Raw genomic sequence first — 568,731 nt, 5'->3', positions numbered from 1 at the left:
TTCGCCATTCCCTTTATACTGTTTAAGAAGTGCCAGGGCAAACATGACCCAGCTTGCACAAAACACCTGCACCCACACACCTGCACACACTCTCCTTCCTCTAAGGGGTCATGGTAAAGCTGTGTGTCTAAGACCCAGGTCATGCGGCCACTCTTCTCTGAATCCAAGGTGTTTAACGTCCATCACTTCTCTAGTTAGTATCCATCTGGTCCAGGTGTGATTCCTCACCATCTTGCAACCCATGCCTCCCAATCACCCCCTGGGCTGCACCCCCTGAAAGTCAGAATCAGCAAGAAACTGCATCCTTTAAAAGTACATTGTGAGGAAATGGTCTGCATGCTCCGCTTTTGAGAAATGGCCAGACTCAGCACATTGCCTGGCGTAGTCTAAGTATTGCAAATGGTGCTTCATACACTATTATTAGCAATGTCACCCTTATTTTTCTGAGCATTTACTATGGTCCAGGCCTGTGGGATATGCTACATACACTTTGATTTCATCCTCAAAATGCTCTAAAAGGTAGATGTCTGCATTTTATATGTGAAGGCATGGGACCAAAGTCTCACATAGCTAATGCGTGGTGACTCGTCCTAAAGCTGACTTTCTCATGCCATACTATGCCCCCTCCCGCATGCTAATCAAAGCACATATCTCATCCTGCTATAACTATTTCCTGGATGCAAAATCTTGTTCAAGGAATGCTTTCTCTTCCCTAAACCTAACTCTGTAATTAAGGGCAAAGGTCTAACTTTTGTTGAGAACACGCTGTTGGCTGGGTACCTTACAGATATTATCTCTTAAGCCTCCGCTACCGTTCTTCTGGGTAGGAATTGCTATGCCTATTTTATGGATGGAAATTAATAGTCTGAGAGATTAAGTGTATCTATGGTCACAGCTAGTAAGAGGATGAACTATCCAATATCTAGCTCCAAAGCCCGTGAATATAATAAACCATCGCAGCTTCCAAATTTGTAATCCCTCCATTCAGCATTTTTCAAAGTGTTTTCCAGAACAAATGTTAATAGATATCCTGAAATAAGACACTGATGGGGAAACTTGAGAAACACTGGGTTAAGTAAAGTTAAATAGTTCCCTTATTACAGGATGTCTCAAAGCCTCATATAATAACATGCAGTGTGAACGGCTGAGAGGGGGTTATTTATAGTGGGTCCCTCAAATGGACTTGACAGTGAAACCATTCACAGGGCATCTAGCAGGAGCTTGGTTTCATGCAATAAACTCTGGAAAATGTCAAAGTTTGCAATTCAACTCTCCCTTGAATTCTGTCTGAACCACCATTCTTAGCTGATTCGTCACCCTGACTCCAGCTGTGACTCTGCCCCGCACCACAACCCAGTCCTCAATGCTGACATTCACAGCATCACCAGTACGAAATACTTCCTTGAATGGGGAGCGGCTCGTGAATGTGGAGGTTTCTTATTGGCTATTGGTCTAACCTGAAGCAATCTGAATGGGCTTCTCCATAGTGAAATTGCCCCATGTAGGAAACTGTTCAGAAAATAGCCTCCAGGAATGCAGTTTGTGTTCTACCTCATAACCAAATTCTCCTTTAGAGATCTTTAAGTTAATAGCAGCATTCAGAGCATTCTAAGTCAAGGTAATAAAGTCTAGGTTCACCTCCTCTTAAGACTCGGGGCCCAGATCCTACAATTCACTATGTCCTCTGGCTTCCTTTTAACTGCATGAAAATTGGCCACACGTGTAGAGTGTAGCTTACAATAGTCATCATCAGTTTTCACTGAGTATAATCAATAAAAAATTTTAGCATGTGTGTGGCATATATTTATATATGTTTTATGAAATGAATATATCATGGACTGTCTTTTAAGGTAGCAAATTCTTCCAATCCAGCCTTGGTATTCCCTTCCACTTAAAGGGAGCTTCACTAGAGGGGCGCCTGGGTGGCTCAGTCAGTTAAGCATCCGGCTTCAGCTCAGATCATGATCTCACTGTTTGTGAGTTCAAGCCCCACACCGGGCTCTGTGCTGACGGCTCAGAGCCTGAGGTCTGCTTCAGATTCCATGTCTCGCTCTCTCTCTGCTCCTCCCCCCCATTCTCTCTCTCTCTCAAAAATAAATACACGTTAAAAATTAAAAAATTAAAAAAAAAAAAAAAAAAAGCTTCACTCAACACTCCAGCTTTCTTTCTCCCTAGACAAGAAGAGGACATTCTCTAGATGATTGATATCTAGGGTAGCAGGAGTTCTGTAGGGCATAGCACACTCCTCCTTCTCTCCTGTGTGGAGTCAGATATCTTCGGGGAGCACCCCTTCCAGCTGGCCCCAGACAGTGGGAGGCTTAGTGGTAAAAGGAGCCCCCACAAAAGAAGACCTGTGCTTTTCCAGGAGCACGTCTAATTCTAGGACCCAGGCATAGGAAACCCATGACTGCTGCCCATTTCACCTAAGCCAGATTCTCCCATGGCTGTCTCAAGAAGAAAACTGACATTTTGTTTTCCAATTCCTGGGTCCTTCTGTCTCCCTCAATTCCAAATTCAGGTGTGGAGAAAGGCAAGTTATATGTTAGGCTCCTTAAAAACCACCTATAGGGGCGCCTTGGGTGGCTCAGTTGGTTCAATACTTGGCTTCCACTCAGGTCACGATCTCACAGTTCATGGGATAGAGCCCCATGTCGGGCTTTGCACTGACCGTATGGAGCCTGCTTGGGATTCTCTGTCTCCCGGTCTCTGTGCCCATCCTCCACTCCCTCCCTCTCTCTGTCAAAGTAAATAAACATTAAATAGTACCCTATTGGCTACTGATGAAGTTAATTTTAGCTGATTTATTATAGCAGTTTTTATATTATAATAAAATACATATGTAAAATTGAAAGTGAAGGATGAGCTAAAAAATATATAATTAAAAGACATATGGAGCACCTGGGTGGCTCAGTCGGTTAGACATCCGACTTCAGCCCAGGTCACGATCTCGAGGTCCGTGAGTTCGAGCCCCGCGTCGGGCTCTGGGCTGATGGCTCAGAGCCTGGAGCCTGCTTCTGATTCTGTGTCTCGCTCTCTCTCTGCCCCTCCCCTGTTCATGCTCTCTCTCTGTCCCAAAAATAAATAAACGTTAAAAAAAAAAATTAAAAGACATAGTTTCTCACTACTGTGAGATAATAAGAGATTTATATTGGTCTCTGCCCCAAGTTCCCACAGAGAGCTCCTAAAACCCTTGTAAATTGCCTGAATGATAAGAGTACAGGGAACATGTTTGTTCTAATAGTTGGTCTTTGATCCCAGGTTCCCGAAACAGGGCTCCTGAAACCCTTGTGATCTCCCAGGTGGGAGGCATAGCTCTGGTTCTAATAAGGTTCTTCTGGGTGAGCTCCTGGATGGCTCCGGAAGGGGAGTGGTCGCCAGAAAGACCAAGCCGTGATTAGAAACTTGGCATTTTCAGCCCATCCCCTTTCTCTTGAGAGAGGAGAGGGGCTGAAAATGGGGTTAATGATCAATGTGCCTACGTGATGAAGACTCCACAGAAATCCCAGTAGTATGGGGCTCAAAGAGCTTCAAAATCGGCAAACACATCCACACCCAGAGGGTAACGCACCCTAATTCCACAAGGACAGAAGCTCCTGCACTCAGGACCCTACCAGACCTCACTATGTAGATCTCTTCCATCTGGCTGTTCATTTATATCCTTCATCATATCCTTTAATAAACTGGTAAATGTAAGTGTTTCCCTGAGTTCTGTGAGCCTCTCTAGTAAATTGATTGAACCTGAGGAGGGGGTCATGGGAACCTCCAGTTTGTAGACAAATCAGACAGAAGTTGTAGGTACCCTGGGGACCTAACACAGTTTGCATTTGAGGTGGGGGTGGGGCAGTCTTGTGGGACTGAACCCTTAACCTGGGGTATCTGATACTGTCTCCAGGGAGGTAGTGTTAAAATCAAGTTAAGTGATAGGACACCCAGCTGATGTTGCAGGGAATTGCTTGGGGCGGGGAACATACATTTGGTGACCAGAAATGTCAGAGGTAAAGTTTTCTGTGTGAGTAGTAAACGACACACACAGGAAGGAAAAACACAGGAGACACAGGCAGAAAACAAGTGTTTCGAATTCAGCGACGCTCCAGTGACTTGTCCCATCCACCTCCTGGGATGTGTGGACCCCACTTTGCAAAAAACACTGACAAAGCAACCATTATGGCCTTTGGGGTTAAACAGACCTGGTTTTGAATTCTGGCTCCGATATACACTTTGTCTTTCTGATACTTAGCATCCTTATCTGTAAAATGGGGACAATAATCTCACACAGTTGTGAAGATTAATGGAAACAATGTATGCCTAGCACATAGCAGGCACTTCTAATAACGCATCATAATTATTGTTTCTAGAAAAAGTAAAAAGAATTAACAGTCTTCAGATATTTTCATCGCCTCGGGACAGGAGTTAGCACTTTTTCTCAAAGAGTTACATAGTAAATATTTCAGGCTTTGGGAGGCAAGAGTCAAAACTAGAATGTTATGCAAGAACTTACATAACTATTTAAAATGTAACCATTTGAACATGTAAAAACCATCCTTTGCTCTGAAAAAATACGCCGCTGGGAAGATTAGGCCCAAGGGCTAGTCTGCTCACCCGTGGCCTAGTCTATATTCATCTTCTATTTTATTACTGTTCTCTAAATGAAAGTTTTCCAAAGTGTGTTTGTGAGAACATCAGCGCCTCACATGATCATGAAAAAGCATCATGTGGTCAAATCCATTTGGCAAACACTTGTGTAAGTATCTTCCAAGCCTCTTTCCTTGGAGATCCGTGTGACGCACTGGCACGTTAACAGCTCTGAGAATCCTGCGGTAAGGAAGCTGTTTACCCTGGTTTAATCCAGAATTTCCAAAATGTATTTGATAATAGAATTCTCTTTTTCATGTAACATCTAAGAATATCCCACAGAATACACTTTGCAGTCAGATGCTCTGCCCCTGAGCTATACCCCCGGCCACCGAATATACTTTGGAAAATTCTGCTGTAGATCCTAGAATGTAACCATTATTCAGCATTCCCCTGCACTAAATTGTATTTGTGCCCGGTAATGCATACATCTGAGGAATCTGACTTGGATCGTGTGTGTTAGTTACTATCTTCAGCAGAGTAACCAGGCCAACTTGGTCTTTAGTTTGAAAGAACTATAGACTTTGCTGACTTTTCTCCCTGTGTTTATTTTAGGACCGTAAGAATGTTCACTTGGAGAATGTTAAGGAAGTCCCTGTTAGAAGGATCAAGACGCCTCTTATAGCCCCTGTGTGCCCTGGGAATTGTGCCCGGTGTGTTCTTGGAGGAGATCTGAGAGCCAGGCCATGTCCTTGCTGCCAGGAACCTGGATGTGCTAAATTACTGTCACTATGGATTCCTTTTATTATGGTGAGTAGCATAGTGTTTATCATGTCTACCATTTTTATTTGTTTTTTTAAAAATTTTTTTTAACGTTTATTTATTTTTGAGACAGAGAGACAGAGCATGAATGGGGGAGGGGCAGAGAGAGAGCGAGACACAGAATCAGAAGCAGGCTCCAGGCTCTGAGCCATCAGCCCAGAGCCCGACGCGGGGCTCGAACTCACGGACCGCGAGATCGTGACCTGAGCTGAAGTCCGACGCTTAATTGACTGAGCCACCCAGGCGCCCCTCATGTCTACCATTTTTAAATGTACATACAGGTCAGTGACATTAAGTACATCACTCTGTTGCATAACACTCACCACCATCCATCTCCAGAACGTTTTCATCTTCCCCAACTGAAGCTCCGTCCCCCTTACCACCAACTCCGATATCCACTTCTCCCCACCCCCTGCTAAGCACCATTCTGCTTTCTGCCTCTGAGTTTGACTCTTCCAGGTACTTCAGGTAAGTGGAATCATACAGTACTTATCCTTCTGTGGCTGGTTTATTTCACTCAACATAATGTCTTCAAAGTTCATCGATATTGTGGCACGTGTCAGAATTTCCTTCCTTTTTTGGGGCGCCTGGGTGGCTCAGTCGGTTAAGCGTCTGACTTCAGCTCAGGTCACAATCTCGCAGTTCGTGAGTTCAAGCCCCACATCGGGCTCTGTGCTGACAGCTGGGAGCCTGGAGCCTGCTTCGGATTCTGTGTCTCCCTCTCTCTTTGCCCTTCCCCGGCTTGTGCTCTCTCAAAAATAAACATTAAAAAAATTATTTTACAGCATTTCCTTCCTTTTTAAGGCCAAATAATATTCCATATTTGTAGCACATTTTGTTTATTCATTCATCCGTCGATGGATGCTTGGATTGCTTCCGTCTTTCAGCTATTGTGAATAATGCTGCAATGCACGTGAGCGTACAAATATCTGGTTCAGTCCCTGCTTTCAATCCTTTTGGGTATATATTCAGCAGTGACACTGCTGGATCCTATGTAATTCTATGTTTGATTTTTTAAGGAACGGACATACTGTTTTCCACAGTGGCTGCACCTTCACCGTGTCCGTTGTTCATTTCTGGACCACATTTTTTAATTGAGATATAAAACAACAGTTTCAGGTGTTTAACGTAATGTTGCCTATTTGTATTATTGTGAAATGATCACCACAATCTACTTAGCATCCATTACCACACATAGTTACAAATTTTTTTTTTTACTTGTGATAAAACCATCTAAGGTCTACTCCTTTGGCAGCTCTGAAATATACAATGCAGTACTATTAACTATAGTCATCACGCTGTACCTTACATCCCCGTGACTTATTTATTTTACAACTGGAAGTGTGTACCTTTTGACCCCCTTCTCTCAACTTGCCCACCCTCTGCTCCCCACCTGTGGTAATTGCCTGTTTTCCGTATCTATGAGTTCTGTTGTTTATTTTAGGTTCCACAGGTAAGTGAGATCACATGGTATTTATCTTCCTCTGTCTGACTTATTTCACTTAGCATAATGCTGTCAGGGTCCATCTATGTTGTCACAAATGGCAAAATGTCCTTCTTTTATATGGTTGAGTAATATTCCACCACATTTATATGCCACATATTCTTTATTCATCTGTTGATGGACACTTAGGTTGCTTCCATGCCTTGGCTGTTGTAAATAATGCTGCAGTGAACTGGGATGAACACGGGTTCAAGCTAGTGTTTTCATTTCCTTTGAATACATACCCGTAAGTGGAACTGCTGGATCATGTAGTAGCTCTATTTTTAACTTTTTTTTAATGTTTATTTCTTTTTGAGACAGAGACAGAGCATGAGTAGGGGTGGGGCAGAGAGAAAGGGAGACACAGAATCCAAAGCAGGCTCTAGACTCTGAGCTGTCAGCACAGAGCATGATGCCGGGCTCGAACCCATAAACCATGAGATCATGACCTGAGCCGAAGTCAAACACTTAACCAACTGAGCCACCCAGGTGCTCCTGAGGAACCACCATACCTTTGTCCATAGTGACTGTACCAATTTAAATTCCCACCACAAGTGTATAAAGATTCCCTTTTCTCCATATCCTTGCTAACACTTGTTACCTCTTGTCTTTTTAAAAACAGCCATTCTAACAGGTATTAAGTGATATTTCATCACGGTTTTGATTTGCATTTCCCTGATGATTAGTGATGTTGAGTACTTTTTCATGTACCTGTTGGCCATCTGTATGTATGTCTTCTTTGAAAAAGTGTCTAACCAGATACTCTGCCCATTTTTCAATCAAATTGTGGTTTTTTGCTATTAAATTGTATGAGGTCTTTACATATTTTGGATCTTAACCCCTTCAGATACATGATTTGCAAATATTTTCTCCCATTTGGTAGGTTGCCTTTTCACTTTGTTGATGGTTTCCTGTGCTGTGTAGAAGCTTTTTAGTTTGATGTAGTTCTACTTGTTTATTTCTGATTTGTTCCCTTCGTTCTTGGTGTCAAATCCAAAAACTCATTGCCAAGACTAATATCATGGAGCTTACCTACCACCTATTTTTTCTTCTAGGAATTTTATAGTTTCAGGTCTTACATTCAAGTCTTTAATCCATTTTGGATTAATTTTGTGTATGGTATAAGATAGTGGTCCTGTTTCATTTTTTGCATGTGGCTGTCCAGCTTTCCCAGCACCATTTATTGAAGAGACTGTGCTTTCCCTATTGTATATTCTTGACTCCTGTGTTGTAAATTAATGGACCATATCTGCGGATCTGTTTCTTGGCTCTCTATTCTGTTCCATTGATCTATGTGTCTGTTTTTGTACCAATACCCTACTGTTTTCATTATTATAGCTTTGTAATATAGTTTGAAAGGGAACATGATGCCTCCGGCTTTGTTCTTCTTTTCTTCTTCTCAAGGTTGCTTTGGCTATTTGGAGCCTCTTGTGGTTCCACACAAATTTTAGGATTGTTTGTTCTGTGTCTGTGGGGGAAACAAAATCCATCAGAATTTTGATAGGGAGTGCACTGAATCGGTAAATTGCTTTGGTTAGTATGGACATGTTAACACTATTAATTCTTCCAGTCCATGAGCACAGTATATCTTCCCGCTGATTTGTGCCTTCTTCAATGTTTTTCATCGGTGTCATAGTGTTCAGGGTACATACAGGTCTTTCATCTCCTTGGTGAAATTTATTTCTAGGCACTTTATTCTTTTTGACGCAGTTGAAAAGGGGAATTTATCTGATAGTTCATTATTAATGTATAGAAACAACAGATTTTGTATATCGATTTTGTATCTTGCAATTTGGCTGAATTCATTTATTAGTTCTGACAGTTTTTGAGTGGTATCTTTAGAGTTTTTCAGACATAATATCATGTCATATGAAAATAGTGACAGTTTTATTCTGCCTTTGCAATTTGGATGTGACATTTTTTTTTCCCTTGCCTAATTCTTCTGGCTAGGACTTCCAATATTGTGTTGAGTAAAACTGGCAAGAGTGGCCATGGGCCACATTTTTGACATGGAGCTTCTTATGTTTAAAAATAATTTTTCAGGGGCACCTGGGTCTTTCTAACCCTCCCCCTAACTGCGCCAACCCCTAGGGACAAGCACACAGGCACTCTCCAGTTGGAGACTCTTTCTGCCACCAGCCTCTCCACTTCCCGTGAACACGCCCCGCACGGAAGAAGGTGTACAGAAGTTCTGTGTGTGTTCTGGAAGGCATTTGGAAAGTGCTGGGATCACCCAATGCTTTACTTGCACTCTGGGGCTGGCTCCCTCAGAGCACAGAGTAGCAGTGTATTAAAAGACACCCAAAGCTGCTCCTGGAATTTCGTTCTTGCCCAAAAATTGGCGATAGGAAAAAAAGTTTGGATTCGAGGTTTAAGCAATTTAACCAGCAAGTTATTTTACACATTTTCATGTTGAAATAAACAAGGATAGGTTATGCAGTAGAATATAAAATTTGCACTTTTAAGATAAAACTGCAGACTTCAAAGAAATGTTGGCTTCGGTGGACTGCTTTGGGCCAGGCCCCAGGCCCCTTGAGGGAACTTGAGTCAGTAAAGTTTGAGAAACTAAGTGATTCATCACTCCTGCCACTGGCAAGTAGGGCAAAACCAATTAGGAGACGCTCTCCTTCCAGGTGTAGTCTTCTAACTGGGTTCATTATCAATCAAAACCAGATGCCCCATAGAGGATGAGCTGTAGAGATTCTCAGAAAAAGGTACTCCCACGATAGTACCCTAAGTGTGGGCAGAGAGAGCTTGTGTGCAAAAGCAAATGCTTCTGAGAAACTCCTGCTTGGTAAAACTTAAAAAACATTTTTTTTAATGTTTATTTATTTTTAAGAGAGACAGAGCATGAGCAGGGGAGGGAGAGAGGGAGACACAGAATCTGAAGCAGGCTCCAGGCTCTGAACCGTCAGCGCGGTGCATGATGTGGGGCTCGAACTTACGAACCGTGAGATCATGACCTGAGCCGAAGTCAGACATTTAACTGACTGAGCCACCCAGTGCTCCCGTGCTTTTTAAAACCCTTAACCCTGGGGCACCTGGGTGGCTCAGTCACTTAAGCGTCCGACTTCAGCTCAGGTCACGATCTCGCGGTCTGTGAGTTCGAGCCCCGCGTTGGGCTCTGGGCCGATGGCTCAGAGCCTGGAGCCTGCTTCCGATTCTGTGTCTCCCTCTCTCTCTGCCCCTCCCCCATTCATGATCTGTCTCTCTCTGTCTCAAAAATAAATAAACGTTAAAAAAAAATTAAAACTCTTAATTCTTCTGGTCACGTGGTGGGGAGCCCTTCCATTAACTTCTGCCTGTATTTAATTACCTTAAGAAAATAGTTTGTAATTTTTCAGCTAAGGGGTACAGGTTTGGGGTAGGGATGGTGGGAGGGGAACTCCTGACTTGCCAAAGGTGTACCTCAAATATTCAGAATCAGGACTAGGGACTCAGACAAGACCAAGGTCGGACACTCAGGTGCTACCACACCCTCCCCTGTCCTTTTGAACCCACACACATACACAAGCTCCATGAACAGGATGAGGGCTCCCACCTCTGTGCTCGTCACTCATCATCGAAAGCTGGATGTTCCAACATCAAATGAAGTATCCCTTCTACGTGGGCTGAAAAGACAGCTGCCCAGTGGTAACTTAACAAGTGGCTCTGGTGAGGGGCGAATGGGTGGCTCAGTAGGTTAAGCATCCAACTTCTGCTTAGGTCATGATCTCATGGTTCATGAGTTTGAGCCCAGCATCAGGCTTTCTGCTGTCAGCGCAGAGCCTGGAGCCTGCTTCAGATCCTACGTCTCCCTCTCTCTCTGCCCCTTCCCCACTCGTGCTTTGTCTCTCTAACTCTCTCAAAAATAAATAAACATTAAAAAAATTTTTTTTAAACAAGTGGCTCTGGGGACAAGAAGGAGAGCAAGCAGCCCCTTGCAAACTGCTTTCTTTCAGCCTACAGGGACAACAATGTCTCCTTCAAAATCTGCTCCTCCCCTCCAATAGTGGGTCGGTGACATCAGCCAAGAACACACCCTGGGGTGTGTGGTCCACTTGCCATTCACATCAGTTAGGAATCCAGTGTGTCCTTGCTGAAGTTCCTTCACATACCTCCTCTCTGACCCCAGCAGTTCCATAACAGAGGGGCTTCCAAGGGGCGAAACTGCCTTGGCACTCGGTAGCTGAGCCTAGATGCTGTGTAGACAGTCCTGAAAGCTCCATGTTCACGCGTGAGAATACAGGAGCAAGCAGCCTACTTCTGGGGCCTTCTCTGGGCCAGACGTGGTGCTGGGAGCTGGAGACAGAGAAATGAACAAGAGAAGGAGTCTAGCCGGAAAGACTGACCTATAAATGACTCCAGGTCAAAAACGTGAAAGGGTAGACACCGCACCGTGGAAGCTGGCAGCTGGCGGCCCCTATGTACATTTTCATGATTGCAAAGTGAAGTTTGACCAGGATGACCCCCATGTAATCACCCTTTTCTGGATCTAAAAATACTCAATGAGGTCCATAGTAGAAATAATTTTGCTTTTAATTGAAAGTCCTTGATCCTCTTTTCATAACAGTACTGAAGTATAGAAAGGTTTTTTTAAACCTTTTATGTGGAAGGAAAGAAAAGGGAGAGTTCTTTGCAGAGAATGTTGCTATAACACCACACCGCACGGTAATCCTGTGTTTATGTGTCCGTCTCCCTCCCCTCTCACCCCCCAGGCTGGGATCCTCTCTGGCAGGGATCTCCTGTTACTTTTCTCTGTCCCTGAGTATATGGTGGAAGAGACGGACAGCCCTCTGTGTCTGCTGTGTGAATCAGCCTCGCCGGTAGAGTGGCGGGAGGGGAAGAAAGAAACGAAATAGTACTCCAGAATGCTTCTGACCAATGTTTTCTTAATGTGAGACATTGGAGCATGGTAATTAATTCGTTTAGACCTGAATTCTTGCCCGTTGAAGATAATAACAGGGTTGGCGTAAGGATTAAATGAGCTAATAGATGTAAAGTGATTAGAACAGTGCTAGTAAATAAACATTCAATTGATGGTAGCTACCGTTATTCCTGTTATAATTCATACAATTACACCTGCGTGCTGCACGCGCACACATACACACACACACACACACACACACACGAATTGTCAAATGCTTGCATAGGGTGGACATTGCGACTATTAGCTGCCCACAATCTATTTTCCTTTCCCCGGGGAAGTATCACCCTCATCTTCCTTTAAGGAACCAACCACTCTTCCCCCTACTCTCAGTTCACGAGATGTGGGTGGGGCGGGCTTCACAGTGCCAAGAACAAGCACGTGACCCAGATGTGGCCAATCAGGAAAGCCCAGTCTCCTGGCTACAACTGGCTCAGTAATGGGCACGTGACCTAAGTTGAGCCAATGAGACTTGACTTTTGCAGAGATTTTTGAGAAGAGGCTTGCTAAGCCGGCCGACTGTAGCCTCTAGTTGCGGGTGACCTGCTTGTCACCTCAAGTGCCGCGCCTACCGGAGAATGACGCCCAAAGCAAAGCGCCAAAAGATGTGGAGAAAAAGTCTGGGTGACGCTGCTTGAGACTCTGGATCTCGCTGTACCTGAAGGTGAATGGATGATTGGATTTTTGTTTTTGTCAGGTCAGTTTGAGTTGTTTCTGTCAATGGTCACCGAAGAGTCCCAATATACATAGTCAGACGGTATGTGGATCTTCAATCACTTTTTTTTGGATGCCTTATTTAGAGCGAGTTTCACCAGTTCAGTTCAACAAATTGGCAGTGTGTGGGGGGCGGGAGAGCAGGGAACATGAATGTGAATAAGACTGCTCCTACGCTCAAGGTCCACATCTAGAAGGGAATACAAACTTTACAGCCATCACGTAATACATGTTGAAATTGAGAGGTGAGGGGGCGCCTGGGTGTCTCAGTCGGTAAAGCGGCCGACTTCGGCTCAGGTCATGATCTCGCGGTCCGTGAGTTCGAGCCCCGCATCAGGCTCTGTGCCGACAGCTCAGAGCCTGGAGCCTGTTTCGGATTCTGTGTCTCCCTCTCTCTCTGCCCCTCCCCTGTTCATGCTTTGTCTCTCTCTGTCTCAAAAATAAATAAATGTTAAAAAAAAAAAAAAAGAAATTGAGAGGTGAGGAATGTGATAGAACAGGAAACAGAGGAAGGTCCGTTCTGCCATAGGACTGTCCGGAATAGAAGGGAGTATGGCCGCTTTACCATAAAACAATTTGCAGGGACACCTGGGTGGCTCAGTCGGTTAAGCGACCGACTCTTGGTGGTTTCTGCTCAGGTCATGATCCCGGGGTGGTAGGCTCGAGCCCCCCATGGGGCTCTGCGCTGACAGCACAGAGCCTGCTTGGGATTGCCTCTCTCTCCCTCTGCCAGCCCCCTCTCTCAAAATAAATTAACTACAAAACAAAAACAAAAAAACACACCAATTTGCAGACATTGAACAGTGTTCTCTTGCCTGGGTTCTGGAAGCCATTCACAGGCTGCCTATTTCAATTAGATTTTCATCACCCACAGCTCGTATATTCCTGTAACGAGTGCTTGATGTTACCAAGTGGAATGAAGTGTGCTTTATGCTGCTCTGAATGTGTGCCCACCTGCCTCAGGATACCTAGAAGTCTCCTTCTGGAAGCAATCCAGATATGAAGAGACGGGGAGGCCTCCGGGGGGGGGGGGGGGAGCCAAACAGAAAACCTACCCCTCATATACCTACGGAAGAAGCATATAACTCAGTTATGCTCCGTCCTCTCCTTGGAGGGTGTGTGGTTTCAGCCAGGGGGCTGTGAGGGAATGGTATTGTGGGCACCACTGCTTGCTTTTGAAAATAGCAAAAGCACCAAGCTCCACCCACCTAAAGCTCTGATACACAAAATGTCTCTTGTATCTTTGCTTGCCCTTCTTACTCCTCACCCGCCCAAGATAGTCTAAGCCCTTTGGCGCACAGGGAAGGTTCTTCTCAAGTGTGCCGGGGATCGCTCCAGGTGCTTGGGAGACCAAGATCAATAAAACCTGTTCCTGCCCTCAAGCAAGAGAAACCCCACTCAAACAGACTTATAGGGAATAAAATTAAAGTGCATTGACTTCTGGAACTGAGAGTTCCAGGGAGTAAATGTAGGCATCCCTGGATCCAACTCAGATGATTTTCAGGATTTAGTTTTTTTCTTCCCTTCTCAGCTGTACTTCCCTCTATGTTGGCTTTCCCTCTTGGGTTGGCTCTCCCTCGTTGGAAAGTGGCCCCGAGTTTTCCCTTAACGGGGACTCCAAGCAGCTCCAGGTTTACTTCATCCCAAATTCACGGGCAGAAGAAAGGAGATTCTTTCTTCTAAACGGTTGTTTGCAAAAAAGTCCTGGATCTGACTCTGAGCGTCTGTCTCCTAAAGTGATTCATGTGCCCCTCCTAAACCAGTCATGGGTTTGGAATACGCCAAGGGTGTCACAACCACCCTGCAGTAGGGGATGGAATGGGCTCCATGAGAGCCAAACGGACTGAGTCATGAGTGGGAGGAATTGGGTCTTCAAAGGGAATTCAGGGCACCATTACTGGAGGAAGGCTGAGTGGATACTGGGGAGGCACAAACTACACAGACTAAAATCTAATCATTGAGCTGTTACAGTAAGTCCGTGGTCTGGCCATAATACAGTGTTCCATACGGGGTCTGGAAAATGGTCGGCGGGCAAGACTTTGTGGGGTCTCTTCAGCATTTTCCAAGGGACAGAATATTCTGTTTTTCAGGATTTAGTACAGGTATCCAGAGAAAAGAACATCTGCTTATTTGCAGACGAGAGAAAGAAAAGGCATAAGGTAACAGAAACTTCCTCAGGAAGATCCAACTCCATCTGCTCGAATTATTTGCTTAACAAGCCACTTTCTGAACTTGGTCTCTTGAAAGGCCCCACACCTGCCACACTAGGAGAGAGACTCTGGCACAAACAGCCAGTAGTTGTCTTTCCAGACAGAGATGAATAATGTGCCATTCCACTGTGCACATCTATTCGTTGTCATCTCCGAGCTTTCCTCCTTTGGTGAAAAGATAAAAATCAGGTATTTAAACTGAGGAAGCCTCCGCAAGTGGACATGAGGTGTCAGTAAAGCAGACTGAAGCAATCAGTCTCTCTCTTTGCTACTTGTTAGCTGCAACATTGCCCTTTTCAGAGGCAAACTCATAGGAAAAAGCAATATTTTCATCCCTACCAATTAGCATCCTGGCTTGCTATGATTTAACAAGTATTTTTCTAAATAGTAACCACGTATTCCTGTTGGCCACCTGTGGAACGTTAAATTATTTTTGGCTCCGATTTTTCACCCTCCCTGGATCCACTCCTTTTGCCTGGGAGTTTTCAGTCTCTCTCACTAGGGACAGAATGGACTTCTCCACCCCCTGACTTTGGGCTTGGCCATGTGACTTGTCGTGGCTAACGGGATGTTGGCAGATGGATGTGCCCCAAGCAGTGATCTCAGCCTGTATTTGTGCAGTTGGCTGTGCCTTCTTGCACCACTCCCTTAGCCATGAGAATATACTCTGTCTTAGCATATTGTTCCAAGGGCAACGAGAGACACCTGAAGCTGGCCTTGACTGAACCCTCAACCTGAAACAAAATTCAGTCTGGAGAACAAAGATCCCCAACTGATGTGAGAAAGCCCCTGCTGAAGTGAAGACCCATGGGAAGGCATCACTTCTTTAGAAATCATTTCAAACAGGGGCGCCTGGGTGGCTCAGTCGGTTAAGCGTCCGACCTCAGCTCAGGTCATGATCTCATGGTCTGTGAGTTTGAGCCCCGCGTCGGGCTCTGTGCTGACAGCTCAGAGCCTGGAGCCTGCTTCGGGTTCTGTGTCTCCCTCTCTCTCTGCCCCTCCCCTGCTTATGCTCTGTCTCTCTCTGTCTCAAAAATAAAAACATTAAAAAAAAAAAGAAATAATTTCAAACATATAGAATAGTTGTAAGAATAGTCCAAAAACATCTTTATCTGGATATACTAGTTAACATTTTGTCTCATTTGCTCCCCTTTTTTTAAGTTTATTTATTTTTGAGAGAGAGAGAGAGAGAGACAGAAGGCGGGGGGGGGGGGGTGGGAGGACAGAGGATCCGAAGCAGGCTCCATGCTGACAGCAGAGAGCCTGATGTGGGGCTAGAACTCACGAACTGTGAGATCATGAACTGAGCCAAAGTCAGACACTTAATCGACTGAGCCACCCAGGCGTCCCTTGCTCGCCTTCTATGTAAGTTTTTTTCTGAAACATTTGAGAATAAGTTACATATATCATACCTTTTTACCCCTAAATCCGTCTGTGTGTTTTGCTTAAGAATAAGAACCTTCTCTTTTAGAGCCACAGAGCAATTGCAATTGTTAACTGCAGGCAATTTCACATTGATACAATATTTTTACCTACTTTACCATTCATATTCCAATTTTATCTATTGAGCCAGTAATATCCTCTATAGGATCAAGTGTCTTTAATCTGCTGTAATCTGGAACAGTTTCTTAGCTGTTCTTGGACTTTAATAACATTGACGTTGAAAAAAATACAGTGTCTCTCTTCTTTTTATGATAGAATGTCCTCCTTTTGTGTTTGGCTAGTGCTTTCTCATAATTCCATCCAGGCTGTACCTCTCCAGTTAGAATACTACAGAAATGACGGTGTCATTCTCAGGAAATTCCATTTGGAGGCACATGACATCCATTTAATCATTTGGTCAAGGTATCGTGTATTTTTTCCTTCTGCATCATTACTGTTTTTCTGCTTGCAATGAATAAGCAATCTGTGGGGTGATATTTTAAGACAATGCAAATATCCAGCTCTTCATCAAAACTGTCTTCATATATTTAGCATCCATTGATGATTTTTGCCTGACCTAGTCTTTGCTGCTGTCTTAGTTCAGGCTGCTATAACAAAATACCATCAACTATGTGGCTGAAATACTAAACATTTCTTTCTCACAGTTCTAGAGGTTGGAAGTCTGAGATCAGGTGTCGGTGTGGTCAGGTTCCTGGTGAGGGCCCGATGCCTGGTGTGCAGATGGCTGTCTTCTCTTTGTATCCTCAGATAACAGAAACAGACAAAGGGCTACCTCTCTTCCTCCTCTGATAAGGACACTAACCCCACCATGGGGGCTCCTACAGTCCTACTAACAAAGACCATCACATTAGAGTTCCGACATAGGAATTCTGGGAGATCATAAACATTCAGTCCATTGCAACTACTGCACCTGAAAAATGATGAATTTACAGCTCCAGCACTTTCTTCATATTCACCAGTCAGCACTCTGCTGTAAGCAAGTGCCTCTCTTGTGTCTCATCTATTTATCTATGTATTATGTGTATATACTAATGGAGTTCTATTATCTTCAGTGATGTGTAATTCCTTACTGTCCTTATTTTTTGGTGTTCAAATTGTCCTAGATTTGGCCAATGAAACTCCTTCAGGCTGGCTCTTGTGTCCTCGTGACATGTCTCCACCATTCTTTTTTTTTGGCACTTTTTAATTTTATGGCATAACAAGAGCCTCTCTCCTTCAGCTTGGGATATGCCATTTCTGGAAGGAGCCCTGCTTCCTGGTTGTGTGGAATGGTATTAGAGCCCAACATCTGGGTCCAAGACATTCTAATAAGGATTTTGCTTCTAGCTACACACACATACATAATCCTATGCACACAAACATAAAATATACTTATATGCGTACATATATAAACATATATATGTAAACATATGTGACGGTTAATTTTTTGTGTCAGTTTGGCTGGTCACAGGGTGACCAGATTAAACATTATTTCTTGGGTGTCTGTGAGGATATTTCTGGATGAGATTAGCATTTGAAAAAAAAATTTTTTTTAATGTTTATTTTTGAGAGAGAGAGAGACAGAGTGCAAGCACAGAGGGGCAGAGAGAGAGGGAGACAGAATTCGAGGCAGGCTCCAGGCTTTGAGCTGTCAACACACAGCCCAATGGGGGGCTCAAACTCACGAACAGTGAGATCATGACCTGAGCCAAAGTCGGACACTTAATCGACTGAGCCACTCAGGTGCCCCAGACATTTGTCTTTTAACTTTGTTTGTGATGGTTTTGGTTAAGTAAAACTTTTATTTTTATGTAGTCAAATGAATAATTTTTTTAATGATTACATCTGGAATTTTTTAAAGACCTATAAAGTTTATTTATTTATTTGGACAGCGAAAGAGAGAGAGCATGTGCATGGGAGGGACAGAGAGAAAGGGAGAGAGAGGGAATCGAAAGCAGCCTCCACACTGCCAACGCGGAACTCAAAACCACGAACCAGATCATGACTTGAGCCGAAACCAAGAGTCAGATGCTTAATTGACCGAGCCACCCAGGTGCTCCAACATCTGGATTTTAAGATACATCTGGATTTTTTAAAGCTTTTCCCTATATCCAAGTTATAGAAAAATTCATCCTTGTTATCATCCAGTTCTTATCTGGTCACCTGGTTTCATCTTTTATGTTTAAAGCTGTGATCCTTTTGGAATTTCTTGTGATGTGTGGGATTAAGAATGAATATAATTTTGTCACTTTATTCCAACAGTTTTCCACTTAGCCCAACACTAATTAAAAATTCCATCTTTTCCTGGGGCGCCGGGGGTGGCTTAGTCAGCTAAGCGTCCTACTCTTGATTTTGGATCAGGTCATTATCTCACAGTTCGTGAGTTTGAGCCCCGCGTTGGACTCTGCACTGACAGTGTGGAGCCTGCTTGGGATTATCTCTCTCTGTGCCTCCCCTGCTCATGCACTCACAACTCTCTCTCTCTCAAAATAAATTAAAAAAAAATAGTAATAAAACACATATGGAATAATCACATGAATTTTCTTCTTGGATCTATAAATATGTTGAATTATATTAATAAATATCTAACATTGAACCATCCTTGCATTTCTATAATAAACCCCATTTGGTTATGGTTTATTATTTTTTTTAATGTTGCATTTGAGTCTGTTTGCTAATATTTTATTCCAGATTTTTTACATCAGTATAAATGATATTGGTCTGTAATTTTATCTTATGTGGGGTATCTTTATCAGCTTGAAATATCAATGCTAACCTACTTCATATAAAGAATTTAGAAGTTACCTTTATTTTCTCTACTCTGGAACAACTTATAAAATAGTAATGGGACTATTTTCTAAGATTTGGTAGAATTCTCTTGTGAAACTTGAGCTTGGTGTTTTGATGTGTGATAGTTCTTTAATAACATTCTATATTTCTTCCTTGAAATTGATTAAGTTTTTATCTTGGGAGAGTCAATTTTGGCCAACTATATTTTCCTAAGACATTATCCATTTCATTAGGTTTATAAATTTCTTTGCATAGGGCTGTGTATGTAAAGGACTGTTTTATGACTTTCTGGCTTCCTCTGTATTAGTAGCTGCTTTCCTCTTGTCATTTCTTATTCCACGTATCTCTGCTTTCTCCTCTACATACACTTCTAAGTTAAATTAGCTAGTGGCTGGTCTATTTTCTGACTTTATTCAAAAATCCAGAATTTTTATTTTTTTGATCTATTGTTTTCTAGTTCTCTATTCCTTCCTGCTTTTATCTTTGTTATTTTCTTCCTTGTGGTTTCTTCTGTTTTTTTTTTTTTTTTCTAACTTGAATTGGGAATTTAATTAATTTTAATTCAATTCAATTGATTGTTTAATTTTATCAATATGGGTTTTAGGGATATGAATTTTTCTTGGCTATATGAATATTCCTTGGGATATGTGTTTTACGTATATCCCATAGATTCTGATATGCAGCAATTCTGTAACTTCAGTAATTCCCTTATACCCAATCATTGTTAAATATAAGGTTTTTAAGTTTTTAGGTGGAAAATTATGCCAGTTATCAAATTATTGCATCTCATATCCAAATTCACTCTTCATTGCCTGCTCTGTGAAAATGGATATGGGCCCTTTAAATATTGTGCCTTTGTCAGTTGGCACACATTTAGCTTTGACAGTAGAGGGCGCGGGAGAGACAATGCCGAAGGAATTTCCATTTACTCACTCAGTAGGCTTCCTCAGCATGGGTAGCTTCTCCAAGGTTGGGTCCTACAATACACAGGAGCTAACAACACCCAGCAAGCAGCAGCCTCCCCAGGCATAACCCTGTCAAGTGTTACATAGCAAAATGGCTATCATGAGATGCCTCCTATGAACAGTTCCCAGAACCCTATGGGACAAATATCTAGCCATTCCTGGAGTGTAGATTTCCAGCAACTTCACTGGTGTAGCACAACAATAACCTCTCTGCCATTCACAGATCCAGGGCCATGTCCTCTCTAAGAAGGTCTGGCTCTTAATCCTAGAGGGGCCCCTTCCTTAAAACACACTCTCTCAGCCCTAGGGGGCATGGCTGTTTCTTAGTTGGCCATTCTTCTGTTCTTTGGATTTCCTTTCTCCCTTCCATAAAATTGAAATATCTAATACCAGGATTTTTTGCTAGGTATATGTTGCCACAATATTTAACAATAAGCCTACATCTAGCATCACACTTAATGGTGGAGAATGAATGCTTTTTCCCTATGATAAAGAACGAGTAAGGATGCCTGCTCTCACCATTTCCATTCAGTATTGTAATGCCTACATTAGTGAAGCTAGGCAATGAAAGCAAAAAATTGGAAAAGAAGAAGTAAAATTCTCTTTATTCACAGACAACATGATCATCTATTTAGAAAATCCAATGGAATCTCTAAAAGAACTACTAGGACTTGGGGTGCCTGGGTGGCTCAGTCGGTTAGGTGTCTGACTCTTGATTTTGGCTCAGGTTGTGATGTCATGATCTCATGGTTCATGGGATTGAGCCCCACATCAGGCTCCATGCTGACAGCATGGAACCTGCTTGGGATTCTCTTTGCCTCTCTCTCTCTGTCCCTCCCCGCCAAAAAATAAATAAGTAAACTTAGAAAAAGAACTACTAGAAACTAATAAATGACTTAGCAAGTTTGTAGGATGCAATATCAACATACAAAAATCAATTGTACATCTATGTACTATCAACAAACAAGCAGTAATTGAAATTATAAAACCAATACTATTTTCAAAAGCATCTAAAACTGAAGTCCTTAGGGATACATCTGATAAAAAGCGTGCAAGACCTGTGCCCTCAAAAGTACAATGCATTGCTGATAAAAATTAAAGAAGATGTAAATAAAGAGAGATATACCATGTTCATGGGTTGGAAGAGTCAATATTGTTAATATGTCAATCTTCCTCAACTTTATCTATAGATTCTATGTTATCTCAGACAAAACCCAACATGTTTTCTTTTTGGTAGAAATTGAAAAGATGATTCTAAAATTCACATGGAAAGGCAAAGAGCCTAGAAGAGTCAAAACTACTTTGAAAAGAAAGAACAACATTGGAGGATTAATACAGCTTAATATCAGGACTTCTTATAAAGTCCTTCTTATAAAGCATTAGGGGTGGCTAGGTGGCCCAATCAGTTAAGCATCCAACTTCAGCTCAGATCATGATCTCATGGTTTGTGAGTTCGAACCCCATATCAGGCTCTGTGCTAACAGCTTTTAGCTAACAGCTAACAGCTGTTAGCACAGAGCATGCTTGGATCCTCTGTTTCACTCTCTCTGCCCTTTCCTCTCTAGCGTACATGCACTCTCTCTTTCTCTCTGTTTCTCTCAAAAATAAATAAACGTATATAAAAAACAATAAAGTTATAGTAATCAAGATAATATGGTGTTAGCATCAAGAGAGACAAACAGATCCATGAGACAGGGTAGTAAGTTCAGAAATAGACACCCACATGCATGTGGACAACTGTCTTTTTTTTTTTTTTTTTTTTTTTACAAAATGTGAAGGCAGGTGGGTCTTTCAACAAATATTGCTGAATAAATGGATACCTATATTCAAAAACAAAAACAAGGGGCACCTGGGTGGCTCAGTCAGTTAAGCATTCAACTTCAGCTCAGGTCATAATCTTGTGGTCTGTGAGTTCGAGCCCCATGTCAGCCTCTGTGCTGCCAGCTCAGAGCCTGGAGCCTGCTTCGGATTCTGTGGCTCCCTCCCTCTCTGTCTCTCCCCTACTCATGCTCGCTCTCTCAAAAATAAACATTTAAAAATATTAAAAAACAAAAAACTTTGATCCATACTTCATACCATACACAAAAATTCACCCAATGTGGGTAATAGGCCTAAATGTAAATTCCCAAACTCTAAATCTTCAAGAAGAAAACATAGAAGAAAGCCTTTTTGACTTTGGATTAGGCAAAGATTTCTTATATATGACACCAAAAGCATGATCCATAAAAGGATACGTTGATAAACTGGACTTTATAAAAAATTTAAAACTGCTTTTTCACAAGACACTGCTAAGAGAATAAAAAGATCAGGTAAAGACTGGGAGTCAGTAACTGCAAGCCATATATCAGATAAAAGAGTTGTATCCAAAAAATATAAAGAACTCTCAAACCCCATAATACGCAAACAACCCGATTTACAAATGGGCAAAGGATGCGAACTTCCGCTTCACCAAAGAAGATATACAAATGGCAAATAAGCACATAAAAAAATGGTCAACATCATTAGTCATTCGGGAAGTGGAAATTAAAACTACAGTGAGATATCCACTATACATCTATCAGAATGGCTAGTATTAAAAACTGACCCCAAACAAGTGTTGGTAGGGATGTGGAGGAAGTAATGTTTTCATACAATTCTGGTAGGAACGTAAACGGTAAAACCACTTTGGAAAATAGTTTGGCAGTTCCTCCAAACAAACAAAAACCAAAGCCATTCATTCTCCTACTAGACATTTACCGATGAGAAAGGAAGACATGTGCCTATACATGGACGTGTACATGAACGTTCACAGCAACTTGACTTGTAATTGTGAAAACATGGTGTATCCATCCACACGTTCGACAAACTGCCATGTCCATACAATGGAAAACTATTCATTAATTAAAAGGAATAAGCCTTACAATATGGATGAATCTCAAAATAATTATGCTGAGTGAAAGAAGCCATACCAATAAAAGACCCCATGTTGTATATATTCATGTACAGAAATTTTTAGAAAATGCAACGTAATCTGTAGTGACATAAAGCAGATGAGTGGTTGCCTGAGGACTGGTGACTGGGGAGGTGCAGTAGAGAGGGATTAATTACCAAGGGGCATAAGGAAACTTTTTGGAATAACGGACATATTATCTTGATTACAGTGATGGTTTCACAGCTGTATACACATGTCAAACTTATGTACACTTCAAGTGTGTGCATTGTAATGTATTTAGTTATTTAGAAATCATGCTGACTGCTGGCAGAAGAATGTGTTGTAGGATGAGGCAGGAGAAACCACAGCAAGTTCAGTTGAAAAGGTTTTGCAGTAGCCAAGGTGAGAGGAAGTGGTGATGGCAGCAGACACAGAGAAAAAGCAGAGAGATTCAGACTATGTTTAATGGATAGAATAAAGAGACTTGGCAATGGATTGGGTGTGGGAGGGGAAGAAAATGGAGGAATCACTGATAAGTCTTGGGTTTGAGGCTTGAGCAATTGGGTGGATTACGGTGCCATTTGTGGAGGATGAAAAAGACTAAAAAACAGTTTGGCAGCGTGGGGAGAATTGAGTTTCTCAAGGCCATGTGTTCTTGGAATTCCCATCTGTGGTCTGAACTGCATCGGGAAATGCCTGATGTGTGAGTTAAAAATGCTGATTGCTGGACTCCACCTCAGACCAAATCAGCATCTCTGGGAAACTGTGATCTAAAGAATCTCCCCAGGCCACTGAAATCCATACTAAAGTTTGATGGCTACTGGATTTCATTTCTCCCTTCCCCTTTTCCCTTCTTCCCACTTTTTTCTTTCTCACTTGCCAGTTCGCCCTGAAGAATTAGCTTAGAAGGGGTGCCTGGGTGGCTTAGTCAGTTAAAGCATCTGACTCTTGATTTCAGCTCAGGTCATGATCTCATGATCATGAGATCAAGCCCCACATCAGGCTCCACAACGAGTGTTGAGCCTGCTTAAGATTCTCTCTCTCTCCCTCTGCCCCTCTCCCCTGCTTACTCTGTCTCTCTCAAATAAAAAAAAAAAATTTAAAGAAAGTTAACTAAGAAGGCACTGCAAGTGTAACAATTGTAAGCACATAATACCTAACAACAAAGCCCCAAAATTCATGAAGGGAAGACTATTAAATGAACGAATAAATGAGCTCAGCAAGGATGCAGGAGACTTGACCAATATACAAAAATCAATTGTATTTCTATACACTTGTAATGAACAACTTGAAAGGGAAATTAAGACAATAACTCTACTTGTAAACAGCAAAACATGCAATATACAATAGGATGAAAAAGAATAAAATCCTTAGGAATAAATTAAAAAAAATTTTTTTTAATGTTTCATTTATTTTTTGAGAGAGCGAGCATGATTGGGGGAGGGGCAGAGGGAGAGAGAGACAGAATCCAAACCAGGCTCCAGGCTCTGATCTGTCATCACAGAGCCTGACACGGGGCTCAAACCCACAACGTGAGATCATGATCTGAGTTGAAGTCGGATGGTCAACCGACTGAGCCACCCAGGCTCCCCAGGAATAAATTTTTAAAAAGTGCAAGTCTTACACACTGAAAACTACAAAATATCATTGAAAGGAACTTGAGGCATACATAAACAAGTGGAAAGATATCCATGTTCTTAAATTGGAAAGCTTAATATTGTTAAGATGGCAATATTCACCTGATTGATCTATAGATTCAACACATTTCCCATCAAAATTCTTTTTTTCCCCCAGAAATGGACAAGCTGGTAAAATTCATGTGGATATATAAGGGACCCAGAATAGCCAAAACAATATTGAAAGGAGAACAAATTTGGGGGGCTCATACTTCCTAACTTCAATACTTAACTATGAAACTACAGTAATCAAGACAGTGTGGTACTGGCATAAAAATAGACATAAAGACCAATGGAATAGGGGCACCTGGCTGGCTCAGTCAATAGCACATGAAACTCATGATCTCAGGGTCATGAGTTCAAGCCCCACATTGGGCATAGAGCTTACTTAAACAAACAAAAAAACAACCAACAAACAAACCTGACCTTTCAAAAAAAAAAAAAAAAGACCAATAGACTTGAGTCTAGAAATAAACTAAAACATTTATGGTTAACTGATTTTCAACAGGAATGCCAAGACAATCCAATGGGGAAAAGAATAGTCTTTTCTTCTTTTTTTAAAGTTTTCTTCTTTCTTAAGTTTATTTACTCATTTTGAGAGACAGCACGTATGACAAAGGGAGAGGGGCAGAGAAAAAGGAAAAGAGAGAGGGAGGGAGAGAATCCCAACCAGGCTCTTCACTGTCAGTGCAGAGCCCGACTCGGGGCTTGAACTCACAAACTGTGAGATCCTGACCTGAGCAGAAATCAAGAGTCGGACACTCAATTGACTAAGCCACCCGGGTGCTCCAGCATAGTCTTTTCAACAAATTATGGAACACTGGAAATCCACATGTAAAAGAATAAAGTTGGACCCCTACCTCTCATCATACTAAAAAATTAAAACTCTTAGAGGAAAATAAGGTTGGTTTTCATGACTTTGGATTAGACAGTGGTTTTTTAGATATGAGCCCCAAAGCACAAGTAATCAAATAAAAAATTGGAAAAATGAACTTCAAGAAAATTGAAAACTTTCATGCTTCAAAGGACACTATCATGGGACACCTGGATGGCTCAGTTGGTTAAGCACCTGACTCTTGATTTCTGCTCAGGTCATAATCTCATGGTTGTGGGATCAAGCCCCTTATCAGGCTCTGTGCTGACAGCATGGAGCCTGCTTGGGATTCTTTCTCTCCTTCTCTCTCTCGGCCCCTCCCCGCTTGTGAGTGTGCGCCTTCTCTCTCTCTCTTTCTCAGGATAAATAAAAAATAAGCTTTAAAAAATTTTAAAAAAACAAAGGAGACTATCAAGAAAATTATGGAACTATGGGAGAAAATACTTGCAAATCATATATCTGCTAAGGGATTTGTGGTTAGTGTATAGAAAGAACACTTACAATTCAATATGAAAAGACAAATAATACTACTTAAAAATGTGCAAAGGGGGGCGCCTGGGTGGCACAGTCGGTTGGGCGTCTGACTTCAGCTCAGGTCATGATCTCGCGGTCCGTGAGTTCGAGCCCCGCGTCGGGCTCTGGGCTGATGGCTCAGAGCCTGGAGCCTGCTTCCGATTCTGTGTCTCCTTCTCTCTCTGCCCCTCCCCCCTTCATGCTCTGTCTCTCTCTGTCTCAAAAATAAATAAACGTTTAAAAAAAATTTTTTTTAGGGGCGCCTGGGTGGCGCAGTCGGTTAAGCGTCCGACTTCAGCCAGGTCACGATCTCGCGGTCCGTGAGTTCGAGCCCCGCATCAGGCTCTGGGCTGATGGCTCGGAGCCTGGAGCCTGTTTCCGATTCTGTGTCTCCCTCTCTCTCTGCCCCTCCCCCGTTCATGCTCTGTCTCTCTCTGTCCCAAAAATAAAAAAAAAAAAAAAAAAAAAAAAAACATTGAAAAAAAAATTTTTTTTAAATGTGCAAAGGATCTGAGTAAATATTTTTCCAAAAATTGATATACAAATGGTCTATAAGCACATAAAGACATTCAACATTTTTAGTCATCAGGGAAGTGCAAGGCACTTGAGATACATTGAGATCTTATTGAGTCACGGTGAGATACCCTACATATGCAAAACAGCTGTACCATTTCACATTTCCTTATAAATTGCTGGTGGGGGGGAGGCAGACACCTGGGTGACTCAGTCAGTTAAGCGTCCAAATTTGATTTCGGCTCAGTCCATGATCTTACAGTTCATGAGATCCAGCCCCAAGTCAGGCTCCACACTGTCAGAGTCCCACTGCTTGGGGATTCTCTCTCCCCCTCTCTCTGCCCCTGCCCCACTTGCTCTCAAAATAAATAGATAAACACTTAAAAAAATAAAAATAAACTGCTGGTGGGGATACAAAATGGTGCAGACATTTTGGAAAATACTTTGCCAATTCCTCAGAAAGTTAAATGTAGAGTTATCATAGGCCCAAGCAATTCCACTCCTAGCTATATACCCAAAACAACTGAAAACTCACGTCCATTCAGAAACTCATACATGAACGTTCATAACAGCTTTATGCATAATACCCCAAAAATGGAAACCCAAATGCTCATCAACTGATGAATAAACAAAATGTGGTATAGCCACACAATGAAAAATTCATCAGCTATAAACAGGAATGAAGTACTGACACATCATACAACATGGATCAACCTTGAAAACATTATGCTACATGAGAGAAACCAGCCACAAAAGACCACATATGATTCCATTTATATGAAATGTCCAGAATAGGCAAGTCTATAGAGACAAAAAATTGATTAGTGTTGCCTGAGCTGGGGCTGTGAGTCGGGAGGAAATGGGGAGTGACTGCTAATAGGTATGGAGTTTCTTTTTGAGATGATGAAAATGTTCTAAAATTGATTGTAAATATACTAAAAACCCATGAATTGTATACTTTATTTTTATTATCATTTTTAATCAAGGTATAATTGTCAGGGGTACCTGAGTGTCTCAATCGGTTAAGTGTCCAACTTGATTTTGGCTCAGGTCATGGTCTTGCAGTTGTGAGATGGAACCCTCAGTAAGGCTCCAAGCCCAGTACGGAGTCTGCTTAAGATTCTTTCTCCCTTGCTATCTGCCCCTCCCCAACTTCTGTGCCCTCACATGCACGTGCTGTCTTTCCAAAAAAAAAGTGTAATTGTCATATGACATTAGTTTCACGTGTACAACATGAGTCAATATTTGTATATATTGCAAAATGATCACTACAAGAAGTCTAATTAACATCCATCACTATCCATGGTTATAAAATTTTTTTCTTGTGATGAGAACTTTCAAGATTTAATCCCTTAGCAACATGCAATACAGTATTAACTATAGTCACCATGCCGTAAATTATATCTCTGTGACTTATTTATTTCATAACTAGAAGTTTGTGCATTTTTACCCTTTCACTCATTCTTCTGCCACCACTCGCGCCCCCCCCCCCCCCACCTCTGGCAATAACCAATCTGTCTCTGCATTGATGAGCTTGGACTGGCTTTGTTTTCATTGTTGTTTTAAATTCCACATATAAGTGAGATCATAGGTATTTCTCTTTCTCTGACTCATTTCACTTAGCATAATGCCCTCAGGGGCCATCCATGTTGTCACAAATGGCAAGATTTCATTCTTTTTTTGTTAAAGATTAAACAAAATTTTTAATGTTTATTTTTGAGGGGGGGAGGGGCAGAGAGCAAGGGAGACACAGAAACTGAAAAAAAAATTTTTTTAACGTTTATTTGTTTTTTAGAGACAGAAAGACAAGTGCAAGCAGGGGCGGAGAGAGAGGGAGACACAGTATCTGAAGCAGGTTCCAGGCTCCAAGGTATCAGCACAGAGCCTGACATGGGGCTCGAACTCACCAACCACAAGATCATGACCTGAGCCGAAGTCGGATGCTTAACCAACTGAGCCACCCAGGCGCCCCTTTTTTTAAAGATTTTTTTTTTAAGTTTATTTTTGAGAGAGAGAGAGAAAGAGTGCCTGCGTGCAGGAGCCTGGGAGGGGCAGAGAGAAAGGGAGACAGGATCCGAAGAGAGTTCTGCACTGACAGCAGAGAGCCCGATGTGGGGCCAAACCCATCAACTGTGAGATCATGACCTGAGCCGAAGCCAGACACTCAACCAACTGAGCCACTCAGGTACCCCAAGATTTCTTTTTTTTTTTTTATGGCTGGATAATTCCACTGTGTGTGTGTGTGTGTGTGTGTGTGTGTGTGTGTCACATTTTCTTTATCCATTTATCTACTGATGGACACTTGAGTTGTTTCCATGTCTTGGCTATTATAAATAATGCTGCAGTAAACATGGGGGTGCGTACATCTTTTTGAGCTAGTGTTTTATTTTCTTTGGGTAAATACCCAGAAGTGGAATTGTTGGATCTGATGGTAGTTCTATTTTTAATTTTTTGAGGAGCCTCCATACTGTTGTCCATAGTGGCTGTATCCATTTGAATTGTACACCTTAAACTGGTGAAATATAGGGTATATGAAACAGAGCTGAATAAAATGTTATATAAAAAGAGAAGCACACACACACACACATACACATAGACACACAAAGAAGGCACTGTTTCTAAAGAAGGTCTTAAGTGGATTGAGCCATGCAGTAAGTTTAAATAGGTGATGCTAGACATGAAGTAGAGGACAGTTAATAAAGAGCCCCCACAGAGTTTAGAGCATTGTTATTGGCCCAGTTTTACAGGTGGGGAAATTGAGCTATGTAGAAATTTAAGGTCATAGAGCTAGTACAGAATGGAAGCCAGATTCCAACCTAGGAAGTTGATAGCAAAGCTGTGGCCCTTAACTGCCACAGTACTCTGTCTCCTTGAAACTCATGATTCTGCTTTAAGATAAAGGCAAGGAGGGGAACACCCACAACTGAAAATCTCTCAATGGCATGGCTCTCTCTTCCTAGGGCAACTCCTCAGTGCTCATCAGAAACACTCATCATTTGGGTGCCTATTATCCGTTTAATAGACATTGTGGAAGTCTTGGTTTCTGCCATTTCTAAAGCAAAATTCAGGATAAAGCAATCCTTTTGAAGATATTCATCATGCAGCTTCTCTCCTTCAGGGAAGTGATGAAGTGATGTCTGTCTACCAATGTGAATACTCAGCTGGTAATGATCAGATAGAAGGCTTTGTGACACAGTACCTGAATGTCAGAGCAACCTCTGAAAACTCATAAAAACATGATTGTATATAAGCTCTTCTGAATTTTCATGACTACCCAGAACAATACTGATTTGTCAGTATAAATTTAATATAACAGATTTCTATTTCTCACATTTCTGTGCTTTTATGTAAGTATAGGGTTTTGTTTGTCAAGCCCTCATTTTTATCTGATTATCAAATGAATACAAGGACAGAAATCTGTCTTTGCATTTTGGACTATTTCTGTGAGCTAGATACCCATGTGTGGGATAATTCCAAGTCAAAGGGTACGAACATTTTTAAGGTTCTTGATCCTCGTTTCCAAATTAATTTGCAAAAAGATTAAACCAATTTACACTCCCACCAGCAGTGTATGAAAATATATTTAAATGCAAATTCCAAACTGCAGAGTGTCTTTTTCTTAGGTATTTCACTTAAAAAAACAATTTTTTTTTTAATGCTAAGCAAAAGCCGACCCAAGATGTTAAAAAAAGAAAGTCTGATATAAAAATGGAGCAGATAGTTAAAACAGCTTGGGCAGAAATAAGCTTTAAAAAGGCCCAAGCAGGATGATAAAAAATTTTAAGGCATCATAGCAAAACACAATTCTGAAGGGATCATTAACAATTTGGCTTAGATTAGGATAGCGACCGCCAAGAATGTTGGGCGTGGTCCATGTACCAAATTCTGGTTTCGAAAAAGCTGGGTATTTAATTTTTTTTAATACTTCACTTTGTTCTAAAGGCGATGTAAATACCTAAAAGGAGTAGCATTGTGTCTGAATAATCAATCCCGTGGAGATGAAATGAACCCACGCCCTCAGAACTACGGTCAGCGCTTATCTCTCCTACACGGAATGCCTCGCCTCTGTAATCTGAGTCCAGCTTGCAACCACAAAGACCGCTGCTACGTCTAATAATGGGGCACAGTGATTTGGGGGGGGGGGTGTCTCGTGGGAGCGGTGAAGGCAAGGGGAAGCCCAGACTCGGCGTACCAATCCACTGAATTCTACACAAATCCCAAAGGTGCTGGAACCTCAGCCTTCGGCCAAGAACCCCCCACCCACCTTCGCCAGTTATTTGGGAACCAGCCCCGTTTCCGCCTACGAGGCTTCTATTACTTCTCTGTGCCCCCTCTGACTCGCTTCCCAGAGAAAGAGAAAGCTGACGCCCGACGAGCAGCCAGAAACTCGATTTCGCCCCTCTCTACATCTCCTTTCTCACTTTTGTTCCTCCTTTCCTGCTGCCTCTCCCTTCTCTCTCCTTTTCTTCTCTTCTTTCCCCATCCTTCCTCCACGCCTCCTTTCCCGGCCTCTTCCCCGGACGGATCCGCAGTTCGCCTCCGCTCCTCCAGCTCGGAGCTCCCCTCCCCTCTCTTCCCCTCTCCTCCCCACCGCCCCAGCCCTCGGCTCGCGGCCCCTCCCGCAGCCAATCAGCGCGCGGCCTCCCGCGGCCCCGCCCCCGCCGGCCGTTCCGGGCGGGCCCGGTTGAGCCCAGGCCGCGGGTGCGGAGGGCGGCGCCGCGGGGCGGGGGCCGATGGGGCCTGGCGGACTGGCGGCGCCGGCGCGGGGCTCGCCTGGACGCGGGCGTGCGGGGCAGTGAGCGGGCGAGGCGGGCGCTGCGGCCCTCCCGGGATGGGCCGGCCCTGGCCTGGCGGGGCCGAGCCGGAGGCGAGGGCGGCACGCGGGCCAGGCCTGCCGGGCGGGCGGCCCGGGGGCTGAGGTAGAAGTGGGCGCGGAGGAAGGGGCCGAGCCAAGGCGGTGGGTGGAGCGGCGAGGGGGGCGGAGGCTGGGCCGCGGCGGGCGAGCGGAGCGGCGCGCCTGTCCGGGGCTCGGTGGCGGCGGCGGCGGCGGCTCTTGAGGAGGCTGAGGCGGCGGCGGCGGCGGGCCGGACGAGCGCCCGGAGGTGGCGGACGAGGCGCCGGGGGCCCCCATGGGCGGGTGTGTGGGCGCCCAGCACGACTCCTCGGGCAGCCTCAACGAGAACTCGGAGGGCACCGGAGGTAGGTGAGCGCCAGGGGGCAGCCTCGGCCCCCCATTGTTCCCGGCCAGGCCCGGCCACCTGTCCCGGCCCCTGCGGGCCCGCGGGCCGTGCGGCCGGGGCCCCTGAGCCCCTTTGTCATCCCCTCCTCCACGTCACTCCCCGCGCTCCGCTTCCGGCCGCCCCGCCGGCCGCGGGGTCGCCCCTTGCCCTGCCGGCCCCTGAGGAAAGTCCTTCGCCCGCCGGGGATGTAGCCCTCGGCCTCTCGACCCCACCGCCTCGGCTCGGGAAACTCGGACCAGAAACTGCCTTTCTTGGCCACCTCACCCCTTCTCCAGCCCGTTTAATTATTCAGGAACAGGATGGCGGCGCTGGGATTGCAGAAAAGCGAATTGATGGGGGGTTGGGGAGGGGAGCTTAATGCATTCCCTCCGACGGGCCCCGCCACATCTCTCCGCACCCTTCCTCGTTCGGCAGAGTTGGCTGGTCTCAGCTTTCCTGAGTTTCAGATGACAGCTGCCCTGGTTGGTTCCAATTTGGCCATTTAAACCTGCAAGTTTCTGGAGCTTGGCTGGGGAAGTCTCGAGTGGCCACACGCATTATTTTAAGGAGGGGTGGGGAAACCGTCCGCCCGAGGAAAACGTGGCTTCTTGCTACGGCTTGCGGGTGTTGGGCCAGTTTGCTGTCGGGGTGGGCTAGTTGAATTCCTATCCGCCTTACGTAAAGGAAAATATGTAGAGTAAAAGTACAAATGCAGGAGTCCGACTTAGCCCAGTGCTTTAAAAGTTTTCGAACACGGAACGCACTTCTAATTTATTGTAAATAGCAGCTGGCGGAGGAGAGCTTTTTAATTCAATCGGCATTGTAGTATAACAGTGTAACAATACAATTAATTCTACCTTTGCTTAAATGACCTTTGGCTGAGTCCGCTCTATAGCCTGTGTAGAGGGCAGAATGTTGTAGTTAAAGAAGAAACAGCTAGGAATAGCAAAGATGACAGTGCTGGTTCCGTTCCAACCTTCTGTTCGATGTCTCAGAATGTAAGACGTATTTATAAGTTCCTAAACTAAATCGTTTGGGGGGGGGGGGGGGAATGAGAGGGTTTACAACTTTTTCTTTTACTAGCTTTTTGGACCAATTGCTCGCCCTGTCCCCGGAGCTCCATCTGTAAACTGTACACTAACATTTAGCTGATAAAGTTCCTGAATTACATGATATTTTGCCATGCCACTTGATTAAAATCTGTGGGTTTCTTGTATGATTAAATCCTGGACGAATAGTTTGAGGGTTCATTGAAGTGTGTGGTGAAAATAAATTGTCCATGAAAACACTACTTAATAGTGCATTTCAAATCGTAGCGTTGTGTTTTGGTGGCACATTAACAGTGAGATCCCCAGTGAGGACGAAGCGCATGATTTAAAGCAGCCCTGGGTTAAGGTCAAATTGGGGGTCAAAATGATTCTTCCTGCAATTGAAGTGATCATTAGTGGTACCAAAATACACTAGTATGTGCTATAAATAGTGGGTTTTTGTTTGTTTGTTTTAAGATTTTAAATTTGGGATGCCTCAGTGGCTCAGCTGGTTAGGCGTCTGACTCATGGTTTCATCTAGGGTCATGATCTCCGTTTGTGGGATCAAGCCCTGCATTGGGCCCTGCTCCGACAGCGTGGAGCCTGCTTGGAATTCTTTCTCCCCGCTCCCTTTCTGCCCCTACCCTCTTGCACTTTCTCTCTCTCAAAATAAATAAACTTAAAAAAAATTATTTTATTTTATTTTTTTTAAGTAATCTCTGCACCCCATGTGGGGCTCGAATTCACAACCCCGAGATCAAGAGTCACATGCTGTACTGACTGTGCCAGCCAGGCCACCCTGGTAGTGTTTAGTTTCAGTTAAATCTAATTTGTTTTACACTCATTTAAAAATTTTAATAAACGTTTTTCTCTTCTTGGTAATGAATTTGAACCAATTTATTGAACATCTTTTGGTAATGTGACTTAGGACGAGCCAGGCATTATTAGCACGGGCCTTTAAAAGCATGAAGTCTTAGCTTTTGGTAATTTATTACCAGTAGTGTCTAGTTAGATAACCATAGTATTAGTTTCTTTGAGAACTGAGATCTCTGGACCTTAAGCTGCGCTATAACTTTCTAAAGTAAAATTTAGAAAAAAGGAACACCAACCACAAAACCTCTTTTTCTTCTGAAGAGAAAGTATGGGCCTCATGTAAAGAGTGGAAGAAGTAGAGGAAGGGGCTGCGTGGGATAAAAGGATTGGTTTTGGAATTTAATTATAGAAGACTTTGTTCTTCATTATTGTCACAATAGTTAAGAGTTAATTGCGGTTTAAAGGAATTAGCTCAGGTGAGTGTTTTAGGTTAACACATTAAATAGTTTTTACTTATTATAGTAGGTTTTTGTTGAGAAGGGAAAGAGTATTTTTCCTAAGGGTGTTGGCACAGATCCTTTGCTTTTCAAACATAAATTGATGGTTTGTAGTTTTCACCTGGACATTTGTGTTATGAAAAATTCTTTTATCAACATGAAGTAAAATAGTCTTCTGATGCTTTTCATGACAGTTTTACATTCACATTGTTTTCAAGTCTCACCATTTTAGATTGGTTTGACCTTTTTTTTTTTTTTTTAAAGAGTGTGTGAATTGGGGAGGGTAGAGGGAGGGAGAGAGAATCCTAAGTGGACTCCACACTGAGCACTCGATCTCACAACCTTGAGATCATAACCTGAGCTGAAATTAAGAGTCAGACGTTCAACCAACTGAGCCACATAGGTGCCCCTAGATTGGTTTGACTCTTGAATATCAGGTAACCTTAGTAAAAAATGACTGTTTTAAAAACCTTTTTGGCCATTTGAGATACTGTACTTTCTCTTTCCCTCTGGATCTAAGTCACTTGTGCATGCAAGTAATTGCATATAGGAAAAAAACTTGCTTACTAAGGGATGTACTTTGAAGGAATTTGAGAAATTTTTGCAAAAGACTGTAGAATATGGAAATTGCTTAATCCACATTATAAGATTTGTGTTATATGTTATTTTGGAATCATTTGTAGTATCTTCCTCTGGCATATCTTGCCTAGAATTCAGTTTCTGAGTTTCAGCTAGTTTGACCATTTTTTAAAAGCCTAATTTTCATCAAGACAAGTATAGTATATACATTATACAAGATTATTTAGCAATTCACTTCAGGCTTCCATGTTCCTAGAACATTTTTTAGACAGCATGTTCTGTATAGTTGTCTGCCTTAGTATGATGTGACATTGTGATGCTGGGGTTGGAACTCAGGACCTCTAGACAAGGCTTTATGTAGTCCATGGCATTGGCTAAGGAATGAAATCTCATGATTTTTAAAAATAAGTATGTGGGGAAAAAACAGTAAAGTGAAATTAGGTGAAGACAGCCAACTATTATTTTGTTCACCTCTTTAATGAACTTGATGTAGAAAGTGGGTTCTCACTTTCTGGGTGTATTGCATAGTCAGTGATATCCCAAGGGGACTAACCCTCTGTGGTCACAAGTTTCCAGGTTTACAGCAAGATAACTGACTGCTGGCCATTCATTTCTTTATTTCATAATGTCTTGAGAATATCATGGAATTCTTTTGGGTATCCATTTATAGCAGCCTTACAGACACCTACTTGAGTAACAGTGGTTTTTGAATAATAACTACCATTTATCCTGTATTTATTATGTAACAGATGTTGTGCTCAGTGATTTGGTTTTCTCATTTAGTCTTCAATAACTCTGGAAGGTGGATAATATTTCTATTTTATGGATGGATTGAACCTGAGAGAAATTAAGTTGCTTAACATTGCATTGTTTATAATTGGCAGGCAGAACTTGAACTCAGTGCTGTGATAAAAAATGCTAGTTTCTCTTTTTTTCTAGTTTCATTTTTAAATTTGTGACAAAATACATATAAAATTTGCCATTTTAACCATTTTTAAGTGTACAATTTAGTGGCATTAATTACATTCACCATCCCCATGTGTAACCATCCCCCCATAGTTTTAGAAACTATGTATTTCTAATATTTTTCATCTCTTCAAACAGAAACTCTAGATCATTAAGGAGTATTTCTTCTCCACTCTCCCAACCTGTTAACTTCCAAATCTAAGTTTTTTCTCTGTGAATTTACCAAGTCTAGATATTTCACATAAGTAGAATCATACAGTATTTGTCCTTTTCTTTCTGATATATTTCACTTTGCATAATGTCTTCAGGTTAATCCTGTGGTAGCAAGTATCAGTACCTCATCCTTTTTATGGCTCAATAATACTCCATTGTATGTATATACCACATTTTGTTTATCCATTCTTCTACACAGACATTTGGGCTGTGTCCACTTTTTGGCTATTGTGAATAACGTGGCTATGAACTTTGGTGTACAAAGAGCTGTTTGAGTCCCTGTTTTTGGTTCTATACCTAGGTGTGGAGTTGCTAGGTTAAATGGTTTACTTTTTTGAGGAACTGCCAAACTTTACCACAGTGGCTGCATCATTTTTCATTCCTACCAGCAACATACAAGGGTTTCAGTTTCTCCATATCTTCATCAACACTTGTTATTTCCCACTTTTAAAATTAATAGCCCTTGTAGTGGGTATCTCACTGTGGTTTTGGTTTGCATTTCCCTAATGACTAGTGATGTTGAGCATCTTTTAATTAAAGTGCTTCTTGGACATTTGTTTATCTTCTTTGGAGAAATGTCTGTTTAAGTCCTTTGCCTGTTTTTTAATTGGGTTGTTTTGGGGTTTTTTGTTGTTGTGTTGTGGGAGGCCTTTATATATTCTGTATATAAACTCTTATCAGATACATGATTCGAAGATATTTTCTCCCATCTTTTCACTTTTTTTTTGTTTTTAAGATTTTATTTTTAAGTAATCTCTGTACCCAAGGTGGGGCTTGAACTTACAACCTTGAGGTCAAGAATCACATGCTCTACCAACTGAGCTAGCCAGGTGCCCCATCTTTACTCTCTCTTGGTAGTGTCCTTTGATGCATAAAAGTTTTTTCCTTTTTTTTTTTTTTTTTTTTTTTTTTTTTTATTTATTTTTGGGACAGAGAGAGACACAGCATGAACGGGGGAGGGGCAGAGAGAGAGGGAGACACAGAATCGGAAACAGGCTCCAGGCTCCGGGCCATCAGCCCAGAGCCTGACGCGGGGCTCGAACTCACGGACCGCGAGATCGTGACCTGGCTGAAGTCGGACGCTTAACCGACTGCGCCACCCAGGCGCCCCAAAAGTTTTTAACTTTAATGAAGTCAAATTTATTTTTTCTTTTGTTGCCTGGGTTTCTGGTTTTTGTTTTAAATGTATATTTAACTAATCCTTCACTGATGGAGAAAGAATAAATCTTTAACCAGTAATTCATAAGTCTAACTTAACTAACATTTGCTTTCTTAACTATGAATAGAAAACTATTTGAAGTTTATTTTCTGTCTTATGTGGTGAAAAGGTTGATTAGTAGTGAAATGGTTTTTAAAAAGTTGACAAAAGTAATCCATAAACCTACTTCAACTTCTTAATCAAGAGATGATTGTTACATTTTCCGTAGAAGCATTTCACAATCAAAAGGCATTGAAAACCCACAATATGCCCAACATTGGGTTGGTTGCTGTTGTTCCAAAAAAGGAATCATGATCTTATTTCTTGAGTATGTCAGAATCCTTTTTTAGGAAAGCATAATAAAATATGCACACATGAAACAACTGTAAAACACTGGTAAACAGATAAATATACTATAGGATAAACTGCGCAAGTGCTGAGGGAATAAAAGAAAATAGTGATCTGAGCTGCTCAAAGGTGGTCCCGCTACCAGCAGTTTTGCTATAACCTGGGAGTATGTTAGAAGTGCAAAATCTCAGGCCCGCCCCCAGACCTAGTAAATCAGAATCTTCATTGTAACTAGATTCTCAAATGGTTCCTCTGCATACTGAAGTTTGAGAAGCACTGTACAGGATTGCTTACAGTGGGAAGAGATTAGAGCAAGGAACCCATTAGGAAAAAATTGGCATGAATTGGGACTATATTGGATAAAGGGGTATAGAAAAGAAAGTAAAATACAGACAGTCCCTGACTTATGATGGCTCAATTTAGGATTTTTCAATTTTACAATTTTACAGGGGTGCAACGTGATACATACACATTCAGTAGAAACCATACTTGAGAGTTTGAATTTAGTTTTTTTTTTCCATGGCTGATGATAAGTGATATGATACTCTCTCGAGATGCTGGGCAGAGGCAGCAACCTGCAGCTCCCAGTCAGCCACGTGGTCAGGATCATGAGGGTAAGCAACGGATACTCTTACCATTTTGTTTCTCACCTTCAGTATAGTGACAAATTACGTGGTATTAGGCTTTGTGTTAGATGATTTTGCCCAACTGTGGGCTAATGTAAGTGTTCTGAGCACATTTAAGGTAGGCTAGGCTAAACTATGATGTTCTGTAGGTTAGTTGTATTAAATGCATTTTCAATTTATGATGATTTCAATTTACAATAGGTTTATTGGAACGTAACCTCGTCCTAAGTCAGGGAAGATCTGTAAACCTATGTTTGTGAATCTGGGTGACCAGGAATATTGAGGTGGCTTGGCAGGTTTTGGGGAATAAGAAAGCTATCCGGGGCAAGCTATAATTTGCCTTTCAGTATGCCAAGGTTTAGTTGACACAAGAATTTTTAAGTTGGGACATCATGTAGGGTGGTGCAGATGTTTAGATATGGAACTCTTATTCAGGATTAGGAATGTGGATTTTGGAGTCTTTGGGGGAGGTTGACTGAAGGTGTAAAAGTAAATGACTGCTATAAGTAAGTGAAAAGAAGAAGAAAGTACTAAGAACTGAGTCATGAAAATTTCACAGAAGATGGACCTGACCATTCTTACAATTCCAGAAAATAATTTATTTTGTTAACTTCTCATTCTAGTGTGGTGTTTGCAGAAATTCTACCTGTAGTGTGTTACTCACATCCAGACTCAAGGTAGACTTCTTGGGCATCCAGCCCCAGAATATACCAGTAGGCCTTTTGAGGTTGATATACTTCAGACAAACACATTTCTCTACAAAACACTGGTTTCTTTCTTCACCAAGAATATCATTCATATCTCTATCTTATGTATTTTCAATGTTCCATATATTCTACACATCATCTAATTAGTTTGCTGATTGAATTTTCTTATGCTTCTACTCTTAGGACTGGGTCTATAATTAAAAATGAAGTAGAACTGAGCATGAGGAGGGCTGATGATTAGGCTGCCCTTCTCCTTAGTGTAACAGTTGAAGTAAAAATTTTTCCTATTTTCTGGGCTGGTAGCTCTGTGGCTTTATGAGTAGGATGCATAAAATTTTATGCCAGTTGGAGAAAGACATACTACAAAATAGGAGGCATTTACTTGGTATAAAGCAGAGGGTGCTTGATTTTACCAGAATGAGTATAGATAGCTGTGGGGGAAGACCAAAAGGAAAATAGGCAGCAAGAAGGTGTGTGTCGGAAATCCAGGGGAACTCTGGGTAGGAAGGCTGTAGGTATGAGAACAAAATTTAGGTCGGGGACGCTACAGTTGGAAAATACTGAGATGTGGGGAAAGCTGAATCCTCTCTGGAAAGAGATTTAAGCACTCAAGTTTTTATTAAAAATAGACCTGGGATATTATATCCCTGGCTAGTCCAATTTTGTTTTCAGTTTTCTAGCAAATAAAAGGTTGACATTTTTTCCCAGTCAAGATTATCTTGGACTTTATGTTGGAATGGCATTTTTAAAGATTCTTGCTATGGATAGTAAATGGCCTGGGTTTTTTTCATCTCTGATTTTATTTAGGAATCAGTTGCTAGGGGGCGCCTGGGTGGCTCAGTGGGTTAAGTGTCTGACTTGGGCTCACGTCATGATCTCAGTTTGTGGGTTCGAGCTCCACATCGGGCTCTGTGCTGACAGCTCAGAGCCTAGAGCCTGCTTCGATTCTGTGTCTCCCTCTCTCTGCCTCTCGCCTGCTCACACTCTGTCTCTCTCTCTCAAAAATAAACATTAAAAAAAAAATCAGTTGCTAGTGCTATATACTATGGGTAGAATCTTTATGCCATTAGAAATGATAAGAATCTTCATTCTGATTTTTGATGATCCTAGTCTGTAACACCTCTCTTTAAAAAAATTTTTTTTAATGTTTTATTTATTTTTAAGACAGAGAGAGACAGAGCATGAGTGGGGATGGGGCAGAGAGAGAGGGAGACACAGAATCTGAAGTAGGCTCCAGGCTCTGAGCTGTCAGCACAGAGCCTGATGCGGGGCTGGAACTCACGAACTGCGAGATAATGATCTGAGCCGAAGTCAGATGCTCAACCAACTGAGCCACCTGGGTGCCCCTGTAACACCTCTCTTATGGAGAAATTTTAATAGATGGATTTTACTTTTTTTTTTTTTTTAAGATTTTATTTTTTAAGTAATCTGTACACCCAACATGGGGCTTGAACTCACAACCCTTCGATCAAGAGTTGCATGCTTTTCCAACTGAGCCAGCCAGGAGACCCTATTTTTTTGTTTAAACATTTTTGTTTTAGTTTATTATTTATTTTGAGAGAGTGAAAGAGCACAAGCAAATGCAATGGGGGGAGGGGGAGAGAGAGAGAGAGGGAGAGAGAGTGTGAGTGTCTCAAGCAGTCAACATGCTGTCAGCCCACAACCGTGGGATCATGACCTGAGCCGAAATCAAGAGTCGGACGCTCAACTCACTGAGCCATTCAGGCGCCCCTATTTTAAAATCTGATTTTCTTACTGCAAATGCAGAGCTTTGGCAGCACCTGCTAGTGGTACTATACTCAGGTGAGTCTTCTAATAGGAATGATTATTGAGTGTTACTCTCTTGTAGTGAGGAACTTTTGCCATTGTGTTTATGAATTAGTAATCTCTTGTGGCTTTTGACCAAGACACATTCTTCTCTTGTTGCAAGAAAGCATTAGATTGATTTCGTTAAACAACATAATCATATTAATTGGGCATGATGATCAATTTGCTGATTTAGTGATTCTCTCATTTTTCCTTACTGCAGACCACCTGAATGGTTTATCTTCATTTGGTGGACCATTGCACCTGATTCTTCCCGCCGCCCCTCACCATCCCTACCCAGCTTTCTGCTTCTGCTTATCGGGCATACTAGGCTACCAGCAAGCTCCTCATGATTCACTGGTAGTTCAAGGACCATAGGTTGAGACTTTACTAACGCGTATGTACTTAAAGATGCATGTGTGTTGGCCGAGAACAATCAGCATGTATTCGCCTTGCATCAGCCACTTTTGACTTGCAGTCAGCAACAATCAAGTTTGTTTTTGAATATATCCCATATATTGAGCTGAGAGGTTAAATATTGCTGAGTATGCATTGAGTGTTGTAATGCCGTTTTTTGCGTGTTTGCAGTAAAACTTTTAGGCGTTTCCATTATTGCTCTGTTTTCAGAAATGGAATTTCTGTTCAAGTTAGATGTCTAAACAAAAACATCCTAATGTGTGAAAGTCATTTTAAGTGAATATTACTTGAGTGTGAGTGAGGTCTTGATATATCAAGACTTGACTAAATAATGAAGTAGTGACTTTTGGACTTTTCTCATGAAGTCCTCAAAACCCTTCAGATAATTTTTTGCATGTATTATGATTGGCTTATAGGTATGAGCTAGGGCAGGCCTCTTTGCATCAGTTCAGATCATTTCCGTGCTTGTGGACTATGTGACAAGAGTATCAAAGGGGCAGAATAACAGATGGTCCAGATCACTTGGTTATGCTTCATGATAAACTATCACTTTCAACTCAGGGTAAACATCTTATTTTTTTAAACTGGAACTTTTAAAAATAGCCAGCCTCCATTATTTCTAACTGCCAGTGCTTATAGCTAACCATATAAATAAGGCCTGCTCTCTGATATCAAGTAGACTATGGTTGAGTAGAGGAATCATACATTTAATTAGGAAAAGTTTTAAAAACCTCTACAGTGGGGCTCCTGGGTGGCTCAGTCAGTTAAGCATCCGACTTCCCCTCGGGTCATGATCTCACAGCTTGGGAGTTTGAGCCCTGCGTGGGGCTCTGTGCTGACGGCTCAGACCTGGAGCCCACTTTGGATTCTGTGTCTCCCTCTCTCTCTGTCCCTCCCCTGCACATTCTCGGTTTCTCTCTCCTTTATTTTTTTTCCCCCCGCCCCATCTGCCCTTCCCTCTTTTTTCTTTTCTTTTTTTCGTTCTCCTTTAAAAATAAACATTAAAAAAAAATTTTTTAAAGCCTCTACAGCAATGGAAAAAGTATTATGGAAGTTCAGAGAATAGTGGGGAGCAGGGTCAGAAAGCTTCACTGAAGAGGAGATATAAGTAGTTGGTCTTGAAAGAGGAGTAGATGGAGACAAAGTAGAAGGCAGAGGAAATTATTTGTATAGCAATATGAGAAAACCTGGCATTTTGGCGGACTGGCAAGAAGCTTGTGGAGGGGTAGGTGAAATATGAAGTTATTAAGGTATGTTGCCAGATTTTAGGAAGGCACAGTTGCCACAATTAATAGACCAGTTGCGAGACAATATATAGGTGATGGTATTTAAGTGGATTTTTTGTGTGCTAATAATTCCCATTTAATGCTGCATTCTGAGGTTATTTGATACAAAATTCTGATGTAGCAAGGTGTTACAATCTTTAGCATATTTTTATTCTTTTGTAATTTTAATCATATTGTCACATATTAAACATCAGAAATGTGTTTCACTTTTTTGCATGCACATGGGGTGCCTGGCTCACCCACTCAGAATAGCGTGCGGCTCTTGATCTTGAGGTCGTGAGTTCCAGCCCCACGCTGGGTGTAGAGATTATTAATAAATAAACTTAAAAAAAACCACCTTTTTTATATGTACGTGTATGTATATGTTTGTCCCACATCAGTTTTTGTCTATGGTCCTAGGTTTCTGGCACATGGAAAGAGTTTGCACAAAGATTCTGCAGACGTGCCTGAGTTTTAATCTCTTGAAAACGTCTGCATTATCTGTGGTGCTTTGGGCTCTGTTTCTTACATTGTTGAAAGAAGAGAATGGATTAGATCATCTTTGTCAAGATTATATCTTAATTCTTTTTTAAAATATTTTTAATGACAGTTTTCAAGCATATTGAAAAAATTAATATAATAAACATTTGAATATCCGTCACTTAGATTAAACAGTGTGTGTGTGTGTGTGTGTGTATTTGCTTAACTGAGAGTATAGACATCATGACACTTCAACATGTAAATACCATTATCACTCCTAAGAAGATTATTCCCTAAGATCAAGTCCATAATCACAGTCCACCAATTGTCCCAAAATGCCTTTTATAGCTATTTTTTTCAAATTAAGATCTATTCAGCATTGAGACATTGCATTTGTTTTTGTATTTAATTTTTTAAAATCTAGAACAGCTTCTCCCCTTTTCTTCCCTATGACATTGATTTTTTGAAGAGTATTATAGAATGTATCACATTCTGGGTTTGTCTGATTGTCATTTAGTGTATTTCTCTAGCCTCTGTATTTTCTTTAAACTGAAAATTTGGTAGATCTAATACTAACAGAATGTGATTATTTCCTAGGCTATACTGGATCCAAAATCCAAACTTTTCCCAGTTCTTTTCTCCTAACTTCCAACACTGGGATAATCTTTGATTACTGAATAAATCTGAACCTTATTTTCATTTTCCCACCCAGAAACAAGCTTAAGATCTACTGTCAGCCTGCAAGTCTACAGTACCCTATTATTAACTATAGTCACTGTGCTGTACATTATTAGATTCTCAGAGTTTATTCTTTTTATAACTGAAAGTTTGTACCCTTTGTATCTACATTTCTTTCTTTCAGAGTATGAGTGGGGGAGGGCAGAGAGAGAGGGGGAGACAGAATCCGAAGCAGGCTGCAGGCTCTGAGCTGTCAGCACAGAGCCTGATGCAGGGCTCAAATGCGCAAACTGTGAGATCATGACCTGAGCTGAAGTCAGCCATTTAACCGACTGAGGCACCCAGGCTCCCCTCCTTTCTCTCATTTTTATAAAAAGGTTCTATCATGTTTTTTTTTTTTAATTTTTTTTAATGTTTATTTATATCAGAGAGAGAAAGAGAGCACAAGTGGCAGAGGGGCAGAGAGAGATGGAGACACAGAATGTGAAGCAGGCTCCAGGCTGTCAGCACAGAGCCGGACATGGGGCTCAAACTCACAAGCCGTGAGATCATGACCTAAGCTGAGGTCGGATGCTTAACGGACTAAGTAAGCCACCCAGGTGCCCCTATCATGGTTATTTTTCGACATTACTTATCTTCTCGGGATGTAAGCTGCATTGGCCTGCTACAGACTTCATAATACTTGAGGTTTCATAATACCTTAGACTCAGTTAGCTGTTGCATGACATACGTTTTTGACTTTATAGTGGTGTTAGGGAGAAAGTAAAATTCCACTAATAGAAGACTTACTTAATTCTAGAACAAGAGCTCTTTGTTAACTAGAACCATATAGTGTAATGAAAAGTTCCAGTTCCATCTCTGTCTCTCTATATCTAGTATGACCTAAAGTCACTTCCCCATTTCTTGTTTTTTTCTTATCTATAAAATGAGTATGTTTGTTGGATGAGATCAGTATACTCAAACTTTTTTAACAGTTGAATCTCCTTTTTTTAGGTATACCTTACATTGAATACTAAAGTATCAGCCTCAGCATTTCATTTTCTTTTATTTTGATTGTACAGTCACTAAAAAAAATTAGAGTCTCATAAAGTTCTATAGGTTTTTTTTTGAAGTTTGAATCACTATCAACTGTACTCAAAACTTCAACATTATGTCTTCCAGTATTGTGACTTACGTTATCTTTTCATTAAGCATTGTTGAGTTACTTTTTGCCATGAGAGAATATGCTGAGCAGGTATATCTAAACTTGCTGTGACATTTAATGGGGCCCAGACCTGCATAGTACCATATTAGTGTGTTCACTGGTACATTGTTACATGAGTGGACATGTGTGTGTCTGTATTAACGAAAGGCACCGTGCAGAGCTCTTGATTTCCCAATCAATGACCCATTTCAAGAAGTTCCCTAAGTTTCATATGTGCATAGAGAAAGTAAGAGAAGCTTTATTCCAATGTCACCATCATTAGTTTCATGATGAACATGTTTCATGATGGTCTGTATGTTTGAAATTTAACATTTGATGTGTGGGGTCTTGTTATTATGATTCTTAAAAAGTAACATATTTTACATATAATTTGAATCATGTTTGTAGAACTCTGAAGCAACTGTTTTGTTTCCTTGAGTTCTTTGGAACCAGTTTTTAAAATTAGTTGATTAGATCCTAGGAAAAATCTTTAACACATAATTTCAGTCGGTTTTTCTCTATTCTCAGGATAGGCATACTGTTGTGGGCATTGTATTAGATATCTGTGGTTTCATAGAATTACTGAAAAAGTACTATATGAATTAAGTATAAAACTTTAAGAGCAAACAAAAGAAAGGTAACACATTAAAAATAGCGAAGATGGGGGGGCCTGGTTGGCTTAGTCAGTAGAGCATGCAACTCTTGATCTTGGGGTTGTGCGTTTGATCTTGGGGTCATGAGTTCAAATCCCACGTTGGGCATAGAGCTTACTTAAAAAAGAGATAGTGAAGGGAATCAATGCGGTGGTAACTTGTGCCTATATCACTAATTACAGTCTGGTTTTAGATCTGGAAGTTTGTTTACTGCCTGCATTTGACTTGCCTTTGCCAGGAATTAAAAGGGTAGTAACAAGCCCACAGGTGGTCTCTTTCTTCTGGAGCAACTTTTGGCTTCATAATGTACTCTGTAAGTGAAGCTGTTTCATTATTTAAGACATGAACTTTACCTCTCAGCCCATTTGAAGCTTGGCACTATTAGGCCTACTCTTCTCTCTGTCTGACACAGCTTCACTTTTCTCCTTTCTCTCTTGGGTATCAAATATTTCAGCTCTTTGTCTACAATTCAGGCATGCTTGTATTATGTTTAAACTTTGGAGTTTCAGGGGTGTCTGGGTGGATTAGTCGGTTAAGGGTCTGACTGTTGATTTTGGCTCAGGTCATGATCTCATGGATCCGTAGGATCAAGCCCTGTGTCAGGCTCCGTGCTGGCAGTGCAGAGCCTGCTTGGGATTCTCTCTCCCCACTCTGCCCCTCCCCCCCCTTTCAAAATAAATACATAAACATTAAAATAAGAAAACTTTGGAAGTTCAGGCAGGAAGTGCTTAATGGAAATGGGGTTGATAAATGAGATCTTGTGTTTGAAAGATTTGACTGTGGCTTATGAAGGAAGAACCAGAATGAGATGATGCTGAGAGGGACCTAGTAGGTGAGGTCTGATGTCTGTCATATATGTTAGTCAGACTTTGCTTATAAAGAGTGGACTATATTGAGATAAAACAAAAAAGGAATGTCAGTGAAAGAAAGATCTTCGCATCTAGTGAGCAAGGCTTGGATTTTCTTTCCTTTTCAAGGCCTTTGACCTTTTCACTTAGTATTTATTTACATAGTAAATATTTGCTGTGAAATGCTTTTTTATTAAGTTCTTAAAAATAGCCTGGCCCTTCCTCATTTTTTTAATTGCTTTTAGAAATTATTTGTTTACTTGTTTATTTCTTACTTGCCTCACAATATTATAAGCTCTGAAATAATAAATGGATAATTGTGACTGTTTTATCACTTGGAGAATGAAAAGTGTACTACTTGGCTTTAGTTATTTAATTTGATTTTTGGATGAAATTATTTTATTACGAGTTCCTTAGTTGTATGAAAGCCCATTGTCTTATAGAGACTCCTCACCATAATTAACTCTGGGATAAATACTTATTTGCCCAACTGAAGGAGGCAGTGATCTAATTTGCTTGTTAAGGTCTCCCTGCTTATTTTGTGTGTATTTTTGTTATTTTCTCCTGTCATCCTTAGCAAACCTAGTGATGATTTGAATTGCTTTGCATATGAAAAGAGTTAATTATATTTATAGCCCACCCAGCCCAGTAGAATTGTTAGGCTGCCCTTGAGCTGAATTTGTGTTTACATTGAATGTAGCAGAAATCTAGTTTTCACATATAGCCTATAAAGTATTCTATTAACAGGGAATAATAAAGACACTCTTTATGAATTTTCTGAATGTAGGGGTTTTTGTTTGTTCATTCGGTGGGTTTTTTTCAGCAGACATTTTAGGGGATGTTAGAGGAGGGCAAAGTCTGAGGACAAGTTGTAGGATGAAACTGATCTTTGAAGTATTTTACTAAACACAAATTTCACTTTGGGGGTCTAACCCACACTCCTCCATGTAAAAAGTATAAGGAGCTTTGTGTTTGGGAGGAAATTAGTTACACAAATACAATATTATAACGTAGCTCTTTAACGCATGCCTTGTGTTATGAGATATTTAGTAATGCAAATATATTTTGCACTTTTCATCCTGTTTTTACATATCAAAATCTCCCTGTTATTTGCACAGCAAACACATTGAGTATACCAATATGACAAACTGAGCGTACATACTGTTTCAACAGGGCCTACCACAGTGGCTTGTAAGTAACATATACATAAGAAATACTTGTTGAATGAGAGCTTGAAGTAATTCAGAGTAATGGCTTTTCGATTGTTTAAGGTTCACAAGTATAATTAATATGTGAGAAGAGCCATAATTGCAATACATAATCTTTTCCTTTGTTGTAGTTTTCGGTTTAAAAATAAATCTTCACATTTTCTTGATTCTTACAAGGACCCTTTGACTTTAAGGAAAGATGATGTTAATATCGCTGGTTCATAGGGGAGGAAACTGAAGCACAGAGATGTTTCGAATAAGGAATAAAACGAGTATCCCAAACTGTAAGCTCCATTTTCTGTTTTCTAACTCCATATCCTCTCCACAGATGGTGAGGGGTTTGGGTGGACTTTTCTTTCCTTGCTGCAGAAGTGTGTGCGTTTTTCCTTTGGGGCAATAAGCATAGTTGAAGTTAATGGAATGTGTTTCTTAAGGACTCTCATGTTCACTCTTGTATTCAAAATGGAGATGACAGCAGTAAAAAATGAGGTAGATAGTTGCCTTTGATCTTAGTCAATAAATTATCTTGCTTTTCACAAGATAGAAAATTTGAGCTAAGATGTTAGTTATCTAAAACTGGTGAAATGGAAAAAAGTGTTAGTCTTGTTCATCTTTTGTGCCCTTTTACTTGCTTATCTTTTGCACTTTTACCTCTGCCTCCTAACCTAGATTGAATGTTTTCAGCTTAAAACTCAGTTTACTCAGACTTGACCTTGAACTTCGCAGTTGAGCTGTGTGGGGGAACAAGTTTTCTTGAGTTTCTTAAAGTACAAGAAAAGAAGGATTTGTCTAATCTGAAGAAAGCTTAATAAAGTTTTTCTAGGCCTGTCCTCTGAAATTACCCTTAGTATAGAAGTATTAGAAAATCGGTCTCAGATCCTAAAGTAGTGATCACTCCAAGGGGTGAGTTGAAGGAGGTTACATGAAAGTTCTTTCTAATTGGTATATCCAGCAGTTAAAGGATGGGGATTGGAACCCAGAAGTGAATTAGTGTTTGTACTTAAAATGTCAGCATATGAATCATTGGAACTACCTTCTAGTTTTATAGCTGAGAAAAGGAACAGAGACCATCCATCTCCTGAATATGTCTTGCTCTGAAGGAGGAGGTGAAAACTATGTCGGTCCCATAATGTAGTTTCATTATAGTAGCTTGTGCTTTTTCTGGCAGTCCTCAATACATTTCTGCCTTGAACTTCAGTTACCCTGAATATAAGAATTTTAACTTAACGATTAAAAAGACTTTGGACCTTTAATCATTGATGTATTGCCAAAAATTAACACATGGGACCTATTGAACACACCCTTCTGTGAATTTGGCTTTTGCTTCTCTGAGTTTGTGATGGTTGCATCATGTTGTGGGTAGCTGTGTCTTCCTAAATGACTCAGAGTAGTTTATAAAGTCTTATAATTTTGAAGTGAAAAATTGAGATGTGTGCTACTACATATAAATAAGACATAATGAAAAGGAACTTGAGAAACAATAAAATGATACCTAGTACTCTGGAATGAACATTGAATAAGACACTTCAGCCTGTAACAAGAGCTCTGAGAATGGGGAGAGTTGCTTATCTGTTATTGAATGAAATGTAATATACCCTTGGAAGCAAGAAGGAGAGTATCTTTTTGCACTGGATCTGTCATGGGGTTGAAAATAAGTTCTTGGCTTGTATTTTTATTTTCTATATACCAACACTAAATATACTGACTAGAAATTATAATGTAACTGCCTAGGGCAAACAAATGACTGAAAAACATTTAACTTTTTTTTCTGGAACAATTGATCCTTAAGCATTTTAAGAAGGGAATAATAAACAGGGACAGAACTACATTTGAATGGTAAAGGTTGGTTTTTCAGTTTAGAATAAGGATGAATACTAAAAGCCTAAATATGAAAAGTGTGAGAAGTTCCACATTCATTTATTAAAAAAAATTTTTTTAAATGTTTATTCATTTTTGAGATAGAGACAGAGTGTGAGTGGGGGAGGAGCAGAGAGAGACACACACAGAATCTGAAGCAGGCTCCAGGCTCCAAGCTGTCAGCACAGAGCCTGATGCAGGGCCTGAACTCACGAACCGTGAGATCATTCATGACCTGAGCTGAAGTCGGATGCTCAACCGACTGAGTCACCCAGGCACCCCAAACTTCCACCGTTTATTTTATTATTATTTTCTTATTATTTTTTTAATGTTTTTATTTATTTTTGAAGGAGAGAGAGAGAGACAGAGCATGAGCAGGGAAGGAGCAGAGAGACAGGGAGACACAGAATTCAAAACAGGCTCCAGGCTCTAAGCTGTCAGCACAGAGCCTGATGCGGGGCTCGAACTCACAAACTGTGAGATCATGATCTGAGCTGAAGTCGGACGCTTAACCGACTGAGCCACCCAGGCACTCCATTTCCAATATTTATTAAAGAGGGAAGAAAAAGAAGTTCTCAGATGAAACATCAAGGGAGATTAAAGAAAATTAAGATGTAGAGTAAAATTCAGTTTCCATTGAAAAATATTTCTTATTTAATAATAGGTGGTATAAAACACGTTGGCAAGTTATTTTTGTACCGAAGTCTTGAGGGAAAATGTTATATAATTTTAATGAGTTGGAAAGTATTGACTAATGATATCTTTACATTTACTCCTGATATAGTCTAAAAGCTACTTACAACATTACTAAACTAAATCAAACCTGGATCACTTTGCTTTCTAGGTAAGAAAGGAGAGTAATTGAAGCTTTTGCACACATGTGCGCACATGCACACACACATTATATATAATATACATAAAATATATATACACATAGAAAAAATATATATGTATGTACTCTTTTTTGGTATATTTATTCTTATATATAGTCTTTTCATGTTTTACAGGAGGACTTGTTTAGGACTAATTTTTTCTTACTGTATATATTTATGGTTATTTAAAAAACTTTTTAAGGGGCGCCTGGGTGGCGCAGTCGGTTAAGCGTCCGACTTCAGCCAGGTCACGATCTCGCGGTCCGTGAGTTCGAGCCCCGCGTCAGGCTCTGGGCTGATGGCTCGGAGCCTGGAGCCTGTTTCCGATTCTGTGTCTCCCTCTCTCTCTGCCCCTTCCCTGTTCATGCTCTGTCTCTCTCTGTCCCAAAAATAAATAAAAAACGTTGAAAAAAAAAATTAAAAAACAAAAACAAAAAAAAAAAAAACTTTTTAAGAACTCTTTGTGGGGCGCCTGGGTGGCTCAGTCAGTTAAGCGTCTGACTTCAGCTCAGGTCATGATCTCACAGTTTGTGCGTTCGAGCCCCGCATCAGGCTATGTGCTGACAGTTCAGAGCCTGGAGCCTGCTTAGGTTTCTGTGTGTCCCTCTCTCTTTGCCCCTCCCCAACACGCGCACATGCGCGCACTCTCTCTCTCCCTCCCTCTCTAAAATAAACAAACAAAAAAAACCACTCTTTGCAAAAAATTTTTTTAAGTCAAAAAGCGTATTTAAGGGGCTCCTGGGTGGCTGAGTCAGTTAAGCATCTGACTTCGGCTCAGGTCATGGTGTTGTGGTTTGTAATTTCGAGCCCTGCATCAGGCTCTGCACTGACAGTGAGGAGCCTGCTTGGGATATTCTCTCTCTCTCTCTCTCTCTCTCTCTCTCTCTCTGCTCCTCCCCTGCATGTGCACGCTCTCTCAAAATAAAGTTAAAAAAAAAAAAAGTTTATTTAAGAAAAAGTAAATCACATTTATCTTAACACCTAACAAATATTTTGGTGTACATTCTTTCATGCTCAGGTTGTGTGCTGTATGTATAAAAGAGAGGGAGAGTAAGCACAAAAATCAGGTCATATATTCAGAGGAATGTGAAGTGCTTTTTAAAGTCATTGCAGCTATGCTTCTAGAGCAGTTATGACTTCTAGAGTTTGACTTTATGATGTTCTGGGATATAACAGAAATGTCATTGTTAGCTTTTCATTTTGGGAGGGTTTATCAGTATTTTTTCTAAAATTGACCTGACCTCACTGTCTGTTTTGTAGAGTCACCACAATGATGTGAGAGATGCGCATCCCATGACTTAATCTGAGGAAATGCAGTATAAACTAGAGCAAAGGGAATACCCTGCTGTAATTGGGCAAGTTACCCAAGGCGTTTATGTGGGCAGTTTGTGAGAATACAGTATTTCTTAGGACATTACATCCTTCTGAACAGTGCAGTTAAATAAGCTAAAAGTAAAGCTTGGAGTTTTGTAATGGACATAGCTATAGATGCAATTTAAAATAATTAAGTGACATTCAAGATCTATCTCTTCCCATGAGTCTAACCCCAAGACAATACAGTTTCTAGTAGTTTTCCTGTTACTTAGATTGTTTCCATCACCCATCACTTTCTTATAACTTGGTGGAGAGGTAGAGAATTTGATGATTGAGTCCCGGTTCTGCTTTACAGATTTTGTGGCAAAATCTTGGACAAACCAAAATCCCATTATGTTCTGTGGATCTGTTGAACGTACTCTTTGATTCTTACCTGTTCTTAAAATTAAGCGGGCTTTGATTGTACTTAAAACCAAAGGACTTGGCAAATGAATACAATTCAAGTGAAGTGCATTTACCCACATTTTTGCCCAACAATTTCTCAAGCAAAGGAAACTTTTCAGATTGAAAATGGAGACCCCCCCCCCCCCCCCCCCATAGAGTCTGATGGATCACTGGCTGGGAAAAACACACATGCTTTGGGTAATTGGTATGTGCTGTCTGGGAAATAGTGTATAGTTTGGGCACTTAAAATCCATGCCAACTTGCTATGCCATCCTAAGCTCTGGCATCTTTAACCTCATGGAGCCCTGCAACCTTATAGATGGATTGATTATCATGTGGGTTCACTTTGGGAGGGTAGGTGAAAGTCTAGGACCATGTTGAACATTAATCCAGTAACTCTTAAAGCCATGAGGTAGTATAGTCCTAGTGGCTTAACAATATGAACCCTGGAGTCAGTCAATCTGGGGTTGAGTCCCAGCCGTACCATTAGTTTGATGATCTTTGGGAGATTTTTTATTTTTATTAATTTAACAGACATTTAGGTATTTTTTTTTTTTTAATATGCTAGGCAATGTTCTAATTGTGTGTCAGAGAAATACTACTTCATTAAATCTTTATCCAATTAAACTTATTTTACTTTTGTCATCTCCCTTCTCCTCCTCCCCACCTAGGTATTTTACCTTTTAAGTTTGTTTTCTCATTTTAAGATGGAGATTATACTGGAGTTGAACATTCAGTAGGACAGTATATGGATAGCACTCTACACAGTGGCTGGGCCATGGTGATCATTCTCTGTTGACTTACTGTTTCTGAGAAAAGCAGCCTTATGTGGCAAACTGCTACCTTCTGATTGCTACCGTGATGTAACAATCAGAGTGATAGGAGTCATTTCCTGCAGGGTCTTCTAAATGCATACAGGAGCATTCCTGCAAATTCCTGAAGAATTTGAGTTGGTCACGGAAAGTCTCTAAGAGTCTAACTCCATCCAGACACAGTCAGCACCTTTACATTGCCCTGGGTCTTTGGGGCCTGTTGAGATCTAGGTTAATACAATGGTTGCTCTCCCCAATCCAAATCTGTATCCAGGGGATTATCAGAGTCACAGATCTTTTTTGTTTGTTTTACTTTATTTTAAAAATAATCTCAGATTTACAGAAAGTTGCAAAAATGGTAGGAAGAAATTCTGTATACCCTTCATCCAGATCTCCCTAAATGTTATTTTGTTGTTTATAATATTCTTTCTTTGTATATACCTACATGTGTGTAAATACTTTTCTTTTCTTTAATCATATGATTAAGTTGGAGACAGGAAATCTTTTTACCCAAAAATACTTTAGTGTATATTTCCTAAGAGCAAGGACATTCTCTTATTTAACCACAATATAATGATCAAAATCATGACATTAATATTGATATCATGTTAATATTTGCTCTGTAGACTTTATTCAGTTTCACCATTGTCTTCCCTAGTATTCAAAGAAAATCACCCAGTATCATGCATTATGTTTTGGTTGTCATATCTCTTTAGTCTACTTTAACCTGGAGCAGTTTAGGAGACTTTATCTTTCATGACCTTGGTATTTTGAAATGTACATACAGGCCAGTTATGTACATTTCAAATGTACAGTCAGAGTGTTCCATCAATTTGAATTTTCTGATGTTTCCTCATGCTTAGATACCTCATGATTAGGTAATACCACAGAGATTGTGTCCTTCCTAGTGCATGATGTCAGGAGTCACATAATGTCTCTTTTTCCATTATGGGTGATGTCGATTTTGATCCGTTCTGGTGCTAGCCATATTTCTTCACTGTAAAGTTAACTTTTTCCCTGTACAAATAATAATCTAGTAGGGAGAAAAAAAAGTATCTAGTAAGAAGATTGAGTATATGTAAATATTTTGTTTCTTATCAAACAGGTATTAGTTTTAGCATCCATCGATAATTCTTGTCTCAAACAATTATGGTGGTTGTCAAATGGTGATTTTTTTCTAATTTCATCACTTCTTTTAATTATTAAATTTAATGTAAGAAAGAGCCCTCGTCTCCTCCATTCATTTACTTATTGTATTAGTACAGTAATGTACTAATGGTTTTCTATTTTATTCCATGAGGTATAATCTGTTACCATTGTCATTTATTTTGATGCTTAAATGGTACCATATTGGCCAGTGGGAGCTCTTCCAAGCTGGCCTCTTTTCCTTTGACATGGCTTGATTATTTGTTGAGCACTTATTTGTTTTCTAGTATTGTTTGCTAGTATATTTGTTTTCTGGTATAACAAGATGTTTCAGGCTCATTTTGTATTTTTACCTGTCACAGCCCTGTAATCAGCCAGGGATCCCTGGTTCCTTTTAGTGGAGAATGATATTTGGAAGCCAGGATCTAGATTCCAGGTGTATTTGGTTCTATTGGAGTGGCATTGCTTCTAGATTCTCTCAGTGAAAAGAGTTAGGATAGATAATAAATATGTAGATATATAGGTATAGATACAGATATATCCCTAAATATAAGTGACACATATGTGTGTATAACACACATCTCTATCTTTTTATGTATTAAAAACAGTGAGTTCATAATGATATCTAGCATTCCCCTGCCTATATTTACACTTGTATTTCTCTACAGTGAAAAATTTGGCTCTCAGTTTCCACAATATATTTATTTATTTACTCAATCTTAGAATATGTACTTTTGGAATTGCTAATTCATTTTATTGTGAAAAGCAAAACTACCAACTGGAATTGTTTACAGTTCTTTATGTCTTTAGCTTAAGGGTAAAATTACTAACAAAAGAGGTGGCTGGGTGTCTCAATCAGTTAAGCCAAGTAAGCGTCCAACTCTTGATTTTGGCTCATGTCATGATTTCACCCTTTGTGGGATCCAGCTCTGTGTCGGTTCCCTGTTTAGGATTCTCTCCCTCACTCTGCCCCTCCCCCACTCACACTTGGGAGCATGTTCCTCTCTCTCACTCTCTCACAAAATAAACTTTAAAACAAAATTACTAACAAAATTTCTGTCCTCTGAAGTTTAAGTTAGATACACTTTTTTAAGTTTTCTTTTTTTTTTTTTTAAGTTTACTTATTTGTTTTGAAAGAGAGAGAGAATCCCAAGCAGCTTCTGTGCTGTCAGCACAGAGCCTGATGCAGTGCTCGAACTTACGAACTGTGAAATCATGACCTGAGCCGAAATCAAGAGTCACTTAACCAGTTGAGCCATCTTCTTTTTTTTTTGAAAAATTTTTAATATGGGGCTTAAACTCATAACCCTCGAGATCAAGAGTCACATGCAGCTGACTGAGCCAGCCAGGTGCCTCTCTGCTTCTTTTTTTTTCCCCCAGGAAAAAGACAAGAGCCCCAAATAAGGGTCCTTGCCCCGTATTTATTCAGATCAGAAGGCTTGCAAATGTGATAGGCGTGTATAAAGAGATAAACTAGGAACATTAACTTGTGGATGTGAGGGGGAAAAGGGGATTTTAAAGATATACAGTGTTTGGGGTTTGGGTCAATATAAAACAAAATCCAGGCGCCAGGCAGATGGGTAGATGGTTGTTAACAGCAGACAGGAGGCGCCGCACCTGTTTATCTTTGCCAGCCTAGGGGATGAGACAGATAGGGGGAATAACCTCAGGGTTAATATGCCACCTTTTCTTTTGTTAACCGTCTCCACTCTGGGCTGCTTTGCCTGCAGCGCAGTGGTCCAAAGTCCAATTCACCAATTTTACCTAACCTGGCCCCAATCTCCTATGGAAGCAGCTTTCTGCTATGGGGTGCTTTCACCTTGAATATCTAATCTTGTTATTCCTGTGTGCCATTTCTATTTCAGGCCTTTGCCTCTCTCTCTGTTTTTGGGGGCTCAGCAACACCTCCCTATGTTGGGGTGCTTTGCACCTCCCTATTCCTGGCACCTTTGTGCCTCCCTATTCTCGGGGTGTCTTTGCACCCCCCTATTCTTGGAGTGCCAATCTGGTTTACCCAGACTCGGGTGTGAGCGTTATATTGACTTGTATTTCTTTGTGTCTTGTTAACCCATTGGTGTAAACTCAGGGGATTCCTAAGCTTATCCCCCACAGGGGTGCATATATCCTTTAGAAGTAGTTTTTTTTTTTTTTTCTTTTGTATTCTTTGGGTAAGTACCCATTAGTCCAATTGCTGCATCACAAATTAGTTCTATTTTCAATTATCTGAGGAAATTCCATACTGTTTTTCAAAATGGCAGCAGCAATCTGCATTCCCAGCAGAAGTGCATGAGGGTTCCTTTTTCTCCACATCCTTGCCAACATTAGTTTTTTTCTTATTGATTTTAGCCGTTCTGACAGGTGTAAGGTGATATCCCGTGGTAGTTTTGATTTGCATTTCCCTGATCATGAGTGATGTTGAGCATCTTTTCATGTGTCTATTGGCCATCTGAATGTCTTCTTCGTGGAAATGTCTGTTTGTGACTTGGGCCCATTTGTATACTGTATTGTTTTCTGCCTGTTGAGTTGTATAATTTCTTCATATATTTTGGGTACTAACCGTTTATCAGCTATGTCATTTGCAGATATCTTCTCCCATTTAGTAAGTTGCTTTTCAGTTTTGTTGATTGTTTCCATCGCTGAGCAGGAGCAATTTATTTTGATGTAGCCCCAATAGTTTAATTTTGTTTTTATTTCCTCTGCCTCAGGAGACACTCTAGAAAAATGTAGCCATGGCCTAGCATAATAAAAACTTATTCTTTTTTTAAATTTTATTTGTTTTTTATTTTTTTAAAATTTACATCCAAATTAGTTAGCATATAGCACAACAATGATTTCAGGAGTTAGATTGCTTAGTGCCCCTTACCCATTTATCCCACCCCCCTCTCACAACCCCTCCAGTAACCCTCAGTTTGTTCTCCTTATTTATGAGTCTCTTCTGTTTTGTCCCCTCCCTGTTTTTATATCATTTTTGTTTCCCTTCCCATATGTTCATCTGTTTTGTCTCTTAAAGTCCTCATATGAGTGAAGTCAGATGATTTTTGTCTTTCTCTGATTAATTTCACTTAGCATAATACCCTCCAGTTCCATCCACGTAGTTGCAAATGGCAAAATTTCATTCTTTTTGATTGCCGAGTAATACTCCATTGTATATACATATACCACATCTTCTTTATCCACTCATCCATTGATGGACATTTGGGCTCTTTCCATAATTTGGCTATTGTTGATAGTGCTGCTATAAACATGGGGGTGCATGTGTCCCTTCGAAACAGCACACCTGTATCCCATGGATAAATGCCTAGTAGTGCAATTGCTGGGTTGTAGGGTAGTTCTATTTTTAGTTTTTTGAGGAATCTCCATACTGTTTTCCAGAGTAGCTGCACCAGCTGGCATTCCCAACCTCTCTTCTGATAATTTATTTCTGAGAACTTGTCCATTTCATCTAAGTCGTTTAATTTGCTGGTGTACCACATAGTATTCTAGTATTATAATCTTTTCTTATTCCTGTAAATTTAGCCATAATATCTGTACTTTTGTTTCTGATTTTAGTTTAGTTGTGTCTGTTTTATTCTTAGTCAAGCTACAAATTTGACAATTTTGTTGGTCTTTTCAAAGGACTAGTTTTTGGTTTTGTTGAATCTCTCTGTTGTTTCTCTGTTCTGTATTTTATTTACCTCTGCTCTAATCTTTATTATTACCTTGCTTCTGCTAGCTTTGGGTTTATGGTTCCTTAAGGTGTGTAGTTAGGTTATTGACTGAGAGCTTTCTTCTTTTTAAATGTAAACATTTCTAGTTCTGAATTCCCCTGTGAATATTGCTTTTGCTGTATCTTACGAATTTTTATATTTTGTGTTTTTGTTTTCATTCGTCTTTTCTCATTTCCTTGTGATTTCTTAATTGATCCATTGGATATGAGTGTGTTGTTTAATTTCCATATTATATATTTGTGACTTTTCCAGTTGTCTTTTTTATTGGTTTCCACCTTTATTCCATTATGGTCAGAGAATATATGTTGTATGATTTCAGTCTGAAGTTTATTGAGACTGGTTTTCTGGCCTAATTTATCAGTCTGTCCTGGAGAATTTCCATGTGCACTTAAGACAGATATGTATTTTTGCTGTTGTTGGTGAAATGTTCTATATATCAATCTGTTAGGTTTATTTGGTTTATGATATTGTTCAAGTCTTCTGTTTGGCTATTCTATTCGTTATTGAAAATGGAGTATTATAATTTCCAACTATTACTGTAGAACTTTATCCCTTCAATTCTGTCGGTTATTTCCTTAATATATTCTGGGACTCTGTTGTTAAGTACATACATGTTTATAATTGTTATATTTTCCTGATAAATTGACCTGTTTATTATAAAATGTCCTTCTTTGTCTTTAGTAAAAATGTTTGTGTTAAAGTCTGTTTTGTCTGATACAAACCTAGTCATGCCAGCTCTCTTTTGGTGACTCCCTGCGTGGTATATCTTTTTCCATTTTTTGCTTTCAACTTAAATGTGCTTTTCATTCTAAAGTGTATCTTGTGGGTAGCATATAGTTGAATGATGGTTTTTTGGTCCAATTCTGTAAATTTCAACATTTTTTTAAGATTAAAAAAATTTTTTTTAAGTAACCTCCATGCCCAACAAGGGCTAGAACCTGCGGCCCCATGTTCAAGAGTTGCATGCTCTGTGACTGAGCCGGCCAGGCGCTTTTGTAAATTTCAACATTTTGATTAGAATGCTTAATATTTATATTTCATGTTAATACTAGTAAAATAGAATTTATATTTGCCATTTTCTGGGGGGGGTTGCTATATGTTTTATTCCTTTTTTCTTCTGTTCCTCTATTAATGGTTTATTTAGTGTTAAATAGATATTTTTCTAGTGTATCATTTTAATTTCTTTGTCATTTCTTTTGCTATATATTTTTGCATCGTTTTCCTAGTGGTTGCTCTGGAGATTATAATTAACAATTTATAACAATCTAATTGAAAGCAATCTAATTTCAGTAGCACATAAAAACTTGTACAAAGCTCCTTCCCCTCCCTCCTTTGTGCTCTTGTTAACATACAAATTACATCTTTATATAGTAAAACCTTGAATTGCAACTTCCTTGTTCTGCAAGTGTTCCACAAGATGAGCAAACATTTCTAATAAATTTTAACTTGATAAGCGAGCAGTGTCTTGCAATACAAGTAGTACCTGGCACCAAATGTCACATGATGACAAATGAGCCAGTAGTTCTTTTCTCCCCCCCCCCCCCCCGTGTGTGTGTGTGTGGGGGGGGGGATTGGGGGTGATCATCTCTCATGCTTGGTTGCTTGGACTCAGGCCGTGGTGTTTGGCAGAAATCAGTGATTTTCCAGAATGTTGGAAGGTGCCCACAACTGATATTAGTGTAATTTTTGTCACTTCAAAGCACCTATGGACAGTCCTTTGCTTTTCTGTGCAAGAGTAAGCTTAGGAATGCTTTGCCCCATTCTAGATCAGGCTGTCTGCAGATATAGGCCCTTTCCTCTGCTGCATTATTGCCAGTTACATTAAATACAGTATATAACAAGAATTTATTACTACTGTACTGTAGTCAACATCTGTGCGAGTATATATAGTGGTCTGCATGCAGAAAAAGATTCTGTTGAGGTGATAGCAGTGATTCTGTTAGTGATAGTGAGAGTTGTCCTACACAATAACTCTCCTTACTCTTGTTTCCCTCACATCAGCCACAAAGGTTTTCAAAGGTAAGTGCAGGTTAATTTACTTATTTTTCTTTATATTTTGTATCTTCTTTATTATTTTGTATAATATTACAGTATTGTAATCATTTTTTTATGAATATTTTTCCATTGTGGAACAAATCATCTGAGTTTCCATTATTTCTTATGGGGAAATTTGCTTTGATATACAAGCACTTTGGATTACAAGCATGTTTCTGGAATGAATTATGCTTGCAAATCAAGGTTTTATTGTACATTGTATGCTCATGAACACAGATTTATAATTATTGCTTTATACACCTGTCCTTTAGATCAAATAAGAAGAAACAATTTCAAGTGAAAAATCTGTATTTGCTGGGTTTTATACTGAACGGAGTAAATTTGCATATGTAAATTTACCTTTACTGATGTTTTTTTATTTCTAAATGTATATTCACATTACTGTCGAATATCATTTTGTTCCAGCCTTAAGGACTTCCTATAGTTGTTTTTTGTTTTTTTTTTGTTTTTTGGGGTTTTTTTGCAGAGCTAGTCTGCTAGCAACAAAACCTCTCAGCTTTTGTTTATCTGGGCATATTTTACTTTCTCCATAATTTTCAAAAGATACTTTTTGGTGGATATAGAATTCTTGGTTAACACACTCTTCTTTTCATTATTTTGAATATCCATCTCACTGCCTTCTGTCCTCTGTGGCTTCTGATGAGAAATCAGTTGTTAAACTTTTTGAGGATGTCTTGTATGTGAGAGTTCCTTCTTGTTCTTTAAAGATCTTCTCTTTGGGGGCTCCTGGGTGGCTTAGTTGGTTAAGCATCCAACTCTTGTTTTCAGCCCAGGTCATGACCTCACGTTTCCAGAGTTTGAGCCCCATATCAGGCTCTGCACTGACAGTGTAGAGCCTGCTTGGGATTCTCTCTCTCCCCCTCTCTCTGCCACTCCCCCACTCATGCTTCCTCTCTCTGAAAATAAATAAACTTAAAAAAGAAAACAACAGGGGCGCCTGGGTGGCTTAGTCGGTTAAGCCTCTGACTGGCTCAGGTCATGATCTCGTGGTCTGTGAGTTTGAGCCCTGTGTCGGACTCTGTGCTGACAGCTCAGAGCCTGGAGCCTGCTTCGGATCCTGTGTCTCCCTCTCTCTTTGCCCCTCCCCTGCTCATGCTCTGTCTCTCTCTGTCTCAAAAATAAATAAAAACATTAAAAAAAAAAAAAGAAAACAACAATATTTACTACATGTGGAGCACCTGGGAGGCTCAGAGGGAAAAGCATGAGACTCTTGATTTCAGGGTCATGAGTTAGGACCCCACCTTGGGTGTAGAGATTACTTAAATAAAAATAAAATATTTTTAAAAAAGATCTCTGTATTTGGCTTTTGACTGTTTTATTATATGTCTAGGTAGGGATCTCTTGCATATATAGATCAATGTATTTCATCATATATAAGAAGTTTGGGGCCATTATTTTTCCAGTACTTGTTGTACCTTTTTCTCTCTTGTTCTTCTTCCTCTTCTTTGTTTTAATGTTTATTTGAGAGAGAGAGAGAGAGAGAGAGAGAGAGAGAGATAGATAGTGTGCAAGCACAAGAGAGTGGCAGAGAGAGAATCCCAAGCAGGCTCCATGCTGTCAGTGCAGAGCCCCACATGAGGCTTGATCTCACAAACTCCAAGATTGTGACCTGAGGTGAAATCAGGAGTTGGACACTGAAACAGCTGAGCCACCCAGGTGCCCCTTCTGTCTCCTTCTAGTACTCATATTATGTGTATGTGTATTGGTAATCTTGATGGTTACACCCTTGTCAGGATCTCTTGAGATTTTGCTCATTTTCTTTGTGTTTTTTTTTTTTTAAATGTTCCTCAGAGTAGATCAGCTTAAAGGACCTATCTTCATGTTCACTGATTCTTCCGCCTGCTCAAATCTGTTATTAAGTCTCTCCAGTGACTTTTTCATTGTTATTGCTCTTCCTTCCTTCCTTCCTTCCTTCCTTCCTTCCTTCCTTCCTTTTGTTCTTTCTTTCAACTTTTATTTATTTTTGAGAGACAGAGCATGACCAGGAAAGGGGCAGAGAGAGAGGGAAGGGAAACACAGAATCTGAAGCAGGCTGCAGGCTCTGAGCTGTCAGCACAGAGCTTGATGTGGGGCTTGAACCCATGAACTGCAAGATCATGACCTGAGCTGCAGTCGGACGTTTAACTGACTGAGCCACCCAGGTGTCCCTGTTATGGCACTTTCAACTTCATCATTTTAAAAATAATTTCTGTCTCTTGGGGGGTGGAGGAAGCAAAATGGATAAAGGCAAGTGGGAGCTACAGGCTTCCAATTATGGAATGAATAAGTCACAGAAATGCACAGCATAGGGAATACAGTCAATGATATTGTAATAGTGTTGTGTGGTGACAAATGTAGCTAACATTTGTGGTGAGCATAGCATAAGGAATAGAGATGTTGAATCAGTATTGTGCACCTGAAACTAATGTAATATTGTGTGTCAACTATACTCCGAAAAATAATTTCTCTTTATTAAGACTTACTCTCATTCTTCTAGTTCTTTACACATGGTTTCCTTTAGTTCTTTGAACATATTTAAGATAGCTTAAATTCTTTGTCTTGTAAGTCCAACGTCTGGACTTTCTCAGTGACAGTTTCTTTTATCTGCTGCCCCCTCCCCTGTGTGTGGGCCATACATTCTTTGCATGTCTCATAATTTTTTTGGTTGAAAACTGAACATTTAAGATACTACATGACAACCCTTGATTTCAAATTCTCTCTCCCTCAGGGTTTGTTATTATTACTGTTTTTTTGTTTTTTTACTGACTTTACTGAACTAATTCTGTAAAGTTTGTATTCTTTGTTAGGTATGGCCACTGAAGTCTCTGCTTAGTTTAGTGGTGTGCTAATGGTTGTGTACATATTTCCTTAAAAGTGCAGAATCAATAATTGTCCTATTCTTTGCTACATGGCTCTGTGTTCATATTGGGGCTCACATATTGGGGCTCATATTGGTACTGCTGTACCTTAGCCTTTATTTCCTACTTGTACAGAGCCTCAATATCAGTCAGAAATAAGACCTTAGGATATTCTCTTGTCTTTCCTAAACATGTACACAGTCCCTGAATATGCACAGTTCTATACGTGAACAGCCTTTTAGATTCCCAGAAATACGTCAGTTTTTCTGGACATCTCATTCCCCAGCTTTGATTACCTTCTTGCTTGCCCCAAATGTTTCACTGCCTCTTGCAGGTGCAGTGTTAAACAATTTCTGCTTATAGTTTTTGACAAATGCCCCAGGAAAAGGCTGTTCATCCTGGGAGAGCTGTAAGTTAGGTCAAATAAAGATAAGCCCTATGAGTAATATTTCCCAGAGAACTTCCACATAGGCCAAAAACGACTGTTTGTTTGTTTGTTTGTTTGTTTGTTTGGGATTGGGGCTTTTAAAGAGCTCCAACCCCATTCGACCCCTCCTGTGGCTGTGGGGCTGGTGGCTTTTACTGTGGTTGCTGTCTGTTGGTTCTCAAGTCTGCCTTGGAGCTGGGGAGAGGGGAATTGGTCAAGGCATGTTAAAATACCACAATACTCATGGTTTTTACCAAAATTCAGCACTTTTTCTTGAATAAGAAGGAGTAAATCCTCCCTGGATTGTAAGAGGTCTTTGGTTAATTTCCAAATTTCTGAAGTTTATTTTGATAATTTTTGCCAATGTTCTCATTGCATTTATAGAGAAGATTTTCAGAAGTCCTTGGGGCACCTGGGTGGCTCAGTTGGTTAAGTGTCCAACTTTGGCTCAGATCATAATCTCACAGTCTGTGGGTTTGGAGCCCTGTGTTGGGCTCTGTGCTGACAACTCAGAGCCTGGAGCCTTGCTTTGGATTCTGTCTGTCTGTCTCTCTCACTCTCGCACACACACAAAATAAATATTAAAAAAAAAAAAAAAAAGTTCTTACTCTATCTTTTCTGGTGATAGCACTCAATTTTTTTTTAAGCTTATGTATTTATTTATTTTATTTTATTTATTTTTTTTTTTTTAACATTTTTTATTTATTTTTGGGACAGAGAGAGACAGAGCATGAACGGGGGAGGGGCAGAGAGAGATGGAGACACAGAATCGGAAACAGGCTCCAGGCTTTGAGCCATCAGCTCAGAGCCTGACGCGGGGCTCGAACTCACAGACCGCAAGATCGTGACCTGGCTGAAGTCGGACGCTTAACCGACTGCGCCACCCAGGCGCCCCTTATGTATTTATTTTGAGAGAGAGCATGAGCAGAGGAAGAGCAGAGAGAGGGAGAGAGAGGATCCCAAGTAGTCTCCCCACTGACACTGGGCTTGATCCCACAAACTTTGAGATAATAACTTGAGCTGAAATCAAGAGTTGGGACACTCAACCTTCTGAGCCACCCTGGCACCCCATCACTCAATTATTTTGTAAGGAGGTTTGAATAATAACTTAAAATGTCTTTTATATTTGTCCATGTAGTTAACCATTTGTAATGGTTCCCATTCCTTTGTGTGGATTTAGGTTTCCATCTGTTACCATTTTCTTTCTGTCCAAAGTACTTTGTAATATTTGGGTACAGGTATGTAGGTGATAAATTCTTTTAGTCTTTTTTTTTTTTTTTAATGTTTGTTTATATTTGAGAAAGAGAGTGTGAGCAGGAGAGGGGCAGAGAGAGGGGGAGACACAGAATCTGAAGCAAGCTCCAGGCTCTGAGCTGTCAACACAGAGCCTGACGTGGGACTCGAACCCTCAAACCGAGAGATCATGACCTGAGCCAAAGTCGGACACTTAACTGACTGAGCCACCCAGGCACCCCGAGATCTTTCAGTCTTTATATGGCTGATAAGGTCTTTATTTCATCTTTGCATCTGTGTTTATGAGGAATACTTGTTTATAGTTTTTTTTATATTTTATTTTTTGCAATTGTGGCCCCATAAATTGAATTAGGGAGTATTCCTTTCTCTTTTGTTTTATGAAAGTGTGAGTAATTAGTATCATTTCTTTTTTTATTTTATTATTATTTTTTTAATGTTTAATTTTTGAGAGAGAGAGCATGAGCAGGGGAGGTACAGAGAGAGAGAGAGGGAGATAGAGAATCCAAAGCAGGTTCCATGCTGACAGTGCAAAGCCCGATGTGGGGCCAAACCCACAAACATGAGATCATGACCTGAGCCAAAATCAGAGGCTTAACTGACTGAGCCACCAGGAGCTCCATATTATTTCTTCTTTGTGTTGGTAGAATTCAGTAATCCCATCTGGGCCTGGAGTTTCCTTTGTCAGGAAGTTTTTAAAGACAAAATATCTTTAGTACATATGGAGCTAGTCAAGTTATCCCTTTTTTCCTGAGTAAATACACCTTCATTATCCCTTAAATATCTGCTGGATCTCTAACGATACCACCTCTTTCATTCTTATGTTGTAATTTTTGTCACCCCCCCCCCCCCCTTGGTCATTCTGGCTAGAGGTTTATCAATTTATTGATTTTTTTTTTTTTAAGTCCGCTTTTGTCTTCATGATTTTTCTCTTTTTTTCTGTTTTCAATTTCTTTGGTTTCTGCTTTTTATTACTTTCTTTCTCAAGGATAGGCACAGGAACCTGGACATGGGAATATATGAGTGGATTAGGCATATGCCAAAAAGCCATACACATATAAAACTCTGAAACTGGAAGTTTGAGTAGCACAGATTTAGCTTCTGAATTATGTGCTTGGTGTAGTATAAACTTGGAGTTCTCTGATCCTTTATTATAATCAAACATGGGGAACTTAAACAGTTATGTAAACATAACATTGAGTATCAAGAACTGATCAGAACTGAAGTACCTTAAATATTGAATTCAGGTCTTAACTGCTTCTCACCATTTGGGTTTTTACCAAAAAGGTCTTATTGTGAAAATATTCAAGCATGAAAAAATAGTACGATGAATATTTGTGTACTTCTCATGTAAATTTAGTAGTTAACATTTTGCTGTATTTACATTTTTCTCTTTTGTGTATATATGTGTATGTGTTTATACAGTCACACACACTCCCCCTTTTAACAGCTGAATCATTTGAAAGAATTGTCACAACTTTGGGGCACCTGGGTGGCTCAGTTGGTTGAGCATCCAAGTATTGATTTCTGCAGGTCATGATCCTGTGGTCATGGGATGGAGCCCCATGTTGGGCTCTGCACTGAGCATGGAGCCTGCTTGGGATTCTCTCTTCCCTTCTCTCTCTGCCCCTCTCTTCTCTCTCTCTCTCTCTCAAAATAAATAAACTTAAAAAATCCGCTCATCTAGCTTCAGGAAGTTTTTTTTTTTTTTTTTTTTTTTTTAATTATTTTCATTGGAAACATGTTAAATGTAGATAACTTGGGAAGAATTGACGTCTTTATAATGTTAACATCCAAGTATAAGAGATGTCTTCATTTTGTTCAAGTCTAGTCCACTTAGGGGTCTTTCAGGAGTTTAAAAAATGCATCCCGATAGCAGGTGTTGCATTCAAAATATTTTGTCTTTTCTATTACTGTTATAAATGGGACCATTTCTTCCATTATCTCTTCTAGCTGGGTATTTTATGTATATAAGGCTTATATTTTATATCCCATTATCATATTGATTTTTCTTAATTTTAGCACTGATTTTCTTGTATTTTCCAATCATACTGCAATTAGAGATGGTTTTACTTCTTCCCTTCTGGTTATTATGCTTTTGATTGCTTTGTTCTGATTGCGCTAACACTTTCAAAACAATGTTAAATAGTTGTGGAGATGATGGGCATCCTTGACTTATGTGTGCTTCCCCTCCCTTGGATTACCCATAAATTAATAGAAGTAAAAGTCCCTGGATTCCAAAGACTGTAATTCTAGATAAATTCTAGATAAAGCCATTCCCCCCTACCCAGTAGAATCCTCTGAAAATTGCACTTATTACTTTAGAAGGTACAGTGGGCTTCTGTTAAGTGACCATTTTCTTGGTTCCAATTTTATGTAATTTTAGCCTTCCAAATAAAATTGGGGCTTTCGGTGTACGTTCGTGGGATTTAATGTATGCTTTTGTAACATTTTTATTGACTCGCCCATTAAGAAAAGTCCTTTGGCATACTTTGTTCTAAGTTGGCATTCCTTTTGCCTGTTTGTATGCTCAGGCCATTGGTAAGTGGATTTATACTCTGAAAAACAGGCCAGGAAGTCATTATATTTACTTTCCCCCCCCCCTCCCCATCAATAAAGCTAGCTCAGACAACATTAGAAATTATATGTATGTCTTTAAAATTATATCTTATATTGTATCTATAAAATTAACTGCTTAATTTTTATAAACTGTAGGATGGAAGCATGGTCAAAGTTCTTGTTTCTATTTTTTATAAAATAGCATTAAAAATGGTATATTTAACTTACGTAGATAAGTACGTATACATGTGATCTTTAGTGCCTAATCAGCTATAGACGCTGAGTACTTATAAGTTGAAGCTGACAGACCAGAAAACTGCATTAGCTTCTCCTTTATTATAGAATTCCTCTTTGGTGAGCGTGTTATCTCCAAAGAAATGAATTAGGTTGGGGATTTGGTACTGCTCAGTTAACTTTTTCTTTCTCCAGAGATATTCCATTGGTCCTAAAATAAGTCTGTGAAAGATGGATCACTAGAAAAACGACTCAACACATGCTTTATTTTAAATGAAGCTTGTAATTGATTTGGTATGTAAAAGAAAATACATTTCTCAGCCCAAGCGAGACATGGAGTGCTATAATGGAAAGAGAGCTCTGGACTTTGAATCTAGTCATCTGGGTTCTAGTTCTGGCTCTTTTTGATCTTTAGCAAGTTGTTTAACCTCCTTAGGTCTTATTTCCCTTCCTGTCAAATAGTAAGGTTGGCTGGTACCATCTAAGGTCTCTTCCACATCTAGATTCTCAGATATTAGAGAACTTATGGGTATGGTTTTGACAGTTGGCCATGTTGATGCTCTTAGTTTAAGCATTTTAATCCCCATATCCCTATTTTTATTTTGACAGTTGCTTTAGGTAAAGGGAATGTATGTTGTGTGTGTGTGTGTGTGTGTGTTTGTGTAGTGTGTTCTAAATTTACATGAGAATAAAATACGAGTATCCTTTTAGGCTAGCACCATCTGTTGTGGAAGAGTTCTGTAGGATCTATTCTTAACTCTTGGGAGTAACAAAAATTTCCCTTTAGTTTTCATGATCTTCAGACTCAATCTAAATATAGGAACGTTATCCCAATCCTATTCCTTGCTGCTTTCAAGTTTTTAGAATTCTGTTAAACAACATTTTGTCCTTTGATGGTGATCTCTTTAAATATTCAGTCTTTTCCCTTAGGCTGTTGTGTTAGCAAAACTGATGCTCTAGTTTTCAGTCTGTTAAAGCTATTATTACTTGAATCATATCTTGATGTTTACCTTATACATTATGGCTTCTCCTTTATTCATTTGAAGAGTCTCAGTATTAAATCAGGAAACCAAGAGGGAGGAAACCAAAAGAGAGCAACCAAAAGCAGGAAAATAACTATCAACATACTTCATTTTGGAGATCATTGTTTTTTATCAAAATGTCAAAGTGAATTTTGTGCAAAATTCATTCAATTGTGTAAAACTAAACATTTAGGATTATGTTGCTATTTGGATCTGAGAAGCAGACCTTTCTTGGGTTTTCTGCATGTTAGATCTGTTTGTCAGAGTGGGAAGAAGTGTTGGATAGTTACAAGGAAAGATAAGATAAGTAGATGAGTGTGATTAAGAGGCTTCCCCCGGGCGTCTGATTTCTGCTCAGGTCACGATCTCACTGTTCATGGGTTTGAGCCCTGATTCGGGCTCTGTGCTGACAGCTCAGAGCCTGGAGCCTGCTTTGGATTATGTGTCTCTCTCCCTCCCTCTCTCTCTCTCTCTCTCTCTCTCTCTCTCTATCTCTATCTCTCTCAAAATAAACATTAAAAAAAAATTTTTTTTAAAGAGGTTTCTCAGAAGGTGAGTTTTTGGCAAAGTTTTTAAAAGTAACTGTGGATTGATGGGGGAAAGAAGTGTATTTTCTGAAATAATAAAATCAAATTTCCTCATTAATCTTTTGTTGTATGTTAAACCATGGAATAAACTTAGTGTGGTTGATTGCCTGCAATTTAAATCAGAAATTTAGGGAATAAGAACTGTGTCCTGTCTTTAAATTCATTGTTAGAGCATAATACTGTACTTAGTCGCAGATACATGAATGATAATGAGCATCTCTCTCGGGTATCAGGAGTCAGATTGATGTGTGAAACAGGTAAATCTGAAAGTTTCAGAGCATAAGATGTAATCTAATTAAGTATACATAGTTTACATCTTTTCCTTCATAATTGAAAATGGTTGACTTGGTTCAAAAAAAAACATAGCTTCTTAGCTGTGAGACTCATTTCTGTGTTCAGGTATTTTCAGAAATAAAGGTTTATAGTATTGGCTAAAATCATAGCACATTTGATGACCAATTCCTAAAAAAATACTCCGATGAACACATAGGAAGAGCATGACAGTCATAGAACATTTCTTTTCAAAATTAAGGGGGGTACTTGATGTCAAATTCTCAGAATGTCAGGTTCTATTCAGAAGGTATGAAAAGAAAAAAGACTTAGCCTGTGTATTTTTGCAAAAATGTCTTAAGGTTTTTTATTTTATATAGCGGTCCCAAATTTATTTTTACTTAGCAAACACTTATTTGTAGTTTATTATATACTAATGATTTTTATTAGTGCTTTACAGATATTAAAATCCTCATAAAACCCTAAATATTTTCATGTTTTCATAAGAGCATAGTTTAAATGCTAAATTATGCTAAATATTAATTGCTAAATATCCATTTTTTCTCCAGTTTATTTAACAAAGGTAAGTTAGGCAACAAACTGCATTTAGTTTAAAATGATGAAGCTTTTAACCTCATATTTTCTAGTGAAAAATCACTGCTCAATGGTTGCACTAAAATAATATGTTGTAAAGGCTTAAGTATTTTAACAATGGACATTTAATAGAAAGACATTCTTTATTACATATATTTGTGATATGGAGAAAAACAGAGACCTAGACAGAGAAAAGGAGGCTTACTTGATATCACAAGCATTTATTTTGTCTTCCTTGCTTTTACATAAAGCAATTACTTTGGAACTTTACAGCATATAGATTTGAAATGGATTTGGAATGATTATCCTTAAGAAGCATAATGCATCACTTTTTTTTTTTTTTTATGGGAGTTCTTAAAACTTCTCTGTGGAGGGAGGTAAAATCTACCTCATATTTGTAAGGAAGGGGCTTTTCCTTTTTCGAAAGTATTTTCTACCTTTATTGTTTTTCTTTTTGGTCTCTCTGAGGGCCTCTTTAGGTTTCTTGGGTGTAGGTACTGAGATTGTTCAGGTTTTGTTGTTTCTGCCTTTGCTTTGCAATTCTCTCACAATGACAGAATTACAACTAGTTATCTCTCTGATATGTTTAATATATGTGAGGCTAGACAGTTCTCTGGAACTACTCAGGAAGACTCAAAACTTTATTCAAATGGGTATCTTATTTGATTATTGAATAGATAACTTTGAATAATAGATACTAATTTGAATGTTGAATAGATACCTATTCAAATAAGCATTTACCAGGGTGCCTGGGTGGCTCAACCACTGAGTTTCTCTTTTTGTTGTTGTTGTTAGGTTTTATTTATTTATTTTGAGAGAGAGAGCACATGAGCAGGGAGGGACAGAGAGAGGAACCCAAACAGGCTCCATGCTCTCAGCACAGAGTCCAATATGAGGCTTGAACTCATGAACCATGAGATCACAATCAGAGCCCAGCTGAAATAAAGAGTTGGACACTTAACTGACTCAGCCACCCAGGTGCCCAAGCATCTGACTCTTGATCTCAGCTCAGGTCTTGATCTCAGGGTCCTGAGTTCAAGCCCTACTTTGGGCTCCATGCTGGGCATGAAGACTACTTTAAAAAAGGGAGGGGGGGGGGGCGGTATTTACCTATTGTATCCTGCCCTCTACTGTCTGTTCAGTAAACTGAGTGTTGTCCCTAAGTTATTTCTGACTTTAAATTTTTTTTTTTTCAACTTTTTTTTATTTTTATTTTTGGGACAGAGAGAGATAGAGCATGAACGGGGGAGGGGCAGAGAGAGAGGGAGACACAGAATCGGAAACAGGCTCCAGGCTCTGAGCCATCAGCCCAGAGCCTGACGCGGGGCTCGAACCCACGGACCGCGAGATCGTGACCTGGCTGAAGTCGGACGCTTAACCGACTGCGCCACCCAGGCGCCCCAGTTATTTCTGACTTTAAAGGCTAATATAGCAGAAAATAAATTTTGCCTTTCATTTTACCTTTTGGTAGAACCAGTAGATTGCGATTATCTGACATATTGTGAACACCTTTTAGAGAATAATGCTCTGTATACATTTATTATTTGGAAGATGCAAGGGAAAATCTTGAGTATAGATTGTGTTTCTCACATTTGAATTAAACCAGATACACACACCTATAGTGTTACCCTTAGTGGACGTTCAGTAAATACCTGTTAAATGAAGAGACTTGGATTCTATTTCTAGCTTTGCTACTAAATAGACAGTTTTCCTACTCTGCTGTTCATACCCTTTTAGAACTCAACTGGTTGGCATTTTACTAGGATAAGTTACAGAGCCAAAAAGTACAAGGAGTCAAAACACTGAATGTTTTAAGAGAAAACAGCTGGCAGTGACATGATGTGCTGTTCTGAAGGTAGAAGATGAGATCTCATGTTTGCTGCCTTGAGACAAAATGGCCAGTTTGGAGGGAGAGAGCATGGTTTAATCCAAGTGTCAAACCAGACACATTTGGCAGTATTAGTTCTGTCATCAGGAAGATAGTTTGGTATAGGGTATAGAGATTGCCCAGGGACTGGAGTTATGAATAGCTCAAATTTATTTGGCTCTGGGCCAGTAAGGGAGTGGTTAATTTCATGGCCTCTTTAGAACCATTTTGAGAATAATTTATTTTAAATTAGTATTCTTTCTGCTCTTAAATATAGAACATTGAATTTTGATGTACACCCTCTCCTTCCCACCACTGTGTCATTTACTTTCCACCCACTCTTACCCAAGACTCCATCAAGCTTCAGTTTTCTTTTTACTTATTTTTCCATCTGTCAAACTATTTCTTACCTATGGCTCCATATAAGATTAAGAATGGCTCTGTAGGTCAGTGTGAGATCAGTGATCCTAGGCCAGGTAAGTGTCTGGGTGCAAAAAACTTACATCACACTTGTTCTAGCTCTACTACTATGTGACGTTCTCTAAGGAGCTATGATGCCTTTTACAGCAACAGAGGAGTGGACTCTTGCCCTCTTTTTTCTGCTCCTTGTAGTCAGGAGTTTCTCCCTTGGTTCATTATCAAGGATCACCTGTTCAGTCCTATTTTCTCCAAAGAGTGAAGCCCTGATTTCTGACCTTCTCCCTCACTCTTTTCAAAATAGCTCCTGTATAGGTTTCAGAGAAAAGTATTTACACTTTCTTGACTGAAGTGCAGGGGATGCTCCTATGATTAGGTTTCTTCATATGGAGCCGGTGGTTTGACTGTTCTTTGGACACCACAAAGCAGTCTTTCCCTTCTTGGGGATTTCTCAGTTTCTACTTTCTGGCTTCATATGTCCAGAGTCCTGAGAGTCCAACTAATGTTGCTACTTCATTTTTCCTAATATCTTACCTCTCTTTATGTCATCCTTTGACTTTTTAAAATACTGCCGTTATTGTTTGATGAAACCCTTATTGCTATTTTTCTGGGTAATTTTTAAAGTCATCCTGAGGAGAAGGCATAACTGAGTTGAAAAGAATTACTAACTTGTCAATGGACATTTTGGATAGAACCTTCTAATGTCCTCATTTGCTCTTGTAGTTCTAAAATAGGGAAATTTCAGGGGCCCCTGGGTGGCTCAGTCGGTTAGGCATCCAACTTCGGCTCAGGTCGTGTTGTTGCGGTTCACGAGTTTGAGCCCTGTGTCGGGCTGTATGCTGACAGCTCAGAGCCTAGAGCCTGCTTCGGATTCCGTGTCTCCTGTGTCTCCTGTTTGCTCTCTGCCCCTCCCCCACTCATGCTCCGCCTGTCTCTGTCTCTCAAAAATAAATAAAAAACATTAAAAAAATTTTAAATAGGGAGATTTCAGAATGCAAGAATTAACTAGTAGGCGGGGCACCTGGGTGGCTCATTTGGTTATTGATAGCAGCTCAGGTCTTGATCTCATGGTTTCAGGAGTTCAGTCCGTGTCAGGCTCTGCCCTGACTGCTCAGAACCTGCTTGAGATTCTCTCACTCTCTGCCCGTCCCCATTCACGCTCTGTTTTTCTCAAAATAAATGAATAAACTAAAAAAAAAAAAAGAATGACTAGTAGGCAAACTTGTAGCTATAATTTTGATGAGTGAATCAAAGAGGACTGACCAGATCACTTTTAATACATTGTTTATAAATTTTGGTTTTCATATCAGCTTTTTATTTTTCTTCTCAGTCGCTTTAGGTCGTAACCAGCCTTTGAAAAAGGAGAAACCCAAATGGAAAAGTGATTATCCCATGACAGATGGACAACTGCGCAGCAAGAGGGATGAATTTTGGGATACTGCACCAGCTTTTGAAGGCCGTAAAGAGATTTGGGATGCCTTGAAGGCTGCAGCACATGCTTTTGAGAGCAATGATCATGAACTGGCACAAGCAATCATTGATGGTGCAAACATAACATTACCACATGGTAGGTTTGGTGGTCCTCGGGGACAAAGGGGAACATAATCAGCTCCTTTCTAATAACAAGAAACCAAATGGGAAGTGTTCATTTTACTTGCTATGCATGATTCTCCTCCCTGCACACTCCCCCCCCCCCCCCCCCATCAAAGAGGAACATTTGTCTTTGCTTCTTTGTGGATTTACTTTGTGTGTGTGTGTATGTGTATTTTTTTTTTTAGGTAAGCTGTGCCCAACGTAAGGCCTTGAACCCATGACCCTGACATCAAGAGTCACATGGTCCACTGACTGAGCCAGCTAGGTGCCCCAATATATGTATTTTTTAGTATCTAAATATCTTGGGTATGCCTGGGTGGCTTAGTTGGTTGAGCATCCAACTCTATTTTGGCTCAGGTCATGGTCCCGGGGTTGCGGGATCAAGCCCTGCATGGGGCTCTGCACTGAGCACGAAGCCTGCTTGGGATTCTCTCTCCCTCTCTCCCTTTGCCCCACTCCCCCACTTGTGTGCTTTCTCTTGCAAATAAATAAAAATGAAAAAAAGATTTAATGAGATAAAAAATCATGAGATTTTTAATCTCATGAAAGAGAATGCTTAATAACCTGTATTTTCTAACTTACGTCCTCAGAAACTTCCTTGTTCTTCATCAAGGACCCTCCACCCCCTACCCCAATCTTTTAGAGCTTCTACTTTATTCCTTTCCTAGGAGCACTAGAGAAGTAGTCTCACATTTAGATCTCAGAAGCCTTAGAGACTCAGTGGATGCTTCTTTAGTCTTTATGCTTTCTCATCAAGCCTATTTTTAGCAAAATGAAAAAAACTAAACATAGAAGTCACATGTTTTGTAGGACAGTTTTCTATGGTTGCAGGCCTGAGCATTATGAAGAACCTTTTTCTTTTGCTTAGGAATGTGACTCTAGGGACCACCATTAGCTTTGAGTATTTCCAGGAACACATATCTGCTGGACCCATGCACATCCTCTTGCTTGGTCTCTTTGATTAGAAACACTTCAAAATTTTTCATGGTATGCTGAGCTTTAAGTGTTAATTTTATACTGTATTTATAAAATTTTTCTCTTTAGTTTTTCAAATTAATATTTTTCCACGTTAGTCCTGTATATAATCACCTGCATTCTTCTGTATCCTTTTCTGTTCATTTATATCTTCATTGTTTCTTTTTCAATATCTCCCTTTTTGTCTACATTTTCAGAACACTGCTTTTCACTGTTTAATCATCTGCTTTATGTCCTTTGACTCCTTTTCAAATAAAGATATTTTAACTTTAATAAAGATAGTATCCTTCCCAGTTTTCCAAATCTCTGTTAATTTTCTGAACTAACTGTGCTTCCAAGAAACTTATAAAAATACATATTCCAGGGGCACCTGGATGCCTCAGTCTGTTAAGTGTCCGACTTCGGCCCAGGTCATGATCTCACGGTTTGTGAGTTCGAGCCCCACATTGGGCTCTCTGCTGTCACCATAGAGCCTGCTTCGGATCCTCTATCCCCGCCCCCCGCCTCTCTCTCTACCCCTTCCCCACTCATGTGTGCATTCTCTTTCTCTCTCTCTCTCTCTCTCTCTCTCTCTCTCTCTCTCTCTCTCTCTCTCAAAAATAATAAATTTAGGGGTGCCTGGGTGGCTTGGTAGGTTAAGCATCCAACTTCAGCTCAGGTCATGATCTCATGGTTTGTGAGTTCAAGCCCCACATCAGGCTCTGTGCTGGCAGCTCAGAGCCTGGAGCCTACTTCAGATTCTGTGTCTCCCTCTCTCTCTGCCCCACTGCTGCTCACACTCTGTCTCTCTAAAAAATAAACATTAAAAAAAATTTTTTTAATAAATTTAAAAAGAAATTTTAAATACATATTCTATAGGTGTCCTGTTCTTCATTATGAAAGCTTATTAGCATAGGCTTGTGTTAATAACATTTATTGAGCACCTACTATATATAGATCACTTTTTCTGCACAGATGGAAAAATTATCCTTCCTACATTTAAAAAATGTTTAACTGAATGTCATTTCAGTATGACTCTTTAGTCCTGATTTTCATGAATACCCTCTAAATTCTTTACTTCTTATAATAATTGGGGTGGTGGACATTATCTTGCTCTGTTACCTCTTTCAGTTCTATATCTTGTCTTCAGATACTAACATTATGGTCACCTGGGTGGCTCAGTTGGGTAAGCATCTGACTCTTGAACTCAGCTCAGGTCTTAATGTACAGTTTGTGAGTTGAAGTCCTGTGTTGGGCTCTGTGCTGGGCTCTGAAGCCTACTTAAAAAAAAAAAAAAAAAAGCTAGCTTTATATAAAGGAAAGAGTCTTCCTTTATAATTACTTTAATTATAAATTATATATGTAATATACATATGTTTTGTAACATATATACATATATATGTAATATATAAATTATATATGTATAATTAATTACATTCCTTCTGTTTTTAATACTTATAGCCTATATTTTTAGAGCAGTATTTATTTATTGTTTGCATAGGTTTGCAAGTTGGGAGTAGGGGATTGGGGGTGGGAAAGAATAATTGTTTATGTGTGATTGCCTTAATGTAGAATAAGCCTGAGACCCAGAACCTTAGAACTTTGACTTCCCTTACTTTGTACTTATCATAGTTATCTATAGGAATATCTGATTGTGTTCTATAAATTATGGCCTGTTTACAGGTTCATGGAGACAAAGTAGCTCTGTTTTATGTAAGGCAAGTGTCTATGCATTATTTTATTGGATATGGGCTCAGATCTCTTTGCTTATTCTCTGCTTTAGTATGAAGGAATCAAACTGATGTTTGATCTTTCCTTGTTCAAATGTCTAAAATAACTTTCTGGGTATTACTGTCATTGGTACCCTTGACTGAATTTCCTTGTTCATATCTGAAACTTAACAGTGTTTCTTGGGTGGACTTTTGAATTGTGTTCTGTCGTGTGCTCTAACTCACCATTAGTTTATAACTTAGCTATTTAGCTACATGATTTTACCTAGAAGTACTCAGTGGTGTTGCTGAAATTTAAGTGTTCTCATTTGTAAAATATGGATTATAACTACCTACCTCATGGGGTGGTTGTGTTGATTAAATGTGATAACACATATAAATTACTTACCATAGTCCAGAAAACACTTGATAAATAGTAGTGCTAATGGTTGTACTTTTTTTTTTTAATTTTTTAAATTAATTTATTTTTTATAATTTATAACCAAGTTAGCACATGGTACAACAATGATTTCAGGAGTAGATTCATTCGTTAAGCCCCTTACCCATTTAGCCCATTCTCCCTCCAACAACCCCTCCAGCAACTCTCTGTTCTCTATATTTAAGAGTTTCTTATGTTTTGTCCCCCTCCCCATTTTTATATTATATTTGCTTCCCTTCCCTTAAGTTCATCTGTTTTGTATCGTAAAGTCTTCATATGAGTGAAGTCAGATATTTGTCTTTCTCTGACTAATCTCGCTTAGCATAATACCCTCTAGTTCTATCCACATAGTTGCAAATGGCAAGATTTCATTATGATTCCTGAGTAATACTCCATTGTATGTATATACCACGTCTTTATCCATTCATCCATCAATGGATATTTGGGATCTTTCCATACTTTGGCTATTGTTGATAGTGCTGCTATAAACATTGGGGTGTATGTGTCCCTTCAAAATGGCATACCTGTATCCCTTGGAGAAATATTTCGTAGTGCAATTGCTGGGTCATAGGGTAGTTCTACGTTTTAATTTTTTGAGGAACCTCCATACTGTTTTTCAGAGTGGCCGCACCAGTTTGCATTCCTACCAGCAGTGCAAAAGAGATCCTCTTTCTCCGCATCCTAAAACCATCTATTGTTGACTGAGTTGTTAATGTTAGCCATTCTGACAGGTATGAGGTGGTATCTCAGTGTGGTTTTAATTTGTATTTCCCGGATGATGAGTGATGTTGAGCATTTTTTCATGAGCCAGTTGACCATCTGGATGTCTTTGGAGAAGTGTCTATTCATGTGTTTTGCCCATTTCTTCACTGGGTTATTTGTTTTTTGAGTGTTGAGTTTGGTAAGTTCTCTAGAGATTTTGGATACTAACCCTTTATCTGATATGTCGTTTGCAAATATCTTGTCCCATTCCTTCGGTTGCCTTTTAGCTTTGCTGATTGTTTCCTTCGCTTTTTATTTTGATGAGGTCCCAGTAGTTCATTTTTGCTTTGGTTTCTCTTGCCTCTGGAGACGTGTTGAGTAAGAAGTTACTGCAGCCAAGACAAAGAGGTTTTGCCTGCTTTCTCCTCTAGGCTTTTGATGGCTTCCTGTCTTAAGTTTAGGTCTTTCATCCATTTGAGTTTATTTTTGTGTATGGTGTCATAAAGTGGTCTAGGTTCATTCGTCTGCATGTTGCTGTCCAGTTTTCCCAGCACCATTTGCTGAAGAGACTGTCTTTATTCCATTGGATATTCTTTCCTGCTTTATCAAAGATAAGTTGGCCATACGTTTGTGGGTTTCTGGGTTCTCTATTCTGTTCCATTGATGTGAGTGTCTGTTTTTGTACCAGTACCATACTGTCTTGATGATTACAGCTTTGTAATACAGCTTGAAGTCCAGGATTGTGATGCCTCCTGCTTTGGTTTTCTTTTTCAAGATTGCTTTGGCTATTCAGGGTCTTTTCAGGTTCCATACAAATTTTAGGATTGTTTGTTCTAGCTCTGTGAAGAATGCTGGTGTTATTTTGATATAGGTATTGCATTGAATATGTAGATTGCTTTGGGTAGTATTGACATTTTAACAACATTTGTTCTTCCTATCCAGGAGCATGAAATAATACTTTTCCATTTTTTTGTGTCTTCTTCAGTTTCTTTCATAAGCTTTCTATAGTTTTCAGTGTATAGATTTTTCACCTCTTTGGTTAGATTTATTCCTAGGTATTTTATGGTTTGGGTGCAATTGTAAATGGGATCAATTCCTTGGTTTCTCTTTCTATTGCTTCATTATTGGTATATAGGATTGCAACCGGTTTCTGTGCATTGATTTTATATCCTGCAACTTGGCTGAATTCATGGATCAGTTCTAGCAGTTTTTTGGTAGAATCTTTTGGGTTTTCACATAGAGTATCATGTCATCTGCGAAGAGTGAAAGTTTGACCTCCTCCTGGCCGATTTGGATGTCTTTTATTTCTTTGTGTTGTCTGATTGCTGAGGCTAAGACTTCCAATACTGTGTTAAATAACAGTGGCGAGAGTGGGCATCCCTGTCTTATTCCTGACCTTAGGGGGAAAGCTCTCAGTTTTTCCCCATTGAGAATGATAGTAGTGGTGGGTCTTTCATATATGGTCTTTATGATCTCGAGGTATGATCCTACTGTCCCTACTTTCTTGAGGGTTTTTATTAAGAAAGGATGCTATATTTTGTCAAATGCTTTCTCTGCATCTATTGAGAAGATCATGTGGTTCTTGTCCTTTCTTTTATTGATGTTATGAATCACATTGATTGTTTTCCGGATTGAACCAGCCCTGCATCCCACATATAAATCCCATTTGGTAGTGGTAAATAATTTTTTTAATGTATTTTTGGATCCAATTGGCTAGTATCTTGTTGAGGATTTTTGCACCCGTGTTCATTAGGGAAATTGTTCTATAGTTCTCCTTTTTAGTGGGGTCTTTGTCTGGTTTTGGAATCAAGGTAATGCTGGCTTCATAGAAAGAGTTTGGAAATCTTCCTTCCATTTCTATTTCTTGAAACAGCTTCAAGAGAATAGGTGTTAACTCTTCCTTAAATGTTTGGTAGAATTCCCCTGGAAAGCCATCTGGCCCTGAACTCTTGTTTTTTGGGAGATTTTTGATTACTAATTCGATTCCTTTACCAGTTATGGGTCTGTTCAAATTTTCTATTTCTTCCTGTTTCAGTTTTGGTAGTTTATATGTTACTAGGAATTTGTCCATTTCTTCCAGATTGCCCATTTTATTGGCATATAATTGCTCATAATATTCTCTTATTATTGTTTGTATTTCTGTTGTGTTGGTTGTGATCTGTCCTCTTTCATTCTTGATTTTATTTATTTGGGTCCTTTCCTTTTTCTTTTTGATCAAACTGGCTAGGGTTTATCAATTTTGTTAATTCTTTCAAAGAACCAGCTTCTGGTTTCGTTGATTTGTTCTACTGTTTTGGGTCCTTTCCTTTTTCTTTTTGATGAAACTGGCTAGGGGTTTATCAATTTTGTTAATTCTTTCAAAGAACCAGCTTCTGGTTTCGTTGATCTGTTCTGTTGTTTTTTTGGTTTCGATGGCATTGATTTCTGCTCTGATCTTTATTGTTTCCTGTGTTCTGTTGCTTTGGGGTTTTATTTGCTGTTCTTTTTCCAGCTCTTAAGGTGTAAGTTTAGGTTGTGTATCTGTGACCACCTTTCTTCCTTCTTTAGGAAGGTAATGGTTGTATTTCTTGAACTCTGACATTAACAAGTAAATTTGTTGTATTAATTATATACAAATCTTTAATTATAGAGTTTGTTCATTTTTCTGGATATATTATCTACTGATAACGTCTTTTTCTGGCTTTTAGGAGATTGCCCATGGGCATATGCCTAATCGAATTTGGAGGTTGTGTTAACTCAATAGCTACAGGTTTATTAGACACCTAAACATTGAGGACATAGTTTAGTATCATCCCATATCTGGGCCATCCCTATCCCTTTCATCTACATCTGTTAGTATTACCATAAGAGTATCGAACAATACTTAGATATTAGATTGACAATCTGAAGAGATCTTAGGCCCTACACTCCTTTCTAAGATTCTTTCAGTCAGATCTCTCTCCTATCTTGTTTTCATCTCATCCTCTCTGTCTTCTCTTTCCATAATCTTATTATCTCAACCTATTCATATTATCTTCCCAATATAAATATTATAAAAAATTCTTCAACGTTTGAAAACTATACGGAAATGTCTTTGTAAATGTTATTTGTATAGGTCTTGCTATCTTGTCTGTTATTTTAGATTTTGTGTGTACAAAATAAGCAAGGATTATACACTTTTTGGTTTAAATTGTATTTAATGTCAGTGTTATGTGCACAAAAATTATGTATTTCTCAATGGCTTTTGTTCCTATAAAATAACTATCTTCTTTCCTGTGTTGTTTTTGAAAGAAACAACCAAAACACATCCCACCACCCATTGCCTCTACCCCATGTTTCCTCCCTTATTTTCTTATAGTGGTTCCTTGAATGATTCTGTCCTTGTCTCAGTTCCAGTCTGCAGGTCATATTCATTATATTTTTGCCTTGTCCAAGTACAAAATAATTCCGTGCTTCCTAATGATCTCCCTTTATTAATATCAGTGGTGTCTTTAGTTCATTACTCTCAAATGGCAGTAGGGAGAGTTAAGAGGGCAGCTGGTGTCATAACTACCTGGGAATATTATATGTATGCATATATTTTCACTCTGCAAATTGTGACTCAGATTGAGGATGATATGGACATGTATATTGTGGAAAAATCTTCCTAGTGATTCTCGTATCTGGCATCTCTTTTCTATAGCCTTCTATCCTTTAAGAGCTTTATTTATTTATTTTTAATTTTTTTTTTAATGTGTATTTATTCTTGAGAGAGAGAGAGAGAGAGACGGAGCACAAGTGAGGAGAGGCAGAGAGAGGAGACCTAGAATCCCAAGCAGGCTCCACGCTCTGCGGTGTCAGCACAGAACCTAACGCGGGACTCAAACCCACGAGCCACGAAATCATTACCTGAGCCGAAGTTGGATGCTGAACTGACTGAGCCACCCAGGCACCCCAGAGCTTTATTTTTCATGATTTACACAACACTTTTTACCTATGGTCCTAAATTTCTTAAAGAATATCTCCTTTTTCTAACTGATTGCTATTTTGGCATTACCTAAAAATCATAAAAACATTCCTAACACAGTATTTTGCCACTAAAACTAGGTTACAGATTAAATGGCTTACCCAAATTAGCATAAACAGGTTTTTCCTTTTGTTTTTGTTTTTTTAAGGTGTGAGATGCCTGCCGGGCTCAGTTGGTAGAATGTGTGACTCTTGATCTTGGGGTTGTGAGTTCGAGCCCCACATTGGGTGTAGAGATTAATTAAAAATAAAATTATTTATTATTATTATTATGTTTATTTATTTATTTTTGAGAGAGAGAGCACAAGCTGGGGAGGGGCAGAGAGAGAGGGAGTCAGCAAATCTGAATAAAGCAGGCTCCAGGCTCCAACCTGTCAGTGCAGTCCGACATGGGGCTTGAACTCAATGAGCTGTGAGATCATGACCTGAGTCAAAGTCGGACACTTAACCAACTGAGCCACTCAGGCGCCCTTTATTTTATTATTTTTTAAAGTTTATCTATTTAGAGAGAAAGAGAGCAGGGCGTAAGCAGTGGAGAGAGAGAGAGAGAGAGAAAGAGAGGGAGGGAGGAGGAGGAAGAGGAGGAGAGAGAGAGAGAGAGAGAGAGAGAGAGAGAGAATATCCTAAGCAGGCTTGTGCTGTCAGCACAGAGACCAAAGTGGGGCTTGAACCCATGAACCATGAGATCATCACCTGAGCTGAAATCAGGAGTCACTTGCTTAACTGAGCCACCCAGGCACCCAAAAAATAACATATTTTTTAAAAGGTGGTTGTTAATTCTTATTTTTCACAGAATCTGGCTCATAGTTTGTTTCAGAAACAGTATCTGTTTTATAAAGATGAGCATTTAATGCTTTTTAGAATTATTATATAGAAGATTAAAACAATTTTTAAAATTGGCTACTCCCTCTTCCTACCTTCTAATTTTTTAGAAAGGGTTATTTCTTTAGCATCTACAGTTAGTGTGGTTTCCATCTTCCTTCCAATTCAAATGTAAAAGCTCCCCTTTTAACCTTTCTTGTATAAAAGGAGTAGCTGCTCACTGTTATTCAAACATGCACTTTTCTCTTACTTATAGACTTAACTCCAACTTTATTATTCTTGTGACTAAACATTGGCAGGTGTTCAGTTATGCTTTTCAAGGTCCATTTCTTTTGTCCTTTTTCATGCTTAGGGATATGGGAGGTAGAAAAGGGTAATTCTTTAAAAACTTTTTAAAATCACCTTCAAAATACAGGTTGCCCAGAAATTTTTTTTTCCTTTTTCCTGGTCTTATCTCAAAATATATCAAATGTGAATAGATCAAACTATGTATAATGCAATGTAAGTTTTTAAACATCAAGGCACTTATAAGTAGCTTAAATAGAGCATTTCTATGTAGAGGGAGCCAACATGATGAAAAGAACACCTGGACTGAGAATCAAGAGTAATAAAATACTAATAACTCGTGATGGTTTGAACTGATGTTATATAATCCTCATGCCTGTAATAATCACGTACAACAACCCCCGTTTTAAAAGATGAGGAAAATGAAACACAGGTTGTGTCCTTTTTCCAAGTTAGAAGTCATGGAATTGAAATTGGGATTTGAACTCAAGTCCTGGATTTAACAGTAACAAAGCAATTGAATAACACCATCAAGTCATTTCATCTCTGTTTTTTGTTGAGTGACCACACAAGTAATCTTCAGTGTTAATTCCATTTTTAATCTCTCCCACACTATATAGAATACTTTGAAACCAGGGCGCCTGACTGACTCAGTCAGTGGAGCCTGTGACTCTTGATCTTGGGATTGTGGATTCAAGCCCCACATTGGGTGTAGAGATCACTAAAAATCTTTAGAAAAAAACAAAAACAACCCCTCCCCCCCAAACGGTATACTTCTATTAACACTAAAGAGAAACAAGTGGATTCTCTAAGACATGGGTAGGCAGGATGCGTATGTGTAGGCCTTGTTTCTGTTTCCCTTAAGTGAGAGTCCCGTTAAGAAGCAGATCATGGGGTGCCAGAGTGGATCAGTTGGTTTAAGTTGAAGTCAGTTGACTTCAGCTGAGGTCATGATCTCATAGTATGTGAGTTTGAGCTCCACATCAGGCTCTGCAATAGCAGTGCGGAGCCTACTTGGCATTCTTGTTCTCTCCTCTCTTCCTGCCCCTCCCCTGCTCGCGTTTTCTCTCTCTCAAAATAAATAAACTTAAATAAAAAAAGAAGCAGTGCATGAATTCTGGGTTATTTAAAGGTCCCTATAGAGGTGCCTAGGTGGCTCAGTTGATTGTGTCTGACTCTTGATTACAGCTCAGGTCATGGGGTTGAGCCCTATGCTGGGCTCCACGATGAGCATGGAGCCTGCTTGAGATTTGCTCACTCTCTCCCTCTGCCTTTTTTTTTTTTGTAATGTTTATTTTGAGAGACAGACACTGCAAGCAGGGGAGGGACAGAAAGAGAGGGGGACAGAGGAGCTTGAAGCAGGCTCTGTGCTGACAGCAGAGAGCCTGATGTGGGGCTCGAACTCACAAACAGTGAGATCATGACCTGAGCCAAAGTCAGATGCTTAACCAACTGAGCCACCCAGGTGTCCCAGAATTTGTCTTTTAATAAGCTTAATTGATAAATTTGTCATCAACATAAAGCTTAAGAATGAAAGCATGAAGACATTACACATACATGGAGACAGAGGATTTTCTCCAGACTATTGTGTTTAGAAATGAAACAGGAAATTAATATAGGATCTGTTGAATGACTAACCATAAGTTAATAGTATATTAATTAATGATTTCCACTCTATCCTCGAAGAAACAAAAATGATTTGGAGTTATAAAATGTAAACTTGGGGCGCCTGGGTGGCGCAGTCAGTTAAGCGTCTGACTTCGGCCAGGTCACGATCTCGCGGTCCGTGAGTTCGAGCCCCGCGTCGGGCTCTGGGCTGATGGCTCGGAGCCTGTTTCCGATTCTGTGTCTCCCTCTCTCTCTGCTCCTCCCCCGTTCGTGCTCTGTCTCTCTCTGTCCCAAAAAAAAAAAAAAAAAAAAAAAATGTAAACTTATCGGGGCGTTATGGGAGGCTCAGTTGGTTAAGCATCCAACTTGATTTCAGCTCAGGTCATGATCTCACGGTTTGTGGCTCGGAGACTGCTTGGGATTCTGTCTCTCCCTCTCTCTCTGCCCCTCCCCTGCTTGCTCTCTATCTCTCTCAAGATAAATAAAAATAAATTAAAAAAAAAATAAAATGTAAACTTAACCATTCTTCTGTTTCTGTCACCCCCCCCCCTTTTTTTTTCAATTAGAGTGACAAAGGCCTTGAAATAGCAGAGGTAAAAGATTGTCCCTGTGTCAGTAGGCTTCTCTGAAGATCATTGTCCCCTTAAATATGTGACAAAATGTTGCACAAGCTCTTAATCATGGTTTAACTATCAGATGGCTTGAGCAATGTACACAAGCTAAGCCACCTTTCACATGCTTGCTAGAAGACAGAGAGAGAGGGAGAGACAGAATCCCAAGCAGGTTCCATATTAGACTTGGTGCTTCTGAATGCTACCGTCTTAATAGCTAACTTGGTAGCATCTCCTAGTGTTTGACTGCCAGATATAAGCTTAATATAATTCCCAGGAAAGTGTTGTTTGCATGAGAGCTTGACATTAGTTAGTCCTAAAAGACCACTCATATTTGAATGAAGGGTAATTTTGATGGTCCTTTTGACATTGCGATTCAGGTTTGTAGAGGACCCCATGAGGCATAACGCATTGGACTCAAACTCTGTGAAAGTTTGATGCTTTGTGATGCTGCTGTGAGTGAGCTCTCCCCTGTAAATCTGGTTCTGAGATTTAAAACTTGTGTGAGAAGGGAACCAACATTATTGTTTTCAATGGGTTTATTATATGTATTAGGCAATTTTGCATGAGTTTTATTATTTAATCCTTACGACAATTCTGAGATAGATACTACAGTCCTTGGGGAAACAGATTGAATATATCCAAAATTAGTGTCTAAATTAAAATTTGAGTATGATCAACTCCAAAGCTGCTACTCCTTGCATCAGATTCACTACTTCTCCTCCAGTCTTCTGGTCCTCCATTAGACTTGACAGTAGGCTTCCCAAATCATAGGATGAACCTACTGTTTTGTTCCTGTACAGTCTTTCTGTTATTTCCGTGCTCCTATCCAACTTTATTAGGCCTTCCTTTGCCATAAGAAGTCACATTTGTTGAAAAAGTTTGTGCCTTTTGGGTCAGTTAGAAAAGAGAAATCAGGGGAAAAGAAGGAAAGGAAGGAAGAAGGAAGAAAAAAGAAAGAGGAAGGAAGGAAGGAAAGAAAGAAAGAAAAAGAAAGAAAGAAAGAAAGAAAAAGAAAGAAAAGTTCAGAATAAAGACAGTATTTCTACAAGCTTTGGAAGAGACCCCCAATGTGACAAAAGCCTTGTAGTTCCAGGACATTGCCCACTTAATTAATTTTGGGAGGACAGTTTTCTATATCAGATTGTCAGTGTATTTTAAATATTAAAATTTCAACTGTATTGAGGTATATTGAAGTATACTAACAGCACGTATTTTTAAATTTTTTTTAATGTTTATTTTTGAGAGACAGAGAGACAGACAGAGCATGAGCAGGGGAGGGACAGAGAGAGAGGGAGACACAGAATCCGAAGCAGACTCCAGGCTCTGAGCTGTCAGCACAGAGCCCGATGCGGAGCTCGAACTCACAGACTGTAAGATCATGACCTGACCCGAAGTCGGATGCTTAACCAACTAAGCCACCCAGGCGCCCCAAGTGTACAACTTGGCATGTATACACCATGAAACCATCATCACAAGATAACCTTTCGTATCTCCAAAAGTTGCCTAATGTAAAAATTTATTTTTACAAATTTAACAAATTTGTTCATGTAGGGGCACCTGGGTGGCTCAGTCAGTTAAGTGTGTCTGACTTCAGCTTAGGTCATGATCTCACAGTTCGTAAGTTCAAGCCCTGCATCGGGCTCTATGGTGACAGCTCAGAGCCTGGTTTGGATCCTCCATCCTCCTCTCTGTCTGCCTCTCCCCTGCACGCACGCTCTTTCTCTCACTCTCTCTCTGTCTCTCAAACATTAAAAAAATCAAAAAAACAAAAATTTGTTCATGTTGCTATGTGAGTCTCAAGTAGTAAAAACATTAAGACTGACTGCAGTCTTATAGGAGTGAGCATAGAGGGATAAGCAGTGAGGCCTTTGAATGAAAGGCTGAAAAAGGCCTCTTTTTTTTAACCTGAAACATTGCTTGAGAAAGAGTTCTGGCACTTAGTAAAGCTATTCTTATTATTTGGCGTATAATCTAGTTTTAGCTTTTTAATTTTCTTGTGAAGTATTTTGGTGCCTAACTAAAAATAACCATAGAAAACAGTTGACCGAGGAAAAGAGAATATCTGCATAAGTCATCTAGACAGAAGGTAAATAAAAACTTGAGAAAATATGTATGAAATTAGGACACAAGGTGGAGCCTTGGCAGCTTTCTTTCTATCATGGGGAGATTTCAGGGCTTCCTGACCTGGGGAGGTGGTACCCTGGCAGTTGTCTATCCTGGTGGCCATCTGTCCCTCCTAGGACTTGAAGCCTGTGATAGGTTTGTGAGAAGAAGGGAAAAAAGACAGGAGCGTCCTTCCACTGAGACTGCTTGGTGAGCAGTGTAAGCAAGCCTGACCAGAACTTCTTTAGAACTAGTGAATTTGCTAAATGAACCATACCCTCAGGGTCCAGTGGGCAGTGAGTAAAAACCTAGAAATTGCAAATGCAAACATAGCTAAAAGTGATTTTAGAAAGGTAGAAAAATGCCTACATTATTGACATTCAAAGTGGTTATTTCCTTCTTGTGTTTAAACGTACAGGCTTTCTTTAAGGAAAACTCTCCATCTTACAACTTTGCCCTGTTGTTCATACATTCCTCACATATGGTAGGTGAGACAGTGACAGTAATAGGTCCATTTTGTCACTACATTTGGTGGCCTCACTCACAGCACTGAAATTTAGTCACCGTTTTCTTTTGCCTCATCTTCCAGTTCCTTCTTGGATCTTATATTGTTCACATCATTGGCAGTTGTGTTGGTGGGCTGCATTTGGACTGTTGGCTTCTTGCTCCTTGTGATTCATGTTTGACTTTTCATCCCTCTAAAAGTTTCCTCTTCATGGGTGGGGCACCTGAGTGGCTCAGTCAGTTGAGCGTTTGACTTCAGCTCAGGTCATGATCTCGAGGTCTATGAGTTCGAGCCCTGTGTTCGGACTCTGTGCTAACAGCTCAGAGCCTGGAGCCTGCTTCGAATTCTGTGTCTCCTTTTCTTTCTGCCCCTCTCCTCCTCACACTCTCTCACTCTCTCTCACTCTCTCTCACTCTCTCTCAAAAAGAAAAAAACATTAAAAAAAATTTTTAATTTTCCTCTGCCTCCCCCCCCCCCCCCCCCGCCATGTCCATTTCTTTCTTCCCATTAGCCATATCACTTGGGAACCCAGCCCTGTAGTTTTATCCCTATGTTACACATTTACTTCTTCAGGAATCAGATTATTTCAGTCTATCACTTATTGTGTCTGACCCTGGACAAGTTCTTTCTCTCTGCTTCAATTTTCTCATTTGTAGAATGAGTGGAATAGACTGGCCATAGAGGGCTATTGTGAGGATTAAATGTTAATGTGTGAGAAGTGCTTAGAGCTAGAGCGAATGTCTGCTTTTATGTTCAAACCTGTACATCTGAGATTATTACTCTACAAGCTGCTCTTAACCCTTTTCCCAGTATGTCTTTTCAGTTACCTGCACATAATTCAGTTGAAGTATCTCACTGAACCTGAAGCAGTTAAGAAACTAAGCAAAAAATCTTGTAACCCTAAATTCTCTGTCACTCTCATTTCCTATTTAGGTGATTCTTTCCTTTTTCTTTTCCATCATCCAGAACCACTCGATAGGTCTGGCCAGTGACCATATTCTCTGAGATCCAATTCTTTCCATTGCTGTAGTCAGGCAGTCATTTCAGCAGGTCCCCCTGATACCAGGCATTGTCTCTTTATACAAATGATAAAATAGCCTTCAGCCTTTTGTTGTTCACTAGCCTAACCCTAGCACCTGGAACATTGCTTGGCATGTAACAGCCACTCAGTATCTGCTGGATGAGTAACTCATGTACTGTATCAGCCACCTCCGGTTACTTCCTACATTACGAAGTCTAAAGTCCCAAATCTTTCTATCAGGTTGCCACTGTTTCCGTCTATCTAGTCATTTCACATCATCGATTCTCTGTTCTACCTTAGCAAAATCACTTGCTATTTCCTGCTTACCTTGTACTAATTCTTGTTTTCTTATTGTTCCTATTTCTTGAGATGCCCTTTCTGTGTCCTGCCCAGAACACACTCTTTCTTCAGAATTTCTCCTCCTTTGCTCTGTTAACTTCAGTCACTCTTCTGTTGTGTGATGTCTCAGCTTTTGTTTGATTTTCAATGTGTCAATTTATACTTAAAATCTCTGGTGGGTTTGCTGTATCTGCTTACCTCAATTAGAAGTTTCTGGGGATCTAGGACAATGTTGGCTCTCTTGTAACCTTTTCTCCCTAGGGTCTTACACTCTTCCACGTGTTTAGTAAATGTACCTGCAACAACTCCGTGCACTGTGAAGATTCTTTTCTAGTAGTCCTTGTGAAGTCCTACAAAGGTTGTGTGTTAGAGATCACTATTAGAGCAGTTTGTCTTTAGTGTAGAGATTTAGGGCTAATAAACAATGGAGGATTGGGAGTGTATTGTTCAAAACTCTGGGCCTACAGAGAAGGCATTCTGCTCTGAGCAGGTAATTCTGGGGTAATATTCAGCTGTGGGCTATATATATTGTCAGCAATGATTGTTTTTAATGATAACTTATGATCCCAGGTATTTGGGGAGAAAATAACCAATAAAACTATAGCTTAAAGTGTAACAAAATCATATCTGACTTCCCCTATTTAGTTATTTAGAACATGTTTGTAACTCAGATTATAATTTGACAAAAGTGAGGAAAAGAGTAAATCAGAAAACTTCATGTTAATGAAGTGCAAGTTACCTTTCCCAAAATATTAAAATATGGAAGCTAAGCGATACGAAGTCTGGATAGCTTATTTCCAGCATCATAGACATGAGTGCTGCCTGAGCTAGAATAAGAAGATATGCCATCTACTGGCATCACTTCCATGGAATTTTTATTCTCACCGATTTAAGTCTGAAAACTGAATTTCTGACTTGTTGGGCTGAAGGGCAGAAGGGAAGACTGCATTCCAGGGGCACCTGGCTGGCTCAGTCAATAAAGCATGCAACTCTTGATCTTAGGACTGTGAATCTGAGCCCCACATTGGGGGTAGAGTGTGCTTTAAAAATAAATAAATAAATAAAATCTCTTCCTTTATGATATTATCTTAAAAAGGTGGGGGAGGGAGAGAAATGAGTGAATGAATTGGCAGAAGATGCCTGAAAGTAGCATTTTGTTTTTTTAATTTTGTTTTTTTAAGTTTATTTATTTACTTTGACCAAACTGACACAAGCAGAGAAGGGGCAGAGAGAAGGAGAGACAGAATCCCAAGCAGGCTCCATGCCATCAGTGCAGAGCCTGATTTGGGACTTGAACCCACAAACCATGAGATCACGACCTGAGCTGAGACCAAGAGTCGGATGCTCAACTGACTGTGCCACCCAAGTGCCCCTGAAATTAGTTTTAAGAAAAAGAGAGAAGGGGCGCCTGGGTGGCCCAGTTGGTTGAGCATCCGACTTTGGCTCAGGTCATGATCTCGCTGTCCGTGAGTGAGTTCAAGCCCCACATCGGACTCTGTACTGACAGCTCGGAGCCTGGAACCTGCTTCGGATTCTGTGTCTCCCTCTCTCTCTGTCCCTCCCCCACTCATGCTCGCTCGCTCTCTCTCTCTCTCTCTCTATCAAAAATAAATAAACGTTTAAAAAAAGAGAGAGAGAAGCCTGCTATCTATGGCGTAGGGGCATTCAGATGTAAAAAGAGCCAAAGTACCTATTTGATTGTATGTTTGTTTTGAGATTGGCATGCACTCCTGTTGTAGCAATGTACAAAAGCTGCTATGACATCTCTAGTCCTTTTCTAAAGAGCTGTCTTTCAGTCTGGACGTGGTTCTGCTTGCCATTTGACTGCTTTTGTTTGCAGGCCTGCTATTTTATATCTGTCATGGCACTGACGACAAAGCAGCACATGCAAACCTGGAAACCACTTTAGAGATTTTCTCCTGCCTCATTTTGCTGAGTGAGAAGCGTATTTCAGGTTAAAGAATATTGCTTAAGGTTGCACAGCTAGTTAATAGCAAGGCTGGGAGTTTCATCTTGGTCTCTAGATTTCGAAGGTAATGATTTGGAATGGTGCTTCTCTAAAAGAATGTTTTTCTAGCAGAACAATTATGTAGATATGCTCTGGTACTTAGGCTGACCATACTGACACCCCCCCCCCCCCCCAGCAATATCAGTGGGATATATATCTGAGGTGTTTCCTTAATAGAGGTGATGGGTCTTTAGTGAACTCTCCATGTTCTCTCTCCTAGTTCTCCTGGTGGCCAGCCCATCTGGAAGACACTAGTAGATTTCTTTGCCTCAGGACTAGGCTATATAAATAGTGAAGTTTGCACAACTGAGTCTACCATTATTTATAAATAGCGTTGGTACTGCTACTGTGCTTGAAGTGTATCCATTTCTGCAATGTCCTAGCATTCACATTAATTAGTGAACAACACAGAGGCTGAATGATATCTTTAAACACAGGGGCACCTGGGTGGCTCAGTCACTTGAGCATCCGACTTCGGCTCAGGTCATGATCTCGCAGTTGGTGAGTTCGAGCCCCGCGTCGGGCTCTGTGCTGACAGCTCAGAGCCTGGAGCCTGCTTCGGATTCCGTGTCTCCCTCTCTCTCTCTGCCCCTCCCCCGCTCATGCTCTGTCTGTCTCTCTCTCTCTCTGTCAAAAATAAACATTAAAAAAAAAAATTTAAACACAGAGGAAAGGGGAGATTCACGTGTGTTATGCTTGGTGACTGAATTCTCACCCGTTTTCATGTAATTTAGAAGACAGAAGCCATGGTGGGCTGGTGACTGTTCCAGTCTCATTTTGGATGCCTTATATTTTCAGCCTATTGATAGTGGCCACAAAGTTCAGTTCATTGACTTACTTGTTCATTAATAAGTATTTCTCAGTGTCCCAACCCCCTTCTCATTAGCCTGTGTGAGTGTTTTGAATATGGTAGATGTTTTTATTTTTTATCCAAATTGACAATCAGCTGACATTAATGTTCCAGTTTGAACAAAGGACGTGATATGAATAACCTTGTAAGAAAACATTCATTATGTATGCTTTCAAGCTTCCCAGGGGAAGTCCTGGTAATTATAATGCAATTTATGCTTTATAAAGAAATCAGCCATTAATACCTCCTTCTAAACCATAAATGATTTTTTTCTCTCCCCTGAGCTATCTGGTTATAAACTTCTTACCCCTTTTGTTCTTCCTTTTCAACCCATAACTTCTCTGTAACAGATTAACTAATTGGGGTTAAATAAAACCCCCCAGTCATTTTTGTGGTGATTGTGCAAATGAGGTTCATCTATAAGCCAGGAGCCAGAGCAGCTGGTAAGCTCATCATCTCCAGTTTGTGGTGTCTTTGACGAAGGACTTTTGGCTAAGTATTTAGGAAGTTGAGGCACTGAGGGAACTGCTCTGGAACACTGTGTTGGGGTGAATTGGGTTTAGAGATCTGTTTTTTGCTTTTTTGGTTGTTGTTAAGGTCGCTGATTTATTTCTTTAAAAGATATCCCAGCACAATTTGAATATCCCCTTAACTTGGTCCAAACACTAATAATATTAGTAAATTTGGATTCTGTGTCTTTTTTTTTTTTTTTTTTTTTTATTTTATTTTATTTTATTTTTTTTTATTTTTTTGGGACAGAGAGAGACAGAGCATGAACGGGGGAGGGGCAGAGAGAGAGGGAGACACAGAATCGGAAACAGGCTCCAGGCTCCGAGCCATCAGCCCAGAGCCCGACGCGGGGCTCGAACTCACGGACCGCGAGATCGTGACCTGGCTGAAGTCGGACGCTTAACCGACTGCGCCACCCAGGCGCCCCTACCTTTTTTTTTTAAGTTTATTTATTTTGAGAGCGAGAAAGCAAGCACCAGTGGAGGAGGGGCAAAGAGAGAGACGGAGAGGGAGAACCCCAAGCAGGTTCCATGCTGTCAGCAAGGAGCTTGATGCAGGGCTCAATCTTACAAATCGTGAGATCATGACCTGAGCTGAAATCAAGAGTTGGATGATTAACCGACTGAGCAACCCAGGCGCCCCTCTTTTCCTTTATCCTCTTTTAATGAAAGTGTGAATTAGGTACGAAATGGCTTAGAAAACATGAGGGTAAGGGGCTAGGGTCCTGGTTAAGATAAGGTTAAGACCAAATAATTGGCCATGGGCCTTCATGATGATCTTTGATGAGCAGCTGGCAGTGATTGGCCTTGTATTTTTTTTCTCCTCTACAGTGGCAAGCTAGCAAGAGGCTTGAGCATTTTGCAGGGTATAAATAAAAATGCATTCATTGAGCTGAAACTCTTACTCATATCTTCTCTTTTTGAAGGTGCACTTACAGAGTGCTATGATGAACTGGGAAACAGATACCAGCTTCCAGTCTATTGCTTGGCACCACCCATCAACATGATCGAGGAAAAGAGCGACATAGAGACTCTGGATATTCCTGAGCCACCACCTAATTCTGGATACGAATGTCAGCTCCGTTTGCGCCTTTCCACAGGCAAAGACCTCAAACTTGTGGTCCGCAGCACAGACACGGTATACCACATGAAGAGGAGGCTACATGCAGCAGAAGGAGTGGAACCGAGTAGTCAGCGATGGTTCTTTTCTGGCAGACCTCTCACCGACAAAATGAAGTTGGAAGAGCTGAAGATCCCAAAGGACTATGTTGTACAGGTTATAATGAGCCAGCCTTTGCAAAACCCAACACCAGTGGAGAACTGATTGGTCCTATTGGCTGGTCCCCAGATCCCTCCCGCCCCTTTTTATTGTTGTTGTCATTTCCTACTCTATGGCGTGAAATTTATTTTCACTGCTCTGAATTCCGTATGAATGGATTTAGTTCTGAGGAATTACCAGTGAAAAATTCCATCTGTGATGGAGACCAACAAAAATAATTAATAAAACACAAAGAGCCAGGCTTTGAGACTCATGTAATTACCGTTTCTAATTTGTAAGGCAGTTAAAAAATAGATAACCATTTATTTTAAAATAGCCAACAACAATGTAATGACTGTATTTAAACAATTTGGACTGTAAATAGAATGTTATGTCCATGAAGAACAGCACCAAGCACCATGTGAATACAGAATCAAAAAAAAAAAAAAAAATAGATTCAAGAAATCATCAATAACAGTTATAAAACTTGAGCTTTTTAAAATGGAAACTGAAAAGAGCAGTATTCAAGGTTCACTTCTATTCTGGTCTTGATTCTTTGCTCAATACTATTTAGCCATAAAGGAGTAGAGACTGGCAAATTGTGTTTTAGTATTGCTTTCCCCATCCCCATATCTTGAGCTCCTTATTTACATTCACACTAAATTTTGGTGCCTTCCAACACATTGGTGGCAGGCACCCTTCTGGAACACTAGGCAATAATTTAGTGCGGTCAGATCTCTGATTTTCAGCTGATACTCACTTGAAAAGTCACTTGTCCATTTGCTGCATAGATATTTTGAAATGTCTCTATGATGAAGCTGTTTTTATATCCAGGCTTAGAAGGTCACTACAATGTAATACCTTCAATTCATCTACCTACTGTGCTTGGGACTTTTCAGCATGTTCCCCCAAATGCACTGGGCCAGGGAATGCAAGGAATCAAGGGCAAGTGTTCCCACTATAAGATAATAAGGTAAATTCTCTCTTCTCCCCCACTCTGCAGGAAGGGTGTAAGTAAAACCCATTGTATCTGTGCCTGGGAGAATTGTGCCTATTTTCAGTCTAAGAGAAAATTTCAACTCCTAATTTACTAGTATGTTTACGGACATCGCTTAAACATCAGCAGTGAGACCAAATGATGAAATATTGCTTTATATGTTAGTGCTTTCCAGTTCACTGTTACCTCTACTTGTGGTGGATGACAATTTTCCTCTCTCATCTTTCCTAGCACAGAGTCCAGTTAAGAACCATCTGCAGATTAGATGAGAAGACAAAAAAATCTGATGAGAGCGCCTGATTCTCTCATACTATGACTGGAATAAAGCTGCCAAGGGTTATATTTAATTTGGAGCCTTTTCGAAGTTCCACAAATGAGAAGGGGGCTATCCCATAATTACTGTAGCCCCGAGCCTCGGTGAGATGGCAAGGTAGAGGCAGGAAGGTGCTTATACTGCTCTCCTTGGAAAATGATCAGACCTCCACACCTATTTGGATGAGAAGCACTATTATTATTAATTTTAATGGCAAAATGAAACTGCTAATTAAATGTAAAGTTTAAAATGGCATTAAATTTCCTATAGCCTGATTAGATATAATATCTGTAATTGTAACTTCTGTTTCTGAGAGCTTTACTTCCCTTTCTTCATGCAATCATCTTAAAGATTGTGGCTACATTTAATATAGGATTGCTAATAATTGAATCTAAATTCAAGAGACGATAGCAGCGTTCATTCCGAAGGAGTATTTTGATATTTGAAGGTAGAGGTTTGAGGGTATTTGACTGTAACGCCCTGTCATCGAAGAGTTTTGTTGTCATTTGTGTGCCACATTGACTAATAGCAACATCTCTCAAAGTCAGACAACTGGAAAAGTGTTCAAACCTATTTTTCTTAAGTTACATTGGGTGATATCATCAATAATCTATGGTTGGTAAGAAGTTTTCTTGTTTGTTTAGAATTTGAGCTCTCAAGAATTTATTTTGTTTTAAAGGAAAATATACTTTGCATAACAATTTTCTGGGCATGTTTAACCTGGATGAGAAAACCATGGTGCTGTTTAATGTAAATAGATTGATATAAGATTGGACCAATACTTGATGTGTACAATTTTAGTATGTAGGGTTTTTGTGCTTTTTTTAAAAAAAAAAAAAAGTTCAATTTTTCTCTTTGTCTTGGCTTTTATTCTGGGTTTTTGTTATTCTCTACAGAAGGGTAATCTGCCTCATTCTAATGAAACCTCTAAGAAAGTTTTTCTTCTTTTGAAAAACCTTACCTCAATAAATAACAAGTTCATTATCACCAGACTTTGGCTCTGCTATGCCAAACCATACATGGTCATTTATAGATATGCTTTATCTTTCACGTTGAAATCTTGGTCTAAAGTAGGCTGTTGTGTTTTTTTCTTTTTTCTTTTTTTCCTCTCTTTTAGAGCTAGGGTGTGAGTAGGGGAGAAGGGCAAAGAGAGAGAATCTTAAGCAGCCTCCATGCTCAGTGTAGAGTAGCAGAGCCTGACACGTGGCTCGTTTCCATGACCCTGGGATTGTGACCTGAGCTGAAATCAAGAGTCAGATACTCAACTGAGCCACCCAGGTGCCCCAGCTGCTGCTGCTGTTTTTTTGTTTTGTTTTTTTGTTTGGTTTGGTTTTTTTGAGTCATAATTCAGAACTCATAATTCCGTTTTCTAAGAACAGTGAACTTTCTTACCCGTTTGCATCAAAGTGGCAGGTTTTGATAATTATTTATTTTATTTTTTAATTTTTTAATGTTTATTTATTTTTGAGAGAGACAGAGCACAACCATGGGAGGAGCAGAGAGAGAGAGGGAGACGCAGAATCTGAAGCAGGCTCCAGGCTCTGAGCTGTCAGCACAGAACCCGACACGGGGCTCAAACCCATGAACCATAAGATCATGACCTGAGCTAAAGTCCTACGCTTAACCAACCAGGCCACCCAGGTGCCCCTAATACCAGGCACCCCAATTAATCTTTTATTCAAAATAGGTGATAAATACACATGGAGGGGAAATCCAAACATACCAAAGTAATCTATCCGTTCCCTAGATATACCAACTCTTACCACTCTTCTGGGTATCTTTAAAGATGCTCTATCACAGCAGTTCCTCAACTTGAGCATGCATCAGAATTACCTAGAAGGCAGGGTGCCTGGGTGGCTCGGTCGGTTGGGCTTCCGACTTCGGCTCAGGTCATGATCTTACGGTCCGTGAGTTTGAGCCCCGCCTCAGGCTCTGTGCTGACAGCTCGGAGCCTGGAGCCTGTTTCAGATTCTGTGTCTCCCTCTCTCTCTGCCCCTCCCCTGCTCATGCTCTGTCTCTCTCTGTCTCAAAAATAAATAAAAACATTAAAAAAAAAAATTTAGAATTACCTAGAAGGCATATTAAAACACACATTGCTGGACTTTTCTCTTGCGAGTTCCACATTAGGTCTGAGTGGGGCCACAGTAATTTGGTTTTCTGAACATTCCCAGGTGCTATTGTTGCTGGTTGAGATTCACACCGTGAGAACCACTGTTCTGGTGTACCTTGAATACATTCACCCACCCCACCCTGTTTTTTCTGTAAATATGCATAAATACATATACTATTCTGCACCTTGATTACGTTTTAAAATGATGAATCTTGGATCTGCATCATCCCTCTTATTTTCTGTCTGGGGTACCAGTTATTTCAGACTAAATTTGGTCAGTTTGGCTATTTGCAATCTTGCTGCTGTAAACCATGCTGCCGTGAAATGTCCTTCTCTATAGTTATGTCTTGGTGTCTATGTATGTCTATAGAATGCACTCCTGAAGAGAGAATTGCTAGATCGAAGAGTCTTTACATTTAGAGAGTAGAAGCACAATTGCCCTCCAAGTAGATCTTACCAGTTTAACACTAGAGCAATATGACTGCTTTTGTTTTCCTATATACCCTAACCAACATTTTGATCTTTGACAATCTAAGTGAAAATCTGTGTCCTGTGGTCCTACTTTGTATATTTTCTTTGAAGTTTAGCATTTTACTCTAGGCCTTTTTTTTTCCCCCTGCAAATTGTCTGTTTGCTCATATTTCTGGTGCATTTTGGTCCTTATCCTCTTGATTTGTAAATATTAAGGAAATTAATCATGTTCTGTCCTGTATTACCATTTGTTTTTGGTTTGGGTAATTTACAATGCACAAATTTGAAGTTTTCCTTGGTTGGATCTATCAGTCTTATGTTTTATGGCTTCTGGGTTTTCTTCTTTACTTCAAAAGGTCTTGGGGCGCCTGGGTGGCTCAGTCGGTTAAGCGTCCGACTTCAGCTCAGGTCACGATCTCACACTCCGTGAGTTCGAGCCCCGCATCAGGCTCTGGGCTAATGGCCCAGAGCCTGGAGCCTGCTTCCGATTCTGTGTTTCCCTCTCTCTCTGCCCCTCCCCCGTTCATGCTGTGTCTCTCTCTGTCTCAAAAATAAATAAAAACGTTAAAAAAAAAAAAGGTCTTACCAACCTGGATTATAAAAGTTTTTGTCTCATATTTTTAATATGTTTTATGGTTTCATTATCTGGAATTATTTTGGTGCAAGGAATATAGTAGCTGCCCAGATTTATTTGTTTCTTTGTTTTTGTAGGTAGCTAGTTAATCCCACTTTTCCTGATACTACTTACTGAATAATTTTCATTGTTCTTTTTCCCATTGATGTGGGAAAAATCACTCTTATTTTATGGCTTTTTAAGTTTGTTAGAGTGTGTATGTGCATGAGCGGGGGGCGGGGTGGCAGAGAGAGAGGGAGGGAGAATCCTAAGCTGGCTCCACACAGTGCAGAACCTGACGCCAGGCTCAATCCCACGAACCATGAAATCATGACCAGAGCTGATATCAAAAGTCAGTTGCTTGGGGTGCCTGGGTAGCTCGGTCATTTAAGCATCTGACTTAAACTCAAGTCATGACCTTGTGGTTTGTGAGTTCAAGCCCCACATTGGGCTCCCCCTCTTGGTGAGGAGCCTACTTCAGATCCTCTGTCTCCTTCTCTCTCTGCCCCTCCCCTGCTCATCCTCTCTCTCTCAAAAATAAATAAACGTTAAAAAAAAAAAAGTCAGTTGCTTAACTGGCCACCCAGGCACCTATTTATTTATTTATTTGCTTGCTTATTTGTTTGTTTATTAATTACAGAGAGAGAACAAGCTGGGCAGGGGCAGAGGGAGAGAGAGAATCTCAAGCAGTCTCCATACCCAATTCAAGAGCCCCACACGACTGAAATCATGACTTGAGCGGGAATCAAGAGTCCGACACTTAACTGACTGAGCCACTCAGGTGCCCCTTTTCACGGTTTTTAAGACTATACTTTTTTAATGGTCTAATTGAACTATATAATTAGCAAATATATCTGTGTCTGCCTCCAACTTTCAAATGTTATGATTTAACATTTTTATTTACAGAAAAGAAAGAAGAGTGTGGCTGATAACCTCCCTTGCAGTAACTGGCCTCCTGTGATTTCTGTTCTCTGGCTCTGTGAAGGGTGTTCATGTAGGTAACCCCATTTTGGCAGGGGTCGGCAGAGTTGATTTGGCCTTTTCTAGTCTCTGTCTTTGGCATGAGGCAAGTGATAATACAAGAGGGCTAAGGACTAGTGGAAGAGAAATGATTTCACTTTGCTTAGCTTCCTCTAAAATTCTTTCCTCTCGTGGCACCTGGATGGCTCAGTTGGTTAAGCGTCTGACTTAGGCTCAGGTGGTGATCTCACGGTTCGTGAGCTTGAGCCCCGCATCGGACTTTCTCCTGTCAGCGTGGAGCCCACTTTGGATTCTCTGTTTCCCTTTCTCTCTGCCCTTTCCCCACTCACACCTTTTCTCAAAAATAAATAAAAATTAAAAATAAGATGATTTCCTCTTTATAGCTGATACAGTTTCTGGAGGAACCCGTCCTGTGGTGCTGGGTTCTAGGGCTGACACTGTAGTCCTCTCCCCAGCCCAGCCTGCCGTTCTCCTGCACTGCAAGTGTGGCCGCTCTGCCCATTGCTTAGGCTCCCTGAACAACACGTGTTTTGCTGACCAAGGAATTCTAATCTAACTATGACATAGAATATAGTGTGTTAACCACCACCCAAAAAATATGTAAATGTACTTGGTCTAACCGGACACAGTGGATTAACTCACTGTGGAAATAAACTTAATTGAAGCATCTACATACACATTTTTATTGTTACTATTTTTTTATTTACTTTTTTACATTTATTTATTTTGAGAGAGAGGGAGAGAAGGAGAATCCCAAGCAGGCTTCGAACTGTCAGTGCAGAGGCCTCCCCGCCCCCGATGCGGGGCTCAAACTCACAAACTGTGAGATCATGACCTGAGCTGAAATCAGGAGTCAGACGCTTAACCGAAGTAGCCACCCAGGTGCCCCATACACAGACATTTTTAAAAACTTTAAGTCCCAGGGGCGCCTGGGTGGCGCAGTCGGCTAAGCGTCCGACTTCAGCCAGGTCACGATCTCGCGGTCCGTGAGTTCAAGCCCTGCGTCAGGCTCTGGGCTGATGGCTCGGAGCCTGGAGCCTGTTTCCGATTCTGTGTCTCCCTCTCTCTCTGCCCCTCCCCCATTCATGCTCTGTCTCTCTCTGTCCCAAAAATAAATTAAAAAAAAAAAAAAAAAAAGTTGAAAAAAAAAAAAACTTTAAGTCCCAGTGTGCCTTGGTGCCTCTGTCGGTTAGTGACTGGCTTCATTTCAGCTTATGGTCTCATAGTTCAGGAGTTCAAGCCCCACATCGGGCTCTGTGCTGACAGCTGAAGCCTGCTTCAGATTCTGTGTCTCCCTCTCTCTCTGCCCTTCCCCCACTTGTGCTTGCTCTCTCTCAGAAATAATAAACATTAAAAAAAAAAAAAAAGTTTAAAAACTTGAAGTCCTGTAATGTAATTGAGAAAAAAAGTTCCAAAGTAGACGTTGACAGATTGTTTTCTTTGTTGTACCCCTAGTCCCCAAAGTGTCACTTTACCCCTGCTATTGAATTTTAGTTTTTACACAGAGTTTCAGTTTGGGCCCATCAGAGCTGAATGCTCAGTTTCCTGATTCCATTCTTAAACTGCCCAATTTATGAAAATGCTCTTAGGATTTCTTAGGGGTGCCTGGGTGGCTCAGTTGGTTAAGTGTAGGACTCTTGATTTCGGCTCAGGTCATGATCTCACAGTCATGTTGGTCTCTGCACGGGGTGTGGAGCCTGCTTGAGATTCTCTCTCTCCCGCTCGGGCTCTCACTCTCTCTCTCTCAAAAGAAATAAATAAACATTTTTTTTTAAGGATTTAAAAAAATCTGATAGTTGGATCATGTACCTTTTATTGTCACCTAATGATATCCAGGGAGGAGGGAAAACTCATTCCTGAAACTTTAGTCATTTGATATTCATTTTAAATTAACTGAAATAAATGAATAAGTTATTTTAAATTTTAGTTTAAAATTTAGTTAAAATTCAAACCAATGAACTTATCTTCAACTTTCCCTTCTCCCTTCCTACCCCCATTCTGAAATCGTTAAAGGTATAGTATCTTCATTGTTTTAGAGACTGTGTCTGTAAAAATCACATATGCCATGGTTCCTTTTTATATATCTCAGGACTGTTGCCCTTGGAAAATAGGAAAGAGAAACCTTTCTAAGACCTCATTATAGTTTCTCCTCCCAGAACTCTGTGTAGATCTTAAGGCTGTCTGGTAGCAAAAGCTATCTAGGATTCCAGAAAAGAGGCAGAAACCTATCCCAAGATAAGCTTATTGGCAAGACCCTTTGAAATGATGATGGATTTCCAGCTGTCATTTTCCAGCTAAATACCAGTCTCTCAGTTCAATACTCTGTGTCTGTGCAGTAGTGTCTAAACTGTTTGCCATAGGGTATTCTCCTTGGGGAATACCTGCAAACTTTTCACCAAATCAGAGGAAGAGAGAAGCATTGTTCTGAGGTGCTTTGTATGTTAAATACAGAGTGTGTTCATGGTAAAGAACTTGATTTGTGTTCTTACAAGTTTGACTTACCAGCCACAATCTTAGATAAGCAGTATTCTTTTCTGTTGCACGTTGAAGGTGATTTCTGATGGTTATTAGGTAATGAAGTCTGGATGCCTTATGGTTGGTTACAATGTATAACTGATCCTTAAGAAATTCCTGGTTTATAGTAAATGAGCTGTATTTCTTTAATTGCCCAACTTGTTCCTCTAAAGTTTATGGTAGAAGGAGAGGTGGTAATTAGCATTGTGCAGAAGGGGATTCAGAGCCAGTGAAATCCTGGCTTGAAATTTAAACAGAATCTGCTAGAACTGAAATCAGTTACTCCAATCATTTGCTCTGAGCACGGGCATCTAACTGACCTTGAATTTGAATCGTGTTCCTACCACTAGCACACTATGTGTTTTGGGGAAAGGTTGTTAATTTCTCTAGGCCTCAATTTCTTCACCTGTAAATTCTGGATAACACCTGATTCACAGGGTTATGAGTATAAATAACTTCATGCGTCTAAAGCACCTGCCTAACCCATAGCAACTACTTACTAAATGGTAATTATCACCATTAATATCACAGTGCAGTCAGGGACGCCTGGGGGCTCAGTCAGTTAAGCGTCCAACTCTTGATTTTGGCTCAGGTCATGGGCTCACAATTCTGTGAGTTTTAGCCCCACTTCAGGCTCTGTCCTGACAGCTGGGAGCCTGTTTGGGATTCTGTTTCCCTCTTTCTGTTCCCTCACCTGCTTGTTCTCTCTCTCTCTCTCTCTCTCTCTCTCTCTGTGTGTGTGTGTGTGTGTCTCTCAAAAATAAGTAAATAAACATTAAATATATATATATATATATATATATATATATATATATATATATATATATCACAGTACATTCAGGTGGGCGGATTCACAAGTCCCATACTAAAATCATTTAAAAATTATTCAAGGCATTACTTATACAAAAAAAATAATTTATACAAGGACATATAATAATTATTTTACCGTAGTAGATTTGTACAGTTGCTTAAGCACCTAACTTAGTAATTTAGGTCCTAGGAAGAACAAGCCCCCTATATCCTTAAAAGTCTTGGGGCCCCTGGGTGGCTCAGTCGGTTAAGCGTCCAACTCGTGATTTCAGCTCAGATCGTCTCAGCATTCGTGAGATTGAGCCCCATGTCGGTCTCTGCGCTGACAGTGCAGAGTCTGCTTGGGATTTTCTCTCTTCCTCCCTCTCTCTCTGCCCTTCCCCTGCTCACTTGCTCTCAAAATAAATAAACTTTTTTTTTTGTTTTTTTTTTTTAAAGAGGAAAAAATGTCTTTCCCTTACAGGTAGAGGCACTTCACCAATTTGAAGTGTCTTGCATCCAGGTGGTTTTAGCTTAAGGATTGAGAGAATTGAAAGGATTCTGAGAGTAATGGACAACTAGTGAACAAACATTGGGAAAGTATCATTGTCTTTCAGCTGCTTAGCTCCAGCCAGTGTTTGTAAGTATTTGGATATACAGGGACCTTAGGAGCAGTGTTGATCTGAAAAGCGGCAACAGAACGAAGACATGTGCACTTCACGTTACATTATTGTGGGGTCAAGAAGTTATTAAAGTATTAACTTCCTGATCGAAGAGCACATATTTGAACCTTTCATGTGTAGAAGTCAATGTAAAGATACCCACTTCGATCTTCTAAATTTATTTTTAGGCATGTTAACAGCTGTAATTACTTACATTCTACTTTCAGATCTATTTGTAAAAGAAGACTGTTTGGAGCTCACGTTAACCTGATGCTGCGTTTTCTTTTTGAGCAGAGCCTTTTTCTCTTTCTTTCTCTTTTTCTCGTTCTCTTTCTCCGCTTTCTGCCTCTCCTGGTATTTGTCCATGGTGAAGATAGTAAACAGCTTAAATTCCTTGTAATTAAGACGCTTTTGTTGGGGGAAAGAAAGAAAAATTATTTCAGGAAGGATTTGATACTTTGTTTCAGATGACTACAGGATTGTAATCATTTCTCATTTAAAAACTTGGAAACTTGAAGAGGCTCAATAATTAGGACATAATTATAGTCTGATTGTCGTCTAGGAGCCAGGAACAGAGAGTGTATTGTAGACTCCAAAGGAGCCATGGGTCACTTTCTTACTTCTGCGTCCAGTCCAGACGCTTCGGGCTGGCATCCAAGGTTCTACATAGTATCATCCATCTTTTTCAACCTTAGCTCCCACTCTCTTCCCTGCCATAGACTCCCTCTTTAAATAGGCAGGATTCAGGGTCTTTACCATACTTGTTTCCTCTTAGGATTTTACTCCTACGTTACCACCAGAGACTTTTTTCCTTTCTACTTAGTTAACTCTATACACTCTTTCCCCAGTGTCACCTCCTGCCATATTAATTTGGTCACTTCTCTGAACTTCTAAACAAAATTTTCGTCTCTAACCTTCTGTAATTTTGCATCTATATGCTATAACACGTATTCGGTCCTCTCTCTTCACGGGCCTATAAATCTTTTCGGTTTTTTTTTTTTCCTGCTCCCAGTGCCATGAAACGCTCAAACAGGATTTCCCCATCTCCCTCCCCACTGTGTCTATCATAGGCAGTAGGACATTGTCTCTGCCTTTAGACAGAGAGGCTTCCCGGGAATCACACTTAGGGAATCTGCGCTTACACGGTCACCTGTGACGTCAAAGTCGTGGTAGAGATCTTTGAGTTCCTGTTTTTTAATATTGAAGAGAAAGTTGTACATGTGGAAGTTTTCTGCACCAATTCTCAGCTCCCCCTCCAGGTCAAGCAGCTCAAAAACAGGCCGGGAGTGGCGGAAGATAAACTGCTCTTCCAAGTGATTCTATAGAGAGAAGAAATACGTAATAAGATGAACAGTGTTGTTGGTGCTACTTTCAAAACTTGGGCTGCATCAAGAGTAGTATATTCACTTATCCATTTCCCAGAGAACTAAAAACAAAAGGCCAAGGGGTGCCTGGGCGACTCCGTCAGTTAAGCGTATGACTCTTAATCTCAGCTCAGGTCTTGATCTCAGGGTCATGAGTTCAAGCCCGCATTGGGCTCAGTGCTGGGTGTGAACCTACTTAAAACACACAAAAAAACCACAAAAGGCAAAATCCTAGGAGCTCAGGGTTGAAAACTTTCTATGGTCAATGTGGCAAGTCCTGCTTCAGCATCTGCATTCAAGGGGAACTTAAGCCACCTGCTGTGATCAATTCTGCTAGACAGAACCCTTGTCACTAGAATGCATTTCGAGTGAAAATCTGCCCATGAGACATCACCATATGTTAAGATGATGAACACAAAAGTTTCCTTCCCAAGGGGGAAGTAGATAAATACACACCGAGAAAGTATATATAAGGTAAGGTGGGAACCCAAAGAAGAACGTGTCTCATTTCCATCTTTCATCCCCTTCAGAAAATTCTCTGAGAGAAGGGATCATTGAGAGAGTGAGGCACTTGGGATTACTGGTGACTCTCTATGAAGGGCAAGGATGGACATGCCAAGGAGGGAAGTGATAGAGTGAGACCTATCTTCCAGAAGAGGGTGCAGGAGGGCTAAAGATGGGCGGGGCAGCCGGCAAGGGAGGCTGGCTAACTTGGGAATTTCTCGGTTATAAATGGACAGTTTAGGAACCAAAGCTAGTTCTCGCCACATTTTGTTCTTCCTGTTTCGAGTGGAAGGAAGGCAAAGTCTGATGCAGTCTTAGTTCACTGCAAGTTCACCTTCAGCAAGATGGCGGCAGCAGCCACGCTCTGCATCCTCTGCCCCAGATCCTGACTTGTTACTCACCTGTTGTGCCAGCAGTATGCAGACCAACATGTAGAACTGGTCAAAACCAATCTCGCCCATAGCATTCCAGTCCAGCATGTTAAACACAATCATGATCTGCCTCCGTTTCCAGTTAGTCACATGATGAAGGAAGTGGTAAAACAGCACATCTGTTAAGGTGGGGAGATGCAGAGATGGATTGTTCTGAAACTGTTCCAAATGCTAAACAAGCGGGAGCCACAGAAACGGTAGCAGCTGTTGGAAGCTTGCCCACCTGGGAATAGTCATGGTAACACTGTTTCTGGCTTTGTCACTGTTCCTTCCACAACGCCTCCAGTCGTGATTGCCCTTGAGCTGTGTGACAAAGCACTGTGCCCAGATTTGTGGGGAAGGAGATCGTAGATTGGGCTTGATTCTCCACCCCGGCTCCTGCGCTCGACTGAGCAGACAGATGTGTGTCCGTAACCAGTAAAGGGCATGGAGTGCTCTTCCTACATGGAAGAGGTTAATTCTCACTGGGAGCCCAGGACACTTTCTTGGAGAAACTGACATTTTGCAAGGGTCTTTCACTTGAGGTCATCAAAATGAGAAATTTAAAAATCATGTTTAGAAAAGTACCGGGGAGCATGGGTAGCCCAGTCAGTTAAGTGTCCGACTTTTGATTTCAGCTCAGGTCATGATCTCAGGGTCGTGGGATTGAGCCCTGCATGGGGCTCCGCACTGAGTGTGGAGCCTGCTTAAGATTCATTCTCTCTCTCCCTCTCTCTCTCTCTCTCTCTCTCCCCCTCTGCCCCTCCCCCGCTCATGCATACACTCTCTCTCAAAAAAAAAAAGTATCAGTATTCCTCATGCTTCTGTAAAGCAAATGGATTTGGCTATGGGGGAAAGAGCAATCACTGAGCACGTTAGGTTCTAGGTGCTTTAAATGCCACATTTCCCTACAGGGAAAGTGGTATGATACTCGTTTAAAATAAGCCTCAGATAGTAACTAGTCTATTTCAGTACTTGTGTAACTGTAATGAGCATACCATTCACTTGAGAATCTTGTAAAAATACAGATTCTGATTCAAGAAATCTGGTGTTGGACTGAGTCTACATTTCTTTCTTTTTTTTTAAGTTTATTTTGAGAGAGAGAGAGAGAGCGTGTACACACGAGTGGGGGAGGGGGAGAGGGAGAGAGAGAATCCAAGCAGGCTCCGAGCTGTCGGTGCAGAGCCTGATGTGAGGCTCGATCTCATAACTGTGAGATCATGACCTGGGCTGAGATCAGGGCCAGACATTTAACCAACTGAACCACCCAGGCGCCCCCTGAGTCTACGTTTCTCGCAAGCTCCCAGGTGATATGGCTGCTGCTGGTCCGCGGACCCTACTTGGAGTGACAGAGCTGGGATTCAGAGTCTGTCTGACTCTGCCTTGCTCTTTCCATAGTGATGCCATATCTGTTGCAGATTAATTAATACATATGTATTCAATCATATACAGAGAAAAAATACTGTAATTTAAAAAAAACAAGGAAGGTTTTTGCCAGAAATTCTACTCACTAATCATCTGTCTCAGGGAGTACAAGATGGAAGAAACCAACATGGTGACACATTTATATAACAGCATGTGGCTTACAGATTGTGTATGCAAATCACCCATGGTAACCAGGAATTTTGAAGTGTAACTTTGTGAATATGTGATATCCCTTTACCCGCTGATTCCAGAAACTATCTCTTGCATAAAATGTGGCTCTAATAAATACATAAAACATGTATGTCGTTTGGAGTCCCAGCTGAAGAGCATAGTGAACCAGTCATCACAATGTCATGATTTTTTAAACAATTTTTTAATAGTTTATTTATTTTGAGAGAGTGCACAGGACAGGGAGAGAGAGAGAATTCCCGGCAGGCTCTGCACCATCAGCATGGAGCCCAATGTGAGGCTCAAACTCACAAATCGCAAGATCATGACCTGAACCAAAACCAAGAGTTGGACGCTTAACTGACTGAGCCACCCAGGTGTCCCCACAGTGTCATGATTTGAGAAGAATCTGATGGTCTCTTGATGTTCCTTCCCCACACCCCACCAGGTACGAACAAGTGGGAATAGCACATTATGTATGTACACAATGTTTTTTGTGTAGTTGCTCCTGGAGAAATGTTTTAGTGTGGGATATAGTAGCTACTTAACAAATACTGTTTTTAAAGCAGTTGGCTCGGGGCGCCTGGGTGGCTTGGTCAGTTAAGCATCCAACTTCAGCTCAGGTCATGTGATCTCATAGTTCAGGAGTTCAAGCCCCGCGCTGGGCTCTGTGCTGACAGCTGGGAGTCTGGAGTCTGCTTTGGATTCTGTGTCTCCTTTCTCTCTCTCTCTCTCTCTGTCTCTTTCTCTCTCTCTCTCTCTCTGTCTCTGTCTCTCTCTCTCTCTCTCTGACCCTCCCTCACGTGTGCTCTCTCAAAAATAAAAAACATTAAAAAAAAAAAAAAGCATCTGGCTCTGGCCCACTCAAGTGTCCAAAGCCTTATGTCACTGCCTCCCTGGAAGGCAAAACTTAAGGCTGTTGCCTTCACTCTATCAGGTCACTATCCAATCCCTTGGTGACCAGAAGACAGGAGTGTGACTTTATCTCTCAGGCACTGCATCATCAGGGAGTGATTTATTTACTAGGGAGATCAGACTTCTCAGCAAATATTCCAGTGAGATTATGAGCGTAGGCTTTGTGATCAGAAAGCCCTGGGTTTCAGTCCCAGCTTTTCTGTTTACAGCAAGGTGCCCTACACTTGCCTTATCTAGGTCGGGGTTAGTGCGGAGATTTGGTGGCATACTATGTGTACATCTGTATGTAAAGAGAAAAACTGAGACATGAAATTATGAGAAAATGAAGGTGTCTTTTAAGCATTTTTTAAAGATTGTGTAAACTCCTAACAAACCTTTACAGAAGAAACACCTTATTCACAAATGGCATTTATTTCCTTCAGGTCACGAGGAATGGTTAGGATACTTTGCTTATATCTGGTCCTTAAGAACAAAACAAAATAAAATAAGCTTAAAGTATTTTAACTGGTCTATTAGTTCATGCATTCAAAGGCAGGGTTGAGATTGTCAATACTTGGTCACAAGTACCAGGAATTAGAAGGGATCCTGCAGATTACTGACTCAAACCTTCCATTTGACAGATGAGAGATCTTGTTAGGGGGTCTTAAGGGTTAATGCCTGAATGGGACTCAGCCCCCAGGAATAATTATAATAATAACAAACACTAAGTTCTTACCATGTGCCAGGCACTGTGCTAAACGTTTTCCATACATTATCTCATTATCTTTTTTTTTTTTTACTAGGAGCCTCATGTATGGATGAGGAAAATGATACTCAAAGAAGGTGATGATACCTTCTCCAAACCACCAAGGAGCGCCAGAATTTCACCCCAGAGCCTGCAACCTTCTCCCCCTCCCGCAACCGCCCCCAGTGTCAAGTCTCAATTGGCAATTTCTCCCTGCTTCACTGAGAGGTAAAATGCATCTCTGTTAATCAGGCCGTTCCCAGCTCCGCAAGTGCCCCTGCACGTTAGTTAAAAACCAGGTGACATCTCAGAGCAGACGTGGCTGAAAGCACTGACCGTTCAAAGTGTTGTTGTGGTGCACGTCGAGAAGGTGAAAATACTCCACCAAGACCTTCACGTTCCTCACGGATAACAGGCAGTATAGCTTGTCCAGATAGAGGTACCACAGAAACGAGCCCTGCTTCAGTTTCATTGTGGCGCTCCGGAGGCCGAAGGCGCGGGCGACCTGGAACAGAGGAGGGTTCTGGAACTAGAATGCTGGCTCGAGAGAGGCTCTGGGAGTAGGTAGAGACATCACAGGAAGCAGTCAGTAAAAAAATTAAAATTGCTTCCTCCCAGTCTTCTGGCCTGGCTGGTAGTATCTGTGGTCTTAAATCTCTCGCTACCTTGGTTTTCCTCTGCCGCCACATCACCAGTTGTAACTGAAAATCACAGACTGTTTAGAAATGAATGCGAGAACACTCTCTGCTTACACTCTGTCTCTCTCTCAAAATAAAGACCCCCACACACACATTTTTTATTTATTTATTTATTTAAAAAAATTTTTTTAATGTTTTTATTTATTTTTGAGACAGAGACAGAACATGAGCAGGGGAGGGGCAGAGAGAGAGGGAGACACAGAATCCGCAGTAGGCTCCAGGCTCCAAGCTGTCAGCACAGAGCCCGACACCGAGGGGCTCAAACTCACGAACTGCGAGATCATGACCTGAGCCGAAGTCAGACGCTCAACCGACTGAGCCACCCAGGCGCCCCCTCCCCTAATTTTTATTTTTATCTTTTAATGTTTTTATTTATTTTTGAGACAGAAAAAATTTTTTTAAAAGAGTCACGTGCTCCACTGACTGAGCCAGCCAGGTGTCCCAAGCCCTGTTTTTTTCTTTCACAAAATTTATAATGGAATTTGAAAATACTGTATATCACAAAGTAAAGAGATTGGTATAAAAACCTACATGCAATCAGCATCCAGCCTCAACAATCACCAACTCAGGGCCCATCTTGTTTCATCTCTATTCCCCCATCCACCACCACCACCAACTGGATTATTTTGAAGCAAATCCCAGACATAACTTCTCATCTGTGAAGATTTGAATATATATTTCAAAAAGAGAGTGACTCTTTTATTTTTAACATAACCACCTATCACTTCTATACCTAAAACCAAACAGCATTCCTTAGTGTCATCAAATATTCACTCGGCATTCAAGTTTTCCTAATTTTCTTTAATTTTTTAAATTTTTCTGTATTTAAAAAATTTTTTAAACAAATCTTAATTCTTTTGAGAGAGAGAGAGAGAGAGAGAGAGAGAATCCCAAGCAGGCTCCATGCTGAGCAGGGAGCCCGACCCAGGGCTTGATCCCACAACCCTGGGATCAGGACTTGAGCTGAAATCAAGAGTTAGACACTCAACCAACTGAATCACCCAGGCGCCCCTTTTTAGATTTTTAATAGATGATTTATTTAAGTCAGGAAGCCAAACAGATCTAAGTATTACTTTAGTATGTTTCTTAATATCTTTAGGCTCCTCTTTTCTTTTTCTTGAAATTTATTTGTTGAAGAATCCAGACTGTTGTGTAGAAGAAAACATTCTGGTTTTTGCAGATTTTCTCTCCAATGTGTTAACACATTCCTCTGTCTCCTGTATTTTCTATAAACTCATGGTTAGGTCTAGCATGAAAGCTGGTTTTAGGGAAAGACCAATAAACACAGATAAACTTTTGGCAAGTGTGATAAAAAGCTTTCTAAAACTGAGAACGAGGAAGGGAACAATTATTGATGTGGAAGAGTTCAAAATACATATAAGAATACTATACACAGCTCTAAAAAGCTAAATTAGGGGCGCCTGGCTGGCTCAGAGGGTGGGGCTTGTGACTCTGGATCTTGGGGTTGTAGGTTTGAAGCCCTATGTTGGGTGTAGAGATTACTTAAAATCTTCAAAAGCTAAAATATCTACATCCAATAAATATACACCGGGAGCCACAAATATGAGTCACGTACATAATGTGAAATTTTCTAGTAGCCACATTTTTTTAGAAAGTAAAAAGAAGTGAAATTAATTTTGATAACATTTAACCCAGTGTGTCTGAAATGTTATTTCAATTTGTAATCAATATACTTTTTAATTAGCTATTTTACAATTCTTTTTTCGAACTCTATTGAGATTCAATTGACATATGACACTGAGTGAAAAAAATTTTTTAATGTTTATTTATTTTAGAGACAGCACGAGTCGGGGAGGGGCAGGAGAGGGAGACAGAGGATCTGAAGCAGGCTTTGCACTGACGGCCGCAAGCCCTATGCGGGGCTCAAACTCACGACTGTGAGATCATGACCTGGGTGGAAGTGCGATGCTCAACCGACTGAGCCACCCAAGCGCCCCAACATTATGTGAGTTTAAACTGTACAACATGCGGGGCACCTGGCTGGCTCAGTTAGTAAAACATATGACTTTTTTTTTTAATGTTTATTAATTTTTGAGAAAGAGAGAGAGACAGAGATAGAGCATGAGCAGGAGAAGGGCAGAGAAGGAGACATGGAATCCAAAGCAGGCTCCAGGCTCTGAGCTGTCAGCACAGAGCCCGATGCAGGGCTCAAACCCAGGAGCCATGTGATCATGACCTGAGCTGAAGTTAGATGCTCAACTGACTGAGCCACCCAGGCACCCAGAGTGCATGACTCTTGATTTTGGGGTTGTGAGTTCCAGCCCCACCTTGGGCATAGAGTTTACTTTAAAAAAAAATGGGGGTACAACAGCTTTACTAGTCTTCTGAAGAATCATGAAGAGAGGAAACTCATTTTATGTGTCTAATATTATCTGCATGCCAACACATGGCAAATCAGTATAAGAAAGGAAAGTTACAAATCTCACTAATGAACATAAATGCAATAATTCTAAAGAAAACATCAGCAAACTAAACCCATACACATAAACACTGAGAAAAATAACACCCACAAGTGAATTCTTCCGGCACAGAAAAATAATCCCACGTGGAAACACAGAAATTCAGGAAGGGAACAAGAGCACAAGAAATTGAAAATGAGTGAGTAAATCTAAATGAGTATTTACCGTATACGACACTAAAAATAATGTCATATGAGGACTCTAGCTGCAGGTGCCCTCAGAACTCACCAGGAACTACCAAGGGAAAGATCTGCTGCCGCTGGGAGGAGGGAGAAGAAACCGTGTCATATTTAACCGCATTTTTCCAGCGTTGTAGTCAGAGTGAGTGCTGCTAGCTACTGTAACGACTCTTGGAATATCAGAACTCTTTGCCAATGTCATGATAATTGGTAACATTCAAGACCTGGTGCTCCGTCAGGTCAGCCGAGTTCCTGAGTGACCGTACAAAAAGAGAAAGGACCCTTCGCTTTGCCCAAGGTAAGAGCCAGAGGTCTTTACCTGGGCCCTGGGAGAGAGGGGTTTTGTTCTCCTCTCCCAATAGCATAAAGCTTTTGCTTTGAAGGCAGTTGCTTTTGCACTTCTGGGGAAGTAGTGGAGGCCCTATACTCCTCTCCTGGCAGCCACCATTAAATATTGCAACAACATGAGTGAAAAGAAGCCAGACTTAAAAGAGCACATACTGGGGGCACCTGGGTGGCTCAGAAGGTTAAACGTTCGACTCTTGGTTTCAGCCCAGGTCACGATCTCACGGTTCGTGATATGGAGCCCCTCACGGGGCTCCATGCTGACAGCACGGAGTCTGCTTGGGATTCTCTCTCTCCCTTTCTCTGCCTTCTCTTGCTCATGCACCATCTGTCTCTCTCTCTCAAAATAAACAAATTAATTTTAAAAAGAATATGATTCCACTTAGATGATAAATTAGGAAAGGCAATTCCAATATATGGTGGCAGAAAACATCAGCTGTTGCTGGGGCCAGGAGTGTGAATGGGGATTGCCTGGTGAAGAAGCAGAAGGAATTTTCTCAGATGATGGACAAGTTCTGTACCTTGACTCTGGTGACAGTTACATGGGCATATACATTTGTCAGAACTCCTAGAACTGTGTGCTCACAATGGGTGCATTTTTCTTGAATGTAAATTAAACCTCAATAAAGTTGATTTTTAAAAATTACAAAAATTAGACACAAATAATTCAATCACATCAGTATTAAGCATATTTGCTCAATAGAAGACACTGTTTACGAAGTTAATGGTTGATAAATCAGAGAGATATTTGCAATGTCTAAACCGAATAATAAACTGTCATCAAAAAGTGAGACAAGAGGGGCACCCGGCTACTGGTAGAGCATGCAATTCTTGATCTTGGAGTTGTAAGTTCGAGCTCCATGGCAGGTGTAGAGATTACTTAAAAATAAAATCTTAAGGGCACCTGGGTGGCTCCGTTGGTTAAGCATCCGACTTCGGCTCAGGTCATGAGCTCACAGTCGGTGAGTTCGAGCTGTCAGCACAGAGCCTGCTTCAGATCCTCTATTCCCCTCTCTCTCTTCCCCTCCCCTGCTCATGTTCACTCTGTCTCTCTCTCAAAGATAAATAAACATTTAAAAATTTAAAAAATAAAATAAAATCTTACAAAAAATTCAGGAATAATAGCAGTGAAACTGACAAATCACTTAAGTAGTAATTAGTAAAATATATTGTGCACACACCAAAAATACAGTTCGCAGACCAGGAACACTCAAACCAAAACATGGAATGAGGCTCAGGAGTATATTGTTAAAAAGCAGTTTATATAGTGAGAAAGTAGTGACTATTTCTCACAGTGATTTGTTATTAGAATATTCTTAAATGATAAGGAATTGGTCAGTGGTTACCACCTATCAACCTTGGGAAACAGTTCAACTTTTGCTTGTGATTTCCAGAGGCATATGCAAGAAATGACCCAGGTCAAGTTAGTCTTGCAAAATAAGCTAAATTAAGCTTTGTTTGTATGACTAAAATGGTTTTGTCTGCTGAAGAATTTTCAAGCAAGCATGGTCTCCATTTGTTTTTTATTTTAACATTATCTTGATTTTAAAACCAGATAAAGGCAGCACAAGAAAAGTATAGACCCATTTGACTTGTGAGCATAGATACAAAAATCCTAAATATAAGGTTTGCCAGGCAAAATACTTACTTTCCGGGAATGCAAGAATATTTTAATCAATGAAGTTCACCATGTTTATAGGCTAGGGGAGAAAAATCATATGATTAACTATATGATTGACATATGATAAATGCGTAAAAATATTTGCTAACGTTCTACTTTATAGATGATATAAAAACGATATGCTATGATAAAATTTTTAGCAAATTAGGAATAGCAGGAAGCTTCTTTTTGTGTAAAAATCGTTTGCCACCGTGCTTTCACAAATATCATACCTGGAGGAGACACTTTAAACCCTTTTCCATTAAATGTTGGACCAAGACAAAAATTCCCATCTTCACTGTTACTGTGTAACTAACATATGGCTAGAGCCCCTAGCAAATGCTATAGGAAAGGACAAGAAATAGGAAATGTAAAGACTTGTAGTAGAAGCTGTACAAAGCCCCATGACATCTCTCACCTTAGGGGTGTTTTCTTGTCCCTCAAGCAGGGCATGCTGGAAGTGCTGCCCAAGGGAGCAGCCCTTGGCCAAGGACAGATAGGGCTTGGGGGAAAACTTCCCATTTCCTTGCCTCTTGGGTGAGTTGACTCTGAAGGGTGTTGTGTCTTGAGTTCCAGAATTCCCCAGTGTGATTTAGCCCCAGGTGGCTGCAGTAGTAATCAGCTCCAAAGTGCATCTTTTTTCTTTTCTTTTTTTTTTTTTTATGAGTTCATTTTGAGAGAGAGTGAGGGAGGAGCAGAGAAGAGAGAGAGAGAGAGAGAGAGAGAGAGAGAATCGCAAGCAGGCTCTGTGCTGTTAGCTTGAAGCTCGATGCAGGGCTTGAACTCATGAACTGTGAGACCATGGCCTGAGCTGAAGTTGAGTGCTTAACTGACAGAGCCACCCAGGCGCTCCAAAGTCCATCTTTTACTGGCTTCATGCCTCCCATTTCCTACTGGTGCCTCCTGGCATCACCTCCCAAATAAACTACTTGTACCCAAATCCTGATCCTTCCGTCTGGGGGAATCCGACCTAAGAATGGTGTGAAATGCTTTTTCTATGACTGTTGTGACTGTGATTTTCTTTTTTCCTTTGTCAGTGCAATGTCTTACATTAATAGCTTTTCTGATGTAAGACCGTTCTTGTACTCCTGGATAAACCTTTCTTGGTCATGATGTTTTTATTCACCTCTGGTTTCATCTTGCTAGTAATTTATTTTTCTCTCATTTATTTCATAAGTGAAATTAGCCTATAATTTTCTTTTACTGTCCTTATCTAGTTGTGGTCAATCTTATTTCATAAAATGAGTAGAATTCCTTTTTTTCCTATCTTCTTAAAAAATGTATATGAAGAGACGCCTGGGTGGCTCAGTGGGTGAAGTGTTGGACTTTGGCTCTGGTCATGATCTCACAGTCTGTGAGTTCAAGCCCCGTGCTGGGCTCTGTGCTGACAGCTCAGAGCCTGGAGCCTGCTTTGGATTCTGTGTCTCCATCTCTCTCTGCTTGCACTCTGTCTCTCTCTCTCTTTCTCTCTCTCTCTCAAAAATAAATATAAAAAAAATGTATATAAAGAGAGAAAAACAAAACAAAACAAAACAAAAAGAATACGTATACGGGGAAATTATTTGTAGTGTTACATAACCTGATGTCTTTCGGTAGGTATAGACTTTTGATTCTTTACTTTCTTTATTGGTTATTAGTTTATTTAGGCTTTTAAAAAAAATTTTTTTTTAACGTTTATTTATTTTTGAGACAGAGAGAGACAGAGCATGAACAGGGGAGGGGCAGAGAGAGAGGGAGACACAGAATCCGAAACAGGCTCCAGGCTCTGAGCGGTCAGTGCAGAGCCCGACGCGGGGCTCGAACTCACGGACCACGAGATCATGACCCGAGCTGAAGTCGGATGCTTAACCGACTGAGCCACCCAGGCGCCCCTTTAGGCTTTTGTTTCTTATTCAAATTATGTATAGTTATAGGGCACCCGGGTGACTCAGTCAGTTAAGTGTCCAACTCTTGATTGCCACTCAGGTCCTGATCTCACAGTTTGTGAGACAGAGCCCTGGGTTGGGCCCTGCATGGACAGCTCAGAGTCTGCTTGGGATTCTCTCTCTCCCTCTCTCTCTGCCTCTCCCCTGCACTCTCTTTCTTAAAAATAAACATAGGGGCACCCAGGTGGCTCAGTCGGTTGGGCGGCTGACTTCGGCTCAGGTCATGATCTCTCGGTCCGTGAGTTCGAGCCCCGCGTCGGGCTCTGTGCTGACAGCTCAGAGCCTGAAGCCTGTTTCAGATTCTGGGTCTCCCTCTCTCTGACCCTCCCCTGTTCATGCTCTGTCTCTCCCTGTCTCAAAAATAAATAAAAGCATTAAAAAAAATTAAAAAAAAACATTAAAACAAGAAATTATGTATCTTTATACATCATTTATATATATTATTTATATCATTTCTATTTTCTTGCACATGATTACCAATTTCATGTAGATTACAATTTATTTATGTTGGAGTGCCTGGTTGGCTCAGTCAAGGAGCATGCGACTCCATCTCGAGGTCGTGAGTTTGAGCCCCCTGTTGGGTGAGGAGACCACTTAATTTTTTTTTTAAATTTATTCACATAAATTTGTTTAAAATATCTTGTGATTTAAAAACCTTTACAGTACCCAATATTATATCTCTTTTTTCATTGTCTCCGGTGAATATTTTTCCTCTCTAAAATTTTTTTTTGACTAGTCTACTAGTTACTTCTGAAATGTTGCTCTAGTTTTGTTGAACCTGTTTGATTTCATACAACCTTATTGAAGTACAGTTTACATGTCGTAATATTCACCCATTTCAAGTGTACAATTCAGTGATATTTATTTATTTATTTAATTTATTTTGAGAGAGAGAAAGAGAAAGAGAGAGGGGCAGAGGGAGAGGGAGAGGGAGCGAATCCTAGGCAGGCTCTGTGCTGTCATTGCAGAGCCTGACACGGGGCTTGATCTCAGAAACTGTGAGATCACGACCTGAGCACAAACCAGGAGTCAGACGTTTAACCAACTGAGCCACCCAGGCGCCCCTCAATTCAGTGATTTTTAGAAAATTTACTGAGTTGTGACATCATCACCATAATCTTATTTATTTATTCCTAGAGAGAGAGTGCATGAATGTGGGAGAAGGAGAGTGGGAGAGAGAGAGAGAGAGAGAGAGAGAGAGAGAGGGAGAGAATTTTGAGCAGGCTCCACACTCAGCCTGGAGCCTAACTCCGGGCTTGATCCCATGACCTTCGTATCACGACCTGAGCTGAAGTCGAGTCCGACTCTCAACTGACCCACCCACATGCCCATATACTCCAACTTTAGAATATTTTCATCACCCTAGTAAGGTTCTTCATGTCTATTTACAGTTAATCCCCATTTCATAGCAACATTAATCTATTTTCTGTCTCTGTGAGTTTGCCTTTTCTAGATATCTCATGAAAATAGAACCTTAAAATATGTGGTCTTTTGCCTCTTCCAGACATTTCGCATCAGCGAAATCATATGTGTTCTTTTGGGTTGGGCTTCTTTCACTTAATGTGTTTGGATGAACCTCTCCATTTTTGTTTCTCATTTCATTTCTTTCTGGGGTGATCACAGAGCCAGTCACAGAGCCCTGGGTTGGTGCACCTGGGTTGGTGCAGGCCTGGGGATGAGCTAAGGCTTGGACCTCTCATCCCCTCAGACCTACAGCTTCTGCAAAGTCACAATCTCCACTTCCCAGTGGGAAAGACTTCCCCTTTGTCCCCTCACCCTCTTCGTGGAGTTGGTCAAATGGACTGAAACTGATGAAAGACCCGCCTTTCAGCTTGTTTGGGGAGGTTGAAACATTGGCTTTCTCAGTGAGAATTTTCCTTCTTTTGGTGGCAAAGACCCTCTACAGTTCTAACTGCTCGGGAAGGTGTTGGAACCTTTCAAACCTCTTGGCAACCTTTACTCGGGGAACGTGTTGTGCAGACCACCACCAGCATCCCAGGCTTCTTTAGTTAGTTTTCCAAACTAAGAACTACACTTCATATTTGCACCCTGCTCAAGAAGGGGTGAAAACATCTCAATATTGGCATTCTTTTTTTTTTTTTTTTTAATTTTTTTTTTTAACGTTTATTTATTTTTGAGACAGAGAGAGAGCGTGAACGGGGGAGGGTCAGAGAGAGGGAGACACAGAATCTGAAACAGGCTCCAGGCTCTGAGCTGTCAGCACAGAGCCTGACACGGGGCTTGAACTCACGGACCGTGAGATCATGACCTGAGCCGAAGTCAGCCGCTTAACCGACTGAGCCACCCAGGCGCCCCGTCAATATTGGCATTCTCTGTAGGGGTGGGGATTCCTGGAGAGTGACATTCCCTGAAATGCTATTTGATTATGAGGTAGATTTATAATCCAGTCTTCCTACCCCTCAGCATGCTTTATTTGGAAATGTAATATAAAAAATAAAGTGGCCAGGTTTTTTGTTTTTGTTTTTACCAGCAAAATGGGTTTATACAAGAATATAAGAAAATCTCAATTCAGGACATGCACGCTAAGGCAAAACCATAGGCAAATATAACAGACGAAGGAAAATAACTTTATTTTTTGGAGAAGGAGAAAGTTGTAGAGAATTGTTTGGAAGGAAATCCTATCAGAGAAAAGCAAGAGTTTGGGGTGATAATGGTTTTCCATTGATTGAGTTACCAGGGTAGTCAATTTCTTCCCCAAGATGCAATATGCATCTTTCCCTGTTGGGCCCTGTAATTGATGGTTTTCCTGTTGAATATTCTTCTGTTGGGGTTTGCAATTGACAATTTTTCTGTAATTGACATCAAGTGCTGCCAGATCCCGCTTCTAGCCTCAGGACTCCACTCTAGTGAGGTTTCTTTTTATCAATTTTCACAGACCCACCTTGTAGATTAGATAAAAGTATCACTGTCCCAGTGACAGCGAACAGTAGCTGGTACAGTGGCAGTGGAGCGTGTCAAACAGGCAGGATCAAAGATGATGGTGGTCAAAGCAAACTTCAGTTCTATCTGTAATGAGCTCATTTTTTAAAATTGGGAAATTAGGACCAAGAAAGTTGTTACTTAATATGCATATATACCTTAAGATCCATCATAAAGCATGTGATAACTAAGTTCTTTCCCCCAGCCCTCTAATGCTGACGGGTTTGTGGATCCTGGTCGGGAAGAGCCCCTGGGAAGCAGGAAACGAGCGAGGAAGCCCAGGCCTCCAGGGACTGACGGCGGCCGCAAGGGGCGCAGCATTTCGTGCACTAGGAGGCAGCACCACGCCGAGGAAACCGCACTGGATCCGCCGACGGGATGTGCAGCCTGGGGCTGGTGCCTTTGCCCGCCGGGAGTCCTCACTTGAAAAGTGGGCGCGAGCAGAGCAGGCTTGCGGAATAGTTGCGGGGCAGATTAAGTGATTAATGATGCCTTTCACCTTCTTGGCCTTTGGACAACAAATCAGTGGGCGTTCGCGAAAGCCAATTTGCTTCCCCTCTCGCCCCCACAGACATTTTGAGAGCCACGCGGCGTGGCTGGCCTCGCAGACCCGGGCCGGTCCCGCGGAAGGATGCCCTAAGCTCTGTTAAAGCCCAGCCCTTAGCTCGCGGGCGGGCGGCGCGCAGGGGACTACAGTTTCCAGAGTGCCCTGCGGCGACGGGCGGAGCCGGGGAGCGCCCGCAGCCAATTAAGGGGTCTTCGGGCGTTGCCGGGGAGCGGCAGGTGGAGCCGGGCCGTGGGTGGGCGCGGGGCCAGGTCCCCAGAACGCGTCCCGAGCCCCGGTGGGGGCGCGGCGCGAACTGGGCGGGCAGTCGGGAGGCGGCCCCGGGGACGGGACCGAGCGGGGGCGGGGACCGCGGCCGCCTGCGCGGTTCCGGGTGCTCCCGCCGCGCGCAGCCCGGGGCGCACTTGACCGGGGACGGGCTGCGGGGAAGGGCGGGTCTGGGGAGAACCCCCGAGCGCCGCGGCGTCCTCCAGCCCCTCCTCCTCGCGGCCGCCGGAGCCACAGCCTGAGCCCGAGCGGGAGCCGGCGTCACCTCGCCCCCCGGCTCGCGCGCCCCCAGCCATGGCTTTCGCCAATTTTCGTCGCATCCTGCGCCTGTCTACCTTCGAGAAGAGAAAGTCCCGCGAATATGAGCACGTCCGCCGGGACGTGGACCCCAACGAAGTGTGGGAGATCGTGGGCGAGCTGGGCGACGGCGCCTTCGGAAAGGTTTACAAGGTGAGGGCGCTGGGGATGGGTGGCCCCGAGCGCGTGGACCGGGTCCGGAAGGAAGGGGCGCGGGCCCGGATCAGCCCTGGCCCCGGCTCAGAAGGGCGCAGAGGGGCTGCCGGCCCTGAACTCGGGGTTCCGCGCTTCGGTCCTGGTGACCCTTGTTCTTTGGGGAGACCCTCCCTCAGCCCGGCTGGTCCCTCCGTGCTGGGCGCCCCCTCTGGTCACGGCCGCTGCCCCCAGCTTGTTTCTGAGTACTTCCTGTGCGTCCGGCACCGCGCTCGGCGCCGCAGGGGGAGACAAAGGGGCGCTTATAGGACCTTGGCATCCGAGACGAGGCATCCGCCGTAAAACGGATTCTAGGCATACTTTGTAAGGCCACACAGATGCTGTGAGAATGCCGAGGCGTGGAGACCGAGAAACTTCTGCCGTGTCTGGAAGAGTTGGGATCGGTGGAGCTGGGGACACACTTGAACTTGAGCCAGAGCCAGGAAAGAAGGTGGCCCTAGAGTGAGGTGTTAGGCTTAGAAAGAAGGGGAGGTCAGGGCTCTGTGAATATTAGGCTGCAGGGATTGGATTTGACTGTGTGTGTGAGTCACAGCTGGGGAGCCTTCCAGTTTGCAGTCAGTCACCTTTCCCCTAGAGGAATAAGGGGGCAGAGAGCTTTTGTGGAGGGATGGGTGGGGCAGAGCTGATTAATTCTAGACACGTTTGCAGCAGGTCATTGTCTGGTTCCTGCTCCTGTGAACCAAGTCTGAGTTGCTGAGTTGTATTGGAGACCCAAACACATAGGGCTTGACTCCACCCTTCCCCCCCCCCCCCCCATCTCCTTTCCCTGAAGCTTTACTGAGAGAATCCCCCAGTTGCTGTGTAACTCCAGGAGGGGTCTTCCTTCCTAAGGCACCATCACCGTCCTTGGGGCTCCAGTTAGCTTGTACCCCACTCTGACCCCAGGATTGCCCTTTCAGGAGGCCGGCCCACAGAGGGGGCTTCTCCAGACCCATCTGCTCAGGACTTGCTCTCTGCCCTGCAAGTGGTCTAGAGCGTAGTTACCAAAGTGTAGTCCCTGGCATTAGCATCACCTGGGAGCTTGTTAGAAATGCAGACTTGCAGGTCCCGCCCCAGCCCTGCTCAATTAGAGCCTGCATTTTAACAAGATGCTCAGGTGATTGCTAAGCGCACTGAGTTTGAGAAGCACTGCGCCTAGGGGCAGTTTTGAGGCCATCCAGGTCCGCTGGGTGCCTGTGTTGTTACCTCACCACCTCTCCTCAGAGCCCGCACTTCCTGTTACAGGGTGGAACCCCCACTGGAGCAGAGGTCCTGTGGTTGGAGAAGCAGGCCTCTGTGTCACTCACACCCGTGGCTTTCTGGCTGCCTTGATTTGCTGCCCTTCTCTGCTTGAGGGCTCTGCTGTCTTTGAGGACAGCCAGCACATTCTTAACTTGGCACATCTCTTCTTTACCCTTCTCACAGCTGCGTCTTCCTCCTGGTGGCCCCAGGAAACTGCCCTCAGCCTTGCAGCTCTCTTCCTGGACATGCTGCCTTCTCCAGTGGGAGCCTGCTCTTCCAGATGTGCCCTGACCACCACGGGGGCAGCTGGACCCTTGGTCAGCTTACCACATCCTTTTTGTCCAGAAGATGCAGTTGGTGTTTTTAGCGCACACTGTTGGCTCTCACTGATGTTTCTTGTCTGTTAGGGGCTGGCTTTCAATCGCAGTCTTGTCCCCCTCTCCCAGTGTATCCTAGGTCCATATGGATCATTTTCTTTCAAACCTAAATGCAGAACTTTGCTTTTATACTGGTTAAGATTTCCCCCTTGTCAGTTTCACTTGTCATTTCCGCCTGCTTTAGCCGTGTAAAACTCCCCTGCTACTCTGGAAGTTTCATGCAGAGGAGTGCATCTGATTCACAAGTTGCTTTGTCTCCTGGTATCTCCAGAGTAAGGGGACCCTTTTTAAGTGAATCTAGTTCCCCAAGCTGTGAGCTGCCTCACACCATCTCAGAACCCCTGATTTTCTCATAATTAAGACAAGGGAGAGCTAGACCAAGAGAGCTGTGTGATGGCTGATACTCTTGGACAATTTATTAGGTCACCTGCTTGGGCTTAGGGTGTGACCCGCTGATCTAACCCGACCTCATGTTGTGTGTGGGGATACTGATACTGGGGCCCTGGGAGAAGAAGGGACTAGAACCCAGGGCTCTGAGCTTCAGTTTAACACTTGCCTTAGTTACCAGCTAAGGAAGATCCATCCTGGAATGGGCGATCCCTGTCACCCAGGCTTCCTATTCTGAAGTACTGCTTGCTCGGTCCCTTGATGTTGACGTTGAAGCAGGTATTGCTTTAGGAAAGACTCTAATCAGGGACCATAACTCTTTCCCACTTCATTGTTCCCTGGCGTGGCCGCCATGGCAGCAAAGGCCGGAAGGTCCATCTAGGTTTTATGGCTGGGCCCAGGACTAAACGTTTTGACACAGTGCCTGGGGAACTAGCTGGCTGTGAACTGGGGAAGTAATGGCACCGTCTCATCTTTCTGTCTTAGAAGGAACAGGTTCTCCTGGCTCCCCACGTGGTGAAGACCTTCCCGAGGACTTCCCTGGCCTATGACGCCTTAGAGATCCCAATTTGTCAGATGCGTGTCAGGACAAGACTGATTACAGGTTTCCTGATGAGTCTTGCAGAAGCTCAAAGACTAAACATTAGCAGTCTCAAGATAGGGAGCCCCTTTGCTCCCCTTCTCCCTGATAAACCGCCATTTGGCCTCAGGAGAGAGAGGAGGGTTGGATTAATTTTGGGCAGAGTCAGGGTCGTTCTCACCTAATCCTTGTGGGATACAAATGGATTTCAAAAGAAAATCATTTCTAGCTTATTACTAGGTACAAAGCAAATGTTACCATATATACGTGGTTTCAAAATTCTTATATCATTTCAAAATTCTTTTTTTTTCTTAATTTATTTTTTAAACGTTTATTCAGTTTTGAGAGACAGAGAGATACCATGAGCCGGGGAGGAGCAGACAGAGAGAGGGAGACACAGAATCCGAAGCAGGCTCCAGGCTCTGAGCTGTCAGCACAGAGCCTGATGTGGGGCTCGAACCCATGAACCGTGAGATCATGACCTGAGCTGAAATCGGCTGCCCAGCCAACTGAGCCACCCAGGCGTCCCCATGTCAAAATTCTTCTTAAAAAAATCATCTTTATTCTGAAGACAAGGTAGAAAGGGGAGGGAGTGTTTGATATCCTATTGAGTAGAACGAAGCTGCCTTTAAGTAGGTTGTGGTTGCTGTTATAGCGGCAGGATGGTACTCGTGTGCTGAGCACAGAGTGAGCAAACATCAAGAGTTGGGTTGGGGCTGCCTGGGTGGCTCAGTTGGTTGAGCGGCAGACTCTTGGTTTTGGCTCAGCTCATGATCTCACAGTTTATGGGTTTGTGAGTTCAAGCCTCATGTTGGACTCCCCACTGACAACACCAGAGCCTGCTTGAGATTCTCTCTTTCTCCTTTTCTCTCTGCCCCTCTCCTGTGCATGCTCTCTCTTAAAATAAAAATAAACTTTTCTTTTTTTAATTGTTTATTTTTGAGAGAGAGTGAGAGAGAGAGAGTGAGAGTGTGTGTGTGAGCGGGGGAGGTCCAGAGAGAGGGGGAGACACAGAATCTGAAGCAGGTTCCAGGCTCTGAGCTGTCAGCATAGAGCCTGACACGGGGCTCAAACTCATGAACCTCGAGATTATGACCTGAGCCGAAGTCAGAGGCTCAACTGACCCAGCCACCCAGGCGCCCCTCAAAATAAAAATAAACTTTAAGAGTTGACTTAGCAGTCTGAGATTATTTTTCTGCCTTTTTTTTTTCTTTTTAAAGATTTTAATTTTAAGTAACCTCTACCCCCAATGTGGGACTCAAACTCACAGCCCTGACACCAGGAGTCACATGCTCCACTGACTGAACCAGCCAGGCGCCCCATTTTTCTGCTTCTTAAAAAAAACTATTTTGGTTCTGATCTGATGCTGCTTGTGAGCTGTTAAAAGCCTTATGATTTTGCAAAGAACGTTTTTTTTTTTTCTTTAGGTAAAAAGAAAAACATCATCCTAATAAGTCCAATCCATTGCTGTTGACATTTTGATATATTTCCTTACAGACTTTATCAGGTTTTATGGTGAGAAAAATGTTTTAATTCAGGGTTGGAATCATACAATCATACATACCTACAGTGTTGTATGCTGTCTTTCGTTCCTAAAACATCTTTCTGTATTATTCTAAATGCTTCCTACATACTTTCTGTGATGGCTCAGTACCGCCTTGCTCTTAATCTTACTGGATATTTAACTTTTTTTTTTAATTAAGTGATTTTTAAAAAAACGATTAAATGCTTATTAAGTGCTGTGTGCTGTGTTAAGCACTGTACCTAATATAGTCAGTTCTGCTGTAATGTAAATAACCATTCCTAAAAATTTTGGAGCTGTGCAAAATCAGTAAAGAATGGATGCCTTATAAGACATGCTGCTAAGGGCAGTGCTTAAAAAAATGGAGGCAGGAGCCCATAAAAAAAAAAAAAGGAAGCTAAGAACCCCGTGGTACAGTTGTACACAAGTTTTGCAGATAAGAAATACAAAAAGAGCTGCCGGGTGCTGTGGCCGTGGGTGCGTTAGGGCAGGTGAAGCCGTTGGAGGAGGGTTATCTGAAATCCGGCACTAGGTGGGACCCCAGATGTGGAGGGCTGTGGCCCAGAGGCCGCTGACAGATGTTTGAGGTGCATGCCTGTGTGTTGTGGGCATTTCTTCGCAGCTTGGTTTGGGTGGATGCAGTTTTCCGTGTTCACCTAGTGTTTCTGGCAGACAAAACTGCCCGTGAGCAAATTCACATTTAAGCGTCTTGATGAAATTGTTCCGTAATATATCAGTAGTCTTGGGACAGAGTTGGCGTGTCCAAAGTGAGCATTATGGCTGAGCTGTACGTTGATGATGAGTTTTGCTGGTAAAGTTCTTTTTGTGTTTTAAATCCTTTTTCAGGCTAGACTCCCGGAAGGGCTTTACTGGGTTGAAGGGTATGCCTATTTGAGGATGATTTTTAAAAGAAAATGAGAGAAGTTAGTAGAGGCTTCCTTTTGCCCCTTGCTCTCGCCAAGGGCCAATCCTCGAGTTCTCTGGGGCCTTGGAAAGGCCTGCCCTCCTTGGGGACCTCAGGTGCCCTTGGACCCAGAGAGCCATTGTTAACCCTCACCCTTCAAGTGCCATATCCTGCCCTGCGATTTCAGACGACAAAGCCGACAAAGGGGACGTTTGGTGAGGTGGGAGCCAGCTGTCAGGCCTTCCGCCCCTCCTGGCCAGAGTCATGCTTTCACCTCCTCTCCTGCCCTTAGTTTTAAGGCCCGGTTTCCGCTTCCTCTGGGGCTGCCGAGGGCTTGGCCTGTGCGCCTCCCCTCCTCCTCCTCCGGAAAGAGATCTGCCCCCAGGCAGTAACCTTATTTCCGCTCAGCCTAGTGTTTCTAAATAGAAGTCCATGCTATTGTGAGTGTGTTCCTGGCTCGGTCCTAAACTCAAGTGGCCCTAGCTTCCTGGGGTATTGCCCACCTTGCGGGGTGGGGTGGCGGGGGTGGGGGTGTCTCTTGAGCAGCTGATTTAGCACTGAGACCTTTTCTGGCTGGCTCCAGAGCAGGCCCTGGCGATGTGAGCTAAACAGCTAACCAGATCCCCACCCCCACTTCCATCTGGGTCCCCTGACCTCTGGAGGTTACCCAGACCAGGGGACAACCGCAGGGACTGCCACCCCAAAGCCCCCAGAAAACAGCCCTGTGCCAGCTGCCGCTTAGGGCAGTACAACAGGGTGATTAAGGGAAGAAGTTTGAGGGTCAGCAAGATCTGGGTTTCCACCTGAGCCAGTGACCTCCCACTCTGAGCCTCAGGCTCTTGTCTGTAAATGAAGGTGATAAGTCAGAGGATAGGAGGGCCAAGGTGCTTGTAGCTCCTGATCCCCACCCAGGAAGTGGGCAGGAAAGGAAGATACTTTGTTATTGTTGATGCTCTTGGTATCACAAAGAGAAGGTCCTGGCCAGTTACTGCTGTTTAACTGGGGACCAGGAAGAAATACGTTCGTGTTTGTGGTGACACAGAACCAGCGTGAGTTCGCTCCTTGGTGAGTCACAGGTACAGGTGGAGTTGTCCCGCAAAAACTTGTGGCAAATAAGCACATCACGGGGAATAACTTCCAAAGCCGTGACTCCCAGAGCAAGGGTGAATGGGCTGCTTTTATTTAGGGTTGGGATGAGTAGTTAGAAAGGGGAGCCTCGGCACCAGGTAGAAGCCAGCATAAAGTCAGGCATGTACCTGGAGGAAACATACCGATAAGTATATTCTGTGTCATGTAAATGAGGCTTGTGCTCCTTGGGCGGAGATTTTAGTATTCTAATGAGGGAACGGTAACTGTCAGTCATTCCACAGGTCCTTCCGTGGTCCATCTATGCAGGTGTGGGTTGGGGGTTGAGCTCAAAATGGTCCGAGGGGTCTGGGCCGGCGGAGTTTGTCCTGGCCGTCCTTCTTGCTTGAGGGGTAGTTTCGATTTCCTTCGAGGATGCTGTGTCCATCGCGCCTTTTGCCCGAGTTAAGAGATAGTTGGAAAGAAGAGCCTGAGGAAAAAGGTGGGACAAAGGTCTGTGGGAACAAGCGGGTGAGCAGTACAGGACAGGTCTTGGGGGTCTAGCTGGTGACAGTAGCTTGGCTCTTATGCCAGGGCTCGCCACCTCGGCACTGTCGACATTTTGGGCAGGAATCCTTTGTTGTAGGGGCTGTCCGTGCATTATTGGGTGTTAGCAGCATCCTTCGCTTCCGCTCGTTAGAAGTGCCACCCTCCCCTCGGCCCCCCTAGTTGTGACGGCCTGAAATGTCTCCAGACGTTGCCACATGCTCTCCGGGGGGCAGAATGGCTCTAGTTGGGCACCACTGCCTCATTGGAGTGAACTGGCTCGATTCACTATGGCAAACAGTATTTGTTCGTGTCTGCGGGTCAGGTCCCTGAGTGTAGGATGGGAGACTCAGGCCTTGCAGCCAGGGGGACCAGCGTTCGAATCCTGGCTGTCCCACTTAGCAGCTGTGCGATCTGAGCCTCAGTTTTCTCATGTGTACAGTGGGGCTGAGGCTAGGACTCACCCCCCACGAAGGGCACAGCAGTTGGCTCAGAGGAGGTGCTCCGTGGTGCCAGCAGCCTCCTCTGCTGCTTGGTGGGGGGAGGACACAGGGGGTTCTGCTGGGGAAAGTGGAGAAAGGGGAAGGCTTCCACCAGGCAGGGCAGGTGGGGTGGTGATAGCAAGCTGGAGAGAAGGAAGCCAGGAGAGAGGTCGGAGAGTGAGGCCTGAGGTTGCCAGCCTGCACCCTGATTTGTGTGGCTCCCACGGTGGCTGAACCAAATTTGAAGCGATTGCCAGCATTTTGAAATCATGTGTCACATAAAAGCCCCCCTTCCCTCTGGCTACCACCAATCTGTTCTCTGTATTTATGAGTCTGTTTTTGGTTGCTTTGTTTGCTTTTTTTCCCTAGATTCCACATATAAGTGAAATCATATGGCACTGGTCTTTCTCTGACTTACTTCACTTAGCATTATACCCTCTGGGTCCATCCGTGTTGTCCCAGATGGCAAGATCTCATTTCTTTTTATGGCTGATTAATAGTAACATATAAAGTCTTCTTTATCCATCTATCTACCACTGGACACATGAGTTGCTTCCATATCTTGGCTATTGTAAATAATGCTGCAGCAAACATAGAGGTGCATATGTCTTTTTGAATTCGTGTTTTCACTTTCTTTGGGTAAATACCTGGTAGTAGAAATACTGGATTGTGCGGTATTTCTATTTTTACGTTTTTGAGGAACCTCTGTCCTGTTTTCCACAGTAGCTTCAGCCGTTTGCCTTCCCACCGGCAGTGCATGAGGGTCCCTTTTTCTGCACATCCTCACCAACACTTGTTTCTTGTTTTTGATACTAGTCATTCTGAGTGTGAGGTGGTATCATTGTGGTTTTGATTTGCATTTTCCTGATGATCAGTGACGGTGAGCGTCTTTTCATGTGTCTATTGGCCAGCAATTTTTTGTTTGTTGGTTCTTATTTTTTGATTCACATCCAAGTTAGTTACCATATAGTGCAATGTTGATTTCAGGAGTAGAATCTAGTGATTCATCCCCTACGTAGAACTCCCAGTGCTCGTCCCAATAAGTGTCCTCCTCAATGCCCATCACCCATTTAGCCCATCCCCCCACCCGCAAGCCCTCCAGTAACCCTCAGTTTGTTCTTTGTATTTAGGAGCCTCTTCTGTTTTGTCCCCCTTCCTGTTTTTTTTTTTTTTTTTTTTTAACGTTTATTTATTTTTGAGACACAGAGAGACAGAGCATGAATGGGGGAGGAGCAGAGAGAGAGGGAGACACAGAATCGGAAGCAGGCTCCAGGCTCTGAGCCATCAGCCCAAGAGCCCGACGGGTGGCTCAAACTCACGGACCGCGAGATCGTGACCCGAGCTGAAGTCGGACACTCAACCGACTGAGCCACCCAGGCGCCCCCCCCCTTCCTGTTTTTATGTTATTTTGCTGGTGGCCACCAGCTTAATAGTAAATGATACTTTGGATACATTGGGTTAAATAAAGTATATTTTATTTAACCCAATGTATCCAAAGTATCATTTCAGGATATAATCAATATAGAATAAAAGAGATATTTAATATTCTTATTCCATATTAAGTCTTTACAATTGGTTTGTGTTTTGTGTTTCCAGCACCTCTCAATCTGGGCTAGCCACATTTCAGGGGCTCAGTGGTGACATGTGACTGCTGTTCGGTACAGTGCAGATCTGGCCTCTGACGTTTACCAACACCTTGTGCCTTCCTCCTGGGCCCCTCTACACATTTCTGTTGCCGCCTCAAGTCCAGTGGTCAGTGGGTTTGGGAGCTGGGCATGGCCGGAGGGGCTGGCTAGGGCAGGGCCAGATCAAGAATACTATTTGGGGGCCCAGTCAAGAAGGCCTCGAATGCCAAGCTGAGGAATTTGGTTGTGTTGGTTTTGAGCTCAGCTAATGTCCTGCCTGCCCCGTGTCCAGGGCCTGACCAGATCAGCCTCCCGCAGTGTTAGAGTGGAGCTAGTTTTGGATGGTCACCAGAGGAGGGGAGTTGGGGGATGTCAGAGCCAGGGTTCCTGGCTGCCCAAGGCTGGGGTAGCCATTAATGAGTGAAGGCTGGGACAGAGTGGCCACACCCTGCTGGCTGGAGCAGGTGGGGCTAAGAGGAAAGGCCAGAGCTGTGGTTGGGGCCCAAGTCAGAGCCCAGGGAGAAGCACTGATGGAAGGCATCTAGTCCAAGAATGAGATGTTGTACCATGGGCGGGAGGCATGGAAGATTCTAGAGAGCAAGGGATGGTAGTTAGGAAGAGGCAAGAAGTTAGAGAGGATGAGGTGCGAAGGGAAACTCACATTTGCCCGGGATCAGAGATGGTGTAGGAACTTGGATGAGTTTCTGGAGTTACAGCCTGGCTCGCTGCCTCTTGCGGTGATCCTGAGAGAAGTACTTACCCTCGTGCCTCTGTGTCTTTAGCTGCAAAACGGCACTGGGAGTAGTACTGCTGCAGGGTGGTTGGAGAGTGAAATAACCCAAGTGGTAAACCACTTGGCCCAGGACCTTGGAAAAGCTCAAATACAGGTTAGCCATTGGAATTATTAATTGAGCACTTCCCGTGTGCCAGGCACTGTGGGTTCCAAGGTGAACAAGATAAATGAGTGGGGAGCTGCTCTTCTTATCTGTTCATCGTTGACGCTTCTGCCAACCTCAGGAAGGGCAAGGGTTAGTTAGCATCCTCTCTCCGCACCTGATAAAGCAGAGGCCCAGAGAGGTACCTGGATGGACTTGCTTCGGCTCACACCGCTTCTCCGTGGCAAGGCTGGGACTTGAACCCAGATGTCTCTGGCTAGGAACCTAAGCCTTTTCTACTGTACAATATGGAGGGAAAGACGAGGGGGCTTAGTGCGAGGAGAGATTCCCGGGCCACCTCAGTGTGGTGTCTCCTTGTGGCCTTGGCGTTTCTGTGCCCAGCGACGTGACCCTCCTCCCTAGGCCTGGCTCAACCTTAGCTGGGTCTGGGCCCCGAGATGGGGGCGGTGGCCTCTCACATGCAGAGGAAGTGGTGACTAGTGTAGGCAGGGCTCAGGCTCACAGAGGAAGTGGCGGGGGAAGCTGGGTGCTCCTGGCCTCCTCCTGGGGCTCTGGTGGGTGTGGGCGTGCTGGTGCCACAGCATCCTAAGGTTTTGGGTGCCCCTGAGTGCTGCCAGCAGGGTAGGGAGGCATGTTACTCCGAAGAGCTTCTTCCTCCCTTCCCCTTTCTCCCCACCCCCCTTCTCCCTCCTCCCCTGCACTCACCTTCCTCTTCACTCACTCTTTTCTCTCTTCCCCTTTCTCTCTGCTTTCCCCTTTGCTACACTTTTTTTTTTTTTTTCCTTCCTTTCCCCATAGCTTGCTTATTTTGTTTTCTCACTAACAGGCAATACCAGAACCAGAATTGAGGCCCTGAGACTCCAGAGGATTAACCACTGTGCTAGTGACTAAAGCCTTAACTGTAGCCAGCCTCTGTCCGGTGGGGGAGGAGCCACTGAGAGGAGTTGAAGGAAGGACATCCCTTTTCTGTCTCAGGACCTTTGCACTTGCTGCCCTCTCTGCCTCCCACTCTCTTCCCACTACTCTGTGCAACCAGGGCTCCTTCTCATCCTCTGGGTGTCGATTGACACGTCCCTTCTCAGGCCTGCTCTGACTGCCCCTCCCTGGCCATGGTGCCAGTTCTCTGCTGATTTCTTTCGGAGCTCCAGCCACAGACTGGGTTTCTTTTGCGTGTTGTCTTGTTTATTTTTCTTTCCTCTCTGGAAGATGTAAGGTCCCCGCAGGCAGGGAGTTCTCCATTTTTTTTGTGGCCAACATAGTAGATGCTCATAGCAGATGCTTAGTTAATTTCTCCTGTGTGAATGAACAACGAATGAGTAAATGCTAGCCCTAGCTTCTTCTCTGTAGGCAGGCCCAGCACTGTGCTAATGAGTGTAGGCACAGGGATCCCTGCTGAGCTTTCTCTTAGTTTCCCTGCCTCCTTGCTGTGTGACTTTGGGAAAGTCGCCTCACCTCTCTGAGCCTCAGCATCTTGAGCTGTAAAATGAGGATCAAGATAGCGCTTCCCTTAGAAAACTTAATAGAAGGTGGAGACCTGGCCAGTCCTTACCATCCATAGTGCTCAGAATGGAGGGAGAAGTAAATGCCGTCGTGGTGCTGATGATTATTCCTGCTGGTTGACCAGCACACCTGGCTCCTGAGGGTTGGCAGGCAGAGTCCCTGTAGGCCCCTGGTCCGCCTCCCCTTTCTGGTCATGCAGGAGGCTGCTTCTTATAGGGAAGTTGGTGTTTCGGGTTCCTGGGGGTCAGCCGGAAGCTTCTTGCTCTCCTGCCCAAGAACGTGATAAAGAGGCTCCACCCAGCCTTTGGGAAGTTCGCTCCCTGCCTGCTCCATTCGGTCCAGGGTGGCCGCTCTGGGTGGTGAAAGAGCAACATTCATGCCCCAGAGGGCACGCCTGCCTTTGCCCTCCTTCCTGGAAAGCTCCGGCCTGTTCTGTCTGGGAGCCCAGGCCCAATTCTTGGCCCCTGAGGCTGTTGCCACCATCAAAGCTGGCTTTGTCACCCTGAGGCAATGACCCCATCGGAGCTGGCCTGCTTCCCTGTTTGGCCTGGAGATTCTTTCTACCTTTGTTTTGCCGCTTCGTGGTCTCTGGTCCCCTGGCTCTTATTCAAGCCTCCTCCTCCCTCGAGTGCCCTCCACCCCCACCCCGCTTTGAGGTGACAGGAAACCCACTGCTGCTTCTGTTGGCCAAGGAGGGAGCGGGGGACTGGTGCCTACAGTAATGAGGAACCGGTGCCGGCTCTGTCCGAGGCTCTGCTCTGTCTGTAGACCGTCTGAGGCCGACAAGGTGAACCTCAGAAGGTCTGTGGAGCACCTCCCACCTCCCACGGGAGCCCCGCCTCCGAGGCTCCTACTTGGTGGTGCAGGAGTCCCGGCTCAGCCATTGTCGTCTTTCTGCTGTGTGACTTTAGGCGAGTGACGTTACCCCTCTGAGCCTCGGTGTCCTTTTCTGCAAAATGGGGATAATACCGTTCCTCTCACAAGTGGGATGTAATTCTTGTCCCGCACCATGGAATACCGGCAGGAGGTATTCCCAAATGCTCACGGCAGTTTTTCTGGGAGTATGGGTGTGTGTGTGTGTGTGTGTGTGTGTGTTTTTAACTGAAGTATAATTCACATACATGTGATGTAATGTATAATTAATGTTACTAGTTTCATCTCGTGGTGATTCGACAGGTCTGTGTCTTTACCACCTGCAGTCTTATGAGGCCAGTACCCAAGGACACGCAGCCAGGATACAGCAGGACTGGCCTGCGCCTCGCTTCACATATTTATTACATCTCGTGTCAGCCAGGGCGTGGGGAGGGCTGTCAACCTGCACGACCGTGAGGCATGAAGCGGCCCAGCCATTTGGAGAGCTGTCTGGCATCTCGTGATGGAGTCTCGGGCCCCTGGATGCAGCACCATGTGACGGCGTGGAGTGGCCTGACCATATGTCCGACCCGTCATGGCCTTGCCCTTTAGCGGAGCAGTCTGCAGCTATTGGAGCTGATGCCGTGGCAGAGTGTCCAGTGATCCACAGGGCCGATTGTGACGCCTTGTTAAATGGCATGACCGTCACCGCGTACAATACACGAGCATACTGGTCAGTGAAGTGAAAATGACAAGTCAGTGTGTACAGTTTAACCCCACTTCTATAAGGTATGGGAGAACATATCCGTGGAGAGAGAGAATAGTGAACAAACACTTGTGGGGTGCTCACTTCGGGCCAGCCCTGCCCCGAGTGTCGGTCACATATTAATTAGCTCAGTGAATGCCCACAACAGCCCGCGAGGCAGGAACTGCTTAGCAAAAGGAGGAGAGTGAGGGACAGAGAGGCCACATAAGTCCCCTGGGGTCACACAGCTGGGAAATGTTAGGGTGGGTTCAGCCACAGCAGGCACAGGCAAGAGGTGCTACAAAGTGCTGCAGGCAGTTTTCTCTGGGATTATGGGTGTTTTTCTTTAACTGAAGTATAATTAATGCGCAGTGTTCTATTACGTGGACCATGTAACGATTCAGTAGTTCAGTGTAAAACTCCGTGCTCCCCACGGTCAGCGGTTGCCATCTGTCCCCAAACAACATTATCACGATATCATTGACTACATCCCCTATACTGTAATTTTTATCTCCATGACTCATTTTATAACTGGACGTTTGTACCTCTTAATCCCCTTTATTTCACCATCCCCCACCCACCTCCCCTCTGGCAACAACCAGTTCTCTGTATTTAAGAGTCTGTCTGTTGGTTCATTTGTGTGTTTTTTAGATTCCTTATAAAAGTGAAATCATAAGGTGTTTGTCTTTCCATCTCATTTTGTTTCACTTAGCGTGATACCCTCTAGGTCTGCTCAAGGGATTATGGGTGGTTTGATTGTCTTCTTTGTAATAATACATTTTGAAGACTCTTTTGTTTTTTAATGTTTATTTTTGGGGGGGGAGCAGAGAGAGAGAGAGAGAGAGGGAGAGATTGAGAATCCCAAGCAGGGGCTCGAACTCACAAACTGTGAGATCATGACCTGGGCTGAAAGCAAGAGTTGGATGCTCAACCGACTAAGGCAGCCCTGGAGAAAGGTGCTTCCTTCTTTTCTTCCCTCCTTCCTCTCTGCTCTTGACCCTGGGCCGCCCTCCTGCTGTGACTCAGCACCCATTCCTCTGTGGGCCCTCCGCTGGCTCCAGGGGGCTTGGGAGAGGTGGGAGCAGCGTCTCTACATCACCTTTCTCACCTCCTTTTATCAGCACTAGGTGAGGTTGGATCCCCATCGCTTCTGAAGAGCTGAGATCTGAAGGCTCCCACATCCCTGGCCTAGTTGGACAGCTTGCCCGGGTTTTCTGTCAAGGCCACGGTGCGATATCTTTTAGGCTAATCCTGTTGGGTTTTGGTTTTTTATTTGCTAGCCCAGAAGGATTTGGAGGCTCAGGCGTTCCCTGCTGTGTCAGGATGGCTTGCCAGACGTCTCTTCCCACCCCCCCCACCCCCCCCACCCCCTGGGAGAGAGTATTAAATGGCCGTCTTTGGAAGCCATACCACTCCTCTGCTTTGTGCTTCACAATCTTTGCCATCCTTAAGTGTCACTTGTTCTGAAACTTGGCACTCTCGTTCATCCTGAGCTGAAACTTGGCCCAGCGATTATTGATAGGGAAGTGGTTTCTCTCCACTTGGCAGGACTCAGTAAGTGTGTATATCCTGCTCAGTCAGAGGCTTGGGCTTCCCCAAGGTAGAGAGGAGGCAGCTTTCAAAACCAGAGAACAGCTAGAGATTCAGGAATATAAATACGTTGAGGAGAAAAGAGACTTCTCATCACTTCCTTTCCATCCTTAGGTGGAGGACACATCGTTTCTTTTTTTGCACGGAGATACAAATGCCAATTCAGCCATCCACCCATAACTCAAATATACGTAGTGTGTGCTATGGCTGAACATGGTGGCAGATATATTGGTGAACAAGCTAAACATGCTTTTAGGCTTTTGAAAGTCAAACATACACGGTCCTAAGCGAGGAACGTCACAGCCAGTAGCTAACCCATTAACCCATGGTGGTTTATAAACTTTCTCGTGTGTCTCTGGAATTGTCCACATCTCTGCCGGGAAACTAAAGTCTGGTTCCTTGCCTTCCTGAAGGGCGCTTAGCTGGTAAGTAGTAGAGTCGGGATTTGAACCCAGCTCCTGTGCTTTCTCCATTCCACAGATCATTTGATGGAAATTTGCCCATTTCTAAGTTTGCCAAGATGGGGACATGGGTGGAATGGAGTAGGGTAGGTGCCTGTAGAAAAAACTTTCTTGGCTACAATATTAAGGGAAGGAGAGAGTCTGGTGTTCACAGAAGCCAACAGTGTAGCTGAGGGTGCCTGGGTGGCTCAGTCAAGCATCTGACTCTTGATTTCGGCTCAGGTCACGATCTCAGGGTTTGTGAGTTTGAGCCCCGCATCAGGCTCTGCACTGACAGCACAGTCTGCTTGGGATTTTCTCTCCCTCTCTCTCTGCCCCTCCCCTGCTTGCTCATGCGTGCATATGCACGCGTGCAAGCTCTCTCTCTCTCTCTCTCAAATAAACTTAAAAAAAACAAACAGGCTCTAGTGCCTTTTGGAAAAAAAGATTTGATGATTGTTTACTGTCTAGTCATAACTTTTCATTCCTTTCTTCCTGTCTCACACACACCTGTTCTCCCATCCACCCATTCGTAGTCCTGCTTGCTCACTCTCCTGTCCGTCCATCCTGCCGCACGCCCATCCTTGCATATAGCCCTCTCTCCCTCCCTCTCTTCCACTAACCCATCCACCCACCCTCCTTTTCATGCACCTGTCCATCCAGCTCCCCGTCCACTACCCACCTGCCCATCTGCCTACCCATTCTCTCATCTTCCCATTTACTCACCCTCCCAGACTCCCATCCACTAGATATTCTGTGCCAGGCTCTGTGGGGTGGACTAGAATGAATTAGACATGGGCTTAGCCTTTCAGAGCTCACAACGAAGTCAGAGAATCTTGGAACACCAATGACTGGGGTACCAGGAGGTCTGTGAAGAAAGCCCTAATAAGGTGTGAAATGGTAGTAGGGGAGTTGGGGTTCTGAGAGCACTTCAGGGAACAGGCTGTGGAGTTAGACTTTGTGGGATAAACACACGTATGGGGAAGGCACTCCGGCGGGGGGAAGAAACGCGTGGAAGTAGGAAGCAGGAGGGCACTGGCCATAGCAGGGGGTGCATGTGGAGGAGTACTGGACTCCCAGAAAAGTAGAAGGGGTAAATCACCCGCGCTCCGTGTCCCAGGCCAGGGAGTTTGAGCTTTGCATCAGCAGCAGGGAGCCATTGAAGTTTGCCCCCAACGGGTTTCTGGCTGAAGGGAGTGAAGGAAGAGAAGGGGAAGGAGGATGGGCACACGTAGAAACTGGGTGGGAACCCCTGGAGATACTTTCTCTGGGGGGCTCCTGAAGGGGAAAAGCACTGGGCAGAAGGCTGGGCCTGTGTCAAGTCCTGACCGCACTTCCTAGCCGCATGACCTGGGACAGGGCCTTCATTTTTTCTTAACAGGGGCAGACAGAACAGCTGCCTACCTCGTGGACCTATGCCGGACACTGGTGAGGGGATGCTTATCCCGCCTCAAGAGATCTCAGGAGGTCTTGGCCGGCCTTCTTCCTGAGGCCCACAAGACCCAAGTGTCCGGAAGGCTGGGCTGTGGAACACAGACTCCCCTCCTCGACTGACTCATGCCTGCCAGCCAGGGGTGTTAGTGGAATCTGAACCCAAGGCCACACTGGCTCTGTGTCTGGTGCCCTCAGGCCACCCTGCTTGGATTTATGTTGGGCCCCTTCCCCTGCACATGGCCCGTCCTGCTGTGACCTTGTGGGGCCAGATTTCCTCCCTCCATAATAGAGTGGAAGCCTTTCCCGTGATTGGTAACAGACCTCACCACACAAAGACAAAATGTTTTCGGGCAGGGACACCACAGCTGTGTATCGTAGGACACAGACCAGGCTCCTTCTTGGTTGCAGCGGCCTGACCCATATTTGACACGTGCCTGGCACAGCCATCCAGAATCCAGAGGGCAGGGAAAATAGAAACCTTTAGCCTTGTCTGCTCCGTTCTTTGGCTCTGACCCACATGCCTAGGCTGTTCATCTGACAGGTCAGCTGGGAGCCTTCCTTCACGCCTGCCTTCCGGCCAGGTTGCTAGGAGACCGGACTCCCTAACGATCACCACCTGAGGTTCTACCCACTCTTAGCCCTTGAGACCTTTGTTTCTTCCTGGACAAAGAAATACATGTTTCTGAGGCTGGGTCTGGAACATGGGAGTGAGTTTCAGATGCTCCCTCACCTTTATGAGAAAGTATTTTCTGCCAGGTTCAGCCTTATGTTCAAAGCTGCTTCCTAGAACTTTTTGCAGTGATAGGAACATTGTTTCTCCTGTATTCAGTGTGGCGGGTAGCTGCCATATTGGACAGCGCAGCTCAAGTGGGTTCCTGAGAGGATGAGGGTGACCATGCCTGGATACGTTCAAGACAAGGTCAAGATAAAGTGGTTACTTCTGGGGCACTATCCTCCACTGTCCTTGCTGGGACCCCTGTGGATAATTGTCAGATGCCATTGAGGGAAATTAACTTTTACAAGCCGTGTGTATTCCTTATGCTGTGTTTTCAGGTTCTCCTGATTCGTAGGTGCAACGATCTCCCCAAAGTTCTAGCTTAGCCCCATTTTATTAGCCTGCTTTGTTGACATACTATTATGGCTTAATTATTTTTTCTTATTACTATATTGTTTTTCTATTTATCATCTTAAAGGGTTGCTTAATATCCCACTGAGTTAATTTGACCACTGTCTTACTGTTGAACATTTAGGTTCTTTCTGGCTTTTTTTGCCATTGTTATGGACTATGGTGACCATGCTCCTAGTACATTTCTTTTGTTGTCTTTATTTGAATAATTTCCTGGCCTTACTTTCTTAGGAATGAGGGCTGATTGGCTTAAAAGATATCGTTAAGGATTTTAAAACCTATTGCTGGTTTTTGTCTTTGGAGGATTGGATCTGGGCGCCAGTCGGTTATCCGACTTCGGCTCAGGTCACGATCGTGCAGTTTGTGAGTTCCAGCCCTGCGTCGGGCTTGCTGCTGGCCGCAAGGAGCCCGCTTCAGATCTTCTGTCCCATTCTCTCTCTCTGCCCCTCCCCTGCTCACATTCTCTCAAAAATAAACATTAAAAAAAAAATGAATCTGTATTTTTGTCAGTAATGAGTATACCCATTTTACCACCCTCTTTGTCACCAGTCCTGGAAGTTGTCATTCCTTGTTTTTGTTAATTTAATAATTATAAATCTCTGCCTTTTTGGAGGAGGGTTTTGGGGCGGAAGTATCCCCTGGTTTCTGTTGTCTGTGGCCTGTTAGTAACCGTGTTTTCCACTTGGGGCTTTGTGTCCTGGGTTATCAGTTAGGTCCTCGGAGGGGCCTCAGTGAAGATCACTTTGTAGGTCTCGGTGGCCCTTTTGAAGGTGGCCCTTGTTACACGTGTGGTGTGTGGTGAAGTACCTCCACAGATACCTGTTCTCTGCTGGAATCCCCCCAGAGATGGCAAACCTACTTACTTTTTGGTGGCAGATGACAGAAGTCCAGAAGGGACTGAAAAGTCAAAGGGCAGACCCTGTCTTCAGGAACAGCTGTCTCCAGGTGTCCGCGGACCTCAGCATCCCCTCCTCCGTTTGTGGGCCCTGCTTCCTTTGTCATGGCTTCATCCTCAGGCAGGGTCTCTGGAGGAGTGGCCATGTGGGCTATAAAACCCTCCAGACTTCCATTCTACCCGTTTAGCAACCCCAGAGAAAGAAAGAGCTTCTTTACTGAAAAACTTTACCGAAAACCCCAAAACAAGCCCCAAACCACCCAGGTACAACCCTTTTGGCCTGCCTTGGGTCACTTGTGCAAGTCTGAAGCGCTGGCGGTGACCGAGAGGGCCAGGAATGCGTGGCCGGGCCTGCGCTGAGCACTGGGGCCAGGTGGGCTCAGCCCCCCGTGAATCCCTTGCACCAAGAGGGAGGGGCAGTTGCCAAGGGAAAGGAGAGTTGTGAATCTGCAACTGTCCCAGACTGGACCCAGGTCACTGCATTCACTTTTGTTTCCTCATCTGCAGAGGGCACGGGGGAGTTGGGATTTAGGAGTGGGGGCTAACATTCTGGTCTCTGAGTTCTGTGATATCAGCTCTTTCCCTGGGGGAGGAGGGAGGGACACCGTGATCAGCCCGCAGCTGGGAGGGACGGGGTGGGCTGGGGGTTGTCCCCCTCAGCTGCTGCTTTGTGATGGGACTTTCAGGAAGCCCCTGGCCCCTGAGTGGACCGGACCGGACTGGCCTGGCCTTGCCGGGGCCCCTTGGGTGGGACAGGGCTCCCTGCTGGGAGGGTTGTCCCCACCTCCTCCAGGCTGGGCGCCTGAGCCGCACAAGGGGGAAGATTGTTCCCGCCAAGGTGCCTGGGCCAGTAAACACAAGTGGCCACTGTGTGTCTGTTCTCAAGGGTGTGGGCTGAGGCGTTAGTCACTGCCAGCCAGCAGCGGAGGGCTGGGCGGGGGCTCCCCCACCCTTTGCTGGACCCCAGCTTTGCCTCAGCCAGTGGGAGAGATGGACGTCAGAGGCCACAGACAGCCACTTGTTCTTTATGCGACTCCTTGACTGTCAACTCCCACAGGTGCCCCATCCGCTCGGACCACCCATGGCTTTCTAGGACCTACCCACTCTCACAAGATGCCCTACACATCAGACCATGAAGAGAGCTTGGGCATCATTTCCCCACCCTGCTACTGTACAGGGAGGAAACTGGGGCCCGGACAGGACCTTTGCAGAATTTGACCACTGGTAAAGAGGTCAGGAGCGTGGACACTGAAGCCACGTAGACCTGAATTCAGCTCCCAGCCCTGTTGTTTATCTGCTGTGTGTTCTTGAGCAAGTGGCTTTGCCTCTCTGAGCATGAGTTTTCTTACACATAAAATGAGGCTCTTCATAGTACCTCCCGGGTATAAAAATTAATTGAGGGGATCAAGCAGTGTCCTCTTGTGCCCTCTCTAGGCTCTATTGCTTCAGCCAGTTTCATTTTCATGAAATGTTTATGCTGGAGGCTAGCTTAAAGTGGGGTTTGGGGTTATCTCAGCCATCTCTGCTATTGTTCCGAGGTTGCATCTCATTGGCTGACGTGATCACATTCTTCTCCCTGAGCCATTCATGTTCTGATCGACCAGTATGAGTCACCCACCCACTTCTAGAGTTGGAGGCGGATTCTGCTCCAGTGCATTTTAGGGACTGGGAATGAGGGCGGGTTAGCTCCCCCGAAGAAAAATCAGGTAGGGTGAGTTATGTCATGAGAGGGCCGTGGTTTCTATTACCAGTGCTCCTTCTAGCAGAAACTGTCTTGTTCACTAGAAAAGGACCTCCCCTAGAACATGAGCTCAGTAAATAATGGTTGAATGAAGGAACAGGGAACAAGCTGATTTCTGGCTGCCTAGTGTAGTCAAGAGAACACTGGTCGGGGTGGGTCCTGGTAGCCTTTGAGCCTTAAGTCTGCTAATCTGGGAAATGGGCATGATGGCGACCACCTGCCTTAATGGCATGTGGGTGGATTAAAGTTTGGTATTTTTAGTACTTAGCTGCCAAGCATGTTATCAGTTGTGGTCTATAGTCGTTTATCTTCAGCGATGGCAGGAGGAGCAGGGAACGCTGGGTGCCCCCCCAGGGAGGGCTGGTTGGGAAGAGACTTGGAGTTTAGGCTCTTTGAGCAAGGTGGGCCTGCATTTGGATCTGCTTCCACTCCCCCGCTTGCTGTGTGACCTGAGGCAAGTCACCATGCCTCTCTCAATCTCTGTTTTCTCATCTGTAAGTTGGGGTTACTAATACTTATCTCCAAGGGCTGGATGGAGGATGAAATGAGAGATGCCATTTAAGGCCCGTCCTGGCACACGGTGAGCGCACAGGCAGTGTTAGCTGTTTTTATCATCAGCCATTATTACGTCTTCTGGCACGGAGGTGAGTAGATTGCTGCCTCAACCAGACTTGTAAAGAATTTAATTTTGGCGAAGTCACTTTATGCACCACGACTGCTGCCAGCTAACCCCTTTCTGGCAGGCTCTGGTCTCTGTAATCTGAGCGAGGTGCTGGGCAGCGGGTGTTCCTCGGTGTTGACCCTGGCACCCGGCTGGAGGCCCAGCCCTGTGGTCAATGCTGCCTTTCAGGGTGACGGGCAAGGCAGGTTTTGTGCGCTCACGGAAAACGGTCCCTGCCTGGGCCTCCCTCACTTCTGGGAGAAAATACTGGTAAGGAAACCCAGGAAGAGGTGCCATGCAGCCTCCTTGACCATCTCTCAGGAGTGCAGGGTGAGTGACTGAGGGAGTGGCTTTTGCCCCGCTCAGTTCTCCCCTGTGCTGCTCTGGCTGGGGGCTGGGAGAGCATGGTCAAGGTGGTTGCCCCACCTCTGGCCACCCCGCTGAGCTTTCCGACCTTCCTTCTGGTAAAGGAGCAGAGCGGGCCTTACCTCCTCTTCTGGATCTGGAGAGGAGGGGGAGCGAGAGTGGTGTACAGTGTGAAAGGGTGCTTCGATGGTCCTCTTGCGGGCACTTAAAAATCAGCCTTACTGGAAATGAAAGGGCAGGTACACAATCAGGTGTGAGAGAGGGAGTGAGTGAGCACCAGAGCACAAGCGCCCAATGGCCGAAATCGTGTTTCTCAGGTGTTCTCAACAAGCTTTCACGACTGAGTTTATAGGAGCGGCCCCCACTCAGGTGGGGCGAGTGAGCAGGTGGGTTTAGCACAAGGACTGACACTGGGTTATGGCCCCCTGGGAAATTCTGTCTCCCCGCCCCTTCCCCCACACACTGGCTCCTGGGCCTCATGAGGAAGGGACCGTGTGGAGGAAGGGTGTCCCTGCCGAAGTGCAGACCTGGGAGCAGGTGTCCCGACCAGCCCTGTCACCTCACCTGTGTTGGGGACTCTACTAAGTCTCCTTGTCTGTGCATGAGATAGTAAGAGCACCAGCATTGGGGGGTGCTTGAAGAGATAAATGAGTTAGCACATGTTGGAGTGTAGACTAGTGACCTTGATCAATGGGAGACCATTGTCATCACTGCGTGGGGCCCTGGGGATTTTGCAGCTCTGTTAACAGAAACAGTTACACGGAGAATAAATTTGCAAATGAGCTCAAAAATTGCCCATTAGCATCACTCCCTTCCACAAGGTTCCCTAGTGGGGTTTGCCGCCCCCTCGCAGTTACCCCACCCTCCATGAGCATGCCCTCTAGTCACTGGCAGTAGAGGGGTGGGTCTCTGGCTGGACCTTGAGGCCACGGAGTAGGCCACTCTGTCTCTGCTGGGAGGGTGCCCTGTGCGGGGCTGGCCTGGGAGCTCTCTCGTAGGTGTCTGTGGGCGTCTGGTCTTAGGGCTTCTGAGTTCTGGAGACGATAGGAGACCTTGTACAGCAGTGGAAAGTGTACAGGGTCTTGGAAGTTAGAGGACCCAGGTTCAAATTCTGGTGCCACTATCCTAGTTCCAGCCATGTCCCCTCTCTAAGCCTCTAGAATGGGGACACTGAGGTGCTGGGTACTGCGGTGTCATGTGAGGTGATGCTAAATGCTCATTGTCATCCTTGGGGGTGCTAGGCATGCAGGAGCATCTGGGCCATCAATCACCAAGTCATGGGGCTGGTCAGAGTTGTCCTAGGAGGTGAGGGTGTTGTGTGATACTGTCCTCAGGAAGCCACCACAGTGGAGACCACCAGGGCTGCTCATGGAGTCCAGAAGAGCTGGTTTCCCGTGTGCTTCCCCACAGATGGCTATTCAAGGGCTCCAGACGAGTGGCCCGCTTCCTGGGCCCGTGTTGTTGGAAAGTGTGCTCTCTTTTTTTTTTTTTTTAATTTTTTTTTTAACTTTTTTTTTTTTTAATTTATTTTTGAGACAGGGAGAGACAGAGCATGAACAGGGGAGGGTCAGAGAGAGGGAGACACAGAATCTGAAACAGCCATCAGGCTCTGAGCTGTCAGCACAGAGCCCGACGCGGGGCTCGAACTCACGGACCGCGAGATCATGACCTGAGCCGAAGTCGGCCGCTTAACCGACTGACCCACCCAGGCGCCCCAAGTGTGCTCTCTTAAAACACCCGAGCCCATGCAGCACAGTGGGTGAATGCTCCCAGCGGCCCTTGAGGGTCACGGGGCCACTTGAGGGTGTGTGGGTTCTGTTCCCTTTTCCTGGATACCAGCTCCCCGTGGGTGCGGTAGCTTGCACTGTTTGCCTGGTTCTTTCTCTCTTGCTCTCAGTTCTTAAAATTGCGGTAAAATATGTATAACCTAAAACTGACCATTTTTAGCCCTAAGTGCACAATTCATTGGCATTACGTACGTTCACAGTGTTGTACAACCTTCCCCCACCTTGTCCGTTTCCAGAACCTCTTCGTCATCCCAAACAGAAACTCGGTGCCCGTTTAACACTAACTCTCCATTTGCCCTGGTGGCCTCGATTATACGTCCTGTCTCTGAATTTCACTCGTGTAGGTATCTCACATAAGTGGGATCATACGATATTTGTTCTTTTGTGACTTGGCTTTTTTCATCGAGCATGAAGTTCGTCCTGTTCTAGCATGCACCAGAATTTCCTTCCTTTTTCTATCCAGCGAGGCTTTCATTCAGGATAGGAGAAATACAGTTTCCCAGACAAAAGAAAAAAAGAAAGAAAGAAAAGAAGGATTTCCTTCCTTTTTAAGGCCAAATAACATTCCACTGAGTGTATATTCCACTTTTTTGTTTGTCCATTCATCTGCTGATGGACATGTGGCTCATTTGCACCTTTTGACGTCAGTGGGTAGTGCTGCTGTGAACGTGGGTGGACAGATACCTGCTCGGATCCCTGCTGTGAGTTCTTTTGTATCTCTCCCCAGGAGTGGAACTGCCGGGCCACGGTGGTTCTGTGTTTAACCTTTTGAGAAACCCCCAAACTGTTTTCCATGGTAGGTGCACCATTTTACCTTCCCACAAGCAATGCGCAGAGGTTCCAGTGTTTCCACAGTCTCACCAACGCTACTCTTCTTCCTTTCTTTTTCTTTTAGATTTGATTTTTAAGTAGTCTCTATACCTCATGTGGGGCTCGAACTCACAACCCTGAGATCAAGAGTCGCATGCTCTACCGACTGAGGCAGCCAGGTACCCCTATTTTTCGTTTTTCAGAAAATTAGAGGGGCACCTGGGTAGCTCAGTTGGTTGAGTGTCTGACTCTTGATTTAGGCTCCGGTCGTAATCTCAGGGTCATGGGGTCGAGCCCTGCTTTGGGCTCCGCACTGAGCATGGAGCCTGCTTGGGGTTCATTCTCTCTCCCTCTCCCCCTCCCCCTCCCCCTCCCCCTCCCCCTCCCCCTCCCCCTCCCCCTCCCCCTCCCCCTCCCCCTCCCCCTCCCCCTCATGCTCTCTGTCTCTCTCTCAGAAAAAAAAAATTTTTAGTTATCCTTGTAGGTGTGAAATTCCCTCCCTCTTTTTCATCAAATAAACCGTTGTTATACCGGGGAGATGCATCTGGGAAGCACTTGCACTGCACTTGGTGGGGACTTAAAACCTCTTTTCATTTTACTTTTAACGTGTGGGAAATATGCAAATACACATATGAAATGTGCCTGTTAATGTTTTAAACAACACGCAGAGAGTGAAGGTGCCCTTTAATTCTCCCCATTTTAGGCACCTTCCTAGCCTGCTGTCAGGCAGCATGTTTCCAGAGTTTTCCATGCATTTATGCAGTTTTCCATTAAATTTTTTTAAGTGTATTTATTTATTTATTTATTTATTTAGAGAGAGACCGCACAAGCGGGAGAGGGGCAGAGAGAGAGAGAGAGGGAGAGAATCCCAAGCAGGCTCCACACCATCAGCACAGAGCCCTATGTAGGGCTTGAACCCACGAACTGTGAGATCGTGACCTGAGCCGAAACCAAGAGTCAGATGCTTAACCGACTGAGCCACCCAGGGGCCCCACTTTTCCACTGTTATAGAAAAAGTGTCCTACCACTTGATTGTTCAGTGACTTATATCTCTTACTGAACACAACTTAGCAATCTTTCCCTGTTGGTGTTTGTAGGGATACGCGATTCTTGTGTTTTTATTTATCGCATAGTGTGGGTATGTTGTATTTTAAACAACGTTAGCATGAATCGCCGAACACTGGTTTTCACGCAGGCCTGTCCGAGCGGCTTCCAGGGCTCGGTTTCCTGCCGGATGTGCCTCGTTGACCTTCTTTGCCTCCGCTTCACAGGCCAAGAACAAGGAGACCGGTGCCTTGGCTGCCGCCAAGGTAATTGAGACCAAGAGTGAGGAGGAGCTTGAGGACTACACAGTGGAGATCGACATCCTCGCCACCTGCGACCACCCCTACATCGTGAAGCTCCTGGGAGCCTACTACTATGACGGGAAGCTGTGGGTAAGGGCCGCCTGCCTGCCCCCTCCTGGTCCTTGTGGCCCGGTAGGCCGGAGCTAGCCAGGTTCACAGGTGCTCTGCTCTTTCTTAGTGTCTGCTTTGAGGGCCGGGGCCCGGGTGAGCAGAAGGTGAAGTAGGGCGGCTCCAGATCCCCTCTCCTTCCCTTTCTACAGAGCCTCCCCACTTTTGGGGATGGGGGCAGTGGTTTGAGCAGGAAGGAATTCTTTTTGGACGGGAGAGGGGCAGAGAGAGAGAGACAGACAGACAGAATCCCAAGTAGCCTCCATGCCCAGAGTAGAGCCTGACGCAGGGCTCGATCCCATGACCCTGAAGTCATGCCATGAGCCAAAGTTGAGAGTTGGACGCTTAGCCGAGTAAGCCACCCAGGCGCCCCACGGAATTCTAAGGCTCTGCCACTTACGAGTTAGAGAATCCTAGGCAAGCTCTTAACTTCTCTGTGCCTCAGTTTTCCCAAGTGTAAGATGGGAGTAATAATAGTACCTGGCTCATTTGGTTATTACAGGGATCAAATAAATTAACTCATGATCGGTGTTTACAAGTGTACCTTGTACAGCTCTTGCAGGTGCAAGAGCCTGGTGACTGTCGACTGACCGACTGTTCATATATGTTATATCATTTGCAATAGCGGTGTCATTACCGTGGCTGCTGTGTGGGGATTCTCTGCAATGGCAGCATCAGAGGAGGGGACCCCTTAACACCCCTCATTCTCCGCCCAGGAGCCTCATGGCAGGATGTGCGTAGTGCGGGCACAGCTTCAAGCCCCGCCTTCCAAACCCAGCCTCACTCCCTAGCCTCTCTAGAGAAATTTTGCAGGCTCCCTGCTTTTTATAGGACATGTCTGTCCTGCAGAATGCTTGTCCCATGGACACTCTTCTGGGATGAATGCCTCTCAGTTTATGAAACCCGGACTCCCTAGAACATACGTGTCTCTTCAAACTATTTTTCAGCAAGCGTTTTATAATGTAGAGCAACGTGTTAATGTTCCCAAAACTCCGTTCAACAAAATCACGTGCAGGAAAAGTCTCCCATGAATTCTAGATGCAATTGGAAGACTGTCAGAATCACACATAGATGTTTTGCAAAGACATCTCAGGGGTTGGCAGGGCCGGGCACCTGCAGAGGTGCTGGAGCTGAGAGAGCTGGCCCAGGTCCTTGTTGCTGCGCACAGCAAGGTTAATGATGATTTAGTGGTTACGAGGGGGATGTTCTCAGTGTTCAGCCTCCTATCGTGATAGGTTATTATGTATAGAGAGAGTTACTATGTTTTAGTTATATTTTAGGAAATTAATGGAGAGTTTGGAGTTGATGTGCTTTTTAATTTGTCCCATTTAAAATAAAGGGAAATAGAGGCGCCTACGTGGCTCAGTCAATTGGGCATCTGACTTTGGCTCAGGTCATGATCTCGCCATTCCCGAGATCGAGCCCCACAGCGGGCTCTTTGCTGACAGCTCAGAGCCTGGAGCCTGCTTCGGATTCTGTGTCTCCCTCTCTCTCTCTTCTGCCCTTCCCCCACTCACGCGCCGTCTCTTTCAAAAATAAATGTTAAAAAAAAGTAATAAAATAAAATGAGGGGAAATAGACCCTAGGTTTTTTCTTTCTGTACAAGATACCTGATTTTAGGAACAGACTACTGATGCTTGATGGGGAAATCTGTGTTTCATTTGAGAAAAGGATCCTGCTGTTTAAGAAAAACCAAAGGAGAGTTTAGGGAAACCACTGTCGGAGTTTATCCCTGTCATTTCACAGAAGTGAAGGAAGCCAGTGTCTGAGGGGAGTGAGAATGTGGCCCCCTGGCCCTGCCCAGAGCTCTGTCCACTGAAACGCGTCCCCTTCCAATCCTGGATGGAAGCCAACTTTCGTTTGCCTCTCTGAAAGTCTCTTTGGGGAGCCCCCTGGATGTCACTGGGGGGATGAAACCACCACCACTGACTGCTAGATGCAGATTCCAAAGCTTTTCTTCATCCCCTGTCTCCAGGCACCTTGGGAGGTGAGCGGGGTGGGGTCACAGGTCCAGAGAGGGCGGGGCCTCTTGCTCATGGCCACGTACCTGAACCTGCTTGTTTCTTCTGTCCTGTTCATGGAGCTGCTTCTCAGAAAGTTCTTTCTTTTAAGAAATTAAACAAATACTGTATCTATGATCCCTGGAGAAAAGGCTACAGAAAAACAAAAGAAAAAAAATGATTAAAACCATTCAAAATTTTGTACCAGAGATGACTGCTGATAAATGTAGAATATATTTTTCTAGGTTTCTAATATATATACACATACGTACCCATGCCCACAGGTTTTTTTAAAAAAAAAAAATTGGTATCATACTTATTACTTTGCCTTTTACTCTTTTTATTTAAGGTCTATTAAGAACAACTTTTCATGTCAGTGGGGGGACACCGCATCTTCATATTTGGTTTTTCTGTAGAATTCCATCTCCTGGCTGTGCCATTCTCTATTGTTGGGCATTTAGGTTGCCTTTTTTTTTTTTTTTTTTTCTGTTATAAACAACTTTGTGATGGACCTCTTTGACTTTTAAAAAAAAAAAAAATTTTTTTAACGTTTATTTATTTTTGAGACAGAGAGAGACAGAGCATGAACAGGGGAGGGGCAGAGAGAGAGGGAGACACAGAATCGGAAGCAGGCTCCAGGCTCCGAGCCATCAGCCCAGAGCCCGATGCAGGGCTCGAACTCATGGACCGTGAGATCGTGACCTGAGCTAAAGTCGGACGCTTAACCAACTGAGCCACCCAGGCGCCCCCTCTTTGACTTTTTGTATGCTTGTCTGTGCCTCTTTAGGAGAATTTTTAAGCTTTTTTTTAATGTTTTATTTTTGAGAGAGAAAAACAGAGCGCAAGTGGGGAGGGTCAGAGGGAGAGAGAGAGAGACAGACAGACAGACAGACAGGGACAGGGAGACACAGAATCCCAAGCAGCCTCCAGGCTCTGAGCTCTCAGCACAGAGCCTGACATGGGGCTTGAACTCACAGGCTGTGAGATCGTGACCTGAGCTGAAGTCGGACGCTTAACCAACTGAGCCACCCAGGCGCCCCTCTAATAGCTATATTTAAAAAAGAAAGAAACAGATGAAGTTAATTTAAATAATATCATTTATTTAAGCTGGTATATCAAAAATATTATTTTGACATGGAATCAATAGAAAAATTATGAATGAGACATTTCACTTTATTTTTCTTTCTAAGGCTTCAAATCCAGTGTGTGTTTTACACTTACAGCACGTCTCAATTCAGGAGCTACATTTTCATCAGAAATCTATATTTAGATGTCATAAAATTTACTGTTGACAAAGTAGATTCAGTGTTGTCTCCACATTCTTAAACGTTTCCTAGTAACAGAATTGAGTGTCAGATTTTAAATTTAAATTGATTACAAGTGAGTAAAGTTCTACATTAGCTGCATTTCAAGTGCTTGATAGCCACGTGTGGTTAGCGGTACTGGGTTGGACACTGTCGACAGTGCAACTCTGGAGGTAGACCCAGGGCCCAAAAATGAGGGAGTGCAGGAAACGCTGGCTGCCCTCATGACTTTCCTTGGGTTTAAATTTTTTTTTTTAACGTTTTATTTATTTTTGAGACAGAGAGAGACAGAGCATGAATGGGGGAGGGGCAGAGAGAGAGGGAGACACAGAATCGGAAGCAGGCTCCAGGCTCTGAGCCATCAGCCCAGAGCCCGACGCGGGGCTCGAACTCACGGACCGCGAGATCGTGACCTGAGCTGAAGTTGGACGCTTAACCGACTGAGCCACCCAGGCGCCCCTTTCCTTGGGTTTATAACGGCCCCTCCTCACCAGCATCCCTCCGGTCCCCAACCCCTGCCTTGAGCCAGATTTTGGCCTCTGGCAAAGTCTTTCAAGGGTTGGGTGTGTTTTCCTATACCTATAGGAAGTGGGAGAATGGGACGATGGGAAATTTGTAACAGTCACCTCCCGAGGAGAGCAGCCCCGGTGTGTACCGTCTGCCATTTTCTGTGGTATGAACATTCCCGCTTTGGTTAATTTCAGGCTACAAACACCATGTCGCTAACAGAGTTGGAAAGAGGTTTGCAGTGGTATTCCATGATAAAGTATTTCTGCCGCACAGATTTAGTAGATGTAAATAATCTCAAGCGCACAGGTGATAGTAGAATGTGGTACAGTCATTAGGGAAAGGATAGGTCTTGAGTGTTTATAATCTTTGTTTTCAACGTAAGTCCAAAAATTGTAACGTTATATAACTTCATTTTTAATAGTGGTTGTGTTTAACAGCTGGCTGACGACAATTCCTGAAAATTGCACAATCCGTTTCCCAAGCCAGTGAATGCTTGCTCTGGCATACCACTGGAGCCAGACCAGAGGAGTGTTGACTAAGCCACGGGACACTGCCGCCGGGTGTCACACAGCCATCCACTCATTTGAAAGATGAGACAACTGCAGGCCGGACAGGGTCCGGGATTTACCTGAGGTACACAGCAAGTTAGTCACAAGGCCAGACATACGGAAGTCTTCAAAGACCAGGGATGAGAGAACCTACTCGTGTGACACTGCTCTATGGAAAGCCCTTCCACGGCTCCCCAGAATATATTCCAAATCCATTACCCGGTACACAGGCTGTGGTCTCCCATCAGCGGATGCTTTCCCAGACCTATTCTAAGCCCCTTGCAGGCGACACCCCCAGACCTTTGCTCATCTGGTACCCTCTTCCAGGCGTGCCCTTCCCATCGTCATCTGTGGTCAACGAGAGCATCACTGCCTCCATGAGGCATTTTCACTTCTTCCCTGTACCTCTAGGTGGAATGTATCTCTTCTTCCTCTCCTCTCCGCTCCATTTCTTTTCTCTCCTTTTACCAGGCATGTTTTAGTACAGTTACCAGTCTTGGTGTTGCCTCCGGGAGACTGGGTCCTACCTTCATTCTGGTCCAGCACAAGGGAGGGAGTGGAGGTCCAGGCCGGTCCCCTCAAGACAGCTGAGGTGGGGGTCCGATTCTTGATTTCGGTTCAGGTCATGATCTCATGGTTCATGAGATCGAGCCCTGTGCTGTCAGTGTGGAGCCTGCTTGGGATTTCCTGTCTCCCATTCTCTCCCTTTCCCTGCCTTCTCTCTCTCTCTCTCTCTCTCTCTCTCTCTCTCTCAAAAATAAATAAATAAACATTAAAAAAAAAAAAAAAAGACAGCTGAGGTGCTTGGGGCCAGCCCTGCCCTGGGGGAGTGAAGTCCCACAAAGCCCATGTCCTAAGGTTGACTTTGGGCTTTGTTTTCTAGCTAGTGATAGCTGGTAGGGAGGAGGGAAGGAATCTGCATTCCTCTAAAGCTTTTCCTTGTGTTGAGTGGAAGAGAGGTGAAGGTGGCTGGAATCCTGCTTTTGCACCTGGTGAGCATTTTGAAGCCCCTTCTGATCAGTTCCTGAGCACAGATCTTGCTTGGCCTTTTTGATGGACACAAACCCTGAGTTTTGATGTGTTACCTGTTCACCCCAGGACCTCCAGCCTTGGCCTCTACGAGCATGGGTGATGCTGGGGCAGTTAAGCCTGCAGTCCTGGAGGACTGCCGCATTCTCCATTTAGTCATTTAACCAAGTCTCTGTCGGGTTCCTTCCTTGTGCTGAGCCATGTCCCGGGCCCTTTGGATACAGAAAGTGATGCAGGCAGGTTGGGTCCGAGGACCCAGAGGGAGTCCCACAGGACTTAGCCAAGAGGGTCCTTGGCTTGGTGCAGGATGGAAATCAAATTCAAGCCAGCAGGAGGTGAGGCCTAAGGATGGGGCAAGCCACCTTCATTGTGTAGTCTGGGAAGCCTCGAGGTGATAGCTGAGAAGGAGCCAGTGGAGGGAGGACTGAGGTTACATCAAGTGGGAGTATGTTCACTGCGTTTAAAGACAGCGAGGGGCAGTGCCTGGGTTGGGTGGGAGGAGATGTGGGTCAGGAAGGTAGGAGTTGCGATCTTATTGTAGGTGACGGGAAACCCCTGGGGTGTTTCAAGCAGGGCAGTGCCTGCCCTCTTCTTCAGCCGGTCTGAGTCCCTTTGTACCTCCTCCGTGCTGGTCACATGCATTTGCTCCCTTCCCGGCCCTGTGGTGTAGGAGCCAGGTCCGGTCCTGTCTCTTGGTGCCAGTGTGGATCTTAGCTAACCTTCGAGTCTCCATCTGTTCAGCACAGATGGAGAGGATGATCACAAAGCTTATCCTGTTGTAAGGATGAAGTGAGGCCTGCAGGTCAGGTGTGGGCAGCAGTGCCTGGCACAGAGTGTGTGCTTAGTTAATGCCCTTGTCCCTCTCTCCCCTCTCCTCCCAACCCTTTTGGCCCCATTCCCCGGATGCCTCCTACCCCTAGTTTCCTGCAGCTCCCTCTCTCCTGGCTTTTCTGCCTTTTGCCTGGTGAACGTTCTTGAGGCTTCGCTGTGATTTTGTCCTCCCAGAACAATAAGAAAGGTAACGTTAGGGTTCGAGGACGACACCGACAGAGGGAGGAAAGGCCTTTCATGTGCACACAGCAGGCCCTGCCACCCTGGCCTGCCCTGGAGACTCAGCACAGGTCAAGTTCAGAAGTCCCTGTGTCCCCAGGTTTCACCTGGTCAGAAGGTTTTGCAGTGAGTTTATTGGCCCAGCAATGTCCTTGCTGAGTATCAAATAGAGCAGTGACTCTTCTGCTTGCACGGGAGGTCTGTACCATCATGGAGTCTTCCTGGGTTTTCTCTGGGTGTGAACAGACTGTTCTCAGTGCTGAATATCTATGGTATTTATAGGGTATTCTCGATAGGGCTGCTGCTTCCACAGCTCATCTGTTCGGCTACTGCCATAATCGTTAACCTTCTATTTATTTTGAGGGAGAGAGAGAGCATGAGCATGAGTGAGGGAGGGCCAGAGACACAGATTTCCAAGTAGCACAGAGCCCGACTTGGGGCTTGAACTCACAAACCATGAGATCATGACCTGAGCTGAAATCAAGAGTCAGATGCTTAACTGTGACTGAGCCACCCAGGTGCCCCTCACCCTTTTTTTTTTTTTTAAGCTTATTTAATTTCAAAGAGAGAGTGGGGGAGGAGCAGAGAGAGGAGAGAGAGAGAGAGAGAGAGAGAGAGAGAGAATCCCAAGCAGGTTCTGTGCTGTCAGTGTGGAGCCCAAGGTGGGTCTCGAACTTAAAGTGACGCACTTTCTAGAAATTAAATACATGTATTTAAAAAGAAACTTTCAGGGGCGCCTGGGTGGCTCAGTCAATTAAGCGTCCGACTTCGGCTCAGGTCATGATCTCACAGTTCGTGAGTTCAAGCTCCACATCGGGCTCTGGGCTGACAGCTCAGAGCCTGGAGCCTCTTTTGGATTCTGTGTCTCCCTCTCTCCCCGCTCTTCCCCTGCTCGTGGTCTGTCTCTCTCTCCTTCAAAAATAAATAAAAACATTTTTAAAAAATTAAAAAAAAAATAAAAATAAACTTTCATCTTACTACCCTACATGGGAAACTAGGACCCACTTGTCATAAACAGAAATAAAAGAAAATAAACCAATTGTGTTGAATTTTAACCCGATCCCTTTGCCTGCCAAAGCCTCAGCCTGGGTACTGCACTTCCTGTTAAAAGGAAGTTGTCACAATGGGCCTGTTCAGCACATTAGTACTCACTTCCCACTCGTAAGGTGGCCCCCAGAGTAGCCCCATGGACTCTGGTCTATACTGCGGTTTGGGTCATTCTGTGTGCGTGTGTGTGTGTGTGTGCGTGCGTGTGTGTAGTTTTCCTGTACATTGTAGAATGTTTAGCAATGTCCCTGCCTCTACCCAGTAGATTCTAATAGAACCTCCCGCCTCCTGGCTCAGTTTGACAACCAAAATGTCTCCAGATATTGCCAAATGTCCCGTGGTGCGGGGGTGGGAGGCAAAATGCCCCCCCCCCCCCCCCCCCCCCCCTTGAGAGCTACAGGTCTTTGCCATTCAGTCTTTTGCTGTTGGGGTGGAAGGGTATCTACCATGCCAGACAGGCCATGAGCCAGGGCCCCTCACCTGCATGTGAAGCCTTGGAGAAAATTGAAGACTGATGACCTCAGGCCGGATTGGGCCTGTGGATGCTTTTTGTTTGGCATGCGAGATGCTTTTAGAAATTTGCTGCTAGCATTTTGTCAGAACATTCTGGAGATGTGGTTGTATAGGCTACCTTTCTGCGTGGTGGCGATTGCCTGGGGCCCCCACAGACAGGGATGTGCTCTCCGGTTAGCCTCAGACCTCACTGCTCCCTGACGCATTCCCGATACTGAGGTCTGTTTGTCATTGGGGGGGTACTGCTGTAACTTCAAGTAGAATTGAGAGGAAACATTTCTCATCTCGCATCTCTGTCAAAACTGAGGAAAGTAAGGACAAACAAGAAGATTGTGTTCCTAGAAAAATGTTGAGAGCATATGTATATCTTTTTATATATGCAGCCTCGTTTGCCCCTTAAGTCACCAGACCTGGTGAGCTCTGAAGTCAGGACTTCTGGCCTAGGGAGTCCAAAAATAGGCTTGTGGGGGATCTGTGAACTTCCTGAACACGTATGCCAACTTTGTGTGTGTGTGTATGTGTGTGTGTGTGTGTGTGTGTGTGTGTGTGTGTGTAGTATCCAGAAGGAATGACTAGGGGCTTTTCAGAGAGTGACTTCTTGTCTGAAAGTAAACATTCTGCAGAGAGGAAGTACAGGTCGCAGGGTCACAGAGCAGGGTGTGGGTGGGAGGGGCCCACTGTCCACACATGTTCGTATGACCACATTTCATCGGCCAAGGTTTCTGTGGCTTGTCGCCTTGGGCTAGGAGGCCAGCTGTTGGTTGCTGACAGAGATTGCATATCTGGCCTTAAACAAGCCAGAGCTATAAAGAGAAGGTGATGTTAGAAAGTACTTAGCAGCTCTGTGTACGTCTAGAAAGTCGCTGGGTGTGGCAGGAGTGCTGGGCTGGTATCAGGAGACCTGAGATCTCCCCAGATCTGAGACCAACTTGCTGTGTGACCATAGCCAAGCACTGTCCCCTTCTCTGTGCCTCTGCTCCCTGGCCCACAGTGCCAGGGGCTTGGAAGGGTTGCTCCCAAGGAGGTCTTTTTCACCTAAGTCAGCTCATTTTGTCCTGACCCATGGTTCCCTGAAATCTTGAATTCTGGATTTGTGGGCATCAGTGTTGTGGGCCAGGACCCCTTTCCACGGGCTCTAGGGTCCTGGCCCCCCTGGAGCAGCCTGGCATTCACTAACCTCTTCTTTCCCTCTGGGTGGGGTCTGTGCGGCACCCACTTGTCTCACACACACACACACACACACACACACACACACGCACGCAGTAGTACCTGAAAGTCTGCACAGGCTTCTCAGTCCTTTGAGGCAGATGTGTTATTACTTTCTTGCCATTCCCCTTGTACAGCTAGAGTGCCCTGAAACTTGGGGAGGGAAAGCAGCGGGGGGAGGCTTGTAGCTTCTTGGAGTAGAGGATGAATCAGGCAGGGGGGACGAGAAGAAAGAGTCAGCAAAATACCTGCCCTTTGCTGGGCTCTTTCATGATTATCTCACCGGATTGTCCCAAATCCATGGGATACAGATGCTGTTACCTCCATTTTACAGATGGGAAGACAGGGTCAGAGAGAGAGAGAGAGAGAGAGAGAGACTTGTCTTGACTCAGCCAGTTTCCAGCCCAGATCAGCTAGGCTTCAAAACAGTGCCCCTCCTGGTGCCAGCCCTGGGTACCACTGGGAACAGTTCAAAGGATACAGTGTGTGACACCCCCCCCCCCCTGCTGTCCACCCGAGGAGCCCCTTGTCCAACAGAACATGTTTGGCAGTGTCTGGTGGGAAAGAGCCTGTGGCCAGGCTTCTACCTCGGGCTCAGTAGACCCCCCTGGTGCTGCTGGGGTCCCCTGGCTGGGAGCAGGTGGGGTCATGCAGACGTGCATGGACAGGCTGGAGTAACCTGGGGCCACCTGGAATCTTGCTGTTGGGATGGCCAGGCTGGGCTCTGTGTATCACAGTCTCAGGAGCAAGGGTGACTCTGTAGTCCGGCGATTTGCCCACCACATTCTCAAGCATGTCCACGTGGGTTTTGTTTGCTCTCTGACCCTGTCGGGCAGCTGTCATCCCCTCCTTGGTCCTCCTCACAGTCCTTCAGTCCACTACACATGGGCCTTGGAGTCACCCAGACCTGGGCTACAGTCCGCCCCCTGTGCTGCCGTGTGACCCTAGACGTATCTCTTCATGCTTCGGAGGCTCAGTTTCCTCATCTGGACGTTGACGGTGATGACACTGACTTCACAGCCCTTTGTCCGGGGTCAGAAACCCATCATGTCCCAGCTGGCGGATAGTAGGAGCTCAGTGTCAGGCACTTAGCTAACGGGTCTAGGTGGGCAGATAGATGTGTCAACCAGGCCCACAGGCTGCATCGAGGTCAGGCCTTTTCAGTTTTTTGAAATAGCGTGAACCTTCATAAATTGACATCTTTCACACCAGAATCCAGGCACCTGGCTTGGCTTGAAGGGTCAGCAGCTCTGGCCACACGGGCCCATATTTCTGCATGGCCCCTGTGAGCTGGCTGAGTATAGCTGCCCCATAGTTGGGCACCTGCCCTCCTGCCTGCCGCTGCCCCTGCCCAGGCAGCATTTATGCTCTGCCGGGCCCCGAGGGGACAAATGATTCTGGTCCTGGGTGGGAAGTGGGGAAACAGGCATATGGGGGGCTGTGGGGCTCTCTTCTGTGTGGATTGCTGCCTTCCTGGTAGTATCCCTACTGGGCTCTGTCAGAGCGCTTCCGGCTTGCGTTGTCACTGAGGGGACCTTTAACCCCTACAGCTGTCACACGGTCTGTGAGTCCCTGTCGTGGTCACTCCTGTCTGTGTCTGCTGTTCCACATCTACAGCCTCACGTGTCGGGACCGAGACCTCCCTGGAGCAGACGGGGCGGCCACACTTCATTCATGTACTCATTCAGTCATTCATTCATTCACTCATTCATTCACTCACTCACTGGCTTGTGGCTTCCTCCCTCCCTTCCTTCACCAACAAATGTTCACGGAGCACCAGCTGTGTGCCGGGCACTGTTTCTGGTGAGGGCACGGACACAAAGCCCTGCCTTCAGGGAAACTCCACTCTGGGGGTGGCTTGGGGAGGGGACAATAGACAAAATGAGCATGGACCACGCATCGGATGTCAGGTGATGGTGTGTGCTGTGAACAGATGGGCGCTTGGACTTGCCTGGGACACCCAGTGTTTTTCCCTAGCTCCCTGCTGCTCTGGAATAACTGCTCCTTCGCCCTCTCGTGGGGCACGCGCTGGTGGGGCACACGCTCCCCAAGTGCATACAGCTGGTGTCACGGACAGTTAGTGCACTTGCCGAACGCGCCCTAGGCCTTCCTCACGTCACCCTGTTTGATCACTACCCGGGAGGCAGGTCCTACAGTTCCCCCCACTTGACAGATGAGCAAACCAGGCTCGGAGCTCTGGACGTGCCCCCGGGGTTGTTCTGTTAGTGTCAGAGCCCAAACTAGAACCCAGCTGTGTGTGACTCCAGTCCTGAAATCCCGTGTTCACCTTAGTTTACGCGGGAGTATTGGTTCCTTGGAGGCTTGTGTCCCTCAGGCAACGAGTCAGGGAAGGCCAGCGGTTGTCTTAGGTAGTAAGACCCGAATGCCCACCCTGCACCACTTTCCTGGCTCTGCCTGTTGTACCTTATCCCCTCACCGCCCCGACCCCTTTGTTTCAAATCCTGCTTGTCCCTTAAGGACCATCTCAGATGCCACAGTGTTTAACAAATTTAGTTGAAAATGGGGTCTCCTACCAGGCAGGCGTTTCCTATGACCCTACTCACTCCAGGTCTCATGGATTTGGGAGGCCAACTCCTGACTCCCCCCTTCTAGTCACTTCCCCCAGGGCAGGGCTATGGCTCTGCCTCGTTCCTCTCTATCTGCAGGAACCCCGGGCGCAGCTGGCTTTAGGGAATGGTGGCCGGGCCGACAGATGGTCAGAGGGATCAGAAATGTCTTTGCAGACACACTAGAGCCTGTGTCTCTCCCCAGGGGCTGGAGGTCCAGTTTGCATCTGTCCCGGAGCCTGGTTCCAACCCTGAACTTGGCCTTTCCTGAGTGGTGTATGAGGAGGGCGGTGGTGATGTTGGTGGCCATCATAATGATGACAGTGGCTCTCGTTTGTCACGTTCTGGCTAGGTGCCAGGCACTGTTTGTTAATTTTACACCTCTGGTCTCATTTAATCTCCCAAGATTGCTTCAGGGCAGGAATGTGTTGCCTCATTTTACAGATGAGCAAATGGAGGCTCTGAGAATGAAGGCCTGTAGTCCTCCTGTAGCGGCCTGCGGACTCAGGCTCAGGGACTCTGATCCTGAAGCCAACGCTGCTGACCTCTGGGCCAGATGGTGCCAGGAGTTAGGAATTCCCGGATTCGAATCCCCTCCATAGCACCCCACAGCTGCGTGCACTTGGGCCAGCACATGAGGATGTGGAACCACCTCCGTCTCCTCATCTGGTGATCCCACCCTAGGGATTGTGGCAGAGGGGCCATAGAATGTGCTAGACGGGCTTGGAAGCTCGCCAGTCTTCACTCCTCCCCTTTGCCTTGGCAGAATTGCACCTCTATCCCCAGGAACCCCAAGGTCATCCCCTGTGCTCTAGTTCACATGGGCTCAAGGGGAGCCCGAATTCCTTCCCTTGGCTTTCTGTGAATGTGGCGGGTGGGGCTAGGGGCGGAGGAAGGAGGCACTGCGTTCCAGGGAGGCCTTATGGGTGTGGGCTGCCCCACTCAATGGACACATTGTTTGGCCCAGAGCTCAGAGGTGCTGAGGTTCTGGGGCTCCACCTACAGGGACAGGCGGCCCAGAAGCTGGAGGAGACATTTTTGTGTTGACTGTTTAGTTTTTTCGTGGCTGCCCCACGGACCTCTTTCCACAGGCCTCTGTTGAGTAACCATCTGTGCTGATGGGGTGTCCCCCTGCCCAGGGCACGGTGCCTCTCAGAGCAGGGAGGCCTGGATGACTGTAGTACCTATCTCCACTTCCCTGGGAAGAAACAGCCCAGAGGGACAAAGGGCTTGCTCGAGGCTATAGGCCTCAGCTCTGTCTTAGAGTCAGACAGACCTGGGTTTGTGTCCTGGTTCTGTCCCTTATGTGCTGAGTGGCTTTGGGGAAGCCCTTTCCCCACCAAACCTCAGTTTCCCCGTCTGTGTACTAGGGATAAGTATTACTGCTCCCAGTAGAGGAGTGCTTAGCACAGTGCCTGTATGCATTAGGTGCTCACTAATGGCAGCCCTCATCTCTACTGTCTTGGGTGGCCGAATGGCGGGGGTGGGGCTGGCTTCTGTCTGGCTTTCTTTGCAGAATCTGGCTGTCAGCAGCGTTAGTCACCCTTTGGCTGTTCTGCCTGATCTTTGGGCATCTTAATGCCACTGAAATGTTTCACTGATATTTATTCATTCATTCACGGATCCCTTGACACATGATCTGTGTATACAACCTAGCACGTGACTCATCTATGATCACGTGCTAGGTTCAGGCTCTGCTAATGGATGATATGAATGGACTTTTATAAGTACAGACTACTATTTATTTAATGACAAAGTGACTTTAGTCACTCCCCTTGAACTCTGAAAGGTCAGTGTTGCACATAACCTTAGAGCTGTTAGAAGCTTCATTTTCCAGATGTGGCAGCTGAGGATCAAAGCAGGAAAGGGGTTATGATAGCTCCATGAAGGACAGTGGCAGATCGGGGACTGTGTCCAGACCTCCCGGATGGACAGATATATGGCTTCGTTAATTTTAGTCCCAGGAATGTTGCCAACGTTTATTTATTGACTGCCTTTTGTGTAGTTGGTGCCCCTGTTGGCTACAGGGGAGGCCAGAGAGGTGAGGGGACCCAGGCCCAGAGCAGAGTGTTGACGTCTCCTCTCTGACTTGAGCGTGCCTCACTTGTCTCTCTGGGACTGCCAGGCTGTGGCAGTACGGGCCGGATCCTGCTGGTTGGCCCTGCTGCCTGTGGGCTGTAAAAGTTAATTTCTAAACCCTGTGGGTGGTCCATGCTTGCTCTTATTGGGGCCGGGACATCCTAGCTCCCTTATCTCTGGGTGAGCAAGCTAACTTGGTATGTGTGAGCTGACCAGTGGGGCCCAGGGAGAGCTGAGCAAGGAGAGAGAGGGGCCCTTTCTCCGACCCACCCAGAGGCTGTGACTCAACGCTTTTCGCGGCTTCCCCCTTGAGGCTTGAGGAAGGAGGGGTGGGGTGGGGTCACCAGATCTCTTCCACCAGGGAGATGAACAGAGCCGATTGTCACCCAGACAGGGTCCCAGTTCAGGTCCTGGCTGTGCCACTACTTACTTCATACATTCACGGTCTTGAGAGATGTGCTGTGTGTCCTCCTTGGCTGGGGAGGGACCAGCTATGCCATCACAGATGCTTACCCGTCCCTTTCCTGCATGGATTGTCATGGCCTCTTGTGCAGCCTCCCTCTCTTTCTCTGTGAATGGAATTAAGCCCAACCAGAAATCTTCTGTGGGTTTATTTCTTATTCTGGTTTTAGTTTGCTTTTATCAAAAAAGAAAAGAAAAAAAAACCTTTGGGCGCCTGGGTAGCTCAGTGGGTTAAGTGTCCGACTTCAGCTCAGGTCATGATCTCACAGTTCGTGAGTTCAAGCCCTGCGTGGGGCTCTGTGCTGATAGTTTGGGGCCTGGAGCCTGCTTTGGAGTCTGTGTCTCCTTTGCTCTCTGCCTCTGCCCTGCTCGTGCCCTGTCTGTCTCTCTCTCTCAAAAGTAAATAAACATTTAAAATATTTAAAAAGAAAAAAAAAACCCCTTAATCACAGACTAATCTTTCTGAGCCTCAGTTTCCCCATATGTAAAACGGGAATAAAATATCACTAACTGCTAATAACAATTGGTAACATTTATTGAGCATTTACTTACTGTGTGCTAGATAATGTTTTAAGTGCCCGGCATACATTATCTTATTTAATCCTCACAATAAGCCCCATGAGGTATAGGTATTTTTTAGGATGCCTACCTCGATTAGTGAGTGGAAGATAATCTGTGCAAAGGACTTGGCATAGGGCCTGGCACAGAGTAAGCTCTTGATTCCAATTAAATGTCATGGATGGGGAAACTGAGGCTGACCCCAGGTCACAGACCTGGCAACCACTCACCTCTCTAGGAGGTTGAGGGCACGGAGTGAGACATAGGTAAAACAGCTGCGTTCGTGGGGGTTTCTTTGTGTGTGTTACTTAGAAAGGCGGAAATCACCTTGGTATTGATGTTTAGCCCCGAAAGGTGGATCTGGTAGAGAGGAGAGATTTTTAATTCTGGCCCTATCAGCCTTATGGACTATTGAGTCGATCCTTTGCACCGCTCCAAAGAAGGTTGCACGGTAGCCGTTCCCAGGCCGGAAAAGGGAGACGTTACTTCTTTAATTGAGCTGTGCAGGTGCGGTGCTGGGTACACGACCGCCCCGACACCCTGCCAGGTGGGCTCATCACCCAGACACGTAGATTGGTTTTCTGAATGAAACTCCAGGTGCACGAGGACTGTTTCTCACTGCTATAATCCCAGGGGCTAAAATAGCATAGGTACAGGGTAGGTGCCTGAGAAATCCGTGGATGAATGAATCAACGAATGAATGAGTGACTGGAGAGGTGACCTGACCTGCCAAGATCACGTAACAAGGCCGTGACCCCTGTGCTGTGCTGTGCTGTGACAGCTGCTTAATCTAAACTGATGGGGAGGTAAACACAGGTTTCCAGTTTCCTTTGGCCTCCAGCCAGAGAAGAAGCCGGCAGCTATGGGCTCTCCCCCATCCGGCATCCCCAGCTGTGTGTATGGGCTGGCGTCTCCAGGGAAACAAAGCTCGAGAGTGCTGAGGAGGGAGACCAGTCGCGGTGAGGGCACTCTGACAAGAGGGCCTGGAAAAAGCGAGCGCCTCCCTTAGCAGAATGTGCGACCTGTGTCCAGGCTCAGGCAGCCCCGCCTTCTTAATGCAGGGCAGCTGCTGTGAGCAGCCCGGCTCCCATTGGCCAGGGTTCAGATCCCACCTCTGCTTGTGCCAGCTGTGGGTTCCAGGGTAGGGCAGGAGGGGAATGCCTACCTTACAGGTTGAGGTGAAACCTTAAAATAAAGGTACTCATGTATCAAGGGGCTGCCTGGGGGGGCTCAGTCAGCTGAGCATCTGACTTCGGCTCGGGTCATGATCTTGCGGTTTGTGAGTTTGAACCCCGCGTCAGACTGGCTGCTGTCAGTGCAGAGCCCGCTTCGGATCCTCTGTCTCCCTGTCTCTTCCCCTCCCCTGCTTGTGTTCTCTCTCTCAAAAATAAATAAACGTTAAAAAAAAAAAAAAAAGAAAGATATTCAGGTACCAGTAGGGAAGATGTCTGATGCATTGTAGGCCCTCCCCACTGGTTGGGGAAGTTGAGCCCAGGGAATGGAATAGGCGCTCTTTAGTCAAGCACCTGGGTCATGTCCTGGCCTCACCTCTTATTAGTTGGGGACCTTGACAAGTTACTGAATCTCTCTATGCTTCAGTTTTCTCATCTGGAATCAGGGATGACGGACCACCGCCTGAGCACCAAATCTGGCCTGCCCCCCGTGTTCGTAGATGAAGGTTTGTGGGCACACAGCTGTGCCCATTTGTTCAGGTACCATCTCTGGCTACAAGAGTGATTTGCATGCGACAGACACCTTATGGCTGCAGACCTGAAAGCATTTACTATCTGGCCCTTCGCAGAACAAGTTTGGCAGCCCTTGATCTATAGAATGGGAATACAGAACCGTGTGAGGATTAAATGAGAGACTGTGAATAAAGGGCCAGAGAGGGCCTGGGACGGGGCTTGGCACACGGTGTCAACAGCCTTCTGATCCGGAGAGCGCTTGGGTCACATTTTGAGAGCCGTGCAGTGTATTGCTCTGGAAGCCTGCCCTCACCTGCTCCATACCCCACCCCTCCCTCCCCCTAGTCCCTTGTAACCACCAATCTCTGTTTCTATGGATTTGCCTGTTCTGGATGTTGTACGTAAATGGAATCCTATCATACGTGGTCTTTTGCCATCTGACTTCTTTCACTCGGTATGAAGTTTTCAAGGTGCATCCACACTGCAGGATGGTGTCAGTGCCTCATTCCTTTTCATGACCAAGTAATATTCCACTGGATAAAGCTAATGCCACATTTTGTTTCTGCATTCATTAGCTGATAGACATTTATTTCCGCTTTTTGCCTGTCGTGAATCATGCTTCTGTGAACATTTGTATACAAGCTTTGGTGTGGATTTGTGTGTGTTTTTTTTAATTGGGGCAAAACACACATAAACAACATCGGCCATTTTAATTGTTTTTAAGTGCACAGGCCATTGGCATCAAGTACTTCCTCAGTGTTGTGCAGCCGTCAACCACCATCATGTCCGGAAATTTTTCATCTTCCCGAACTGAAACTGGGTCCCGTTAAGCACTAACTTCCCATTCTCCTCCCCCCACCACCCACTGACAATCCTCTTAATACTTTCTGTTTCTATGAATTTGACTAGTAGAGGTACCCCACGTAAGGGAGCTCATATTTGTGCTATTGCAGTTGGCGTTTCACTTAGCATATTGTCTTTGAGGTTCACCCGTGCCATAACTTGTGTTAGACTTTGCTTTTTTGGAATTTTTATAATTTTATTTTATTTTTTTTATATATATTTTTTAACGTTTATTTATTTTTGAGACAGAGAGAGACAGAGCATGAACGGGGGAGGGTCAGAGAGAGGGAGACACAGAATCTGAAACAGGCTCCAGGCTCTGAGCTGTCAGCACAGAGCCCGACGCGGGGCTCGAACTCACGGACCGTGAGATCATGACCTGAGCCGAAGTCGGCGGCTTAACCGACTGAGCCACCCAGGCGCCCCTATAATTTTATTTTTAACATCTATTTGTTTTTGGGAGAGATTGCACAAGCAGGGGAGGGGCAGGGAGAGAGGGAGACAGAGCAGCTGAAATGAGCTCTGCGCTGACAGCAGAGAGACTCATGCGGGGCTTAAACTTGTGAACTGTAAGATCGTGACCGGAGGTGAAGTTGGATGCTTAACCGACAGAGTCTCCCAGGCGCCTTGAGTGAATTTTTTTTAAGTCTATTTATTTGTTTTGAGAGAGATCGGCAGAGCACAAGCTGGGGAAGGGTGGAGAGAGAGAATCCCAAGCAGGCTCTGTGCTTGAACTCACAAACGGTGAGTTTTATATACCACATATGTAAGAGTTTATTTCTGGGCTGCCTTTCACTGATGTATATGTCAGCCTTTCTTCAGTACCAAAGTGTTTTGATTACTCTAGCTTTGTAGCACGTTTTTTTTTTTTTTATTATTATTTATTATTTATTTTTGAGAGAGACAGAGCGTGAGCAGGGGAGGGGCAGGGAGAGAGGGAGACACAGAATCCGTAGCAGCTCCAGGCTCTGAGCTGTCAGCACAGAGCCTGACATGGGGCTCGAACTCATGAACCGCGAGATCATGACTTGAGCTGAAGTCGGAAGCCCAACCGACTGAGCCACCCAGGCACCCCTGTAGCAAGTTTTAAATTAAGAAGTGTGAGATTTCTAACTTTCTTCTTTTTTAAGAACGATTGTCTTGGCTATTTGGGGTCCTTTGATATTCCATATGAATTTCACAATGGATTTTTTAATTTTTGTAAAAGATGCCATCAGGATTTGATAGGGACTCTGTAGATGGGGTAACATTGACATCTTAACAATATGGAGTCTTTCAATCCACGAACATGGGATGTCTTTCTATTTACTTGTCCGTCTTTAACTTCTTTTAGCAATGTTTTATACTTTTCAGGGTACAGATATTTTGCCTTCTTGGGTTTTTTTTTTTTTTTTTTTCTCTTCCTAGGTATTCCTGAGTTATTTTCTTCTTTTTGATGCTATTATAAATGGAATTGTTTCCTTAATTTCCTTTTTGGGTTATTCATTGTCAGAGTATAGAATCTCAACTGATTTTTGTGTGTTGCTTTATGTCCTGCAACTTTGCTAAAAATTGCTTATTGGTTGTAACAGTTTTCTGGGTGTTTATAATCTTTAGGGCTTTCTACATGTTGGGTCATGTCATCTGCAGAGATAATTTTACCCCTCCTTTGCAATTTGCTGGCCTCTTATTTTTCTTACTTAATTATGCTGGCTAGGACTTCCAGTATTGTGTTGAATGGAAGTGAAGAAAGTGGGCATCCTTGTCTTGTTCCTAATCCTAGACAAGAAGCTTTCAGTCTTTCACCATTCGAGTATAAAGCTCACTATGGGTTTTCATATATGGCCTTTGATATGTTGAGGTGGTTTTATCCTATTCCTAGTTTGTTGGTGGTTTTCCTGGGAAAGAGTGTTGAATTTTGTTAGATGTTTTTTCCTGCATCGACTGAAGTGATGGTGTTTTTTCCCTCCTTCATTCCATTAATGTGGTCAATTCCATTGACTGATCTTTGTATGTTAAACCATCCTTGCTTCCAGGAGTAAATCCCACTGGGCCATGGTGTATAATCCTCTTAATATGTTGCTGAATTTGATTTGCTAGTATTTTGTTGAGGATTTTTGCATCAGTATTCATCAGGAATATTGATCTGTAGTTTTATTTTCTTGCAGTGTTTGCCTGGCTTTGATATTAGGGTCATGCTGACCTCATAGGATGAGTTAGGTAGTGTCCGTTAAGATTTTCCATTTTTTCATGATTCAGTCTAGGTAGGTTGTCTGCTTCCAGGAATTTGTCTAGGTTTTCCAGTTTGTTGGCATATACGTGTTCATGGTACTCTCTTACGATCTTTTTTATTTCTGTAAAATCAGTAATAATGTCCCCACTCTGATTTCTCATATTAGTAATTTGAGTCCTTTTTTTTTTTTCTTAGTCAATCTGGCTAATGGACATATGTTTTTAAGCAGTGGACATGTGGTGATACACACACACACACACACACACACACACACACACACACCTTGGAGTGGAATTGCTGGATCATATGGTAATGCTATGTTTAACGTTTTGAGGAATTGCCACACTGTTTTCTAAAGTGCCTGCGAAATTTTACATTCCCACCATCATTGTACGAGGGTTTCAGTTTGTCAGTATCCTTGCCAACACTTATTATTGTGCATCTTTTTGATTCTAGGCATCCTAGCCTCTATGAAGTGGTATTTTATTGTAGTTTTGACTGACATTTCCCTAAAGACCAATGACGGTCAGCACCTTTTCATATGTGTATTTGGCCATATGTTTCCCTTTTTTGGGAGAAACATTTATTCAAATCCTTTGTCCATCTTTTTAAGTTTATTTATTTATTTTGAGAGAGACAGAGAGAGAGAGATTGTGAGTGTGCATGTGTGAGTGGTGGGGTGGGGGAGAGAGAGCATCCCAAGCAGGCTCCACACTGTCAGCACAGAGCCCAACACAAGGCTGGATCCCATGATCTCTGGGATCATGACCTGAGCCGAGATCAAGGAGTTGGACGCTCAACCCACTGAGCCACCCAGGCGCCCCCTTTGTCCATTTTTAAATTGGGTTATTTGTCCTTTAAAATTTTTTTTAAGTTTATTTATTTTGAGAGCTAGAGAGAGTGAGGGAGGGACGGAAAGAGAGAAAATCCCAAGCAGGCTCCACACTGCCCATGCAGAACCCGACGCAAGGTTTGAACCCCAAACCGTGAGATCATGACCAGAGCTGAAGTCAGACGCTTAACTGACAGAGCCACCCAGGTGCCCCATATTTGTCCTTTTATTGTTGAGTTGTAAGAGTTCTTTTTTAAAAATTTTTTTTTTTAACGTTTATTTATTTTTGAGACAGAGAGAGACACAGCATGAACGGGGGAGGGGCAGAGAGAGAGGGAGACACAGAATCGGAAGCAAGCTCCAGGCTCTGAGTCATCAAGCAGAGCCCGACGCGGGGCTCGAACTCACGGACCGCGAGATCGTGACCTTAACCGACCGAGCCACCCAGGCGCCCCAAGAGTTCTTTATATAATCTGAACACTAGTCTTTTATCAAAATATATGATTTTCGGGGCGCCTGGGTGGCTCGGTCGGTTAAGTGTCCGACTTCGGCTCAGGTCATGATCTCACGGTCCGTGGGTTCGAGCCCCGCGTCAGGCTCTGTGCTGACAGCTCAGAGCCTGGAGCCTGTTTCAGATTCTGTGTCTCCCTCTCACTGTGACCCTCCCCCGTTCATGCTCTATCTCTCTCTGTCTCAAAAATAAATAAACGTGGGGCGCCTGGGTGGCTTGGTCGGTTAAGCGTCTGACTTCGGCCCAGGTCATGATCTCACGGTCCGTGAGTTCGAGCCCCGCGTCGGGCTCTGTGCTGACAGCTCGGAGCCTGGAGCCTGCTTCCGGTTCTGTGTTTCCCTCTCTCTCTGACCCTCCCCCATTCATGCTCTGTCTCTCTCTGTCTCAAAAATAAATAAACGTTAAAAAAAATTTAAAAAAAAAAAAAATAAATAAATAAATAAACGTTAAAAAATTAAAAAAAAATATATATGATTTTCACGGTTTCCCCCATTCTGTGGGTCGTCTTTTCACTTTCCTGATCATGCCCTTGGATGTGCAAAAGCTTTTATTGTTGATGAAGTCCATTGTGTTTGGTTTTTCTTTTGTTGCTTGTGATTTTGGTGTCATTTCCAAACACCTTATCTTTGCTAATCCCTGTCTCCTTGACATGCGTTCAAAGGTCCTCAAAGCATGGCACTATAAAGAGGATAAAAGAAATCATAATTCTTCCAGTTTGCTCCTAAGATTTCTCTACTACCATCTTGCACTATGTGTTTGCTAGAGGGAGGAGAGGTGTGGCCCCAAGGTCCAGGCTTCTTGGTCTTTTGCAAATTCCTGTAGAGCAGTGGTTCTCAAAGGATGGTCAGGGGACTGGGGGCAGCAACCCTCAGGCATTTGTTGGAAATGCAGATTCTTGGACCCACCACAGCCCTACTGAATCAGAAACTCTGGGTTAGGGCCCAGTGACCTTGTTTTTAATAACTTCTCCAGGTGATTCTGTTGCACGCTAAAGTTTAAAGACTACTGGCATAGTGTTTTTAGCTGGTACAACCTAGAGATTACTGGGGAAATCTTATTTGCCCCATGAGGTGGCATCCTTGTCCTCCTCTCTCACTGTTCTAATTCATCCTCATCATCTCTTGCCAAATGTGAGATCAGATGCTTTTGGTAACAAGTAACAGAGAATTTCAAACTAGCCTAAACAACAAAAGAAATTAATGCATATTTTATTTGAAAAGTCTGGAGGAAGGTCAGGTTTGAGGGGGATTTTGAGCAGGACTTAGATTCTCTTTGTCCTCCTCTTTGTAATAGGTTTGTCTTCACATTGGCTTCCCTCATGGTTGCAAGATGGCTGCCTGCAACCATCAGGGCTTTGTGTTTCCTTATGGCTCCAGAGGAGATATCATGGTTTCCCACACCATCAAGCAGAGCTCAGGGCTTGGTTGTGATTAGACCAGCCCTGAATCAGCCCACAGGGCAAGAGGCAGAGAATTTCCCTGATTGGCTTAGGCCTCCTCTCCCCACTGGGGATGAGATGAGTCCCACCCAGTTTTCATGGCTGTTTCACAAAGGGGAAGGAAAGAATGCTCTCTGTGCAGGGGGAAGACATCCATGATGCCCTGGGCACTGGGACCCATAAAATGGCCTTTTTACTATTTGCGCCAGCCAAATCCACTGTTCCTCTGCTTTCCTACCCTGTAGAGATACCATATCCAGAGGGATCCTCTAAAGCAGAAACTGTCTATAACACCCCTTATTAAAACCCTCTGGTGCCTTTCTCCAGACATACATACACAGCTCTCAGGGTAAAGTTCATACTTTGAGATGTTTGAATTCTATGTCCAGTTGGCCTTTGTGGCCCGCTCTCTTCTCACCCTTTTGAACCCCTTGGAACATTCCTCCCTTCTCCCCTTCCTACTCTTCCTTGCTGTTCTGCCTCTGCAGTTGCTGTATTTTACCTGGAATGTCTTTGTCCTTCTTCATTTGGTAAAATTGCCCTTCAAAACCCAGCTCTTCTCTGGGAAGCCCTCCATAGTTACAGGCTTCTAGGTAACACAGTCACCATGTGCCTGTACTGGCCTCTGCCTTGGGGCAGGGATGTGTCCGGTTCCTCCTGGTTCCCTGGTCCCCAGGCTTGTTATAGACTAGGAGCTCAGATAGTGTTTGTTGATTAAATACTACATTTATGGCCCTGCTGCGCCTAGCAATGTGGAGCCCTTGGTAGAGTTGTCGATGGATTAAACTGATCACAAACCTCACTTCTCCTGGTCCTGAGAAATCCTAGAGCCACAAGTGGCTTGCTGCTCTCGAGGGAGTGTGAAGGATGAGCCTCTGATGGGTTCAAGTTGTTGGTCCTTGGTACTTAGAGCTGGATTTGGGGCTTGGTAAGGGCTTAGAGGCCTTCAGTTCTGCACCGCAGAATCCTTGATCCTAAGGAGCCTTCTTTCACACCGTGGACACAGGCCTGCTGGAGCTTTAATTGTGGACAGCCACAGATAACTTCCTCCTCCTTCAGAGGAATCGATGCATCTACAGCCAGGGGTTATTTTAGGCCTGTTCTTCCCACTAAAAACAAAGTATTTCTAATATTTTTATACATGTTTGTTGAATAAAATTTGGAAAATATTTAAGTATAGACCACCTGTAATCCTTCCCTGAGCATTGATGTATGTACCTCCATTCTATCTTCTAAGCATGCATATTTAGTAACTTTGAAAGGTATTAAGATGATTATTTTATTTTTGCTCTGTTATTTTTATTAATTGAGATTATTTTGTTAATTAAACCCCACGCATTTCAGTAGAAGTCCCCTACAGCCCTGCCAGTGACAAGGTGAAAGGTAGAACGTTAAGACACATGGAATGGAACCTAGTAAGAACTATCATGAAAGGGACTTTTTTTCTTTCCCCCATCCCATCAGGGCACTAAGATGTGAAATTTTTATTTATTTATTTATTAAAAAAATTTTTTTTTTAATGTTTATTTATTTTTGAGACAGAGAGAGGCAGAGCTTGAGCAGGGGAGGGGCAGAGAGAGAGGGAGACAGAATCCCAAGCAGGCTCCAGGCTCTGAGCTGTCGGCACAGAGCCCAACGTGGGGCTCAAACCCATGAACCGTGAGATCATGACTTGAGCCAAAGTCAGACGCTTAACCAACTGAGCTACCCAGGCTCCCTAAGATGTGAAATTTTTAAAACCAATTGGGGGTAAAAACACTTTCAAAAAAAAAAAAGAAAAAAAAAGAAAAAAGAAGAAAAACCAAACCCTATTTTGCCACATGTGAGGGTATAGTCAGGTAGTATTTACACAGAGGTTAATGGAATATCACTCTAACACATGTGTGATTAATACCAAGGAGCGTTGTCGTTGTTTCTTCAGACTTCTGCAGGATGATTATCTTTTTTTTTTTTTTTTTTTTTTTAATTTTTTTTTTTTTTTATTTATTTTTGGGACAGAGAGAGACATAGCATGAACGGGGAGGGGCAGAGAGAGAGGGAGACACAGAATCGGAAACAGGCTCCAGGCTCCGAGCCATCAGCCCAGAGCCTGACGCGGGGCTCGAACTCACGGACCGCGAGATCGTGACCTGGCTGAAGTCGGACGCTTAACCGACTGCGCCACCCAGGCGCCCCAGGATGATTATCTTTTAAAAACATTTCATTGGGGTCCATATACAAATTGTGGAATGTTGCGGGTTTAATCTTGGTATAGAACCAAAAAAGTCGGTACATTTTTTTCCCGGGAATAGAACCAAAGCTAAGCTCAGAACTTTCCAGCAGCTAGAGCAATCAATCAATCAATCAGTGAATTTTAAAAAATTACAAAAGGGAAGTGCATGGGGTCACGGAGCTCTTGAATTGCAGAAGAGGAAGCAAACCGGATCAGCGGAATGGTCAAGCTTTCCTAGTGCCGGGCTCTGGAGAGGATGGGGGGTCTTGTGTAAGGGGATTGTGTAAGGGACAAGTTCACTGACAGATGCAGGAACTGCCTGGGTTTGGCCACTTCTCATACTGACTGTTGATAATAACAGAGGGTGTGCTGATAGACTTAGTTCTAGGAAGGCACAGATTTGTAGGGAGCCTGAATAAGGTGGTGTAAGGGTGATACTTGCTCGCGGGTTTTGTTTGCTAGAGGTTCAACGAGAGCATGTTAATCGGTGTGGCTTTGCTACTGGGCTTTTGTGTTGAGAATCTCCTTTAACTGCCTTGACTTTGGAGGTGGAGGTGATTAGTGCCATTTTATAGATGAAATTGAGGCTCGGGGAGATGAAGTGACTTACTCAAGGTCACATAGCCAGTTAAGCTGCACCATCAGTACCGGAACTCAAGTTCACCACCTTTCAACTGCACCCTTAGAGAAGGGGGCAGTGCCTGAGCCTGTCCTGCCAGCACTGTGTGGGAGGCTGGGCCTGTTGTTTTGTTTTGTTTTAAATTTTTTTTTTTTTTTAGCGTTTACTTATTTTTTAAATTTTTTTTTTTTTTCAACATTTTTTTATTTATTTTTGGGACAGAGAGAGACAGAGCATGAACGGGGGAGGGTCAGAGAGAGAGGGAGACACAGAATCGGAAACAGGCTCCAGGCTCCGAGCCATCAGCCCAGAGCCTGACGCGGGGCTCGAACTCACGGACCGTGAGATCGTGACCTGGCTGAAGTCGGACGCTTAACCGACTGCGCCACCCAGGCGCCCCGTAGCGTTTACTTATTTTTGAGACAGAGAGAGACAGAGCATGAACGGGGGAGGGTCAGAGAGAGAGGGAGACACAGAATCTGAAACAGGCTCTAGGCTCTGAGCTGTCAGCACAGAGCCCGACGCGGGGCTCGAACTCACGGACCGCAAGATCATGACCTGAGCCAAAGTCGGCCGCCTAGCCGCCTAACCGACTGAGCCATGGGCCTGTTGTTTTGTAAACACCACCTCATCCAATCCTTAGGGTAGCTCTGGGTGGTCCTTAGTATTACCCAAGCCACACAGATAGTAAGGGGTGCAGAGGCAGAGCTGCGGCTCCTAACCTGGGTTTGGTGGGGGGACTTCAGGGTGTGCAAAAATTCAGTAGAATTGCATGCAGGCCCCTGCTCCTGTTTGCATTTTTCTGAATGAGAGGAGAGGATACCTTTCATGGAGTCTCAAGAGAAAAAAAATCCCAGACCTTTGAGCTCAAGGAAGGAGCCATAGTAACAGTTCATACTGACTGAGCCCCAGCCCGGTGCCTGCCACCCGGCAAGGCCTGGTGACCTGTCATTCCTGCGGAGGTCGGGTGAGCAGCACCTGGGCTGCTCAGATAGTAAGCGGTTTTGCACGATGACAAGGTTTGCTTCTTGTGGCTGGGCTTTTCCTAGCAATTAGTAGGATTTTTTGTCCTTCTGTGGAGCTGAGAATTATTAAAAGCCAGAACGGTCTGCTGCTGTGCAAGAGGTCAGTGCCTGTGTCCAGGCCACCTTTGTTCCCTGGCCCCAGGGAACAAGTCTGGTTGGGGAGCGGTTGGTGAAATGAAGCAGTGAATGAAGGAACGAGTGGAAGAAAGAAGTAGCTCTTTCTCACTGTTCTGGGTTGCAAGACATTAATTCATCTCTGATGGCCGTTATTCAGGGTCACTGTAGTGTTGGAAGTCCTGGGGCAGTGCGGGCCAAGCACCATCGGAGTGACCCTAGGGGTCTCAGAGGCCATGTCCTTCCTCCCTGGCGGGAGGTAGTGTGCAAGCTGGCGCTGTCCCCTTACAAGGCTCTCTCCCCCAGCATGGAGCCTCCCACAGCATGGAGCAGGGCCTCCTCCATGGCTGCTCAGGGCCAAGCTAGGAGGGCCAGCACTGTCTTGCTACCCCCAGCATCTGGGACCTCTGGCCCCCTGCCTGCTCTGGTTTCTTGCATCCAGGTGTGGCTTGTCCCCCGAAAATATAGCCCAGTCGGGGGGGCCCAGTTAAGTGCAGTGGCATCAACAAGCCCCATCTTCCAGCTGAGAAAATGTGCTCTGTTGAAGTGACCTGCCCATGGCTGCAGTTAGTGAACGGCGGGCCTGGGACCTGGGTCCAGCCACGGATCACCGCACCCTTACATTTACATGGCCAGGAAGCCTCTGGAAGGTCTGCCACAAGCTGGAGACTCATGGAAACAGTGAGGCCACTCCTCCCTCCTCTGACTGGAGAGCTGCTCTGGCCCAGAGGATTATGGCGGAGGTTTTCTTTCCCCTGGGGGGGGGTGGGCGATGACTGGCCCCAGGGCACGGCGCCTGCCTCTGCCCAGCTAGGTTGGAGGGACTTTACGACACTCTGGGCCAGGAGCTGGAAGCGGTGAGGAGATTCCGGGAATGGCTGCTCGAGTTTGTGATGCTTCCCCCTTCCCCACCTACCTGTATCTGTAATTTCAGAGAAAAACAGCATCTTTGCACATGTGATAGGAGCCCAGTGTGGGTGAGAAAGAACAAAGATGGGAGGGCTAGAGAGGGAGGGCCTGGGTCAGCATCAGTGGCAATCTGCACGCTAGTTGTCCTTCTCCAGCCCCTGCGCTGAGCTGGGAGCCAGCCCTCGAAGGCCTGGGTCTGGTTGTTCTCCTGGGCCCTGTCCCTGCTGGGTGTATGATGAACCAATGAATGCATGCATGCAAGAATGACTTGGGGCGTTAGAAAACCTTTCTGGTGCAGGACCTGCCACTTAAGAATCTGTGGCTTCACTCAGTCCCATCCCCTTCCTGGGCCTGGCTTTCTACACCTGGGCTGGTCTTCAAGGCCCTGATGTTCTGATGTTGCAAGCCAGCGAGGGCCCTGGCCTCTGAGAGATGGAGAGACGTGCGAGATAGGTGCCAGGATTCCATGAGGACTTGGCCGGCTTGTATGTGGGCGATGGTGTCCTTTGAGCTTCCTGGCTGTGGGGCCTAGGAAGTAGAGCAGCTGGCAGGTGGGGACAAGGGAGGAGGGCAGGCTGGAGGAGAAGGGAGGGTGCAGGCGTGGGGCACAAGGCCATTGGCTACCGTTGTGGGTTTCCATGGCAACTTCCCCCCCCCCCCTGAAAAATGAACTGGCCAGGGACCCCTCTGGGTTTCAGAGCCTCCTGTGAGGGTTGGGGTCAGATCAGAGGGGGTGGTGCAGACTGGACAGGCCCCGGGGCAGGATGAGGAGAGGCCAGGGAGCGGGGGCAGTGGGTGCCGGCTGATCCTGCTGGGGCTGGGTCCCGAGGTGCTCCCCATCCCGTGGGCTGTGCACCCCTGCTCACTCTTACTTTACCTGTGTTTTCTGCAGATCATGATCGAGTTCTGTCCTGGGGGAGCTGTGGATGCCATCATGCTGGGTGAGTGTCCCTTGACCCGGTGCAGTGGTGCTGGGGTGGGCTTGAGGGCTCTAGTCCAGGACTGGTGTTCCACACTCCCCTGCCCCAGCAGTTCATGTGGCCTGTTTGAGTACTTTTATGCTCTATCCCCTTTTGGGAAAGGGGTTGGGTTCTTGGAGGGAATGCAGGGTGCTCATTAGAAAACCAACACTTCCTATTCAAAAAGGCATGTGTCCTTGAGCTGGTCACTCATCCCCTCCAGCCTTGTTGGCCGTAAGATGGGTGAGGCCTTCTTTTGCCTCACCCCACAGCACCCTGAGGAGGTGAAAATGAGACACCTAAGGGAGATTTTTTGAAGAGTGGGAATTCTGGGGCACCTGGGTGGCTCAGCCTGGTAAGCCTCCAACTTCGGCTCAGTTCATGATCTCGCGGTTCATGGGTTCGAGCCCCACATCGGGCTCTGTGCTGACAGCTCGGAGCCTGAAGCCTGCTGCGGATTCTGTGTCTCCCTCTCTCTCTGCCCCTCCCCCGCTTGTGCGCTCTCTCTCTCTCTCTCTCTCTCTCTCTCTCTCTCTCAAAGATAAATAAATATTAAAAAAATTTTTACAGAGGGGCACCTTGGTAGCTCAGTCCGTTGCACATCTGACTTCCTGACCAGATTGACACTTAGAGGGGTTAAGGAGCTGTCCCAGAGTCCCACAGCAGGGCTGAGACAGGAGCCTGGCTCTTGCTGGCTTGGTGGGCAGTGAGTGAGGAGAGGCTGAGGGTCTGGGGCCCCAGAGCATTGATAGGCAGGCCTAGGATTTTGCGGTGGCTCAGGAGAGGGGAGGTTTTCAGTACAGTGTAGCACTATTCAGCCACTCTCTTATTATGAGGAAGGTATTTCCCCCCTGAGTTTATCTCAGGAATGTTGAATTTGTGGCGGCCCTTTCTGGAAATACAGAAATGCTGGCCTTCCTTGCAGAGCCCCTTACCACACTCCCAGAGTTGTCAGATGGGTAAATGATGGATGTGAGTACGTATGATGCAGACTTAGGGTGTTCTTCTCTCAGCAGAGACTGCCTTTGGAGATTTTCATCGTTCTGGGTAGAATTTAACAAAATAAAAATGGTGGTCTTGTAGGAGTTGAGACTCTCTAGGTTATAAGGCAATCAGAGGACTCTTTAAATTGGTTTAGGGGGAAAAAAGGTGGGAGATATGGGAGGGAGAATTTATTGGCACAAATAACTAAAAAGTTCAAGGGTGGCCAGCTTCAGGCACAGGTTGATCTAGGAGTTTTTGTTTTGTTTTGTTTTGTTTTGTTTTGTTTTGTTTTCAAGTTCTCATAAAAACATGGTTTCCTACTCCAACTCTTGGCCCCACTTTATTCTGTGTTGGTCCCATTCTCATAACTGGCTTTCTGTTTGTGGTGACAAGGTGGCTGTAGGAGCACCAGCAATCATATCTGTATTCCGAACAGCAAGATAGAAGAAGGGAGGGTAGGACAACTCCACAAACACAGTTTCCACTTTTTTAAGGAGACATTACAGAAGCCCCATATGATACTTGCATTTACATCTCATTGGCCAGAACATAATAGCACACAGCTAGAAGGGAGGCTGGGAAATGTGGTCTTCTAACTGGTGGCCATGTGTTCAGATACTAACAAAGAAGGAGGGGAATGGGAGCCATCTACCAGCTCCTGCTACTCCAGGTATGCAGCTTAGCTTATGTGGGGGGAGAATGTCAGAGATGGAAAAGACATTTACACATACCTTACACTTACTGGGTCCTTGACCTCATTCATAGCTGGGGCAGGACCCCAGGCTGTGGCTTGGCCTGCAGGCAGACTCACTCTCTGGCTGCTCTCTCAGTTCTCCTGCTCCAGTCCCAGGTGGTTTTCTTCTTGTTGGTGGCAGCAGTTAAAGGAGCATTGCCGTTGCCATCAGCATCCCAAGTGGGTTTTGTTTTTTTTTTTTGTTTTTTTTTTTTTGAGAGAGTGAGCAGGGGAGGGGCAGAAGGAGAGGGAAAGAGAGAATCTTTTTTTTTGGTTTTTAATGTTTGTTTATTTTTGAGAGAGAGTGAGACAGTGTGAGTTGGGGAGGGGCAGAGAGAGAGGGAGATACTGAATCCGAAGCAGGCTCCAGGCTCTGAGCTGTCAGCACAGAGCTGAACGTGGGACTCAAACTCATGAACCGTGAGATCATGACCTGAGTCGAAGTTGGATGCTCAATGACTGAGCCACCCAGGTGCCCCTAATGTTTGTTTATTTTTGAGAGAGAGAGGGAGAATTAGAGCATGTGTGTGGGAGGGGCAGAGAGAGAGGGAGGGAGGGAATCCCAAGCAGGCTTTGTGTTAATAGCAGAGAACCCAATGTGGGGCTCAAACCCGTGAACTGTGAGATCATGACCTAAGCCAAAGTCAGATGCTGAACCGGCTGAGTCACCCAGGCGCCTCACCATCAGCATTCTAGAAATTAGGGTGAGAGAAGAGAAGGTGGGATGGGGAGAGCTGACCAGGTGAGAACTGGTTGCAGCTGTGTGACGAGGGGTGGGCTCTCCCACAGACGCTGACCCTGCTTAGAGGCACTTTCTGTCCTCGGCATCTCCCCATCGCCCTGCAGAGTTGCATAGAGTGACGAGCCTGGACTTGGGGTCCAAGGGACCTGAGGTCTGTTTCTAGGTTCCTCTGTGGGGTAGCTGTGGGGTGCTGGGCTGGCCCCTTTGCGAGATGGGGGGAATATGCAGAGCGTGTCACTGTATGGCCAGGCTGGTTACTTAACACCCAGTGTTTGCTCTGATCCAGTTGGCCTTGCCTTGCTGGCTCTTCAACGTTTGGCTCTCAGCCCTCCTGCGGAGGAGAGGGGGTGGAGTGGGACTAGCTGTGGTTTCAAACAGACGTAGGACTCATCTGCAGTGTTGCAGATTTTTTTAATCTGAAGAAAATATTCATGTATTGCTGTGTAATCAAAAATTAATCTCAAGAATTTATCATACTGTATGATTCCAATTATATGACGTTCTAAAAAAGGCGAGACTGGGGACAGAAATCAAAGTAATGATAGCTCATGGGCTGGAGACGTGGGGCTGAAATGTTGATCACACACAGGTTCGGGGGAGTGATTGAAACATTCTGCATCTAATTCGTGGTGGTGGTCACGTGACTATATACGTTTGCCAAAACTCATAGAATTGTACACCTAAACAAAAATGAATTTTACCCTTGATAAATTTTATCTAAATAAGGCATATCTACCTGGTCGGGTCATTGTGAAGATTAACTGAAAGAATGCATCCAAGTCCCTAACACCGGGACCCATATGTTGGTAAAACCTCAGAAAATGATGACTGTGAGATCTCCACCATCATCATCATCATCATCATCATCATCATCATCATCATCACTTGTTCTGATTTCATTTATGTAAATAAATCAGGCACAAGAGGTCACAGTTTGACCTTTAAAAAAAACCGCCACAGATAATCCAGCATAATCTCAGGACCAGCCTAACAGTAATCGCCTTTTATTGGCCGTCCTTTGTGCTGAGAAGTGAACGTGCTTTATCGCTGGGGCCCTGCCTACGTCCATTCTCATCATCCCATTTTACGGATTGGGAGATGAAGGCACAGATGGATGGAGCGCCTTTGAGAAACCACATAGCTAACAAGGGGCAGCACCTGGGTTCAGGCTCAGTCTGCGTGGTCCTGGTGTTCCCCCAGGCTCTAGCCCTGTCCGTGGATGGCAGGACATGGGAGTTAAGGCTGAGGCCACAGGGAGGGATAGTGGTTGTGGATCCCGGAGAAGGACCCCTGGTCTGGGGCCAGGCTTCCCAGGGCATTGCAGCTGGCTCTGGCATGTTTTTTTGTTTTTGTTTTTTTTTTTTTACCAAGCCTGTGGGATCTGTCCTGGAGGATTTCTGGCCAGGCGCGGCCAGGGAAAACAGATGGGAGAGGACTGCCTTGATTGGAGGGAGGCCTGGGAGCGGTGCCCTGGCCGGCCAGCCCTGGAACCTGCAGCCGGAGGACCCAGCAGGCAGGGCAGTGGGAGCTCCCTGCAGCACAGGTGGCCTGGTGGCAACAAGAACTAGATAATCCCGCTGGCCAGTGGGGCAGTGAGCACAGGACGTTGACCTTGAATCTTCTCACGCCCTTCCCCCGCTACACCCACTCTGTCCCACTTTCTGTCGTTCCCACCTCCCTGACCCGTTGAGTCGAGAATGCTTCCTCTTCGAAGCCTTGGCCGCCTTCTTGTCCCCCTGCACCGCCACGATGGCCCGCCGCCGAGCCCTCTGCAAGCTCCTCACTCACCCCACGAGGGAGACTTTTTTAAATGCAAAAATCAGATGGTCTCTGCCTTGCTTCGAGCCTCTCCTGGACTGCCCGTTGCATTTCGAATAAAGTGCAACCCTCATAGATGGCCTGCAGGGTCCTGCAAAATCAGGCCCTTCTGACCTCTGACCTTCCCCTCATCCTTCCCCTTTAGTCAATAAGGGTCCTTTGCATGTGCTCTGCTCCCCACCTGCTCAGAGAAGGGCCCTGCCATCTCTAAAAAGCAGACACAGGGTTGTACATTGTGTGTGTGTGTGTGTGTGTGTGTGTGTGTGTGTGTGTGTGTGTGTTTGTCTCCCTGACTAGCGCACAAGAGGCTCTTGATGACGGCCTTCCCACTAGCCCTTCACCTTCCAGCACCTTTGCTCCTCCAACACCACCGCCAGCCAGCGGACGTTTCTTTAACGCCAGCTCGTGTCAGCCTCCAGGCCTCTGCTTCTGCTGCTTCCTTGACCTGGAATGCCCTGGCCTCGCCTTTTCGCCTCTCGAACACCTGTTCTCTGTACAAGACAGCTTGAATGTGTCCCCTTTCTCCTGAGGAGCCTCCTAATTCCCAGGCAGAAGGGGTTGCTGCCCATCCTGTCCGCCCCCAACCCTCATCCAAATCCCACTCTGTTCCAAGCATTGCTCACCGTTGCCACGTGCCTCTCCGTGTCCCTGCACCAGGCATGGAGCCTGACATGGTGTAAGTGTCACTCACTGTCTGCTTGCAGAATGGATCTTTGCCTCTTGATAGGAACCTGAGTTCTAAAGCCAGACTGGCTGGCTTGAATCTAAGATCGGTGAATTTCTTCCTTTGTGACCGTGAGCAAGTATGTTGACCTTTCTGAGCCTTGGCTTCTTCCTCTGTAAAATGAGGTAGTAATTGTGCCTGCTCCATAGTGTTACTCTGAGGACAAAACAGGTAACATGTGGAGTGTTTAGAAATGAACTCGGTACGTGGTCAAGTGCTCAGTAATGGCGGGGGCTTTTGTATTTCTTGTACCTGGCATGAACTTGACATTCAGCTGCCTGTAGTGGGCACTGCATTGACAATGGTTCCCCTGTCTGTTTCCAGAGCTGGACAGAGGCCTCACCGAGCCCCAGATTCAGGTGGTTTGCCGCCAGATGCTGGAAGCCCTCAACTTTCTGCACGGCAAGAGGATCATCCACCGGGATCTGAAAGCTGGCAATGTGCTGATGACCCTCGAGGGAGACATCAGGCTGGGTACGGTGTGTCTGTGGATGAGGACAGGAAGGCAGAGCCCCACGGTGCCCGCCTGGGGGTTGTCAGCCTGGCCTCTGTGGGCAGGAGGGAGTGCGTGTGGGATCCTCACTCCCACGGCGGCCCGAGATGTCGCTGGTCTTTCCGCCACCTGCCCCGGGCCACAGGATGGTTCCCACTGGCTCGGTCTCACCCACTGGTTCTTAACTGAGGGTGATTTTTGTCCCCCAGGAACATTTGGTTGTCACAACTAGGGTCAAGGGAGACCCCTGGCATCTGGGGCTCACCATCCTCCAGTGCCCAGGACAGCCCCTCGCCAGGGGTCTGCCCATGAGGCTGGTGGTGTCCTGTGGGAGGTGTTGGTCTGACCCTTTTGCTCCTGCTTCTAATCTAGAGAATTTGAGTGAGAGTGGCGGACAGAGGGACGAGTCCGCCTCCGTTCGCAGGTAGAAAATAGGACGTCAGGCGTATATGTCGAAACAAACCTTTTTTTGTTTTTGTCTCTTCTCTCCTTGGGTTTTTTTTTTTTTTTTTTTTCAGATTGTGGTAGAATGCATGTGACATAAAATTGATCACCTTAACTTTGAAGTGTAGTTTTTAAGTGTCCAGGTCAATGGCATGAAGTACGTTCACGTTGTCGTGCAGCCATCACGACCATCTGTCTCCAGGAACTTTCCGTCATCCCAGACTGAAACACAGTCCCCATTAAACACTAACCCCCACCCCCAGGCCCTGTTCACCTCCATTCTACATTTTGTCTACGATTTTGACTGTTCTAGGGACCTCCCATAAGTGCAATCATTTGTGCTTTCGTTTCTGGCTTGTTTCACTCAGCATAATGTCCTTGAGGTTCATCCGTGTTGTAGCAGGTGTCAGAATTTCTTTGTTTTTAATACTTTTTTTTTTTTAACCAAAATAACACAGGCACACCTCATCTGCTACCACCACCTTCTTTCCCCATCCATTTCCACCAATGACACCGAACTCTTGTCCTATTTACTCCTGCATTGATCAATAATATGCTTATAATGCTATTTCGTTTTTTAAAAAATGTTCGTTTGTTTATTTATTTATTTATTTTGAGAGAGAGAGTGTAAACACGAGAGGGAAGGGGCAGAGGGGGAGAGAGAGAATCCCAGGCAGGCTCCGTGCTGCTGGCACAGAGCCTGACGTGGGGCTCAATCTCACCACCGTGAGCTCACCACCCAAGCCGAAATCAAAGTCCGACGCACTTAATCGACTGAGCCACCCAGGCGCCCCTGTAATGCTGTTTCTTAACTAATGGCTTTTATTGTTTGATGGAAAATCATACATGTTTATTATCCAAAACTTACACAGTACAGGAACGTTGGGAGGGGAGAGCCTGGAAGTCCCTCCAATCTCATTCTCCAGAAGTTGGCACTGGTTGTCCTCCCAGATCACGTGTGCATTCGTTTCTGCCAGTGGAAGGGTGTCCAGACAGAGAGATGTTTTGTCTGTCAGTGACAGAGAGACAGTTTGACTTCATTCCACTCTTTTCTAGTAACACCTTCCTGGTGGCTAAATCATTCATTCGTCTGCACCTCTCCCCCTCCCTCGACCGTGTCCTTCCAGCATAGGAACGTCACTATTGTACTTTCTCTAGTGGTAACCTGCGTAGCTGGAAGGAACAATTTGCATCACGGCCACAAGAAACTGCACCAGCGTTGAGTCCCTGTGATGGAGAACTGCAGGGATCATCATGAGGGTTGGAACAGAAATGGTGCAGTGCAATCATCTAGTACATCTTCTGCCACAGGAGAGCAGCTCCCAGCATCCTTGCTTTGAGGGCTCTGAAGCTCAGAGGGTGGGGACCTGCCCTGGGTCAGAGAGCTAGTAAGGACAGAGCCAGGGCTGACCCCAGGGCCCGCTGGCTTGCTTCCCAGGGCTCACCCAGATCACCGCGCTCCCCTCCATGAGCACTTCGATCCTTAGGGTGGGGCTGGGCCTTACAAAATGGATGCAGTTCTAGTGGGTTCTCAGACTTCGTGCATTTTAGTCCTCTGGAGGGCTCCCCACACTCAGATTGCTGGGTGTTACGCCAGCGTTTCTGTCTTGGGTGGGGCCCAAGAACTTTCCTTCCTTCATTCCTTCCTTCCTCCCTTCCTCCCTCCCTCCCTCCTTCCTTCCTCCCTCCTTCCCTCCTTCCCTCCTTCCCTCTCTCTCCCTTTCTTTCTTTCTTTCTTTCTTTCTTTCTTTCTTTCTTTCTATTCCTTCCTCCCTCCCTCCTTCCCTCCTTTTTCCTCCCTCCCTCCCTCCTTTCCTCTCTCTCCCTTCCTTTCTTTCTTTCTTTCTTTCTTTCTTTCTTTCTTTCTTTCTTTCTTTCTATTCCTTCCTCCCTCCCTCCTTCCCTCCTTTTTCCTCCCTCCCTCCCTCCTTTCCTCTCTCTCCCTTCCTTCCTTTCTTTCTTTCTTTCTTTTCCTTCCTCCCTCCCTCCCTCCTTCCCTCCTTCCCTCCTTCCTTCCTTTTTTAAAGTTTATTCATTTATTTTGAGAGAGAGAGAGAGCACAAATGGGAGAGGAGCAGAGAGAAGGAGAGAGAGAATCCCAAGCAGGCTCCACACGGTGAGCACAGAGCCTGACGCAGAGCTCAAACCCACAAACCGTGAGATCCTGACCTGAGCCGAAATCAGGAGTCGGAAGTTTAGCCAACTGAGTTTCTCAGGGGCCCCAGAACTTGCATTTCTAATAAGCTCCCACGTGCAGCAGTAGTAATGGGACCACTGTGATAACCACTACTTTTGACCCTCGCTATCCAAAGTATGGTTGGTGGTAGCAGCAGCCTGACCTGGCAGCTTGTTAGAAATGCTCTGTTGTCCAGAGGGTAGGGTTGGTTCTGTCTTGAAACCAGCAGTATGAAGAAGTTTCTCAGACCAGGCGTGAGCAGGGAGGGTCACACTCTGTGCTATGTCCTGGTACCTTCCGGGGGTCAGCTCACATCCCTGTGGCTCTTCTTCCTCCGTATTCCTTCTTTTACCTGGAATGGTTAAGAGCATGCACTCTAGTCAGAGAGTCCTGAGTTCAAATCCCAAGTCTGCCTCTAGGTCTGTGACCTTGGTAAAGCCACCTAACCTCGCTGCTTTTCCATTTCTGCATCTGTAAAATGCGAATGATAATAAAACATCTGTTGGAAGGTTGTGATACCAGTTACAAGCAGGTGTATGTGTAACAAGCTCTCCGTAAAGGCCAGCTGTCATTACTGTTGTTTCCTTAAGTGTCTGCTGTGTGCCAGGGCCTGTGCTGGGCTCTGGGAACTGGAAGGGAGTGAGATTCTGGTCTCCTTCCTGCTCCTGCAGAGTTCCCAGGCAGTGGGGAGACACTTGAGAGCATCAGGGCTGGAGTGGGGAGTCTATGGCGGGGGGGGGGAGGGGGGCGGGGGCTCGGTTCTTCCACCTGAGCCTGGAGGTGTGGGTTTAGAAGAGGCTTTGGTAGGAAGATAGTTTGAGCTGAGTTGTGAAAGGCGGATAGGTATTTACCAGGTAAACCAGGTTGGGCAGGGCAAGCCAGGAAGAGGGAGCCTAGCAGGCAGGGGCATAGAAGTAAAGAACAGCAGAATATTTTGGGGGGACTTATAATAAAAATAATACACATTGGGGCACCTGGTTGGCACAATCAGTTAAGCATCTGACTTCGGCTCAGGTCATGATCTCATGGTTCGTGAGTTCGAGCCCCATGTCAGGGCTCTCTGCTGTCAGCACAGAGCCCGCTTCAGATCCTGTCCCCCCACCCCCATCTCTCTGCCTCTCTCCCCATGCTCTCTGAAAAATAAAAAATAAACATTAAAAAAAGATAATGCACACTTAACTGGGTTTATGAAGCACCCGCTAGATGCTGGCCATCAGAGGAGGCACTTTCTAGATGAGTCATTTAATCTGCACTCCAGGGGGTACTGGGCAGGAGTGTGGGGAGGAGAGGGACTGTACCCAACATAGATGAGGACACTGAGTTCAGACCGTGAGGGAAGAGAAGTAGCAGGGTTGGGACTCGGGTCTTTCTGACTTCACAGCTGCCAGTGGTTGGGCTCATTCAGGGGTGGAGCGTGGGCGGTCAGGGAGGGGCCAGGTTGGGGAGTGCCTTTGCCTTCAGGCTCAGGGAGTATGTGGTGGGGGGGGGGGGGGCAGAAGAGAGCCTCTTGTGCTCCGAGGGATTCAAGGGAAACCTTCAGCTCCATCCTTCAAGAACTTCTCACTTGGAGGAGGCAGCACACAGCAAACCTGGGTCAGGACCAGCCAGTCAGAGCAGAGAGGCCCTGGTGGGGGCAGGGAGGGAGGGAGGGTCCCAGCAGCCTTGGGCTGAGGTGTCCCCATGGGGTTCCCATCTCCCGTTGCCATCTCCCCCTACACACCCCCTAAATCTGGAGGGCACTGAACCGACATGCCGAGCGGACTCCAGAATCTCACTCAGAGCCTAGCAGAGGGCCGGATGGAAGCAGACGGGTGCATCAGGTTTCCAAATGACTTGGCATATGCAGTTGAGAACACCAGGAAGCCAATGAAAAAGGCAAAAAGTGCAGGGAGAGTTGAGTGTGAGTATTTACACGATTTCACGGAGCCCTGGGAGCCGTGATGTGCACGCCTGCCGGGGCCTGTTGTTCTGTTTTGGAAAATTCTCCATCCCCCTTGGGCCTGGAATCTGCAGCCTGGCGGAGCAGCGGAGGAGGCCTGGGAGACATAGTGGCAGCTCGACTGACTCTTGCTGGCTTCTTGAGACTGCCTCGGGCCCTGAGGCCCCCTCTCCCCCATGTCCTTATATAACTCAGGGATGCATAAGACAGTTGCTTAGCAGATCTCTCTCCCAAGCAAGGGCCACACCCAGGCTTCTCAGTGGAGTGGGAATAGAGTGAAAAGCAGCAGGGAGAGCTGAGCAGAGCGTGGGCTCTAGACAGACAGGCACGGTTCAAGTCCTGGCTCTGCCACCTCGAGCTGGAGAACCGTACGTAACTATCCAAACCTCAGTTCTTCGATCTGTGCAATGGGTGTAACAGTAGATCGCCTCTCAGGGTTAGTTGGGACCAGTCGGGTGAAGTATACAAAGTACTGTCACAGGGAGGCTCAGGGTTATGTCCTTCTCTGCTGCTAGACACTTTGCCTTCTTCCTTGTTCATACCAGACTTCCCTGAGGCTCATTTGGTCATTGCCAAGTAAGGCACGAGCTCCTGCTCTGAGTGGGGGGAAGCGATTTCGGATGACCCGTGGGAACCCATAGGCGCAGAGAGAGAGAGAGGAAGCACGCCTGCTGCCCAGAGACCATTGGGATATTTGGTGGGGGGTGGACGCTGCGGTCTGAAGAACCGTGTTCTGGCCCCGGATCTGCCATGTCACCTTGGGTGACCTTGGGTGAGTCACCTCACCCTTTTGGGCATCAGTTTCTCAAAGTCAGGGGTGTGGTAACAGTTCCCATCTCACAGGATTCGTATGACAGTGTAGTGAGGCCGTGCACACAGAGCGTGGATCTGCAGGTGGGGCGCCTGGCTGGCTCAGGAGGTTGAGTGTCCGACACTTGATTTCAGCTCAGGTCATGATCTCGCGGGTTCGTGGGTTCAAGCCCCGTGTCGGGCTCCGCGCTGACAGTGTGGAGCCTGCTTGGGGTTCTGTCTCTCTCTCTCCCTGTCTCTCTTTTCCCCGCCCCCTCGCCCCCCCTCAAAAATAAACATTTTTTTTTTAATTTTTTTTTTTGACGTTTTTATTTATTTTTGAGACAGAGACAGAGCATGAATGGGGGAGGGGCAGAGAGAGAGGGAGACACAGAATTGGAAGCAGGCTCCAGGCTCTGAGCCATCAGCCCAGAGCCCGATGCGGGGCTCGAACTCACAGACTGTGAGATCGTGACCTGAGCCGAAGTCGGATGCTTAACCGACTGAGCCACCCAGGCGCCCCAAAAATAAACATTTTTTAAAAAGCATCTACACACAGAGGGGCCAGCAAACGTTAGGTTTCCTTCTTGGGCCTAGGGACATTTCAGAGACGCTGCTATGAGAGACAGTGTTCCCTCTTCTCCGAAGAGTCTGTGTTCCTCTCCCCAGTGGTGCATCTCTGAAGATGGGAGGAGAATTTTACTCTTGGAGTCTCTCACATTCTAAGCAGGAGTCCAGACTGGCCTAAAAGTCAAAATGCTCAGCCCAGAACCTGGGTACCAGTCAGTAGTAGTTTCTATAGCATTGTCGTCACTTTACCACGTTATGATTACTGCAGGATCCCTAATTCCCAAAGTCCCCTTGATGCATAGGAGGCCAGGCAAGTGGGCCTGGCAGGAACCCATTACCTGCTCCTCACCCCCACCTTGACCCCCAACCCAGAATTCCTGCTTGCTGCAGCCAGCGGGCTGGTGACCTGGTTCTTTCACTATGACTATCATGTACCGAGCCGGTGTTTGATGTGTAGTAATTCATTCAGTCCTTAAAGACCACTGCTGACATTTTACAGAGGAGATGGAGATACCTGGCGTCTAAAGAGGTTAACTTAACCCCAGATCGTACAGCCAGTAAGAGGCACAACTGGGGTTCAGACCAGCGCATCTGGCTTCAGAGCCCACGTGCTTAACCATTACCTTGTTGTAGCAACAAATGATGAGAACCGTTCTCCTGTGATCGAAGGCAGACAGGAGAATGTGCCTCCGTGTTGGGGAAGAGATCAGCTGGGCATCCAGGGCAGTTGAACCCTGGAACACAAACGCTCCTGAGACTCTCTCTGGTCTGCCTTTCTGTGCGCGTTGGTTAGGCTCTGACCAGCCCCCTCCACAAAGCATCTGGCTAGGGCTATAGTTTTCATTTTCCCAGCATCATCTTCTGAAGGTTGATCATCGGAACCTCACCATTTCAGGTCTCCGGTTAATAATCCCAGTGAGGGGTGTGTGGGTGGCTCAGTGAGCTAAGCGTCTGACTTTGGCTCAGTTGTGATCTCAGGGTTCACGAGTTCGAGTCCTGCGTCGGGCTCTGTGCTGACAGCTCAGAGCCTGGAGCCTGCTTTGGACTCTGTGTCTCCCTTTCTCTCTGCCCCTCCTCTGGTCACATTCTGTTTCTTTCTCTCCCAAAAATAAATATTAAAAAAAAAAAAATCCTAGTGAAGGATTCTGATCGGCCTACGTTGGTGTGGGCATAGACCCTCTGGATCAATCGACAAGGTCCAGTAAGGAGGGCTTCTCTGAGAAGCAAGAGGGGTCAGGTAGCAATATGGAAATATTAACCCACCCCATTCCCTCGTCCTCTCCATGGAAGAGTGTGGTTGGGGTGGGTTGGATGGTTTTCCAGAAGGAAAGTAGATTTGCACTGACCAGAAAACCAACTTGTTGTCCACCATAGACTGGCACAGCCTGTTGGAAGCGAGAACAGAGTTCTGAATGTGTAATTGAGGTTGAGGGAGAAAATACCAGAAAAAGACAGGGTTATGTAGGGGAGGAGAGAGAGAGTCAGTGAAGGCAGAGGGGCTGGGAGGCTGAAGGTGGACCGGAATGAATGGGAAAACAAAGGCTTCTATGGTGGTCACGTGTATCTAATAAACAAAAGAAAATAAACATGGAAACAGAAAAATAGAGCAGTTCGGTCAGCCTCACATTTGGCTACCTAATATGATGCCTGTTTCCTAGATGAGGAAACTGAGGCTCAGAAATATGAAGCAGTTTGTCTCAGATCACAGAATCTTCTCGCTTTCCTGCCAGGTGCTGTCTCCGTGACACTTCTGGAGAGGCAGACCGTGCTGCTAATTCAGAGAAGTCACTTGGGTGCCGTGGTGGGGCCTCCCTGTTAATGAGCTGGTGCTGTAATCCTGAGGAGGAAGGCCCGTGGGATTCCAGGGCTGGCGGCAAAGCCTTTGTTTTCTCCTGTCCCCGGCTCACTTTCAGCGGGTCCCTCACCCTCTCTAGGTTTCGTTTCCCTGTCGGCACCATGAGGACCCTGGCTGGGGTTTGTCCACGGGACCACTGCTGGCATTTTAGATGAGACCATTTTTACCTTAGGAGGTTCTCCCCCGTGAAATGGCAGGAACACTCGCCTTCATGTGACAGCCAGACCACCCCAACCCACTTTCAAACATCCTGGAACACACAGCACCCCATGGTTGAGAACCACCTAGAAGGTTCTCAGACCTAAATCCTGGGGTAAGCCCTGACCATGCTGGCCTACAGACTCACTGGCCTGGGGTAGAGGGTCCAGGAGGGAAGGCGGTTTGCCTTTAACTGGCCTGACATTATCTGGGAAAAGGCTCCTCTTACCTTGGATTCTTTTGGTCATCTTCAGTTAAGGGGACAGATGAGAGTTTCTGTTACATATCTCCATACAGTCTAAGTTCACGGCTCTGTGTGTGTGTGTGTGTGTGTGTGTGTGTGTAATATATAACTTCTTACATTGTGTGATTTTTTTTTTTGTTTATAAAAGTAATATGTGGGGTTTATGTATAGGAAGATAGGTACAATGATACTCATTGCAACAATATTTGTAACAGCAAGAAATGAGAAATGATCCAGCTTATTCCTGTAGAGTTATGGTACTATCCTACAATGAAGTCTTCTTCAGCTACTGAAAATTGTAGGAAATGTGTAATCTCTTGTAAAAATGTATGTACACACCGTGAAGGGACAAAACACAAGCTGCAAGATAGTAGGCTTCATCTGATTTTATTTTTCAAAAGTATTTTTATTTACACATATACTTCTTATTTATGTAAATAAACGTGGAGCTGTGTGCAGCAAACACTTAAAGTGTTTATCTCTGCCAGGATTATGGAGACTTTCGAATCTGTAAATGTTTGGATTTTTGATAAGCAGCATTGCTTTGGTCATAAGAAAAACATATTTATAAACGAGTATATAGATTGATACAGTCTGGACAGTCTAGAATTCCAGACAGTCTGGAATAAGACCCACAAAGAAGGACGTGAAAGTTATTCCTGATGTTGCCACAATGCACCACCCTAGTCTTCCTTTCCGTATTTTTTCTGCGCACAGAATGGTAGGACCTGGTAGTGGTAAAGAGCACAGACTTCAGGATGCTTGCGTGGCCCAGTCGGTTAAGCATCCGACTTCAGCTCAGGTCATGATCTCACGGTTCGTGGGTTCGAGCCCCGCATCAGGCTCTGTGCTGCCAGCTCGGAGCCCGGAGCCTGCTTTGGATTCTGTGTCTCCCTCTCCCTGCCCCTTCCCCACTTGCACTCTGTCTCTCTCTCTCAAAAATAAACATTAAAAAAAAAAAAAAAAAAAGCACAGACTTAGCATATGTCTGTCCTTAGAGCTGGGTAACCATCTGCAAGCTCCTCAGTTTTCTCATCTGTAGAGAAGGGGGATAATAATTTTCCCTGCTCCGAGGGTCCTGGCTATAAATGATCTGCACAGGGATATATATATATGCACATGATATGCAAAATGATTTGCAGAGGAAGATGTAAGTGATGTGCAGAAGTCTGCACAGCTGTGCACCTGGTAAGTTCTCAGTAAATATTAGTGTTTGTTACGACTGTTGGGCGTGTGCAGCGTGTCAGGTTTTTGCTAATCCCTGCAGTCAGTGTGCCCTCCGTCCAGGGTGCGCAGCTCACCCCCGGCAAGTGTGAAGTTCTCTCACCACATCCTGGCTCCCACTGGGTTTTACTCAAAAACCAAAAACAAGAACCCACAAACCTAAAAGACGTTTGCTACGTGCATGTCAGCTTTTTAAGCCAGAAAAGCGGTGTCCTCTTTATCAGAAACATTTTAAAGAATAAAAGCATCTAAAGTTAAAAAATGTAAGACCCGGGGCACCTGGGTGGCTCAGTTGGTTAAGGGATCCAACTCTTGATTTCATCTCAGGTCATGGTCTCACGAACTGTAACAATGCAGAGCCTGCTTGGGATTCTTTATCTCCCTCGCTTTCTCTGCTCCTCCTCGGCTTGGGAGCACATGCATTCTCTGTCTCTTTCTCTCAAAATAAATAAATAAACGTTAAAAAAATGTTTAAAAGAAAAATGTAAGACCCCCTTGTGTGCTCTCCCCAAATCCTGCTTCTGGGGAGGTGGTTACCATTAGGTTTGATGTATAACCTCACAGACCCTGTTCTGTGTTTGTGGGTGTATGTGTGCACACAGTACGCGTATGTCTTTTAAAATACAACTGGAATTCTGTACATTGTATCGTATGCATCAATCACCATCATGTTCAGGGCAACATGTTATGGATGAAGTCCCAAGTTAGTACATACAAATGCAATCTCCTTTTTTTTTTTTTTTTTTTTTTTTGATATATGTATTTTTTTAAGTGGGGGAGAGGGGCGAGGGGGGGAAGAGACACTATCAAGCAGGCTCTACACTCAGCGTGGAGCCCCATGTGGGGCTCGATCTCATGACCCTGGGTTGGTGACCTGAGCCGAAACCACAAGTTGGACGCTTGACTCAGCCACCCAGGTGCCCCTGCAACCTCTAGTTCACGGCTGGGCCTCACCACAGTTTTTCTAACTCCTTTGCCAGCTAGGCTTTGGCAACAACTGGGTGCTTTCCAACTTCTTACTCTTTCCAATAATGCTTCTGTAAGCTTCCATATATATTATAAACATGATTTGGGGGAATCTATTTCTAGAAAGAGAATCGCTGTGTCAAATATATTTCTTTCTTTTTTTTTTGCTTCTGTAAGCTTCCATATATATTATAAACATGATTTGGGGGAATCTATTTCTAGAAAGAGAATCGCTGTGTCAAATATATTTCTTAATTTTTTTTTTTTAAAGACACATTTATTCAGCGTCATGATCAGACTATTACATTTAGCAATCAATAGCATGGGTGCAAAAAAAGAAAATCTACATTAAAACCCTTTGTTGGAATGCTTTACACTTTCCACAGAACAGAAACTAAAATAACCTGTTATACAATTAGTCACAAATACAGTCCTCGAGTTTTTTGCCCATACACATGAGTATTGTCTAAAACATGTCTTCTTTGTAGCAGCTAGGCCCTGCCACATTCTTTCTTTTTTTTAAACAATCTCTTTGGAGAAGCAACAAATATATTTCTTAAAACCCAGTTTTAGTTATTTATTTGTTCGTTTGTTTTAGAGATTGAGAGAGCGAGCGAGCAGGGGAATGGGGCAGAGGAAGAGAGAGAGAACCTTAAGCAGGCTCCACCCTTAGCACAGAGCCTAATGCGGGGCTCGATGCCGCGACCCCGAGATCATGACCTGAGCCGAAATCAAGAGTTGGACACTTAACTGACTGAGCCACCCAGGTGCCCCAAACCAGTTATTTTTTCCCAAACATAAGAGGCGGTCTAGCAAAGTCCGTCCGTTCATTGATTCAGCTGTGCTTCCTGTGCCAGCTGTGCCCGCAGTGCAGCTCTGGATACAGCAGAAATGACCTCTTTCCTTATGGAGATGATAACTTATGAAACAGGCCCCACCTTCCTACCTGCTGCCCTTGCTTCTGATCCTTGTGAAACGGGAGAAGGACAGAGGAGTGTTTTCATTAGAGGAGACTGCATGGGGAAAAGCCCCTTTGAGCTGTTGGAGGCAGCCCCCCACCTGGCAGGGGACACCTCCTGTAAACACCATTCAGGCAGCCTGAAGTCCCAGGGCTGCCGGGAGGGGCCGCCCCACCCTCCTGGGTGGGCCCCGTCTTGGGGGGCAGACGTGGGGCAGAAGGGGAAGTAGCCGCCATCCAAGAGGCTGGCTGGCTCATGCCTAAGGGAGGGCCTTGGAGACCAGCTGTGTGTCCTTGCGAAACTGTGGTGATTTCTGCTTTTCCTCTTTCTTCTCAGGCGGTGAATGGAGACCCTGGTCGGGGAGTGGCTCCTCCCTCCCTCCAGGGAGCCTCATGCTGGGTCTGAGAGGCAGTCACTGTTGTTCCCAAAAGATTTCCTAGGAAATCTGTGCTGGCCATTGTTGGTGTTTGCAGGGGCCCCGTAGGGAGGAGGTCAGGCAGGCCCCCCCCACCGTTCTTACCCAGGAGCCCGGAGAGGTGGCGACTTGTCCTGGCCTCCCAGGTAGTCCTCAGCAGAGCCAGGTTCTCCTGTGGGTTTCCTGGTTTTGAACCTCACTCTGCCACAGCCGTTGGTCCCTCCGGGCCTGTCATCAGCAGACGGAGCACCTGCCATCTACTTAGCCTTGACCGGGCTCAGAGACCAGCTTTCCTGACCATTCCCAGGACCCTCGGCCAGGCTCCAGCCTAAGATTCTTGAGTCTGCTGGCTCACGTGCCCCATGGACAGGGCATTTACACAGCGCTGGGCTTGGAGCTGAGTGCCTCGTGTGTGTCATTGAATCCTCGTGGCAACCCTACAGAGTAGTTCTACGGAATCACCACCCCTGTATCACAGACAGGGAAACTGAGGGTCAGAGGTGTACTAACTGTCCTGACCCCTGCCTGTCTCCTGCCTTATCTGCTGCCACCTCCTCTCCCTCTAGCCACTCTGCCTTGCCCCTTCCAGGCCCTTCAGCCCATTTGTCATCCCTGTCTGTAAATCTCTTCCCCCAGATCTTGACCTCCTGTCTAAAAGAACCGCCCGTCCGCCTCTCACGTGCCGTGGGGCTTGTGGAGGGCCTGTTTTTACTGCTAGAGTAACAAGCCACACTAGGGTGGAGATTTTGGTTCACTCCTGCACCTAGAACATAACAGATGTTCAATTAATATGTGTTGAATGAATGGATGCCTGGCACATAATAGATGTTCAGTTAATATTCACTCCTTCCTTCCCTGTTTGTGCTCTCTCCCGCTCACTGTCTCTCTCTCCCTCTCCCTCTCTCTCCCTCTCACTTCTCTGACCGTAGACTGCCTATCCCATCTTTCCACCCTTTACACAGTTAGGAATATGTACTTAACTGGTGTTTGTCCGGTTGTCCTCTCCTTCCACCACTAAACTTTGAGCTGCCGAGGGCAAGGACTTAGTTTGCTCCTGGCTGATGTCTGCCTCCAGATGGCACCCTGATGAATAGGTGAATGAACCAATGAAAAAGAAGAGCCCAGGGGCACCTGGGTGGCTCAGTCGGTTAAGCGTCTGACTTCAGCTCAGGTCATGATCTCGCAGTTCGTGAGTTCGAGCCCTGTGTTGGGCTCTGTGCTGACAGCCCAGAGCCTGGAACTTGCTTCCGATTCTGTGTCTGCCTCTCTCTCTGCCCCTCCCCTGCTCATGCTCTGTCTCTCTCTCTCAACAATAAATAAATGTTAAAAAAAAAAAAAAAAAAAAGAAGAGCTGAGACTGGAACCAGCTCTCTGGTATTCAGGCCTATGCTCTTAGCATTATGCTCCCTCCTGGTTTGAAATTGTGGGTCTGATTTCAGGCTCTCCAGGACAGCAGTTGTTATGTGACTGTGGTTCGGGCCAGCTCATTTCAAGACCTAGACAGGCTTCTGGGGCGGCTGGCAGTTGTAACAGCTTTGCAACTTGTCTTGCTTTGAATTAAGCAGCAGCAGTCTGCTCAAGGTGTTGCTTTCCTCTTGAATTTATTTTTTAATCAAGATGAAACTTACCTGTTTTTTCTGTCATACAAAAGTTTATGTTAACTTACTAGTTGGAATGCTTTAAAAAAAGGTTTTTTTTAAGATTTTATTTTATTAAAAAAATTTTGTTTAATTTTTATTTTTGAGAGAGAGGGAGAGAGAGAGCGTGCACACGTGCAGAGTGCAAGCGGGGAGGGGCAGAGAGAGAGAGAGAGAGAGAGAGAGAGAGAGACATAGAATCCGAAGCAGGCTCCAGGTTCTGAACTGTCAGCACAGAGCCTGACGTGGGGCTCAAACCCACCAACCGTGAGATCATGACCTGTGCCGAAGTTGGATGCTTAAACCGACTGAGCCACCCAGGCGCCCCCGAAAAGATTTTATTTTTATGTAGTCCCTGTACCCCACATGGGGCTTGAACTCCCAACCCCGAGATCAAGAGTCACATGCTCCAACTGAGCATTTGGCATTGGACTCTTCTCTTAGTATTGGGCTTGTGAAGGAAGACTGGCTGGTGCTGTTGGATGGCTTAAAGATACATTTAATTTTTGTTAGTCTGAAAGTCTTGTATGTTCATCATGGGAAACCTGAAGAATTCAGAAAAGTAGAAGAAACCTAGCCTGGTCTCATGATCCACACACAACCATTTTAGCCAGTTGGCGTATTTCCTCCAAGTCAGTTCATGTATATTTTGCCCTCTTTTTGTGGGGGAAGGGAGCATCGTGCCGACCACACACTGTTCACCTGTGCGTCCTCCCCTTTCCTGCTGCACCTTCCAAGTCTATAAATACAATATCTTAATATGGTGTTAAATATTGACATATTTAAATACATGTTAAGTAATATCAAATGTTAAATACATACTAAACATTTAATATTGATATGTATTCGTACGTGTAATTCAGTGTTAAAATACTGAATAAAAATACTTCAAAACTAATTTTAATGCCTATAAAATACTCCGTCATAGGCCAGTACATCACACTTTACTTTTCTTTTTTTCTTTTTTGAGAGAGAGAGAGAGAGCAGAGGAGGGACAGAGGCAGAGGGAGAGAGAGTCTTAAGCAGGGTCCACAGCGCTGTCGGCACAGAGCTTGATGCAGGGCTCTGTTTCATGAACGTGAAATCATGACCTGAGCTGAAATCAAGAGTCGATGCTTAACTGACTGAGCCACCCAGATGCCCCATCACACTTTCCTTAATCTGCTCAGTTGTTTACCCTTTTACCTTATCTTTCTTACCTCTCTCTCAATTTCTTAGTTTCTCTCTCAATTTCTTTGTGTGTGTGTGTGTGTGTGTGTGTGTGTGTGTGTGTGTGTGTGTGTGTGTTTGATATGCCATCATAAGCCCTTTTGGGAGAAGACAATATAGTATATGAGAAGTTTTATTTTCTTTATTTCTTACATAAGAAGTTTTAAAGTCACTCCCTCAGCTTTGTGCAGAGACAGTATCATAGCCAGTGAGCTTTATCCAAGGCACAATTATTTCTGGCTAAAATCACTCTCTGAAAGCTAAATAATTATGATTCTTTTTAATTTGTCACTATTACAATAGCACTTGGATGAACATCGTTCATAATTTTTTTATATTTGAGATTTCATTAGGGTAAATATCTAGGTTTGGGATTACTGCATCAGAAGAGTGTATAGATATTTTAAAGGTTCTTGCAATTTATTGCCCCACTACTTTGCTGAAAGGCTCTTCAATTTATACCGTTATTAGCAAGAAGGAAATTGCATGTCTCAATATATCCTTCCAGCAGTAGATATATTTTTAATGATCAAAAATTTGCTAGATGGGAAATGGCATCTGTTAATTGACTTGGAACGTCTGTCTCTTGAGTTCACACCCCAGCACTGTGGGTGGAGGAATGTCCATCAAATACTGTATCTGATTTTTGTCTTGCAGCTGACTTTGGTGTGTCTGCCAAGAATCTGAAAACTCTGCAGAAACGAGATTCCTTCATAGGAACGCCTTACTGGTGAGTTGTGCAGTTTCTGGAAAGGGAATGGTAGACTGGAGGCTCAACCTCAGACTCCCCAAGGTGACCTCTGGCCGCGTCAAGGGCTCCTGAGTCAGCCTGCTGGGTCTGAGCCTGGTCTCCACCACTCACGAGTGCTGTGACCTTGGCCAAGTTGCTTAGCTTCCTTGTCCCTCCGTTTCCTCCTCTATGAAATCAGGGATAGAACAGCACCTACTTCACAGGTTGCTGAGAGGATGAAATGCGATGATGTGTATAGAAAATACTCCATTAGGGACACCTCAACGGGAACCCCTAGAAAATGGTTTAATTCTTTTTTTTTTAAGTTTATTTCTTTTGAGAGAGAGAAAGCGCATGTGCGAGTGGGGGAGTGGCAGAGAGAGAGGAGAGAGAGAATTCCAAGCAGGCTCCGCGTGCTGTCAGCACAAAGCTCGATGTGGGGCTCGAACCCATGAACTGTGAGATCATGACCTGAGTTGAAATCAAGAGTGGGGTGCTTAACTGAGTGAGCCACCCAGATGCCCTGAAAATGGTTTACTTCTTAATTAATTCAACAAGTACAGGTTGAATGTGAGGCCCTGGGCTGGGACTGTGACGATGACAAGTTCAATTCCTACCCTCCCATGAAGTTTCTCTGGACTTCTCTAGGCCATTGTGTTTCCTTCTTTCCCCAAACTATTACTTAAAAAAAAAAAAAAAAAAAAAAAAAAAAAAAAACCAAACGAAACAAAAAACCTCTCTCAGTTTCACACCTAACTGCTTTCTGTTTTTCATGTGCATTACTTCTCATTGTGGAGTTAGGCTCCTTTCTTGCTTGCTTATTACTCACCCTTTCTTTCTTTCTCTCTGCCCTTTCATTCCTCTTTCTCCTGTTCTCTCCCATCCGTTCTGTCTGTGCTGGTGTATTCTCTCCACACCCCCCACCTTGTGCCCCCAGTTTTTTCTGGGCACCTTCCCCTCTGCCTCTACCCACCCCTTCCCCAGGACTCTGTGTTCTGGATTGTTGCTGCCATCTTGTGGTAGGCTTCGGGAACTGCAGCGGGACATGGCGTTGGAGCTCCTTGAAGGCATCTTACTGAGTGAAGACCGTCGTAAGGAAGACAGTGGGATGGACAGCAATGCAAATCGTGATTCAGGAGTGCTGCCAGCTCTCTGACACTAGCTTGTGGTGGTCCTGACCCCCGAGTCTCTGAGAAGGGCCTATGAGGGCCAGGTTCTTAGCCCTGTGTTATCCCTTGGTTGGTTCAGGATGGCCCCCGAGGTGGTGATGTGTGAGACCATGAAGGACACCCCGTATGACTACAAAGCTGACATCTGGTCCCTGGGCATCACTCTGATTGAGATGGCCCAGATCGAGCCCCCGCACCATGAGCTCAACCCCATGCGGGTCCTGCTCAAGATTGCCAAGTCGGATCCCCCCACTCTGCTCACGCCTTCTAAGTGGTAAGGAGCAAGGCCTGTCTGCCTGAGGGTGTTTGCTGCATGGCCAGCAGGCCTGGGTCACAGGGCAGGTAGGATTGGGTGGGTGGAGTGCCCAGAGTGGGGGAGCAGTCGGGGCCTGGAGGTCTCTGGGCCTTTCTGAGCTACCCGGGCCCTCCATGTGCTCTGGACATGGGTTGTCCATCAAAGCAGACTGGGTGATCCCATAAGCCGGATCCCGCTGTGGGAGTCAGTGCCTAAATGAGCCCCAGCAGCCACATGGCACGACCCTGGGCTGGGAACTGAGGCTCGGGCATAAGTCCCTGTACTTGTGTGTATTACCGTGTGGCCTTGGGCAAGTCCCTGCTCTCTGATTTCCACATCCTATCCGTACGGTGATGTTCACAATGAAAAGGTCATCATGAAAACCCCGTAGCCTTCACTGCTTTAGCTCATGAAGGCGCCTTTGTCTTTGAGGGCTGTGTTTGGGAAGCACACAACTCCCAGGAGAGTAGAGTGTGCGACGGGGAGAATTTTCTCAGTTTCTGCCCTCCTTGGAGCTGACTGCTGCCACCGGTGGGCGCCCCCCACCCCCGCTCCCCCAGGTCTGTGGAGTTCCGAGACTTCCTGAAGGTGGCGCTAGATAAGAACCCAGAGACCCGGCCCAATGCTGCGCAGCTTCTGGAGGTAAGCGGTGCCCCTCTCCCGGGGGTGGCGGCCTGGCCCCTCTGCCCTGCCCTTGCTTTGGAGGCAGGAGATGGCCTGGAAGCTGGGTGTGTTTCTCCTCAGCTGGGGTGACCACAGGAGCAACCATTTATTCATCAGCTGATTCTCGCTGGGCGCCTCCTGAGTGCCTGCTCTTGTCCTGGGAGGGCTGTCGTGTGGAGGCTCCCCCAGAACCTGTCCTCAAACAGCTTATGTTCTACTGGGGGAGACAGGCCGCAGACAGCGGGTAGGTCCACATGAAGGGGGGGGAGAAAAATAAAACAGCTCAGGAAGAGGGGGGCCTGGGAGGGTTTGCTCCCCGATAAAAGGAGGGCATGGAGGGGCTCTGTGTAAACAGACACCCAGAGTGGGGGAGGGGACTAGGTAAGTGGTCCTGGGGAGTGGAGGCAAAGGCCTGGCCTGTGAGCATGGCTGGGAAGGGCTAGGAGGCCAAGGCACCGAGCCAGGGGTGAGGGCAGAGATCAGAGAGGCGTGTGGTCTGTCCACCTGAAGTTTGGATGGTTTGCCGAGAGGGTACCCGTACCGCCACGGCGTGCTCACTACTCTGATGCTTTGCAGCAGGACACAGACCCCAGAAGGAAGGCAGGTGCTCAGCGTGAACCATACCGTCTGTGCAAACAGTTTAGGCAGAGCGAGCCACTCCTGTCCCTTCACGGTGGACCCCTCCCCAAACCCAAGTTTCCAGCGGCTTGCTAAGGGCCGGTGGCGGAAGCAGGCCCTTCAAAGGGGGGCAGGCAGGCTGCCGCGCTCGCTCTTTTCTGCACGAAGGGCCGTGTCGCACAGGGTCACACGGGGTCCAGGACTTGAGCTTTACCCTGTGTGCAGCGGGGCGCCCCTGAGGATTTGGACTGGGGAGACGGCGTCTGACTTATACTTACAAGGGCCCCTCTGGCTGCCATGTGAGGAACCTCCGGCCTTAGCATGGGGAAGGTGACGGTGGTTTCCTAGAAGCTTTTCAAAATATTGGGGGCAGCTGGGAGCTGCTCTTTGCCTGGGCTAGTGCCTTGTGTTTTGACAGTGGCACATGTCACCTGCCCAGCCATCCTCAGGTGGGCCAGTTGCTGTCCCCATGCCATCAACGCTGATGGGGGATGGAGAGACAGTGGCCTGGGTGCTGGGGAGGGGCCGCTCCTCCACACCCTGCCCCCTCTGGTTCTTCCGCGTGTGTGACCCAGCCTCTGATGTGTGCTGGGGGGGAGGGACCAAGAGGCCACACCAAGCACCGAGGCTTTGTTCACGATCGGCCACTCTCCCTGCGTACCTGCCGTGTGCCAGACGCTGGGCCCCCGGTCGACATGCTGGGCTACAGCGCATCCCTCTGGGGTGTGCAGCACAGCGATTAAGTGTGTGGACTGTGGTTGTAAGGTCCTGGGTTCAAATCCCAGCTCTGCCACTTACTGGCGGTAAGACCCTAGGAAATTGGCTTCACTTATCTGTGACCCTGTTCATGCTCTGAAATGGGGTAAGAGCAGTGTCCCCCTTAACAAGGTAGCTGTGAGGGTTAAGTATGAAGATACGGTCAAGTGCTTAGCTAAGGGCCAGCTCGCTGAGTGATGCATTGAATTCCAATGCCTGGAGTATCCTGAGGCCTCATTTTCTGGGTATTGTGTGCTGGTTGGTGGGGAAGCCAGAGGTGGGGGGGGGGGGCGGGGGCATTGCCGTTGGGGCCGATTGTTTCCTGTAAGCAGAGCCTCCTGGCCTGGTAACATCCGGCCTCTAGGACAGTCAGGACATTCCACGGAGAAGAGACCAGGGAGAAGAGACCAGCTGTCCTCCGTTCCCACATGGCAGCCCTAAAGCCTCAGCCTGAGCCAGGAATTTTTACTCCATAGTTGGAAAAAATGTCCTGCCAGGGGATCTTCAGCGTGAGACAGAAAGGGTTGCAGAAGAAAGGAGAGATCCCTTGAGATCAATAAAACCTGGCTTAGGCCGCCGTCAGCCTTTTCCGCGTGCCGCTTTATCTCTGGGTGTGGGAGGGTAGACCGTGACTTGCTGAGGTCACCCGGCTTTGAGTGACAGGTAGACCTCAGGTCTTGGCTTCCCAGTGCCCCCCCTGCAGAGCCGCTCATGCCCCTTGTATCTGCCTGCTTCTGGGAGGTTCCTCCCGGCCCCTCAGCCTCCCCACCCCGACCCCCTGTTCTGCCTTGAGCTCACGTTGGTTTCCGATTCACTTGCTTGCTTGCACAGAGATTCTTGGGGACCATGTCCCGTGGTGATTAGTAACCCAGGCTCTGACCACCCGGCACGTGAGTGGCGCTCGTTCTGTGCCTCAGTTTCCTCGTCTGTGAGATGTGGATAGCGCTTACTTAACAGAATCGTGTGAGTGAATGATATTCTTTACGTACTGTTTTTAGCATCGTGGCTGGCACGTCAGGTGCTCAGTGTATACTCGTTGAGTTTGTTGTCGCTCTCGTCAGCAGCATCAGTGACGTTTACGTTGTCGGACGCGGTGGTGGACTCCGGCCTCAGTGCTCGCCCCTGGGGACCCGGCCGCAGTGGCCACAGCCGATGCTCATCCTCACCCCTGCCAGCGCTTGGCTTCCGGGTCCCCACACCTTCTTGCCCGTCACTCCTCCTCCATGCCCTTCACCGGCTCCTCTTCCCTGTGACTGCTCACCGTGGAAGCGCATCAGGGCCTCGTCCCCCGCCTCCACTCACCTCGAAGATCCCACCCCAGTTACAGCGACGGCCATGTTTTCCCCTGTAGCCCACGCAGCCCCACCTGCCCCACATCTGCGCCCAGCCGTTTACGCTCCACTGCCACGCGGACGTCCACACCCGCGTGCCCTCTGCTTCCACCAGTGGCCGTCCTGTCTCAGTCCGTGGCAACCCGTCCCCTCAGCCGTCAGGCCCCAGACCGTGCAAGCATCCTTCATACCTTTCTTTCTTGCATGCTCCATGTCCGTTCAGTCAGGAAGTCTGTGGTCCCTGCCTTCAAAACATGTCCAGAATCCGATCACTTCTCACGTCTTCCATTGCAGCCACGGGTCTGAGCTGCCATCAGTGTCTCTCGCTTGGATGATTGCTTCCTCACTGGTCTCTCTGCCCTCCTTCAGTCTGTTCTCAGCGCAGCAGCCAGAGGGAAACCTCCCGTCCCTCCCTCGTTGGCTCCGCCTCTCGCTCAGGCTATCACCCAGAGTCTCGGTGTCCTGCAGGGACCTGCATGATCTACCCACCCCATCTTGACCCCTTAGACCTTATGCCTTCTTCTGGCCCCCTCACTCATTGCCACCCACTCTGGCCTTCTTGCTGTATTTCAGACACTCCAGGCATACAACTACCTCAGGGCCTTTGCACAGCTCTTCACACTGCCTGTGATGTGTTTTCCTGACACTTCCAGGGATGACTCTCCTTTTTAAGGTATTGTCTCAGATGCTGGCTTCTCAGTGAGGCTTCCACCAACTATCCTATTTCAGACTGCAAACCTGCCACCCCACCCCCCACATATTCCTAATTCTCCTTTCCCTACCCTACTTTTGATTTTTTTCCATGGCTTACTTGTTTATTAAGTGTATTGTTAATCTCCCTGACCAGCATGTCAGCTCTCTGAGGTCAGCAGTCTCTTTTGTTCACTGGTCTGTCCCAAGCATCCAGGACAGTGTCTGATATATGGAGGGCCCTCAGCAAGTATTCATTAAGTATAGTTACTTATTTTTACTTAACAAACTGTTGTGTAACCCTTTGTCCATGCCAGGTACTATTCTAAATGTTTAGCAAATGTTAACCAATTTAATCCTTGTGACAACCCTATGAAGTAGGAACTGTTCAGATTTCCATCAAACAGATGATAAAACTGAAGCACAGAGAGGTTAGGTAGCTGGCACAAGGTCACACAGCTTATAAAAGACAGAGCTGGGATATTGATCCTGGTTGTCTCCTTCCAAAGCCTGTTCTCTTGACCACTCTGGTAAGCCTCCTCTCCGAATGAACAAAGGAGAGAAGGAAGGAACGAAGAGAGCAAGAACGAGAGAAAAGGTTAGCCGGGGGTGAATTGAACAGATGCTGACAACTGAAACCTGGAAAGGGGTATCTGGTGTTGTCAAAAGCCAGCCTCAGTGTGTAGGACCCCTGGCAGGTGGTTTCTCAGTACACAGAGGAAAGCTAGGCTCCTGCTCTTGGAAAGAATGTCTGTGTAGGTGGCGGGAGGGCTCCTGGCCAGGGAGAAGGTGCCGGTTGGTCAGCTGTGTGGCATCGTGGGGCACCCTGCAGAAATGGCACTGAACAGCTGTGCCTCTTCCCCAAGGAGCAGACGGCCGAGCTCCCCTCCGATGTGGGCCTCCTGCAGGGGTGCCTGAGCACCTTTCCGGTGACCCGTGTACCCGGACTGGCCTGTCCCCATGCTGGCACACACCGTGCTTCCCGCCTGGGAAGGCCCCAGCCCTCCTTGCAGGGCTTCTGTCTCTCTGCTGGGCCTCGACAGTTTGGGGTTGGGTGTTGTCCTTTTTAGACACATCCCTGGAGGTAGCCGAGCTGAGGCAGTGCAGGAGGTTGTCTCTGCTTCTTCTCTGCCAGGGCTGTTTACACAGCAGTGTTCTGGGCCTCATCAGCCACTGGAGGGTCTGCCCTGTCAGCCCCACTTGCCTGGGGATTCCAGGGTTGGCATCCAGGGCAACTGCCCAGCTCACCCGCACCTCTGTCAGAGGGCTTTCTTCCCCATGGCTTCCGCCTCTGCTTCCTAAGGACCCTGGGGTGCTCGTGGGAGGCAGTGGGGCAGATTGTCCTGCCTCAAGAAAGACTCCTGGCCATGCTGAAAAGCCACTGATTTGATCAGTATGTAATGTGCCCTGATGAAAACCTGGTATTTCCAGAAGCCTGTGCCTGCATTCTTTGCCTCTGCCACATCTGCTTCAGCAACTGCAGGGAAGTGTCCTGTGGCTTCCTGCTCAAATTCATGCGTGGGGTTGTGCAGTGTGAGGCTCGGGAACCTTTGGGAACTGATTCTCACCCTCCGTCCCGAAAGCTGTGCCCTGTGGGGATGCAGGAGGGAATAGGGTTGGCTGGGGGTGCAAACTGAGCCATGAAGGCTTCTCCAGCTATGCTGCTGCTGGTGGTGACGGTGGTCGTGGTGGTGACAGTGGCAGCGATGGTGGCGGCAAATGGTGTTGGAGGCGATAACAACGATGTGGATGATAGCTGCCATACTTGGAGCACTTCCTGTAATGCTTCGCACAACCATACTGTTGTTCCCAGTATACAGATGAGCACGCTGAGGCTTAGAGAGGTTAAGTGACTTGCCCAAGGTGGTGGTGGAAGCAGGATTTCATCCCAGGCACCCTGGCTGCAGAATGTAAAGCCAGTACTCTAACCACTACACTCTCCTTCCTCGCATGATTAGTAAGCCCTTTTGGAACCACACTCAAGACCTTTTGGAACCACACAGCAGCCAGACTGCTCCCTTTAAGGGGTGAGTGTTAATACCACTGCTCTGCTGTGCCCTCCAGCAGCTTCCGAGAAGAAAGTCTCAGTTTCTCACTACGGCTGGGGGGACCCTGCATGCACCACCCTGCCCTTCCTCCTCTGGCCCCTCCTCTCTCCTCTCCCCAAAGCCCTGCCTCCTCGGACTTCTAGCCAGCCATGCCTCCAGCACACAAGCTCAGTCCTGCCCCAGGGCCCTCGCGCTCTGCTGCTCCCCCTGCCTGGAATTCTCCGTGCCCAGATCTTTCCCTGGCCAGCCCCTTCACCTCCCTCAGGTCTCAGCTCAAATATCACCTCCTCTTGGAGGCCCCGCTGACCGCTGACCGCAGACTAAGTAGCCTCCACTGCCCAGCCCAGGCCCATGCAGTTCCAGCCTCTTGCTGTCCCATTACCTGATCTGACGTGATCCTGTTTGTGGGTTGGCCATGCGTCTGTTGTCTCTCCCCCTCAGCTGCAAGCCCGTAGGGGCAAGGACCTTGCCTATCCTGTTGTTGAGCCTTATCTCAGATCTCAGCACGTGGCACAGCATGTGGCTGTGGCAGGAATCAGATAGTCAATGGGAGCATGGGAGAGAAAGGAAAGAGATGAAATACTTAAAATCTTTACTAGTTTGGACTAGAGAAAGCCCAGCTGGTATAGGGCTCTTTAAAAGGAGTGAGGTTTGGTGCTTTTCACATGTGCAGAGTTAGGTGACCAAGTGGAATGGGGTGGTGCCTCATGAGCCTCCACAAATGAACGGTTGTAAACGAACAAGCAGATAAAAATGATTTGTAATGGACCTATCAGTTGTGAATGTGTTTACAGGGCGCTAGAAAATTTATTCTTCATCATTTACATACTTTCCTGCAATCTCTTTGACGCTGTTCCTCCGCTGATAAATTTTCTGACCGTAAAGGTGGCAGATGTCATCAGAGCCTTCCTCTACATTTCAAATGAGCAAACTCCAATTTAATGACTGCCCCCCTCTCCCCATACACACTCCTGGTGCTGGGGGTTGGGCGCCCAAGGACAGATTTCTACCAGGGAGATGCTTGTGCTGATGTAACATCTGCTGAGGCCTTGAAAACTTTGGTGTTTTGCAAGGTGTGTGAAAGAGCCTTCTTTCTTTCCCCTTCCTTCCTTCCTTCCTTCCTTCCTTCCTTCCCTCTCCCTTCCTTCCTCTCTTTCTCTTTCTCTCTCCCTTCCTCTCTTTCTCTCTCACCCTCTCTATTCCTTCCTTCCTTCCTTCCTTCCTTCCTTCCTTCCTTCCTTCCTTCCTTCGAGTGAGCCAGAGAGAGGGGGCAGAAAGAGACGGGGAGAGAGAGAGAGAATTCCAAGCAGGCTCTGCACTGACACAGGGCCTGAATTTGCAAACCATAAGATCATCACCTGAGCCAAAACCAAGAGTCAGATGCTTAACTGACTGATCCACCCAGGGGCCCAGAGCCTTCCTTTTTTAAAGATGCAATGTTTCTGTAAATGCCTAGGAATAGAACATATACAGCTTTGCCTTAAGAATTTGCAAACACGTGCTCGCTCCGGCAGCACATGTACTAAAACTGGAGCGGTACAGAGATCACCACGGCCCCTGCGCAAGAATGACGCAGAGATCAGCACGGCTCCGTGCAAGGATGACATGCAAATTCGTGAAGCTTCCGTATTTAAAAAAAAAAATAATAAACTGCTGTCGATCTCAAAAAAAAAAAAAGAAAGAAAAGAAAAGAAAAAAGAATTTGCAAACACATGGGGCGCCTGTTTGGGCTAAAACACTTCCTTGTACATTATTTCGTTTAACCCTTACGACCTCCCTGTAGGTTTGGCATTATTATCTCCACTTTGGAGATGAGCCTGCAACTCAGGGAGGGAAAGTGACTTGCCCAGTGTCACATAGCCGGTGAGTGGCAGAGCCACTCTCTTCCACCCACCCTCTTCCACCACCCACAGGACTTTGTGAGCTGCCCCTGGCCCACCTGTACCAAGTGTATGTTCACATTTCTCTCAGAGATGCCGTTGGCCTTCTCTGCCTGGGAGATCGTCTCCCCTCCGCCTCTGCCTCCTCCTCCTGTACCCTCCAGCCCAAAGTAGTTCTAATCCAGGTGTGTCTTAACCCCTCAGCATCCCTTCGTCAGCAGTGTCACCAGTAACAAGGCTCTGCGGGAGCTGGTGGCTGAGGCCAAGGCCGAAGTGATGGAGGAGATCGAAGATGGCCGCGAGGAGGGGGAAGAGGAGGACTCCATTGATGCCGCGTCTGTAAGGCCTGGAAGAACGGGCGCTGGGGAAGGATGGGATCCCAGCAGGCCTTGGCTGGTATAAGAGGGAACGTGCTGGGGTGCAGGAAGGATTCCTGTTCTCCCACAGCTTAGAGGCTACAGGCTCCCGTATCGCCGGTTACGTGAGTCAGCTCACGGGCCGGGGTGAGGCAGCAGAGTGTATTGGCCAGAGTCTGTAAGTTTTCAGGAAAGAGCAGTAATCTGGATTTTCACTTGGGAGCTTCCAGTTTTCAAAAGTTGGTAGCTGAGTCATTACTTCCCAGCCTTTTTCCTGTTGTGGCTCACATACAAAATGAAAATGTTTTAGCACACCGTGGGGTAAATGCAGATAAAGGCTGCACGTGACCGGAGGCAACAAGCCGAGGGGCTCCGGGTACCCCAGACAGACCCTGTTTGGCTTCTCACGTGCCCAGGGGACCCATGTCTTGGCACATTTGCAACCCATCTGCAGCTTCAGCACTTGGCTGAATTTAAGTTTAAATTAAAGCTAATTTAAAATTTTAAAAACATCTGAGCCAAGCAAAACATGTCCATGGGCTGGATTCTGTCCTGAGCTGCCGCTTACATCCCTGGTCTAAGCTGTTTGGGAAGGGCCTCTTCCAAGAGGGAAACTTGAGGTGCAGGTGGTGTTGTGGACCGAGTGAGGCAGGGGCTGGCCTTGTCTAGAGGGAATGGGCAGTACGGTGCTGTCTGGAGGTTAACGGGATCCTGGGAGGAGCCAGAGGCTGGTGTGAATCCTTACTAGGGTGAAGAAGGGAAGACCGAGGAGGACGAGCAGAACCAGCACAGTAGCCACAGCCTTTTACTGAGCCCTTGCTGCGTGCTGGGCACTCTGCAACTCTGATAGGAGGACCAGGGCTCCATTTAATAGATAGGAAGACTGAGGTCCGAGCAATGAAGTGGCTGGTTGAGCTGATAGGAGGCACAGCCAGGTGTAGGAGAACCATGGTGGGAGAGGGAGGTGGTGGGTCTGGGGCCTGGCTCCAGGAGGTGGCAGCAGGCAGCGAGGTTGGGGAGGGAAGCAGCAAGCGGGTTCTCTGCAGGTAGGAGGCTGCTCCTTGTCATGAGGGCGGTGGGGCTAATGAGGGTTTCAGGCAAGGACATTGGTGTGGGGATGATAGGATCAGATCTGAATTTCTGAACCATCACCCTAGGGGTGTTGAATAGGAGGTGGATTAGAGTTGCTTCTGGAAGCTTCCATATCCAAGGTTAAAAACCAGCGGCCACTGGGACCCAAGGGAGTGCTAATGGTGTGATTCCATTAATATCTAAAACCCAGCAAACTCGCTTGTAACACTTAGAGATCAATGTCAGGACAACTATTATGTTAAGGGGAGGGACAGACATGGAAGGGGGGTTTCTCTGGTGGGCAGTGTTCCATTCCTGATGTGGAAGGCGGCTAAGTGGGTGCTCACTTTATTCATTCATCAGACATTTATGTTTTGTTCACAGAACTGGGTGTTGTATTTCACAATAGCAACATTTCCAGTACTTTCCACCCTTCTCCCCAAAGAAAAAGCTCTAAAGAAAAAACAAAACAAAACTTTAAAAACTCAGTGGCCGATAGGCTGAGTCCAGCCCCTGGATAGTTTGGGTTTAGTTTTTACGCAGCTAAAAAAACAAAAAACAAAAAACTGGAATTAGCTGCCGTCGGAAAGTCAGAAGGTGTCAGGTAAAAATCCAGATTCCAGCTTGTTTTAAAACAGTTGGAAGGTCTGTCCACAGGGGAGCCATTTCTCTTATATTGTCACAATTAGCTGCAGCAGAGTAGCCACTGGCACCTTTAGACAGGGCATCAGCTGTCCAGCTGGCCACAGTTGCCTCCAGTCCTAGGAGGAGAAGCAGGCACCAAACTAACTCACAATAAGTAGTAATTTTATTGTTGGTTGGCCGGTAGGGAGTGGTGAGGACTGTGGCTCACTGGAGAGGGATACCTCCTCTGCTTCCTGGGTCCTGGCCTACTTGACCTCGTGGGTGTCTGCCTCTCCAGCCCTACTGCATCTTGGACTCTGGCCTGGGACATGACATCGCATGGCCTTGACTTATTTTTTTTTTCTTCCCTAGCCTCTGGGGAACCATTCTCGAGACTCTTCTGAGGTGAGTCAGCTGAGTCTCAATACCGACAAGCTTCTCAAAGAATCATCTTTCACCTCACTGCCGCCCAGCCAGCCCCAGGACAACGTGAACGGGCCCAGCCAGCCCTCTGGGGACAGATCCCCCCAAAGCGCCAGCCCCCCGGACGTGGCTCCTGGAGACAAGAATGGCCTGGCAGTGCCAGCACCTCTCCGGAAGTCCCGGCCAGTGTCCATGGATGCCAGAATTCAGGTTTCCGGGGAAAAGCAAGTCGCTGACCAGGGCGGGGACCTCAGTCCGGCAGCCAACAGGTCCCAAAAAGCCAACCAGAGCCGTCCCAACAGCAGCGCCCTGGAGACCTTGGTTGCCGAGAAGCTGGCCAACGGCAGCCTGGAGCTCCCCACCCAGGCAGCTCCGGGCCCTTCCAAGAGGGACTCGGACTGTGGCAGCCTGTCCACCAACCAGAGCGTGGACTACAGCACCTCCCTCTCAGCCGACCTGTCCCTAAACAGAGAAACAGGCTCTCTGTCCGTCAAGGTAATGCCACCTCTTGTACCGCAGTTTGAGGGCTGTGCTGCTGCCCGGGCTTGGTTTTTGAAAGCGTTTAGCTGGTGGCTGCCTTCCATCTTAAGTGGTTCGTGACGATGGCTTTTCTTGAAAGATCTTTGAGCTCCAGCTCATAGTTTAATCTCCAGAATATCTGGGTTCAGTCTGGGATTTAGTCATGCCAGGCGGTTGGTTCGATTTGTGTAGCCATTTCAGTTGGGTTCGGTTAAAGGCCCGGGTGAAATTCGGGAGAGAAGTCTAGGAATGAAGTTCTCTTATTTTGGGGTCCGCCGTGTGGTGCAGCTGCTGACTGGGAGATTCGGTTATAGGCAGTGGGCTCAAGGCGCTCTGTGGGGTCAGTCGCCTTTCTGGACGTGGGTAACATCGTGGATGGCAGCAGCCACTGTGCTTAAGGCCTCAGCATGGAGGCCAACACTGTGAAGCGCTTTAAAGAAAACGGAGGTTCCATTTCTCAATGTACAGATGAGCAAACAGATGCTTAGGTGGGAAGTGGAGGGCTGGTGAGACCCACGGACTTTGTGCTCTGAACCCCACATGCCGTTCTGCTTTCCCAGTGCAAGGCTGGCCGCCTCCCCAGGGTGAGCTGACCCCTCCCCTGCCTGCTCTGATACATGTCAGGGTGTTCTTGAACTCACTGTTGGCCACTTGACTAAGGCCACACTGAGGATCTCCCCGAAGCAAGGCTGATTTTAGGGAAGATACTGTATCATTTGGTTTTTTTCTCCCATTGTTTACTTGGCGGAAACCACACAGTAGAGACTCAAAAATATTTGCTAAATGAAAGGAAGTGAAAGAAGGAAAAGCAGCTGGCCAGCCCAACAATTAGCCTCAGGACCAGAAAGATAGCATGGTTCTAACACGTCACCAGGACAGGCACAGACATACACGGCTCTTCTACACACATAGCATCAGGGCCCATCATCTTCCTTCAGACAGATGTCCTGTCTCTTCTCTAGTTAAAAAAAAAAAAACAACACTAAGAAAAAACAACAACAAAAAAAGGCCAGAGCAGGGTCTCCCCTGCTTGTTCTCAAGGGTGTTGAGAATATTCCTTTGCTGGCTGACTGGCAGTGAGCCGGGGAACGCGGCTGTGCTGATAAAAGTCCATGGGCTGCATCAGCACACCTTGGTGAGATGAAGGGCTTGTTACCTCGGGGGCAGGAGGCCCTGTGATCAGGGTTTCAGGGTGAGGGCCGCAGCCCCAGGCCACCTTTCTTCCCAGCCGCTCTCCATTTCTCACCGCTAGTCTTGGTTGGGCCCTAGGACATGTGACTGGGTACTGTAGGAAGATGAGAGTCAGGTGTGGCTGATGGGAACAGGTGGAAGCTTTGGGGTGGGGGTGGGGGGAGCTGAGCCCTCAGGGAGTAAGGACCGTCCGCTGGTCCTGGCTGAGCAGGAGTGGGGGTTCAGCGCACGCTTTGAGGGTGCAGAGACCTATGGCAGGGTGCCACCCTGGCCTGCCCTCCTTTTTCTGGCTAGAAGGCCCTTGGAAGCCAGTGGAGGTCAGAGGGGGAGATGCCATGATGACTCCAGCCGCAGGCCCGTAGGCTCTCAGTTGAATCAGGACACCTCCAGGAGTCCCAGCAGCGTTTTGTGAGTGCTTGCGTCTGAAATGTGTGGTTATTCACAGGAAAAGGTCATGAGTAATTTCATGGGGGCTCGGATGGGCGTGGCCTCCTGTGGAGTTCAGGTCAGCTCAGGTTTGGCTTCCAAAACAGTTATGAACTTCAGTTTGCCAGGCTGTTTGGATTTTGGCACTTTGGGTAAAAGATTGTGGTCTACGGTAATAACTGTGAGCTATAAATACCAATGTACTGCCCAGTTGCCATGAGCTGGGCTCAGTTCTGTGTCCCCCACGCATTCTCTCAATGTATCTTTGTAACCATCTTGGGCGAGGCAAGTACTGCTGTTCTCTTCCTCTGACAAGTTGAGGAAGCTGAGGCTTGGACAGGACAAGGGACTTGTTCAGAGTCACAGAGCCAGTAGGTGGTAGAGGGAAGATTGGAACCCTGACCATCCTGGTGCCATGTCCTGTATGTGAGTGTGCTGGCAGCCAGGTGTGGGGCCAGCAAGTAGTATCCGAAGGCCAAGATCAGGGGGATCGGGGCGGGGGGGGGGGCAGTAAGCCCAGACACTCAGGACCCCAAGTTGAGAAGCTTGAGGCAAAAGGGGGATGATGGACAGCTATGTCGTACCTGGACGTCGAGGCTGTGGGGCCAAGAAGGCTCTGTGCCACACTCCTGTGTCACCCACAGACTCCTAGCTGATCCTGAGCTTTACCTAATGATTTTACCCTGCCCAGGATTCAAGACTGCACAACAAAACCCTCAAGAGGACACGCAAGTTTGTGGTGGATGGTGTAGAGGTGAGCATCACCACCTCCAAGATCATCAGCGAGGATGAGAAGAAGGATGAAGAGATGCGATTTCTCAGGCAAGCCTGGGAAGGGCCAGTGATGGCTGTAACAGAGTGGGGGTATGGTGAGAGGGAAGGGTGTAGGTTCCTGTGGTTAGGGAGCTACGTACAGCTCTGAAGTAAGGGATCAGGACATAAAAGGAAACTGGTTTTGCTCCTGTGCTTCCCAATCCACTCAACCATCCATCTGCCCACCCACCTATCCATTCATTCACTCACCTGCCCATACATTTACCTGTTCACCCACTCATCTACCCACCACCCATCCACCCACCCACACATATCCATCCACCACTTATCTACCCACCATCCACCACCTATCCATCCACTTACCCATCCATCTACCTGTCTATCCACCCGCTCATCTGCCCACCATCCATCCATCCTCCCACCCACCCATCCGCCTACCCATCCATCCATCTGCTCACCTATCCATTCATCCACTCACTCACCCATCTACTCACCCACCTACCCACCCACCTTTCCATCCATCTACCCATCTACCCATCCATCTACCCATCTACCCATCCATATACTCATTTACCCATCCCTCCACTCATCTACCCACCCATCCATCAGTCCACCTACCCATGTAGTTACCCACCCACCAGGGTGGGGTATATGGTGGTGACCCAGATAGCTGAGGCTGTTGCCATTGTAGAACTTGGACCTAATGGGCCAACACAGGATACACAAGATAATCCCCAGTAGTGGTACATGCCGTGAGGGAAGTAGTGGGTGATAGGACAGTAAGCCCTGGGCTGGCGGAGGCTTCTCTGTATGTGGGAAACAACCTGAGTGGAGTGGCTGGGGGAGCACAGAGGGGCCTGCGAGGCTAAGGCCCAAGCAGTGACTGTTGGGGCTTATTTAGGGAGCTGAGATGACAGGGCTGGAGTGTGGAATGTGAGGGCAGAGGTCACGTGGGCCTGTGGGCCAGGGTGGAGGAGTGTTGATTCTGTCCCAGGCACAGCCAGAATGAAACAGCTGGAGAGTAACTGGCTCTCCTGTCCCTTTTGAAAGATGGCTCTGGCTGCTGTATGAGTGTGGGCTGTAGAGGGGCAAGGTGGACTTAGGGTGACAGGGAGACCCCGTCCAGGACAGTTGGGTTGTAGGCTTGGGCTGGGGCAGTGACCGAGAAGAGGGAAGAAGTGGTCAGTTCAACATGCATTTTGGAGGCAACAGCACTGAGACTGGTGAGGCGGGGAGAGTGTGAGGCACAGCTGTCTGCTGTGAACCATTTCTGCACTTTGGAGGTGCTCAGGCCCCCTAACAGCCTTCCATGGGGAGACCCTATTCCCCCCATTTTGTAAATGACAAAACAGTGTTTTTTGGCAGGTAAGTACTTGCCCCGGTTCACTCAGGTGCGAAGGTAGAGCTGAGATTCTAACTAGACCCATGTGAAGATTCTACCGGGCTTCCACTGGACTGGAAGCTTCCTGGGGCTGCCAGGGAGAGGCTTAGCTCCCCCTGGAGCTCCCTTGGGGCCAGGCCTTTGCAGGGTAAATTCATGATTAGTTTGGAAAACATTTCTAGAATGTCAGACACATTGATACTTATAAAAAGCACAAGCATTCCAAAGCCAAATGGAAGCGGTTTTGTATGCTCTGGGGTACTTCCCCCTCTAGGGACCACAGAGATGAAATGCTGCCTTTTCATTAGTGGTGTTTCTGCATGAATACACATACATGTGTACACACACACACACACACACACACACAGAGTCGTCCTCATCATGTGGGCTGGGGAAGCTCAGGCAGGGGGTGGGAGGATGGTTGCTTTTGGAGGATGACACCACCTTCCATTTTCACAGTCACCTGGGAGGCAACCTGTCTCCTAAGTGTCAGACCTCACTGGCTGAGTTTCCTTTCCATCATCTCCGGTTTGGGCTTCTGGGTTGACATTCTAGATCCACCATACCCCATCTAGAATGGATGCCCTCTGGCCCTGGCCGGCTGTGTGCTGCTCAGGTTTGAAAGGTGAGCCTTCGCAGAGGTTGAGAAGCTTTTCTTATTTGCCTGTCATGGTCCAGAGGGCTGAGTGTTCCCAATATCGAATACCACCCCCCCCCCCCCAAGCCTTGCTCTGCAGGGGTGCGGAAGGCTCTCGTTGTTTCCTGGCTGGCAGTCCCCGCCTCCTTCCCCTCCCCTCTTGTCCCTGTAATACCTGGATTCGAGGATTTCCAGAGGATTGGGTCACACACAGGCTTTTGAACCATGTGATCAGATATTCACTCTCCCAGTTTGAGGCTTCTAGGTCAGAGTTTTTCCTGTTTTTCCCTAAGATTGCCAGTGCCAATGCCCGCCTTCTTAAGAATCAGCCTGTCTCTTGTCCTGCCTTCCCTTGTGAGAACTCAGGTGGGGCAGGGAGGTAATGTTAGAACCTGGCTGCCCACCTTCTTTTGTATGCCTTTGCTCTTTGGTCAGGTGTTCTCTGAGTCAGTTTCTCTGGAGTCAGGATTTCTATTTCTTCATTAACACTCTCAACCCTATCACTGCCCCAAGAGCAGAGGCTCCGATGGAAGCTTCCTTATGTGGCTGTTTTGCCTCTTCTTTCTCATGCTCACTCCAGCAGCTCCCACTTAGTTTGTTAGTAACAAACTTACCACGTTTTACCTCTTAGTTACCATGTTGGCATTATCTGCGGTAGACATTATCTGCACATTTTACAGATGACGGAACAGGGGCCTAGAGTTTGAGTGACTGACTGAAGGCGCCCAGCAGAAAGTCAGCAGAGCTATGATTCAAACAAGGTCCCTCCTGAGGGGCCACCAGGGAGTCCTGATTCATAGTCAGGAGGTCCAAGTTCCTTCTGCATCATTTTCTTTTTTCTTTTATTATTTTTTAAATGTTTATTTATTTTTGAGAGAGAGACAGACCACAAGTGGGAGAGGGCAGAGACAGAGGGAGACACAGAATCTAAAGCAGGATCCAGGCTCTGAGCTGTCAGCACAGAGCCTGACGCAGGGCTCGAACCCACAAACTGTGAGATCATGACCTGAGCCGAAGTCAGAAGCTTAACTGACTGAGCCACTCAGGAGCCCCATCATTTTCTTTTCTGATAACATAAATGATATATACCAGTCTTTAATGGATTTGTCCAGAAACACAATTAACGCTTTGAAGTTTATCCTGCAATTATTTTTTTCTGTGAATAAACACATGTACACATCACCAATAATGTGATATAAAATTAAGGTCTATTATGTGATTTAGGTCAGGTTTTTATTGTATTATATTTTGAATAGGTAATATCATGGTTCAAAATTCAAAAAAAACAACAAAAAAGGAGAGGGGTAAACTGTGAAAAATCTCCCTCCCTTTTCTGCCAGCAACCAGTTCCCCTATCTGTGTTAATATTTTATGTAAAACTTGATTTTTTTTATGGTTGTATATACAAAATTAACATCATATGGATACCAGATGCATGCATTTTAATTTATTTAATTAGACATAGATAATGGACATTTAAGTCATTTCAAATTTTGTGCTATTCTAAATAATTTTGTTATGGATATCCTTATTCAGTTGTGCTGTGCATCTATAAATATTTCTTTAGAATTAATATCTAGAAATGGAAATACTATGTTAAAAGGCATGAACTTATTACCAAACTGTCTGCCAGAAATGTACCAATTTATACTTATGAGCAGGTTGTGAAAGTATCAACTTCCCCTATAGTCTAGCCTTTTTAATGAAAACAGAATTTTTAATTTGCATTTCATATCCATATTAGGTAAATTTAAATTTTTTTGTTTTTGTTTTTTGGTTCATGTCTACTTATGTTTTGTGTCCCTTTTTAAATTAAAAAACATTTTTTTAAATGTCTATCCATTTTTGAGAGGGGAGGGTGGGGGGAGGGACAGAGAGAGAGAGAGAGAGAGAGAGGAGACCAGAATCCAAAGCAGGCTCCAGGCTCCGAGCTGTCAGCACAGAGCCTGACGCAGGGCTCAAACCCACGAACCACGAGATCATGACCTGAGCCAAAGTTGGGTGTTCAACCGATTGAGCCACCCAGGCGCCCCTTGTGTGCCTTTTTAAAAGTAGGCTGCTCCTGTTTTTCTTATTGATTTGTAAGGACTCTTTATATGTTAAGATTATTAATGTTCTGTCTGTCAATAAATGTCAAATTAAGCCTGAGTTCTAGTCCTGCCTCTGCCCCCAGACTTCTGTGATGCCGTTCCACACTCCAGCCTTCAGTGTCTCTGGCTATGAATTATGTGCCCTCTGAGGCGGGCCACTTTCTGACTGACATGTCCGCATCCTTTAACCCTTCAGGCGCCAGGAGCTCCGAGAGCTTCGGCTGCTCCAGAAAGAAGAACACCGGAACCAGACCCAGCTGAGCAGCAAGCATGAGCTGCAGCTGGAGCAGATGCATAAGCGTTTTGAACAAGAAATCAACGTGAGTGTGAGGACAGATGGGTCCCTGGAGGGCTTCTTGCCTCCATGTTTTCTTTAGGGGCAGGAGAGAGCCCGGTTCCTTTGGTTTCTTGGTCTCCTGGGCCACTGACTCATAAACACAGGATCTCATGAAGGTCACAGAGCTCCTCTGAGTCACAGAGGAGGACCTCTAGAGGGAGACCGACCTTTGCCGAGCACCACGCAAGAACTCTGCAAGGCAGATGGTCTGGCCTCCCTTTTGTACAGAGGCAGCAGAGACTCCGGTTAAATGACTCGCCCCGGGTCGTACGGCAGAGAGGTGCAGAGCTGGGATTCGGGCCCCGGTCTGAAGATAAACTCTGGGCTCTCCCCATCTTGCATCCCATCTTCCTCCCAGGTATAAAGAGGCTTTGCTCAGTTTCTCCTTCTGCTCCTTCCAGGCCAAGAAGAAGTTCTTTGACACGGAGCTGGAGAACCTGGAACGCCAGCAGAAGCAGCAGGTGGAGAAGATGGAGCAGGACCATGCCGTGCGCCGCCGGGAGGAGGCCAGGCGGATCCGCCTGGAGCAGGATCGGGACTATGCCAAGTTCCAGGAGCAGCTCAAACTGATGAAGAAGGAGGTGAATATGTGCCGGGCGGAGGCCAGGGGCTCTAGGACGCAAGTGATCGAAACCCCAGCTCAGTCCCGCTTCAGCAACAGAGGAGAGGAGATTCTGGGGAGCTCATGTATCTGAAAAGCTCACGTCCATGTGTCGGGATTCATGTACTCCAGCTGCGTCACAAGGAGCTACTTCTCTGTCATTTGGGCTCTCCTTTCCTGTGTTGACTTGGCTCCCAGGCAGCTTCCTGTATGTAGTCCCAGCTCAGCAACCCCAGCTGAAAGAGAGTAGGGGAGGAGGAAGGGCTGGCAGCCCAGGGGGATCTGAGATGCTTTCACCAGAGCAGGGGAACAGGTGCCGGGTGGCAAACACAATATGTCTTCTGTGCCCTGCCCTCTCTTCTCCCAAAACAACAGTCCCCTAGTTGGGACCCATGTGGCTCTTCTCTTTTCTCTCCCAGCTGAAGAGGTGGGGGGGGGGGCGGTAGGTGACAAAGAGGTAGATGGTCCCGAGACAAGGGGAGGGAGGTGAGTCTCCTAGCCTGCCCTGGGGAAGGGCATCTGGGTCCCAAATAACAGCTCACACCTCCCTCTGTGGAGCCTGGGACATACTTACTAGGCCATTCCCAGTCTTCAGACAAACAGCTTCTAAGGGTGGTCCGTGGTGCTGCAGGCTTCAGAGCCCAGCTCCCAGACTGCAGTCTATGGGGGTGACATTTGTATCCAAGGGGCCTCAGGCAGCTGCGGGGGCTGGGCTGGAGCTGGAGCACAAAACTTAAGCGGGGGTGCCAAAAACCTTGGTAATCAAGACAAATAATATTGTAGCGTAGTGTTTTAACATCAAAATTATTCCAGAAAAGTCATGGTGAACAGACTGTTGGCTATTTAAAGTCAGGATTCAACAGGGCCAGGTTTAGGGTAAGGCGGTGAGAATGAGTCCTACAAGTATAGGGTGGATCCTGTCTGTATTTACAATTTTGATATTATGTTCGTGGCGTGAATTTTGATTTTTAAATTTTTATTTATTTTTTAAAAAATCTTTATTTTTGAGAGAGAGTGAGAGCACATGCGCACACAGGGGAGAGACGATCCGAAGCCAGCTCTGCGTTGACAGTAGATAGCCCGATGCAGGGCTTGAACTCATGAACCGTGAGATCATGATCTGAGCCAAAGTCAGATATTTAACTAACTGAGCCACCCAGGAGCCCCTGAATTTTGATTTTTTTTTTTAAATGTAGTTTTATCTTCATTACTGAGATTTTTGGTATTCCTTTTTATGCCCGCAGTGAGTGCCTCACTGGCCTTACCCTGGTCCTGGCTCTCTTCTGGGGTACAGTGCTGACACTAAGCATACCCCCCAGCTCCAGGGCAAGTGCAGGGAGCACAGTCTTGGGAGTCAGGTCTGGTTCTGAGTCGTGGCTCTGGATCACTAACTATTGAGCTTTGGGCAAGTGATCTCCTATCAAAATGAGAGCTATTCAGCACCTGTTTTATTGACTGTCTACATGTATGGCCCTGTGCTAGGTGCTGGGGGTACTGAGCAGAATAGATAGGGACTCTACCCTCAAGAAGCTGTTAATTGCCATGGAATCCAGAAGTTTTTGGCCATTTCTGATATTCATTAAAAATTTTATTTTTGAGAGGGAGAGAGAGAACACAAGGGGGGAGGGAGGGGCAGAGGGGGGTGGAGAGAGAGAGAGAGAGAGAGCGAGCGAGCGAATGCTAAGTAGGCTCCATGCTCAGTATGGAGTCCAACATGGTGCTTGATCCCATGACCCTGGGATCATGACCTAAGCCAAAACCAAGAGTCAGACGCTTAACCAACTGAGCCATCCAGGCGCCCCTGCTGTGCATTTTCCATTCCAGTCTCTTTCTCCCCAAAACACAAATATTAGACCTTTGGTATTTTCCTGTAAGTCCCTAAACCCTTAGTTTTCATAATTTTTATTAGCCTTCAAATTCACGGGCTCTTCTGCCGCCTCCACTCCTCCCTGGGTCCATCCAGTGCTTTCTGTGTTTACTGTTAGATGCTGTATTGTTTGGTCCTAAGCTTTCTAATTGTCTCTGTTTTAGAGTTTGTATTTCTCTGTGGCAACATTCTCCCTCTCCATTAATCTCAAATATGTTTACCTTTACCTGACAGAGTGTGGTTATAATAGCTGCTTTATAGTTTTTGTCTGATAATTCCAGCGTCTGTGCCATCTTGGAATTGGTATGTGATGATTTTTTTTTCTTTGCAAATGGGTCACATTTCCTGATTCTTTGTACGTAGAGTAATTTTGGATCGTATCATTGACATTTTGAATGTTCTAGTCTGTGGACTCTGGGTCCTGTTACAGTCTGGAGAGTGTTGACATTTTTGTTTTAGCAGGCAGTTGATCTTGTTAGGTTCAGACCACAGGTTCTGTCCTGTCTTCTGTGGGTGGTGGCTCTGATCGTAGTAGAGTTTTCAAAGCCCCTGCTGTACTGCTTTGGGTCTGTCTTGCTCCTGCTCGGCACGGGTGAACTTGAGACATGCGTGGGGTCACGCACAGAATTAGGGTTTCCCTCCTGCTGTCTTCTCTCTGGGATTCTTCCCACACTCTCTGACCCGCACAGGCCCCTCTTCCTGGTTCTCTGGCCAGAAACATGAAGTTTCTTACAGAGTCTTAGTTACCTTTCCCATTGCACTGCTGTGCAGGTCTGAGAGTGGTGCAAAGCCAGGACAGCAAAAGGGGAGGAAAAAAAAAAAAAAAAAAAAACTAGGAAACTCGCTCCTGTGCTGGCCCCTCCTACAAGTTTTGACTCTTCTGATAGTCATCTGCTTTTGTTTACTTTCCAGAGTCCTCAGGTAGTTGTTTTTTGTATTTTATCCAGGGTTTTTCATTGTGATCGGCAGGACAGGGAGGCTGTTTTGGCTTACGCTGACCATGCCAGAAGAACTCCCCTGGAATGTTCTTTTGATCAGGACAGTATTTTTCCACCAGCTGCTCCTAAGAGCCTTCCATCAGTGAGTTTGGAGTGGTGTTTCAGGCACCTGTAGAGGTGTGGGTTCCTCAGAACTGTCTGAGGAACTCTGGGTGCCTTGGAGAGAAATGTCATGAATCTCTTCTCCCTCTTCTGTTATAAAAGACAGAAACTGGGGGCACCTGGCTGGCTCATTCAGTAGAGTGTGCAGCTCTTGATCTCAGGGTTGTGAGATAGAACCCCACATTTGGTGTAGAGATTACTTACCAAAAACAAAACAAAACAAAAAAAAAAGAAACCCATTTCCAGCTGGCTTGAGAACACTTACTGGCCCTGATCGGGAGGGCAGAAGTATCACCAGGAACCCTTCTTTTTCATGTTTTGGCATTGCTTCCCTGCATCCATCTTTGTCTCTGGCGGGCCCTTCCAGGGTGGCCCACCATGGCCTACACCCTAGTTTAGCAACCCCGGAGGACAGAGATCTGCTTTCCTCGATAGTTCCAGCACACATCCTAAAGCTCTCACTGGCCCAGCAAGGTGTCTGAACCAATCCCTGAGGCCAGGGCATGGAACATGTTGACCGACAGCCTGCATCATATGTGTGCCTGGCCTAGAGCCAGATGGAGGTGGCCGGGGCGGGGTGGGGGGGGCGGTAATCAGCACCACCTGAACTTCAGGAACGGAGATGTCACCCTTGAGGGGTGAGAAATATCTTAGATCATTATAAGGGTTTAACAGATTGACAGTTTGTGGGATTAATATTTCTTGGGGGTGGGTGATTAGGAAGAAAATGTCTACAGAGGTTTCTGGGGGCACAGTATGAAGAAAGGTTGACAAAGTCTGCCCTCAAGGAAGGGGAGGTGATGCTCTCAGAAGGCCGCAGGATGTCAAGCAGCAAAAGCAGGACCTCTTCGCTCTGGGGGAGTCTGAAACCCAAGCCAGCAGCAGACAGGAGTAGGCCAGAGAGGACTACCTGTCAGGGGCTTGGTGGAGAGTGGGGTGGGGGGCCAGTGTCTAGAAAGCTGCGCCTCGCCTTTGGCCTCCCTGGCCCAGGAGTTCTGGTGTTGTAGTCTTTCTTCTAGGAAGTGTGAGGAGGGACGCTGACCCAGCCGCTGTCTTCTGTTTCTGGTACAGGTGAAGAACGAGGTGGAGAGGCTTCCGAGGCAGCAGCGGAAGGAGAGCATGAAGCAGAAAATGGAGGAGCACGCACAGAAGAAGCAGCTTCTCGTGAGTCCTTGCCCTCAGTCAGCGAGTCCCAGGTTGGAAGACCCGAGTGATGACCAGGTTCCTCCTCTGTCTCAAGTCCAGCCTATTTTGTTGGCACCTCCCTCATGCAGACTTCCTTGATTGCTCTGGCTCCAGGTAGAAGTGAGCTCCCTGTCTCTGGACACCCCAGCCCTTTACATCCGTGTCTTAGGATTGTTTGTAGGCCATGTCTCCTTGAATAACCCAGTACATCCACCTGCCCACTTGGCACCTTTTAGAATCTTAAGACAAACCCACGACCTCCCAGACCTGGTCCTGTTCTTGTATTCTGGGGGGGCACTGTCCTTCATCCTGCTGTCAGGCCAGAAACGTTGTTATTTCTGACTGTTCCTTTCCTTCCAACCCTTTATCACCTCCTGAAGCATGGATTTTGTTTTTTTGTTTTTAAGCTCCAAACTGTCTCTGGATCTGCTAACTTTGTCAATATCTCTGTGACTTCATAGCGATTGTCATCTTTTGCCTGGACTACTGCAGTAGCCTCCCAGCTAGTCTCCCTGCTTCCTCTCTTGCTCTCCTGCAATTTTCTCTCCCACCAGCCAGTGTAATCAACATGAACTCCAGATCTCATCATGTCACCCTCCCCCTATAGCCTTGTGTCCTGAAAACCTTCAGGGGCTCCCACTTTGTGTATAAGATAAGACCAGCCTCCTCATGTGCTTACAAGGCCCTGTCTGTCTGGCCCCTGCTAGCCTCTCCCCGCTCCACTCGATCCTCCCAGCCCCAGCCTCACTGGCCTTCTCCTTAGCCCTTGTCGGACCATGTGCTTGTTTTTCTCCCACTGGGGTGTCTGTACATTTTGCTGCCTCTGCCCCCAAATGTATAGAAAATTAGAGTCTACACTTAAAATGCTTTTGTATATTACCCAGTTTAGCATTCATGGCTTATCAGGGTAGGTGCTATTTGTTTTTCCCTTTACAGAGAAAGAAAGCAAGGCTTAGAGAGGTGACTTTGTAGAGTTAATGGTATGGGGCAAGGCTTGAAACTCAGTCTGACTCCAGACTTCATGTTCTCTCCAGGACACCATCATACTTTCCTACAACCTGTCCTTTGGTGCTGTGATCAGAAAAAAAAATGCAGGGCTGGGGAGGGTGGGGGAGATAGGCCCCGACCCCACACAGGGAGAGCATATTGGACCTTTAAGGGGGCCATTCTCGCAAGGGCATCAAGAGCCTCAAAAATGTACACATTATTGGCCTGGGTTTTTTTGCTTCTAGAGACTAATCCTAAGGATTAATCATCACAGAAGTTCACAAATATTTAGCTACCAGAGTATGAAGACATACTCCCATCTAAAATAGAGACAACTTGGGGCACCCGGGGGGGCTCTGTCAGTTAAGCATCCAACTCTTGATTTTGGCTCAGGTCACGATCTCACAATTCATGAGTTTGAGCACCACATCAGGGTCTGTGTGGCCAGCACAGAGCCTAATTGGGATTCCTCTCTCACTCTCTTCTCTGCCTCTTCCTCTCTCTCTCTCTCTCTCTCTCTCTCTGCAAATAAATACATAAACATAAAAAAAAAAAAATAGAGACAACTTGGAAACAAATGATTAGGTATTGGGTGAATAAGGTTAGGGTATACCTACCTGTGCCATGGAATGTTTTCAGCCATCAAAACTCATTTGATAGAAGATTACATTATCACTAAAGGTATTTTTAATTTTTAAAAATTATACTAAGATAAGGCATAACGAATTTAGCACCTTAACCGTTTTTAAGCATACAGTTCAGTAGTATTAGGTACATTCACACTGTTGTGCAAACCATCACCACTGTCCGTGTCCAGAACAGTTTATCTTGCAAAACTGAAACTCTACCCATTAGATAATAACACCCCATGCCCTTCCCCCAGTCCCTGGCAACCACTATTCTACTCTCTGCCTCCACAAATCTGACTTCCTGTAAGTGGGATCATATGGTATTTGTCCTTTTGTGTCTGATTTACTTGACATGTCTTTGAGATTCATCCATGTTGTGGCATATGTGGGAATTTTCAGGGCGGAGTAAGATTCCATTGTGCATATATGCCACATTTTGTTTATCCACTCCTCTGTCTGTAGGCACTTGAGTGTTTTCATCCCGTGGCTGTTGTGAATAATGCTGTTATGAACATGGGTGTACAAATCTCTAAGTCCTTTTAAATAATTTGTGAAATACAGATGCAAACATGTTTGTATAGATACACCAAAACCAGCTGCTGCTCCTGGGTGATAGGATTAGTGGGGATTTCTAGTTTCTGCTTACGTGTTCCCTAAAATTTTTAAATTTTAATTTTTTAAATCTGACTATGGAAAATTAAAAACATAGGCAGAAATAGGTATATTAGGAACCCCCACATACCTGTCACCTGTTACCTGGTCTCAGTAATTAGGAGCTCATGTCTACTCACTCCCCCACCCTTCAGGGTTATTTCGAATCACATCCCACGTATCATATCCTTTCACCTGTCAGTGTCTTAGTATGCATCTGTAAAAGAACCCACAATACTATAAAGTCACCTAAGAATTTAAATATTTATCGGTAACTGCTTCATGACATCCCATTTGCAGTTGAGTCATTAGTTACATTTCCATTTGTCTCATGAATGTTTTTTTTTTTTAATCTGTTGTTTGAATCAGGGTCCATATGAAGCGCATATGCCACAGTTGGTGGACGTGTCTCTAAGTCTCAGGTTTCCCCTGCATATGTTTTCTTTGCCGATCACGACGACTCCTCTGTAGTAAAAGTAGACGTTGAGGTGCCGGAACCGGTGCTAAAGGTCTGTCCTCCTCTCTCCCGCCCAGGACCGGGACTTCCTGGCCAAGCAGAAGGAGGACCTGGAACTGGCGATGAAGAAGATCACTGCGGACAACAGGCGGGAGATCTGTGACAAGGAGCGCGAGTGTCTCACCAGGAAGCAGGAACTCCTTCGAGGTGGCTGCCAGAGAGTGGGCTGTGCTAGGAACTGCTAGGTTCTTCTCCATCCTAAAACCGAACAGCATCCTTCAGGGCAACACATGGGGAAAGCCTCCACTGCAGTCAGGACTGAGGCACAGAGCCGACATTATTTGACCTCTTTCCTGAGGTTGAGGAAGGAAGAAAGCCAGCAAGCCACGTAGAGTGGGTAGAAACTACAGGGTGGTGGGGAAAGTATCGTGCCCCTTATGACGTCCATCACATGTGGAGTGACGGCTGTGCCAGGCTGTGTGCCAGTTTTCATGGCTCTCTCTCCTTGCATCTTCACCTTAACCTGACAAGTCGTCTTTGTAGACGAGGAAACAAAGGCTTGCCGGAGCCACTGTGCTTGGGCCGGGGTTGCTCGGCTAATGCGTGGTAGAATGAGCCTTGAACGTGGATCTCCTCTTGAAGCCGAGTTCCTGACTGCTCTGGTGTGCTGGTGCTCTGACGGGTTTGTGGGCTGGCAAGTCCTTCGAGCCCAAGACCTTCCAGAGACACTAGTGCGGGCCACTCCCGGAGGGAGGAGGGCAGAGGAACTCTAGGGTACAGAGAGAGGGCTTCTGTATCTGGATGGGGTCACTAGAGGGGAGGTTCTGGGGTAGAGTTCTGAAGGGCAGCAGGGCTTAGGGTCTTTCTTTAGCCCCTTAGGTTTATCTTCTCTATGCCTAGCGGATGTTGGGTGCAGTTTTGTGTGGCGTGCCAAGCAGGTGGGCTCTGAATGGCCAAAATTCTGCTGTTTGAGCTACACTTGAAACAGTTGGATGGGAGAAGTTCAGAGTTTGGCACCCGTGGGCTTCTGAGAGTCGACAGTCCAGCCTGCGGTAAAGATGTAAACAACATAGGGCCGGTGTACAGGTGCCGTCTCTGGCTTACTTACACAGCAGGTGCTGCGGCCAGGGCTGTGATGGCCGGTGCAGGCAAGCCTTGTAAACCCCTCAGTACTTGGTGTGGGGCAGCAAAACGGGGTCCTTGATGTTCTGACATTCTGAAGAGCCACCGCGGTTTCAGGAAAGCCCTCATTTTCTTTTTTGGTCCCATGATGCCAGTAGGAACCACCCTCCTTGTGGGACAGCGCTTCCGACTTTGATAGGAAGCCAAATCACTGTTCTGATGTACTGTGTGGGTAGTTACCAGTTTTCATAGATCAGGAACGCAATGAAATGAAATGAACATTCGTGTGGGTTGAGCACCACCCGCTCCGTGTCTTACAGGGCATGAAGTCTTCATCTGACGCCAGCTCCGTGCCTGTGGCTGAGCAGAAGGTCAATTAATAGACTTCCAGTGATAAAATGCCGGATGCTGTGTCTTAATAATAATGTATACATAAGGGATGTACAGTGGCCAAGGAGGGTCTCGTCCATTCTTCAAAGGAGTAAATAGTGACAGGAGGCTGTTCCTGTCTTCTTCATGGGGTTTCGTGAGCCCTTCCCACTGGCCCATTAGGAAGGCAGCAGTGCACTGTGAGCTGAACATAATGGTCTCCCAAGACCATTTCTGCCTCCATGGAATGGTTGCACACGTTTGGTAGAGGTGGAAGTGGAGGCCTGGAGAGGATTTGTTACCCGTCCCAAACCCCAGTGAAAGATCTGGGTTCTAGTCTCAGTCTCTGGTTTCTCTGGTTCCTGGCTCCATTCGCTTCCCAGTGTACCAGGCTCCTGGGAGCTAACATCTGATGCAGGAGAGGGCAGGGCAGCGCTCAGTGGCACTCTAGCCATTAGCATCTCACCAGGCCTCATGTCGTCCACAGACCGGGAGGCAGCCCTGTGGGAAATGGAGGAGCATCACCTACAGGAGAGGCACCAGCTGGTGAAGCAGCAGCTCAAAGACCAGTACTTCCTCCAGAGGCATGAGCTGGTGCGCAAGCACGAGAAGGTGAGGTCCCAACTTGGGCGGGGCATGGGGCTGCCACCAGAAGCTCTGGGAGGGCCAAGTGGGGCACCACTTGGGTACCATCTGTGCTCCCAAGAGGAGGCAGGCGTTGGTCATGATAAGGCCCTGGGAGGTTCTGTGAGATGTCCTTCCTCCAATGAAAGGGCCAGGAATGGGGGAAGCCCTGCAGGGAAGCAGATGGCAGCTCCCTCACTCACTTAGACACCTTAGTGGGTGCCTTTCACTTTTTTCCTCTTCTCCGTGACCTTTCCATTTTCCCCTAATCTCTCTCTTTTGCGTGCATTCCCTCGGAATACTTTTAAGTCTCAACTTAATCACCACCTCTGCCAGGAAGCCTTCCTTACCTCCCTCAGACCAGGCAAGGGCCCCTGCTCTGTGTGGCCAGAGCACTCTTACTTCTATGTAATTGTCTTGATTTGGTCCCCTTAGTGGGAGCAGGGACAAACTGAGATCTGGATGCACAATTAGTGGATAATTACAATTCCTAATCTAAATGCAATGATGGACAAACAGCTTTGGGCTGTGGCAGCTCTGAATAAGGGTGCTCAACCTGGCTTGGAAGTCAGGGGAGGCTCCCTGGAGGAGGTGATACCCATGCCAAGTTTTGAAATACAAATAGGTGTTAGGTGAAGGAAAAATTTATCATGACTTTTAAAAGTATGAATTGACATCTGCCATCAGTAGTGTACGTCTTGCTTTGAGGTATTAGCTTTAATGACATGCCAACCATCGATTAGATGCGAAGGTATTTAGAAGGTAAAAATCCAAAGCGTTACTAACAAAAAGTAACATTTTCTGTTCTCACTTAAAAAATTAACAGTAGAGGTAAAATGATGCCAGACTTGCTCTGCTGAGCATTCAGGGCCACGTGTGTCCTGGGCTCCCGAGCGGAGGGTGGCAGCCTTTGGCCTCTGATCACACCCCCGGCCCAGAGCACACCTGACCTCAGCCCCGGCTGGCTGTGCCCCCAGGAGCGGGAGCAAATGCAACGCTACAACCAGCGCATGGTGGAGCAGCTGAAGGTGCGGCAGCAGCAGGAGAAAGCACGGCTGCCCAAGATTCAGAGGAGCGAGGGCAAGACGCGCATGGCCATGTACAAGAAGAGCCTCCACATCAATGGCGCGGGCAGCGCCTCTGAGCAGCGCGAGAAGATCAAGCAGGTGGGGGCTCTGTGCGTGTACCGCAGTGGGGACAGATGCCGGTTTGGTGGGGCCGAAATACAGGCTGCAGTACGGGGTCTTGGAAGGGGGGTGTCGGTCACAGCCTGGAAGCCTCACAAGCCCCACGGCGAATGTCCCTCCGGCGGACAGAGGGGGAGGCTTGGTGTTGCTTTCTCATGCACGGTTCCCTTTCACACTGTGGTGCTTCGATCCTGCGGCTTCCTCTGCTGGTAAGCCCCTTCTTCTCATCCACCAAGACCCCACTTGCGTATCACCCATTCGTCTTGGGGACGTGGCGCTGGTGGCCCTGGGCTCCCGTGATTCCTGTGTGGTAATGCACGTTGTCTTAGCACGTGGCACAGCACAACATTGTGTCCCCACCAGCCTGGGTCTCCGCTCAGGAAGAGAGCATGGCCTGAATGGTGTAGGGCACTCTGACGGGGCTTTCTGGAATGGGGTAGGGGTGGGGCCCCCCCAGACTCCCCCCGACCCCCCCCTCACCACCAGCCAGGCCTGTGACCCTCTGAGGCACCCACCCTCCCTCTGTTCCAGTTCTCCCAGCAAGAGGAGAAAAGGCAGAAGTCGGAGCGGCTACAGCAGCAGCAAAAACATGAGAACCAGATGCGGGACATGGTGGCACAGTGTGACAGCAACATGAGCGAGCTGCAGCAGCTGCAGGTACAGGCCTCCCCGCCCCCCTTCTCGCATCGCCTCTGTTCCCGGGACCACAGACTCTACGGTAGGGAAGGACTCTCGTCAGACAAGCCCGGGCTAAAACGGTTCAATCCTGCCGTGTCATGCTGGCCAGATCCATCATCTTCCAAGCCATAGTTCCTGCATCCGTCAAATGGGGATGGGGTGGGGGTGAGCATTACTGTTTGGTAGGACTGAGCTGAAAGTGCCGCGCCTGGGGCCTGGCAGTGGCCTGTGCTGGGCTTCTGGTTCATCACTGTGTCTTGGGACAAGGTGTCCAAGTTACTCCAATACCAAAACCGGACATTACAAGTAAGGAAGATGGCAAACAACGCCTCAACGAGATATTATTAGCAAATCGACTTCAACAATGTATAGAAAGAATTATACACCATGACCAAGTAGGCTCAACATTCAAAAATCAGTGCAATCCGCAACATAACAGGCTAAAGAAAAATCACATGATCACAGCAACAGACGCAGAAAAAGCATTTGACAAAACCCAGCACTCATTCACAACACTCTCAGTAAAAACAGGAGTAGAGAGGAACTTCCCTAACTTGATAAAACCTACAGCTGATATCATCCTTAACGGTGAGAAGCGCAAAGCTTTCCCACTGAGATCAGGGAAGGCTGTCTTAGGTGTTGCCAGCCTCTTGGTGACCCCCTTCCCTCGGGAGATCCTGGCCTCTTCCAGTTTCCTGACTCCTGAGCTTGTCCCTGCCTGAAGGGCGCCACCCCAGGAGCCGGTACTTGGAGCCTCCTTGCAGCCGAGCAAGGCATTGTCATGCCTGAGGGATGGGCAGACTCAAACCCCTGTGACTTCAGGAAATTGCTCAGGCTTTTGCACCCATTTGGCAATTTCTGGAGACGCAAGGAGGCGTGGAGGAAACGTGACAGGCATTGAAGCCTGTCAGGTAGGGACTCTGTCATTTGTCACTGTAAATTTTAGCCAACTCCCTCAGCTTCTGCATCTGCTCACGGGGTGACTGGGAGGATTAACTGAGAGAACCCACAGAAAGTGCCAGGAGCCCAGCTTCTGGCAGGTCAAAGGTATTCCGTGCTGTAGTATTATTTCTAACTAAACAGATTTCTAAACTCTCGGGAGCCTTGAGTTGAAATCCAAAATGAAAATCCCCCCAAGGTGTCCCACTCTTCCAACCCCAAACGATTGAGGTATCTGGAGGGAGACCCTTTCCTCTTGCTTTATAAATGCCTTATAAACCACAAGATTGATTCTCTGTGAGGATCAACAGGGACTTATCACTTCTGCCTTGCGAGAAATTCCAGGTAAATTTTGTGAGGCGGATGACTTACCTCAGAGAATAATAAAGTTGGGAGTGTCTCTGTCAGGTCCATGTCCTCATCTTTACACAAATCTCTCCTGAGGAAATGATACATAATACAGAAAATTACATATATAATTTATATAAATATTTATACATACAGATTATCTGAGCTCTGACTGCCATAACAAAATACCAGTCTGGCGGCTTAAACAACAGTTTCGTTTCTCGTAATTTTGGAACCTGGAAATCTAAAATCAGGTTGTCGTTGTGGTTGGGTTCTGGCTCGCGCAGAGCCCTCTTCAGATCCTCTGTCCCCTTCCCTTTCTGCCCCATTCATGCTCTCTCTCAAAAATGAATAAACATTAAAAAAGAAATAAATGTAATTATCTCCTAAAGGTCCCACCTCCAAATACCACCACATTGGGGGTTAGGGCTTCAACATATGAACCTTGGGGAGACACAATTCAGTCCATAGCACAAATGGTTAATACAATGCTATTTAACATAGTGAAAATTAAAAGCAACCTAAGTGACCAAAAATGGAGGAATATTTAAGTAGATTTGATGAATCTATGCTGTGGGATACTCTGTAGGCATTAAAATTTTCATTAAAAACAATGAAAAATGTTAATTCTTTAGAAGTTAATTAATGTTTACATTATAATGTTAAGGGTGGTGGGAAAGCAGGTTTCAGAATTGTATATAGAGGGTGAGCTAAACAACATTTAGGACAGAGGCTGCCAGAAAATCACATTTTTGCAGTGGCTGCCTCTAGTGGTGGGATTAGGACACATTTTTATTTATTATTAATAGTTTTACTGTTTTGTTAAAATGACATATATGTTCATGTTGAAAAATTCAAACAATGCAAAATAGCACAAAGAAGCAAAGTGCAAATTACTGCAGATCCCACTACACAATAAGAACTATTAACATGAATATTCTGAAATGTTCCTCCGAGCATCTCTTGGTATGTATTTATATGCATAGAGTTTCCTATAAATTACAACCAAAGAGAAGAAATAATAATAATTCTGGTGCCGTCACTGGCTACAGCATGAGGTATGTTTCAGCCTTCTGCACCTCTGCCTTCTAAGTTTTCTTACCTGTTCTGCCTGGAATTTGTTCCAGAATGAAAAGTGTCACCTCCTGGTAGAACATGAAACCCAGAAGCTGAAGGCCCTAGATGAGAGCCATAATCAGAACCTGAAGGAATGGCGGGACAAGCTTCGGCCACGCAAAAAGGTAACCACGTCTGGGCTCGTGGGCTCAATAGTAGGCTTTTCTCCATGTTGAGCCACAGGCGTCTGCCTAGGATGTGAATATAGATAAGATACAGATTTACTTTAGGAAGTTGGTTCATATGATTGTGGAGGGCTAGTAAGTCTGAAGTCTGCAGGGCAGGTTGTAGGCTGGAGATCCAGGAAAGAGTTGATGTTGCAGTTTTGAGGCCCACCCGTGTTAGGGAGGGTAATCTGCTTTACTCAAAGTCTACTGAGTTAAATTTTAATCACATCTAAAAATTCCTTCACAGTGACATCTTGATGGGTGTTTGACCAAACAACTGGGTACCGTGTCTTGCCAGGTTGACACATAAAATTAACCATCACAGGGCCTCAGTGTGGTCATTTGTAAAGTGGAGATGTGAATATTGTACCGTGTGATGCAAAAAAGTCATCAGCCTGTAGTACAGACCAAGGACATACTCATTTCCTTCCGCCCCTAAGCTCTCTGAGGAGAGAGCTGCCTTAATTACCCTTGATCACATGTCTTGAAACCCTGAGGTTTGTTCTGCCATCATACATCAGCTCTGCTCGCTTTCACTGTGGTCTGGACAAGAGGCAGCTGCCCACCTCAGCTAAGTAATGGCCTTGGAAGTCCTTGAATTGAGGCTTCCCTAACCTGTGCTAATGGAGCTTTATGGCTGGCAGCTGGCCAGGGTCCTGGACCTTCCTGGCAGCGGGCCCATGTTCGTCATTTTCTGTAATCATGGCCTGTTGGGCCTTTTGATACTCGACACTCAAATCAATAATGCTCCTGCTGACATCGGTTGACTCTGGTATCAGGAAACAAACGTTCACCTGGTTCTCTTACCTGGTGGTTCTATACCCTTGGCACATCCTGAGAGTTTGAAGATGAATGGTCACGTTGCCTCTAGCAACTGCCTCCTATTTCAGGGGCACCTGGGTTTGGGGGAGGTACTGTGGTGTATGTCTGGGGAGCTGGCATTGGATTTTGCCTCTGGGGGCTGCTGTTTCGCAGAGTTCTTTGTAGAATTGTCTGTCATTAGCTACCTGGGTTACTCCTGGAACACTTAACCAGAGGTGATAGAAATGTTCTTTCACACTCGTGTTACAGTCAGTAATCTTGAGCTATACAGGGGAAGAGAGATGACTGTACACTGTGGAATATTTTTAGAAAACTTCAGACTTACTTCTTTCAAGTAAGTATAGAATATCTGGTAGCATCCATAAAGTGTTGCTTGGGTCACGACTGACACAGAATGTGGCCTCAGACCAGTCCTCCCTCCGCAACCTTTGCTTTTTAGGACTGTAAAATGTAGATAGAACATTTCTTCCCTTAAAGCATGTGTTAGTAAACTATTGTCCATGGGCAAATCTGGCCTACCATCTGTATTTGTAAATAAAATTTTATTGGAACACAGCCATGCTCATTCATTTACACATTGTCAGTGGCCGAGTTTGAAGTACAACGGCAGTTTGAGTAGTTGTGACAGAGACTTCACAGCCTGCAAAGCTGAAAATATTTATAATCTGGCCCTTTACAGAAAAAAGATTAGACTCCTGCCTTAGGTTATATACATGAATATATATGGTAGGTAGAAGAGAGTAGTGCTTAAGAGCACAGGTTTTGGATGAAGTCCTGGCTCCCCTATTACTAGCTATGAAACGCGGGGCAAGTTACTAAAGCTCTCTGTTCAAAAAGTGGTAGCCGTTATAATTAAATTGTTATTCTTTAGCAGAGGTCACAGACTGATTATCCATGGGCTGAAATTGGCGTACAGGCATTAGGTTTGGCCAACATATAGAAATTTCAAAATTTTTTGGAAGTTGCCAACCTTTAAGTACAGGCATACTTTGTTTTATGGCGCTTCACAGATAATTGCATTTTTTTTCTCCCAAGTTTGTGGCAGCCCATGGTGAGTAAATCTACCAGTGTCCTTTTTCCAACAGCATTTGCTCACTCCATGTCTCTGTGTGTCTCTTTTGATAATTCTTGCAATATTTTAAACCTTTTCATTTTGTTATGGTAATCTGTGATCAGTGATCTTTGATGTTACTGTCATAATTGTTTTGTGACCACAAAAGATGGTGAACTGACATCAGGCACAGCAACATTTTCCTAGCTATGTCTTCTAAGGCAAGGGAAGCAAAAGCAAAAATAAACTATTGAGGCTACTCCAAACTCCACAAAGTTTTTTGCATAACGAATGAAGGAAACTGTCAACAAGATGAAAAGGCAACCTACTGAATGGGAAAAAAATGTTTGCAAATGATGTATCCAATAGGGGGTTGATATCCAAAATACATAAGGAACTTAATACCAATAATCTGATTAAAAATGGACAGTTTTCCAAAGACCTATATTTGACCAACCATACATGAAGAGATGCTCAACATCACCAATCCTCAGGGAGCTACAAATCAAAACCACAGATATTACCTTATACCTATCAGAAGGGCTAGGTATCAAAAAGAGCAGAAATTAACAAGTGTTGGCAGGGATGCAGAGGAAAAAGAACTTTTGTGCACTGTTGGTGGGAATGTAAATCTGTGCAGCCACTATGGGAAACAGTATGGAGGGTCCTTAAAAAATTAAAAACAGAGGGGCGCCTGGGTGGCTCAGTCGATTGAGCGTCTGACTTTGACTCAGGTCATGATCTCGCGGTTCGTGGGTTCCAGCCCCATGTCAGGCTCTGTGCTGACAGCTCGGAGCCTGCTTCCAATCCTGTGTCTCCCTCTCTCTGCCCCTCCCCACTCATGCTCTGTTTCTCTCTCTGTCAAAAATAAATAAACTTTAAAATATATACATATTTTAAAAAATTAGAAATACCATATGATCCAGTAATTCCACTACTGGATATTTGGAAAACAAAACAAAAACTTTAATTTGAAAAGCTATATGCACTCCTGTTTACTGCAGCATTATATATAATGGCCAAGATAGGGAAGTAACCCAAGTGTCCATCACTAGATAGATGACTGCATATATAACACATACACACACACAATGGAGTATTAGTCCTAAAACAAGATTTTGCCATTTTGGACAACATGGATGGATCTAGAGGGTATTATGCTAAGTGAAATAAGCCAGACACAGAAAGACAAGTGCCATATGTTTCATTTATATGTGGAATCTAAACAAAGCAAACAAAAAGCAGGAACAAAACCCATGAATACAGAGAACTGATAGGAGGGGATGGGATAAAAATTACAGCGTTGGGAATATAGTCAACGGTAACAGCATTATATGGTGACAGATGGCAGCTACCCTTGTGAGCCCAGCATGGTGTACAGAGTTGTCACATCACTATGTTGTACACCTCACACTAATGTAACGTTGTGTGTCAACTATACTTCAACAGAAACAATAAAAATGCATTTTATGGGGAAAAAAGAAAGATGGTGAACTGTTGTGTATTCTGACTATTCCACTGACTGACCATTCCTCCGGCTCTCTTCCTTTCTGCTCAGGCCTCATTCCATGAGACACGGTATTAGTGAAATTAATGAGGCCAGTGAATAACCCTACAGTGGCCTCGAAGTGGTCAAGTGAGAGGAAGGGTTGCATGTCTCTCGCTTTAAATCAAAAGCTAGACATGATCAAGCTTAGTGAGGAAGGCACGCTGAGACTTGAGATACTGTCCTTTCCCACCAGGTACAGTCGAGTTGTGAATGCAAAGGAGAATTTTTTAATTAAAAGTACTACTTCAATGGATACGTGAATGATAAGAAAGCTAAACAGCCTTACTGCTGAAAGGGAGAAGATTTTTATCATCTAGGTAGAAGATCAAACCAGCCACGAATTCCCTTAAGCTAGGCCTAATCCAGAGCAAGGCCCTAACCTGTCTTCGGTGCTATGAAGGCTGAGGTGAGAAAGCTGCAGAATAAAAGTCTGAAGCTAGTAGAGGTTGGTTCATGAGGCTTAACGAAAGACGCCGTTTCCAGAACGTGAAAGTGCAAGGTGAAGCAGCTAGTGTTGACGTAGAAGCTGCAGCACGTTATCCAGGAGATGCAGCGAAGGGAATTCGTGAAGTTGGCTACACTAGACAACAGATTTTCAATATAGATGAAACAGCCTTATGTCAGGAGAAGACTTTAGAGCTGGAGAGGAACAGTCCATGCTGGGCTTCAGAGCTTCAAAGGACAGGCTGATTCTCTCTTGTCAGGGGCTAGTGCGGCTATTGACTTTAAGTGGAAGCCAGTGCTCATTTGCCATTCTGAAAATCATAGGGCCTTTTAGAATTATGCTCTATCCTGCCTGTGTTGTATAAATGGAACGGCAAAGCCTCGATGATAGCACATCTGTTTACGACATGGTTTACTGAGTATTTCAAACCCGCTGTTGATATCTTCTCATTGGCAGTGTGCCTGGTCACCCAACAGCTCTGATGGAGATGTACAACAAGATTATTATTTTTTTAAAAAAGATGAATGTTGTTTTCATGCTTGGTAACACAATATCTATTCTGCAGCCCGTGGTCAAGGAGTAGTTTTGACTTTCCAGTGTCATTATTTAAGAAATACAATTTCGTGAGGCTATAGCTGCCATAGGTAGTGATTCCTCTCATGGATCTGGGCAAAGTTAGCTAAAAACCTTCTGGAAAGGATTCACCATTCTAGATGCCATTCAGTACATTCGTGATTCATGGAAGAGGTCAAAATATCAACATGAACAGGGCTTTGGAGGAAGTGGGTGACTTTGAGGGGTTCAGGACTTCAGTGGAGACAGTAACTGTGATGTGGTGGAAATGGCAAGAGAGAAGTGGAGCCTGAAGACGTGGTGGGCTTGCTATCGTCTCGGGATAAAACTTGAACAGAGGAGGAACTGCTGATGATGGATGAGCAAAGAAAACGGTTTCTGGAGGTGACATCTACTCCTGGTGAAGACTGCTGAAATGCCAGGGAAGGATTTAGAATATCTCATGAAGTTAGTTGATAAGGCAGAGGCAGGGTTTGAGAGGACTGACTCAAGTTTTGGAAGAAGTTCTACTGTGGGTAAAATGCTGTCAAACAGCATCACAGGCTACAGAGAAATTGTGAAAGGAAGGGTCCATCAATGTGGCAAACTTCATCATTGTCTTATTTTAAGGAATTGTATGTGAACTATACCTCAGTAGTAAAAATTAAGAAATAACTACATTTACCCTGGTGAGCACAGCATAATGTACAAAACTGTCGTCACTATGTTGCACACCCAAAACATAACATTACATGTCAATAATAAAAAAATTGCCACAGCCACACCGTCAGCAGTCACCTCGTTCAGTCAGCAGCCATCAACACTGAGGCAAGACACTCCACGAGCAAAAACGTGATGAACTGCTGAAAGCTCAGATGACGTTTAGCACTTTTTAGCAATAAAGTATGTGCTAATTATGGTACATACATTTTTTTTAGACACGGCTATTGCACACTCAGACCACAGTGTACTATAAACATAACTTTTTATAAACAACTTTCATATGCATTAGGAAATCAGAAAATTCATTCGTGTATCATGATACTTACTTTATTGCAGTAGTCTCGTACCAAACCCACAGTATCTCCGAGGGAATGCCTGTGTAAGGGAATTTTTCATAAGAATCTGGGTTTCCAGTTTCTTTTGTGAATCCAGGAGCTCTGGCCACACTGGGCTCATTGTACCACGTGACAGACATCAGCTGGAGCTGAAAAGAAACCGCCGTCTTCAGACACAGTGTGTGCTCTTCACCTCACCGCAGTCCTCCTCACTCCCTATTGCCTCACACCCAGCTCTCTTTCTTCATTCAGTTCATCTGGCTGGCTCCCATAGGCACTGGATTTCGTAACATGTTACAAGAGCTCACAGTATCACTTTTATCTTGCTTATATATAATGTTTGCTTACCACAAACACTTTTAACACTAATATATCCGGGGGCACCTGAGTGGCTCAGTCAGTTAAACGTCCAACTTCATCTCGGGCCATGATCTCATGGCTCGTGAGTTTGAGCCCCATATTGGGCTCTCTGCTGTCAGCACAGAGCCTGCTTCAGATCCTCTGTCCCCACCTCTCTCTCCACCCCCCCTCCCCTGCTGCTTCTCTCTCTCTCTCTCAAAATAAAAATTAAAAAATGTATTTATTTTTTTTAAGATTAAAAAAATGTTTAACGTTTATTCATATTTTAAGAGACAGAGCAGAGCATAAGTGGGGGAGGGGCAGAGAGAGAGGGAGACACAGAATCTGAAACAGGCTCCAGGCTCTGAGCTGTCAGCACAGAGCCTGACGCGGGGCTCAAACTCACAGACCGTGAGATCATGACCTGAGCTGAAGTCGGATGCTCAACCCACTGAGCCACCCAGGCGCCCCTAAAAAACATAATTAAAAAAATGCTAATACATCTGGCAAAGGAGAACTTCAACCAAGACACTAGACACTTGCTCTGAGTTACCAAATGGGCTTTTACAACACAGAGAACCCGTCGTACTGCAGGTTTTCAGAATCACAGTGTCAGGGGATGGTGGGAAGGCACATGATTTTTGAAGACAACTCCCTAGGTGATTTCTGTGGGGCAGTATCCTCATTAGGAACACAATGTACTTGGACATTCTGGCCCTGTCCTCCCACCTGCCCCCAATCACCCACTGTTAAATATGTCCATTTTCTACCTTGGGTCTTTCTCCATTCGATTGTTTTCCTGCCAGGAGACTGGCATCTACCGCCCCGCCGCCCCCCCCCCCCCCACCCCATTGAGATGGCATTTCACCAAACCGTGGCCCTTGATCCACAACAAAATCCTGCATGGTTGTGACAGAAGGAAGCTAGAGGTGGTACCTGTCTTCTGGGTGATGCACTCTGGGAAAGGAAAGATGGAAGACCGAGTTACCCATGCAGCAAAGGCTTGTTGGGAGGGAAGGGAAATTTCCAGAGGAGGCCACTTTGGTCGGGGTCCTGTGTTTGGGAGATCCATGCCAATGGCATCTGACTGCGCCCTCTCTCTGTCCTAGGCTCTGGAAGAAGATCTGAACCAGAAGAAGCGAGAGCAGGAGATGTTCTTCAAACTGAATGAGGAGACAGAATGCCTGAACCCTACCACCCCAAACAAGGCCACCAAGTTCTTCCCCTATAGCTCTGTGGATGCTTCTTAACAGCCACCTGGGGCTGTGGCTGGCAGGTTGGCGGGCCTCCAAGGCCCTCCCATTCTCTGTGAACAAGTAACTCAGGACCCCCCCCCCCCCCCCGCTTCCCTCTTGCTTCCAGGCCAACTCGCATCTAGCCCCTTGCCTTGTGCTACCCCAGCTATGCCCAACAGACCCACCCCAGTGTTCCTTAATTCTCGCTCACTCATGGAGGGCGAGGTTTTATTATGTGTTGCCTGATCCTAATGTATGTCCCCTCTGAGCCCCACATCCCTTCAAGGTGTCAGTGATTTGGGCTGCTAGTGGGGTCACGGCCCGGGAGGAATGGTGTTCTGCAGCCTTGAGGCCCTCCTGCTTGCCAAAACGTCAGTTTTGCTATCTGTGGGCACAAAGCGCTACCATCAGTCACCATGAGTTTGTCCATATTGTGATTCTTGGTGTGGTGTCAGACAAGAACACGGCTCCTAACAGCCATTTCAGTTCCTAGCGAAGCCCGTCCTGCTGCCAGCTGCTCAGGGGCTGCCCTCATTCTTCCAGTAGCCCCCAATTTGCTTCCCTCTTGAGACAAGGCTGTGTCTACAATAGTGGGCTGGAGGAGAGCCTGAATCATTCATTCTGCTGGCCTTGGGTGTTTCTTGCCATCTTGTGTCCCTCTGCCTGTACACACATACGTACACAAGGCTTGGTCCCGTGGCATTACCCAGGCTTGCCTCTGCTCTGGGCCTCTTGTGCCAGGTGGGTTGAAACATACTCATTGCCTGAGCCTGTGCCACTGAGCATGTTTAGGTGGAGCCAATGGTTTGAAGGGTGCTGGGTACTGGCACAAGATGGTATATAGGCTGAACTGCCGGTCTGTGATTCCCTTTGGCGCCTACACTGGATGCTGTGTTCAGGGATAAATTCCTCACCACACAAGACTTTCACAGCCTAGGCTGTTCCCGTCTCATCCTTGCCCATCCTGTCTGCAGGCTGTTTCCCTCTGCCCCTCCTAGCAGGAGTCTGGCCTCATACTTGAGACAGAGGCTGGTAGTCGCTGGGATTTCTGTTCAGGAAGAAAAAACATCAGGGAGAAATGCAATGCTTCCTGCCCCCAGCAACAGAGCAGATGCAAAGCTGCTTCTTCTCAGATGGAATCCTGGGCCTTCGGGTTATTCAGCTGGCCACCCACAGATTCTGATCCCACAGGCTGCAGGATGTAGATAAAAAGTAATGCTCAAACAGGCATTCAGTTTATCTACAAAGAAAGCTTTTTTCACTTTGATTTCTAACTTGAAACAAATATAAACAAATGGCTTCTATAGGACGATAACCTGCTTTAAATAAACAAAACAGAAAACTGAAGGCGAGTTTGAGGAATCATGGATGACGTATTAAGTCTGGGTACTGTTTTGTCATGATGGAGTGGCTGACATCCCAGGAGGACTTTTTCCTTCTTCACTCCTACACGTTAAGGTTTGACACTTTGTCCTACAGCAATTCTCTGCAAGTTTCTTGGCACTGGTTGTAACTGGATCTTGGAGAGGGAGGGTTGCCATTCAGTAAGAAGGGACTTAGGGTTCCCAAGGCTTACATATGCAGTGAAGATGCTCTGCGGGCTGTGGGAACGCAGTGGTCCTCTTAAGTTGGTGAACATTTGAGCTTGCCTGCTTCAGTATTTGACCCAGATGCAGCAGTTTTCTGGTCTCACACAGATGAGACCAGTGAAACAATTGTCCCCTTTTATTCTTTTTGGTGCACAGGTGCCGGGAAAATGTGACCTAGCAGCAGTGTAATTACAGAACACTGTCCGAGTTCCACCAGCAAATGGTCAGGCAGGGCTGATTTGGGTTTTGTTTACACTATTGCCTGGGGTGTGAGAAGGGGCATTTACATGAAATGACGGTTTCGTGGTTCAGACGAAAGTCTTTGATCATTCCCCTATCTGGCTTCTCATTCACATTTGAATCTTATTCAAGAGTTGCTGCTTTCCTGTTCAGTGCTGCCCAAGTCCTGATGGCTCCCCTGTCCTTTCTGGATGGGGGCCGGTTGGATCCTCCAGCCTCATGATTGAGCCAACACGCATGCCCACCAGTGAGAAGGCCCACGCAGTATTCCGCATGCCCCGTGCTGATGTTTCCTCGGGAAGGGACAGATGGAACTGTTTCTTGTTTTCAGTCCGTTTTTGGCAGAGTAAATATAACTAACTTATATTTTCCCTTTATAAAGGATAGAAGTTATTTTTATGTAGTTTCAAAACTTTATACAAAACTTTTGTAAAATGTTCTCTACAAAGTTTAACTGCAAGAATGTAAATATGCTTCTAATAAAATAGCAAAAGGAGAGAAACCCTATTTGCATTTGTGCTTGTTCTCTCGGGTGGGGTGGAAACAGCACGGCAGACTTAGCCACGTTTGCCAGGCAAGAAAGGGTTTACCATCTTCTCCGTGCACTGGTGCTTTCCAGGTCACACGGCCAGTCAGACCTTGGGGTGGGTTTCTGTTTTGAAAGGAGTTATATTGGGTGTGTGTTCTCTACAGACATTGAACGACATTCGCATTCAACAATAAACATTTGGCCCCCAGGAGTTTCCAAATACTAACTTACTGAATCCTTTTAACAACCTGTGAGGAAGACATTGTCATTCCCATTTTATAGAGGAGTAAATAGATATGAAGCCAGGTAAGGTCAGGCTGAACTTCACCACACTGGTAAATGATGCCTATGAAATTCAAATTAGACCTTCTGAGGTGCTGTCTCCACCACACCTCCTCTCCCACTCTCAGCTGCCCATTACACTAAGAGTCATGCACTTAACTATCAGCTGCTGTATTTAAAAGCATTTTTCTCCCATGTTTCTAAAACCCCATTCAGGGGTTCTTAACCTGGGGTCTAAAGACCTCCCCTATCACCAGCAAGGGGTCCGAGGGTAGAATTCAGGGTGTCTTTGTTCCTGGATGGGAAAAGATTTGGTTTTTAGTTTGATTAAGCTCTAACTGAAATTCAGTATTTCCTTTCTGTATGGATGCAGGCAACCAGCTCTGTTAGGACAAGTGTGTCAGCAATAGAATTCAGAGATTTCATCTCATGTTACTGCTGTGCAAACACCTCCAAATTTTGTTCATCGCTTTGAAATAACAGTAGTTATTGGACTAATTGTAAGCTCCTGTTATTTAAGATTGAGATATTCAGGGGCGCCTGGGTGGCTCAGTTGGTTAGGCATCCAACTCTTGATTTTGGCTCAGATCATGATCTTACAGTTCATGAGATCAAGCCCCAGGTGGAGCCTGGTTGGGATCCTCTCTCTCCCTCTCTCTGTCCCTCCCCCGCTCAAAATAAACATTAAGAAAAACTGAGGTGTGCATATTACATTACATACACAGATCACATCTATAAGTCAATATATATATATATATTTTTTTCTAATATTTTGGTACCTATATTTCATTATGATAGGTTTCACTTGTAATCTATGTGCTTTACATTGTGCATCTGAAAGTATTCTCAGAAGGGATTGCATTCTTGGTGGAATGCCTTCAAATTAAGGACCTCTACTGTGTCTGCAGCCCTGAGCTGACACTGTCCTAGAAACCTGCTGACCAGCAGGTGGTGGTCCACTCTCAGGGTGTCTCATACGTCTGTGACTTGGTGTGTTGGGGCAAGGGGTGCAGTGCAAGCAAACAGCAGCTGGCATGCCTCCCATTAAGGGACAGAAAAATGACTGGGGTTCCCAGGAAAAAGGATTCATGAGACTGATGAAGAAGATAATGCATCAAAGGATACATGGAACTTGAGAAATGAGATCGTTCCACATTAACTGAGCCCTCTTATGCACTAAGTGCTTGAGGTGCTGAAATGAGTAAGACATTGACATGGTCTTCAAAATACTTGTCCTGCTGAGGAAACAGATCTGGAGAAAGAGTGTCAGTTCAGGCTGATGGAGCCTTGGAGAATGAGGAAAGAGCTCTCAGAGATGGTGATGCAGAATCTGGGAGGACTAGTTACTATGTGCCAGAACACATTCAGGGACTGGGTTGTGAAGTGGTTTATGAGCCATGAGGCTGGAGAGAACACGGCCAGACCCATGTACCTGGGCTCAAGCTGACCCTTACCATCCCAAGGGCAGTAAGAAATCTGGGAAAGAGTTTACTCAGGGGAAGTACAGTTGAAATCATGACTGCAGCAACTCAAGAGACCAGCCGAGGACAGAGATTAACATTGATGCTGGTGGGAATGATGGCCCACAAAGGCTGGAGGCTTTAGGAAGGAAAGGACAGAAGGTAGACCCCATAAGGGCAGGGAGTAAGACTCTAGCTGATCCCTAAACACCTAGAACCCAGCATGTTGCCACACTGAGTTACTCCGTCTGGGCTCCTTGTGCCACAAAGGATCTGAAAAGGGAGCAGCGGTGGCCTGGGGGCTGTAGACTGGATGTATATCAACCTAGTATGGTACCAGAGATGTTCACTAGGTCTGACTAACCAATGTGTTGCCAGTTAAAAACAAAACTGAGAGAACATCCACTTCCAGTGATGGCAGACTAGGTAACTCAAACCAGTCCTCTAAAGCTGAGGACAATTAGAAAAGCTGGACGAAAATATTCAACACGTCTACTTGAAGGTGCAAGAAAACTACAAGATAGTGAAGACTTACAAAGCCCAGATTGAAACAAGGACAGAACGGGGCGCCTGGGTGGCTCAGTCGGTTGAGTGTCCGGCTTTGGCTCAGGTCATGATCTCACAGTTCATGGGTTTGAGCCCCACATCGGGCTCTGTGCTGACAGTTCGGAGCCTGGATCCTGCTTCGGATTCTGTGTCTCCCTCTCTCTCTGCCCTTCCCCCATTCACACGCTGTCTCTGTGTCTCTCAAAAATGAATAAACGTTAAAAAACTTAAAAAAAAAAAAAAAAAAAAAGAAACAAAACAAGGACAGAAGGCCAGAGAGATGATTCTGGTGCTTTACCCTGAGAACATTTGCTGATCCTAGAGAGGGTATAAATGTGAACCTGACCAGAGTGCCAGGATTTCTGCAAGGAGAATTTGTACATGTAGTCAGTGCACTAGTTGCATCCTGTGTCCCAGTTTTTTTGGGCTGCTACTCTCAGGATGCCTCTTGATTGCCTGGATCTGGGGGCTGAAGTGGGGGGAGGTTGTGTTCCAGGGTCCCATGGGACTATAACAACTGGAGACAGTTCACGGCAGGCTATCACTCCCAGAATACTACTGCACAGACAGTAAATTAAAACACACCCCTAGTTTTTCTGTGAAAGAGGTTCAAATGGTTGTTCTGGAGCTGTGGCCTGAGGGGCAGGCTTTAGGTTTAGCACACATCTAGAGGCCTATGGAGGTGCCTATGTAGGCTGGGGGAATACCACCTTTGTGCTCTCCCTCTGCCTTGCTCCAGCTCTCTAGTATCTCCCAGAAACGAACATATACACTTCTCTGGAGCCCTGATTTTTGCTAATGTCATCCACGGAACACCTCCAGATCACCTTGTCTGGTGGCCAGCAGGGTTCATGCTTGTGGTCTCACAGTACTGTATATATTTGCGTACTCAAAAGCTGCTACCTGAAGGTCTGGCTTCCAATCAGCCTGAATCTAGACGCTGAGATCCCCTACTTTAGGATGGACAGAGCTTGGTACACCCTCAACAAAGAGAGCTTTACATTAAAAATAAAATAGGCTGCATGGAAAATCATAAAGGTTCAAGAGCTAGACAAGGCTGAACAATAATATTCATCTCTTATACAAGGCCACTCCTTCAAGACTAGAAGAGGTGGTTGTTTCACTTAATACATAGAAACAAACACAGAGTCAAGCAAAATCAGGAAATAGGAATATGTTCTAAACAAAAGAAAAAGATAAAACCTTAGAAAAGAAGTCTTAATGAAATGTGTAAGTAATTTGCTTGATGAAGAGTTCAAAGTAATGGTCATAAAGATGTTCACCCAATTTGGGAAAAGAAGGATGCTCACGCAACTTGGAAGAAGAATGGATGAGCACAGTGAGAACTTTAACAAATGGATAGAAAATATAAGAAAGTACCAAATAAGCCTCAGAGCTGAAGAATACAATAACTGAACTGAAAAATACACTAGAGGGATTCAACAGCAGACTAGATGAAGCAGAAGATCAGTGAACTCAAACACAGGGCAGTGGAACTCCCCAATCAGAGCAGCAAAAATAAAAAAAAAAAATTGAAGAGTGAAGACAGCTTAAGGGATTTACAGGACAACATCAAGTGGACTAACATTTGCATTATAGAGGTTGCAGGAAGAGAAGAAAGGGGCAGAAATTTTAGTTGAAGGAAGTAAGGCTGAAAACTTCCCTAAGCTGGAGAAAGAAATGAACACCCAGATCCAAGAAACCCAGAGAATTCCAAAGAGATAAACTCAAAAGACCCCACACCAAGACATATTATAATTAAAATGTCAAAAGTTTGGGGCGCCTGGGTGGCTCAGTCGGTTGAGCGTCCGACTTCGGCTCAGGTCATGATCTCACGGTCCGTGGGTCCGTGGGTTCGAGCCCCGCGTCGGGCTCTGGGCTGATGGCCCAGAGCCTGCGGCCTGCTTCCGATTCTGTATCTCCCTCTCTCTCTGCCCCTCCCCCGTTCATGCTCTGTCTCTGTCTCAAAAATAAATAAAAAAGTTAAAAAAAATAAAAAATAAAAAAATAAAATGTCAAAAGTTTAAGCAAGGAGAGAAATCTTAAGAGCAGCAAGAAGAAAACCAACTTGTTATGTACAAAGGAACCTCCATTAGACTCTCAGCAGATTTTTCAGCAGAACCATTGCAGGCCAGAAGGAGTGGCATGATACATTCAAAGTGCAGAAAGAAAAAAACCTTCCAACCAAGAATACTCTATTTGGCAGAGTTATCATTCAGAATTGAAGCAGAGAGAGTTTTCCAGGTGAGCAAGGCTAAAGGAATTCATTATCATTAACCTGACCTTAGAAGAAATGCTAAATGTACTTTATACACTGAAAAGAAAGGGTGCCAATTAGTAACAAGAAACCATATGAAAGAATAAATCTTACCAGAAAGGTAAATATACAGTAAAGGTAGTGGATCAATCATTTATAAAGTTAGTATGAAGTTTAAAGAAAAGCAGTAAAATACTACAATAATTAGTCAAGTAATACACAAGATAAGTATAAAATTGTGACAACAAAAACATAAAACAGGCTAGGGGAGAGTAAAAACATAAAGCTTTAAAATGGATTCAAATTTAAGGTGTTATCAACTTAAAATAGAGTGTTATGAATATAGGTTGTTGTATATAAGCCTCCTGGTAACCACAAAGCAAATACCTATAGTAGACACAATAAAGATCATGAGTAAGGAACCTGAGCATACCACTAAAGAAAGTCATCAAGCCACCAAGGAAGAGAGCAAGAGAAGAAAGGAAGAGACAGAAACTACAAAACAACTAGAAAACAATGAACAAAATAACAATAGTTACATACCTATCAATAACTACTTTAAATGTAAAAGGACTAAATTCTTTAATCAAAAGACAGAGTGGCTGAATGGAAAAAAAAAAAAAAAATAAAACCCAACTACATGATGTCTACAAGAGACTCACTTCACATGTAAAGGACACACACAGACTAAAAGTAAAGGGATGAAAAAAGATGTTCCACACAAATGTAAACCAAAATAAAGTTGGGGTAGCTATAATTATATTTAAAAAATCCCACTTTGGGGTGCCTGGGTGGCTCAGTTGGTTGAGCATCTGACTTTGGATCAGGTCATGATCTTGCGGTTCATGAGTTCGAGTCCCACGTTGGGCTCTGTGCTGACAGCTCAGAGCCTGGAGCCTGCTTCAGATTCTGTGTCTCCCTCTCTTTGCCTGTCCCCACTTGTTCTCTGTCTCTGTCTCTCTCTCAAAAATAAATAAACATTAAAAAAATTAAAAAATAAAACCTACTTTAAACCAAAAACATAATAAGAAACAAGGGCACATTATATAATGATAAAGGACTCAATTCAATAAAAATATATAACTTTTTTTTTTTTTCAACGTTTATTTTATTTTTGGGACAGAGAGAGACAGAGCATGAACGGGGGAGGGACAGAGAGAGAGGGAGACACAGAATCGGAAACAGGCTCCAGGCTCCGAGCCATCAGCCCAGAGCCCGACGCGGGGCTCGAACTCACGGACCGTGAGATCGTGACCTGGCTGAAGTCGGACGCTTAACCGACTGCGCCACCCAGGCGCCCCAAAAATATATAACTTTTTAAAATATTTATAGACCCAACACAGGAGCACCTAAACATATAAAGGAAATATTAACACACCTAAAGGGAGAAATAGCAACACAATAATAGTAAGGGGTGTTAATATACCACTTACATCAATAGATAGATCATCCGGAGAGAAACTCAATAAGGATAAATCAGCCTTAAATAACATGTTAAACCATACAGATTTAACAGATACATATGGAACATTCCATCCAAAAGCAACAGAATAACATACATGGAATGTTCTACAGAATAGATCATAGTTTAGTCCACAAAACAAGCCAATAAATTAAGGATATTGAAATCATATCAAGCATCTTTTCCAACCACAATTGAATGGAACTAGAAATCAATTACAAGGAGAAAACTGGAAGGGTGCCTGGGTGGCTTAGTCAGTTAAGCATCTGACTTTGGCTCAGGTCATGATCTTGCAGTCCATGACTTCAAGCCCCACATCAGGCTCTAGGCTAACAGCCTGGAGCCTGCTTTATATTCTGTGTCTCCCTCTGTCTCTGCTCCTCCTTTGTTCGTGCTCTCTCGCTCTCTCTCTTTCTCTCAAAATAATAAACATTAAAAAAAAAACCCTGGAAAATTCACAACTATGTGGAGATTAAATCACATGCTACTGAACAACCAATGAGTCAAGAGAAATAACAAAAATTTGTTGAGACTAAATAAAATGGAAATACAATATCCCCAAATTTATGAGATACAATAGAAGTAGTTCTTTTTTAAAAAAAAATTTTTTTTAACATTTTATTTATTTTTGAGACAGAGAGAGACAGAGCATGAACGGGGGAGGGGCAGAGAGAGAGGGAGACACAGAATCGGAAGCAGGCTCCAGGCTCTGAGCCATCAGCGCAGAGCCTGACGCGGGGCTCGAACTCACGGACCGCGAGATCGTGACCTGAGCCAAAGTCGGACGCTCAACCGACTGAGCCACCCAGGCGCCCCTAATGGAAGTAGTTCTAAGAGGGAAGTTTATACTGATAAAGGCCTATATCAAGAAACAAGAAATATTTCAAATAAATGTTTGAACTTGACACCTCAAGGAACTAGAAAAAGAACAAAATCCAAAGTTAGTAGAAGGTAGGATATAACGAAGATCAGAGTACAAATAAATGAAATAGAAACTAAAAAGAAGGGGGAGGGGGTGCCTGGATGGCTCAGTCATTTGAATTTCTGACTCTTGGTTTCTGCCCAGGTCATGATCTCACAGTTTTGTGGGTTCAAGACCTGTGTCTGGCTCTGTGCCAGCAGTGCAGAGTCTGCTTAGGATTCTCTCTTTCTCCTACTCTGTCTGCCCCTCCCCTGCTCATGCTGTCTCTCACAAAATAAATAAAACTTAAAAAAAAAAAAAAAACTAAGAAGACAATAGAAAAGATAAATGAAACTAACAACTGGTTCTTTGGAAAGATTAAAATGGCACACCATTAACTAGACTTAGTCTCACCAAGAAAAAGACAAGGGTTCAAATGAAATCGGAAATGAAAAAGGAGACATTACTGATACCACAGTAATACGAACACCAACAAATTGGACAAGCTGGTAGAAAAGAAAAAATTCCTAGAAACACACAGCCTTAGAGGACCGGATCACGAAGAAATAGAAAATCTGAATATACCAATTGCTAGTAAGGTGAGTGATTAGTAATCAAAAACCTCCAAACAACAACAATAAGAACAGCAAAACAAAACAAAACCAAAAAACCTCCCAAGAAATAAAAGTCCAGGACCAGATGGTTTCACTGGTGAATTCTACCATCCTAAGAGTTCATACCAATCCTTCTCAAACTCTTCTGAAAAACTCAAGAGGAAAGAAGACTTCCAAACTCATGTTATGAGGCCAGTATGACCCTAATACCCAAACCAGACAAAGATTCCACAATAAAAGAAAATTACAGGCCAGTATCATTGATGAACATAGATGCAAAAATCCACAACAAAACATTAGCAAACCAAATTCAACAATACATGAAAAGGATCATATGCCATGATCAAGTGGGATACGTACTAGGGATGCAAGGATGGTGCAACATCCACAAATCAATCATGATACACAACATTAACAAAGCCAAGGATAAAAATCATATGATTATCTGAATAGATGTGGAAGAAACGTTTGACAAAATTCAACATCCATTCATGATAAAAAAAAGTCTTGACAAAGTGGGCTTGAGGGGACATACCTCAACATAGAAAGGTCATAATATGACAAGCTCACAGCTAATATCACACTTAACAGTGCTTTTAAGATCAGGAATAAGACAAGGACGCCCATTCTTGCCAGTTTTTTTCAACACAATACTGGAAGTCCTAGCCAGAGCAATTAGGCAAGGAAAAAAAAAGCATCTAAACTGGAAAGCAAGAAGAAAATGACCACTATTTGGAAATGACATGATACTGAATGTAGAAAACCCTAAAGATGCCATACACACACACACACACACACACACACACACACACACACACACACACACACACAAAGTGCCTGTTAGACCTAATAAATTAAGGTAAGTTCCAGAATATAAAGTATGCAAAAAAGCTTCTACACATTAATAACAGACTATCAGAAAGAGAAATTAAGAACACAAGTCCATTTACAATTGTATGGGGGCGCCTGGGTGGCTCAGTCGGTTAAGCGTCTGACTTCAGCTCAGGTCATGATCTCGCAGTTTGTGAGTTCGAGCCCCGCGTCGGGCTCTGTGCTGACAGCTCAGAGCCTGGAGCCTGCTTCAGATTCTGTGTTTCCCTCTCTCTGCCCCTCCCCCACTCGTGTTGTTTCTCTCTCACTCAAATAAGTATTAAAATTAAAAAAAAATTGTATGAAAAAGAATAAAATACCTAGGAATAAATTTAACCAAGGAGATAAAACACCCATACACTGAAATCTATGAGATACTGATGAAAGAAAATGAAGAGGACACAATTAAGTGGAAAGATATTCCATGCTCATGGCTTAGAATATTGTTAAAATGTCCATACTACCTAAAGCAATCTACAGATTTAATATAATCCCTATCAAAATTCTAACATCATTTTTTACAGATATAGAACCAACAACCCTAAAATTTGTATGTAACCATAGAAGACCTTGAATAACAACAGCAATCTTGAGAAAAAAAGAACAAAGCCAGAGGCATCACAATCCTTGACTTCTAACTATATTACAGGGCTAAAATAATCAAAACAGTATGGTGTTGGCATAAAAACAGCCACAAAGATCAATGGAACAGAACAGAGAGCCCACATGTATGGTCAATTAAGTTATGACAAAGGACCCAAGAATATAAAATGGGCAGGACAGTCTCTTCAGTAAATGCTGCTGGGGAAACTGAATAGCCACAAGGATAAAAATGAAAAGTAGATGACTATCGGGGCGCCTGGGTGGCTCAATCAGTTAAGCATCTGACTTCACCTCAGGTCATGATCTCATGCCTCGTGAGTTTGAGCCCCATATCAGGCTCTGTGCTGACAGCTCAGAGCCTGGAGTCTGCTTCAGATTCTGTGCCTCCCTCTCAGTCTGCCCCTCCCCTGCTCACACTCTTTCTCTCTCTCTCCCTCAAAAATAAATAAACATTAAAATATTTAAAAAAAGAAAACTAGGTAACTATTTTACATTATATATAAAACTAACTCAAAATGGGTAAAAAAGGCTTGAATGTAAGACATGAAACCATTAAACTCCTAGAGGAAAACAGGCAGTCAGTTCCTTAACATTGGTCTTCGTGAGGATTTTTTTGGATCTGACACCAAAAGCAAAGGTAACAAAAGTAAAAAAATAAAAAGTAAACAAGCAGAACTATATCAAACTGAAAACCTTTTGCAAATCATATATAATAAGGGCCTAAAAATCCAAAATTTATTAAAAAAACTCATACAACTCAATAGCAAGAGTCAATCTGATTAAAAAGTGGGCAGAGGACCTTAATAGACATTTTTTCTTTTTTCAAGTTTATTTATTTTTGAGAGAGAGTGAGCAAACAGGGGACAGGCAGAGAGAGAGGGAGAGACAGAATCCCAAGCAGGCTCCACATTGTCAGTGCAGAGCCCGATGCAGAGCTCGATCTCATGAACAGTGAGATCATGACCTGAGCCAAAATCAAGAGTCAGGTGCCTAACCGACTGAGCCACACAGGTGCCCCAGACATTTTTTTCAAAGACAGATGGCCAAAAAGTATATGAAAGTATGATCAACATCACTAATCATCAGGGAAATGCAAATCAAAACCATGATGAGATACCACCTCACACCTGTTAGAATGGCTATCATCAAAAGACAAGAAACAGCATGTGTTGATGAGGATGAGGAGAAAAAGGAACCATCACGCACTCTTTGTGGGAATGTAAATTGATGCAGCCACTGTGGAGAACAGTATGGAGGTTCTTCTAAAAATTAAAAATATCATTACCATATGATCCAGCAATTCTACTATGGGTATTTATCCAAGGAAATGAAAACACTAACTTAAAAAGATATGCACTACCATGTTCACTGCAGCATTATTTATAATAATCAATATACGGAAACAACCTGTGTCTATCAATGAATGAATGGATAAAGAATCTGTGGCGTGTGTACACACACGATGAAATACTATTCATTCATAGAAAAGAATAAAATCTTGCTATTTGCAACAAAAGAGATGGACTTTGAGGTCTCTGCATAGATACAGAGATAGATTGGTGGTTGCCAGTGGTGGGGATGAGGGTTTATAGGTGAAATGGGTGAAGGTGGTCAAAAGATACAAACTTCCCATCATAAAATAAGTAAGTCATGGGGATATAATGTACAGCATGAAGACTATAGTTAATAATACTGTATTGCGTATATGAAAGTTGCAAAAGGAGAGGGGCGCCTGGATGGCTCAGTTGGTTAAGCATCCAACTCTTGATTTTGGCTCAGGTCATGGTCTCACATTTCTTGAGTTCGAGCCCTGTGTCGGACTCTGCACTGACAGTGAAGATTCTATCACTCTCTCTCTCTACCCCTCCCCTGCTTGCTTTCACCCTCTCTCTCAAAATAAATAAACTAAGAAAAAAAAAAGTTGCAAAGGGAGTAGCTCTTAAGAGTCCTTATGACAAGAGATAATTTTTTTCTAACTCTTGTGAAAATCAAATACAAATAAAGACCAGACTTGAAAATTCTCTGGGTAGACAAAACCAGTTGAGTCATACAGGCAAAGCTTAACTTACTAGCTTATTTTTTAAGGCAAGTGAGGCTAACTTGACCGGGGACACTTCTTCTTGCCTATGCCTCTGAAAATGATAAATGAAACTTAAATTGATCCCAAAACTGATATGAGGTAACCACTAACTGATTCCCTTTCATTTAAGAAAATTCAAATACTGTAACCAGTCACTGCCTATATGCCACATAAACTGGTTTATAACGATATACTTGTGAGCCTCATTCTATGTTTTGGTTTGAGAGCCCCTGGCTTGCACACTGCCTTTTTAGTGTAAGCACAATTAATTTTTACTAATAGTACTTTGGGGAGTCATTGGTTTTATGTCTGTTTTTTTTCCCCCCTGAACTTTTGACACAGTACACTGGGCTCACTGATTTCTCACTGACCCTGGAGTTTCAGGGTACATCTCTCTCTCTCTTTTTTAAAAAAAATGTTTATTTATTTTTGAAGGAGAGAGAGAGAGAGAGAGAGAGAGTGAGCAGGGGAGGGGCAGAGAGAGTGGGAGACACAGAATCCCAAGCAGGCTCCAGGCTGTGAGCTGTCAGCACAGATCCTGATGCGGGACTTGAACTCACTAGGTGTGAGATCATGACCTGAGCTGAAGTCAGACACTTAACTGACTGAGCCACTCGGGCACCCCCAGGGTACATTTCTCTTGATTTGAGCTCCAGTATCTTTGTTCTGGGCTCTCCAACTTCATTGTCACATATGTTTTCTGTTTTTGTTTGTTGAAGCTTCTTGGTAAGTCACCCTCTGTACGTAAGGGAAAAAAAAACAACCATGATTCTCTGGATTTTAGGTCATGGTAGGATTACTAAGGCTCCCATACATTATTTGGGTTAGGGAAACTAAAGGCAAAGATGGGGTCTACCTGGTCTAAAACTCTTTCTGTACGTCCTGTAAAGACTCCTCCCTCTTGTATGTATAACCACTATGGATGACGATCTTGTGTATTTTTGGAAAATGTGTGAACTTTCAGATAATTTGGAATTGTAGTGACCCACTTGGAGGTCATTTCACTTAGATAAATCCAGCTTAAAGAGCACCCTTGAAAAGAGATGACCAAAACTCTCACAGATAATGGAATGCATGCTTTGGTACATAGAAGCTTCTAAAAGATAAGATGACTCCAAAAATAGCTTCTGCGAAAGAATCTTTATAGCATGCAAATAAAAAACATTTAGTAAAAACTATGGCCATCTAACCAGGCAACCTTAACTTAGTCCCTCTGCCAAACACAATTTGGATCTAAACTATTGAGTTTTGAATTATTGTACCTGAGACATAATAAAAATTTTAAGATGAAAACATAAGATCTATGTGTGTGTCTGTATGTTTATGTCTATCTAGTATGTATATTATGTATATTATATATATGTGGTATTCTAAAAATAGTTCTATTTAGGGGAGCCTGGTGGCTCAGTCGGTTAAGCATCTGACTCTTGATTTTGGCTCAGATCATGATCTCACGTTTCACGGGATCAAGCCCCACGTCAGGCTCTGCGCTGACAGCATAGAGCCTGCTTGGGATTCTCTATCTCCTTTCTCTGCCCCTCCCCCCCATTAATAAATAAACACTTTAAAAAAAAGTCTTAAAAAAAAGAGTTATATTTAATTGGCTAAAAGCAAAAGAAACACTTGTATAAATTAAGTATTCCTAAAACTTTCAGAAATACATAATCTAACCCAAATGTTTTCCAAGTTCACATGATATGGGATAATTTTTTTTTTTTAAGATTTTTTTTTTAAGTAATCTCTACAACCAATGTGGGGCTCAAACTCACAACCCCAAGATCAAGAGTAGCACGCTCCACTAACTGAGCCAGCCAGAGGTCCCTGGGATAATTTCTGATAAACAGAAAGTAGTTTAAGTTTGTTGGTTTAGTAAATACAGGCATGTATTCAGAATTGTCAACATAAATTAATGCAAACATACAACTTTTTCTACCTGGGTTTACTAGCTCATGCTATATTTATGTTGCAAATTTTATCAACAAGAAAAATAACTTAAAATGATGATTAACTGTTTCATGTCTAAGCATAATTGTTAAAAACAAATAATTTAAATAAATTTAAATAAGATAAAAGTTTACATTAAGTTAAACTATATAATGAATATTCATTGAGTATATGTCATTCTCAAATAAGATAATATACTGAGACATGGATTGCTTAACATGCTTATCTAGTTTTGGCATTTTAATTTTTTTAATGTTTATTTTTATTATTATTATTTTTTTAATTTTTTAATGTTTATTTTTGAGAGACAGGGAGAGACAGAGCATGAGCAGGGGAGGGGCAGAGAGAGAGGGAGACACGGAATCAGAAGCAGGCTCCAGGCTCTGAGCTGTCAGCACAGAGCCCAACGTGGGGCTTGAACCCACAAACTGAGATCATGACCTGAGCCGAAGTTGGATGCTCAACTGACTGAGCCACCCAGGCACTCCAATGTTTATTTATTTTTGAGAGAGAGAGAGAGAGAGAGAGAGAGAGTGAGACCAGGGGAGGCAGAGAGAGAGGGGGAACAGAGGATCCAAAGTGGGCTCTGGGCTCACAGCAGAGAGTCCGATGTAGGTCATGAGCTCATGAACCGTAAGATACTGACCTGAGCCAAAGTCAGATGCTCAACCGACTGAGCCATCCAGGTGCCCTTGCATTTTAATTTTTACAGAGACAAAAGATATTTGGGTATATTAATAAATGTCTTTGCCACATTGAAAAATTGTACTACAAGGGACTCTTGGGTTGCTCAGTCAGCTAGGCATCCGACTCTTGGTTTTGGCTTGGATCATGATCTCGCAGCTTTGTGGGTTTGAGCCTTTCATCAGGTTCTGTGCTGGCAGCCTGCTTGGGATTCTCTCTCTTCCCCTCTCTGCCCCTCCCCTACTCATGCTGTCTCTGTCTCTCTCAAAATAAATAACTTAAAAAAAAAAAAAGAAGGGAAAAATTGTACTATGGAAAACATGTCTCTAAAAATTGTGTTTTTATAACTGCATTTATAAGTTTGCTGATCTATGGGATGCTAATATATGAAAGACAGTTCACAATTGTCTGTGCCATAGTTTTCACCGGAAGGTAAGGATTACTAATATTAAAATTTATAATCAATATGTAAAAAAAAATCTATTTATTAGAGACAGTAAAAGTTAAAGAGATCCAATTTTGTGTACAAAATGTGGGAAGAAAATCAGGTGTGTTTATGTGCAGAATATGCAAAGAAGATAGGATGTTTTTTCATTATGGAAAAAGAGAGTATTGTTGTCTGAACTAAAATGGTTGTTCCAGAATAAGAAAGTAAAAAGAATGGGACAGAGCCTAAATGGATATAGAAAGTTGCAGAAGGTTTGTGGAAAAGAAATTTTATGTCATGAGGTCAAAGCTGAGTAAAACTGAATAGATTTACCATAAGGGTTTTTAAAAATAAGCTTTAATATATAGTGTATTTATATAAAACTGTAATTTGATTTTCTTTCATATGCTAAAAGGACAAAGTTTTCTTAGATTATTGGTCTGCTCTTTTTTTATAAAAATGTTTTTAATGTTTATTTATTTTTGAGAGAGAGAGAGCCAAAGTGTGAGCAGGGGTGGAGCAGAGAGAGAGGGACACACAGGATCGGAAGCAAGCTCCAGGCTCTGAGCTGTCGGCACAGAGCCTGACATGGGCTTGAACTCACAGACCATGAAATCATGACCTGAGCCAAAATCTGATGCTTAACTGACTGAGCCACCCAGGAGCCCTTGGTCTGCTCTTGACAGGATTATGAAAGGGTTTCCTTGACTTTTAAGTAATTTGCTTAGAAAACAAAGATTCTATGTTTTATCAAAATAATTTCCTGTGGTTTATATTGTCTTTATCATGCTTTTGATTACTTTAAAAAACCCTGAGTCTTCGCCATTAAAAGAGATAAGTTTTTTTTACGAATATACAACTTTCTGTATTTGTCTTTGAAATCTTTTGTCACTTTGAATGGACATTAAGTACAGTTTCACAGTGAAACTGTTATCCTATTTGATCAAGTGTTTTAAATCTTTTGGGGTGCCTGGGTGGCTCAGTCAGTTGAGCATCTTACTTGGGCTCAGGTCGTGATCTTGCAGTTCATGAGTTTGAGCCCCACGTCGGGCTCTGTGCTGACAGCTCAGAGCCTGGAGCCTGCTTCAGATTCTGTGTCTCCCTCTCTCTCTGCCTCTCACCTGCTTGCGCTCTCTCTCTCTCAAAAATAAACATTAAAAAAAAAATTTAAATCTTTTGACACTTTTTAAAAAAATTCTAATTTTTTTGTTTTTGAGAGAGAGAGCATGAGTGAGGAGGGAGGGCCAGAGAGGAGGACAGAGGATCTAACGTGGGCTCTGCTGACCGCAGACAGCCGGATGTGGGGCTGGAACTCATGAATCATCAGATCATGACCTGAGCCGAAGTTGGACGCTTAACTGACTGAGCCACCCAGGTGCCCCTTTTGACATTTTTAAGGAACTTCACCAAATCATTTTTTGTTTTTTTAAAGATTTTATTTTTGAGGTGCCTGGGTGGCTCAGTTGGCTAAACGTTTGGCACTTGATTTCAGCTCAGGTTATGATCTCACAGTTTGTGGGTTCAAGCTCCGTGTTGGGCTCTGTGCTGACAATGAGGGCCTGCTTAGGACTGTCTCTCTCTCCCTCCCTCTCTGCCCTTCCCTTGCTCATGCTCTCCCTCTAATAAATAAATAAATAAAACTTAAAAAAAAAAAAAAAAGAAAAAGACTTTTATTTTGAAGTAATCTCTACACTCAGTGTGGGGCTTGAACTCACAACCCCAAGATCCAGAGTCTCATGCTCCACCAACTGAGCCAGCCAGATGCTCCTCACCAAATCAAATTCTCTTTTTTAATTTGAACTAATTTTGGGACTTTCCCGAGGAACCTTTAAAAAAATCTCAAAAGATTTGCGCTCTTTCCGCATAAAAGAGAAATATTAATTTATTTAGGCTTAGTTGATATATTAAGCTGCATGGGAAACATTGCCAAATAAGAAGTTTGCTTAATCTCCTTAGCGAGCCCCGCATTGGGCTCTGTGCTGACAGCTCAAAGCCTGGAGCCTGCTTCCGATTCTGTGTCTCCTTCTCTCTCTGCCCCTCCCCTACTCATGATCTGTCTGTCTCTCTCTCTCTCTCAAAAATAAACATTAAAATAAATTTAAAAAAATAAAGTACTATATATCACAAAAATAACAATTTGCTTTTCAATTGCATCTTTTTTTTTTTTTTTGGTGAACTCTTACCAGATCTTTAACCGAAGCTATTTTTAAGTCTCTTCATTCACAGTCATTTATTGTTTTACTCTTTTTCTCTGGAAGCACTTACAATCAACTACAGGCAAAAATGCTTCATCTTCAAAAAGATTCATGGAAAAGACCCTGACAACTACTCTATAATACAGGTTTCTGATAACATTAAATACTACCACTGACCTAGGTAAGAATTTCTAAACATCTAATGGAAAGGTGATTGATTCACAAAGCTGCTAACCCAAGATGAAGCAAAACAAAATTACAGGTCTCTGAATAAACTGATGAAGATGATTATAAATACAAATTAAAAATGTGAATCAAAAGTACAATGAGGTATCACCTCACCCCTGTCAGAATGGCTAAAACAAAAAACACAAGAAGGGGGCACCTGACTGGCTCACTGGGTAGAGCATGTGACTCTTTTTTTTCTTAATTTTTTTTTTTTTTAATGTTTATTTATTTTTGAGAGAGAGAGAGAGACAGAGCGTGAGTGGTGGAGGAGCAGAGAGAGAGAGGGAGACACAGAAACAGAAGCTGGCTCCAGGCTCTAAGCTGTCAGCACAGAGCCCGATGAAGGGCTTGAACTCACAAACTGCGAGATCATGACCTGAGCTGAAGTCAGATGCTTAATCGACTGAGTCACCCAGGTGCCCCTGTGACTCTTGATCTCAGGGTCGTGAGTTTGAGCTCCAAGTTGGATGTAGAAATTACTTAAATGATTAAATAAATAAAAACTAAACAAACAAAACCCCCCAAAAGAAACCAGTGTTGGTGAGGATATGGAGAAAAAGGAACCCTCTTGGACTAATGGTGGGAATGCAAACTGGTGAAGCCACTGTGGAAAACAGTATGGAGGTTCCTCAAAAAGTTAAAAATAGAACTATTCTATGGTTCAGAAATTGCACCATTGGGTATCTACCCCCAAAGTACAAAAACACGAATTCAAAGATACGTGCACCCTTATGTTTATAGCACCATTATTTACAATACCAAATTATGGAAGCAGCCCAAGTTATATCGATAGATGATGGATAGGGGCGCCTGAGTGGCTCAGTCAGTTAAGCATCCGACTTTGGCTCAGGTCATGATCTCACAGTTCATGAGTTCGAGCCCCATGTCGGGCTCTGTGCTGACTGCTCAGAGCCTGGAGTCTGCTTCAGATTCTGTGCCTCCCTCTCACTCTGCCCCTCCCCAACTCTTTCTCTCTTTCACTCTCTCTCAAAAATAAACATTAAAAAAATAGATGAATAAAGAAGTGGTATATATACAATGGAATATTATTTGGCTAAAAAAAGGATGAAATCTTGCCACTTGCAATGACATGGATAGAGCTAGAGAGTATAATGCTAAGCAAAATAAATCAGACAAAGCCAAATACCGTATGATTTCACTCATATGTGGAATTTAAGAAACAAAACCAGTGAGGGGCTCCTGGGTGGCTAATCGTCTGACTCTTGATCTCAGCTTAGGTCTTGATCTCAGGGTCATGAGTTTAAGCCCAGGACTGGGCTCCCTGCTGGGCGTGAAGCCTACTTAAAAAACAAATAAACGTGGGGCACCTGGGTGGCTCAGTCGGTTGAGCGTCCGACTTCAGCTCAGGTCACGATCTCGCGGTCTGTGAGTTCGAGCCCCGCGTCGGGCTCTGGGCTGATGGCTCAGAGCCTGGAGCCTGCTTCCGATTCTGTGTCTCCCTCTCTCTGACCCTCCCCCATTCATGCTCTGTCTCTCTCTGTCTCAAAAATAAATAAACTTAAAAAAAAAAAACAAATAAACAAACAAAAGAACACCAGAAATGAGCAAAGGAAAGAAAGCACAGAGACAAACCAAGAAACAGACTCTCTTTTTCTTTTAGGTAAGCTCTATGCCCAACATGGGGCTTGAACTCATGACCCCAAGATCAAGAGTCTTATGGTCTACTGACTAAGCCAGCCAGATGTCCCTTAAGAAACAGACTCTTCACTATAGAGAACTGATGGTTATCAGAGGGGAAGTGGATGGGGGAGTTGGTGAAATAGGTGATGGGGATTGAGGAGGGCACTTGTGATGAGCACTGGGTGGCTTTTTTTTTTTTTTTTTGAGAGAGAGCGAGCGAGAGCGAGAGAGAGCATGCGCGTGAGCATGCACAAGTGGGGGAAGGGCAGAGGGGGAGAGAGAGAATTTTAAGCAGGCTCCATGACCAGTGAGCAGCCAGACTCAGCACTGGATCCCATGACCATGAGATCATGACCTGAGCCAAAATCAAGAGTCAGAGGCTCAACTGACTGAGCCACCCAGGCACCCTAGAAATTGTTCAATCACTATATTGTACCCCTGAAACTAATATAACACTATAATTTTTAATGACTTCATTAAAACATTGATGGTTAATGTTTTGTTTTCCAGATTTAAAGGATCCCCTTTTCTCTTCTAAGCGATTTACATCTTACAGCAAATTGTTAGAGTATACGTTTGTAAACAAAAGTTGAAACATTACCTTTTCCTCCCTACCTGATCCCTCCAGAATTCAGAAACTCCTATTAAATATTCTTTAAGTTTATTTATTTGTTTTGAGAGAGAGGGGAAGAGCAAGCATGCACATGTGTGTGGTGGGGGGAGGGGCAGAGAGAGAAGGAAAGAGAAAGAATCTCAAGCAGGCTCTGCACTGATCTGTCAGTGTGGACCCAGATGCCGGGCTCGAACTCGAGAACTGTGAGATCATGACCTGAGTTGAAATCAAAAGTTGGGCACTTAACTGACTGCGCCACCCAGGTTATTACATATTCTCATTTTTCAAGACAATGTATGTATTTAAATAAGTTCTATAAGAGTCTGTTCTCCTTATAACAGGACACAATTAGACAAATCCTTAACTTGGCTCTTAGCCTAAAGAGACTTTAAAGTTCTGGGATTCCTTACTATCAGGAAATTTTAAAGAACTAAGGTTGACTTTAAGAAGCCTATGAAACCCCTTGGATATTGCCAAAAGTTTGACAAGAACATCTTATTTGAGAATATGCATAGAATCACTATTCTTACTACACTTATGTAAATAATCCAAGTTTAATAAGATTAGATTTAATTTTTACAAATTAGTTTCACTGTATGTGAAATTTATCTTTGATAAAAATGGTATAAGTATAAACAAATTATATTTGAATAGAAAACTGTAGTGTACCCATTATCAGATTCTAGTCCTGTTAACTGTCGAAGGTTTTGTTATCTACTTGACTTCAGAGAAATCACAATAGATCTTCATGTCTGCTGCTGTATAGGCCACCACTTAAGAAAATTCAACACCTGATGACATCATCAAAGACAGTCAAACTGCAAACCAGGAAAATCCATGTGCCTGCAACTGTCATCCTCATTTTACCATATAAAAATGCTTCAAACTCAAATCTAGAAATTTTCTCAACTGGCTGTGCTCTAAACTCAAAAAAAAAATTTATAATTTGCTTGAGCTACTACCTTTTGTTTTTATTTCCATCTAAATGCCTCCTATTAGATTACCTGATTGCTCATATCACAGAGGCCTACTTAACATGGAAGCTCATTTGTAAAACTGCCTCCTGTACAGTATCACATCCTCATGTTCATGCTGTCCTAAATAATCAGAAGGATATGCGATTGCTAATACGTCTGTTGTGCTTATGTAAGATAACTTCCAAAAAAAAAAAAAAAGTAGATTGAATTAGAAAAGTAAAACCTGAATCTGATCAGAACCCATTTAAGTCGATTAGTTGGTTAAATCTTGGCTTCGGGGAAGCTCGGCTCTGGGTAATTTTTCAATCCTTGTTTATTGTTCTCCTTAGAGTTATCAATCATATTAATCTCTCTAGTGTATTATAGCCTCTCAAGGGCTTTAAATGCTTTTGGGTAGCCATTCATACATCAAAATATATCCATCAGGATTAGATAATTCAAGAAACTCAATGATCTGACCTCCCATATATATATGATGATCTGACTGCTGGCGACAGTGACTAAATGACCCTCCATCCTGAGGACTCAACTACTAGAAACTATAAATGTGTGATTCCTCAGCCTGGCTGCATCAATAGTGGTAACCAGGAGTAACATACTAGTTGGCTATACTCAGCTTGCTAGGAGAATGACCAAAAAGTAATTGTTAAAATCAAACACAAATTGGGGCACCTGGGTGGCTTAGTCGGTTGAGCGTCCCACTTTGGCTCAAGTCATGATCTCATGGCTCATGAGTTCAAGCCCCGTGTCAGGCTCTGTGCTGACAGCTCGGAGCCTGGAGCCTGGAGCCTGCTTTGGATTCTGTGTCTCCCTCTCTTTCTGCCTCTCCCCTGCTCATGCTCTGTCTCTCTCTCTCTCTCTCTCAAAAATAAACATTCAAAATAAATAAATAAATAAAATCAAACACAAATGGAGACCAGAACTTGCATGGGAGCTTATTTTGCACAGCAAGTGAGGGACCCTTCTTGCTCATGCCTCTGAAAATCATAAGTGAAACTTAAATTGTTCCCCAAAATTGATATGAGGTAACCACTAATTTCCTTTTATTTAAGAAAATTCTAATATTGGGCACCAGGGTGGCTTAGTCGGTTAAGCGTCTGACTTCAGCTCAGGTTATGATCTCATGGTTCATGAGTCTGAGTTCCCCGTTGGGCTCTGTGCTGACAGCTCGGAGCCTGGAGCCTGCTTTGGATTCTGTGTCTCCCTCTCTCTCTGTCCCTCCCCCACTTGCACTCTGCCTCTAAGATAAACATTAAAAAAATAAATAAAAAGAAAATTCTAATAACCAATCACCATGAAGAATAAACACTATCTGTATTCTACATAAGTTAATTTATAACAATAAACTTCTGAGCCTCATTCCATGTTTTGAGTGCTCCTAGCTTGCAAACTGTCTTTTTGGTATGTGCACAATAAGCTTTTCCAATGATTACTTCAGTGATTCATTGGTTTTACTTCTGTATTTTTCCTGAACTTTCAACACTATGTATGGTGATGAATGTTAACTAGACTTATTGTGATCATTTCACAATATACAAAAATATTAAATCATTATGTTGTACATCTCAAACTAATACGTTAAGGTCAATTATACCTCACTTACCAAAAAAATGTAGAACTGAGCATCTAACAACCTCCCAAGGCTAAGGGCATGAAGATTAGTGCCCAGGACCTGATCTAGGCAGAGTGGAGGGAACCCAAGTGAAAGCAATCCCTTTGTAGGAAACTCAAAGGGGTATACACCCATGAATAAGCATAAAGCTGATATTGACAAACCTCATAGGGTTTGTAGTTCTCCTTCAAATAATCAAAACCTCTGAACTTGGCCTGGGGTAATTCAGAATTGCCAGTTCTCACAAGCACCTAGCAGAAGCAAAGGTGAATCTTCACTAGAGGAGACACCATTCTAGGTTTGTACAATTTCTGCAAACAATTTTATAAATAAAACATTTAGCACTCAATTATAAAATAACTAGGCACACAAGGAAAATTTTATCAATGAAACCAACAGAAACAATGGACACTAGAAACAGACCAATGGACAGACCAGATACTGGAGTAATCTAACTCCAAGTACAAAACCACCCTGCTTACTATGTTTGAGGAGATAAAGAACACAATTTGAAAAATTTCAGCAGAGAAATGAAAACAAAAGTTTAAAAAGGAAACAAGTATTCTAAAATGAAGTAGTGATGATGGTTGCATAATCCTGAATATACTAAAAAGTCCCACTTTTTGTACACTTTAAAAGAGTGCATTTTACGGTATGCGAGAAACATTTCAAGAAAGCTGTTATTAAAAAAAAGGGGGGCGGGTGCCTGGGTGGCTCAATCGGTTAAGTGTCTGACTTCGGTGTGGGTCATGATCTCAGGGTTCATGAATTTGAGCCCCACATTGGACTTTGTGCTGACACTGCAGAGCCTGCTTGGGATTCTCCCTCTCTGCCCCACCCCCACTCGTGCTTTCTCTCTCTCTCTCTCTCAAAATAAATAAATAAACTTAAAAAAAAAACAAAGAAACAAGTAAAAAGTCTAGATGTAAAACAAAAATAAATGAAGTAAAATAGTGTATAGGCACAAGAATAGACGCTGTCAGAGGACTGCATCAACTGTTATTAGTCCACAGCTCTGTCTTTTCTACCTCTGTGTATCTTATCACTTTGACTGGGATGATAAAGTTTTGAAAAAGTGTGCAAAACATTTCTTTACCAGTTCCATGAGAGCATGGACACACTGAAAATCTCATGAAACAGAGCCAACAAGATGGGTTGACTTCCCTCAGGACATCAAAAAAACCCAGGAGGGACAAAGCTGAATCAGAATCTCTTAGTTCTTTGAACCCGGGTGTAGTCAGAGAACAGGCCAGTTAGGAAGGGAAGTTGAGAAGCTGAAATACCAAGACATAGTGAAGAATCAGAGGCCAAATGCATGCTGGAGTTAGAAAGGAGCTGAAACTCAGGGATGGTTCCTGGATTTCTGGCTTTGCTAAGTAGGTAGAGGTATCCCTTACTGAGTTAGAAAAGATTGGCACAACACAACAGTGGGTGTGGTTGAAGACAGAGAATCAGAAGTTCAATTTTAAAGAGCTCTTTTTGTTTTTTTAAAGGCTTAATTGTGAATGTATCAAATTTGAGATGAGTATGGGACAACCAAAGAGGGATGTCACCTGTCTATATACATCTGGAGCCCAGGAAACACCTGGGATGGAAATATAAATTTGAGAAGGCATGAAGTGGGTATTTGAGAAAAACAAAGAAGATACAGGCATGACCAAAGGGATATATAGACATTACGAAAAGGAATTTGGATTTTATCCTGAAGGCCACATGCTACATCAGCTTTATACTGAAGACAGGTAACTAGCTGCAGTGGTAAGGAACATACTGCATTAAGGGATGGGGGGGGGGGGTTAATAATTAGGGCCTTTACGGTAATCCAGGTAAGAGATGGGAATTCTCATATACAGTTTCTTTTTTAGAAGTTTATTATTAAAAAATTTTTTTTAATGTTTATTTTTGAGAGAGAGACACACACACAGAGCATGAACAGGGGAGGGGCAGAGAGAGAGGGAGACACAGAATCTGAAGCAGGCTCCAGGCTCCAAGCTGTCAGCACAGAGCTTGATGCAGGGCTTGAACTCACGAACTGTGACATCATGACCTGAGCTGAAGTCAGATGCTTAATAACTGACTGAGCCACCCAGGCACCCCTATTTATTTATTTTTGAGAGAGAAAAGGAGAGTGCATGAGTGTGTGCGCGAGTGCAGGGTGGGTGGGCAGAGAGAGGGAGACAGAGAATCTGAAGCGTCTTTGTGCTGAGATCCCAGGAACCATGAGACCATGACCTGAATCAAAGTCAGATGCTTGACTGAGCCACCCAGATGCCCCTCATAGTTTTATATTCTGACTTTTTTTACTTCTAACATGAGCATTTAGGGGTGCCTGGGCGGCTCTGTTGGTTAAGCGTCCGGCTCTTGATTTTGGCTCAGGTCGTGATCTCATGGTTCGTGTTTTGGGCCTGGAGTCAAGCTCTTCACTGATGGTGTGGAGCCTACTTGGGCTTCTCTCTCTCGGCCTCTCCCCTCCTTGCAAGCACGTGTGTATGCTCTCTCTAAAAATAAATAAGTTAACATTAAAAAAAACAACAGTGCACCTGGGTGGCCCAGTCAGTTGAATGTCTGACTCTTGGTTTTGGCTCATGTCGTGCTATCATGGTTCACGAGATGAAGCCCCGCAACCGGCTCTGTGCTGACAGTGTGGAGCTTGCTTGGGATTCATTTTCTCTCTCTCTGTCTCTCTCTCTCTGCCCCTCTCTTGCACATGCTCATGCGCTTTCTCTCAAAATAAACACACGTTAAAAAAAAAAAAAAACACTTTAAAACAAAAAAACATGAGCATTTAACAATGTCACTAAAAGCTCTCTGGAAACATAGTTTTAAATGACTAAATGATCTACCCACCTGTGAATGCACATAATCTAATCTATTTAACCACAATAGGTTACAATACAGTTAGGCATTTTGGTTATTTTCAGTTGTTTATTGGTAAGCTTATTCACTTATTATGTACCTATCCTCTCTGCTAGGTAAAAATCTTTTCCCCCTGCCTCAGTGATAAAATCTCTGGCAAATCTCATAGGTTTTCCAAAATTATTTGATTACTTCTAGCTACCAAGTTTTACTTTCTCATTTGGTTTATAACTTTTTCTCATTCAGCTGAAGTTTGAACTAGACTTAGAAGCTTGTAGTAAAAAGACAGGCATGGCTGGGATGACAATCACCGACTGCACCATTTGATCCCCACATTTCTTGTTACTGTGCAGTCAGGCAGGGCTTTGTGACTTGTGCTGCCCAGTGACATGTGACTGTCGCACTTGTGCTAAAGCACACCGAAAAGCCCATGCAAGCATAGTTCTCCCATGAAGAAAACCGGGGGAGCTGTGTGTTCAAGATGGGGCAGAGTAAGACGGTGGCCCTTCTAACAACTTAAGTCCCTAGTGACCATGGGGAGCACAGTCCTCTCTGCCAATTCATGTAGGGCATGAAGCATACGCAAAACATAAACTTTATTGTATCAGCTGCTGAGATTTTGGGGCTACTTGTTACCCCAGTATAACAGAGCCTATCCCAGTATAGTGCACTTCACCGTTTCTACCACTTTGCTCTCTTCCTCTTCTTTCCCACTTAGGGCATCTGATTCCTCCAGGGTTGGAGAAGTAATTAAGGAGTCAGGGAGGGAAGGAAAGGTAACAGGTATGTAATGGATACATCTGCTGCTCCACCCAAGTCCCCTTTATAATGTTTGCTAACCTCCACCTCCCTACCTGCCCCCCAGCTTTTGTGTCTTTTGCTTCTCACCATCCACACCTGAGACTCTCTTCAAAGGCCTGCTCCAGGGCTACTGGAGCCACTGTGTCTATATAGGCACAGAGTCAGAAGAGCCTGGGAACTTACATCCACCCACCAAAAGGTGGATCACAGCCAGTGATTGCCTGGAGTATGAAAGTAGGAGTACAGAAGCCCAGGTTCCTTGTAACAAGTCAGGGCAAACTCTGAGGCATAATTTATATTCCAAAGTTCCATTGTGGAATCAGGCTGAAGGCCCCCTCCATGGGACTTTGTTTGAAGTCTCACCCTTGCTTTGCTTTTCCCCCCCTCTCCTATCCCACTTCTTCTAGTCATTTTCCAGTTTTTCCTGGGAGCATTTCTTTAATAGATTCCTTGCTGCCAAATTCCCACTTCATAGTCTACTTCTGAGGAAATCTACCGAAAACGTTTGAAACTGGTATTGGTCCTAGGACACAGACTTTAAGGATGGGATTTTGGAATCTGATCACTTGCTGGCCGCATGGCAATAAGGACATTCTTACTGATGGAAATGCATGTTGTCAGCACCTGGGATGCTGTAGCACTGCCATTACTCACATATGTACCTTTGTTCAACTAGAACCAGATATAGCTGACAGGAGTTATGGGAGCTTGTGCAATCCAGAGGAAACAATCATTTAAAGGGCTATGAAATTAGTTTATTGTTGCTGGATGCTATTGATGCATGGAAGAGAGAAAATGACAGGCTCAATACAGATAGTTACTAATTTAAGGCAAGAAATGAAAGTCAAGGGGCCTCTTTTGAGTAGCTTTTTAAAAAGACTGCTATTTACTTGTCTGGAAGGTAAATTACGTTGAAGCCCAGGCATAAGACTGTATTCTAAAAAAAGAACTTTAGCAACAGCTAACTTTGCATCCTCAGTAAGTCTCCCATACTGAAGTCAGGACTTTGATGGGGAATGAGTGGGACCCTGAAACTTGGGGTGATGATATTTGGGAAGATGCACTTGAGAACACAAAACTTTTAGATCCCTTTGAACATGCGGGCATGCAAAAGTGCCCAGAATCACGTTCTTTTGCCAGTGGACAAAAGTAGGACACTCCCTGCAGAGACCTCAACTGAGGCAGATGTCCTGCACAATACCTCCCTTCTTCAATAATATGCCCCATCGCGTCTGGGACACTAGGCCAATAACTAAGGTTAAGTCTCAGCATGACCGATCTGGGGAAGAGCTGGCCCTGCTAAGGGTGGAAAAGAATTACTCATGAAAGAAGCTACAGGACCAGACTATTATGTATCAGTGAGAACCAAGAGTACTTCTTATAAGTGCACCTTGAGGATGCTGAAGCAGGGTTTGGGGTTGTGGGATGGAATACCAGTCTGGTTAAAGGAGTGTTTGTTGATATGGGGATCTCTTCCAGGACTTAATGTTTAATACCCTGACAAGGGTCCTTGGAACTGACTCTAATAGTGGGACAGTACTTCAATACTTGGTAAAAATGATGCCCACATTAAATGAGGTACTATGCTGGAACTACCACGACAGAGTGCTGAGGAGGGGATTAAAAGTTTCAAAACTAGAGGCGCCTATCAGTTAAGCATCTGACTTAATTTCAGCTCAGGTCAGGATCTCACAGTTTGTGGGATCGAGCCCTGTGTTGGACTCTGTGCTGACAAGAGTGGAACCTGCTTGAGAGTCTCGCTCTCCCTCTCTCTCTGCCCCTCCCCTATACTCATGCTGTCTCTCTCTCTGTCTCTCTCAAAAAAAAAAAAAAAAAAAAAAAAAAAAAAAAAAAAAAAAAGTTCCAAAGCTAAAGCACATCAAAGACCCATCATTAGAGAGGAGGGGTTCTTTTTTTTTTTTTTTCAACGTTTTTTTCTTATTTTTTATTTTTGGGACAGAGAGAGACAGAGCATGAATGGGGGAGGGGCAGAGAGAGAGGGAGACACAGAATTGGAAACAGGCTCCAGGCTCCGAGCCATCAGCTCAGAGCCTGACGCGGGGCTCGAACTCACGGACCGCGAGATCGTGACCTGGCTGAAGTCGGACGCTTAACCGACTGCGCCACCCAGGCGCCCCTAGAGAGGAGGGGTTCTGGAGGCCAGACAATATATGCAGTCCTGACCCAGGTCTTTTTTACAGTGGGTCCAAATCTTCACAGATACACCTAGTGACCATTTCCTTTGTACCCCAATGCACAATCAGGTTGCATACGCTCAGTGTCTGGGAGAGCCCTTGCATTACTTCCTTGATCTACGTAATAAGGACTATTATAGTAGGAAAGGCCAAATGAAAGCTCCTGAACTACAATCCACTCCAAGTCTGGTTGAGACACTGATTCACAAACAGCAAACAATACTGCCTCTTGGGTGGAATGATGTGCTAACACTAAAAACGTGAAGGATTCAAGGGTAGTAGTCCCTCATTATATTCCATTTTAATTTACCAGTCTGGTCCATACGAAAACCACAGACAACAGTGGAGTACTGCCAACTTAACTGAGTGGTAGTCTCACTGCAACTGCTCTGTATGATGTAGGATCTATACTAGAACGAAGCAACTTAGCCTCTCATATAGCATGTAGCTACTGATCTAACGAACGTATTTCAATATCCATCAGAAAGGAAGCTGAGAGACAATTTGCACTTACGTAGGATGGTCAACAGCATACATTCACAGTCTTGCCTCAGGGCTCTTCTGTTACCTCTACTGTTCTCTGTCAAAACACAGCCCAGTGGACCCTGATTTTCTGGATCTTCCATGGAATATTACATTGGTCTATTATATGGATACATATTAACTGGACTTGATGAGCAAGACGTGGCAACTACTCTAAGTGTCTGGTAAGACCATGTACTCCAGAGGTTGGGAGATAAATATCTTGCTATGCTAGGGTGGTTCTGAAGTGCTCAGTGATTCGGGGCATGTCACACCAGGACATTCCCATTAGAGTATAGGAATTATTATTGCACCTTGAAACTCCTAATACTTAGTAAGAAGCATCATGTTTGGCAGGCTTCTTTTGGCTTTAGAGAAAGTATATTGTGCATTTGAAAAAATAGCTCTGAACAATTTACTGGGTGACTTAATAGTCTTCCAGTTCTGAGCCCCACTAATGCCTCAACTTTAGCTGATACCTATGGCTTCACTGGAAGAGGCTGTCTACAATGAACTGATGGAGAAGGAAAAAACATGGGTATACTGTGCTATTCCTGAGCAATGAGTAAATCTGATGTTTCCACAGGTAACTCTAGACCAAATGCAAGACAAAACCAAAAATACAACAACAACAACAACAACAACAACAACAACCTGAAGACACTAGAGAGTAAATAAAGGCAAGTATATACTGGAAGGGGGTTGACACTTGAAAGAAGAGAATAGCATGAGGTGTTTCCATTTTTGTGGCCTTTAGCCTCAGGGTACAGGGCAGTTGGTGCTGTTTAAGGCAGCAAAAAGTCTCAAAGAAAATTCTCAGTCTCTCTGCTTTAAAAATGAAAGAACAAACTTCAGGACAACTGTGCTGCTATAAAGTGAGGAGGGGTATCCCAGAAAGCAGAGAGAGAGACAAGAAGCTCCAGATTGTGTGTATAAACAATGCCTAAACTCTAGTTCATTCCTGAACTATGCACACACAGGACCAACTGCAAGCAGCCCAGCTTAAAAATAAAAGAAATGAACTGAGATTTGAGCTCATGCCCAGGAGACAGACTTTACAGTTTGAAAACCACCAAGTTAACTGCCTGCTTAGAAACAACAATGAAAACAAAACCACTCTTCAGAGAAATACAACAGAATCCAGTTTCTACAGCATGACCTTCAGAACACCCAGGATACTGTACAAAATTACTTTATGAAGAAACAGGAAAATGAAACCTTCTCTCCAGAGAGAAGATAGCCCATGGAACCAATTTTGAGAAGACTCAGATGTTGAAATTTAGACGAGGATTTTAAAGAGTTTATTATAACTACACTCAGTGGTATCAAGGAAAATTGATTTGCAATAAATGAAAAGGAGATCATAGCAGAAAAACAGAAGCTATATATGTTAAAAAAAAAAAAAAAAAAAGATAAAGGGGAGCCTGGGTGGCTCAGCTGGTTAATTGTCTGACTTCAGCTCAGGTCATGATCTCATGATTCGGGGATTCAAGCCCCATGTTGGGCTCTGTGCTAACAGCTCAGAGCCCAGAACCTGCTTAGGATTCTGTGTGTGTGTCTCTCTCTGTCCCTCCTCTACTCACGCTGTCTCTCTCTCAAAATAAATAAAGAAACATTAAATATATATATGTATATAAATTCTAGAATTGAAAAAAACAATATCCAAAACAAAAAATTCACTAGATAGGATTACCAGCACAGTGGAGGTGATAAAGAGTTAGTAAAAGAAATTACTCAATCTACAGAAGAGAGAAAAAAATGGGTAAAAAAAATGAACAGAGACTCAGTGACCTATAGGATAATATCAAGAAGGAGGAGGTAGAGACAGCACAGAAAAATATTTGTAGAAATGACTGGCATTGCCCCAAATCTAGTGAAAGACAAAAATTGATAAATTCATGGTCAGCAGATCTTAAGTAGGAAAAATATGAAGAAACCCATACTCAGGGACATCATAATGAAACTGCTGAAACCAAAAATAAAAAGGAAATCTTGGGGTGCCTGGGTGACTCAGTTGGTTGAGCATCCAACTTCGGCTCAGGTCATGATCTCACGGTTTGTGAGTTTGAGCCCCATGTTGGGCTCTGTGCTGACAGCTCAGGGCCTGAAGCCTGCTTCAGATTCTGTGTCTCCCTCTCTCTCTCTCTGCTCCTCCCCTGCTCACACTCTGTCTCTCTCTCAAAAATAAAGATTAAAAAAAATAATTAAAAAAAAAAAAAAAGGAAATCTTGAAAGCACCAAAGAAAAATGGCAAATTACATACTGGAGAACAACTTGAATTGACTACTGACTTAGAATGGAGGCGAGAAGACAGATGGAGAGGGTTGAATTGTGGTCCTCCAAAAGATGTATCTGTTCCAGTCCAAGGTGACGATGTATGAGGATCCTGAACTCACTTCCTTCCATAGACTCACTGAACCTATGAGTACAGATGGAACAATTTCCTCTGATAAACAAAAACAAAACAAAACAAAAAACACCCAAACCAGCTGAATGATGCTTACACATTGGGTGCAACAGAAAAAACTCACATAAAAGATAGAAGAAAGTGAGAGACAATCTCCCCATGAAGCCTACCGTTAGTGTGGTGGCTCATAATCAGAAGGGAACGCAAAACCCCAAGCTTTTCACTGAGGAGTGAATGGTTTGAATTCCACCTCTTATACCCCAACTTTTAAGACATGCACCTGAGAGATGAGTCCCCAAACATCTATCTTTAAAAGCTAATGGGGGAGTGCCTGGGTGGCTCAGTCGGTTGAGCATCTGACTCTTGGTTTTGGCTCAGGTCATGATGATGTAGTTTTGTGAGTTTGAGGCCCTGCACTGTCAGTGCAGAGCCTGCTTGGGATTCTCTCTCTGCCCCTTCCCCACTTGCACTGTCTCTGTCTCTGAATACATACATACATACATACATAAATGCTAACGGGGCTTGAGTCCATGAGAACCACAAGGCTATAAAGAACTGAGGAACAACTCTTAAAGGGACATGTGCACAGACTCACCCAACCTCAAAGACCAGTGCAGAGGTAATCAACTGAAAAGCTCCCAGGGCTTTCTGTGAGAGACTTATTTGCTTATCTTAAAGCATTAGCCTAATGTGACACACATCCAGGAGTCTACTAAAATACTGCCCCAAGATGGAGGCCAGTAGGCACCATTCTTATGCTCTCTGCCTTGCTTGAGTGCACAGGTATCTCCTGGAAGGGGGCTTTGGACCCTCATTTGGCACCCTGATTTTTGCACCTGTTGCCCAGGGGACACCCCTAGGTTGCTTGGCCCTGGTAGTCAATGGGACTTACACTTGTGGGTCCCACAGGTCTGTAACAAATAAAAAAAGAGCTCCTGGAGTGCTTGGCTGGCTCAGGAGGTAGAGGTTTGTGACTCCTGATCTCAGGGTTGTGAGTTTGAGCTCCACATTGGGTATAGAGTCTACTAAAAACAACAACAACAAAAAAATAGTTCTTAACCAGCTACCACCTCAAGGACATGGTAAAGAGGCAACAGACTAAGACGTCCAATCTCTCAGTGAAAGAGGCCTATTATCTTATGTTTAGAGCTATGCCTGAGGGGCAGGCTTCTAATTACACACACACACCTAAGAGCTGACTGTCATCCTCTCCAGAGACATTGGAGGGCAGGTGCTGTCTTCATGCTTTCCTCTGCCACTCTCTAGAGGTCAATGTCTCCCAGAAGGGAGCTCGTACATGCATCTGGTGCCCTGGTTATTATGCCCAGTGCCTGCTTTTTGAGGCTACTGCCCAATGCCCCTTGATCCCTTGGATCTGGTGGGCAGAAGGGCTTGTGTTCCTTGGGTCCCATGTGTCTGCAACAATCAGAGATAGTTCTTGGATGTCTACTATCCCCAGGGCACAGTGCAGACAGCAGAATGAAACATACCCCCAGTCTCTGTGAACAAGACCTATTTGCTTGTCCTGGAGTTTCAGACTGAGAGACAGGCTTCAGGTTCGGCACACATGTAGGGCCCACTGAGGTACTCTCCAGGGATGGAGGCCAGTGGACACTATCTCGGCACTCTGCCTCTGCTTTGTTATAGGTTGCCAGTATCGCCCAGAAAAGAGCTGTACACTCACCTAGAAGCCTGAGTCTTGCAGCTGCTGCTCAGGGGGCATCTCTAGATCATATGGCTCTGTGGCCAGTGAAGCTTATGCTTGCAGTCCTATAGGACTATAATTATTTGCATACTTTAAAAGCTGCTGCCCATGAGTCTCACTTTCAATCAGTCTGAATCTAGGTGTTAACAGATATTGACACTGACAAGCTACTCTCAGCTACCGAGAGCCACTAAAAATAAAGTAGGTTGCTTGGACAATCATAAAGGTTTGAGAAACAACCAAGAGCTAGGGCAAGGTTAAATAATAAGCTTAATCTACATGAGGCCCTTCCTGAAGACTGGGAGATGTGGCTGTTTTATGTAATACATACAAACCAACACAGAATCAAGAAAAATAAAGGCATAGAGATGAATATATTCCAAAACAAACAAACAAAAAAGGTAAAACTTCAAAAAATGATGTTCATGAAACAGAGTTAAGTGCTTTACCTGACAAAGAGTTGAAAATAATGGTCATAAAGATGCTCATCAATCTCAGGAGAAGAATGGATGAACAAAGTAAGAATCTCAATAAAGAGAAAATTTAAGAAGGTACCCAAAAGGAAGTCACAGAGCTGAAGAATACAATAACTGAAATGAAAAATACAATAGAAAGGGTCAAAAACAGACTAGCTGAAGCAGAAGAGAGGATCAGTGAACTGGAAGATCGGGTCCTGGAACTCATTCAACCAGAGCAGCAAAAATGAAAAAAAGAGAAAAAGTAAAGATAGCCCAACACACCCACATTTAGGTGTTTCAGAAGCAGAAGAGAAAAGGAGGCAGAACATTTATTTAAAGAAATAATGGCAGAAAACTTCCCTAATCTGGAGAATGAAACAGACATCAAGATCAAGAAAACCCAAAGAGTTCCAAAGAAGATGAACCCAAAGGGACCCATATCAAGACCCATTATAAGTATCAAAAGTTAGAGGTGTCTGGGTGGTTCAGTCATTTGAGCATCTGACTCTTGATTTTGGCTCAGGTTATGGTCCCAGAGTCATGGTATCAAGCCCCACGTTGGGCTCTGTGCTGAGCATGGAGCCTGCTTGGGATTCATTCTCTCTCTCTTTCTCTCTCTCTCCCTCTCCCTCCCTTTGCCCCTCTCCTCAGCTCATGCTTGCACTCGGTCTCTCTCTCTCTCTCAAGTAAATAAAATGAAAAAAAAAGTAAAAGTAAAAACTCCCATAAAATGTATAAACAAAAAAAATAAAATAAAAGAAATACATCAAAAAATTTAAAGCTTAATGTATCATTTTGTCTTGTAAGGTTTGTAATGTATGTAGATGTAACACGTAAGACATTTATGGTATAAAAGATGGGAAGGGATAAATGGATCCATATATAGTTCCAAGTTTTCTATATTTTAGGTGAAGTGTTAAAATATTAACTCTATGTAGGCTGTAAAAAGTTAAAGAGGTATATTGCAATCCTTAGAGCAACCACTAAAAAACTAAGGAAGGGTTATAGCTAAAAAAAGTCAATAGATCAGGACGTGGTACTATTGGGTTGAGTGGAATGTTTTAAGTAGGATGTGGCAGAGGATGATAAAGATTGTTCTAAGGAAGGGAAACAAAAGGATCGGTAATAAAATTGCTTGTGGCAAAGGAGATTAGAGTGGACGTTATAGTAGGAGGAATAGTGGTCCTCCACCAATATTTCTACCCAGAATGTCAGCATGTGACCTTATTTGGAATAAGCGTTTTTGTAGATGCAATTAAGGATCTTAAGATCATCATGGGTTAAGGTGGGCCAATAATGGGTTCCTTATAAGATACAGACATAGAAGAGAAACACAGAGAGAGAGAAAAAGGCCTTGTGAGCACCAGGACAGAACTGGAGTGGTGATGCCACAAGACGAGGAACACAAGGAAGCACCAGATGCTTGAAGAGGTAAGAACAGCAAAAGAGTGAAGGTGAACCCTTTCCTTACATTATACACAAAAGTGAACTCAAAGTGGACCAAAGACTTAAAAATAAGAGCTAAAAGTATAAAATTCTTAGAAGAAAACAGGAAAAAGCTTCATGACGTTGGATTTGGCAAAGATTTCTGGGATATGACACCAAAAGCACAGTCAACAACAACAAAAAATCAAATACATCAAAATTTATCTTTTATGCATCGAGGAAAACTATCAACAGAATAAAAAGGGAATGGAAGAAAGTATTTGCAAATCATATACCTTTTAAGAAATTAGTATCCAGAATGTGTAACAAATTCCTATAACACAACAACAAAAAGCCAAAAAAACAAGTGGATTCAAAAATGGGTAAAGGACTTGACTAGACATTCCCCCAAAGAAGATAAACAAATAGCCAACAAGTATACGAAAAGATGCTCAACATCTTCCATTATAAGGGAAATGCAAATTGAAATCACAATGACATAACACCTCACACATGTTATGATGGCTCTTATCAAAAACAAAACAAAACAAACAATAACAAAACAAAAAAGAAAAAAACCCAGAAAATAGCAGGTGTTGGCAAGGATGTGGAGAAATGAGAACACTTGGGCGTTTGCTGGTGGGAATGTAAAATGGTACAGCTGCTGTGGAAAACAGTACCACAGTTCCTCAAAAAAATTAAAAATAAAATTGCCATGTGATCCAGAAATTCCACTTCTGAGTCTATACCCAAAGGAATTGAAAGCAGGGACTTGATGACATATTTGTACAGCCATGTGCATAGCTACATTATTCACGACAGCCAGAAAGTGGAAGCAGCCCAAGTGTCAATCAGTAGAGGCATAGATAAACAAAATGTGGCATATACACACAATAGAATGTTATTCGGCCTTAAAAAAGGAGGATTTCTAACACATGTTATGACATAGGTGAACCTTACAGATACTATGCTAAGGGGAATGAGCCAGTTGCAAAAGAACAAATGCTAGATGATTCCATTTCATGAGGCACCTTGAGTAGTCAAATTCATGGGGCTAGAAAGTAGAATGGTGTCTGGGGGGAGGTGGAATGGGGGGCTATTGTTTAATGGGTATGTAGTCTGGGAAAACGTTACGAAGTTCAGAGATGGACAGTGGTGACAGCTGCACAACAACATGGATGCACTTGATGCCACTGACCTGTACACTTAAAAATGTGTCAAATGATAAATTTAAGTTATGCATATTTTACCATAATTAAAACATGGAAGAAAAAGAAAAGACGAGGAAAGGAAGGAATCTTTTTTAGAGACTTTGAGGGAGTATGGTCCTGCCCATACCTTAATTTCAGACTTCTGGCCTCTGCAACTGTGAAAGCATAAATTTCTGTTGTTCAAAGCCATCAAGTTTGTGGCAATTTGTTGTGAAAGCCACGGGAAGCTAATATTGATACACTGAGACTACAGAAGGCAAATAAGACAGAAATGGAAACAGAAGACGCCATGCAATACATCATTATGATGAAGAGCTAGAACAGGACTTTGTACAACTCCCCTAGGAGTGAGGCTGGGAACTGCAGACCATGCATGCTCCCTTTGTGGCACTAGCTCAGTGAGCCCTTGTGCTACCAGGTCAGTGAAAGCCCCCCATCCCCTGCCACAAAGGCATCCCCCAATGCCCCTGCCCCATTGAATAGTCAATGACAGCACTCCCAGCTTGGTAAAAGTATCCATGGCCTCAGACCTCTCAGGGATGAAGATCTAGGACACCTTTAAAGGCAAGCCACCTAGAACAGAAGTGTTACCGTCAAGGGTGATGGGCACCTAGAACATGTACAGAAAAACATGGGTTCAAACTACATGGATCCACTTAAATTATATGCAGGTTTTTTTTCTGAAACAGCATAGTACTATAAATGTATTTTCTCTTCCTTATGATTTTCCTAACGTTATCTTTTCTCTAGCTTACTGTATTTTAAGAATATAGCATATAATACGTATAATATGCAAAATACTATTGACTGTTTATGTTTTTGGTAAGGCTTCTAGTCAATAGTAGGCTGTAATTTAAGTTTTCGGGGAGTCTAAAGTTATATGTGGGTTTTCAAGTGCACAGGGGGTTGGCACTCCTAACCGCCAAATTGCTCAAGGATCAAATGTACTGTTTTTCAAGGATGGCCCTCCTATTGCTGCTGCTTTGCCCAAAGCATAGAGAGCCAGAAGTGCCTGGAAGCTGACTGACTGATCCAGGATTAGGAAAGCTCAGGCTCAAGTTAGGACCAACCCTGGGGAGTCACTTATATCCCGGAGCATCATGCAGGATCAGCCTGAGGCCCAAACCCTACTTTACTGAACTCTGCCTCAGAGTGCCTCAGAGCCCTTTCTTGGTTCCCCATTCCGTAACAGGTTTCTCCCAGAAGTACTTTTTTTTTTTTTTTGTAATTTTTTAATTGTTCTTTATTTTTTTGTGAGAAAGAGACAGAGAACAAGCTGGGGAGGGGTAGGGAGAGAGGGAAACACAGAATCCGAAACAGGCTCCAGGCTCTGAGCTGTCAGCCTAGAGCCTGGCATGGGGCTCAAACTCATGAACCCCGAGATCATGACCTGAGCCAAAGTTGGATGCTTAACCAACTGAGCCACCCAGGTGTCCTCCTGGGAGTACTTCTTCATAAAGCCCTTGTCCAGTATCATCTCAGGATACTTCTTGAGGACTATCCTGGGGAGCCCAACCTGAGGCAAGGGAGAAAACACCTTGACTTGCCCAGTTACAATCTGGCACCTGTATCTCCTAAATATTTCATGTCAAAGGCTGGTATCTTTTCTCAAGGGGCACTTTTTGGGGTTCCTGTTATTCCCAGATAAGAGTTACCTCCTCTGGCTAGATGCCCCAAAACTTCCTCCCCTCTTAATCTCTTCCTTATGTTGCACCCCTCATAGGGTACAACTGTAGGAATCACCTTCCCCCTCCAGATGGCTCTCTTGGTCAGCATCCATTTCTTTTTTCTTTTTTTTTAAAGTTTATTTTTATTTTGAGAGATAGAGAGTGAGCGGGGAAGGGGCAGAGAGAGAGAGAGAGAGAGAGAGAGAGAGAGAGAATCTCAAGCAGGCTCTGTGCTGTCAGCACAGAGCCCAATATGGGGCTCGAAATCATGAACTGTGAGATCATGACCTGAGCCGAAATCAGGAGTCAAGGCGCTTAACTGACTGAGCCACCCAGGCACTCCAGTCAGCAACCGTCTTAAGACAATCTTTTTGTGGAATCCCTGGCTCGCCCCCACAAGCATGCATGTTTGCCCCTCAGAATTTTGGAAGTGCAGGCCTTTCCAGAAACGGGTATTTTCTCTCTGTGAAAAGAGGGCTGCCACTCAGCCTTTGGACTGCCCACATATTCACTTTTGCAGACAAGAATGAGGACCCAGTGCCCATGTTTCCGAACTCTAGGGGACACACTTCTGTATCTGAGTGGTCCCTGAAGGCCCCCTGCAGTGCACTTGGGCAGTACTAGGAGGGAAGAATTCTATAAATGCTTTTCTGTCTTAGCTGATCAGTCTCCAAATCTCTCCAGTACACCCTCAAAGTAGGGGGATGGGCTGATTAAGCTGGCAGAACTGGTTTTTGGACAACCTCCTTCATAGGCCTTCCAAACTTCATCTAAGACTCTGCATTAAAATGGCACCTATTATTTTCAGGTTTGAGGCCACAGCTGAAACTCCAGACTGAAAGCGTCTCATTTTCACATCTTGTTACATAGATAAGGCTCCTTGTGCATACACTTTCCTTCAAGTTTGGTAATTCTGAGCCGCTACTGGTTACAAAGCTCCTCCAGCAGAGAGGAAAAAAAAAAAAAAAAAAAAAAGGGAGAAGCAGGCATACAACACTCCCATTCAGGTGGGAGGGAAGAGAATAAGACCATCAACAGGAGACGCACCTGAATACACAAGCAAAAAACTCATTGGGATTAATGCTGGAAACCTCAGTCTTATAACTTCTGTGTTCTAGCAGCTAGAATCTGGTTCATTAGGAAATCCCTACATAACTTCATTCCTCTTTACCTGTTCTCTGCCAGCTGGTTTCCTCAGAACTTAGGATACTCCTTGGGATAAATTTCTTAATCCTTGGAACCCTCCAAGTTGCTCAGGGCCTATAGAAGGGCCTGGGGTAGGCTCTGGCAAAAAAAGTTCACACTAAATTGCTGAATAATGCACTGCCCTACCTCTCATTGCCCCTCATTTTGGACTCTGCTTGCAAGCACCCACCTCATCCTCTCCAAGATGGGAGAACTGCCAGAAAGAGGGACCTGCAAACATGAAGACATGAAGTTATGAGGGTTGATGGCCTGTTCTGGGAAAAATGAGGAGCCAGAACAGGAAGTGGAGGAAAGCATAGTGAGAAATGAATTTGGAAGGGTGTATTGGAGTTACACTGGGAAGAGCCTTCCGTGCTACGTGCCTGCCATGTTGCTACTCAGGAGTGAGGAGTGGGACACACAGACTGCCTACCTGGTTTTAACCGGTATGTCCGTGGCTATTATTGAGGGGAAATATTTTCTAAATCCAACTCTCTCACATCTACATCAAAGACTTCTTGGCACATGTATAGTCTTGTTCAAGATCCTAGACTTGAGTCTGGCACTCAGGAAGCCAAGACCCTTTCTGCATTCACCAAAATGATCTAGAGCATCGTTGACTTTTTTTTCCTCTTGTAAAGTTTGAAACATTATAGAATTACTCATTTCTTAAAATATCTAAATTTTTTCAGCATAAATTTAAAGAGTCGAGAAGAATATGGTTTTCAGTGTATTGTAAATATTGACATTTAAAAACAAAGCTGTTCTGTTACTCTTCTCAGTGAAATTTAAATATATAGTAATTTCATACCATAATCCTTTTAAAATATACATGAACAAGCTGTTTTTCAATAGGTGGAAATTTTATATCCTTTTTTTTTTTGTTCCTTGAATTCTTATCTCCATTCCATTCCCCTCCCCCACCCCCCCGCCCCCAAGTTTTATGCTTGAAAGTCTTAATGCTCACCTTATCCTACGTCTCTTCTGTATGTTATAGTTTTCATTTTTGGTGATTACAGGCTTGGAATGTTGGTAAAAAAAAAAAAAAAAAAGCTTTCTGCATTTATATTATCATTGTAGGGTCACCTGGGTGGCTGAGTCAGTTAAGTCCCTGACTCTTGGTTTTGGCTCAGGTCATGATCTCATGACTCGTGAGAGTGAGCCCCACATCGGGCTCTGCACTGCTGGTGTGGAGCCTGCTTGGGATTCTCTCTCTACCTCTCTCTCTGCCCCTTCCTGCTTGTGCTCGCACATGCGCGCACTCTCTCTCTAAATAAATAAACTTAAAAAATAATCATTGTAATTGTTATTAAATGCAAGTGGTCAAACAGTACATTAACATTTTGAAAAAAAAATTTTTTTTTTAACGTTTATTTATTTTTGAGACAGAGAGAGACAGAGCATGAACGGGGGAGGGTCACAGAGAGAGGGAGACACAGGATCTGAAGCAGGCTCCAGGCTCTGAGCTGTCAGCACAGAGCCCGACGCGGGGCTCGAACCCACGGACCGTGAGATCATGACCTGAGCCGAAGTTGGACGCTCAACCGACCGAGCCACCGAGGCGCCCCAGTACGTTAACATTTTGATAAACAACAATTAAACATAATTTTATTAGAACTACTTCTTTAAATCAACCAATAATTTAAATAGTTTGCATATCCATGCATGAATATTACTCACTGCTAGAATGAGAGGATTCAGCATCAAATTTTTGTTTGTTTAGTTTATTTTTATTTACTTTGAGAGAGAGACAGTGTGTGAGCAGGGAGGGGCAGAGAGAGAGGGGGAGAGAGAATCCCAAGCAGGCTCTGGGCTTTTACTATGGAGCCCAACGCAGGGCATGATCTCATGATTCATGAGATGATGACCTGAACTGAAATCAAAAGTCAGATGCTTAACCTACTGAACCAGCCAGGTACTACTCAAATTTATTTTTAGGTCAAATTTTTATAGATGTTAGTACTTAAGAGGCTTGTTTATGTAAAAATGAAAATTGTCTTATAGCAATGTTATGCAACTTCTTTGGATTCCTTCAAAGTTATTGTGTCAAATATTACATAGTGACCAGTCAGCACAATCATTATTTTTGTTTTTATTTTTGAGAGAAAGAGAGTATGAGTCGGGGAGGGACAAAGAGAGGAGGACAGAGGATCTGAGGATCCAAAGTGGGCTCTATGCTGATGGCAGCGAGCACAATATGGGGCTCAGACTCAAGAACTGCGAGATCACCACTTGAGCCAAAGTCAGATGCTTAACTGAGCCACCCGAGGACCCCACAAAATTTTAAATTATCATTAAAATTTAATTCAACCATCAATTTTGTTGAGTGCAAAGTTTTGGAAATCATCTTAGTAAAAGCATTTTTTATACAGTCACTAGAGAAATTCACCGTCTCAATTTCTGGAAAGCATACCTAAAAGTCTTTATCAAGATTTACAAAATAATTATTAATTATACCTGCATAGCAGAGACAGTCCTATGTACTCACCATCTACTTTATTTCCTTTTTTCTAGGTGTGCAGGGAGAGTACATTGTTTAGCCTCTCTTGCAGCTTCTTAGGGCCATATGATTAGGTGCTGACCAATAAACAGTGAGCAAGAATGATGTGCTTCTGAGATAAGGCAGTTACAGCTGGTGACCCTCTCCTCTGTCCTCTCTCTCCCAACAATATGGGAGACCATGAATTCTAGATGGTGTAACTGTAAGATAGAAGGCTAGCTGACCTCTTTGGACTGTGAATGAACAAAAAATGTGTGTTAAGGCATTATGTTCCCAGGGTGTGGAAACTTAGTAAGATTTCTGCTTGGTGAGGCTGAGTGGCATTTCCCTGAATTTTGTCCCACTGTGTTTCTGATTAGCATGGGCCACAAGGTAGTTCCTGTGGGGGATTTGAAGAGTAGAAGTGAAACTGAAGTAATTTTGTAGCCCATACACATTGTCATCGGTCTGCTCGCTTACGTCCTTGGTGTGAAGAGTGTCTGGGTCCACTGTCACTCCATGTTCCCTTACAGCCTTCTTTAGATTCTCTGAGTCTGGGGTCACAATTGTGCGGTCAGCTATGTGACGAAGGGCTCCAGCCTCTGCAGGACAGCTACACCACCAAGGTCAGAGGAAATAAGAACTTACAGGCTTCAGTCTATCCTCATGGGGCTCCAGTTTGGCTTAGGCTTGCTCTCCCCCATTTTATATCCTCCTTCCCTTCCTGACTGCCTGCCCCATGGACTTTAGATCCAGTGTTGAATGTGAAGACAATGGGCTTACAGAGACTGCTTAATTAGATTTAACAATTATATAAGGTCAACTCCTTGTAAAAAAAAAATCCCTTAACCCACTGAGTGATTCTGCTTCTCTGACTGACTGGACTGATATAGAGGGATAATTTGCTACTGTGGCATCGTCTATTCTATTCTAATACAACCTTTCTTTACTCTTTCACTTGAAGGTATCTTATATAACCTGATAAGTTTAAAAAGGGTTGAGAAAGCACAAATATTAATTTCCATACATGTCTGTCAATAATTGGTGAAATGTTTCTATTTACGTGCTTTAAATGTATTTTCCTAAAAATTGTGAAACTAAAGATATAACTCATCTAAAATCTATTATTGACAAAGCCAGTCTACACTACCAAACCAGTCAGCCAAAAAGACTGTCAGATAAAGTCTAGCTTTGTTTTTCAGTTCAAAAAAATGTGCTAATATGTATGTTTATGATAACTACCTTGTTTTTAATTCTATAGATAGATGGATAAGGCATGGAGCCTAGTCATACGGATAAACAGGCTGCTGCTATCTTCAAAAAAATTTTTTTAATGTTTACTTATTTTTGAGAGAGAAACAGAGAGACAGACAGACAGAGTGTGAGTGGGAGAGGGGCAGAGAGAGAGGGAGACACAGAATCTGAAACAGGCTCCAGGCTCTGAGCTGTTAGCACAGAGCCAGACGCAGGGCTCGAACCACAAACTGTGAGATCATGACCTGAGCCGAAGTCAGACACTTAACTGAGCCACCCAGGCGGCCCGGTGGCTGCTATCTTTACTACTTCTTACTGCTGTTCTCTTTCCTAGAGTTTCACAAGATTTTCTCTTAAGAGAACTGCATTCTTTGGGCCACCTGAGTGTCTCAGTAGGTTCAACTTCCAACTCTTGGTTTCAGTCTCCTGGTTTGTGGGATTGAGCCCCAGGCTGTACTCTGTGCCTACATCACAGGGTCTGCTTGGGATTCTCTCCCCTTCTCTCTGCCTCTCCCCCATGCATGCTTTCTCTCTCTCTCTCTCACTCAATAAATAAATAAATAAACAAACTTAAAAAAAACTCTCCAGATTAAACAAACAAACAAACAAACAAAAAGAACTGCATTCTTTGACTTTAGTTGCAAATGAGTTAAGTCAAAATTTCAGTGCAGGGTGCATGGCGCTCAGTCGGTAGAGCATGTGACTCTTCATCTTGGGATCATGAGTTTGAGCCCCACGCTGGATGAAGAGATTACATAAAAAAAAAATAAAAAAATAAAAATAAATAAAAATATTTGAAAAAGGGAAGGGCATGTGATTCGCTCAGTTGGTGGAGCATGTGACTCTGATCTTGGGGTTGTGAGTTTGAGCCCCATGTTGGGCATAGAGTTTACTTAATAAAAAAAAATAATAAACTTAAAAAAATTTCAGTGCAGCATCCCTCTCTATAGTAATGTATCTGAATCAAAAAAACCCATCACAGGTGAAAATATACCATTTTAAAATGCCACTCTTGGTCTTCAAAGGTATTCATAAGAAAGGGAAAGACATAAAACCCTCCCAAGGGTTTATGGTGCCTTGATTAAAAGAGAACTCACGAGAGTCCAATACTTTGAATTAGCATGCATACCCTCTCTCTTTTACATCTCTATTAGTTATCTATTGCTGTGTAACAAATTAACTCAAAATGTAGCAGCTTAAAATAAACATTATTGAGGTACCTGGGTGGCTCAGTAGGTTAAATGTCTGACTCCTGATTTCTGCTCAGGTCATGATCTCCTAGTTTGTAAGTTTAAGCCCTGTGTCAGGCTCTGTGCTAACAGCACAGTTTGGAATTCTCTGTCTCCCTCTCTCTCTCTTCCTCTCTCCTGCTCATGCGCTCTCCCTCTCTCTCTCTCTCAAAAATGCAAAAGAATGAAACTGGACCATTTTCTTACACCATACACAAAAATAAACTCAAAATGGATTAAAGACCTAGATGTGAGACCCGAAGCCATAAAACTTCTAGAAGAAAATATAGGCAGTAGTTTCTTTGACATCAGCCTTAACAACGTTTGTCTAGATATGCCCCCTCAGGCAAATGAAACAAAAGTAAAAATGCAATATTAGGACTACACTAAAATAAAAAGCTTTTGTATAGCAAAACGAAATGAAAAGGTAACCTACTGAATAGAAGATATTTGTGAATGATGTATCCAATAAGGGGTTAACATCCAAAATATAGAAATAACTTAAGCAACTCAACACCAAAAATGTTCGATTAAAAAATGGGCAGATGACCTGAACATTTTATCCACAAAGACATACAGATGGCCAACAGACCCATGAAAAGACGCTCAACATCATTAATCATCAGGGAAATGCAAGTCAAAACCACAATGAGATATCATCTTACGAGACCAGGGCTCTAACCCCTGAGCTACGGAGCATCACAATGAGATCTCATCTTAACACCTGTCAGAATGACTAGTATCAAAAAGAAGAAATGACAAGTGTTGCTGAGTATGTGGAGAAAAAGGAACCCTTGTTCACTGTTAATGGGAATGTAAATTGGTGCAGCCAGTGTGGAAAACGGTATTAAGGTTCCTCAAAAAATTAAAAATAGAAATATCATATGATCTAGTACTCCACTATTGGGCATTTACCCAAGGAAAATGAAAAATACTAACCTGAAAAGATACACACACCCCAATGTTACTGTAGCATTTACAAAGCCAAAATATGGAAGCAACCTACAAGTCCATTGATTGAGGAATGTTAAAAGAAGACGTGGTATGCATACACAGTGGGATATTATTCAGCCACAAAAAAAGAGTGAGATCTTGCGATTTGGGACAGATGGATGGACCTAGAGGGTATTGTGCTAAGTGAAAGAAGTCAGAGAAAAAAACCAAGTACCAGATGATTTCACTTATACGTGGAATCTAAAAACAAAAGAAACAAAAAGCAGAAAAAACTAGTAACTAGGAACAGGGCATCAAGTACTAAGGGGCAAAGACAACTCTAAATAGAGAAACAGCAGTCATAAGGAGCAACCATTACCTTTAGGGCTGATGCAGAGTACCTGAGGAAGAAACTTGGAGGAGCCTTCCACCCTCACAGCTAGGCTGAGATTCAGACCTTACTGGCGAGACGGTTAATTATGACCCATTGGATGGTGACATTTGCTGAAGTGCTCCAGGTTAGGGCTGGCGAGCAGGAAACTGCCCACTGAGGCTGTCACTGAGTTCACTGGGAAGCCACCCTATGAATGTCCCAGCCACCCGTGTATATGTGTTGGGGGGCTGGTTTGGATATGGTTCTGCAAACCATTTGCTGCTGTATACCACAAAAGCAAGAAGGAAAATAAAGTATATTGGAATTAGGAAGAGAAGATCCTCCATCTGCTTGTGTTCCTCTAGGAACGTTGTGCCAGCAGGCAGAGGAGAGGGGAAACATTCAGAGGGTCCCACTCTTGTTTTTCAAAGTATGTAAAAGAAGTTGGAACTGAGAGGCTATTAATTGATAACTGTGGGTTATATTACATATACTGCACGCGTACCATACTGTCTTTGTACAATCTAAACAATTTTGAATTCTGAATACGTTTCAGACCTTAGGGTTTTGGTTAAGGGATTGTGGACCTGACCACTTTGTTGTTAGCAGGTCTTGTAAACCCCAAAGCAGAGCTATCTGAAAAACTGAAATATGCCTCAAGGCCTTCTGCCTTTATTGATGACCAAATGTAATCACCAGCTGGCTTCAAGCCTGAAGCAATAAAAATACCTGAGAACCTGAGTTCTTGTTTGACTAAAGTGGTAAGCCTTGGCTCAGCTTGTCTCTCGTATAGCTGGGGTAAGGCTTCTATCAATATAAGACTTTTTAAATTCCTTGAGCTCCTGGAATTTGACCCAATAGTATTTTTTTCCTCTTACAGTAGAATATGGTTTTAATAAAAAGATAGAAACCTTGAGTTATCTCCATTATAGTTCTAACGCCAAGGGCTGCAAACTCAAATATCTCTATGGGTTAGGCGTGCAATTTAAATGAGCGGAGCCTGCAGACAGAAGACAACAGGGGGCAATGGTGACAGTGGAAATCTGTAGAGCACATGCTTCCTATAAAGAAGTTAGTTGCTACTTAACCATTGCATATTGTTGCCATGTATATCCAATATAGTCAGATTCTCTAATATTTCAAGATAAGATGGAAATTCAGACTTTGTGAAAATGTCAAATTTTAAAACGATAAATATGGTGTAGGATAAACATACATATTGGGGAATACAGCTTGTGACTCCTACCCTCACCCTATGTGCCAGGTCCTGTGGCAAATACTGGGAACTCAGAGGTCTTGGTTGGGTGTTACACTGGTAGTCCCAGTGAACCATGATTGCTTGTGAACAGGCTTGCATAATCCCTTTCCACATTCACTCTGGGTTTGGCTCTATGACTCGCTTTGGCCAACGGGACATTAGCAAGCGTGGTGCAACCAAAAGCTTGATAATCATTTGCTCACTGGGGCTCATCTTCTTGGAAGCCAGTCACCATGCAGAAATTTGAATGATAAGACACCAGGTGGAGAAGACATGCCTGAGAGGATGAGAAGCTATTTTGATGAGCTCCCAGCTGATTGCAGTCTCTATGAGTAACCTCAGCTTATACCATGTGGGCCCAGCTGAGTCCAGTTGACCCACAGAATTGTAAAAATAAACCACCGTTTTTAAAGTTACTAAGTCTTGGGCGTGGTTTATTATGATACAAAAAGGTAAGTGAAACAGAGGTCATTTATCCTAACTCCTGTTTTACTAATGAATGTCCCAATGCCTAGACAGGGGACGGGTTCTAGTTAAATTCAGACAGCAAGTTAGTGGCAGTAACTTTCCAATTCTGTGCTCTCTTTTCCTACTGCTTTTAATTCCTTTGGTGGAAAGCACCAAAGGACTGTGAAACTTCAAACTCTACCAGTGTGGAACTTACACTGTGCCCTGCATGCATACAAATTACTGTAATAACTTGATCCTTAGAAATAGAAAGATTTCTAGGTCATCAAGCCCCCTCACTTTACAGGTACAGAGAATGCAAAACACTAGAGAAAGAGAAAAGCAGCTTCTGATATTTAGTTGTAATGCTACTAGATGATAGCTAGCCCTCTTAGGTAGACCTTGTGCTCTCCTGTTGAACATAGTTTGGCAGAATGTAAACATCAGATGAGGCCATTCTCTGACCATGGATAGATCAAGACAAAGACAAGACCGCTCCTTAGTTACATTTGAAATCAGATAAAACACGAACATTGTCCAAACCACAAAAAATGACCAAACATCCGTCATCTTGGCTAATGAGGGGTTTCTGCTTCTTTACCAATTACAGCTGCAACCTCAATCTAGTGTTCCCGTGTTCTAGGAACAACTGAGATGCCCCATCATAGAATTACCCCCATTTCCTGACAGCATCTGATCCAGAGTAAAGCCCCACTTCCTTACACCCTCTCCCAAATCACCTAACAACTCTCACTTAAGATTTTTCATGGTGGGTATTCTCCTTCATTGCAACCAGTAATTAGCCCAACTTGTTCAATCAGCGTGTCCCTAGTGGTCTTTGGTTAGTGACCACTGACAGACCTGACAAAGTTCACACAGAGATGAAGGCAGAATTCACTAGGAGTCTCCAGCTGTGGTCCTTCTTAGCGCCCACTCTTTTGGTTAATGTCTGTTTTCCCACCACTAGAATTAAACTCCATGATAACCGAATCCTTCTCTGTAACGTTCGGAGCTGATTTCCAGTGCCTAGACTGGTACCCGGCAGAGGCTGGAAGTTTAAAAAATAAGTACTTTCTGAACGAATGACAAAGAGGGGCCCAATATGCACAGGTTCCCTTTCATTTCTCTGCTCTTCCCAGTTCGTGGTGCGTACAGACAGCACCAATTGTTCATCTCCATAAACCCACTTTCCCCAATTAAATTTCCAAACCTCTCACTCCTGGGATGCCCATACTCTCAGAGCCTCCTCCCTTGCCTGAGCTTCTTTCGCTGGCTGGCACCCTCCCACACCTGGGCGCCAGGGCTTCTTAACGCACCTAGAACCCACCTGTCTCCAACATCTGTCCCTATCACCAGCGACTCGCTCACCAGCCTCCCCGCTACCTAGGCGTCTTGTGGACACTGCGGCGTCGAGTGCGCATGTGCGGAAATCGGTCCACACGCAAAATTTCTGACGAGTGAAGAGTTACCTCGGAGTTTCCGTCCCGGTCCGAAGCTCCTGGGGCTGCCAGGAAGTCAGGAGAAACTAGCCGGAAGGAGAATCCGCGCGAGGGCTTTCTGGGACATGTAGTTGTGGCGCTCCTGAGGCCCTGTTTTGAAGGAGCCCTTCATTCTTTAGGTTTGCACGTGCCACTTTCAAAGTCCAGTGCTACTTGCGGCTCAGAATTCAGCTTCGGGGTGCCAAGAGAGATAGCCTGGTGTTGGCTTCTCGTTCCCACAACGCTCTGCGGGCTCCCCGGCGCCTGCTGGGAGCTGTAGTCCTCGATCGGCGTACTGCGTTCGCCGAGGGGGAGGGCGGAGCTGCCGGCGGCCCGGGCGGGCTGGCAGCTAGAGTGGGTACGATAGCCGCCTCCGCCTCTGCCGCCTCCGCCGTCGCCTCCTCCGCCCGGGCCGTTCGCTGCTGCGCGGGGAGAGCGAGGCGGGGCCGCCGGGGCCGCCATGGAGCCCGACTCGGTGATTGAGGACAAGACCATCGAGCTCATGGTGAGTGCGGCCCGCTGGACCGTTCTTCCGTCCGACCGGCCCCGGGCGGGCCTGCCCACCTCAGCGTCCGGCGCGAGGCCGGCTCCGGCCCTTCCCCGCCGCCGCGGCCCCGACCTGGGCCCCCCGCCTTCCCTGGCCTCGGGGCCGGCGCGGTTCCTCCAGATCCCTCGAGATCTCAGGCCGGACCTGGCCCGGCCCCCTCCATGCTTCTCGGTTCTCATTCCTTCCTCTGTCCTATATCCGGGCCCGTCTCTCGAAGGACCCTCGTTCGCTTCTGCTGTGGCCTTAGCGCACACTCGGTCTAACATCTCATTCTCCTTCTCTTAGAAGGGGATTTTTTTCTCTATTTCTCCGGCCCAGGCCTGCACCGCTCTTGCTAGCCCCACTCAGGCCGAGTGAGATGGTGGTGGGAGGGGGGTTAGGAGGAGATGGGTCAGGGCCTCGGTCTCCGCGTCCTAGTAGGGGTCTCAGCACCCTCTCCCCAGCGTAGGGCTGTGTGGATGCCGGGATAGGCCCTACAGGGGTGGAGGTGGGAGCTGCGGGGTTTGTAGATGTGACGTATAAGGGGCCTCTTTCCCGGGCCCCTGTGGTGTCCGGCTTCTCGGACAAAGGGTTTCCTACTCCGCGATGAGGGATGTTTGCATAGCAAGGCCCCAGGTACTCCGGATTCCATCTCCCAGGAAAGGGAAACTGTAACTTCATGTTTTTCAGCGCTGCTTTGGGAAAATTGGGGAGGAGCGGGGTAGGGTTGTCCTCATCACTGCCGCCAGTTCTTTCTTATTAAAAAAAAAAAAAAAAAAAGAGAGAGAGAGAATCCTAGGCCCCTGGGGAAGCGATCACTCTTCTGTTACTAGCCATTGGTAGCCATGCCGGACTCCCTGGCCCTACAGACACCCCAACCGCTTTCCGCCTTAGGACTTGGAGCCAGAAGGGGTTTTTGGAGACAGGACTGTGAGAGAGTGGTTACCAGAAGCGAAGAATTTGCTGCTTGGTGGATGGATTGGTGGAAGAAAAGAAACATGGCAGCTATTACCTGCCAATTTGAACATTGGGGGAATCAAACTGGGCTTTGGAGAGTTGGGAGGAGGAAGTCTTCAGGGTTTCTTTCCTGTGGAAACCTTGACAGTTTCTTTGTATCTCTCCTAACACAGTAACCACCTCAACCCCAGGGTTGAGAGGGAAGATGAAAGAATCTACTTAACCCAGCACAATGTTTTCCTAGCCAGATTTTCTCCAGTGTGAAAATGTTTATTGAGTCAGTGATTCCACTGGGTAGGGTCGGTGACATCAGAGCCACTTCCCCCATTTAATGCTATAAATAATAAATGGTGACACTGAAAGTCTGTTGGATAGCTGCATGGTTTCTGTGGATGATGGTATCTGGGGAGTTGAGCTGCATGTTTTAAAAATGGAAGTACAGTAGCGTAAATACACAACTTAATATTTGCTGTCCTTTGCATAATTCACAGAACTAGACCTCTCCAGTATTCTTTAAAGCTAGAAGGAAAAAAAAAAAAAAAAAAGCTTTGGTTGTTCCTGCTTTGGGCTCGTGTGCACACGTGTGCTTGCTTTTTCAAGGATGTTGTCACTTGTGAGTTTTTCTTTGATTTTCATGTAGTAAGTAATTTTTCCTTTTTCAGTATAATTTATCAAACTATCGTAGTCAAGCCTTTGTATTCTGAAAATTTTGTAGTGGGTTATTTTGGTAAATATCTTCATTGGGATTCCACGTATAGTACATCCGTGTTCTTATGGACGTACAATACAAGCACTTAAACTGGAGGAGTACTTCATATGGAAAAATTGTAACTTGGTGCCTCTTTGAAATTGGCTGTTCTGTGCTCCTTCCATTTTCATTCATTTAAAAAATGACTAAAATGTCTTTATTTTCAAAAGACTTAGAAGAAATACTGCATAATTCATTTAGTATTTTTGAGTGTATGGTAAAAAACAAAAAACAAAAAACTCTGCCCTAAATTTGTTGGTTCCCCATGCTCATAACTTAAAGTTTTGATTATACATGATTGTACTTGTCTGTGATCTGAAAAGGTATTTCAGCCTTTCAAGGACGCTATATACTGGAATTCTCAGAAAATTTAACAAAGAGAGCAATTTTGAAATGGCTTTTCATATACGGATTTTGATATTCTCTCAAAGGGATACCAGTTAAGACTCTTAGGCAACCCTTTTCATAAACATGTATGTATTTATTTTAGCGTAGTGGATAGTGCAGGTATTTAACAACTGATTTAGTAAATCCAGGATTGGATGTAGGAATGATAATGCCTTAAAATCTAATTGCATGTGGCTCTCTGTATTCGCTGCATTTTAATTACAGTTTCCAGAACTAGGTTAAAAATACTTTTTACGTTGGTTCTAAAATAACATGATTGAAAGAAAGGAATGGGTTAAACTGATGGTATGTTAAGAGCCTAAAGCATGAAATATTTTTAGATTTTTATGAGTCAGCTTCAATACTCAAATATTTGTGATTGTGCTGCCTGTACCAGTTTGGTACTTAATGGTTAACAGGATAACTTTCATTTGATATTCCAGAGAGTGCTATATTAAAGACAGGAAACAGACTTTTGGGGTATCTCCAGTTTCTTAATCTTCATCCTTCCACTTCTTTTGATTTTGATTCTTTTTCTTTTTTCCCTTGTGTTTTTGTTTTTCTTTTTAGTTCGCTAGGAAATAAAGCTGGTGATAGCCCAATAATTAAATCTCCAAAATATAACCTCCCTTTGTGACTCCTATCTCTGCCTAAGGCTGGGTCCACAAAGAATGCTTCTCCAAGTGACCTACCGCATAGGGTTCAGTCTTTAATATAGACTATAAACTCTTGATTGAGACGACTGAATTTATAATTGCTGATGGTAAATAATTTAACCACCAAATGACTTTCATGGCCTTATATTGGACTATAGTACTTAACTTAGTTTGTGGGACTTTGTTTCTGACTTTGGTAATATGAGTTTTATTATTAATGAGGTAGAGAAGTAATAATCCAGTTGGAAGTATGTCTATGTCTAGTGCGGTGGATATCACTGGAAAGAATGAAAACTGCATTATGTATCACATGATGTTTTTTAATGCTTGAGTTAGGAGTAGGAGTTGATGTTCAGGCACTCATTGCTAGAAAGCGCTCACAGAGCTGCTGATTGGAAGAGAAAGATGGTAAGTTTTCTCTATTAGAAGATAGCAGAAGCTGATGTTAAAGTTTTAGGAAAGGTAACCCTTGCTTTCTCTATGGGTGTGAGCGTGTGCCCACCCATCACCCCCAAGCACAAATTATACTCTTATTAGCTGTTGGATGGTCCCCCTCTTTGGTAAGTGACCTTAAGTGACTCATTTTCTTTTTGTGTTGTCTCTAAGTGGCTATATTACTTGTTGAATGTAGTAAAATACATTGGACCTAAGAAGGTAAGATATCAATGCTATTTTTTAGAGCTGTTGAAGTATAGGCAGGCTACAAGGCTAAGGAGATGAAAGAAACTAAGTAAAGTTATGGGAAATTTTTCTTTTTTTTCTTTTTGGATTGTCCCCCTCCTTCCTGTCATTGGTTCTCTAAGTGGAGTAAGTGGGATTGTTTTTTAGTGACTGCTTTAAGAAATTGGATCTTAGTTTGTCACTATCACTTACCCTCATTTACCTCTAACCATGTGTTGATTTACCAAATGCCGATTAAATAGACAAAGGTTTAATTAAGTAGGGTCCGAATGGAATAAACCACATACGTATACCTACTTATAGACTCATTTACCTGCCTCAAGACACTGTGGCTCAAATATATCAATTTTTTGCTCCTGATTTTTGAGCAAGTTAGCTGCCCCTTCAGAAGTGACAAGGACAAATATGATCCTGTGCGCACATCTTGGTACTCCTGGCTCCTGACTGTTCTAACCTGAAAACAGAGAGCTGGCATAGGAAGGTCACTAGGCCATTACATGGGTTCACAGAACAGCACTTAAGGCCACTTGACCCTTGAACGACGTGGGTTTGAACTGTGCAGGTCCATTTATAATAATTTTTTGTTTTTTTACAGTACTGTAAATGTATTTTCTCTTTTTATGATTGTCTTACTATCTTCTTTAGCTTACTTTATGTAAGAATACAATAGGTGATACATATGAAATACAAAGTATGTGTGAACCACCTGTTTATTTTCTTGGTAAGGCTTCCAGTCAAAAGAAGGTTATTAGTAGTTAAGTTTACTATAAGTCAAAAGTTATATGTGGATTTTCTGTTACATGCGGGTCAGTGCCCCTAATCTCCCATGTTGTTCAAGGGTCAACTATATATCCTCTGTTTGATTCTATGATCCTCTGAATTTTGTACTCTCAGGTTCCTGGGTTCCACCTGGTGGTATTTCACTTTAAGGGAAAGAAAGCATTTCAAGTCCTAGTAATTTCAGTTACAGATTCCCTTCTAGCTTTTCTTCCCACATTATCCCTCACTTATTCTATATTTCAGCCAGACGGTAGACCAGGGTTCTTCAGATTCTGCTCACATTATTATTATTATTATTTTTTTTTTTTTTTTTTTTCTTTTTTCCCCCCATGCATTGAAGGCTACCGATACTAACCGGCGGGACCTAATAGTTGGCTCTCTGGCCAAACTGGCTTCAATCAGATCTCAGCAATTCTCTCTTCCGCCTATACTGAGAAAAGTCCTGTCTCCTCAAAACACAATTTAGGTGCCACCTCTTTTGATGTCAGTTTACGTTATGGTGGCAGATACTATTTTGTTTTTATAGCATTGCCTACCCGATGTTCACTGTTAAATGAAATGGATGAATTCTGGCACTTTGTGTTTATCTTGTGGCACGTAGCATTTTCCAGGCTTGTATCAGAGTTTCCTGTTTGTGTCTCCTATTAAATGATAAACTCCTCGCAGTGCCTTCTTACAGTACACGTTCAGTAAACGTTGAGTTGAATTTTCCTGTTGTTTATATGCATTATTGCTGTCTGTCTGGTAATTCTCACCTGTATCAGTAATTCTCTTAATGTATTCCTAACTCATATGGGACTTAATCATACCCTCCTGTATATCGTAAAAGCTTGTGATTATGTCTAAATTTCCCTTCCAGAGGCTGTATTGTCTTTTGAATCCTTCACAATGCTTAGGACTTGGGTGTGTAATAGGTACATTGATTGAAATTAATGTGAGGTATTTCTTTTTTCATGCTGTGAAATCTTTTTAAGGTTTTCTTTTGATAACTTTTAAGACAAAGGCGTAGATGAATAGAGGAATAAGACTGGTAAGGCAGAAGAGGAGAGTGATGTGTGGCACACACACATCTATAGACCATTGTTTACTGTTTATACAGACATCCTATAAAACCATTATTTACAGACTTTTACACCCAACAGATAGATTTACATACATCCCAGAGAGTGGTTGATAGCAAAGTATTGAGGAAACCCAGTTCCTTTTATACGTGTTGATGTGAACTTGCCAAACAGTAAATTCTGAGGAAGCGTGATTTATCAGCAAGGGCATGGACTTTAGAGGGAAGCACCCAAGTTTTATCCTAGCTTTGTCACCTGCTGGCTGTGTGACCTTAAGAAAGTTAACCTTTCTGTGCTATGATTTCATTATCGGTAAAAACAAGAAAATGTAGGTTTTGCTCTGAGTTGTTGGGAGGATGATGGGAGAAATGTGTGTGAAAGGACCTTGCGGAAGCTTATCTCAGCAACTGCTTGCCGTGCTAACTTCCACCAGTACAGGGACCGGGTTTTGTAAAGCACAGTCAAGGCAGATGGTGGGAAGAAAGTTTTATTTTCCCCCCTTAGTTGTGCATGTATTTATTTGTGAAGTTTTACAGAGGCCTGACATTGAGTTGCTTTAATTATATGTTTCATGAGGTATCTCTTTAGAAGAAATCATGAAATCGTACAGAATCAGTATTATTTTAGAAATTTGGGAAGTGGAAGGAGTGTTACAATTATTAAGAACTGTCAGTTAGACTTAATGGCCTGTACTCGAACTACAGAGAGAACCCACCCGACCCTGCTTTAGGTATCCTGGTAGAAAGAGACTGGTGATTCGTTTCTATTAACATTGAGCATTGTGATTTACGTTTGATCAGTTTAATTTTGATGAGGAAATTAGGATTTTTGAGTTCTTATTCTGGTTTAAGCAAAGCTGATGATTTTGACCTTTAACAGAATAAGCAGTGAGTATTATACAAGATTTCCTCCTGAGTTGTATTGTTGTTCATTGAATTAGTTGACAAAGGGGGAAAAAACCTGTTGGTCAAGAATGTGCTTGTTAGCTTCAGTTAAGTTTCTGCTGATCACAATTGCCTAACAGGAAGTTTGTCTTTGTAGGCAAATGAGAGACGAACCAGGAGGACCTGACAGTCCAGTAGGGTATTTCTAACCTGGCTTATTATTGTTTTAACAAAATTCAAAGATTGCAGAGTTCTGTGATGTCAGCAGGAAGCATTTTTAGGAAATTCCCTCTCAGGGTTAGTCAACAATGAAGAACTTCACAGAATGGAAAGCTGTGAAGTAGAAACAGTGGGACATTAACTTGTAAAATGAAGGGAAAAAAAAGTCTGTGAGTAGAGAGATTGATAAATATAATAAGTGTAATGAATATGGGAAGCCATTCTAATAGCTTGTCTCTGATTCACAGAAGAAAATTTAAGTGAGAGCTCTACTGTTGAGAAAAAGGAACTTGAGTCATTTTTAATTTTTATTTTTTTTTAAGAGTTAAATTGAGAACCCTTAACCAGTTTTGGGAACTAATAATAAAATACATTTTGGTTCTGTGAAATGATTGCTTGGGAGACTCAAAGAGAAAGGGACAGAGAACAGGAAGAATTCAGTCTTTACACTTTTGGTCTGGCTTCTATTAATCTTTGTATCTCTAGCATTAGGGCCGCCACGAATTAGGCATTCAGTAAATATTTATTTGAAGGGAAGACCAGAAAATTAACACAGTAATACAGGAAAAAGCTTGATGACTCAGGAGGTTCAGAAATGAGTCCATTAGTCAGATTGTGGTTGTGTTTTGCTATCATTGCTCAGCATTTTGGTTATAGCACCGAGTTACACTTTGAAAAGCAGAGTATATTCTTTTTAGCAGTTAGCTGCTAGCTAACTCGCTGCTTCTATCAGAATAGGGTTTTCAGTTTATTCTTAGGCTTATTCTAATATCACTTAACGGGAGAAGCTTGAGCACTCATTCTTTGCTTGAGATTTTACATAAGTGATCTCTCTTTTAAGTTGTGGGTATTAGGATACTTTCCTAAGATTGCTACGTTATGGTGAGGCTAATCATAGACTTGTATTTCAGTCACTCCCGTTGCTTTGCTTACAATGTGATAAATCAGAACATCTTCAGTGATTGCCTATGGACTATTTATTGACAAATCTTGGAATTTTAAAATTTCTTGGTTTCAGTTGGATTTGAGATTCTTTGTCACAGACAGTCTTTGCTGCTAAACACAAAGACTTGGCAACATTATGTGTTTTATTATAAATATTGTGAGCCTCAAAATTGCATGCCTTTGTTAAAGAAATGCTTTTTTAAGTGGTAAAATATGGAGCGTTTGCCCTTTCAGGATGGCTTAACTGGTTCAGTTGTGTTTTAGTTTGGCTAGGCTGAAATATTTACTCTTCTGTATTTTTGTACTTCTCTATTCTGACGTTAACTCCGGACCTTTGAGAGTAAAGCTTGGTTTCTTCTGCCCCAGGAATCATGGCCTTTCTGATCCTTAGACGTGGCAGGCCACAGTGCTCTGTGGAAAGGGGATGGTCTCTACCAATTAGTAGATGTGGGACTTTGGGCAAGTTATTTCTTCTCTCTTTTTTTTTTTTTTTTTTTTTTGAGAATTAAATATGAGTAAGAAATGTAAAGGTCCTGACCCATTAGTAACCCTAAAGGTAGGTATTATAATTACTGCAGGAACATTTTGGCTGTAGGTTTTTAAGGAAGTAGAAAATTTATATGTAACTAACAGTCTTTTGACTGATTTTTAAAATTTTTATCTATGTTATTCTGTAAAATGGCTTTTTCTCTCTCCCTTATAATTTGTTTGTATATTTGCAGTCTGATGGAGAAGTTGGTATGGTAGTAAAAGAATGTTGATACAATGTTGACTCGGCTTATATATTTAAAGGTGTTATTTAGTAAATTGTTTATTAGTGTTTTTTAAATTATTTTCCTTAGTTTACCCAATGACTGGTCATTGTAGAGGGTTGGTCTTTATTGAGTCAGAAGTTCACTCTTAAAATTATGCCATGTGTTTTTAAAATGTCGTGTATTTCAGGTGAGGTTTGAAGATTTGGGTAATGTGTAGATTTGATGTCTTATAGGTAGCAAACCAAAAGATTTCTTGTTAGGTGCCTAAATATCTTTTTTGGGAGGTATTTGAGCCTTCCTATATCATTAATTTTTTTGTAATGCTGGAGGAGCTGTCTTAGAAAATGGGTAAGGAAGTTCATCGTAGCTGAATGGTCTGGGACAATTTATGTGGATAACGGAGTAAGTTTTTAGCTGCTCTCATTGGAAATCACGTATTTATCATGAGTAAAAATTAATATTAGGGAATGTTTCCTTCTCTACCATGTAGAATTTCTTATCCTTTTGTCGGCACAGAGGTGAAGAATGCTGCTACAGAACTTTTATACCAAATAGCTGACTCAGGGGTTGTGACTTTTCTGTGCCTCAGATCCACCACTCCGATGACCCTTCCTTCCATTTCTTGGTGGCTGTCCTTTGCCGCTGGTGCCATGGTGGGTGTACGGATTGCTTTCTGTCTTTCAACAGTTACCGAAGTGCATGTTTGGGATTTTATTGAAGAAAGCTGGATACAGTAAACGGAAAGAATCTTGGAAGCTGCTTGACTGCTGTCTTTTCTCAGACTAGTCTGAAAGGGAATACCCCCATTCATTCTGGATTGGTGGATCTGAAGTACAAAATATTTTCCAGGTAAGCAATTACCCTGTATTGTTTTGTTGTATGGACCTCAACTCACTGAAAGAAACTTAAAAAACAGAATTTCTCTACTTTTTTCCATTGGTAGAGACAGGAAGGATGTTAGATGTTTAGATACAGTGTTCGTGTCTGGGGTGGATTAGTGAAGGTGCATGTGGCAGAATTGCTGGTGGACGCTTGGTTTTAGTGTGAGAAGGGCAGTTATTTTCATTGTAGGCCCAGATGGTTTATAGTTATAATCTAACAGGGAATACGGAAAACAAGGGAAATTTGGGGAATAGCTTATAAAATACGGAAAACAAATGGTAATTTCGAGGTATTCTCTCATGATTTATACCTGATACCTGGTCAGAATAGTTTTTGTAGTTACTATGTAAAGCAGTGGTGTTTCATTCTTAGCACTCTTGGAGGGTCTTCTCAGGAAGATTTACTACCTGTAGCACCTGTTTCTTGAGCATCTGCTGCGTACCAGGCACTGTTGGAGGCTCTTTACACACATTTCTGATTCAGTTGGCACATGCTTTTACCTTACATTTTACAGATAGTGAGATGAAGCTCATAAGCATTAAGTTCAAGTTGCCCAGGGTCATAGAGCTAGTAAATGGCAAAGCCAGGCTTTAGGCTTGAGTCTTTATGCTTCCAAAGTTCTGGCTCTTTCCATGTGACTACATTTGCTGAAATTTATACTTCAACTTCTGGATTTTCAAATTGTCCATCTGCAAGAGCAAGGTGTGGTTTTCTATGATGGGTTTCCACTCAGAAAATACCTGGCTGGTCATTGTTTGGTGTGGCATTTTAATTATATCTGGTGCTTTTTCTGCTTGATGAAGAAATTAGAAGATCTTCGGTCAGTTCGTCAAGCGAACGTACAGGTAACTTAGGGAGTATGAGAGAGGCAGTGCCTTTAAATGTCAAAACATGGTTTATACAGGGAAGTATCATTTGGTCTAGTGAACTCGAACCTGTATCTTCTCAGTTCCTCTTTAGTTTTTACTGGTTATTTAAATAGCTCAGTAGCTTATTACATGGACTTCTTTTGACCTGTAGTTTGTCAGCCTTACAAATAAGACATTGTTGGGTAACTCTCTTAAAAACGTGCCTTTTTTGGGTATCTAATATTCCCTACAGAATCCATTTCTTTTAATCTTAAAAAAGAATATCTTTTTATCATAGATGGATACTCTTGCATTGTGATCCTTGTTTTAGTTTAATTCCTTTATATTTGCTAATGTTTCTTCTAAGTGAGCATTTTACACGCTTGTCATCTGAAGAGCTATGAGGGTGGTGTGGTGGGAACAGTAAAAATACTAGCAGTTAACACGTACTGGACACTTACTCTGTATTGAGCACAATTATAAGCACTTCATTTGTTTTTTAATGTTTTTATTTTTTAGAGAGAGCGAGTGAGCGAGCGAGCAGGGGAGGGGCAGAGAGAGAGGGAGACACAGAATCTGAAACAGGCTCCAGGCTCTGAGCTGTCAGTACAGAGCCTGACGCGGGGCTCGAACTCGCAGACCGTGAGATTATGGCCTGAGTCGAAGTCAGACTCTTAACCGACTGAGCCACCCAGCACCCCTATAAGCACTTTATGTGTATAAACTTTGTATGTTTATAGTAACCCAGGGAGGTAGGTGCCATTGTTTCTTTACTGATGAGGAAACTGAAGGATAGAATAATTAAATAATGTGTCCAAGATTACACGTCTAGTAAAAGACAAAGATGAGGTATGAATTCAGGGAGTCTGGCTTCAGAGAATGTGCTTCTAACATCTGTGCTATACCGCCTGTAGTACTAGTGTCCTCCTGTGATAAAAAGAGGGGTGGAAATCCTGAGGGCTAAAACTGAAATCAGTGCAGAGGAAAAGGAAAATTGTTGTTGAATATCAACCTCTTACCTTTGGTATAGAAAACAGTCTAGATCTCAGTTCTGTGGTAGCCATCCAGTACTGTCAGGCTGTTTCCCAAGATGACTCATGGTAGGGTTTATTGGAGGTTATCTTCCAGAATAGTCTGTCCGGTAGAACTTTCTGTGATAACGAAAATGTTCACTGCCTGTGCCGTTCAGTATGGTAGTCGCTAATCACATGTGGTTATTTTGAAATGTGGCTCTGTAACTGAGGACCTGAATTTTAAATTTTATTTAATTTAAATTTACATTTAAATAACCACCAGTGCATTTTTAGAACTTACCTTAATCCTAGGTCTGGTCATTTGTTTAAACCCCTTAGAAATTTGATCTGGTCACAGGCTCAGAGCAACTCCTTATTCCAGGTCAGGGCACATTAACCAGCTATGCAAGACTGATGTATAAAACCAGAATTCCAGTTTATTAACGATATGTGCATTTTGGTATGATTAATATAAACTTTTTGAATTTTTTTTTATTTTTGAGAGAGAGAGGGAGAGAGAGAAGGGGGGGAGGGGCAGAGAGAGACAGACACACAGAATCCGAAGCAGGCTCCAGGCTCTGAGCTGTCAGCACAGAGATCGACACAGCGCTTGAACCCACCAACTGTGAGATTGTGACCTGAGTCGAAGTCAGACGCTTAACTGACTGAGCCGCCCAGGCACCCCAATATAAACTTTTTTGATATGTAATTTGCTTATTGGTTCCTAATTAGTATACCAGTTTAATTTTTTCAAATAAGAAACAAAAGTTAGAGGGACCCGAAGGTTCAAACCTAGTGACTGGCATATTGTATTTATGTGTGTAGACTTTACCTATCAGGTTCAATCATAGTCGGGTGGCTTAGTTGGCATGAACTCAACCAGAGAAGTGAGATATTTGCTGGACAGGGACTGAGGCCACCTCGGTCCCACCCTACGTCAGGGATGGGTGGTTTTTCCCTGTGGCAGAACCTCTTTGTTTGCTTTTATTTCCCAAATCCTTTTCTCATTAAGGCACATGTTTTTAGACTAGTTAGTATATTCAACTTGAATGCATTCTTGACTTTATAGGTCTCGGAAGCCCTTTGTTTTCCTTCAGGTGCCTTTATCACTGCTATGATCCATTTTGTGTTCATTTTTTACTCTAAGAAAGCAGTTGGATGTTTTTGCTTCTGTGTAGCCTCTTTTTACCAAAACAGATTTATTAGCTTATTTAATTTGGTCATATAGTGTGGGGTAGAGTAAGAACATACTCATAAGAAATAAATTAGGTAGTACATTCTCTTTGCATTGTATCATGTTATTAAAAGAGCTTGTTTTTAGCTTACTTTATCGTTACTTTGGGACTTGTTCCTTCTGCTCTTAAAGTACCAAATTTGTATTTTAGGAAGTTAACCTTTCAGGTGTGTGCAAGGTGGGTTGAAGAGACAGAAGGCACGGAGACCAGTTAGTTCACGTGAACAATGGGGAGGGCAAACCAAAGCAGCGACAGTGGGTGTGAGGAAGGTGGGGAGGACTTAAAAGATGTAGGTGATAGGATCTACAGAACTTGGGGACTAGTTAAAGGAGTAGGTGATAGGTGAGTACAGTATGAATTTTAGGTTTTTGCCTTGGGCACCAGATGGATGTTTACTGTCTTTTCCAAGATAGAGAGTACTAGAAGAGCAGACAGGAAGTGGGAGTGGGGGAGGGAAAAAGAATGAGTTCCAATTTATAAGGAATTTGAGTTTCCTATCAGTGAATCCTCCAAGAAAAGTGTCTAGTGGGAATATGAACATCAGAGAGAGCAGGGAGAGAGAGAATGGGTTGGGAATTTTTATTTTGTTTCAGTGGTAGCTCACTTTACTCAGAGTTCTGTTTCTCAGAGTGTAGATCTAGAAATCTACATTATCAGTGTATGGGAATGTTAACATAAAGGAATGGGCTATAACTCAGTTCAAATGACCTTGATACTGATCAAGAGGTATTACCACTCTCCTTTTTTTCTGAACCTGAGTATTCCGATTTAGATGCAAAGGAGTTTGCAAATTAAGTTCCATGCATCTGGTGACAAAAATTAGGGGGAAATAGCCTAAACAGTGAAGGTTCTGGATCAAGTGTGACATGGGAAATGAAAATTTGCTCTTCTCTCAGCCTGTCTCAATTCCTGACTGCTTCTCATCTAGCTGTGATGAGTGTGATTATGGTTTTTTAACGACACATTTTTAACATCACAGCATGAGGTCTAAGGACAAGCTAGCTGTTTTGGATCCTAGTCAGTTGAAGAAAAGGTGAACTATTCAAGTGGAGTGAAAATTAGCTGTGTTGGAATTATTGAGATGGTGTATCAGTCTAGTGGGCATATATTTAAGGGATTTGTTAGGCAAATGTTTACTCTATGTTGTTTTCACCTTATTCACTAATTCCCAGGTGAGCTGTAGCTCCATGATTTTGGTAATGAAAACATGGAGATTGGAAGAGTTCATTATAGCTACAGTGAATCAGTACTTACTAAAAAGATTTTTTGAATACATTATATATGTCTATGCTACAAAATTGATTGATAAGGTACAAAAAGGAGTGGACAGTTAAAAAAAAAAGTCTGCAACTTTTTTTCCCTCTGGCTCCAGCTATTCAACCATATTTTTGCATAGGTTTCATATACGTGTGTGTGCTGTACATAATTCTTCTGAATCTTGAATTTTTTTAATATAAAACATGACACGGTCATTTTTCATATCAACTCCCGAAGAGCTCTCAAATTTTTTGAAGAGATAATTTAGAAGATGCATACTGATTTATTGTAGGTGCTATAATTTGTGAAACCAGTCTGGACTGATATTCATATAGATTATTTCCAGTCTTTTGCTGTTACACATAATGCTGTAAAGAATAATTTAGTGTGTATGTCATTTCATGTATGGAGAAGTAGATCTTCAGGACAGATTCCTAGGAGTAAGCATCACTAGATACACACTTTTAAAAATCCCATAGACATTGCCAAATTGCCCTCCAGTTATACTGCAACAGTACCTACTCTCACAGGTTTTGCTTGAGAATATTCTTTTTTCCTGACACTCTTAATGGTGTTATGTGGATTTCAAGCTGATTACTTTTTAAACTGTTCTTTTCTTTTTCCCTCCCATAACTTTTTATTATGAAAAATTTCATATATATACATGGGGGAAAAAAACAATACAACAAACACCTGTATAGTCTTAACACCTAGACTCAACAGTTGTTAACATTTTGCCGTATTTGGATCATTTCTCTGCTCTCTGCCTCAGTCCCCCCCTTTCCTCTCCTTCCCCTCTTCCCTCCCCTTGTCTCCCTCTCGTCCTTTCTCCTTCTCTGTCTCTCACCTTCTCCTGTCCTCCCCCAAAATACGTATCCTTTGTGGTGGTTAAAAATTTGACAGTGAGTTGCAAACATGATATTTCATTCTCTAAACATTCCAGCACCTGTCTCCTCTAAGAGTAAGAATAGTCTCTTTCTCTAAAACCACATAAGCACACAGCCATGTACAAGGTATATATCTATCTCTCTATATATAATCTATATACATATGTAACCACACATTATAATAGTCATATATTTCATACATTTATAAAACCACAATACTATTTTTATGTCTAAGAAAATGAAAATAACTCCATAATGTAATATCAAATATTCAGTTAGATTTTCCTAATTGTCCCAAGAATGTCTTTTCTGGCATGCCCCCCCCCCCCCCTTTTGTTTTAATGCCAAGACACCCTTTGTATTTGATTGTTCTATCTCTTTAATTTCTTTTCATTTAGAACATTCCCTCTACCTTTTCCCCTCCTCTTCCGGCATTGTTTTTGAAGAGTTCAGCTCAGTTGTCCTGTAGGATGTGCAACATTCTTCATTTGTTTATTTCCTTATGGTATCATTTAACTAGTTTCTGCAGGTACTATGTTTCCTGTAAACTGGAAGTTAGGTGAGAGGCTTGATTGCAACCAGGTTAAACATTTTGACAAGAATGTTTCATCATAGGTGAAGTGTACTTTGCATTGAGTCATGTTGGGAGGCACTTGATGACAGGTTATCCCATTATGAGCTATGCTAAATTTGATCCCTTGGCTGAGGTGGCAATAGCCAGATCTCTCCTTTTTAAAGGTACAATTTTATCCTCTGCTATTAGAAAGGAATTTACGGGACGGTATTTTGGCACCTTGTAAATACCCTGTTCTGTTACAACATTTCACCCAGTGGTTTCAGCATCCTGATCCTAGAATCAGTTGTTATAATGAGAGTTACAAAATTGTGGTTTTCTATCATTCTGTCTACATTTATTAGCTGTCATTCACAGAGGCCATCCCTGTTTCTTCTCCTTTCTTTTGTGTAGCATCATACTCTCATGGACTTTTTATTTAGTGTGTTAACAATCAGAGTCTTTATTGGTGCTCAAATTGTCCCAGATTGGCTAATGAGAGCCCCTTCAAGGTAGTTCCTGCTTCTTTTTAATATGATCCTATCTTTGTTTCTTGACTCTTTACTTTCCCTGCATTTCAGACACCAGCCATTTCTCCAAGAAGCTCTGATTCCTTTTAGTGGGGAATGGTATTTAGAAGCCCAAACCATTGTTGTTGGGTCGTGTCATTGCTTCTAGACCTTTTCAACAGAGCTAAAGAGCATATTTAAAAAGAACCATGAGATCATGTTCTGATTCAAATTTAGTATTAACAGGGATGTTTTTCTAAACCCGTTAGCCTTTTGATTTTTCAGCATTGTAAGGGACCATATTGATGTGTAATGGCCATCAAGTTGATATACAAATTGTTATGGAAATAGGCAGATAAATAACTTCATTCATTACTGAGCATGTACTCAAACAGGTACTGTTTGATTATTTGGGGAATACAGAACAGAATCAGATATGTACCTTGTTTCCAGAAGCTTGCAGTCTTTAGCATAAAAAAGTATAGTATAGGGTGAAGACTGGTAGGGATTGTGAGAGGTAGACACACAGTGTTTTACAGTTACTCTTTGAGGCCTGAGTGGAAATTAGATGTGATTGTGGGTGTATTGGGGCAGGGGATGGCTTTCATAGCAAAGATAAACAAATGAACGATGGCTGGCAGGCAATGGTGTGTATTGCCTATAGGGCGGGACAAGTAAGTAGTTCTGTGAATGTTGGAGTATAACTTGGGTGGTAGGATTGAGGGCAGATAAATTTGTAAAAATAGATTGTAACCAAATCTTGGACTTTCTCCTTTAGGCCATACGTTACAAACTAGTAGCCTGTGGATTGAGCTCCACAGATTTACTTGGTCTGCATAGATTTAAAAAATTGAGACATTCCTTGTCAACACTGATTTCTGGTTTTGTCTGAAAATTGGAGCTGGAGAGTGGCTGCTTTTTAGAGTCAGGGCTTGTGCTTTCCTGGTTCCTGTGTCCCCTGTAAGTTTGTCTTTATCTATTTGGCCCTTACAAACTTCTGATCTTGTGATCCTGCAGGATTGGAGGAGGGGTGTGAGGGTGGTGGATGTGATTTGAGAGGAGAGGTGACTGAAAGCTTGAGCAAGACCTGTGCTTTAGAAAGATCACAGTCGGTTTGGAGGATGTTTTGGAGGAGCGAGACAAATACGTAGACTATTGGAATATTCCAGGGAAATACAAGATAGTAACAGATGGTGCAAAGGGGATAAGATGAGACATTTTTAAATGTAGAATGGTTAGATTGTATTGATAGATGAGAGTATGTGTGTGTATGTATTGACGAGAATGTAAATCAAGCTCTATTAAAACATGATGTCCTGTTTTTAAAAAGCTTTGCATTCATAAATTGATTTCTGGAAGTTAACCACATGTTTTCATTATCTATTGGTTAATTTTGGAAGATAGTGGTAATAGTTCCATGCATTGTTGTCACTGTGTAAAGTTTAGTTTTGTAATAGGCCAATAGCATCTTTCATCAAAAAATCTAACTCTGACCCAGCTTTATCAGAAAGTTGTGGATGAAGTGAATATTTATGATCTTATCATTTTCCTTATAATTATGGAGCTAAATATTCAGGCAAAAATATTAATAATGCTATATACTTATTTTTAAAGAGCTGCCTGCTTGTAATTCATTTTCCCCATAGTGTCTCTCAGAAGTTAATCCAAAGGATAATGAGTTGACATGGAACTGTCTGGTACACTTAAAATCACACCTGTGTTAAAACCATGTATGTGGTTACGTATTTTGGGCATCTTCCCTGTCTGGGTGGGGCATGACTTGATCCAGTTCCATTGTCAATGCCATTACTCCAGGTATTTAATAGCATCACCAGCTTAGGCAGTCTGAGGGAGATAGACATGCAGAGCATGTAAGTGACAAGACTGGGAGTGAGAGTGACTCACAGTGACAGAAGCTATACCAGGATTCTGTGTCATAAGCTTTGGCTTCAAGGGGTGAACAAAGATTGGTTTAAAGGGCATTTGAAAATACATTTTTGTTATAACTTACATATAGTATAGAACACAAAGCAGCTGAAAAAAAAACCACAAGTCAGCTGAATGAATTTTTGCATATGTATATACAGCACACTGTGTAATCACTACCCAAATCAAGATATAGAATATTTCCAGAGCCTCTTGAGGGCTTCCTCATGTTTATGCCTCACCCAGTCCAGACCTCCCAAAGGTCTGTTCTGGTCTTCTTCACTGTAAGCTAGTCATGGCTGTTTTTGGATTTTATACAAATGGAATCATACAGTTTATAGTCTCGTGTTTTTTTTCCCCTGCTTGTTACTATGTCTGTGAAATTCACCCATTTTGTTGTAACAGGTTCCTCCCGCCCTGCCCCGTGCATTATTCCATTGTATATATAGTCCATGGTTTGTTTATTTTATTGTTGATGAATTAGTTGGATTGTTTCCAAAATTTGGCTGCTATTATGAATAGCACTCGTAAGGTGGACATAAGCACTTGGTTCTTTCGGTTATAAAAAACCTAGAGTGGAATTACTGGGTCATAGGATAGGCATATCTTCATATGTAGATACTGCTAAACAGCTTTTCAAGTGCTCGTGCCGACTTACACCCCCACCTCTAATGTGGGGAGTTCCAGTCATCGCTCGGTTTTGCTAGTCCTTTTAATTTTAACTATTCGGATGAATGTGTAGTGGTATCTATGACTATAAGCTATTGAGGTATAGTTTACATGCAGTAAAATGCACTCAGTTTAAGTGTACTCTTTGAGTTTTTAGAGCTATATACGCTCATGACCACTACTGTGATCAAGATGTAGAACATTTCTACCCCCTTGCCATCAAAAAAAACCCCCCAAACTTCCCTCACTCCCTTTGCAGTTCCCTCACACCTGTCCTTGGCCTCAAGTAGCCTGCTTTCTATAACTGTAAATTAGTTGTGCCTGTTTCAGGTGGACGTGTGTAGCATGTGTAGCATGCATATACTGCAGGTACTCTTGTCTTTAGCTTATTTTGCCCAGTGTAATATTTTTGAGATTCATTCCTATGGAGTTAGTTTTTCATTCCTTTTCTTTGCTTAGCACTGTTACGTTACACAAGTACACAACAGTTTTGTTTATCTGTGCTCCTGCTGAAGAATATTTGGGTTGTTTCCACTGTTTGTTGTGAATAAAGCTTGTGTGAACATTTGTGTTCCAATTTTTGTTGGGACATTTCTCTTGGGTATACCTAGGAGTGGAATTGCTGGAAAGTGTAGATGTATGTTTAGCTTTTCCCAAAATCGTTGTACATCCTTACGGTTTTCCCTACAATATATGAGAGTTCCAGTTGCTCTACAGCCTTAGCAGCACTTGGCATTGTCAGATGATTTTAGCCATTCTGACACATGTGAAGTAGTATCTCCTTGTGGTTATAATTTACATTTCTTAAGGACTAATGATGTTGAGCATTTTTACATGTGCCTGTTGGCCATTTAGATATCCTCTCTAGAGAAGCGCTTTTTCAAATCCTTTGACCCTTTTAAAAAATGGAGTTATCTCTTTCTTATTGATTTGTGGGAATTCTTCACAGTAGCCAGGAAACAAAATTCTTTGTCAGATACACATATTGCAGACATCTGTTCTGTGGCTTGCTTTTTCAGTGTCTTAATGTTGTCTTTTGATGGACAGAAGAAAAGTCTTAATACTTACAAAATCTAATTACTCAAGTTTTTCTTTTGTTGTTACCGGGTTTTGTGTCCTGTTTAAGAAACTTTGCCTACAGTCTTAAAAATATTCTAGCATCTTTACGGTTTTACTATATTAAAATAACTTTTTTTTTATGGTTGAACTAGGAATCAAGATTCATTTTTCCCCCATATGGTTATCCAGTTAGCTCAGTGCCATTATTTACACATACATTAAAAAACTATTGAAAAACTGTTGAACACAAGAACATATGAACATATAAGAAGCTTTTGTTTTTACAGAATTAACCATCTTTACAATAGAGCAGTTAAAAGAAAAATAATGTAAAATAAGAAACAAAAAGAAAAAATTCCTGGTAACTGTTAACATTTAGTATTTACCTTCCTTCGTGTACATACTTTTTCTTTTATGTACCTTTCATATGTTTTTCACATGTAAAATTGTTTTGCAAACTGCTTTTAAAATTCAGCAATACTTGTGGCATCTTTCTGAGCCATTTTATATTTCTTTATAATATTTTGAAGGTGTGCCTTATGTGTATGAATGTGGAAATAGCTAACTAGTTAAACTCTTCCTTTGTTAGACATTTAAATTATTTCTAATTTATAACAACTTAAAGCTGGCTTGTTCCTTCTTATAGTCTAATTTTTGAATACATCCATGAGTATTATCTTGAGTATTAATTTCTAAGAGGTGGAATTGATGGGTCAAATACACATTTTTAAGAACCTGGTTATTTTGTATGGCCAAAAGTTTTATCCATTTTCTGTTACTTATATGGACATTAATATTCTTTATATTTTCTCTATAAAATTGCTGTTTTCTCCACGTTCATGCCATTTTCAAGTGTTAGTAATTAAAAAATAATACCAATTTGGTTAAGGAATTAAGTGATTTCTGTAAGTACTAGTGTTACTGGGTATGTTATGATGCTTGTCGCTATTTATGTTTCTTTTGTGAAGAAAGGGAAATGTGTAGAATAGCTGTAGTTGTACTCTTGTTGATTTAAATCCAGGTGCCTTGGGGAATTTGGCGGAAGGAAGTCACCAGGGTAGGGAACTTCTGAGTTTGTTGTGGCTGGGACAGTGTTGCCTTTTTGTGATCAAAATGGCCATTTTTGGTAGAAGCCAGCTGCAGAAATATTTGCTTTACTCAGTGACCTGTCTGTGGCGAGCTTAAGCTGGTCCCTGCTCTGGCCAGACCCTGGCTTCAGATGCTCTTTGTGAAGCTCTTTGGGATCACTCACTGCCTCAAGGACACTCCTTCCTACTAGCCTGCTTTGAGCTAGGAGGCGAGGTTCTGCTGGGAATTTCATGTACTTTTTAGGTAGGCTTCTGTTTATTTACATTCAGTGAACCCTACTTCCACTCCTGGTTTTTGTTTTTTTTTTTTTATTGTATTTTATAGAAATTTCTTGAAATGTTTTATATATGTGCAGGGCATCCTAGCCAGGTTTCCAGTGCCAATGTAGACTCTTTTATTTTGACATTGCTTTGATGATTTCAGTTGCACCAATCAGAAATCCCAACCTTGACACCTTTGTTTCCCTCCTAAGTCTTGTCTGGTTTTGTTCTTTTTCATTCTAGCTTTCTGTACTTAGTTACAGTGATTCCCCCACCCCTTTCTCTAGTGTCTTGACCCAACAAGTTCTTTATTGGGGAAACTTCACCCTTTCCTCCTTTCTTGCATAATTAACCTCTGCGTGTCCTTCAGAGCTGATTTCAAGCATCAGTTCTTTAGGGGTTGTGTCTGGGTCGCCTAGGTACCCCTACAGGTTGGATTCCCTTGTCACATTCTTAGCACTCACTTCTTTTCCTTCGCTGCTGTTAACATAATTGTACTTGATAAATGTATTGCACAATCCCCCACTAGACAGCTCCTTTGTTAGAAAGTACTCTTCATGGGGACAAGGATCATGTCTGTCATGCCATATTCAGCTCATAGAATATTTCCAGCATACAGTGCATAACCTATAGCTGCCCAGTTGAATGAGGGAATAAATTTGGGAGGGCAAATGAGAATTACCACGTTGTATCAGAAGTTTATATTCACTTTAAAAATGAATGTATTTGTTCCTTACATGCTTGGTGTTTCCAGTTTCAGTATCATCTCTTAATTTTATTTTTTATTTTTTATTTATTTTTTTTTTAATTTATTTTTGGGACAGAGAGAGACAGAGCATGAACGGGGGAGGGGCAGAGAGAGAGGGAGACACAGAATCGGAAACAGGCTCCAGGCTCCGAGCCATCAGCCCAGAGCCTGACGCGGGGCTCGAACTCACGGACCGTGAGATCGTGACCTGGCTGAAGTCGGACGCTTAACCGACTGCGCCACCCAGGCGCCCCAGTATCATCTCTTAATTTTAAATGACTTGATCCTGAACTCCTTTCAGGGGTCAAAAAGCATCCCTTCTTTCCCTCTGCCTCTAAACCAGATTTCTAAATCTGTCATTGACTTCTAATCTCTCCAGATTATTTTGCTAATACTTAAACTGTCATTCTGAAGGATTTGTCAACTGTTGTAACTGCTGATTCTTTCCTCCTCCCCTTTCCGTGTGTGTGTGTGTGTGTGTGTGTGTGTGTGTGTCTGTCTGTGTAATAGGATCACTATTCCTGGGAGTTGGTTCCTTAGGTCAAGTAAATTGGGTAAATTCCTCATATAATCTCCTCTTGGAAATTCATTTAATAGTTGTCATTTTAATAATTTGTTTCCCAACATTTCCCAAACTTTCTGACCCCAGAATGCTTTTCCTCTATTGTGGTTTAAAACCGATGCAATCTAAGAGCTATTCTTGACTGTCATTTTTGTCATTTCATCCCAACTTCTTGTATTCAAGAGTTCTCTATCTTCTTGTCAAAGTAATGAGGGAGGGAGCTAGCACTTGTTAAATGCCAGATTTACATCTGTTATTCCTTTTAACCTTCTATAACTTTGAGTGAAAGGTAGGCTTATTTTCTGCATTTTAGCATGTGAGGAAACTGAGACTGGAGAAGAGAGGTTGTTTTTTGTTTTTGTTTTTTGCTGAAGGCCACATAATGGGTTTTATCTATATCTGTTTATCTGCCGTGTCTACAAAGCATTGTGTTCTTTCTCTTGTGTAGAGAAAAACACTCTTCTGCTGATTTGAGAAACTGCACCTCCAGCTATCACTTAAGTTCCGTTTGAGGAGTGTTAGCCTCAGGAGCCGCAGGGCCTCTAGGCTCTTGGTGGGCAGCAGCATTGGTGCTTGAAGAGATGGAGAAGAGAAGGCTGAGAAAAGCCTGGACTCCTCCTGCCTTTGTAAGCCCTCATGCTTTCTTCTCTCCCTCATTCCTTGCTTACCTCATTCTCTTCAGTTCCAGGCTTTCCTACTGCATGTGACTTCTTCGTTGGAATTTTAGGTTGGCTTTTATCAGTAACATAGGAGCTAATATTTATTGGGTGCCTGCTTTGGATGTAGCAGGCTGTCCTCTCTAGCCCTCTAAATAGCCGACTCACTTAAAGTCACATAGTGTTGAACCTGGGATCTTAACCCACCTCTGTTTTTGTTTTTGTTTTTGTTTTTGTTTAGCCTCAGTAAATTTTTTCATAGGGAAAACCTACCTAAGCAATTAAAATCTATGAAATCATGGGTTTGATGTTCTAGTTATTTTTTATAATATATATTGAAGTCTATGGCTATTAAACATTAAAACATCATTTACGTACCACTGAAAATCACCTTGAATATTCATCCTTGGGAAATGTTCCTGTAATCCACCCTTTTAACTTTTTCTCTTTATCTGTTTATTCATGAATGCTTCAGTATGTATCTGTAAAAGAGGAGGACTTTAAAAACAAAGCAAAAGATTGTTAAAAACACACACAGAGCACACAATTCCATTATTATACCTAAAACATTACCAATATTCCTTGCTATCAAATAGTCTGTTTATATTTGCCTACTTGTCTCAGAAATAATTTTTGAATTAATAAACTTAATTTTTTAGAATAATTTTAGATTTACAGAAAAATTGAGCAGACAGTACAGAATTTCATGTATTTTCCTTCCCCTTGCAGTTTTCCCCACTGTTAACATCTTACATCAGTGTGGTACACTTGTTAAAATTAATGAACTAATATTGATGTTTTATTATTAACTACAGTCCATAGTTTATGCAAGTATCCTTAGCTTTTTTTTTTTTTTTTTTTTTTAACCTCACGTCCTTTTTTTGCTCCAGGATCCCATCCAGGATGCTATCTTAACATTCAGTGGTCATGTGTCCTCAGGCTCTTCTTGGCTGTGTCAGTTTCTCAGATTTTGTTCTTGATGATGTTGACAGTTCTGAGGAATTTTGGTCAGGTATATTGTATTGCCCTCTATTGAATTATCTTGTTTTTCTCATAAATGGTTTTTTAATAATTGTTTTTTTCAGTTTAGGGGCCAGACTTGGTTTACACCTTGCATATAGTTAATAGCCTCTTAAATCTTTTTAATCTATAAAAATTGCCTCTCCCATTTTTTTTTCTTGTGTATTTATTAAAGAACTGGGTTGGTCATTTGTTGTGTGTAACTTTAAAAATTCTGGATTTTGCTGATTATATCCTCTTTAGGTCTACATATTCTCTTCTTGGTATTTCTTGCAAATTGGTAGTTAAATCCAGAGGTTTGTTGGATTCAGGTTCAGTGTATTCGGTATTAGTTAAAAAACAAAAGACAACACAACCCGTGCTTGCTCTCCTGTGCCATGGCGCTTTCTTATTTTTGTGATATTCTCTGTTCTTTCCAAGTAGCTGAGTTTTGAAGAAACCTAAGACTCTTATGCATGTACATTTTTCTGAGTTAAAAATTGTATAATTAAAAAAAAATTGCATCATTTATTGATGGTAGGTAGTGCAGCAGTATGGTGGCAGGCGTGTCTACATGTAGTTGTCAATTTTGCCAAGGACGATGATGACACAATTTATGGTATTGACCATCAGTATTAGAGTATTATTCCTGTAGGTTTTTATTTTTAACCTTCTCCTTTTCCCAATTCAGATATGTAATGACTTTTGCTACTGTTAGTATATCCTTAAACTTTATTTTAAAAAAAAGAATTTGAATGATTACAATGACACATACATTGTAGGAACATAAAAACAAAATAAGTGGGAAAATGAAGATGAAAGGAAAAATAAATGTAGGAAAATAAGATGAAGGAAGGAGTAAAGTTATGTAAAAATGCACAGAATAAGATCAGTTGTCATAGGAGGGGCACAGATTAGGCTCTGCTTGTCGATAGTGTTCTTTGTAGCAGTTTGCAGGAATTTTGTATTTTTAGATGACAAATATATTACTTTCCCCAGGGTTATTTATTTATTTGGTGTTTGTACTCAGTAATGCCAGTCTCATTGCTTATTTGGAATGAAGTGCCTGCTAAGATGTGGGTCAGGTTTCTCAGTGTTTGGTTTCAGAGCTCATTAGAAAATCAGGACTCAGTTTTTTCTGTTGTGCCTTCTTTGTACAGTTTTCTTACAGTTTTGATTCGTTTATCCTGTTATATAGGTTTTTTGTTCTTTAGTCTCTGTCGTAGAACATGAATGAGATATTCTTGGGACATTTAGTTTTGAAAACCTTTGTTTATTAGTAGAATAAAGTGTGACTTCATAGGAAAGAAAATAAGAATTTAAGAATGTTTCACCAGCAGAATATGGTGTCTTTATAACTTTGGCCATATCAAATATCTTTTTTGAGTTTTGCCTGTTGTATTCACACTAAATAGTTCAGGTTTCTTCCGTTTTTTCCAGTTAAAGTGGCCGAAAATCCTACTTAAAGCTGGCTTAAGCCAAAACACAGAATTTGTAGTACGAAAAATGTAGAGGTAGTTATGGATTCAGGTTTTTTCCTCAGACGCAAAGTGATACCTCCTGGTGACCCATCTCCACACTCTCCCTTGTGGTAGCATGAGGAGGGCATCAGCACCTCCAGCTCTCATCGTCTCATGTTCAAGCTCAGTGGGAAAAGAGATGTCTTTTCTTGTGGCTTCCATAGAGGTCCTGGGATTCGAAGCAGAACATGTGCCCACCTCTGAATTCATCGTTGTGATTAGGAGATATGGGCAGAAAACAAAGTGTCACCATCAGCCTCTTAAAATTATAGCACATTCTTCTCTGGCCCCTGAGTCAGGTTCTTGCCCTGCATGTAAACTTTCTGGACTTTCCATGTTAATTATTTGATAACAAATATTTATGGAGTTCCTACTATGAACAGGCACTATAAGGACTTAAAAATATTACATTGTAAAGTTTTTAATGTTTATTTATTTTTGAGAGAGAGAGTGGGGGGGGGAGGGGCAAAGTTGGAGGGGGACAGAGGATCCAAAGTGTGCTCTGTGCTGATGGCAGAGCCTGATGTGGGACTCGAACTCATGAACTATGAGATCATGACCTGAGTCAAAAGTCCCATGCTTAACCGACTGAGCAACTCTGGTGCCCCCAAAATATCACATTGTAAATTGGTAAATTGCCTTTCCAGTTGCTTGTAGAATTCTCTATTTTTATGTTATTATGGAAATATAACAGTTATTTTGGAAATAAACTATAATTTTTATTTTTGTCTTTATTTGAAGATTTTATTTTTGTAAATGTTTATTTTTGAGAGGGAGCGAGTGGGGAGGGGCAGAGACAGAGAGAGAGAGGAAGACAGAGAATCCCAAGTAGGTTCCAAGCTGTCAGTGCAGAGCCCTATGCAGGGCTTGAACTCACAAACTGTGAGATCATGACCTGAGCTGAAATCAAGAGTTGGATGCTCAGCTGATTTGAGCCACCCAGGTGCCACTTAAAGATTTTATTTTTAAGTAATCTCTACATCCAACATGAGGCTTGAACTTACAACCCTGAGATCAAGAGTTGCATGCTCTACCGACTGAGCCAGCCAGACACTCCTGGAAATGAAGTATACTTTTTAAAAGAAAATTGATGACTTTAAGATTTTCCTCTGGTTTATAGACCAGTTTTTGGCTTAGGAATTTGATTATTTTCAACATCAGAGTAATATCACCCTTTGAGCCTTTTTTCATTTACATCCCAATCTTGGTAGCTGTTTCTGTTGTTTCTTTGTAGAATTTTAACTCACCAGTTAAAAGAAATGTGGCTTGTGGATTTTTTTTTCCCTCTTAAATGCAGCAGGAAATGTTCCTTTGAGATTTGTTTTCTGATCTTCCTCTCAATTCTGTATTCTCTCAGAGTTAATGAAAAATTTATTATGATGGCGACATCTGTGTTCTGTGCTTTGTAGAACATCTTGGCTGATTGCGTATAGCTGAGTCATTCATAAAGTTATTAAAACAGTGGAGTTGAACAAAGAAGTCCAGTATCTCTTAAACTTATATTTGGGCTTTCCATCTTGACTTCATTACTTTGTGTGAGGACTCCCAGAGTGCTACCGTCTACCCATGTTCATATGTACTCCTGCAAAAAGAGTCTGAAACGTACAGGTTGACCTTACTGGAGCATGTGTTCAGCAGTAATTATCTGCTGTTGAGACTAGGTGCTTTCAAGAGGATGTGCACCAAAAGCACAATGTGAGAGATTTAGAGGACTTAGGCTAGAAAAGCATTTTAAGAAGACGGACAGAATGCTCTGTAGAGTCCCTTTCAGCTCCAGAATATAATGAAATCTCTGGCTTCAAGCAGCGAGAACTCTCCTTACCCAGTTGCCTGCAGGAAACAGACAGTGTGAAGGGAATCAAAGACATCCTTGCTGTGCAGCAAGCAGCAGGAATCCTTCACTAAGGCAGCCCTAGCCCCTGGCTGAAAGACAGATTCATTTGTTCGCAGGGCCCAGTGGATTGTGAGGCACATAACTTCATTCTTATTTGAAACCAAGGTCAGCCTAGGATATGAGGACAATGGACTACATGAGAAACTAGAGCAAGTGTAAAGTTTGCTATAAGTGTAATTAAGGGATGATAAAATGTGACCCTTTATAGGTTAGCTTTGACAACTCTTTGTGCTCTTCCTAGCTAAAGAAGCAAAATTTTGATTGCCATTGTTTTCTTTTTTTTTAAGTTTTTAAATTTATTTTGAGAGAGAGTGGGAGTGTGCAAGAGGGAAAAGGGGGGGGGGAGAGGGAGGGAGAGAGAGAGAGAGAGAAGAGGAGAGGAGAGGAGAGGAGAGGAGAGGAGAGGAGAGGAGAGAAGAGAAGAGAATATTCCAAGCTGGCTCTGTGCTGTCAGGGCAGAGCCCAACTCGGGCTCAATCCCATGACCCTGGGACCATGGCCTGAGCTGAGATCCAAAGTCAAACGCTTAACCAATTGAGCCATTCAGGCGCCCCAATTACCATTGTTTTCTAAGTCAGTCAATACACAGTTGATTGTGTTTGTGTATGTATAAAATTTTAAACACTGAGACTCTACTAACTTGGCTGGTTAGGTCTCTGAAAGTAAGTATACATTTGAGAAATCAGCAGTGTTTAGAAAATATTAGAGGGCTTGTTTAAAGGGTGTAAGGTCTGAATTGAAAAGATTTCTTTGTAGGACCGACTTTCATTCTATAGATGCTTTTTCAGAGTTAATAATGAAACAGGAAGCATATTAGATGGTGAAAGCTTTGAAAGTCTTTGGAAGGTTTTTTTTTTTTTTTTTTTTTTTGTATTTTGGTGTTTTTAAAATACCATTAGTTAGTAGGGTTTAAGTTTTAATACTCTTAAAAGCTGTGAAACTGCATTTCTTTAAAATATTTTATACTTCTTTAGGAATTTAGCTGTCTTCTTTAGTGAACTGGGAAAGAGTATAGCTTTATTTCCAGAAATAATTTTAATACCAGAATATTTAGTTTTGAGAATTCTTGTGTCTATTGAGGCAGTTAGTGTACTGGTATGCTCAGTAAGCCTTTTTGAATAAATAATCAGTTTAAAATGAAAAAGTTCCAATATGATTGTGGTATGGTCTGACTGTAATTGAGTCAGACCCATTGAGAGTAGATATAAGTCACATCATCTTCCTGAAAATGATATCTCTTCCTAGAAAAAAATGAGAATATCCATTATATCAGGGAAAAAAGTTTTCCCTTTCTGTATGTTCTAATGGTCTTTTAGAAACATGGTGAACTTTGCACTCTCATAAAAATAGGTCAAGGATTTTGATTCAGTATGTCATATAGCAATCAGACCTTGTTGTGCAGACATGTTCACAAGTTCTCTGATTAAAGTTTTTTTGGCTTGTGAGAGTTGATAGGACTAGGAAGGGTTGCAGCCAACCCCTGTGTTTGGAATGGGAAGTTGGATTAACTCAGAGTGGGGTTTGGTGCTCTGGTGTAGATAACGAAATCAGGTGTCCCGCAGGTCTCAGATGATGTCGAAAACATGAGGTGAGGTTTTAGGTCTCTTACCCGGAAGTCCTCTCAGATGTTATGGAGTATGGGTTGTCGGATATATGGAGGTGGCAGCGTTAGAAGACAAAACACCTGTACTTAAGAGTTTTTTTGTTTTTTTTTTTTTTTTTTTTTTTTTGCTGAGTTCCCTTAGTTAGCTGTCTAGAAGCCTCAGGCATTGAAATGAATTTAGGTTAGTGTCTTTGTTATCTCAGAGTGCAGCTAAATTCTGAGACCTAGCTTAACCCTACCTGTTCTCCACCTTCATTGAAGGGTAATAGGCCAGAATCAGGGGGACAGGTTGCGATGACCAGTTCCGTAAGTAACAGTGGGGAAGTGCCAGTTCCTGTGTTTGGAGGTGGCCTGGAAGAGAGGATTGAGAAACCGGAGTACTGTGTTGCCAATTGTCTGTCAACTGCATCTGAAAATCTATAGTGGACCAAAAAAAAAAGAAAGAAAGAGAAAGTAAAGTAAACATCATCTGTATTTACTTCTGGATATTTTATATATATTTTATGTTTTATTAAGTAAAAATGGGATCATTACGAAAGTCCTGATTTGTAGCCTTTATTCACTTCATATTTCTTGAACTTTTTCAGTGTATTTTAACTTTCCATATATTGTAAACTTCCTTCTGGGTCAATAAATATACTCCTACAACAGGATTTTTATTTGGTGGACACATAATATTCTGTCTTCTGGATGGTCTGTAGTTCATATAACCAATCTCTATTGTTGGGCATTTTTTCCTTTGCTGTAATGACAGTGATGTGATGAACATATTCTTAGCTGTATTTTTGGACATGGCTTTATTTTTGTCCATAATTTAATTTTCCACACTTGAAATTGCTGAGACAATGATGTACCTGTTTTTCAAGTATTGAGTATGTATTGATAAGTTGCACAGGAGAGGTTGTATAGATGGGTAACAAGAAGATAAAATTTGCAAGTAGATTAGAGGAAATTGCTGCTCCAGGGAGTTTAATGGCAAGCAAAGGAAATGAGAGGCAGTATATTTTAGGGAAGAAAGCAGGGATTTTGGAGTCAGATAGAATTGCAAATCTGCACTTTTGACCTCTCGCCAATTATTTGCTGTGTCTTGTCTTCAGTTTCTTCCTCTTTATTTTTTTTTACTTTTTATGTTTATTTTTTGAGAGAGAGAGACAGAGTGTGAGTAGGAGAGAGGCAGAGAGAGAGACACACACAGAATTCGAAGTAGGCTCCAGGCTCTGAACTGCCAGCACAGAGCCTGACTCGGGGCTTGAATTCATGAGCCGTGAGACCGTGACTGAGCCACCCACGCGCCCCAGTTTCTTCCTCTTCAAAGCTAAGGTACCTGTCTGGCCAGAGGTGGTATGAGAGTTAATGAGATCACAGTACAGTGTGTGGCACATAGTAGGCACTTTGAAAATATGAATGTGCATCCCCCTCCCACTTTATCCTTTTTTGGTAAATTTTCATTTACATTTATCATTTTCATTGAAAATGAAGTTAAGCTTGTAGTTTGGTGGTCTCCCCTAGTCCTGAATAAGCTTCCTTATTGGACCACAGATGCTAACTGACAAAGGCTCAGATGTACTTAATCTTACTGTTTAATTCTCTCCTGTCTCAGGATTTGTGGATCTTGGATAAACCGCATTGGGATTGGGTTCATACTGATCCGACCTGGAGCTTGCTGGGGGAGACTGTTCCTTCTTGGCAGCTGAATCTGATACTGGGCCTAGTACAACTGAGGACCCTTGTGGCTCTGCCGGAAGTAGATGACTTTGTTACATCCTGTTCTCTGTCATGCTGCTTAGAACAGAGATTTTGCTCCCCCCATTCATATATCTAATCCTCCTTTCCAGCTTCTGTGAGAGCTCTGAAAAACCTGGGGACATTTTTGAATGCTGGGTGGTAGTTAAGTGGACAAGGATGCCTTTTTACCTATGGAGTCACTCATGAATAAGGTGCTAGCATTTTGAGGTGTACTGCTATTTCTGAGGGTCACTAGGTAAAAAATATTTTTCTACCATTCCAGCATCTTAACACAACTGTAAACTACAGTTGTTAAAAATGGACTTAACTCATTCTTGGGGAAAGAATTTGTTTTTATTTAAGTTGTCAAATTACTGTTTATAATGTATAACAACTTACAATTAAACAAAATAAAACATCACTTAAAACTATGCAATGTAGTGTTAAACTGTTATCATAAGTACTCGATGTTCATTGGAGAAAAATCAGAAAATATGAATGAATAAAAATTCAAAAAGAAAAATTACCTTCATCTGTCTACCAAAGATAAATCTGCAAAGATCTATTTTAATTTTATTAGCTGCAAGTTCTGGTCTCTCATTTTAGATAATCATTCAAGATGAGATCATTTCCTGGACATTAAAATATTTGTTTTTAAAATTATTGTAGGGTTTAAGGAAAGTCTGGGCTCTGGCTTTGAGTCCTGATTTCACTGCTGTTTGTTTAAATTTGAAGCTCTAAAACTTGCAGATAGTATCAGGTTTCCTCACCCTTCTTTTTTTTTTCTTCCTCCTTCCACTGTGGCCTCTTCCTCATAACCTTTTCTTCTTTTCACATATATCCCAGCCTGAAGATGCTCTGTGGTATATTGTTTATAAATACGGAGTTCTACCATACAGTTGTTAACAATTAAAGCAGTAACTTTCTTAGTTATGTCATATAGTTTATACCATCAAATTCTGCTATAATAAAATATCATTATAAGGAAAAGAAAGTCTTTCACACATGGAGGCATTGGACTAGTATTCAGTTCTTCAAAGGGCTTTGATGAATGCCTTTAAATCGTGAGTTAACTTTTATTCTACAACCTGATTACTGAATTATGGTTCTTGGTTTTAAAAGTAATACAATTTTTGGTGGGAGTTCGCTCTTGTAGTTTGCTGTCAAACATTTTAACAGTAGAAGCCTAGGTTTTGAATCTTAGGAGATGCTTTTAAAAGCTTTCTGTGGTTCTGTTTTCATTACAGCTGCTGCTTCTTGAAAAGCAGTAGTCTGAGAATTCGGACACAATAAGGATAGTTCCTAATTTGGATGACTTTTAATACTTGCTTTATTTGCTTTGAGGTAAGGACAGCCTCCAACTGAAAGAATGGATACTCTGTAGCTTTCACATCCATGTTTAGAGAGAGAGTTAGGTAATCTCCTTGAGCCTGCCTGTTGTATGATTCTTCAGGACCAAATCCCCACTCCTGGATAGAGATTCCCAGTGGAGAGTGTCATGGCCAAATGGTAACCATAAAATGGAGCTTTTATTTCACTTCTGTTATTTGGTAGCCCTCATTTCATTACCATGGCACTCTCTGTTTTATATCCTGTCCTATCAGTAGGGCATAGTGGAAATTTTATTAGGAAAAAAAGAACCTAGACTGGGTTATGAAAATTGACTGTAGGCATGTACTTCCAAAGGTAAGTGCTGGCCCTTGTATCCACTCTTTGCAGCCTGGCTGGAAGAACTTTGTATTGGTTGTAAAATAAAAACGAGAGACTGTCTTGTAGGTTCTTCAAGAGACTTCTGTTTCTAACTTCTCTTCAACATGCTTCTCTCCAGCTACCAGGAGTCGTTCCTCTCTGCTTAAAACGATTTAACAGTTGTCTCCTCATTGACTCTAGCAGTGTTTTGAACTCTAAAGTTTTTGATGTCTCACTTGAAGGCATTAAAAAATCAAAACGCTCTTATTTCACAATATCTATAAAAACATACATGGTTTTTGTACCATTGACTTCCTCTCTTTATCTCTTTATTTGGGTTACTATTGAGCAGAATTCTTTTTTCTCCATTCTTGCATGTGGCAGATGCTTCCCACATGTTCCTGAAAACATAGATCTTTCTCTCATGCTGGCTTGAGTTGGCTTGGCTTTGGCTTGATATTCTGCTTTGTCCCCACCTTTGAGTCTAAGAACCTTACCCCCACCCTTGCCAGTATGTTGCATGTTGTGCTTCTATCCCTTTGACAGATGTGTTTGAAACAGTATGTATGCCGAGTTGCTGGAAAAAAAAAAACTTGCACATGTTGATAAAGAATTGGACCGCACACTTGGGGAGTTTTGGTTGTTTACTGGTGAGTTATACAGCACACAGTATGAGAGCTGTTGTCCTACAGGATGAAGTCCAAGTTTGATAGAAGGGTTTATGAAAGACCTCTGTGATTTGGCCTTTCCGCTTTCCCCATCTCGTACTGAAATACTTCAGTAATGCTAAATTAATTGCAGATCTTTGAGTAGGATGTGCCATTTCTTAGCTCTTTGGCTCTGCTTATGCTATTTATTCTGCCTGGAATGTCTTTCTTTCTCTTTTTACCCTGGCTGCCTCCTACTCATCCTTTATGGCTTAGTTTAGGCATCCTTCTCCTTTGGGCGGGTTAAATCTATTTGTGTGTGTGTGTGTGTGTGTGTGTGTGTGTGTGTTACACTGCACATTCTCAAAATTCCCTCCTTTGAACTCCCGGACAAGAGAGAATTTCTTAATTGCTTTTCTGTCTGCAGATATAAGTTGTTTGTTGAACAAAATAGTATTTAAGCTACTCTATTGGTTATCCCAAGCATGATGATAGGAGTTAGATGAGGCTGGTAATGATTCTGTGGGAGGTGGTTTAAAGAAAAAAAATTAGAGGATTTATAGAAAACCCCTAAATATATATTTATAAAAATGTAGAAAATAAGGCATACATCTGAATCAGAGTGACATTAGAGAGACCATTGACATAAAATACCTCTTTGGGTAGCTTTCAAAAGAATTGCCTCTTTGAGAAGGAATCAGGGCAGGATATTCAAAACAATCCCATCTAGAAACAGACCAAAGTTAGCTTTTGTGAGTTCTCCTTCAAGCCAGCCAATTAGAAGACAAGGTGCCTGCAGCTACTTTTTCCTTTTGATTTGTGGTTCCTATGGCAATAGGAAGAGAGACTAGGACATTTCTCTCCTACCTCTTTTAATAACTTTTTGCTTTTGAAAAATGCCAAAAGCTGTTATTCTTCTTGTCTTTACTTACTTACAGTATTTCTCACCATGATGGCCCTGATTTTTAAAAAATTTTTTTTGATGATTATTTATTTTTGAGAGAGAGAGTGCGTGCGCGTGCATGTGAAGGGGGAGGGGCAGAGAGAGAGAGAGGGAGACACAGTCTGAAGCAGGCTCCAGGCTCAGAGCTGTCAGCACAGAGCCCAATGCGGGGCTTGAACTCACGAACTGTGAGATCATGACTTGAGCTGAAGTTGGACGCTTAACCGATTGAGCCACCCAGGCGCCCTTGATTTTGGTTTTTGATTATACAGTGGATATGACAAAATTAATAAACATTCTCTGTTCCCTTGACTACTGCTATTTTCTTTGGCTATAGAACTGCAAATATAATCAATCTAATTGAGTATTTGCTGTTAATATTAGAACACTTTGTGAATCATTTCTTATTCTTTATGGATAATCCTAAATTAGTGTACTAGTCATTGCAAATAGCTAAATGTGAAATTAGAGCAAACATTTCTTGGGGGTTTTCTACCCCTAAAAAGCCTCTGTTAAGTGTTCCCATTGTGACCCAGTGGGTTTCTCTTGAGCTTGAGGCTAAAGTCTCAAGAGGAAAGAAGCTTAGTTTGTATTGCTGTTGGCTTAATAAGTAGGTCAATAAGCATTTGTTAAAATCGGTAAATACCCACAGTGTTAGGGTAACTTCTTGAGATATATTTTAATAATCAGATAGTGTTCCTTAAGTTTATAGAGAAACCAATAATCTTAAAAAAAAAAAAAAGACAATAGTCTATACATTTTGAATATAGCTCACAGGAAGAAATCTTTATTCTGTTGAAGAATGATAGATAATAGTTATTCCGTAATAGTCAACATAGGTTTCTATCCACGTCCCTAAATTTTAGATTGGAATCTTCAAGAATCAGTTACTCCTGTGGTCCTAGCTGCATTTTAATGCTCTTAGGTTGATAAATGTGGAACTTTTAGTTTTATCCATTGTTTTCAAATTATGTCAATGTCTTTTTGGTCACTACACTTAAGAGGAACCTTGTTTAGACTAGCAGGTACATCCTTATTAAAAATGGGTGTATTTTCTAGAGTGGCATTTTCTGTTGAGTAAAGACTTTTTCAGCACTGTGGTTGGTCTCTTAGCTTCAAGGTAATTAAGAGTGAAAATAAAGCAGTTCTAATACCTTTAATAAATACTGGCATTACTCTCTGTATCCCACAATGTCCTTCATAGATGTTATAAAGGTAAATTCTTGGAAATTAGATCTTGAAAGTGTCCTTATATTTCCCTGAATGTACAATTTCAATATCAAACTTTTAAAAACAGTACTAAATGGTTAATATTTTGAAGTTAACTTCTCAGGAAATTTTCTTTACATTGTTTTCCATACATTTTTTAAGTATTAGGTCATTTGACGGTTTCCTAACCTTGGGAAGATCATTATTTTTCTTTTTGGGCTTTAGTTTCTTCTAAAATTATGGGTGGAAGTATGGACTAAATTGTCTTCCAGTTCTTTGTGATTCTTTGGTTTATTAAATGTGAAATGTGTCTCCTTCCCCCCCCCCCCCCCACACACACACCTTTTTTTAAGTTTTGGATCCCAAGGCATTAGCAGAATCTGATCAGGGTATAGTATTCTTAGGCCTTCATAGTTTTACTCTTTGAGTCAAATACATATTAAACCTTGCGAGCTCTGGAACCTATTTTTTGTGGAATAAATGAAAATTGGTTTGCTGGTGAGCTTTGGTGAGCTTTGGTGTTAATTTGGTATCAATTGCTGAATCCAAGTGTAATCCTTAAACTGTATACTCAGATCTAAGTGATTCTGTGATTTGGTTAAAGATTCCAAAAAGGAAACTTAAATTGAACTATGGGGATATTGAGTTTATTTAATTTAAATAATTGATGTAAGCAGTGTGTACAAATGTATTGTGTCTGGGTCTTTTCTCTGCCCATCTACTTCTGATGCATGCTGATGTAAGTATTCTTTTAATAAGCATTTACTAGATATCTCTGAATAGTTTTAGTGGAAGGAAAATGAGTTTGCTTAGAGTCAGGCAGGATTAACTTCTAGTCCTAATTTTGCCACCAGTTAGCCCTTGTTTTCTTGTGTTAGCTTTTATTTTTAATGTTTATTTTTGAGAGAGAGAGAGAGAGCGAGCAAGCAAGTGAGCAGGGGAGGGGCAGAGAGAGAAACAGGCCCCAGGCTCTGAGCTGTCAGCACAGAGCCTGACGTGGGGCTCGAATTCAGGAACCTTGATATCACCACCTGAGCCAAAGTCCGAGGCTTAACCGACTGAGCCATCCAGACGCCCCATAGCCCTTGTTTTCTTGTACCTTGAACAAGTTGCTATTTCAGTAAATTAAGTGCTCCTTTGCTGATCCTCAGATTCCTCATCTGTAAAATGGAATAATACCTCCCTTAAAAGAGTAAAACTCTTGTAAGGGTTTACTATGTCAGCTGTTTAGTGTATGAGAAGGACTTGATAAATGGCAGCTATTTTTATTATACAAATATTTATTCAGCATCTTTTGTGGCACTCTGCAAAAGGGTTGGGGTAACAAAATGTGTGCCTGTAGTATCAGTAATAGATTTCTGTATTGTCTCTGGTAAACTTTGGAGTTGAGGCACATGTTGGAAATGTATGGCATTTTTGTTGTTACCAAAAAGCTGCTCAAGTTTTTATTCTGTTTGGTTCCTCTGGTGTTGTATTCTTTAAATGCCTTTTCTAAATAATCTCAATACTCTAGCTAAATTGTAGGTGAGATGTAGCTAGTTAGTGGCAGATGCTGGATAGGAGCCCAGGTCTATTTGGTTTCAAGCATAGCTGACTTTGTTTATAATATAATTGGGGTGACCACAGAATTTGTCTCCTAAACCAGAACACTTCTGAGAATGAAAGTTATTCTGGGACAACAAGTGTAAACCTGGACTGTCCAAGGAAAATGAGGATGTCTGACCATCCTAATTATAGCTAGGGTAAACAAGTTTATGATGTTGAGTCTAAGACTTCTGGAGTATTTTGGTTGAATCCAAACACCCACCTTCAGTTAAAAAAAAATTTTTTTTTTTTTTGCATGGTTGTTGTTTTTGCCACAGTGAATTCATTGACCTTAGATCTGCCAAAAAAGTACTTATTGAATACAGTATATAATCTAATGGCTTAAAAATACTAGCCACAATGCCTATATTTATTTTTATATTTCCCTTTTTTCTTAATTCCCTTAAAACCAGCAAGTTTTTGAAAGAGAATGGGAATGGGTAAATGAAACAAACCTTTAAATTCTTACTTGTCAAATGAACTTTGTAAACAAAGTCTAAAATCAATATCATCATATTCCAAAGTTTTTTCTTTGGAGGGCAGAGGTGTGGGTGTCACTGAAAATCAGATGTGTTTTTAATCAGCTCTTTTATTGCCTGTGTCTATCAATCTATCACTCATCTTTCTTATTCCTTTTGCCTTATGTCTGTAGATGTCCTGTGATTTTTATTTAGGGAAGTGCAAAACTGTATCTACATGATAAAAATTTAGGTGATTTTACAATAGAAGCATCATAGTCTTGTAGAATTCATGTGGGTTTAATAGCAGACAAACGAAGATTTGAAATTCTGGCTTTCCACTCCTTTGCTGTGTGTCCTTGTGCAAATGATTTAACCTCTGAGCCTCAGTTTCTTTACTGTGGTGTGGGAATTAGAAAACACGTTTAAAGTCCCAGGCACATAGTAAGTGATGGTAATGATGGGAGTTATAATTCTATGACGCAGACTAGAAACCGTTACTTTTATGAAGTTATAGTCACAATCTCACCCCTAATCTTGTGCGCTCAACTTTCACAGTTCCCTCTAGTGGGTTTCCATTTAAACATTCTCTCTCTCCCTCTTGATTCTGTTCACTGTGTCCTGAGGAATTCGCGGTTGGCAGCAGAAACCTCCTTTCTGTAGGACAGAAAGTGGGCCCTCTCCCAGGGTTTCAGTAAGTTGTCTAGGACCACCACCCCTGACCTCCAAACTGCCACGGGTGCATCCCCTGCCCGACTAACATTCAAGTTGCCTGTGTGAAGGAGTGATTTGTTGCGGCCTCTAACTGCTTCTTCTCTTCCTTCCTTTTTGTCATCCTGCAGTGTTCTGTGCCAAGGTCTTTGTGGCTAGGCTGCGCCAACCTGGTAGAGAGCATGTGCGCACTGAGTTGCCTGCAGAGCATGCCCAGTGTCAGATGTCTCCAGGTGCCTCTCTTCTTTCTTGTTGTAAATGTGTTTTTTACGTATGCCATGAACATTTGTTGAAACTTGCAGTAGTGTGTTTAATCCAATGTTAAGTCTGCTAAATGTTCTGTGTAACCCTCTGCTTTTCTCCAGCCTGGGTGCCCCCCATGAAGGAGTTTAGTACCAAGAGGGGCCCTTCTGAGAAAATGGGTCTTTGGCTGGGCCCTGTTCTACTCCTCTTTTTCTGCTCCTGCTTTTTATTCTCCCCTCCTCCCTACCTTGAAGTTCTGATTCTTATGTTTAATAGTTGTGCATGTGCCCACAAAACCCTGATAATTTCCATTTGGCTACTTTTAACAGTTCTTTGTTGAGTTGGGAGGGTTTCATAATTCAAGTGCTGATTTTTCTATTTTGAAACTCATCTTTTGGCATGCTTTCACTCCCTCCTTCAAAAAAGGAGTGGGGAGGGAATCCCTAATTGTATAAAACCTCAAATTGAAGTTCATTGAAGGTCACAGCTTTATGCTGCCAATAACTGTCGGTTTGGGCCACCTCCCAAAGGCCAGATCTGACACCTGTCCTCAGGGTCCACCCAGGTTTCCAGGCCGAGGCTGGCAGAGAATTCCACAGATAAAAGTAAAACTTTTTTGGGGGTGGGGAGGGTTGCTCAGGAAAAAAACTGTCAGCAGCAGTGTGGCCGGATTGCACTCTTGCACTCGTTGGGATGGAATCTTAGGGAGCCAAGGCAGAAAACGTTGTGGCTTTATTGGGGAAACTCTGTTTAGAGGAAACATGTATTTAATTAAGTATGGTTTCAGTAGCAATATTTAGTTTTCATCACTGCATATTCCACACAGTTTATTATATCTTTAAAAAGCATTATGAAATTCCTGGTATCCTGTGGAGACTGCCCTGTTTTTGGAAAACACTGTAAAATCAGGAAATGAGTTAGAGGGATATTATCGATGGCATGGATGACTTTACTGTTCTCAAGGTTATCTTTCTATTCATGTTTACAGTCTCTAAATGGAGCGGGGAAGCAAGGAGGGAGGAGAACTTCTTTCACATTGGGATTGTGTATTTTATTTACTTACTAGCAAACATTCTGAGTAGCATTAGTGTGGTTATTGATTCAGATTGCTTTCTTTAGAAAACTCTACTGGAACCTCATTAACACAATTAACTAGAGAGTAAGTTCAGTGTAAGATCCAGTTGTTATAGGGGTGTGCATAAAAAGGCAATACAACTCTTCAGGGTCCAGGGATCGGATGTTTCAGTGAGGCTCCAGCGTGGTGTGTATTTACCTTTGGAAAAGCAGCTTCCCTGCATGCAATGTAGCTTTAACAAAAATGTTCTTGAAATAGCAGACATTGTCGCATGTACTCTCCTTGGTGCTAAATAATGGATATTTGCCTTGTAGTAACAGTGTCTCTGTTTTTCTGAAAATGCTTACTTGAATGTTAAAGTTAATTTTTGGTGGAGTGATTGAGTTGTTTTCCAGAAATATAAGTAGGGGAAGAATTGTTGTGCAGATTGAAGTGCAAATTCTTTTTATTGAATTCGGTTAAAAGTAATTGACCAATGGGAAGCATTATTCAATATATTTTAGTAACATTATTTTGAGATCTCTGGAGGTGGGGCGAGTAGGAGGAAATACTGGTTCTTACCTTGTTGAAAATGGAAACACTAATGTGTTCAAAGTTCTGTGACTTATCTCTCCCAATGAAAATCATTTAAGAGAAAAAAATGTAAACTTGCCTTGACTGGATCTTGAAATAAGGTGAAGTATTGAATGATATTCACTGAAATGTGAATGGAGCAAATATTGTCTTTAGAGATATATAGGGAATTTTGTTTATTTAGGTTTTTATTTTCTTAAGTATATAATTGAGAATCTGCAGCACAGTAAAGTGAAATACATACTCCGCTGATTGGAATTTGCAAATAATTACTCTCTTCCATTTGTGAATGGAAAGTAAGCATGTATCCATGAACATGGAAGATTTCTTTCCTGTCTAGTCACTGGTTTTACCTATTACTATTTAACACCTGTGTTCCTGCTCTCTACCTACAGTCTCCAAACAGTGCTACAATTTAGTTGACTTAATTTGGGTTTGGGTTTCAAAGAATGCCTTTTGGCTTATATGCTACATCTTTGGTTTATCACAAAGATGAGTCTTGCTTGACTTGGCACATCTCTCAGCTCACCCATTTTAAGAAGGCCTCAGAAGGGAAGAAACAGGTTATCTGAAGAGCCTAGTTGACTAGGCTCTGGAGTTGCATGACAGGGTCCCCCTTAAAATTACCACACCAGACCCATTGCCAGATGGAGCTTTAGCCAATTAGACTGTGTGGCTGAATTAGCATACCTTTTGAAAAGCAGAAATAAAGATAGTAGTTATCTTTGGCATTATACAGTCCCTCTGGTTTCTGCCATTTGTGAGAAAAGGGATAGCAAAGACTGAAAAAGTGAAAATCACTCATTTACCTCAATAAGCTGTTTAAAAAATAAAGATCATTTTCCATCAACTGTACTTGGTGCTTCACATATATTAACTTCGTGATAACCTGGTGAGGTAGGTGTAATTATCCCCATTTTTCAGATGTGGAAAACTGAGTTTCAGAGGTGTTATGGGTGACTGGACCTAAGTTAATACTACATAGCTGTGAAATGGCGGAGTTGGCATTTGAACCCCAGATTTGCCTGATTCCAAAGTTGTTTTTCTTTCCTCGGTGCTTGAATGCTACTATTTCTAGAGTTTCCCATCTTAGTTTTGTTTGTGAAAACTTTACTAGTGAGCTATCTGGTGTGTGGCTTGTTTCGTCATTATTTATTTGAAAATCAGAAAGGGAAAACCTGCCAGATATCTGTAGGTGAAAAAAATTGCATTTCTATTGCCAGAATGAGCCCTCCTGAATCTTAAAGCTAGTGAGGTTCCTGAATGGCTTTTCTGTGAGAATATTTACTAAGCATTTGCTATGTGCCTTGGCCTATACTGCTGCTGGACACATAAAGATGAATACAGACTTGTTCCCTATTCTCATGGGGTGCCCTGTAGTAAGCAGACCCATGAATGAAAATCCAGACTGAACTACAAATAAAGTCCGAGAGAGAGAGAGAGGGAGAAAGTGTGTGTCTAATAAAACTATGAAGTTAGCCAAAAAAAAAAAAAAAAAAAAGCGAACCGGTTTAAACTAGGACTAACTCTCAGCATTTTTTTAAAGAACAGTTGGACTGGAATATCTGGATGTCTGTGAACAAGCTGAACTGAATCAATATCTCAGTTGGTTCAGGTATCCAGATTGAACCAGTTGATCGTTACATCAGATAATCAAGCGTTCAGACCGTGTAGAGTATTTGCTAAGATCCCAAGACTAATGGGGCACAGGAGTAATAATACTAGTGTTAATAACAGTGTGTATCATTTATTTTCCACCTCCTTTTTATGTGTCAGGCTCTAGGCACTAGGTTGTTTCATGTAATCCTTATGCACAAGTTCTCTGTGGTGGCTTTTTGGTATATGCAGTTATTGAACTGAACTGACTTGCTTAAGGTTGCACATTTATTTAAGTGACAGAACTGGGCTATGAATGTAGGTCTGGATAGCTGCAAAGCCAGTGCTCTAGTCACCATTCTGTAGTGATATTAACTTGGCAACTGCCATTTGTTTAAGAACAAATTCTTTATTTCCAGTATCAAAAGTTGAAAGCTAACGCACCTAGAATGTAGTGGTTCCATGTAGTGGACGGGCAGATTTTCTTGGGAATGCCATTTGTGAGCTGTCAGCTGGGGAGAGTGTTAGTGCTAAGCCTTCCTCAAGGGTAGGACTGATGATTTGGATCGACAGCAGGGATCATGTGAATCAAGTTGTAGTGCTTCCTTCCAAGCTCTAGTGTGGGTAGTGCTGGACAATCAGTACAACCTCTTGACAGCTACCTTTCTTGTTTCTTTTCTTTAAGTATGGATAGTGAGCCACAGTGGGTTAAGAACACTACAGGTGGAACTTACAGCTGCCAGCAAAAGAGGATATTTTTTTAGATATGAGCTGTAGCTTGGTAGAAAGAATCCTGGCTCTGGAGCAGACAAACCTCAGTTCTAGTCTTCTGCCTGCTACTCAGTAGCTCTGTGACACTAGGCAAGTGACTTAAATTAGCTGAATCTCAGTTTCCTCATCCTTAAAAGTGCAGATGTATCTACGTACAGGATTTTGTGAAGTAGAGGAAGCTACCTCTTAGTAATTGCTTGTTGTTGAGGGGATGAAAATCCCTATCTTTCATTGCTTCTTCCTGGTTCCCTATTCAAGAAGAGCGAATTCCAGTCTAAGTCTTAGATTCCATTCTGGGGCAAGTAAGAATAAGATAAAGGCACATGATATGGCCCCTTCTGTCAGGTGTTCTCCTTTTGTTCAGGACTGTTTGTCAGACATGGCTGTTCCAACTCACTGTCTTTGTCTCATTTCTAATGAGCATTGGGATTTTATCATTTCTTGTTGATTATCTTGTTGCACTCTGAGGCCACTGTGAAGGCTTTGAGTAACCTTTTGGATTATTTAATGGAAGAGTCTTTTATATTTTATGAACGTTAAAAAAAACACCTTATTTCTCTTTATAAGAAAATTTACAAAATACTCTTATTAAAAAAAAAAAAAATCCATTGGTAAACTCACCACCCAGAGAGAACATTTGTTGCTGTTTTAGGGTCTTCCTTCTGCCTGTTAGGCAAGGAGGAACCATCAAGCTGTGCAGGCTGTTATTATGGTGATGATAATGATTATAAGAGTGGTGTTTTAAATGTCCCATGGAAGCCCAGAGTTTGACTTTGGAGTCACTAGAGGGATAAAGGAGGGCCTAGCACACTGCTTCCTCCTACTTGTGCCTCACCCAGAATAGCTCTGGATTTATCTGTATTATATAGCAGGGCTCTTAGTAAGATTTTATGTGAAGATTTTGCTGTAGGAATTCCCAAACATACAGAACAATAAAGAGAACTATTCAATTCAACCCTTGAATAATTTTCAAAATCGTGCTATTCTTGGTTCAACTTTCTTCTTCTTCAACTTTGTCTTTTTCTGGGGCATTTTAAAGCAAATCTAAGATGGTCTAAGAGATAAAAAAGTTTGACAAATCACTGTTTCATATCAGCATTTAAAAAATTAGAAAAATGGTTCATAGACTTGAAAATAATAGGATTGATACTGAAAGTTATAAAAGGTGTATAAAATTTCCTTTGACCCCAGATCTCACTTCCCAAAGGATCACTTATCTGTTTCCCAGTATCCTTTTAGACAAAAGCTTAAAAAAAAATACAAATGGAACCATACTATATGTACTGTTTTTCAATTAAGAACTTGTTAAAATGTTTATGTATTTTGAGAGAGAGAGAGAGAGGAACAGAGAGAGAGGAGAGAGACAATCCCAAGTAGGCTTTGCACCGTCAGTGTGGAGTCTGATGTGGGGCTCAATTCCATGAACCATGAGATCATGACCTGGGACGAAACCAAGAGTCAGTCCCTGAACTGACTGAACTACCCAGGGGCCCCAATTAGTAACTTTTTCAATTAATAATATATGTTGAGCATTCTTCCCTATCAGTATATAAAACCATATAACATCTTCTTTTTTATAGCTGCAATAATGTTCCATCATATCATTTATAATTGAAAACAAAATTTGGCCAATTCCCTACTGAAGGAACTTTAGACTTCAGTTTTTTTGTATCATAGCACTTTAGTAATTTTATTGAACATATATCTTAGACTTAAGTGATTATGTCTATAGAAGGAACTCCTAGAAGTACAATTGCTTGATCAAAGAATATCAGTGTTTTATTGTTAATTCAATTATCTGTATATAGAAAAGTTTAATAATATCTCCCTTCCAATATCCCCCAAATGCCACACCTAGATGTTTACAGTTTGTTGTCTGCCACTGTGTATTTGTTTTGTTTTGTTGTTGTTGTTGTTGTCATTCATCTGAGGATATGTAGCACTATAATTAAGGGGTTTAGGGAAAGTGGGCTCACACTGTACCTTCGTTAACTTCCTTTATTTACTTAACATTGTATTACAGACATGTCCCCAGATTTATGAAGTCTAAATAACTTTTTCACCAGTGGTACTTTTATCATTCACAGATTTGGTAGGGTTGGGGAGAAAGGAGAGTATAGTTTTTTTATTCTTTTTTGAGTTAGAACACATGTATAGCAAAGTGCAGAAAACTTAAGTGGTTTATCACAAAGTAGGCAGTGCTTTATTTTGAAAGGTATGGCTAAACTTTTTTTTTAATTAAAAAAATTTTTTTTAATGTTTATTCATTTTTGAGAGAGAGAGAGAGAGAGAGAGAGAGAGAGAGGCAGAGAGAAAGAGAGAAAGAAAACAAGCAGGGGAGGGGCAGAGAGAGAGGGATGCACAGAATCCGAAGCAGGCTCCAGACTCTGAGCTGTCAGCACAGAACCCGACGTGGGGCTCAAACCCACGAACTGTGAGATCATGTCCTGAGCCAAAGTCAGACGCTTAACCGACTGAACCACCCAGGTGCCCCATATGGCTAAATTGTTTTAATGAAGGTTGGACCATTTTATAGTCCAGTCATTGCCATAAACTATGGATATCATCACAAAAATGTTTAAGCTTTACTTTTAAATTTTTATTTAAAGTAACTTATTATTGTTTAAAATTAAACCAGTAATAGAAAGTGGCAAATAGTAACATGAACTTTCTGCTGTCATTTAAAATCACTGCATAAAGGGCTCCTGGGTGGCTCACCCGGTTAAGTGTCTTGACTCTTCACTTTTGCTCAGGTCATCATCTCACGGTTCATGGATTCAAGCGCCATGTCAGGCTCTGTGCTGACCGACTCCCTGCTTGGGAGTCAGTCTCTCTCTCTCTCTATCTCTCTCTTTCTCTCTTTCTCTCTTTCTCTCTTTCTCTCTCTCTCTCTCTCTCTCCCTCTCTCCCCCCCCCGCCCTTTCTCTGCCCCTCCCCTGCTCTCTCTCAAAATAAACTTAAAAAAAGTTAAAAAATTAAATCCCTGCATAATATTCCATTTAATATTATTGGTTTGAAAAGTCTATCCCATCTGCATCAAGACTGCCTCTAGTTTTTAAGACATTTGAAGTAATGTTGAATAGAACCTCATTGTAGCTAACTTTTTGTATATTTTTGTAATAATCTCCTAGGTAAGAGTGTATACTTGAAAATACTTTAGGTGGCTAAATTGTACTTTTGAGAGGCTGGGTCAAATTATACTCCTAAAAGGAGTGGATGAGAAGAGAGATTCCCTTTTCAGATGCCCTAGATGACATTGGATATTTTAATTTTGTATTTCTTCGCTATTTTGATGGATTAATATGTTAATATGTTGTAGTAATGTACATTTATTTGCTTGTTAGTGAGATGGAATATATGTAAATGCATATTTATTTATTGGACATCTCTGTTTCTTGTTTTGTGAGTTGTCTCTTCATACCTTTCCTCCATTTTTTCTATTGATGGTTTTATTTTTTAAAAATCTGATTTGTAGGAATTCTTTTTATGTGTTAGAGTAACTCATTTATTGCATATTTTCCCTAGTTTGACATCTGCCTGTCAGTTTTGTTCATAATGCTTTTTACTTTGAAGAAAATTTCGAAAGGAAGTTTTCCTTTTTATGTAGTCATACTTATTCCTGTCCGTTACTGTTCCTCCAGTGATTTATGGCTTTCTGTTCTACATTTAAATCTTTGAGTTGCTGTGTAATTTATTTTGGTATATGCTGTAAATTAGGGATCCACATTCTTTCTAAATGGCCAGTCTGTTTTCCATATGCAGTTTACTGATCTCGCTTTTTCCCATTGATTTGAAATCATATGCTCATGTTTCACTTCCTTGTATCCCATGATGCTCACTCACAGAAGTCTCTTTCAAGCTTTTGTTGTTTTTTCCTTCCCTAAGTATCATCATCGGTTATCAACCTCTGTGGTCCTTGTGCTATATCATGCCATCCTTTACATATTAATGCTAGTTTCAGTATTTTGTTAATGATGATAGGCTTTGAAAGTCCACTGCCAAACAGAAAGATTTCATTCTAACATTTTTCTAGAAGAGTGATTTTTCTCTATTCTTACTATGAATTGAAATTTTTGGTTGGTTGTTTCTCATCATTTCCATGTCATATTTTCGGAAAACAGTGAGGGTGACTTGATGATCTAAGACTTGGAAGCATCAGAAGAGCAGCAAGTAAATTCATATTTGGGAGAAAGTTGTCACATCACAATGCTTCACATGTAGTACTAGCACTAAAGAAACCACATTTCCTGTGGAGGAGAGCCTCTGCTATGGGAAAATTAAAGCTACATCTAATAATTTAATTTGTGGTTTCTAAAACAGAGTGCATGATGATAAGGCTTAACAGTATAGTTTTGAGGATAGGGAAGTGAGCAGATGAGACTCAGACCACATTAGAAAATGTCTTTTTACTTGTTTCAATAAAAATGATATCTTAAAGCCTCATGCAACAGACATTTGTTACGTTGCTTGTAAAAATGCTGTTTTTATGTATTTCTATTGATTTATATTCAACTTTTGCAAAAATTTTAGAGAAGAGAAAACAAAATAAACCATTTACCATAATCCCACTTCATTTTGTGTCCAACCTTTGTTTTTTCTTCTTGGCTCTCTCTTTCTTTCTGTAATTTTATACACACACACACACACACACACACACGTACTTATTGTTTCTTTGTTTATGTATAGGCCCGTACTTTATATACTGAATTATAACCTGATTTTTATCAGTATGGCTCATATTAGTATATTTAGGTCTCTATTTAAAAAATTTTTTTAAATGTTTATTTTTGAGAGAGAGAACAAATGCAAGCGGGGGAGGGGCAGAGAGAGAGGGGGACAGAGGATCTGAAGCTGGCTCTGCATTGACAGCAGAGAGCCCGATATGGGGCTCAAACTCATGAATCGTGAGATCACCACCTGAGCCAAAGTCTGACACTTAACCGACTGAGCCACCCAGGCACCCCTTAGGTCTCTATTTTTAATAACTGAGTTTCATTCAGTGGGCATACAATAATTTAATCAGTCTCTTGTTGACGGGCATTAACGTCACTAAATTTTAGTGTCTATTTGTGATTAATTCTTAAGTTACATTATTCATTGGAAAAATTTTGAGTCAAAGGATATGACCTTTCTTAGGGTTTTAAACTTTCGACCAAACTTCCACAAAAAAGATTATTCTAATTTACATTACAGTAGCCTCCCCCATTATCTTTGGGGGATACTTTCTAAGACTCCCAAGTGGATGTGTGAAACTGCAGATAGTATCAAACCTTGTGTATATATGCTAGGTTTTTTCCTATACATATATACCTATGATAAAGTTTAATTTATAAATTAGGCACAATAAGAGATTAGTGACAAAAACTCATAATAAAATAGAACAATTATAACAATATACTATAATAAAAGTTATGTGGATGTGGTCTCTCAGAATATCTTATTGTACTGTACTTACCCTTCTTATGATGATATCAGATGGTAGAATGCCTACCTGATGAGATGAAGTGAGGTGAATGATGTAAGCATTGTGACGTAGTGCTAGGCTACCATTGACCTTCTGATAGTATGTCAGAGGAGGATCATCTGCCTTCACACTGCAGTTGACTGCGGGTGACTCAAACCACAGAAAGCAAAACTGTGGATAAGGGGGCACTGTTGTCTTCTCAGCAGTGTTGGAATATAATAGAAATAACATGCCCAGTGTAGAAAACTGGAAAGCACAAAGACCAAATTAAAACTCACTCTTTTTTTTTTTTGTTTGTTTTGTTTTTTTGTTTGTTTTAAAAATCACTCACTTGATTTTCTTCAAGCAACAAATATTTATGATGTTCCTGTTGTGTGCCAGGAATTCATGTAGGGGATGGGTATACAGGAGTGCATCAAATAGACAAAAAGCCACTTTGTCTTGGAACCTAAATTTTAGTGGGGAAAGCAAGAAAATGAGTAAAGCACATAATATGTTAGATAGTAATAAGTGCTATGGAGAAGAGGGGAGATTGGGCACTTCAGGATTTGGGGCTTTTATTCTGTATGAGATGGGAAGCCATTAGAGAATTTTGACCAGAGGAGTAATTTATCTCACTAACATGTTAACAGGATCTTTGGCTGCTGTGTAGATGATAGAATGAAAAGAGGAAGCAGGGAGACCAATTCTGACTTTGGCTAGTGTATTAGGCTTCTTCAGAGAAGCAGAACCAATAGTAGATAGATGGATAAGTAGGTAGATAGGAACGTAGGTGGGTAAATAGATATTTTAGACCTTTGGCTTTAGACGTTTGTGGGGCAGGCCCAGCAGGCTGGAAACCCAGGCAAGATTTCTCTGTTGCAGTCTTGAGACAGAATCTTTGCGTTAAGGCCTTCAACTTATTGGATGAAGCCCATCTCATTGTAGAAGGTAATATGCGTTGCTCAAATTATCTCAATTATAAATGTAAATCACATTCACAAAATACCTTCACAGCATCATCTAGATTAGTGCTTGAGCAAACAACTGGCTACCATAGCATGGCCATTTTGACATATAAAATCAATCATTACAACTGGTGACTGAGAAGAGCCTAAACTTTGGGAGTTAGGGACACAGAATGGAAACAGGCAGTTCATGACCGAGTGAAGAAAGAAAAGGTGAGTGTGACATTGTAAAAATGATAACAACCTTGTCAAGCCAGTGTCGTTTATATCACCAATGTCTAACAAGCATTTAGTCAGAGGTGATTTGGGCTTTGGAGTCCCTGATATGATTGGAAGATAAAAACATATGTGTCTGTTTGTAGTAATGGTATGCTTGCAATAACGAGTCTTCAGGAAAAATCATTCAGTATATATATATCCTGAATGAATATATATATAGCATTCATGTGGTGGAAGAACCATAATGTGGAGGGAACTCACAGTGAATGAATACTTATACCTGTTACATTACTAGACTCTTTCCCATACATTATTTTTCTTAATCCCCTGAACAACTTTATAAACCAGGTACTAGTATGTCTCTTTTATACATGGGGAAATTGAGATTCAGAGAGAGGGAGACAGACAGACAGACATGGAGCTTACGGCTCGATTAAGGGCACACACGTGCTACGTGGCAAAGTGAAGGGTTTAAACCTAGTCTGTCTAGTTCAGTATACCTTACTGCCTCTTAAAAATAGAAGCTATTTTCATAGGGATGATTATTTGGTTTTTTATATTGTAAATAGAGTTTTCTAAATCTTGGGACAATTACGCAATAGGAATGCTATTTATGTTATTAAGCGAGTAGCTTACGTGATCAAATATCTCTTCTTTAGAGGCCTTCTCTGACCATCCAATCTAAAATAACTTCCCCCTTTCACTCTGTTCCTTTACTCTGCTTTATTTTTAATTCATAGCACTTAGCACTGCCTGAAATTATATTCCATGTTTGTTTTTTTCCTCATATCTGTTGTCTTTCTCCCCCACCAGCATGTAAGTTCCACAAGAAAAAGAGTTGTGTCTTGTTCATTGCATGGTAAATATGCCCGTTTCTAGAATAGTTCCCAAATAGGCATAATAAACTGGAATGTGAAGGAATGGCTGTCTTTAAGTTTTGTTCGGATTATATGGTATAGTGGTATTTGCTGTCCTAGCTAGAACTGCTTTGAACTTTGTTCTCTGAATTCTTTGAATCCAAGTGTTCATGTGAGTTGAAAGAGTATCTTGAGTAAAAATTGATTTTGCTTTGAAGACTAGCTTGTATTTTTGCTTTGCTTTAAAAATACTCTTTTCTGATTATAAAAGTAATGCATGCATATTGTAGAACGTTGGGATAAGAATGGAAAGGAAATTGAGAAATAATCCTCAATTTAGGGGGTATAATTTTTACTATTTTGGCATATTTTTTCTTAGTATTTAATCTACGGGTGTGTTTTATGTAGTTGAGAATTTTTATATGTGTATATAATTTCATATGCTTATTTTACTTTATATGCCTTGTACATTTATTCAGGATGATTGTGTAAATGTTTTCCTATTAAAAATTTCTCATGGCATACTTTGAAATTTCCATGTAAATGTATTTCATGAACATCCCACGATTTGTAATTTTTCTGGGTGCTTAGAATCTTCATTTTTAACTATAAAAAACCTAAGCACCATCTTTGTACATAAATCTTTGCTTTCATTTTGAAATCCTTAGGATATATTTTCAGGAGATATACTAGGTATGTTTTGTTAAATTGTTTTCCAAAGAATTTGTATCTTGTTGTACCCAGACTAGGATTAAACATTTTTATTTCGAAAAAGTTTAACAAGCCTGTTCAGTAGTATACTCTAAATTCACAAACCTCCTTGCAAATGGCACCTCTCCTCTCTGAGCAATTTGAGTATATGCTGAGTCAGCTAAGGCATGGCCTACTAAAAGAAGATATAATACTACTGGATATGCTTGGCCAAGGAAAAGAACTCCAGAGACATTTTCAGAAACATAGCAACTGTGCCAGCCTGTTCCTTCCAATTACTGAATTGCCTGGGTGCTATGATGGAGTTCAAAATCGAGATCATTCAGTTAGAATGAGGTTATTCAGAAAATACTTAAGAAATCTTAGAATCATTCGTAAATCCTGTCCATATTTACTGACTACCTACTATGTGCCATGCATCAGATACCACGCCATGGCATGGTAATACAAAGAACCAACTACCAATTTTTGTAGATAGATTGCACAAAAATACTCCTTACCCTAATAGAAGGAAGGTTCTTTCTACCCTGTCCTCCTTTAGAAAACTAGGAATCAGTTACTGGAGTCCTTGTAAGATCTCTTCTTATAGGATGCTTCCTAGTTGTTTAATTTGGAGTAAAAGGCAAATGTTAAATCATCCACCTTTAAGACAACAGGAAATGAAAAATTAAGGATTACAGTACTGGTAGCAGAAGACACTATTACCTAATTAATTTCAAAGAAAAAGATTTTGCCAAAGGAAACATTGCCCCAGGGGATCTGGTAGAGTTCACAGGGAAGGGATAGACGGATGAACCCCTCATTGCTGATTTAGTAGTGAATGGCTTGGGGAAGACCTGAACCTATAGTGTCCTCAGTACTAGTTTGAGATGTTTACTAAGATCATTTGGCAGTAGTGGTGAAAAAGAGCACAAAAGATTTCAGCACATTTTTTTCCTATGGATATGATCTGACAATTTGAAGTGTTACTAATTAATGCAAACCAACTGTTGAAAGATTGCGTTTTATTTATTTTGAGACAGTCTCAAGCTTAATTGTAAGTACAATGCAAAGAACTTTTTGTTTTCCAAACTATTTGAAAGTAAAGCTGAATGAGTGTTTTGTCATGCTCTAATGTTTGTGTATATTTCTTACAAAGGAGGTGGTCCTACATAATTTTAATATGAGAATCAAATTAGTAAAACAACCTTGATACATGACTGCCATTGAGTCTTCAGTCTCTAAGTTTCATCAAAGGTTCAGTAACTTTTTTTGTTTTGTTTTTTTAATTTTATAGCACAGATATCCAGTTCAGAATGACGTGAAGTTGTCATACTTAATTTCTTTCAATTTTGAACGGTTTCTCAGTCTTTGATGGACTTTTCTTGACCTTGACACTTTTGAGGATTACAGATAATTTATTTTGTAGTAGGTCTGTCAATTTGGGTTTGTCTGCTTCCTTATGAATAGATTTAGGTTACATATCTTTGAAAGGAATAACACAAAAGTGGTGCTGTGTTCTTCTCACTGCATCTGATTATCAGGTGGTGTAGGATTTTGGTTTGCCTCACTACTAATGGTGATCACCTTGATTACCCAAGTAAGGTAGTGTCTAGCAACTTTCTTCGCTGTAAAGTTATCCTTTTTCCCTTTGTAATTAAATATTTTGTGGAGAGGTATTTTGAAACTGTATAAATATCCTCTTTTCATTAGAATGTCAGTTTATTCATTTACTGTATTAGTATAGATTTGTGGTTCCTATTTATTCAGTAGTTATAATGTTGGTATAAACACAAGAAGGTATTTATTTTGATGGTCAGTGTTCGAAGTTTGGCTAGTGGATGGATGCCCTTTCACCTTGCCTCCTGTATCCTTTTGATCCGTCCTCATAATTCTTTAAACACTTCTTACTTTCTGCTGCAACAAAAATGTTCCAGGCTCATTTTATATTCTCCCATACTCAGCTCTGGGTTGAGTCAATTCTCCAAGGAGTGTTGGTGACTTTTAGTGAAGAATGGCAGTTAAATCTTGGTGGTAGGTGTGTTTAGTGCTACTGGGATTGCTTCTAGTCATTGCTTCTAGGCCTTTTCGGCCAATCATGTTAGGTAACACACGTATAATTTTGTCTTTCAATGTAAAAAAAAAAAAAAATTCCCTCCTTTTCTGTGTATTAAATCCATGAGTTCACAATATCTCCAAATCTAGTCTAATCTCATAATTTCATTCTAGCCTTTTGTAAGGTCATGCTTTTTGTTTTTATAACTCCCTTCTCTGACGGTGAGAAACTTGGCTTCTGTCTTCCACAATATATTTATTCAATTCTAGAATGTATATTAAGTCATTTTAGGATTGCTCACTTACATCACTGAAAATAAATGTACTCATCAATTCTGAATATTTCTTTGTAATTAAAAAATAAGTCTTTTGCTTGTGGCTGTATAGTCAGTCTTAACTACTGAGTTCAAGAGTCACTTGATATAGTTTTCCCCCCACCATTAAGTGTGATTATATTATTCATTTGAGATATTTTTAGTTTTATTTCTTTCTGCTGATACTCCATCTCTCCCAGTCCTTGATGATTGCATTTTTATTTGAGTATATAAAGCATTTAACTTACCTAGTTCTAAGAATCAAAACAACACAAGAAGGTATAGTCATCGTTTTTGTCCTGTTCTCATTTTTCCATTGTTTCCACTGGGTAACCAATTTCATTGGTTTCTTCTGGTTTATTCTTACTCTTCTGGTTTCTTAGCACACTAATGAACAGGTACACATACGTTTATTATTTCTGCTTATTTCTTCCACAAAAGGTGGTACATAGATACCTTTTTTCACTTTGCTTTTTTCACTCAAAAATGTATCTTGAAAGTTACTCTTTTTGATCTGTTCAGGCCTTCTTTATTCTTGCTAAAGGTTGCATAATCCCTTTGTGTTGATGTGCCATAGTTTATTCAGCCAGTATCTTATATATGAGCATGTAGGTTGTTTCCAGTTTTTTTTCAAACTATAAACAATGCTCCAATGAATAACCTTGTCTTATTTTCATAACGTTATTTAATTACAGTGTATCTTCAGGGAAAATTCTTAAAAGTGGGATTGCTGAAACAAAATGTAAACCATAGGTGTAATTTTGTTAAATATTGCCAAATTCTCCCAAGGGTTGTACACATTTGCTTTCCCACCAGACATAGGAGAGTGCCTCTTTCCTTACTGTTTCACTGACAGAATGTGTGGTCATACTTCTAAATATTTGCCAGTGTTAGGTGAGCAATGTGTAACTTTGATTTGCATCTCTTATAATTATGAGCAAGTCTGAACATCTTTTTTTTTTAAGGGTCATTTTTGTATCTTTTAAAAAGTGCTCGTGTCTTATCCCCATTTCCTATTAGGAGTTTGGTAACTTTTTATCCCTCAGTCCAAAAGAAATTTTTAGGCATGTAAGTCCTTTCATTTGTGACATATGTGCAAATATTTTTTTCCCAGTCTTTTCATTTTCTTGTTGATTTTATAGTGTTTTAAAAAAATATTGCTATGCAGGGGGCACCTGAGTGGCTCAGTTTGTTAAGCATCTGACTGTTGATTTTGGCTCAGGTCATGATCTCACCATTGGTGAGCTTGAGCCCCATGTCGGGCTCTGCTCTGACATTGTGGAGCCTGCTTGGGATTCTCTTTCCCTCTCTCTCTGTCCCATCCCCAAATAAATAAACTTAAAGAAAGAAAGAAAGAAAGAAAGAAAGAAAGAAAGAAAGAAAGAAAGAAAGGAAGGAAAAGAAAAGAAAGAAGAAAAAAAACTGCTATGCAAAAGTTAAAAATTTTTATTGGTGAGATTTTCCTATTTTTTCTTTCATTGCATTTGGATTTTGACTCCTAGCTAATTAAATAACCTTACCCTGCACCCAGATTTTAAAGAAATTCACAAATGTCTTTTCCAGTACTTAGGGTCTCACTCTTTAAGTTTAAATTTCTGATCTATTTGGAATCTATTCAAAGATTTGTATGATTTGTTAAGTATGGATCTAATTTTATCTTTTTCCAAATGGTTAACAAGTTATCCCAACACTTCTTGTTAAAAAGATCTGGGAATATAAGGTTTGGAAAACACAAACTCGAAAAGATTATCTGCACTCGCGTGTTCATAGTAGCATTATTTACAGTAGCCAAGACATGGAACCGACCTAATTGTTCATTCATGGATGAATGCATAAAGAAATTGTGTTATATATATTCAATGGAATATTACTCAGTTATAAAAAATGAGGAAATCCTACCATTTGTGACATACCTTGAATAGACCTTAAGTCAGACAAAGATAAATACTGTATTATTTCCCTTCTATGAGAATCTTAAAAAGCAAACAAACAGAAGCCCCCAAACTCAACAGAGAAAGAGATCAGACTTGTGGTTACCAAGGCGGGATATGGGTGGTGGGAGAATTGGAGGAAGGTGGTCAAAAGGTACCAACCAACATCAGTAGGGATGTAATGTGCAACATGATAACCATAGTGAACGCTGCTGTACAATATATAGGAATATTGTTAAGAGAGTAAATTTTAAGAGTCCTCATCACAAGGAAAAAAATAATTTCCCCTGTATTCTTCTATTTTTTCTTTTTACTGTAAATATATGGATGTTAGTTGTTGTGGTAATCATTTTACAATATATGTAAATCAAACCATCTTGCTGTATGCCTTAAACTTAAAATTGATGTTTGTTAATTATTTCTCAATAACTCTCAGAAATGCCAAAAAAACCCCAAAAAACAAAAAAACCCTTTATCATTGGGGTTTAACATTTCCCCAGTGATTGGTAATACGTAACATGCTATCTTTAGCAGCGCATATAATAAGGTTATTTATGTTTAAAATATGTGTGGTTTAATCTGTGGGACTAAATTACAGGCAATATGTAATGTTTAACGAAACTTGTCTGTAAAGCCTGTTGGTGGGTCCAGGCTTTGTTCCAAATGTCTGTACAGAATAAATAAAGAATAAAAAAATAAGTTCCCCAGTGATTTGAGATGCCACTTTTATCGTATACTAAATGTCCATTATGTACTTGGGTCTATTTCTGGATATTCTATTCTGTTAGACCAGGATTTGGCACACTATTGCCTGCTGGCCAAACTCAGCCTTGTTTTTGTAAATAACAGTGTTTTGGAACACAGCCACAGTCACTCATTTACATATTGTATATGGCTGCTTTTATGCTACAACAGAAGAGTTGAGTAGTTGTGACAGAGATGGTGAGTCTTGCAAAGTTTAAAATATTTACCCTTGACCCTTTACAGAAAAAAAACTTGCTGACCCTCCACTGAAGTAATTATGTATTCCTTTGCCATAGAAGTTCCTTATTTTTAATTAGAATGGCTTATAGTAGTGTATTTTAATGTCTGTTAGGGCTGATTCCACTCCCCCCCACCCCACCCCACCCCACCCCACCCCACCCCACCCCACCCCGTCCCTTGTAGCTTTTCTTTTCCCATGTTTTTTTCCCTGAGTATTCTAACAACTTTGTTTTCATATGAACTTGAGTATCAACTTGCTTGTTTCCACAAGAAACTTTTTTGTAATTGTTGGGCATGTGTTAAACGTATAAATTAGGGTAAACTGCATTCTTTATAGTGTTGAGTTGTCTTATCTAAGAACAAGTTATGAAGACAAGAATAGAGAAACTTACCAAAGAACTAGTCCACAAAAATGCATCAGACCAACATGGCTTCACGGGGGGAATTCTACTAAACCTTCAAAGGACATACAGACCAGAAGCTTCATAAGTTTTGTAGCATTGGTTTTGAAGGGAAATGCTTAAATTATTTTTATAGAAATCATTTTTAGTTTTATTGTCTTTTGATCAGTGACTATTACTTGATTTTTCTCCTTTTATGGAAGTTACTATTTCTTTGTGATCTAAATGTGATCAATTTTCATGAAATTTTCATGTGTGCTTGAACAGTAGGTTTAGTCTCTATTAAGAGTGTAAAGTTTAGGGCCACCTGGGTGGCTCAGTGGGTTAAGCATCTGACTTCAGCTCAGGTCATTATCTTGTGGTTCATGAGTTCACACCCTGCATTGGGCTCTGTGCTGACAGCTCAGAGCCTGGAGCCTGCTTCGGATTCTGTGTCTCCCTCTCTCTCTGCCCCTTCCCTGCTCATACTCTGTCTCTCTCTCTCTCTCAAAAATAAATAACACATTAAAAATAAAGAGGTGAAATTAATTTTAAAAAAGAGTGTAAAGTTACTGTCTCTGAGATCTGCCTGCTTTCTTGGTTACATTTACTCTTTTTTTTATTAAAAATTTTTTTTTAATGTTTACTTATTTTTGAAGGAGAGAGAGACAGAGCATGAGTGGGGGAAGAGCAGAGAGAGAGGGAGACAGAATCTGAAGCAGGCGCCAGGCTCTGAGCTGTCAGCACAGAGCCCCACCCGGGGCTTGAACCTGCAGACCAGGAGATCATGACCTGAGCTGAAGTCAGCCGCTTAACTGACTGAGCCACCCAGGTGCCCCTCTTCTTCCAATTTTTAAGTTGCATTATTTTGACTTTGCCAGAATGAATGGCATATTCTTCTACCCTTCTCCCTTTCTTTTATTCATAGGTCCATAATTAGTTGTTTTAAATGTCTACCATTAATCTTTTTGCTAAAGTTTTCTGAGTCATCTCTTGGTTTCTGAAGAAGGGCTCATGGGTACAGAATTCTCTGACCTATTTACCTGTTTAAAACTCCTTTTCTATTGCCTTTGGATAGAACATCTTTGCTCCACACTTTCTTTTCTTTTCTTTTTCTTTTTTTTTTTTTTTTTTTTTTTAACGTTTATTTATTTTTGAGACAGAGAGAGACAGAGCATGAATGGGGGAGGGTCAGAGAAAGGGAGACACAGAATCCGACACAGGCTCCAGGCTCTGAGCTGTCAGCACAGAGCCCGACGCGGGGCTCGAACTCACGGACCGTGAGATCATGACCTGAGCCGAAGTCGGCCGCTTAACCGACTGTGCCCCTCCACACTTTATTTTCTACAGTGTTTTGAAAATGCTTCTCCACTGATGCCTTGCTTGACACATTGTTTTTAAGACATTTGATGCTAGTCTAGTGCTCTCTCTCTTGTAAGTTTTTTTTTTTTCCCCCCAATGAAAATTATTTTGGACTAGAGATTGTGAGAAGTTTTCTCTTTCTCTTTAAAATCTAATAATTTTCATTAGCTATCCACTAGAGTTTAATGCTGTGAACCAATTTTCTGTAGTACCTGGACACGTTTTTAACATGCAGTTTAGGTTTCTTTTTATTTCTGATACGTTTTCTTGAATTATAGTATTTTTAAAACGGCTTTATTGGGGTATAATTCACATATCGTACAATATACCCATTTGAAGTATACAATTCATTGATATTTAGTATAGTTACAGAGTTGTGCAAGCATTAACCACAATCAATTTAGAACATTTTCATCACCCCAAAAGGAAACCCTTTTAGCTGTCACTCTCTATTCTTCTTCACTCACTGAACCCTAGAACTTTATCTTGAAAAACTTGGATCATAGTTTTAAATGTTATTTTGGTTTCATTTTGTGTGTGTATATGTGTGTATAAACTCCAGTTATACTTGAGCTGGATTTTTTTTTGTCTTCCATTATTTCAACTAATTTTTGTCCCATTTTGCTTCTTTCTTTTTCTCATTTCCATTCTCTTAGGTTATTTTCCTGCTTTTCTTCAATGATTCTTACTATGTTTTTCATTTGAATTTATCACTTTGTGGCATTATAATTTACTTTTATTTGTTATAGGCTTGTTTTTCTTTTCTAAGTCATGTTTCACTTCTTTCTGCTTTTGGTGCATTTCTATTCTTGTTTTGAACTTCTGACTTAACACATGTAAAAAATAACATCAAAAACTTTTTTGAGCATATGTAACTCAGTTTGGAGTAACTCTTTTCAATCAGATTCCGTAAGAGCAGTTAAGGCATGCATGGTATATTATAAATTCACTTTTCTCATACATAACTAGAATGATAGTTACCTATATAACTGTCCTTAGGAAAATTAAGAAGATAGTTACTGATATTAGGGCTTAATTATCTTGTTGAACCCCAGTTAAGAAAGGCTGATTTCTGGTATTTTAGTTTTCTTCTTCTGTCCCCCTTCTCTCTTTCCTTCTTTTATGTGTAGGTGTTTTTCTGTTTTGGTATTGATGAAGGTTGCTTATGTCACTACATTTTTTTGGGACAGGACTGGCAGTTTGAAGTTAAATTCACAAAATTTTAGTGTAAGAACATCCTTTGCCAGTGTAACAAAGTATAGTTTCTTTATTGGATGATCTTTTTTTGCAGGAGCCGGGATTGATAGGGAGTAGGAGATACAGTGGGGGCAAGCTTTGTATCCTTTGAATGGTTTTTAAAAATTCTTTAATGTTGCAGGATCTTAAAATCCCTCCCCTGGCATTTCTTTTTCCTCTACTCATATAGTTTCTAAAAGATGCCTAGGCTTTTCTCTTCTTTTAAAAAAAATAGACTTTCTTAGTGCGGTTTTAGGTTCATAGCAAAATTGAGTGGAAAGTATAGAGGGTTCTCATACATTTCTGCCCTCACACATGTACAACCTCTCATGACAGTGATACTTTTACTACGATATGAATCTACATCATCACCCACAGTTCATAGTTCACATAGTTCACTCTTGGTGAACCCTGTTGATCACTTGATGGGTTTCAACAAATGTATAATGATACATATTCACCATTATAGTACCGTATGTAATTGTTTCACTGCCTTAAAGATCTTCCTTTGCCTGTTCATCCCTCCTTTCCTCTAACCCCTGCCAGCCACTAATCTTTTTACTGTTTTCATGGTTTTACCTTTTCCAGAATGTCATATAGTTGGAATCATACAGTATGTAACCTTTTCACAGTGGCTTCTTTCACTTAGTAATGTGCATTTAATGTTCCTTTGTGTTTTTTTCATGGCTTGATAACTTATTTCTGTTTAGTGCTGAATAATATTCCATTCTTGGATGTACATAGTTTATCCATTCACCTACTGAAGGACCTCTTGATTGCTTCCAAGTTTTGGCAGTTATGAATAGAGTGGCTATAAAAATCTGTATGCAGGCTTTTGTATGGACATAAGTGTTTACATCCTTTGGGTAAATAACTGTGGGGTGCATTTGTGTGATCATATGGTAAAAGTATGTTTAGTTTTGAAACTGTCCATCTGTCTTCCAAAGTGGCCGTACCATTTTGCATTCCCACCAGCAGTGAATGAGGACTGTTGCTCTGCATCTTCAGCAGCATTTAGTGTTTTCATGTTTTAGATTTTGGACATTCCAATAGGTGTATGGTAGTATCTCCTCATTTTAATTTGCAGTTTCCTGTTGACATACGATGTTGAACATCTTTTCATTTGCTTACTGCCATTTGTATATCTTCTCTGGTGAGGTTTCTGTTCATGTCCTTTGCCCATTTTAAAAATTGGATTGTTTATTCTCTTTATTTTTTTTGAGTTCTTTATATATTTTGACTAACAGTTCTTTATCAGATGTGTCTTTTGCAAATATTTTCTCCCAGTCTGTGGCTTTTCTTTTCATTCTCTTGACAGTGTCTTTCACAGAGCAGAAGTTTTCACTTTTAATGAAGTCCAGCTTATCAGCTATTTCTTCCATGGATTATGCTTTTGGTGTTATATCTTAAAAGTCATCACCATACCCAAGATCACCTAGATTTTCTCTTACATTATTCCAGTCCTGTTCATTGAGAAGTCTGTCTTTGCTCCTCTGTATTGTCATTAGTCCTTTGTCAAATATCAGCCGACTATCTTGGTCTGTTTCTGGACTCTGTGTTTCATTGATTTATTTGTCAGTTCTTTTACCAATACCACACTGTCTTGATTGCTGCTGTCGCTTATAATAATCCTTGAAGTTGGAAAGTACCAGTCTTCTAGCTTATTCTTCTCCTTTAATATTTTGTTGGCTGTTCTAGATCTTTTACCTCTTCATGTAAACTTTTAAAATTTGTTGATATCCATAAAATAACTTGTTGAGATTTTGATTGGGATTGCATTGAATCTTTAGATCGAATAGAGAAGAGTTGACATCTCGACAGTGTTGAGTCTTCCTATCCATGAACATGGAATATCTATCCAATTATATAGTTCTTTGATACCTTTCACCAGAGTTTTATAGTTTTTCTCATATAGATCTTATACATATTTTGTTAAATTTAGACCTAAATATTTAATTTTTGGAGATCCTAAAATAGTAATGTATTCTTCTGAAATCAGGTGAGATTGGGTGCGTTCAGGATGGTATGGCTGTAGACAAAGGTAATGTATTCTTAATTTTAAATACCACTGTTGGTAGGGGCGCCTGGGTGGCTCAGTCGGTTAAGCGTCCGACTTCAGCTCAGGTCACGATCTCACGGTCCGCGAGTTCGAGCCCCGTGTCGGGCTCTGGGCTGATGGCTCAGAGCCTGGAGCCTGCTTCCGATTCTGTGTCTCCCTCTCTCTCTGCCCCTCCCCCCTTCATGCTGTGTCTCTCTCTGTCTCAAAAATAAATAAACGTTAAAAAAAAAAAATACCACTGTTGGTGTACCTGAATGCAAATGACTTTTATGTATTAACCTTGCATTCTCCAACCTTGTTACAATTGTGTGTTCATTTCAGGAGGTTTTTTTTTTTTTTTCTTTTTTTGTTAGGTTTTATGTGTTTGGTTTTTTGTTTACATAGATGATCATGTCATCTGTGAGCAAAGACAGTTGCATTTCTTTTTTCCTCAATATGTATACCTTTTTTTTCTTTTTTGGTGTCTTATTGTATTAACTACCTCCTTGAAAAATAGTGTTGAGAGGGGACATCCTTGAATTGTTCTTGATCTTAACATTGAAAACTTCAAGTATTTTAAGTATGATGTTATGTTTACTTTTTTTGTAGATTTTTTTTTTAAATCAAATTAAGGAGCTTCCTTCTATTCATCTTTCCTTTTGCACTCTTTTTTTAAAAAAGAGCCTCCCCTTGATGACTCCTTTTTTGCATCTCTGATACTTTTTTTTAAGTTGCTTATCTATAATCAACTCTGATACATTAGGACTCGTTCTCATTTTTTTCATACTTAATGTGGTTTTATGTCCATCTTCGGTCTGTTGCTTGTTTCTCTCTTTTTGTCTTTTGTGCATTTTATCCTGGTCTACTCTTGCTCTCTAGGAAGGCTTATGGCAGGAGAATATAGGTGTCCCAGAATTTATTTACTTTTCTTCTTATGTTTTGTTCCTTCTGGTTATGCTGAGGGCTTGAGTTTTATGCAGCTTTATTCGTCCTTTTTATTCTTTGTATCCTGTGACTTTGCTACCATCACATATTAGTTTGACTTGTTTTGTAGGTTTCCTAGGATTTTCTGTGTAGACAGTCATGCTGTCTGGTTCCTTCCTGACATTTATTTTGCCTTTTTCTTGCCTTATTGTACTGGCTATGATTAGTGAAATTTGTATAGAATGGACATTCTACTTTTGTTCTTGAGGATGGGGGAAAGTTTTCCATTTGACCATTAAGTGTGTTAGCTATAGGGGTGTGTGTGTGTGTGTGTGCGCTCACATACACATATACATCTATATATTCTTTATCACATTGAGTAAGTTACCTGAGAGTTTTTATTTTTTTAAAAATGTTTGTTTATTGGGGTGCCTGGGTGGCTCAGTCGGTTAAGTGTCTGACTTTGGCTCAGGTCACGATCTTGCGGTTCATGAGTTTGAGCCCTGTGTCAGGCTCTGTGCTGACAGCCCTAGAGCTGCTTCGGATTCTGTGTCTCCCTCTCTCTCTCTGCCCCTCCCCTGTTCATGCTCTGTCTCTGTCTCTCAAAAATAAATAATTTTTAAAAAGCGTTAAAAAATGTTTATTTTTGAGAGAGTGCAAGTAGGGGAGGGGCAGAGAGAGGGGGGACAGAGGATCCAAAGCACTCTTTGCATTGATAGCAGGGAGCCTGATGTGGGGCTCGAACTCATTAAACACGAGATCATAACCTGAGCTGAAGTCAGATGTTCAACTGACTGAGCCACCCCGGTGCCCCACACCTAAGGGTTTTTAATCATGAGAGGGTTTTGAATTTTGTTATATGCCCTAAATACATGTATTGAAATCATTGTATAACTTACTGCCTTACTGTGTATTACATTGATTTTTTGACTCTTCAGCCAGTCTTTAATTCTGGGAAAGCCCCAACTGATGATGATGTATTATCCTTTTTATGTAATTTTGTATTTGATTTGCCAATATTTTGTTGAGGGTTTTTACACCTTCCTGCCTGAAGGTAATTGGTCAGTTTTCTATTTTGATAATGTCTTTTCTCAGGTTTTAACATTAGGATTATTCTAATACAGTGACTCATTCTCTCTGTTTTTAAAAAGAATGTGAAAGATTGCTGTTATTTCTTGTCTAAATGTTTGATAGTATTTACCAAGCAAATCATTTAGGCCTTGAATTTGCTTTGTGGGAAAGTTTTTGTTTTTGTGTAGCACTTAAAGTTTTTAAAAAGTTAACTTTTTTGAGGTATACTTTATACATAATAAAATTTTCCAATTTTAAGTGTGTAGTTTATGTAGGTTTGACAAATGAACACATATAACATTCACAGCAATCATATTTATCCATTTTTTTTTTTTTTCTTGTGATGTGTTTGAGAGACTTCGGTATCAAGGTAGTGTTGGCCTCAGAATGCGAATTGGGTATGTTCTTGCCTCATTTACTTTCTAGAAGTTTTTGTAGAATTAGTATTACTTCTTTTGTAAATACTAAATAAAATTCACCAGTGAAGACAATTCCTTTAACAGGTATGGGGCTGCTGAGGTTATCTATTTCTCTTGTTGGTATCCATGTGTCTTTTAAGGAATTTGTCTCTTCCATCTGAGTTGTAGAATATATTAGTGTAAAATTATAATATTTCCTTATTTTCCTTTAATGTCTATAGGATCTGTATTCATGGTCCCACTTTTTATCCTGAGATTGGAAATTTGTTTCTTATCTATTTTATTTTCCTTATCAGCTTGACTAGAGGTTTATCACTTCTATTAATTGTTTCAAAGATACAGCTTTTGGTTTCATTGATTTTTCATTATTGTTTTTCTGTTTCATATTATATTAATTTTGGATCTCATCCTTACTATTTCCTTCCTGCTGCTTATTTTAGGTTTCATTTGCTAATTTTCTAGTTTTTTAAAGGGGAAGCTTAGATTGTTGCTTTGAAGACCATGTCCTTTTCTAATGCATTTAATGTTGTAAGTTTCTCTCTAACCACCATTTTAGTTATATCCCACAGTATTTAATATGTTGAATTTTTACTTTCATTCAGTTCACAATATTTTCTAATTTTCTTTGTGATATCTTTTAGTGATATATTAATTTCCAAACCTTTTGGGATTTTCTGTTACATTAATTTTGGATTAATTCTTTGTCATTCTGGAGCATACTTTGTATAAATTCAGCCCTTTAAAATTTATTGAAACCTGTTTTATGGCCCAGAGTAACATTTATCTTGGTGAATGTTGTGTACTTGGAAAGAATGTGTTCTCTTGTTGGGTAGAGTGTTCTATAAATGTCAACTAGGTTAAGTTGGCTGATAGTGTTTTTCATGTCCTCCATATCTTTACTCTTTTCTGTCTGCTTGTTCTATGTATAACTAAGAGAGGAGTGTTGAAGTGTCCAAATATAAATTTGGATTTGTCTATTTCTCCTTGGAGTTGTGTCATTGTTTTTTCCTCCAGATGTATCTCAAATCTTTGTTAGAAAAGGGCATATATATTTTGGATTGTTATATTCTTTTGATAAGTTGATCCTTTCATCAATATGAAATACCTCACTTGATCCCTGATAACATTCCTTGTTCTGAGATCTGTTTTGCCTATTATTAATATTAATTTACTTTGACTTTTGGATTTCCTTTGATAAGTAATTCACGGTGTATACCTTTTTCTGTCCTTTTAAGCAGTGTGTCTTTATGTTTAAAGTGGGTTTCTTTTAGAGGGCATACAGTTATCCAGTTTCATAATCTCTGCTTTTTAATTGGAGTGTTTTGACTACTTATATTTAATTAATTATTGGTATGTTTGGTTTTATTTAAAAAGTTTTTTTAATGCTTATTTATTTATTTTGAGAGAGAGAGAGTGCATGTGCGCAGGGAGAGGGGTGGGGAGGGGCAGAGAGAGAGCGGGAGAGAGAGGGAGAGAATCCCAAACAGGCTCTGTGCTGTCAGCACAGAGCCTGACGTGGGGCTCCATCTCACAAACCATAAGATCATGACTTAAATTTTGGACGCTTAACTGACTGAGCCATCCAGGTGTTCGTCAGGTTTCTTTTAAAATGGTTAATGTTAGAAGCAAAAAAGTAAAAATGTCTTTCTGGTTTATATTTTTGAGCAATGTTATCCTGTAGGTGCTTTGCACGTGTTATTTCTCTTCCTGCAATGTAGGCAGTGTTCTCCCTGCCCTAGAAAAGAGGAAACTGAATCCGAGAGAGAAGTCAAGTAACTAACAGGAAGTCAAGACAGTTCGTCATTGTCAGAGCCCAGAGTTTGCAGTGGGGGCATTGTGTCTGTAAAGGCCTGCTCTTTACTCTTCAGCTGACTGACTCCCTCTGTGGTACCATGACTCAGTGTCCTTTGGCCATTCTTCTACTACTTTGAAAGCACCTTCTTTTTCTGGCTTCCTTCCTCTACTGAATATGAAACATTTTACAGGTTTTACTTTAGTAGTTCTCTTCCAAGTGTTAAGCACCAGGAAGCATTAAGAGCACATTCTGCTGCTCCCCAGTTGCTTTCTCAGACTCTGGCAGACTTTTATCTATCCATCCTTTTGTTGGACCTTTTTAAGCAGTCAAATAATTAATGAGGTGTTCTTCTTTTATGTAGGTAAATGAATACTTTAGGGGTAATAAAGATGACTGCCTTTCTGAAACTAGATTTTGTTTCTTACTGCTTTTTGTGAGGGCCAGAAATTGTGTTGCATGCCCCCCCCCCCCCCCCCAATTTGAATCCTTGCTCTTTGTAGACAGTTTGGAAACTATGGGAAAGGAGTAAGCAGAAACAAAATTACCACTTTTGTCATTACAATTCATAGGAAGATTGTAATAATTATAGCCAAGACTCATATCAACAGATACTTATTATACTTCTGTACTTAAGTAGTGTGCCAGGAATTATCGGAAGTGGAAGGAATACAGAATGAATAACTCAGCCAAGCTTTTTCTGCCCTTTGGAGGTTAAATTTGACTAAGGGAGCCCTTATAAGTGCCAGGATTCTCTTTTAAATTTTGTCACTCCCTCTGTGGGGGAGGCCTGTTTCAACCTCAGTTTTCTGGATGAGGAAGTGGGCACAGAGAGGTCAGGTGACATGCAGGAGGATCCTGCCTCAACTTTCAGTAACTAGTTTCTGTTTCCTTAGACTAGAGCATATGTATCTGGGGTCTTGGCATGGATTTTTACTTTTGAAAGTTTAATGTTAAAAATCACCATTCCTTACTGTTAAAAAGAGATGTCTTTAAGCAAATAGAAAGCAAAATATACAGAGATAACATTGTTAGCATTTTAACACACCTTTTCTAGACACTGCTCTAAATAAATCAATAATTAAGTTTTATCCATGAAGATGGAGTCCTACAGATGTATTCTGACCCCCCCCCCATTTTATTTTTCATTTAAAATTTACCTTAGACCTTTTTTCATGTCACTGTTCTTCCAAGAAGTAGTTTTCCCATAACTTTAGACAGGTGAGTACTATCTTCACAGTTTTGGACATATCTGTATACTGTGTGTCCTTTTATCTACTTCACATATTTAAAAAATCTGCTCTCTTTTAAAAAATCAGAAAAGGAGACCGTATTGTTGTATGACTGGAAAATCATGGCACTTGTTGAGACCCATATAAAATTCTAGCCACATACCGTTTGCTACAGTAAACTGAATAGGAAGCTAGGTCTTTTTGTTAAAAACAGATAATTGAAAGTATTAAACAGTGTAAAAAATATCTTTTGATATAGTTAGAAGAATCGAAAGACAACTGAAAAGGTGGTAGGTAACTTTCGCAGTATGGGATTCATTGTACTCCAATACCTTAATTAGGGGTTTTCAGTGTTTTTAAGTATTTTCATAGTGAGAAATAAAACTTGTATTTAGACCCCGCCCAGATTTACATTTAGACTTAGTACATGTAATCATATGTGCACACACACATATTTATGTATATGTTTTATATATGTTTGTGTGTGTAACATAACATACATTCCTAAAGTCACCCCAATGTATACTGTATTCCACTGTGACACATAAGACAGCATAGATTGTAAGATATGCCATTTTCTGTAACATTCAGAAAAAAATGCTACCAGTTTTAAGATGCCATTGATGGTTAAGAAATATCTCAATTTCAGAGATATTAAAATGTGAAAAAATATGTGTTAGAATTGATGAAATAAGAGATGTGTTGTGTGTTCTGTTCCTTTCTTTCTTTTTTCTTTCTTTCTTTCTTTCTTTCTTTCTTTCTTTCTTTCTTTCTTTCTTTCATGCTGGGTGTCCATTAAGTTGGTATTATAAACCACAGTGGGTTGTAAACTGCAATTTGAAAAACATAATGAATGCTGACTCCTACTTTGCATAAAGATTAGTATAGATGAATTTTAGATGTAAGTATAAAGGTGAAATAGGGTCACCTGGGTGACTCGGTTAAGTGTTAGACTCTTGGTTTCGGCTCAGGTTGTGATCTCCCGGTTCCTGAGAGAGCAAGTCAGGCTCAGTGCTGACAGCATGGAACCTGCTTGGGATTCTCTCTCCCTCTCTCTGCCCCTCCCCTGTTTTCACTCAATGTGTGTGCCTGTGCTCTCTCTCTCTCTCTCCCTCCCTCTCCCTCTCTCCCTCTCTCTCTCAAAATAAATAAACTTGGGGGGGGGGGAAGTAAAACTTCTAGGCTACTCCATGGGAGACTATATAATAAATAAACATTAAAAAATTAAGATTAATTACTTCTCTTTATCAAAAGACACCATTAAGAGAATGGAAAGTTAAGCCATAGATTAAGAGGAGACCTTTGCAATAAATATATTTGGAAAAGGACTCTATTCTAGGATAAATAAAGAATTTCTGGAAATGAGTAAGAAAAGACTGTCCAATTAAAAATGGTCAAAAGCTATTTTTTTTAACATTTATTTTATTCTGAATTTATTCCTGGGCCGCAAGTTTGTGTTTCTCCAGTTTCCTCTTGGATATCTTTTTCTTTTGTGCAACCACTTCTTCTGATTTAGGAATACTTTGCTCTTTTTCAGTAAGGATCATCTCAATGTGTCAGGGAGAGTTCATGTATGGGTTAATCCGACCATGAGCTCTGCAAGTTCTGTGCTGCATCCTGGGGGCTTTGTTCACCTAGATGTGGTCAATGACCAGAGAATGTACATCTAAACCCTGAAGTACAGCATTACTGTCTGCATTTTTAAGCATGTACAGTAAAAATTACTATATTTTATGATCTGATTGCTCACCCCTACTATAGACCCAACAGAAATACATGCCCATGTACACCAGCAGACATGACAGAATTATTTTAAATGCCAAAAGTGGAAGTGACCTACATGTTAATCAGTAGTAAAATGAATAAATATTTTTTGAAATAATATAGAGCAGTGAAAAAGAATGAACTGTTGCTGTATTTAAGAATCTCAAATCATAGTGTTAAGCAAAAGAAGCTAGACCTAAAGAGTATATATGATAAGAATCTATTTAAAGTTCAAAAATGGGAGCACCTGAGTGGCTCAGTAGTCAGTTAAGTGTCAGACTCTTGGCTTTGGCTCAGGTTATGATCTTATGATTCGAGACCCACATTGGGCTCTGTGCTGACAGCACAAAGCCTGTTTGGGACTCTCCGTCTTTCTGCCCCTTTCCTGCTTGTGCACATGTGTGCACTCTCTGTCTCTTCTGTCTCTGTCTCTCTCAAAATAAATAAACATTAAAAAAAAGTTCAAAAATGAATGTGTAAATCTATGGTGATATTAAAAAAATTAGTGGTTACCTTTGGCCATTAATGACTGGAAGGTAATATGAGGAAAATATTTATGGACCCTGGCAATGTTCTTCGTGTTGGTCTGAGTACTAGTTACACTTGAGAATTAAACCCTTTATTATACTTCAATAGAAATGTTTTTAAAAAGAACTAAAAATTTATACTATCATATATTAAAAACAAATTTTTTTTTTTTACATTTATTTTTGAGAGACAGAGAGAGACAGAGCACAAGTGGAGGAGGGGCAGAGAGAGAAGGAGACACAGAATCCGAAACAGGCTCCAGGCTCTGAGCTGTCAGCACAGAGCTCAACATGGGGCTCGAACTCACAAACCATGAGATCATGACCTTGAGCCGAAGTTGGACGCTTAACCGACTGAGCCACCCAGGCGCCTGTATCATATTTTTAAATGATACCCTATTGTTGGACACTTACATTGTTTTCTAGTTTTCCATGTTATAAATTGTCATAGCTATAATTTTCTATAGAAATACAGTTCCTTAGGAAAAATTGCTAAAGTTAAATTATGTCCATTGTTAAGTAGTACTTTTTGAAGTTGATAAATATTCTCTGAAAAGTAACAATTTATAATCTTACCAGAGCGCCCAATTCCTGTAGAGTACATAAAAATAAAAGTTGCCAATTTTGGTAGGTGAAAAATTGCATCTTTTTATTGTTGTAGGTGTTCATTTTTGATGGCCATTTAAATTTCTCATTTTGAAATATCTACTTACTCTTATTTGCCTATTAGGGTATTAGTTTTGGTTTCCTTTTTAATTTATTAGAAATATTTATATAGTAACTTATTTATCATACATTGCAATACTTCCCCCAATGTATTGTATTTGTTTTTGAAATTTATTGTGAACATTCATGAGTTTGAATTTTTTTATCCAATCACATCTACATTTATTTCTGTCTTTGGTATCATGCTTGGACAGCCTTTCCCTGGTTCCATGAATTTGTAGAAACTCCTGTATGCTTGCTTTTAGTAGTTTTATGGTTGTAATTTTTCACACTTGATTCTTTGTATCCATAGTATTTATTGGGATGTAATATGAGGTAGCATTTTAACTTTTCTTTATTTTTAAAAAGTTTTTATATTCATTCATTCATTCATTCATTCATTCAAAGCAGGCTCCACACCCAGTGTGGATCACAGTGTGGGGCTTGAACTCACAGACATGAGATCAAGACCTGAGCTGAGATCAAGAGTCCCATGCTTGACCAGCTGAGCCACCCAGGTGCCCAACTTTTGTTTATTTTTATTTATATTTTTCGAGCATGTGCGTGTGTGCACAGGGCAGGGGCAGAGGGAGCGAGAGAGAGAGAGAGAGAGAGAGAGAGAGAGAGAATATGAATGAATGAATGACTAAATGAATCTTAAAGCAGGCTCCACACTCAGTGTGAGCCCCACAGGGGACTTGATTCCAAGACCCTGGGATCATGACCTGAGCCAAAATCTAGAGTCAAACCCTCAACTGACTGAGCCACCCAGGCGCCCTCCACCCCCATCTTTTATTTGTAATCCCATAAAGAGTATTATCTCTTTCTCACCAATTTGAAACTCTGACTTTAAAATACACAGATTTGTAAGTATAAATGATTGTTTCTGGACTTTCTATTTTGTTTCATTGATCTTGCTTTGCCAGAACCATACTGCTTTAATTATTGTAGCTTAAATTTTTTAAAAAATATCTAATAATATAAGCATTCCCCTCTTTTAAAAAATAATTGGTGGTGAGGAAAGGAAGAAAAATTTTACCCTGTGTTCATTCTTCTACATACTTTGATATGATCTTGTCATGTAGTGTCAGGAACAGCCAAACACCTAGTTAGAAGTGTTGAGTAGAACTGCAGATTAGATAAACTGGAACAGAACTTACTACATTACAGAAATTACGTGGCAGTGATTTCAGACAAACTCCCAAAGAATTAAAATTTAAAAATTTTATTTTAATTGTAGAAAGAAAACAACTGGTTTGTTCCTATATGTTGATATTTGTGTGGAGGGACAAGAAGATTTTTGATTAGCTATGTTTAATGGTGGCTGGAGTTGTTGCTTTAAAAAGTCATGTATGCATAGATGCGTTCATGTTTTTCTTCCTTCTGGAGTTGTGAGATTACTATGAGAGAGGGGACTGCTTTTTTGGAAAAGCTTGTCTCTTCTTTTTCCAAGTGAATGTTTCTCCCTCTTCAGTGATCTCATTTACCAGTAATGTGTTGGTAAGATTTAGGTTTAAGGGGAAAGAATTTTAGGTTAGACTAGGGGCCTGGGTGGAATTAACAATAACAACACAGAGGTGTTTGGTTTATTTGTGTGAGTCATTGTTCTGTTTATCTTTGGAATTTGTGGCACATAGTAACTAGCAAACTAGATTTGGACATTTCTGCTTGGCTTGATCTTAACACAATAATCTTTTCTTGATTTCTGACTGTATTTGATACTTTTTCTGTGGCCTAGGATACTCTGTCGGTTGTGTTTTTAATGTTCTATGGAAAGCCAAGCTTTTATTTGTTTGGTCTACTTGATCTGTCAAAGATGCAAGGGTGTTTTAAAAATTAAAAAAAAAAATAACTTTTTTCCTTGATATATTTTGTGGAATTTTATATTTAGTGTATATATAAAAGTACACATTATCCTCTTCACAAATTACGACTTTTAGAGATTTTTAAAAACTCTTTGTCACTCAGTGATTTGACTTGAGTATCGTTCTCCTTGTGCAATAATGAGTTTTTCTTTCCTTAATTTGAATTTTCCTGTTCTGGTTTTGCTCATTCCTTTTATTTACCCCTTGTGATTTTTGTTATGCTTACCTTTGTGAGCAGGGGAATGCCCAGATTCAATTTCGTTTTATTAGAAAATGCTGATTGCGGCCCATTAAATGAACTTCATAGGCTACAACCAGCAGTTGGAAAATACTTGAGATGTGTTTTTCTGTACGGAAAGGACATGGACTTCTGATTAGAACAGACCTAGATCTGATTCCTGCATCTCTCATTTACCAACTTTGTGACTTTTAATCACTTACTTATCTGTTCCTCATTTTTTTTTTGTAAAATTGCAATATATACATTCATATTTTTTTCCTCAAGATTAAAAGGCAATGTATGAAACAAGCCTAGATTAGAGACCCAATGAAGTTAGCTAATAGCATTTTTGCATTATATGTCTGTCATTCTTAATGTCTTAAGTCCCCCAATTTTAAAACACTAAAGAAAATGGCACAATGCTCCCATGTTTTCCAGATCCTTTGTGGTTTTTTTTTTTATTTTTGCTTCCTCCAAAGAGTAAAGACTCCTTTTGTATGAAAATCTTATGTTGTATAAACATTTCTCTTTTTTAAAAAAATTTTTTAATGTTTGTTTATTTTTGAGCGAGAAAGTGCAAACAGGGAAGGGGCAGAGAGAGAGGGAGACAGAATCTGAAGCAGGCTCCAGGCTCTGGGCTGTCAGCACAGAGCCCAATGCGGGGCTTGAAGTCACGAACTTTGAGATCATGACCTGAGCCAAAGTCGGACGCTTTAACCTACTGAGCCACCCAGGTGCCCCTGTATAAGCATTTCTATCATGAAACTCATAATGCCGAATTTGTAGCATTTTAAAAGTAGGAAATGTATTTCTCTTATATAACTCTTAAAGTAGATTTTTCCAAGTGAAATATATTCTCTTAGCTGGTGGCACCTACTGGCAAAGATGTATCACGACTTAGAGCTTATTGTACCTACACATAGACTCAGCTCATAAAGCAGTCTGGGAAAGATGAGAGGAGACTCGGAATATTTTGTGCCTAGCAAAGTGGTCATTTCCTTTGTCTCCCAGAAACCTGGGTCTGGTGAAGTGAGAGGAGGGAGGACTTCTGCATGCTATTGCCCTAGTCCAGGGTTTTCCAGTATTTGCTGAGCTCTTGTTAAATGAGGTATTGTTATAATAAGAGAGGTGTCCATGTCCAACAAACTTGGGAAAGCTAGGTTAAACTATCTTAACCTGATTGTTACTTACGAGACATCTCTGAACCTTTCGTGTCTTAAGTGTTGTGTTTTTTAAATGTTTTTATTTATTTTTGAGACAGAGAGAGACAGAGCATGAGCAGGGGAGGGGCAAGGAGAGAGGGAGACACAGAATCTGAAGCAGACTCCAGGCTCCGAGCTGTCAGCACAGAGCCCGATGTGGGGCTCAAACTCACAGACCGTGAGATCATGACCTGAGCTGAAGCCGGACGCTTAACCGATTGAGCCACCCAGGTGCCCCTTAACGAAGTGGTTTTTAACTTTGGGGGTGGGGAGGGAGAGAGCAAGTGTTTGTGCAGCATATAGCATTTGTCAGATTTTATTAGACCAAGGGACCCTTTTTTCTCTGAGCATCTCTTGTGTCACCTGGAAGACTCTTGGGAAATGATCCTCTGATCAATGTAGCTTCAGAGTAGCATTTTCCCTTTGGCAGCTTCTCCTCAGGGCTTTATAAGAGAAGTTGAAAAGATATGTATGATGGGGGAGCTATTCCGGCCACCCCAGGGCTTTATTAAATACAATTTTATTAAATCGTATCTTTTTATCCACTTTTATCAAGCCTTAAGAGAATAGTTGCTATTTTTATCAGAGGGGTTGTTTCTTTCTCATCTGTATAAATAAACACCATTTCTCTGTTTTGGAATGAGTGAAAGGAAGAAAGACAGTTGTTTCTTGTGTAATCTGTAGGGACTTCTGACTTTTTATTTCCTCCCTGAGTAAGGAAAGTATTTAGGTAGCTTAGGTCAGAAGAGTTCTGGTGGGTTCAGACTCCTGTATAACAGAAGTTTTTACTTTAATTGTTTTAACATTGTATTTATTTTTGAGAGACAGAGCCTAAATGGGGGAGGGGCAGAGAGAGGGAGACACAGAATCTGAAGCAGGCTCCAGGCTCTGATCTGTCAGCCCCACAACATGGGGCTCGGACCCACCAACTGTGAGATGATGACCTTAGCCGAAGTCGGATGCTTAACCAACTGAGCCACCCAGGCGCCCCAAAAGTTTTTAGTTTAAAACCCTACATATATGCATTCCTCATACATTTCCTCCGGTGCCTGAAGATGGGGGCAGGGACTTGCCATTTTTCTCCTACTTTATACGCTTACCTCTTCATGTTTCCAGCCATGGTTTCTTCTTGTTACTCTCTTAGAACCCAGGACATTGTGACCTTGCAAGGATGGCTTTGTAACTACTAGTTGGACCCAGCAGATGATGTATTAAGTCACTGTTTCCATTTTGTTCACTCCCCTGCCAGCTTTATGAATCTTAAGTCCTTCAAGATAGCAGTAAAAGGAAAATTACATGGAGAGAGAAGTACTACTTCTGTTTTTCTCTTGTCCACCCTCTTCTTCCCATTCAGGATCATTTATTACCGTCTACTCTAGACCTGTTTTGGACTCTTGGACACAGTGTCTTCCTCTCTAGCTCATGGTTGGCTTTCACATACGGGGAACCCTGACCGTTTGCCCTTCTCCCCCATTGCAGACCTTGGCACTGTGGGACTTGTAAGATTTTATTGAGGGAGCCAGTGGATTTTCTCTACAGGCAGCCATCTGGAGCCATTCTGTCAAAGCCTGAGGTTAAAAAGTGTGAGAAGATAACACTTAAGGGAAAGTAAGCATCTTCAAAGCTGGGCATGAATGATTTTTTGAGTACCAGTTACACACCAAGCACTGTGTTGGGGAGTCTCCATCCCACAGTACCTCTATATGGTTTGTATTTGTCCATGGGTAAAAGACCTTACTCAGAATCTCACACACACACACACACACACACACACACACACACACACACACTGAATAAGTGACCACCTCACAAATGCAACGTCTCTCTGGTTTCAAAGCCTTTGACTGTTGTACTACATACTGTATTCCTGATCAGAGCGAGCTATGTGACCTGCAAAGTACTAGTGTTCTGTAGTGATTCTTCTGTCATTACCCACGTTGGGAAATACTGTGTGGGTGCAAACATTTTATGACTTGAAGAAAACAAAGGAAAAATAGGGAAGTTTTGAGAGATAGGCTTATCCCTAAAGGCAGTAAACAGAATCTTGTAAACACCAGTGACTTAAACAGATCTATAGGATTCTTTTGAATAATACTGTGGAGTGTTATAGTTTATCTTTTGTACCCCAATCTTAGAACTTTAGGTTTGGGAAAGAATCTTAGAGGTTCTTGAATTGTTATTCCTTTCGGAGCACTACTCTCCCACTTCCCTTTCTCATTAAGTTTCCATTTAGCCATTAGGTAGGAGCTTCAAAAGGGAAAATCCAATCATGTATAATCTCTAGTTAATGGGCATCTATTGAGCGACTAGGTCACCAGAAAGAATAATCGCACAGTGCCTCTTTGTGCGGTAAACACAAAAATCAAAAGCTGATGCATTCCCAAGGCAAGCCAGATTGTTACCGGCTACCAGCATCCTCCCCTTCAGGGAAGAAGTTGGGGCACCCACCACTGGTGCTTGCTAAGGGAGATTGCAAAGCCGGTCTAGAAAAACAAGGTTATCAAGGAAGGAAAGAGAAAAGCAAGGGGGGACTTCCAGAGCTTGGCAGTACTAAATGCAGGTGATGGTTGGGATGGATTACTGAATAGCAGACATTCTAGTAAATGTTTGTGCAATCAAAGAACTAAGTGGGTCTCTGTGGCTTCTTGCCACAAGTTAAAAGAATAACAGTGATGTTGAGGTAGAGCCTCAGCCCCAGTCCCATAATTTAGCTTGTTTTCTAAGTATGCCCAGCCTTCATATATAAAGACTTTATGCTTAGTTTTGTCCAGCAACTAACTGTAACTTCGACTAACGTATGAAGATGAGCACAACCCTTTTGACCCCAAAATGGCATCTGTTAGTCACACGCCAAATAGTTCTTGGGTTGGTGTTGGTACATTCTACTTTGGGTTTTCAAAATTATATTTTGGTGTAGGATTTGCAAAACTCGGCATAATTCAAATAACCTGTTTTTCCCCCCTTAGAACACTTCAGTTATGGAGGATCAAAATGAAGATGAGTCCCCAAAGAAAAATACTCTTTGGCAGGTAGGAATGACGACGCACAGATAAGAGCAGTTGACTTACTATAGATAAGATGCTCCCTCAGCTCATGTCCTCAATGAAAACTAGAGCCAAGCAAGCGTTTTTGTTTTCTTTTGTGCAATTTTGCTAGTTTCGGAATTCACTCTAATTTATCTTCTGTTCCTCAGGGAAGTGTCATTACTAATAGTAAAAAATTTTGGAGATGCTACAAAGATTCTGAAGTGTCTGTAGCCAAAAATACTCAGTTTGTCGCCACAGTCCAAGCCAAAGATGGTCAGTGGTGGCATCCTTGGTCACCAGAATAGCACCGTGCCATACCAGTGTGTGTGCATTGGTGATTTTGTCTCCCTACCCTCACCCTTCTCCCCCATTTCTTGTTAGTTTGCCCTTTCCTTTCTTCTTTCTTGGTTCTTTTTAGTCCTGCCAGTTTTCCTCCCAATTCCCCAGGGTTTTTTTTGCGCTAGCTATGGGGAGGGATGCTATGTAAAGTTTCATGATTGGATCTTTCCATCAACCATTATGGTGCAAATAACTTTGCCCCTCAGAAAGACACAGTAAGAGGCAAATAAACCTAAAGATGAAGAGAATAATGTTAAAAATATTCTCTGCGTTCATTTGATTTGAAATGAGAGGAGTAGATGAGTTAGCAAGAATAAAGTATGCCCAACAAATTTACGATGAAATAAGCAAAGCAAAACAATGTCAGGAAAATCTGGGCTCAGCAGGTGGCTAGAAGTAGAAATGGGAAATGTGCTGTAGAACTGTGCACTTGCCACTGCGTCGGGGGAACTGTGTGCAGCTTGATGTCTGTTCCTCCTTCGTGCTCCGTATTTTCCGATAGGGTTCTCTTCATTGACTATTGATTTTTCAGTTCACAGTGGTTCTTAACATTTTGGCTTTCAGTTTTTCTTTCGTAAGTTCTTTTAGTTAACTAGTTAATGGTATACCAGTGCTGTAGGGAAGTTAGATGTTTAAGAACCCTTCTGTAAATGAAATAATAATCCCTTTGCTTATCAAATGATAACGGATGTGAAAGTATTTTGGAAATTATAAAGCAGTACACAAATGCAAGTTGTTACCATATATTTAACCTGTCAGGAAAGCAAGTTTTGACAAGTTACAATGAGTAAAATGTAGAAAAGAAGGAGGAAGGAAATATGGCTGTTTTTTTTAATATATCCTTTATTCTGTCTTGTGTGTTCCCCGTTGCACAAACTAACCGTGATTGTAATGCTGTATAAAATTCTGCATCTTGTCTTTTGTTCCTTAATATTGTTTCATAAACATGTTCTCTTGTTATTAAGATGTTACTATATAAACCTAATTTTAATGGCTTCATTATAGTACCTTATGTAGATGTATTATTATTTGCTTTAACCAAGTTGCCTATAGTCGGGCAGTTACTATAACATTATACTCAACATCCTTATACTTAAAAGTAGCAGAGATGTCCCTTATACTAGCTGATACTCACCACCATGAAGAATTTTCACTTCTGACTGTTTTGAACGTTGATTTTTGGGCTCTGTCAGATAGAGGTCTTAACTACAAGCAGCATCATAAATTTCTGTTCAATGCTGCCCTCTGGTGGTACCCAGTGTCAGTGAGCTCTCCATCCAATTTCCAGGGGGGGGAAAAACATTCCTAGAGAAGGAGGTAGTCAGATAAATGGGATGGGAGGTGAATGCCTTCTCACTATGTACCTTTAAATGTGGACATAAAAACTTTGCTGCAGAGAGGTATGATATATAAGATTTTAATAAGGAAAGTCAGACTCCTTTGGTTATTTATGAAGGATGTCTTCTTTCTGGGATAGATTCAGTTAAATTAGGGGACATAGTGATAACAAAGCTCTTGGTTTTTTCTGTGTAAAACTTCTGAGATAAGCTCATGCATGGAGTTAATGCATGTCTGTAATATAACTCTTCAGTTTTCAAAATTCTCTTCTAGGCTATTTCTGGTGTTATACATGAAGGGGCTCTCAAAGGAGTGACTGGTAGATAGCTTGGCAAATGTTTGACAAAAACATTGAAGTAATTTTGGTTTTAAATAGGGATGTTACTGAGCCTCATAGCACCAGTGGCAGTTGTGGCTTCATTCTGGGGATTCCAATTTTTTTTTTTTTTTTTGATGCTGTTGTCAGATAAAGTATATGTAGTTTTTATTTTTTAAGAAATATACTGGTTTTATGCAAGAACCATCATCCATGTAGCTTTGAGGAGAAATGATGCATAGGTAGTATAGGAGTCTGTGGGATATCATCGACCAACTCTATAGGATGAGAATCTTTTGAGGTGTATGTGGTTTACCTTGGGTTGCTTTCAGAGTAGGTGAAGAAAAAAAAGGAGTGAAAGTCTAAACTGTTATTTGCTAGCAGTCTAGTAGCTCTGGTAACAGCTTGGAGATGGGTTCAATTTTTAGATTGAATTGCTTTCAGATTTCTTCATTAAATGGACCAGTGGTTTTCAAAGTGTGGTCTCTAAAGTGCATTCTCTGGACCATCAGCACCAGTACCACCTGGGAACTTGCAACTTCTCAGGCTCTACTCCAGACCTATAGAATGAGGACGTCTGTGGTGGAGCCTGGCAGTCTGTCTGTTAAGAAGCCCTCTTGTTACTCTGATGCACACACAGGTGTGAGAACCATTGGCTAGATGAGTATAGCATTGACTTTGATCTTTGAAGAAGTAAAGCAAACTACTAATAGTCAATCAGTTGCTACTTTGCCAAGTTGAGCACGTTCTCTAAGATATCTCTGACATTGGTTATCTAATAACCACATGGTTTTGGCATAAGCATTGGAGAATGATGACTTGGGACACCAGATAGCTTTATAAATAGCTGTAAATTTGACATTTACTTTAGAGACTTAATTTGAGGCCCTAAATACATTTTAAATTACTTCATGAATGAATTAATAAAGGAATGAGTTTGGCTTCAGGGTATAGCTGGTATTTTAAGATTAAATACACAGGGTGAAAAATGTTTCCAATAAAATACTAATTAGAGTTTTTTTCCTTGTCAAACTAATTATTTTTTTTTTATTTTTCTAAAATAGATAAGTAATGGAACATCATCTGTGATCGTCTCCAGAAAGAGGCCATCAGAAGGAAACTATCAAAAAGAAAAAGACTTGTGTATTAAATATTTTGACCAGTGGTCTGAATCAGATCAAGTGGAATTTGTGGAACACCTTATTTCACGAATGTGTCATTATCAGCATGGACATATTAACTCTTACCTGAAGCCCATGTTGCAGCGGGACTTTATTACTGCTTTACCAGGTAACTGTACTTGTCTTTTAAAAGGCTGAGCCGTAGAAGAATGTCTAGTCCAAGGGCCTACGCAGAAGTCAGTAGATATTTGTGAAATGAATGAATGAGTACAGTGTGACTACAGTGTGAGTTTCTTTGGTACCCATACTATATTTTATTATGGCATTGGAAAAGGAGTTATAATTTAGGATCTGTATAGGAAATGTAGGCAGTTGCCACGATTAGTGGTGTTGATCATTGGTCATACCATTGTTTAATTTAGTTTAATGAGCTAATGCTATCCTGTTTTTTAAAGTGTTTATTTATTTTGAGGTGGGGGAGAGGCAAAGAGAGAGGGAAAGAGAAACCCAAGCAGGCTGTGTACTGTCAGCACAGAGCCCAATGCAGAGCTTGATCCCATGAACTGTGAGATCAAGACCTCAGCTGAAATCAAGAGTTGGATGCTTAGCTGACTGTGCCACCCAGGCATCCCTATGCTGTTAGTTTTGATGTAGCCTATATATAATCTGGATTTTGCTTTTATAAGTAATTTAAAAAATATATGAGATAATTTTTCCTACAGCATTTATGTTTAAGCAGTGTCCCAAAGTTTAGGATGTTCATTTGTACTTAAAATGACACTTAGGGTAGGGAATGGTACAAATGTCTTGGAAAAACTGATGGCATGTCTTTATTACGTTTTTTGAAAAACTTATTTCTGGATCTTCTCCCTCACCACTTCTCTTTTTCTCTCTCCCTCCCTCTCTGTTTCTCTCTCTCCCTCTTCCTTCCATCCCCATACTCCTCTGGTTAAGTTTACTTTGATTTAAAAAAAAAAAAAAAGAGAGAGAAACTATTTTTTTAGAGTAGTTTTAGGTTCAGAGCAAAATTGAATGGAAAATACAGAGAATTCATATAGTCTCCATATCCCCATCCTACCTCACTATCACCATCCCATCCAGCCTCCCCCGTTAACATCCCATCCAGGTGGCTCATTTGTTCTGGGACACATGGGCCTACATTGACACATTATTATCACCCACAGTCCATACTCATTAGGGGTCACTCTTGGTGTGCATTCTTTGGGTTTGCACAAATGTGTAATGACATGTATCTGCCATTATTGTATCATATTGAATAGGTTCACTGCTCTAAAAAGCCTCTGTGCTCTGCCTGTTTTATGCCCACTTTGATTTTTGATCACTCATTAATTCTGTCTTTTCTCTCTTTATTTTTCCTCCTCCTCCTCCTCCTCCTCCTCCTCCTCCTCCTCCTCCTCCTTCTTCTCCTTCTTACTTTAATTTTGATTTTAACTTTAATTTTAAATTTGGCTAGGTAAGATAGATTTCTGAAGAGAATGCTGGCCAGAATGCTTCTTCTAATAATGGTCATTGTGGTCTAGAGGTTATAACTGCCATGCCAGGGTAGACCTAGAAATAGCCAGGGATAAAAGTGCCATTGCCACCAGCCCTGTCCCGTCAGAGCTTCTCTTCAAAGAAGAGCTCTTCTCTTCAAAGAGTAGCTCCTTCCTTAGCTTGTCTGTGATTTACAGTGCATCAGGACTCCATGATCTAAGTATTTTCATGGCAAATAGGAGCTGTTCTCAGGTCTCATGCAAATTGAAAGGCCAGTTTTGAATTTCGAATCTTTCTTCCAAAATGTGTAAATTTACTTTCTACAGTGGGAGTGTAAGGATATTTGAGAGTTAGCTTAGGAAATTTTGACTCTTCTGGTTTATTTTATGCTGAAATATAGCACTGTTTGCTCCATTTCATTCATTAGTATTTCTAGAAAAGAAAATAAGAACCCTCTCTTTCTAGAATTGTGTAGTATTTAATTGCTACGAAGGATCTTAGCCATCACTTAATCCTCTTTCTCATTCTATAGACCAGGAAGCCAAGGATCAGAGAAATTTCATGAAATGACAAAGATCATACATCTTGGTTATTGTGGTGATTGAATTGTGGGTGATGGTGGGGGCTGGTTCAAAAGTTAGTGCAAAGGCTGAAATTGCTAGGATTACTCTGGAAAATTCTTATTGGCCATAGTATAGAATACATGTTTACAACCCAATTTACAGCCCAGTTATTTATGATAGGGAGAAAGGAGGAAACAGATATGGTTTTAATTGTATGAGAGGGAAGGAGGGTGAGGGGTTCAGGGGGAGAGAATTATAAGTGAGTTTAAGTAAGGTGATTGACCATGTGGTGCCGTCTCTCTGGTATGAGCAGTGCCAGAACTCAGAACCTCCAGCAGCCAAGCGTTTCTGTGGACTCAGGTTCCATCTCATATCTAGAAAAGATCAGGCAGTTAAATATTCGATGATAGTACTTGTTCCTCATAAGTGCTTTGAAACTATGCCTCCATTTTGCTCAAGGAAACCTGTTGTTTTTTGGTGTGCTTGCTTTGTGCTGCTTTGGTTTTATTTTATTTTTGCCTGTAATTTGCTTCTCAAACATTTTAGAGTGCCAGGAAACTCACCTTGTATTTACAGAATATCCACAAGGTGGCACTGTTGAAGTTCTCTTGATTTGCAGAGTGCAGTCCAGAGGCAACCCCTTCTCTTGGGGAGTGTACAGTCTTGGAGAAGAGACAGAACAGATGAACATGTGTTATGTATATAAATATGGTTAGTATAATTGCATACGATTCAGTTTTCATTACAGCGAATTTTAAGGCATTGTCCATATCTCTGTTAAAGTGGAATTTTGTGGTATTGAATATTACATGAAATGAATGGACCATTGGCTGGGACATGGAAATATTTTTGTTAAAATGCTATTTGTTTTAACAGGATTTGATCTGAACATATATACATATGTCAGTATATATCATACATACGAATCTAATAGCTGGGGACAAGCTGGCCAAGTTGATTGTGTTCGTGTCTAGTAGACTTGGATTAAACCTGGCATTAGTTCCTTAACACAGACCCTGCCTTAAGAGTATTAGGGGAGAAACTGGTCCATGTGTACGTGCATACTTAAATTTAATAATGTATGGAGCAACTTAGTAATCACTATTCTAGTTTGGTGTTGAACTTTTACCATAGATGATCTTGAGTTTGAAGTTTTACTCTGTTTCAGTTGTCAACTTAAGACTTCTTTTGATTGGGAAAACCATTAATTCTATAAAAATTGTCTGTAGTTCTCGCTTTTTAATGCTTACTGTGAATATCATACCTGTCAGTATAGGGAAAATGGAAAATGTTTGTGGTCTCTGGCTCCTTTTGGTTCAGTGGAAAAAGTGATAATTATGATATGCTTTTCTAAAAATCATGGTAAATGTTTAGTCTGCAATGTCAATTTCTGCAGGCTAAGTTTGTGGTTTGTAAGAACTGTTGTTAAAGGGAAAATTTACATCATTTGAAGTAGAGGCAGATTGTACTTCAAAGAGGATGATAAGCATTGGCGATGTTTTTGGTGAGGTATCTGAGCAATTAAGAATTTTGAAACACTTAGCTTCCTGGCCATGGTTTATTCATTTGTCTTCTCCCCAAGTAAGGGCGATAAACCATTATGGACTGTAAATGTGACAGACTAAATCAAAGGTCTTGAGAGAGCATAGCTGAGGCTTTAGGCTGGATGTAGGGCCAAGGACCAGCATGACAGAGTGGAAAGAGTATGGGTGTTGGATTTAGACAGTCCCTAGATTTGAATCCCAACCCCTGCACTTGATACTTACATGAGCCCACTTTTTGGAGCCTCAGTGTCTTTATCTGTATGGGAATAATAATAATAATACTTCATGGGATATTGTAAAGATTAAAGACAATGTATGTAATATGCCTGACATCTGGTGGGTATTGTGAGGATGGTAGCTTTAAAAAGAAAAAGAAAAAAAAAAAAACCTGGAGAGACAGGAAACACTGCTTCTCCAGAAGTAGTAAGATTTGTTGCCAGGAAGTTTTAATTATTCACCTGCTAATTTCTGAATTGATTCATCCTGACATCATAGAGGTAGATGCTTGCGCCATTTTGTTGGGACAACAAAATGTTGAACTTTGTGACTTGAGGGTCATTTCACTTCATTTCTGTCTGAATCCTTAGGTCTGTATATGCCAAGTTAAAGGCATCCATTGACATCCTATTGCTGTCAGCAGTTGCATTGTTTTTTCTTTCAAAAGGTTGCTAAGTTCAGATTTTACCACTAGATCTGTGACTAGGAAGGGACAGCAGGAGTGGGTGGGGAAGGAAGTTTCTTTGCAGCTGCCCTTTGAAATGTGTTTCTAAAATAATAAAAGTTTCTGTAATTGTATGATCTAAGCAGCTGTGTTAAAACTGGCTGTAGTCAAGGGCATTGAAGTGACATTATACATTTGAGTTTCATTTTGATATAGTGTTGTTTACATACTGAGCTTTGAAATTTGTGCCTCTTAATTGTTTTAATTTATTGTTGAAATTTTTCCAGACCTTCGTCTGGTGCCTATAATTAGCAACAGAAGCACTTCTTCAGCATTGTGTGTGCCGTATTCTGGCCTCATTTTCTGAAACCATAATGTGTCCTCTTGTTGCCTTGGGAAGGGAGGTGGTAGTGGGAGACCAGGGGGGGGGGGTGGGGAGGGGAGGGGGTCTCAGCAAGATAGAGAAATGAGAGCCAGATATTGGTACTTAAGAAAATGCTTAGTTTTAACACTTCAAAGCACCTTCTGGCCTGAGCAGATGGCCCACCTTCTTCAGTAACTTCTTTGTCCTGAATAGGCTTGAAACGAGAAAGTTACATGGTCTGCTTGGCTCCTGGGGATACTGTTCTAAGGTGTTCTCGTAGAGGTTGTGGGATTCCTGTTATGCTGACATTTAAGGGGATATGCGACTTAGCACCAAGATGTTAGAATGGGCTTTAGTGCTTTGCTAGAGGAGCTGTTCAGCGTTTTTCTTTGTGGAAAATAACAAGAGCAACATTGCTTAGTTTCTTTGACCAATGGTAGCAGTTAAGGGGATTTGGAGATGAGGGAAGGAGAGCAGAGACTGACACTAGCAAGAGCCTGCTCTGTATCTGGCTCCTTCGTAGCCTTCTCCTGTTAACCTTCCCAACAAGGCTAAGAAGTTCCTTCTCTGTAAAATGAGGATATTGAGAATAACTGTTGTCAGAGTGTTACTGTGCACATTATATCAGATCATTCATGACAGGTGTCTAATATTATTCCTATTTTATGGGAGACTGAGATCCAAAAAGGAAAACTGATTTGCTTCAACCCAGGTTATTTGACTCTACAGCCAGTGCATTTTCCAAGAGACTGAAATGCCCTGCCTCCTGGAATTGATGGCGTGAACTTAAAGCATTATGCAAGGGAAGTCAGTCTTCTAGATATGATGGAGTTGTGGCTGGATTGGAGTGATGGCATTTGAAAGAGGAGGAAAGATGTGTTTGAGATTTCCTTATGTAGAAACTCAGTGATAGTCTAATGGTGAGCTAGACTAAAAAGGATATCAATTGCTATAAGGCAGTAGTTCCCAGTATCAGAATTATCTGGTGGCACTTCTAAAAAGACAGATTCCTGGTCTTCACCATGTAAACATGCTGATTCAGTAGACCAAAAAAATGTCCAGGGAATCTGTTTTTGGTGGTGGTGTTTTTGTTTGTTTTATTTTAAGTTGGTTTTTTTTTTGTTTTGTTTTGTTTTTTGTTTTTTGTTTTTTGTTTTTTTTGAGAGAGAGAGAACGAGCGAGCCCACAGGCACACACATGAATGGGGGAGGGACAGTGAGGGGGGTGGAGAGAGAATCCTAAGTAGGCTCCACGCTGTCAGCACAGATTCCCACTCGGGGCTCAATCCCACGAACCATGAGGTCATGACTTGAGGACCTGAGCTGAAACCAAGAGTCGGATACCCTATTGACTGATCCACCCAGGTGCCCCTGTTTATTTTTAAAAATCACTTGCCCTAAGTGATTCAACTACAACTACACAGGCTTCTGAGAGCCAGCTCCTGGACCACCCAGCCAGGTGGAAGACTTGGATGGATGCCACTTTCCCAGCTCAGATACAGACGATGGAGGTGTTGCAGTCATTGAGGAAGTTGCACTGAGTTGCAGTGAGAAAGCAGCTATCCGATGCATTCTTTTTTTTTTAATTTTTTTTTTTAATTTTTTATTTATTTTTGGGACAGAGAGAGACAGAGCATGAACGGGGGAGGGGCAGAGAGAGAGGGAGACACAGAATCGGAAACAGGCTCCAGGCTCCGAGCCATCAGCCCAGAGCCTGACGCGGGGCTCGAACTCACGGACCGCGAGATCGTGACCTGGCTGAAGTCGGACGCTTAACCGACTGCGCCACCCAGGCGCCCCTATCCGATGCATTCTTATCTCACTATGCATTTCATCACTCAGAGCGAGGGACTCATGAGGGGAATTGGTTAGGGGTGTGTTTATAACCAATTAGGAGGATTTAGTTGACGATATGGAAGTAATGTGGACCTTGAAAGGTGACTGTACTCATAGGACGTGAGAAACTAGATGAGATAAGAACCCAGAATTAGAAAAATTCAGAGAAGAGCTAAATCTATTAGCCCATGATTAGAGGTGCTAAAAGAAAATGTGATTGTAGAGGGCAGAGACATTCTGAAATTTGAAATTCTTGTCAGTAAATTTGTCAGCCCTAGCAGTGGAGAGGTACAAGTACCCTATGATTATCCATGGATCTCCCTGATTTTAAATGCAAATGGAAGAAAGGAGCACATGATCATTGAGATACACAAAAAGGAAACACACAGCTTCTATAGACAAGTAGACCTAAAGACATTGTGTGCCAGGGTAGTGATTGAACACTTAGTTGTGATTTTCAGAATTGTGGAACGTTGAGGAGTAATTGAAAACCATAGGCAGAGGGGCTCCTGGGTGGCTCAGTCGGTTAAGTGTCTGACTTGATTTTGGCTCAGGTCATGATCTCGGAGTTCGTGGGTTCCAGCCCCACATTGGGCTCTGTTCTGACAGTATGGAGCCTGCTTAGGATTCACTCCTTCTCTCTCCCTCCATCCCTCCATCTCTCCGTCTCTCCATCTCTCTCTGCAGCTCAAAATAAACAAACATTAGAAAACCGTAGGCAGAGCTACTAGGTACAGTTGTACCCTTTACAGCTTGTACAACTGCGTTTGGTAGCCCTGCGTGGATAGTACTCTGAGATGATTGATGAGCAGACTTCCTGGTGTTAAGAGCTGGAGACCTGAGGTTGGGTGTATTTGGGGGATATTGGCTAGTAAATTTAATGTTATACTGTGACAGACTTTTAAAATGGATTGTCAAAGTTAATTAATTTGCAGCTGAAGAGACCGTGTAGGGTTGTGTAAACCTATAAGGATGTATACAGAATGCTAGGAACCTTTATCTCTGAGAGGATTTAGGGATTAAAAATTTTTGCTTATATGCCTTTTATAATTTTTGTGTCATGAACTTGGGTTATATATGTTAAAAAAGGGTTACAAAGCAGCTCCTTGCCAACTTGTAAACAAAAAATACAATACCAACTTCATGTAGGAAGCACCAGCAAGGGACTACAAAGAGTAACCATACCAAATTCACTTGATTGTGGGGTGGGAGATTGGGATAAGGCTATCAGATTAGTAGGTCAGAAGAATGGTGCAAAGGTAAAGGTGATAGGGTCTTTATGGGGGGCAGAGTTTCTCCAAATATCCGAACACTGAATAGAGAGATGTGGGCTGGACAGTAGTACATCCGGGTGGCCACAGAACCAGTGGCTCTGTATTGGTACTGTGAGTATTTAATGAATGGATCCACAGTAGCCTCGATGGAAATACAGATCTAGAATCGTGGGTGCTGTCCTTGGTTCTGACCCATTTAACATGTTTGCCAAGAACTTGGGATAAAGACTTACTACATTTGCCCATCATGCAGATTTGGTGTGGAATATCCACTCTTCTGGATGACAGAATCAGAATTCTAGAGGTTGACATGCAAGGGTCAGATTAAGCTTCAAAGGTGAATTACAGTAAGGATAACTATAAACTTTTGCATGAAGCTGCCCTTCACCTCTCCATTAGCCATACAAATGTAGAATTCGGGGGAATTTTATTTTTTAAGTTTATTTATTTATTTTGAGAGAGAGAGAGCATGCCTGTGAGCAGGGGAGGGGCAAAGGGAAGATGAGGGAGAATACCAAGCAAGCTCCACACTGTCAGCACCAAGCCCAATGTGGGGCTTGATCCCACGAACCGAGAGATCGTGACCTGAGCCAAAATCAAGGGTGCCAGACACATAACTGACCGAGCCACCTGGGCACCATGGGGGAATTGCTTTAATAAATCTTTTTGGAAAACAGGCCTAGGAATTTATTTATCTTACTCATCTTAGGAATCTACTGTGATAGGACTACTAGATAAAGGCAGTATAATCTTTGACTGCATTAACTGTGATATAATGACAGTCACCAGAAAAAATAGTGGTCTCAGTGTATGTAGTCTTTATGATCAGATCAGAGCTTGGATATTAGATCTAGTCCAGAGTAGGAGAATTAGTATGTGAAAAGCCTGTAAACCACAATCAAGAAAGAGTATAAAGTGTCATTCTCAGAGTTGAAGAAACCATTAGTCTGTAAAGCATTTTAACGCACCATCTCATTTTGATATTTTCAAAATAGAGATTATTATCCCCATCCTATACAGATGAGGAAAACTGAGCTCTGAAAGTTTAAAAGAATTACTTACATCCTGCAAAGTTAATGCTACTATATGGCTTCTATTTATCTTAAAAAAGAGAACAAGTATTAACCTTATATGGTGTTTTGTTTCCTTTAAAATCTTTTTATAAAGTTCTTCCATCTGATTCTTACTGGTAGTATGCGAAAGGACAGTGGTTACTGGTAATTACCATTGTTTAATGGTAAAAGACCAAAGGGCAGTGATGTTTCAGGATTATGTTTAAATATTTGTTTCATGTCAGAGAACTGCTACATGGTGAGCCTTGACTTGAAATTGAAATTTTCTGCCTATACGTCTAGTGTTCCCACCACTATAATAGGTCTGGGAGGTGAGCTTTATTTTTTGTAGCTACAGAAGACTTGCCTAGAGCCATAGGATGGGAGTTCACAGGTGGCAACGTTGATGAAAATGGTGATTTCCTTACTAGATGGCAGTGTCAGTTAGACTCTGAATCTTGGTTGTCTTTGGGACGACCCTTGCATTGTGTGGGATAAATCTCATAAGGTTCAAGAATTTACAGACATGTGGTTCTTGCTTTTGAGGGTTCTACCTCCATAAGAAGGAGATGAAGAAATGATTGGCAAAGATACATTTAAGGAGACCTGACTTTAACTCTTGGATTGTCACTTGACTTTTCATAAGCTTTTTAAGATGTGTGAGTGTTTCTCCTTCTTTGTCTCCTTGGCTCCAAGAGATTCACATAGGTCATATATTAAATGGATGATTTGTTATGAGAGACGGTAAGTCAGAGGGGAAAGAACACAAACTTAGGAGCAAGAGATCGGAGTTGCAATCTTAGTTTTAGTATTCAATAGTTGTGAAACCTTGAGGACTTAATAACCTCTCTGTGCCTCATCCTTAAAATTTGAGGAATCATTTCCCTGTAGTAGTTTTCTAAGAGTTATGTAAAAGAATACAAATAAGTCTTTTTTCATAACATCTGACAAATAGAGACCTGTCCAGGATCCACTTTTATACATAGAATCTGTTGCCATCAAAACATTTTTTTTTTTTTTTTTTATTTTTAGGGTGCCTGGGTGGCTCAGTCAGTTGGGGATCCGACTGTGCTGACAGCTCAGAGCCTGGAGCCTGCTTTGGATTCTGTGTCTCCCTCTCTGTCTGCCCCTTCCCCGGTCTCTCTCTCTCTCTCTCTCTCTCTGTCTCTCTCTCTCTCTCTCAAAAATAAATAACCATTAAAAAAACAAATGTATTTTTTTAAAGTAAGCTCTGTGCCCATCCTGGAGCTTGACCTCACAACCCCCAGATCAAGAGTTGCATGCTCTACTGATTGAACCAGCCAGGCACCCTGCCATCAATTATTTTATCTTAAAAACTCAGAACCAAAAAGAAGTGTATGTGTTTATGTACTCATGCACTTGTATATCTGAACTTTTGATATTAGTCAGGTATGTTACCTGGTTCAGGATTTCGTTATTCCTCTTACCTTTACAGAAATGGTGACTGGTACATTTCCATCTCCCTTCCCATTCCTTCATTGCCTTTTCTATTTTGTAGAGCAAGGCTTAGATCACATAGCAGAAAACATTCTTTCTTACCTGGATGCCAGGTCTCTGTGTGCAGCAGAGCTGGTATGTAAAGAATGGCAGCGAGTGATCTCGGAAGGAATGCTTTGGAAGAAGCTGATTGAAAGGATGGTGCGCACTGACCCTCTGTGGAAGGGACTTTCAGAAAGAAGAGGGTGGTAAGTTCCTGGGTTGCTTGTTCCCCTGAAAAAAGTTTCTTGGACATAGGGTCAGTTTGGTTATTCAAACAAGCAGTTTGACTTGCCAAATGTGTTGGCCTATTTTAAAGTGGGCAAGAGGAGTGGTCACAAGTGGCACGTGGGGGAGGGGGAGTTAAAGCTGTTAGAGTAATTCCTTCTGCAATGCATATTTCCTTTACAAGTATTAACTGTTAGGAAGTATTCTATAGTTTGAATGAGTGATTTGGCTTTTCAAATATATGAGTTTATGTTTTCGTTTTCCTTTCACATTTTTCTTAGGTGATGATACTATTACCAAAAGATAGATAAGAAAAAGGAAAATATGAGAAAGTCAATAACATTTTGTTTTTTGTCATTGCTCTGACTGAAGATATGGGAGGCAAGGTGGGCAGGAATTTTCAGCCGACCCATTGACTTACATACAGTTTTATACCTTTATACGTGTCCATAACCTGGCCCACTTAGCACAGAAAGAGAGTTACAGCTTGTACAGGCTATGGTGTGAGTGAGGGATAGGGCTGTTATTTTCCTTATGGGAAGAAGTTTGATGTGTCCCAAGTAAGGTTTTTCACAAAGCTGCATTAGCGTTTTTTATTAAATTATAGAATGAAAGGCTGGATTAATATGCGTTGGGTATTTAGAAAATAAAAGGCCAGGATTGTGTTAGAGAGCTGGAAGTTAAAGTACATTTGTGTCTAATATGTAAATGTAATGGTCAGAAATCCTATTTTTGAACTGTTAAAATCAAAACACTCGAAGGGTACACTATCTTTGTCAGCACCACGTTTAAATAAAATTCACCTTTTTATGTGCAAGATTATAACATCTGTTTGTTTCCATTTGCCAGGGATCAGTACCTGTTTAAGAACAGACCTACAGATGGCCCTCCCAATTCATTTTATAGGTCATTATACCCAAAGATTATCCAGGACATAGAGGTAACTTTATGGTTTATCTGTTTTATGGGCTCTTTGTGTCTTGTTCTCAACTTTTTATGTTGCCTTAGAGCGTTTTGTTGATCTAAAAACATAGAGCTAGTAATTTTTTTTTTAAGTTGAACTCTTGAAGCAAATATGTCAACAGTCAGTATAACCTGCAGCCATACTTCAGGGTAGATAATGCCTGTTTGTAAAAACTGACCTGGCTTTTCTAAAACCTGAAATGCTTCTGCAAAGTTGCCAGTTAATTAAAACCTGAGTCCAAAGTCAGCTTTTTATTCTAATTTGATAAATTTTCTAAAATCCCAGGCACAGTTTTTCAGGTTAGCAGTTTTACATTTTTGAGCCATCTCTAGAGAATTAGAGAAGGCACAAGGCTCAGTTTCCTCTGTAAATTTCCCATAATTTTTTTCATAAAAATGACTCAACTATGAATCTGAGCAATAGTTAAGTGGGTTTTATACAGCAAATTATGCTCCTGGACCATTTTGGATTTGAGTGTAACTTCACCAGACCAGTAAAACTCTGTAAACTTGATGAGAAACATTGGAGATGTTTGATATTATTCATGTGTTCTAATTAGTTCAGTTTTATTATTTAGCCCTTTTCCTTGAACCAGGAAAGACAGGCACAGGCATTTCTCATTAACTCTTTCACATGTGTTCTTGGCAGGTCTTGGTTACTTCACTATTTCCTCCTTGGCGAAAAGTTTATCCTTTGCTAGGCAGTGCTGTATCACCCATAAAGTTATACTCAGTTTCCCAAATGTCAAGTAATCCTCTCTCCCAGGTGATAGACATAAAAGTTATTGTGCCAAAATTCATTAGTGGAGAAACATGTGCTTTTTTGGGAGTTCTCCCCCACCCCCTTCCCTTTTAAGGCAGATGTGAACTGATGGAATCATTAGGTTAATGGTAAATCTCAACGTGACGGGAACATCATATTTAAAACACAAACCCTTGTTTTGAGCATCTACTTCCTAAAATGAGCTGTAAAGCAATCTTTTACGGAGGGCTAAATAATTTAAAACTTCTGCCTGACTAATCAAAGGTTAGGAATTACTTGATCCACTGGAAGTTCAAAACTTAGAATAAATTGTTCCTACACGGTTAACTTGAATCTTGAATTGGTGTGTGTGTGTTTTAGGGGAGAGGAGCTGTCTCTTACCCCAAGATAGTTGTACTAATTATTGCTTTGCATACATATTAGAAACTATATTACTTTTTGCTTCTTTTTTCAACTTCCAAAGCAACTCCAGATTTCCTTGACTAATTTCAGCAAATCCTTTGTTATGAGAAGGATGATGTTTAAAGTCAATATTAATAAATAGGAACTCTGGAAGAACTTTGATCAGGTTGAAGATTTTGGTGACATTACAGATTATTTAATCCTCATGAATACTGTTATAATCAGTAGTATGAACTCAGTACTCTGTGGCATGATAATATGTGACACTACCTACCGTAACCATTTCCTCAGGCTAAAATAATATTTTAAAGTTAGTGGAGGAGGAGATGTGAGGGAAATAGAGCTATGGGGGAAAACCCTATTTGATGCAAAACCTCTACATCATGGTGGTCTACCCAGTGGTTCTTAAAGTGTGGTTTGGGAAAACCCACTGGTGGCCCACAAGAGTCTCCTCCAGATTTTTGTGGGCTAGATCTCTTAGTGTAAGGGATGATGTTTTATACTTTGGCATATTCACTAATAGTAGTAATAATAAAAAATAATGTATCATGCCTACAAGACCGTTTACTTGTACTAGATACTTTGTTAAGCATCTTATGATACACTTTTCCATTTAGCATTCTGAACAGTACCTGAAAGGTAGGCCATGTCCTTACTCAGAGCTAGGGAAATGGAGACTCAACAACATTAAATAGCTCGCCCCAGATCACACAGTGAGTAATAGAGTCTGTGATCAACCTACAATTCTTCTGCACTTACTACAACTTTTTTGTACTCGAGATCACTGGTGCCTCATCAGAATAGAGTTCTTTACCTTTGTTTTGGGAGTGTGTTTTAGTCTGACCAGGGTGAACACACATGTGGAGAGTTGTGTCAGTGACCTATGGATCAAACAAATAGAGACTCAAGGACTTGATTCTTGACCATATGGCTGGCATGAAACTCTCATAGCAGAAGATAATAATTACAGGTACCCTCTGTTGAGCTCTTGCAGTATACCATGAACTATGTTGTATGACTTACAGAGATTATTGCATTTAATTCTTACAACAAGGTACATATTATCCCTATCTGTAACAAGGGAAAACTGAGACTAAGAGATGGGAATTGAACTGAGGTCTGTTTAGCTTTGGGGTTAGTGTGTTGTTTATCATTTTCAAAGTGGAAAACTCAGGAAGTGAAGGAGAAAGAGGAGTGATGTTACATGCCTATGGACTTTTCAAGGTGATCTCATCTCTCCCCAGTTGTGTGAGTACTCAGCATCCTTGACTGCTAGTTTAAAAAAAGGGCATGAGTTAAAGTAAGATTAGTTGGCCTTGTTATAGTCTACTTATGGCAAAGGTAGTATTTTAAAGGGTTTTAATTTTAAGAAGCACATTGCCAAAGATAAATTACACCCCGAGCATCAAGTGGGTGCTTGTGCCCCCTGCCCAGTTGCCCCTCCATGCCTGCAGAGTCTCTGTGTAGTTCCCATATACTTGGCGAAGTTGCCAGTACACAACAGCTGCTTCTTTTCTTGCTCTACTTTGACAGCTGTGTTTCAGGTACTGTCTTGTGTCATCTGTCCATTCCTAGATTTGACTGTGATGAGCAGATGACCTTGCCCGTCTACATTGACCCATCACAAATAAGAAAAAAAATAGAAAACCTAGCTTAGTGCAGCCAACTCCCATTATTGAGGAAATGAAGATGTGAGAGATGAAGTCTGGGGAGAATAAATAAGAATTCTTAGCTTTCTGCAAAGCTTCATTTCTCTTGGGTGTTCTTGCCACACGGGGCGGGGGGGGGGGGGGGGAGGGCGTGGTTTAGAGTACCTCTGAGTTGAGAAGAAATTCCTGGAAAACCCGAGGCACATTCCTCAAAGATGCAGCCATATTTCCCCTGCTATCTAGAGTCTCATTTGTTCTGCTCACTGCTAATGGTGAGCTTACTATTAGGTACTTTGCCGCAGTGATTTGATTTAACTCTCAGACGATCAAAACAGAGTCTTAGTCCAAAGCTCATGCTCTTTTCATGCTCTTTTGGGGGTCTACTATGCCCCCAAGCATCTCTCAACAGAGAGGTGGGAGTTGTTACAATAGACTTAATCAGAATTCTGTGTCCTGAACTTGGATTTTTCTCTGTTGCCATCTCAGAGTAGTGTAAACTCTTTCATGTAATATGCATTTCCCCTCTTTTTATTCACTGGATTAAAGCCTTTGAAGCACTCTCCTTGGAATAGACCACTGGTAAAATGATGGTGTGTTGTATCGCACCTTTTAATAAACCACATTTTATTCAGGGAAAGTGGGAAGCTTTTTTGTGGTTTGCAAACTTGATATTAATATTGTCCTGACCAGAAAATGCTGAAACTTGCCCACCCACCCAGTTGTGTTTAGGCTTCTAAAAATAATGTTATTCCTCCATACTCAAGACATCTGTTTTCACTCTATTGCCAATTTAAATGCCGCTGTATACTCTGTGTATCATGGCTACTTTCCCAGTATTTTTAAAATTTGCACAGGGTAAGGGGATTTTACAAGTTCTCAAAAACACGAAGTACTCCTCTACAGTAGCCACACCACATGATGTCTAAGTGTAATGGCAGGTATCTGCATAATTAAAGAGGTGCACCTGTGTATGCCCTGTATCCCTGCTGCTGGAGTCACAGCTGAAATGCACTGGAAGGCTGAGCCCCTTCCCAGGAACGGTTAGGGAGGGCCCAAGGCTAGCAGCATCAGATACCAGCCCAGACCGAGACAACCGTTCCTGACATCTTGGTGACAAGATTTTGTTGGTCACAGCCTACTCCTTTGGGTCTGTGTTCTCCGCAGCTGAGGAGGAGTGTCGCTGCTGTCATTTGTAGGCACTGTGATGAGCACTTTATATGTGCAATTTCATTTGCTCCTTACAAGAGTTTTAAGGAAGTAGATCTTATTTTTCCCATTTTTACAGAGGAGGAAACTGCAGCGCAAACAGTCCCACCTCATTTGCCAAAGCTGCTAACTGACCTAGGTATTTTCTGTACCACACTGGGCTGCCTTCCATTTTTAAGGGTCTAGTATTTTATTTTTTATTTATTTATTTTTTTAAAGACCTGGCTTATAAGCATTCTAGTAAGAGTTGAGGTTGTCGAATATGGTGGTAGGTAGTATTTTGGGCAGGCATAGTCAGCAGGACGTGCTGCTTTCTTTTGTGGGTGGCCCAGGGAATTGAGAAGAGTAGAGTCTCAGGAGTTACACGAGATTGGTGTGCAGCAAAACCATCTGTTCCCTGCGCTGGGTTAGTGTCCCTTTCCTGGCATTTTGAAACAAACCACTTCTGTGGTGATTCAGGAGCTTAAAATTTTTTTTTTTTTAACACAGCCTTAAGCGGGAGCTCCCTAAAACGACCCATCAAGCATGACCTGGCAGACCTTTTCTTTTAAAATTCAGAAATGTATTTTAGAAAAACTAGGCTCTTTTCTGAATATTGAAAGGCTAAGCCATTTCCTAGTTCTTAACTTCCATTCAGCTTAGAACAAGATCCTGTTATCTGACAGAGCTTTGGAGTCCATTCAGCTTAGAACAAGATCCTGTTATCTGACAGAGCTTTGGAGAGGGCCTGGCCTCCATTTCTTATGTGAGGGCCAGAGGCAGAGGGTATGGCCCAGGCTGTCACGTCAGGCGGTGTTCTCTGACCAGGCGTTGCAGGGGATGGGTGTACCCCAGGCTGACTGCTGCCTCACCCCAACTCCTCTTTGGTCCTCTCTGCTGCATCTTTAGGTTTTTAGGTATAGTAAAAGATTGTAATCAAGTCGCCCAGTTCTAGAAAACATTTTCGACTCGAGGGAGCAAATAGGAAGTTCTTTTCGGTATGAGGCTTCTTCTGCTTTCTCTTTTTACATTATTTTTTTTCAGTCTCCCATGTGATAGTAAATACTTTCCCTCTGCATTGAAATACATAGAGTAACAAAGCTGCTTTACTGATTTGATGATATTTTAAAGCAAGTGTTTATGTTTTATAACTGAAAGCAGTTGTATGAATTTTTAAATTAACACCCGATATATATATATATTTTTATATATATATACACACACACACATATATATACATAATATATTTATGTATATATAAATATACATATTATGTATATATAAATATATGCACTACATATATATAAATATATACACAAATATATATATACACACACACACGTATATATACACACACACACACATATATATGCATATATATGTATATATGTAAGTTATGTTACGTATTCAACTTTGTAATACTTTGGGTTTATATGGAGTCATACCTTCTGCAGCAACTCTCTGGGCCCCTGTAGGGTGTAGCCTGAATATCGGTAACCACTGCCAAGAGTCACTGGCCATGAATGAGACTTGTTACCAGTGCATCTGTCTCCTAAGTCAGCGTTTTCCTGGTATACTTAGCATGCTGAGGTGGCTCAGTCACTATCTAAAAATACATTAGCTCTCTAAATGATTCTAAGCATTGAGTTCAGTTTAAGTCTTTTTTTCTGGACCCCTTTTCTAAAAGTCGCTTATATACTCAGATCTGTTATCTACGTTGGTAGCGGTAGCAGAGGTGGGGTGAATTATTAATATTCTTATTATTATTAATTTTGGTTTTGGAATATTCTTTATTTCTGACATTTCACAAACTTACTGGAGATGACGATGCTGGCTCAGAAGCTCTGACTTGGTAGCAGATGGGCAGATGAGCGTTTCCTCACTCCTGGCATCTCCATGACACCTCCTTGCATCCCTCGGGTGTTAGAAATATGCGATCCTGCCCTCTTTCAAGGCTGTACATAGGAGCTCTTTGAGGGCAGGGATTATATTTCCAGGCTCCTGTGCTAAGTGTAGAGGCCACAAATGATGAAACATTTTCCTTTTTAGGTATATGTGTATCACTATCTCCAGCCTTCCATTTCTTTTTCTATAAAAGGAGGACAGTAATTTCGGCTTCAGAGTTGTGATGATTAAATTAGCTATAAAATATTTAAATCACATACCATAGTGTTATGAAAGCATAGTACCTGGCACATAACATTCAGTAAATTTGAACAGTTTAGAGCATACAGAAGCATACTGCCTTCAACATAAGAGGAGATACAGTTTGTCAGATGTCAGCAGAGCTAGTAATTAAGTGCATATTGTGAATGAAGATGAGATTTATCACCTTCCTTTAGCAGAGCAACTAATTAAACTTTCAGCTACTCATATAATTAACTACTCAGAGATAATCTTTCAGGCTATATCCTGAACTCTGGTGTAACCAATTATTTTAGTCCCCTAATTTCAAGGATTTGGAGTTGGCGCTCGGGTTGTTCTTAGAAACGTTGTGCCATTTGATCCTAAAAATGCCTCGTATCTACTACCAAAGCTTAGGTCTTCTAGTGCCCTGGGCATGATCCACTTTCTCATTAAACTTTGCCCACTGGTCTGAGGCCTTCGTTCTGTTTTTCTCCTGTAAGTGTCCTACAGAACTTATAGTTTTAATCACTCATTTGGCACTCCTGTTTTATCTGGAATTGTTACCGATCTTATGTTCTGTGTTCACTGCCTCAATAGCTAGGACTATACTTCTTTACAGACACTGCATATTTTAGTGGAAAAGCATGGACTCATTGTCAGGAAGAACCGGGTATAATTTCCATTTAGTCTAGTTACTTAGTTTTGTGGCCTCAGGAAATTAAACTCTTCCCTTGTTTTTAAAAGGGAAGTAATAAGAACTTCCTTCCAAGGTTAGTGTGTGGATCATTTAACCAGATAAACATCTTTTGAGTAGATCTAGTTCCAGATACTGTGTGCCTAGATACCTGTGTGCCTGTAGTGGTAGCTCCCTTGAACAGTCAGTCAGTGTATGGAAAAAAGTAGCATCTCAGTAAATGTTGCATGAATGATGGAAGAATGTTATCCAGGGCCCAGGTGTGCCATTCTTACTCTAAAGGACCTTTCAGTCTAGTAGATGATTAAAAATGGATAACAAATAAAATTCTTTCTGTAGTAGTTGACAGGTAGTAATTGTTCAATGTCTTTTCTCAGTGATTAAGACAATGCCTTGGATGGATACATAGACTGTCAGTATATGCTTAATGTTGGTGGTGGTCTTCTGCCAAATATTTTAATTGGCATTAGAGAGTGACCCAGTGAGTTACTACTTATTTGTATGTTTTGGGTGCAAATGGCATTCTTTAAGCATATTGAGTTCTGTCTAGGCTATTTTTTTTTTTCAAACCCAACTCAAACTCATTGGAAATCCTCTGGCGGTTGCCAGATAGGGAGCGTTTGACAAAAAACACTGTTGGGCTAATGTCTTACTTGGAAAGAGCATGATTCCTATCCACAGACAGTTATGCAAACCAAGATGGGGTATCTGGTATGCTGTTCCTGGAAGCAACACTAGAGTCTGAAGCCTAATAGAATAGTTGATTCACAAAAACTCATCTGTTGCCTCCTTTTCCCCCCAGACTATAGAATCTAACTGGCGGTGTGGACGACACAACTTGCAGAGGATTCAGTGCCGCTCTGAAAATAGTAAAGGTGTCTACTGTTTACAGTATGATGATGAAAAAATTATCAGTGGCCTACGAGATAATTCTATTAAGGTGAATGACTGTATTTTGTATGTGTTCTTCTTAGAATTGTGGTTGTGTTAGATACTAGATCACTGAATCTCTCCATTTATTCCAGATTGTTTTCATCAGTGCCCTTCCATCTTGGCAGCTCTCAGTGTGGTTCTCAGGAACCGCAGAGTGTTTCCCTAGACTAACACAAGACCCCTGGATTGTCTCACTTCTTATCCTTCTCTAAGCACATGTGCATTCTGTGTTCTGTGTTTAGGTGCGCATGGAAAATATCTCAGTATCACAGGACTCTTGCTGACTTTGCTAGCTGGTGGAGGCATTGCTGTCTTGCCTGTAAATCAAAGTCATTGCCTTTTATGGGTGCTGACGAAGGCTCAAGTGATAACACAAAAGAATGATAGAGCAATTTATATTTATATGTTTTAATTCACTCTTCAAAAGTAGATAAGCTGGATCATTTCTGTGTTTTTAATGTTCGGCAGCTGATCTGACAGATTTTGTTTTACATTGTTTATAGCTTATTTTCTCGTATTTAAGAAAACATAGCAGGATTTTTTTTTTTTTTTTGCCATTTTTTTTAAAGTTACAAGTTACATACAGGAAAATTCACTCTTTTTGTTGTAAAGTTTTATGAGTTTTGACAAGCACAAAGAATTGTGTAACCATAACAAAAATCAAGATATAGAACAGTTCCATCATCCCCACAAGTTCCCTTATTCAGCCCCTTTGTGTTCAGTTCTTCCCCTTAGGCACTGGGCTTTTTAAATTTATTTATTTACTTTTTAATGTTTTTTTAAAGTTTATTTTTGAGAGAGCACACGTGAGTGCAAGTGAGCATGTGTGCTCATGTGGAGTGGGGGTGAGGGGCAGAGAGAGTGGGAGACTGAGAATCCCAAGCAGGCTCCAGACTCTGTGCTGTCAGTGCAGAACCCTACTTGGGGCTTGAACTACGAACCTGTGAGATCATGACCTGAGCTGAAACCAGGAGTTGGAGGCTTAACCAGCTGAGCCACCCAGGTGCCCCAACCTTTTTTTTTTTTTTTTTTCCTCAGTCTTTTTTTTTCCCTATCCTTATAATTTTGCTTTTTAGAGAACAGTCTATAAATGGACTCACACAGTATGTAGCTTTTTGAGTTTGGCTTCTTATACTTAGCATCTTAGATGAGATTATCTCCTTTGTTACATTTAGCAGTAGTTGATTCCCTTTTCTTGCTGAGTAGCAGTCTACTTTCTGGTGCACCCCAGCGTGTTTATCCGTCTACCTGTTGAAGGACATTTGTGTTTCCAGTTTTCACAATTATGAATAAAGCCACTATAAACATGTATGCAAGTTTTTATGAGAACTTAACATTTTCAGTTCGCTTGAGTAAAAACATAGGAGTGGGATTGTTGACCCATATGGTAAGTATCTGTATTTCTTGCTAAGAAATGGCCAAGCTGGTTTTCAAAGTGGCTGTACTATTTTATGTTCCTATCAATAAGGTATGAGAGTTCCCTTTGTTATGCAACCTTGTCAGCCCTTGGTATTCTCAGGTTGGTATTTGCCATTCTAATAAGTATGTAGACATATGTCATTTTGAGTTAATTTACATTTCCCCAGTGACTGATGAGCACATGATCTTTTCATGTGCTTATTTGCCATCTGTATATTTGGTGGTGAAGTATCCAAATCTTTTTTTTTTTTAATTTTTTTTTTTAATGTTTATTTATTTTGAGAGAGAGAGAGAGAGAGCGAGTAGGGGAGGGGCAGAGAGAGAGAGGGAGACACAGAATCCAAAGCAGGCTTCAGGTTCTGAGCTGTCAGCACAGAGCCCGACACGGGGCTCAAACCCACGAACTGTGAGATCATGACCTGAGCCGAAGTCGGAAGCTTAACTGACTGAGCCACCCAGGCGCCCTGTGAAGTATCCAAATCTTTTGTCCATTTTTAAAATGGGTTGTTTTCATATTATTGAACTTTGAGAGTTCTTTACATATTCTGAATACAAATCCTTTTTTTAAAAAATATTTTTATTTATTTTTGAGAGAGTGCAAGTAGGGGAAGGGCAGAGAGAGGGGGACAGAGGATCTGAAGTGGGCTCCGTGCTGACAGCAGCTAGCCCAGTGTTGGACTTGACCTCACAAATCGTGAGATCCTGACCTGAGCTGAAGTTGTATGCTCAACTGACTGAGCCACCCAGGTTCCCTTGGATACAAATCCTTTTTTGAGATATGTTTTGCAGATATTTTCTTCCAGTCTTGTCTTCTCATTTCCTCAATGATATCTTTCATAGACCAGGAGATTTTGATTTTGATGAAGAATAGTGTACCATTTTTTTCTTTTATGGATCATGTTTTTTTATTTTAAAGTTCATTTATTTTGAGAGAGAGAGAGAGAGTGTATGAAGGTGCGGGAGGGGCAGAGAGAGAAGGAGAGAGAATCCCAAGCAGGCTCTGTACTGTCAGTGCAGGGCTGATGCAGGGCTCAATCCCATGAACTGAGAGATCAATACCTGAGCAGAAATCAAGAGTCAGATGCTCAACCAACTGAGCCATCTAGGTGCCTGTCTTACGGATCATGCTTTTGATGTCATACCTAGCAAGTTTTTCACTGAGCTTTTGGATCTGTAAATTTATGTCTTTCATTCACCAAATTTCAAGCCTTTGGCCATTATTTTTTCAAATATTTTTTCTGCCCCATTTTCTTTTTTTCTCCTTCTGAGACTCTAATTACATAAATAGTAGATCTTTTGTTATTGTCTTACATTTTCTCCAGGCTTCCCCCCCATCCCCCACTCTTTTCTGAGTAATTTCTTTTAGTCCTCAAGTTGACGGCATGCTGTATCTCCTTAGAAATTCACAGGATAGAGTAGCACATAAAGACTCTGAGGTCTGCAGGAGAGAGACACCCAGTGTTTCCCCACTTCCAAAATATATTTGACCTCAGAACCCTATTTTTATGTAATACTTATCAATCAATAGCCCTGATAACCTGCAGCCATAAATATACTCTGTCAAGAGTGACGTGTGTTACTATTTAATTTGGGCAGTTATCCTTTAAGGAATAGTGAGAATGTTTTATAAGGGAGGTGCCTGGGTGGCTCAGTTGGTTAAGCATCCAGCTCATGATCACATGGTTCGTGGGTTCAAGCCCTGCATCAGGCTCCGAGCCAACAATGTGGAGCCTGCGTGGGACACTCTCTCTCTCTCTCTCTCTCTCTCTCTCTCTCTCTCTCCTTCTCTGTCTGCCTTTCCCCCACGTGGGTGCACTCTCTCTCTCTCTCTCAAAATAAGTAAATACACCTTAAAAAGAAAAAAAAAAGAATGGTTTATAAGGACCTTGTCAGAGCATAGGCTGGCCACAGGCTTGCGTTTCATTTACATTGGATGTGTTTCTAAAAGAGTGCCGTTAATAGAGGCACACCATGTTTAAAATAGGCATGCATTTTATTTACGAGACATAAACAGTAGAGCAGAGATGCACTTTAGAGAGATCATCTAGAACAGTGGTTGGAAACCTTTTGTCCTTCATTCTGTACCAGTCCTGGATCACCAGTCACTCTTTCAAAATAACCGTGGTTCTAATAGGTCAGAAATTAGAAGCAATTCTTGCTGTTGTAGAAAGACAGTTAAATGTCTTGTTTTGGCTATTTGTAGTAAACTTGAGGGATGCTGCAAATTATGACAGTATGATTTTACAAAGGAAGAAACAGGTTCACACGATCTATTTTTAACAATCCAATCTTTAAAATAAATGATTTCCTATCCCCTATTATATGTGGGGAGTATTGAAAACTTGAAAAACATTGGAAAGATCAAAAGAAGGGAGAAAAAGAACACTCAGAGAACAAAGCCGACTATTATTACATTATCTTTCCTTTTCATCTTTTTTTTTTGTTTTAAATATATTGATTATATCACCATATAGATGGCTTTTATTCTATTTTTAAAAAAAACATAACTGTAATGAAGCATTATATTCTCTCATTAAAAGCTTTTCAGTTTACTTTGAAATTTTTCTGAAATGTCGAACATTTTTCATTTTAAAATTTTTGTAAGTAATCATAATGGGTTAGGAATATGCATTTTTAAAGGCTCTTAATAGATGTTGTCACACTGTTTTTCAGAGTTTATTTAAAAATTCCCTTTATAAGGCTGTTAAATATAGTAAGTATAATGGTTAGAGGGACAAAGTAAACAAAATAGCACATCTGTTTTGGAAGTTTTTCGATATTGCCTCTTCCCTTTTTTTGTCATTTTCCACCTGTTTGAAGTTTAACTGCTCTTATTTACTGTAATGCAGGTTTGTTCTATTTTGTGATTCAGAAAGTAAGGTGAGACAAAAACATTTATCAGAAGGTGATATACTAAATCACTGTTTGTGGTTGATCTTGTCTCAATAGATTTGGGATAAAACCAGCTTGGAATGTTTGAAAGTGTTAACGGGACACACTGGCTCTGTCCTTTGTCTCCAGTATGATGAACGTGTCATTGTGACTGGTTCTTCAGACTCTACAGTGAGGTGAGTGATTTGGCTTCGCTGGTCTGACTTCCATATCTTCCATGAGAAGACTGAGACTGCACCCTTTTCGGGGATAAGGACACACATTCTTTGTATATGTTTTATATGCTGTATTTCAAAACCACTTTAGGTGTGGGTTTATTTGAACAAAGCAGGCTAGAAAGCCAACTTTTGTTAAGTAGGTCCTATGCTCGTTGTTGTACGTTATAGAGGTGGAAATGTACTAGGAAATATTACCTAGTGTTAGACTAGCTTTCTCCTGGGAGACCATGCTCCAGACATTTGGAAAAGTCACCAGCATGCTAGTGTCCTTTCTCTGACTCAGTGCTTTTCAGGCACTGCTTCTGCCACAGAAGCCTGTGACTTTCCTCCTTTGGTCTGTGTGAATTTGTCCTCTTAGGAGATTGGGTTTACAGAAAAGCTGTGACGTGAAAGGGCTGACCCTGAGAACCTTATATGTCATGGATGGAGCAGCTGCCATATTGCCTTTGTCCATAAAGCAGTTAGGTAAATAGATGCATGTGGGAATTGATGAGTTGTCATGACTTACAGTCTCTCATGTGCAATGGATAAGTAATGGACTCTGAGACCTATCAGAGGCCAAAAAGAGCCTTAAGCTTGGAAACTGCCCTCAGTTCCCCAGCTATGAAGCCTCCTTCCCCTGTCATCTCAGACTCCTTGCGAGCCCACTTACTTGAAGAATCATTTTGTTGTCATCACTGTCCCTGATTACCTGATGTTAAATAAACCTAAACCTGGACAGAGCCAGAGTTGGCCTTCTTTCTTCCCTTTTTTTTTTTTTTTTTAAGTTTATTTATTTATTTTGAGAGATCAAGAGAGCATGATTGGGGGAGGGGCAGAGAGAGAAGGGGAGAGAGAGAATCCCAAGCAGGCTCCACACTGTCAGTGCAGAGCCCGATGTGGGGCTCAAACTCATGAACTGTGAGATCATGACCTGAGCTGAAATTAAGAGTCAGACACTTAACTGACTGAGCAGCTACCCAGGCCCCTCCATAATTGGCCTTCTTTTTTTGAAACCCTCTTAGTACTTCTTAGCAAATACAATAATTGCTTCTGGGGGCTCCTTTTAAACATGGTCTTGGGTGTGAGGTCCCAGTCACAAGTGAAGCTTACATCTCCCTGGCCTACTACTAAGAATGGGCCCAGGGCACAGACACTGACTCTTCCTGGTTGTCTCAGTAATCACACATTGTGCTTTTCTGTTCTCTAGAGTCTGGGATGTGAACACGGGTGAAGTTCTGAACACATTGATCCACCACAATGAGGCTGTACTGCACTTACGCTTCAGCAATGGACTTATGGTGACCTGTTCCAAGGATCGCTCCATCGCTGTGTGGGACATGGCTTCTGCTACCGATATCACTCTACGCCGTGTCCTGGTTGGCCACCGTGCTGCTGTCAATGTGGTAGACTTTGATGATAAATACATCGTGTCTGCCTCTGGTGACAGAACCATCAAAGTAAGTGTATCTGCTAGTCATAACTCTGCTTCCTCCTGTGCCTTTTCAAACACAGAGGAAGCAGAGGTGGGCTTTACCAACCTGGTACTGGGCAAGATCTGTAATCTCCTTCATCTGTGCTTGAGCCCTTGAGGCAATCCCACTCTTCATGCTTCTGGAATCACAGGCAAGGTAGGAGGAAAGGGTCATGGGTCCACGATGGGAGAGCAGCCTTCTATTTCATGAAATGACACCATTGATCACGTGTTTAAGGGGAAGAGAACTAACCTGTGGAACATGTACTGAGTGCTAGGAGCTTCACCTTACCCTGTCACTGATGTCTTCCAGCACTCTGTTGAGGAAGGTATTGCCTCAATTTTACAAATGGGGCTCAGAGAGTGAAGAACTGGGCTGGAGACCACACTGCTAGTTAGTGGCGGGGCTGAGATTTGATTTATTCACTTAATTCACTTCATTTGAATTAATCCGCTTAATGGTCTATGCCGTGCCATAGACACTAGGCTGGATGCTGGAGATACAATAATGAATAAGACCCATCCCTGCCCTCAAGAAGCTCGGCGTATGGTGGGTGGCAGGCATGAGACAAATGGTTGTAGTCTACGGTGAGTCATAGGATGTAGTAAATGCAGGTCTGATTCCAGTATCCATTTTAACTTTTTAAAATTTTAGCTTTTGAGATATAGTTCACAGACCGTAAGTTTCACCACTTAAAGCATGCAGTCCAGTGCCCCTTAGTGTAGTTACAGTGTTAGCCATTTAATATAGTTTAGTTTCAGAACATTTTCATTGCCCCCTGAAAAAACCTCCTACCCACTGACAGCCAACCCCTGTTCTCTTCTCCTGGTCCTTAGCAATCACTAATCTATTTTCTGTCCATGGATTTGCCTCTTCTAGACATTTCATATAAATGTAATCCTGTAATATATGGCCTTTTCCATCTGGCTTCTTGCACTTAGTGTGGTGTTTTCATGGTTCATCCATGAATATTGTAGCACGTGTCAGTACTTCATTCATTCTAACGACTGAAGAAAATTCCATTGCGTGGATGTACCACGCTCTGTTTATCTGTTCATCAGTTGATGGACATTTTGGTTGTTTGCACCTTTCATTTGTTAAACATAGTGCTGCCATGAACATTTGTGTATAACTTTTTGCACAGACATACATTTTCAGTTCTCTTGGAATTGTAACTCTGGGTTCGATATTTTGAAGAGCTGCCAAAGGTTTTCCAAAGTGGCTACGCTGTGTTAAAATCCCACCAGCATTGTGTGAGCATTTGAATTTGGATCAAAAAACCTTCTTTTTATGACCAGCACTAGGTGGCATTCTGGTATCTAGTATCTAGCCCCACACATCACAGAGGTAGCATCAACCTTTAGATAAAGTGGTCTGGCAGTTGAACAAGTAGGGTTTGTGTGCAGTAACTCACTTACCATTCAGTCAGACCAGTTGGAACAAGATCGCTGCCTGGAAGTCAGGAGGGTTTGGGCCTTTTTTACAGAGCAGCCGTTGCATAATATCAGCCTGGAGGATTTCTCCATATCCTTGCCAGCACTTGTTATTGCCCGTCTTTTTTATTACAGCCATCCTTGTAGTTGTGTAGTGGTTATCTCTGGTTTTGGTTTCCATTTCCCTTGTGACCACTGATATTGAGCATCTTTGCAGTGCTTGTTGGCCTTTTTTGTATCTCCTTTGGAGAAACATCTGTTTAAATCTTTCATGTACTTAAAATATGGGATTATTTGGGTGTTTTTTGTTTGTTTTTGTTTTTTTTTTTACTGTGTAGTTACAAAAATTCTTTATATATTCTGGTTACAAGTACCTTAAGAGGTGAATGATTTGGAAATATTTTCTTCCATCTTGTGGCTTCTCTTTTCACTGTCTTGATGATGTTCTTTGCCACACAGACAACTTTAATTTTGATGAAGTGCAATTGATCAATTTTTGCCTTTTGTTGCCTGTGCATTTATTGTCCTGTCTGAGAAACCGTTGCCTAATCCAAGATCACAAAGATTTACTCCTGTGTTTTCTTCTGAGGGTTTCATAGATTCAGCTCTCACATTTAGGCCTTTGGTTTATTCTGAATTGTATTTTTGTATATTGTGTGAGTTGGGGGTCCGACTTCATTCTTTTGCATGTGGAGATCTAGTTATCCCATTCAACTACAAACGCAGCTGGTAAAATAATTCAGGGCACTCTGGTTGCTTTGCGTCTCCTTATTTGGCTTGTAATATATTAAGTGTGTCTGTGAGCATCTAAGTCTTGCAGATGGTTTCACAAAAGAGGGATTATTTATTCCACATACATAATATTAGGAGTGATGTGTCAAAACAAATGGAGCTGTTCAAGAAACTATGCTGGAAAAGAGGAGGATGTGAAAGGTGAAACTTTTTCACATCAGTTACATTGGATATGACATGTCAGCTGGCATGAAAACATAAAATCTGGCCCACACTCTTCCCTCTAGGCAAGTGAATGTCGGAACCATCCAGGAGATGTTCTCTTTGTGAATATCTCAAGGTTGGAGACTTCACAGCTTCCCTCTGTGTTTCATTCCTGTTTTATCACTCTGCAGCTAAGAAAACTGTATGCTGGCCAGTCTGTCCCCCAGCTTCTGAACCAGATTTCATAATCAAGTATTTTGGTCATTCTTAGAAGCTCTGATATTTTTAAAAAGGTATATTGTGAGGGGACTTTTCGGCGTTTATTCTTAAAGTATTATTAATTGGTTATGCAGGTCTGGAGCACGAGTACCTGTGAATTTGTTCGTACTCTGAATGGGCACAAGCGAGGCATTGCCTGTCTCCAGTACAGGGATCGGCTGGTTGTTAGTGGATCATCAGATAATACCATAAGGTGAGTAGAAGCTGGTGTGCTGACAGAGTAGGCTGATTTTTGCTATAGTTTTGACTCCTGCCCCAGTCCTGATGCTCAAAAGACTTGGAGCCTTTGGAGATACTTCAAGTAAGAAAACTATAGGTAACTTTTATTAGTCCATTTGGTCCTGTGAACTGAAGTGGGTAAACTGACTCCTCCAGTACACACGTTTTATGACATAAACTCCACCCAAGACCCCTTAATACCAGAACTCCTCAGAAGAGAGGACGCTCCAGCCTGACTCTCTACTTTCCCTTATCTGTGAGCTCCTGTCTCCCTCACTAACAGGTGGGAGGAGTGTACTTGATTTATCTGTGTCTCACCCGAGGCTACACTACAAAATCATCCACTCCTGTTTCATCATTTATTTTATCTCCCTTTTTTCTTCCCAGCACTCAGTGTCCTTGCTTTCTAATAAATCTGACTATCCATAAACACTTTATTTGTTAAGAATTTCCCTTAAATATCTACTCACTGATCCCAAGTCGTTTTTCCATTGTCCCAACATATGCTGGTAACTTTTTTTTTTTTTAATCAAATTGTTTAATGTTTGGGCAAAATAAAGATTGGTTTCAAGATGATTTTTAAAAGAAGGAAGGAAGGAGGGAATAAAACAGCAATAAAGTTTTCTTTAAACTTAAACAGCTGCAAGTTAAAGTTTCTTTAAACTTAAACAGCTGCACGTTTTCTTTATCATTTTAAGTTTTAAGATATTATTAAAGTCAGTTGACCCTGAATCTTGGTTCTCTTGTATCCATCATGCTTTATATTACTTAATATTTCATCAGTAAATAGTCCTTACCTTTCTCACCGGAATCTCTGAGATTTTACATAATAAGAATGTATATTCCTTTATAGTTTATAGAGGGGAACCACTTTGGAGTCAGTGACAGTGCTGAATGGCTCTGCTCACAGTAGGTTAGAGAAGCCACCGTCACGGACACTGATGAAAAGATTTGCTGAGGGTGGCTGTGGTAAAATATTCATTGGGTATATGGTAAGAGCTATTGGGAGAGGGAGAGGGGCTAAGAAAAGGTTGTTACAGAATGAGTTTGCTAACTTTGTTTTGTACACGTTAGTTTGCTGTGATTTATGTTTACAAACAATGTAGAAAAATCAATGATGACAGAAAAATTAAAAAATTTTTATTTTCAGAACTGTTCTGTAAATCATACACCGAGAAGAAGGCTGGGCGTAGTGTATGGGTTCATGTTCCTGAGACACTTCATATACCTAATGAGAATCCCACTGTGACTGTGTAAACTGGACAACCCTCGTGTCCGGGAGTGTTATCTAGGAGGGGTATCCCTAAACCTCATCAGGAGAGGAAGACCATTATGCTGGTCCACTGGTTCTAACTTCAGTGGGTCTCATGGATTCCGGGCTAGAAGTGCCTGGGGTGGAAGCCCAACTTCCTGACTGTATTATATCCTCCCCCAGCCCACACACATCATGCCTTTTCTTCTCTCCTGCCTACAGTCCCTATCTCCCCCGGAAAAGCCCTTCCTAGACCATTTGGCTACATGGTTTAATCAATTCAGACATCAAAAGAATGCCTAGGAACTAAATATAATTGAAGTTTGTTGATCTTATTTAAATAGTAATACATGCGTGTGATTAAAAAAGGTTTTCAGTTGAGTAAAAGAAAATACAATGAGAAGTAAGGCTTCTACCCAAATTAGTGCTTTAAAATGTACAAATGGCATAAATGTACATGCATATCTCTCTCTGTGTACAGTGTAGACTGGGAACGAGATAGAAACAAAGTTCAGGAGAGAGTGAAAGTCACGTTACGGGGCAGATAGTGTGAATCATGTGTGGGAAGTTGTTTTACAGAGATCTGTTTCACATTCAAGGCTATGGGATATCGAATGTGGTGCCTGTTTAAGAGTCCTAGAGGGACATGAAGAATTGGTCCGATGCATCCGGTTTGATAACAAGAGGATTGTCAGTGGGGCCTATGATGGGTATGTATTTCAGATTTCTAAGTGCACTGCTGCCATGGTATCTAGAGGAAAAGGAGTGCTGAATATTAAGCAGCTACGTATCTGCCAGTTCTGTGCCCGGTCCTTTCTGTGTAACGGTGGATGGCAGGTGTTGCCGTACCGCTTGATCAAGTGAGGCCACTCTGGCCCAGAAGGATGAGCAGTCTTGCCCCAAGTTTAGCAGAGCCTCTGTAACTCCTGTGCTTACACCTTTAACCATTATTGTAAAGGTTGTGTGGGAATTCAGTTCTTTGCCTTCGCCCTAAATTAAACCAACTGTGTGTGTGTGTGTGTGTGTGTGTGTGTGTTCGGCGATACATTTCCTTTCCCCTTTTGGTTAATTGAACAAATACTCTTTAAAAAGCCTCGTGACTTTTTAAATGAGCAAGTGGCAACTGTAAACCTTTCAAGGTGACCTTGTATATACTCACAGATTAGTTGGTCTGTTTATGCTCCTATTATTAACTTTCAGCATTTGCTTAGTTTGAAGAAAGGTATCCTTGGAATTTCCCAGAGAGCCCTAGTTTCTGTCAGCAGCACCTACTCAGCCCTAGAGAGCCCCCTGATTAATGAATTTGGTGACATAGATTATCAAGTCAGGAACTGAGTTCAGATAGCATGAAGTTGTTTTCTTATCTCCCTTAAAAATATTTCTTCACAGTTTCAGCAATCCTGAGAATGTGTAGGTCCTTGTTTTTTCCAAAATCAGATGTAATTAGTTTAAGTAATTTGTAAAAACATAAGCATGTTCTCCATTAGCTTATTATTATTTTTTAAAATTTATTTTGAGAGAGAGATTGAGAGTACAAGTGGAGAGAGGCAGAGAGAGAGGGAGAGAGAATCCCGAGCAGGCGCCACACTGTCAGCATAGAGCCCGATGCCGGGCTTGATCCCACAAACTGCAGGATCACACCCTGAGCCGAGATCAAGGGTCAGATGCTCAACCAGTGGAGCCACCCAGGCACCCCTCCACTAGCTTTTATACTAGCAGTTCACGTGCACTCCTTTCTATCAAGGAAGTGCTCGACAATATATAAAATGTTAACTTTCCCACTAATCGCAGTCTTCTTTTCTAGGAAAATTAAAGTTTGGGACTTGCAAGCTGCTCTTGACCCTCGAGCCCCAGCAAGCACGTTGTGTTTGCGCACGTTGGTGGTAGGTAATCTGTTGAAGTGGGAGTGGTTCCTGTGCTGGAGGGTGGCCTCCTGCAGATGGACCTGCCCAGCTGTGTCACAGGAAATCTTGTGTATCTCACAGCGTGCCTTCAGAGAAATGCACTGTTTTGTTCATTTTGGTTAGCCCAAATCAGAGAGTAATTGACATTGACGTTACAGTGAGCTCTTCCCTAAGGAACATTAATACAACTTAAAACATGAAAGCAGACATCCTCATTTGTAGGTGGATTGGTTTCCTCGTAGAGCACAAAGTATTTCCTTCCTAAAGATTTGGAAGAGTTCTTTTATTTATTTATTTATTTATTTATTTATTTATTTTGATGTTTATTCATTTTTGAGAGATGGGGAGAGAGCATGAGTGGGGGAGAGGCAGAGAGAGAGGGAGACACAGAATTCCAAGCAGGCTGCAGGCTCCAAGCTGTCAGCACAGAGCCCAATGTGGGGCTCAAACCCACAAACTGTGAGATCATGACCTAAGCTGAAGTCGGACGCTTAACCGACTGAGCCACCCAGGTGCCCCTTGGGAGAGTTCTTAATACGGGTATCTGGTTACGTTGAATTTTTATAATACAGCACATTTCTGTATTATTAAGATGGAATTTCTCCTCAGTCTATATTGTATGAATTATTGCTTTGGCATTTAAAAATACTTTATGTAAATCTTGTTTTAACATCTTTAGCAGGCTCATTATTTCTAGTAGTCTGGTTGCTTTTGTTATATTAATGAGGAGACAGTTTTTTGAAAATATTGATAGATTTTTCGTATTTTTCGTAGCTTTACCTTTTATTCTATTTCTTTGCTTCTTGCATCGATTAGAACATGCAGAACTGTGGTGAGGGCCATTCTTGTTTTCTTCGTGATTTTAATGAGAATGCTTCTTACTACATTAATTTTGAGTTTGGCTGTGGTTGAGATAGATATTCATGGTAATGTTAAAAACACTATCCTTCTGGTCCTTTTTGCAGTGTATCAAGAATGGGTATTAAATATTGTTGTTTACCTTTCCAAGATCTTTGGTGAGGCGATCACATAATTTTTCTTCTTTGACACATTAATGAGCCAGGATCTCAGATACAAAGATTAATTTAAAGAAGAGGCCTAGAAGGAAAAGCCAGAGTTTTGTCCCTGGGGTGAAGGACAAAGATCAGTAAGCTCTGGAACATTCAGTAAGCCTGGATAAGTAGCTGCATTTTCAGCCTGTGCCAGAGCACGGGTAGAAATGAGGGATTGAAAAGGTCTCATTTTACTCATCAAGCTGTTACATTTCACAGGAACATTCTGGACGTGTGTTTCGGCTACAGTTTGATGAATTTCAGATCATCAGCAGCTCCCATGATGACACTATTTTGATTTGGGATTTCTTAAACGTGCCTCCCAGTGCCCAGAATGAGACCCGTTCTCCCTCCAGAACATACACTTACATCTCCAGATAACAGTCTGCACTTTACCCGTTTCAGGTGAGTACACCCCACGTTTAATCTTGCTAATTGAATTCATCTTCCCTTTGGGGGAATTTTGTGATTTGGGTTCCCCATCGATAGGAACCAAAGTGATTAGTGTTTTTTAGCTGTGTCAACTTTGCAGTTCTCATGTAAGGCTAGATCTTTATGGTCACATTAAAATAAGATCTAAATCAGAGTCCTACATATTGTGGGTTTTCACATGGGCAGACAGTGTGATTCCTGTTTTTAGAAACTGATTTCCTAAATGATTTCCTGTCAATTTAACACAGGCAAGGTCCTTCAGATTCTGTTTTGGGGTGCAGGAATCTCCTTTTTCTCTTTCCTGTTTTTCAGTTCTTTTATTTAAAAAAAAAAAAAAAATCAACATCAGCCAAACACTCAAACTTCCCCCTCTGTCCCCGGTATAATCTACCCACCATCACTGTCCCCTAGAAGAGGAATGAAAGAAAGGTGTTTGTTGAGTGAGCCCCTAAAACCCGTTCTTCGTCCACTAGATGCAGCAGGTACCCTGGGGGCAAAGTCCTTTGCTCTGGTTACAGGAAGAGTTAGACCATTGTAACCATTGATGATGGCATGTTTTGATTACTAAGGGTGTCCAGTCTAGAGGATGAGAAGCCTTACTTGGCTGTGTCCTGGGACCTGATGACCCTGTTCATCTGGAGCAGTGTTTCCAGCTCTGAATATTTTGCAAGGGGGCCAGTAAATCCTGTGCACGTTAAACTTTACAGATTGAATAAATTGGTTTGTACCTACTTGTATTACTATGTATATATGTATGTAAAGACTGATTAATAAATAAAATTCATACTTATTTTAAAATATTACTTACTACTTAGTGGCTCTTTATCGTTGTATGTTTTCTGCTCATTAGATGTTAAAAGTGTAAAGAGAGTTTAGATGCAGAATTGTGGGGAGAAAAAAAAAAGGGCCCTTAGATCACCAAGTTACCATCATTTCTAATACTTCTTACTTAAGGCTCTAAGGCCCAAAACACAGATGTCCAGGAAGTTGTCTTACCCAAGAGTCAGCAGACTATAGGCAGAGTCCAAATTTGTTCCACTGCCTGATTTTATTCCCCTGCTACAGCAAGCTACGAATAGTTTTTTACACTTTTAAATAATTGAAAAAAATTAGAAGAAGAGTACTATTTCATGACACACGAAAATTATATGAAATTCAAGTTCTAGTGTCCATGAATGAAATTTTATTATAATAGCCATGCTCACTTGTTTACGTATTGTCTGTGGCTGTTTTCATACTTCATTGGAAGAGTTGACTAGATGCCACAGAGACCATATGGCTTGTGACATCTAAAATATTTATTAGACAGCTCTTTAAGAAAGTTTGCCGTCCTCCAGTCTTGCCCTTGTGCCATCGATTAGTGATAAACCAAGGGTCTGCAGGAATGGCAAATAAGCTTTTTCTTCATCCTGGCTGAGTTTGATCAGTAGTGCCTGGCTGGAGTGCTGCCTTTGGAAGGATTCTGGGACCTTGTGACCCCAAGGGATAATGCTGTGATGGGTTGGCAGTGTCTGCCTGGCTGTGGGAGGTGAGCAGTAATGACCTGTAAGCCACATACATAGTTACTGTTCCTGGTCCCAAGTGCGTTCATATTATTTCTCATGATAGCGACCATCTATCTGCCTTGCCACCTTCTCTCTGGATGGATTCTTCCTAAGTTGAAAAAACTGTATGGCAGAATTATTACATTTTTTGAATGGAGCCTTAAAATAGATACAATGGGGGATTACAGAGGAAGAAGGCAAGGATCTGTTGAGTGATTGTTCCTCCGCACTTCAACCGCCCTTCCCCAAAATCCTAAGGAAGACACAGGGAAGGAGAAATGGACCTAGATGAAAGCTGGTTTCCCTCCTGGTCTTTCCTTTCCCTCTTCAGCCCGCTCTCCATTCTGCTGTCAGTTAGGATCATCTTAAGCCCTGCCTCTGCCGTCCTCTGCCTTACTGGTTTCCTGCCGTTCACAGGATCATGGTTCAACTACTTCACATTAGCTGACAGGACTTTGAGCGTCTGGCTGTTACCTTGTGTCCTCACTATCCTCCCCATGCTCCCGTCTCCTGTTACTCCCTTCCAAAACCCTAGCTGCAGCCAGACTGAACTCTGTTTAATGTCTCTAATTACACTACAGTAGTGCAGACCTCCACCATCTCCCTCCCCTTGCTTGTGTCATTATGGCTTCTAGACAGCCCCACTCCCCCTCTGCCCTTTCATTTCATGCTTAATTTATTATTTGATATTGAAATGGTTTGCACGCCTGTCCCACTCACAAGGCCGTGGGCCCCCTTGTGTTGCGGAGCTCCAGGGTTCATTGGAGTCCCCGGTATATTGTAAGCGCTCATTGATGTTTGTTGGGCAAGTGACACCCATGGCCAAAATGACATATTTGTGTTTTTTCTCCAAGGCCACACAAGAATTTACCCTTAAGTAGATAAATACAGTTTTAGGGTATTCCTGCAGTCACCTTCAGCAAGCATAAAGATAATAAGTCAGTGAAAAATTGGAGTAAAGCATCTAAACTGACACGGTCAGGTACTAGATACATTCCGTAGGTAGACAGGTCACCTAGATGTACGTGTCTCCCCCTGCCCCTGCTGCCCCTGTTGTTTTTTAAACCAGTTTTACGGAGATAGGATTTGTGCAAAACTTACACTCGTTTAGTGTACCGTTTGATGAGTTTTTACAAATGTATACCTGAAAGTACCTCCACAATCAAGATAAGAATATTTCTGTCACCCTCAAAAGTTCCCTTGTGCCACCTTTGTAGTCAAAGCCTGACCCCATCCCAGCCTTAGCAAAGACTGGCCTGCATCAGTTTACATTTTCTAAAGTGCACTGTCCACTGTGGTAGCCAATAGCCACTTGTGGCTATTGAGCTCTTGAAATGTGGCCAGTGTGACTCAGGAACTAAATTTTAAATTAAATTTTAATTGAATTTAATTGAATGTTTAATTGTATTTAATCATACTTTATTTAACATTACATTCAAATAGTTACACATAGGTAGTGATTCCTGTTTGGACCGGCATAGTTTCAAAAGTTTTATATTTTTAGCTTTTACATTTCCGTCTTTGATCATTTAATTTGTGTGTGTGGTGTGAGATAAGAAAGTCACTGGTCTTTTTAATATAGCTGTCTAGTTGTTCCAGCACTATCTGATTAAAAGAATTTCCATTTCTCATAGAATTGCTTTAGCGTCTTTGTCCAAAAGTCAATTGACCATTTATTTGTAGGTCTTTTTCTGGACTCTGTTCTAAGTCCATGATTTATGTGGCTGTCCTTTCGCCAATACCATAGTGTGTAATAAATGTTCCAACTTAAAAAAAAAATTGCTTTGACTATTCTAGATTCTTTAGGTTTTCATATTCAGTTTTGAATTGTCAAAGTCTATGAAAAGGACAACTGGGATTATAGTTAGCACTGCATTGAATTGTAAGATCATTCTGGGGGAGAATTTCCACCTTAACAAATGTTGAGTCTTACAACCCATAAACATGGTAGAACTCTCTATTATTTAGGTCTTCTTCAGCCTCCTAGCAGTATTGCACTTTTGCTTTGCTTTGCTTCCCTTTGCTTTGCAAAAGCAGCTTTGCACATCTTTTGTTCAATTTATTTCATTCTTTTTCTTTTCTAAGCTATACATTTTCCTCTGCACATTGCTTTAGCTGCATCCCACCTATGCTTTTGTTTTTCCACATAAGAGCAGCACAGAAAATAGGACATGGGCAACTGTAGCTGGAATGGATAGTCTCAGGGGAATAGGTGTTTCAGAGAACAACTTAAGTGGTTAACGCTTTTTTTTTTCTTCTGTATTTTTGATATGTGTGTTTGTCTTCACATTCTGTTTAGAGAGGTACGTGGTAAAATCCAAGACATCCATAGTATGTTTTCCCTCTCTGGCATATTTAGTAGATGAATGTTAGAACACAGTAAAATTTCACAAATTGGACAACTTTTACATATTACTTTAAAGTGCCCCGGAACAAGATTTCTTTGGTTGAGAAATGGAATAATGGTCACCAATGGTGTTTTCTCTCGTTGGCTGTGGTAGAAAGGAAACTGTGGTGTTACTTCTTCCAGGCCCTCCTCCCGCCCCTTTTTGGGAATGTAAGAACAACTGCCCTTGTTATGATCCACAATTATAAATCAATGGAAAAATCTTATCTGCTTTTTAAGCAGCACAAGCAGTGAAACCTCAAATGTGTTTGTCTCTTCAAAGTGAATTACTTTTGACAACCTTGGCAGTCAGCTCTATAGATTTTACTGCTCTTTTCCAAATTCTTTTCATTTATTGTAACATGAAAAAAATTATTACCATGTGATACTGTAAGATTTATGCATAATAAGAAACACTACCCTAATGATGATTTAACCTTGCAGTAAAATATTCACCCCTAAAATAGAAGGTAAGAGTATTTCTATGTCAGGAAAGTTAGCAACAGATTTATTTGCTGAGTCATTTTTTTAAATTACTAACTCCTAAGAGCTAATATATACAGTAGTTCTCTTTTTTATTACAAGACAATATAAGATCATTATTAGGAAATTAGAATAAGTAGATAAGCCAAAAGAAAATAAACTCCTACTCATGATTCATCATTATTCACTCCCTTGTAGATATTCTTTCAGGCTTTCTAAAATTATGGTTGAGAACTGTATATGTTTTTAAAATGCTTTTTTCCCCCCTTTATTGTAAATTTGTTCCTTGTCTGTAATGTCAGTATTTGTCTAAATCACCATCCCTAATGGCAAAATAATATTCAGTTGTTTGCATGGGCCCTGTTATGTACATAAGTTTTCCCCCAGCTTTTAGCTGTTATAAAACACACTGCTGTAATCATTCTTTTAGCTTAATCTTTGCTTTATTACCTTTGGGTAAAATTCTAGAAATGTCTGCAGTGTCAGGTTTAAAGGTATGATGTTTAAAGACTTTGGTTCCTAGAGTCATGTTACTCACCAGAAGAGTTAAATCAGTTTACGTTCCTGCCAGCAGTGTTTGAGAGTGCCTACTCCTTATCTGTGGATGTTAATGTTTTAAAAATAATACTCTTAAAGATCCTTCATGCGAAAGCTGTGGTGAATGAAATTAAATCTCTCTTGAACTCATTGAAAAGGCTTATTAGGATTCTTGATCTTTATGAAAATAGACAACCTTTTAGGAAAGTTTCCTTTAAAAAAACATACAAGCTTTTAAAAAAATCTTTCTCTCTCTTTTTGTCAGAGAATCTTAGACATATAGGTAACTTTTAGATCTTCTAGGCTATTGGTTTAGTGCTGTGTTTGGAAAGGGTTGTGACCCATTAGTGATTGTGAAATCATTCTAATGGATTTTGACTTTGTTTTGATGAGATTTAGAATAGAAAATGTCAGCCTGCATTGTACATAGTAATGATAAGTTTAGGTGCGTGCGTGCGTGTGTGTGCGTGTACACATATTCATATACATGGATGAGTGTAGAATATATGATTAAAATGTGTCCCTGACTCAAGGTCACCATCAAAACAATATTTAACATTCAGTAGTCTTTCCCTCTACATTGTATTGTCCTTTTATAAATGGTTTATTTCAAAAAGAAGTAGTTTCTGATTATTAGCATTCTATTTAGAATGAATACTTTATTTACTAGTTTTTGCATATTTTTGTTTCACAATGATAGATGAGGGCTCTCTCGGGCAGATATGAGACCAGCCGTCGTAGGCTTTGGATGTCATAAAAGATTATGCTAACTATAAAATCTAACATGAAGCATATTTTGTTACATGCATAATTTTTAGCAGGAAGCACTGAAAGATGTACGTTATAGGGGTCAGTCATCTCTTCTAATGCCCTCTCTGTCACTTAATGGCTAATGCTTTGAGCTAAACAATGTGTCTGAGCCTTAGTTCTTTTATTTGTAAAGTGGGTATAATAGTTTCTACCTCATAAGAATGTTGTGGTTTTAAATAAATATGATGCCTGGTATGTAGTACACTCAAAACATCTTGCAGCTTTTATTTTTTATATATTTTTATATAATACATAAAGTCTATTTTTTTATATTTTTGTATGTTTTATATATTTGAAAATCAGTAATGTGTTATGTGTGCACAAGGGCATGTCTGTGTGGATGTGGATGGGCTGTGGTGTATATCTCCATGTCTAACCAGAATATCCATCCATACTCCCTTTGTGTTTTGTTTTGTTGTTTTGTTTTCCCAGGGTTTCCTAGTCTTGAACTACTGGCTACATGGCTACCAAATGCCTAAGGGAGTTCTTCGCAGCTGAGTTATGAAGCTGGAATTGGTTCTAGACGCTGGGTAGATGCAAAGCAGCCTAACTCTTCCAAGTACCAACATTTCTCACCTCCGATTCCGGCCTCTACTTTGAGAAGGATACCTTAGCTTCACCGACTTCCAGTAGAACAGAAGCCCATTTCCTCCCCCCGTCAGTGAAAAAAAACAAAATCTAATGCTTCAAATGTAAATTGTTCATATAAAAGGAACGTACAGTCTGTCTGTTTTACAGAAGTAAATCGACCATCAAGAGAAGACTTGGCCTCTAATTTATATTGCTTTGCACTTTGGTCTGATACTAAGAAACCGCATTCTTCTTTGGTGAAATTTTGGGTGCCAAACACCTACCCAGAATGTCCAGGGCTTTCCTTTTCAGAAGTTAGCATTCTCCTTTTGACCGTCCAAGTCATTATGAATTCTGACCTGTATTAGGAACATGTTGGACAATGGAAACATTTCTCTGGTTTGTTTTAGTAATATTTTTTGGGTCACACTTCCTTTCTGTACCAATTTCTTTTAATTTAAAGAACTATAAGCCAGGTTATATTATCTCCCAACAGGTAATATAGCTCTTTTCTTTTATTAACTGTTCTCTGTCCCCCAACCATCTGATATTTGGTAGAGTAACACTTTTACACGTGTGCTTGCCTCCTAATTTAAAATACTGTATCCGCATGTAGATATAATGTACATAACAGTTTAACCTCAAGGTTGCTAGAGTCAGGGCCCCTGTGCCTGAGACACTAATACAGAGTGTGTTCGCACTTAGCCATGGGCTGGGCTCAAGAACCTGATACCAGGGTTGATGTGGATTACCTAGAACCCTTCCTGCAGTATTCATACGGTATTTTTATTTTGTCATTGTCATTTTGTGTGTATGTGTGTGGTGTGTGTGGTTTTAACGGGAATCTTGTTTTTAAAATGTAGTTTCTAAAGGTTAACACAAAATGTTTCATTCATTGTGCAGCATATACAACAGAGAGGTACCTTAACATTATTTTTTGTTGTTCTTTTCCTCCCAAGTACTTCTCTGAGTACTAGCGTTCATTTGACTTCACTGTCAAAGATCATTCTTCCGTGCATTAGTAGCCCTGGAAAGGGAGGAACAAGAAGGCCCTGTTGACTGGGTTTCCTGGCTCTGGAATTCAGGCATCCTGGCTTTACCAGGATGTTAACCGGGCCTGCTCATATGTTGGAGCCCGTATCCCATGGCAGGTTGCTTCGGGGGCCCATCTTGGGTGGAAGGGTACTCCTGTGTGGTGCAAAGCCTCAAGCTCCTGAATCCCGTTGCCGTCATCTCTGGTGTCACATGTCGCTGTGGCCCTGGCAGGTTCTCAAAGCTCCCGAGTGCCCCGCAGCCCGAATGTGTGAATGGCACTCTCACGCCGACCGTGCACCGAAAGGACTTTGGCATTCGGTTGGCACTCCTTTTCCCTTGTTCAATATTAGGTTCCTGTTTGCCCCTTGCCATTGTTTCCAAAGATTAAGCAACGTCAGTAACATTTTAAAGGACCAATAAGAACCTCCTGTTAACTAAACCTCTTCCCGTGGAAGCACACTCTATAACTAAAGGGAAGGGCCCTGGGCTCTGTTCTGTCCTTTGCATTGAGAACGGTGTGGGGATCAAAGTGTGTGTATGTGATTTGTTTATTGGTTTGGCTTGGCTTTTTTAATTTTTCTTTTCTCCTTTTCTAAAAATGCATCCTTCCCTTCCACATGTTACCAAATTAATTTCTATTTTTGAGAAGTTGAGTCTCCAAGTGTAAAAAAAATAAATAAATAAAAGGAAATCTCTATTTCGTGAGGTAGATGTTGTAAGCTTGACAGTGGCTGTGGAAGTGAGTTCACCTTTACCACTCTCCACCTTACAGCTTTATATCAGACTGGTTAGGAGAGCCCGGGGGTGTGGGAGGGGCGGGGGAGGAGGCAATTCTTCTGAACGAATGGACTTTCTGTTGTTGTTTTTGCATGTTTAATATAGAAGTTCTTGTTCCTTGGGAGATCATGGCCTTTGAATATGCACACAACCTTTGAATTGTGCCTATTAAATTATAGCAGGGGACTCTGGCACCCAAGGAATTCTGACTTTCTGGGATTATAGTAGTAATTCCCAGCCGTACTCTGGACTTTATTTTGCTAACCATAATTGAGCAACTGTAAATTACTGCTATATTAATGTTTTAAAGCACTGGGATAGTCTAATTCTAACTTGTAATTAATTATGTTTGCCAATTATCTGTTTGAAATAAATTTGTGTCTGAACAGCTATTGAAACTGTTAAATTGTACAGATATTATTCATGACAGCTTTGTACTGTGGAATGTGCTTAATAAAAAACAAAAAGTTTGACTTTTGTCCAATAAATTGCTAAGTAATGTCAATAAATCAAGTATGAGTATTATGCAGTACACCTAATCTGGCTTCATGCAATTGTTACTTCAGCTACTAATTCAAAGCCAATACTCTTAATAAAGTGTTGCAATACTCTGATGCTCTGTTAAGAAATTTTTCAAAAAAAAAAAACACAACCAACTGTTATGTTCTCTCAGTAATTCAGTGATGTACCATTAAAGTTTGTAGATTAAAAAACAACAACAACAACTCATCTGCTCTGTAAAATGAGGTTGAAATCAAACTGCTTTTTGACTTGGGAGAGGTTTGTGTGGGATAATACCAGTCCGTGCTGGGGCGTCTTGCTCTTCTGTTTCACTTTCACCTGAGGAGCTGGGGGCTGGCTTCCCCATAAGTTCTTTCTTCACTGCTTCACAAGTTACTGTAAAAATCCGAAAACGGCCCCTTCAGTGTCCCAAGTGGCTCCGAGGGTAAGTGGATCCTCTGGTTCTCGAAGAAGCAGGTGGAGGTGTGGAAAGCACGCTTGCTGTCTGACCCCGGTAAATGCAGGACGTGGGACTGTTGTCCACGTTCACAGATGCACCCACCACTGGCTGGTTACTAAATCAGGAAGGGTACCGTTTGCGTGTGTAGGATTCTGCTCAGAAGTCCTGAGTGGTAGCGGAAGTTTCCGCGTAACTAGATTCCCACCCCCCCACCCCCCCCCCCCCCCCCGCCATCAACCTGCCAGATTGGTAATGTGGACTTTGGGGATGAGAGTGTTTCTAGACAGTATTGCCACCATCCGTTTTTCTTGTAAATGTTTTAAAAATATGTAACATGCATATGATTAAGCAGACCTATGTACAAATCATAGAGTAAAAGGTGATCCTCCCTTTCACCCTGGACCCTCAGTCCCCTAGTATTATCCAGTTTTTTGTATATCCTTCAACAGCTAATAATACTCTGTGTGTGTATGTATACATATATGAGTATATCATGTATATGCACACACATATACACATCACCACACCCCTTTTAACATCAATGGTAGCGTGCTGTGCCGCACTTTGATCTTACGCTTTTTTTTTTTTTTTTAGCTTTATTTTGAGAGAGTGTTTGTGTGTGAGGGGGGAGGGGCAGAGAGAAGAACCACAAGCAGGCGCCACGCTGTCAGCGCAGGGCCCAGTGCGGGGCTCGATCCACGAACCCCGGTGATCATGGCCTGAGCCGAGATCAAGAGATGCTTAGCCAACCGAGCCACCCAGGCGCCCTTTCATCTAATGTTCTCTAGGAGATCATTCCATGCGAGTGCATGTAATTTTACCTCCTTGAGCATGACCGTGTAATATTTGGTTACCATAATTTATTCAGCAAGTTCCTTGAGGGAGGAGTTGAGGTGATTGCTTGCCCTTCCCTGTAGTGACTCACTTTTCACAGGTCTTTCTATCTGTGCCTGTGCTAAATGTGAAAAACTATTGGTAATTTGTGCTCATCATTATGAACAGCAGACCTTGAGCCCGAACATTGCTGCAGAGTGGGAAGGACCTCAGGTGTCAGACGATCTTAACCTCTCCAGTCGTCTCCTACAGTCACATAAGTGTTCAATAAATAATAGTTTCTTTTTTCCTCAGTAGGTGAGGTGTTACTGCAAGAAATTGACAGCTACAAATGCATCCCATGTTGATTATGGAGATTCTAAGAGAGGTTTTGTAGAGCTCCTTGGATATACAATCAGAGATGAGTGGTTCTTTGCCGTTCAGCCTATTGGTTTTCTAGTTAATAAGGAGAAAAGGAAGTTGGGCCATCTGGCCAATAACCCTGTTACTAATTAGCTGTGTGGCAATACCCCCTTTGGGGTCTTAGCTTCCCCATGTCTGAAAGAAGGTGTCACTAGCTCAAGTCCTGGAGGGCACATGCCCCAGCTCTAGACGATCTATTGGCTTGCAGGAATGCAGACCCTGTAATGCCAGGTCTAGATTTCCAAGAAAAACTGAACATCCATATTATGTAAAGACCCAATTTTTATAAGTTGGGAACTTTTAAAGTCAGTCACTGGAGCACTGACGGCATTGTGATCCCTGAACCAACATGATTTGAAACATTTCTAGTAGCGACCTCTCGAAATATTGTGCCTAAGTTTGGCCACCGAACACTTGAAGAATAGAGATTTCAGAGAAAAGGGACAAATTAAATGATATGCCCTGTGACAAAGTGACCAGCCCATAGAATGACTCCATACATGTTCCTTTAGGAAAAATGACCAAACAAGGGAGGAGTTTGAAAAAAAAGGAGGAGGAAGGGGAAGGAAGGAGCCAAGAGCTGGCGACCACCGTCTTCAATCACGTTGTGAGTGTTGAGACCAGCTGCCCGCTTTTGTGCTGGGACTGAGTTCACGTTACAGCAAGGCAGGCTTTAGGCCCAGGATCGACTTGGTCTTCTGGCTGGAGACAATTCTGGGAGCTCTAGGACCTCCAAGCTCCTGTTGGTTTTCTTGATGCTGGGTCTGAGACCTCATAGACGTTCAAACTTATATGTGGGGTGACTGCGTACATGGCTGTCTTAAGGTGTTTACCTGCCCAAAGATGGGGTGATGGACCCCATACATCAAATGCGCTGAAATCCTAATCCAGTTTGTAAGAATTTTTCTTGGTTATGTGTAGCCACGTGAAAGAATTATAGTGCAGGCCATAAGTAACTTTTTTTGTGTGCATGTAGGGTAAACTGGAAAGCAGACTCCTCTAAGTGGAGTTGTATTGTTGATTGCTTTCAACTTTCTGGCTTTTTACTCATCCTGTCTCTAGGAATTGCTTCATCGTATTTTTCGTATGTTGTTGGACCGGCCTGGGAGAACCTACGAGTGACAGCCATAGACTTCATCTGTAGTGGGGACATGCCCAAGGAACAGCTTAAAGCTGGCGAGATCTCAGTGACTACAGCGTAAGCTCCCTCCACCCTCTACTACCTTCTTCAGATCCATCGGACCTTTCTCGCGGGCTGTGTCTTACTCTCAAATGCCCTGCAGCTCTAGGGGTTGAGAAGAAATGCTCTCAGAGCACTGCAGCCTTTGGAGCTTAGTATCACGCCCAGAGATAACCCATGGCAGGGCTCTGGTCTACGGGATGGAGGAAAGAGCATGAGCCTTGGCGTCATGAGACCCAGCTTGAGACTGGAGCTCTGCCACCTATCTGGCAGCAGCCCCATAAGCAAGGACATTCTCTGCCCTGAACCTGAGCTTCCTCTAGGAAGTGGAGACAGTGTTTTAAAGTCTCTTCAAGAATTAAATGACATAACCTAAAGTACCTCATCTGAAATCTCAATTCAAGTCGACTTGAAGCTCTGTACCCGTACATAAGATACCTTTATCAGTGCCTACTCCTTTTGGCAGCTCCAACTGTGGCTTTTAAGCAGCTGGTACAGAATGTCCAGAGCAGAGAAAGGTATTATGAGGGTTAGGGTTCAGGATGGTGGGGGATGAGACAAAATCAAACGTGCTCAGGCAGCCTGAGCGAGGCCTGTCTGGGCCTCTTGAGGGGAAACACAGGAGCTGGCACTTGGAATTATGCTGACCGTCCCCAGGGAGCATTTGAGTCAGTAACCAGGGCCCGGGCTGCTCAGTCGGTGCAACTGAGGGAGGTGGACCAGATGGATAGTATTTATGCCAAGTTACTTTTGTTGGTTTTTAAGTTTAGAATAATTCAGCTTTAAAAGCAGTCAACTTATATCCTCCTGGGGTGTTTCTGGGAAGAGAGTGAGACCTCAACATGCCAGTATGCTCAGCAGATTGTAGTGTCTCCAGAGTGGACAGGCGAGACTTTCACGTCCTCAGCGTGTGTGTGTGTGTGTGTGTGTGTGTGTGTGTGCGCGTGCGCGAGCGCATGTGGGCGGTGGGGCGGGGAGGAGGGTGGGCAATGCAGGAAGAGGGTGGTTCAACGCCAGCTATAGCAACAAGAATAAACATAACCACCAAACAGTGAGTGCCAGGCCTGCTGGGAAGGGCTTTCCACACCTTGTGATCCTCACAAAAGCCCTGTGTGCTATGTGTTCGTACCACTTGACAGCTGAGGAAACTGAGGCCCAGGTCTGTCTTGCTAGGCGGCTGGGCTTAGCCTTGATTCCAGTCTATCTCGGCTGCCACAGCTGGCCTCTTACCACGCCACCCTCTGCCCACCCACCGCCACCCCGCCGGTGCTCCAAGGGCACTGTGATCAGCAGCGTCTCCCCAGAGGAGCCTTCCTCTTACATTAACAGACGCTCTGCACATCTGTTTTCCTCCCCTGCCATACATTCTTTGGTCATTAATAAATGTGTGCAGTGCTTTCATCAATGCACAAAGTTTGGTAGAGTGTAAAGAACACAGCAACATAGGTGCTGGGGACCCGACCGTGGCTGAGCATCTATCTTGGCAGCACTGGACAGCCGCTGATGGGTTTAAAGCCGGGGATGAGCAGTCAGAAGGCTGGTGCCAAGATTCAGGAGAGGCATGTTGAGGTCTGGAATAAGGCAGAACACTGAGGAGGTGAGAGAGGGCGGTTTTGCGGGGTGTTGAGGAGGCAGGAGCTGTGCGATCCGAGGTTGAGGGAGTAGGAGGCCTTAGCGAGGGCACCCACGGTTGGCGTGTCTCCCATGCGCCGCTAGGTGGAGCTGTAGGGACAGGAGCCCCGCCCCTGCTCTCAGGAAGCTTCCAGTCCGGAGGAAATAGACAATACACCGTGGTTGCTACGGTATACGCACGCGCCCGTGAATTCACGGGCTACATCCTGATTGCGGTAAGTGCTGTGAAGCGATTACGACCGTCTGCGAGTGTGCAGCGGGCTGTGGGACATCTGAATCAAGACCTCAAGGATATAAGCAGGAGCCGGTGGGGGACGTCCCAGGCCGGGGAAACACATGCAAAGGCTGTAAGGTGGGTATGTCCCTGGACCAAACTGGCAGGCGGGGCACTTGGTCTCCCAGATAAGGGAGGGAGGTTTGGGTGGAGGGGTGACGCTTTCGGATTTGGACATTACAGGTGCCTGAGATAGTCACGTGAAGCTGACTCGAGCTGCCTCAAGAGAGAGAGAGAGAGAGAGAGAGAGAGGCAGGGGGCGGCTTTTGAAGAAGAGCCTAGACGCTGAGTCGGGAAGGATGTTGCATTTAGGGCACAGGAAGACAAGCCAGCGACAGAGGAGGAGAAGGAGCAGCTGTAAAGGTAGGGTGGATGCTCCCAGAGCTTGGAAAGCCTTCCTCTCTGAAGAGTTGCCTCCGGCCTGGCCGGGCCTCCCGGGGAACAATGCCTGTCCACTCATCATGCCGCAGGACACCTAATCCTGCTTTCCCCTCCTTCAGCACAGCGCCCCATTCTCCCGATGGCCAGGCTCCGGTCGCAACAGCAAACAGCCCGGCCCGGCCCTAGCCTCTCTTGTCCTTGGGAGTGTTCCCTGCAGCCCATCTGCACAAACAGACGGGGGCCAGGTCTGCGCCTCAGGAATGAGAAGATAAAAGGGACCATCGGGGCTTTTTCCACCAAAGGCGAAAGCATTTTATAGAACGGGCTGCGAGTTTTTGTTTCAGGAAATTTCATCATGTCTCCAAGAAGGGGAGGGGGAAAATGAGAGAGGGAGAGGTGGTGGTGGGGGAGAGAAGTTAATTGGCCTCAGATTTTCTCACTCCCTTTTCATGTTGGTAACACGAGGCGGCCCAGGTCAGCCTCAGGTCAGCGACGTTTGGGCTCTTTAGTGCCCCTCTGTGAATACCTCATTTCTGTAATAGTTTTTCCTTTAAAAACAGCTCTGCCTTCTTTGGCAGATGGTGACATTCCATTAGCATATGGAATATTTTTCAAAACACATCCGAAAGCATGTCTCTTACGGAGGAGACTGGGCAAAAGCAAACGAATGTTTGAAAAGTATGTTGGGAGCAACTCAACATTTAACAGAAGGCTCCCACTCCACCGCCCCCATCCTGCCCCTCCCCGCCATGGCTCCCGGGCTGTTACTGTAACCAACAAGAGGAGAGGATTTTCCCCCAAAGCTTGTCTGTTGGCTTTACTTTGACCATCACAGTGCACAGAGGGTAGCTAGAGAGAGCCTGAACCCAAGAGGATAAAGAGCACATTTCTTGGACTGGAATGGACATTGGCAAGCTTTTGTGGATGTGGCCACTGCTTGTTCATTGAACACTTACTGTGTGCCAGATGCTGTGTGTGACATACATTATTGTCTTTCCTGCTGAGATCCATCTACCACACTGTAGGCAGAGTGATCTCTTGAACCTCTAAGTCAGAGGTCACTGCCCTGCCCAACACACTCCAGTGGCTGGCCATTGTGCTTAGTTAGAATCAAGTTCAAACTCACTGTCATGACGTAGCAGTCTAGCCCCTGCCTGCCTCCCCAATCACAGTTCCCTCTGTCACTCCCACTCCAGCTGTGGGGCTGGCTTCCCATTCCTTATTTCTGCCTCAGGGCCTTTGCATGTGCTGTTCCCTCTGCTTAGCATGCGTTTCCTGAGTTATTCATTATGGCTGCTTCCTCATCATTCAGGTCTCAGCTCAAATACCCTCTTCTCCTAGGAGCCTTCTCTTACATGTCACTCTCCGTTGCATCCTGTGTTCTATTTATTCCACAGTACTCACCCGTTTATTACTTTGTTTACTTGTATTTATTCAAGACATGTTTATTGAAGGCTTACTATGTGCCAGGTACTGAGGTAGGCAGTGACAAAACAAATATCCCTGCTCCTGGGAAGCCTGCAGTATGACACGGGAAGGCACATGATAAACAAATTGTATAGTTTCTGATATCCCTTATCAGAAGTGTAAACTTCCTGAAGTCTGGGACCTTATTTTTCTTCTTTAGAGTCCATTTTGGGCATGGTAACCACATAGTTAAATAAAGGACTGGACCCCATTGTATAAACAGTGGCATTGAGGACAGAACAGAAAGTGGTTTTCAAAACGGCAGAGCAAGGATCTGAATCCAGCTCTGTGTGATTCTGAAGAGGGCTCCCTACAAGGCCGGCTCAGTCCAAGGCCTCTTGCAGGGTGCCTTCCCTACTGTTTCCTTCTCCCAGCCCAATATCTGGGTCCTCCTCATCTCCCCCACCTCCATCTGACCTATCTCATGACTGTGCCTTCAGCTCCCCACTCTCTGTGGGGCTACTAGGTTTCTGTGTCACTCTGGGCCATATCTGTGAGCTCCCTGAGGCCCAGGTCCCTTGTCAAAGTGAGAATTTAAACCACAGTAGATTTGCCAAAGCACTCAAGGTTCTGGTATCTTGAGTTCTGATTAACTGATCTGTAAATTGGGTTCAGTACAGGTTGAAAAGTAATTTTGATTTCTGCATCCCCAGCTGAATAGTAATGTCAAGGGCCAACACAGTCTCAGTGGCTATCTCTTCTCAGACTCTTATTTCTAGCCCTCTACTCAGCTCACTCTGCTGCTCCAGGGATAGAAGCCCAATTCACAATTGCCTGGGCAAAGAAAGGCATTGATCGGCTCATATTACACAGGAACCCAGGAAAGGGCTAAGCTTTAAGCATGGATCTGGGAGCCTCCAGCTATGTCATCAGCCCTTGGGTCTCACTCTCCCTCCCTGCCCAGCTCTCCTGTCTCATGGTCTCATTTGAAGACAGGCTCTCTGTGCACACGGTGGCCAGGTGACCGCTAACAACCCTGGGGGCACATCCTATCCTCTGGGTATCTCTGGGTGAAACAATGTCTCTTTTCCTGGCAGGCCCAAAGAACCCTGGACTCAAGACCCCTCGGCTCAGATTGGCTCACGTGCCCACTCTGAAAGCCATGGCTGTGGTCAGTAAAATGTGATGCTCTGGCTGGCCAGGCCTGGGTCACAGGCCTGGAACCAGGGCCTGGGGGTCTAGCCCACACAAACCATACAGACTGAGAAGGGAAGGGAGGCAGATCCCAAGGGAAGAGCAGGGTGCTGAGGTCCAAAAACAAAGGAGGGCAGAGGCCAGGGAGGTAAAACCCCGGGTCTGCTGCTCCTGACACCAGGCACACATTTTCCCCATGGCGAGTGACGAAGTTTGCATGTTCTTCCAGGCTCAGCTCAAATGCTGCCTCCTGCCCCATCCGCGGAACAGGGACTAAACCCTCCATGCCCGAACCCCTCTCCTGCCTTCCACTTTCCCCTTCGTGTTGTAGCTAGTAGTGTGCACATCTGAGGGCCTGCAGGTGGAGAGGGTGAAGAGTCCACCTTTGGGGGCACAGGGTTTGGGTTCAGATCTCACCCTGCTGTTCATTGATTGGGTGACCAAGGACTGGGTACTTCTTTGTGATCATTCCTCCCCCCAGGAGCTGCTTGGGACGAAGCCAGCCCAGCCTGGGTTCACAGAGGGCTTTTGATTTCCTTCCTGCCACTCTCTAACCCTGTGTCCCCAGCCCTGATCACAGGCACTGGTACATGTGTGTTGAATGAACAGACCCACAGTGTGATTTCAGAGCTGTCAGGGTACCCTAGGGTCTCCCCTTTTGTGGCACTCAGATTCAAAGTGAGCCCTTCGGTGAAAAACCACAGTCAGAGACTCTTGAAAACTCTCGTGATGTGAATGCAGTACCACACATAAGGTGTGTGTCGTATGACCCAGGACAGCAATTCTCACACCCGTTTAGAGGTTGAGAACCACCAGGCTGGTCAGGGAAGACAAGACAAGTCTAAACACAGACACTCGGTCACTCAAATGATTCTGCTCTTAAAAGGACTATCAGGAGGGATGGAGAGTTACTAGGGGAAAAGGAGAAGAGAAAGTGGGAAGTTCTGAATTTCAAATTGCCTGCAAGGTTCACTCCATTCTGGCTTAATGTGCAGCCTTATTTTCTAAGTTTAATACATGTCAAGAGACTTGTTTGTTATGCGGAGAACATTTGTGACCATATATGTAAGTGCGTGGAGGACAGTGTGAAGCACAGAGTGGGGGCCCCGTGAATGTGATGGACCAAACCCAAGTCTTGCTCGGTGGTCTGACATGCAACGATTCCCTGGGTTGCTGTAGAGGTCTCAGCTGCCTGCATCTCCTGCTGGCGGTTGCACCAAACTGACTCTCGCACTCGCTTTGAGACATCGGTCACTGACATGTAGGTCCTAAAGCCTGGGGTGAAAGTCAGGCGGCATGGATGCAGTTCGGCTGCTGCTCCCGCCTCCATAACCCTGTGGCTGGGGTGTAAAATCCCGGCAAGTGAAGTTGACCTTGGTCCCTTTTCCCTGAGTCTTGGTTAGCAGCATATTACTTTCAGGACAAGTACGTAACCTCAACCACCTCCTCTCCCCCTTCCCATCCCTCAAAGCCACCCAGCCCTTGAGTCAAGAGCACTGCGGCATTGTTATTCCAAGAACGAAGGTTTATCCTGTGTTTTTGCAGGCCGTGTGATTTCCGGGTCAGCCGCGTCAAGCCTCTGGGTGTGACTTTAGCCATACTGTGTCATGATTGCAGTCTCCCTTGGGGAGAAAGGAAACTGTGAGGTCCTAGAATCCAGAGGTGCATCCAAAGGCCGAGAGGCTTCCTGCGGAAGCCCAGGTCCTTCCCACCGGCATTTGCACGCTTCGACTGTCATTACCCACGTCGCAGTTCTCCTGACTGTGGTCTCTGCAACCACGCCTTTCCTTGGCCTAGGGCGGGCCAAGGCCAGCGGCGCTGGTTCTTTGTGGAATGGCAGAAACACTGGCTCCCTGTGCTGACCCGCTGATCAACAGCCTGGAGTCTGACTCCCGTCTCTGCGTGTGAGTGCTCAGAGGTCAGGAATTCAGCGGGCTTTTTGCTGTCAGATCTCTTCGTGGCGGGTCACCAATCTTCACGCCGTGGAACCAGTGTCAGCTCCTGTTTCTTGTGCATTTTTCTTCTGCCACCAACTTGCAGCCTCCCTCGCGGTTTGCCTGGTCGAGTCCCAGAGCGACAGAGCCTCCTCACGTCAATTACTTGAACGGACTGGGAGGAGCCTTTTTGTTCTGGCCTCCTCATAGGTCACCAACCAGCCAATGAAGGGGCTGCCCTTGAATCAGGTGCGCATCTTTTGTCCAACCCGTGACCATCCTTTGTTGAAGCACAGCTGAAGCACAGCGGGCTTGGGTGGACTGTTTCCCTTAGGAGGGCACTTACGGGTGGCTGATACCACCCGTCCCCTCCTGACTCCTTGCCCAACTCTTTGGTAAATGCTGACAGGGTCAATATAACTGATAACGTACGAACTGCATATTCCTGAAATGACTTGGAGGTCTTAAGGTTCAAGGGGCAAATGCCCCTGTTCTTTACTGCATCAGAAGGCTCTCCACATCCTGTACTGCAGAACCTACCAAAGTGTGACTTTTTGTTTTCACAATTCCAAGATCTGGCACAAGGCCTGACACTTGGGCAGCCCTTGGGAGGCCCTTGGAGCAGCTACAAAAATGTAGAGATGGGGCACCTGGGTGGCTCATTTGGTTAGGAGTCTGACTCTTGGTCTTGGCTCAGGTCTTGATTTCAGGATTGAGAGTTCACCCCTGCATAGGGCTCTGTGCTGGGTGTGAGGCCTACTTAATTAAAAAAAAAAAAAAAAAAAAAAAAGCAAGCAGGGATGCTTAAATAAAATAAGGATGAGCCGTACTGACACATTTAAGGCAGAGTTCTCTGGCCAAAGGGCTTTGGTCTATTGCCACCATTACTTGATTTTGTTGGATTGGCTTTTACATCTCATTAATATACTATATTTCACTTTCTCTGTAGTCCCTTTGAAATGTTTCCCAATGCGTGTCCTCTGGGATGATAGTTCCATGGATACTAAATAAGTATTATAAGTGAAAAAAGATTGCATGGTGGAGTTTGAAAAATGCGGACCAAAAGAAATTCAAGCACATTGTTTTAAAATGCAGGTCTTGGGGCGCCTGGGTGGCGCAGTCGGTTAAGCGTCCGACTTCAGCCAGGTCACGATCTCGCGGTCCGTGAGTTCGAGCCCCGCGTCAGGCTCTGGGCTGATGGCTCGGAGCCTGGAGCCTGTTTCCGATTCTGTGTCTCCCTCTCTCTCTGACCCTCCCCCATTCATGCTCTGTCTCTCTCTGTCCCAAAAATAAAATAAAAAAAAAAAAAAAAAAAAAAAAAGAGTAAAATGCAGGTCTTATCAGAGCCTTTAATGGGCTAACGCATGCTGTTGCTGCCCATGAAGGTAGTGGAGGCTTTTGTGTTTCCCACATTTATTTGATCTTGGAATCATTTTTTTCCCCCTTTGACTACCTCACAGGAGTAGTACTCTAAGGGGAAACACACTGAGAACTGCTACTCTAGACAGTAAGGGAATACTATCTTTCCTTTCTATTGGATATGTGGGACTTAGGTCATTTGCTCATTTGTTCGATGCATTATCGCCAGATGTGGGAAGACACGCGTGTGTCGCCGAATGAGACTGTCTGTCTTCAGAGAAGTTGCCTGCTCTTCCTGTTGGCCCACTAGTTATGGGCTGTGGTTGTTACAGTGACGGGGAAGGTTGCTACAGACCCACGGGGGGATTATGCGTAAACGGTGTGTACATTTGGGGCAGCCTCTTTGAATTGGGTTGGAGTCACAGCATTGTCTACCCCAAGAGAACACGATGAAGTATATAAAGTCCCCTAATAGCCTGGTTTCTGTCTTCAAACATGTAGCACTTTAAGACTCCAGGGAAGCTGAGGTGGCTAGAGAAGGGGTCGGTGTATTACTTCTCCCCTGTTTCTCACCCTCAGCCCTGTTGCTGTTTGGATGGGATCATTCCTGATCCCAGGAGGGGTGCTGGCTTGTGCACTGTAGGATGTTGGGCAGCATCCTTGGCCTCTACCCCCAAGAGGCCAGTAGCACAGAGTGCCTACCCCTTGCCCCACTGTGACAACCAAAAATGTCTCCAGACGTTGCTACGTGTCCTCTGGGGGGGGGGGGGTGGGTAGGGGAAGATTTGCCCCTGATTCACAACCATTGTTTTAAGGAAAGCTTGACCAAAGTCTGTGAAAGGCTTTCAGGATATATTACCGTACTCCCAGAAAAAGGCAAATAGTGCGGTCATGCTCAGAGCATGGTCTGACAGCCTATAAGAACTGCCGACTAATGAAACTCTCCTTTTGGGGCATTTCCTTTTTTTTTTTTTTTTTTCCTTCTTTTTTTAAATGTTTATTTATTTTGGGGAGAGACAGAGTGTGAGAAGGGGAGGGGCAGAGAGAGAGGGAGACACAGAATCTGAAGCAGGCTCCGGTCTCTGTGCTGACAGCTCAGCACGTGGGGCTTGAATTCACGGACCATGAGATCATGACCTGAGCCAAAGTTGGATGCTCAGCTGGCTGAGCCATTCAGGTGTGGGTCATTTTCTTAACTCATCCTTAAGGCTCATGTATCTGTTGAGGTTCTTGTTGCAAGATACAGAAAATTCAATCCAAAATGGTCTAAGCAGAAAAAGGAATTTTTTGGCTCCTGAGATGGAATAGTTCAGTGTAGTGTGAACTTCAGGTACAGCTGGATCCAGGCGCTTAAGTAGTGTTATCAAGAATATTTCCAACCCTTTGCCATGATTCCCTCGATATTGGTTCCATTCTTAGACAGGCTCTTCCCATGTGGTAGTGAGATGGCTGCTGTGGCTCCAGCTTACTCCTCACCACAATGCATCTGATGGAAAACGGAGACCTTCTTTTCCATCACAGTTTGAATGAATGCCCTGTGTTGGCCCAGGAAACTATGCTACTCTCATTAGCTACACCTGATTCACACACCTCTCCCTGGTGGGAGGGGAGGAGTCAACACCAATTGAACCATTCAGTTGGGAATGGAGAAGGGATGTTTCTTCAGAGAACTGGGATGGTTACCTGAAGAGAGGTGGATGGATGCTGGTCAGACAGGCATCTCTATTGCCCCGTTAATGATAAAAACTATAACAACAATAACCAGCAGTGGCAGCCCGCAATTGTGGAACATGAGTGCCATACTGGATCCTACCCTGCCTTACTCCTAATCCCAATCAGTATCTTGGGAGATAACTGTAGTTATCCCATTGTATGGACAGGTAAATGGAGTCTCAGAGGGAGATGAAATGACATAGCCAAAGTCACCCTGCCCCCCGCAGCTGAGCCACAGACCTGAAGCACCATTTAGCCTCTTGTAGGGCCCCCTCCCTATCCGTCTTTTGCTCTGCAGCAGTCCAGAAGGTTTCATGAGGTCTGTTTGGTGATAGTCTGGAAAGAAGTGGGGGGACAGTGGAGGGCCACCAGCCTTCCGGTCACTGTCCGACCTGTCCAAAATTCTCTTGGCAGTTTGGTGCCAGTTTGTGACAGTCATTCTGCAAGGGCCATTCTAGAGAGAAAAAGCCTGGTTGGCGTTTCCAGGCTTTGCCCTGTTTTGCCTGCTTGGTCTCTTTTCCTGGCCTCATTCTTTGTCCATGACCTGCTATTCTATCTACCCCCCCCCCCACTCTGTCCCCCCCCCCACCCCGCCCCGGGTGAATTAATAACAATAGCTAACATTTCTTCAGGGCTTACCATATACTGGGCACTGTGCCAAGGAATTTCCATGACATAAATTTCATAAAACTTCCTCAAATGCCATATGTCGATGCTACTGCGATTCCCATTTTACAGACAAAGTAACTGAGACTTGGACAGGCTAGGAGACTTGCCCAAGGTCACCCTGCCAGTCGATGGGAGAACTGGGACTTGAATCCGGGCAGATCCCATCGCCTTGACCGTGACACAAAACTGCAGAAATTGCAACCCCGTGGCCTGTGAGTCAAATTTGGCTTACAGATATATTTTGTTTGGCCCATGTAGCGCTTTTAAAAAAAAGAAAAAAAAAAAAAACATTTGAATTAGTTGCCAATGTTTAAAAATTGGGAACCTGCACATTAAAAAACAAAATCCGTTCTTTCCTGCTTGTCTTGAAAAAAAGCAGAAGATTGGCGATCCTGGGTCTGCGTTCCCGAGTGGCAGGGCTTGGCGGGAGCTGACGGCCCCGGGGCCGGCTGTCTCCACTGCCGCAGTCCCCATCGCTCCCTCTTGCCTTCCCAACACTGTGTGTCCGTGGTCAAGGCTCATCATGTGTGTTCTGGTGTTTCCTTTACGTGCTTCACGGTTTACCTGCACAGCCAGAGGGTGTTTGAGCTGGCCGCTCCACCTCCCGGGTTCTGACCACAGTGGTTTGGGGTTGCTGATAGTTCTGCACAAATTAGGTGGAAAGAGCTCTCACTGGTGAAGGTCTGACTTGGACACTGGACCAGTTGGAAAGAGCCCCACTTTTCCTCCAGTGCCCCAACCCCCACCCCGCCCCCCACCCCCCGCCATCTTCCGTTTATTGACCATGCAGGCCCACTTTCTTGGCAGTGCTTGCCTTGGGTACATGGCTGTTTTTTTTTTTTTTTTTTTTTTCTTGCTCCCCTCAGAGCCCCCGACCATTTTCTCTCCAATCCTCCTCAGGAGAACCATCACTCGGATTATCATGAAACCCGAGTGCATAAGCATGAGGCACAACCTTTTACGACCGACGGACCATTTCGTTTCTGCCCAGTTCTGTTTGTTTAAACTCTTTGCTGGCAGGACCCCGGCTCAGGGGCAGAGTTCCATGGCGTTCTCCGGCAGATGTTCTGGCCTGTGGCAGGGGCCTGCGTGAAGGAGCCAGGACAGGAGAGCTGGTGGCTGGAATCCAGGCTCGGGGGGGGGGGGGGGGGGTTGGAGGGCGCCTCACAGGTGTGCTCAGGGAGGAGAGGCATTTGGGATGAAAACAACGGCTCGCGATACTTTTGTAGATGGGATTTACCAGCCCCCTTTCATGCAGGAGAACGCCGAGGCTCAGAGGGGCGAAGGCGCCTCGGAGAGGTGAATGTCACAGAGCTGGTTGAGAAGAGAAGAGGAAAGAAATACCGTGTGTTGTTTACGGCATAAGGGTATGCCAAATTTCAGGCGGGCGGGTGATGATGAGAGCAGCTGGCAGGCACAGTGGAGGCCTGAGAGAACTTCTGCAGTGTGGACACCATAACCGGCCTCTGTTCCGGCACGACTGCCTCACCTGGGATCACAGAGTGGGTAGACGTGAGGATGTCGGCCTCTGCTTAGACGGGGTCCTGGCCCTGCTGTGGGCCAGCTGAGTGACCTTACGTGAGTTGTGGAACCTCCATGAGCTTCAGTTTCCTCATCCGTGAAATGGGAGGGGAGGTGGCGACAGGAAGGAGTAGTTTATGGGGCTTTCATGAGGAATACATGCGACAGTGCGGGAAAGCGTGGAGCATGAAGCCTTGGTGTGAGGCCTTGCACACAGTGGGGCATCGGCAAAGACCATCCAGAGCCCTTTTTGGGAGGCAGGGGCCAGAAGCCAGGTTTAAACTCCAGCCCCTCAGGTTCCTACCTGGGTGACTGGGGCAACATCACAGGCCCTGGCAGCGTTCCTGCTTCCTGGTTTATAAAGTGGCTGGGGTGGGGGATAATCCTCCCTCACAGGTTTGTTGGAGGATGAGAGGGTACAGTACAATTATGAGTGCCCAGGCTTTTCCCCTGCCCAGGCCCGGGCTAACCTCTGAGGGTCAGGATCGCGCGCGCGCACACACACACACACACACACACACACACACACACACACACACACGTTTCCTTTCCTCCAGGGGATTAAGATGAACAGGACAGGTGCTCAGGGTAGCCTTACACACAGACCTGTGGAACTGGCCAGCTTCCACACAAACAGACCAAGAGGCAGAAAGCCAGGCAACCTCTCCTGAGGGCCTACTATGCCCATGCACTTTGCCTACCTCAAGTGCGTTAACTTCTTAGTCACAAACTCAGGCATGCAAAAATGTCACTTTGTTTCTGGGACACAGGCTGACAACTGGGTTCCCAGCTCCCAGAGTTCCTTGCGTGCCTCATGGCAGCTGCTTAATCTGGTCATTTTCCGACTTGCCTCGCTCCAGCCCAGGGACTTCGGCTCTGTCAATTACAACTGAGTCACGGTCAGATTTGACTGGCCCTCCTTCCCAGGTTCCCCTCTCCTCTTGGAGGGATGGCAGTGGGGGCTCCGCTCCTCCCTTGGCCCCCTCACGTCTCTCTAGCCTGGCCCCCTTAGCCTGGGGGACTGTTCTAGCAAATGGTGGCCTTGACCTCTGGCTAGTGCTGGCCCTAGAGCCTGGTGAGATCTCAGAGACCTTGAGCCCCTGAACGTGGCTGGAGGTCAGCTGGGGCCATTCAGGAAATGCAGGGACATGAAGTTCTCCTCCTGTTTTCTCAGTTGCTGACTGCTCTGCCATCTGCATAGCCCTCCCTGTGCCCCTGAGGTGGGGACACATCAGTCTTTCCAAATTTCAGGAATGCTGTTGCCCGTGCACCCACAATAGGGTCTCATACTGGTGATAACCCTTGGGATTGGAAGCAGTCATGAACCCATTTTGCAGAACTATGTGCTCAGGGAGATGGTTAATTGCTTCAGGCCATTCAGTGGGGAATTTAGCATTTGAACCCAGGGCCATCTGATTCCAGAACTTGTCCTCCTTTTACTTCATAGCACTGCCTCGAAGGTACCGTTCCCAAGAAACCCAAGTTCTGATAGCAGGAGAAGCGGTGTCTGCTAAACAGTTCATAAAACGTGCTTTCGGAGTCTGTCCATTTCCATGGAGGAAACAGAGGCTCAGGAAGGAGGAGTCACTTACCCAAGGTCAGACAGCTAAGAGGCTGAATCAGGATTCAGGTTCAACTGAAGGTTTAGCCTTCCAGTGCTGGATGCACAACTCCTTGCTGTCCCTGCCCCGGAAGGTCTCCTGACTGGGGAAGCCATCAGCCGAGTCTGAGGATGACGTGGCTGTCCACTGGATGTCATTATTTCTCTACCAAAAGCTAGCTAGGCCTTCTCCTTGGCAGGAGAATAGGATTTTCCCCCTTCCCTGGGCAAGGAAGTCATGGGACGCTCAGGTGTGGACTCCCTCTCTTTTGGCTAGAAGACAGGAGGTAAAGCCTGCTTCCTGTTTTCCTGGAGCGGGGAAGTTCTGTGCACAAGCTGACCGTCTCCCTCCTGGAGACCTGTGAGCATTGCACCCCTTCTTCGTCCTCTATGGCCCCTCCCTGTGTCTCGGCCCGAATCTCCTGTTACTCTGCCTTCCCCCAATCTCTCAAAAAATATTCTTCCAAAACACTGCTTCCGTACTGGAACAAGGATGCTGTCTCTCCCCCCAGGATTCACGTCAGTTCGGAGCCACAGTCGCTGGGCAGTGATGCTCCGCCAAGCCCCGTGCTGCCTGCCGCCCGGGTGCCGAGGATACAGAAGCAACAGGAAATGCCCTTGGCCCCAACGGGGAGGCCGGCACGGGCTGGACAATTTCAACCCGAGGAGGTCAGGGGTAGACACGGAGATTACAGGGGAGGGGAGCACAGGCATTTCTGGGGAAATCAAGACAATGAGGAGGATGGCAGGAGGAGCGGGGGGAAAGGATGTGCTCGCCAGAGGCACAACCCATCAAAATGAGAAAGGGTGTGTGTGTGTGTCAGGAAGTGCTGTATGTTTGGAGCCTGAAGTGAAAGACAGGGTGGGGCGGGAGACAGCCAGACTGGCACAGAGAAGGGCTTCCTTGAAGAAGAGGCCCGGGGTCCCTGCCATCGTCCACATCACCTAAAGAATCCACCCTCCAGCTCCTGCCATGGCACACGCACACATCAGACAGTGAGGAGAGGCCCCGCGTTCAGCCTCCTGACTTTTGATCCGGCTATTAGCAAACGGCCTTGGGAAGGTCAGGTGACCTCTCTAAGCACTGGTTTTCCTATGCGCAAAATGAGAACACCTAGGACGCTGTGGGATCGTGGATGTGGAAGGTACTTTGGATAAAGCAAAAAAAAAAAAAAAAAAAAAAAAGGGCTATTCTGGTATTTGTCAAATGAATGTTATAAAAGCATTTATCAAAATAATTTTCATTAAATATTCTAAGAATGAGGCCCAAATGACCACTGGACATGCAGGGAATGAGGGAAAGATTTGAGTTAACCAGTTGGGGGGCAGACTCGGTAATAACCAATTGTTATGGGATGAATAGTGCCCCCCCACCACCACCACCCTCCCAAATTCATACGTTGAAGCCCTAACCTCCAGTATCTCAGAACGGGACTGTGTTTGCAGACACTGTCTTTAAAGGGGTCGTGAGGGTGGACCCGACTGTAATATGACTGGTGTCCTTATAAGAGAAGGAAATTTGGACACACAGCAAGACACCAGGGATACAAGCACAGAGGACAGATCACGCGCAGGCAGAGGAAGCAGGATGCCATCTGCAAGCCAAGGAAAGAGGCCTCCGCAGAAACCAAACCTGCTGACACCTTGACCTTGGACTCCCAGCTTCCAGATCTGTGAGAAAATAAGTTTCTGTTGTTTAAGCCACCCAGCCTGTCGTAGTTTATTGTGGCAGCCTGAGCAAAGCCGACACACCACCGAAACCTCATTTTACAAGAGGGAAGGAAAGGAATTTATCCCTTTGTTCCACAGAACTTTCCCGGATGCCCACCATGAGCTAGGCATGCCTCTAGATGCTGGGGAAAGCGCAGTGCAGGAGACAGGCAGGCAGCCCGACAGGAAGTGTGTCCAGCACTTCCACGTCTAGTCTCCCCTGTCATCACCGGGAGCCCAAGATGAAAGCCAGAGCCACTTTACTGCAAAGCGTGCTTTCTTTTCATGACCCCTTGTGGGACCCCAGGACCGAACTGTCTTATGCTGTGTGTACACCTGTTGCATTAATCAGGATGTACTTGGCTGCAAGTAATAGGACGATCATCTAACAGTAGCGAAAGCAATAAAAACATCTTGTGCTATAAATCTGCAGGCAGGCAGTTGGGCATAGGCTGGTTCAGTGATCAGAGTTCACATCAAGGACTCTCCTTCTGTATTCTGCTCCCCGCCATGTATTTCTTTTGGGAGTCCAGCCTTGTCACCTCATAGTCTTAAAAGGCTGCCATAGCTGAGAGTGTCAGTCTTCACATATCATGGTCAAAGCAGAAAGTAGGGGGCTTCCCGTGTATCGGGGTTGGGGTGGGGGGAAGAACTGCCCCAGAGGCTTTAGCAGGCATTTCTTCGACAAGAACTGGCTCACAAGATCAGCCTTAGCTACAAGGGATGGGAAAGTGAGTAATTAATAAAACAAAAGGGAATGGGGGGCACCTTGGCTTTCTCAGATGCAGCATGTGTGTCCCCTAAGGCTGGGCACAGCCTACCAAGATGGGAGTTCTGTTAGCAAAGACAAAGAGAGGGGCTGGCTGTTGGGAGTGGGGGGCACCTAGGTGTGTGGGCTACTCTTGGCCCCATCCAGCCCTTAGGGTAACACTGCTGTCATGGTTGTTACTCATGGGTAGATGGAGGTGATAACCTGAGGAGTGGGCATCCCCAGTGCCGAAGGAGGAGGGAGAGAACCCGAACCTTGGGCAGCAGGGAGTGCGTCCTGTCCCAGCTGTGGCCCCGCGGCCCCAGCTGAGGCCAGGCACAGCATGTGGGCTCAGCAGGTGTTCCGAGAGTGAAGGAACCCATGTGGGGGCAAACGAAACTGCGGTGGCAGAGATCGCTGCCCTGTCGCCCAGTGTCCTTTATCCCCGCCGTGCCCCCAATACATTCCTTCTGGAGCCTGGTTCCAGTAAAAATGTTGTCTCTGCCGAGGTTTGAACATGCTTTCTGTTGTCGGAAAATGAAAACTATGCAACCCGATGTGTTTCTCTTTCTGCCTCAGCTGCCAGAAGCCAGAGCCAAATGTGTCGCCCAAGTGCTGGGGGCCGTGCTCCCTGGTTTCTCAGCACCGCCCCGGCCTCCTCCAGGGGGCGCTGTTCAGGCTCACCTGCCTGTGTCAGAACCTCGGGGCACCCCCAACGCCCAGTCCCGCGGGTAGGGGGCAGATCGGCAAGAAACCCACGTGCTTGGCAGACTCACCTGGGAGCGCAAAGGCATCAGAACTGCTCAAGTGTCTTCTGAGGCTCTGCTCCCTCTGATCTGGGAAGAGACAAAATAGGGGAGAGGAATGGGTTCCGTCAAAGCTGAAACCAAACATTTTGGCTATCTTAACGACCACTGAATCACCGAATCCACCGTATTTTTCCACTTTCAAGTTGTTTCTGGGCTGCTGTGGAGACACGCCCTTCCTGGGTTTAATGGCTTCGCTGTCAGGCGGTGGGGAGGAGGCGTATTTACTTTTCGCAGGGAAAATAGCGGTTAACGGTGGGACGGGTGGACCTGATTAGTAATCGGGTGATTTATCCCATGAACGTTCTTTGGGTTTTCCTGGTGGTTTGCACTTGAACTTGGGCTGAATGGGGCAGGAGGAGGGGGTTGGAGGAAAAGGGCTTTCGGGAGAAAAGGGTGGGGCTGGCTCAGAGCGGGACAGGTGGAGATGTGCCCAGATCACAGATCCAGGGAAGATGTTGTTCCCTCCGTTGTCCCAGGCTCTTCCTCTGTGTTCATTCATTCATTTGCTTACTCTCTCACTCAACTGCATTCAAGGTTTCAAAATTCTGAGCACCTTCTCCGAGCTGGGGAACCAGCATACCTACTGAGCCTCTGGGGTGCAATGCTTTGAATAGGCATTCCTCCCTTCCCAGGAGAGCCTAGCCTCCCCAGGGGAAACAGATCATCCCCAAAAGGGATGGATGCAAACGGCATGAGGTAACAATAACTAACCTGTTAGGCATTCTCCGTGTACCAGACACTGTTCCAAGGGCTTTTCATGTATTAAGTCGTTCACCTCATCAACAATCCCAGGAACTAGATCCTGAGAAAATGAAGGCCCAGAAATGTGAATAACTGCCCACAGCCACACAGCAAACAGATCTGCACCTAGGCAGTCTGTCTGCCTTTTTACCATCATCCTTTCCTAGCTCCGCTTTGGATATGAGGTGGGTCAGCCTCAAAAGAAAAAAAAAGCGGGGTGGGGGCGGGGATTTTGGAGAGAGTGATTTGTGAGTCTGGGTCTTGAGGAGGGACTAGGGAAGTTTCTGAGGTAGAAGTGGCAACCCAAGACCCCCAGAGTTGAGGGTGCCTGCCACATGCCAAGAGCTGCAGGGGTGGGTGTGTCCTGAGAGGGGAAATGGAGAGGCAGACAGAGCCAGATAATGAAACTTTATTGAAGCAAGGGGGTGAGACAGTCTGATTTTAAATGAAGAAAGAGCTCTGGGGCAGCTCAGTGGAGGATGCATTGTGGGTGGGGGTAGATTAGAGCAGGGCAGTTTCAGCTTTTTGGCACCCACTTTCCCTTTTGCTCTGACCTTCCCCAGGGGATCTCACTCTGCCTCCCCTTTGCTCTCAAGCCAGGGAGTTTGGATGAGTCCAACTAGACTTGAGGGGTGGGCATAGGACTCAGGGCTGGCCAATCAGCTTCTTCCATCCCTCTGGGCCCAGGGATTGGCTCAGGAGTATACATGTAACCCAAATCAGGCCAATGAGACTCAGTTCTGGGATTTTTGTCAGACCTGTTAGGGAAAAGAGACTCTTTCCACTGAGGTTGCTGAACTGAGGATGTAAGCCTGTAACTGCAGGGGCCATATTATCATTTCCTGGGAAGCATCTGCTTGAAAACGAAGCTGTATGAGTTTGCTAGGGCTGCGATACCAAAGCACCACAGACTGGGCAGCTTGAATTCAACACTCGTTATTTCTTCATAGCTCTGGAGTTGGAAGTCCAAGATCAAGGTGTCAACAAGGTTGGCTTCTTCTGAGGCCTCTCTCCTTGGCTTGTAAATGACTATCTTCTGGTGTCTTCACATGGTCTTCCCCCTGTGTCTGTCTGTGTTCAACTCTCCTTTGCTTATAAGGAAACCAGTCATATTGGAGTAGGGCCCACCCATGTAGCCTCATTTTCCCTGACTTACCTTTTTAAAGATCCTGTCACAACATATAGTGACATTTTAAGGCACTTTAAATGGAGGTAGGACTTTAGCATTTGAATTCTGAGGAGACACACTTCAGCTCATAACAGAAACCAAAACAGAAAAAAAACACCTGAAGGTCGAGTAAGAGACTGAGTCCTGACCTTATTTGAGCTCCTGGACCCAGTGGTACCTAAAACTGAACTCATACTATCCTGGACTCTACATTTCATGAGCCAATAAATACCTAAGCATTACTTCCCCCTTTTTATTAAACTAATTGAATTGGCTTTCTCTTACTACATCTGAAATTCCTGAGTAACACACAGGGGAACCAGTTAGTAAGATAGTCCACCTCTAATTAAACTTCATCTTGCAAGATAGTGCTTGTATTTGCACCCAGGTCTATCCAACTCCAATAGCCAGAGGTAGTAAATACAGAAAAAATATCATCTGAGTTGGCACCAGCCTCTTCCCACTTAGGCAGGAATTTCCACCTTAGCCCTGAAGCCATGGGGGACAGGGCTGGAGAAACCTCCTTTACCCCCAACATTTCTAATGCGTAGAGTAGGCTAGGGTGCTGGCGGGTAAAAATAAAAATGCAGTTGGGAGTTAAAAAGGCTTTCAAGAAGGGGAGAGATCATGTTGAGAAGGCTTGGATGGGGCCGTGAAGGAGGGGCTGAGAGTAACGCTCCACAGGTGGTATCTCCCTGGGAGACGCTCAGAACTCAGGAGCAGCGGTTTGGCTCAAGGTGTTAACAGGCAGGAGTCGTCCAGCAAGCACTGTGCTGGGTGTAGCTTCTTCAGACCTCATGTGAGGTGCTGAGCAAGGAGAGGCCACGGCTGAGGTGGTCCCCATCAGCTGCACAGAAATGAAGAGAAAGCAATAGAAACGGGGTGAAGAGGGAGTTCAGTCTCTGTGCCTTGCAGTCTTGAAGTGGATGCCTGACCCTTCCGTGGCTTTGATCTCTGCCATTCTCATTGCTGCTGAGTCCAGCTTGGGGTCTCCTTCAACAGAAGAGGGATTTGGAGGGGCCTCCTAGGTACCAGGCCTTGGCTTCCTCCCTCAATGCTCAGAGGTGGCCCTTCTGGCGATGAGATGAGGGCACCAACAGCCCTGGGGACTCAACACACCAGCGTTCACTTGGTGCTCTGGGCTTGACCAACCTGGTGACTTGTGGTGAGTGGCTTACTAGGGCTCAGTGCTTTTCATCCTCACCCTGGCAAAACGGCACCAGATAATCTCAATCTCACCGCCTTCTCATGAAGCGTACGTGAAACCGAGTAGTAACAAAGGGACAGGCTCTGGAGTCTGGGTTTAAATCCCGGTCTATTTCCTTATTAAGCTGAGTGACCTTGGGCCAGTCGCTTACCTTTTCTGAGCCTCGGTTTCCTGATCTGTAAAGTAGGCACAGCAGCTCATCGTGGGCGTGACTGTGAGGACTGCCTGAGCTAAAGCATGTAAACTTCATGAGGACTGGCGGTTTTGTCATTTTATTTTATTTTTATTTGCGGTTCCTGAGACATAAGGACAGTAAATAAATGCGAGTCATTGTTACTGTTAACACGATTCATGATCGTCTGGCATTGGCTGAGACCGCTGGGTGGCGTCCTACAGGGGCTGTCTGTGGGCTTGTGGTCCAGGCGGGAAAGAGAAGACACCACAGCCGGCCTACTTAGTAACCTGCCTTCAGTTCTGTAAGAGAGGGTGCAAGCAGAGGCCAGGGATGTCCTGGGCGCCGGTTAAGCACCTCACATGCATTATTTCACTGCATTCTCGCCACAACCCATCAGCTAGATGGATTTATTACCCCTTTTTTTATAGGTGAAAAAGCCGAGGCTCAGACAGTGGCTGAGGTCACACTGCCAAGGAATAGTACAGCCAGGGTTGGTACCTGCATTTGTGCAGCTCCAAACCCTTTGTATTTAAACGGGGAGACACGGGGAGGAAAAGGCTAGAGGTGGAGGTGAAAGGCGGGTCCCCAGGGGGATCGCAGCGGTCCTCCAGCAATGAGCCCAGCGATGAGCTGCAAGGGCGAGGGTCCCACTGCTCTGAATTCTTTAGCAAGTGGCTTGATGAACCAGCTCCCAGCTGAAACAGGATGGGGGGGGGGGGTGCTTTACGGGTGGGGGATGAAGCACAGAAACCACCCCTCCCCCTGCCGGCGCTGGCCTTCCAAGATGAACAGAACACAGCCGGTGCTGGAATGGCAGTGCCCACTGCCCTACAAGCCATCCGGGAAACGGCCCCTTTCCTTGTGAACCCAGAAACAATAGAGAAAAAGGTGGCCAGCCCAGAAGCATTGCAGAAGCATTGCGGTGTGGCCAAGTTCTCCAATCAAGGGCCCTCCGGATCACCCACCCACCAGAGGAACACGGCGGGCCCTTTCCGAGGGGTTGGGGTGGGGGTTCTGGCCACTGCCCCTGGACCAGGACTGCCCCTGAGTTGGACTGAGAGCCCAAATGCTCCTGTGCATCTTTCTTATTCATTTGTTTAACTGAGAAAGAAGATAGATTTGGGAAAACTTCAATTAAAAATGCATTATCAGGGGGTACCTGGGTGGCTCAGTTGGCTAAGCGTCCGACTTTGGCTCAGGTCATGATCTCGAGGTTCAAGAGTTCGAGCTCCATATCGGGCTCTGTGCTGACAGGTCAGAGCCTGGAGCCTGCTTCAGATTGTGTCTCCCTCTCTCTGCCCCTCCCCCACCCACACTCTGTGTCTCTCTCTCTCTCTCTCTCTCTCTCTCTCTCTCTTTCTGTCTCTCAAAAATAAATAAAACCGTTAAAAAATTTTAAAAATGCATAATTATGGGGGTGCCTGGGTGGCTCAGTCAGTTAAACATCGAACTTCGGCTCAGGTCATGATCTCTCAGTTGGTAGGTTCGAGCCCCACGCTGGTCTCTGTGCTGACCTCTCGGCAGAGCCTGGAACCGGCTTCAGATTTTGTGTCTCCCTCTCTCTCTGCCCCTCCCCTGCTCTCTCTGTCTCTGTCTCTCTCAAAAATAAATAAACATTAAAAATTAAAAAAAAAAAAACTTTGTCAGGAAGGAATTTCTTGAATGATTCTTAGATAGCTCTGAGAATCAAGAGACAAGTGGCAGGATGAGCCTTAGGCAAGAAGGAGGAAACTGAGGCATGGAGAAGTCCCTGCCCAGAGATGGTCCCTTTCACACAAAGGTACTGACACCATTGCCATGGGACACTTGCTATCCCCAGTGGCACTACCAGCCCTGGGTCTCATCTACCCCCGCTGGACGGAATACCAGTGAAGCCTCTCTGAGCCATCTCTCTCTCTGTGCCTTTGGGTCCCTCCTTCCAGAGACAAATTCCCCACACACCGGGTTGGGGAAAAAAAAAAAAAAAACACAGGATGCCCATTGAAATTTAAATTTCAGATAATAAAAAAAGCTTTCTTAGTTGATGAAGTGGTTGTTTATCTGTGATTCAAATGTAACTGGGCCTTGTCTATTTTTATTTGCTAACTCTGGCCTGCCTACCCAAAGGGCCTTGCTCTGTTTTAGGTCGGTGGGAGGGGATATCTGCTCCTCCGCTTCTGTAGCAAGAACGCCAGTCTTGAAGGACTGGATTGATTGTATTGTTGGATGCAGCGTAGTCACAAAACAGATCAACTGCAATTCCTCAAAACCTGCCTTTAAGAAACACGTCACACGCCTGACTTGTTTTCAAAGCTGCCTTCACCCAGAGAGGGCCTGGGTGGCAGGAATGACTCACACGGTCATTCCTTTTCTGTGCCCACTTTTCATAACACAAAAGATGTCCCTTCCCCACTCTCCCCACACTGGGCCGTCTTGGAGGCAGAGAACTCAAGGACCTTTCTGGAGCGAGCCTGAAGTCTTTACCAACGTGCCCTCGTCACTCAAGAGCAGGTGACGGAGCTGAGCTGAAATGGAAATAATCTATGGGGTTGACTGTCTAGACAGGGCTCGATCCTCTGGACGGGGAGGAAAGCAGACACAAGTGGGCTTTGGCTAAAGCTCTCACCACCTGTCTTCCCCAAGCCATCCTCAGACTGCCTGGGCCATAGCCAGAATTGGCCCAGGGCTGTTTCTTGCTCTCGTTTCAAAGGATTTGTGCTTCCACTGAAGGAAAAGTTTGAATTTTCACAGTGAATAATTTAACAAAAGGTAAGAAACAGTAGGTGCCACACCTCCTCTTTCTTATCTTTTTGGTTGGGGGGGGTGTTCAATGAGAGAAAATGAATATTTTAGCTTGAGACAGCTTGGCCTGAGATCAAGTTTAGAAAGAAAGGCATCTATTAATTGAAAACATCATTTTGGGGGCCCTTAATTTAAGGGAAACAGGTGCAGGTTTGTGGTTTTAGAGTCTTTCTTGTGGAAAAAAGAAGAAAAAGTGCCCCAGATAAAGTCTCTCCAAAGCCAGCAGACCTTTACTCTTCATCCCCTAATTACTTAGAAGGTGATTGAGAAGATTAACTGAGATGTTAAAAGAAAACCAGCTCACACCCTTCTAGGGAATACTCCAAAACCTCTTTTTTTAAAATTTCTTTTTCTTCCTTTGCAAAGCTGAAGAGAGTGCGAACGTGTAGAGCGATTTCAAAAACGTTCTCTTACAATACTGTCCATTCCTGAGTGGGTTCCCACACCTCATCCACTTTTATTCTGGATCTTGTGAGGCCTGGGCCTTCCTTCTCTTTTTGTACAAGCTCAAACAGAGCTGCTATTTCTCCTTTGCCATTTCCCTGGTGTATTTTTCAGCGTTTTCTCTGGTTGTGAAGGGACGGGAATGTCCAGGTCAAAAAGTCTTAGAAGAAGAGAGTAATATTTTCATGCCGGCTGGACGTTGGGTGCGTGGATGTGTCGTATCTCGGCATCCTCACGGTAAAACCACGGGAGCTCGTGGAGGCTGTCTTCCTCCCTAAGCCTCTTTTGAAGGTTGAGGACACGGAGGCTCAGAGAGGACAAGAGACATGCCCAAGGTGGTCCAGCTCAGAAGTAGCAACGTTGAACTTGAAAGCCATGTTCATCTGATCATCAAGACTTTGCACTACAGTGCCTCCCACATTTGCAAGCACAGGGGCGGCAAATCAAACTAACAGCTATGAAAATACACAGATTTTTTTCTTCGAAATAGTTCACAGCATCTTCCTGTCTCAGGGAACTGTTCAATGGGTTATCTTTAGTCAAATGTAAATTACTGCCATGTTTTCAGGGGAGATTCTCAATTTTGTGTACTGATCAAGAGAGGGGGTCAGTGGAACCTGTTTTTTCAAGGAAGGAATATGCTGTATTAGTTATCTGTTGTTGTGTAACAAATTACCCCAAAATTTAGCGTCTTGAAATAACGACATTTATTTTCTCACAGTTTCTGTAGGTCAGCAATCTGGCAATGACCTAGCTAGATCCTCTGGCTCAGGGCCTCTCATGGACTATAGACAAGGTGTTAGGTGGGGCTGTCGTCATCAGAAGGGTTGACTAGGGACAAGGTCCGCTTCCAGGCTCACTCACGTGGTTGTTGACAGGCTTCAGTCTCCCACAGGCTGTTGTGGGCCTCAGTGAGGAACTGGCTAATGGCCTGAATCCCTTGCCGCATGGCCCTGCCCAATATGGCTGCTTGCTTCATCCAAGTGTACAAGCAGTGAAGGCAATAGGACTGGGTGGGCAAGATGGGAGCCACGGCCTTTTCTAACCTAATCATGAAAGTGAAATGATCCCATCACTCTTTGCTGCAGAAGCAAGCCACTGGGTCCAGCCTGCGCTCAAGGGGAGGGGATTACACAAGGGTGTGAATACCAGGAGGCAGGGATCACTGACAGCCACGTCAGCAGCTGCCTACCTCGCAATGGAAAAGAAGCCGTGGTGATCAGAGTAACAGGAACGAGGCTGGTGGTGATAGCCAGTATTTATTCTTAGTTTGATGTGCAGGCACGGGGCTAACCCCCTTCTTTGCGTTATCTCACTTGATTCCACACTACTCTTTGAACCAGGAAGGTTTGTTAACTTTCCTGAGTTACGCTCAAAGACAGTAGAGCCTGACTCTGCTGGTTCCCGCTTCAGAGACTGTCCCTTTCCATGATGCAGATGCCTGACTGAACCCACTGGGCTGCTGGAGCCAAAGCAAGCACTTTGGAGACAGGAGTCGGACAGACAAAGCCGAACTCACTGCTCATCAGAAAATTGCACATGATTGCAACCAGAAGCCATTTCTTACCCATCAGATTGGGGGGGGGTGGGGAGTGGAGTTAAGTTGGTGAGAGTGTGGGGGAATTCTCATGCACTGCTGAGAGACTATAAATTTGTACTGCCACTTTGGAGGGAAATTTGGCAGGATCTATTAAAATTTTAAAAGGACATAAAAATAAAAAATGTGCATAGCCTATGACCCAGCAATTACACTTTTAAGTATCTACCCTAGAGAAATGCTTGCACATGTGCATGAAGAGCTCTGGACACGAATTTTCATTCCATTGTTGTTTCTAAGGGTAAGAAGTAAATCATGGAATTGGAAATGATCTAAATGTCCATCAGTAAAACAAAATGGCTAAATGAATTGTAGAACATCCATACTATGAAACACTATGAAACAGGTAAATAGAATGAGGTAGATCTTTAAGTATGGCATGGAAAAATCTCTAAAACATGTGGTGGAATGAGAAAGACAAGTTGCAGAATGATACCCTCAGTATGATACCATACGTGTAATCCCCAAGAATATTACAGATCATTTGTAATATTGTGCACTGTACATTTACATATACAGTATAACTGTATATATTATATTACATATGATACACACACATACAAATACATGTGTTGTCTATATACAAATAGAAGTATATTCAAATGCATGGGAATGGCCTGGAAGGGTGCTCAAGAAACTGATAACAGGAGAGGAAGGAGGATAAGAGAGTAGACTTGAGGGGTGGTCAAAGGAAACCTCAGCTTTGTAGGTAGTATTATTTTGTTGTAAGTAGGCTCTATGCCCAATGTGATGCTTGAACTCATAACCCTGAGATTAAGAGTCACATGCTCCACTGACTGAGCCAGCCAGGCATCCCAAAGGTACTTTTTTACAGAGTAGCTCTACACCTAACATGAGGCTTGAACTCACGACTCTGAGATCAAGAGTCACATGCTCTACTGATTGAGCCAGCCAGGTGTCCCCTGTATATGGTATTTTTGGTATTTTTTAAAGAAAAAGTTTAATTACCTTACTTATATCAGTTGATTCTCTCTCTCTCTCTCTAAGTTTTTAATTTTATTTGAGAGACAGAGAGAGTGTGGGGGAGAGGGGCAGAAGGAGAGAGACAGAATATTAAGCAGGCTCCATGCTCAGGATGGAGCCCAATGCAGGGCTCGATCTCATAACCCTGGGACCATGACCTGAGCCAAAATCAAGAGTCAGATGCTCAACCTACTGAGCCACCCAGGTGTCCAGAGCCCATTTCCTCTTTTTTTTTTTTTTTTAATTTTTTTTACCGTTTATTTATTTTTGAGACAGAGAGAGACAGAGCATGAACAGGGGAGGAGCAGAGAGAGAGGGAGACACAGAATCTGAAACAGGCTCCAGGCTCTGAGCTGTCAGCACAGAGCCTGATGCGGGGCTCAAACTCACGGACCGTGAGATCATGACCTGAGCTGAAGTTGGACGCTTAACCGACGAGCCACCCAGGCGCCCCGCCCATTTCCTCTTAAAACCATGACTGTAAGCCCCACTCAATGATTTCCCTCATATTGAATTGGCCAGAACTGGGTTACATGGCCACCCTTGGCTGCAAAGGGGTCTGGGAAGGTGATGAGTTTTTAGCTTTGCTAGTAGAGGAAAGCAAGGAAGAATTGTGAGGAGCTGTTGGGTGGCCAATTAAAAACATCTGTCAGAGTTCAATCTATAGTTACTCAACATTCACATATGCCTTTCTTTCTATACATATACTCTGTATATAGTCTAAAGTCCAAAGTCAATTGCTACATCTGTCTTGAGCTCTGGGATCTTTGAGTGACGAAATGCAGGCCACCCGTTAGATCCAGATGTGAGACGACACTGCCTTGTCTATTATCTTAGCTATGTATGGGACAGATTTTAGGGTGGGTGTCTTTTCTGGGGACCGTACCAGCTTCAGTAGCCCGTTCTTCTTGGTGAGAGTTTGACTCCCAAAGATTATTTGTAGGGTTTAACAGCCTATCATAGGCCAAGCCCAGATTGTTTTGGAAATATATATCCCTCAAAAATGTAATGGAGATCCAGTCTTTGATTTCAGAGACTTCCATGTGTAAGTAACCACAGCAAAAGGTTTCATGTAGACATAGTATGTAAGCCTAAAGAGTCTCCTCTTTTACCCACTATCTCTGTGCTCTGCCCAACACTCTAGTCCCTGGTTTAATGGCTGATTCCTTGGGGCAATTTAATATAGTGATCTTGAGTGGAGAGATATCTCCTTTAATTTGATCTTTGTTGGTGCTCCTCCTTTATTTGACAGAGAGCTCTTAGGGGAAGATTCTAGACAATAGTCTAAGTCTGATCTCATTTCCTGTTAACATCGTAGCTTCATTGCTGTTACATGGGCTTTTCCAACTTGGAAGCCTTCAAATTCTGGAATTCTCAGTCAATTTAGATTATAGGCTGCAGTCAGAAGGTGCCTCTCTTAGCAAAACACTATCCCTTCCAGTGGCTTGCAGACTGGCTAGGTCTTGTCTGAGATCATCTCTCTTTTGCAGGACTTTATTAAAAATGGCAAGGGGTGCCTGGGTGGCTCAGTGGGTTAAGCGTCTGACTTCGGCTCAGGTCATGATCTCACGGTTTGTGGGTTCAGGCCCTGCATCGGGCTCTGTGCTGACAGCTCAGAGCCTGGGCTCTGCTTCAGATTCTGTGTCTCCCTCTCTCTCTGCCCCTTTTCTGCTTGTGCTCTCTCTCAAAAATAAATAAACATTTTTAAAAAAATAGTGAGAAGTAGCCAGCATGGACTAATATTCTGGAATTTTCCTATCATTTCTTCTGGCTCTTCAATCTCAGTTGGCATGAAGTCTTTTAAAAAAAAAATTTTTTTTAATGTTTATTTCTGAGAGAGAAAGAGAGAGACAGAGACAGAGCATGAGCAGGGAGGAGGCAGAGACAGACGGAGACACAGAATTCAAAGCAGGCTCCAGGCTCTGAGCGGTCAACACAGAGCCTGATGTGGGGCTTGAACTCATGAGCCATGAGATTAACCTGAGCTGAAGTCGGAGGCTTAACCCACTGAGCCAACCAGGGGCCCCTCAATTGGCATGAAGTCTTAAGATAGAGCAGGCAACAATTTGATCAAATGTTTGCCACTGCATAAAAGGTGTCATCTGCTTCAGCCAGTAAAGATCAGGTGCTCCCTCCCCATGTCTTAGGTTCTGTTACCTTCATTACCCTATTCTTGGCACCAATTTTTTTTAAAATTTTCTTTCTTCTTTTAATGTTTTTATTCATTATTTGGGGGGGAGGGGCAGAGAGAGAGAGGGAGACACAGAATTTGAAGCAGGCTCCAGGCTCTGAGCTATTTATTAGCAAAGAACCCGACACGGGGCTCAAACTCATGGACCGTGAGATCGTGACGTGAGCCGAAGTCAGGTGCTTCACTGACTGAGCCACCCTGGTGACCCCCATTTTTTTTTTTTGAATCAGAGAGAACTTTTAGTTGCATGCAACAGAAGTTGAGTCTGGCTTACCAAGCAGAAAAGAAGATTGATGAAAGAATATTGGGTAATTTAGAATTGTTGCAAGGGCTGAAGAATCAGGGTCAAGGTTAAGTGTCCAGAAACAATGTCCCTATAAATTCTTGGGAACCAATATGATGAGAAAACTGCCACCCCTGCTATAAGCAAGCAGTTGCATTGGTGTCAGGAGCTCAGCTTCAGCACAGCTACTATTTCTACTGATGCTCCTCCCGTGTGCCAGCAACTTGACTTCTCGGCCACTAGCACCCTTGCAGCCAGCTGCCTCTGCTCCTGCCTTCCCCTGCAACATGTGTTTCGAGCAATGCCTCCTTGCCCCCTTGGTTACTTTATACGCAAAGCCTGCATGAATACACCTTGTTGGTGGCACCCAGAGCACAGGCCTGTGACCAGGGGCAAAGGAGCTAGAGAAGCAAGGTTTCTGAATTCTACCTTATGGATTCATAAAGCCAAAGAGTTATAAATATATTATGATTTATAAGAAGATACAAGTATTTGGTCTCCCTCTCTGTTTCCAGCGCAAAGCTCCTAAAAGCCTTGGGGTTTCCTAAGTGATAAGAGCAATAAAGGCGGCTTTTGTTATGTAAATGAGACTTTTGGAAGCCTCCCAGGTCACCTAAGGATGGGGGCTGGTCACTAGAGGAAATCAGCCATGGGATTAGAGGGTTGGGACTTTCCCTCCTATCCCGCTGACCTCAGAGGAGGGGAGAAGGGCTGGAGATTAAATTCAATCACCAATGACTACGATTTAATCAAACATGCCGATACAATGAGGCCTGTACAAAAACCCAAAAGGGTGGGTGGGATTCAGAGGACTTCCCACTTGGTGAAGACAAGGGGATTCCAGGAGAGCGGGTTCTCTGACTCCTTCCCACATACCTTGCTCTGTTCATCACTTCCATGTGGCTGTTCCTGAGTTATAGCCTTTTATAATAAACTGGTAGTCACTAGGTAGAATGTTTCTGAGTTCTGTGAGCCATTCTAGCAAACTAATTGAACTCAAGGAGGGGGTTGTGGGAACCTGCAATCTATAACTGCTCAGTCGGAAGCCCAGGTGACAACCTATACTTGTGATTAGCATCTGAAGTCTGTGTGTGTGTGTGTGTGTGTTAGCGGGAGTAGTGTTGTGGGACTGAGCTTTTAATCTGGGGCATCTGATGCTATTTCAGACAGAGAGTGTCAGAATTGAATTCTTTGGTGGTGTGGAAAAGGACACACATAATGTGCATATTAAGGGTGTTCAGAAGTCAGTGGGCATCCAGACAACACGACAAGTCTATACAGCAGCTTTACTCACTCAAGAGTTCCAGGTTCTTCCCTTATGGTGACTGGATAGCTGAGCAGCTCCAAAGTCACACCCTTTCAAATTCAAGACCAGTGGAAAAGAGTAAGATTGTTTTTCCCCCATAAAACTTTGAGATTCACTTTGATCAGACAGACTAGGTCAAGTGCCCATCCCTGAATTAGTTCCAGTGGCCACGGGCATGGCCTGCTTTGATGGACCAGGACTGGATCATGTGCTCCACATCTGAAACAGATTTTCATCCAGAGCTCAGGGCCTGAGAAGGGAGGGGGAGTCATAAACAAATATTGGGAAACGGGGACTGGATTCTGATAAACCGGAAAAAGTTCATGTCTTCTGTCCTATATGTAGAGTGGAACATTTTTCCCATTTCCTAAAACCTCTTTGAACCTCTTGTTTTGTTTATTTGTTTACTTAAGTCAGTATGAATCATGAGTTCCTATCTTAATAGGTTATAATCTGTTACTATTATTTATTTTGGTGTTCCACTCATCCCCGATTTGTCCAGTGAGAGCCCCATAAAGCTGCATCCTGTATCCTTTTGATGTGTCCCCATCTCTTTCTGAGCATTCCCTTATTCTCCGGTAAAGCATATTGCAGTCATGTCTCATACTTTTCCTGGCCCAGCCCTGGAATTAGTTACCATTTGGTCTGGGATTGGATTGTATTCTAATTACAAACGATTAAGAGCCCCTTACACTTTCATGGATGCCGGTAAAATACATGAGACCTCTGAGTCAGAGACAAGGGACTTTATTACTCATGACACAGGAAGTAGCATGAGCATCAGCACACTCACATTGGTTTTTCCTACACCCAAGTCCGACAGGAGCAATGTGATATGGCCTCCATGGACAGCTGCAGTGCATTTGCCTGAGAGCTGGACACTGAGCTTGGGGAGTCCACTGCTTTTATAGAAAGCATGAAGCAAGCCTTCTCTTCAGCCTGGAAGAGGGAGACATGCATTCTGCAAAGTTGGTCAGTGCTGACATGACCCTGGGACAGGCCTAGCAAGGAGTGATCGGATTCTTCTATTCTTGGCACACCAACCAAGAATGTGCAGGAATGCTTAGGCCTATTGCAGATTGCTTCTTCCAACAGCCATTTCTTCACAGACCCCTTGGGTTCTTTTAGGGGAGAATGGTATTTAGAAACCAAGATCTCCTAGTGAGGTGTGCTCATTACTCTTGAGCTATTGTCGTTTCTAGATGCTCTCAGAAGACAGAGCTAGGGGAACTGTATACATACACACACACACGTGCGTGCACACACACACACACACACACACAGAGCCATCTATGTATCTCTCTCTGAATTCATGTGAAGTCACAGTGATATCTCCAGTGCCACAGGTTCATTCCAGTTTTCTGCCTTTCCAGATTTGTAACTCTCTTCTCTGGCAATGAGAAATTCAAAACGTATTTCCCATTTGGCTTAATGCTCCTGCAGTCTCTTCACTGCCACTTCAACCCACCCTCCAGACATATGGATGACTTCCTGACCGCTTGGGTTCTGAACCAAAATGCTGGGATGCATCTCTTCTCACCCCGTATGGAGGTCCTTCTTACCCCAGTCAGACTCCACACCCCTTGCTGGCCCGCTGCAGCTGCTGCTGCTTATGAGGACACTCTCCTCCATCCGCTCAGGCTCCGAACCCCTGTGCTAGACTGCCCCCCCCACCACCTCCCTGCAGGGGTCCCCTTCTCATCTGCTTGGTGAGGCACCCTGTGCCAGGCCACCCTCCTGCATGGACACTCGTGCTTCAGCACCCTGGGCCGAGCCACCCCTGCCACTGCCACCACTCTGTGTAGACATATTCTGTATGTACCTTACTGAGGCTCTGGGACTCCCCACCCTCACCTTCAGGAGATGCCTACCTTGCTCAGCCGCACCTAATGGCTTCTAGACAGAATTAATCAGGAAGGGAAGGGAGAGAGTAAGGACCTAATGATCATTTGTGATGGCTGTAAAATACTACATTAGGTGGATGTAACCTAGTTTGCTTACTACGGTAAGCAAGTCGAGTTTGTTTGTATTTTTCCTTTTCTAGATACCATCTCAGGGGTCAAAGTGTAGACAGAAATCTTTGTGCGTCTCTCCATACACCTCTCCGTGATTTTATTAGGACAGGTTCCTAGAAGGGGAATGATTTCCTGGGTCAGAGGGCATGACCCAGTGCAAAGCTCCGAGTCTTTGTGGTGCAGCCTCTGTGTCCATCTTACAATCCCTACACACTTGAATAAATAAATAAGCACGACTCGGTCCCAGGCACTGCTTAGGATTTTCTACAGATGATAGTTGTTTCACTGCTCGATGACATCACCTCGCTTTTTACACCAAGATTGATGTGGGAAATTCTGTATAAATACCCTGCATCAACAAGCCATTGTGCCCGGGCCTCTTAAAGATGGGCCGCTTGCTGCAGTGTGGCTGGCCAGCCTGCGCGGGACAGGCGCCTGTGATTTATAAGGTCCAAACATGAAGTCTTCAGGAAAGTTGGTGAAGTACTTTATAGGTCACCTGTATTTTTCCTACCATAGATGTTTTGACTCACGGGTTTCCTTTATGTCACTCTGTCCATAGTCTAGGTATTATTAAAATGGAATAAAGAGGTTACTGTAGCAGAGGCTGAGTAGCACATGGGAGGGAGTTTGTGATTCTAAATGAGAGAAGAAAGAAATAACAGGCAAGGGAATTAATTAGGACAAACATTGGCAGCCAGGCAACCAAGTATTTGTTGCATGAGGGCCACTGGCCTAGCTTTGTGCTGGAAGCTGTCAGGAGGTTCATTTGTTCATTCAACAAACATTTACCAGGCACCAACTCTCTCTAGGTCCTGTCCTAGGCACTGGGGAGCCAAATCCTCCTGAGTTCCTACTGTAGCTCGGGGAAGGTTCTGTGAATGTTTCCAACAGAGTGCTTGAAGTAGAAAATGTATCTCTTAGGTGGGCAGCATTTTTCCAGGCAGAGGAACCAGTGTAAGCAAAACCACATGATTTTGTCAGCATATCAGCAAGGATTCGGTGTGTGTGCTCTACATGGCCAGCCCCGCTCCAGGGAATAAGGAGGGAGTGAATTTCATACTCCAGATTTTACTGGGGCAGTCGTGAGAGGACTGTTTGCATTAAATTATTAAGTGATTCCCTTTTGCATGCCGCGTAGATTCTGAATGTCTTACCCGGGCACACAAGGCTTACAAGTTAGCATTTGTGGTGTAACAAATAACCACAAAATCTCCTTGTGAATAGTTCTTGTTCATGCACCTGTGGAGTGGCTAGCATGTGGCTGGTGTTGGCCAGGCGGAATGGGCTTGACTGCAGGCTGGGTGTTGGGTCTCGGGTCTGCCCCATATGTCTCATGCTCCTTGGATCAGTGATGGCCTAAAGCGTGCTCTTCTCAAGGCAGAAGGCAGGAGTTCAAGGAGACAGTCCTAATCTTGGAGACACATTTACAGCCGTTGCTCTTCTCAGGCCTGCTAGCATCTGGAGGTCAAAGCAAGTCACATGGTTAAACCGAATATGGAGGGACTCTCAGGACCATGGCAAAAGTGAGGTTGTACGATACATCCTCTGAAGCTGGTCCTTGCAGGCCTCAGCTGCCCCAATTCTTTCTTGTCACACTCTGTACCTGTGCACATGCTATTCCAGGGGCCCGGAACACTCTTCCCTGCTTCAACCCCATTGTATCATTTCTGAATAAGCGAGGTCTGGCTTCAAGGGTCAGGGACATTCTCATTTGTCTTCCATTTCCTCTTCATACCTGTGGGTGGGTAAGGGGATTCGGCACCCCTCTTGCTGTTTGGTTCTTTCTCGTGGTTGTTCTCCTCCCGCAACCAGAATCTTCCCCCTCCTTCTCTTGTATGTATTTTCAGCATGCATTGGTGTGATGATTTTAAGATTAAGATTTGGGGTAGAGATAGGCGGCCTCACTTTGACCTTGAACCTTGTCTAAGGTGCACTTAATAAGGGTCATCTGAGACGCAGTTTCTGAAATGGCTCCTAATTCTCTTCTGCTCTTGCTTCTTGGGTTTCCTCTGTGGGGAGGGTGGTAGCAAAAAAGCAGCATCCAGACACTCCTGGGTCCTGTGCAGTGACACCATCAAATAGTTCCCAACCCACCTCCCCTCCCCTCAAGCATGGAACAGGTTGCACAGAAGAGCTGTCAACAAGTCTTGGGTGGATGCATGAATGAGTGAATGGATAGATGTGTATCCTCGATGTAGTCTTCTGCTCACTGGCAGTGTCTTGGTTGAGTCCAGCGGTCAGGCTTGCAAAGGCAGGAGAGTTGAAGCAGCGATGAGAAGACGCATATCTTAGTCGGTAGCCACCACAGAAAGCAGTTCTGAAGGGCAGACATGTCTGTAAATGGATCCAGCTTTGGAAGGGGGGACTGAGCTCTAAGCATTCTATTTGGAGAGGCTCTAGAAAGTTATGGAGCTCTGGGGAACCAGCCTGGGGCCACTCATAGCCCACTTAGTGCAAGTGTTGTCTTTAGAGGCCTCTAATTCCCTTTTTAAAGAGGTGTGGGTTTTTTTTTGTTGTTGTTGTTTTTTTTTAAATGGAGCCTGGATACAGTTCACAGTAATGTTGAGCAGGCCAAGCAGTTCCAGCCATTACTGATAATAAAAGAGAGATTCTGCAAATGTAACAGTCAATGCAATGCCCCAACAGGCAGCATATTAGTTGGTCTAAATTGTGGATTGTTCCTGCAATTTAATAGAGAAGAAAGCTGAGGCTGAGGGAGGTCAAGGGATCCCCCCAAGGTCACACAGGTAGGACGTTAGTGGAAACTGGCTAATAGCAGGTTGGCTGAGTGACAGTGCTCATTGTCTGTGTGATGTAGAAGGTCTAGGGGTCTGCTCAGGGTCACAAGGGAAGCAAATCTCAGGGCATTGATCTGAAGACTGAGGTCACTCACGAGCAGGAAAACTGGGCTTTTGGAGGCAGAGGCTGGGAGGATTTGGCATTTGCATAGCATGTGGGGCAGGGTCAAAGACCACAGTCAAGACTACAACTAATGCCCATTTTAAGGGACAGATGTGTGAACCTAGCACAGAAGGAGGGAATCAAGAACCTGATCTGTTTAGCCTCCTTCATCCCCAGGCACTCCCTTTCTGCTGTACTCCAATGCCCCTCAAGACTGCTCCATGGACAAAAAATGCTTCTTGGAACAAAGCTTGGAGACCAGTGTTTTCAGGCAGTTGGACAACCCTGGGCCCCTTCCACCAGAACATCAGCCAATCCGTGAGTCACATCCACCCTGGAGACAGATGAGCTGGTCAGATTTGCTTCTCTACCTTTACAAGAATGGAGGGGAGTGGACACAGTGGGAGAATCAGAGCTGATGTAAGTCTAGGATAGGCAAAGCATTCGATGGTGAGGTGTGTATTTGCTGCCGTTGGCTTCTCACCGCCCACTCCCCCTTTTTCTTGGTGTCAGCACCCCAATTTTCCACTGGGTGCTGTCCCCCCACATAACTCTTACACTTCAGTGGGAAACAGGCCCAAACCCTGGTTTCAGGAGGTGGATCCTGGTTGGCCTAAGCATGTGTTCACAGCTTAACATCCTGGGCCTCAGTGACTGGCAAGTGTCCTCGGGAAGCTGGACATTTTTGAGAAGGAAGCCTTCTTTGTTGTTATTCTTTCATAGAAGCTATCTTGGAGGAGCTCTCTTTCCTCACTGGACTAGGATGCCCTTTTTGCTGCAGGCAGCCATCTCGTGGTCAAGAGGAGAGGCAGACTCAGGCAGAAGGCAGAGTGGGGAGATGGAAAGAAACAAGCTTCTTGCACCCTCCCCCGAGCTGCTAACCACGCGTTGCTAAAACCTATCCTGCCCCTCCCTGGACTTCTCAGTTGCAGGGGCCACTAAATTCCCTTAATTCACTATTGTGTATTACTTGGGAATGAGGTGTTCCTAAGTGATTTACAGAGCTACTGCCTCGTTCATGTTCTTTTCTTTGGAAAGCATTTCAGGCCATCTTGCAGATGCAGCCTCTGAGTTATACCCCAGCACTGGGCTCAGGGGACAGCACCTGGGGGAGGTCAGAGATCCCTGCCTGGCTGCCAAGGCCCAGCCTCTCCACCCTCTCTGTCACAACCCCCTGCCATAGTCCAGATGTCAGACCGATGCGGCAACCTTGGATGATGGTGACATCTCAGAAACGGGTGGGAGAATATGCCTTCTAATATTTTCTTTTTAATGAAATGTTGTCTTGATTTCCTTTTTGAGACTTCTCTATCCATTTTGGATGAGGTCAGCCATAAGACAGAAGCCCCAGGGGCTGCAAGAATTGAATATTCGACTGGACTTGGACAGAGTCCTCTGTCTGGCCCTTTCCAATTCTGATGAGCTCTGATTCTGTGAAAGCTGATCCAGTTATGGTAAAGGGACTCCAAGAACGTGGGCTGTGTGCCAGGCACCTCACAGCCACCCTCTCCTTTGATGCGCTCCTCCCTTATGTGAGGAGTCAATCCATATCCCCATTTTGCAGATGTGGAAATCGAGGCTCTGAGAAGCCATGTGGATAGCTCAGGTTGACACAGAAGCAGAGCCAGGATTTGAATTTGGCTCCTTCTGATACCAAAGCCTTTTGACTTTGTATGACACTATGTGATAAGCCCTTACTTCGGACATTTTATTCCGTAAAGATGGTTACCCTACTTTGGAAAAGGTCAGATGGAGTGACACAACTGCAGCCCAGTGGGAATTTTCTTGGAGTGGTTGTGCCATGTTTTCTTTCTTTCTTTTTTTCTTTTCACGAACTCACTCAGTTCAGCCAAGGGTGCTTTGAGAGGCCAATTTTCAGCCTCTGTCCCCACTGAAACCTGGAAGAACGTGAACGGCCGCCAGCGAGCTTGCTGGATAATTTTGGAAGCGAAAGCAGCAGAAATCTGCTGGAGTTGGCCCGTCTCTAGCTCACTGTGTACAAGTGAAGGATGTTTGTTGGTTCAGCGGCCACCAAGCAGAACTCAGGGAGAGGGCGCGGAGCCCTCGGCGGCCAAGCATTCTGAGAGGACAGGGCGTGTGCACGCCACAAACCAGCTTCAAAAATACCCGCAATTCGGGGGGGAAAAATAACCCAACCTGACTTCATAAAGCTCTCCTGATGAATATACCAATCCCCCGCCGAGGAAACCCTCTTTTCTGCAAGACAGTCTGGATTTTTATTGAGCATTCGCTGTGTTCACTGGAGGGAATTTCAAAGGGAGTCGACAACTAAAAGATTTGGAGTTGGGCTGGGTGACCTTACTTTGACCTTCGTCTAGAGTAAATTTTATAAGGGTCACCTGGGATGCTGTTTCTGAAATGGCTCCTTTGTTTCTCTTTGGCTCTGGCTGCACGGATTCTCCTTGGGGGAGGGTGGTGATGGTAAGAGGCAGGATCCAGGCACTGTCAGATGGTTCCCAACCCACCTCACCTCAGCCTCAGGCAAGGAGCAGGTTGTACAGAGTAGCTGTCAACAAAGTTGGGTGGATGGACGGATGCATTTCTTGCTTTCTGCTCACTGTCAGGATCTCCGGTGAGCACAGCAGCTGTCCTTTGTTTTGAAAGATATGTTCCCTTACTTAGTATATTTTTTTTTTTTTTTTTTTTTTTTAATTTATTTTTGGGACAGAGAGAGACAGAGCATGAACGGGGGAGGGGCAGAGAGAGAGGGAGACACAGAATCGGAAACAGGCTCCAGGCTCCGAGCCATCAGCCCAGAGCCTGACGCGGGGCTCGAACTCACAGACCGCGAGATCGTGACCTGGCTGAAGTCGGACGCTTAACCGACTGCGCCACCCAGGCGCCCCCCTTACTTAGTATATTGACTCTTACGGGCTTCAGACGATAAGACCCCGAACAATTGCACTGATGAAGGGAGGCTCTGAATTTTTGTAACGTTTGCTTCCCAACTTCTGGAGCTCATGTGTCCTATCAAGGCCTCCAGCATATTCGTCCAATATAGTGATATCACCGATATGGTGATATCTGACATGTCTGTCAGTGAAAAATGGGATGTTCAGATGCTTCAGATCCCTTTGAACGATATTATGAAAAAGGATGGGAGAATTAATATAGCCCTAGAGTGAGACTGTAAAATTTCTACTGTGGACTGTTCCATGGGGATGCAAACTTCTTGTTGTACTCTTTCTTGACAGGGGTAGAAAAGAATACACTTACCAGAGCTGGGGCTGCGTACCATCTGCTGGCTCTGTGTCCCCCAGCAAAGATACTACATCTGAACCGGCAGCTGTGATTATAGCTACTACTTTGTTGAATTTGTGGTAGTCCACTGTCCTCTTCCAGAATTGACCCGCTTCTTGTAGGGGACAGATGGGCGAACTAAACGGGGATATTGTGGGGACTACTACACCTGCCCCTTAAGAGGACGCTCCCTCCCTCCTCGATAAAGGTGGCTTCTTAAAGATTCTTTCTGGGATGTGATATTGTTTTTGATTTAATACCTTGAATGAAGGGTGGGGGACAGTTTCAGGAGATTCCACTTGGCTTTCCCCATGAGGATGGCTCCACATGTCAAGGAGCTCTGATGTTGGGGTTCTCCTAACTACAAAAGGTACCCATTCCGTTTATATATTTGAGAACCAGGGAAATTACCGCGAGGTGGGTCCACGGATTACCTGGCTCCCTCCCATCCCCAGCTTGCAGGGGACCAGGGGATGCTGCAACTTAGATCCAGTGTCTCACCGTCCTTGAAAGATCTGGACATTTTATCTGAGTAAATTGGCTATCAGTCCCTTTGGGAGATGACTGGGGGATTCATGACTGTGTATACCCGAGGCAGTGATGCAGGGTCCGTCCTCATGAGGACAGCTTTAGTAGACAGCTTTCAGGTCTAAAAACTGGGCCAGGTACCAAAACTCTACTGATACAGCTCCCCTCAGTTTCCTGAGAAGTCATCCTTAATTTCTTTTCATTGGTATAGTTTGAGTAATATCCTTTGGGAGTCCATCCATTCTGTGCATAGAGGCACTGCATTCTCTTCACCACTCCCGTGGGTCTCTTGGTTGCCACACCATCTTGCCAGTCACACCTGTGGTTGCACTGACCTTGCTTCAGACGGGTCAGCAGCACCACCTGGCCTCTATTCTTCTGTGATCCACTTGCTATCATGGAATCTTGTAACAGCATCTCCTACTGTCAGCCCTGGCTCCTGGAGCCCAGCCCCCCCTGAACTTCAGTCCTGTCTCTGTCCCTCTCACCAGCTCATTACTTACTGCATCGGAAGATGGGGCATGCTCTAGGTCCACCTGCAGAATAGAATTGGAGAACATAGCTACTCTTTTTATCCCTTCTTCCATCATCTACGATGGCAGCTCTGGGATTTCTGCTTCACTTAGTGTTGGCCATTCTGAAAGCCACTGAGTAACATGTTTAGTGCTTTCTCCTGGGGTCCTTGCCGGGATGTTAAGTGCTGTATCATATGGGAGGTGATCATGTTGATAAACTCTCCCTTTTCTAATTATATTCTGTCCCCTTGATCCAGCATATGATCCTGTCTGCTGGTCCATGTTGGCTCCTTCTGGGTAAGAGTCTCTTTCCACCCTTAGCGGGCACCTGTCTAGAGAGAGAGAAGCAGGACTAGGCAGAAGAGAAGATGAACCAATGCCGTTGCAGCAGAGGATTTGGCTGATCCCTTGGGGAATGTGGAGGTTGGTGGCCTTTCTGCACCAACCAGCCATGTGGTGTGGGCTTCTGTGCAAAGGAAGCGTCACTGTGGTTGAGATGGCTTCCTTTTAGCTGAGGGTGATAAAGACAAAAATTATTCTGACGCTTAAAAGGGCAAGGAGGACTTTATTCAAAATTATTGCAATAGGGATATTGCAGGAGGGGTGAGAGATTGGGCTCAACTCCAAACAGAAGGATGGATGGGGGTTTACAACCAAGGACAGGGTGAGGAGGTCAGTGGATGGAAAATTACTAGGAGACATTGAGGGTAGGAGGTTCTTGCTAAACTGGCCAGGCAGGATTCTTACTAGAGGCAGGCCAAGGAATGAGGGATAAAGGATTTGGGATGAGGAATGGGGGTGAGGAGCTTGGTCAGATATCAAGGGTTGGGGGGGTAGTTCTTGCTACGCTGGACTCAGCAAGGATGGACGTGGAAGCTCAAGGTTGAGAGCATTTGAGAAGAAGGCTCAGAGGGGCCTGAGTGGAGTTTGATCTTTGTCAAGGGTGGCTCCCAGGAAGGATCTCAGCTGTGAGCCATCAGCGAGTGTGGGGAGTTCTCAATCCTGCAGGGGGCATCAGACCTACCAGTGTCTGAAGTTAAGGTTCCCTTTGCCTGTTGACTGGTTGTCTGGGGGGGATTGATTAATGACAGGTGAGCTGATCTGTTTTGAGGACAAGGGTATTTTCTAGCCTTGGCTTTTCCTGAATAAACTCTCCCTGGGTAGATTCAAGGAGAGGACTGTTAGGTTGAAGTTGGAAAAGAAATAGGGTTATTGGTGTGATTGGAGCCAAAACTAGAAACTTGGTTAACTTCAGCCAACTTCCTTTTAGCCCACGTAGGCTCTGCAAGATAATGAATACACTAAATTGATTGGTGTCTGAGCCTCTCCCCTGACTGGGAAGCAAAGATTATGGACCACCTGGAACAGGTCATGCAGCTGAGGGTGTCTTGTACCCATCGCTCTGATGCAAAGAGCCAGAGGGAATAAATACGTCTGGGGGAAGGCTGAGGGTCAGGTAGAAGTACAAGTGTCTCCGAAAGGGTCATTAAAGCAAATGCAACCTAATTTTTCCCAGGGCTTTCCAGTTTCATGGTGCCAACGCATTCAACTTTCACAGACTTTTTACTACAATTCACACAATGTAGGACATTGCATTCCTCAGTGTTTCCCTGGTTATTTCCGGGAATCTCTGGGGGTGTCTTATGTGAACCTACAAACTAAGTCCTTTTAGATGATCGTCTAGTCCCCTTAATAACGTCTGTTGCCCAAAAACCTACTCGAGGCCAGTGCATTGCCAGTCGCGATGCCACTGGTGAGCTCTATGGGAGTGAGATGTTTTGATGGGATCTTAGTACCTTGCTTTTGCAGCCACAACCCTTCAAGGGGCCAGTCTGGCCAGTCTTTCTGGGGGGCTTGCTCAGTGTTGAAGCCAGGATGAGTTCCAGACAGAGTGGGGTACCTTCTGCCAAAAGAAGTTTTCTCGTTGCTTTGAGAGGCCCATGGGGAAGCAAGCCCTCTTTCTCTCACAGCAAATCTAGTGAGGGCATGGTAGCCATGGCTCCTGTGGAGAGCCATCTCACAGACCCAGGGGAACCAGCCTTGGCGTGAAGCTGACACTGTGGTCAGTAGATGGAAAGATAGACCATTGGCAGTGAGACACTGGATCAATTGAATTTAAAGTCTCCCCTGCCCCTCTGCCCCACAAGACTTGCTCTTATTTGAACAGATAAATTGACTATCTCTAGCCGGTTTGATTTTTTTTTTTTTTTTCATTTGCTATCTGAAGGATTTTGACATATACTTAGCTCTTTTTTTTTTTTTTTAAATCTGTCTTTAAATCCTCTCTTGAAAGGACTCAGATGCAAATCCATGAAACTTGATTCTTTGCTGTTTGCAAATACCTGTTCTCTCCTCCAGCCAACACCCCCCCCCCCACCCCCACTGCCCACAAATCCACTGAAGGTGGCCACACTTGCACATTAAACCTCAGCTCGGTATTCCAGCTGGGGCTCCCCAAATAAGGAGAACCTAGGGCAGTTATTGGGAGCCAGAGTATGGCACTGATGGCTGGAGAATCTGAGGGGTTGACAACAGGTACTCAAAACAACAATTCTAGAATCAGACCTCTGGTTTCAAGTCCCCACTCCACTACTGGGGGACCAAGAAGAAAAGTAATTTTACTTCTCCATGCCTCATTAAAATTTTTTTAAAAATGTTTATTTATTTTTGAGAGAGAGAGAGAAAGAGAAAGATAGAAAGACAGAGCACGAGGGGGGAGAAAGTCAGAGAGAGAGGGATACATAGAATCCGAAACAGGCTCCAGGCTCTGAGCTGTCAGCACAGAGCCCGACACGGGACCCCAACCCATGAACCATGAGATCATGACTTGAGCCGAAGTCGGACGCTCAACTGACTGAGCCACCCAGGCGCCCCTTCCGTGCCTTGTTTAAACTGGATTTGATAATAACAGCTATCACAAAGTCATGAGGATTAAATGGAATAATGTATGGAAGGTGCTTAGAACAGAGCTTGGTATGCAGCAGGTGCTTAATGTTATCTGTTGGTGGCTATTTTAACGGGAAGCTGGTGTGATCAGGTGAGAAGCAAGAAGGGAAGGTGTCTATTACTTGCCCTTAGCTCTTCCTGAGGTGTGCGGGCTCGGATCTGGGCAGAGTGTGCTCAAAGAGCCAGAGGCAGAATGGACAGTTCCTCCTGGGTGAAATCCTTTGCTGGCTGCCTCTTACTTCGTACATTGAATCCAAACAACTTAGTGGTGGTGATGGGGTGGAGAGGGAGGAGGGTGAGTTATTGGTTGGCGTGTCTGAGAATACTCCCTTTCCTTCTTCTGTGTGGGGAATTATTCTGGATTTGAGGGTTCTGAAGGCCTCAGAAGGTGGCTCACCGCAGCTTTAAACGTCTTCTTTTCATCTTGCTTGGCCCCTGTTGCATCTTTATTGGGTTTATAAACTCTTTTTTCTCCTCTCTTTTAAAAATCACTGTTTATTTGTAGAGCCACTCGTTTTAAAACTTGAGCAATATCTTAAATGTCATTTTTTTTTTGCTCTGGTCTGCTCATAATGCATGAGCTAGTGTCTCTTACATAATGCACTCAGAGGCCTTTGAAAATAACGATTCCCAGCAAGCATTTAGCATGGGCAGTCATTACATAACATGGAAAAATGTACAACACCCACCATCAATTTGATCTAGCCTTTTATGGTTGGGGAGATAGGGGCCACATATGGACCTTGCCAATAGAACCGGTTACTTCATCCAGTGCAGGCTGAGTCTGCTAAAGGTTTCAAGGTGAGCCGATAGACCCCCAAGTTCACTAGTCAGTGTAGTGAGGTAACCAGCCAGATTCAGTGTTCAACTGGGTCATCTCTCTCAGACAACCAGCTTTGTTTATTTTCTCTTTCCACTGTATTGGCCAATGGAATGGGATTAATTGGCCTGTTGTTTTGGCATTGGGTACAGACACAGTTACAGTCAAATCGTTGGCCAATTCAGTGGGGGAGAAACATCTGTCAAGCTTGTTGTTCCACTAGCTGATCTGGAAGGCCCGTGGAGACACAACTGATCAGATGAGAAATATAGGCCCAGGGAACATGGTAGTTAGATGCCTTGTTTCCCTTTTTACATGGCTGTATAATATTTGTGGCCTGACACCCACTCTTCCTGCATGATGCCTCAATTTTGGTAATGCATTCCGGATGACTGGCTGGTTGGTTAAACGGTTGATAGTAGAGGCCTTGCTGACAGGCGCGAGGCGCTTTGGAGTCAGAGGGATGTCGGTTTGTCACTTGGCCCTGCCAGCGATTGCTTGTGTGACCTTTGGCAGTCACTGTTCCTTTCTGAGCTTCAGTTTTCTGCAGTGTAAATGGGAACAGTTTCAATACTTGCCTCACATCATGCTTATGAGGTGTTGGGACCAACCATCCGGGTTTGCTGGAGATTGAGAGCGTTCCTGGGATGCAGGATTTTAGTTTTGTTTTTTTTTAATTTCTTTTTTTTTAACGTTTATTTATTTTTGGGACAATGAGAGACAGAGCATGAACGGGGGAGGGGCAGAGAGAGAGGGAGACACAGAATCCGAAACAGGCTCCAGGCTCTGAGCCATCAGCCCAGAGCTGGACGCGGGGCTCGAACTCACGAACCGCGAGATCGTGACCTGGCTGAAGTCGGACGCTTCACCCACTGAGCCACCCAGGCGCCCCGGATTTTAGTTTTAAACTGGGGATAGTCCTGGAAAAACTGGGAGGCGTGGGTCACCTGGGTTGCGAAGATCAGTAAGACAGGGCCTGTGGAGTATTTGAGGCATGCGGAAAACCTTTCACAAAGGTTGAGAATATTATATACTGTCTAGATTTTGACTGAGGTTTACTGGAACTAGTAAAAAAAGAGGTGCTCCTTCCCTCGAGATGGCCTGAGTTCCCACAGCATAGGATGGGCCCCTCTCCTCTCCCATATCTGACACTGTCTCTCTCAATTCTTCATTCACATGAGGTGAGGTTGACGGGCTCTTTGAGTTTTGGGGACACTCGATCTAAGAAAGGCCCAGAGCTTGTCCTCAGGGTCCAGAACGCACTGACCTCAAAGTCAGGAAGCCTGTGCTTGGTGCCCTGCTCTGTCACCTACTAGTTGTATATATGGGACACTAGCACTTTACTTCTGAGAGTCTCAGTTTCCTCAAAGAGAGAACAATCCAGTTGCCTTCCGAGGCTCTTGTGAGGTTCAGACGACATCATGCATGTCAAAGGGCTTTCCTGAACTATGAGGCATCGTTCAGATGTGAGTGCTTTATCAGCAGCACTGGCTTGGCCTCAGGAGAGAAGTGGCAGCAGAAACCTGGACTCTACATTTCAGGCCAAAAATTCAATAGTTTTCCACCTTGCCACTGGGCACCCTTAGTGCGCCAGCCCCCTGCTGTGTGCTGTATGAACGCTTGTGGTCTATAAACAAGTAAGTTCAATGTCATGTGTTGAGTGAGGAGAGGGGGTGGGCCTGGATGCTGCAGGAGCCCCAAGGAGAGGGAACCCTGGTCTGGTGCAACAGGAACCCTGAGGAGAGAGGCAGGTAGCCCAGCATGAGGGGTTCGAGAATGGCTAATGTGTGAAGGAAGCAGGTTCCAGGCACAAGGAACAGCCTGAGCAGATGTGAAGGAGAGGAGCTTCAGAGTGCATGCAGGAAACTCCGAGTGTTTCTATGTCATGGCACGTAACTTTTGGAGTAAGAACATGATAGAAGGCAAGGTAGATGGGGGCCAGATCACGAAAGGCCTCCAATGCTGTGTTCGTGTGGCGTCCTTTTGTTGTAAGAGGCAACCAGATGAAGGTAAGATAAAAGAACAAAAAGGAAGGATTTGTTGAAGGATCCCAGGAGAGTTCAGGGAATTGAGAGCAGCAGTACAGAAAAACTAGATTTGACAGTTCCTGGTCTCTGTCTCTCACTCTTTCCTACCTTCAGTTACCATCTTTCCTGTCACATGTGGCCAACATGACAAGGAACATGGTCACCAACAGCCAGAGTCACATCTATCTATCTGTCTATCTATCTATCTATCTATCTATCTATCTATCTATCTATGAGGGAGAGAGAGAGAGAAAGTACAAGCAGGGGAGGGGCAGAGGGGGAGGGAGAGAGAGAGAGAGAGAGAGAGAATTTTAAGCAGGCTCCATGCTCAGCGTCAAGCCCATTGGAGTGCTTGAGTTCATGACCATGAGATCATGACCTGAGCTGAAATCAAGAGTCAGAGTCTTAACTGACTGAGCCACCCAGGTGCCCCTGGAGTCACATCTTTCTAAGTCTATCCTCCAAATTGAAGAATCTTGCCTCCCAGTTCCAGGAGAAAAATTCCAGGAGAGGTCTCTGATTGGTTGTGTTTGGATCATATGCCAGTTTTTGGACCAATCGCTGTAGCCAAGGGGATAGGACGTTGGGATTGGCTCTGTGTGGTCATGTGCCTGTCCTTGCATTCACTTTATTCCCAGACAGAAGCAAGAGGAAGAGGTGCTGGGAAGACAATGGTAATAAATACAGTTGATCCCCATTATTCAAAGATTCCATATTTTCAAGTTTGCTTACTAAAATTTATTTGTAATCCCCAAACCAGTACTCATAGTACTTTTGTGGTCGTTGATGGATGCGTGGAGAGCAAAGAAAAATTTATGTCACCTGATGCACACATTCCTAGCTGAGGACAAACAAGGTGATGCTTGCCCTCCTGTTTCAGCTCTCAAACTGCAACCAAGTGTCCTTGTCATGGTCTATTTAATGCCATGTTTCCCCCTTTTTTTGTGTGTGCTTTTTCATGGTGATTTCACCATTTAAAATGGCTTCCAAGCATAGCGCTGAAGTGCTGTCTAGCGATCATAAGCTCATGAAAGATATGTTGTGCCTTATGGAGAAAACATGTGTGTTAGATAAGTTTCATGGACGCATGAGTTGTAGTCCTATTGGCAGTGAGTTCACTGTTAATGAATCACCAGGATATATTAATATATATGTAAAAATTAAACCAAAACACACACACAACAAGGTTACATATTATCGGTTGACAAAAATGTTGTGATCAGAGGCTCACAGGACTCTAAATGCATTTCCCCTAAAAGGAATAGTTCAGTATTCACTAATACAGTGTTGGCAGTGACTTTATAGAACTTGGCTACTTTGAATAACAAGAATGGACTGTTGTATGTAAAATGTTCTATGTAAAAGAGCTTACACTTTATTCTGGAAGAAACAGGGAACCACTGAAGGACTTTTTTTTTTTTTTAACAGTAGAGAGACACATATGATTTGTGTTTGAGAAAGTCCCTCTGGCTACTGGGTGGAGAGAGGATTGGAGGAGCCAAGACTGAAGACAGGAAGAACAGTTAGAAGGTGGTATTGACCCTAAGTGAGAGATAATGAGGCCCAACGCAGGAAGTGGTGCTGGGGATACAGAGAAGGGGATGAATTTGAGAGTGGTATTTAATAGGCAAAGTTAGCAAGGATGGGAACTCACTGATGAAGGCAGCAGGGAAGGAGAACCCCACACTTCTCAGTGCTTTAAAAATACCTACATCTGAATTTTATTTTCAAATTAAAGAAATGTCTCACTGGTCTGAGCCATGTGTTTCCTTCCACGAGAGGTGGTGGGGACCCTCAGCCTTCGGAGGGGGGCAGAGCAGCTGTAAGGGCTGGTGTTTGGGGACAGGCACACTTTCTCCCAGCGCCCTCTCTGTAAACTGCACGCAGGAGCAGCTGTGTTTTCTCTGCCTCCTTACATCATCGCCAGTCATAAAAACCCTACCGGGGGGAATTGTGCTGGCGATCTGGGCTGTGATGTATGAGACAAAGGAGTCCAGGGGCCGGTTTCAGAGTTTGTACAGTTAACATCTACGGTCACTCTCCAGGTCAATAATTTCCTGGCTTTAAGCAGCTCTGGCTGATTAGTTCAACCCTCGTCTTTTTTTTTTTTTTTTTTTAAGGATTGTTCTGAACTTTATTTTTTTTAGACATCACCATTTTTAAAAAAATTTTTAATGTTTATTTATTTTTGAGAGAGAGAGAGAGACAGAGAGAGAGAGAGTGGGTGGGGGAGGGTCAGAGACAGGAAGACACAGAATCTGAAGCAAGCTCCAGGCTCTGAGCTGTCTGCACAGAGCCTGATGCGGGGCTCGAACCCATGACCCGTGGGATCATGATCTGAGCCGAAGTCTGATGTTCAACTGACTGAGCTGCCTAGGCATCCCAACCCTGGCCTTTAATACAGCTGGTGCACCCCAGCAAGGTGCTGCAGCTGGGCTGGAGCACATCCCTGGCCCTCCCCACTCTCCTCCAGTGGATCTCCAGGTCTCTGGCTCCTTGATTACAGATGACCTGTTTTCCTTGCCTTTAGAGTTCTGCTTCAGCACTTTCCTCTGGCTGACCCATTGTAACACCTCCCCTGGGGCGCACTGTAGACTTGTGTCTACATATCTTGGCTCTCTCCCTATGGAATAGGGTGTGTAAGAACCTAGTCCTGCTCCTGCACACTCCGGACGTTTGTGTGGCCCTGCTCTGCCAGTAGGCAAGGATCTGAGCTAAATACCTATCCTTGTTTTAGGAGGAAATGTCCATCTGTTGAATTGGATCCTACCAGGCGCTCGTGCAGGACATATAAGTGTAAAAAATAAATCTTTCAGTATATGTCCTATATTAACACTAACTCACATTGTAGAGTGTTCACCATGTACCAAGCACTGTGCTGAAGGCATTTACTTGATTTACCTATTCTAATCCCCATGACCACCTTATTGGGTAGTTTCCCATCCCTTCTCCATTTTATTGCTGAGAAAATGAGGCATAGAGAGGTCCAGGAAGGTGTCCTAAGTCCTGTTGCTTGTGAGGATGTCAATCCAGGGTGGTTGATTCTAAAGCTTTTACTCTTTACTGATACACTGATATCATTGCTGATGAACACCTTCCAGGAACCGCATGCTTGCTAAGTGGGCCTCGCTGGCCAGCGTCTGACCCCATCAGGGTGCAAGAAAATCCAATGAGTCAGAGCTCAGCAATTCCCCAGGGCTGTGCCCATCACATGCCTGGAAATGTGGATTCTTCAGCTTTCAGGATTTAGGAACTCATCTGGAGTGCTGAGGTACCACCCCCAGCACACACGCTTTTTATATTATTTTATTCTGGGCATTTTCCTTTACACAAGTAACACATGACTTTATTCTCATTGTGAACATTTCAAGAATATTCCAAAGAGAATGTGAAAGTTCGTTCTTACCTCTCTTTCTTCCCCTTTTCCTCTGCTGGGTGGCCACGATTAATAGTTTACCACCCCTTCTCCCTGTCCACTTTCTATGCGTTTTCTGGCGTATGTGGGGTCTTTGCGCCCCCCACCCCCTTTTGAATACATGGGATCAGCTTAACCACACTGTTGTGCAACTTGTTTTTTTGTTTTTTTTCACTTACTATATCTTAGAGGCCTTTCCATGACAGTCCCTGTCATTTTCCCTGATTCATTTCAATGGGAATGTAGTACTCCATATTGTGGATTTACCATAATTTATTTAACCTACTTGACCAGGCACTTTTAAGCAATGCAGATCATTCGAGAAAGTAAACGATCCATGGTTACTGGGTGGTAAGAAAATAAATAACAAAGACTAACGTGGGAGACAGTTGTCAAAAGTGGAATGTTAATTAGGGTATAGGGAGAGATAAGGGGTCGGGCTAGAACCCCCGTGCCCTACCAGCTTTGACCCAGAACATCACCTGCCTGCTTCTGTCTTCTCCACTCAGCTCCCCACCTGGCTGCGGGCTCTGCAATCTTCCCTAATATTAACCTTTCCCACAGAGTGATGTCATGCTCCTTCTCCATCTGGTCCTTTCAGTCCTCTCTGACCATGGAACCCCCACGTGACCACGTGACCCCTTCCTGCTGCCATCCAAAGGAGGTTCGGACACAGGATGCCTGAGTTCCAGGACTATCTTGGCACCATCCAAAGCCACGGGGACAGCCGCTGGTTAAAACTTGCTGGCTAAAAGGCACCAGAAAGGCCGCCTGTAGCAACTCAGATTCCACCTAGGCATCTCCCCCAGTTTTACTCAGTAAAACCCAAACACCCATTTTTGTTGAGACTTTGACGAGCCCTTGAAGCCACCAAGGGCCCGGCTTGCCTGGGTACGAGTCTGAAATATGTCAGGCAGGTGTTTCCAAAGAACTTATGCTACAGGAAAATATATCCTGATGTAATCTGACTAATTTGGCTTTTGCCTCACTTTCAGGAGAACTAGCTATTTGTAATGGAAACAGTTCTCGGGCCACTTCAGACGGGGCTTTGTAATGTGAGCTGGTTAAACCCTGCAGGTGCTACGGAGGCCCCTGTTTTCATTTTACATCTCAAGTTTGTTTACTTTAATGTATTTCTCTGGGAGGGGGGAAAAAAGTGACCCGGGAGGGGTTTCACAAGTCATTTTTCATTTCGAAAAAAGAAATGGTTTTGTATTAAGAAAATTAGCGTCGAGCGGGCCCCCAGAGTCCTGCTGGCGACAGGAAGCACACATGGCCTAGGAGGATATGTTTCCTGAGACTAATTCCCCAAAGATGTGTGTTCAGGAGCCGACATACCTGGGGCCCTTGGCAGGGGCATCAATTAGAAAGCGGGAAGCCGTGTTTCCCTTGCTAATTCTTGGCTACCGAATAGGGGTTACTGAAAGCTCCTTCTTCCCCCCTCAGAGTTAGGTGGTTTTGAAAATTGTAAAATTATGAATTCCACCTTGTTTTCAATCAAGAGAGGGGGAAATGGCTTCCAGGGTGCAAAGCCCGTGTGATGGGTGGAGAGGGCCATACTTCTAGAGCACCCAGCGCCAGCCATCAGTACCGGCCCTACGCAGGTGAGGGTGCCCCCAAACAAGAGGTCGGTGGCAGTGGGGGTGTCAGGGTTGCTGCAGGCCCCGCCCCAGGGCAGGGATTCCAGCTAGAGAAGAGACGAGGGAAATGAGAGAAACCCTGTCAGTTTCCGAACATTACTTCATGCCGGTTGAGGGCAACAGATAGCTATCATTAGCCCAGAAAATACGAGGTGTTTGTCACCTATGGCTCTCCTGTGCCCTGGAGACGGGGTTCGTTGAAACTTGTACCCCAATTCCCTGCCCTTGATGGGAAAGCTGAGTGCGTGTTCCCCCATATGGCATTCCCTGTGAAGAATGTTTTCACACTTCCCGCTCCCTCCTGGACCCTGTGTTTGCATGGGCTGCCTTGAGACTGGGCCATGTCCGTCTGTGCAGGGAGTTTGACCCCTTCTCTGGTTTTACCTAGAAAATCTGCCCCTAGAAAATCAGGCATGTCATGAATTTGGCAATGTTACTGACCCTTGGTGAGGGTATAAGGAGTGGGTGCTTTTAGAGTACACATTCCTTCCGCCATCTTGTGTGTCTATCTGGGTTTTTTTTCTTCCCTCCCTCTGTCTTCTTCCCTCTCTGGAGAAATAAACAAAGTTATCGTCTTTCCTCCTAGAGAAGAGCCCCTTTCTCACATACTCAGGTGCCATGATTGGCTCACACCCCTGCTCAAATACTTTTCCTCTCCTAAGGAGAACTCTGGTGAATTAAATGTTCAACTCAAGCATAAAAGTACCCATAGGCACCTCACAGAGCATTTAAAGTAGTGTTACATGCCCTCCCGCACGTTCTCACTCTCTCTCTTTCTCAAAATAAATAAGTAAACTTAAAAAAAAAAAAAAAAAAAAGAGGCACCTGGGTGGCTCAGTCTATTAAGCGTCTGACTCTTAATCTCAGCTCAGGTCATGATCTTGCGGTTTGTGAGTTCCAGCCCCACATTGGGCTCTGCACTGGCAGTGTGGAGCCTGCTTGGTATTCTATATTTCCCTCTCTCTGCCCCTCCTGCACGTCCTCTCTCTCTCTCTCTCTCTCTCTCAAAATAAATAAATAAACTTAAAAAAAACCCCACACACAAAACGGGGCACCTGGGTGGCTCAGTTGGTTAAGTGTCCAACTTCAGCTCAGGTCACCATCTATGGTTCATGAGTTTGAGCCCCATATAGGGCTCTGTGCTGACAGCTTGGAACCTGGAGCCTCCTTCAGATTCTGTGTCTCCTTCTCTGCCCCTCACCTGCTCATTCCCTCTCTCTCTCTCTCTCTCTCTCTCTCTCAAAAATACACATTAAAAAAACCCCAAAGATGAAAACCCAAAAACCCTCAAAAATCCCAAAGACAAAACCAAAACAAGCGTTTTATATATATAGATCGATGGAGTCATATGTGATCCTAGCCAATTCAAACTGAAAAAGGCTTTGGAGACCCACTAATCTAAACCTTCATTTTACAGGTTAGGAAACAGATACCCGAAAAGGGGAAGGGACTTACCCAGGGTCACCATGAAGTAGTGGGGAAGCTGAGCTAAGAACCTGGACTTCCTGACTCCTGTCCCAGTGCTCTTTGCTCTAGGCCATGTATCTTTAGCCACCTCCTTGCCCCATTTTTTAAAGGCTGCTCTCAGGAAGGTATTTGAGTGCATACCAGCACACTCCATGATAAATCTTGTTGCTACTTTCTATTACATCTCTTTCAAATTCATCCTTCCCTCTCCTTTCCCATCTGGTAGGGGGAAGGATGGAGGGGAGACAGAATAAAACAGTTTGATCTGAATTCATTGTACCTTGAGATGTGATAACTATTTGCTGGATAAAGTCAAGTTAATGAAGAACGACTTTGGAGATTATAATGCTCAATATTTGGGAGGCTTTGGTTGGATCACAACTGTGAAACACTGGTGGGAACTGATACAATGTTACCCAAAAGTAATTTGGTGATATGTATCATGAATTTTAATAATATCATCTGTTATGTTTTGCTAAACTTTTAAACCGAATGATAATATGATACAGTTTCCATGCATGAGCCTTAAGTGAAGAGCTTGATGAATTTTTATTTTTATTTAAAAATTTTAAAATGTTTTTATTTATTTTTGAGACAGAGAGAAACAGAGCATGAGCAGGGGAGGGGCATAGAGAGAGGGAGACACCAAATCCAAAGCAGGCTCCGGGCTCCAAGCTGTCAGCACAGAGCCCGACGCGGGGCTCGAACCCATGGACTGTGAGATCATGACCTGAGCTGAAGTCGGACGCTTAACTGACTGAGCTACCCAGGTGCCCTGAGCTTGATGAATTTTTAAAAGTGAATTCACATGGGTGTCCACCATTCAGATAAAATATTACCAGCCCTCCAAAAGTCTCTCTTGTACTGTCTCCTGATCATTACTCTCCAAAAGTAACCAATATCCTGGCTTATAGCACTATAGACTAATTGTGCCCAATTCTGCATTTCGTATAAATGGGATCATAGATAAGAATTGTGCTCTTTCTTGTCTGACTTTTAGTCACATTATATCTTTGAGACTTATCCATGGTCTTGTATATACTGATTTGCTTTCTTTTTCACTGCTGGATAGTATTCCATTCCATTCCAAATATAATGGAATACTATTTATTCCATTCCATTCCATTCCATTCCATTCCATTCCATTCCATTCCATTCCATTCCAAGTATAAATGGAATACTACTTATTTATCCACTCTGCTATTGACTGTTGAATGGTTTCTAGTTCCTAAGTGTCAAAAATAATGTTGTGTGGTATCTTTGGACATGACTTTTCAATACACACACACACAGATACACACATATACATATATCCATTTCCAAGAGCATACTCTACATTTGTAGTAGAATTCTTGGTTCATAAAACATATGTATGTTCAGCTGTAGGAGGTACTGCTAACAGTTCTCAAAATCCGTTGTCTAATTTACACTTCCACAGAAATATAGGAGAGTGCTAATAGACCTATATCCTAACAACACTTGGTTTTGGTTTAAAACAATTTAGACATTCTGATTGTAGGGGATGATATCTCATTGTGGTTTTAATTAGGCGTTCACAAATAACAAATTGAGCCCTTGGGTATTGCCCTTTTGTCAAGTGCCTGTTCAAGATTTTTTTCCCATTTGGGGAGGTGTCTTTTTCTTATTATTCAGAGGAGTTCTTTATATATTCAATGTACAGTTTCTTTGTATTGTAAATGCCTTCTTGCATTTTGTTTGCCGTTTCCCCCTTTTAATGGTGTCTTTCCATGAACAGTAATTCTTAATTTTAAAATAGTCTAATGTACCTGGGCACCTGGGGGACTCAGCCGGTTAATTGTCTGACTTTGGCTCAGGTCATGATCTCACGGCTCATGGGTTCGAGCCCCATGTTGGGCTCTGTGCTGACAGCTCCGAGTCTGGAGCCTGCTTCAGATTCTGTGTCTCCCTCTCTCTCTGCCCCTCCCCTGCTCACGCTCTGTCTGTCTGTCTCTCTCTCTCAAAAATAAACATTAAAAAAATTTTTTTAGGGGCACCTGGGTGGCTCAGTCGGTTAAGCGTCCGACTTCGCCTCAGGTCATGATCTCACAGTCCATGAGTTCGAGCCCCGCGTCGGGCTCTGTGCTGACCGCTCAGAGCCTGGAGCCTGTTTCGGATTCTGTGTCTCCCTCTCTCTCTGACCCTCCCCCGTTCATGCTCTGTCTCTCTCTGTCTCAAAAATAAATAAACGTTAAAAAAAATTAAAAAAAAATTTTTTTAAATAGTCTAATGTACCAATCTTTTCCTTTATGTTTAGTGTTCTTCGTGTTTTGTTAAGAAATCTGTGTCCATCCATGGTCATAAACATACACTCCTGTGTTTTATTCTAGGAACTTTATTGTTTTACTTTTCACATTTAAGCTTATGATTCACCTGAAGTAGAATTTAGAGTATGTTATGAGGTGAGAATCAACAGCCATATTTTCCATAAGTTTGTGCAATTCATCTAGTACCATTTATTGACATGACAGTTTCCTCCCCACTATGCTGTAGTGGTATCTTTGCCATAAATCAGGTGACTGTATAAATTTGTGTCTGATCTCAAGTTTGTTAGTCAAGTCCCTTCAATCTTTATGCAGCCTTATTTACTTTTGTGTCTGTTTGTATTATCAGTTACTGAGAGATATGTTTCAAAACATTCCACTATGATTATGGAATTGGTTATTTTCCTTTTAGTTCTAACAATGTTTGAGGCTCCATTACTAAACTCATTTGAATTTAGGATTGTTATGTATTCCTGTCGAGTTGGCCCCTCTATAATTATAAATTGTTACTATTTTTTTAATGTTTATTTTTTATTTTTGAGAGGGAGAGAGAGAACGCAAGCGGGGGAGGGGCAGAGAGAGAGGAGAGAGAGAATCCTGATGTAGCGAGTCTGACGCCGGACTCGAACCCATGAACTGTGAGATCATGACCTGAGTGGAAGTCGGATGCTCAACCGACTGAGCCACCCAGGTGCTCCATGAATTGTTATTCTTAATGTCTACTAATACTTTTGGTCTTAATGTCTGTTTCATCTAATATTAATAGATCTATACCTCCTTTTAAAAATAATCTGTTTATTCTTTGATGTTTTTATGGATGTTTTCCCATCCATTTATTTTTAAGTTTTTATTTGTGTCTCTTATAAGCAACATGCATTTAAAAAATCCAGATTAATTGCCATTATGTTTTAATTGGAACATTTAGTCCATTTCTAGTTTTTGGCTCTTATGGATCAAGTTGCAGTGAATATTTTAATACAAGACTTTTTGTGAGTATATGCTTTTTTCTTGGGTTAATCTAGGGATGAAATTGTTGGGTCACAGAGTTGGTGTTTAATTTTATTGTTTCCAATTCATATTATTTAAGCATAATTTATATACAATAAAGAGTTTAAAGTGTACAATTTGATGAATTTCAACAAATGTAAACAGCCACATAGCTACCACCCCAAATTAAGATGTAGGTTATTTCCATCACTCCAGAACCTTTCCTTATACATGGCCTTGAGATGTTGACCTGATTTTCATCACCATAGCTTAGGTTTTTATGGAATCAGACAATAGCTACACTTGTCTTCCTTATTTCATGCCAGGTAATGCTTTTAAAACTCATCTGGCTGTTGTATGTATCAGCGGTTTATTCTTTTATTTATGAGCACTATTCTACTGTATGAATCTAACTACAATTTATTTACGGACATTTGAGTTATTTCTAATGGTTGAAGTTTTTGTGCACTTATATATTTTTTAATGCCTCCCTCCCCCCCCCCCCCCCCCCCGCTTTTTCATTCTCTTGGGTAAATACTTAGAATAGAACCACTAGGGCATTCTGTAGGTCTACATTTATAATAAACTGCCAAACTGATTTCCAGACTGGTTTGCATAATTTTATACCTTATCAGCAATGTATGAGATTTGCAGTGCTCTGCCTTCCTCCCCAAGTGTGGTATTGCCTTGGTGTCCCACTGTGATTTTACTGTGCATGACCTTGATGAACAATGCTGTTGAGCACTTTCCTCATGCTTATTGTCCATTCATATATCTTCTTTTTGGCACTCTTTTTAGCACACTTTAAACATTGGGTGGTCTATATTTTTCTTATTGATTTGTAGGAGCTCTTTATATATTCTGGATATAAGTCTTTTGTCAGATATATGTATTGTGAGTAATTTCTCCCAATCTATGGCCTGGCTTTCATTTTCTTGGTGCATTTGTTAATAATAGTGAATAGTTCTTTGAGGAAAAGTATCCTCTAGGTGTCCAATAATGTTATGCGGGATATGATGAAAATACTTATTACAGACTGTTGGATTGAAAGAGGAGGATGCAACATTTTACTTTGCATTATGACCTTAATTATTTAAAAATACGCATTTTAAAAGGTGGAGAGAAATACACAAAACATTGCTTTGGCTGACTCTGGGTAGTGAGATTATGCTCTCCTGCAGTTCTTTGTTGTGGTAAATGCACATAACATAAAATTTACCATTTTCGCCATTTTAAAATGTACAGTTCAGTGGCATTAAGTACATTGATGATGTTGTACAACCATCGTCACCACGATCTAACTCCAGAACTTCCCCATCACCCCAAATGAAAACCCTGTACCTATTAAGCAGTCATTCCCTATCCCTCCTCCCATAGTCCCTGGCAAACACTAATCTGCTTTCTGCCTCCATGTGCCTGCTATTTTAGAAATCTATACATTTGGGGCTCCTGGATGGCTCAGTCGGTTAAGCGTCCGACTTCGGCTCAGGTCGTGATCTCACGGTCCGTGGGTTCCAGCCCCGCATCAGGCTCCGTGCTGACAGCTCAGAGCCTGGAGCCTGCTTCAGATTCTCTCCCTCCCTCTCTTTCTGCCCCTCCCCTGTTCGTGCTCTCTCTTTCTCTATCTCTCAAAAATAAAAAAAATTTTTACAAGTATATACATTTGGTATCTTTTTTCTGACTTTTTGCTAATGAGTATGTGCTTCGATACGAGAAGTAAAGCAGAAACCAAGAACCAGGAAGGATGTCTTCTGGAGGGGAAACAAGTATGTTATGAAGAATTGATGCTAAGCTTATGCCAGAGGGAGCGGGGAGTAGAATTCCCTTTGTGACAGTAGCTCAACATGCTCGGCTCGGCTAGCTGCTCCTGTCCCGTGTATCTCACCCCCATCCTGGCAGCCGGGTTCTAATATTATGCCCAAGTTACCCATGATGCTGTGTCTCCTTCCCAGGTGCCATTTTCTCTGACTTTCTACTGCATTGGGAGTAGAGACCATGTTGGTTCAGTTCTCCAGTTCAATCTCTTTGCTGTCCGGTATGACCCCAGCTTATCCTTTCGGCCATTAAGAGTTCTGGAGTAAATGAACGCCTTTGTACAATAAATGACTTTGCCCAGACTCTAGAGAGAAAAGAATCAGATGGGTCTGTAGGTGTAGCCTCAGAGCCACGGGCAGGCTCTGAAAGTGCCGCTAAGGGGCTGAGGCCAGCCCTGAGAGAACATATCTGTATGGTAGATTCATGAGGCCCCTCGTGACTTTCATGACCAGGGTGGGAGGAGAGAAGTAATAGTGAGTGACATTTATATAATGTGTTACAGTTTACATAGCTCAGCATGTGCATTACCTCATTTAATCCGGAAGGAGCATAGGGTGGGGCTTCAGCACGTGGCCCCAGAGTTGGCTTGTCCCAGTTTGCATCCTGGCTGCACCACTTACTGTTGACCCCGGAATATTTGTGCACCCCATATCCCAGTTTCCTTACACGTGTGGTGAAGACACTGATAGCACACACAGATTTGTTGTGATAATTAAATAAGGTAGGCGGTGCTCATAAAGTGCTTAGAATTGTGCCTGGAGCATAGTAAACACTAAATAAAAGTTGCTTGTTATTACTCAGTTCTCTCAGTGGGCCCTGGAGATATGTAGACATACCCCATTTTATGGGCAGCTGACTGGGGCTCTGAAGGATGGAGTGACCTGTCTGAGGTCACACTGGAGAGGTTGGGGGGGGACGCAGGTCTTGGACCAGGTCTGTGTCACCCCAAAGCCGTGACTTTCCAGCTCCTTCATGCCACCTCCTCTGACATGCACTTTGCCTGGGCTCATGGGCAGGAGAGTCTGCCCCTGCACCGGGTGTCAGGGAAGATCACCCGTCTTGTCCAGATGAGCTACAACCTGAATGAAGATAGCTGAGAAGTCACTTTGTACTCCGCCAGAGTATGATGGGAATGTAAAGAATTGTTACTAATACTTTAATAAAGTATTTAAAATTTTTTCCTAGCACTGGTTTCCCACGTTCTGGTAACAGCACCCTGATTTCCTAGGGGGAACCACCACTCGCCCACTCAGTCTGGGCGTAGGATTGTCCGTGGCTAGAGGGATGGGTGTGTAACACAGGTCCGGCCAATGTGAGCACTGTGTCATTTTAGCCACCAGGATTAGCTCTGAAATCAGTATTTGATCCAATCTGGGAACCACCAGGTTCAGTTGTAGGGATTTGATCATGGTTGTTGGGGCAGAGGCGTTTGCTTTCCTCCGGGGAGAGCTGGGAGAGCTGGAGTATGGGATAGAGCCTGAGCTCCCAACACCATCTTGCTACCACGGTAGGGACAGCCTGCTGAGAATGGGGCCTGCCCAGAGGCAAGCAGAGCTGTAGATGGAGACTGAGCCAAGGGCCAGTGTCCCCTGGACTTAACTGGGCATGAGTCTAGATTTCCCGGGACTCTTCTGTTCCGCTACCTTTTGTTGGCACCTACTGGCCTTCTAACGCTGTGCTTGACTGTTATGTCCTTTTCATATCCCAACAGCCACTCAGAGGAGGTGGTAATAGCCCCATATGACAGAGGGGGAAACTGAGGCTCTGAGTGGTGAAGTGATGTGGCCAAAGCACACAGGTGAGCAGAGTTCCTTCTGCTGAGGGCTCAGCCGCTCTACTGAGAAAGCCAGCGACAGTGTCTGAATAAAGTCCCTGTCTTCTTTCTTTGCCCTCCAGCAAGGATGCATGTCCTCCTGGAAATGTCACAACAGAAGGGATGGATGCCCTAGAAAGGCGTCTTCTTTGGCTCCCTCCCTCACCACCCTCAATTATCCTTCTGACAGCCAGATCAGAACCAAATTGGATTTAGTGCATTTCACAATTTTTTTTGAACAAATTTGTGGATTAAGGGAACAAATTAAATCCACATTTTTATTTGACATCATCAAAAATATGACATGCAGACTGGAAATGGACCTTCCTGGTCTGGGAATAATTTCAGTGAAGACCAAATCCCTACATCCCAAGGGTATTTGTTTAAAAAACAAAGCAAAACAACAAACAACAAACAACAAAAAAAATCCAGATTCTCACAAACACCTGTAGGAAGCCTGGTCCCAAAACTTACCTGAGACCTGGGATCTGACACTTGGGGTGAGGCGAGGCCACACCAGCCCATACCTGAGCTGTGACTCTAGTGGGAAGGGGGCCTCTCTGCCCCCACCCATCATTCATCTGTCTTCTGTTTCCCCTGTGACTCTCCCTTGGCTACAGCCCAATTTAAGTTTCTGCATTTTTCTATAACTGGACTAACAGATTTTCATGTTAGTGCCAAATCAAGTTCCCTATCCCTTCTCTAAATTCTTAGTTAGGCCAATAAATATATAGCTCATTTGGCATTTAGGTGCCTTTGGCACTTTACCCAATAGCTACTAAAAGAATATAAATACTTCACTTTTCTCACCTTTGTTTCTTGGTTTCATGGTAGAAAGACAAGCTATATGTGGGCAGGGAATGTGACTTCTACTTCTCTATATATGTACCCAACATGTAGTAGCATGAAATGAGAATTTATTACCTTATAAATTTAATTGGCATGTGATTACTTAACAATACATGATCTTGGCTAGGCTTAGTGGAGGCGAGGCTATAAAATACATTGGGTTAATGTGAGGGCTCTGATGCTAGAGAGCCTGGGTTTGAATCCTGGCTCCCCATTCATTGATTATATGATTTTAACAATGATATAATCTCTCTATGCCTCAGTTTCCCTGTCCATAAACTGGAAGTAACAATAACACTCGATGAAGCGCCTAAAACAGGACCACATTCTTTAAATGTCTGTTGCCACAATTTCATTATGTCTTTCCAATAGTCCTTATAGTCTTAGAAAATACATATCGCTAATAGGTAGGCGGACTTTATCTTACCCAATTTTTGTCTCGATTATCAGATTCTTATCTTTAAAACATGAATTATCTGATGATTGTGGGTTTTTTCACCATTATATAAGTTGGAGGAACAGAATAGAAGCTGACCAAAAACAATAAAACAAAGAAAAGCGTAGAATGAATCAGTGTTAGCAAAAGACAAGAGCCCGAGGGAGCATTAGGAAGGCTGCCAAGTAGATCTATTAAGTAAAAGAGAGATGGGGAGAAAACCATCAATTAAAATTAATTAAAAATTTTAATTGTTTGTGATGCTGACCTCATGCTCCAGGTGCCTGAAACAAAAGAAGAAATGTGGATAATTGAGTGGCCATGACATTTTTCCAACTGGCCACTTTTCTCTTAACAAGACCACACCTGTCTCTTCCTCATGAGCTCCTTGGGTCAGGACCTGAATCATGGCTCAGGTTGCACTCTGCTGGAGAGGAAGTCCTGAGGCCTGGCAGACAGCTATCTAGACCTTTCTTCCTCATTCTTATCCAGCAGCACGTCCTGCTGATTACACTTTCAAACTGAATTCTGCTTCTCTGTACCTCTCCCCTACTCCAAGCCTCCGTTTCCAGCTGGAAAACCACAGTGCCTTGCTAAGTGGTTTCCTTGTTTCTACTCTTACATTTATCATTCTCTGAAATTGCCTTGTCTTGATTTTTCTAGTTGTTTTTCCCATTAGCCTGTAAACTTTGCATTTGCCAGTGGCTGGTACACCCATGGCCCCATCATTTCTTTTTCTTTTTTTTCAATTTTTATTTAATGTTTATGTATTTTTAAGAGAGAGAGAGAGAGAGAGAGAGAGAGAGAGAGAGAGAGAGACAGAGCACAAGTTGGGGAGGGGCAGAGAAAGATGGAGACACAGAATCTGAAATAGGCTCCAGGCTCTGAGCTGTCGGCACAGAGCCCGATGTGGGGCTAGAACTCATGAGCGGTGAGATCATGACCTGAGTCGAAGTCAAATGCTTAACCAACTAAGTTACCCAGGTGCCCCTTCAGTTTTGACTCCTGATTTTGTTATTCAATTTCTCTTTTCTATTTAGTCTTCAGTCGCTGGGAAGCCTGACCTTGCAGAATCACTTGGAGCCGGTTGTTGTAAGGGAGTTGGGTTGGGGACAGGGGTGGGGGCAGCGAGACCCTGCTCTGCTGGCAGCATTGTTTCTTGATTGAATGGAAAGAGCTGGAAATAGTTGCCTTCTCAAGTAAAAGACATTTTCTTTCCCAAAGGGAAGTCCACTCTATAGATAATGAAAGTGAGCCCCTGATAGACCTTCTGGGCAACATTTTGCCAAAGTCATTCAAATTATAAGACTTCAAAGTCATGAAAGGTAGTCATGCTCTCCCTTTTAAGTGTGTCATTTGTATTTTTCACACTCAGGAGCTGGAGAATGAATGAAATATTGCCAAATTAAGATGACCTACTCGCCTATGGTGACTCTGGTAGTCAAGCCTCTTCCACCTCATTCTTAGCAATTATATTCAGCTTTTGAATGTTTGCCTCACACAATTCTGCTTCCCTGATATTGGCTCTGGGGGCTCTGAGGTACAAGGGTTGCCATCACTCTCTCTCTCTGCCACATTTGTGACCACCTTGGGAAATATGAGGTCATTACACATGGTCCAGAGTCACTCATCAGGAAGGATCCCAGGCTGTTTCTCGTATAAGGAAGTTCCATCCTGGCGTATTTGATTCCCCCTTCCCCCTTCTGCCACAGCTGATTGGAGCGGGAGTGGTCACCCCAAGGCCATCCAATCCAAAGGCTGGTAGACACAGATCCTGACTCAAGACAGGAAACTCCAGCCAATGAAATGAGTCAGTCACATCCCATCCACCCCCTTTGGAGCTTGATCTGGGAAATGCAGACAGAATCATATGGTCACTGGAAGTTTGGAAGGTCATGAGAAAGGGAGAGGCCTTGTGGGCTCAGGAGCAAATCAGAGTTAGGAGGACTCAGAGGCAGAAGTGCTGAGCTGAAGAGGGGATGGTTAGAGTGGTGCTCAAGGAAGCCACTGGAAGCAGGAAGAGATGGGGCAGACACACAAAGAAAAGCAGAGACCCAGAGAGTGGCCAGGTCAAGGTAAAGGTGGAATGCTAGAGGGAAGCTCCCAGAGTCTTGCAGCAGGGGCTCCTGGAGCACCTTGGTGGATGCTTTGGGTTCTCGAAGCCCTTCCTGGTCCAGATTCCAGGATCCCAGGTTATGGTATGCCCCTGATTTCCATGAGATTTCTGACTCCTGTGTTGTTGTGCCACAACAAACCCTCATTGCCTGAGCCACCCCGAATGGCTTGCTACCTTTATGGGCTCACAAGTCGACATACCAAAAGTAATTACCACCAGTGGGCTGCAGCCCCACACCAGCATGGGCCGTTTCTGTTAGGCTCTGTGTGTGGGTGCGTGGGGGTGATGCATAAGAGCTTTCAGGGTGTGATGCCTCTCTTCAAATGCTCTGCTAATATCCACAGGGGTGGTTGCATTCCTCAGGGATCTAGCTCTGTTTTCTTTTTTTCACGTATCCCCCAATTTTATGTACATGTATGTTTTATAAAAACATTCATAACCGTATCATATATAAACTATAAATATATGTAATATCTAAATATAAACACACACCCATATGTTATAGGTACAGTACAGTTGCAACTTCGATGGGGGTTAGAGTCTGCGGTGTGTGTTAAGCCAAGGCTGTATACAGTCAGAATCATGCCTGAGAACCCTCTCAACACCTGTAGAGCATATGTACATGATTTGGGGTCTGGAACTACAGCTTTATAGTAATAGTAAAGATAAGTGCAGAGAAATGCCAATATGAGACCTTCCTGCAGAGTGCTTGCTGAAGTAATTGCAAACAAGGAAAACAGATTCTGGTTTCCCAGCCCCTGCTGAATGTTCAAAGTGGCAAAACTGTGACCATAACTTGTAAAGACATTTTCCTTCCCAAGCGGCCACCGAATAATTTCTCCCGGCAAACGAATCGCCGTGACATTCCCTGTAAGTCAGATATTCTAGGAGACGATTTTTATTGCGACCCTCATGACTTTCCAAAGATTTGAGGTAGTTCTGATAATTGGCACATAGATAATAGCTCCAGTAAACTAGAAAACAAACCCGAAAAATCATAGAAAGGGTCAAATAATGAAAAAAAAATGAAGCTGATATCATTCCCACAATGGACAACTGAACTCTGAACTTCCTGAAGTCAAGGGAAAAAGGGAAAATCCTAGGGGCGCCTGGGTGGCTCAGTTGGTTAAGCGTCCAACTTCAGCTCAGATCATGATCTCACAGTTCGTGGGTTTGAGCTCTATGTCGGGCTCTGTGCTGACAGCTCAGAGCCTGGAGCCTGCTTCGGATTCTGTGTCTCCCTCTGTCTCTGCCCCTCCCCTGCTCACGCTCTGTCTCTATCTCTCAAAAATAAATAAACGTTAAAAAAATAAAAAAAAAAAGAAAGGGAAAATCCTAGATAAGAATTATCATTGTTTAATCAAAGTCATCAAGATTAAAAGTCACTTGTAATTTCATCACAGTGATATTCTTATTTTACTTGTAGACACTGTATTCCAGTGTCTCTGTAAGCAAAATAATAGGTAATTTTATTTTAAAAATATTCGAATAGGCAAAACATTCACATAGTCTGAAAATAAAAAAGTGTGAAAAGTTTCGCTCTCATCCTGGTCATACATTTGCCCATTTCAATTCCCCCCAACCACTCCCGCCCCGTTTTGTATCCTACTAGTTTTTTTTTTTTTTTTTTTTTTAACATTTATTTATTTTTGAGACAGAGAGAGAGCATGAACAGGGGAGGGTCAGAGAAAGAAGGAGACACAGAATCTGAAACAGGCTCCAGGCTCTGAGCTGTCAGCACAGAGCCCGACGTGGGGCTCGAACCCACAGACCGCAAGATCATGACCTGAGCCAAAGTCGGATGCCTGACTGAGCCACCCAGGCGCCCCTGTATCCTACTAGTTTTTATGCACATTCGGTAACATCGTCATCATCATCATCATCAACAAAATACAGATTCTTATTCCCAGGCTCTTCTTATACCTTGATTTCTTTCATTTAACAACCTTTCTTGTAGACTTTTCCATATCAGTAGAAAAGCTCCCTCATTCTCTTTCATACCTACAGGGGCCTAATTTACCTAAATTTACCTAATTTAACCTGGGACCTATGGATAATCATTTAGGTTGTTTCCTTTGTTTTGCTATTCTAAACGAGGCTAGGAGAGTAACATTACGTACATGTAATTTCGCACATGTATGTATATGTGTTGTAAGTGTATATTTCAATATAATATATATGTTATATAAAATTATATAATGCTATAACTATGACAAGTATATATAAAGAATATATATGATAAATATATATTTCACACATTTATAGGAGATAAATCCCTGAGGCAGATTGCTGGGTCAAATGGTAAATGCATTTGTGAATTTCATAGCTGTCACCACATTGCCCTGCACAGGGGTTTTGACAATTGATGCTGCTAGAAGCGGGGCCAGAGGGTTGAGCTGCCACATAACATCTATATACTCCAGAACCAGACTCGTCTCGCTAAGTTCCGGGGAGGAAGGAAAAGGAGTGAAAGAAAGGAAGACCTATCTATCAGGCACTCTACATATACACCCTCATGATGCTGTGAGGCAAATTTGTGACCCTGATTTTTCCTCATGAGGCACTTTTGTCTGAGCGAGGTTAGGGAATTTGTGCCGGATCTCGGGGAAGTGGGCAAGGGTTCTGCCCCGGAAGCTGGCTTGGTTTTTGTACCCCGGAGTCCTGGTGCCCTGGAGGCTATCTCAGCAGGGCCCTGGTGTCCTTCTGATGGCATTCGTTCGTGAACCAGCCGTGGTGCCAGCAAAGTTCTCAGGGTCTCAGGTATTTTATTGTCTTGCCTGCTTTGAAATTCCAGTGTCACAGCTCAGCTCTTGTCAGCTGGCAAGCCTTCCCCCGGCTGTCACTTGGCGTCCTCCCCAGGGTCCAGCCCCGGGCCCTCACAAATCGTTCTTGAAGTTGGAGCAGGGATCCTCCGGGTGCCCCTCTCCCAGAAGGGCATCCAACCATCCCTCCAGGTCCTGTACCAGCTGCTCCAACTCCTGCACCTCTTTTTCTAGCTTCTCCAAGAAAACGTGCAAGTGTTCCTTCAGCCAGGTCCTGATGACCTTTATTGGCTCTTCTGCGGGTTCATCGGTCTGGTATTCAAATCCCTGAAAGGCAGATATCAAAATTGCATCTTGAGCTTTTTCATGTAGGATGCACCCCCCCCCCCCCCACCCCTGTGCTCCTTGCCACTGGTTTCAAAAAGCTTTCTGAGCCTTTGCAGGGTTTCTGTCTGGAGTGACTATCCCCACCTTCTCCACCTGGCCAGCTCCTAATTATCGATCCTTCAAGATCCAGCTCGCCAGTGACACCTCTGGGAAGCCTTCCCGGATTTCCTCAGCCAAGCTTGACATCCCCTCAGTACCTTTCCTGAATATGTTACCTGGGAAGCCACAGGATTCTGGGGATAGTTACATTCTCTGATCCTTTCTGACACCTCCCAGCTTCTTCCTGAAACAGGCACGAACATCACCCCTTAACAAGGGCAAGTGAGCAGTAGTTGAAATGAACATGTTTGGTCCTCCCAGTGGGTGAACGAGGTAGGAGAAGGCAGGCTGTGGAGGCCTCGTTGGCATGCGGCCGTCTCCATAACACCCCTCCCGACCCCGTGTGGACTTGGCTCCTCCTTTCTGAGATTTCGGAATGCTCACCTGACATTCCTGTGCCCACGTACAGGACCAAGATCAGCAACGCCAACAGCGTCTGGGGGCAAGAGGAGGAGGAAGGAGGTGACTTTCTTGGGGGACAGCAGGCATCCCTGCTTCCCTCACAGAGGGCTAGGCACGGGGGTGCTATAAGATCGTTTTTAGAGCTCAACTTTTTACTTTATCCTTATCTTAACTTTATCCACGTCATGCATGCTTATCACACAACCCCCAAACATTGCAAAAGCCGGTAACATGGCAGCCTCCTGCCATTCCATTGGTGTTTTTCCTCCCTTCTGCCTGCTGAGAAGGCCCGCCTCTCTTCTCAGTCTTGCCTTGCTTTTTTTTTTACATTTTTGCTCTACATGATCTTTAAAAGGAATCAACCTTATTGTGGTATACTTCACAGGCAGTAAAAGGCACACATTTTAAATGTATGGTTTGGTGAATTTTGACACGTCTACACCTGTGGACTATCATCCCACTCAAGAGAAAGAACATTTCCATCATCCCAGCGCGTTCCCTTATGTCCTTCTATAGTCTGTTGCCTCCTTGCCCTCACCATGCCAGAGGTATCCACTAATGTGCTGTGTCACTATGGAGTAGTTTTGCCTGTTCCGAAACTTCAAATGAATGGAAACTCATAGTCTGTACTCTTTTGTGGTAAGCTACTTTTTTTTTAATGTTTATTTTTGAGAGACAGAGAGAGACAGAGTGCGAGTGGGGGAGGGGCAGAGAGAGAGGGAGACACAGAATCGGAAGCAGGCTCCAGGCTCTGAGCCGTCAGCACAGAGCCTGATGCAGGGCTCAAACTCAAGGACCGCAAGATCATGCCCTGAGCTGAGGTGGGACACTTAACCGACTGAGCCACCCAGGCGCCCCTGTGGTAAGCTACTTCTGCGCAACATAATGCTTCTGAGGTGTCTCCATGTTTTTGTGTTCCCTGCTATTGATGAGTAATATCATCTTGTGTGAATATGGTGCAGTTTATCTCTTCACCTATTGATGGACCTTGGGCTCCTTCTAGTTTCTGACTATCATGAATAAAACTGCTGTGAACACCTTGGATACGCCTCTTTGTGTGGACATGTGTTCTCATTCTGCTTGGGGCAGTACCCAGAAATGCAAATGCTGGGTCATATGGCGAGTGTATGTTTAATTTGATAAGAAACCACCAAACTGTTTTCCATGGATTGGTACCAATTTCCATTTCTACCAGCAACACGAGGATTCGTGTGGAGCAGAGATGCTCCACATCTTTGTCAGTAATCTTCTTCATGTTAGGCATTCCACTGGTTGTGTGGTAATATCTCAAGCTAGTTTTTACCTGCATTTCCCCAATGATTAATGGTGTTGTCTTAGTCTGTTTGCACTGCTGTAACGAAGTATCACAGAGCCGGTGGCTTATAAACAACAGAAATTTCTTATAGTTCTAGAGGCTGTAAGTTCAGGATGAGGGGGGCAGTAGGGTCGGGGTCTGGTGAGGGCGCTCTTCTGGGTTGTAAGCAGCCATTTATTTTCTCATTGTATCCTCATGTGGCAGAGAGCAGAGAGAGCTCTCTGGGGTCTTTTTTTAATAAGGGCCCTAATCATCACCCAAAGATCCCAACTCCTAATACCATCATTTTGGGAGTTAGGATTTCAACATAGGAATTTGGGGGGGGAGGGACGTAAGCATTTAGTCCATAACAGATGTTGAGCATCTTTTCATGTGCTTACTGATCATAATTCACACATCTTACTTTGTGGATGTCTATTAAAAACTCTTTGCTCATTTTTGTTGTTGTTGAGCAGTTGTCTTCGTATTAAGTTATAGTTCTTTATGTGTTTTGGATATACAGTTTTTTTTCAGATGTTTGTATTGTGACTACAAAGTCAAAGTCTGTGGCTTGCCTTCTCGTTTTCTTACCAGTGTCTTAGAAAATTAAACGGTTTCAATTTTTTTTAAGTTTATTTATTTTTGAGAGAGAGAGAGATAGAGAGAGAGAGAGAGAGCGTGCTAGTGGGGGAGGGACAGAGACAGAGGGAGACACAGAATCCGAAGCAGGCTCCAGGCTCTGAGCTGTCAGCACAGAGCCTGACGTGGGGCTCGAACCCAGGAACTGCGAGATCATGAGCCGAAGTTGGACGCTTAACTCACTGAGCCACCCAGGCGCCCCATAAACGGTTTCAATATTGATGAAGTTCAAATCATCAAATATATTCCCTTTATGGTTGTGCCTTTTGTGCGCAGTCTAAAAAATTTTGTCGAACTCGAGGTTGTGAAGATTCTCTCCTCTGTCTTCTAGACATTTTATTGCTTTAGCTTTCCAGTTAGGTATATGGTCCATTGTGAACCTCCAGCACCGCTGGGTTTCCAGTATCTCTGCTCTGCTCCCAACTGCATAGCAGCCACTCTGCGGAGAGCAGCTAATTTAGCCCTTGGCATGCACATCCCCGCCCCCTCAGCCAGGGAGTCATGGGGCTCCCCTTGGTGCACAGCTCTCCTCCCTCTCCAGGGCCGTGTTCTCTAGAGCCCAGCTGCTTTAGCTGTCCCACACTGGGCAGCTCAGTGGGGACTGCTGTGCGTGCTTGGGCTCTGCTTCTCGGTGCAGCAGCCTCCGGGAAAGAGGCGAGGCTATCACGAGTTTTCCTTTTCTCAGGGATGGCACTCTTGTGCTGCCTGTTACCCCTCCCCTGAAAATAGCTGCTTTGTAGATATCGACAGTTTTGTGGTTTCTTACGATGGGAGGGCTAGCTTCGCCCCAGCTACTGTGTTAAGGCTGCAAGTGGAAGTCTAATCATAGCGTTTTAGTGCAGGCTGGAGGGAAGGAGCTTCCTGGAGGCAACATCGCTCGCTGATGCTTGGGTCAGCCCACGATCATTTAGGAGATTCTGGTGGATGTGCCAGGATTAAGAGAGGAGACAGGGGCCTTTTAGAGAGGTGGGAGAAGAGAGAGGCCGAGTCTGAGTCTGGAAGGGGCCTGGCGCCCGCTCTTGGTGGCTTTGTGGTGTGTCTGGGCAGGCCTTAGCCCAGGGAGTTCAGAGACACCTGCTTTCAACAGACAACGTGAGCTGCGACAGTGATGGTGTCAGGGACAAGCAGAAGTCGACAAAGGATTAAGACAAACACAGTATTGACTGACATGGAACTTTCCTCGACTCATTAGATGTGGGCTGAGTCAGATTTAATTTGACTTGAAATAATATATTTCTTACTTACCCGAGTTCACGAAGCAAGATTTAGACCTGCTACCACAACAAGGAAGATAAAAGATTTGCATAATTTCCCTCTCCCCCAGATAGTTTTCTTTATATATACTAGTAACTATATTATTATTATGATTAACTTTAAAAATAAAAATAAATTACAAAGCATCAATCTGGCTGAGTCTTACAGTCTTACAGACACTGACGAGGGAAAGAGGCCAGGCGTAAAGGTACACACCGACAGATTCCGTTCACGTGAAATTCAAGAACACACAAAACTCTACGATGGTAGAGATCAGAGATCATGGTTATGGGGGGAGGGGCGTGAGATGGGAGGGGCCTGAAGGAGGCTTCTGGGGTACTGGAAATGGAAATGTTCCATTGCTTGATGTGGGGGACGATACCTGGGTGTGTGCATTCAATGTAAAGATCATTGCATTTTACACTTAAGTTTAGGGGGCTTTTTCTTTTATAGTTTATTTTTTATTTTTTTAAATGTTTTTATTTATTTTTGAGACAGAGAGAGACAGAGCATGAGCAGGGAGGGGCAGAGAGAGAGAGAGGGAGACACAGAATCCAAAGCAGGCTCCAGGCTCTGAGCTGTCAGCCCAGAGCCCAACGCGGGGCTCAAACTCATGGACCGCGAGATTGTGACCTGAGCCGAAGTCGGACGCTTAACCGACTGAGCCACCCAGGCGCTAGGGGGCTTTTTCTTAACAGTGTTCCCTGGGAATCTTTCTACAGACACACAGAATTATCTCATTCTTTGTAATGGCTGATGCTCAATGCTCTGATATTTCTTTAACAGCCCCTCTGTCCATGTACTTTACAGAACAATGCCTTCCCCAGTACACTTGCTGTTGGGTTTTTATTTTGTGCTGTTTGGAGACTAAGGGGGGAACAGGGGCAGGATTAAGTTTTAGCTCTTCTCCCGTGTTGCCTTGGGGCCTGAGCCAAATCGTTTCTTCTCTCTGAGCCTCAACTGCTTCATCTGTAAAATGGATTCTGAAGTATACTGAAAGGTCTTTCAAAAACAAAAGCTGGGGCTCGGTGTTTGATTGGTCTGGGAAATGCTGTGGTCAACAAAGTGAATTCCTTTGCAGAACTTCTCAGAGCCTTCATTATGTGAATGAGCAGTGTCAATCTCCAAGAGGGGACAAGAAAGAGTATTGGCATTCCTTGAATGGCAGAACTCTTTTGGAGATTTTTCTCAAAGAGCCTTCCCGGGGCTTGGTATTTGTGGGACTCTTGTTAGGAAAAGCTGCAGCATGATGGGATCCCATAAGGCCCCATCTTGCTGTGAGGTCCAGCACAAAGGAGGCATTGGAGCATGTATATCAAATGAACAAGTGAACAAATCTTTTGGAAACATATAGAGATCGGTCGTCCATTGCTCTGCTTACAATCCTTCAATGGCTTAAACAAACCAACAAACCAACAAACCAACAAACCTTTAATGGCCTCTTATGAATCTCAGAATAAAATCCCATCCCTTTCCGTGGTGTGCATGATCGGGCCCAGCTGACCTCCCCAGCCTTCTTTTATATGCCTCCCTCACTTCCCCACCTGGGAGGCAACGGAGTGCAGGGTAAACTTGCTAAGAGTTCTGAAATCAGATGGACCTGGCTTCAAATCCTGGTAGATCGTGGCTATATGGTCTTTTTGCCTTTCTGAGCCTTGGTTTACCCATCTGTGAATGAAGCTGTTAATAGCTGCCTCTCGGGAATGCTGTAAGTCATGAAAGAGAGAGGGGGGTGGAAGCACCAGGCTGTGCATAGTAAGTGATAACATTTCCCATTTTGACAAAGTTCTACATGAGGTTGAATTTCAGTCCTAAGAACAAATACTCCGGGAGGTCTATAATTCAGATGTATCCTATTTATTTTAAGTCGTTCATTCACTCATTCATTCATTCAGCTACTAATACGAACCAAGCACCACTGTAGGCACTAGGGATATAGTAGGAAACTAAATGAAAAACCCAGCCCTTCTGGAGTGCACGTTATGCTGGCGGTGCTGGGGATGAAGTTAGAGAGTCAGTCAGTAGTGGCTTCAGGGACGGAGAACCCAAGCACCCATGCTGTGTTCAACCAGGTCGGGCTCCAGGGAGAGTCCGGCTGAAATTCAGCCTCTTCTGACTTTGAGGGCCTTACAGTCTGTCTGGAGTGTCAAAGGGACCCCAGATGGGAGGAAGGCAGCCTGCGTCTGGTCTGGCCTCACCTGTTTCTTGTCCTCACAGCGACTGCCCCTTCTCCTTTCAAGAATCTCGGCTGCCACTCGCCCCCTGCTGCCCACCTGTTCGATCACCATGGCCTCAGGTCAGGCTGCCTGGGTGCAGCAAGGTACCCCCACCTGCCGGGCAGAGGGGCACCCTCCTCCTTCCTGGCCTCTGGTCACCAGGCATCAAACACTGAGTTCTGATGTCATAGAAGGTGGGAGACAGCAAGGCCCCCACCTCGTCACCACCCTGATTTTTATTCCTACCTCTCACATTTTTTTTCATAGAAATGTAAAAAACAAAGATCAGGAAAAACAAAAGCATCAAAATATTGTGTTTCAGGATGGCGATTTTTCAGATTTTTTTCTCCTATATTTTCAAATCTTTAATAAAATATGAGTTTTAAAATACAAATCAATAAAAGTTTTCACCGGAACTTTTATTGAGATAGTTGTAAATACACATGCAGTAGTAAGAAATAATACGGGGGGTCCACTGTACCTTATACCCAGTTTCCCCCTGGAATCCCCTAGATCCCCAGTATCCTCAAGATACTGCCATTGACCCAATCTACCAATCTTATTCAGACCCCTCCAGTCTTACTTGCACTCATTTTGTACGTGTATTTAATTCTAAGTATTTGCCACGTGTGTGGGTGTCTGTATCCATCCTTACAGTCAAGATGCAGCAGAATTTCGAGATTCCAGAAGCATAGTGGACGCCCACTGTCCTTTCCACTGTCCCCACCTCCTGGCAACCACTCATCTGTTCTCCACTTCTAAGATGTTGTCTTTTCAAAACTGGAATATCAACTAGTATGCTATCTTTGGATGTGGGCTTTCTTGGGCTTCGCATCGTTCTCTGGAGATTCATCCAGATTGGTGAAGCATCATTAGTTAGTTCCTCTTTAGTGCCCCATGGCATGCATGTGTTTGTTTAACTGTTCACCCCCTGAAGGACATCCGGGCTAGTTCTAATTACTGGCTCTTCAGAATAAGCTGATATGGGCATTTTTGTACAGTTCTTGTGTGAACCTAAGTTTTCGTTTCTCTGGGATGCCTAAGATGCACACTGCTGAGCTTTATGGTAATTGCTTAATAGTTTTGTAAGAAACTGTCAAACTGTTTTCTAGAATGGCTGTACCGTTTCACATTCCCATTAGCAATGTATGAACAATACGGTTTCTCCTCAACCTCGCCAGCTCTTGGTGTTTCCATTATTTTTTATTTTGGACATTTTGATAGGTAGATAGTGATCTCATTGTGGTTTTAATTTGCATTTTCCTAATAGTTAATGATATTGAACTTTTACCATGTGCTTATTTGCCATCTGTATCTCCTTTTCAGTAAAATCTCTGTTCATGTCTCCTGCCCATTTTCTAAGTGGATTGGTTCTTTTTACACTTGAGTTTTGAGAGTTATTATTCTTTAATTAATTTGTTTATTTTGAGAGAGAGAGAGAGAGAGAGGGAGGGAGGGAGGCAGAGAGAGAATCCTAAGCAGGCTCTGCACTGTCAGCAGACCATGAGATCATAACCTGAGCCAAAATCAAGAGTTGGACACTTAACTGACTGAGCCATCCAGGGGCCCCAAGAGTTCTTTGTATGTTCTAGATACTAGTCCTTTTTGAATATATGGCTTGTGAATATTTTCTTCCAGCGTGTAGCTTGTCTCTTCATCCTCCTCATGTGGATTTTTGCAGAGACAAAGTTTTTAATTTTAACGAGGTCTGATTTACTAATTTTTCTTTTATGAATCATGTTTTTTTTTTTGTGTGTGTAAAGTCTAAGAACTCTTTGCCTGGCCCTAGAAACAGAAGATTTTCTCCTATTTTAAAAACATATTGGGGCACCCCTGTGGCTCAGTTGGTTAGGTGTCTGACTTCGGCTCAGGTCATGATCTCACAGTTTGTGAGTTTGAGCCCCACGTCAGGTTCTGTGCTGACAGCTCAGAGCCTGGAGCCTGCTTCAGATTCTGTGTTCCATCTCTCTCTCTCTCTCAAAAATAAATAAAACCATTAAAAAAACATGCTATAGTTTTATGTCTTACAGTGCAGTCCATAATCTGTTTGGAGTTAATTTTTATATGAGGTGTGAGGTTGGGATCACGGTTCTTTTTTTTTGTTTGTTTGTTTTGTCTTTTTTTTTGTTGCACCTTTGTAAATAATCAGTTGCACGTATTTGTGTAGGTCTATTTCTGTGTTCTCTATTTTGTTTCATTGATCTGTGTATCCTTGCACCAATACCACATTGTCTTGTTTACCATGGCTATACAACAAGCCTTAGTATTGAGTAGAGTGATTTCTTCTACTTTGTTCTCCTTTATCAAGATGGTCTCAGCACTTCTAGGGCTGTTATGTTTTTCCATATACACTTTAGAACAAGCTTGTCTACATCTACAAAAAGAAACCCTGGCTGGGATTTTGATAGTAATTGCATTAAACCTATAGGGGCGCCTAGGTGGCTCAGTTGGTTAAGCGTCCGACTTCGGCTCAGGTCATGATCTCACGGTTGGTAGGCTCGAGCCCCGCATCGGGCTCTGTGCTGACAGTTCAAAGCCTGGAACCTACTTCAGATTCTGTGTCTCCCTCTCTCTCTGCCCCTCCCCCATTCATGCTCTGTCTCTCTCTGTCTCAAAAATAAATAAATGTTAAAAAAAAATTAAAAAAAAACACCCTATAGATCCCTCTGGGGAGAAGTGACATCTTCACTGTGTTGTGTCTCCCAATCCATGAACACAGTATGCCTCTCCATTTATTTAGGTTTTCTTTGGTCAGCATTTTGCAGTTTTCAGCAGACAGAGCCTCTTTAAATGTATATTTAAATATTACATTTTTTTTTACTTCTCTCGTATATTTTTTAATTAAAAAATTAACTACCCATTCCTTTTTAAAAAAAAAATTTAGGTTCAGGTGTACAATAGAGTGATTCAACACTTTCATACAAAGCCCTTGTCTATCACACAAATATCACGTGTTAAGAAATCATTAATCTGCAACATTTTTATGCGCTAACTTTCCCAAAGTTACATCCAGATAACTTACTCATTGAACACCTACTATACTTTAGTCATTTCACTAGCTTATTTTTATTGCGTCTTCTCTGGGCTATAATTTTGTAGATAGTTGGGGATTAAGTATGTTTTACTAGCCATTGTGTCTCTAATTCCCATCATGCAGGCTGTTACACACTAAATGTTCGGTAAAAATATTTGTTGAAGGGATGAATAATGAGCAACTTCAAACTGTGGGTTCTGAGAGGCCATGAACTGTGTCTGGTGAATACATTTTTGTATTCATAATACTTGGCTCAGTAAATATTTGTTGAATGAGTAAAGCAGGTGGTATGATTTTAATTTTACCAATGAAGAAGCTGAGCCCTAGGGAGGCTAGGGAAGGATATTAGCCATAGTGGCTGGCATGTAGTGAGTATTGACTTTGTGCCAGACCCCATGTTAAGTGCTTTTTCCATACATTATCTCATTTAATCCTCATAGCTGCCCTGCAAGGTTAGGGTTGCCAGTCTCCCCTTGGGGGATGTTACTTTCCTCATTCAAGATCACACACCTTACCTGGGCTGAGTGCGGGTCTATTGAATTCCAGAGCCTTTTAGTTGACCACAAGGAATTAATGTAATTTCAGCCCAAAGCAAAGAAAGTTGCCTTTCTTATTATCCTTTATGGCTTTATTGTGCGTAAGTAGATGTGGGATTCCCGTTAAACTTTTTGAAATATCAAAAGTAGCTTTATTCTCTCCTCTCCGTCCAACTCTATGACTACCTTAGCTTAGCACGTAGGGATCTCATACCTCTCCTTTCATACCATTCCTTCTCCTTCCCCCTTCTCTAGCATATTCTTATTATTATCATCCACAGCTAAGATATTTCAAGAAATGACTGAGTACCAGGCACAGTGCTTCCCATATATTGGCTCACTGTATTATTATTGCAACTCTAGGTAGTAAATAATATCATTGTCCCCATTTACAGATGAGGAGACTGAGGCTCACAGTGGTTAAAGTTTCTTTCTCAAGGTTACACAACTAGTGAGAGCCAGGGCTGAGATCTGAACTCTGTGTGTCTCATGTAAGATCCTAGGCTCTCGATTGCCATGAGATTTGCCTCTTCCTTGGAGAAACTCAAGACCAGAAAAAGAAAAGGACCTGTCCAAGTCAGTTGGAACAAAGGGACCAGATCTCAAGTCTCTGATCCCCACGCAGGGGGCTTTTTAAAAGGCCGTTTGTGTCATTTCCATGGTGCAAGATCATGGAGATGACGCCATTGCTCCAGGGCAGCTATTGGCCTCTCGGACTTAACCTCGCAGAAACATTTCAGATGTCAAATGCAGATCAAAGACGGGGCATTAAACTAATTACAACACACGGAGAGTAATGAATTACAGTCATGGAAAGAGAAGATGACCAGGAACTTTTTCTAGGAAACCCAATGAATTCTTCCAGGAAACTGTCCTGAGGAACAGCGACGAGTCGGGAAGCTTCTGAGATTAGTTGGTAGGGCCATTTGCTGTGGATTCAGCTTCAGGGCAGGGAAGAGAGGAAAGAAGGGCCTTGCCTGGCCCTCAGAGTGCATGCCCAGAAACCCGTCTGGGTTGAGGGCTGGGAAGGGTCCACACTGAGCCCTGTGGCTGACAGCCTACCCAGGCCTCCCATTTCCCAGTAAAGGAAGAAGGCGGGGATGAGAAGGGAGGAGGGGTACTGTAGACAAGGGAATTAGGCTTCTTGCGTGAATGTGGGAATGAATGGGGGAGGGAGGGAATGAATGGAAAATGTGCGAACGAATGGTGTTCCAGGCAAATAACTAATTGAAAAATTCCACCCTGCCACAGGGGACGTCTGCCCCATACCTAACAAGTGTAGCTCAAGCAGTGCTTTGTGCTTAAGTCCAGTCACTCAACCATATCCGGATTCAAGTCCTGATGTCACTGAAACACGTCCCTAAGGAACGTGACATCCTGTCTCTGAGTCTCAGGCATCTGAAAACTGAAGCCGACGATGGTGTACGTCTTGTGGGGTTATTGGGAGGGCTATGCAGGATGAACTGATGGGATAGTGCCAGCTTCACAGCAGGAATCTCGGTTTCCCGCTTCTCCCTCACCCTCTCTCTCCTTTTTTCAATTTCCCTTCCTTCCTTCTTTTCCTCACTTCTCCAAAATTTATTGACTAGCTGCTCCTGGGACAACTCAATGCAAATGTCTCTCCCTCCCAATAATGTAAGAACGCAAAGACTTCTCTATGAAGAGGGTACTCAGAGGGAGCACCTGGGTGGCTCGGTCGGTTAAGCTTCTGACTCTCGATTTTGGCTCGGGTCACCATCTCGTGTGAGTTCGAGCCCCGCATCGGGCTCCACGCTGGTGGTACAGAGCCCACTAGAGATTCCCAATCTCCCTCTTTCTCTGTCCCTCCCCTGCTCGAGCTCTCATGTGCTCTCTCTCTCTCTCTCAAAGTAAGTAAGCTTCAAAAAAGAAAGAAAAGAGAAGTGTACTCAGGAAGCTGATACAGCAGTATAACAGGCAAGCCTGGGTAGGAGTGGGTGGGGAATAATGGCGAGATGGAGGAGGGGACAGAATGGCTTCATAAAGGGGCAGGCGTTTTTGGCTACTGGAAAGGAGAAGAAAGGCTACGTGGGGAGACTGAGCCTCCCGGACACAGACTTTCCAACCTGGGCCTCCCACAGGAGCCCTGTCCTACTCTGGCTCTGGTGCCTGCCTCTAGTCTGGTGGGAGAGAAACTTGTATTTGTAATAAGAATGACAAACTCAGAGGCCTAGAGGTACTGAACAATTAATGAAATGAGGGGAGTGGGCTGGGTATACAACCAAAAGGCCTATGGCAAATTATAACATGCATGTCTAGAAGGGGCAACAAATTGTTGCTATGAAAATGTGGGGTTTAGTGTTGCAAGAACTGATTTTTTTCAAGAGAAGTTAGAAATTCAGGCTTTTGGGGCACCTGGGTGGCTCAGTCAGTTAAGCGTCCAACTTTTGGTTTCGGCTCAGGTCGTGATCTCATGGTTCGTGAGTTCGAGCCCCGCATCGGTCTCTGTGCTGACAACGCGGAACCTGCTTGGGATTCTCTCTCTCTCTCTCTCTCTCTCTCTCTCTCTCTCCCCTCTCTCTGTACCTCCCTTGCTCACTCTCTCTCAAAATAAATGAACAAACATTTAAAAATAAAAGAAATTCAGTTTTGAATGTGGAGTCTCCTGACTTATAAATGTTGGCAACACATTCCACTTTAGTTAAAAATACACCATGTGAGGAAATGCAGGCCATTGGTTTGTGAACTCTGATTTATCGTGTGTCGCCTGTGTGATGGGCGCTGTGCTGGGCCCAAATATGGCCTCTCCCTCATCCTCACAACCGCCCTGCCACGTGCAGTTTCTTACCTAAGATGCCAACCAACAGAAGCCCTGATGGCTCACTAAAATCAGAAAAGAAAGTTTGGGAGGAATGTCCAAAGGGAGCTCCTGGAATTGATGAAGAGGCTGAGGATCCAGGGAGGGAAACAACCGTCAGAACCACAGACAAGGGCCAATCACAGAAACAGTCTGAGCCCAGGACTGTATATGGGGGCAAATGCAGGCTCCCAGCTGTTGGATCCCAACGCCATGAGAGAATTCTAAATTCTTTTGGCGTCTGCATCAGTTACCTACGGCTCCTATAACAAATTGCAACAAACTGGGTGGCTTAAAACCACAGAAGCTCATTTTCTCATAGTTCTGGAGACCAGAAGTCCAAAGTCCGTATCACAGAGCTGAGATCAGGGCATCAGCCTGGCCTCACTCCCTCCAGAGGCTCTAGGGGAGAATCTGTTCCTTGCCTCTTCCAGCTTCTGCTGGCTGCCAGCGCTCCGTGGCTTATGGCCACGTCACCCTGACCTCTGCCTCTGTGGTCACACCGTGTTCTCCTCTTATAATAGGAAATGTGTGTGTCATCTTTCTCTTACAAGGATACAGAGATTACACTGGGGCCCGCCCAGGTAAGCCTGGGTAGTCTCCTCATCTCACAATCCGGAATTTAATGACATCTGCGAAGCCCTTTGCATTCACAGGATCCAGGGATTAGGTCATGGATATCTTTGGGGGACTTTTCCCACCCTACCCCAATGCCTCTGGGACATTCCGTCGAGATTCAAAGCTCCGAGCAGAGGCAATCTGCAGGCTGGGCTCCTGGCTGCCAGGAGGCAGGGTGGAGGTCGGGGCTTCTGTTTTTTCCACAGTGGACAGCAGGCAGGCTTGTGTCACCTCTCCAGGACTCGCATAATGGGTGGTTCCCTCCAGTGAAGGAGGGATGTGGGATGCGGATGGCACCATCAGCGCCATGAGGACAGAGACCCTCCCCCCGTTGTCCTCCGTGGCATCCCCAGAACTTAGCACCATACCTGGCACTTAGTAGGTGCTCGGGATCTGCCGATGGCTTGCCGCCTCCAGTGTCTGGGCTCTGGCCCTAGGATGCAGCATGGCACCTAGGATGCCAGATGAGCGAGGGGGTAAATGTACACATTAATACACAGCCTTGGCATATGCCTGCCTGCTGGGGACCAGGGCCACGCCAAAAATACCCGTCTGCATGCCCCATTAACCAGAGGGCTAAAAGAACTGTGAACAGTGGACCAAGAAAGAAAAAAAAAAAAGCGGGATTAATTTATGAGGCGTTCTGCTGCCTGGATGGCTCATTGCATACCCGTCTTGGCAACACTGCTCAGTAATGTGCTTCTAGACTTACTGTACTTCGACATCCAGGGGCTCTTTTGTAATATGCCAAATATTCCGTCGTTATTGTTCTAGGCACCTCCTGTTGGTCATTGGGCTAATTTATTTCAGTCGGAATTTCAGGACCAGACACAACTCTTATTACTCACTGCTTCGAAGAGGGAATAAGAGAGCAATTGATATTTGGAAAAATGAAAAATATGTCCAGAATACTTTGGGCCCTGAGGCCAAGAAGAAAAAAAGAAACGGGGGGAAAGCTGGAGGGAAAAATAGCGGGCTCACCTCGTAATGCACTCTGTCGTGGCTTGTCTCGGAGACGTGGAGTCTAGAATGTCTGCAGACAAATGAATCAACGACAGGGCTCTGAATTCCTCAGACACCTGGGTCCTTCTGCACGTGACTTCAGCCTCCACCTGCAGGAGCAGAGGGCGGAAAAGACTGCAGCGTGGGGCGCTCACCTCAATTAGCTGAGCGTGTTACACCGGGCCTCAGGTTGCTGGGTGAGGGAGAAACCCCAGTGGGGCCATTGAATTCCTAAGGCCACTGGCTCCTGCATTGGAGACTCTTCATGGAAAATTAGCCTAGGAGTAGAATTCGAGACATGACAGCCGAGCTGCTAGGTTCCAGGAGCAATGGGATGCCGAAACGTGAGAGGGGCATCTGTAGACATGTAGAGGCCTCCCCGAACTCCGGCAAGTGGCCTTGCTGGGGCCAAAAGGGCGTGTGGCTCCTTTGCCGTGGGAAACGTGTGTCGGCGTGAAATCCGTGGCCGCGCTGTTCCTGGAAGTCCTGGCTGAAGGCTGGGCTTTTGGCAGATGGAGGGGCTTCGGCGGGTACAGGGAAGAGGAGCGTGGGGTAGGCTCTGCGCTGGCCAGCACCAGCTGCATAGAGGGGTGATGGGTGGGAACACCAAGGGGTGTCTATCCGTCTGTCCTCGCTTTGGGCCTTCTTTAAAGGCACTGTGATGTGGTGGTGGTTAGGACCCCAGGCCGCAGAGCCAGCCAGTCCTGGGGACGAATCCCACCCTACCATTCATCCGCTGCAAGACCCTGGACGGAGCACTCCACCCTGCCAGGCCTCAGTTTCCTCATGTGTAAGGTGGGCATAAAAATAGCTGCCTCCCAGGATGTTGGAAGGAAAAAAGATAATGCACGTAGAAGTCTTGACCTGTAGTGATAATAACTGCTCCCTTTTACTCCACACTTACCTCCAGGTGTCCAGTTAGGCACTTTGCTTCCCTTCTTTCATGGAGCCCTCACAGCAACTCTGGGAGGCGGAACCGACCCCATCTCTGTCCTACAGACGGGAAAACCGAGGCTAAGGAAGATTCAGGGCTTCACCCAAGATCACAAATGCGCAGGCTGTGAATGAAGGCCTGTCTATCCCCGGAGGCTGAGCTCTCAACATCCACCGTCTCCCATGAAGATTAGGCCTTAAAGAGAAGCTCGTACAGCAAAAAGTGTACGTAGTCAAGTCAGAAGAGACCGAGTCTCTTGAAAAGCGCCACGCAGTTTCCGTTCCTGTGGTGACGGAAAGACCACTGGGCCTTCATCTGAGCACAAGTCAAAGTTGTTGCAGGCACGTATTGAACTGGAAGATCCTTTCAAATGGTAGAGCTGCCCTCAGAAGGACAGGGTGCCCACTCTAGGGGGACCCGTGGCAGAGCCCCAGGGAAGGGGGCAATGCTCAGTCCCTGGTGCTGGGTTGGGAGGGCAGCACTGTTTTGGGTATATTCTGGACGTTTCATTCCCTCTCTGATTGCATATGTTTTAAAGTTTCTTTTTTTTTTTTAATGTTTATTTATTTATTTATTTTTTGCTTTTTGTTTTTTTTTGTGTTTTTGAGAGAGAGAGCATGAGCAGGGGAGGGGCAGAGAGAGAGGGAGACACAGAATCCGAAGCAGGTTCCAGGCTCCGAGCGGTCAGCCCAGAGCCGGATGCGGGGCTCGAACCCACGAACCGTGAGATCATGACCCGAGCTCAAGTCGGCCACTTAACTGCCTGAGCCACCCAGGCGCCCCATCTGATTGCGTATATTTGAATTTGAGTAAGTTAGATGGCCAAGGGCCCATGCCTGGGAGGATCCTGTAAAGGTGCTACAAATACCCAGCATTCCTGGCTCATAGTGAGTGCTCAGGGTCTGCCAAATGAATGTGGCCGAGGATGAGTGTCCGGGTTTGGCCAACAGCCCTCTGCACCCCGCCTTGGGTTGAAATGGCTTCAAGATGAGACCAAAACATCTGTGTCTGGGACGTTTGTCGCAGAGTGCTGCCCAGTTTGGACTGCCCGTGCTCCCAGACATGCCCTGTGTCCTTCCCCAGGGGGCTCCTGAGGAGGGCTGCCCTAGACCTGTGGGTTGGGAACCTCAGGCCCAGTTAATAAAAACAGAGTGAGGGTGTAGACGCGGCCTGAAATGAGGCTCCCGCAGACCTTGAGCCAGTTTCTTTTTGTTTTAAGCTGTTTTGGGTTTCTGGCAGTTGGGAAGGGAGGGATCATTGACACAATAGCTGCATGTCAGGTTGTGCTTTTATAAGGAACACTGTGAAACTCTTTTCTGCATGCGTCCAAGACGCTTCCTGGGCTTTGTGGATGAGCCTTGCCACCCAGTGCAAAGGAACATTTGATGGGATTGGATGGCGGGGCAGGGCAGGATGAGGATTGCAGGTCATGGACCTGTGTGAGATGAGCCCACAAGAAACTTCAGGGGGCGTGAGCTCCTGGAATCTAGTTTACACGGGGGCACCCACGGCCGTCCACGGAGCAGGTCCTGTGGGTGTGGCCAGAGCAGATAGAAGGTGAGCCGTGGAGCCAGAGAGACTCCACCGACTCTGTGTAACTTTGCAAGGGTTCTTCACTTCTCTGAGCTGCCTCAGTTTCCTTATCTGTAAAATGGGGATAACCACATCATCATCGGTTTCACTGGGCCATTGTGTCAGGGTAGGGGCAAGCGTGGGCTCTCCAAATGGGGTGGGTCAGGGTGGAAGGTGACAGAGCTGTAGCCGCCATCAGTCCCTGCTCTAAATTTTTTTTTTTTAACATTTATTTATTTTTGAGACAGAGAGAGAGAGAGAGCATGAACAGGGGAGGGTCAGAGAAAGAGGGAGACACAGAATCTGAAACAGGCTCCAGGCTCTGAGCGGTCAGCACAGAGCCCAACGCGGGGCTTGAACCCACGGACCGCGAGATCATGATCTGAGCCGAAGTCAGATGCTTAACTGACTGAGCCACCCAGGCGCCACTTGATCGTGTGGAAACTAATGAGCTTGATTTCATATGATCCCCACAACCACCCTCTGAATACATGTCATTTTTCTTATTTTGCACATGAGGAATCAGACACCAACCAAGTCCATAACCACCAAGCCACACCACCTCCTGAGAAGCATCCTCATGGTAAACACGCAAACAGGCAAATCTAAATTCTACTCCCCAGCTGAGGCCTGGCGGGAACCCACCTCCTTGGGGGAGCCCTCCAGACGCAGGGATCTCTCCCTAGCCATCTGGCCCACAGACAGATGTTTACATTTTTAAAAAGCTGTCAATATTTGAAACTTAAGAGCTTTTATATACAAATCCAGATTTCTGGCTGTTCTCGAAGAATGAGAAACCTGGACGCACTGTCTCATGTTCCTGCATAAGGACACTTGCCTGGTGCTGGCGCCTGCCTTCAAATGGGGCCTGGGCCCTCCTGTCATCCACTAGCTGCTGTTATGCTACTTATGTGGTCCTGAAGGCACGTGGCTTGGTGAATCTCACTCCTGGTTTAGTTGTCTAATCACGACACCTTGGGTTACTAGCAAATACTTCCTATGCATTGTTTGCTCCCTGTTGTGCTGGCACTCACTCCTATGCAGGGGAAATACCGTCTACATTTTCAGCATCCCTCCTGTCTGGGGCCTTGTGCCAGCCCCAGGGCCCATGACCTGTAATGATCTGTTGATTGGATTAATGAAAGCAGGTGACAAACTGTCTTCTTGGAAGGCTCCAGACAGGAGTGTCAGAAGGGATTCAGTAATCTCAGAGCTGTTGTGTCTCCATTGGTTTATATTGTGGTGGGGTGGTGGATATGAAACCATTGCTTATTAAGCTCCTGTTACGTACGAGACACAGTGGAAGGATTCATACAAACACCACCTCTCTGAGCCCTACACGTCCCCGAGGCTGAGGTCAGTACCCCCATTTTACTGGGGAGGAAAATCAGACTCAGGAGAAGTGAAGAGGCCCACCTAAGTTCAGAACAGCTTGCTGGTGGCAGAGCCAGGATTCGAACCCAGGTCTGCTGACTCCCACGTCTGACTCTTTCCACACACACCCTGGGCCAACTCTCCAAGCCAGTCCCCCCTCTCTGCCAAAGAGAAGACCTTTGCGATGTTTTGTGTCCTTGAAGGCAAACCAAAAGAATTCCCTACAACTCACTGCTGGCATTTCAAGTATTGGTTTATGGGTTTTTTGGTGAGAATGCATCCAGGGGCCTATCACCCTTAGTGAAATAGATACTTTTCCAATCAAAGAGTCAAACCAGAACTTGGCTTCTTAGAAAACCACTTGTCTGGAATGCTTGCCAGCGACCAGACGGTCCCACACTTCAGATTTTAGAAACCGTCTCAAATGTATGGAGGGACCTTCAGGGTGGAGGGTGAGAAAGGCACATACCTTGCTACGGAAATCTACAGACGTTCAAGTCTTCGGGACTCCTCAGCCGGCTAGTGTCAAGTCAGCCCTTTTGTGGCCTCCTCAGGGGTCTCGCCGCCTCGCTGAACCAGAGACGAGGTTTTATTTTATGGGACTTTTCTTTCATGAAACAAAAACAGCAATTAAAGAGAAAAACCTTCTATAAACAAGTGTCTATAGTTCTCGTTTGCTTAACTTTTTCCAACCTTATGAAAAATTGGGACTGAAATTGCCTTCTGAAGGAAGGTTCGGGAAGTATTTTCTTTCAGGTTCATTCAAAACAGTCACACCCCCTTCTCCACCCCTTCCCGAATTCTGATGTTTCCAATGGTCTCCTCCATATCCTGCAGACTAATAATGTGGTGTGTTTTCATTATCTTTTGCCACAATTATAGGGACATGCAAATGACTTTGAATATACCCTCGCCCCAAATCTGGATGGAATCTGAGACCCCAAATGGTTTGACCATTTGGACTGAAGAGGTTGGTTAATTCTGTCCAAGAACCCGTTGTGGGCTGGTTAGGGACTGGTTAATTCATTCCAAACGGTCAACCGAGGATGGTGAGCAGACATAACCTGTGGTTCATAAAGGTTTCCCTTAACCCTTCCTGAGTTTTGATCTGAGGTTTATACAAACAGAAATTATGTGTGGGGTGGAGTGCAGCCAGGAAGTCTCTGAGAAAACTCCATCTTACACATTTTCTTTGAGACGGCCAGACATAAATCTTTGAGGATATCCGTCTTCCTAACAGAGCGGCTGGATTTTATGGTTACTACACCCTGGTTAGATTTTAATGGATAAAATACTTTTTTGAGTCCAAGGAAAGGGCTAGTATTCCCTGAATAGCTAATACAGTCTTTCAAGCAGAAAGGAACAACCATTTTTTAGAAGTCAGACTATATACTACCAAGGAGAGAAGGGAGGGGGTGTGTGTGTGTGTGTGCGTGAGAGAGAGAGAGAGAGAGAGAGAGGAGAGAGAGAGAGTGTTTGAATGGATGAATAAGTAAAAGAATGGTACTTTTTGGATAATTTTTCACTTCTTTTCAGGGTAAGCAAGTTAATTTTTCTGCTTCTGAAATAACAGATTAGTCTGGGAGGTGCTGGCTGTCTTCACGTAAAGGAAAGTAAATATGTATTTGTCCACTCAAACTACCCTTCTCTATGCCCTTTTGAAATATCATTAATAATAATACAATGCCATTTTTAAAAAAATTTTTTTAATGTTTTTATTTATTTTTGAGACAGAGACAGACAGAGAGTGAGCGGGGGAGGGGCAGAGAGAGAGGGAGACACAGAATCCGAAGCAGGCTCCAGGCTCCGAGCTGTCAGCAGAGCCCGACGCGGGGATCGAACCCATAGACTGTGAGATCATGACCTGAGCTGAAGTCGGACGCTTAACCAACTGAGCCACCCAGGCGCCCCACAATGCCATTTTTTAATCCATCATTTGTTATTGATCTACGATACTCAATCTGTTTTTATCAGCCCTTCCTCTGTTCCGCCAACCACCCTGACAGTCTCATAGTGTCTCAGATGGGGACACTTCTCAGATTAGAGAAGCGTACTTATGGGGACATGGGGGTGGAGGTTTGAGGGTGCTCTGTTGGTTACTGGGGACACAGAGACCAATGATCCAATTTGACTTCAAGGAGCCCTGAGTCTGTCGAGAGAGGCAGCCTGTAGACAAGCCTCACTGTGGTGTAAGTCTTATGAGAGATACCAGAGAATACGGAGAAGCACCTCAGTCTGAAGTCCATGGAGAGGGACTCCTGAGAAGGCCTCCTGAGGAGTTCAGTGTTAAAGGCACTCTCTGGCAGAGGAAGGAGTGGGGAGGGCAGAAGAGCAGAGGGGCAGCGTCAGGCAGCCCTAAGGGGGGAGAGTGTGGCGCATTTGAGGCACTGCCTCCAAGGGGTAAGGGTGGAAGGCAAAGTGGAGGAGGGTAGCAGGAGTCAGATCATGCTGGACCCTGGATGTCAGGCTAGCCAGTTCAGCATCCTATGAAAGACAAGAAGTAAATATGGCTGGAATTTGAGGTTCAGTGGGGAGGGAGCTCCACGTGCACTGGGCTCATCAGGGAGAGCTTCCAGAGAAAGTGAGGTGGGTCGATTCGGGGAGAAGGAAGGCAGGCAGTTTGTGTCAGCAGCAGAGTGAAAATGCAGAGGACGGAAGGCATGTGGATTCTGAATGGGAGATGCTATGGGCATAAGGAAGGTGCTCACCTGTGCTGGTGCAACACACTCATGGCGCAGGCTGTGGTAAGAGGGGATCCAGAAGCGCCTGCTGCAGGAAGCACACTGGTCCTGTCCTCTGCTGAATCCTCAACACCCACAAGGACTCACTAAGCTGTGCTATGCTGAATAGATGGATGGACTCACTAAGAGGCAGTGAAGATAGGCTGTTGTTCTCTGTGTTTTTAACTTGCAAGTCACATGCTATGTGGCCCTTACCCTGCATAATATCTCCAACTTGGGCAGAAGTGGGAGAGAGACACATAAATCATGTAAAAAAAAAAAAAATAGAAGGGAGACTGACAAATTTTCAGCTGGAGGCCAGGGGGAGTTCAGACCGAATGGGGATCGGAATTCCTATGATCCTGGAATCATAGGACCAGCTACCATTTTACTAAGCGCTGATCATTTGTTCGACAAGCAATTTCTCTAATGTCTGCAAGTCCGGAAGAAAAGTATCTCATTCAGATTTTCACGGAGACACTGGTTGTTAAGGAGGCTCCCCCCAGGTCACGAGGCTAGTAGGGGTTCAGCCCACATCTCATTGGCTTTGGAGCTTGAGGTGGTCTCCTTGAGATATGGAAGAGCTTGAAAGAGGGTCAGATGTGCCCCAACCATCACCCATCCCGCTCTGGAATCCAGCTCCAGGGGACTGATCCCCAAGGTGGGCAAATTGGGTGAGGCCACACTGGGTTTTCCTCCTTCCTGTGTTGGGGACTCTATGATCCTTATTGGAAAGCCGGCGCTTCCACACGGAAGGGGATGCAAGCTGAGTGGGATGAGGAAACCATTCATTATACGTTCTAGGGGAAGGTCCAGGAGCCCGCGCTATCGAACCCCAGATTGGTTAGCGAGGGAGGAAAGGAGAGGGGTTCTTTCTCCCCCTTGCTCTGCTCCCCTAGACTCCAGCAGCTGGTGTGGATTCAGATAAGCATCTGCACTTGGGGAAGTCAATGCCTACTGGATCCGGCTCCTGCACTGTCTGAGGTCCACCCATCACTAATTTTCATATGAGTTACATTAAAGAGTCTGATGGGAAAGTATGTCTTGGTTTAAAAATAGAATAATACAACAATAAATCAAGAAGAAAAAGCAAACTGAAAAAATGCAGAAAACAGATGAAAAGAAAAGGGAAAAAGTGAACGGTATAAAAATACCCTCCGTGCCAGGCACTTCAAATGTGATTTCCTGTGGCCTGCACTTTGAAAACGCCTGCTGTTACGCCATGTGCCGCATCTGAAGGCCAACGGGGCAGACAGAAAGGGGTGTTGAGACTTGGAGGCAAGGGTGACATCTGACCTGCCTGAGCTCCAGACACGCGCGCCGAAGACAGAAGACACGTCAGAGGATTTTCCATTTGGTGGAACAGAGCCCTGCGGGCCTGCTCCACCCACCCTGTGCCCACCAGGCTCTGAGACGCTTCCTGTTATGGGTGGCAGGGCACACAGTGGGGCCACTGGTAGAAGCCTGGGCTCTGGCTTCCCAGTGAGCTGGGGCAGATGACTTCAAAAGCCGCGTCTGGCAATGTAGAGAAACGATTTAAAAGTGAACTTGGGTGGCTCCCAATACGACCTGCTCCAAGTAAGTAGAAAGAAAACATACATTATCTCATGTTAAAGAGCAGGCTTCTTTTAAGGCCCTGCCAACTATTTATGAAATTCTAACTTATTGCTGAGAAAAGTCCCCCCACCCCCCCGACAATCCTAGTAACCGCTGGCAAGGCCGAAAGGACATAAACATGATGTCAGAGAGCCAGTTCCAAATTGGTCAGGATTGCATGACAAATTTGTAATTCTAATCAGCCAGAATCTCAAATGTATGCCCCAAGAATATACTGTCTGCCTCAGAGATGCACTTGCCTGATATTAAATTATGCCAAGGAAAAGCAAAATAAACATCTTTTCCAACAGGCTGATGTGGGAGGGGTTAGGGGTGGTGGTATATGAGTGGAAAAAATAACATTTCAATAACAGGAGAGACAAAAAAGAACAAATCAAGACATGACTGGATGCAGCCTGTGCAATTGTCCATTTCAGATATCTCTTTGGTGCTTAGGAGTTCGCTGTGCATCTTGGGACATGGAAGGCTTGTTGGGGTTGAGCATGGGTATGAATGGACCTGCAGTCCTGTGAGCACCTGACACAGATGGGCTTGAACCTGAGAAGTGTCCCAAGATGGAGTGGGGTCCTATTTGTAAACCACTAAAATATTTCTGGTTTTCCAGGCAAGAAATTGGCAGCAGGCATCCTCTAAACATGAGTGAGTGAGAGCGTGCGTGCGTGTGTGTGTGTGTGTGTGTGTGTGCGCGCGTGCGCGTACACGCATGTGTCCTGGCTGTCAGCTTGAGGCCAGCTGCACTTGGTTAGTCATCTTCAGCACGCCCACAAACATGCATGTGACTGAGGGAATAGTATGCTATTAACAAGATGTGACTTGTTAACACCAGGCTGGAGATCCCAACCACTTTTGCCATCCCTCTGCGCCTTGGGAATGGTGACCGGGGACGGGGGTTGTGGGGGCTGCGTGTTGAGTCTGGGCTTTAGAAAACAGGAAGGCGATGTGGAGGAAGAAATGTGCTTAGGACTCTGTCCCTTTCCTCACTGCACTGATCCCACCCCAGGGAGGAATAAAGGACTCCCATGGCTAGCAGTCCCCATTTCGGAAACTCCTGATTTTAAGTCCTGGTTGTGCCTCTGAAAAGAGAGAAAGAAGGAACCAAGCACTGGCTGTTGAACCTGATCAATTCTTTGAACCTCTAACCACATAATGGGGAATCATTTTTCTGTTCCTTTCTCAAAGAGAATTATTGCTAAAGATCAAAACCAAAACTGGGTATGAGTTGTTAGTGCTAGAAGCATTATCGTTATGAGTGTTATTTTTATTTAGGGGGAGCAAAAACTTCCATCTCAGGCTATCTCATTTGAATTGGCCTTGCCCCAATGCCTGAAATTTCTGGTACTTACCATTGCTTTGCGTTAAGCATGAAAAGTTCAGGTTCAAAAACAAATCCAACCAGAGAAAAGAAGGCATATTAAGGCATGTCATATGTACTGCTCATCTAGCATGGCTTTGAGGCAACATTCTTAAATTGGGGGGACATAGAACTCTGATGGAGCCTCCCAAAATGTGCATTCATACGTCTGCACAAAACTTACTTATGATTTCCTGGTGTTGATGGATCTGCTGAAATGGGAATCTAGGGATCTCATATTAAGATCCTTACATTTCAAAAATTGGGACTATAGACTGGATACATTTTGAAGAATCTCAAGAAAGGTCAGTGACAGTAAGTACAGCCTTGGAGGGCAGATGAATGTGCTGAGGCTCAGCAAGATGGAGTGACCATCTCCAGGTTACAGAACCAATGAACACCAGAGCTAGAACTAGAACCCAGGGCTATTGGACCCATTATCCAGTGGAGTCAGGAAGCCCGGGTTCAGGACCCCTCTTATCCACTTACTTCTGTGTGACCTTGGGGAAGTCATTCATCCTCTCTAATCTTCAGCATTTTCATTTACAGCAGAGGCATAACCACATACTCAGGCTTATTCATCTACGAATGAGAAGCTAATAATTACCTTAAGTACTTCATTTTCTCCTTGGATTGTTGCAAGCTTTTAGTTAATTTCCAGAGTTCTGAGGATGTGGGTTTTCGCCAGGGTTATCGCTGCTTTTATGGTATAGCAGATTTTTGGAGGTCCTTGGTCCTCCATTCCAGAAGTGTTTCTTCCATTCTGTTTACACTTAGTGTAGTAATTGTTTTAGTACAGGACTCAAATTTATCATTTCTCTTTGCCCGTGGAAAGCCTGATCCATAACCGGTGCCCAAGCTTCGTGAGAAATGACTGGCCATTTCAGGAATGTAGGAAGGGGTCTTCCTGGTTGAGAACTTAGTTCACTTAGTCCTCTCTGCTTTCACAGTTCTACAACATCTCTAAAATATGATTTAATAATCCATACATTTTTATTATTGTTGTCATAAAAGCTATAACTCGCCTCTACTTATCACATCCTACAAAGGAACAGAACTTGGGAGCCTTACTTAATAATGGACAGTTATGGAAGTCTTTGCTGGGACGGTAACATTTTAGCTGAGGCCTGTGATATTGTGATTTATCATAGATACATATTTGGTCTTTGACCCCATTCCTAGCACAGAGCTCCTAAAACCCTTGGAATTTCCTAAGCACTGAAAGGGATGAAAGTGTTTTTGTTATGTTAATGAGGTGACTTTTGGAATGCCCATAAGTTATATAAAGGTAGGAGCTGGTCAGTGGGGAAGCTAATCCTGTGATTAAAGGGTTGGAACTTTTAGTCCCATCCCACGACCTCAGGGGAGGGGAGGATGGCTGGAGATTGAGTTCAATCACTAATGATTTAATCAATCATGCCTATGTAATGTAACCTCCATAAAAGCCCCAAAGGACGGGGTTTAGAGAACTTCTGGGTTGCTGAACATGTGCAAAGCCCTAGACAGTGGTGCATTCCAAAAGGGCACCATATCTCCAGGCCCCTTCCCCATGCCTTGTCCTATCCATCTCTTCCATTTGGCTCTTCCTGAATGATATCCTTCTATAATAAACTGGTAATCTAGTAAGTAAAATGCTTCTCTGAGTTCTGTGAGCCACACTAGCAAATTAACTGAACCCACAGAGGGGGTTGTTGGAACCTCCTATCTTTACCCCTTTGGGTCAGAAGCCAGGTGACAACCTGGACTCGTCATTGGTGCCTAAAACTGGGAGGAGGGGCAGTCTTGTAGGACTGAGCTCGTAACCGGTGAGATCTGACAGTGTCTCTGGGTAGATAGTATCAGAACCGAATTGCACAACACCCAGCTGCTGTTGGAGAATTGCTCAGTGGTGTGGGAAAAATCCTTACATATTGGAACTGGTGATCAGAATCCTAAGGCCCGTAAGGTAAGAATGAGCCAGCCATAGGATGAGTGGGAGAAAAAAGCATTTAAGAGAGACGGGCTTGTATAAAGGTCTTGTGGCAGGAAAGAGATTGGCCCATGTCAGGAACTGAGAATAGGGCACTGTGGGGGAGCACAGTGAGGGAAGGAGAAAATGGAGAGAGATGAGGTTACAGAAGGAGGCTGGGGCCATTGTAGGACTCTGAAGTTCACGGCAAGGAGTTTGGATTTTATACAACATGGATCGAGAAGGTTTAAGATTGATAAGGTCAGGAGTGTTACATGATTAGATTTACATTTCAGGCAGATTGCCATGGCTGCTTGAGGGATAAGGTTGGGAGGAGGGGGGCCGAGGCTAAGTCTACTGTAATCACAGGTGAGAGGTGATGTAAACCTGTGCAGGAGGCTCTGTTCCCTTCCTTCCCCCATTTTATCCAACACTTAAGCAGCTATCTCCTCAGTCTCCCCAATATTTTCAATCCCTTTCTTTTCTCTTTCTCCCCAGTCTATATACATAACATAGTCCCCTATGTTATAAAATAATCTTTGTTTCATTGTCCCTTTCCAGGTACTGTCCAATCTCCTTCTTCTTACACGAAATTTTCAAAAGAAATCTACAACTGTTGCCTGACTTTTGCTCTTTCCGTCCTGTGCTCAGTTCCCTGTGTACTTACTTCTGCTCTGTCCCACCATTCCACAGCTAAGTGGCCAATGACTTCCTAACAGCACTGTAGGATCCCCCTCCTACTTCTCTCTCCTCATCTGCTACAGTTAGCAGCTTACTTAGTGCTGTTCCAATTGTCAGGCTTGATGCATGGGATGTAGCAGGTGTCAAGTTGATCTTCTTCACATAAATGATATTCTAGAGATATTCACATGGGGATTGATCATCTTGGACCACCGAGAATAACCATATATTCACCCATCTTTATCTTCATTCAGTATCAGGGGACAGTGCATCTCTGTTCCTACTTAAATTTAACCCCTTAGTCTGTACTAGCTATTAATTAATGAACTCATTCATTTATTCCACAAATATTTCTTGAGAGCCCAACTTGTGTAAAGGACCATTTATAATTAGTACAATCTCTGTAGTCTTTCTTATTCAGAGTTTAGCACAGTGCCGTGTACACAGTAAATGCTTAATAAATGCCTATAAACTTGAACTGATTTACTTTAGGATGTGCTAGTTTCATCCCTCACATTCTAGCTGTCTGTAAAATTAAAGCCAAACACATTTAAAACAGTTTTTTATTTAGGAATGTCTTATACACAGTAAAGTACACAGGTCTTAAATGACACTTCTACACTAGGGAACCACTACCCAGAACAAGATACAGAACTTGTCCTAGAAGGTTCCCTCATGCCCCACTCTCTGACACATTTTTGAACATATACACATGAATAAAAAAACCTTCCACTTATATTGTATGTTTTCTTTTATAAGCAACCATAAATGTTCTAGAATAAAAAAGGAAGTAGATGCTCAAGGAAGGTGAAACACGAAGCTACACTGAAGGACATGACAACCTTTAATACCAAATGTCTGACTATTCAGGATCAGGAATCTTTTACCCAACTGACTAGATGTGACCCGGCAAAATCAACTGTAAAGTGAATTTCTATCAAAAATAATCTTTTCGCATCAACTCCTATAGTAAAATTGGAAACACTCTCTTTCAGGGGAACACATGTTGACCTCCAGCTGTAGGCCCACACTTAAGGAAACCAATTCTCTGATAAAACCTTACCAATAACCCTCAAAATGATGATGGGACTCACACAACTCAGAATCCCCTGCGGCGTTCCAAAGAAATCACAAAATCAAAGCACCGGAAGTGGAAATGTAATGAACACTTTGTGGTGATGCGATGGCCTCGCGTCATAACCTTCCGGCAGCTGAGTAATCCCATGAGCTAAAAATTCTGGGTGCTTGGCTTGGCTCTTATGCTAGTTGTGCTCCTTAAGTCAGTTTGCTTTCCTGAACCTCAGTTAAATTCATTGTCAATATTGGGGTAAAAACTTCCAGCCCTTCTTTCCCATGAGGCTTCAGTGAGGATCATATAACCTCATGTTCAGTGGTTGGTTTCTTCCTTTGTTTAGTTATGTGTCCGCCCAAACAACATCTGTTGAGAATCTCCTGTGTGCCTGGTACTGTGCTGGGGCAGAAAGTGATGAACAAGATGAACAAGATGAACAAGAAGATGTGTCTTCTGCTCCTGTGGAGTTTACAACCAATTGTAGAACACAGAAATTAAACAATTTAACTCGAAGTTCCTCGTGCAATGTAGCCAATGAAAATGGTAGCCAGTCAATTAAAAACAAAACTTGGTTACCATCAGAAATTAAGAAAATGATACATATATGCTGTAAGCATTTTGTTTGGATTAAAAACATATACATATATACTTATTCACCAACATTTTTTTTTTTTATTTAACGTTTATTTATTTTTGAGACAGAGAGAGACAGAGCATGAATGGGGGAGGGGCAGAGAGAGAGGGAGACACAGAATCAGAAGCAGGCTCCAGGCTCCGAGCCATCAGCCCAGAGCCCGATGCGGGGCTCGAACTCACGGACCGCGAGATCGTGACCTGAGCCGAAGTCGGACGCCTAACCGACTGAGCCACCCAGGCGCCCCTCACCAACATTTTGATGTAGGAAAGGGTCTTTTCTTGGCCTTTCGTATTGGGTGGGGTTCTGTCCTTTTTTTCATATACCACTTTCTTTAGAGTGAGGCAAGATATTTATGAATTAATACAAGTGCATAATCCTTCTGGAATTTTATGCTTATTGTCTCCAGTTGTGTGGAGTTTTCTCCTCACCTGCATCTGACAGTTATGTTTTCGGGGACTTGCCTTTATTGATTCTTTTCAGAGTAGAAACAGCATTTTTTAAAATGTTTTTTTATTTTTGAGAGAGAGAGAGAGAGAGGCAGAGGGGGGGTGGACAGAGGATCTGAAGTGGGCTCCATGCTGATAGCAGAGAGCCTGACATGGGGCTTGAACTCACGAACCACAAGATCATGACCTCAGCCAGGTTGAACGTTTAACTGACTGAGCTACCCAGCCACCCCCAAAACAAAAATTTTTAAAAATGCTCATATTTCACTAGTTTGCATGATATTCAATTAAATTATATAAATATAATACTGCCTATGTCTGCCATAAACAATTTAGACACAGATAGAATGGTCTTTTGGTCAGTAAACAGCTTAACTTGTAGGAACTGAAGTTCAAGGTCATGCTGAAGAGTGGCTGTGTGGGATATGATGCATTTGGCTGCGAGTAACAGAATCTTTACCTAAAACTAGCTTTTTAAAAAAAATACTTATTTAAACTCAAGTTACTTAACATACAGTGTAGTATTGGTCTCAAGAGTAGAACCCCTCCTTAACATCCATCACCCATTTAGCCCAACTCCCACCCCTCTCCCCTCCAGCAACCCTCAGTTCATTCTCTGTATTTAGGAGTCTCTTATGGTTTGCCTCCCTCTCTCTTTTGTCTCATTTTTCCTTCCTTCCCCTATGTTCATCTGCTGTGTTTCTTAAATTCCACATATGAGTGAAATCATAGGATATTTGTCTTTCTCTAACTCACTTATTTCGTTTAGCAAAATACCCTTTAGTTCCACCCACATTGTTGCAAACGGCAAGGTTTCATTCTTTTTGGTTGCCAAGTAATATTCCATTATATATATATGTATATATATATATATATATATATCTCACATCTTCTTTATCCATTTGTCAGTCGATGGACATTTGGACTTTTTCCTTAATTTGGCTATTGTTGATAGTGCTGCTATAAACATTGGGGTGCATGTGCCCCTTTGAATCAACATTTCCATATCCTTTGGATAAATACCTAATAGTGCAATTGCTGGATCCTGGGGTGGTTCTGTTTTTAATTTTTTGAGGAACCTCCATACTGTAAAACTAGCTTTTAAGTTTTGCCTTCACAAAACCTTCAATACATAGAAAAAAAATACAATTTACATTTTCATTTAGTACACAAGCACCTACACATACATAGAATGTGAATAGAAACACATTTTCACAAACACTACTTACCTTTATTGTGTGGGTTGCTATCTAATGTTTTCTATTCTAGTCTATTCTTTCCTCATCTATTAAAAGAAAATATTGGTCATAGCCCACAAGAATAATCACATGCCCTATTAAGAGGTGCGACCCACAGTATGAAAACCATTGGCTTAAATGATAAAGACATTGATTATTTTTTTAATGTTTATTTTTGAGAGAGAGCAAGTGGGAAGGGGCAGAGAGGGGGGCAGAGGATCCAAAGCGGCCTGACAGCAGGAGCCTGATGTGGGGCTTGAACTCATGAACTGCTAGATCATGACCTGAGCCAAAGTAGGACACTCAACAGACTGAGCCACCCAGGTGCCCCTGATAAAGACATCTATTATTTCACACAGGAAGAAGTCCAGAGACAGGGGAGTCCCTGAGTTGTTGCAATGGCAAAACAGTGCCCTTTTTTTCCTCTGGCCATCCTCAGAGGACTAGGGATGTCTCCCTTCATGGTACAGAATGGCTCCCACATCTAGCAGCACTTTCACACGGACAGAACTTCATTCAGCAAAGAAGAGTGAGAGGGAACCCTTCCTGAAGCCCCCAGCTGATTTCTCCTCAACTTCTCTTGGCCAGGATTGGTCACATGCTTACATCCTGGCTACAAAAGAAGCTGGGAGACCAGGTGACTGGCATCTTCAGCCCCTATAAAGCAATGGGCTCTGCCAGAAAGGATGAAAGGAAGGGGAAAGAGTGTCAGGAAGGCAGCCCAAAGGGAAGGGCATTGTGGCCTGGCAGGCATGAGCATCTGGCTTGTACTGGCCATCAGTTGTGTACCTTACAGAGGGAGGGGCTGGAGAGTGTCTCTTAATCTAGGGAGTTGGCCAAGTAGATGCTCATTAAGAGAGCATCTTCTGAAGTGTGGTGCAGGTTATGAAGAAAGATGCACAGCTGTTACTGGTTCCTGTGGCAGGGCACTTACCTGGGTGAGGAGGATGGGGAGGTCTCCAAGGGGAAGTGGCCCTGTGAAGGCGGTTGGAGTAGTGGCCTAGTGTGGGCAGACAGCCTAGGTGGGGGATGGTGGGAAGGGTGTTCCAGGCAGAGGGAAGAGGCTGTGAGAAGGCTAACAGGAAGGAGAGATCATGGCCTAGGTGGCATGTTTATTCCTGTAGCTGTTCACTTCCTATAGGCCAGTCCTGTGCTAGGCACTAAGGGTTTTGAGGAATGGAGACCTCCTGCCCTTGGAAAAGTCACTGTCCATTAGGAAGGATGAAGTAGAAACATTCATGACAAGGAACCAAGGGGAAATATATCTTTCAAATGCTACGATCCCAGGGTGCCTGGGTGGCTCCGTCGGTTAAACGTCTCCCTCTTGGTTTTGGCTCAGGTCATGATCTCATGGCTCTGAGTTGGAGCCCCGCCTCGGGCTCTGCACTGACAGCGTGGAGCCTGCTTGGGATTCTCTGTCTCCCTCTCTCTCTCTCTTCCCTTCCCCCACTCACGCTGTCTCTGTCTCTCTCAAAAATCAATCAATCAATAAATAAACTTAAAAAAAAAAAGATGTGATCCCTTCTAACAGTGAGGACAAAGGGGACTTCTTGGACAGCATGTAACAGGCAGGGTCTCTGTGTAGGGCTAGCAGGGGAGACACCTTCCAGGGGGAGGGCCCAACACGAGCAAAGGCACAGAGGCAGGAGAGCAGAGCCGGGGGTTGTACTCGGGAGCCACAGGAGTCAAAGCTGGAAGGGTGTTGAAGCCCGGCAGTGGGTCAGGCCGTCTTTATCCCAGCTCCTTCCATGGAACCACAGACATCTGTTGCCCCAGGCTTGGCAAAACTTCCACAAGACTGTGACACTGAGCCTTGGGGGGACAGAAGGAATGACTTGGGCCTTGTTGCTGTTCAGCTGGTTAGTCTATTTTTCCCCCAAGCAGAGTGACTCCGGGGGAGATGTCCCTGCCTGTTTCTCCTTCTTTACACCAGTGAGGGCACCCCCTCAGTCTCTTTGGAGAAAGACGCGTCTCTGAACAGTCAGAGGGTCGCTGGGTCTTGTGTCTCCCTGGATGTGCTGGGAGGGCTGCCACGGTGGCATAAGGCCTGCCAGAGAGATCTCTAGAGTGGAGGTAATGGCTCTGGGGGGCGGGCATCTGTGGTCAACCCTGAGGGAGTGTCCAGGCCTGAAAGTCATGGGCGACAGCACAGGCAGGACGCTCAGGGACAGAGGTCACAGATGTCAGAGCTGTGGTGGGCAAGCCTTTGCGGTGGCCCCTGGGAGGCCTCGAACGGCTACCAGGACATGGGTGAGGCAGCTTCGTGCAGAGTTTCTCGACCTGGACACCACTGGCAGTTTGGGCGGCTGGTTCTCCATTGTAGGGGCTGTCCTGTGCATTGCAAAGTGTTCGGCAGTGGTCTTGGCCTCTACCCACTAGATGCCAGTAGCATTCCCCTGCCCCAGTTGTGACAACCCAAAAGGTCTCCAGACATTGCCAAATGTCTCCTAGGTGGTAAAATTGCCTCAAATTGAGAATCATGGCCTTGAGAACCGTGAACAAAGAGGCATCGGGGACCTCTCTTGTACAAGAGGGGACCACGAGAAACATTGCCCACCACTCGGTGCCCCAGGGGCAATAATTTAGAGAGTACAAAACTAGAGGCAGGGTCTCGGTAAGGGAACCTTTGGGGTTGTTCTGGGACAGGGACGGTTCTGAGCGATGTCCTGGAGCTGCTGTTTGGACTCACAGCCTGGGAAGAAGGGGTAGTTAAGGGTAACTTCCAGGTGTCTGGCTTGGGCCACTGTTCAGGCTGCTGTTCCAGGAGCCAGGAAAGGAGTCGCTCTGGGTGAGCAGGACTCACCCAGTAAAGAGAGAAGGCAAATGCTCTGAATTCAATCCTCCTTTGCCTGCCCCTCCCACCTTCTCTGGCCCTGTCTAAAAACTGTCCCCTCAGCATCTTTGAGGACGGGCTCCCACAGCTGCCGCTCTCTAAGGCAAGGAGAAGGAGCGGAGACAGGACGGGTCACCACCCTGGCCAGAGAAGCCTCACGTCTTTCCAACAGAAAACCCCGGGCTCTGGCTATGTTCTTGCTACTGTCTGACATTCGTTCAATTTGGCTTTACTGGGACCAGAGCCCGGAACAGGATTTCTCGCCAGTATTTGAGGGGTGAAGGAAGTCCTAGGTTGTTGATGGCTGGGAGAGGGGAAGGGAGCTAAAGAAGCAGTGGCCCCTCCCTCTTCTGAGCTTTGTTCAGGCAGAGAAGACCTTGGGAGGAGGGGCTGGACAGGTGGCAGCTGACCCTTTCAGAAGAACCATCTGCGCAGGGCTCTGATGTTTTCTGAAAGGGCATTTTTAGACACAAGGATGACCTTCCACAGAGGCTGGGATCCTTTGCGAACTTGCTTCTCTGGGGAGCTGGGCCTCGGACCAAAGGATCCTGCATCGTGGCTCTGTCCTTCCATCACCCATACCTCCTTCTCCCTCTCGACAGCAGTTGAACCTTTCTGGAACACTTGGCACCCCTCCAGGCCTTCTGAGTCCCGACAAGAACACATAGTCTGCCCTTGCAGACAGAAGACATTGAAATGCAAAGGCAAGCTGTCCAAACAGCAATTCAGGAGGCATAATTCAGCACTAAATATATATCCTAAGAAGCACAGTGACCATCTTCCTACACTGAGCCGAGACAGGCACATACTTTCTGTTCCTTTGCCTTAAGTGGCCCCCACTGTGGACACTTGACATTGTCTTTACCCATCCAGCATCTGAACGTCCTTCACATGAGTCTTGGTGGGTCCAGAGTTCATCCTTCGGAATAAGATATGGGAAGGGTGACATCTACTTTCCAAACCTTCCTTGCCTCTAGGGCACAGCAAGTGACTCATGCTCTGCCAATCAGGTGTACTTGCCCTGGCCTTGAGATCAGGAGCTGTTGAGGCAGAGTGGAAAAGAGTGAAGGAACCCCTTCAGGGACTAATGGGGGTGCTGTGGTGCTGCGGGTGGTGGTTGTGAGGTCCTCATTGGACCAATTCTATAACATAATTTAGAGCAGTGCTCCTGGCCATGCTGTGTTGAATGTGGTACTCCATTCCTCCCAGCAGTACTGTGAGCTCCCAGTAAATAACCTTTTAATGAATTCATTTTCCTGTTTGAAAGAGCCAAAATCAGCATCTTTACTGGCAACCATGAACTCTGACTAGTATGCTCTCCCTCTCCATTCCATTTGTTCTGCAAATTCCAACTCATCTTTAAACCCTCTACTCAAATAATGCCTCTTCCAGCAAGACTTCTTGGATTTTTTTCCCTTGGTTACCTTCAAGTTGCAAGTAACAGGCAGTTAGTAGCTCAAGCTCTGGGCTCCTAGGTGTATGCAAGGTGTTATGAGAACCATAGCAATACAGGAGACAGTTTGGATGGACCCACTGAAAACATTTGCATAATTTGTCTGTCTACTAGGTGGTAATGAAGGGGAAAAGGAATAGAACAGTGAGATCATAAAGCAGAGTGGTTATGAGCTTAAGATTTGGAGTTCAAATCCTAGCTCAGTCACAGGCTGGCTGTGTGATTATAGGCAAGTTACTTAAAACCTCTGAGCCTCAGTTTCCTCTTCTGGAAAATGGGTTTGCTAATAGGACCTATCTCATAGGATTGTTGTGAGATTCAAATATAACACATGTGAAGTGCTGTAGAAGAGTGTCTGACACTGAGGAGATGCCCAATAAGTGTTAGTTATGGCTTTTGGAGGTGGCAGGATACAGCAAAAAGTCAGGAGAAGTGAGTTCTACCCCAGCTTTGCCACCAGCATCGTGGGATCTTGGCAAGGCTGTTAGAAATAAACTTCTACTTCAAACAGCTTAAGCAAAGGAGATGGGGGCTTTCATGGAACCCAAAGGTGGAAAATCACAATGACCTGGAACCGGAAATGGAAGGTCAATGCTACCAGTCAACCGCCTACTCCATCTGGCTCTCCTTTTCTGGAGCCAGTAAGTCTGTCTTCTCTGCTTCTGTTCACTTGTCCAAACGCAGCCTTCCTCCATTTCTCTGTGTACATTTCCCCCAAACTTACTTGCAGAAGCTCTCTAGTTGTCTCTGAACCCCAATTCTCAGTTCCCAGCAGAGAGACTCAGATGGACTCAGCGTGGGTGAGGGGTCCATCCCTGGTACAATCAGCTGTGGCCAGGAGGTGGGGTCATGTGGTACAAACACAGCTGTCGCACCAGTGGATTCAACTGTCCATCAGACGTAGTCACTGGAGTTGGGCAGACCCACCTTCCCTCTGTCTCAGTTCCTTATCTATAAAATGTGGCTTTATGAGTGTATCACTTGGAATACAAGTAACAGAATACTCATCTAATAGTGGTTTACCTATCAAATACTTTTATTTTCTTATCTCCCAAATAGTCTTTGAAGTAGGGGTGCTGGGCTTGGTTCATGGTTCAACCTTGTTATCGAGAAGCTGGCATCTTTCCGCCCTTCGGCTCTGCCATCCTTTGCCTGTTGTTCTTTGTCTTTAAGCTTGTTGCTTCATGGTTGCAAAATGGCCATGCAGCTCCAGCCATCACACCTTCACAGGGTACTACCTAAAGCGGGAAGCGCCAGACCTCTCCCCCTGCATCTATTTTTTATTCTTCAAATCCTTACAGATTTCCTCTTGCATTTCATTGGTCAGTAATGCAAATTCAAGGGAATCTGAGAAAGTATCTGCTATGCTCAATTCTGTTATTGGAGAGAGATTTCACCAGGAAGGATGATAAAGGAGGAGAATGGCCGTTGAATAGGCAACCAACAGCGTCTGCCATGGTGAGATGTAAGGTTTGGTTGTGTCTAGATAATGCCATTAATTGTCTGGCTAAAATAAGGCAATGCTCAGTGCTGTTGCTGCTGATAGAAATTCGGAAAGTATCCATGTACAAACATATGTCCAAAAGGCTGTGTTTTAGTCTATTTCTTTCTAAGCCCAAAAGAGACATTATATATAAGCTGCTTCAGTGTATGTGTCTGTGTAAAGTTGAGTTTCACAAGAGAACCAGTGATGTGCTGGCATTGATTCTGGCTCTCCTTGGTTCTTTTCAGCTCTTCAAAAATGTATCCAAAGATGTTTTTACTTTGACTTTCTTCTTTTCATGGTAAGAAGACACTTCTTTAAACAGCTCATGGGCCAACACTAATGAATAACGTGATGGCCAAGACGAAAATGGATGCGCATGACTGTTTCACACCATCTGTGGGGAGCAGGCAAAGCTGGCCTACTTTTTCTTTAGTGCATAGCTTTGTTCTTATCTGTGAGTGTTTGTAAGTGGAGGAATTTCAGTGCAGATGTGGAATTGCTTTTGAAATATGGGTGGCTGTTATAATTTGTGTGCTTTTTACATTTTTAGAAAGAAGGGTTTTTTTCCCCCCTTTCCTTTCTTTCTTTTTTTGTCTTATTTTATTTTACTTTTTGGTCTGCTGCTCACTGAGGGTAGAAAGAAAGCCCAAGGAAAAAGAGGTGAGGGTCCTGCAATGTGGGGGCCCCTCCTCCAGTGCATGGGTGCAAAGCCACAATATAATGGGTGCGTTCTTTTGGAGGCGCTGCGTACATTCTGCTGGGTGGAAAGAATTCATTAACATGCTGGGTGGGTTGCAGGCTCTGTGTAGGCTTCAGAACTAACCAACTTGGGTTTCTGCTACTTCTTCGGCTCAGAGGCCTTGGGCAAACTTCTTCCCATCTGAGCCTCAGTTTCTCCAACTTGAGCAAAGCCAAATCATATCTCTTGGGGTCTTTGTGTAGATCTTAAGAGTTGGATGGCCCAGGTGACTTTCCAAGGTCCTTTCTGGCTCGGAACCCTCTGAATCTGAAGCCCAAAGTCCAGCACCAACATCATCATTAACTCTTCTTCCTCTGTCTTTTTTTTTCCCATCATCATCATCACCATCTCTTGAGTGTTATCTTACACTAAGCACTCTCCTGAGTCCTCTACCTGCGTGAACACACTGAATCCTCATGGCGAAACTGTAAGGTGGGTATTTTTACTGACATCTAATAGTTTAGAAAGCCGAGGCTCAGAGAAGGGAGAGGATTTGCCCAAGATCATCCATCAGGTAGGTTACGGAGTAAAGATCAGAACCTCCAGGATAGGATTGGTCTTATTTATTAATTTATTTTTTTAATGTTTATTTTTTGAGAGAGAGAGAGGGAGGGAGATTGTGAGTGGGGGGGGGGGGGTGGCAAAGAGAGAGGGAGACATAGAATCCAAAGCAGGCTCCAGGTTTCTGAGCTGTCAGCACAGAGCCTGAAGGGGGGCTCAAACTCACAAGCTGTGAGATCATGACGTGAGCCGAAGTTGGACACTTAACTGACTGACTCACGGATTTGTCTCATTTAGAAGCCACTTTGTCCGTTTGATTGTTTCAGATGCTGCTCAAGAAGGAGCCCATGCTCCTCAAATAAATGTGCTCTGGGGTAAAGCTGTGACCCCAAGGCTTCTTCAGGGAGCTTATAGCCTAGCCGGGGAGATGGGCAACAGACAAGAAAACACTGCAATAGAAGAGACTACAGTCTATGATAAAAGGTGGGGTGCAGTCTGAGAGAGCAGTGGGAGGGCCCATTGTAGATTGTGCAGTCAAGAAAACACCTTGGAGAAGTCACTGGAACTAAAGCTTGAATAACCAAAGGATCTGGATGGATCAAGAGCTGGAGGAATGACAGTCTTGTGGGCAGAGAAACAGCGTATGCAAAGGCCCCCAAATTGGAAATAAGACTGTGTATTTACTCAAGGAATTAAAAATGTACTTGGGACTGGAATATTCAGGGTGATGGGTGGAGGAGGGGAGCTCAGGATATGGTCGGAGATGTCAGCAGGAACCAGATCACTCAAGGCCTTAGAGGTCCTGGTGTGACATTTCTGTTTTATTCTAAGAACAATGGGAAGCAATCAGAGGCTCTTATGCAGGACACTTGACATAATGCAGTATATGCTTTCAAGGTCCACGACCTTGGGAAAGTCATGTTGTGTCCCTGAGTTTTTCTTGTTCTCCTCTCTAGATGCTGATGAGAATCAGGCAACGTTTGAAAGAGCCTGTAAAGATTAAACGAGAAAATGTGCTAAATGAGATAAACCTATTTGAACATGGCTGGGCCTCGGCAGATCTCTGTAAAGGTTTTCCTCTCTTCCTTTTTAAAAGAAACTGTGTATTGTCACCTACCTGCAAACCCGCTTCCCTCATGACCAGCCTAGACACATGTTGGTGTCATGGTTTCACTTTTCTATTTGTTGGCTTCCACCCGAATTTGGCTATTGTCTGCTCCCTTCTCATTGTGTTGAGAACTCTGTGCTTTTACTATTCAGGTGATTGCATTTCATACGTCTTTTCCACGGTTAATCGGTCCAAACCCTCCTTCCGTGATTTCAGCCCTCTCTCCTGGCCCAGCTCCTTGCCCTGTGTAGCATTTGTTGAAGTCGTCTTACATAGGCCTCACCTTGACTTCCTCTGAAATGTCCCACTTCACATAGATTTTAGCTGAATGCAGGAGATGGTGATTTTATCACTGACCCAGTGGGAAAGAGAGGTCATCACGCCTGTAAGGATGCGTTCAGAGAATCTTGCAGTCAGACAGAATGGGGTCCGAACTCTAGCGGTCCTTTTTTCTGGCCATGTGATGTTGGGCAAGTGACCTCACCAATCTGAGCCTCAGCTTCCTCATCTATAAAATGAGAGTATGACTAGGGCTGAGCTCCTGGCACACAGGAGGTATTCAACAACGTTAATTCATGTCTCCACCTACCACGTCTCCTTCACCCACGTCTCATTCTTTGACCTTTATCATGATGATCTTTGGCCTGATTCCTGGCATGCAACTTCTCAGAATCCACGGGCCTTCCTTATAAGCTTCTTTTCATGGACTATGATCTTTGGGGTTAGACTGACTTGGGTTCCAACCCTAACTCTACTGCTTACCAACTATGTCACTTACATTCTCAGAGACTCACTCTCCTCATGTGCTATTGGGCGATATGAAGAACGCTGACCTCCGAAGTTATCAGAAATGTTAACTGAAATAACATTCTGGAAGAGCTCGACATCATGCCTGGTATGTTGTGGTCCATGTTGGTGGCTCATGAACATTACTATAACTCTGTGAACTCTAAACTCGTGAAGAGTGAGGACTGCTGTTTTTTCATTTCCGTGTGCCCTTGGCTTTACAGAGCGCCTGGCACATAGTGGGCCCTCAGCTGGTTTTAGTGCCTTTCATCTCCCATAACAAGAATAGAATTTCTTTGCTGCCAAGTTGGCTGGAACACTAGCGTCCTTATAAAATCCTACCTGTTTACACAAATGCCACTTTCTAAGACCCTAAGAGGCACAGCAGGATCATGAAGTGAAAATACCATCAGACTTTATTGAGCAGCCCAACTCCTGGCTGCTCTTCCTGGGGGGGAGGGCTGGAGGAAGCCGTGACCCCAGAAGTGCTTCTCTGGAGGGAAGGACCTTGCTTTTTAAGAGTTGCTTGTCTTATTTACGTGTCCTCTTCTCATGACTTCTCTGAGGACCTTTTTAGAATTTCCCTGGGAGTCAGAAAACACATTCTGCCAAATTCCAAGGCCTTGTAACCACAAGGCTTGGTCCCTGTGACCAAAAAGACCAAACTGTAACCTTCTGGCGCTGGACGCTGTTTACAGCTGGCGAAAGACCACTTTGGGTTTTCACAGTAAAAAGGGTTAGAAAATTGTATGAAAGGGCTCAGAAGACTCACGGACATCAAATAGCTCTTACAAAACCAATGTTGTAATTAGTTAAGTATAAATGAATCAGAACCATATGGCTTAAAAGTTAAAGGAAAAAGGAGCTGGAGGAAAACATGTCCTCTGGGATTTAATCAAACAAAAAATGCTGGAAAAACTGTTGATGTTCACCAAGCTCAGACCCCATCTGGGTGCCCCCCGGTCCCCCTCCTGCTTTTTCCTCCTTCCCTGGTTCTGCACATGAGGCAGAGGTGACTTTTGGGCTCTGCTATTTTCATGCTGGGCATCGTGGGGTGGAGTAGGTGTGCCGCAGTGCAGTGGCGAAAGCTGGAGAAAGGCTCAGGGCATCTGGGGAGCACAGAGGAGGGGTGCCCAAGCAGGTCCCTGGCAGATTGGGAACGGCTTCCCTGCTGAGATGATGGAGAGCCAGCCTTACAGGCGGAAGAGGAAGTGGGGAGGGGTGGGGGAGGGAGAGCGCGTTTTGGAGGCGGCAGTGGCGTGTGCGCATGCGCAGAGCATAGACCGCATATTGTACGATCGCAGAATTTGGAAAGCTCTCGTATGACTGCCTTCCCTTGACCACCTCCTCTAAAGATGTCTGGCCTCTTCCCCTGTCGCTAGCACATCACCCTGTTGCGTTTTCCTTGCGGCACTTTTCAAGGTCAGAAACGCTCTTTCGTCATTTACATCCCACTAGAACGTACGCTTCCTAGGAGATGGGGTCTCGTTTGTCTAGTCCCCTCCTGCTGGATCCCTAGCAGCTGACAGAGTATCCGATTTGGAGTGGCTGCCCAGGAAGTGTTAGGGAATGAATGAATGGCCAATCAATGCCTGAATGGCTGGAGACAGAAGGCCTGAGGGACAGGGAAGGAACAAAGGCTGGAGAAGTGGCTAGGAGCCAGGTCCAGAAAGACTTTGTAAATTGTGTGGAGGCTCCTGATGGTAATGGAAAGTCAATAAAGAATTTCAAGCAAGGATGTGACAAAGTCAGAACTGAATGACACTGGGAGCAAACCATGAGGGTGGGAAACCTGGAAAACCAGGGGAAAATAAGTGGCAAAGTGAATCTGAGGTTTATTTAGCTTTCTCCCCATCATCCTTTAAGGGTATGTAATAGAATGCTCTGTATAGAATAGGTGCCTCATAAAGGCTGCGGAGTTAATCAATGATAAATGCTTCGGCTCCAAATTGCTACATACAGGCCATTATTTTCTCATTTAGAAAATGGATCTTGTGGCTCACTGTGGAAAATCATCTTCCAGAAAAAAGAAAAAGAGAGATGTGTATGTCTGCTCTGTCTCCAATGTTTTCACTGAACCAGATTCTCTTTCCGTAGGCTGGCTGTCCTTGGCAGCTCTCGGGTTACATGAAGCTGGGCCGGGGTTTCTCTGACATTTTAGCAGAGTCACGAGTGGGTGGGATGGGAAGATCCAGGCTGCGAAATAGGTAAGTTGCTCAACGTCCCTGGAAAACCTCTGAGGACAGACTGAGAGTGATTTGGCGGAGTATTTTAGGTGGGAAGTCATTTTCTTTTAGGAGAGAAATGCATACCCCCTGCTCTTGCTAATGACTGTGTGTTATTGCTGGAAGTCCCAGAAAAGCCCAGATTCAGCAAGTTTAGTGGGTGTCTGTGCCCTGTCTGAGAAAGCCATCTATTCCCATCCCAGTGTGCAACATACCTGTAACTGCAAGGGTCGCATACTCCCCGCCCCTGCTTCTCTACTTTGGGGCCCCCAGGCTGCTTCTCTGTGCAGAACGTACTGCAGCCGCCATAGCTAACCCTTCCTGTGTTTGCCATGTGCCTGCTCATGTTCTAGATGGATCTAGATGGATCATCTTGTTGGACGCTCACCGCTGTTATTTTCCTGCTTAGAACAAAAGCTCAGACAGACAGGTGAAGTTGCTTGCCCAAGGTTTCACAGGCAGGCCCCGTGGAGGCTTGGCACCGCCCCTCTCAGCTTCCCTCACCTCAAGGAATGGAGCTTACTAGAAGCCTAAGCCCACCCATTCCCTTCATGCCACGTAACTCCAGCCCTGGTTTCAAGGAGAAGCAATCTGCCTTCTGTCCTGGATGTCAGTAGTAACATCTGCAGTGTGCATTTGTGGGTTTGGGGCTATTTGACATCCAGCCTGCCTTCTAATAACACCTCGATTTCCCCATGGAGACCCACCCTTCTGCCATCGTGTATAGTGGACAGGGGGTGTGTCTGCCTCCCCCGTAGATATGCAAACAGCACAGTTCTCCCTCTCTGCTTGAGCTGCAACTGGCGGGGGGGGGGGGGGGGTGCTGGGCATATAATTCAGATGAGGGCAACCAGAAGTTCACTCCAGGACCTGGAAGCTTGAGTGAGCGATTCAGAGTCAGTGGTGGTGTGTTGGCCGTGGCCCATGACTTCACTAAGGCTCTGTTGCCTAACCTTCCAGTAATCTCTTGGTTTCTGGTCATTTTCCAAACTTTATCACGATTCTCTCTGCCAATTCTATGAGCCCCTGATAGCCTTCCAATAAATTCCATTTTATTGCCACCCAGCTCGCATTCAAGAACCCTGACTAATGCACAGCCATTTATTAAACGCAAAGTATGAGCCAGACGCCTGGCATGTGACGTCTTGTAGGATTCCCAAATGCCCTGGTGAGGAAGGCATGAGTACACCTGCTTTCCAAATGAGGACCCGGGAGCTCAGGGAGCTGTAGTGACGTGTGCAAAGTTGCACAGCCAGTGAGTGGCGGTGTTGGAATTCGAATCCAGGGCACTCTGATTCTGAATTCTGGGCTTTATCAATCCTCCTTTCCACCGGCCCCGACTTCCAGCGCCTCAGAGAAGCAGTGTTGGCTAGCCCGGGACTTCACGCAACCTACCTTGCAGGCCCGAGACTTGTGGCAGAAAAGACTTTCCAAATCTAATTTGCTCACGTCTGTGAACACCTGCCAGGAAGGAATTTGAGGCGTTTGGTCTAAATATGGAAAAGCTGAGCTCACTTACCCCAGAGGAGCGCCTGCAGGGAAGGGGAGATGGTTTGAACCCTCTCCTTGAGTCAGAAGAGGAGACTGCCACAGCCCTCTTTCACCCCTCCACCGTCAGGAGGGTCTGAGGTGGAAGTTCTGCAGCTGAAATCACTGTGGGCTGTGAGGGAGGGAGAAATCCACGGAGCTGTGAGGTTTCCCTTTCCTCCGGTCAGTTTGCGGGATATGTGAAAGAAGTTGGAGTGGCGCACGAAGAACCATTTAATGTCATGTGGCCACCTGGGGGATGCTTGGGGATTCCTCAGACCTGAAAACGTGCGGATTTGAAGGCCTCGGAGACACCTGACCCGTTGACTCCCTGTGACTGTACTTTCTCAGTGATGCGAAGAGACGTCTGGGCGAACCTGCACTTGAGGCTGCCGGGAAAAGGAACGACGTCACGTGCTTTTCTGTCCACGGAAGTGCAGGAATCCAGACTCACGCTGGACACCCACGTTCCGCAACTCGGGGCGCAGTTCATATTTCCGTGCCTACCTGCCCTGACTACTCTGCCGTCACGGTTATGGAAGGGTCCACACCATTTTGTGGGCATGGCTACATTTTCAGGAGAGAATCTCAGTTTTCTGAGGAGTCAAGAGTCTTGGTTAAGGTTTCAGTGGCTGTGTTTGCTGCGCACACCTGGAGATGGGTCCGGAGGTTCAGCTGGCCCGAACGGTCCATGTGGCTGTTTTAAGAAGACATTGCTTGGGCAGGATGAAAGTGATGCTCATCCAGAAGCCCCTGTGACTCTGAATCACGGAGGTGGGTATAGATCTTAGAATTCTATCCTGATACTTCTGGCTATCTGGTCCAGCTCTGGGCGACGTTTGGGCCCACACGTGTACATGAAATCACATTATTTTTTAATGGGGTTGCAAACATCGAGGTCTGTCTACTCCATAGTAGTAAAGGATGGCTGTAAGGACTAGAAAGCCATTTAAAATAGCTCAGATAAAAGGGCGACTAATTGGGGAATAATAAAAGGGATTCTCGTGACAAGAAAGTACAGAATTAAGCCCAGCCTTGTGGGAACTAGAAAGTGGTCTGGCAATTCATCTTCCCGTTTCTTCCTTTGTGGTGCCGCCTGGCATCTGTTCCTGAGAGGCAACAGACTGGCCTCTCTGCCTCCTTGTGGTTTCTGTCTCTCCACAACTTTGGCTTGCGCCAGGATTTTGGCACTATCTCCAACCCCGTCTCCACGTGACTCTACAAGTACAGCACCGTCCATCAATGGCTGCCATCTCTGGGATTCTCCACCGGTTTTTAGGAGAGTGTATCGGTTATCTGTTGCCACAGTCATGCTGTGTAACAATCATCAACAACATCTCAGAGGGGTAGAGCAATAAACGTTTATTTTTACGTACTAGTCTGTTCTGTGGGTTGCTGGGCTGAGCAGAGCTTGGCAGGACTCTTCTGTGCATCTGTGGTCAGCTTTGGGTTAGCTGGGTGGCTTTGAGAATCTTGGATAGGCTTTCTCACATGTCTGACCCTCACTAGGGGCACATGGACTGATGCGGCTCTGTTCTTTGTGCCTACCTCCAACAGACTAGCTCAGTCATATCCTCATGGAAAAGCAAAGAATCAAGCAAGAGAGAGCGGAAGTACTCAAGCCCTCCAAAGCCCCAGACTGAGAACTTGTACACCATCTCTTCTGGATTCTATTGTCCAAAGTGAGTCATGGGCCAGCCTAGATTCAAGGAAAGGGGAAATTGGGTCTACCTCTTGAGGGGAAAAGTCATACTTGAGGATGCAGTGTGGCAAAAGGTATGGCAGCCGGGAGGGCTGAAGAATTGGGGCCCTTTTTGCAACTGCTGTATCACAGAGAGGGCATCTGATTGGCTGTTAGCCAGAGCCGGGGATTGGTTCCCTTAGGTTCACATGCTCAGTTCTCTGTGGCTTGGACGTGTGTGTATGTGGAGAGAGGGGGAAGGCCACAGGAGATATAGGGCTAGTCTTTTCAGTAGCTGTTGTTGGGTCAGGGTAACTGAGAAACCTTCAACATCCGTTTACTCTTAAGACCGCTCCCCATTTTGGTTTGGGCAGTGGTTACTACTTAGACTGGATGTGAGTCCTTCAACAATCCCAGGAAGAGGCTGCTTACTTTGGCCTCAGCCAGTGTGTGTTATGCTCCCAACTGGAGTCACTGGTTCAGGAATGGGCATGTGCTTCAAACCACACCAAACTGGGGCAGTCAAAGACAACCAACCCTAAGGCCGTGTCTTAAGTCCCATGGAAAGGCATTTGCCTTCTCCTGCTGAATTTGGACCTGAGAGGACAGGAGCCTGGGGCTACAGCAGCCATTCTGCCAGCTTGTGGAGGCTGCAGAACCAGGAAAGCAGAGACATAGAGAGATTAGATCCCAGTATTTAAGGTGCTGAATCAAGCCATGCCTGAACCCAGTTTGATCCTGGACTATTTATTTACATATATTGTCTTCTAGTGTAGCCTATTCCAGGTTGGGCTTTCTGTCACTTTCTATCTCAAAGGTCTTGACCAGTGTCCTAATATAACAGAGAAAGTGACAGACATGTCAGCTACATGCATGTAGACTCACCTACATTTTGCGGATCGAGCAGTTACTTGTTCTAGGGCTATGACTGTGTATCACTGCAGGATAAAGCTGATGAATTTGGATTTTTGGATTGCATTATGTACCTGCCAAGGCCTGTTTTAAAATACCTGTCCATTATTGTCAATGCAAATATCATGGAGCCTACATTTCCCTGGACACTGTGGATATTCCTGCTATTGTACAAAACAACAAAAACCAAATAACTCAGTTCCCTTAGTTCGGAGGGAACCCTACCATTGGGCTGATCTACCTCATCTGTCAGGAGAGAGCTGGGCAAGACCTGGCTGAGTTACCTACTGTCGTGATACTCAGCTCCTGTCTTCCTGTTTTCTTCTGCCTTTGAGAATGAGGACAGTAGGTGCTGTCTAGTAGGTGCTGACTCTGGGCTAAGTGCTTTTTACATGCATTATCTCTTCATTGCACTTATCAGTATGGATAATTGAATGTTTAAAACCTTTTTATTTTGTATATAATTTTAAGCTCCAGAAAAGTTGCAAGGATAAGAAAAAGAATTCAGGAATATCCTTTGATATTCTGTGATCCATCAATTATTTACCTCCTACCTCATTTGCCTTATCACTCATGCATCCACTTATCCATTCATTCATTCTCCTCTTTCTCTGCATATATATGATCATATATAGAGATGTGCCTTTTTTCAATGTTTATTTATTTTTGAGAGAGAGAGAGAGAGACAGCGTGTGAGCAGGAGAAAGGCAGAGAGAGAGAGAGGGAGACACAAAATATGAAACAGGCAGCTGGCTCCAGGCTCTGAGCTGTCAGCACAGAGCCTGATGCAGGGCTTGAACCCACGAATCACGAGATCGTGACCTGAGCTGAAGTCAGACGGATGCCTAGCCGACTGAGCCACCCAGGTGCCCCTAGAGATGCCCCTTTAACCCTAGGTATTTCAGTATGTCTTGCCTAAGAACAAAAACATTCTCTTTTCTAACAAGGATCAAAATCAGGAAAATTAACATTAATGGAATCCTCTTATGTAATCCACAGACCATATTTAAATTTTATCAGTTGACTCAATAATCCTGACTTTAATAGCCATTTCCCCAGTCCAGGAGCCAATTCAAGACCAGGATTACGTTCATCGTCATGTTTTTCAGCCTCCTTTAATATAGAATAGGCCCTCAGCCTTTCTTCATCTTTCATGGCTGTAACTCTTTTGAAGATTAAAGGCTAGTTATTTGGCAGGATGTTATTAAATTTAAGTTTAGCTGGTGTTGTCTCACAATTATATTCATATCATGCATTTGGGGGCAGGAATACCACCAAAGTGATATTGTGTCTTTTTCAAGGCATCATGTCAGGAGGCATGTGGGGTTGCTTTGTCCCAGTTTTGGTGATGTTAGGTTTGCTCACATGGTCAAAGGGATATCTTCATTATAATTCTATCTTTGTCTTCAGACTCAATAAATCATCTGTGGGGAGATAGTTGGAGACTATGTAAATATCTTGCTGTTTACCACACACCCACTAATTTTATCATCTGTTAATAATTTCCTAATTCTGTCATTTCTTGTATGTTAATTAGCTGGCATTCTATTGTAAGAAAGAAAGTTCTCTTCTGAGTTGTCTCAGATTTGGCAGTGGAGGCTCCTCCAAGCTGATTCTTGTGTCCTCTTGATGTGCCTCTGTTCTTTGAACACCACCTTGCTTTTGGGTGCAACCACGAGTTCTCGCCTCATCTGCCCCAGCCCCTAAATCAGCATTTTTCCCAGAAGATTTTGCTAGTTCCTTTGAGTGGAGAATGATATTTACTTTTATTATTATTTATTTTTTATTGTTTATTTTTGAGAGACAGAGAGAAAAAACATGGGTGGGGAGGGGCAGAGACAGGGGGACAGAGGATCCTAAAAAAGCTCTGCGCTGACAGCGGTGAGCCCCCATGGGGCTTGAAATCACGAACCACGAGATCATGACCTGAGCTGAAGTCGGACACTTAACCGACTGACCCACCCAGGCACCCGTGAGTGGAGGATGATATTTAGAAAGCAAGATCTGAGCACAGGCTATGTGCCTTGCTACCTAGGTGTCATTGCTTCTAGAACCTCTTAATTTTACTTCCATGACAACTTTTCTGATATTTTTGTCTATGTAGGTTCATCATTGAGATTTTGCCTATCCTAGAACTTCATAGAAATGCAATTCAGTATACAGTAATTATCGTTTTTGTATCTGGGTTCTTTCAGCTAATGTAATGTGTGTGAGAGGCATTTATGTTATTGCATGTGTCATTAGTTTGTTTCTTCTTTTTGCTCAGTGGTACTTACTCTGTTTTATGAGTACACCACAGTTTGTTTATTCATTCTCCCGTTGATGGACATTTGGGTTATTTCCAGTTTAGGGCTATAATGAATAAAGCCGCTATGAGGATTCATGTCAATGTGTTTTTGTGAACTTAAATATTTGTTGCTCCTGGATAAATACCTAAAAGTGGAATTGCTAGATTAATGGTTAGGTGTCTGTTTTTTCCTTTTTCCTTTTTGCTTGGTGGGGGGGGGGGGGTGAGGGCAGGTAACAGCTCTACTGAATATAGCTCACACATAATTAACTTTATACGAAACAGCCAGATAGTTTTCTAAAGTAGTTGTACCATTTTGTACTTCCAGCAACAATGTATGAGAATTTCTCCTGTTTCACAACCTAACCAGTATTTAAAGTTGTCAGTGTTTTTTTTTTGTTTTTTTTTTGTTTTTTTTAAACATTTTTAACATTTATTTATTTTTGAGAGACAGAGCATGAGTGGGAGAGGGGCAGAGAGAGAGAGACACACAGAATCTGAAGCAGGCTCCAGGCTCTGAGCTGTCAGCACACAGCCCGACACGGGGCTTGAACTCACGACCATGAGATCATGACCTCAGCTGAAGTCGGATGGTTAAGTGACTGAGCCACCCAGGTGCCCCTGAAGTTGTCAGTGTTTTAAATTTTAGCCATGCTGGTGGTTATGGAGAGGTATCTCATTGTAGTTCTAATTTATATCTCCCTGATGACTAATGATGGTGAGGGCTTTTTCATGTGCTCAAATGTCATTGGTATATCTTCTTTTATGAAATGTCTGTTGTAGTCTTTTGACAATAAAATAAGTTAAATATTTTGTTTTTTGAGTTGTAGGAGTTCTTTATATACTATTCTATAAATTAAAGGTGTAGAAAGTCTCTACGTTTTTATTTACCTGAAAAAAGAAATCTTGATTTTACCTTCATTTTTGAAGGCTATTTTTTACTCAACATAGATTCCTAGGCTGATACATTTTTCCTGACATTTTAAAGGTGCCCTTTTATTGTCTTCTGGACTTTACTGTTTTTGACGAGAGGTTAGCCATCATTTGTATATTTGTTCCTTTGTATGTATTGTGTTATTATTTTTAAAATAGTTTTACTTTCTTGGCTGAAATTCCTCATCTGTTTTATAATGATGACAATGTTTTCCTTTAAAATCCTAGAACATATTTATAATACCTGTTTTGAAGTGCTTTTCTGCTAATGTGAACATTTGGATTGTCTCAGAGTTGGTATCTATTGATGGTGATTTTCTCTTGGCTGTGAGTCGTGCTTTTTTGTTTCTTTGCATGCCTGGTAATTTTTTTTTTACTGTATCCTGAAGATTTCGAACCATGCCTTGTATGACTTCTGGATTCAGTTATCTTCCTTTGAAGAATGTGGGGCTTTGCCCCACCAAGCTGTTGACTCAGTTGAGTTTAAACTCCAAACTCAGTCTCCTTTGCTGTGGATAGCAGCTGAAACTGCTCAGTTTCTGCAACTTCCAGCCTGTTGCTTTTTGCTGAGAATCTTGGAATCTTCCCTACGCACCCACAATTCAGGAGTCAACAAGAATTTGAGGTAGAGTTTTTAGTGCAGATTTTAGATGTTTCGTATTTTGTGGCTCTCTCCTTTCCAGGATTTCCCCCTCGGTTTCAACCCTTCTGGCGGCCTCAAACTTCATTCTCTGACTCTTTAAACCAGTAATGCTGAGGATTTTTGCTTGAGTTACAGCCACTCTGGGCTACATCCATTGGGGCATATTCTTAGGTTGGAACCTAGTCAACTTCCCTTCAGTTTCGGTCTGCTTTTGGTAACTCTCCACTGCCTTCAGATGGTTGTTTTGTCCAGTTTGTAGGCTGCTAGGAGAGTTATTACAACACAAGTTACCGTACCATTACTGGAAGTGTAACTTCCTGCATTTGTATATGATATCAACATTCACTTATTTAATGTCTGCCTCTCTCATGAGAGGGAACTCTGTCAGAACAGACCACTTTGGTCTTGCTTACTGTTGCATTCTCATTGTTTGGTATTTAGTAGTCACTCAACAAATAATAGCAGGATGAATAAATGAATGTGCTATTTAATTCTCACAACTCCCATGTTATGTTCTTTCCATTTCCCCCTCTGTTCTCAGCTTTGCCCTTTGGCTGGCTCTTCTTACAGTCACACGACAGCTGCTATAGTTCCAAGCATCTCATGCACAGATGACAATGCCAAGAGGAAGGGAAGAGACTGTTTCTTCCTATGCCTTTGCTTTTAAGAGCAGAAACAATTTTCCCAGAATTCCTCCAGCTGGCTCCCCTTCCTATCTCATTGACCAGAACCGGCCCTCAGGCCTCTCTCCTCGGTCATTTACCGGTAAGGGGAATGGGGACACCATCATTGGCTTAGACTAACTGGGATTTATCCTTGAGTCACTTGAAGAAGTAAATACCAGGTCAAAATCTTGACTCAGCTAGCAAGGAGAGAGGGGGTGACATGAACAATAGGTAGCAACCACTAGTGACTTATATAAATGGTTGCCAAAATGAGATGTGGGTTCTCCCTTTGTGGAGCTTACAGTTTGGTGGGGGAGACTTAGCTAATCACTCTGATAAACATGTAATTAAAACTGAGGTCAGTGCTACGAAGGGAAAGAAAGCCAGTTGTGTAGCCTGTAGTCAGGAAACTGACCCACGATGGGGGGGGGGGGGGGTGGTGGTCCTGGCGAATGTGGTTGGGGAAGCCGGGAACATGGTCTGCAGGTTTGCTGGCTTGAGTGCAAATTCCACTCCACTTTCTAGCTGTGTGATTTTGGATGAATCACCACACGTCTCTGAGCCCAATTTCACCTGCAACAATTTTTCCTAGGGTTGTTAAAGTATTAAATAAGCCACTCTGTGTAACCACTTGGCACATAGTAGGCACTTAAGGGATTCCTTTTCCAGCTTAATGAGGGAAAAAATGTATGTTTGGAGTTAGCAACAAGACAGGATGATTCCTCATGTTTGTTTTGGAAAACAAGTCTTAAACTCACAGCCGTGACAGAGTCTGACATCATCAGACATAAGGCACTTTAAGGATCACACTCTTAATTGAACATGTTCAAAGTTTGTGATTAATTGTAGTCCTTTTCAGATCCTTTCCCTGAGAATTTCATTTTTCTCCCCACCCAGCCGGGGTCAGGCTCACAATGTAACAAGTACAATAAATCCCTCACCGAAGATGGCCTCGTTCTTGTGCAAGCTGGAGCAGAGCTCATCTGGATTATAAACCTTGGCGGTTTGGAGTCACCTGGTGGGGTTTATGTGCACCAGCTGGGGCCCAGCCTACCTAATTAGGACCAGAGAGTGGTCGCGAAGGGACGGGCGCGTATTCTAGGTGCCCTCCTCCAGTGTCTGTTTCTAATAACAGCAGCAAGTAGCAGAGGCAGCAGGGTGAGCACAATGACATCATCCCCCCAGCTGTTTTACACATCTGTAACATGGCTCATTAGGACTCTCTTAACACCTCATCCTTCCCTGCTCCGAACAGCTCCAGTTGCGTGAGAAAGGGTGCTCTTGCATGCAAGGGGCCCTGGAGATCGCCGCACTGATTTCAGGGTCAAAGATTAGCTTGGGCATTCTCCCAGTAATCAGACTTTTCACAAGGACATCCCCATTAGCTCAAGCTCCTTTAAGGTGCTAATGGCTTCAGTATGAGGCTGGCACTTCTGCGCGATCCACGCTGTTCGGGGCCAACTTTGTATCGGGGAGCAGGACATCTGCGGCAGCTGCAGAACTGTTTTTGCTTATTTTGAGCATTCTAAGTTTTTCCGAGCCATGAATAACAACAATCGAATAAATCATCACACAGTTTGCAGAGAAGGGTTGTTTTTCCAACCAGAACAAAAAAAAGATGGCTTATCATGTGCGCTATGGATATTACGCATAAAAAAATTCCACCATATTCACGTGCAGGGGTTAGCTACATGTATTTAGGTATTTGAAGTGTGTATGAGAAAAGTTTCCCAGGTTTCATTGGACAGCTTAAATGATTAAACGAAAACATTGAAGTTTTATTACTATTAAGTATAATGCATATCCCAAAATGAAAGATATGTGATAGTTACAAAATGAAAGAAAAAATAGACAGCCTCATGGAAAGCAGCAGAGTCCCCCTGGGCTTAGAGACCTTCTAAGGGTTCTACAACTTACCGTGGGGTAGGGTGGGGGCACGGGGTTCATTTTACTTCTTTAAATTTCCTCATCTTCAAATGGGGATGATATGCCTCGTGGGGTTTTTGAGAGGATCAAAAATATAAGTATGGGGGGTGCATGGGTGGCTCAGTCGGTTCAGTGTCCAACTCTTGGTTTCAGCTCAGGTCAGGATCTCACGGTTCGCGAGTTTGAGCCCTGCATTGGACTCTGCTGATAGCGTGGAGCCTGCTTAGGATTCTTTCTCTCCCCCTCTCTCTGCCCCTTCCCCACTCATGCTCTCTCTCTCTCAAAAATAAATAAATAAACATTAAAAATATATATAAGCATGGAAAATGGTATTGTGGCTATCATAAGATAAGTGCTTGAATATGTTAGCTGTTATTACTGCTGTTATTATTATTATTTCTGCTACAACTGTGTTATTGTGGAAATGCAAAGGAGTAAGAGATATATGCGTGTTTTATCAACTATTACATGCTGCATGTACCATGTTTCAACTAATATAAAATGACACCTGTTGCAAGATGATTGCTGTATTGCTTCTAAGAGAGAAAAAAAGGCAGTCCATCAAACTGTGGCACATTGCTTTCTTGTTACATCAGCTGCCACGTGTATCCTTTTCAGTTAGGATAGAATAGGTTATGCAGCAGTAACAAACAGCCACAAAGTTCCAGTGGCATATACAACCAAAGTTTATTTCTAGCTTATGTTACCTGCCAGATGCAGGGGATGGGAGGGTTCTGCTCACTGTGGTCTCCTGGGGACTCTATTAGTTTGTTTGGGCTGTCATAACAAAGCACCACAGACAAGGGGATTAAGCAACAGAAATGTTGTTTAACATTTCTAAAAGTTCAAGATCAAGGTGATCTCAGGGCTGGTTTCTTCTGAGGCCTCTCTCCTTGGCTTGTACATGGCTGTCTTCTCCCTGTGTCCTCATGTGGGCTTTTCTGGGTATCTGTGTCCTAATGTCTTCTTCTTATAAGGATACCAGTCACATTGGATTAGGGTCCACCGTAATGACCTGATTTTAACTTCATTATCTCTTTAGAGACCCTATTTCTAAATACAGCTCCATTCTGAGCTATCGGGGGTTAGGGCTTCAACATACGAATTTTGAGGGGGACACAATTCAGCCCATAACAGGAGGCCAGACTAGGGGAGGCTCCGTGATCATTTGGCAGGGACAAAGCTACATGGCCAACTGCACTGGCTCTTCAAGGCTCCTATTCAGAAACCACACTGTTGGCCAAAGCAAGTTCCATGGGCACGTTTAACTTCAAAGGGCTATGCGACTGGAGAAGTGCGACGCTACCTTGTTCCCAGAGGGAGAGAACCGGCCTATTTTTTGGACGGCTTAATAGCTACCCCACAACCCAATTTTGGAAGTGTTAATATGTGAAAAAAATGTATATCTTAGAATCAATAAAATAGGAGATATGAGAGGGATGGTAATTGCTGAACTGTAAGGGTGAGAGTCAAGTGACCCTCTCTGCCCACCTAGAAAATGGCTTAGGGAGTTCGTTATCAATAATTTAATGATTATAAATTTGAATGATCATTAAAAGCATAAGCATGAAGTTCTGGAAGAATTGGTAATCTCTCAGGCCTCTGAAAATAATCTGATTTCATAGACCAAGCCCTCTTTTCTTGCAAGCCGGTCTATGAATTTAGAAGATGTGCATCACGACCATTGCTGTCTCTCTCCTCCCCATCCGTTTCCTCTTTCCTGGCAGCTCTCAAGGTGTGTGGTCAGGTTAAGGGATTGCAGCTTAACCCAGGTAGGTGTCACATTCCTCTCACCACCATCATTGGCTCTGGGATGTTTTCATGACAAAACTGAGATGGTGAAAAAATAAATGCTTTTTTTCCCCCTGAGGTTATTGGCACATTTCTCTGCTGGGGGAATTCTTTCCCTCTGGGCATGAAGTAGACCAGATATAAGTTCAAAGTTATAGGAACCATTTTGCCACCACAAGAATCATGAGAATGAAGCCAGCGTAGTACTGAGAGTTGTTGAGAAACCAACCTGATTTGACCTTCTGTGAACCCCTGGATCTAGCTGTGCCTGAAGCCAGAACTTTTCAATAACATGAACCCAAAATTCTTTTTTTTGATAAATCACTTTGAAGTTGGGTTTTCTACAACTTGCAGCTGAAAAGGTTGATATGGAGTGAAAAAATCTAGTAAGCACCACAATACTGTGCCTGAATACTAAAAGAGACAATTATGTGTGAACTTCCAGCAGTATTTAAAGAGCCCATTCCTGTCAGTTTCCTGTAATACCTGTCAGAATTCCTGTCTTGGATTTTTATTTTATTTTATTTTATTTTATTTTATTTTATTTTGAGAGAGAGAGAGAGAGAGCATACATGTGTGCGAGCATGATTGGGGGAGGGGAAAAGGGAGAGGAAGAGAGAGACTCTTAAGCAGGTTCCATGCCCAGTGTGGAGCCCAATGTGGGCCTCCATCTCCCAACCTCATGATTGTGAGATCATGACCTGAGCTGAAATCAAGATCAGGTGCTTGGGGCTCCTGGGTGACTCAGTCAGTTGAGCATCTGACTCTTGATTTCAGCTCAGGTCATGATCCCAGAGTTATGGGATTGAGCCCCGCCTCGGGCTCTGTGCTCAGGGTGGAGCCTGCTTTTAAGCATAAGATTTTCTCCCTCTCTCTCTCTCTCTCTCTCTCTCTCTCTCTCATTCCCTCTGCCCCTCTCCCCCACTTGAACGTTCTCTCTCTTTAAAAAAAAAAAAGGAGTTGGATGTTTAACTGACTGAGCCACCCAGGCACCCCAGAATTGTATTTTCTGAGTTGAGCTTTAATGTCATGCATAGATAGCCATATAAAATTCATGAATGTATTCATTACAAAAAATATCACTGAAGATATCTTTGTATCGCTCAGTGATGTTTCATAAATAAATTTCTTTTAGAATTCAGTGTTAGGAGAAACTTGAGGAAAAGGTATACCCTCCTCCCCTTCTGAAAATATGTGAATAACTAATCTTGTAATCTCTCTCTCTCCTCTTTTTTTTTTTTTTTTTTTTTTTTGCTTTGGCTGACAGGAAGCTCAGAACCACATTCAAAGCTCAATTTCAGGTTATTCTATACCACCTTGTGACCGGTACATTTCTCTTTGCCTTGGTTCTCGTGTTCTGTGTACCATACATTGTACGTGTTTTTGTTTACGCCACCCCCAGATTCCTTTATGGAAGAAGAATGTTATAAACACACAAACAAAAAGATGCCCAAGTTATAAAAGCAAGTATAGGAGAGAAGGAGTGTGCAACTGTGCTATGCATTTCCTCTAAGTTGAAGCCTGAAAAATGAGGTAGAAACTCTAAAAACCAGGTATTCGTGTGTGTTATAGGGGCCATGCATTTCCCTTCTCCTGACCCACACAAGTTTCTATTTTTGATATAATAGCGGAGGATTAGAGTGGATTGCTTCTCCGTATGGCCTAGGGAAAGAACTTTGGCTGAAACAGACAGGTTTTGGCCACTTCCTAGCTATGGGACCTTGGGCAAGTCACACCGGCTCCTTTGAGTCCCAGCTTCTTTCATTACAGGAGGAAATGCCCATCACAAGTGGTTGTCAGAGAGCAAAGGGGATTCTGGATGGGTGCTCTGTGGCACAGTACCTGGCAGACTGAGGCCTCCCCAGGGTGGCCATGTCTCCCTCTTGGAGGACACAACCCCTTGCTTCTTGTACCACAGGACCACTTCTCTGCCTTCTTGCAGACCAATGCATCTGACATGGCTTGCGTATCATGTGAGTTTACCCTGTGCCTTATGTCGGTCAACCATTGTCCCCCACCCTTCACCCAGAGGCAGCCGAGGAGCCAGCTCTGTGTATCCTATGTATTCTAGTCTTGTCAGGTTATTGTAGATATTTGGCCCTTTATGGGTTTAGGGCCACTTGGATGAAGCCCTGCGTGAAGCTTACTTTTTTCTATCAGAAGGTGTTAAGGGAAAGCTTTGCTGGGAATTATTTTCTCTCTAACAACAACAAAAACAACAACAATTAGGCAACTGATGCTCCTCCCTCCACTTTGGCTGCTGGGAAACTCAGCAGGATGTACCACGGACAGATCAACAACTGTACCTGAACACGCATCTCTGCACCAGTCAGGGGATGGGTGAGCTGTACTCCCTGACTTGAGACGTTCACAGGCTGGAGAGTCCATGTCAGATGGGAGGAGAGTAGGCTGCTGGGAGCCCAGGGCTCCTGGGGATTATTTGTTTTCTCAGAGTCTTGACTTCCTCCCAGGACTTAGGATTTTCTTCTAGATTTTAGTTTCCGTACTTGTATTTTCAATTGCATGTTTTGTTTTGCAAGCTACCCTAAATCCTTTGAACAATGAGACAGAGGCATAGATAGCGTACAGGTAGAACAGCTTTTCTCTCTTGTATTATCATCCTGTGATAGCCTGGCCTTTGTAAGGTGGCTTTGCCGCTCTTCCCACAAGAAGTGGGGTGTGTCTATTTCTGGGCTTCAATCTGGGCTGCCATGTTGACTTGCTTTGGTCAGTAGGATTCAGCAAAAGTGAGGGTGTGCTGGTTCCAACCCTTGGTGTAGGAAGTCTCGAATGCCTCCACTTGCTCTCTTGGACCCCACCATCAAGAACAATCCTAGGCTAGCCTGCCACAGGGTGAAGTCCATGTGGAGGAGAGCCATCCTACAGCCGATTGACCCCCGAGCATGGGAGAGATCCCAGCCAAATCAGAGCTGCCTGGATGACACGTGGCTGACTGCAGATGCATACCTAAGCCAGCTAAGACTGGTAGAACCACTCAGCTGACCTGAAGACTCGTGAGCAATGATAAATGCTTGTTGTTTCAAGTTACTAAGTTTAAGGATGGTCTGCTACAGAACAATAGTTAACATACTCTCCCAGTACCTGCACAGTGACCGTGTACATTGTAAGTGCTACATAAGTGCCTGTTTTGTGGAGTGAGATACTCTCGTGTCATGGAATTAAGGACCTACATTTTTATGTGGCTTTAGAATATTTTCTCTTTTTTTAATAATTTTTTTAAGTTTATTTTTGAGAGACAGAGGGAGACAGAGCACAAGCAGGGGAGAGGCAGAGAGAGAGGGAGACACAGAATCGGAAGCAGGCTCCAGGCTCTGAGCTGTCAGCACAGAGCCCGACGCGGGGCTCAAACTCATGAACTGCGAGATCATGACCTGAGCCGAAGTCGGACGCTTAACCGACTGAGCCAATCAGGTGTCCTGGCTTTAGAATATTTTCTAGCTGACTTCCAAGTTTAAAGAGGGAATATAGGTCAGAGAAAAGTGCACTGGACTCAAGTTTGGGAGACCTGGACAGTGGTCCCAGACTATGGCTAGTATGTTTCATGGGTTACTTTGCTCATGGGTAACCTTGGTTACCCCATCTATAATGTGAAGAGGAAAACTGGCTTGGAAGAAAGGGCAGCCAGAACATTGGCCACAATCAAGTCATTGAGCCTGTCCTGCAAGGACTCTGTTACCACTGTAGTGACCAAGGTCCAGATGCCATAAATGGCCATGCTACGCCCCTGTACTGGCCACTAAGTGTTGGTGCCAGAAGTGACATGTTTCACTCCAGCTGCTTCTACCAGGGTGGTTTCATCATTGTCCCTCAGCTTAGTGTCACTAGCTCCCATGTGACATTATGAAATGATGGCTGGTGGTGCCTGCAGGGGAGGCTGGAAGGTGAGGGAGGTGCCTAGATTTTAGTTTCCTAAAGGAAACTAAAGGACCCTGCCTTTCACTAAGATTCATGTACTAGGGAATACCCCAAACACAGGAAGGAATTCAGATGCTGGCCACCTAAATACAGGAAGAAAAAAGGCCGCTACACAAAATCCTTCCTAATGTTGTTCCAAGAGTGTGAGAAAATGCTTACAAAGGGAGTCTGTGAGGCTTGGTAGGGGGCTCAGCAAATCAGGTGCTCAGCAAACCTTGTGATTTTTCACAAGTTGCATTAATTCTCTCCTGGAACTGAGCAAAACAGGGCTTACAGAAGTTAGCTGGGCCTGTTAGGCCCCACTATGGCCACTGAATAAGGCTCCAAGCACATGCTCTAATGCACCCTTGGAAATATGGGGGCTTACACCTCTCCGGGGTAACCCCCCAAATTGAACAGAGCAACAAACTGGGTTGATGAGATGACTTCAAAAGCCAGAGCCTCTCCATTACTGAGGAATCAGCTGGAGAACATTACAGTCAAGCAGAACTGAAGGCAGGCAGCTCATTAAAAGGATGGCCCTCAGTAATGAAAGCCATGCTGGCACAGGGACGCAGAAGGCCCTAGGAAAGTCCTGGCACATCCCAGGCCCAGTGTGCAAACGCAGGTCCCCTGCTCTGGCTTCCGACCCTGAGAAATACTCTGCTTCTCTTCGTGGTGTCTTTTCCTCCAAAATTCATCCATGGCTTCTCCCTTCACTTGCCCTGAGTGTAGCACTTTACAAGGTGCTTAAACATTCAGAATCGGTTTCCTCATGTGCGAAAGGAGATAGTTACGCATACTAAGCAGGCTTGTTATAGAAGGTTGAAAACATTTTGCCGGGGGGGGGCATGGGTCACAGGTCCCTTTGAAGATCTGATGAAAAGTGGTGATCCCCTTTCTAGAGAAAAATCTATACACACACAAACACTCCCTTCCACGATTTTGCTTAAGATTTAATGAAGTCGTTGGAGTTCATCCATAAAAGCCTAGACGGCCAGAGGATGAAGTACCATGTTAAGGAATCCAGTACTCTCTGTGGAGGGCATTTAGAATACTGTAAGAGCTAGGACTTATTTTCAGCTCTTTGTAAGAGAGACACAGATAGATATTTCTCTGTGGTGCAAGCAAGATAGATAATTCTTCCTTTTGCAAAAGAATCCAGAAGTTGGCAGTTCACAGTTGTCAACATCCCAGACTATGTTTTATCTCCCAGCTCCACCATTCCTAGAACTGGTTTCCATCCTCAGTATCCCTTCATGGTCACCAGTTAGCCCCTGCCACCCTAGCCATCATGTTAGTATTCCAGTCAGTAAGAAGGAGGGCCTGGAAAGGTCAAATGGGTCTCCCAGCTGAGTCAGTTCCTTAGTAAATATGCTTTCCTGGAAGCCCCATGAAGTAACTCCCACCCCCATACTGTTGTGCAAAACTTAGATATGTATCTGAAAGGGCTTGGCAATGTAGGTTCTCATTTGGGCTGATTGCCGGTCCTACCCAAATAGGCTCTTGTCCTAAGGGAGGAGAGGAGAATGGGCACTGGGTGGGCAGGGTGCTGTCTCCACCTGAGGGGCAGGAGGATTGGAAGCAGGGATGTTGCAAGGTCATGTTGCTAGTACAATGGATTGCAGCCTGGAAAGAGCAAGGGAAAACAGGAGACAGAGAGATGGTGAAGGAGCCTGAATTGGCGTGGGGACTGCGGGCATGGAGAGAAGTCAAAGGGGGAAGCCGGGAGCAACAGGACTTGGTGGTGGATGGGATGTGAGGGTGGAAGAGAGGGAGGGTGGCACTGTGACTTATGGTAACAAGTATGTATTTGGTCTCTGTCCCCATTTCTGTCACAGAGCTCCTGAAACCCTCAGGATCCCCTAAGTGATTAGAGCAATAAAGTTGGTTTTTGTTCTGTTAATGAGGAGACCTCAGGACCCCACCCATGGATGGGGGCTGGTTGCCAGAACCAACCCTGTGATTAGAGGGTTCGAACTTACAGTCCTGCCCCCTGACTTCTGAGGGTGGTGGGGAAGGTGCTGGAGATTTAACTCAATCAGCAACGATCAATGACATAATCAGTCATACCTGTGCAATGAAGCCTCCTTGAAAACCCAAAAGGATGAGGTTCAGAGTGCGTCGTGGAGCACATGGGCTTCGTGTGAACGCGTGGAGATGCGGGGAGAGAGGGGGGCATGGAGGGCGTGCGTGGGACCTCCCCACACCTTGCCCTGTGCCTCTCTTCTGACAAAGAGATCCCACGAAGCACGGGATCATGACCTGGGCCAGTCAGACGCTCGGCCGACTGAGCCGCCCAGATGCCCCTGCTTAAACACATTTTTCAAAAGTCACCTTTATTGAGCTATAGCTTACATACAATAAACGCACACATTTTAAGTGCACCGTTCAATGAATTTTGTCAACTATGTACACCTTTTGGGTAACCACCACCCCAGTCAAGGTAGAGAATGTTCCCATAATTACGGAAAGTTCCCCGGTGCCCCTTCCCACTCAGGCCCTACATCTCCTACCCCAGGCAAATGCGGCTCTGATTTCTGTGAGTATAAACTAGTTTGCCTGATTTGGGACATCACATACATGAAATAATTCAGAAAATACTCTTTTTGGTATGGCTTCTTTTACTCTGTGTCCTGCTTCTTAGATTCCTAGTGTTGTTGTTGTGTGTTTGTTTCTAATTCCAGGTAGTATTCCACTGTGTAAATACACCCACAATTTGTCCATTCACATGTTGTTGGATATTTGGATTGCCTTCAGGTTTTGGCTGTTGTGAACAGACCCTTATGAACATTTGTGTACAAGCCTGTATTTTCATTTATCTCAGGTAATTACCTGGATGTGGAAGAGCTCGATCCTATGCTAAGTAGATATTCAACTTCTTGCGGAAGCTGCTGAATCGTTTTCCAAAGTGGTTGTACCATTCTGTTGTTCATGAGCAGTACATGAGCATGTCATTTGCACCACATCCTTAACAACACTTGGTACCATCAGACTTTTTATTTTATTTTCTTTTAAAGATTTTTAGCCATTTCGGTGGATATGAAGTTGTATCTCACTGTGGTTTAAATTTGTATTTTCCTGATAACCACCATCTTTCTATATGTGTATCAGAGATTCATGTACCCTCTTTTGAGAAGCAAAGTGGGTTTTTTCCCCATTTAAAAAGAATTAGATGATTTCTCTTCTTCTTGTCAAGTCGTAGAAGGTTTTCTTTTTTTTTTTTTCTTTTTGTATTCTGGATACAAGCCCTCTGTCAAACAATTGTTTTGAAAATAACTTCTCCGGTCTGTAGTTTGCCTTTAATTTTCTTAATTAATTGTGGCTTTCGAAAAAGAGAAGGTTTAAATTTTGTTAGAATCAATTCATAATGTTTTGTTTTGGTTTACAGTTTTTGTCGCATCCAAGGAACCTTTGCTCAGCCCAAGTCTGTAAAGATTTTCTCCTATATTTTCTTCTAGAAATTTAGAATTTTTAGCTGTTATGAGAGTTATGTTTTGTGCATGGGATGACACAAGAGATAGGTCCACTTTTGTCCTTACAACTATCTAGTTGTCCTGGCACTGGTGTAACCACCTTGCACACTCAGATACTTTTTTGAAATAGCAATTTATTGAAATACTTTCTGTTCCTTGTATATTTGGTCCCTCTGGTTTGCTGGATGCATGCTTCACTTGCCTACGTAGTAATCCAGCTCTGACTGCTGATTTTTCATGTGTTGTATTTGCAATGCCTGTGGCTGACTCAGGTGGAACCAGCCGTCAGGCATTGGGTGGGCTGGAGCCCAGGAGAAAAGACTGAGCTTTATTTTTCTTTTTTTTAAGTATACTAAAAATTTTTTTCAATGTTTATTTATTTTTGAGAGAGAGATAATGAGCACAAGCGGGGGAGGGGCAGAGAGAGCCGGAGACACAGAATCAGAAGCAGGCTCCAGGCTCTGAGCTGTCAGCACAGAGCCTGATGTGGGGCTTGAATTTGTGAGCCACGAGATGATGACCTGAGCCAAAGTTGGACGCTCAACCAACTGAGCCACCCAGGTACCCCTTTTTAAGTTTATTTTTATTTATTTTGAGAGAAATAGAGAGCAAGTGGGGGAGGGGCAGAGAGCGAGGGAGGCAGAATCCCAAGCAGGCTCTGCACTGTCGGTGCAGAGCCCAGTGTGGTGTTCGCACTCACAGACTGTGAGATGATGACCTGAGCCGAAGTCAAGAGTAGGGCTCTTAACCAACTGAGCCACCCAGGCACCCCAAAACTGAGCTTTAGATACAGAACTGGGACATATATTGCTAATGGCTGCAGTCGCACAACATCAGATCCGTGGGAAAGCCACAGAGAGATTCTTTCTGGATTCTGCAGCCCCACCTTTCTTCCCCTTGCCTCTTTTGCCTGTAGGTGGTGGCAGGTCCCCACTGGGGGCTTTACACCCCCTTGTTGGCTTTCACACCTCTAAATTCTAACACTCCTTTTGCACGTGCCATCTGTTTCCTCCTGAGACCCTGACTGATACCCAATTATGAAACAGTTTATGAAAAGTAACATCCCTTATTCTCCCTCATGTTCCACATCTGGGCACATACCTGATAAGCATTTAAGCAGCCCATAATGGGCTGAAGCTGCAGGCTTCCATTGCGAAGACTTAATCTAAGAATGCAAACCCACATGTAGTGTCTATTGGTAATTTCTGAACTCAGTCCCGGAAGGAGGCCCAGAAGTTTCCACTGGGTACTAGACTGTTAGATCTTCAAGGGTGGGAATCGTTTCTGTGTTGGCTCACTCTTGACTCTGGGGCACATAGGAAAGCACCTGACACGTAGCAAACCCTGATACATTGGAAGCCCCGCAGTAGCATCAGCACCCCTCCCTACACCCCCAGCGGCTTAGGATGGTACCATCAGCATTTAATGGGTAAAATACTAAGTACAACCCAGTGAGGGCACTCAGGGCAGGAATTTCGAGCCGTTTGATCAAGGCCACATTGGTCACAAATGAATAAGCCTTGCGGGTTCCAGGTGAGGTTGGAAAAAGGTAAAAGGGCTGGGTCAGTGGAGATAGGATCGCAGGGGGGAGTGGAATCTACCCTATCGGGCTGTGGCACGGCCATCATCTTTATTCTGGTGCGTGGCCAAGTGCTCCAGACCTGCTTCAAATCCCATCTCAGCCAGCTTCCTGGATGTGCAGCCTTGGGCGCACATCACTGAACCACCCAGGTAATTCCAGCTCAGGCAGGGCTTGGTGCAGGGAATCAAGGACACTCCCAGAACGCACCTTCTCCATCTCTCTCTGAATCTCACAAGTTGGCAGCCTCAGGGCCAAGCCTCACATGCTTTCTGATTCAGTGTCACCTTCCCAGCCAGAGGTTGCTCAGTGGGGTCACAGACCCACGATCAGTGTGGCCATGGGGTGTAACACACCAATGAGCTTAGGCCTGGGCCACGTTGTCCACTTTTGGGGCCTAGACCATGTGGACAGTAAGTGGGGGGGGGTGTGGTCCTCCCCACCCCCCTCACATCCCTACAAGGGAACCGAGAGCTCTTTGGAGGGTAAAGGGAATGGGTGTTACAGAGAAAGATGACAGAAGTTGCTGCAAGCTCTCCACTATCAATATTTTAGAAAATGGAGAGGAGTGAAAAAAGCTCTGCGTTCAAATCCTACCTGGCTTGGCCACTTACTTGCTGGGAGGACTCAGGAAAGTCTGCTTATTGAGCCTCAGTTGTATCATTATAGAGTGGAGAAGATACCTCCTCACTTACAGTCTGTGTGCAAATGAGCAGTCATGTAAAGGGCTCCATTTGGCACCCAGGCCACGGGCAAGCACTAAATGGTAGCAATTATTATTATAATTATTATCATTCCCTGGTTTGGGCCTCTGGGAGTCTACGGATGCCCAAGGACCAGCTGCAGATCATTAGGCTTCATGTGGCTGACATCTGGGCTCCGAAAAGCAAGTGTTGAGGACGTGTTGCTATCACTTAGACCACAGGGATGCAGCTCGATGGGGGTCAGGCCACAGGCTGCCCCTGTCAAGCATCTGCATGGGGAGGGCGGGGCAAGCCTCTGTCCAGCCTGGTGTCTGGTGACTTGTTAAATAAAAGCTCAAGAGCACTGGTAACAATCTTATCTAAATGCACATCGAAGGCGGTACAGAGACTGGGAGATGAGGGTGAAGCCCATGTTAAATGGTTCACATCGATGGAAAGACTACAGGTTGTCTCCTGGTGTCCATTGTCCCTTCTCTCCAATAGGATCAGGACCCCCGATGTTAAGCTCTGCACATCAGTATCCAGAATAAAGGCATGTCCCACCCCTTTCTTTTAGCTAGTTAGGAGTGTATTCTGGTCAATGGGATGTGAACAGAGAGAGCTGTGCAAGTTCAGTGTCTTGCCCTTAGAAGGAAAGGGGCGTGTCCTTTCTCCTCTACATGCTGGCTGGCATGAATGCATGATGGTGAGCCATTGGGTCCACGAGGACACAGAGCAGCAAGAGAGAAGGAACCTAAGTTCCTGGCACTCTGGAGCCCCCATATCAACCCTGAAGTGCTCATGCCTGGATTTTTATATGAGACAAGCAGATCTCTTACGGTTGAATATGAGTTCTGCCGTTGTAAAAGAGACCCCAACGATACATCTGCGTCTTTAGGAGAACACGCTTTCCACCCTTTGCTGCGATGAGTAAAACAAAGCTCAGAAAGGTTTAGAAACTTGCAAAAAGTGCATTAGTTAGTGTTAACACTAGTTCTGGTGACAAATAGACCCAATGCCAGACATATGTAGTCTTAAACACTATGATGTTTATTTTCGGCTCGCTTGACAGTAGTTGGAAGGTGAAAAAGTCAGTGGGGCAACCTTCTCTTTGCAGTCATCAGAGACCCGGGATAATGGAGGTGCTTCCGCCTTCAATGTGTAAATTCCAATGCAAATTCCAACATGGAAATCTTGTCTTGGAGGCCAGCTCCCTTCCAGCCAGCTGGGAGGGGAGGAAAGCATGGAGAAGGACCGGGGAGTTTCATGGGCCAGATCATGAAGTGGCACACACCTTTCTCACTTTCATTGGCTAGAACTCTGTCACATGGCAAATCTAACTGCAAGGGAAGCTCACAGAGGTAGTCTACCTGTGTGCCCAAGTAGAAGAGGAAATGTTTCTGCTAAAGAGTCAGCTAGTCTCTGCCACACTGGGGTCACTCAGCTAGAAGCTGCAGAGGCAAACGCGTCATCCTGATTCTGAAGCTCGGTGTCTTTTGGTTTCTCTCTGTTGCCTCCTGGGTTTGATGTCTGTGATGATCTTTTGATGCATCAACCTGGCTAGGCTACAGTCTCCAGTTATTCATTCCAACACTAGGTGTCGCTATGAAGTTATTTCATAGATGTGGTTAAAGTCCATAATCGGTTGACTTTAAGTAGGGGAGATGGTCGTAGATGATCTAGGTGGGCCTGATTCATCCAGTTGAATGGCCTTAATAGCAAAACTGAGGCTTTCCTGCTGAAGGAGAAATTCCACCTGTGCACATCAGTGCCCATCTATGCCCAGTGGTTTCCAGCCTGTCCTTCCTGATGGCCTGCCTATAGATTTCAGACCTATCTAGCCAGGCTCCGCAATTGTGTAAGCCAATTCCTTGCAGTAAATCTCTTAATCTCCTAATGGTTCTTCTCTGCTGGTTGAACAATGTCATTTGCCCTCTGACTGTACTCTCTTCTCTCCAAGTTCCCTCCCTGTGACAGGTCCTGATCTCCCACTGATATTCATTAATATGTGCAACAAATATTTATTGGACACTTATCTTACACCAGACACAGTGCAATGAACGGTCAAACATGGTCCCTGACTTCAGGAACTAGGGAGGCTCTCCTCGTGGGAGAGGCTGGCTTTAGTCAAATAATAAGACAAGCAGATATATAGTGTCATCTTATGGTAAATGCCGTGACATAAAAAAGTTCAGAGGACTATGAGGGGGCCTGATATCATCTGAAGGGTCAGGACAGCTTCCCTGATGAGTGACATTTGGAACCGAGCTCTGAAGGAGAAGTAGGAACGCTCAGCTAAGGAGTGTGGGCAGGGCTTGGGAAGGGTGTCTCTGCAGGGGGAACAGTATGGACAAAGGAGTTGAGATGGGGGAGAGGGGCAGGTTTGAGAATGGAGATTAGGCTAGAGGGGACAGAGAACCGAGCATGGCAAAAGGATGGCAGGAAGCAGAAGGCAGGCTAGGGGTGGGCCAGGCAGTACCTGATAGTCCATTTTGAGGATTTGGGTCTTCATCTTAAAAGCTCTGGGAAGCCACTGAAGAATTCGTAGCAGGTATTCCCATTGAAACATGGTCTGGGCTGCTGTGGCAGAAAAGATTAGAGAGCCCCACAGTAGATGAGAGAGAGAGCAGTTTTATCAAAGGAAGCATGGCTAAGCCAAGCCCAGGCCTGATGGGCTTTACCTCCAAAACATCCTTGCTTTGCCCTCTCTGTCTCCCTCCTACCTGTAAACCACCCATTTGGCAACCTACTCAGATGCCATCTCATCAGGAAAGCCTTCCTGGGGCCTCCTGACTGGACTCTCGAGTCGGCCCCAGTGCTCCTACGGTATGTTCAGCACTTTCCTTTCTGTGTCATAATCATTGGCTAAACTGCTTATCTTTCTCATGAAACTGTCAGCTCCTCGAGAGGAAAGAAGATGTCTTCCTCTCTGTGTCTCTCAGGATCAAGCACAGGGCAAGTGTGTTGAATGAACTAGATGTTACTGAACCTCTCCCAGGGGTGTTTTCATTTCCATAGGCAATGCGTGAAGGAGACATCAGGCCTCAAAAGGAAGTTACCCACGGAATTTCCACCTCGGTGACTATGGGAAGAAGTGACGTCTTTGGGTAGTGTGTTTGAAGGGCTCTCACAAACTGCACTGCTCTGTGTTTCATTGTGGCTAGGGAGTCTGTTACACTTTTTTTTTTTTTTTTTTTTTTTACCAATAATTTTATAGTCAGATCAATATTTCCTAAAGGGCTTTCCACTGAATTTCAGTGCCAGGGAATATTAATAGGTGCTATAGACAGACACACAAAAAATCCGTTGATCAAATAATGTATGAAGCACAGGTTTAAACAAAGTTAAACAGGTTTCCTCTCTGCAAAGAAAGGTGTCTGTGCCAAAGTGCATTGTGAGGCCCTAATTGGGAGATACATGGTCGACAGCATTTCCAAACTTTGAAAACCACAGACCATAAGAGCATTGGGTCATTGGTGCAACGTATTTCTGGGAAAACTGAAATGCGGTTCCTCCCTTAGGGTCAAATCTTCAACTATCACTTCTGTCTCAGGGACAACTCAATAGAAACCCTGTAGGGACAGAATAAGAATGCTTTGTCTCCTGTGTCCAGTGTGCCTGCCTTCAGCCTTTCCCATTTCAGTGAACAGTGGTGACATCCATCAGGATCCTGGGAGTCAGTGATGACACCCACCCCTCCACCTAATCAACTGTGTCTCCATCCCCTTGTCCAAGCCATCTCTCACCTGGATAACAACAATGGCCCCCCTAAGTGTTCTGGGCCTCTAGTCTTATCTGTACTGATGCATTTTCCACATAGCAGCCAGTCTGACAAGGGGTGAGTTAAACCAGGTCATCACCCAACCTAGTCACTGGTTTCTCCTTGTCCTTGGGACAAAGCTCACCCTGTTGACCAGGCACTGCAAGGCCCTGTGGGACGCAGCCCTGTCGACATCTCCAGGCTCACGTCAGTCTCCTGCCTTCTTTCTGGGACGCTCCCATCAGGCTGATCTCTAAGTTTGGGGAACACAGCAAACTCTTTTTGCCCCGGGAAGTTTCCAAGCACAGTTCCCTCTGCCTGAAAGTCCCTTTTCACCAGCTCTTTGCCTATGTAGTCCTCCCATCCCCCTTAAGGCTTTCAGATTTTGTTTAAAGCGAGGCCAGCGAGTCCTCAAGTTAAATCGGGCACACTCCCATTGCTTTCTTCCATTGCACAGATCATAACGTATGTGACCATAATGTATCTCCAATCGCGTGTAAACTCCCAGAGGGAGGAGCATGTCTGTTTTTCTTCCCATTGTAGGACCAGCTCCTGGAGCCTGGCTGGCACACAGTGGTCCTGCCGTACACATTTGCTCAAAGGAGAGAAGGTGATTCTGGATGCACGTGGCTCTGTGTGTCTGCTGCTCTCCTTTCCCTGTACTTTCATGTTGTGCCCAGGCTGTCCAGGTGCCTGCTGGTGCCCTAGAGCCTTGGGGATGACCAGAAGTACAATGTCAGCCAGAGCCCACGAGGGGCAGGCAACCTCCACAGGCCACAGTGTCTGCTCTGGGCCGGCTCTGCAGTGGGTTGGGCCTGGCAGGTTCTGGTATTACTCGTGGGAATATAATTCAGAAGAGAGGATAAATCGGAAAGGGTATGGAAATGCATATGACATGTTTTTAAATGCTCAGACCTTTCAACTTAACAAGATGGAAACCTTTATGTGGAAAGATGTTCATTTTAATGCTATTTATAAAAACAATTGGAAACAACTAAAAATCTAACAGTAGAGGGATGGTTAGGGAAAGCATAGTGCCTCCATTCTATAGAATATTACACAACCATTTAAAATAATGTTTAAGGAGAGTTCAGAGAAATCCAAGGAAATGCTTGAGAAATAATAATTCATCACAAGAAAAAAATTGTAACTATATGTGGTGATGGATGTTAACTAAGATCATTTTGATACCTATCTATTTATCTCTCTATCTTTGTATATCCCAAGTCGTTATATTGTACACTTAAAACTAATGCAATGCTATATGGTGACTATATTCCAAAGAAAGAACGATAAATTTTAAAAAGTGGGAAATATATGTATATAATATACACACACATATAAAAATTTTAAAACATATATGTCAAGATATAAAAATAAATATAATTGAATATACATATAATGTAAATATGACATACAATCATAGATAAAACATCAGTGAACCTATAATAATTATCAGGAACTTATACACAGAAAAAAGGTGTAGGAAAAACAGATAAAAATATGAATAGATGTGTGAGTGGTAAGCACTATTAGTGTTTTTGTCCTCTTCCTAATTTTTTAAAAGTTTATTTATTTATGTTCAGAGAGAGAGAACACATGTGTGTGTGAGTGCATGAGTCGGGGAGGGGCAGAGAGAGAGTGAGAGAGAGAATCCCAAGCAGGCTCCATGCTGCCAGTACAGAGCCCATCTTGGAGCCCTATCGCAAGAACTGCAAGATCATGACCTGAGCTGAAATTAAGAGTGGGATGCTTAACTGACTGTGAGCCACCCAGGCGCCCCGTCCTATTTCTGTTTTTATGCATTTTCTCTTTTGATTCAATAAACATGTTTTACTTGAACAAGTCATGCAAAATGATTTGTGGCCACCGAATTCATATTTGGTGATACAGTGCTGGTGCATGATTTAGATGCTACCAGAAAATCAAGTTCAACAGCAAAAAGTGAATTTTTGTTGCACTTGCTCAAAAGCGTTCCCTCACTGGCACGATCATCACAGGTCACTCGATTGAAGTGGAGATTAGCTATTTTCCAATTTTTATAAATGATTCTGCAGAAAGAAAACCACCAATTAAAGGCAAGAGTATCTTAAAGAAAGCATACAGAATACTAATCATATATTATAAACTTGATAAGCACTTGTTGGAAATAGAAATAATCCTTTAGTTTCTTACTGAGGCCATACACCAGGAAGTCTGGGGATGGTTTTTAGAGACTCTAAATATGAAATTTTATCCAAATATTTTGAGTTTGGATCTGTTTTTTGGGGATGGGGGAAATGTCCAAAAGGCCCAAAAGTTTCAGAATCACCATTTTAGACAAATATAACAACACAATACCTAACATCTTTTTTCATATATGCATTCCACGAATGTACACTTTGTGCCTGCTGAGTGCAGGCACTGGGCAGGTAGCGTGATCCCACAGGCATTGTCTCTGCCTCTCAGCGTGGACCTTTGGACCAGCCTGCAAGCTATGTACCACCTCTGCTGAGAATCCTGAGGCTTAGTGAGATTCAATAACTTTCTTACAGCCCCCAATTACTCACTCATTGGACACTCACAGCGTGCCCAGCCTGCACTGTTCAACACCCAGCCTTTAGTCCCCCCACAGAGCAGGGCCACCGAGCACTTGAAATACAGCTAATCCACATGGATATGCAGGTACTGTACATATAAAACACACAATGGATTTTAAAGACCAGTACCAATAAGAGAATATAAGATATCTCATTGGTTTTTATATTGATTACATGTTAAAGGGATTTATTTTTGACATGTAGGGTTAAATAAAATACATTATTAAAATTAATTTTGTGTTTCCTTATATTATTTAAATATTATAAAATTTATAATTTAAAATTTTTTTTTCCAACATTTTTATTTATTTTTGGGACAGAGAGAGACAGAGCATGAACGGGGGAGGGGCAGAGAGAGAGGGAGACACAGAATCGGAAACAGGCTCCAGGCTCCGAGCCATCAGCCCAGAGCCTGACGCGGGGCTCGAACTCACGGACCGCGAGATCATGACCTGGCTGAAGTCGGACGCTTAACCGACTGCGCCACCCAGGCGCCCCAAATTTATAATTTTATATGGGGCTCGTGTTCTACTTCTATTGGATGATGCTGGGTAGGCACCAGAAATACAGTGGGGAGAACAGACCTCAGGAATGGTCGTTCTTAAGCTAGAGGGTAGCTCTGAAAAAATTCTCTAAAAGGCTAAATGTAGACAGAAATGGAAAAGTGTACTTAAAAGCATAGAGGAGGTGAATCCCAGGTGGGCAAGAAATGAGCATTTGCTATTTTCTTTTGACCAGCTTCAAATGTGCCCTGAAGGTACCATTCTAATGGTTTAGCAGGAAACAACTTTGGTCATTACTGGGGCGCGCCCTTCCCTGGGTGGTTCCATAGGAAGGATTTTTGTTCCTCCAACACCTCAGTTCACACTGGTTGCCAGGAGGATGTCCACTGCCCCAGCCAATATGTTCTCCTCAAACACAGAGAGGGAGGTTTCGCAGAGACTAGAAACCTCGGTGTGCAGAATCATACCACACAGCCTCCTGTGGCCACCTGATGGCCACCTCCTGCCATCCCTTAAGGTGTTGGAGTTGGGGGTGTGGATCCCCACTCTCCCTGGGCCCAGAGAAATCCCTTTCCTCACCCTCTATCTCTTTACCCCTTTGGACTCTCCCCTTCTACATCATCCCCAACATACATCTATACCTTCCAGCTGGCATCATCTCCTGGCCAGCTCAGGCCAGAGGTCTGTGCCCCGGAACAACAGGTCTGAATCTAGCCTAATGTATTTTATTGGGCATACACAAAGTTCCAGTTTTAATTTGACTTTGATGCTGACATTTAAAGCTTTCACACACGGGCGCCTGGGTACCTCAGTTGGTGAAGCGTCCGACTTCGGCTCAGGTCATGATCTCATGGCTCATGGGTTAGAACCCCGCGTCAGACTCTGTGCTGACAGCTTGGAGGCTGGAGCCTGCTTTGGATTCTGTGTCTCCTCTCTCTCTGCCCCTCCCCTGCTCGTGCTTTGTCTCTTTCTCTCAAAAATAAATAAACATTAAAAAAAATGAAAAAAAATAAAGCTCTCACACACAAAAAATCCAGCTTTCCAAATTCTTGATAGAATCTGGCAACCTTGGGCTTGCATTCCTATGGGAATGAATAGCCAGAGGAAGTCACTGTCCCCATTTTATTCCTCTTAGTGACTGCTGCTTTTGATTGTCTGTGTGGCTCTTGTATCCTTTTGGATTAAAAATAAACTGCACTTTGGATTATATTGGAAAGCAGGGCCAGGGCTGGGGGGGGGGGGGCGGGGAGAGGGGAGTGCGGTGCCTTGGGCACACAATTCAAGGGGGTGTCACCCTTGCACAATCACCTACAACCATACACTCAGCACCTTGCTCAGCACACTCTGGTCCCAAACTGACTGAGGTTGCTTCTTCCAGCAGCTTCTTTGCACCATTGAGGTACATACAGAAAGAGGCCTTGCCACGGGTGGCTGGTGAGCCTGAGGAGAGGACTTGCAGAGGGGAGGCTGGGGCAGAAATGAGAGGGCGGCAAGCTTTAAGGCGGGAGTGGGAAGTGCGGTCGGTCGTAGAACTTGCCAGGGTGGGAACTCCAGAAATTCGGTTGTCGAGGGAAGAAAGAGATGGGGCGGTAACTGGATGTGGGCTGAGGCTGCACATTCCAGTTGGGTGGGTGGGGAGCCAGGTGAGCAAAAAGCAGCACTATTCATTGCGAGCTGACTGTGTGCCACGGGTGCTGAGGCCTCCGTCCCGTCCCCTCCAACAGTCTTCCCGGCGGCCCTCCGAGGAGAGGGTCACATCAGCCTTTGCTGTGGACCAGGCGACCAAACTCAAAAAGGTGCCATCGCCTGGACACCTGGTGAAATCTTCCTCGGAAATACTGCATCGGAGGGTTGGCTAAGAATACTCTGGCACACACACATCAATTCAAAATTGCTTGCGGCGATGAGCCCAAACCAGGCAGGCCAACGTGAAGAGCGGCGTGATGTCAGGTTAGGGGGTTCAGGCGGCATGCCTTCTCAGGTTTCTCCCGGCTCCCTTCCGACAGATTCCCTTTGGCCGTGCCAGGGAGGGTTTTGCTGCCTGTCCAGCAGAGGGTCCTGCCAGGTGGTAGGAAGCCTGGAGTAGATGCCTTTCAGATGCCCTGTCCCCCCAAGCCTAGCTCCATTCCCCAGGAACTCTGACACGAATACTTTGTATTGTTATCAGAATTGGATTACAGGAGGGGCACCTGGGTGGCTCAGCCACTTCGGCTCAGGTCATGATCTCACAGTTCAGGGGTTCAAGCCCCGCATTAGGTTCTGCGCTGACAGCTCAAAGCCCGGAGCCTGCTTCGGATTCTGTGTCTCCCTCTCTCTCTGCTCCTCCCCCCACTCACGCTCTCTCTCTCTGTCTCTAGTAATGAATAAACATTAAAAAATTTTTAAAATAAAAAAGTTGGAGTACAGGAATCGTCTGCTCCCATATCTCAGGACATGTTGCTTCATGATTGACAGGTCATATAGTAATGGTATGTCATCACTGGTGATCATGTTACCATTATGCAGCCAAAAGCATCTGGGGACACACGCTGTCCTCTGCGATGCCACGAAAGCCCAGGAGGGACTGTTCGTGGGGAGCCGAGCCACCACACCCACGGCTACATGTGGCTAGTTTTTGTGGCAGGACTGATGTTGAACTCAGGTGTGTTTTGGTCCAAAGCCAAAGGAGAAGGGAGAAAGAAACAGCCTTGCACAAGAGGCAGCACATCTGTCCGGGGGCCACAGGAGCCAAGAAGGAAAGGAGATTGTGCCTACAGGGACAATTTTATGGGGCTAGTGTGTGGGTGTGTGGACAGAAAGGGCAGAAAGTCAAGGGTAGTCTTTTTCCCCCCAGTTTTTTAGAGGTGTAATTTTTTAAAAGTCTGTATATTTGAGGCGTACAACTTGACTCTTTGAGACATGCATACGTTGTGAAGCGATCGCTGCTATCAAGCTAATGAACGCGGGTAAGAACATTTGTTGAGAGGGGAGGCACTGGTGAGGCTGGAGATTTGGAAGAGGAATTTAATGTTTGGGACAGCTACGTTGGGCTGGGGTGAGGGGGTTCACCAGGGGACCCCAGCAGGATCATAGGGCACCGCCGAGAACTAGGTTGAGTTTGGAGACCCTGGATTTGAAGTGACCCCAGTGTCTCTGGTGTGGGAGTTAGAGCCATGAAGCATCAACAGGTGGGCTGATCTAGGGTTGGGGTTTTGCAAGGTGGGAGAGTTAGGACAACAAAGGAACCACGGGAACTGGCAAAGGATTGGTTCAAGTGAACAATGATGGGCTTGTTTAGATGAGGCGCTTGCAATGAGTAGGGATTGTCATCGGGGTAGACATCAGGATGAATGTGAAGACTGAGCTCAGGGTTATGGATTTGTTGGGGCTGTTGGCTGCAAGACAAAAATTTCCTCTGTCCTGAGCACAAGAGTCCTCATTAGAAGGACTTTGGGTGCTCCCAGAGTTGACAGGAGCCTGGAGAGCTAGGCTTGGACTGTGAGTGTGAACCAAGGATGTCCCGGGATAGAGAGGCAGGCTCAAGCAGCAGAAATAAGTGATCCCCAGCTCTACGGCTGCTGTGGCAAGCCTGACCTGCAGCTGTCTTTGTGTGCTGAAGTCATAAGCTCAAGATTCAAAATCACAGATGAAAGCATCCCAACGGCTGAGCTGATGTCATGTGATGGTGCCCTGGCTGCAGTGGGTGAGGAGGGGAGAGTCTGGCCTCTTGGGACTAGAAGATAGCCCCCAGTCCTCACCTAAGAGAGAGCATTGGGTAGACCAGAAAGAGCAGATCTAGTGCTGGAAAGCCAAACAAGTGACAAATGTCCGTTGTAGGTGAGAGTGACAACTAAGGTGTGGTGGTGCAGCTGCCCTTACTCTGGGTGTTACTATTTACAGAGGGGGAAACTGAGGCTCTGATGGTGACACCACTCACTCAAGTTGTGGGCGGCAGAGCTGGTATTCCAAACTCAGTCACCTGGAACTGGTCTCCAAACTTCCTCGCTTGAGTCCTACCCACTCCCTGAACCAAGTCTAGGTCACCATCCCCGCAGCAGTCCTGGAGAAAGGAAGCCAAGTGACATCCCGACCCTTCTCCCCAGCCATGGCATTTGGCTCTTTGTTTTGTCACATGTTATTTTGAAGTCCCATAAAAGCAATAAACATGCCAAGGCATGTTGAGTCCACTCTGGGAGACGGGTCTGAGTCCCAGGGGTGTGGGCAGGGCATTAATGACCCAGGCGCCAGGCCAGGCCCAATGCCGGCTCTGAGGCTCCTTACACAAGACCCCTTCCCACCCCACCCCCTGGGGGCAGGGTCTGGGGGCTGTCCTGTGGCCAAGCAGGACAAACACATCCTGACGGGCTGGAACCACTTCCTGCTCACTGTCAGGCATTCTGGGGGAGCCGGCCTCTCACTTTGTGTACTCCCCGAGAAGGGAAAACTTCCTGTTTGTGAAGAAAAAAAAAGCCATCCAAATAGCTCGACGGCCCTTAGACATCAAAGTGTTCTTACAAAACAGCATCCTAATGGCTTAAGTATCAATGAATCAGGGACATATGGATCTCATTTGCCATAAAGTGCACACGGGTTTAAAAATCCTGAGGAAAAATGCCAGGCAAAATATGTTTCAGGTTTTATTGAACCAAAAAACTCTAAGAAGATGAATTTTCGACGGTCACCAAACCCAGAAGACAGGTCAGGCTGCTCAGGCTGACTGTAGAGAAAACTTAGTTCTCTTAAGCCACAGTAGCTTAAGCCACGGCCCTTGATAGCACAGACAAATTAAGTTAGATTTTGATGTAATTGAGATATAAAAGGCTTTTATAGGATCTTTTTCTTTATAGGAATATTGTAAGTGTATCTGAGAGGAGCCCAGCTAATTTGCTGGGAGGGCAGTAGGTTTGACATTTAGCTGTGCTCTGGGTTGGGGGCGGATCGGTGGCCTTTGGAGGTACATCCAGGAAAGGGGGAACGTCCAGGAAAGGAGACTTTGAGAAGCCTACTCAGAAAAATCTCTTGTTTTCCACTCTGAAACCATATCCGTTGGGAGGGAAAATGGAAGGAAAGATGGAAGGAAAGAGAAAGGGAGGAGAGAAAAGGAAAAAGAAAAGAAAGAAGGAAGGAAGGAGGGAGGGGGGAAAAAAAGAATGTTTTAATGTTTTCCTATAATCAAAGTTTCCACATCAGGAAAAATGGTGTCACACTAAAATGTATTAGCAACTGAGTAGTTTTATGCTCTGCATTCAATTTTTCTAGTTATATATTTCTCCCTGGTTTGCAACCTTGCTTTGTGAAAAGTGTCATAAAGAAATGCTTTACCGTTAACGCACTCTGACTGGATCATCTTTCAGGTTGTTACTGTCCAAGACATTATCGCAACGAGAATCCGTGTACTGTGGAGTGATCTGTCGGAGCTGCTTAGAGGGACAGATGAGAGGACTGGAATGGGGCCCGGGGTTCGTAATGAAACCCTAGCCCAGACAAGGGCCGAAGAGGAGGCTGTGGTTTGGGGGGTCTTGAGGAATTCACGTGGCTTTGCTCTGGATGGGTTCAGAACAGCTCAGTGCTGAAAGATGAACATTCCTGTCTCTTGGCTTCATTACCTTCCTTTACCCTTTAGTAGGTGAACCAGCTCTGGCCACTGATGCCTCATGCATGAGAACACCAGATTTCCATTTGGCTTTATTTTTAGGTGTGTGTGTGTGTGTGTGTGTGTGTGTGTGTGTGTGTGTTCTTGTCACTTTCAAGTGGAATATGGTATGTTATAAATAAAGCCCCACTTTCTCCCATCCTGATCACATACCATATGAGCATGTGGGGCGGGGGGAAGTGGAGGAATTGGGAGGGGGGGGGGTGCAGATTCAGTACTGGTCCACATGCCTCCAAGATTTCCCTTTGAAAATCCCGAGGCCTGGCCCACACTGACATGAAATTATTATGTACTTTTGTTGTACAACAAATTATCATCCTATACTGTTGCAACAGGCGTTTGTACAGAGAATGCAGGTTGTAGTAATTTTGTCATATGGAGTAATATGTCACATAGACCATTCTGGATTTAGACCAATATATACAGTTTCTGGCCTAAGCAGTAACACATGTTTGGAGGAGAGACCGTTTCATTTTACTGGAATGGACAGTAAGTAGAAACACATTCCAGATTTCTTTTTTTTTTCCTCCTGCTCTGAAATTTGGCAGCCGGAGTCCTCCTTGCACTTGATCTCAGGTTTTCAGCTGCTTACGAACCATGTGCACAGAGCACTATGATGCCCGTGCGTCTAGTGACTGGTGTCTAATGAAATCTAAAATCATTGCCCAACAGATTTCCCAGAACCCCTCCAAGAGCTGTTTGAAATGAATGCAAATGGCACTCAAAATTTGCCCAATAACATGCTAGCTCAAGTTCAGGACTTTTCTGAAGCTAATTTTATGCTTTCGAAGCCTGGCCTTGTGAAAACTTTTTTTTTTGGAATGCCTGTGAGTGGATTCAAGATGGACAGACAGCCTGGAGAGGACAATGGGTGTACTCCAGACCCCGGAGGTTCCAACGTGGAGACGCTCAGGTACCTGTCTGCCTGGATCCCCAAGGTGAGGCTGCATTACCTTGCCGCTTTGTCTGGATGCAGAGGGTGGAGGCAGGCAGCATTTGCTGCTGCTGACCCCAGGGTCTGGAAAAGTGGGGTTAGAGTTGGAGAAAAGAGCACGATCCGCGTCAGTTGGACACTGAAACTTCTTTGTGCTTGGTACTGACTGTATTTCACTCAAGTGCTCACAGTAATACCTTTTGCTAAGAAGGACACTGGTATTCAAACTCTGCAGGTTTTCTATGGGATTTGATGATCAGGGCTGTCTGACCTAGAACTTGGGCTCTCTCCTCCTCCAGCAGCACTTTGCCCAGTGCCTAACGCATAGGAGGTCCTTAGTGAGGCTTTATTTTCCATGTGGTTAGTTTGTGGAGGCCCTATGGGATTATAAATTCTTGAGGTACAGGGACCCTGAATGTCCTTTATTTACCTTATTGCCCCTTTTGGGCCTTGTATCAGTGGAGATAATCCTTTACGACAATCATTCTCGATTGGGGACGTTGTCCCCAATTGATGACATTTGGCAATATCTGGAGACATTTTGGTTGTCACGACTGGGCAGAGGGGTGTTACTGGCATCTAGTGGGTAGAGGCCAGGGATGCTGCTAACACAGGACAGCCTCCTCCAACAAAGAATTATCCAGCCCCAAATGTTACTAGTGCTGATGTTGAGAAACCCCGGCTGTAGAAGAAAGGCAGTCAGGCCACGCATGGCCGTATGCTAGTAAAAACAATCCAACTGACTTGTTTTAAAGACTTTTTAAAAAGAACCGTAAATACCAAACATTCAATATATTTGCTTAGGAAGTTAAAACCATAGTCCCTCAGACTTAGGCCATAACTACAACAAACCGAGAATCAGTAAGGCTGAGAGAATTAAACTAGGACAGGAGCTTCTTAAGGGCAAGGATTATGTTATACTAATTCTGTATCCCCTGTGACTAGCATACAAGCAGTGCTTAATGAATGCTTGCCGGGTGTTTGGTTGAACCAACAGAGCCTCTTGTCACACTAAATTGTACCAGTCATCGAACTGGTGCATGTCCTATGATCTAACAGATTCAGTTCTACAGTAATATCCCAGACTAGCCACTGATGGGGACCTCACTACCTCACAAGGGGGCTAATTCTGTGTTTGGATGACTATAGACATTAGAAAAAACAGTGGCCTCTGATTATGATTTGGAGCTCCTCTTTTTGGGAAGGGGCCAATATCTGAAGTTGAATGATCATTGGTTAGGGGGACAAAATGGCCAGGATGAGATGGTAGTTAACAGGGACCAGGGCTGTGTCTTGATCACCTCTCAACCCCAGGGCCTTTACCAAGTTCAGCAAGAGAAGAGCTACTTCTCCCTCTCACTCTGGAAAAAGAGTGGACCTTCCTTCAGGGCCACCTCCTGTCTCAGCATCTGTGTCCACGACGCTCTTCCATGAGGAAAGCTCTTTCTCTCGGCTGGACCTCTCCTTCCTACTGCACGGCTCTCGGCCCTCCTACCTCTGAAACCAGTATTTCTGGGGGTCAGAGCCTCAGAGGGCCAGGTGACATAATGGGCTTTGAAGCCAGATGGCTCTGGGTTCCGGTTCTGGTTCTGTCACTATGCGACTGTGAGGCCATTGGACCTTGGTTTTCTCATCTCTAAAATGGGAATGACTGGGGCACCTGACTGGCTCAGTCGGTAGAGCATGTGACTCTTGATCTCAGGGCCATGACTTTGAGCCCCATGTTGGGCATGGGGCCTACTTAAAAAAAATAAAATGGGAATGATGACTACTACCCGGGTCAGATCTGATAATAATATTCATATCGTAATATGAGTAAAAGTTATTATTTATTGAGTGCTTGGCAAACAGTGGGCCCAATGAGCTGCTTTGTGCACACTCTTTTTCATCTTTCTATGAATGCAGTAAGTTTATTATACCCATTTTAGCAGCAAGAAAACAGGCCCAGAGAAAAGTGACTTTCATGGGGCACCTGGGTGGCTCAGTCCATTAAGTGTTGGACTTCGACTCAGGTCACGATCTCACACTCTGTGAGTTCAAGCCCCACATCAGGCTCTGGGCTGACAGCTCAGAGCACAGAGCCTGCTTCGGATTCTGTGTCTCCCTCTCTCTCTCTCTCCCTTCCCCAACTCGTGCTCTGTCTCTCTCTCTCTCAAAAATCAATAAATGTTAAAAAAAAAAATTAAAAAAAAAAGAAAGAAAAGTGACTTGCTCAAGGTCTCACAGTCAGGAAGTGGCAGAAATGAATCCATACCCCGGACTAAGTGTTTCAGAGCTCAGATGCTCTTCAAGATCCCATAGCAATGCCCAGTTATGCTTAATTCATTAATTTCCTTTTCCCCTTCCAGTTCAACACTTAAAGATGGTCTTGGCTTGCTCTTCGGTGATTTCCTTGACTTGGTTTCAGTGTCTCAAATAGCCTATAAGCTCGGAAAGGCCGTGACCTCTCCTTTCCTGTGATCAACACTCTCTCCCTGCGTCCCTGTGTCCCCTGCAGACACAAGGTGGGTGCTCAGGTAACATTTGCTGACTTGAAACAGTACTGAAGGCCAGCATCTTGCCCCTCCTTCTATCCCTTCATACATACACACACACACACACACACACACACACACACAGACTGCACACACACTCACACACATTCATCATCCTCATACTCAGACACACTCACACACACTTACATACACACCCTGCCCCTGGGTACCGTGTCCTTGGTGAGTGGGGGTCCCAGGTGGGGTCTGACTGCTGGTTTTCATCACGTTACAAGCCTGCCTGGGGAGCGAGGCCTCGTTTGGAGACGCAATATTAAATGGGTATGCTTTCCGCCGAAATTGTTTTTAAGCATGTACGTTTCAGATCCATTTAATCTCCAGCCATCAGTTGAAATCAAGCCGTTTCGTACATGTCACATACATTTTCGTCCTGGGAAGGCGTGTTTGTGGAGCCGTGCACGCCACATGTGTGTGCCAGGGGCAGGGCGAGGGGGCTGGGAGCAGGGAATGGCTTTTCCATGTGGGTAATTGTGGCCGTCAGGAGAGTGGCTCAGAGCAGTTACGCTTTCTCAGTTTACCAAAGCCCCAGCATCTGTTCTGAGGCGGAGCTGCTGGGTTCGGGGCGGCCCACGGCCCACCCCATCAGTGCTTGGGAGGCGCCCTCCCCGACAAGCCCTGAATCTGCAGAAACAAATAGAAGAAGGGGGAAGGGGAAGAAAACGATGTTGACACATGCTCTGAGGAGGCCAAGGAATTCTGTTTACTCCTCGGTGATATTTCTGCCTTTTGTTGTGGCAAAGACCTGCCTTTGACTGCATTGTTGAAACATCTTCAAAGTCTGCAGATCTGAGGGGCATTCCAATAAAAACCTTTGTTAGGCTGCAGTGGAGAGAACCCCAAATTCAAATCAGGTCCCAGAACTTGGCAGCGGTGGCGAGAACTGGGCGGCATGAGCCGAGCGCGGGTGGAAGCCAAACTCGGCGTCCAGGCCGCAGGAGAGGGGCACAGGGCACTGGCAGGGATGGTTGCTAGGAACACTGTGGAGCCACGGAGAGCCCGATTTGAACCCCGGCTCCACCACCAATTCAGTGTGTTACCTTGGGCCGGCCACTTTGCCCCTTTGCCTCAGTTTTCTCATCTGTAAAATGGGGGAGGGGAGGAAGCAGCCATCTATAAGGCTGGTGTAGAGGTCGGAGACGGAGTATGTAACGTGTTTGGCTCGTGGGAGGTGTTAACAGATTTTAATTGCCCATCACGTTGCTAATATGGAAAAACTTGCTGCTGTGCCTCAGGGCCCCCTCTCTCCACTCTGAGCTTTGGGAAGAGGTAGCCCTGGGCACCCCACCTCCCCCACCTCCCCCACAAGACGAAGGAAAGCAGATCTGCGGGTTCCTTGAGACAGGGATGGGCCGACTGGGTTAGCAGGTGTCTATAGTAGGCCAGCAAGGGGGATGACCCTGTATGACCCACTCAAATAGGAATCAAGGAGGAAATTAATTACTCCGCAGGAGGAAGGGAGCTACGGGAAATGAGGCCCTAACTTACCCAAGCATGTCTCTGTCATCTGCAGACATTGCCTATCCCTGTCCCTGTAGGAGGTGGAGCTGGCTCCCACGTGGGTCCCTCTGGCTCATCCACACTGAGCCAAGGTGGCCTCCGTGTCCGTAGTCCAGCCGTGGGCATCATTCAGTTTGAAATGTTCATTACTGCGTTTTATGTTTATCAGGCCATTCATTCAATTGGTAATTCAACAGGTGCTGAAGCACCTGCCGTGTGCCAGGCAGGCTTCGGACAGGGAGCTCAGTCAGACCCAGTCTAGTGGGAGGGTGGGCGGGCACGTCCAAAAGGAGGAGCCCGGGAGGAACCCCATTCCATCCACCAGGGGCCAAACAGGGTGGGAGTGGACACATCAGTCTCAGAGAAGAAGTTCCCTGAACTGACTCACTTTTCTCCATCTCAAGACAACATGACTGCACCTACCTAATGTTTCAAAACTTCCCTTAAAACTGTTGTCAGGTGCCTACTTCATTACACAATGTCTCTAAGACCAGGAGGGACTCAGTGAGTGAGGGTTGAGGATGGACGTCTAGCGTGAGTGTGTGGGAGGTGAGTGGGACTGAGGATTTTCTAAGGAGACGTTGCGGCCTTGGAACCCCAATCTGGAAGCCCTTGGATTGCCCAGGGGCTGCTCCATGTGCTGAGCGCTGGGGCATCAGGTAGGGATGCCAAGTTCTGTATCTTTCTTTTTTTAAAAATTTTTTAATGTTTATTTATTTTTGACACATAGAGACAGAGAGCGAATCAGGGAGGGGCAGAGAGAGAGAGGGAGACACAGAATCCGAAGCAGGCTCCAGGTCCGAGCTGTCAGCACAGAGCCTGAGGCGGGGCTCGAACTCAGGAATGGCAAGATTATGATCTGAGCTGACGTCAGACGCCTAATGGACTGAGCCACCCAGGCGCCCCAGTTCTGCACCCTTTCTTAAAGGGGAAAACAATGAGCCTGGTCGGAGAAGTGGGGCAGAGTGACCAGAAAACACAGAACACGGCCATCTGGCCTAGTTGGAAGAGGTAAGTCATTGAGGAAGGTTTTCTGAAGGAAGTGACCTGTAAGCTGGAACAGAAGGGTGGTGTGGATGATACCACCTAGGCAAAGAGCAGCAGAAGGAGCTTTCTGGGCAGACGTGAGAAAGTGAGGGAAGCCTGGAGCAAGGCGGAGCTGAAACTACGCAGTGTGCTCGAAGTATATGTGAAAAAAAGGGTCTGGAAGGGTAATCAGAGGCCAGGTCCTGGGGCTGTGGTCCTCGGGTCAGGGGGTGACACCAGGGCCGGTGATTTTCTGACCTTACTCCATTCTGGATCCTTTGCCTCCATTCTCTGTTCTACCCCATGGTGTGCCTGCTAGTTGCTAATGTGACCGGTTCTTTCTCCTGCTTGAATGCTCTACAGACCCACATGGTCCTCAGGACAAAATCCGGACTCCTTACCATGGTTTTCAAGGGTCCCCAAATCATAAATAGCATGGTTACACTTTCTGAGCTCTGTCTCCCCTCCACACCCTAAACACCTGGTAGTTCAGGGTCAGGTCCTCTTATGTCTTGAAAACTCGAGGGCGGGACACCCACCAATGTGACAGATGAGAAAGCCGAGGCTCACTTTGCCCATTTAGTCTGGCATGATTCCATTCCCATTTCTTCTTCCCAAGGTGAGGACAAGGAAGTGGCCCTCCTGAACTGGGCTCTTGTTTGGTGGCTCTTTGGCCACTGGGGTCCAGAACACGTTAGTGACTCTCGCTTCTGACCGCTCTAGTGATAATTTATGCCATCATGCCTGCTGTGAGCTCTAGCTTTCCATTACCTCACGCCCAGACAACAGCTCCTGGGTCACTGGCCAGACTCATGGGCAGGAAGTCATCTTCCCTGCCCACTGTTGCTTCCACACAGGGGCAGTGAGAGTGGGGGAGCACTGACCCCCACGGGGTCACCATGCCAGGGCTGTAGGGGACCCACTCCAGGATGTTGGGGGTCAGGAATGTGTGTGTGGGAGGGGGTAGCTAGGTGACAGAAGGACCCAGTGAGAATCTTTCATGCTGGTAAGAAAATCTAACATTTACTCAGTGCCTACTGTGTGACAGGCTCTGGGCTGAATGCTTTACATATTTTAATCTCATTTAACTTTACAGCTCTAAGATTAGAGATAGTTATGGTCACCGACCCCATTTTACAGATGAGAAAACTGAGGCACAGAGACGTTAAATAAATTGCCCAAAGTCATACAGGCTGCCGTGCTGGAGTTTGAACTGGGAAGTTGGACCATTGGACATGTGCTCTTGTAAGCGGCTTTCATGCTTCCCATTTTACAGATGGGGAAGCTGGGGCCAGAGGGGGAAGAAGGGATTGTCCCACGCAGCAGGACCTCAGAGAACAGCTATTCCATGATGTGAAAAAGTCCAGGTGCTTTCTGGCTACACTTACTTGCTGAAGAAAATACACCTTGCCTTTTGGTAATTTGGCTCTGTGGTCACCCAGACGTGGGTTCAATCCCCAGTGAGTGATGTTGGCCAAGCAACTTCCCCTCTTGGAGCCCCACTTTCCTTACGTGCGACATGACACCGGTGCACCCTCTCTCGTGCCTTCATGGGCGGGGGAGGGGCTGAGGACAGTGATTTGCAGGAAGAGTGAGCAGGCAACACAGGGGAACCACTTGTCTTAACTGCCATCACCCCATCAGCTCCCACACAGGATCGGGGGCCCCGGTGGTAAGAACACTAGTGTAATAAAGACTAAGATCAAGAAATGCAGAGCAAAAGACAGTAGCTAGAGAAAGAGGAGAGAAGTCACATCATTGAGGCCTCAAGAAGATAGCCCTTCTGGCTTAGCGGGCAGTCTGCTGGAGCCGTGAAGCAGTGACCTTTCGGGTCAGGATCCCCGGGCCCAGATCTCAGCTCCACCACTTACTGGTTCTTGGACTTCGGGCAGATGACTTAACCTCCCTATGTCTCTGTGTCCCCGTCTGCAAACGAAACTAGCCCTTGGGGTCATGGTCGTGAGGGTTCCCCGAGCTAGAGCAAAGAGCGCGGGGCTGGCTTTGAGTGTACTATTCCTGACGCGACACGTGTTTGCGCAGCCCTGGACGTGGAGCCAGCAGGACTGTTCCGAGGACGAAATGAGATTCGGCCCGATTAGCCGGTTACATCTGTTGCCCGGAACTCGGACACAAGGATGGTCACGTTTTCTCCATTCTGCTAAGGCACCTTAAATCTGGCTCCGTATGCACCTGGCTGGCAGGATATTCAGTCTCAGCTCTTTAGGGGTGCAGAGTAGGGACAGGCTTGCTTTCCCTAAACGAGAATTCTGGAAACCTTATGTGGACCGAAAATCAGGGCTGGGCGTCTGGTCTTCCTTACTTGTCCAAGGCCTCAAACTCTGTTGTCAGGGATTCTCTGCTTGTGGCATCCACTCCCTTGGTGCCCATCTGGGCTATGGAAACTTCACTGGGCTTCTGAGGACAAGGCAAGGCAAGGCCAGCCTCCTGAGGGTCTAACCTGTGCAGTTGGACAGAGCCCCATGCTCAGAAGGCCTAATGCTTGGCTTAACTGCTCTTTGTCACTGTCTGGCAATTCTGAATAATTTTGGAACAAGGGATTTGCATTTTTGTTTTGCACCGGGCCCTGCAAATTAGGTAGCTGGTCCTGCCCGGAGGGTCTGTGTCATTCTCCCTGGAATGATTCTACTCCTCCAGGGCCCTTTGCGGGAGCAGGAGGCCCCTCTCTGCTGCATGGGGAGCCCACACCCTCCACCACGTACCCATCCTTGGAAATCTTATGTGTCTTTCATTTCTTGGAATTGGACAGGCCAGTTCTTTGTGTCTCCGAACCTAACATTTTGAAAATAGCTAAGCCCCTTACCTCTTGCATGGGCTAGGGAAACCTCTGTCCTTTAGGGCACAAGCTCTCCCCTGCCTTTCCTCCTTCAAAGGGAAAAGGGGAAATCCTCTTACTCTTTCAAGAGCAGCCTCCTTGAACCCCTCACACAGCTTATTCCTCCATCAGGGAACATTGCCTGAGAGCTGGGTAAGTCGTAACTCCTTGAATTCACACGGCCTGAGGTCGGCAGTCATTAATGCTCCTATTTTACAGATGAATAAACTGAGGCCTAGAAAGGTTCAGAGACTTGCTAAAGATCACACAGCTTCCCAGCTTCCCCACTCTTCTCAAAGTTTTCATAGACCTGGCCAGAGAAGGGAGGCAATGGGAGTATGAGTCAGCAAAGTTTTCATTGATGTAATTTTCAGTCCTCTAAAGTAAAAGCATGGGCTCAGTCTATGACTCAGAGAAATCTAGACTATTTCCTATTACATACCTACTATATGATGGACACGGTCTGGAGAGTTAACATGCATATCTCTTTTGTTCCTCACAATAGCTCAGTGAGGTGTTATACTAATGCTCCCATTGAGCAGATGAGGAAACTGAGGTTTGAAGCAGCTCAGAACCACGCTCGAGGTCACAGGGGCTAGAGAATTAGAAGCTGGGAAGTTATCATTGTTTTTAGAAGGAAAACTGCCTCTCGGCTGGTTTGTTAGCTGGGAGGCTGTGAAGGGCCGCCCCGTCCCAGTTACATCATGCGGTGCGGTCGGGGAGGTCCATGTGGGAGACGCAGAACTGCTGGGAGGATGGTTTCAATTTTTGAGCCATGGTCTGACCACTTATGTTTTTGAAAATTAAAAATTAAATCTTGCCTCTGGCCCGAGAGCCAAGAAGCGATATTCTGCTGGTGGAGTCCTGCGCACTGGTCCTTGTGAATTGGGAGTTCTCCGTGGTGAGGGAAACGACAGTTGTGGTCGCCAAAGCGTAGATCATCCTTCCTGCAGCCCTGGAACCGAAGAGTTACTGTCGTGGGTGAGAGCCGGGTGCCTCCGGGTGCTGGTGAATTTGAAAGACCTCAATATTCTGGGATCTGCTAGAAACTCTATCCAGGAGCAGGGCGGAGCTGTGCACTGTGGGGCGGACCTGCCAGTGGGGGGAGAGGTCAGGGCCTAGAGGACAATGCCTATTCAGGCAAGAGTCTGCAGCAGGAGCCAGGGGAGTGCAGGCTCGCGATACGGCTTCTGCAGGACCACCGAGTCTCTGGAACTTTCTTCTTTCTCTCTCTGAACTTGTCCCCAGAGAGCCCAGTCCTGTCAGGCCTGCCACCAAATAGCCCTCAGATCTGTTCGCTCACCTCTTGGTCTCCCTGCCCCGGGCCTTGCTGCCTCCCCACTGGTCACTGTACCAAGAGGAGGACCCGACCAGACTTCTGGGGCAAAACCTTCAGGCATCCCCACGGCATAAATCTGACACATTTGGCTGTGGCCTGGCTCTCCAGCCTTGTCCTCTGGCACCTTTTCCATGCCAGTAATGGCAAACCATGGGAAGTTCCCCAAATATGCCCCCATCTCTCCCACCCTTTGCCTCTTCTGCCTCTCTGCCTGGGAAGGTCATGGTCACCTGCCCTAACTCCACCGGCAGTCTTCCCGGATGTCAAGCTCAATCTGGGAGAAATTGGAGTTGGTCTCTTGCCCTGGACTCACAGCTCCTTGAAGGCAGTAACTGGTACTTCCAGGTTCCACGTCCCAGGTTCCCAGCTCCATGAGTTTGTCAAATTACAGTAAAAGGAAATCAAGTTGAGTCTAGCTCCCGCAGAGTGTAAAGTCCCAGCAACAGACAATGAAGGAGAGAAGACTCTCCGATGTAGAGAATCCAGAGCTCCAATCCTAGATCAGAATCTGACTGATATTTCTTGTTCAATTAAGTATTTCTTGAGCACATGCTCTGTGGTCCAGGTTCAGTTACAGGGCTCGGGACTAGATCCTGTTTTGTTGGCTACCCTCCACAAGGTTTCCTGGAGGGCACAGATGAGATGGGGAGCGAGAATCCACATGCCAGTGAGCAAACGCAAGTGCAGTTACAAGCTGGGGTAAGACACTGAAGGGAGAAAGCCAATTGAGAAAGTAGAGGGGCCTACTTGGACAGTGTGGTCAGAAGGTGTCTGGAGAGGGAGGCATTGAAGCTGAGGACTGGAGGCCTTGGGAAAGGCCCTCCAGGTTGAGGGATCAGCACTGGCAAAGCCTGGGAGGCGGGAAAGAGCTTGGTGCTTTGGAGGGACATAAGGGGAGTGGGTGTCACTGGAGCCGAGTGCGGGAGGAGTGGGCGACATGCAAAAGGCAGTCTGGATGGCTCTTCTCTCATCCTCCTTGTAGCTCAGCCCCTTTCTTGCCCCGGAAAACCCTATCTTTGAACAGCATGATGCTTTCTTGGGGAAGTGTGTGCAGGCCCCTGGCATCCCCTACCCCCATGAAGGGCTGTCTGCTCTGTCAGCCTGGGTGTGGGAAGAGGAAGTCAAGACCGTTGGGGAACTTATTCTCCGGGCCCAGAGGGACCAAGTGGATGGCAGGTTTGGCTTTGAAGTTGCTCTTTTCTGAGATCACACCTTTGGGAGAAATGCAAGCATACCACAACCCTGGGGGACACTGCAAAGACATGCTTTAAGCCTCCCCGTGGGTGCTGGCTGATAAGGAGAGGGAGGCACCTTGGACCTCCCCCCGTGCCTGAGGTGGAGGTCCAGCTTAGTGGTTGAGGGTGCAGGTGCCTGAGTTTGAAGATGCATTTCACCCTGTAACTACTGGTAATCTTGGATAACTTACTGGACCATCCTTCACCCCCCTCCCCGTCCTGTTTACATAAAGGAGAAAATAGGACATAGAGTCAGCATGAGATTAAAGGAGTTATCGAATGTCACGTATTTGAAGAGTTCCCAACACATAGTAGCGGTTCAATGGGCTTCAACAACTATTACTGTTAATAGTTTTATACCTTTGAAAAAAACTGGTTATTTATTTATTTTTGAGAGAGAGAGAGAGAGACAGCGCCAGCAGGGGAGGGGCAGAGAGAGAGAGGGAGACACAGAATCTGAAGCAGGCTCCAGGCTCCGAGCTGTCAGCACAGAGCCCACGATGCGGGGCTTGAACCCACCAACCGTGAGATCACGACCCGAGCCAGAGTTGGACGCTTAACAGACTGAACCGCCCAGGTGCCCCAGGTTTTGTTATTAATCACCAGGCCTCACGTGCCTGAGGAATTGCCCACACCTGGCCAGCAGAGCGTGAGGTACTGAGAGGCCACAAGCCTCAAAGTTCTCCAGAAACGTCCACTGCGGTTCGACAGTGTCCACGGTGCATTTGGTTTGTCGTACCCAGCAGCTGGTTCCCCAGGGAAATTCTCGCTGAGATTTATTGGGTACAGGGACAGGTAAATATACTGTTTATTCCTTCCTTCCCTCCAGCGTTTCCATCCAGGGATGCTTGGGTGCCGTAATGGAAATCTGAGGTTTATATTCTCATTAAACTCAATGAGCAACCTGATCCTATCTGTGTCCAACTTCATTTCATCCAGTTATCAAGTGCTGGGCCTTAACAAAACCAAAAATTTAAAAAGTAAAAAAAGAAAAAAGAAAAAAAAAAGCCTTTTTATTGTTTGTTTTCCCTACAGCCATTTTCCTCTGATTTAAAGTCATGTGATTCCAGTGAAATATGATCCGTATGTTTTTGATTCATTTGCTGATTAACTAATGATTGTAAAAATGGCTTTGAAATGACAAAGTTTAGTACAAAGTCTCAGCTTCATTATTATTTACACTTAGACATCAAATAGCTCTTGTGAAAGATTTTGTTAAGTGGCTGAGGGGCTTTTCTGGTCAAATTTCTGTTTTCTTTTGAATTTGCGACGGCGGCTGCTGCTTTTTCTTCCACCTCCTCCTCCTCTGCCCCTTTTTAATTTATTTTGGGTGAGAATTCATTAGAACTTGAGTCCGGAAAGCTTGTTTGAGATTTAGACTCATCGTTGGTGAGTAGTGGGTTGGACGTCCACCTGAACAAGCCTGTTTCGCCCCACAAAGAACCCACGGCCTAGAAAACTGGGCGAACTTCTCAGGTGAGGCCATCAGGGATCAGGTGGAGCGTTCAAAGCATGTTCAGGCTCAAAACAAAACTCTAAGATTTCAAAACTGGGAATAAAACGGTCTAGGGATGTTTGTTTTTTTGAGATATTTGAAGAGGAAAAGAAAAAAAAAATCTAGGGGAATTGGTTGGATTTTATCTCAGAAGATTTATTTGTTCAAAAGTGAAAAGTTACGGGATCCCAAATCAAAGATAGATTTTTGTCTTCCTGTTTGTTTTTATCCTGCATTCTTCCTTCTCCCCACATCCAGGCTTTTGCCAAACGCCATGGAAATTTTTCTTCACGAGCCCTCGCCCGTCAGCCCTGTGTTCTCCCTCTCCACACAACAGTTCTTTTTATCTCTCACCAGGACCTGAACCATCACATTCGGTGGGCCTCTTGGCTTCTATCTTCCACCCTACCCCAGAAGGAACTTTCTAGTGTGTAGCTCAGAGCATGTCCCCCTGGTGCTTAACTAATGTCCAAAGTAATGGTCTTTGTGGGTCAGTACTTACTGTATACAGTCTCTCTGCTTATCATGGATCGGCCTCCTTTTAGCCTCACTTAGATTCTTTGAAGGTTGTACCATATCCTCCCCATTTCACAGATGGGGAAGCTGAGAATCAGAGAAACAGAGTCACCCAGAGAGGAAGGACAGGACAGGAGGTCCAGCCCAGAGTCCTTGCCCCTGACCCGCAGGCTCTACCTCCCTGGGGTCCCTGCAGGAGTAAGTTCAAACTGCTGAGCATGGGCCCCAGGCCTGTAGTCCCTTGCCTGTCCCCTCTCCAGCCACATCTGACACTCCTCTCCTACGTATGCTCTGGCCTCCAGCGGTGCCAAACAATTAGTTCACACTTCCATGGCCAGGCACAGGCTGTTCCCTCTGATAGGAAACGCCCTTCTGCTCAGCCCCAGCTGTGCCCGGCACGCTTCTGTTTGTCCCTCAGAACCAACCTCCCGGGGTCATCTTCTGCAAAGTCTCCCTCACCCACCTGGTCTTGGGTGGGCACTGACTGTCTCTGCCCTCCCAGCATTCCCGCCCCTTCCTTCTCCTAGCACCAGCACCCTCATGTGCAATCTCAGGAATAAGCAGGGGACCCAGACCTGGCCAATAGCTGATCAATGACCTCACCTCTCTGGCCACGGTGATTGAGACCAGAGCAAGTTACATGGGACCTGAGCAAATCCAATGACGCTCCATCCTGGGCATTTGGCTGAAGTTAAACAGAGACTCTCTTTTCACTGGGATTGCTAACCACGTTGGCTTTGTAGACTAAGGAGCAGGTAACCTCTCTCTGGGGTACATCTCGCCTGTCAAGGACCCTTCTTGAAATTAAAGTCAACATGGCTGAAAGCACAGCTCAAAGCTGCAAAGAGATTCCTCTTAACCTTCAGTTCCTGGATCAAACCATGCTTGAAGCCAATTCCCTGAACTTTGGGGAAACATGAGCCAGTCAGTCTCTGCCCCACCCCTGCCTCTTCCCCTCTTAAGCCAGTTTCAGTTGGACTCCTGTCACTTGCCATCGAGTCATGGAGAATATCTCATCCAGGACAACACTCTCTCCCCCTGGCAACCCCAGGGCACACACACGTGTCATTCCTCATGCATTCACCCAACTGCAATTTGTTCACTCAAGTATGTGAGCTACTGAACTCTGAGCTTCCTGGGAGCAAAGGCTATGCCTTCTTGAGCTCTGTTGTCTTGGCAGAGGCTAAGATACAGCCTAAAGTTGGCATTAAAGTCATGGACTTTGAAGCCCATCAGACCCAGGTTCGAGTTCCAACTCGGCCACCTGATGACTGCACAGCGTTGGCCGCATTCCTTACTCTGCCTCCTTTCTAGTCTCAATTTCCTGAACACTCATTATAAAGGGTCATTAGGAAGAATGAGGGAGGAAGTTTCCACTACCCTTAGCACTGGGCCCTGCCAATTCTAGGCATTTAATAAGTGCTAGCTATGATTATTACTACATGTTGTTGGTCCAGTGGAGGCAGTCCTATGAAAATCACGGATAATCCCGGCAGTGGTGCAGCTCGGGCACGGGAACAGTTCACATACAACCACAGTCACAGCTACCTGAAATTGTGGTGGCATTGTTCCGGACATTTGGAGACTCGGCGCTGGGACAGGTGTAGGAGCACGGGAGGAAGTGAGCAGCCCCTCCCAGCCCTCCCCCCAAGGCCATGGCAGTTCTCAGGGCAGAAATGGGCATGGAAATGTGGGCCAGAGGAGGAAAGTCTAACTTCCCAAGGCTCTTTCTGACCAGCTTGCACACCCTCACCCCAGACTCGGATTGGGGCAGAGAGGAGCATGGTTAGGAGTTTGGGTGTTGGAGTCAGGCCATTCTAGGTTAAAACCTTGGCTCCCCGCTTCCCTAGCTGTGTGTCTCTGAGCAAGTTACTTACCCTCTCTGAACCTGTGACTCTTCAGCTTCAAAATGAGTTGTCTAGAAGAAAAAATGAGATCATGTAATGTAAGCTCTTAGACCAGTGCCAACAAATGGTAACTGTTATGATCAAAGATTAAAATCAAATCTGTGAGGACTCCAACTCCATGCTGCCCAGCATCCAGACTGGCCATTTGGATGGTAGCAGGAGCTGGGGCTCTAGGATATGTCTTCACAAGCCTCTGCTCAGTGGGATTCGATGGACAAACTCAGTCCTACCCCAAGGGTTGTGGTGGTGGAGAACGTGGATGTTGAAGCCCAGCTGCCTGCTGGTGAATTCTGGCTCTCCTAACTTATTTACTCTGCTATTTACTCCGCTTCCCTGTGCCTCAGTTATCTGCTCTGTACAATGGGGATAATCGCAGTATCTACCTCATGGGGTGGTTTGAGAATAACTAATACAAATAGTCAATACACTTAGAATTGTGCCTGACCCATTACCAGTTCTCCATAAATATTTGCTATCAGTAATTCCTAGAATAATTTAGTGACTGCCTATTGGAGTAGAAGATCTCGATCTCAAAAGAAATGGAGGAAACATGCTTGGCCTCCGTAAGCGTGTAGTCTGAACTGGGGCCATAGTGAGAAGTAACAGTACAATGATAGCTAGTGAGTTCGAAAGCAGAAGTGACCACGTTCCTTTGACTTAGCGAGGAACAAAAACCAGAAGCTCTTGGACCAGGCTCCTGGTCGCCATGAAGCGTGTGGATCCAGTCCTGAGGACGGTGGACTCTTCTTGTGCGACCTACCCAGAAGAATAGCTCTCCCCCTCCATTTCAGCCCTGTGGGTCTGGGGGAGGCTGGCGCTCAGAGGACCCCACTTTCCCAGCCACAGGGGTATCATGGCCAAGGCCCAGAAGTGGTTGGCCCGGCAAGGGCTCGTGACCCAGCCAGCACCTTTTGCTGGGGCTTTTCTTATTGCAGGTGGCAGGGAAGAGCTGTCTCTTCTGTAAGATGCGGACTGCATGGGCCATGCCCCCAGCTTCGTGGGGTTGCTGCCGTGAGGGGATGAAGCCAAGACAGCATAGGGAGGTCAAGGTGAGGGGAGAGAGAGAATGGATTCCCAGGTCTTGAAGTCCACCCGCCCACCTCCTTCATCCGCTGATGATCACTCCTTTCCGTGGCTTAGTTACATGAGCCAATGGATCCCCTTGGTTGCCTCAGCTGCCATGTTGCATAGAATCTGACGTGCTGTGGATCATAGATGCACCATTATTATTTTTTATTTTTTTAAATGTTTTATTTATTTTTGAGAGCGGGAGAGAGACAGAGTGTGAGTGGGGAGGGGCAGAGAGAGAGAGAGAGAGAGGGAGACACAGAATCCGAAGCAGGCTCCAGGCGCTGAGCTGTCAGCACAGAGCCCATCGCGGGGCTCAAACCCACGAACTGTGAGATCATGACCTGAGCCAAAGTCTGACACTTAACCGACGAGCCACTCAGGCATCCCGATGCACCATTATTTAATGTGCCAATGAACTATCAGTGGATTGCAAGGCACAATGAGAAACTGTGGGGTTAGGGGAGGGGATGTCCTTGAGGAGATGAATACTGTGGTCTAAACTGGGCATCTGTCTCTCACAAGAATAAGATTCCAATTCATTCATATGCCCTTCCTCTCCACCCTGGACATTCGCCCTGAGCACAGACAGCTTGGGGTGGCTTCCTCTCCTATAGGAGAGTTATTTGGGAGGAGGAGGGAAGAGAAGCAGCCGGTATACCTGCAGAAGTGGAAGGACAACGTGTAGAGCCATTCCTGTCCCATAAGAAGCAAAGCTGTGAACTCTGGGCTGGGGCACACGCTGGGAAGTCTAAGCAAACATGTACTGTATGCTTTTCACCTCATTCCCTTTTCACATCAACTTGCGGGAGAGCTGCAGCTGTCCTGGTTTTTCAGAGGGGAAAAGGAAGGCATGCTTAGGTGAACCTGCTCGGCCAAGGTCAGGCAGTAGGACACCACAGGGTCAAAATCCCAACCCTCCCAACTTGTGGCATCCTTTCCCCCTTGGAGCCTGGCTGATTCTACGTGTTTGGTCTTAATTATCCCTAACATTATCGAACAAGACACACTCTGAGAAGAGAGAGCAAAAGTGTTGCAGAGCAATGCTGTCCCTGAGTGACCACGGTCAATACACACCCCCCAGAAGTCTTAGAAATTCATGGGGAAAACAGTGGCCAGCTGCTGATGTCTCCTTGTGGCCATCCCATTTGCATTTGAGCACCTCCAGGTATAAGGGAGACTGTAAGGTGCTGGAGGGGGCCTGGGCTGTCAGGGGCTCATAGTATGACCTTGGGCATACCCACGGTCACTTCTGTTCCATGGCCTCAGTTTCCCCATCTTTAAATGACGGGACCAGCTCACCTTTAAGGCTCTCCTGGACCAAATGTGAACCTCAGGCACTAACTTTAAGTAATTCACAGTTTGCAGAGATCTCATTTGATCCTCTCACCCAGCCCTTCTCAACCTAGTTTTCTGTTGGCATGCATGTGATGAGGTCACCACACACGTGGCATTCTGCCATGCAGAATTCCCACAGGCCGCTTTCACATTTTGTCCTTCTTCTCTCAAATTTGCATTTGAGAATGCAAATGGGGAAGGGTGACATTGTCACAGGGCTAACCTTGGAGACACTTTCAATGGAATGATTGTAACCCAAAACATTGGAAATATTAGTGCTTTGACATTAGCAAATAATTACATTGCCAGGCTTCTCCCAACTGATTCTGACCCACAAGGTTGTCTAGACACAGTGGATCAAAGCCACGGCTGTAATGAGCCCAAGAGGAGACAGCACTGGCTTCAGACTCATGTAAGGAGCTAAAGCAAATGGTATTTTAATAGCTGGTGTCAAAATTCCTCCTAGGAAGGGAATTGTGTTTTAATATAGATTGAACTGAGGGAGGTGGGACACTGAGGGCCCTAGGGGCAGTGTCTAGCACGAGACAGCTCAGGAGGAAGGAAGGGAAAGGAGCGGGGAGGGGAGAGGAGGGGAGGAAGGAGCCAGCAAGAGAATGGAAGCCTCTCCTATGTTGGATGTCTCTCTGTCGTGTGATACCCAAACTTTCAGACACTCTCCTAAATGACCCAGTGGTGCATGCGTGTCTGTGTGTGTGTGTGTGTGTGTGTGATGAATTCATCGGATGGGGCTATCAGACAACATACATATTCTTACTGTAGGAGCCAAGAAGCATGACCGATGATGAGACCCCAAACCTCTGAAAATTCACAGAAGTCTTAGAAGGTTCTAATCTGCTCCAGCCGATGGGATTGAGGTCTTCAGGCAACCCTAGCTAGACCTGTAGCTGACATGGCCTCATCTGACCTGTGGGTTTTCACCCATTTTGCAGATGGGTGGCCAAAAGGGCTTGCCAAAATTGAGCAACACTTGCTCATTTTTTCCACCCAGATATTTGTCTCTCATGGACCCTGAACCCGTCTCTCCATCTTCTCCTTCACGACCCAGCGTATTCACCAATTTCGTAAATCCCTGGACAATCGTGGTGTCTGCCCTTCCTCAACATTTATTTAGTTAGGTTTTTATTTTGAAATAGTGTTAGATTTACAAGAGTTAGAAAGGCAGTGAGAGGGTTTCCACATAGCCTTTACCCAGCTTCCCCTAATGCAAATATCTTCTGTGACATTCATCCCAACTAAGAACATTGATGGGACACTATTAAACTACTCCTAGTGCATCAGCCTTATGCCAATTTCACCAGTTTATTCGCTAACGTCCTTGCTCCTGTCCAGGATACCGTGTCGCATTTAGTCATTATGTCTCCTTGGCCTCCTCCCATCTGTGAAAACTCCCCAGTCCGTCTTCGTTTTTCATGACTTTGAGTATTATACACGTTGGCTCTCCACTTACACACTTACCAATTCATCCAATTGACCTGTCAACTCACCCACATGGTGTCAGGGCCTCTGCCAGGCACCGGGAACTCAGAAGTGAATCAGGTGAGTTCCCTGATCTCAAGGAGCTTACAGACAAGGGGATTAGCAAGAAGCAGACCACAAAATCAGAGTGAGAAAAGTCACGGCAGGGGAAGGCACAGGTGGCAAGAGCTGAACCCATGAGTGTAAATGGAAGGGCTGGAGCTTGGAGCGGAACCACAGAGCAGCAGAGGGATGGTCCGCCCTCAAGGGCCACCTGATTGTATAAGGATCTGGATCAGTGAGGCATCAGCGCAGATAGACCGGATACCTCATCCCTATGCAGAAACACACTTCAACAGCAATACCTAAGCCCCGTGTATGATAGGAAGGTATTGTGTCCACTCCCCACTCCCCCAAGATAGACAGAAGCCCTACTTCTTGGTACCTGTGAATGTTACCTTGTCTGGAGATCTTGCAATACATGCTACACACAGAGATCCTTCTGGGGCCCTCTTACCCCGTTAGGCCTTCTTTTTATTATTATTATTTTTAAAATTTTTCATGTTTATTTGAGAGAGAGAGAGAGAGAGAGAGAGACTGAGCAGGGGAGGGGCAGGACAAGAGGGAGACACAGAATCTGAAGCAGGCTCCAGGGCCGGAGCTGTCAGCGCAGAGTCCGATGCGGGGCTCGAACCCACGAACCACAAGGTCACGACCTGAGCCGAAGTCGGACACCCGACCGACTGAGCCACTCAGGCGCCCCAGTTAGGCCTTCTTTTTAAGTGAGGTCCTTTCCCGAAGGTATTTTCCATAGTCCTCACTTAGCCCATGAGAAAAGTCTACCTTCTTTGCCCCACCAGACTCTGGAAGGGCACGGCAACATTCTCTCTTTCGTTAGTTCTCGTGAGCAGACCCCCAGGCTTTTGCCTTCAGACTTCCCTCGTGAGAGTCAGATACCATGTCTAGGTAACTCCAGGTGTGCCAGTTCAGTTTTCCCAACGATTTTTCTACCACCTGTACACTCCAACGGCATCACGGGGCAAACCTGCAGCAGAACATCTAAATAAAAGTGCATAGTAAAGACATAATTATGTCACATAACACACTTCCAGGTTGGTCCAGAGGCTCAGTAGCTCTGGATTAATGTCTCTGTATGAGTCTCTTTGACTCAAGAGGGCAAGATGGCTGCAGCCTCTCCAGGGATCACAGCTTCATCAGCAGAGTCCAAAGTGCATGTGCGTGTGAGTGTGGGAGGAAAGGACATTTTCCTGAGTGCCTCTGCCCTTAGTCTTTCTGAAAAGCTCCTGGCGAACTTTCCCTTCCCCCTTACGCTTCATTGGCCAGAATCGTAGGACCAGTCCTAGACCAATCACTGCCAAGAAGGAATGGGAGGACCAAGACTGGAATAGAACAATCCTGACTCCGCTTTTGGAGCCAGCACAAAATCGGGATACTGTTCTCTAGGAAGGAAGGGAGAATGGCTGCCGGGTAGGAGACCAGCAGCACCTGCCACACGCATTTCAGATGCTTCTGAAATTTTTCACTATATAGATAATACTGTCCTAAATATTCTTTGGCATAAAGATTTTTGTATATTTAAAAGATCGCCTTAGGGGCATCTGGGTGGCTCAGTCAGCTAAGCATCTGACTTCGGCTCAGGTCATGATCTCACGGCTCATGGGGTCAAGCCCCGCGTCAGGCTCTGCACTGACAGCTCAGAGCCTGGAGCCTGCTTCAGATCCTGTGTCTCCCTCTCTCTCTGCCCTTCCCCTGCTCACACTGTGTCTCTCTCTCTCTGTCTCTCTCTGTGTGTCTCTCAAAAAATTAAAAAAAAACATTAAAGAAAAAGATCTCCTTAGTGAGGTGGTTGGATACACACACTCCATGTTTTCTTGGGAATCAGGCTGGAGGTGCACAGTCAGGGGACTTTTCTGCATCTCAGTGCCCCTCGAGCTGTGTCCTCCCCTCCTCAGGCTAGCTGTCACTGTCATCTGTTACAGCACATCACCTGCAGTGTGTGAGTAGCTGGCCAGGGTTAACGTTCGCTGGCTTTGTGCCCAGGGACAGACTGTTATCAGCTGATACAGACAATCTGATTACTTCCATATTTTCCTATTTCTACTTTTATTTTGGCTTATCCTTTGACTATTTTTTGAGCTCTAGTCCAGTCTAGTCAAAACACTGTAGCCAATCCCAACCTCAGAATTTGTGTCAAACCCAACTTTAACGACTTAGAACAAAATCTTAAGTCAACCAACAGAATCCATTTTTCTATTAGCCACTTCTCTGGAAATCTTCCAATGTGCACTTTTGATTAGCGACTGGATTAAGAAACCCCACTGCTGCCTACCGGAGGCTATACAGGAATCAGATTTAATGAACCCCAACCATTAGATTTCCCAGAGATGGAATTCATTGGCCAAACTGCATAATAATTATTGGGTGCCCTGTTAGTTATGAAAGGTATTGTTAGCTGCTATAATGAAGAATCCTCAAATTGCAGTGGCTTAACTCAATGGAAGTTGGTATCCTATGCATAAAGTTTCATCCGGGGGCTTTGGCCAAGCAGCCTTCTAGGTGGTGACTCAGGGACCTGGGTTCCTTTCGTCTTGATACACTGCCCTCTTTTATGGCCCCAGATTCTCCCTATGCAGCCAGTGGATGGGGGAAAGCAAATGTGGGATTATGCAGGGGAGGCCTAGAAGTGCACTCATCACTTTTACTAGCTTGCCAACAGTCAGAGCTCACTCACAAGACAGGCCTGGAGTGGTGATCAAGCTAGGCACCCAGGAGGAAAGGAATAATCAGTTATCTTTGTCAAAGACACCTACCTGTGCCAGGTGTTTTACAGACGTGACCTTGTAAGGTGGGTATTCAATCTCTGATTTTACAGAGGTGTAAAATATCCTGCCAAGGCCACATGGCTATTAAGCGTCAGGGTGAGAACGTCTCCTACGTCTTTTGTAACTCGCTTTCTACTTTATCTTTCACAGTGAGGTTTTTAAGCCACTTGGTGTCCATCTTTGTGTATGTTTTAAGGTGGGGGTCTGGTTTTATTTTTCTCCATATCCCAGATATTTTTTTTTTTTACAACACATGGTGCTATAACATTTTTTTCTCCCAAAGAGGCTGCTTTACATTCCTACAGCCAGTGTACGAGTGTGCCTACTTCACAATACCCTCTTTAACAGTAGGTCTTACTATCTTGAAAAGCAGTACTATGGGATGGTAGGAAAGTGGTAATTAATTTCTTGGATTGCCAATGAGATTTCTTCCTCCCTTTTTATCCCCAAATATATTTCTTATTTGCACATTATTTATTTGACTTCTTTGTTCCTCAATCTAGAAGGGTCTGGATGACTTTCTCAACTCTTTCCATATATATGTACATACATATATGACAATCTCTGTAACACAGGTGCGATGTCGTTGCCTGTCACTTGGCCACTGCCACATACATTTTCCTTTCTTTTCTCAATGTACAAATGTGCTAAATTTTCCTGCAGTCAATTCTGTCCATCTCTTTCTTGGTGATGTTTTCTTATGCTTCTAAGTTTAACCAGCCTTTTCTCCCTTGAGGTCTGATAAATATTCAAGTCTTTTTCCCTCTATGGTTTGAATTTTTTTTTAAAATGTTCAGTTCTTCAGTGCATCTGGAATGCATTTCAGTGCACAGTATGGATATGGAAGGGTCTAACTGCAGGTTTGTAATTTGTAGGAGGAGG

At 43.9% G+C, this 568,731-nt stretch overlaps 6 protein-coding genes and 2 long non-coding RNA genes across 23 annotated transcripts; 3 read left to right on the top strand and 5 right to left on the bottom strand.

Annotated features, from left to right (window-relative positions):
- The first annotated feature begins 31,368 nt into the window (after nt 1-31,368).
- UBTD2 (ubiquitin domain containing 2) lies at nt 31,369-94,839 on the top strand. 2 transcript variants are annotated; one of them, XM_078446856.2, is made up of 3 exons: nt 31,369-31,570; nt 72,706-72,942; nt 92,347-94,839. In XM_078446856.2, the coding sequence occupies exons 1-3, from the start codon at nt 31,501-31,503 to the stop codon at nt 92,742-92,744; spliced, it is 705 nt and encodes a 234-aa protein (XP_078302982.1). In that variant the 5' UTR covers nt 31,369-31,500; the 3' UTR covers nt 92,745-94,839. The 2 variants fall into 2 exon arrangements, with proteins under 2 accessions (XP_078302982.1, XP_078302983.1); XM_078446857.2 differs by lacking the exon at nt 31,369-31,570 and adding an exon at nt 47,264-47,387.
- A 7,452-nt stretch (nt 94,840-102,291) lies between these two features.
- EFCAB9 (EF-hand calcium binding domain 9) lies at nt 102,292-108,142 on the bottom strand. The gene is made up of 4 exons (XM_060635032.1): nt 107,975-108,142; nt 104,398-104,546; nt 103,271-103,447; nt 102,292-102,536 (listed from the first exon to the last, which is right to left on the bottom strand). Exons 1-4 carry the CDS (start codon nt 108,108-108,110, stop codon nt 102,339-102,341), a joined length of 660 nt encoding a protein of 219 aa, XP_060491015.1. The 5' UTR covers nt 108,111-108,142; the 3' UTR covers nt 102,292-102,338.
- Nucleotides 108,143-118,626: 10,484 nt separating this feature from the next.
- Nucleotides 118,627-235,982, top strand: STK10 (serine/threonine kinase 10). The gene is made up of 19 exons (XM_060635024.3): nt 118,627-119,147; nt 144,031-144,195; nt 172,379-172,427; nt 177,771-177,920; nt 193,222-193,294; nt 194,543-194,737; nt 195,319-195,400; nt 202,949-203,083; nt 205,168-205,713; nt 208,046-208,176; nt 212,433-212,556; nt 212,975-213,154; nt 217,213-217,305; nt 220,128-220,257; nt 222,029-222,153; nt 223,143-223,331; nt 223,884-224,009; nt 226,445-226,558; nt 233,526-235,982. Exons 1-19 carry the CDS (start codon nt 118,992-118,994, stop codon nt 233,664-233,666), a joined length of 2,904 nt encoding a protein of 967 aa, XP_060491007.2. The 5' UTR covers nt 118,627-118,991; the 3' UTR covers nt 233,667-235,982.
- LOC132681004 (uncharacterized) lies at nt 131,549-135,949 on the bottom strand. The gene is made up of 2 exons (XR_009610802.2): nt 135,891-135,949; nt 131,549-131,894 (listed from the first exon to the last, which is right to left on the bottom strand). It is a non-coding gene; the product is annotated as an uncharacterized LOC132681004 (long non-coding RNA).
- Nucleotides 190,076-190,802, bottom strand: LOC132681003 (uncharacterized). The gene is made up of 3 exons (XR_013555603.2): nt 190,700-190,802; nt 190,398-190,481; nt 190,076-190,185 (listed from the first exon to the last, which is right to left on the bottom strand). It is a non-coding gene; the product is annotated as an uncharacterized LOC132681003 (long non-coding RNA).
- On the bottom strand, nt 212,953-283,530 carry LOC144616372 (uncharacterized). Of its 6 annotated transcripts, XM_078446839.2 has the most exons (7): nt 283,138-283,269; nt 274,028-274,068; nt 232,069-232,226; nt 226,420-226,624; nt 225,342-225,408; nt 213,749-213,928; nt 212,953-213,410 (listed from the first exon to the last, which is right to left on the bottom strand). In XM_078446839.2, exons 1-4 carry the CDS (start codon nt 283,148-283,150, stop codon nt 226,513-226,515), a joined length of 324 nt encoding a protein of 107 aa, XP_078302965.1. In that variant the 5' UTR covers nt 283,151-283,269; the 3' UTR covers nt 212,953-213,410; nt 213,749-213,928; nt 225,342-225,408; nt 226,420-226,512. The 6 variants fall into 6 exon arrangements, 2 of the variants coding, with proteins under 2 accessions (XP_078302965.1, XP_078302964.1); XM_078446838.1 differs by lacking the exons at nt 212,953-213,410; nt 213,749-213,928 and adding an exon at nt 222,578-223,655; XR_013555602.2 differs by lacking the exons at nt 212,953-213,410; nt 213,749-213,928; nt 274,028-274,068 and adding an exon at nt 222,146-222,334.
- A 37-nt stretch (nt 283,531-283,567) lies between these two features.
- On the top strand, nt 283,568-403,092 carry FBXW11 (F-box and WD repeat domain containing 11). 10 transcript variants are annotated; one of them, XM_078446809.2, is made up of 16 exons: nt 283,568-283,793; nt 292,575-292,736; nt 305,833-306,010; nt 321,154-321,255; nt 358,445-358,507; nt 361,562-361,787; nt 371,925-372,111; nt 372,980-373,070; nt 380,716-380,853; nt 385,215-385,333; nt 386,565-386,814; nt 389,552-389,670; nt 391,548-391,658; nt 392,753-392,831; nt 394,124-394,309; nt 400,529-403,092. In XM_078446809.2, the coding sequence occupies exons 3-15, from the start codon at nt 305,966-305,968 to the stop codon at nt 394,283-394,285; spliced, it is 1,692 nt and encodes a 563-aa protein (XP_078302935.1). In that variant the 5' UTR covers nt 283,568-283,793; nt 292,575-292,736; nt 305,833-305,965; the 3' UTR covers nt 394,286-394,309; nt 400,529-403,092. The 10 variants fall into 10 exon arrangements, with proteins under 10 accessions (XP_078302935.1, XP_078302951.1, XP_078302954.1 ...); XM_078446825.2 differs by lacking the exon at nt 292,575-292,736; XM_078446828.2 differs by lacking the exon at nt 305,833-306,010.
- A 67,172-nt stretch (nt 403,093-470,264) lies between these two features.
- Nucleotides 470,265-476,728, bottom strand: SMIM23 (small integral membrane protein 23). Its single transcript, XM_060633971.2, has 4 exons — nt 476,555-476,728; nt 471,152-471,203; nt 470,884-470,951; nt 470,265-470,608 (listed from the first exon to the last, which is right to left on the bottom strand). Exons 1-4 carry the CDS (start codon nt 476,642-476,644, stop codon nt 470,396-470,398), a joined length of 423 nt encoding a protein of 140 aa, XP_060489954.1. The 5' UTR covers nt 476,645-476,728; the 3' UTR covers nt 470,265-470,395.
- Nucleotides 476,729-568,731: the final 92,003 nt, after the last annotated feature.

The sequence above is a fragment of the Panthera onca genome, chromosome A1, assembly GCF_046562875.1.
Source record: "Panthera onca isolate mPanOnc1 chromosome A1, mPanOnc1 haplotype 2, whole genome shotgun sequence".
Classification (NCBI taxonomy): domain Eukaryota; kingdom Metazoa; phylum Chordata; class Mammalia; order Carnivora; family Felidae; genus Panthera; species Panthera onca.
This window is presented reverse-complemented; position numbering and strand designations above follow the sequence as displayed.

Excerpts from the sequence above, each read along its gene's own strand:
- UBTD2 (XM_078446856.2), top strand. The coding sequence starts at position 31,501 with ATGGGCGGGTGTGTGGGCGCCCAGCACGACTCCTCGGGCAGCCTCAAC. Across the intron at positions 31,571-72,705 it reads GAACTCGGAGGGCACCGGAG|TCGCTTTAGGTCGTAACCAG; the intron begins GTAGGTGAGCGC and ends TTTTCTTCTCAG. Across the intron at positions 72,943-92,346 it reads AAACATAACATTACCACATG|GTGCACTTACAGAGTGCTAT; the intron begins GTAGGTTTGGTG and ends CTCTTTTTGAAG.
- EFCAB9 (XM_060635032.1), bottom strand. The coding sequence starts at position 108,110 with ATGAAACTGAAGCAGGGCTCGTTTCTGTGGTACCTCTATCTGGACAAG. Across the intron at positions 104,547-107,974 it reads CCACAACAACACTTTGAACG|ATGTGCTGTTTTACCACTTC; the intron begins GTCAGTGCTTTC and ends CCACCTTAACAG. Across the intron at positions 102,537-103,270 it reads TTGACGTCACAGGTGACCGT|CGTCTTAATTACAAGGAATT; the intron begins GTAAGCGCAGAT and ends CCCCAACAAAAG.
- STK10 (XM_060635024.3), top strand. The coding sequence starts at position 118,992 with ATGGCTTTCGCCAATTTTCGTCGCATCCTGCGCCTGTCTACCTTCGAG. Across the intron at positions 205,714-208,045 it reads CAGGCTCTCTGTCCGTCAAG|GATTCAAGACTGCACAACAA; the intron begins GTAATGCCACCT and ends TACCCTGCCCAG. Across the intron at positions 217,306-220,127 it reads CACAGAAGAAGCAGCTTCTC|GACCGGGACTTCCTGGCCAA; the intron begins GTGAGTCCTTGC and ends TCTCCCGCCCAG.
- LOC144616372 (XM_078446839.2), bottom strand. Across the intron at positions 232,227-274,027 it reads CCCATCTTGGAGAGGATGAG|CTCCAGCTGATGTCTGTCAC; the intron begins GTGGGTGCTTGC and ends GTTTCTTTTCAG. Across the intron at positions 226,625-232,068 it reads TACGAGACTACTGCAATAAA|GCAGACGCCTGTGGCTCAAC; the intron begins GTAAGTATCATG and ends TTCACATCCTAG.
- FBXW11 (XM_060635026.3), top strand. The coding sequence starts at position 283,749 with ATGGAGCCCGACTCGGTGATTGAGGACAAGACCATCGAGCTCATG. Across the intron at positions 321,256-358,444 it reads CCAGTGTCAGATGTCTCCAG|AACACTTCAGTTATGGAGGA; the intron begins GTGCCTCTCTTC and ends TTCCCCCCTTAG. Across the intron at positions 392,832-394,123 it reads TGTGTTTGCGCACGTTGGTG|GAACATTCTGGACGTGTGTT; the intron begins GTAGGTAATCTG and ends TACATTTCACAG.
- SMIM23 (XM_060633971.2), bottom strand. The coding sequence starts at position 476,644 with ATGGTGATCGAACAGGTGGGCAGCAGGGGGCGAGTGGCAGCCGAGATT. Across the intron at positions 471,204-476,554 it reads GCTGTGAGGACAAGAAACAG|ACGCTGTTGGCGTTGCTGAT; the intron begins GTGAGGCCAGAC and ends TCTTGCCCCCAG. Across the intron at positions 470,952-471,151 it reads CGTGGGCACAGGAATGTCAG|GAAGAAGCTGGGAGGTGTCA; the intron begins GTGAGCATTCCG and ends TGCCTGTTTCAG.